This window comes from Homo sapiens, chromosome 4 (assembly GCF_000001405.40).
Source record: "Homo sapiens chromosome 4, GRCh38.p14 Primary Assembly".
Classification (NCBI taxonomy): Eukaryota; Metazoa; Chordata; class Mammalia; order Primates; family Hominidae; genus Homo; species Homo sapiens.
In genome coordinates, this window is record NC_000004.12 from 55164366 (window position 1) to 55690437 (window position 526072).

Genomic DNA, 526072 nt, shown 5'->3' on the forward strand with positions numbered 1-526072 from the left:
GTTGCACTCATCAGCTAGTCATTTACATTAGGTATTTCTCCTAATGCTTTCCCTCCCCCAGCCCCCAACCCCCTGATAGGCCCCAGTGTGTGATGTTCCCCACCCAGGGTCCATGTGTTCTCATTGTTCAACTCCCACCTATGAGTGACAACATGCGGTGTTTGGTTTTCTGTCCTTGTGATATTTTGCTGAGAATGATGGTTCACAGTTTCATCCATGTCCCTAGAAAGGACATGAACTCATCGTTTTTTATGGCTGCATAGTATTCTATGGTGTATATATGCCACATTTTCTTAATCCAGTCTGTCATTGATGGACATTTGGGTTGGTTCCAAGTCTTTGCTCTTGTGAATAGTGCTGCATTAAACATACGTGTGCATGTGTCTTTATAGAAGCATGATTTATAATCCTTTGGGTATATACCCAGTAATGGGATCGCTGGGTCTAATGGTATTTCTAGTTCCAGATCCTTGAGGAATCACCACACTGTCTTCCACAATGGTTGAACTAATTTACACTCCCACCAACAGTGTAAAGGCATTCCTGTTTCTCCACATCCTCTCCAGCACCTGTTGTTTCCTGACTTTTTAATGATTGCCATTCTAACTGGTGTGAGATGGTATCTCATTGTGGTTTTGATTTGCATTTCTCTGATGACCAGTGATGATGAGCATTTTCTCATGTGTCTGTTGGCTGCATAAATGTCTTCTTTTGAGAAGTGTCTGTTCATATCCGTTGCCCACTTTTTGATGGGGTTGTTTTTTTCTTGTAAATTTGTTTAAGTTCTTTGTAGAGCCTGGATATCAGCCCTTTGTCAGATGGGTAGATTGCAAAGATTTTCTCTTATTCTGTAGGTTGCCTGTTCACTCTGATGGTAGTTTCTTTTGCTGTGCAGAAGCTCTTCAGTTTAATTAGATCCCATTTGTCTATTTTGGCTTTTGTTGCCACTGCTTTTGGTGTTTAGTCATGAAGTTCTTGCCCATGCCTATGTCCTGAATGGTATTGCCTAGGTTTTCTTCTAGGGTTTTTATGGTGTTAGGTCTTACATTTAAGTCTTTAATCCATCTTGAGTTAATTTTTGTATATGGTGTAAGGAAGGGATCCACTTTCAGCTTTCTACATATGGCTAGCCAGTTTTCCCAGCACCATTTATTAAATAGGGAATCCTTTCCCCATTTCTTGTTTTTGTCAGGTTTGTCAAACACCAGATGGTTGTAGATGTGTGGTGTTATTTCTGAGGCCTCTGTTCTGTTCCATTGGTCTATGTATCTATTTTGTTACCAGTACCATGCTGTTTTCGTTACTGTAGTCTTGTGCTATAGTTTGAAGTCAGGTAATGTGATACCTCCAGCTTTGTTCTTTTGGCTTAGGATTGTCTTGGCTGCGCAGATTCTTTTTGGGTTCCATATGAACCTTAAAGTCGTTTTTTCCAATTCTGTGAAGAAAGTCAGTGGAAGCTTGATGGGGATGGCATTGAATCTATAAATTCCCTTGGGTAGTATGGCCATTTTCATTATATTGATTCTTCCTATCCATGAGCATGGAATGTTCTTCCATTGTTTGTGTCCTCTTTTATTTCATTGAGCAGTGGTTTATAGCTCTCCTTGAAGAGGTCCTTCACATCCCTTGTAAGTTGGATTCCTAGGTATTTTATTCTCTTTGTAGTAATTGTGAATGAGAGTTCACTCATGATTTGGCTCTCTGTTTGTCTATTATTGGTGTATCAGAATGCTTGTGATTTTTGCACATTGATTTTGTATCCTGAGACTTTGCTGAAGTTGATTCTCAGCTTAAGGAGATGTTGGGCTGAGACAATGGGATTTTCTAAATATACAATCATGTCATCTGCAAACAGAGACAATTTGACATCCTCTTTTCCTCATTGAATACCCTTTATTTCTTTCTCTTACCTGATTGCCCTAGCCAGAATTTCCAACACTATGTTGAATAGGAGGGGTGAGAAAGGGCATCCTTGTCTTGTGCCGGTTTTCTAAGGGAACACTTCCAGTTTTTGCCCATTCAGTGTGATATTGCTGTGGATTTCTCCTAAATAGCTCTTATTATTTTAGGATACGTTGCTGGATTTGGTTTGCCAGCACTTTATTGAGGATTTTTGCATCAATGTTCATCAGAGATATTGGCCTAAAATTCTCTTTTTTTGTTGTGTCTCTACCATGCTTTGGTATCAGGATGAGGCTAGCCTCATAAAATGAGTTAGGGAGGATTCCCTTTTTTTCTATTGATTGAGATAGTTTCAGAAGGAATGGTACCAGCTCCTCTTTGTACCTCTGGTAGAATTTGGCTGTGAATCTTTCTGGTCCTGGGCTTTTTTTTTTGGTTGGTATGCTATTAATTATTGCCTCAATTTCAGAACTTGTTTTTGGTCTATTCAGGGATTCCACTTTTTCCTAGTTTAGTCTTGGGAGGGTGCATGTGTCCAGGAATTTATCCATTTCTTCTAGATTTTCTAGTTTATTTGCATAGAAGTGTTTATAGTATTCTCTGATGGTAGTTTGTATTTCTGTGGGAGCGGTGGTGATATCCCCTTTATCATTTTTTTATTGCATCTATTTGATTCTTCTCTCATTTCTTCTTTATTAGTCTTGCTAGTGGTCTATTTTGTTGATCTTTTCAAAAAACCTGCTCCTGGATTCATTGATTTTTGTCTCTGACAAAAGGGGATTGTGTCTCTGACAAAAGGGGATTGTGTCTCTATCCCCTTCAGTTCTGCTCTGATCTTAGTTATTTCTTGCCTTCTGCTACCTTTGAATTTATTTGCTTTTGATTCTCTAATTATTTCAGTTGTGATGTTAGGGTGTCAATTTTAGATCTTTCCTGCTTTCTCTTGTGGGCATTTAGTGCTATAAATTTCCCTCTACACACTGCTTTAAGTGTTTCCCAGAGATTCTGATTCGTTGTGTCTTTGTTCTCATTGGTTTCAAAGAATATCTTTATTTCTGCCTTAATTTCTTTATGTACCCAGTAGTCATTCAGGAGCAGCTTGTTCAGTTTCCATGTAGTTGAGCGGTTTTGAGTGAGTTTACTAATCCTGAGTTCTAATTTGATTGCACCATAGTCTGAGAGACAGTTTATTGTGATTTTTGTTCTTTTCCATTTGCTGAGGAGTATTTTACTACCAATTATGTGGTCAGTTTTAGAATAAGTGCAATGTGGTGCTGAGAAGAATGTATATTCTGTTGATTTGGGGTGGAGAGTTCTGTAGATAGATGTCTATTAGGTCCACTTGGTTCAGAGCTGAGCTCAAGTCCTGGATATCCTTGTTAACCTTCTGCCTCATTGATCTGTCTAATATTGACAATGGGGTGTTAAAGTATCCCATTATTATTGTGTGGGAGTTTAAGTCTCTTTGTAGGTCTCTACGGACTTGCTTTATGAATCTGGGTGCTCCTGTATTGGGTGCATATATATTTAGGATAGTTAGCTCTTCCTGGTGAATTGATCCCTTTACCATTATGTAGTGGCCTTCTTTGTCTCTTTTGATCTTTGTTGGTTTAAAGTCTGTTTTATCAGAGACTAGGATTGCAACCCCTGTTTTTTTTTTTTTTTTTTTTTTTTACCATCCATTTGCTTGGTAGATATTCCTCCATCCCTTTATTTTGAGCCTATGTGCATCTTTGCATGTGAGATGGGTGTCCTGAATATAGCATACTGATGGGTCTTGACTCTTTATCCAATTTGCCAGTCTGTGTCTTTTAATTGGGGCATTTAGCCCATTTACATTTAAGGTTAATATAGTTATGTTTGAATTTGATCCTGTCATTATGATTTTAGCTGGTTATTTTGCCCATTAATTGAGGTATTTCTTCACAGCGTCAATGCTGTTTACCATTTGGCATATTTTTGCAGTGGCTGGTACCGGTTGCTCCCTTCCATGTTTAGTGCTTCCTTCAGCAGCTCTTGTAGGGCAGGCCTGGTGGTGACAAAATCTCTCAGCATTTGCTTTTCTGTAAAGGATTTTATTTGTCCTTCACTTATGAAGCTTAGTTTAGCTGGATATGTGATTCAGAGTTGAAAATTCTTTTCTTTAAGAATGTCGAATATTGGCCCCCACTCTTTTCTGGCTTGTAGGGTTTCTGCCGAGAGATCTGCTGTTAGTCTGATGGGCTTCCCTTTGTGGATAACCCGACCTTTCTCTCTGGCCACCCTTAAAATTTTTTCCTGCCTTTCAACCTTGGTGAATCTGACAATTATGTGTGTTGGGGTTGCTCTTCTCGAGGAGTATCTTTGTGGTGTTCTCTGTATTTCCTGAATTTGAATGTTGGCCTGCCTTGCTAGCTTAGGGATGTTCTCCTGGATAATATCCTGAAGAGTGTTTTCTAACTTGTTTCCATTCTCCCCATCACTTTCTAGTACACCAATTAGATGTAGATTTGGTCTTTTCACATAGTCCCATATTTCTTGGAGGCTTTATTTCTTTTTACTCTTTTTTTCTCTGATCTTGTCTTCTCACTTTATTTCATTAATTTGATCTTCAATCACTGATATTCTTTCTTCCACTTGATCGAATCGACTATTGAAGCTTGTGCATGCGTCACGAAGTTCTTGTGCCACGGTTTTCAGCTCCATCAGGTCATTAAGGTCTTCTCTACACTGTTTATTCCAGTTCGTCATTCATGTAACATTTTTTCAAGGTTTTTAGCTTCCTTGCAATGGGTTAGAATATGCTCCTTTAGCTAGGAGAAGTTTTTTATTACCAACGTTCTGAAGCTTACTTCTGTCAACTCGTCAAACTCATTCTCTGTCCAGTTTTGTTCTCTTGCTGGCGAGGAGCTGTGATCTTTTGGAGGAGAAGAGGTGTTCTGTTTTTTGGAATTTTCAGCTTTTCTGCTCTAGTTTCTCCCCATCTTTGCGATTTTATCTACCTTTGGTCTTTGAGGTTGGTGACCTACAGGTGGGGTTTTGGTGTGGATGCCCTTTTTGTTGATGTTGATGCTATTCCTTTCTGTTTGTTAGTTTTCCTTCTAACAGTCAGACCTCTGAGCTGCAGGTCTGCTGGAATTTGCTGGAGGTCCATTCCAGACCCTATTTGCCTGGTTATCACCAGTGGAGGCTGCAGAACAGCAAATATTGCTGCCTGAACCTTCCTCTGGAAGGTTCTTCCCAGAAGGGAACCCACCTGTTTGAGATGTCTGTCGGCCCCTACTGGTAGGTGTTTCCCAGTCAGACTACATGGGGGTCAGGGACCCGCTTAAGGAGGCAGTGTGTCTGTTCTCAGAGCTCGGACACCATGCTGAGAGATCCACTGCTCTCTTCAGAGCTGTCAGACAGGGACTTTTAAGTCTGCAGAAGCTGTCTGCTCCCTTTTGTTCTACTATGCCCTGCCCCAGAGGTGGAATCTATAGAGGCGGTAGGCCTTGCTGAGCTGTGGTGGGCTCCGCCCAGTTCGTGCTTCCCAGCCTCTTTGTTTACGCTGTGAGCTACTCAAGATTCAGCAATGTCATATGCCCCTCCCCGCATCAAGCTGCAGTGTCACAGGTTGATCTCAGACTGCAGCGCTAGCAGTGAGGAAGGCTCCGTGGTCATGGTACTGCCGAGCCAGGCATGGGAGGGTATCTTCTCGTTGCTAAGACTGCAGATAAAGTGCAGTATGTGGTCAGGGGTGTACCGTTTCTCCAGGTACAGTCTGTTATGGCTTCCCTTGACTAGGAAAGGGAAATCCCCCAACCCCTTGTGCTTCCCAGGTGAGGTGACGCCCCACCCTGCTTCAGCTCACCTTCCGTGGGCTGCACCCACTGTCCAACCAGTCCCAGTGAGTCGGTACCTCAGCTGGAAATGCAGAAATCACCCATCTTCTGTGTCGATCTCGCTGGGAGCTGCAGACCAGAGCTGTTCCTATTTGGCCACCTTGGAAGTGACCCCGAGTTTTGGCTTTTCTAGGTATAGATGGAATCATACATACATAGACTTTTGTGTTTGAGTTCCATTGCACATAGTTTTTTTTGTTTTGTTTTTTGTTTTTTGTTTTTAAGATACAGTCTCACTGTGTTGCTCAAGCTGGAGTACAATGGCACGATCTTGGCTCACTGCAACCTCTTCCTCCTGGGTTCAAATGATTCTCGTGCCTCAGCCTCCTGAGTAGCTGGGAATATAGGTGAGTGCCACCACACCCAGCCACTGCACACAGCTTTTGAGTCATCGATGTCATTATGTGTATTTATGCTTTGTTCCTTTTAATTGCTGAGTAGTACGACATCACATGAATATACCACAATTTGTTTTTCCATTCATGAGTTCATAAACATTCGAGTTGTTTTCATTTTTTTGCTCTGAATATTCACGTACATGGCTTTTGTGTGGGCATGTTTTCATTTCTTTGGGATAAACAGCTAGAAGTGGGATTGGTGGGTCATATGTTAAGTGTCTGTTTAATTTTATAGTAAACTGCTAATGTTTTCCAAAGTGGCTGTACCATTTCACATTTGCGTATATCTCATTATAACTATTTTTAAAAAGGAAAAACTGGCCAGGCGCACTGGCTCATGCCTGTAATCCCAGCACTTTGGGAGGCTGAGGCAGGTGGATCACAAGGTCAGGGGATCGAGATCATCCTGGCTAACACAGTGAAACCCTGTCTCTACTAAAAATACAAAAAAAAAAAAAAATTAGCCGGGCGTGGTGGCAGGTGCCTGTAGTCCCAGCTATGCAGGAGGCTGAGGCAGGAGAATGGCGTGAACCTGGGAGGTGGTGCGGTGAGCCGAGGTGCAGTGAGCCGAGGTGCAGTGACCTCAGTGCAGTGAGATGAGATCACACCACTGCACTCCAGCCTGGGCAACTGAGCGAGACTCTGTCTCAAAAAATAAATAAATAAATAAAAATAAAAAGGAAAAACTGGGGGCCAGGTGCAGTGGCTTATACCTGTAATCCTAGCACTTTGGAAGGCCAAGGAGGATGTATCGATTGAGCTCAGGAATTTAAGACCAGCATGGGAAACATGGTGAAACCCTGTCTCTATAAAAAATACAAAAGAATTAGCCGGACATGGTGGCACCCAGCCTGTGGTCCCAGCTATTCGGGAGGCTGAAGTGGGAGGATCACTTGAGCCCAGGAGGTGAAGGTTGCAGTGAGCAGAGATCACGCCACTATACTCCAGCATGGGTGATGGAGTGAGACCCTGTCTCAAGAAAAAAAAAAAACAGCAAATTTCATCCCATTTGAATAAAGTAGATGTAAATATAATTGCACAGCTAAGGAAAGAAATGGGGGTCGGGCACGGTGGCTCACGCCTATAATCCCAGCACTTTGGGAGGCCAAGGCGGGTGGATCACAAGGTCAGGAGTTCGAGACCAGCCTGACCAACATGGTGAAACCCCATCTCTACTAGAAATACAAAAATTAGACAGGCGTGAAGGTGCGCACCTGTAATCCCAGATACTCAGGAGGCTGAGGCAGGAGAATCGCTTGAACCCGGGAGGCGGAGGTTGCAGTGAGCCGAGATCATGCCATTGCCTTCCAGGCTGGGTGACAAAGCGAGACTCCATCTCAAAAAAAAAAAAAAAAAAAAAAAGAAATGAGAATAATACACACCTTTTTTTTTTTTAATAGCAGTTACCTCTGCAGCGTGGCATGAGAGGGACCAACAGAGGCACTCTTCTCATATTTGTCTAAGTGGCTAGAGTTATGAATCTTTTTCTTCTCATCTTTAAGTGATTTTCAAATAAATTAAAACATTAATTTTACTTGAATCTGACACTGTATTGGAAAGGGACTTCCTTCTTTCCTAGGGCCCCCTACAAAACAGATGTTGAGGCTCCAAGTCCCCTGAAGAGTCTGGAGAGACATTACTGGTGCTGCAGAAGGACTTTTCAACATTCCACAAAGCCTAGGAGAAATGATGGGTTTGCTGGTAATAAGGCTGCTTAGAAGAGCTAAGACAACTTGTGTTCCACTTGTAGCTAGAATTACATCAATTCAGTGTGGTAACCTTGAGTACCTCAGGCTGATAAGACATTCAGAAGAGTAGTTTTATTTTTCTACAAATTATGATTAATAATTTTTAAAGAAAGAAAACAACTCTTGGCTTAATAATTGTGCTTTGGCGTACAAAGCCTTTCAAAACACAAACACAGCATTCAGTGGATTAATAAAACGGGGACCAACAGGTCAACAAGTGGTCACTGTCTGGTGGTAGTGCTGCCATTTTTAAGCTTTCAAAAACCCCTAGGATGTTCCCTTTATCAAAGGAAATGAAGGCAACTCCTCTTGGCTGTTCCTGCCTGATACTACAAACTTTTTAAAGGCTTCAAGTCAGGTAGCAGTTTTTGCCAATTAATGACTTGATAATCTCCAGGTCTAATGTAACCTTGCCATGATCTCTCTTTTATTTTCACCAGATAGAGAGTAATAAATAATACATGTAACCTAACCTATTGGCTTTGTCCACTCTCATAAGTAATCCTGGCTCCTTCTCCCTGCTGCGGCCCCTGGTCTTGGCCCCTGCCTATTCAGCCCAGCATGTCTGAACATTTAGTCATCTCTTCAGAGCCACACTTCCAGGAAAAGGCTATTGTTCCTGCATTTCCTGATCGCTTACTTCCTGTCATTTTTTTCAAAAGAGAATCAAAACTGTTCTAAAATCACACAAAGGTTCTTCTCTACTTCACAGTTGTAGTTTATTATATTGTCATCATTTACTTGATTTGGGGGCCATTTAAATACACCATGACCTGCCTGACCTGATCAGCAGTGTCCCTGAGTCACAGGTAGTTTCTACATGAGCCCCAGTATGAACACTGCCTTGTTTTCAATCACACGTGCATGCAGCTTAAACTTGTTTTTCTCCAAGACCTCAAAGAAATTTCTAATAGTACCCACATTATTGACTTTACACCAATGACCCATCTGATGAAGAAAAAGATCAGGGACAGAGAGGGCGAGCATCTTCCTAAGCTGGGGAGGAAGTGGCAGGCAATGAAGACATGGAAATGTCTCCTCTCTGCTCCAGCCCTTCCTCAACTCACACAAAGAAAAGAACTGATCAAAATGAGTTTTGCTGCCCAGAAGAGACTGAGTCGCTAGAAGGGAGAAAATGACAGGGAGGGAGCTCAGGAAATAAAAAACCTGGGTTTTGACTGGCACACACATGTACAATACACATACAGGTGTGTATATACATGCACACACATACATACACATGCACATACATACATACATACACACCACACACACATACATATTTAAGAGCTTCCTTTGTGCCAGGCACTGTGCTAAGTATTTATATACAATATCCTGATTAATTTTGACACCTTCCCATGGGGTAGGTACCTTTATTCTCCACATATTACATGTCAATATTACATATGAATGAACTCATCCAAGTTCACACAGCTAGTACAACAGCTGAGCCACAGTTAACTCATGCTTTATCTAACAGCAAAGTTGTATAACTCACCCCTCTATTTGCTAGCTGTGTGATTTCTGATGAGTCACTTAACTGTTCTGAAGTTCAGTGTCCTCATCTATAAAACGGCAGTAACAAAGCCTACAAAATCTGCTTCCATATTGTGTTGAGAATTAAATGAATTTATGTGTATATTTACCACACACAAAGATATATTTCTCTTCTTTACCTCAGTTTTGGTTGGCTTTTGGTAAAATGCTTATTATGACTGGGTTATTGTAAAAATTAAAAGAGGAAACATGAAAACACTTTGGAAACCATAATTAATCATTGTTATTCTCAGATATGGTTTTTCTTTTTTGTGTGTGTGGTTATTTTGTGTGTGTGTGTGTGTGTGTGTGTGTGTGTGTGTGTGTGTGTGTGTGATGGAGTCTTACTCTGTTGCCCACACTGGGGTGCAGTGGCGCAATCTCAGCTCACTGCAACCTCCCCTCCTGGGTTCAAGTGATTCTCCTGCCTTAGCCTCCCAAGTAGCTGTGATTACAGGCACCTGCCACCCGCCCATCTAATTTTTGTATTTTTAGTAGAGACAGGGTTTCACCATGTTGGCCAGACTGGACTCAATCTCTCGACCTCAAGTGATCCACCCACCTCAGCCTCCCAAAGTGCTGGAATTACAGGCGTGAGCCACCACACCCAGCCTCAGATATGTGTTAAACAAAGATATATGACCAGGTAGTCTAGATTAACTATATATCATAATTTACCAGTTGTCAGATGGGCAAAGATAAAAATGTTTGAGAATATACTGTGTTAGAAAATGGAAGGGAAATGAGAACACTCATACATTGCTTATGGGTGTGTAAATTGTCACATCCTCTAAGGAGAGAAACTGGATTACATTTCTCAAGGTTAACCATGTAAATAATTTTTTTTTTAAATGGAATCTCGCTCTGTGGCCAGGCTGGAGTGCAGTGGTGCAATATCGGCTCACTGCAACCTCCAATTCCCTGGTCCAAGCGATTCTCCTACCTCAGCCTCCTGAGTAGCTGGGATTACAGGCACGAGCCACCACGGCCAGCTGATTTTTGCATTTTTAGTAGAGCCGGGGTTTCACCATGTTGGCCAGGATGGTCTCCAGCTCCTGACCTCATGATCCACCCACCTTGGCCTCCCAAAGTGCTGGGATTATAGGCATAAGCCCCCACACCCAGCCATAAATATTCTTTGACCCAGTTTTTCCAACTCCTTAAGTGTGAAAAAGACAAGTTTATTTATTATAGTATCGTGTAAAAATTTGGACGGAAAAGTTGGAAACAATCTGAAGGTCCAGCAACAAGAGCTGCTTCTATAAATGAAGTTTTTTACAACAAAATACCATAAATCACTACTTTTAAAAATCTCTTTATGTAGTGATGTAACACAATTGCCAAGACACATTGCTAAGTGGAAAAAAGGGTGCAGAACAGCGTTTCTATTATGCTATGGCACATGCCTGCGTTGCTCACGCACACACACACTCCCCTGTGTATGTGTATTCTTATTTATGTATAGACCAGGACTGTGTGATAGAAATATAATGCAAGCAACAAATGTAAGCCACATGTGTAATTTTAAATGCCCTAGTAGCACAAAGAAATTAAACAGATAAAATGCATTTAATGATATCCAAACTATTATCAACATGTCAACATGCAATCAATATAAGAATTATTTATGAGATGTTTTACATTCTTTCTTTCATAAGACTTTAATACGGTATGCGTTTTACACTTGTAGCACATCTCAATTCAGATTAGCCACATTTCAAGTGTTGTATGGCTACACACAAGTCAGCACACATGGCCACAGCTACCTTATTGGACGTTAAAGGCATAGTCGTCTCCACAAGAAAATGGTAACAGCAGTCACCTCTGGAGAGAAGAACCTCTCTGGATACCTGGGTAAGAGGAAGAACTGCTCTTCATTCTATGCCTTTTTGAGCTTTTCAAATTTCATGCCTTGTGCATTGCCTTTTCTGAATAAAATGAGTAAAACAGTTTTACAGCAATTCTTTACAGTAACTTCTTATTCACTCTGCCATACAAATAGGGACGGATGATTCATACAATGTGAGGACAATTATCAGCAACCAATGACTCTTTCTTACTCCCTGGAGTCTTGTCATTGCTTAGTAATTTAAGGAATCCGTCTCAGGGACAAGCAACAGTTTGCCACTGAGAGAATGGAGTCAGGTTGGGGACACATTCCCAAACTGGAAATTCATCAAATTAGAAACAGGGTTTTGTAACTAATTTATAGCTGAGAAAATGAAATACGAAAGGATCCTAGCTGGTGGGGATCCTCTCACACATCCCTACCATGAGCTCAGAGAAGCCTCCATGTCAGGACACAGCCGGAAACTGCAGGGGGCACGTGAAGGCAAAGACAGGAAGAAGAGGACAGGAAGGAGAGGTGAGGAAAGAGGAGGTTTCCATAAACAGGAAACCACCAGGTGGCCTTTTCACCTCTTAAATCTTGAGGGAGACAAGCGGAGAACCCCACTCCCAACCAAGAGAGAGGACCTACCGTTTCCCAATCAGCGGAATGTGGAAATGCTCAACAGGACTGAAGTGAGGTTAAACTCTCTTCCTCTAATTCTTCCCCGAGTGGCAAGGTGGGTTATCAGGAGGGAGAAAGAGCAGGGTGGATGGGTGGGTTGATGGGAAGGGACATGGGATGCATCCGTGGGATTTCACAGATGCTGGCAGGACATAGGATGGAGTGGGGCAGTAGTCAAGGCAAGAGCTGTGGCTGTGTAGAAATATCAGCGATCAGGACACTCATCAAGGCATTGTTCATGACCTGATCACACTGAAGACTGCCTCGATGCTTTCATTTGGAGGGTATTTGTGATGTAATTCAGGGTTAAAAGCAAATTTTAAAACAATAGGACACTGTAATTTCACTCGTAGAAATAAACACACACACACATATAACACCTACAGTCACATGACTGGACAGATATTTATTAAAACAAAAAGGGAAGTGATGGGACTAGAGATGTTTGCTGATTTTCCTTTTAGCTTACCTGTATTTTCCAGAGTTTTCACCAGTGAGCTCATATTCATTAGCAATAATGTGGAGGGGGTCACAGATTTCTCTCACAACCGTTGGACATACAGAAAAGAGGGAGTTTCCTTATTTGAACTGTAACTAACCCATTCTTCTTTACAATCCCCAGTTGTCAGAGGAGAAACATTAAGTTTTCATCCTGTCTACTTTAAAATATAGCTCAATCCAGTACACAAAATAGTCCATCTAGAATATGCACTGTCTGGTTTCACAGCCGCTAATGCCTCTTTAATTTTAAATGTGAACACTTAAAATTTAATTCCCCACACACTTATCCTATTTGACTTCCCTTTTATTTCTTAAAATAATTATCAAAAAAATGAGGTTTATTTTCACTGCTCTTTACTCAGAAATAGTTTAGCTCTCTTCCTAGATGTCCTTAGAAGTCGAATAATTAGAAGTTGATTTTTAACTTATATGTGTTCTATGATTTTTAAAATGTAAAAATAGATATACAAGGGAATTGTGACTCAGAGAATATACAAATAACTGTGTTAGCATGTAAGGATTAGGAGGGGTACTGTTTTTCTATTTTAAATTCTCTTTTAATGTTATTATATTATTTTTACAATTAAAAATGTTTAAAATAAAAAATAATAATAATTCCTATCACTGGGTACAGGTCTAGCGTTTCATAGCTACACACTACTCATGGCTACATATTATATATTCAGAATGTTTTTATCATCCCAGAATGCCCTATTGGATACAGCTGCTCCAAACAGTGCTGGATCTCAGATTTCTCCACCATCACCCTTGGCTGACTAGGTCTGGGTAAGGTCTGGATGTGTGGAGAATGAGTGTAGCTCCCCTTCCTCCCTTCCTTCTGGCTTTGGTGGGCAGGAACCCTGTGGTCTGGTGCTAGTCTTTAGTGAGGCCGGATGCCTCGACCTTGGAGCCCTTCCGTGGTCTTTGCTACCATACAAATATCCCTGTCTCAACTTCCTGGCTTCAGGGGTCTTACAGAGGCCCAGTCTGTATGTGTCCCATTGACATAGCTCCCTAGTCTCCTTAAGAAGGCCTGGGGCTTGCAGAAGGAAGTGAGCCAGGCTTGCTCACCTGACCACCTTCTGGGACCTACGCAATAGTCTGGGCCTGTGGGCTTCTCTGGACTCCCTGTCACCCCAGCCTCAGCATCTCCAGACACTGGGAACTCTATTCCCCCAGAAGCCTACCACAACCACGTCTGATTACATCTGCATACTACCACATTTTTCCCGAGTCTGATGCATTGAGGGACTCTAAAGAGACTACAATTTTCCCAGGCTGTGCCCAAGAAGTAGGGGCAAGGCCCCAGCCCTCAGACCCCCTGAGACTTCTCTGGCTGGTGGTGCGCATCTCCTCTTCCAGAAGTTTCAACGCAGTGGGGGACAGGCCCAGGTGCCCGCTTCTCACCTCTCTCCCTCTCCTTTTCTCTTAACTACTTTTCTTCTTCCCATAGCTCCTCAGAGATGAAACAGGATGGGATATTCATTGACTATTCAGTGTCATAACGGCAGAGCAACAAGACTGGTAACCAGGCTTTCTCATCCCTAGTTGAAAAAGCAAGGCCTTTTCCTTTGTGTATTTTAGAGGGAAATCAAGGAATTTTTAAAATTCCTCCTCAAAACAATGGCTGGCTTGTAAGGCCATTGTCTTCCCACAGAATGCGGTTTTATTTTCAGTGGAGGCGGGGATTATTACTTGCACCTTTGTCTTTGCATTCTATATGTAAGATTTCTAATCTCCACATCCTCCACTTGTGTTTTCCCACCCCACCCATGCAGGCAGAGGGAAGCCCTGGTCCCACGAAGGCACAAATCATTTCCTCAAAAAGATTAACCAGAAACAGCACATGAGCAAGTTTCAAATCGTCACACCCATTACAATAAGGAAGACACAATTTTCATTTTTACATTTTTTATGACAGCTGTTGGCTCAGGCTAATCAGAAACTATCTTTAGAGAGGAGGTATTTCCCAAGGTCACATGTTTTAATATAATTAGCGTGAGATCAAATGGATGTTAAGGAGTTGGCATCCAAAATCTCCACCACACTACTGGCCTTGTGACCAAAAAAATCCAAATTCCAAAACACTTTTGGTCCGAACACTTTCAGATAAGGGATACTCAGCCCTTAGTGACTCAGGAAATAACCCATGATAATAATATTACTATACTACTACTTACCAATAACAATGACAACATAAACAGAAGAAGTCTTAAATCAGAGGATAACAGTAATAGTAATAGCCTAGTTTTTGTTTCTAGGCCAAGGATTATGGTTTAAAATGGACATAAGCAGTACCATTAAGTGGTTTTATTTCATAGAATCTCTAAATGCAGTAGAATCACAGGGCTGACAGAAGCCTTAGAGACCACTTCCCCAACTCCCCATGCAACATTCATATGTCCTGACAGCAGTAACAAGCTCTTCTCCAAACTCTGCTTGAATATCTCCACAGAAGAGAAGCTCACCACTCCCACAGGTGATTTTTTTTCTTCTGAGTTCTGATGGTTCTAATTCTCTTCCTTACATTACGTATTACTTTCTCTCATTATAACTTTTTCCCATTTATTCATTTTTTAAAAAGTTGTTCATGACTAATCAAACACAGCAGTTTGTAAAGCATTACAAAGGTTTATAAAGTAAAAATTAAGGTTCCCCCACTACGTCCCACCAGATTCTATTCCCCAGAGGTGATCAGATTCTTTATACAATTAATTTTTTGTTTTTTTGTTTTTTGTTTTTTGTTTTTTTGGGACAGAGTCTCGCTCTTTCGCCCAGGCTGGAGTGCAGTGGCGTAATCTCGGCTCACTGCAACCTCCACCTCCTGGGTTCAAGTGAGCATGTCCGGCTAATTTTTGTATTTTTAGTAGAGATGGAGTTTCACCATGTTGGCCAGGCTGGTCTCGAGCTCCTGACCTCAAGTGATCCACCCACTTCGGCCTCTCAAAGTGCTGAGATTACAGACATGAGCCACCGCGCCCAGCCAGATACTTTATATACTTCTGACAACAGGGCTTGTTTCCTTTAGTATTGCATTGTAGACATAGTTCCATATCCTAGATTGATAGCTCTGAACGGACAGGCTACAATTCATCTAACACATTCCCCATAGGTAGGTCTCCAACTGGCCCCAGTTTGGCCTTTTAGTGTCACTTGGAAGAGTCTTAGTTTTTAAAACATTTAAAGTCAGCTATCATGTCGTCACTGAACTTTCTCCAGGCCAAACATCCTGCGTTCCTAACATCATTTCTCATATGATGTGGTTCTAGATTCCTCCATATATGCTGCACTTTTTCTGGGTCCCCAGACTCCAACAGCAGGTTCCAAGGCAGCAGCTTTGGCCATTGCAGAATGAGAGAGGCCGTGCCTCAGTTTCTGCCGGAAGACCTAAGGGACTGCTCATTTGCCAGGCAGCTGGGTTCCCTCATCATTTGCAGTTGGGTGACCAAATCATTTCTTTTCTAAACCTCAACACTTTTGAGAGTGGGAGGTATACAAGTTGAATGGGACATGGAGAACCCAGGACCTTCCAGGGTGAAATAGCCATTTTTCATGCAAAAGTTGAAGTCAGTTAAAACTTGAAGGAGTTTCTTTTTTACACCAACTGCTTTTAAACTAAGCTCTCAGGTTAGTTTAGCAACATACTCAATAGAGGCAAAAATGGCCTAATTTGAAGGTAGATTTGGTTTTTGAAAACAGTCAATCTTTATCACATAGAGGAAACATGAGAGACCAACTGCTCTAGCTTCCTTTATGGTGAAGAACAAGACCCAGAGAGGTAAAGGGTCATGGTTTAAGGTAATTCCATTGATTAGTGACATCTTTATTTAAGAGGGGAAAAAAGGTATTGAAGATATAGAACCAAAATTCAAACCAGCAGCTATGTGTATGATGTGCCTGTCACAATGCTAGGGTTTTTAAACATATTTTTATTAAATCAGTATTAATTGAGCACTTACTATATGCAAGCCACTGTGTAATATGCTTGGGAGGAAATCCCTGTCCTCAAACAGTTCACCAATGTCTTCACTCATGTAACCTATCAATAAACCAGCAGGGTCAATATTCACATTTCATTTTGGGATATATGTGAATGGATAGGAGGAAGGCACATGCATAAGAAGAAATGGAGACTCAGAAAAATGAACTTATTTGCCGAAAGTCACAAAACAAGTAAGTGGGAGAGCAGAATTCTGACTCCCTGCCTTACACTAGAAATCACACCACAGTCTGCTCCGTGCTAGCATCGAGTTTGGCCTTGGGAAACCTGGTGGAGCCTCAGGATTGCACCTTGATTGGTGCATGGGGTCTGTGAGTCACAGCAGAGGGGGTGGTGACCTCTATAAACTCTTGCTACCAATGACTACACCCCTCACAGAGGGATTGTCTACTAGTGAGAAAAACCATAGTCTGCTTTAGATTCCTGATGTTATTGTAAGTAGGGAAGACCATTACACACTGTACAAAGACATGTTTAACATAACAACAGCCAGCATTTGTAAAGGATCTTTGCAGATTTCTAAGTGTTTTCACATGCCTCATCGCGTTGAATCTTTACTACCCTAACAGATGTGCAGCCATCATTTTCCCCTACAGACCAGCCAGCGAGGCTGGAGGGTGAGGCAACCTGCCCAAAATTCCAGAAGTCGTGGACAAGAGCCAGTATACCAACCCAGGCCTTTTTCTCTATTGTAATTAATTAACTATCTCCAGCTATTTCATTAGCAACACAGTATGGAAGGTCCTTATAGAGGGACAGCATGGAATACCCTCATGTTATTGGTTGATTGTGGTTTATGGAAGTAATGCTATTCCTTCTTAAGATGCCTTCAGGATCGTTTCAACTGTAAGGGAATATTCAATCCTCCCATCCCAGGCTGAGTCGTCATCAGAGCGAACAAGCAGCCTGGCTCAAGTTTCCTTCCTTGGTGTTTTCTTATCTGTCTCCCACCAATGGCTTAGCCTGTATGGGTGAGTGGGGTCAGGAAGTGGCATACAGTCTCTGTTTTTATTCTCTGTTTGGAAATTTTCTAATTATAGGTCACACCAAGAGTTTCCATTCCTCCCCCAACAACCCTCCATGACACTTCACCTTGTTTATGTAACTTAATAAGCAAAGACCCAAGGCTTTTTTTTTTTTTTAAGACTTAAACCATGAAGCTTTTAATGAGGAATCAAACTCATTCCCTTATCTTTCTGGCTAGTAAATAGCTGCCTGTTATCTTCTTAGTGTGTAGCTGAACTTACCATCTCCTTTCTGGTCAGGGGTTTTATAGTCTGATTACGCCTTAGGCTTCCTGTGCAAGCCATCAGAAGAAGGACCATTCACACACACACACTACAAAAAAAGGAGATTTAAGGTAAAGTCCTTTAAAACCCCAGCCTTCATAGAATAAAGAGATGATATATCACAGAATCAAGAAACAGGAGTCACAGATTCAAGATAGATCTATCATGGCATCTGACACAATGAAGTTGCCTATTTAGGGTGTAAATGAGAGCGAGATTTTAGTCAATTGTCATGCTTTGGAGACTGAAAGCTAAGGGCCAACACTTAAATAATTTTATTCCAATTCTACCAAGATTTTTTCCCTAACTTAACTGACTAAAAAGATTATAAAATTTATGTCACCTTAGCCTAGGATCCTCTGGAAATACATTCAGTAATAGTAACTTTTAGACAAAATTTGACCAGTAGCCATAAACCAAATCCACAGAACAAAATGAAAAATATCCTACTTTTAAGAGGCAAAAAGACATTCTTAAGCCAAATGTTATTAAAGCAAAAAACAACTATGTAGGAAATATTCTGTGCTTTTCCCTACCAGCAGTGTTCAAGCAGAAATCACTTCTGCAGAACTACTGAACAATGAAGGCTGGAAAGGAAATATAAAAGAAGTGGTATTTTGGTAAAAAGATCCTGACCCTGAGGATTCGTACTAGTATTAAGTGTTATAAAATTAACCTTTCAACTGTCCTCTGGGGTCTGAAGAACGCAGCTAAATGAAGGAAAACTAATTCATGAAACAGGCTGCCAAGGAGGATCAAGGAAGGAGCTTGCTATTCAGGAAGCTCAAGAAACAGCACCCAAGCAGGGATGCAGGGCCCAGAAAGAAAAAATTTAACTGATTCCAGAAAAGTCATTGAGCTTTGCTAAAGAAGGAGTCGTGGCAGCCTCACTACCAAACATTTGTACCTACCTCCTCCTCCATGTGGTGAGGAGGATTTGAGGCCTGGCACGAAAGCAAGGCCATCACCATCACCATTATTGCTATTATCAGGGAATCCCCAAGCAATGTCCATTCAAGAGATGTTTGAAGCCTTACGCAGATATTTTCCAGCCTTTGAGTTTTTTGACCCCTTTTTTCTTTAACCTTTGTTCCATTTTGATACATGGAAAGATCCTACTCCACTGTCTCAGCTAGATTTCAGTAGGTTTTTCTGTGTGGGAATGTCTCTACATATCTCTGAGCAGTCTATCTTCTGTGTAGGTGCACCAGCAGGAAGAATTTGTTGATCTTTACTATTGTAAAATAAATATATATTTTTATTATTCAGTATAATACAGAATATTTTATGTATATAATATTATGTTGCTTTATATTTCATTGCTTAATATATTATTGTATTGAGTACATTATTTCCCAAGCATACACAACTTTCTCCTCTCCCCAAAATCCTTTACCACGCCCTTTATAAAAATCACTACTTTAGGACTTAGTCTAGGAGAATTATCTCATTTGTGATGTACATTGCAGGGTGATTTTCTAAAGGAAGCAGGACTTTGTGAGCTTGCTGCATTCCTGTGAAAAGAAGTAAAATAGGAACATAAGGCTAATGTAGAGAAAAGTTGGAGGAAGGGCTAATGAGATTAATTAGATAGACAGATAGATAGATTTATTTTAAACATAAATAAACATCACGCTCTTTAGTCCCTCAATACATAAAAGTGGTCACTTGAGCCACCAGAGCTACAATGAATGAATCCAATACACTTTAATGTAATCGCCATGTCTACCTCACAGTGCTTTTAGACAAATTAGCAAAGGGCACCCCTTCCTCAAGGCACTTTACTTTCATCTTCTGGAAATCATTGAAATATACTGATATTTTTTAAGAACAAGAAACTCCCATCTGCTTTAAAACTTGCATGTAAATTTGTACAAATCTATAATACTTATGATGCGAATCATACTCTGTAGAAAGTCCTCTGTTCAGTCCACAGCTTGCTCAGGGACACCCAGCTCCCCTGGCATCGCTTGTGTAATGCCCTTCACCACAACCATGAGGAGCTGTGTTTGTTTTACGCAAGGCTTCATCTAACTCAGTTCCTGGTACACAGTATGTTCTCCAGATAGCAATTGAATGATGGAATGAATGTGTGAAGAAAAAAATGAATGAATGAATGGCCCCTCTTTAACACAAAAATCTATTGCAAAAGTGAAAAATCAGTACAACTAATGTTTACTGAGCACCTACTATGCATCAGGCCCTGTGCTAAGCATATATGTGCATTCTCATTAAAATCCTGTGAGGTACAGATTTTTACTCTTCACAGAAGTTAAGTAACTTGCTACAGTCATTCAGCTGGTGACTCACAAACCACGGGACCAGATAATCACATTCCTAACCACTACACTGGCAAGTCGGCCTGTATCCTGTCGTGCTCCAAGGGGGAGCTACACCTTTTGGAAACACAGAGTTCCCTTGTGTGGCCAGGCCAAGGAAGAGAAGGCATCCGAGATCCCGTGGCCATGATGATTTCCTTTTCTGTCTGTAAAAACAAAGTTACTCTCTTCATGCAACTTAACCAGTAATGAGGTCAGATCACACAATATTCCTAGTCCTGGCCTGCATACCCAGCACTCACCTTTGAAATCAGTTAGCAGCGAGTCATTAAGCTACAGAATAAGAGCCCTCGCATCACCTGTGGGTGCAACACCTGGGCTAATAGCACCCTCTGAAATGTCCTGGCCACTAGATGGCACTGAAGCTCAAATGTCACAGAACTATACGAAACACGTCCCGCCATGTTTTAGGTAAGACAATAGCAACAATAACCAGAACAGCAACATTATTAAATACTTATGATAAGCTAGGTACTCTTCCAAGGTCTCTATTTGCATTATCACATTGAATCCTCACAACTCTATGGGGTGACTTCATTATTATCGCCATTTTGCAGACAAACAGATTTAGAAAGTCAAGTATCTTGGCCAAGGTCACACCGCTAGTAAGAGGCAGAGCAGAGATTTTAGCTCAGGCAACCTGACTCCAAAGCTCAACATTCCTAACACTCCACTGCCATTTCCTGCTACACTATCATTGTCCTTTCACTTAGCTGCTGAGCACATGTTCAGTATCCACCACAGATTATTTTTGAAACTCCTTTTGGAAAATCCTCTCTCATGAGGGAAAAAGAAAACCTGCATTCAGGCCACATAAGCACATCAGGCACAAGCCAAGATTCAGATGTACTGGAGCTATTTGCTCAAGGGCGCAACCTCAAAAGAATATCATCCTGGTGGTGAAGAAATGGGTCACAGCCTGTGGTGCAGCAAAGCAAAGTCAGCTGGATCCAGCTGCAAGGTCTCACATGTTAGAAAGAGCCCCTAGGAAGACGGCCAAGGGCAAGCCCTGGCTCCTCCTTACTCATCATGATATCTAGAGCATGACACTTAAGCATCTGGAGCCTCTGGTATTGTATCTGTTAAAAGGGGGGAAAATGCATGCCTTGTCTTCTCTACTGGGTAAAAGTAAAATGTATAAAGTGTTCACTGTGGTCATTTCAGAGTTAAGTATAATATCATTAAAAGCCTTCATTACCCCTTTTCACCTAGGCAACATCCTTTGCCTTCTTGCCCCATAATTCCTTTTATAACCCAAGTCTGTTTCCAGAGAACTGTTCTCAAAGCATAGATCTTACCAGATCTGCTCCCCCCAGCCCTGCCAATGACTCTATCTTCAATTCCAAACATAGCAGCTAAGGTCTTCCATCACCCACTTGCAACCTGCCTCTTCTTCCTCATCTCTCCCAACTTCGCCTTTCCTTCACCTTATGCACAACTGGACCAGATGCTTTGCTGTTCCCAAACATTCTTATTTCTCTGCCTCTGCATCTCTGCTCAGATATTCCTTCCACCTGTCCATGGTTTGTGCTGCCCAACGTCAGAGCTATTGGGCTTTTAATTAGAGCTTATGCTCTTCCTTTAAGGAATGACTCCCCTGGCATTGCATTGGCCAAGAGATGGGTATATGACCCAGGTAAGACCTCTCAGTCCCTCTTCCCTTGAAATTTGTACCTTAAGAGAAGTGACCCAACCCAAAAGCACTGGAGTTGACTCATCCTTATAGACCATACTCTGAAAAAAACATTGCCATCAATCCCTAGTACATCAATCTATAACATGTTTCCTTAAAGGTACAGCTTTTTACTTCAATTCAGGAGCTATCTCCACAATCCCCAACAGATTCCCCCTGGTGGTGGTGGTGTTTTTTTAATTTTTTTTTCTCTTCAATTAGCCAGAGTTCATATCTGCTTCTTGCAGCCACTAAATAATCCTTCAAGGTTCAGTTCAAATGGCAATTCTTCATAAAGCCTCATTTAGGCACATTTTATAGCAGTTATTTGTATACACTTCTGTTTTCCCTCTGCATTATTAGCTCCTTAAAGACAGGGATCAGGACTTGTTCATCTTCGTACCCCAACTGCCCCCAGTGGACCAGAAACGTGGTCATTTTTTGGTAAATATTTATTGACTTGAATGGCAAACCAGTTAAGAAGGAGAATTTAAAGTACTTTGTAGGATTCAGTGGTATTTTAATCCTGTGTTTTGTAGTGTTCATGCATGCTGTTATCTAATAAAATTTGTTTTTCTAGAGAAATCATCTATCCAAATTCTACAACCATTATCACATTTTCAAGACAGCCTGAGGCTTACAGTGAATTTGAGAGTTCTCCTCAGATCCAGAGTCTTCTAACTTTTGCCCTGCTTCCCCTCTCTGCTGAAATGTCAGGGCTCTGGCAGCTGCCATTATCAGATCCCAAACAAGCGTGTGAATAACAATGGGAAGTGTGACAATTCCCTAGGTTGTTTTTTTTTCTTTAAGCCTTCACAGGAAGAGCTTGACTATGGCGAATTCTATGTTTAGACTGTAGTCTTTTGTATTTAGTTTAGCAAACTGCATTTCAAGGCCCCTAGGATGCAAGTTATACTCATTATAATGCACGAATAATTTCCCCTTCAACATGATTTTCACATCAGAATGATAAAGGACAACCAAATGATGAGAATGAACTGTTGCAGTATGAAACTGACCCACAGCTTACGTAAAACTGTAAGTGAGCACAATTGAATGTTTATTGAAGCATATTTATAAATACTATCAAACCAAACATGATTCCTGTTATCTCTAATGAAAAAATTATACTTTTCCTTTTTCCTGACAAGGAATGAGGGGAAGGGATAGGGAGAAGGGAAGCTGACAGCAAGGTTTCTTACCCCACTGCTCCCTCTCCATCTAATTAAGAAGTCTGCTGATTGGGGCAGTCCCCACGGCAGCAGCCACCTAGCAGAAGTGCAGGGAAAGCCTTAGATCTGCTTACTTTCCACTATATTAGGCACCCCTGCTTTACATTCTATGAGTTGTCCACTCCCAATAATTACTTCTTTCTGAACACCCATCTTGACAAGAATGAAAAGCCATCACAAAAGGCTATTTTCCAAAAGAAAAAGTTCAAGTATCTTCTCTTTTCACATCCATACTTCCAAACATTGTCCTTTAACACAGCAAATGATAAGGTTAAACTTGGCCTATGCTCCAAGTATAAAAGCCAAGGACATTACCTACGCATAAAAATAAAATGAACTATCTGGGAAAATGAAGTAGACGTACTTTTCCCTATTCCTCCCACTAGCTACAACTAAAAACCCCAGACATTATGCATAAAGCAAATATAAAAAGACTGAAAGGTGGGGAGAAGAAGGCAGACTGGCTGGGGATCTTAGGACCCAAGGAAAGACATGGTGGTAAGTTGCCTTATGGATCCCAGACAAGAAGCTAAAGAGTTCAGCAATCCAGAAATGCAAATGAGTTCTGACTTTTAAATGCCTCAACAAAAGCCTGTTCTCACTAACCAAAAGACCAGGAAAGGGACAACCTAGCAAAACAGAAAACCTTTAGACAATAACCATTCTACTTCAACCAAACACCACAAACAAAACCTTACTCCCACACATACCAGCAAAGGCTGAGAGGGGAGCCTAGACTTCACCCTCAAGAGGCTATAACACAGTGGCTGCTATGGTTTGAATATTTGTGTCCCCTCCAAAATTCATATTGAAACAATCCCCATGGCAAAGTATTAAGAGATGGGACTTTTGAAAGGTAATTAAGCCCTAAGGGCTCTACTTTTTTTATCCCTTATAAAAGGGCCAGAGAGGTAGGTAGGCCCTTTTTGCTCTTCCATCTTTCTGCCATGTGAGGACACAGCATTTGTCCCTTCCATAGATGCAGCAATAAGATGCCATCTTGGAAGCACAGACGGACCTCTCTCTCGTGAGACATCAAACCTGCCAGCGCCTTGATCTTGGACTTTCAGCCTCCAGAACTGTGAAAAATAAATTTCTGTTCTCTACAAATTAGCCTGTTTGTGTTATTTTGTTATAGCTGCACAAGTGGACTAAGACATTGGCCCAATACCCACCAGGGTAGTATCACAGAAAGCCAATCAGGAAGCCAGGTTTCTATCCCTGCTGACTGACAGCAAGCCTCTGCCCCAACAGGGTCAGTGGAGGCCATGTGGGAGCTTGGATTTCCACCTCAGTCCAACAGTAATGAGAAAACCCTCTTCCTCTTTGCTATGTGGTATCAGAGAATGCCGAAAAAGGGGTCAAGACTTCAACCATCACCAAACAGCAATAAGCCAGTTGCACTGCATTGTCAGTGGAGACCATGTACAAAGGCAAAATTTCTACCCCTACTACTCAGCAGTAATGAGGAGTCTCCACCTCAGGTGTCAAAAGAGGCCAAGTGGGAAACTTAGATTTGTACCTCCACCTGGCAATAACAAAGCAGCTCCTCTCCTTCCCCTGCTGGACTTGTACCAGAAAAATCCAGGTAAAGCAGAAAACTTAAATAAGATCCAGAGTCTCATAACACAATATAAAAATATCTAAGTAACCCATGCCAACGCACATTATAATTAAACTTCTAAAAACTAAAGACAAAGAAAAAACATGAAAGCAGTCAGAGAAAAACCATACCCATAATGAAAAAAAAATTAGAGTGACAGTAAATTCCTCATCAGAAACTATAGAGGCCAAAAATAATTGGCACAATATTTTTCACGTGCTGAAAGAAAAGAACAGTCGACTCAGAATTGTGTACTCAGAAAAAATATCTTAGGGAATGAAAAAGAAATAAAGACATTCTCAGAGTCTCAAATGAAAGAAACCAAGAGAATTTGTCACCAGCAGGCCCATTCTAAAAGATTAGCTAAAGGAAGTTCTTCTAAATAGAAAGGAAACAATGAAAAAAGAAACTTTGGAGCATCAGACAGGAATAAAGAACATGATAAAGGAAAACATGGGTAAATACAGTGGGTCTTTCTTCCTCTCTTGAGTTCTCTAAATTATGCTTGTTAAATTAACTCAAGATGGATTAAAGACTTAAAAGTAAAACCCCAAACCATAAAAACCCTGGAGGACAACTTAGGCAATACCTAAGTTGTCATAGGCATGGGCAGAAATTTCATGGACATAGGCATGGGCAAAGATTTCATGATGAAGAAGCCAAAAGCAATTTCGACAAAAACAAAAATTGACAAATGGGATCTAATTACACTAAAGAGCTTCTGCAGAGCAAAAAACAAACAAACAAATTATCAAAAGCTAAACAGACAACCTACATAATGGGAGAAAATATCTGCAAACTATGCATCTAACAAATGTCTAATATTCCATATCTATAAGGAACTTAAACAAATTTACAAGCAGAAAACAAACAACCCTATTAAAGTGGGCAAGGGACATGAACAAACACTTTTCAAAAGAGGACATAAATGCAGCCAACAAGCATATGGAAAAAAACTCAACATCATTGATCATTAGAAAAATTCAAATCAAAACCATAATGAGATACCATCTCATACCAGTCAGAATGGCTTTTACTAAAAAGTCAAAAAATAACAGATGCTGGTGAGTTTACAGAGAAAAAGAGCACTTACACACTATTGGTGGGTGTATAAATTAGTTCAACCATTGTGAAAAACAGTGTGGCAATTCCTCAAAGACCTAAAAACAGCACTACCATTCTACTCAGCAATCCCACTACTGGTTATATACCCAACAGAATATAAGTCATTCTATCATAAAGACAAATCCATGTATATGTTCATTGCAGCACTGTTCACAATAACAAAGACATGGAATCAACTTTAATGCCCATCAATGGTAGACTGAATAAAGAAAATGTAGTATATATGCACCATGGAACACTATGCAGCCATAAAAAATAATGAGATCATGTCCTTTGCAGGAACATGGATGGAGCTGGAGGCCATTATTCTTAGCAAACTAACACAGAAACAGAAAACCAAATACCTCATGTTTTCACTTATAAGTGGGGGCTAAATAATGAGAACACATGGACACATAGAGGAGAATAACAGACACTGGGGCCTACCAGAGGGTGGAAAGTGGAAGGAAGGAGAAGATCAGGAAAAATAACTAATGAGTACTAGACTTAATACCTGGGTGATGAAATAATCTGTACAACAACCCCCCATGACACGAGTATACCTGTATAACAAATCTGCACATGTACCCCTGAACTTAAAATAAAAGTTAAAAAGCAATTTAAGGAATAAATCGGCTGGTTCTATTGTCAATAAAAAAATTTTTAATAAATTATGTTTGTTGAGGCAAAAAATTATAAAACTACCTGATATTGTTCGAAATGTATATAGAGAAAATATTTAAGACAATAATATTATAAATAGGGGAGGATAAAAGCAGATAAGATTTCTGTACTAGAATTGGTAAAATGATAATACCAGTAAACCTTGGTAAGTCTTGTATAAATAATGTAATACCTAGAGAAACCACTTAAAGAAAAAAGAATGAAAAGGAACAAACAAAGCCTCCAAGAAATATGGGACTACGTGAAAAGACCAAAGCTACGACTAATTGGTGTACCTGAAAGTGACAGGGAGAATGGAACCAAGTTGGAAAACACACTTCAGGATATTATCCAGGAGAACTTCCCCAACTGAGCAAGACATGCCAACATTCAAATTCAGGAAATACAGAGAACACCACTAAGATACTCCTCAAGAAGAGCAACCCCAAGACACATAATTGTCAGATTCTCCAAGGTTGAAACGAAGGAAACAATGTTAAGGGCAGCCAGAGAGAAAGGTCAGGTTACCTAAAAGGGAAGCCCATCAGACTAACAGTAGATATCTCTGCAGAAACCCTACAAGCCAGAAGAGAGTGGGGGCCAGTATTCCACATTCTTAAAGAAAATGATTTTCAACCCAGAATTTCATATCCACCCAAACCAAGCTTCACAAGCAAAGGAAAAATAAAATCCTTTCCAGACAAGCAAATGCTAAGGGATTTTTCACCACTAGGCCTGCCTTACAAGAGCTCCTGAAGGAAGCACTAAATATGGAAAGGAAAAACTGGTACCAGCCACTGCAAAAACACACCAAAATATAAAGACCAATGACACTATGAAGAAACTGCAACAACTAATGTGCAAAATAACCAGCTAGCGTCAAGACGTCAGGATCAAATTCACACATACCAATATTAACCTTAAATGTAAAAGGGATACATGCCCCAATTAAAAGACACAGACTGGCAAATTGGATAAAGAGTCAAGACCCATTGGTGTGTTGTATTCAGGAGACCCATCTCACGTGCAAAGACACACATAGGCTCAAAATAAAGGAATGGAAGAATATTTACCAAGCAAATGGAAAGCAAAAAAAAGCAGGGGTTGCAATCCACATCTGTGATAAAACAGACTTTAAACCAACAAAGATCAAAAAAGACAAAGAAGGGCATTACATAATGGTAAAGGGATCAATGCAATAAGAAGAGCTAACTATCCTAAATATATATGCAACCAATAAGGAGCACTCAGATTCATAAAACAAGTTCTTAGAGACCTACAAAGAGACTTAGACTCCCACACAATAATAGTGGGAGACCTTAACACCCCACTGACAATATTAGACAGATCAATGAGACAGAAAATTAACAAGGATATTCAGGATTTGAACTCAGCTCTGGACCAAGTGGACCTAATAAACATCTACAAAACTCTCCACCCCAAATCAACAGAATCACATTCTTCTCAGCACCAAATAGCACATATTCTAAAATCAGCCACATAATTAGAAGTAAAACACTCCTCAGCAAATGCAAAAGAATGGAAATAATAACAGTCTCTCAGACCACAGTGCAATCAAATTAGAACTCAGGATTAAGAAACTCATTCAAATGCACACAACTACATGGAAATTGAACAACCTGCTCCTGAATGACTACTGGGTAAATAACAAAATTAAGACAGAAATAAAGAAGTTCTTTGAAAGCAATGAAAACAAACAGACAACATACCAGAATCTCGGGGACACAGCTAAAGCGGGGCATGAGGGAAATTTATAGCACTAAATGCCCACAACAGACATCTGGAAAGATCTCAAATTGATACCCTAACCTCACAATTAAAAGAACTAGATAAGCAAGAGCAAATAAATTCAAAAGCTGGCAGAAAACAAGAAATAACTAAGATCAGAGCAGAACTAAAGGGGATAGAGACACAAAAAACCCTTCAAAAAAATCAATGAATCCAGGAGCTGGTTTTTTGAAAAGATTAACAAAATAGATAGACTGCTAGCCAGACTAATAAAGAAGACAAGAGAGAAGAATCAAATAGACATAATAAAAAATGATGAAGGGGATATTACCACCAATCCCACAGAAATACAAACTACCATCAGAGAATAGTATAAACATCTCTATGCAAATAAACTAAAAAATCTAGAAGAAATGGATAAATTCCTGGACACATGCACCCTCCCAAGACTAAACCAGGAATAAGTGGAATCCCTGAATAGACCAATAACAAGTTCTGAAATTGAGGCAGTAATTAATAGCGTACCAATCAAAAAAAGTCCAGGACCAGACGGATTCACAGCCGAATTCTTACAGAGGTACAAAGAGGAGCTGGTACCATTCCTTCTGAAACTATTCCAAACAATAGAAAAAGAGAGACTCCTCCCTAACTCATTTTATGAGGCCAGCATCATCCTGATACAAAAACCTGGCAGAGACACACACACAAAAAAAATTTCGGGCCAATATCCCTGATGAACATTAACGTGAAAATCCTCAATAAAATACTGGCAAGCAGCACATCAAAAAGCTTATCCACCACGATCAAGTTGGCTTCATCCCTGGGATGCAAGGTTGGTTCAACATACGCAAATCAATAAACGTAATCCACCACATAAACTGAACCAGTGACAAAAACCACATGATTATCTCAATAGATGCAGAAAAGGCCTTTGATAAATTCTAACACCCCTTCATGCTAAAAACTCTCAATAAACTAGGTATTGACGGAAGATATCTCAAAATACTAAGAGCTATCCATGACAAACCCATAGCCAATATCACACTGAATGGGCAAAAGCTGGAAGTATTCCCTTTGAAAACCAGCACAAGACAAGGATACCCTCTCTCACCACTCCTATTCAACATAGTACTGTAAGTTCTGGCCAGGGCAATCAGGCAAGGGAAAGAAACAAAGGGTATTCAAATGGAATAGAGGAAGTCAAATTGTCTCTGTTTGCAGATGACATGAATGCATATTTAGAAAGCCCCATCATCTCAGCCCCAAAACTCCTTAAGCTGGTAAGCAACTTCAGCAAAGTCTCAAGATTTTGCACAAAATCAATGTGCAAAAATCAAAAGCATTTCTATACACAAATAATAGACAAGCAGAGAGCCAAATCATGAGTGAACTCCCATTCACAATTGCTAAAAAGAGAATAGAATACCTAGGAATACAACTTACGAGGGACGTGAAGGACCTCTTCAAGGAGAACTACAAACCACTGCTCGAGGAAATAAGAGAGGACAAAAACAAATGAAAAAACATTCCGCGCTCCTGGATAGGAAGAATCAATATCATGAAAATGGACATACTGCCCAAAGTAATTTATAGATTCAATGCTATTCCCATCAAGCTACCATTGACTTCACAGAATTAGAAAAAAACTACTTTGAATTTCATATGGAACAAAAAGACCCTGTATAACCAAGACAATCCTAGGCAAAAAGAACAAAGATGGAGGCATCATGCTACCTGACTTCAAACTATACTGCAAGGCTACAGTAACCAAAACAGCATGGTACTGGTACCAAAACAGATATACAGACCAATGGAACAGAACATAGACCACAAAAAAACACCACACATCTACAACCATCTGATTTTTGACAAACCTGACAAAAACAAGCAATGGGGAAAGGATTCCCTATTCAATAAATGGTGCTGCGAAAACTAGCTATCCATATGTGGAAAACAGAAACTGGACCACTTCCTTACACCTTATACAAAAATTAACTCAAGATGGATTAAAGACTTAAATGTAAAACCCAAAACCATAAAAACTCTAGAAGAAAACCTAGGCAACACCATTCAGAACATAGGCATGGGCAAAGATTTCATGACTAAAACACCAAAAGCAATGGCAACAAAAGCCAAAATTGACAAATGGGATCTAATGAAACTAAAGAGCTTCTGCATAGTAAAAGAAACTATCATCAGAGTGAAAAGGCAACCTACAGAATGGGAGAAAATTTTTGCAATCTACCCATCTGACAAAGGTCAAATATCCAGAATCCACAAAGAACTTAAACGAATTTACAAGAAAAAGCAAACAACCCCATCAAAAAGTGGGCAAAGGATATGAACAAACACTTCTCAAAGAAGACATTTATGTGGCCAACAAACATGAAAAAAAGCTCATCATCACTGGTCATTAGAGAAATGCAAATCAAAACCACAATGAGATACCATCTCACGCCAGTTAGAATGGTGATTTTTTTATGTTATCATACTTTCAGTTTTACGGTACATGTGCACAACGTGCAGGTTTGTTACATAGGTATACATGTGCCATGTTGGTTTTCTGCACCCATCAACTTGTCATTTACATTAGGTATTTCTTCTAATGCTATCCCTCCCCCAGGCCCCCACCCCCCGACAGGCCCCAGTGTGTGATGTTCCCTGCCATGTGTCCACGTGTTTCTCGTTGTTCAACTCCCACCTGTGAGTGAGAACATGCAATGTTTGGTTTTCTGTCCTTGTGATATTTTGCTGAGAATGATGGTTTCCAGCTTCATCCATGTCCCTGCAAAGGACATGAACTCATCCTTTTTTATGGCTGCATAGTATTCCATGGTGTATATGTGCCACATTTTCTTAATCCAGTCTATCATTGATGGACATTTAGGTTGGTTCCAAGTCTTTGCTATTGTGAATAGCGCCACAATAAACATACGTGTGCATGTGTCTTTATAGTAGTATGATTTATAATCCTTTCGGTATATACCCAGTAATGAGATGGCTGGGTCAAATGGTATTACTGGTCCTAGATCCTTGAGGAATCACTGCACTGTCTTCCACAATGGTTCAATGTGGAAGAGAGTGTGGCAATTTCTCAAGGATCTAGAACTGGAAATACCATTTGACTCAGCAATCTCATTACTGGGTATATACCCAAAGGATTATGAATCATTCTACTATAAAGACGCATGCACACATATGTTTATTGTGGCACTATTCACAATAGCAAACACTTGGAACCAACCCAAATGCCCATCAATGATAGACAAGATAAAGAAAATGTGGCACAAAATGGGATAGTATGCAGCCATAAAAGGAATGAGTTCATGTCCTTTGCAGGGACATGGATGAATCTGGAAGCCATCATTCTCAGCAAACTAACACAGGAACAGAAAATCAAACACTGCATGTTCTCACCCATCAGTGTGAATTTAACAATAAGAACACATGGAGTCAGGGAGGGGAACACCATATACTGACGCCTGTCAGGGGGTGGGGGGAAGGGGAGGGAGAGCATTAGGACAAATACCTAATGCCTGCGGGGCTTAAAACCTAGATGATGGGTTGACAGGTGCAGCAAAGCACCATGGCACATGTATACCTATGTAACAAACCTGCACGTTCTGCACATGTATTCCAGAACTTAAAACAAACAAACAAAGCTATAGGAACAGACATAATCTAAAACATCATAGATAAATGAAAATGGAACTCAAAAACCTTTAAGTAACCCTTAAGAACATGAGAAAAAAATACAGAGGAACAAAAAATATTTTTAAAAACACAGAAACAAAAACTAAAATGGAAGACTGAGCCGTGTCAGATCAATAGTTACATTAAATGTAAATGATCTGAATACACCAATTAAAAGTGATAGCAGAATGGATTAATAAACATGTTTCAACTATATGTTGTTGACCAGAAATTCACTTCAAATATAATGATATAGGCAGGTTAAAAGTAGAAAGATGGAAAAAGTTATATTATGAATGGTGACTAAAGGAAATCAGGAGTGTCTATATTAATATCAGATAAAATAGATTTCAGAACATAAGCAGACAAGGACATTATATAATGATAAAAGGGTCAATTCACCAAGAAGATTTAGCAATTGTAAATGTGTTTGAACAAAGCAATAAAGCTGCAAAATATATGAAGCAAAACCTAATAGAAATGAAAACAGCAACTGACAAATTCACAATTACAGTTTGAGAATTCAACACTCTCTCTCAACAACTAATAGAACAACTGCACAGCAAATCATCAAGAATATAGAAGAAATCAACACCATCAGCCAACGAGATGTACTCAACATTTATAGAACACTCTAACAGTAGCAGGATGCATATTCTTTACAAATGTCCGCAAAACATCACTAAGATAGACCATATATTTGACCATTTTTTTAAAAATGCAACAAATTAAAAGAAATGCAATCATATAGTGTATGTTATCTTACCACAATAGAATCAAACTGGAAGCCAATAACATAAAGATAACAGGAAAACCTCCAAACACTTGGAAACTTAGCACCATACATCTAAATAATCCATGGGTCAAAGAGGTAGTCTCAGAGGAAATCAAAACTGAACTGAATGGAAATGAAAACACAGCATATCAAAATTTGTGAGACAAAAACTAAAGCAGTGCTAAGAGGGAAATATATAGCACTAAACGCACATATTAGAATAAAGAAAATGTCTCACATCAATATACTAAGCTTCTACCTTTAAAAAACTAGAAATAGTAGAGCAAAAATAAATCCAAAGCAAGAAGGAAAAATATAATAAAGATAAGATTAGAAATCAAGGAAATTGAATATAGAAAAATTATAAAGAAAATCAACAAAACAAAGAGCTGGTGCTTTGAAAAGATCAATAAAATTAACAAACTTCTAGCAAGACTGACAAACAAAAAAGATGGAGGACACAAATTGCCAATATAAGTATTAGAAATGATAAAGGAATACTATCACTACAGACCCTGCAGATGTTAAAGAAATAATAAAAGAATACTACTAAAAACGCTACACATATGTTTAATAACTTAAACAAAATGTATCAATTTCTTGTAAAACACAAACTATCACAATTCACACAATATGAAAGAGATAATTTGAATAGCCATATAATTATTTAAGAATATTGAGTTCACAAATCGTAGAAATCCCAACACTCCCACCTCTCCAGGCACAGATGGTTTCACTGGAGAATTCTACAAGACATTTAAAGAATTAAGAGCAATTCCACACAATCTCTTCCAGCAACATAAAAGAAGGGAATATTTTCTAATTCATTTTATAAAGCTCTGATACCTGACATCAAAATGAGAAAAAGACAGTACATTAAAAGAAAACCATAGGCCAGTAGCTTTCATGGATAAATGTAAAAATTCTCAACAAAATATTAGCAAATAGAATTCAGAAATATATTTAAAAATTTGTACATCATGACCAAGTGAGGTTTATTCCAATGATATAATCTGGTTCAATATTTGAAAATTCATCAGTGTAATCTACCATATTACAAGCTAAGGAAAAAAGGTTACATGATCATATCAATCAACAGAGAAAAAGCATTTGACAAAATTCAACACATTTGTGTTAAACACTTTCCGAAAAAAATAAGCATAGAGAGAGACTTTCTCAGCTTGGTAGCAAAACTTATGCACAAAACTTATGTGATGAAAACTACACAATACTGATGAAAGAAATCAAAGAAAATGTAAATAAAAGGATAGAAATAACATGCTCATGGATCAGAAGACTGAATATGGTAAAGATGCCAATTTTCCCAAATTGACATAATGGCTTAAAGAAATTCCTAGCAAAACCCCAACAAGATTGTTTTGTAGATACAAGACTATTTTAAAATTTATATCGAGAGACAAAAAGAATTAGAATAACCAGGCCGGGCGCAGTGGCTCACGCCTGTAATCCCAGCACTTTGGGAGGCCGAGGCAGGCGGATCACGAGGTCAGGAGATCGAGACCATCCTGGCTAACATGGTGAAACCCCGTCTCTGCTAAAAACTACAAAAAATTAGCCGGGCATGGTGGCAGGTGCCTGTAGTCCCAGCTACTCGGGAGACTGAGGCAGGAGAACGGCGTGAACCCGGGAGGCAGAGCTTGCAGTGAGCCGAGATCGTGCCACTGCACTCCAGCCTGGGGGACAGAGCGAGACTCTGTCTCAAAAAAAAAAAAAAAAAAAAAAAAAAGAGAGAGAGTTAGAATAACCAAAATAATTTTTCAAAAGAAGAATAAAGTAGAAGGCTCAGTCTACCCAATTTCAAGGCATTATATAGCTACAATAATAAAGATTGAGAGGTATTGGATAGGGATAGACACATAAATCAAGGGAACAGAACAGCAAACCCAGAAACAGACCCACAAATATGTCCAATTTGTTTTTGACAAAAGTGCAAAACAATTCAATGAAGGATAGGTAGCCTTTTCAAGAAATAATGTTTGATAAATTGGATATACAGAGACAAAAAAAAAAAGAAGAAAATCCTTCACTGAAGTCTAACAGGTTACATAAAAATTAACTCAAAATGGATCACAGACTTACACATAAAATATAACACTATAAAACTTAAAAAAAAAAAAGTTAGGGGGAATCTTTGGGATCTACAGTTACTCCAAGACGGGCTTGGGCCATGATACCTAAAGACTCAATCCAGAATGCCATGATCCTGAATGTTGAAATCTCTGAAGCTTAAAATTTATAAAGTCTGAAATCCCCAAAATCACAATTCTGAAAGATCAAAATTCTAAAAATATAATTCTGGAAAAAATAATTTTTAAAAATTCTTTAAAAGATATTTGTTTACACTTTTAAAGGGGGATTTGTTTGAGAAATATTTAAAAACACAACAGAACACTTCATAGGCCACTTTACACAAGAAAAAAGGCAATAATAACATGCATTTTTTGCAAACATATATGCTCAGAATACTAAAAAGACAGTTGCACATGTATAACAATTATGAGCAGATAGACCATATTCATAAAGGAATCACTTATATAACTGTGATCATGTGAAATACTGTGACAGACAAAAAAAACAGAAGAAAGGTCTCTCCCAGCTCTCAGAGAGAGATCAATTCACCTTCTGTATTTGTTATCTTCAGCCCCCTTGCTGATTGAATAGTGCTTGCCGAGATGGAGGGCAGATCTTCCTCACCTAGTCCACTGAGATTCACACTAATCTCTTCTGGAAACACACCCAAAATTTGCTTTACCAAGTGTATAGGTGACTCTTAGTCCAGTTAAGTTGGCAACTAAAATTAAGGCCATAAATTTACCCCTTGTCAGTTTGGCACTAACTGCATCTCCTTAAACCATAACTTCCAAATAAAGACAATAACAAAGTAATCGCTCTGCATAACATAATGCAACTAAAATGATACAACTATCCTGCAGACAATCTAAAATGCCCTAACTGCGATTTTCACGATTTAAAATTTTAGGGATTTTAGACGTTAGAGGTTTCAACTTTTGGAATTTTGATCTTTAAAGATATCAACATTCAGGATTATGGCATTCAAGACTGAGTTTTTTGGGATTACAATAGGCATCTCTCAAAGAGTTCTTAGACTTAACACAAAAAGCATGAGCCATGAAAGAAAAAAGTGATAAATCAGACTTTATAAAAATTAAAAACTTTTGCCCTATGAAAAGATCCTGTTAAGAGGATGAAAAGAGTAGCTATAGACCAGGAAAAAATGTTTGCAAACCACAAATTCATGAAAAATAAAAAAACTGGAATCTAGACTATATAAAGGACCCTCTAAACTCAACAGTAAACAAAAAAATTTTTAATCCACTATTCAAGAGACACTTCGCTGAAAAATATACATAGATGGCACTAAATACATGAAAAGATGTTTACCATAGAAAATTATGCTGAGTGGAAAAAGCCAATTCCAAAATGTTACATACTATATAGTTCCATTTATATAACATTCTTGAAATGACAAAATTTTAGAAATGTAGAACAGATTAGTGACTGCCAAGAGTTAACAAGGAAATGGAGGCAGGCGGGAATCAGTTGTAACTCTACAAAGGCAACATGAGGAATCCTTGTGGTGATGGAAATCTTCTATATCTCCACTATTATGTCAATATCCTGATAATAATATTGAGCTATGGTTTTGCAAGATATTACCATTGGGAGAAACTGGGTAAAGCATACACAGAATCATTAATATTATTGTTACTATTATTATTATTATTATCATTTTGAGACAGAGTCTCACTCTGTCACCCAAGCTGGAGTGCAGTCGCATGATCTTGGCTCAATGCAACCTCTGCCTCCCAGGTTCAAACAATTCTCCTGCCTCAGCCTCCCGAGTAGCTGGGACTATAGGCACCCGCCACCACACTGGGCTAATTTTTGTATTTTTAGTAGAGATGGGGTTTCACCATATTGGCCAGGCTGGTCTCGAACTCCTGACCTTGTGATCTGCCTGCCTGGGCCTCCCAAAGTGCTGGGATTACAGGCGTGAGCCACCACGCCTGGCCCAGAATCATTCTATATTATTTCTTACAACTGTATGTGAATCTACGAGATCACAATTTCAAGATCTTGAAATAAGAAGTTCAGTTAAAAATGTTTTTAAGTAAATAAATAAAATAAAGAGAATTGAAGAAAAACAAAAGAAGCTATCACAGATTAAATGTAGTTCCTGCTAACTATACTATATGGTTCCTACTCTATTTTCAAACTACTTAAACTTTTTTCTTCAGGATAACACTACAAAGCACAGTAAAAGGAAGATTTTTGAAGAGAGTTTCAGACTAATTGGTTAATTGTAACATGAAGAAGGTTGAAAGTTATAGTAGGATAGGATATAGACAAAGGTGAGAAAAAATATTCCACAAAGTCAGTGGAAGCGGGGACATCTCACTTAGCCGGTTACATTTGGCCAGTGAGCCTACAAGGCCTGTGAGTGATAGTTATCACAGACAAAAGAACAGAAAACAAATATTTTCAATTAGGAGATTAAAATGGAGATAGAACAGAGAAGCCAAATTTCAGATTGGCATTTTCAATTAAGAGATTAAAATGGAGATAGAACGAGAAACCAAATTTCAGATTGGCATTTGATTTTCAAAGTCTTTTCTATTCTTGGCCTTTACACTTTGTTGAGGATTATGATTTTGTGATTTGAACATCCCAGTTAATTCTCAAGATTATGGCAGACAAAAGTAACTGGCTCCAACTTCAGAAAGCTTGTTGCTTTCAAATAAATATTTAAAAATTTTTACAGTCAGCCTGGGAGAAAAAAATACTGTTGGTCTATGTGATGCTGTGATACTGTGTGTCAACTTGATTGGAATGAAGTATGCAAAGTACTGATCCTGGATGCGTCTGTGAGGGTGTTGCCAAAGGAGATCAACATTTGAGTCAGTGGGCTGGGAAAGGCGGACCCACCTTTAATCTGGGTGGGCACCATCTAGTCAGCTGCCAGTGCAGCTAGAATATAAAGCAGACAGAAAAATGTGAAAAGACTAGACTGGCCTACCTCCCAGCCTACATCTTTCTGTCGTGCTGGATGCTTCCTGCCTTTGAACATCGGACTCCAAGTTCTTCAGTTTTGGGACTGGGACTGGCTCTCCTTGCTCCTCAGCTTGCAGATGGCCTATTGTGGGACCTTGTGATCGTGTGCGTTAATACTTAATAAACTCCCCTTTATATATAGATCTATTCTATTAGTTCTGTCCCTCTAGAGAACCCTAACTAATACAGTCTGTTTTATAAAAACGTCACCAACTCTTTCCCAGTAATCCCATTTCAAATGTGATACATCTGAAAAAGTTTAGCTTAAACAGCTTATTAATCATTCATCACAAAGCAAGGTGACTAATTTATTCATTTGTGAGTTTTGGTAGTTTAACATGATTTCTCTTAGGCCATTGGTCCAGTATTCATTCACATCACAATTCATGTAGTGGGATTTTCTCTGGGAATCCAAACAAAAGCTGTTAACAACAGCATCTACAAATTGCTTCCAACAAACTTCATGAAAAATTATTAATAAAAGAAAAGCAAATATTTTCCTTAAAAGTAATAAAAATGTTCCCTGTCATAAATAGTACAATTAAGAACTCAACCATAGTAGGAAGACAAGATAAATGGAAAAAGAAAAAGAATATTCAGTGATGTTATTTTCAGTTTATAGAGATGAGACAGCCTAGCATACAACAGTTTAATTTCTAACCTTAATGTAATCTCTGAATAAAGCAAATAATTTTAATCAATCTTTGTTTGCTTTAAGCTTCATCAGAATTGTATTTCTATTTCATTTTATGATGTTCAACTACTTCAATTTTTCTATTTCAAATGAATTTAAAAATAAATACCTGAGTCTTAGTCTTAAAATAATTGTTCTATAAATGCAATCTATGATATTTTATGTGTTTTTAATACCTTACTTCATTTGTCATATATGTGAATCAGGTTAGATTTCTTACATGAATAAAGCATTTAATATCAATGAGGAGAAATTTCTCTTCATGTGGTAGTACCAGATAAACCTGAAAGATTCTGTTGGCCTGATTCATGGTCATTGATTATTATTAACAGATACTAGAGAACCCAGAGTTCCATGTCCCTTCACACATTTTAAAATAAATAGAGACTAATGAACAGGTGAAGAAAATGGAATCCACTTGGTCTTCTGCAGTGCATGGCTATTGTATGAAAAAAAAAGTCAGCCATGATTCAGGTAATTTTTTAAATGTTATTTTCTCAGTTAGTGTTATTTGGGACTGTATGTAACAAAAAATCTAGTGAAAAACTTATAAAAAAGTACAAATCTTCTTGTCTCCCACATAAAAAAAGTACAAAGGTAAGCAGTTTAAAGCTGGTGTGGAAGTATGACAGATATCAGAGATCCTGGTTTCTTACAACTTTCTGCTCCACTGTCCTTTGCACATGACTTTCATGGCTGTATTAATCAGAGATCTCCAGAGAAACTGAACCAATAAGATGTGTATCACACACAGTGGGCAAGGAGGGTGGGGGAGAGGACAGCCTGATTTATATTGAGAAATTGGATCACATGATTCCAAAAGATGGTAAGTCCAAAATCTGCGGGTAGGCCAGTGGGCTGGAGACCCAGGGAAGAGCTGACATTGCAGCTCAAGAGCAAAGGCAGACTGCTGGCAGAATTCTCTCTTCCTCAAGAGACATGAGTCTTTTTTTCTCACAAGACTTTCAACTGATTAGATGAGGCCAAATCACAACCAAAGCAGACTGTAGAGGGTAATCTGCTTTACTCAAATTCTACTGATTAAAATCTTAATCTCAGATTTTAAAAATACCTTCACAGTAACATCTATACTAGTGTTTAACCAAATATCTGGGTAATGTGACTTAGCCAAGTTGACGCATAGAATTGACTATCACAATGGCCTAATACACCAATATAGCTGCTGAAACTCAGCCATCATGCCTATTTCAAGAAGCAAGAAAAAGGTAGTGGGCAAAGATAAAGGGTGTACGACAGTGTCTATTTCTCTCCTGAGGAATTTTCCTGAAAATCCTAATTGACAACTTCTGCTTACATCTCAGTGGACACCTCTTATTGTCAAATAGCCTGAAAATTGTAATATTTAGTTAGATAAACTAACTGTCTGCCAAAGTAACTAATCCTGATAAACCAAGCCCCAAAGAAAATCTTTATATTTATCCTGCTTGGGGTCCATAGCACTTTTTGTATATGTGGCTTGATATATTTTCATCAGTTTCAGAATTCCTGGTCATTATTTAAATGTTGCATTGCCTTATTCTTTCTTTCCTCTCCTTATCTAATCACACACATTAGATCTTTTCATTATGTCCCTGTGTCTCTTATATTCTCTTTTATATTTTCCATAATTTCCTCTCAATGCTTCAGTTTGGATATTTTCTTTTGATCTATATTCCAGTTTCTTAATCTTATTTTTGGCTCTGTCTAATGTGCTCTTAAATCATCTATGGAGTTCTTCATTTCAATAATGTAATATTTGGTTGTAAAACTACTATTTAGCTTTCTTTCATAGTGTTCAGTTCTCTGCTCAAATTCTCCACCTTGCCATCTAATCTCTTGAACATATTGTTTTAAAGCCTGTGTCTGCTACCTCAAATATCAGAATATTTTGTTAGTCTGTATCTATTTGTTTTTTCTTGATTTTTGATCACTGGTTTTGTTTGCTGGCATGTCTGGTACATTTTTATTCCCATGCCATAAATTGAAGATAAAAAGCTATGGAAATAACTTGAGGCTCTGCATAGTGCTATAGTCTTTCTGAGATGATTGACTTTTGCTTCTGGCAAGTATTGAGTAAACAGATCACCTTAATCCAATCAAAGATGGAGCTGGCATGAAAAAAAGACTTTTTTTTTTGGTAAGGGCTGTCTACATGTGTTTCATCTTTGCTCCTAAAATGCAGTATTTTGCAGATCCCAAATGAAAGCCCAAGATGTTTTCCAGAGTCCCTCCTTCTTGGTAGACCCTAAATTCCAATATGATCCTTCAGCTATACAATATTAGTAAAAACTAAACTTAGATTTTAAGCCTCTCAGACAACCTTTTCTATTCAGCTTTTTTACATTTTATTCTCCATTTGTCAATCACCCAATGCCTCTAGAGAGAAAATGGCAACAAAAATTGGGTTCATTTTTGTGCTTCTCATTTCTCCAGGATTTCAGCCCCTCAACCACTCTCTGCTTTGATAACTCACAGATGCATTCAAAGACATGCTTTTTAAGTTTAGCCATCATTTCTTGTTGTTGTCAGTTGAAGAATTAACACAGGACTCAGCATAACCAGAAATATCTTGATTGATGATTTTTGAAGAATTGTCCTAGACTGAATTATAATCTCTCATAACCCTCACTTGTCAAATTGGCCTACTGATTGCCGGATCTTCACTTCATTGTGTGTTACTTGAATACCTGTCCCTGATGTTGTAAGGTGCTTAGGACATTCAGACTTTTTTTAAGTTAATACAGAACAAAAGATGCTACCTATACACTGTTGTTACAGCACATTAACCCACCTACATTCACTTGCAAGTAAATAATTTTATCTTGATTTTGAAATTTTATTTTGCTTTGTGTCTAAGAACTCCATTTTGCTCCAGAAACAGAAATACTTACATGTTAGCAATGTATGGAATATAAAACAGCTTGATACTTCCAAAATAACACTTTGATTGCTTTACTTATTTAAGAGTTCCTCTCTTGTGCAAGGCATATGTGCTTCGGGTTGTAAGAGATACAAAGATTATATAAATATAGACTTCCAGATCTGAAAGAATCTTAGAGACAATCAAACTAGATTCACTCATTTTACAGAAGAATTATTTGCTCCAAAACAAGAATTTTGGCTTCTTAACTCCTATTCAATGCTCTTTTCATGATGAAGTGTTGGTTCCAAGAAAAAGACTCTTGATGGGCAGTTCCAAGATGGCCAAATAGGAACAGCTACAGTCTACAGCTCCCAGCATGAGCGATGCAGAAGACAGGTGATTTCTGCATTTCCAACTGAGGTACCAGGTTCATCTCACTGGGGCTTGTTATACAGTGGGTGCAGCCCACAGAGTGTGAGTGGAAGCAGGGCGGGGCATCGCCTCACCCAGGAAGTACAAGGGATCGGGGAATTCCCTTTCCTAGCCAAGGGAAGCCATGAAAGACAGTACCTGGAAAATTTGGACAATGCCACCCTAATACTGCACTTTTACAATGGTCTTAGCAAATGGCACACCAGGAGATTATATCCTGTGCATGGCTCAGAGGGTCGTAAGCCCATGGAGCCTTGCTCACTGCTAGCACAGCAGTCTGAGATCGAACTGCAAGGTGGCAGCGAGGCTGGGGGAGGGGTGTCTGCCATTGCTGAGGCTTGAGTAGGTAAACAAAGCAGCCTGGAAGCTCGAACTGGGTAGAGCCCACCACACCTCAGGGAGGCCTTCCTGCCTCTGTAGACTCCACCTCTGAGGGCAGGGCATAGCTGAACAAAAGGCAGCAGAAACTTCTGCAGACTTAAATGTCCTTGTCTGACAGCTTTGAAGAGTGTAGTGGTTCTCTCAGCATGGAGTTTCAGATCTGAGAATGGACAGACTGCCTCTTCAAGTGGGTCCCTGACCCCCGAGTAGTCTAGCTGGGAGACATCTCCCAGTAGGGGCCTACTGACACCTCATACAACCGGGTGCCCCTCTGAGATGAAGCTTCCAGAGGAAGGATCAGGCAGCAACATTTGCTGTTCTGCAATATTTGCGGTTCTGCAGCCTCTGCTGGTGATACCCAGGCAAACAGGGTCCGGAGTGGACCTCCAGCAAACGCCAAAAGACATGCGGCTGAGGGTCCTGACTGTTAGAAGGAAAACTAACAAACAGAAAGGACATCCATACCTAAACCCCATCTGTAGGTCACCATCATCAAAGACTAAAGGTAGATAAAACCACAAAGATGGGGAGAAACCAGAGCAGAAAAGCTGAAAATTCTAAAAATCAGAGTGCCTCTTCTCCTCCAAAGGAACACAGCTCCTTGCCAGCAATGGAACAAAGCTGGATGGAGAATGACTTTGACAAGCTGACAAAAGTAGGCTTCAGATGATCAGTAATAACAATCTTCTCCAAGCTAAAGGAGAATGTTTGAACCCATCACAAAGGAGCTAAAAACCTTGAAAAAAGACTAGATGAATGGCTAACTAGAATAAACAGCATAGAGAAGAACTTAAATCACCTGATGGAGCTGAAAACCATGGCACAAGAACTACGTGATGCATGCACAAGCTTCAGTAGCCGATTCAATCAACTGGAAGAAAGGGTATCAGTGACTGAAGATCAAATGAATCAAATGAAACTAGAAAAGAAGTTTAGAGAAAAAAGAGTAAAAAGAAATGAACAAAGTCTCCAAGAAATGTGGGACTATGTGAAAAGACCACATCTATGTCTGATTGGTGTACCTGAAAGTGACAGGGAGAATGGAACCAAGTTAGAAAAGACTCTTCAGGATATTATCCAGGAGAACTTCCCCAACCTAGCAAGGCGGGCCAACATTCAAATTCAGGAAATACAGAGAATGCCACAAAGATACTCCTCAAAAAAGCAACTCCAAGACACATGATTGTCAGATTTGCCAGAAAGAAAAATCAGTTTACCCACAAAGGGAAGCCCATCAGACTAACAGTGGATCTCTTGGCAGAAACTCTACAAGTCAGAAGAAAGTGGGGCCAATATTCAACATTCTTAAAGGAAAGAACTTTCAATCCAGTATTTCATATTGAGCCAAACTAAGCTTTATAAGTGAAGGAGAAATAAAATCCTTTACAGACAAGCAAATGCTGAGAGATTTTGTCACCACCAGGCCTGCCTTACAAGAGCTCCTGAAGGAAGCACTAAACATGGAAAGGAACAACCGGTACCAGCTACTGCAAAAACATGCAAATTGTAAAGACCTTGATGCTAGGAAGAAACTGCATCAACTACTGAGCAAAATAACGAGCTAACATCATAAAGACAGGATTAAATTCATACACAACAAATTAATCTTAAATGTAAATGGACTAAATGCTCCAATTAAAAGACACAGACTGGGCCAGGCGCGGTGGCTCATGCCTGTAATCCCAGCACTCTGAGAGGCCGAGACAGGTGGATCACGAGGTCAGGAGATTGAGACCATCCTGGCTAACATGGTGAAACCCCATCTCTACTAAAAAATACAAAAAATTATCCGGGCATGGTGGTGGGTGCCTATAGTCCCAGCTACTTGGGAGGCTGAGGCAGGAGAATGGCGTGACCCCGGGAGGTGGAGCTTGCAGTGAGCCGAGATCATGCCTCTGCACTCCAGCCTGGGCAACAGAGCAAGACTCTGTCTCAAAAAAAAAAAAAAAAAAGACACAGACTGGCAAATTGGATAAAGAGTCAAGACCCATCAGTGTGCTGTGTTCAGGAGACCCATCTCATGTGCAGAGACACACATAGGCTCAAAATAAAGGGATGGAGGAAGATCTACCAAGCAAATGGAAAACAACAAAATGCAGGGGTTGCAATCCTAGTCTCTGATAAAACAGACTGTAAACCAACAAAGATCAGAAGAGACAAAAAAGGCCATTACATAATGGTAAAGGGATCAATTCAACAAGAAAAGCTAACTATTCTAAATACATATGCACCCAATACAGGAGCACCCAGATTCATAAAGCAAGTCCTTAGAGACCTAAAAACAGACGTATACTCCCACTCAATAATAATGGGAGACTTTAACACCCCACTGTCAATATTAAACAGATCAATAAGACAGAAGGTTAACAAGGATATCCAGGACACTATATCCAGGGCACTAAATGCCCACAAGAGAAAACAGGAAAGATCTAAAATTGACACCCTAACATCACAATTAAAGGAACTAGAGAAGCAAGGGCAAACACATTCAAAAGCTAGCAGAAGGCAAGAAATAACTAAGATCAGAGCAGAGCTGAAGGAGATAGAGACACAAAAAACCCTTCAAAAAATTAATGAATCCAGGAGCAGGTTTTTTGAAAAGAGCAACAAAATTGATAGACCGCTAGCAAAATTAATAAAGAAGAAAAGAGAGAAGTATCAAATAGACGCAATAAAAAATGATAAAGGGGATATCACCACTGATCCCACAGAAATACAAACTACCATCAGAGAATATTATAAACACCTCTATGCAAATAAACTAGAAAATCTAGAAGAAATGGATAAATTCCTTGACACATACACCCTCCCAAGACTAAACCAGGAAGAAGTTGAATCTCTGAATAGACCAATAACAGGCTCTGAAATGGAGGCAATAATTAAGAGTCTACCAACCATAAAAAGTCCAGGACTAGATGGAGTCACAGCCGAATTCTACCAGAGGTACAAGGAGGAGCTGGTACCATTCCTTCCGAAACTATTCCAATCAATAGAAAAAGAGAGACTCCTCCTTAACTCATTTTATGAGGCCAGGATCATCCTGATAGCAAAGCCTGGCAGAGACACAACAAAAAAAGAGAATTTTAGACCAATATCCCTGATGAACATCGATGTGAAAATCCTCAATAAAATAGGGCAAACCGAATCCAGCAGCACATCAAAAAGCTTATCCACCATGATCAGGTCGGCTTCATCCCTGGGATGCAAGGTTGGTTCAATATATGCAAATGAATAAATGTAATCCATCCTATAAACAGAAACAAAGACAAAAACCACATGATTATCTCAATAGATGTAGAAAAGGCCTCTGACAAAATTCAACAGCCCTTCCTGCTAAAAACTCTCAATAAACTAGGTATTGAAGGGAGATATCTCAAAATAATAAGAGCTATTTAAGACAAACCCACAGCCAATATCATATTGAATGGGCAAAATCTGGAAGCATTCTCTTTGAAAACTGGCACAAGACAAGGATGCCCTCTCTCACCACTCCTTTTCAACATAGTGTTGGAAGTTCTGGCTCGGGCAATCAGGCAAAAGAAAGAAATAAAGGGTATTCAATTAGGAAAAGAGGAAGTCAAATTGTCCCTGTTTGCAGATGACATGATTGTATATTTAGAACACACCATTGTCTCAGCCCAAAATCTCCTTAAGCTGATAAGCAACTTCAGCAAAGTCTCAGGATACAAAATCAATGTGCAAAAATCATAAGCATTCCTATAAACCAATAACAGACAAATAGCCAAATCATGAGTGAACTCCCATTCACAATTGCTTCAAAGAGAATAAAATACCTAGGAATCCAACTTACAAGGGATGTGAAGGACCTCTTCCAGGAGAACTACAAACCACTGCTCAACGAAACAAAAGAGGACACAAACTAATGGAAGAACATTCCATGTTCATGGATAGGAAGAATCAACATCATGAAAATGGCCATACTGCCCAAGGTAATTTATAGATTCAATGCCATCCCCATCAAGCTACAAATGACTTTCTTCACAGAATTGGAAAACCCTACTTTAAATTTCATATGGAACCAAAAAAGAGCCTGCAATTGCCAAGACAATCCTAAGCCAAAAGAACAAAGCTGGAGGCATCATGCTACCTGACTTCAAACTATACTACAAGGCTACAGTAACCAAAACAGCATGGTACTGGTACCAAAACAGAGATATAGATCAATGGAACAGAACAGAGCCCTCAGAAATAATACCACACATCTACAACCATCTGATCTTTGACAAACCTGATAAAAACAAGAAATGGGGAAAGGATTCCCTGTTTAATAAATGGTGCTGGGAAAACTGGCTAGCCATATGTAGAAAGCTGAAACTGGATCCCTTCCTTCTTATAGAAAAATTAATTCAAGATAGATTAAAGACTTAAATGTCAGACTTAAATCCAGAAAACCCTAGAAGAAAATCTAGGCAATACCATTCAGGACATAGGCATGGGCAAGAACTTCATGACTAAAACACCAAAAACTATGGCAACAAAAGCCAAAATAGACAAATGGGATCTAATTAAACTAAAGAGCTTCTGCACAGCAAAAGAAACTACGATCAGAGTGAACAGGCAACCTACAGAATGGGAGAAAAGTTTCACAATCTACCCATCTGACGAAGGGCTAATATCCAGAATCTACAAAGAACTTAAACAAATTTACAAGAAAAAATCAAACAACCCCATCAAAAAGTGGGCAAAGGATATGAACAGATACTTCTCAAAAGAAGACATTTATGCAGCCAACAGACATATGAAAAAATGCTCATCATCACTGGTCATCAGAGAAATGCAAATCAAAACCACAATGAGATACCATCTCACACCAGTTAGAATGGCGATCATTAAAAAGTCAGGAAACAACAGGTGCCAGAGAGGATTTGGAGAAATAGGAACACTTTTACACTGTTGGTGGGACTGTAAACCAGTTCAACCATTGTGGCAGACAGTATGGCAATTCCTCAAGGATCTAGAACTAGAAATACCATTTGACCCAGCCATCCCATTACTAGGTTTTGATTTGCATTTCTCTGATGACCAGTGATGATGAGCATTTTTTCATATGTCTGTTGGCTGCATAAATGTCTTCTTTTGAGAAGTATCTGTTCATATCCTTTGCCCACTTTTTGATGGGGTTGTTTGATTTTTTCTTGTAAATTTGTTTAAGTTCTTTGTAGATTCTGGATATTAGCCCTTCGTCAGATGGGTAGATTGTGAAACTTTTCTCCCATTCTGTAGGTTGCCTGTTCACTCTGATCGTAGTTTCTTTTGCTGTGCAGAAGCTCTTTAGTTTAATTAGATCCCATTTGTCTATTTTGGGTATATACCCACAGGATTATAAATCATGCTACTATAAAGATACATGCACATGTATGTTTATTGTGGCACTATTCACAATAGCAAAGACTTGGAACCAACCCAAATGTCCATGAATGATAGACTGGATTAAGAAAATGTGGCATATATACACCATGGAATACCATGCAGCCATAAAAAGGGATGAGTTCATGTCCTTTGTCGGGACATGGATGAAGCTGGAAACCATCATTCTGAGCAAACTATCACAAGGACAGAAAACCAAACACCACATGTTCTCACTCATAGGTGGGAATTGAACAATGAGAACACTTGGACACCGGGTGGGGAACATCACACACAGGGGCCTGTCATAGGGTGCGGGGAGAGAGGAGGGATAGCATTAGGAGATATACTTAATGTAAATGACGAGTTAATGGGTGCAGCACACCAACATGACACATGTATACAAATGTAACAAACCTGAACGTTGTGCACATGTACACTAGAACTTAAAGTATAATAAAAAAATAAAAATAAAAAAACTTTAAAAAACTACTTAAAAAAAAGGAGATCCTTATCTTTTCTCTCTGCTGTCTTCCACTACGGACCCAAAGTTTTGAACAACTTTATTAAATAAAATGTACTTGTGAAATGATAGTTTATGTGATCCTAACATAAGAAAAGTATATTTTTTCTACCAGCCTTTTAAAAATAATTAACATAACTCAAAAGAAGACACATTACTATTTTCAAGAAACTAGTAGTATTAGAAATTATCCCTCCTAACCAGAAGTTTACAATCTCTTTGTAGAAAAACATAAATGAATGATCATACTCTAAGGTAGTATATATTAGGTATATGATATATGATACACACAAACCACATGTAGTTTTTTGACATATTCATGTATATGATATATATTATTAAGTTTGTCCTGTATATCTGCCTCCCCTGATGAATTAGGAGCTCTTCATGAGCAAAAATTATAGCTTTTCATCATTAGTCTCAGCTTGGGGTTTTCAATATTAACAAACCATTAAATAAATGAGATTCTTTGAATCTACATAACTGGTCAAGATAATAAATGCATTAGGAATTCCCAGAGGATAGGCAGTTTGGGACTGAGATCACTGTGTAAACATGAAGATGCAGGTTGAAGTAGACTTTTATTAAAATTTGAGCTAAAGTGGATAAGGTTCAGATAGACTACAGTATGGGGTGGACACTGTATTAGTTTCCTGTGGTTGCTCTAACAATCTACCACACATTTATCAGCTTAAAAAAAACAGACATTTATTATCTTATAGCTCTGGAGGTCAGAAACTGAAATCAATCTCATGGTGCTAAAATCAATGTGTTGGTAGAACTGTGCTCTTTTTGGAGGCTCCCAGGGAGAATTCATTTCTTTGTCTTTTCCATCTTCTCAAGACTGCCTGAGTTTCTTGGTTTATGAGCCCTTCCTTCATCTTCAAAGTGCATCGCTCCAACCTCTGCTACTGCCATCACATCTCCTTTTCCTGCCTTTGAGCCACAGATTTCCCTCTTATAAGGACTCTTGTGATTATACTGGGCCTATCCATATAATCCAGAGTAATCTTCCCATCTCAAGATCCTTCACTTAATCACATGTGCAAAGTCCCTTTTCCCATGTTAGATAACATATACACATGTTCTGGGGATTGAGATGTGGGCAAATCGGGAGGGCCATTATTCTGCTTACCACAAATGTTTCAAGCAAAGGCCTCATGCAGTGATCCTTAAAGTATGGTCCCTGGACCAGCTGAATCTGCATCCCTTGGTCATTCCTTAGAAATCGAAATTCTCAGACCTCATCCCAGATCTACTGAATCAGAAGCTGTGGTGAGGCCCAGCAATCTGCAATGTAACAAGCCCTCCAGGTGATTCTGATACACACTAAAGTTTGAGAATCGCTGCCCCACAGTTTGGAAAAACGGCAGAGCAAGGTCAGAGGTCTGCAAGTCTATGGATTTCACAGGGACAGAGAGTTTCGAAGAGCATCAGAACACAGAACACAGAAAACACACAGAGTCAGAGCATAGAGAGTCTGGAATCTCAGGTTAAGTGCCACGTAAGAGTTAAATGTCTGGCTCCAAATGTGAATTTGGTAATCTTCTTACACATTTCACAAAATCAATGCTTAACTGAAAATCCTTACTGATTTTATGAGGCATAAAATTAATCTGTTCAAATTCACAAATTTAACAGATTGACCTAGAAAAATAATTTCTCTTGCTTTTAAAACTGTAAATCAAAAATTTATTATAAGAATTTCCAGATTAAAGACATGATCTTTTACATACTCAAAATATTCATTAATATTTTAATTTCTAAAAGTCTTCCTCAAAATAGCTACAGCAATAGCTGTAATTCATCAGCAATTTTACTATTTTCATTTTTTCCTCTAACAAGCAGCACAGCAAGGAATTCTTAACTAAGTGTTATCTCTAGAAGGCGAGGCATTATGAAGAAAAGAATTGCAGGTGACTTCCCATGAGTGTTGATTTAGAGCAGAGGACAATTTCCTTTCCAAGGCAGAAAAGTGGGGTCATTTAGAATTGTGCTCTCCTAGAGGCAAACAGGAAACAGGAAGCTCTCTGTCAGCCATTCTTACCCTGCCCCCAGGGCAGGAAAGGCATGAGGATGAGCCATATCAGTTACTTTGACCCAGCCTAGGAAATAAGATGGCTTATTCAGCCTGTAGACCTGGGCTGATGGGGAGGGCACAGACGGCATCCACAACCCACCGTAACTCTCCCTGACAACCAGATAACATCCAGTCAGCTTAACACTGAACACTGAGGAAATGAAAAGGAATGTATACCCAAAACACATTAATTAAGTTTTAAACAAAAGGGAGATAACAGTTTTGTCAGGAAGCAGTAAACAAGCAGAGGACAAGCTACCTTCCACCTCTAAGAGGCTTTTATTGGGCCCAAAACTCCTCTGGGTGAACATCACCCTAAGTTACCATAGCACTCAACTACAATAACTCAAAATGGGCATAAACAGTCAGATGAATTAGAGCAACCCCCAGCAAATTTAAGCAGATGATAAGAGCTAACCTATGCCCCTATACATACCATTGTACCTAGCCTCCTGAATTTGATAGAAGACTGCAATCACAGCTCAGAAATTCACGTTAGCATTTCTTCACAAAATTAACAATACTCCAGAATAAATCTGAGTTTGTTAAAGAAGATTCAAGTGCAGAATGTGCCAAAATATATAAATGTATAAATATCATCACAATGAAACATTTTGAAACTTCTCTTCAGGGCACTGAAAAGGATCTACATAGGATCTACATCAAACAGACATAGTATAAGGGCTTTATGCTATAAGACCATATTTGTAGAACAAAATGAACCAGAATTGAAGTCATGTATGAAGTGCTGTTAGTTAATGTAAATGCTAGTTCTGACTGCTGCCAGGTCAAGCCAACTGATCATGTGATTTAAGAAGGCTCCAAATGTGTTCTTCCTTCAACCTTCTCTATTAGCAACATCAGCAACCCAGTCACACAAAGAACACATAGAGCCATTGTCTTTATCCTCAGCGTTTCCCTCTACCCCACCCTCCACACAAACACATTTTCAATCACTTGAGACTCTTACTCATTCTACCTCTGAAAAGCCCTTACTTCTGTCTCTCTCCATTCCCACTGCCCTACTTTTGGCCCCAAACAACTCTTTAGACTACAAACACTGCCTCTTGACTCATGTCCAAATCCTCCAAATCTTGACCAGATGGCTCAAACCCCTTCAGCACACTAGGTCAGATGTCCCTCGTGTATGTATCTCATTCTCCCAGAAAAAATCTATGGTTACCTCACCAGAGTTACCATATCACTATTTTATTTTATCTTATTTTATTTTACTTATTTTTTTTTAGAGATGGGGTCTTGCTATATTGCCCAGTCTGTAGTACAGTGGCTATTCACAGGCTCAATCCCACTACTGATGAGCACAAGAGTTTTGACCTGCTCCATTTCTGACCTGGGCCGGTTCACCTCTCCTTAGGCAACTAGGTGATCCCCCACTCCCCAGAGGTCACCATATCAATGCCAAACTTAGTGTGGACACCCAATCAGCATAGTGCACTGCATCCCAGAACTCCTCGACTCAAGCCATCCTCCCACCTCAGCCTCCCAAGTAGCTGGGATTATAGACACCCACGGCACTGAGCTAGTTTATTTCATTTTTAATGTAATCATTGTATACAATTATTTTATGAAAATATGGCTTACATATTGCAAAAGGTACAAATTTTAAGTGTACAGCTTAATTTTCACATGTGCACACCTGTAACCACCACCCAAATCAAGATATCAAACACTCCCAGCATCTCACCAGACTTGTAATCAATACTCGGGCACCTAAAGGTAACCACTATTATAGCTTCCATCATGATAGATTAATTTGCCTGTTTTTAAGCTTTATATAGACGGAATTATACAGTATGTGCTCTTTTGTGTAGTATTCCATTTTATGAATATGCCACAATTTATTTCTCTATTCTCCTGTGAATAGACATTTGGGCTGTTCCCATTTGAAGATTATTATGAATAAAGCTGCTATGCACATTCTTGTAAATATCTTTTTTGTGAACATGTGCACTCAGTTCTGTTGGGGATATGTCCAGAAGAGGAACGGCTGGGTCGCAGGATAGATGTATGTTTTATGTTAGCATGTACTGCTAAACGTTTTTCCAAAGTGGTTTTTACCACTTTCTAAATATCCGAATTATTTTAATAGTTATGCTTTTCTTTTTTTTTGATATGATATCTCATTCTTTCGCCTAGGCTGGAGTACAGTGGCACCATCACAGCTCACTGCAGCTGCAAACTACTGGGCTCAAGCAATCCTCCTGCCTCAGCTTTCTGATTAGCTGGGACTACAGGCGCATGCAGCCATGCCTGGCTGTTTTTTTTGGGGGGAAACATGGAGTTCTCACTATGATTCCCAGGCTGGTCTTGAACTCCTGGTGTCAAGCAATTCTCCCACCTTGGCCTCCCAAAGTGCTGGAATTACAGGCATGAACCACCGCACGCAGTCAGTTATGCTATTTTATTGTGCATTTTTGTATGTGCCCATTCCACAACCACACTTGGGCTCCTGAAACACAGGTCCCTATGTTGTCTTACCCCACACACCCAGTATATAGATTATAATTACAATTAAATATTGATATTACATACAAGCAAAAGAGTAAATGCATTCATAGAGCATGGTGGGACAGGGGCTTAGGAATGTGGTGTTTACTCAAAGGAAAATCTATCACCTCTCTTCTGGACCAAGTCCAGGGATGACACATGCCTACCCCAGCCCTGCCTACACTTCAGTAGTCATCCAAAGTGTGGTGGAATATTCACATCAGCTGCCTACATTCCCCAGTCCCCACTGAGTTGCTCAAAAGCCCAATTAGGTCTATCTGCCCAGTGTTCCTGGGTTTTAAACTTGCTAATATGTATTTAGTCAATCATTAAACTGCTGGAAAATTTAATAAGCCAGAAAACCTTCAAAGCTCCACACTTTTTTTTCCCTGTAATTTTGTGCAGATTCATTTGAAATGCGCTAAGGAAACTGCACTCATTAACTATCCCATTCAGCCTTCTAAGGTGGAATCAATTAGTGACAGTCATCCACTCAACCCAGAGATACAAACTGTCTCCCAGAGAAACACCCCACCCCAAAGATGCGTGTCCCTTGATCTGTTTGCGCAGATGGTGGGGATTAGTTACACAAATACAGGGAGAGAAGAGGGGATTACGGAGGAAGTCCTCCAAAGTCCTCCAGCTCTCCCTGAAAGTGAATTTCTTGTCCTTCCTGTTTTTGCTTCTGAGTATTAAATTTTTCACTGCTCTTATATTTCTGCAAGTGCCACAGCATGAACTACTTTCTACTCCTTTTGCAGGGACTATTTTCTGCTTTTAATGTCGATTTTAATAAAACATAGGCTCCAGACAGTTTCAGCAAGTACATCCAACAGAAGCCCTCTGCAACCCTGAAACCATAACCCTCCCTGGGCTGGAAGTAAAATAAAACTCCCAGAGATAAAGTTTTATAAAAACTGTGTGAAAAGGAAAATATATATTGCTATTATTTTCTTTTACCCAAGAGGTAAAATTAAATTAAAATGTTCTTTTGGTTTTAAATAAGGGTTTCCTTTTAATTGAGAAAAGCTCCATCTGTCCAAATGACTTGCTATTGCTACCCTCCTCAACGAGAGAGGTCTTATGGGGAAAATTCTAATCTGGCAGCAGGCAGTCATTCTGTGAAATAGAGGCACCTCATCCTTCCGTTTTAAGAGATGCTTCTGAAATGAGTCCAACAAATAAGTGTTTCTGAACAACTTAAGGCTTTTCGCCAGCCTGTACCTCCGGTCTCCCTCCTCAAAATCAGGTAGTGAAATTACTGCTATTGGAATTCATTGAAACCTGGCAAATATTGCTACTCATCTGGGCCAGGGTCAAGTTACCATTGGCAGGGCAGGATGCACAGCGTAATAATCTGGCTGCTTCATTAGGAAAACCTCCGGCAGTTTAAATGTTTATTTGTCCTGTGACGTTTTCACAGGTTTTACAAATGTCCTCCTCAATCTCCCCTGCCAAGTCACTATGCCTCTCACCCCTCAGGATTGCCAGTAGAGATGGCATGTAATCTCCAACTGAAATACTCCTTTTTATGTAAATATCAAGAAATGGTGGCAAAGGAAATATAGATATTTGTAGAGATGATACAGTATCATTTAAAACAGTATATGCAATTCACAGCTGTCTAAATGTTTGCTACAGCTTATGGTTCAAGGAAACTTGCCCTCCTGAACTTCTCTTGTCTTAGACCTTGCATCCTCCACCTCTTCCTTTTGACCCTACCTGTATCTTTTCCTCTTCCTCCTTCCCCTCAACACACACTCAACCCTTTCCTGCCAATGGAATGCTAGTCCCAGGGTGCCACGACACCACATCTGACTGATGTTGCTGAACTGAACAACCTCAGGATATGTACCACCATGGCTCCATTTGCTCAAACTAACCCAACACTAAGCTTGTGAGTACGAGGCTGTACCAAGTGCATAGCACCTTTGCAGTTCTTTACATCTTCCTTCCAGGCCCATGGTATGCGGGGATAGCAGAGTTCACACTGTCATCAGCCATGGAACAATTACAATTCAACTGGGCACCATGTTTTTAAAAATAAATTTGACATAGGAAGGTTAAAGTAACAATAACAACATTAATAATAAGGCTAATAATGATAATTATAATAAATTATACACAATCCTACCCCGCTAATAGTAACTTTATTTTGCACATTTAATTTTACATAATTGTATACATAGCATACACATGTTAATTTTACATTCTGCCTTTTCCACTTAACACTATCTTAAACATTTTTCCACGTTTCCAGTCTGAATATGTCATTTTTATGATTGCCAAATGTTTTTACCTAAATTTGTCAACTGCATATCTTATCAATTCTCAGACTACACTACTAAGTTGCATAACTTAAGATATACAATTATTAAAACAGTATAAATGTGAAAACAGTTTCAGCCCCAGCAAAGGTGCACTGTTAAACCCTGTGAGCCCACACTTTTTAAAAAAGTGAAGAAATTAAGGCTTAAAGGCCTACAGTGTCAGCTGCATTAAGTGGATGGATTCAAACAGCCAGGCGACCTCTAGAATAGTACCTGGCCAGCGTGTATATTTAAGCCTGTATGCTCTATACAATCCACTACACAGGGGATGACATTGAAATTAAAGTGGTTGCAGATCTAGAACATGGTGGTAGAGTGCTTAGCATCCAAGCTACAATGGTAGGAGCAGGGTTGTGGTTGTATTGGACATAGATGAAGATGCATTGCAAATATTTAATAGGAATGTGGAAGAGTTTGACTTAGCAAATGTTGTCATGGTTTACTGTGATATGTGCTCATAATTTAGGAGAATGTCCAAGTCATTAGGTACAGTAATCATGAATCCTCACTTTGGGACCAAAAATAATAAAGTTATATTCAAAGATATAACTTCTCTGAAGACTGCTTCAGAAATGGCAAGGACAGTCATATATATTTTGCACAAATCCTCAACTACAAAACATGCTCAAAAGAAAGTTGCAGAATAGAAAATCGAGATAAATGTTATTACAGAGTTGAGATACGACCTGCCAGCATCATGCAATTGTCATAAAAAGAGATCAGTGGATGTTGAAGTGAACTAATTCGGTTTTCTTTTCCTCCAAAGGCAAAAGCAGCTTAAAACATAATTTAAATGAATTTTTAAAATTGTTTATTTTAAAAGCTGTGAAAACAATAAAAGTAAATATGTCAAAATATTAACAAGTGGTTGCTCTGGAAGATGGAACACTGAGTGATATTCTTTTTTCTGCTTTTGTACTTTTTAATTTTTCTATAATGAGCATGTATCTTTTTATTTTAAAACTTTATTTAATAATAAGAATAATAGCTCCATTTATCAACTATTTACTGTGTAGCAGAGAGTCTTCTAAGTCCATTATATAACTGCCAGCCATTTAGTCTGTATAACAGCCCTTAAAAGTAGATACTATTAGTGTCTCCATTTTACAGATGAGGAAACTGAGGCATGGAGCAATTAAGGTACTTGCACAAGGTTTTAGAATTAGTAAGTGGAATAGAAAAATTTTTAACTTAGGCACTCCAGCTCCAGAGTCTCTACACTCTTACCCTATTGGCTTAAAAAGATACAAGCTACATTTAAGCTATAACCATTTTTAAATAGTCCACTGCCTGGCTTCACAGTGCAATGGATGCCATTATGTTTTTGGTGATCTGAAACTGCTACATGGCCCAGTGTAGCACCATCACTATCATTCATCACCACCGTCACCATTATTCATCACCACCATCAATCCTAACACCACCATCATTTAAAAACTTCCATTAAGTTTTTAGTGTGGCCAGGCGTGGTGGCTCACTCCTGTAATCCCAGCACTCTTGGAGGCCGAGGCGGGCGGATCACCTGAGGTCAGGAGTTGGATATCAGCCTGGTGAAACCTCGTCTCTACTAAAAAAAATACAAAAATTAGCCGGGCATGGTGGCCCACACCTATAAATCCCAGCTACTCGGGAGGCTGAGGCAGGAGAATCACTTGAACCCAGGAGGCGGAGGTTGCAGTGAGCCGAGATCGTGTCACTGCACTCCAGCCTGGGCGACAGAGGGAGACTCCACCACAAAAAAAAAAAACAAAAACTTTTCATTGTGTACAGAACACTGTACCAGGCACTTGAAGAGATACAAAATATGTACAACACATCCTCTTTACTCTTGAGAATACCAGAGCTAGTCTGAGAACACCTTCAAAAGGAAAAGGCTGTAAGCATCCATGGGAATTGAGAATTTACATAAATACCTAGAAAGTATGGGCAAAAAAGAAAACTACTTCTAGCTGAACTACAAAGAAAATGGAAGGTAATGCATAATGGAGAGCTTTGATTTATGTAGGATAATAGCTTCAGATTCCCTTTCCACCCTAAATATGTAGACATAAAGTTTTACAGAGGAAAAAAAGTGAATATTGAAGTCAGCTGTATATTCTATGCTGTTTTCTTTATGATATTTTCAGCATGGGTCACATAATCCCCTAGTTCTTATGTCAAATTTAATATAACTATTGTCATATGTAATATATAATTGTGCTCAATGACTTTAGTGAAATAAGATTCTGATGTTTTATCTTTCAAAATATTCTGAACTATATTAGCAAAAGGAAGTTTCTAGTTCTAATCAGCAGATACTAATTGCAAATAAATGAAGCAGGTGGCAAGTCTAAAAATCAAGTAATGACTGCCAATTTATTCATATGAATGTCCTTTGCTCTAATAACCTTTTTTCATCTTTGAAATGTATCTAATTTACTTGGTATAATATACTAAAATACACATATATATTTGAATTTTATATACACATATATAAAAATCTACTACTTTGTTACTGAGAATATTTTGAAAGATTTCATATATGTAAATTTACCTTAAAATGTATACTAAAACCAAATTAATAAAATGAGGCTTCATAGATGTCCTTAGGAAAGTTTTAGCAGATCATAAAAATCATCTGTAGGCCGGACACGGAGACTCACACCTATAATCCCAGCATTTTGGGAGGCTGAGGCAGACGGATCACTTGAGGCCAGGAGTTCGAGACCAGCCTGACCAACATGGCAAGACCCCGTCTTTACTAAACATTAGCCGGGCATGGTTGTGCACGCCTGTAATCCCAACTACTTGGAGGCTGAGGCATGAGAATCTCTTGAACCCGGTAGGTAGAGGTTGCAGTGAGCCGAGATCAGGCCACTGCACTCCAGCCTGGGCAACAGAGCGAGACTCTGTCTTGAAAAAAAAAAAAGAGTCATCTGTAGAGAGTATATAAATTATATATAAGGTGTTTTTCTGAAACACATGGAGGCACTCAATTATGATTTGTGCTCCCAAGCACTTTAAATATCTTCACAACATCTTTTTTAGACTATTAAATTATTTGGTAGTCTTTTTTTCGTAGATAATCAAAAGTAAAATTCTGGGAATGTGAAACTCACAGTGTCCAAATCAGTGAAAATGACTTGAGATTAAAGTAAAATCCCAATTATATAAGGCTTTTCCATCATTTACAGCTATGACTTTGTAGATATTCTTGACCTTGATTCTAGTGAATCCTCCCTAAGGGGGGGCCCTTCTTTGGAGCTGATATATTTTCCTTTTATATTGAGTCAGTATTTGAGTCAAAAACTAGCATTGTAGTTTTTGCTGTGACTGTAATTATCACAAATCCATATAGCCAGCTTCTCATTTATTTGACTGATAAATCTTACCAAAATATTGTTTTTTTCTGTTTTATTATTATTTAAATATAGTGATGCCTTTAAGAGGTTTTCCTCATGTCAAAAACTGAAAACATTTTCACATATTCACTTATTTGTATAATAACCTAAGCTGCTTTTGTCTGAGGAGTACGATTTCTCCTGGAAAATAAAAACAAGAGCCTATGGGGTTTACAATGACCTCTCAGATACAGTCTATACTCCTTCATTTAGTATTCAAGTCTTTCCATAAGCTGATCTTCATTCTGCCTTCCTAATCTTACCTTCCACTCCTTCTCAAAACTATTCTCTTCAGTACTTAAGCTCAAGCCCATATTCCAGGGTCCTCATCTGTAAAATGGGTTAATAATCTTTATTTCTACTGTTGGTAAATTAAGCATGAACATGCCTAGCACAGAAGCTAGCACACAGTAGTTGTTCAAAAATGGGAGAAGGAATAAAAGTCATGAGAAGCTGGGCTTGAATCTGAGAAAACTGCTCATGGGAACATCATCAACCTCTCTGAACCTGTTTCCTCATCTGTAAAATTGTGTTGTGCTACCAGGCACAGTGTTCAACATAGAGTACCTAGCACAGATCCTGGCACAAAGAAGCTCGAAGTAGATACATGGTATGAATGAAAAAATGAATACTATTATTTTCCATGTAAAGAAAAACAAGTAGATGAGAGGTTCCCAGAGATCCACTGTAAATCCCACTGAGATCAGTTCACCTCTCCAAACCAGAGAACATGTGCTCTTGAAGGGCAGAAATGAAACAACTTCATTGGAATTGCCTTCCAACATTTATTCCAGAGCTTGGTTTTTTTGCTCAGAATAGCAGATCTGAAATCTGGCCACCTGTGAGTACTGGGTGTGAGCACAGTGGAAAAAATGGACAGGGAGGTACCGTGGCAAAAGCTAGCCTGGCCAATTATCCTGTAACAATAATCAAACACAGATTAATCCATTTATAAAGTTGACTAGGGCAATTTTTATCTCCAGCAGACACAGGGATGGACCTTTCTTCACTAGATCACCTCTCCAGGAAGAATGGGAGATGACAAGGCTAAATAAAATAAAAGATACCACCACGTTTCTGAAATTAATATGAAACATTGCATTCACCTGTCATTTAGAACTGGAAAACTAAGAATTTATATGATAAACACAACGGTGTTAAAATGGAAACGTCAGTTCCCTATTTGAATCAAAACAGACAGACATTTAGTATCAGGAAGCAGAGGAAAGGATAAACCAGAAGTCAGCTGTGGAAGGTAAAAAGGGAAGAGAAATCATCAACGGGGAAGAGAAAAAAGACCAAAGGAAACAGAGAAAAAGGCCGGGCGCAGTGGCTCACGCCAGTAATCCCAGCACTTTGGGAGGCCAAGGCGGGCGGATCACGAGGTTAGGAGATCGAGACCATCCTGGCTAAAAAGGTGAAACCCCGTCTCTGCTGAAAAAAAATACAAAAATTAGCTGGGCGTGGTGGCAGACGCCTGTAGTCCCAGCTACTCGGGAGGCTGAGGCAGGAGAATGGCATGAACCCGGGAGGCGGAACTTGTAGTGAGCCGAGATTGCACCACTGCACTCCAGCCTGGACAACAGAGCCAGACTCTCTCTTTAAAAGAAAAAAAAAAAAAAAAAAAAAAAAAGGAATAGTGCCATGGGACATCAAAAGAAATAATAAACTCATTTGAGAAAGTTGTGATGCTAATGAATCTGATCCACTAAGAGAGAAAATAAACCTAATTTATTGAGTCCCAGGGGCCCTGGGCTGGGCACATTCACATTTGTAGTTATTACCCCCATATTTCAGATGAGAAAAATAAACTTTACAGAGTGATCAGAACAAAAGTTCAGCCAAGTCTCTGACAGCAAAATAGAAAAATAATAATAATACAAATAAAATAACTCACTACCACTATTTCACTTCACATCCTCCCTCCATGATTTTTATTTCATCAGCAGTAGGACAATGAGAAGGTTTCTAATCAAATACAGATGTGGAAGTAAATACCTCTGCTCTCCCATTTATAGGAAAAAGCCAAGATAATTTCTTGCTCATCTTTTTACTCTAGAACAGTGGCTTGCACATAATAGATACACCACAAAAAAATAGTTGAATTTAATTGAATAAGATACACATTACTAAAGAATGTTCATATTCATATTCAATTTTATATGACAACAAAGACTTAAATCCTTGGATATGGCCACTGTGAACTTCCAAACCAGTCCTCTGAAAATATTCAACCTCCTCTCCTGCCTTTGGCTTCCTGCCTTGAGTTTTTGAAGCCATCAGGGTTAATAAAGCTAACATAATTCTTCTTATTTAAAAGAAAAAAAAAGGATTGAGGAAAACAACTCTCCTGGAGCATTTTCTTATCAAACCCCCTTATCATGTGTAGGGCGTGGTATACTTGGTTGTTTTCTTATGAGACTATGTCTGGTTCTTCAAACTTAACTGGAGCTTGTGAGGTCTTTTTTCTTCCACATAGGCCTCGCAAACTCTAGCTGTGCCATAAATGCCTCGTTGATACTAACAGTCTAACAGAGTTTAGAAATGCCCTTCTTATGTCTGCTTTTTAAAAATTAAATTGCTGCCCTCATTCTTTAAGTATTTCTGGAAATCATCTTTTTCTAAATTAAAGGAAAGGGGAGGCGGGTGAGAGTGGGGTGAGGGATGAAAAATTATTTAATGGGTATTATGTGCATTATTCAGGTGATGTTACACTAAAAGCCCAGACTGAACCACTAAGCAATATATCCATGTAACCAAACTGCACTTGTGCCCCTTAAATTTATACAAATAAAAAAAAGAAAGAATCAAGTTAATTAGGTTGTTAGAATCGGTTTTTTTTCTCTTCTATAACATGCATGTTTCTTATGCTTGCTCCTATCTATATAGACAGTGAATCTTCATGGCCACATGTTTTAAAGAGTAGAGAAGGGCTTACCCTGCAATTGGACTCTCCTTAAATTTAGCAGAAAAAAAAATTATAAGTGGCTCAGGATTTGATAAAATAGTCTTGAGTCTCCTTTTCCTTATCTCTTGTTTGGATAAGCTTCTTACTGGGTTTGTCTGCCCACAAATTCACCCATTCTTTACAGTGAAGCCAGAATGATGTTTGTAAAACATAATTCATTCAGGAGACTGCCCTCCTCAGAAAACTTCAATGGCTCTCCCTTGTGTAGAGAATTATGTTTCAATGCCCTTGGAATTAAATGCCTTCCAAAGTCCAACACCAGCCTACCTTTCCTATCTCAGCACCTTCAATCTATGTATATGCCCCATGTTCCAACCTCACCTGACCATAGCAGAAGATGCCATGCATTTTCCAGCCTCCGTATTATGTTCATTCTGTTTCTGAAATCTAGATGTCCCTTCTCCCCATTCTTCAACTATCAAAATACAACTCATCTTCTAAGACCCGAATTAAGTTTTACCTCATTATGAAACCATCTCAGAGGTTCTCCAGGTAGAATTAATTATTCCCTTTCTGGGTTCCCGTGTACTATATATTGCTAATAAATACCTATTTTCTATGTATTTCTATAATGCTTGATTGTTTCAATGTATGTTTTTGCTACTGGCCCAGAAGCTTCTTGTAAGTGAGGATCAGAAATGTACTATTTATATTTGTTTTCTTCACAGTATTGAGCCCAGGATCTTGCACTGAATGGGAGATCAATAAATAATGGATGAATGAATGAATGGCATAAAGTAGGCAATGAACCATCAGCAGCTTCTTAAATGGAGTGAAACACTTAGAAGTTTAAGAATTGGAAAACTTATCTCAGCCCCTTCAAAGCCAAGAGAGCAAATAGATGAGCTTAGGTGACAATAGACATTTTAAGGGAAAAGCTTCTCCTGGTAAAGATAATGGCTCATCCTTATGACCGGGCCCCTCAAATATTTTTTCCTCTTTTTTAAAGTTTAATTTTATTTTTAATTTATCAATAATAATTGTATCTATTTCTGGGGTAAAATGTGATGTTTTCATACATGAGTACATTAAGGAATGATCAAATCAGGCTAAATAACATAGCCATCAACCTCAAATATTTATCATTTCTTTGTGGTGAGAATATTTAAAATCCATTCTTTTAACTATTTTGAAATACACAATACAGTATTGTTAACTATACTCACCATGCTGTGTAATAGATCACTAAAACCTATGCCTCCTGTCTAACTGAAACTTGGTACCCTTTGACCAACATCTCTCATTTCCCTGTCCATGCCACCTGTCACCCCCACCCCCAGCCCCTGGTAACCACCATTCTAATCTCTACTTCTGTAAGTTCAACTTTCTTGGATTCCACATATAAGTGAGATCATGCAGTATTTGTTTCTCTGTGCCTGGCTTATTTCACTCAGCATAACGTCCATCCGTGTTGTTGCTAATGGCAGAATTTCCTACATTTTAAAGGCTGGATAGTATCCCACATTGTATATAAACCACATTTTTAAAATCTATTCATCTGTTGATGGGTACCTTGGTTATTTCCATATCTTAGCTACTGTGAACAATGCTGCAATGAACACAGGAGTACAGACATCTCTTCAAAATACTGATTTCAATTCCTTTGGAAATATATTCAGAAGTGGAATTGCTAGGTCATATGATAGTTCTATTTTTAGTTTCTTGAAGAAGCTCCACACTGTTTTACAAAATAACAATACTGCTTTACAATACCACCAACAGTGTATAAAGGTTCCCTTTCTCCACTTCCTTGCCAACATTTGTTAGCTTTCATCCTTTTTATAATAGCCAATCTAACATGTATGAGGTGATATCTCATTGTGGTTTTAATTTGCATTTTTCCAGTGACTGGAGATATTGAGCATTTTTTCATATATTTGATGCCCATTTGTGTGTTTGTATGCCTCCTTTTGAGAAATGTCTACTCAGGTCCTTTGCTCTTTTCTTTTTGTTTTTCTTTTTTTTCTTTTTTTTGATATGGGGTCTTGCTCTGTCACCCAGGCTGGAGTGCAGTGGTGTAATCATAGCTCACTGTAGCCTCAAACTCCTAGGCTAAAGCCATCCTTCTGCCACAGCCTCCCAAGTAGCTGGGACTACAGGCATGTGCCACGACTTCTGGCTAATTTTTGTGTTTTTTGGTAGTGACAGGGTCTCATTATGTTGACCAGCTGGTCTCGAACCCCTGGCCTCAAACAATCCTCCCACCTCAGCCTCCCAAAGTGCTGGGATTACAGACATGAACCACCTTGCCTGGCCTTTTGCCCATTTTTTTAATAGGGTTTTTTTTTCCTTGCTATTAATTAGTTTGAGTTCCTTATATATTTTGAATATTAACCCCTTATACAACATGCAATTTGTAAATATTTTCTTCAAATCTGTGGGTTGTCTCTTCACTATGTTAATTGCTTGCTTTGCTGTGCAGAGGCTTTTTAGTTTGATGCAATCCCATTTGTCTATTTTTTGCTTTGATTTTCTATGTTTTGGGGGTCATATCCAAGAAATCTCTGCCCATACCAATGTCATGGAGCTTTTCTCCTGCTTTCTTCTAGTACTTTTACAGTTTCAGGTCTTACATTTAAGTATTTGATCCATTTTGAGTTGATTCTTGTATAAGGGATGAAACAAGGGTCCATTTTTATTCTTTTGCACGTGAATATCCAATTTTCCCCATACCATTTATTGGAGAGACCGTCCTTTCCCCATTGTGCATTCTTAGCATCTTTGTCATAAATCAATTGACCATAGGTGTGAGGGTTGATTTCTGCGAACTCTATCCCATTCCATTTGTTGGTGTGTCTGCTTTTATACCAGTACCATGCTGTTTTGATTACTATGGCTTTCTAACATATTTTAAAATCCATTAGTGTGATGTCTCCAGGTTTGTTCTTTTTGCTCAAGGTTGCTTTGGATATTTGAGGTCTTTTATGGTTCCATACAAATTTTAAGGTAGTTTTTTCTATTTCTATAAATAATGACATTGGAATTTTGGGAGGGAAGGTATTTAATCTGCAGATTACTTTGGATAGTATGGATATTTTAACAATATTAATTTTTTAAGCCATGAAGATGGTGTCATTTATTTGTGTCATCTTCAATTTCTTTCATCAATGCTTTGTAGTTTTCACTATAAAGATTTGTCACCTCCTGTTTAAATTTACTCAAGTATTTTATTTTACTTTTATGCTATTGTAAATGGGACTGCTATCTTAATTTCTTTTTTTTTATTATACTTTAAGTTCTGGGGTACATGTGCACAACGTGCAGGTTTCTTACATATGTATACATGTGCCATGTTGGTGTGCTGCACCCATTAACTCATTATTTACATTAGGTATATGTCCTAATGCTATCCCTCCTGCCTCCCCCCACCCCACGACACGCCCCAGTGTCTGGTGTTCCCCACCCTGTGTCCAAGTGTTCTCATTGTTCAATTCCCACCTATGAGTGAGCACGTACAGTCTTTGGTTTTCTGTCCTTCTAATAGTTTGCTCAGAATGATGGTTTCCAGCTTCATCCATGTCCCTACAAAGGACATGATCTCATCCTTTTTTATGGCTGCATAGTATTCCATGGTGTATATGTGCCACATTTTCTTTTTTTTTTTTTTTGGCAATACAAATTCAACAACATAAATCATATTTTATTTTCTTCAAATAAGTAGTTTTCTCTGAAGTTTCATAATAATTCAGGTAATAGTTATTTTCTGTTTGGTTGGTTTTGTTTTGTTTTCCTCCCTCCAAGCCCAGAAAATCCACCAGTTGGAAGGGGAGGACTCTTTTCTTCCCATCCCACTCATGAGAACAGTGAAGGTAATGTCCGCAGGACATGTTCTTTACAGTCCCACCTCGTTGGACCCCACTCAGTAATTTGGAGTCTTGTGATCGTGATCTGGGAGAGAGGGCAACAGCTTTGCAGGTGAAGGCACAGGGAAGAGTTGTCTCCTTGGAGTCCAGGATGGGAGCCTGCTGCTTGCTGGGAATCTCAGCTGGTGAAAAGGATGCAGGGCAGGTAGTGGTTAAGCATGGTCATTTGAGCATCAAGGTGAAAAGCTGCTTCTAAATTATAGGGAACAGATCCACACAGCGATCTCTCCAATATGGGTGGAAAAGGATGTTCTTGGCCACATCGATCACACCTATCTCCAGAAATCCAGGCACCAGGAATTAAGCCAAACACCAGATGAGGGCTCCCCATGTGCTGTTGAGAACTGCAGCCTTCCTGCAGGAGCACCAGTAGACCGAAAAGGCCAGAAAACATCTTCCCGCAGTCCAAGCTACTTGACAGGCTGAGATAGGACAATAGCTTGAGCCCAGGAGTTGGAGGCTGCAGAGGGCCATGATTGCACCACTGCACTCTACCCTGGTGATAGAGCAGTACTCTCTTCTGTTGTGTCCACACAGAAGCCCAGGGAGTGATCTGAGGAAAGTTGGTCAGCTGATAGCTACTGGCTGGGCCCTGTAAAGGAAGTTTAATCCTCTGGACTCTACCCAGGAGTCACTCGATTGACCAGGAAGGCACTTCCCTCCCTGGCCGATCTGATAGGAACAGGGTGAGGTCTCCTGCTGCCTCTATCTCAGGCCATGAGGAATCCTTACTATGAATGATGACCAGGCTGAGCGCACGCTGGGCCCATCCTCAACACATCACCTTTGTTGTAACATTCCAAGAACTCTGAGAGGAAATTGTTCCTTAATGATTTCCATGTTAAGGAAGCCATTTTACTGGAGAGAATCTTGGGGCCCAATAAAGGAGTACAACTGACTCTGGGTGACCCAGCCTGAAAGTTCGACAGCCCAGTGCAAATGTCAGTAGGTCCCATCCCACAGTGTACTCATTCAGAACAGCTTCCTTGCCAACCCTAACCCGTTCCTCTAATCAGAAATACTTCAGCCACTGCCCAAGGTCCTGTGACTGCTCAGCCTGGTCCATCAAACTATAAGAAAGGAGCCTCAAGACCTGGGAGCCTAGCAACTTCTTCTTATCCCAAAGGTGAAGTTTCTCTACTGTCTTCCCAGTTCCTGTAATCATTCCTGAGGACGAGGTTGATCTGCCTCACATGAGTATGTAGGCACCACTAAATCACATCACATGTTGTCACCTGGCTTCCAGACACCTAGGTGTTCAAATGACAAGTCTCAGCACATGGAGCCTGAGACAGCATTGTGAAGTGGAGGTGCCGCTGGGGCAGGCCCACCACGCCAGAAGAAGAGCCTGGTGGCCCTAAGGGTCTGGTCCCCCTTGTAAGAAAGGCAAAGCTGAGGAATCACAGCCAGAGCTAACGATCTGTGGCTTCCACAGCTGAGCATCATCCAGCCCTATTCAGGACCCTGAAAACCGAGCATCCAGGGCACCAGACCCGCATGGGATCAGAGTTCTCTGGGCCCTGCTAGAGTCATCACTACACACGCTTCTCCCTCTAGTGAATCCTAAAAGTTCATTTTCTTAATCCAGTCTATCATTGATGGACACTTGGCTTGGTTCCAAGTCTTTGCTATTGTGAATAGTGCTGCAATAGACATACATATGCATGTGTCTTTATAGCAGCATGATTTATAATCCTTTGGGTATGTACCCAGTAATGGGATGGCTGGGTCAAATGGTATTTCTAGTTCTAGATCCTTGAGGAATCGCCACACTGTCTTCCACAATGGTTGAACTAGTTTACAGTCCCACCAACAGTGAAAAGTGTTCCTATTTCTCCACATCTTCTCCAGCACCTGTTGTTTCCTCACTTTTTAATGATCACCATTCTAACTGGTGTGAGATGGTATCTCATTGTGATTTTGATTTGCATTTCTCTGATGACCAGCGATGATGAGCATTTTTTCGTGTGTCTGTTGGCTGCATAAATGTCTTCTTTTGAGAAGTATCTGTTCATATCCTTTGCCCACTTTTTGATGGGGTTGTTTGATTTTTTCTTGTAAATTTGTTTAAGTTCTTTGTAGATTCTGGATATTAGCCCTTCGTCAGATGGGTAGATTGTGAAAGTTTTCTCCCATTCTGTAGGTTGCCTGTTCACTCTGATGGTAGTTTCTTTTGCTGTGCAGAAGCTCTTCAGTTTAATTAGATCCCATTTGTCTATTTTGGCTTTTGTTGCCGTTACTTGTGGTGTTTTAGACATGAAGTCCTTGCCCATGCCTATGTCCTGAATGGTATTGCCTAGGTTTTCTTCTAGGGTTTTTATGGTTTTAGGTCTAACATGTAAGTCTTTAATCCATCTTGAATTAATTTTTGTATAAGGTGTAAGGAAGGGATCCAGTTTCAGCTTTCTACATATGTCTAGCCAGTTTTCCCAGCACCATTTATTAAATAGGGAATCCTTTCCCCATTTCTTGTTTTTGTCAGGTTTGTCAAAGATCAGATGGTTGTAGATATGTGGTATTATTTCTGCATGTTCTGTTCTGTTCCATTGGTCTATATCTCTGTTTTGGTACCAGTACCATGCTGTTTTGGTTACTGTATCCTTGTAGTATAGTTTGAAGTCAGGTAGCGTGATGCTTGCAGCTTTGTTCTTTTGGCTTAGGATTGTCTTGGCAATGCGGGCTCTTTTTTGGTTCCATATGAACTTTAAAGTAGGTTTATCCAATTCTGTGAAGAAAGTCATTGGTAGCTTGATGGGGATGGCATTAAATCTATAAATTACCTTGGGTAGTATGGCCATTTTCACAATATTGATTCTTCCTACCCATGAGCGTGGAATGTTCTTCCTTTAGTTTGTATCCTCTTTTATTTCGTTGAGCAGTGGTTTGTAGTTCTCCTGGAAGAGGTCCTTCACATCCCTTGTAAGTTGGATTCCTAGGTATTTTATTCTCTTTGAAGCAATTGTGAATGGAGTTCACTCATGATTTGGCTCTCTATTTGTCTGTTATTGGTTTATAGGAATGCTTATGATTTTTGCACATTGATTTTGTATCCTGAGACTTTGCTGAAGTTGCTTATCAGCTTAAGGAGACTTTGGGCTGAGCCGATGGGGTTTTCTAAATATAAAGTCATGTCATCTGCAAACAGGGACAATTTGACTTCCTCTTTTCCTAATTGAATACCCTTTATTTCTTTCTCCTGCCTGAGTTCCCTGGCCAGAACTTCCAACACTATGTTGAATAGGTGTGGTGAGAGAGGGCATCCCTGTCTTGTGCCAGTTTTCAAAGGGAGTGCTTCCAGTTTTTGCCCATTCAATATGATATTGCCTGTGGGTGTGTCATAAATAGTTCTTATTATTTTGAGATACGTCCCATCAATACCTAATTTATTGACAGTGTTTAGCATGAAGGGCTGCTGAATTTTGTAGAAGGCCTTTTCTGTATCTATTGAGATAATCATGTGGTTTTTGTCTTTGGTTCTATTTATAGGATGGATTACATTTAGCGATTTCTGTATGTTGAACCAGCCTTGCATCCCAGGGATGAAGCCAACTTGATCGTGGTGGCTTTTGATGTGCTGCTGGATTTGGTTTGCTAGTATTTTATTAAGGATTTTCACATCGATGTTCATCAGGGATATTGGTCTAAAATTCTCTTTTTTTGTTGTGTCTCTGCCAGGCTTTGGTATCAGGATGATGCTGGCCTCATAAAATGAGTTAGGGAGGATTCCCTCTTTTTCTATTGATTGGAATAGTTTCAGAAGGAATGGTACCAGCTCCTCTTTATACCTCTGGTAGAATTCGGCTGTGACTCCATCTGGTCCTGGACTTTCTTTGGTTGGTAGGCTCTTAATTATTGCCTCCATTTCAGAGCCTGTTATTGGCCTATTCAGGGATTCAACTTCTTCCTGGTTTAGTCTTGGGAGGGGGTATGTGTCCAGGAATTTATCCATTTCTTCTAGATTTTCTAGTTTATTTGCATAGAGGTGTTTATAGTATTCTCTGATGGTAGTTTGTATCTCTGTGGGATCAGTGGTGATATCCCCTTTATCATTTTTTATTGCGTCTATTTGACTCTTCTTTCTTTTCTTCTTTATTAATCTTCTAGCAGTCTATCAATTTTGTTGATCTTTTCAAAAAACCTGCTCCTGGATTCATTGATTTTTTGAAGGGTTTTTTGTGTCTCTATTTCCTTCAGTTCTGCTCTGATCTTAGTTATTTCTTGCCTTCTGCTAGCTTTTGAATGTGTTTGCCCTTGCTTCTCTAGTTCCTTTAATTGTGATGTTAGGGTGTCAATTTTAGATCCTTCCTGCTTTCTCTTGTGGGCATTTAGTGCTATGAATTTCCCTCTACACACTGCTTTGAATGTGTCCCAGGGATTCTGATATGTTTTGTCTTTGTTCTCATTGGTTTCAAAGAGCATCTTTATTTATGCCTTCATTTTGTTATCTACCCAGTAGTCATTCAGGAGCAGCTTGCTCAGTTTCCATGTAGCTGAGCGGTTTTGAGTGAGTTTCTTAATCCTGAGTTCTAATTTGATTGCACTGTGGCCTGAGAGACAGTTTGTTATAATTTCTGTTCTTTTACATTTGCTGAGGAGTGCTTTACTTCCAACTATGTGGTCAATTTTGGAATAAGTGTGATGTGGTGCTGAGAAGAATGTATATTCTGTTGATTTGGGGTGGAGAGTTCTGTAGAAGTCTATTAGGTCTGCTTGTGCAGAGCTGAGTTCGATTCTTGGATATCCCTGTTAACTTTCTATCTAGTGGATCTGTCTAATGTTGAGAGTGGGGTGTTAAAGTCTCCCATTATTATTGAGTGGGAGTCTAAGTCTCTTTGTAGGTCTCTAAGGACTTGCTTTATGAATCTGGGTGCTCCTGTATTGGGTGCATATATATTTAGGATAGTTAGCTCTTCTTGTTGAATTGATCCCTTTACCATTATGTAATGGCCTTCTTTGTCTCTTCTGATCTTTGTTGGTTTAAAGTCTGTTTTATCTGAGACTAGGATTGCAACCCTTGCTTTTTTTTTTTCCATTTGTTTGGTAGATCTTCCTCCATCCCTTTATTTTGAGCCTATGTGTGTCTCTGCACATGAGATGGGTTTCCTGAATACAGCACACTGATGGGTCTTTACTCTTTATCCAATTTGCCAGTCTGTGTCTTTTAATTGGAGCATTTAGCCCATTCACATTTAAGGTTAATACTGTTATGTGTGAATTTGATCCTGTCATTATGATGTTAGCTGGTTATTTTGCTCATTAGTTGATGCAGTTTCTTCCTAGCCTCGATGGTCTTTACAATTTGGCATGTTTTTGCAGTGGCTGGTACTGGTTGTTCCTTTCCATGTTTAGTGCTACCTTCAGGAACTCTTGTAAGGCAGACCTGGTGGTGACAAAATCTCTCAGCATTTGCTTGTCTGTAAAGGATTTTAGTTCTCCTTCACTTATGAAGCTTGCTTTGGCTGGATATGAAATTCTGGGTTGAAAGTTCTTTTCTTTACGAATGTTGAGGGGGGCATATCCAAGATGGCCAAATAGGAACAGCTCCAGTCTACAGCTCCCAGCATGAGCAATGCAGAAGATGAATGATTTCTGCATTTCCAACTGAGGTACCACTTTCATCTCACTGGGGATTGTCAGACAGTGGGTGCAGGACAGTGGGTGCAGTGCACCAAGTGTGGGCAGAAGCAGAATGAGGCATCTTCTCACCCAGGAAGCACAAGGGGTTAGGGAATTACCTTTCCTAACCAAGGAAAGGGGTGACAGAGAGCATCTGGAAAATCAGGTCACTCCCACCCTAATACGGTGCTTTTCCAATGATCTTAGCAAATGTCACACCAGGAGGTTATGTCCTCCACCTGACTTGGAGGGTCCTACACCCATGGAGCCTCACTCATTGCTAGCACAGCAGTCTGAGATCAAAATGCAACGTGGCAGCAAGGCTGTGGGAGGGGCGCCTGCCATTGCTGAGGCTTAAGTAGGTAAAGAAAGAAGCTGGGAAGTTCAAACTGGATGGAACCCACCACAGCTCAAGGAGGCCTGCCTGCCCATATTGAATAGGCAATGCCTCACCCTGCTTCAGCTCATGGTCTGTGGGCTGCACCCACTGTCCTGTACCCACTGTCTGACAAGCCCCAGTGAGATGAACCCAGTACCTCAGTTGGAAATGCAGAAATCACCCATCTTCTGTGTTGCTCATGCTGGGAGCTGTAGCCTGGAGCTGTTCCTATTCAGCCATCTTGCAACCTCCCCAATTTCTTTTTTAGATAGTACGTCATTAGTACATAAAAATGCTACTGATTTTTATAAGTTGATTTTATATCCTGCAATTTTACTAAATTTATCTGTTCTAACAGTTTTTTTTTTGGTGAAGTTTATAGGGTCTTTCATTTATAAAATTAGGTCATCAGCAAAGAGAGATCATTTCACATTTTCCTTTCCTATTTGGATGCAGTTTATTTCTTTTTCTTACCTAATTCTCCTATCTAAGACTTTCACTCATATATTTAACAGAAGTAGTGACAGTGGGCATCAATATCTTGTTCCTTCCTGATATTAGAGGAAAACTCTTCAATTTTTCACCATTAAATATGATGGCAGCTGTGAGCTTGTTGTATATGGCTTTACTGTTTTAAGGAACATTCCTTCTATACCAAATTTGTTGAAAATTTTTATCATGAAAGGATGTTGAATTTTGTCAAATGCTTTTTCTGTGTCTATTGAGATGATCATACAGTTTTTGTCTTTCATTCTGTTAATAAGGTGAATCACATTTATTGATTTACATGTGTTGAACCATCCTTGCAACCCAAGGATAAATCCAACTTGATCATAGTGAATGATCCTTCTAAGGTACAATAGCATATGGCTTGCTAGTATTTTGTCGAAGATTTTTGGATCTATGTTCATCAGTAATATTGGCCTGTAGTTTTCTTTTCTGGTAGTGTCTTTTTCTGGCTTTTATATCAAGGTAATACTAGCCTCATAAAATCAGTTTGGATGTATCCCTTCCTCCTCAATTTTTTGAAACAGTTTGAGAACTATTGGTATTAGTTCTTCTTTAAATGCTTGGTAGAGTTTAGCCATGAAACCATCTAGTCCTGGCCTTTTTCTTGATGGGAGACATATGATTCCTAATTCAATCTCCTTGATTGTTATCCATCTGTTCAGATTTCTGATTTCTTTGTGATTCAATCTTGGTAGGTTATATGTTTCAAGGAATTCATCCATTCATTCTGGATTGTCAAATTTATTTGTGTTAATAGTAGTCTCTTACGATCCTTTGTATTTCTGTGGTATCAGTTGTAATGTCTCCTCTTTTATTTCTGATTTTGTTTATTTGAGTCTTTTCTCATTTTAAATTTAGCCTAGCTAAGAGTTTGTCTATTTTGTTTAGCTTTTCAAAATACCAGTCTTATCAAAAACCAATCTTTTTGAAAAACCAACTCAGTTTCATTGATCTTTTGTATTATTTTTCTAGTCTCTATTTCATTTGTTTCTGCTCACTTTGTTATTCCCTTTCTTCTGCTAACTTTGGGCTTAGTTTGTTCTTCTTTTATGAGTTCCTTAAGGTATAACGTTAGGGTGTTTATTCAAGATCTTTCTTTTTTCTTGATGGAAGTATTTAGTGCTGAGTTTTCCTCTCAGAACTGCTTTTGCCTGTATCCCATAGGTTTTGGTATATTGTTTCCATTTTTATTTAGCTCAGTATATTTTTTTAATTTCCCTTTTCATTTCTTCTTTGACCCAATAGTTGTTCAGAAGTATAATGTTTAATTTCCACATTTTTTTAATTTTTCTGATTCCTCCTATTATTGATTTCTAGTTTCATATTATTATGGTTAGAAGAAGTATTTAATATGATTTCAACATTCTTAAATTTGTTAAGACTTTTTTGTGGCCTAACATACGGTCTATCCTGGAGAATGTTCCAGATGCACTTGAGAAGAATGTGTATTCTATTGCTGTTGGATAAAATATTCCATATATGTCTGTTAAGTCCATTTAGTCTAAAATGTAGTTCAAGTCCAGTATTTCATCATTTCTGTCTTGATAATCTGTCTATAATTGAAAGTGGGGTATTAAATTCCCTATTATTGTGTTGAAGTCTGTCTACTTTCAGATCTCTTAATGTTTGCTTTATATATTTAGGTGCTTAGATATGAATTGGCTCCTTTATCAAAATATAATGACTTTCTTTGTCTCTTTTTGCTGTTTTTGACCAAAAGTGTATCCTGTCTGAAAGAAGTATAGCTATCACTGCTCTTTTTTGGTTTCCATTAGCATGGAATGTCTTTTTCCAACCCTTCACTTTCAAACTGTGAGTGTCCTCAAAAGTAAGATGAGTTTCTTGTAGGCGGCATTTAGTTGAGTCTTGTTTTTAGTTTTTTTTTTTTAATCCATTCAGGTGCTTTATGCCCTTTGATTAGATAATCGAATCATTTATGTTCAAAGTGTATTACATTATATTTAAAGTAATTGTTGACAGGTTAGGATTTGCTAGTGCCATCTTGTTAATTTTTTTTCCTGGTTATTTTGTAGATACTTTGTTCTGTTCTTCCTCTCTTGCATTCTTCCTTTGTGGTTTCATGGTTTTCCGTAATGGTATGCTTTGGATCTTATCTTTTTAGTGTTTGTGTGTCTATTATAGGTGTTTGCTCTGTGGTTACCCTGGGGTTTTCATAAAACATCTTATACTTAAAAGAGGCTATTTTAAGTTGATAACAACTTATTTTTGATTGCATAAACAAACTCTATACTTTTACTCCCTCTCATCTTATACTTTATGTTTTTGATATCACACTTTACATCTTTTTATAATTTGTAGTTTTAGTTGCTTTTAGTAGTTTTACCTTTTAACCTTTATGCTAAAGATGTAATTGATTTACTCACTGCCATTATAGTATTGCAGTGTTTTGGATTTAACAACATTCTTACTTTTACCAGTGAGTTTTATACTTCCATATGTTCATATGTTATTAATTAGTGTCCTTTTTCTTCAGCCTGAAGGACTCCCTTTGGTATTTCTTGTAAGGCAGCTCTAATGATGATAAACTCTTTCAGCTTTTGTCTCAGGTCTTTATCACTTCTTTTTTTGAAAGATGGGATTGCTGGGTATAGTATTCTTGGTTGACTATTTTCTTTTCTTTTCGAACTTTGAATATGTCATTCCATTCTTTTCTAGCCTGCAACATTACTGTTGAGAAATCTGCTGATATTCTTATGAAAGTTCTCTTTTATGTGACAGTTTGCTTTTCCCTTGTAGCTTTCAATATTCTTCCTGTCTTTAACTTTTGATATTTGTTATGATGTGTCTTGGTATGGGTCTTTTCGGATTCATCTTATTGTGTGTCCTTTGGGTTTTCTGGATTTGACTTTCTATTTCTTTATCTAAGCCTGTGAAGTTTTCTGTTATTATTTCTTTAAACATGTTTTCTGATCTTTGCTCTCTCTTCCCCTTCTGGAACACCAACAATGTGCCAGTTGTTCTGCTTTATGATGTCTTATAAGTATTTTAAGTTATCTTCACTTTTTGCATTCTTTGTTTCTTTTTGCTCCTCAGATTTGATGATCTCCAGTGACCTGTCTTCAAGTTCTCTGATCCTTTCTTCTGCTTGATCTAGTCTGCTGCTGAACTCTTCTATTGAATTTGCTTAGTTTAGTTACAGCATTATTCAGCTCTGTGATTCCTGTTTGGTACTCTTTTATACTTTTATCTCTTTGTTGAAGTTCTCAGTTTGTTCTCACATTGTTCTTTTGACCTCAGTATGCATGTTTATGACCACTATTTTGAATTCCCTGTCAGGTAAATCACATATCTCTAATTCACTCAGGTTGGTTTCTATAGATTTATATCTTGTCCTTTTATTTGGAATATATTTTCCTGCTTCTTCATTTTACTTGTCTCTGTGTTGGTTCTGTTCATTAAAGAAAACAATTGCCTCTTCCAGAATGGTCTTGTGAAGGAGAAGGATTTTACAAATTAAGTTAGAGATTTTAAGGTGCCTTTCAAATCTTTGCCCATACTACTGTCTCTGTTTTTGGTAGGCCCCTAGAGATTAGGATGTGCCATGTCCTGCAAGTACCCTATAATCATTAAAGTAGAAGCCAGATCCTCTAGATGTAATTGGGAAAGTTGAGGTTTGAATGCATGCTCCAGTTTCTTCTCAGTGTTGAAGCTGAGTATAGGTGTTTTTCTCCCACTTGCTCTGCAGTAAGTTTGAGAGTCTCTGTGGCAAATGCCTGTGCTTGCTTTCAGTCTGCACCCTCTGATACTGGAGAAATAGCTACTAGAAATCAGCCCATTATATGTCTTTGTTTTCTGTGGCCTAGAAAGTTTCAGGAATGCAAAGTCTCATTGATTCCCAGAGCTAGATAATAAAGGATACAATCCCTTGGGTAAGAGATATAGAAGTTGTGACATTTAGTGCATGGACAAACTCCTTCCAGGAAGAATGGGTAATCCTGGATTTATCACTGAATTGAGCCAGAGGAAAGGCTAAGGATGTGTTAAGTTTCTACTCAGACTGCCTGAACACTACCGTTTTTCTGCCCAATTAGCTCCCTAACACATGTTAGTTAGAGGCCAGATCATCAAGTAGCCACTAGAAGAATATGCAGCAAAGTCTTTCTGGAAAGAAAATAGGAGATGAACATTCCAGCCCCTTTTCTTCACTGTTCCCATGAAATGTAGCCCCAGAAATGTCTGTGAACCTGTTATAACTACCTCTTTCTTCTGTAATCTAAGAAGACTCACATATGCTTAGTCCTTTCTGCTCCAAGAGTTAGGAGGTTTGGGATGCAATCCCAAACTGGATGGGTGAACGCTGTAAAAGTTGGGATACTTAATGTATAGACAAACTCCTTCCAGGAGAAATTAGTAGACCTGGAGTTATTGCTGAAGTGAGTCACAGGAAAAAGCTCAAGAAGTGCTGAGCTGCTGCCCAGGCTGCCAGAGTGTTACTTCTTGACTGCCCCTTTTAAGTCCCAGTGCAAGTTAGTTAGAAACCGACTGTCTGTAGCCATTAAAAGAGTGTGCCATAAACTACTTCTGGGGAAACACAGAAAGCTTCATTTTTTAAGCACCTTCTTCACACCATTCCCAAAAGGTATAGCCCCTGAAAGTATTTGCATGCCCATTTAAAACCACCTCTTCGTTTAGTAATCTAGGAAGAGTTACACATGTCCATTCCCCTTTGCTGTCGAAGCTAGAAGATTTAAGATGCAGTCTTTTGGGTGGAAGCTGTAAAAGTTGGGGTGCTTAATATGTGAACAAACTCATTCCAGGAGGGCTTAATATACCTGGAGTTATCACTGAGATGAGTAACGGAGGAGGTTTGGCAAGTACTGATCTGCTTCTCAAGCTGCTAGATTATAACCAACAGTTGTCTACCCCTTTAACTCCCTGGTGCAAGTTAGTTAGAATCCCAGCCGTCAAGTAGCCACTGGAAGACTGTGTCATAAACCCTTCATGGGAGAAACAGTAAGCTGTATTTTCAAGCCCTTTCTCTACTCCAGGGGCCTAAAGCCCATGGAAGTGCTTGTGCACCTATATAAAACTGCTGCTTTTTTCCTGTGGTCTAGAGAGACTTGTGGATGCCTCATCCCCTCTGCTCCCAGAACTGGTGAATTAAGAGCCGAGCCATGGGGCACCTTAGAGCTAGAATGTTATACGTGAGGTCCAAACCCTTTTCTCCACAGGGAGAAGCTGGATATTGGGAATTCATTTTTCAATTTTTTAGCAAGGTACCTGGGACAGAGTCCATGCCCAAATGTGCCTCAGCTTTTCCTATTCATTCTATATGGATGTTTTCTCAATTGCCTGGTGGGTAGAAGTCTCTCACCTGGCCTCTGACTTTCTCTCAGTGGGAATTAATTCAGGAATAGATGCTCATTCTGAGAGGTGACAGCATGCTGGCAGCCCTCGCAGCCCTTGCTCATTCTTGGTGCCTCCTCAGCCTCAGCGCCCACTCTGGCTGCACTTGAGGAGCCCTTCAGCCCATGCTGCACTGTGGGAGCCCCTTCCTGGGATGGCAGAGACCAGAGCCAGCTCCCTCAGCTTGCAGGGAGGTGTGGAGGGAGAGGCACGGGCAGGAACCAGGGCTGTGCCCCGCACTTGCTGCCCAGCGCAAGTTCCGGGTGAGCGTGGGCTCCGCAGGCCCTGTGCTCAGAGGGCAGTGAGGGGCTTAGCCCCCGGGGCCAGCAGCTGCAGAGGGTGTGCCGGGTCCCTCAGCAGTGCTGGCCCACCGGCACTGTGCTCAATTTCTCATGGGGCCTTAGCAGCCACCCTCCCCCTCACTCCTGCCGCCCTCCTGCCCCTGCCATGGGCTCCTGCACCACTGGAGCCTCCCCAATGAGCACCGCCCCCTGCTCCACGGCACCCGGTCCCATCCACCACCCAAGGGCTGAGGAGTACCGGGGCAAGGCACAGGACTGGCAGGCAGCTCCACCTGCGGCCCAGTGTGGGATCCACTGGATGAAGCCAGCTGGGCTCCTGAGTCTAGTGGGGACTTGGAGAAACTTTATGTCTAGCTAAGGGATGGTAAACACCAATCAGCACCCTGTGTCTAGCTCAGGGTTTGTGGATGCACCAATCGGTACTCTGTATCTAACTAATCTGGTGGGGACTTGGAGAACCTTTATGTCTAGCTAAGGGATTGTGAATACACCAATCGGCACTCTGTATCTAGCTCAAGGTTTGTAAATGCACCAATCAGCACTCTGTGTCTAGCTCAGGGTTTGTAAATACACCAATCAGCACTCTGTATCTAGCTAATGTAGTGGGGAGTGGAGAACTTTTGTGTCTAGCTCAGGGATTGTAAACACACCAATCAGCACCCTGTCAAAACGGACCAATCAGCTCTCTGTAAAACAGACCAATCAGCTCTCTGTAAAATGGACCAATCAGCAGGATGTGGGTGGGGCCAGATAAGAGAATAAAAGCAGCAGGCTGCCCAAGCCTGCAGTGGCAACCCGCTGGGGTCTCCTTCCACACTGTGGAAGCTTTGTTCTTTTGCTCTTTGCAATAAATCTTGCTGCTGCTCACTCTTTGGGCCCACACTGCCTTCATGAGCTGTAACACTCACTGTGAAGGTCTGCAGCTTCACTCCTGAAGCCAGTGGACCATGAACCCACCAGAAGGAAGAAACTCTGAACACATCCAAACATCAGAAGGAACAAACTCCGGGCATGCCGTCTTTACTCACTGTGAGGGTCTGCGGCTTCATTCTTGAAGTCAGTGAGACCAAGAACCCACCAATTCCGGACACAATTCAATGGAGGAAGTCAAGAGCTTCCTCTTCTGACATGTGACTGGCATCACTTTGAGCCCCTTAAATATTTACAGAAGTGAGGCTGCTATTCCCTCTGGTGAGTCCTGGCAAGCTGAGGAGCTTGGAGCTCAGCTTCAATTAAGCCTTCCCTCCCTAGAGCCAAACACAGCTAAAGCCATGAAGGAAGAGAAGCTTGTTTTCAATGATACACCATACCTTCCTGGTAAGAACCCTGGTGAGCCAAAAAAGGAAGTTTAGGGAAAGGTTGGAGAAATAGAATGCCTTTATCTTCCTTATTGTATCAACATATTGTAATGCTTTTAATAGCATTAATTTTAGCAATTTTTAAATTGGCATGACACAAGAGAAGATTTCCAAGAGCACAATGCCAAGTATAATCGTGACCTTGTTACAATTGGGATGGCAAGGTATTCTAAACTGTATAGTGCCACAGATTAGAAGCTTAGCCTCTCTGTCCAGTTAACCTAAGCTGAATGTAAAAGGGAAAGTGTAATTCCTGTTCTACATTGTAGAATTTTGAGTATAAATAATTAAATTCACAATAAATAAACACCCATAAAACAGCACAGGACTCCCTGATTATGTAGGGAGTGGCCACTTCTGCTTCCTCAAAATAGGCCTGGAAAACCAATCCTCTGGGGCAGCAGAAAGGAAGACCCTTAACATAACTAATGATCAAAGTATCTGGCTGCCTGTGTGGGGAAGCTCTCCAGGCTGTGTTTACCAGTGCCCTGCCTTTCTTCCTCCTAAACACAGAAGAAAAACAAGGTGGAATCTTGAAGTGCATTTTAGAAAACCCCATGTAAATTTCAGGATTAAAATCAGGGACAATCAGGGCTATAGAAGCAATGGTTACAAAGTTAAGATGGATGCTGATATATAAGCACAGGAAATGTCAGAGACGAGATGCACAATGTGAGGAAAAGAAAAACAGGTATTTTAAATGTTAGTATTTTTTACTGAGTTTTCCCCAAACCTTTCAGAATTATAGTTACATATTTAGATGAGTGTTCCCCTTCTCATTAAGGAAGACAAGTCATTTATAAACATAACCATAGGAGACAACATGGGGAGAAGATAAGTTCTCTAAGATTTATATGCAATGCGTGTTTGATGCATCTAAGAGGGAGAGACTTTCCTGGCTGGGGGAGTGGGGACGACTTCATCGAGGGGAAGACATATGGACTGTGTCTTCAGGGGTTTTGACAAGCAGAGATGAGGATGAAGGGCATTCAAAGAGGAAGAGAGCAATATTAACAAAGGCGTAGAGGCAGTTCAGTTTGATTAATGGGTAAGATTCACGAATTATGAGAGTAATACAAAACTGGAATGAAAGAGTGAGCTGGGAACAAATTACGAAAGGCCTTGAATACAGTAACCAAGAAGCTCAGACTGTATTCAGTAAGCAATGTGGCATCATTGAAGGTTTACAGGTGGCAATGTGATCCACGCTCTGATTTTTTTGATTGGTTGATTATTTTCCAGGTGAAAGGCCAAGAAATAGATTAGCCCAGAGAGGAGAGTAAGGAAGAAAGACCATTTGGGAAACTTTTGCCATATCTGCTGAAAGGAGATAATGATTTAAACTAGTGAAATAGAGACTTCTAATGATGCTGCTACTGACATTGATGGTCCAGAATAAGCAAAAAAACCTTTAAAGGTGATTGAATGAAGCAGAACTGCCAGTATTAGCATCTCAAGCAGGTATGATAGTAAGACACAAAATGTTTTTGTAGTTCAGGGACCTAAAAGGCAAAGTATGCAATGCTTGGTTTTCTGAAAGACTGACAAAGCTATTAATGAAATAAACAAGTGCCTACTCACAATCAGAAAAAGTTACTCTGGAAGCCACAGGGCTGGGGCAGCATCTTCAAATATAAACAAATATAAACATCAAATGTACTTAGAAACAGATGATTAAATAAAGAACTGTTGTAGAGGCCAGGAGCAGCGGCTCATGCCTGTAATCCCAGCACTTTGGGAGTCCAAGGCAGACAGATCACTTGAGGTCAGGAGTTTGAGACCAGCCTGGACAACAGTGAAACCCTGTCTCTACCAAAAATACAAAAATTAGCCAGGCGTGATGGTGGGTGCCTGTAATCCCAGCTACTTGGGAGGCTGAAGCAAGAGAATTGCTTGGTCCCAGAGGCAGAGGTTGCCATGAGCCAGGATCACTCCACTACACTCCAGCTGGGGTGACAGAGGGAGACTCTGTCTAAAAAAAAAAAAAAAAACTTCTCTGGAATTCATAAAAGAAGAAATAACAATGACTCATATTACTTTTTTAAAATCTTCATTCTCACGAACAACAAAGAAAAGCAAATGAAAATGTAAAAGTTTTTACCTATTAATTTCACGAAGATTTTTTAAACTTTTAATATTCAAGTTGGTGAGAAAACAAAGCCATCTGGCAACATGTATCAAAATTCTTAAAACTGTTTATACTCTTTGGCCCAATAATCCCACTCCTAGAAAATTATTCTAAGGAAATAATCACTAATATTTGTAAACACTGATTTTGTTTATATCATTGAAAATTAGAGGTAACCCAAATAGTCTGTAATTGGGGATTTCTTGAAAAATTTTTGGTTCCTCCACTATGAAACAGTAGGTAGCCATTTAAAAGTATTAATTTTACAACTGATGTATAATGAAACAATTTTGAAATCACTGCAAACATAAAGTAGTGATTTCAAAATTGGTTTATTACTTATTAAGTGAAATATTAGTGATCAAAAGAATATATAAGATACAATCTCATTTTTAAAACATATATGTGATATGTGATTGAGAACTATACCATTCATTAAAGTTAACCATGCTTATCTCTGAAGGGTAAGGTAATAAGTGATAGTTATTTTTTTCTTGTTTATCTTTTTTTGTAAAGTTTATATAGCAAACATTTATTACCATATAAGAAAAATGGATATCCTTAAAACAGCTGGTCAATGGGCCTCATTAGTATAATTATTGTAATAAACATTTCTTGAGCACATACTGTGGGCCAGGCACTGATCTAGGTGCTGTGACAGCAGGCACTATTCCTCCTCTCATGAGACTTACCATTCAGAAGATTTACTTCTCTTGTTCAGTCACTTAAAATGGGAAATATACGTGCCTTTGTATCTGGACTCCTTTCATTGCAAATGACAACATCCAATTCAAAATAGCTTCTGCAAAAAAATAGAAAACAAAATATTTGGGAATTCATGAAACTGAAGTCCATGAGTAACTGACTTCACACATGGCTAGATCATTTGGAATCTTCAGAACTTGGCATCTCACAAAATTTCACCCTACTTGTCTTTGTGTTTGCTCCATTTTCAGGATCTCCTGATAATGTCAAGACGACTGTCAACAGCTCCAGACTTATATGCAATGTCCTCAACAGACAGCAAAAATACAGATACTTTCTTCCCAATTGTTTAAAAAAAAATGCTCAGATGGTTCTAATGGGGTCATGTGCCTGTCCCTGAACCATTGTCCATGACCTGAGAAATGTGATGCACTAATCAGTGAGTCTGAGTTCATATAGCCTACCTTAAATATGAACTGAGGTTGGAGGAGAGACTTTCCCCAAAGAAAATCATGAGGCAGGGACTGGATGCTGAGACTGCAAAATAAGAGATGTCCACTATGGTCTTATAGCAGAAGCATGGAGCAAGATGAGCAAGTTGGAGTCCGGGCTTCAAGTATAAAACTTAATTCAAAAAACCAAGTTGCATTTTCACAATATATTTAATATAAGTAGGTGACTTGAGTGTCACCAGGCAAATTTGCTTTTAGATTCACATCAACCTAATTGCAGAAAATATACTTACTTACATGTAAGAATTATGCTTATTTACATGTATGTTTTGACATATAAATTCTAGTCTCACACATATTACAGGCGAAAAGAGAATTATCCATGTTAGAAATCTGCTCCTTTGGCAGGTGATGTGAACGGGGCCCAAACAACACACATGGTAGACCCAGTGTCTTATACCACTTATCAGCAGGCCAGGGCTAGAGCCCTGACTCATCTCAACTCCCAGTGATGCTGCTGCACCTTAAAGACTCTCTACCCCATATAACTCCAGCCAACAATAAACTCTTCAGACTTTGAAGATTTCACTGTTTAAATGAAGCACACTTAAAACTTTAATAGATCAGCTCATAAACACCTCATTTTTGCTCTGGCGAACGATTAAACAGTGGCTATCTGCAGGAATAGCTAGCTAATTAGCAACATATGTCCCCCATTTATCCCCAAGGCTTATTTTAAGTAAGTTCTTCCTTATTAATTATTTTTCATAAGTATTTTAATATTTCAAAGCTCACACTTAAGACTAAGAAACCAAGCTTGCCAAATGTACTCATGGTAGAACATCTCTGTCATTCTGAACCTAGTTCCACCCTCTGCTAACCACATTACTCCATAACTGAGCCTTTTGATATTTTTTTCCCAACCCTGCACACACACATACACACACACACTCACTCACACTCTCACAGACTCAGATTTATCACAGGCCTACTCCTACTGATTACTTGGAGCAATGTGTTGAGAACTGTGAAGCTGGATTCAATGGGAAAGGAGCTATGATCAGTTAATGATGCCTGCCATGAGCACAGGAGGGGAACTTCGTATCATGTTCTCCTAGATTTCCAGTCCCATCCAGTATTTAATCATAATCTTAGACTTAAGAGACTCCAGGAGGTCCATCCAAGGGGACTCAGTGTCCAGTCTCTCCTCCCAGACAAGCAGGAGGCTGGGCCACTGGACACAGGTTACCCCAAGCCCAACTGGAATCTCCAGGGCCTGGGTAAGGAATAGGGAAAAGGCAGGGAAGGATTGGCCATGAGCTGCAGAACATATTATTAAAAGCCCAAGATGGAGCGAGGCAACCCAGGCAACCCAGTTATCAACCCAAAGGGAATAAGTAAAGAGGGAAAATCCAGATTCAAGGAAACAGGAAGGAACCAGGGAAACCAGACCAAAACAATAGGGTTCAAAGTAAAGAATGGGAGGCAGAACCTGGAGGAAGTCCCTGAGCCGTGAGCCGTAGAATCATAGACGCAGCTGCGTATAGGGTCTTTGACCAAGTGCACAGGTGGAAAGGAAGCTAATTTTTAAGGGCAGTGACTTTGACTGCCCTCAGCATCAAATCAGACTTACTGTTGGGCCAAATACTAGATCTTGACCTTATTTCCAAAATGCAGCCCCTCTGTGTAACCAAGTCCTGGAATACAGCATTAATCATGTTCCCAGCATCTGATTCCCTATCTCACCTTGCTTTTTGCCAACTCCTCACCCTTCACCACCCCAGGAGCAGGAATTCTACACCTGAAGCCCAGCTCTGCAGCTGGAACCTGCTAGCTTCTAACTATTAACTACACACCTTTGGTGTTCACAGCACACCTGGCTTCATTCATTTTTCCTACAAATTATTGACATACTGTGTTGAGTATTAGGAATACATTAGTAAGTGTTCTTGCCACTGTGGAGCTTTCAGGCTATTGGGATAATAGACATTAATCAAAGAACCATACAAATAAATGTGAAATTATAACTGTGAAAACATTATAAAAGGAAAGTGTATGATGCCTTTAACGGAGGCATCTACCTTAGTCAGAGAGGTCATGGAAGCCTCCCCTGAGGAAATAAGACTGAACTGAAGGAAGGTCAAGAATTCACTCATTCACTCAATTGTTCATTTATTCATTCATTCAACAGATACTAATTGAGCACCTGCTATGTTCCAGACACTGCTCTAGGTGCTAGGGATATGGCAATGGATGAAATAAGACCTCAGGCCTCGTGGAGCTTATAGTCTGAATACAGGGTGAGAAAAACAAATATATAAGTAATTAGTCAAAATAATCATGATCACAAGTCAGGTTCGGATTGTGCTGTAGTGAAAATAAAACGAGGTGATGTAGACAGATTCTGGGGAGGTCAGGGAAGACCTCTATGCAGGCAGAGTGACAAGAAGGCAGAGTTGGTCGCTGGTCTCCAGAAGATTTGGGGAAAGAAAATTTTAATGCACAGGAAGCAACAGATATAGAGGCCCTGAGGCAGGAATGAGCTTAGCATCTTTCAGGGATGCTAAAAAGGCCATTGGGAATGGAGCCCAGAGACAAAGCCATCATCAGCAAATAAATAATTGGCTTTAAACATGAAAGTGTCTTCAGAAAGCTAGCTTAAAAATGTGCAATTTTTCTTCCTGATTCAACTAGAACTGCGACGTAAATATGACGCATATTGCTACATGTTTGCGTGGGCACAAATCTTATTGGCAGTTCTGGTAAATAAACGTAGGACCAGTTGGGGTCTCCCTGACGCCTCTCACCACTGTGAACACAGTCTCTGATAACATTGTTTTGTCACTCTTCACTCCCACCAGCAATGAAGACAGATAAATGGCTTCCTGACAAATGGCCCCACTTTCCAAGGTCTGGGGCTCTGAAGGAAGGAGACGTGAGCCTTGAAGCACTTCTGGAGTGAACTCCTTGGAGGGTTTGTGGCCGTGAGCTCTCTGGGGCTGCTGCATAAGGAGCCACTGCATTATTTCTTCTGAAAAATTAGATTTTGCTTGCAACCCATTAAAATTTCCAAAGCTTCATGAAATGGATTCCAGACTATGTATCATTGTAATTTGCAACAGACAATGCCTGATCATAGAAACAATAGAGATTTAAAGTGAAATATGTTTTGCCTATGTCTAGCCACAATGCCCTAGAAAAGGTTGAAATATGTCCTTTCTGATGTATTCTCACCCAGGTAAAATTCCTTCCCAGAGATAACCACTGAATAGTGTCCCCCTAAAATTCACATCCATTTGGAATCTCACCATGTGACTTGATTTGGAAATAGAGTCTTTGCAGATGTAAGTAGTTAAGATGAGGTCATACTGGATTAGGGTGGGCCCTAAATCCAGGGACTGATATCTTTATGGGGAAAAGGAGAAGGAGATGCAGACACAGACGCACACACAGGGAGGAGCCATGTGGAGATGGAGGCGGCTACTGGAGTGCTGCAGCTGTGAGCCAAGAACTCCAAGGATTGATGGCAACCATCAGAAGCTAGGAAGAGTCTACAGCTGGACCACACTGAACGTGCCTGATCTCAAAAGAAGCTAGGAAGAGGCAAGAAAGGATTCTTGCCCAGGGCCTTCAGAGGGAGCACGGCCCAGCCAGTACCTTGATTTCAGACTTCCAGGCTCCAGAACACATTTCTGTTGTTTTAAGCCCCCCAGTTTGTGGTAATTTGTTACTGCAGCCCTGGGAAACTAATACAACAGCCATGAGTACCTATGACCTGGTACACAAGGAGAGAGGGAACCAGCCCAGGAAACTGCCAGATGATGAGAATCGATGGTACCTACTCTAGCAAAACAGAAATGAAGCAGTTGTTTGATGAATTTGACTACAGATAATTTGGGGAAAGGAACTTGAATTGCACAAAGATTAAAAGTTGGGGCTTTGCAGCAATCCCATTACTGGGTATATGCCCAAAGGAAAATAGATTATACCAAAAAGACACATACCCTCATATGTTCATCACCAAGCTGCCCATCAATGTTGGATTGGATAAAGAAAATGTAATACATCAACACTGTGGAATACTACATAGCCCAAAAAAAAACAATGAAATCATGTCCTTCACAGCAACATGAATGGAGCTGGAGGCCATAATTCTAAGCAAATTAATGCAGGAACAGAAAACCAAATACCCCCTGTTCTCATTTATAAGTAGGAGCTAAACACTGAACACATGTGGATATAAACATGGGAACAACAGACACTGCAGACTACCAGAAGTGGGAAGGAGCAGGAGACACAGCTTGAAAGACTACCTATTGGGTACTGTCCTCCTTACCTGGATGCTATATACCTATGCAACAAACCTGCACATGTACATCCTGTATCTAAAATGAAAGTTGAATTAAACAAAACAAGTACACATCCATGTGCTGGGAGGCTGACACACCCCAGCTCCATGAGGACAGAAGTTCCTGTCTCCAGACACTTCCAGACCTCACTCTATGTACCTCTTCATCTGGCTGTTCATCTGTATTCTTTCTCATAAACCAGTAAACACTAAAAAAAAAAAAAAAAATTGGGGTTTTGGAATCAGAAAATCTGGGCTGAGTCCCAAGCCTGTCATTTACCTTGTACAAGTTACTAGATCTCTCTAAGCCTCTGCTTTTCATGGATAAAAGGAGGACTTACCTCATAAGGCGGCTGTGAGAGGTAAGAGGGAAACCCCTAAAGAGCTTAGTGAGTGCCTGCCCCATAGTTAAGCCCCCAGTAAAGGGAAGCTGCTATTACCATTATTGCTATTACCATTATTATCACTCTTCCATCCTCAGAAAGGCTTCCTCTCCCCAGAAAAGGAATGACTGATTTTATTCAAATGTGCTTTTAGAATCTATTCATCATTGGCTTTTGTTCCACTACCACTTAGCAGGACCAGTCTGTAAGCTAAAAGCATTAAATGTTCAATTCTGAATAATAGATAATCTTGCTATGTTCATAGTGAGTCCAGATCCAAGAAAACATATTTTTGAACAATTTCTTGCCTATCCCAACATATAAATTCTTTTCCAAAAAATAAATTTTAAAGACCATAGTATTTTTTCAAAACAAAATGTATTGAGAGCCCACCCTCTGCCAGGTCCTTCCCAAATGTTATTTCATCTACGCCTTGCAACTCTGCAAATGAGACTACAGTAATCCTGTTTTACAGACGAGGAGGCTGAGGCTCAGAGCAGCTTCTGACTGAGGACTCTGGACTGACTCCAACTTAAAGCAGGAGATAAAAGCAGCACTGGGGAAAGGAATTAGGGAGGCAGGAATGTTGCTGCAAATGTTCGCTTCCCAAAAGGCAGAGTGAAATACTCACTCAGAGCCGTAACTGGGCATCAGGTGGCCTGTCTGAATTCTAGTCTGGGCTCCACTATCACCCAACTGGGCAAAGCACTGTCAGTCTCTGGGCCTCAGTTTTCCTAGCTGTGAAGCAAGGGATGTGGACTAAAGGATTCCTCACAACACTCTCATCTCCAAAATTGTATGAATATGTGGTATCCTTCCTTTTAGTTTTTTTAGGCAATTTAATGTGAAAAAAAAATTAAAGATGCTGAAGTTGATGTTTTCCAAATTCACAATATTTACAATACAGTATTGTAGTTTTCATAATATTTGCAACACAGTATTGTCATTTTAGTTTTCATCAAACTGATCCTACTCCTTTATTTCTGTAGTTAGCTCGTAGCAAAACAACATGGCAGCATTTTTCACTAAAACCGTGTATTTTTTTCTTCTTACACAGGAAAGTCTGAGTAATACCAAAAATAAAAAAAAATAATGCTTCACATTTAAACAGTATCTTTGATCTGAGGCCTTCCTGTATGGTATTTTTATAAGCTATGCATGTTATTATTTTTCGGTCACGTTAAAGCACTAGGATGTCTAGACCACTGATATTATGGGAGCTCTTCAAAGTAACACACGACATGTAATAATAAACTCAGCTTTTTGCTTCAGTGTACCTTACATCCAGGAAGTGCTGAACTTTTTAGTCTTAAGTAATGTTTCATCACCCTGTGCATTTTATAGATACGAAAACAGAATCGAAGCAGATTCTAAAGAAAAATCCATTTTGGCTTAATGTGATGTTTATTAGAAATAGTAGCTCATGCCTGTAATACCAACACTTTGGGAGGCTGAGGCAGGTGGATCATGAGGTCAGGAGTTCAAGACCACCCTGGCCAAGATGGTGAAACCCCATCTCTACTAAAAATACAAAAATTAGCTGGGCATGGTGGCAGGCGCCTGTAATCCCAGCTACTTGGGAGGCAGAGGCAGAGAACTGCTTGAACCCAGGAGGCGGAGGTTACGGTGAGCTGAGATCGCACCACTGCACTCCAGCCTGGGCAACAGGCGAGACTCTGTCTCAAAAAAGAAAAAAAGAAAGAAATAGTAGCAAGCATTTATTAGGTATTTATAGCTGAGTTTTATAGATGAGGAACTAAGGCACAGAGAAGGGGTAATCTGGTACAAGGAGTGGCTGATGATCACTCACAAAGCTGGGATCAACTCCAGAAGCCTGGCTCTAGAGTCCACAGTCATCACCACCACCTTGATGTGGGGAAACTGAGGCTGAGAATAGTGTAGTAACTTGAACATTTGCAAATAATCTGCATACACTCACTACCTTATGGTGAAATTCCATCAGCTTGCCCCCTTCAAGAAGAAATGATCACACTGTCGAAAGGCTCTACCGACTTGCATTGTTCTTCCCCCTTAGCAAGTACCATGCTGAAGACTTCACCAGACCGCATTCATCTCTGATGGTAACTGCTTCAGCTGTCACATACTTGATCCTCACATCTTATTAAAATATACAGCAAGAAAGAGCAAAGTTTATGCTAGTCTTTATTTCTGAGCAGATTGAGTTTCGCATCAAATATTTCATCTCCTTCCAATATATAAGACAACCTCTTCCAAAAATCCATTACTGTTTTCATTGTATATTCATGCATTGTAAGAAATATAAAAATAAAAAAAAAAACCCTGAAAAAGCCCTAAGTATTGGATCAAATTCATTCCGTGCTATTTTTTATTCCTTGAAATCACTCTAGGTCACCTTGGCGAAAATTGCTATCACCTGTGAAACATTTTAAATCCCTTGACTCAGAAGTGCAGTGGTCAAACTTGATTTTTACTGAGTTATTTTAGCAGACATTGCCTTATTTCTGTGATGTCGACTCTAGTTCAGGGGAAACAGAACTCATTTCTTTCCCAGAGGAAGATGGAATAAACTTTGAAGCTGCTGCAACTGCCACTAAGGAGTTGTGATAACGGCTGCTCTTTAATTAATAAGCTCTCGACCATTTAATTTTTAAAAAATTATTTGATCATGTATGTCTTTATTCTGTACCTGTTCCACAAAAGATTCAAACCTCATACTTTTTAAAAGATACGTTGCTTAAGAATTTTTGTCTTCCATGCGGCAGATTTATTCATGGCTACAGACAATGCCCTTCTCGTATTTCTGACTTTCCTCTGTTCTCATGTCAGGTAAGGTCTTAGATCTGGAGACAAGAATGTTCCTCCCAACAGAACCCCTCTCCAACCCACTCCCACCAATTTCCTAGGGACCTCTTTAAAGGAGCCCAGAAATTTAGAACTACCGGGCATAAGCACAAAAAACAAAAAGTGCATTATTTCGTGTGTGGAAATTGGTTTTATCTCCCATCCATTCGCTTCTGTTATTAAGGAACCCATGACCTCCATCTTCTCCCCATCTGCTAAAAAGGGCTGACCTCAGTTTGAGGCATTCAAAGTTATCAAGGGGAGCAAGTGAGGGGGATGGGCTGAGGGGGTGAGCATGCAAGCCTGGCAATGTCATAAGCATTCTTTCCAAAGGAAACCACGCTAAAAGGCTGATAAACCCCAATCTCTTTTCACAGCTGGCCTTCGGCGCCCCTTAATGTAACTCCCTCATTTGTTCATCAGCACTTTATGAGAAAATAAACAAAAACATGGCCTGTTTCCTCATTGTCAGCACATCAGACACTTCCTGCTCAGAGAGGCCACCATCCCACCCTAAGAGTCAGAAGCCCACTGCCTATTTTGCCTCAGCTTTTTAACAGCCATTTTCTAAGCTGCATTCCAAGGGCCTAATCAAATCCAAAGCCCCCTGTGGGTGGATGTCATAGACTCTAGTGCTCTGCAAGGCACAAGGCTCACTTCAGGCCGGCCGCTGTTGAAGAATAAGTGGGTGAGCTACACCGAAATCCTGAAAGTTGCTTCCCTTTTCTCCATTATCGGTTTACTTTAATAAATAAAATGAAATAAGCTGAGGAAAAGGAGAAACATTTAAAATTAACTTTTCACCAAATCACTAGTTCTATCTATAGGGTATGCAAATTCTGTAATTTTTGTAACATTCTCAAATCAATCCAATGATTCCAGGTTTTTCACTAAATCTTTAAAAAGAAGAAGAAAGAAATAGTGAGGGCAAATGTGAGAACTGAAGGGTTATGACCCCCATTTCTGGTTTTTGTTTTTAGAGAGAGGGTCTCACTCTGTCACCCTGGTTGGAGTACAGTGGTGCAATCATAGTTCACCATAACCTCAAACTCCTGGGCTCAAGCAATGCTTCCTCCTCAGCCTGCCAAGTAAGTGGAACTATAGGTGCATGCCACCACATGGCTAATTTTAAATTTTTTAAAAAATAAAAATGTAGAGAGAGTCTCCCTATGTTGCCCAGGTTGGTCTCAAACTCCTGCTCCCAATGCACTGGATCACAGGTGCAAGCCACCAGGCCTGGCCCATGACCATCATGTTTAAAATTCTCAATTGGCTCAATCATGCCCTGAGACAGGCTAGCATGGATATCTCCCTTCTTGAAAAGATTTGAAAGCTTAAAGAGAGAAGGCATGGATGCAGAGTCTGGCTGGGGGATGCAGTCAAGACTCTGGATGAATGTTGTAATGTTTCAGTGGCTCAGAGGTATGGTGGACACCCATGATGCCAACTTCTAGGAGTCTGGCTTTTAAAATACACAAGTGGTATGGAGCTGCAGTTAAGAGTACAGGCTCTGGTGCCTGACTTCTTGGGTTCACAGCATGACTCTGCTACATGCTATCTCTGAGAACTTCGACAAGTTACTTAAACTCTCTAAGCCTGAGTGTCTGCCTCACAGGACAATTATGATGACTGAGTGAGGTGGTATGTGCAAAGAGCAGAGGCCTGTGAGGTTGTGCTCAAAAAAAAGTTAACTGTTAAATATCAGATGACATGAATGAATTCCAATACTTTTTACACAATACAGATTATGGGCATGATCCTAAGGGTTGTTTTTAAAAAAATACATACATAAAAGAAAGAGAGAGAATACAGTCACACAGTGGAACTTTAACATAGTTGCTAAGGAGTAGAATTCCGTATAAGTTGCATCTGTCTTAGAACTTATGTAATGGAAGATTTATTATCACAAAACAAAGAGTCCTCATTTAGAAATAAAGGAAACTCCTGCCATGAGCCTGAGGCTCTAGCATACTTTGGAACCAAAATCCTAGGGAAATGGTGAACATTACCACTGACTGTGTGATTTGTGATCTTGGCCAAGTCATTTAACCTCCCAGTGTTCTCATGAGAACAAAAACAAAAACAAAAAAAAAAAAGGAATTCGACTGAAAGGCATCAAAAATCTCTTAGAAGTCCCATTTTACCCTAACATCCTATGATTTTACATAATGCTATGAACTGTTTGAAGTTGAGTCAAACCAGATAATGAGAGTAATAGCCCCCACATCTAGGATAGACAATTTAACACTGTGTCATTTAGACTTCAGCAAATAAACTATTGTTGAAAGTATTTTACTCTTGTCTCCCCAGCTACACACAAAAAAAAGCTCTTTGAAGACAGGGCCCATGTGTCATACTTATTCCCCATTGTCCTAAGCATAGCATTTAACACAGAGTAGCCACCAGTAATGTGTGAGGTAGAACCTAGTTCCATAAACCTTATATGTCCAACTATATCATGACTTTATAATTGTTCGAGGTACTTATTGATCAATCATAGCAAGCTAACCCAAAACAGACCAGCCAGGCATGTGACTCAATAAAGCATATTTCTAGCCTTTCATTTATTCACAAATATTTCTTCAATAACTACGATGTGCTGGTTGTCAGGGACGCTCTGTGCCACCATCACAACTGAAGGTCCTCATGCACACAAATGGGTACCAATGGAGCATAACTAGAAACTGACTTGGCTCATCAACCCTTTTTCTCCCAAACCATGCTTCCCCTCACCAATGAAGGGACTCTGCAGCTCATCCCTGGAGTTTTACTGGTATTTTATCTTATTAGCAGGTGTGACGTTACTACATTTAAAAAACAACAACAACGTGCATGCATGCATAGGGCTTCCTACAGATCTAAAACCTAGAGTGTTTATGAAATAATATTTCAGCCTTTCTTAAAACAGAAATATTACACTGTAGGCTGGTGACTGCTATTCCTAGAAGCCTTCTGAGCTTAACATTTCCTGCTGCTCTGTTTCTGGTCTTAAGTACATCAGCAAAATACTCTGTGGTCTGTAGATTATCTGTAAACCAACTGACAGGTATCCAATGCAGACCATGTGCAGACGTTTCTTTCCCCTCTATCACTGCCCTCAGATGATGCCGTGAAAAGTAAAAGTTCATCAGATGCTGACGGGGTTCGTGATAGAGCTGCACTGTGAATTCCTAAGGCTGAGGGCTGTTTGTGATTTATCACTGCTCCTGCTTATCTGCCATGGAGTGACTTTCCTCCACTTAAATAGCAGCCTGCTTCCCTCCTGTGGCTCCATCTCGGTTGCCAAGGTTCTCTAAATGCTAATCAGGAGATAGAGGACATTCTGTGATCTTGTGAAGTGCTCACCCAGCAATTCGGTAAAAACAGAGTGCAAACATCATGCCTGGGTACCTGTCTTTGTTGGTCAAGGTTCAGTTCAGAAATGACCACCACCGAGGCTGTGTCTGCCATTGCAAAGAGAAATTAAATATTCAAACACTTTTCTAGAAATCTCAGATGTATTTAAAATAATAATAATAAGGCTAATACACCATAAAAAAGGATGAGTTCATGTCCTTTGCAGGGACATGGATGAAGCTGGAAACCATCATTCTCAGCAAACTAACACAAAAACAGAAAACCAAACACCGCATGTTCTCATTCATAAGTGGGAGTTGAACAATGAGAACACATGGACACAGGGAGGGGAACGTCACACACCAGGGCCTGTCGGGGTGTGGGAGGCGAGGGATAGCATTAGGAGAAATACCTAATGTAGATGACGAGTTGATGGGTGCAGCAAACCACCATGGCACGTGCATACCTATGTAACAAACCTGCACGTTCTGCACGTGTATCCCAGAATTTAAAGTATAATTAAAAACAGAAAAAAATAAGGCTAATATGCTTACACCAATGGCTATTTGTAGCACACACAAAAAAAGAGGAGACAATTAAGATTATAAAGCTCACAGACCTAAGGCTAATATGCAGAGACAGAACCTGGTTCTAAGGAAAATATTTGAGATAGAAATATATAAAAGTTTCCAAGCAACGTGAATAATGGTATCTAGGTTCTTGTTTAGCAAATAAGACAATCGCCAATACTATGTTTGACAGTCTTTTTAGTAAGTTGCTGTAATTTAGTGTGTAGAAGAATCAGTTCGTTCTTCAGATGTCATTGTTTCATTCAGTAAGTATTTGTTGCGGGCCTTCTTAGCATCACTACAAATACAATGAGTGAATAAGATAAAGTCATACTCCCTCCCTACATGTTACTTTTTTCAAGTTGTCAGTGAAGAGATCCAGTATCCACCTCTTTTAAAGGCTCTGAATCATCAGTAGTATTTATAAGAAGTATAAAAGATAATCCACCAACAGATCTTTTCACTTGAAGGCTAGTAAAGAGTTCTATCTGATGACTTTTTAAAAGAATCACGTGCTAATTTTAAATGTATTCAGTGTGTCACAGAATCTCAGAGCTGGAAGCATCCTCAAGGGGTCACCACATGAAGTAAAATTTGGAAAACATCCATATATACATAAATCAACTGAGACAGAACAATGAATGTTCAGCATTAGTCAAGTAGGGACTCACGAGGGACTTGAAACTGTGCAGGAATCAAGATGAGATGGTTCCCTGAAGGAAACAACAAAGATAAGACATTGAGCCAGGATTACAGAATCAAAGTTAACCTCAAAACCTTCAGAGAAATCTATCCTCTTGGAAGTGGTGGTAATTTCAATTCAGCACAACTTCTTTTGAATTTTTATTCATTAATGTCAGGCCTGGTTTTAATATTAATTGCTCCGGGTCAAGTTCAGATGCAAAAAGCACAAGCGTGCAAGTAGATACAACCTGATGTGTTTATCTTTTCAGTGCACACTTTCTGCTGCAGGCGTGTGCCAGATGTAGCAGCAGCTGTAGGAAGTTGTTTATCTACCCTCTTAACCTTTGTAAAGTGTTAAGAGATGGCAAAAATCATGTTTTTAAATCATAGGCATCACCATCCAAACTAGTATCTTCTTAGTATTAGTCAAAACACATCAATAAAGGCATAAGAAGGTCAAGAAGATTTGATTGTGCCCCAATGATATCTGTTAAAACATACTTCTGCCATGATTTACATGCCCCAATAGCTCTCTGCTTATTTCCAAATGCACTTCACCCATTCAACATTCAGAAAATATTTCTTGAACTCCCACTGTGCACAGGCCACAGTTGAAAGGTACTGGTTAGGTAACGCTAATACCTGTAACATTTGTGTCTTGCCTAACGTTTTACAAATGTCAGTTGTTCTTTGTAAATTTATCCTTTAAAATTTTCAAAATATATTAATAGTCCCAGAATGAGAGATAGTTGAAAATCTTTAGGCATTCTTGTTAAGAAAACATTATTTTGGGGGCTCATAGCCAAATATCAAAATTTCAGCATCATGTGACATTTTTCTTGCAGAGAAGAGAGCTTCAGCCAAGCTTCAGAGCCATGCAGCTTCTGTACTGATGGGCTTCCCACTCACACCTGCAGGGATTATGCTAAATGCAAGTGGGATTGATCTATCAACCTAATCACTCATGAGAAATAATAACAATGTCATTAACTAAGTTTCCAAAACAACCCAGTTCCTGCTTGAAAGTCAATCCTTCAGAAGCATGCTAAGCCTTACTTTTGTTTTGACATTTGGATGAAGTCGCAAAGTTTCCTTTGGCCTTTCTCTGTCAACGTCAATGTCCTCTAGGGAAACCAGTGTGACGATATCAAAAGACAAAGAGAAACAAGTCAGGGTCTCCAAAGAGAAAGATGCAAACAATAATTATTTTTAAGAAATCCAGTTAGTTTCTCATTTTAGTTCAGAAATAATTAGAAAATATATTTCTTTTCCCAAAAGCCCCACTTGCAATCAAAATCAAAATGTATTCTCATACATCTTTGCTGTGTTTACTGATTTGCCAGACTTCTAACGTAATAAAATATTTGTAAACTTGGACATTCACAGTGAGCTATATTTAGACATATTTACTATGTGTATAAAATTCAATTATAGAGGAATAGATGGATTTTTTGGAACTCTAAAAGAACTGACAAAAAATTATTTCTCTTTGAGATGTATGTTTCTTCATTATGTATGTTTGTGCAAATGTGTGTTTGCACGTGTGTGTGTGTATTTGCTGGGAATACCAGTATTGACACATGTGGCCCTTGCCTTCAGGGAGCTCTTAATCTAGTAGTTGCATTGTTAGCTCATGACGTTAGAGTTTGACATGATTTTCTCTGGAAATCTTTGTTTGTATGATAAAAGTCCATTTGTGCATCGGGCAGGGAGATGGTATAAGATTTAAAATGTTCAGCTTCCACAGCTAGCTTTCCTATTTTCCAGTCAGTGTGTAACCTGAAGTTACCCTTTAAACTCTCTGGGCCTGGGTTTTTCACTATCACATCAGCTTGCCCTAGGGAACCGACCTGAGAAACCTTTCAAAATAACAGTGACCAAGCATTCAGTTTTGCAACAACAAAACCAAGGGATTTTCCAGCCATGAAAATTGCATATACACAGAAACTGAGGAATTGACTGCAGTAGGACTAAAAGAAACATAAAAATATTCTGAAAATATTTGCAGATTCTAAAGAACAAGACAATCATTCAAACATCCAATAAATATGTCCTAGATATCTACTTGGTGCTAGCAGTTATGACAGGAAGTTGCTTCCAAATGTCCTCCTCACTCACTTCAGGGCCATGGCGAATGATGAGGACCAAGGCTTGGTTTTGATCATAGAAAAATAGTCCAAATCTTTCCTAAGACATTCTTGTTAGAGTTCCTGTGAGAGTATGTTGATGGGGAAAGTGTTGAGTGTTGCTGAAGACAAAAATATGTATATTATTAGAATGATATATGGACTATTTATATGGTGTGATATACATAAATATAGCATAATTTTAGGGAAAAAAAAACCATATCCCAGACAAGGTGACATGTAAAATTAAGCATTACAGTAATGATTATTATTACAGTAATAATAAAGATTTTCTTTTAAACAAACAACTGTGTTTGTATATGTGAATTTTCTTTTTTCTCATTATTTTTTTCTTTTTTTAGAAACAGGTTCTGACTGTCACCCATGGCTGGAGTGCAGTGGCTCAATCACAGCTCACTGCAGCCTTGAACTCCTGCATTCAAGCAATCCTCTTGCCTCAGCCTCCCAAGCAGCTGGGACCACAGGTAAGTGCCACCACATCTGACTAATTTTTTTATGTGTTGCAGAGACGAAGTCTTGCTGTGTTGCCCAGACTGGTTTTGAACTCCTGGGCTCAAGCAATCTGCCCACGTAGGCCTCCCAAAGTGCTGGGATTACAGGCATAAGTTACCACACCTAGCCTGTATAAGTGAATTTTCTAATTACAAGTATTCACCTTGGGAAGGTACACACTTATTCCATTGATGCATTCTTTGTTCCGTTTTGCAAAGTCTCTTTTAATATCAGCCACAGTGCTAGTAACTAAGCAAAAAAAGTAAATCTCTTCACTTATTGTGACTTTTTAAAACAAGCCAAAAGGATAGTATTTGGTTATTGAATCACGTCACTGAAGTAACTTTGTTCCAAAGACTTTGCGGCTGTTTGTAAAAGTCAAGCACTTTCAAAGTTGAAAAGGTACCACCTTTGAGAATCTTTAAAAGCATGTGTCACTAAAAACCATTGCAAAGGAATTATTTCAAAAACTTTTCCAAATACTAGCATCACTGAATTTAGTGTAACATTTCCAAAGGTAAAATCTTCAAAAAGCTGTCTACACTCTTCTAGATGTGTAAGCACTAACTGTTTATGGTTCAACCTTAGAGCTAAGTTGTACCTATGAAGTTGTACTATTGGAAATTTCAACGTGAAGGAATTGTATAATGATAAACATAGAAGATCTCAATCACATTGTTCATGATAGGGAAAAAATGTCTACAGGAATCTGAGTAAATAGATGATAGTATTAATTTAAATATTGGATGGAATACTGTGCAGCTGTCCATAATGGTACAAGCAGGGACAGGAAATATATGGACAATTTTCAGGCAGTGAAACTCCTAAAATTCCTATGGAACATTATATATGCACATTCATTTTTCTAAGGAGAGAGACCGTAACTTTGATACGATGTGTCATAACCCAAAGAGAGTTAAGAAGCTGTGTACCAGAATAATATTTAATGCAATGGAAAAATGTTCAAGTTATATTTCTGAGTGAAAAAGGCAAAATATAAAAGAGCAGGGACAGTATGCTGTACTTAAAGTATTTTTATGCATGCTTAGTAAATAACACTGGAAAAATATACACCAAAATAGCAGGAATAATCTCTGAGTAGCAGGATTCCAAGTAATTTTTTTATTGTCTAATTTTGTTTTGCTGCTGGCTTTTTGATATTTTCTCATTTTTTATAGTGTTACGTGTTGCTTTTACAAAAAAAGAAAAAAATAAAAATTTAAGAAGCAAATGGAATACTGGAGAAGGATCTGTTAATGTGTTATCAGCACAGTTCAGGGTACACAAGTCCTGATTTTAGTCAACTGGTCCCTGTTTGTATGTATGTATGTATGTATGTATGTATGTATGTATTTGAGACAAGGTCTGGCTCTATTGCCCAGGCTGTAGTGGGATTGCGTGATCCTGGCTCACTGCAACCTGTGCCTCCCAGGCTCAAGCCATCCTCCCACCTCAGCCTTCTGAGTAGCTAGAACTACAGGCACACACCACCACACCTGGCTACTTTTTGTATTTTTTGTACAGATAGGGTTTCTTCATGTTGCACAGGCTGGTCTCAAACTTGGGAGCTCAAGTGCGCCACCCACCTCAGCCTCCCAAAGTGCTGGGATTACAGATGTGACTCACCGCAACTGGCCCCTGTTTGTTTTTAATGTGGTAGCTGTAACAGTAATAGTAATTATAATGGTAATGATAATAAACCACTTTACAACAGCCTATGTGAGTGTTTTCCTTATTAATTTATTGAGCGTGATATATGTCTCATTATAAATCAATTAACTGGAATTTTGATTTATATATTAGTTTAGTGTGAATTTAGTTGACATGAATCAATCTCCATTGGTCAGTTCATTCATGGATGGGAAGAAAATCAAGTTTCTAAACTTGAAAAAAATCCCATATAGTTGTATCTGGGGTTCTTTTATCATGATCCCTCAAGTTTGACAAAGATCTGTGATACCTACACAAAACAATCAAAGTTTCATTACCCAAAATGTTAGGTTTGTGAATAGATTATCTCCATTTTTAAAGTGTTTTTCTTTCTATAACCTTTTCTGAAAATGTTGGTATTGATTATCATCTATCTGCTAGCAAATGTTGGCAGCTGCAAAATGAATCATAAAATAGCAAATAAATATGAATCAACAATACTTAGTCCAATAGTTTGTTGTTTTCTTATAGATAATTTGAGCTGTGTTTTGGCTTGTGCATCACCCAACAGGTGCTGAGGCAGAATTGGAAATATGATAGATTGGGGAAAATGCTTATGAAGGACAAAGGAGAAAGGGAGCAGGAGCTAACACAGAGAGCCTTCAACCCGCGTTTCTGGTCTGACACCGGTGAAAGGAGACAGGGAAGGACAAAGACAGAAGCAAGAGCCTCAGACTGCAGTGAGCTGTGTAGAAGTCTTAGCCAGGCTAATGGGAAGCCTCAGAGTAAAGACGGCCCATTGAAAAGCTTCACATTGGACAGAAGTGGCCCAGCTGTAGCACTTTGTCATGCCCAGTCACTGACTGCGAGCAGTCTGGGGAAAAGGCCTGAGTGTGAATGCCAAGACAGAACTCCAAAGGTGCAACACCTGCTGGGTAACAGGCAACTTACTCCCTTCTATAATGCACGTCTTCTCTTGAAGGGAGATCTGAGCAGCATATCTGCATCATTGCCACAGGTTGATTTTTAAATTTCATACATGGAGATTTATTTTTTGCTACTAACATTGCTCTTGGTCATATGTTGGAATTAAATATACCATTCTTTCCCCATGTTCCAGAAAGAGCATAGTATTCCCAATTGCAATCTACAAAGAAGACCATGATTTCCAGGTATGTTACCACTTTAACAATTCTGAGATTCCTTTCTGATTTAGAGTCAGAAGATTTGGATTCAGATCGTAGCTTTGTCACTTTCCACCTACATCGTCTGGAGCAAGATACCTGACCTCACTAAATCTCAGTTTCTTTATCTGTAAAGCAGGAATATCCATGCCTTACCCCTAGAGGATTGTTTTGAAGATTACATCAAATAACATATGAGAAAATCCCTGGCACATAGAAAATACTTAATAAATATTTGTTTTTAAAATGGAAAATCACAATCCTAATAGGTACTGCCCATCTAGCTTGTCAACATTAGTTTACTCTACCTGGACAAGTTATGTAACCTCTTATAAGCCTCAGTTTTCTCATCTATAAAACAGAGTAATCTTATCCCCCATGGCACTGACTTACTAAAACAATTGGATGAAATTATGCAATCAGAGCATTCATCCCAGTACCCGACATAAAATAAGTCCTTGGCAAATGTTATCAATCAGGATCCCTTGCTTTATGAACACTAGTTCATTTTAATGTTGATATTCATGGAAACTACATTTATTGCACATTATATTACAATCTTAATCTCATAGGAACTGATAATATTTCAATTGTTATTGTGTCCAACTTGAAATCTCGTTTGTAGTAAGTGTGCATCCTCTACTTACCAAGGATGATCACATCCCAGTACAGTCCGATAACAACTAGACTTAGATTCACAAGCACTTTATATTATTGATCATCAGTTTCCACATTTATTCCTTTGAAAGAAATACATCCTTGGATTTTTCTGTACATATTTTGACATTTGTTACTGACAAACTATTTTTATCATCATTAAAAATAATAATAACAATGATATATTTTTTACCTGAAAGCCTCCATTTCTTTTAGGTATTTTTCTTCATTTTGGAGCTTCAGGTCGACATTTTAAATGTGAAATGGATTTATTTTTTCCTTCGGTTCATCCTCTAATTTTACTCCTGCCTGTTTATGTCTTAAAACTTGATAGAGTTAGGCCGGGCACAGTGGCTCATGCCTGTAATCCCAGCACTTTGGGAGGCCGAGACGGGCAGATCACCTGAGGTCGGGAGTTCAAGACCAGTCTGACCAACATGGAGAAACCCCATCCCTACTAAATATACAAAATTAGCCAGGCGTGGTGGCACATGCCTGTAATTCCAGCTACTCAGGAGACTGAGGCAAGAGAATCACTTGAACCCGGGAGGTGGAGGTTGTGGTTAGCCGAGATCGCCCATTGCACTCCAGCCTGGGCAACAAGAGTGAAACTCTGTCTCAAAAGAAAAAAAAAAAAAAAAAAAAACTTCATAGAGTTAAGAATTGGGGAATATTGGTGGGCTGTGGGGGAGAAATGGTTTAAGATAAAGAAAAACTGTTGAAATACACAGAAAATAGGGAGCCAGTATATTATATAATAACTTGAAAGTGGGATGGAAATAGAGCAGGAGATAGCAGTGGAAGCTTCCAAAGGCAAAACTACAGATTTTCACCTTGCCATTGAGTATAGAAGTATGAAAGGCAGTCATACAAAAGCCAAGCTTTTATTCCATACATTTCACAGATTAACAGTTCCAGACTTCACAAGGGTAGACCAAATTTGGCTAGTCTCTGGACTTGAGGTGGGAAACCTTCCTTTCAAACTTGAAAAAGCAAAGGAAAATCTCATTATGTTCAGTCTTTAAGCCCTGGGGTAAAATTGTCACTCAAACGATGCTTGTTTCTCTAAGAAAATCAATTTGATGAGAAGTGTACTAAGACCACGAGCTCATTTCTTCTAGAGCCAGTAAGTAGTCATGCTCAGAGTGAAATAATTTTTTACACTAATCAATAAGGCTCAATTACAGCAACATAAACATGTCTTTTATTAAATTAGTTATTAATCCAAGAATCTACTACTACGAATCTATACCTGCAAAAATTGTATTCGAATATCTAATTTTCTACCATCACAGATCACCAAGAATTCAAAAACATTGATCCCCCTTGACAAAGACGCAACTGAATCATATTAATACCAAGCAGAGGCCAGGCGTGGGTGGTTTATGCCTATAATCCCAACAATTTTGGAGGCTGAGGCAGGAAGATCGCTTGAGCCCAGGAGTTCAAGTCCAATCTGGGCAACACAGTGAGGTCTCATCTCTACAAAAAAAAATTTGTTTTAATTAGCTAGGCATGGTGGCATGTGCCTGTAGTCCTAGCTGATCAGGAGGCTGAGGTGAGAGTATTGCTTGAGCCTGGGAGTTTAAGGCTGCAGTGAACTATGATCCCCCCACTACACTCCAGCCTGGGCGACAAAAAGAAATCCCATCTCGAAAAAATAAATAAATAAATACCAAGCATAAATAATTTTTCACAACTAAGAGTCAGGACTCAGCTTTCATTTCAGGCCACAATCCCTGAAATTCAGTTTACCTGGCCCTTTCTCACAGATAGAAAGGCAACTCACAAGATAAGAAGAGTGGACTTGGTCTCCCCAAAGTAGAAAGGAAAGGAGATGTCAAAACCACAGAGGTCGATACAATTTTCAAAAATGCAGACAAACAAAACTCTTAGTAGAAGTCCACTTCATAGGCAGAAGAAGCCACAAATGGTTTGAGCAATTAGCAGATGTATATCATTCTTTCATTCCATTATGAAGCATTTGTGTGTGCCTACTATATGCCAAGCTCATCTGGGCTGAGCAGGTGTAATCATACTCCAGGTTCAGGCAACCCAAAAAAACCCACCCTACAAGCAACCAGTGTGGTGTGAATTTCAGGTTTGATTCATAATAACTCAGTCCCCTGTATGAAAATGGGATTCTTCTGCTGTAAAGTCACTCAGAAAATAAATCATCTTCCCCTAATGTCTCAGATACTAAAATTTACTTCGTTATTTCTCTGATGTGTCTAAAAACATAACAATTATACTCATTGACACAGAGAGTTAGAAAGATGGTTACCAAGGGCTGGGAAGGGTAGTGGGTACAAAAAAAAATGGAAAGAATGAATAAGACCTACTATTCAATAGCACAACAGGGTGATTATAGTCAATAATAATTCAATTTTACATTTTAAAATAACTAAAAGAGTTTAATTGGATTGTTTGTAACACAAAGGATAAGTGCATGAGGGCATAGATGCCCCACTCTTCATGATGTGACGATTACACATTGCATGCCTGTGTCAAAACATCTTGGTACTCCATAAATATATACAACTACCATGTACCCACAAAAAATTAAAATTAAAAATTAAAAAAGGGGATTTCCATGGTTTAAATTTCTTTCTAGTACAAATCAAAGACCTAAACCAGATATGTTTGTATTAAGTCCAAAAAGAAAAAAAGCAAAATAAAATGTAGGAAAATTTCTCCCTTTCCACCTCACCCACACATATTGGTTCCTAGTGTGCATAAAACTTCCAAACATACGTCCTTAACATCTCTTCTAAAACATGTCCCGGCTAAAAAGAAAGAGAGCAAATATTGAGAAAGGGGTTAGATGTGCAGTACACTGATCAGAGGGCTAAGGTTTTAATGCAATTTTGTTATTGAGGTTTGGAATCTAAAATATGAGCATGGGGGGAGGAGATAGGATTCAGGGTGGTCTTGGGATACCCTACGTCCTAGTTCACTCTGTCCAGCATTAACGTAATCACAGGAGTCGTAAAGCCATAGAAAAATGTTTGCTATTCTGAAAAGCTTCATTCATTCTGGCATTTCAGCAAACCCCAGTATATGTTTGGTTCCCTGTTATGAGAAACAGTATAATGCTCTGAGCCACAACAAGTCATTAAGAAACATTAAGAGGACAATTTAAGTGTCAGTTTTCATTTTCATCCCAGTGACCCTTGTTCTTGTCATCTTTATTAAGACATCAATTTCCCACTCCGTTCCCTCTACCCTTCAAGTAAGGAAAAGCAATTCCCTGGAGAAGACTAAAGGAAAAGAAAAACTGATAGGGCATTTGAAGAAGAGATAAAAATGGATGAATAGAAGGTTCATAGTCCCTTAGCCCAAAAAAAATAACCAGGTCTACTTAGAAAATCTGCCCTAAAGTGGAAACCTGTAGCAGAATAGAACAAGGCAGTTTTGTCCTGGAAGGTTAGGATTGGTGGAAAGGAGACTAAAACAAACATAAAGAAAAATATGAATAAATTATTGTGTTTTAGGAGAAACTTTGCTTGGTTCCATAAAACCACTACTTTCAATAATTATTATCATAGTTGACATTTAATCAGTGCTTAGTAAATGCCAGGCACCATACTAAGCCCACAGGTCATCATATTTAATTCTCACAAAAATCCTATGAGGAATGAACTATTATTATCCCCGTCTTAACAGATGAGGACACTGAGATACACTGAGGTGGAGGAATTTTCACAGGGTCAAGAAACTAGTAAGTTATAGACTCTAATTCCAAAGCCCTACTTGTCAACTCTAGCCTAGAAGTTTGGCTTCTTGTCCCAGAGTAATTTTTCCTGTTATCTGTTGTTGGTAACAAACCACCCCACAACTTTGTGGCTTAAAGCTGTCATTTGCTCTTCCCTCTCGTGGTTCTGTGGGTTGAGTGAGCTCAGTGAGGCAGTTCTTGGAGTCTCTCATGTGGCTAAAGTCAGATGATGGCTGGGCCGAACCTTTTCCAGGGTTTGACTGGGCTGGGTGTCCAAGATGGTGCACTCACACAGCTGCCAGACAAAGTGAATTAGGCTCCTCAGAGTATGGCATTGGGTTCTGAAAAGAAGTGTGCTGAGGACGAAGCACCCTGAGAGTGAGTATTCCATGAAACCCAAGCAGAAACTGCAAGGCTTCTTATCTAGCCTTGGGGGTGAACCCCCCATTTATATGGAGGCTACCCCTTCCCCAGAGAAAGTTCTGGAGGCATGGATCACTGGTGGGAACAAAGGAAAACACAGCTCCCTCTCTAAGGAAGCCCTCAGTATTAGAGACATACAGAGGTAGGTGAACAACATCTCTAGAATTCCCACCACATCAACTGTACAGAGACTCCCATACAGCAGCAGAAAGATCCAGGTAACATCAGACCCAACCCAAAGGACAACCAGGGATTCCTTCCCACAGCTGACTCAGACCAGAAATCTAAGGAGATCTTGCTCCTGCATCTTTTCTCCTGGCTCCAGCCCAGAAAGGTTCTAGTAGTTCCCAATCAGGGCAGCACAGCCCCCTTAAGAGGTGTTTGGGATAGTCGGGGAAAAGGGTGCTTGTCATAAAGACTGGAGGGGGCTGGGCATGGTGGCTCACATCTGTAATCCCAACACTTTGGGAGGCCAAGGCAGTCAAATCACCTAAGATCAGGAGTTCGAGACCAGCCTGGCCAACATGGCGAAACCGGGTCTCTACTCAAAATACAAAAATTAGCCAGGTGTGGTGGCGGGCACCTATAGTCCCAGCTGCTTGGGAGGCTGAGACAGAAGAATTGCTTGAACCTGGGAGGCAGAGGTTGCAGTGAGCCGAGATTGTGTCACTGCACGCCAGTCTAGGCAGCAGAACAAGACTCCATCTCAAAAAAAAAATAAAAAACAAGGCAGAGGTTGCAGTGAGCCGAGATTGTGTCATTGCACACCAGTCTAGGTGGCAGAACAAGACTCCATCTCAAAAAAAAAAACAAAAAAAAAACAAGACTGAGGGTACTTAGGAATTTGTGTTGGGGGAGGAGGGGGGCAATATTAAATATTCTGAAATGTGCAGATCAGTTCCACCCTAAGCTTTGACCCAACCAAAATGAAAACAGTACACCCACACTCCACCAAAAAAAACCACTGGTAGACCCAGGAGAGGGAGGAGGTGTATATCTCAGGGCAGACTATTTCTCCTCCATCCTCCCATCCCCACCCACACCCAACTCCTGCCTGTCACCACCCTCTTGATTCCAAGGCGCTAGATTGGAGGAAGAGTGAAAAGCCTCCCACCTTAGATCTCCCAGGCCTCAAGTCAAACCTGCAGGAAGATGGACGAGATTAGACTTAAATTGCATCTGAGATTGATGCTTTAAACCAAAATGGACTGAAATGTTTATAACTGAAAAAGAGCAGAAAGTTGGGGAATCTGCCAAAGGTGCTAAAAGGCGGGAAACGGGCATTCAACTGAACATCATAGAAATCAATAATTGGAAAAAATACCAACATTTCATGTTTATCCCCCACTTAGTTAAAACTCCTCAGTTCACTCTGCCATAAAGGGGAGCAGGGTCATGGTTTTCAAACATGCCAAGGAAGGAAGGTCACTGAGAATGTTTCTGTCTGCCTTACTGACCACTGTAGATAAGCAGCCACTGCTCGACCCGCTTGGAAACATTACATCCTGTTTCCACCAAGGGTCCTGGGTGGAGCTCCAGAGCCTGCCGTCTAGGGCTGTGGCAGTTGGATGGGAAGCTCATTGGAAGCCTAGCAGGGGTGCTGGACCCTAGGCACAGCTGCTGCATCCCTGCTAAAGAACAATGGGTAAGTCATCATCGTGAGATGGGTTTTCCTCTCTCCCTGCTGTGGACAGGTGCTTGATAGCAGAGCCCACTGCCAAGTGACCCCAATTTTCCCCCAGAGGGGAAAAATGCCCAGGTCAGAGCAAGCTAGACTGGGATAAGCAGGCCTAGAGAGCATGTGCCTCTGACACAAATCAGAATTTACACTGAGCTTCCATCCATCCAGCTCAGGGCTGCCTTGGCTCATGCAAAATGCATGATGAGTCTAACCCCATGTTTCCTTAGTATTTTTCCAGTCTCCCTTTCTTCCAATCCTTTTATCCACATTCAGAAAAACAAATCATTGGGAAGTGATTATTAACACCACATTAACCCACGTTAACCACATTAACACCACATCAAAAATATCCCACTTAATAAAAAATGCCAATTGATATAGATTTTGGAGGACAATTTGACAATATCTATTAAAATTTTAAATGTGCTTTTACTCTGACCCAGCAATTCTCCCAAACCCAGATATTTCCAGCAGCTTTATTCATAATTGCCAAAACGCAGAAGCAGCCAAGATGTCCTTCAGTAGATGAGTGAATACATAAACTTTGGTACATCTAGACAATGAGATAGTATTCAGTGTTAAAAAGAAATGAGCTATCAAGCCATAAAAAGTCATGGAGGAGCTTTAAATGCTTATTACAGTCCTAAGTGAAGGAAGCCCATATGATATCAACTACAAGACATTCTGGAAAAGACAAAACTATGGAGACAGTCATTGACAGAGCGTGGGGACAGAGAAGAGAGAAGTAGGCAGAGCACAGAGGATTTTTAGGGCAGTGAAAATACTCTGCATGATACTAAAAGGGCAGGTACATGTCATTACACATTTGTCTAAACCCATAGAATGCACAGCATCAAGGGTGAATCCTAATGTAAACTGTGAACTTTGGATGGTTATGATGTGCCAGTGTAGTTTAACCTATTGTAAAAAATGCACCACTCTGATGGGCATGTTGTTTATGAGAGAGGCTATGCATGTTCAAGGGCAAGGAACATATGGGACATCTCTGTACCTCCCACTTAATTGTGCTATGAGCCTAAAACTGCTCTAAAAGAGAGTCAAAAAAAAACTAACCAAAAAATACCAATTAGTTACAGATTTTTTGGAGGACAATTTGACAATATATATTAAAATTATTTGAAGTGCTTACCCTCTGACCCAGCAATTCTTCTAGGTATTTATCATGTAATTCACAGCGGTATTCCCAGTGCCTAGAGCCCTAGATCAGTGGTACATAGCAGGTGCTTAATAAAAATGTGTGATGAATATACAATTTTAAAAGATAAATTGGCAAGAAGACCAACACATTAAGTTATGATTTTATTTAGGTTTATTTAAAATGCACAATTTTTTTGAGACAGGGTCTCACTCTGTCACCAGGCTGCTACTGCAGGCTCGACATCCTAGGCTCAGTGATCCTCCCACTACAGTCCCCTACTGAGCTGGGACTACAGGTGCACACCACCATACCTGACTAATTTTTTGTACTTTTTGTAGAGACAAGATTTCACCATGTAGCCCAAGCTGGTCTTGAACTCCTGGACTCAAGCAATCCACCCACCTTAGCCTCCCAAAGTGCTGGAATCACAGACATGAGACACCACACCCAGCTGCACAGATTTTTTTTCTGCTATTTAAAAAGAACTTGTAAGTTTTTCCAGTTCACAGGTCATGCTTGGAGGTATAGAAGTTGGCACACTATCTGTACAAGGTAGCATGCTTCTTCTCCCCCTTCACATTCTTCAAATTCCCACTTTTGTTTTCTGCCCATTTTAATGTTTACAATATATGTCCTCCCGACTGTATGTAATACAGAAAGATAAATAATGTTTTTCTGTATGTTTGTATTTTACATCAGTGATTTGCATATAACTGCTTGCATTCAATTTCTTGCTGTTTTCACTATGTAAAGATCAATCTGTGTTAACTTGTGGGCACATTTATTAGGTTGGTGCAAAAGTAATTGCGGTTTTTGCCATTAAATTGTTTTTGCCTTAAAAGTAATGCCAAAAACTGCAATTACTTTTGCACCAATCTAATAGTTCATTGAATTGTGACTGCTATATGGAACTCCATACTAGATATCCACCATCATTTACTTATCTATCCTCTTGGTGATGAACAAGTTCCTTCCAACTCTCTGCCACCACAAATGATACACCAAAAAATGCTCTCCTATGTGATACGTTACAGTCCCATTCTAGAGTGTCTCTGGGGCCAATGGCTAGGAAAGAGATCGTGGGTCAGATGGAATGTGCATTATTTCCCATTTCACTAAGAAATGCAGGATTGCTCACCAGAATGGCTGCACCAGCTCACACTCGCACCAGCAGCGGATGAAGGTTTCACATTCCCCAGGAAATATTCTAAACAGGACAAAGCACAGCAGGTCTATTACCTCCTATGATCTCTCCATAATTCTATTCATGCAAACTAAGGAGGCCTTCCCTTCTTAGCAGCACCAGCTGCCTGATGGCTCACTGAACTTGTGGCCGGCTAAATCCCCTGGCTTTTTTCACATGAACGGTTGCTTATACCTGTGGAATTAATTGGCGCGGGGTGGGGGGCCGTTTAGACAGTTTAGAATGCAAAATGAAATCAAAAGCTGTGGTTCAACCTACGCTTCAAATGCTCTCACCCAATTTAATTAATTTAACTCATGATTTTTCTCCCTTATTGCTCCCATTCAGCTGCTATATGATTGATCAGACTTCAGAACTAGGTAGATCTGAGTTCAACTCCCACCTCTGCCTCTTACTAATTCTGTGACCTTGGAAAAATTATTTATTCACTCTAAATTTTTGTTGCTTTGATTTCCTTGGAAATAATAACATTGACTTCATAGTAACGTGAAGTAAGTGTAATGAAGATTACTTGAGATGCATGTTATAAAATACCCGACATATAGCAGCCCCTTAGCATGCTCGTTCCCTTCTCCTGACTGTTTTCCTTTCCTGCCTAGACCTCAAAAGGAAAAAAAACACCCAATTTATTCCAGATAAGTCTAGACCCCTGATTCCCACAATAAAATCTACCTGTCTCCTTTCATATTCTGAACTTTCTGCTCTCTGGCACAAAACATATCAACTGATCTAAGATAATGCAGTGAGAAATCACAGTGGATCAAGGTGTTCCTCTTCCAGGTGACATTTGGAACTTTACAGAAGTTTCCCAGACTCTCAATGCCTTAATGCTTGTGGGATCAAAGGTTTGACATTGGCACAATGTGGCTGTGATATGCATCAGTAGGAGTGGCAGAGATGTGGGCATCAGACTGAGGAGCCACCCTAGTCCAATGGGACCATAGTGGTGAAAAGCTTTGCGGGGTGTGGGGGGACCCAGAGGCTTTAGCACCTGACATTGCTGCACACAGCTCCAGCCACATGTTTGCAATCACGCACAAGGTCCCCCTGCACATTATCAGAAATCACTGAGGCGAAGATTGAGGTGTGCAGCAAATCATTTTTTATCCCCTTCTTCCCACTCCCATCAGCCCACCTGATTTTAGCTCTGCTATGGTGGGCAGTTCTGCTTCTGAGTGCAGTGCCAGATTCCCAAACTCAAGCTTCTACCAAAGACTCTCCAGCTTTTCTGCTCAGGGACTGTCTCCAAAACCAGGGAAAGCCACTGAGATGGCATATAGCCACACCCTGGAAAAGAAAGAGAATTAATACCCCCAGACGCTACCATCAACCAACAGAGTACAAGAGTCCATAGATAAGTGCCCCAGCTTTCTGTCATTGGAAGAATAATTCTGAGATGCCTTTTCCAACATTCTTCAAAATATCCCCAGTGGGACGGAGCCCCATTTTTTCACTGAAACAACCAGCTCAATAAAGCAACTTTATTGGATTTTCTCCCTTCCCTGTCTCATCCTCCCTACTTTCTCGCTGCTTCCTGGGATGGTCTCCCCAAAACTACCTGCACCCTTGTCTGTATCCTAGATTGTCTCTGGAGATACTGATGGCAGTGGAAGGGGGTTGTTCCTGTTAATATAACACTGCTTTATCTTCAGACAGATATGGCCTGAGAGATGTAGAAACTTCTTGAATGTTACTGGAGACACTTGGTTATTTTCTAACTCCCTTTCTACTGCCAATAGAATAAATTGTTCTTTCTTCTGTGATATTTAGTGTCTTATACGAGCTTTTATTACATCACTTCTAACATTGCAACATAATTATTTGTTAAACATGTCTCCCTCTAGATTTTGAAAATCTATGTCTGATTCAATTTTGTATCTTTTCTGCCAATACTTCAATAAGTATTGGTGAATTAATAAATTCCCAAAGGGAGTGAAGGAGTTTCCAGTTCAATCTGATAGGCTGAGAATATTTATTTCCTCTCCCTCCTGGGCTCTATTAAAATGATAGGGGGAGAAAAGCATTCAAATGATGTAAAACTCACAATAACTAAAGAACGCTTCTGGGATCATGAGTACTCAAGAGAGTTCAGCAAATTCGTGGAAGATGAAAAATACATGAAAGTCTGGTAATGGGTAAATGAGAAAAAAGCTTACAATGTACACTTCTCCAGGGATGGGATCCGTCTATCTAGAGGAATTCCAATGAGACTCTGAAATCAAAGACGGCAGGTGTCAGGGAGATGGAAGTGAGAAGTGTCAGTGAAAGTGGGCTATAACCAAAGATCTAGATACAGAACAAGTACATCCTGCTCTTCTCCTACCCCTTCGCAAAAAAACTGCCTATAGAGTAGGCATTTAATCCAGGAAAAACTCAGAAGGTTCTTGTTCAAGGAAATTGAACATAATGTCAGAAAAGTAAGGTGACTGAGACAAGTATTAGTGCTCCAGAAAAAAGTCTTCCCAAATCTAGCATCTACCCTCCTCTCCTGTGTTGGCTTAGCTCTCTAGCGACTCACACTAAAGCAAAGTCTGCCTGTCAAGAAGCCATACTAATATAAAAGGAGCTCCTAAACAACCCTTCTGTCCACATGCGTGAGAAAACCTGCAACATGAAAGTGAAATATTAAGACAGAGAGCTAGAGAGTGAGAAAGAGAAAAAAAGAAGAGAAAGAGGAGGGAGGAGCAGAAGGAGGAAGAGGAGGGGAAGAGGAAAAGACCCTTTTTAAAATGTTGACAGATTATAGAGTTGAGAAGATTGTCTTTAAACAAAAACAAGATGGTGGTTTAATGAAAAAAAAAAAGAAAAAATCATATAATCAGGGAAGCAGTAGAATCCAAAGCTAAAAATATAATTGTCATTATAAAAAGTTTAATGGAAGAGTTGGGAGGTGAAGTTGAAGAAAACTCTCAAAAGGTATACAAATATACATATGCATGTGGACACACACACACACTCATACGAAAATAGGAAATATGAAGACGATCAAGCCGATATATTCTAATACAAACTAATACAAGCTTCAGGGACAAAAACAGAGAATACGCATGGGAGATAATCATTAAATAACTAATTGAAGAGAACCACCTGTAAGTCAAGAAAGATGCGAGTCTTCAGAATGAAAGGACTAGCATGTTCTGAGTAGGATAAATTTAAAAAGACTGCCAACTAGATGTATGCACATAAAATCTTAAAACAATAAAGATAAAAAATATTTAAAGAGGAAAAAGCAGGTCATCTATAAAGGAATGAGAATCAAATCAGCATCAGATTTCTCATCAGCAGCACTGGATACTAGAAAACAATACAACAAAGCCTTCAAATTTCTTTTTTGTTGTTCTTACATAGAAACTTATTAAACTTATTCGGGGTTAATTTAGTTTAACAATCATTCGATTTGTCAACCTTAGGAGTTACATGATTAAAAATATTAGTAACAAAAAAATCCAATGCGATGATAAGGTAGCAAATGTAAATTATCTAAAAGTCAGTACATGTGGATTCTTTTAACCAGCTTTATTAAGGTATAATTGACAAATAAGAATTGTATATATTTAAGGTGTATAACATGATGTTTGATATTCATATACATTGTGAAATGACCACAATGAAGCTGACTAACATATCCATCACCACACAGTCACCATTTTGATTTTTTGTGGTGAGAACATTTTACTGTTTAAATGCTAAGATCTATTCTCTTAGCAAATTTCAAGTATACAATACAATATTATTAGCTATAATACCATGCTGTACATTAGATCTCCAGAATGTATTTATTCTGAATAACTGAAACGATGTGCCCTTTAAACAATGTCTCCCACTTTCTCCACCCTAAGCCCCTAGTAACCATCATTCTATGCTCTGCTTTTATGAGTTCAAATTTTTTAGACTCCGTATATGAGATCATGCAGTATTTGTCATTCTGTATGTGGCTTGTATCACTTAACAACGTTCTTCAGGTTTATTCGTGTTGTCACAAATGGCAAGATTGTCTTCTTTTTAAGACTGAATATTTTATATATACAAAAATTATATATAATATATAATTATATAAATATATGTTAAATATATTATATAAATATTGAATTATATATATAATTATATAAATATTGAATTATATATAATTATATAAATATTGAATTATATATAATTATATAAATATTGAATTATATATAATTATATAAATATTGAATTATATATAAGTATACATTTATATAATTATATAAATATATTATAATTATATATAATTAAATATACTATGTTATATTTTTATGGAAATGAAATAAGTTTCTTGATGAGATATCTGCATTATCATATTCATTGAAGCATTGGTCAATATCGCCAACATATGGAAACAACCCATCTCTTGATGAACGAAGAAAACATTATATATAGTAGATTATATGTATTTATATATTTACACAATATATAATAATTATATATTTATATAAGTATATATAATCATAATATATTTATATTATGTAATTAATAAGTATATTAATTAATATACTTATAATTCATTATATTAATTTATACTTATATAAATTAATTTCTATAAATATATTAAATATGTTAATTAATATATAATTATATATGTTATATCTAATATATAAATATATAATCTATATATAATTATGTAATCTATTCTATATATAATGTTTTCTTTATCCATTCATCCATCAACAGCCACTTACCTTGTTTCCATATCTTGGCTCTATTGAATAATGTTGCAACGAACATGAGAATGCAGATATCTCATTAAGAAACTGATTTCTTTTCCTTTGGATATATATCCAGAAGTGGGATTACTAGATCACATGGTAGTTTTATTTCTAAATTTTTAAGGAACTTCCGTATTGCTTTCCATAATAGTTGTAACGATTTACATTCCCACCAAGAGTATACAAGGGTTCTCCTCTTATCTACATCCTCGCCAATCTTTTGTCTTTTTTGTAATACTCATTCTAACAGGTGTGAAGTGATATCTCATTTAGTTTTGATGTCCATTTCTCTGATGATTAATGATGTTGAGCACCCATTCATATACCTGTTGGTTATTTGTGTGTCTTCTGAGAAACGTCTATTCAGGTCCTTTGCCCATTTTTCAATTGGGTCATTTGGATTTTGCTATTGAATTGCTTGAGTTTCTTATATACTTTGAATACTAACCCCTTATCAGATGAATATCCAAATCCATAGGTTGTCTCTTCACTCTATTGATACTTTTCTTCGCTATACAGAAGCTTTTTAGTTTGATGCAATTAAGTTGATGGCTGATGTGATATCTCGATTCTTGTCTTCTTAGTTTAAACATATTTAAACAAGAGACATACAGCAAAGGAGAAGCAGCACAGAGTAATTGTACTGCAAAGGAAAAATAATATTTTGAAAGTTAGGTGCAGAATAGGCAGTACACCCTGAGAGAGAGAGAATTTCAGGGTGGACTGCTTGTAAGAATGATATAGCAAAGACTGGCTCTAAGGAGACTCCCTTTATGGGGGTCTTACATGATTATTTATAAGGAGGTGGAAAGAGGGTTACTAGTAAGCACGTTCTGGGTGGTCCTCTGGGTGCACATGTGCAGTAGCTGTACATACTTGTTCATACATCACATGTCTTATTAGCATCTTAAATCTCCACCCAGGGGTGTGTTTTTTACTATTATAATGAGCAAAGGGTAAGTTTGAGAACAGGTAAAATCAAAATGCACCATGCTCTCTAGAGGGGAAAGTCCCTACTGAAGATAGCTTTGCCCTAATGAACTCAATTGCAATGTGAATGCTGATGCTGAGGTTTATTGTGTTGACTTATTGTGTTGACTGCAGGGTCACCAAGAACTTGGTCACTTCCTTGACTACCAATTCCGCCTCAATTCCACTTGTTTATTTTTACTTTTATTGCCTGTGCATTTGGGTTCATAGCAAAAAAAAAAAAAAATCATTGCCCAAAGCAATGTCATGGGGCCTTTTCTCTGTTTTCTTCTAATAGGTTTACCATTTCAGGTCTTATGTTCAAGTCTTTAAACCATTTTGAGTTGATTTTTGTATACCGTGTGAGATAAGGTTCTAAATTCATTCTTCTGCTGATCTCTTCAATAAATGGTGCATTTTGCAGCGCCATTTATTGAAGAGATCAGCAAAGCCATGCAGAGGGTGGAGGTGGCTGCCTGAGGCCTTGGGGGCCCAAACCCACCACAGTGTGTCCAGGAAGTGCCATATGGAGTCAAAAGAGATTATTCTCTAGCTTTAAAATGTAATGTCTGCCCTGCTAGGTTTCCGACTTGCCTGGAGTCTGTTACTCCTTTCTTTTGCCTATTTCTCCCTTTTAGAATGGGAATGTCTGTTTTATGCCTGCACCATTACTGTGTCTTAGAAGTAGATAAGCTGTTTTGATTTCACAGGCTCACAGGTGAGACTCTGGACTTGGGACTTCAGATTTGATGCTGCACTGAGTTAAGACTTTGGAGCTGTGAGGTTGGAATAAATGTATTCATTGAGGCACTGCCCTCATGAATGGATTAATCCATTTGTGGATTAATGGATTATCATGGGAGTGGGACTGGTGGGTTTATAAGAAGAAGAAGAGAGACCTGAGCTAGCCCACTCAGCTCCTCACCATGTGATACCCTGAGCCACCTCAACACTCAAGACTCCCCACTAGCAAGAAGATCCTCACTAGATGCAGCCCCTCAGCCTTGGACTTCTCAGCCTCCATAACTATAAGAAATAGATTACTTTTCTTTATAAATTACTCAGTTGCAGGTATTCTGATATAAGCAATAGAAAACAAACTAGGACAGATTATGTTATCTGCAAACAAAAACAATTTCACTTCTTCCTTTCCAATTTGGATGACTTTTCTTTATTTTCTTGCCTAATTGCTCTGACTAGGATTTTCAGCACTATGTTAAATAGAAGTGATGTGAGTGGGCACCCTTGTCTTGTTCCTGATCTTAGGGGAAAAGCTTTCAGCTTTTCACAGTTGAGTATGACGTTAGCTGCAGGTTTGTCTTATATGGCCTTTATTATGTTGAGGTAAATTCCTTCTATGCCTAATTTGTTAAGAGTTTTCATCATGAAAGTATGTTGAATCTTGTCGAATAGTTTTTCTAGAGAAATGATTTTGTGATTTTTTTTCATTATTCCATTGATGTGGTGTATTGCATTTATTGATTTGAGTATGTTGAATCGTCCTTGCATCCCAGGGATAAATGCCACTTGATCATGATGTATGATCCTCTTAATGTGCTGTTGAATTCAGCTTGCTAGTGTTTCGTTGAGGACTTCTGCATCTAAGTTCATCAGGGACATTGACCTGAAATTTTTTCTTGTGTTTCCTTGTCTGGTTTCGGTATCAGGATAATTCTGGCCTTGTAAAATCAGTTTGGAAGTGTTCTCTCCTTTTCAGTTTTTTGGAAAGGTTTGGGAAGGATTGGTATTAATTCCCTTTTTAAATGTTTGGTAGAATTTACCAGGGTAATCATCTAATCTTGGGCTTTTCTTTGTTGGGAGGTTTTTGACTACTGATTCAATCTCTTTACTCATTATTGGTCTGTTCAGATTTTCCATTTCTTCATAATTCAGTCTTAGTAGATCATATGTGTTGTGGGAAGTCAGGGACCCCAAACGGAGGGACCAGCTGAAGCTTTCATGCGAGTCCGTGTGAAGAGACCACCAAACAGGCTTTGTGTGAGCAGTAAAGCTTCTAATCACCTGGGTGCAGGCGGGCTGAGTCCTAAAAGAGAGTCAGTGAAGGGAGATAAGGGTGGGGCCGTTTTATAGGATTTGGGTAGGTAAAGGAAAATTACAGTCAAAGGGGGTTTGTTCTCTGGCGGGCAGGAGTGGGGGTCACAAGGTGCTCAGTGGGGATGCTTTTTGAGCCAGGATGAGCCAGGAAAAGGACTTTCACAAGGTAATGTCATCGGTTCAGGCAAGGACCGGCCATTTACACTTCTTTTGTGGTGGAATGTCATCAGTTAAGGTGGGGCAGGGCATATTCACTTCTTTTGTGATTCGTCAGTTACTTCAGGCCATCTGGGCATATATGTGCAAGTCACAGGGGATGCGATGGCTTGGCTTGGGCTCAGAGGCCTGACAGAAGCCATAACAGAAGAACGTGGACTGTGAAGATTTTATGGACATGTATTAGTTCCCCAAATTTATACTTTTGTAATTTCTTATGCCTGTCTTTACTGCAATCTCTAAACATAAATTGTAAAGATTTCATGGACACTTATCACTTCCCCAATCAATACCCTTGTGATTTCCTGTGCCTGTCAGCCGAGGAGGATGTATGTCACCTCAGGACTATGTGATAATTGCATTAACTGCACACAAATTGTACAGCATGTGTGTTTGTGCAATATGAAATCTGAGCACCTTGAAAAAAGAACAGGATAACAGCAATTGTTCGGGGAATAAGAAAGATAACCTTAAACTCTGACCGCCAGTGAGCCGGGCAGAACAGAGCCATATTTCTCTTCTTTCAAAAGCAAATGGGAGAAATATCGCTGAATTCTTCTTCTCAGCATGGAACAACCCTGAGAAAGAGAATGCGCACCTAGGGGTAGGTCTCTGAACTGGCCCCCCAGGGGCATACCTGTCTCTTATGGTCGAGATTGCAGAGATGAGATAGACTCCAGTCTCCCATAGCGCTCCCAGGCTTATTAGGAAGAGGAAATTCCCTCCTAATAAATTTTGGTCAGACCGGTTGATCTCAAATCCTTGTCTCCTGATAAGATGATATCAATGACAATGGTGCCCGAAACTTCATTAGCAATTTTAATTTTGCTTCAGTCCTGTGGTGTGATCTCGCCCTGCCTCCACTTGCCTTGTGATATTCTATTACCCTGTTAAGTACTTGATGTCTGTCACCCACACCTATTTGCCCACTCCCTCCCCTTTTGAAAATCCCAAATAAAAACTTGCTGGTTTTTGTGGCTTGTGGGGCATCACGGATCCTACCAACGTGTGATGTCTTCCCCGGACGCCCAGCTTTAAAATTTCTCTCTTTTGTACTCTGTCCCTTTATTTCTCAAGCCAGCCAATGCTTAGGGAAACTAGAAAAGAACCTACATGATTTTCAGGGCAGGTTCCCGGATACGTTGTTTCTAGGATTTTTATTTTACTTATTTCTTCTAGGTTATCCTATTAATTGGGATGTAATTGTTTATAGTAGTCTCTTATGCTCTTTTCTATTTCTGTGTTATCCATTATAATGTCTCCTGTTTCATTCATTGTTTTATTTATTTGAATCTTCTCTTGCTTTTATTTGGTTGGCCTAAATAAAGATTTGTCAATTTTGTTTATCTTTTCAAAAAACCAACTCTGTTTCATTGATGTTTTCTGTTGTTTTTCTAGTCTGTATTTCATTTTTTTCTTCTCTAATCATTATTATTTCCTTCTTTCTGCTAACCTTTTTTTTTTTTTTAAAAAAGACAGAGTCTTGCTCTGTCACCCAGGCTGGAGTGCAGTGCACGATCTCAGCTCACTGAAACCTCCACCTCCCAGGTTGAAGCGATTCTCCTGCCTCAGCCTCCTGAGTAGCTGGGATTACATGTGCCACCACACTAGGCTAATTTTTGTGTTTTTAGCAGAGATGGGGTTTCACCATGTTGGCCGGGCTGGTCTTGAACTCCTGGCCTCAAGTTATCTGCCTGCCTCCAGCCTCCCAAAGTGCTGGGATTACAGACATGAGCCACCACGCCCAGCCTTTTCTGCTAACTTTGGACTTAGTTTGTTCTTCTTTTTCTAGTTCCTCGAGGTGTAAAGTTAGGTGGTTTATTTAAGATTTCTTCATTTTTAATGTAGACTTTTGTCATGATAAGCTTCCCTCTTAGAACTGCTTTTGCTGTATCTCATGTTTTGGTATATTCCATTTTTAACTCAAGGTATTTTTTGATTTCCCTTTTGATTTCTTCTTTGATCCATTGGTTGTTCAGGAGTGTGTTATTTAATGGACACATATTCATGAATTTTCTAATTTTCCTTTTGTTATTGATGTCTAGTTTTATACCATTGTGATTAGAAAATATGCTTGATATAATTCCAGTCTTCTCAAATGTATTTATACTTGTTTTGTGGTCAAACGTATGATCTGTCCTGGAGAAAATTGTGTGTGTGCTTAACAAGAATGAGTATTTTTCTGCTGTTGGATGGAATGTTCAGTATATGTCTGTTAGGGCCATTTGGTCTACAGTATGATTTAAGTCCACTGTTTTCTCATTGATTTTCTGTCTAGATTATCTATTAATTGTTGAAATGGGGGTACTGAAGTTCCCTATTATTACTCTATTTCTCCCTTCAAATCTGTTAACATGTGCTTTATATGTTTATGTGCTCCAGTGTTGGGTGATATATTTTATAATTGCTACATCCTCTTAATGAATTTATCCCTTTGCCATTATATAATGACCTCCTTTGCATCTTGTGTCAGTTTTTGATTTAAAGTCTATTTTGTCTAATGTAAGTATGGTCATTCATGCTTTCTTTTGGTTATCATTTGCATGGAATGTCTTTTCCATCCCTTCATTTTAATCCTATCTGTATCCTTAAAGCTAAAATGTATCTCTTGTAGACAGCATTTTGTTCAATCTTGTTTTTTATCCATTCAGCCACTCCAGCTCTTTTATTAGAGAATAATTCATCTACATTTCAAATAATTATTGATAGGTAAGGACTTACTATTACCATTTTGGTCATTGTTTTATGACTTTTGTTGTTCCTTTTTTCCTCTCTTGCTGTCTTGCTTTATGGTTTGTTTATTTTTGTGGTAGTATCCTTTGATTCCTTTCTTGTTATCTTTTGTGTCTCTACTAGAGGTTTTTCCTTTATGGTTACCATAAGGCTTGCATAAGACACCATATAATTATAATGATCTACTCTAAGTTAATAACAATTTCAATTGCACAGAAAACTATACACTGTTACTTCTACATACACGCATTTTATGTTATTGATGTCACAATTTACATCTTCTATTGTGTACCCATTAACAAATTATTTTAGCTATAGTTATTTTTAATACTTTTGTCAATTTTTGTTCTAGAATTAAAAGTTATTTACACACCACCATTATAGTATTTTAGTATTCTGAAGTTTACTATATGCCTACCTTTACCAGTGAGTTTTATGCTTTAATATATTTTCATATTACTAATTAGCATTCTTTCATTTCAACTTAAAGAACTTCCTTTATCATTCCTCATAAGGCAGGTCTAGTAGTGATGAATTCCCTCAGCTTCTGTTTGTCTGGGAAAATAGCTCTCCTTTATTTCTGAAGGACAGCTATGCCAGGTATAGTGTTCTTGGTTGGCAATTTTTTTCTTTCAGCACTTTGAATATATCATCCCACTCTTACTTGGCCTGCAAGGTTTCTGCCAATAAATTTGCTTATAGCCTTATGGAGGGGGGTTTACTCATATGTTACAAGTTGTTTTTTCTCTTTCTGCTTTCAAGATTATCTTTTTGTCTTTAACTTTTGACAACTTTATTATAATATGTCTTGGTGTAATCTTCTTTGGGTTGATTCTACTGGGGACACTGGAGCTTCATGAACCTGGGTGTTCATATCGCTCCTAAAATTTGGAAAGTTTTAGCCTTCATTTCTTTAAATAAGCCTTCTGCCCTCTTTCCTGCTTCTTTTTTCTGGGACTTCCTAATTGTATATATTGGTTCACTTGATGGTGTCCCATAAATTTGCAGAATTTCTTCACTCTTTTTCATTTCTTTTTTCCCCCCTTCTGACTGGGTAATTTCAAATGACCTACCTTGAAGTTTACAAATTCTTTCTTCTGTTTGATCAAGTCTGCTGTTGAAGCTCTCTATTGCTCTTTTCATTTCACTCATTGTATTTTTCAGCTCCAGAATTTAATTTTTTTTTTTTACATTTCTCTTTGCTCATCTTCTAGCTTTGTTCGTGTATTGTTTTCCTGAATTTACTGAGTTTTCTGTTTTATTTTGTAGTTTGCTGAGCTTCCTTAAAACAAGTATTTTGAATTCTTCATCAGGTAATGTCTAGATATCCATTTATTTGGGGTTGGTTACTGAAAAATTACTGTGCTGTTTGGTGATGTCGTGCTTCCTTGATTTTTTGTTTTTGTGTTTCTTGAAGTCTTACATTGCTCTCTTTACATGTGAAGAAGCAGTGACATCCTTCAGTCTTTGCTGGCTGACTTCAGGATAGAAGGACCTGCACCAGTCAGCCCAGCTAGGAATTCTGGGGTCACTCAGACCTTTTTTATGGATGTACCTGCTTCACTTCTCTTGCCCCTATTTGGTTGGTGGGGTGGGGGGTGGGTCTTAGAATTGTATGTCTTCTTTTGGTCCCACAAAGGCAGGCCAGGTGCAGTGAGCCTCCCATTTATTTTCCCTGGGGCAGTTCCCTGAAGTGTTTAAGATCAAACACCTTTACACCTTCTGCCAATCCTGCAGAGTTGATCTGGCTGTCTGCATGTGTTTGTGCATAATTTGCAGAGACTCACATGCACCATCTGTAAGGGCATGCATGAGATGCCAGCTACAGGAGTGGGGGGCTTGGAGTGCTGGGGATGCATGTTGGCCAGTTAGGGGAGCTGCAGGTGATGTGTTCTATGAGGTTTGTGGGCAGTCCTCTTAGTGAAGTTCTTGAGGCAGTTAGTAGAAACCATGGCCCTTTGTTGAATTCCACTCCCCACTTGTTGTGAGCCCCCACCTTTTTCCTCTGCTCCTTGCTATCCCATGATTATTCAGCTATGCTGATATTCCCAGTGATCTGAGTGGAACAAGACGGAAGTGTGGCCCTGAGCATCATCCTGCATGGTTGGGGAAGCCAGTTCTCACTATGCTGTCACATTCCCCTGTTGGAGAAATTGCAGGCTGAAGGAGTTTCTCTTGGCACCAAGGTGTGCCACATTGGATAGATGATGTGGGTAAAGTGTTCAAAACTGTTTTTCTTAGCCTCTTCAATACATCTATTCTTGATTTTTTGTTTGTTTGTTCCAACAGGCACAGGGATTTCTCCATTGGACTCCTCTACTGGACTCTTGAGTACTCTCATCCACGGGTGATTGTCAGAATAAGTGTTTCTATGGGGAGCATGACGGCTGAAAACTCCTATTCCTATCTTACTTGTATTACCTCAAAGCCTTCCAATTTTAGAGAAAAAAATATTTTCAACCTAGAATTTTATACCTAGTCAAATAATCAATCAGAAAAGAAAAAATAAAAGCCTTATTTGATCATCCAAAAATATATCAAGGAAAAGAGTCACTTTTTCTTAAGAAGTTACAGGAAGACATCCTCCAGCCCAAAAAAGGAATAAAAAAGAAACGAAGGTTTAAATTTGTTTTTGAAATTGAATATAGAGATACAACTGTATCTAGAGGAGAATAAGGGTGGATGAGGTAAGAATATGAGTGAGCTAAATTATCAACAGAAAATGTCTAAATTGGATAAATTAAGAACTAATTCTGTAAATACATTTTCTAGATTTATGGATAGATATCCCAAAAGAACACAAGGAAACTGTTGAAATTGATTGCTTCTGGAGAATGAATGTGGAGTAGAGATCAGTGGAGCTAGGGACTATGACTTTTTATTACAAGCTCCTTGTTCTACTTTGTTTTTAAGCACATATATCAATTACTTTCATTTAATTATTTTTGTTTTAAATACTTTTAAAGATTTAACAATACCTCAAATTATGAACGTCATTTATCAATGTGCAGACACATGATTGAAGTACAAGTTAATAAGTCATTAATATAATTAGAATGTCTCAGTTTTTTTAACTCTAAAATGAAGATATTAATGCCTACATCATGGGAATGTTATGATAATGTATGAATAGAAATTAGCATAATGCCTGACACATCATCAGGTCTCCAAGAATGATAGTTATTGTTACTGGAAGACAGAAGATATGCTTGGTGATTCAGAGCCTAGCTCTGCCACTTACTACAAGCTGTGCAAGCTTGAATAAATCTTATTTTCCTCACCTGTAACTTGAGAATAATAGTAGCCTTGCCTTTAAATAAGTTAAAGCATATAAAATGCTTATCACATCTCCTGTACTTAGTAAATACTTAATAAATGGTAGATATTATTATTAAATAAATTGTAATTGTAATTGTTTTATTTTGATAGTTTTCCTGATTAGATATGTCTTAAGTGACAGGGCACATACAGATTCATTCAGATCCACCAGAAAGGAACTCCTGTCTAGATTTTCTTTACACCCTACTCTACTTTTTAGTGTGGCTAAAAGTGTGGCTCCTGAGCATCATCCTGTATGGTTGGGGAAACTTTTAATATTCTATTTATGAGTGTTTCTAATCCCAAATTTAACAATGAACCAAAGAGAAAACCAAGTAAATTCTTTCCTGAGTACCCCTGTGGGCCCCAGAGGTGAAGAGGAGGAGGAAGGAAGAAAAAAAAGAATCTATATTGCAACTTCTGTTATCAAGGATAGAAAAGCGGGATTGTAATAGGTAAAAAGTGCTTTTTTTTAAGTGCATTAGTGTTTAGTGGGAAATACTGCTCAAATACATGTTATACAAAGTTATTTCATAAATAATACCAGAGAATGTATTATTAATAGAGTCCAAGATAACTTGCAAAAAAATCAGTGGACATTTTTCCTTATCTTCAGAGCAGGGTTTTTCCTGAGTGATCCAAAACGAGAAACATTTATCCTCTGTGAGAGAAGCATGCATAGGATTATTAACCAAAGGCAAGAGAATAAGGGCACAGACATTGTATGCGTGTTCTGTGCCAGACACATATAGTTAACTCATTGAGTGCTCACAAAAAAAACCCTTGATGGGCGTATGTTTGACCAATGAGGTAAATAAGGCTCAGAGACATCAAGTAACTTGTCCAAATGTATGCGGCTGGTAAAGGGTAGGGCAGAGATTTGAACCCATGACTCCAAAGTCTGTGCTCTTTCCATCAGACCTCCCTGGATGTCAGCCAGTCCACCACTGCCTGCTAGAGTGCCCTGGTTGGGGAATCTGGAGACGAAGGTTTAATTCCTGGTTTGACCACTGAATAATTTAGGCCAATTTACCCTTTTAAGGGTTTTACTGACTCTACTCAAAATATAAGAAAGAATAAATTCATGTTTATAATGTACTATGTAAAGCCTAAATATACTTTTCTTTTTAAAATATTCTTATACACAAATAAAAATTATACTCTCAAAAAGGAGTTTAGGAGCCCAAATTAAGGTCAGATTTCAATGTCTCCATTTCTTAACTAACCAGACACCAAATAATGTCTTTCCAAACAGCATAGATAATATTTTCTTGGAGCCTGGAAAATAAATGTCAATACTTGTGGTAGTTTCTGAAAATTTAAAAGTGCTAGCCCCAGTAAATATATACTGGGGAAGAAGGCAATATAACCCAGGCCAATAAATATTCATCAAAAATGCTCACAGAGAAAATATGTGGGAATATGAATGTTTTGATTCAGAAGAAGAAAGTAACTTGATGCTAAGATCAAGCTGGGATAAGACTTTAGCTTAGGCCTTGCCTGGCTGCCTATGATGGCTGGTGCTGCTCACTATTACCTGAGAAGTCTGGGTCAGGCACAAAACTCATATACTTCTAGTGGGATGGAAATGCACTCCACAGATCTAAAACAGCCTTCTTTTTACTACCATAATAAATTGGAGGCCAGACATGGTGGCCCAGCCCTGTAATCCTAGCACTGTGGGATGCCAAGGCAGAAGGATTGCTTGAGGCCCAGAGTTCAAGACCCAGCCTAGGTAACATAGTAAGATAGATCTCTAAAAAAAAACTTTTAAAAAAGAATTAGCCAGCCACAGTGGTGTGCACCTGTGGTCCCAGCTGTTTGGGAGGCTGAGGTGGGAAGATCACTCGAGCCCAGGAGTTTACCGCTTCAGTGAGCCATGATTGCACCACTATACCCCAGCCTGGGCAACAAAGTGAGAACCTGTCTCTAAAAATAAGTAGATAAATAAAAATAGGTCTGGGCAAAGATTTCTTGAGTAATACCCCACAAACACAAGCAACCAAAGTAAATATGGACAAATGGGATCACACCAAGTTAAAAAGCTTCTGCATAACAAAGGAAACAACGAAGTAAAAAGACAACCCACAGAACTAGAGAAAATATTTGTGAACTACCCATCTGACAAGTGTAACCACAATATATGGAGTTCAAACAACTCTACAGGAAAAAAACAAATCATCTGATTTTAAAATGGGCAAAAGATTTGAATAGACATTTCTCAAAAGAAGGCATACAAATGGTAAACAGACACATGAAAAGGTACTCAACATCATTGATCATCAGAGAAATGCAAATCAAAACTACAATAAAATATTATCTCATCCCAGTTAAAATGGCTTTTATCCAAAAGACAGGCAATAACAAATGCTGGCAAGGATGTGGAGAAAAAGGAACCCTCATACACTGTTGGTGGGAATGTAAATTAGTACAATCACCATGAAGAACAGTTTGGAGGTCCCTCAAAAAAGCTAAAAATAGAGCTGCCATATTATCCAGCTATCCTACTCATAGGTATACACCCAAAAGAAAGGAAATCAGTGTATCAAAGAGATATCCACACTTCCATGATTATTGCAGTGAGCCAGGGTCTCACTCTGTCACCCAGGCTGGAGTGCAGTGGCATGATCTTGGCTCACTGAAACCTCCCCTTCCCGGGTTTAAGCCATTCTCCTGCCTCAGCCTCCCGAGTAGCTGGGATTACAGGCGCGCCACCACCATGCCTGGCAAATTTTTGTATTTTTGATAGAGACCAGGTTTTGCCATGTTGGCCAGGCTGGTCTCGAACTCCTGACCTAGGTGATCCACCTGCCTCAGCCTCCCAAAGTACTGGGATTACAGGCGTGAGCCACTGCACCCGGCCTAGATATATTGTTCTAAAGATGATCAGCATTGATAATCCAAGGCTAAAATTTTCCAAATTCATCAAGGAATGATTCACACTTCAATGCCTGCTTCCACAAAGGCTACTACAGTGGGAGCTCAGCACTTGCCACCTACGAGGCTCATTGAAGTCCCTATTTCTGAGCCCTAGTGTGATGATTAATTAATTTTATGGATCAACTTGGCCAAGCCACAGTATCTACATATTTGGTCAAACATTATTCTAGATGTTTCTCTGAAGCTATTTTTTAGATGAGGTTAACATTTAAATTAGTAGACTTTGAGTAAAGCAGACTGTTCTCCATAATGCAGTGGGCTTCATCCACTCAGCTGAAGACATTAGTAGAAAAGACTGCCCTCCCTGGGAGAAGGTGGATTTCGGACCAAAGTTCAATTCTTCCCTGCATCTCCAGCCTGCCAGCCCACCCCTGCAGATTTTAGACTTGCTGGCTTCCACAGTCACATAAGTCAATTCCTTAAAATAATGTCTCTCTGTCCCTGTGTTTCTCTCTTTCTCTTTCTCAAGATATAGATCTAGATTAGATATAGATATAGATTAGATATATAGATACACGCATTTACAACAGGATGAATATACATATACATACATATACATCCTGTTGATTCTGTTTCTCTGAAGGACCATGACTAATAGACCTAGTTAGAATTACAGAACTGACATTGACACCAAAGGACCTAAAAGAGCATCTGCAAAGCTGCATGCAGGCTGTCTTTCTAGGCCTGCGAAATTTAACCACAGGCATTTCACAGGTATCTGCAATACAACAGGTACCAAACCAAGAGACAAAAATTCAAATTCTGCCTGTGCCACTTGTTAGCTGTGTGGCTTCAGGAGGTTATCTTACCTGCCTGTGCCTTGGTGTCCTCATCTGTCAAAGAATAATGGTATCCGCCGCATAAGGTTATCATATGGATGAAATAAGTTACTACACGGAAGGTATTTAGAGGTATGCCTGCCACCAAGTAAGTCTTCATTAGAGGTTGTCATAATCCTCTCAAACACCATCTGCTTCTGCTTTCCCTTGTACTCCTGTAGGAATGTTCCAACCATATAGATATAATACCTAAAACCTCATTTTATCTTCATCTTCTTCCTTCCCCTCACCAACCCCCTTACACTCACAACCTATGGATTCATTGATTCTACATTCCCAATGTCTTCTTTATTTGTGCTTTATTTACCCAGTCTTCTATACTTCCCGACCACTTATTCTGGGCCTGACACTGGGTTTGGAAGTATTGTGGATACAAAAATAAGTAAATACTGGAAAGTGGAGGGGACTTTGCGGTCCTATTGCCCTGGCTTTGGTCATCTTCAATGCTATCCCTTGGATTATTGATGGAGCTTTTTAAGCAGTTTTCCAACTCTCCCCCTCAATCCATCCTTCATAGTGATGCTTCCCCAAACTCAGGTCAAATTGCTTCTCTTGGCCTCTAGAATAAAGTCCATGACTGTCCCCAAACAATCTTTATTTTCTTGTCTCCCAGTGTTATTCTCCACAGCGGGCCTCTGACCACTCCCCAGGAACACTGTGCTCCTCTGTGCCCCGTGACTGTGCTCCTGCAGCTGGTGCATTCCTCTGATCACCTGCCCGATGTCTTCCTTGACCTTCCCAGTCAGGAGTAACTGTTTTTCTCTCTCATAGTTCTTGTCCTTCCATTTGACATCCCAGCTGTCATTGTTTATGTAGCTGAACCCTGGCTTGAGCCCAGGCTGCCTTCACTCCAGGATCCAGGCAGGACCTGGCCAAGTCTGGAGGGCTCCCAGGGTGGGTCTGCCAAGGTTCTACTTACATGAGGGTCTGAGAAGCCTCTTGGGAAATGAACTCATCCTGAGGGAAGAGAGGGCCAAGTCACACTAACACGTTCCAAGGAAAGTCAGCCAGTGTCAGAAGAAGGGATAATTTCTAGTACGGCATGGTGTCTGCCACTCAGCTTGTCCTTGGCCACGTTCACAGGGATGCATGCCTGAGTCATGGAGTCATCCATTTGCATTTAACAAAATATTTATTGAGTGACTAATATGGACCAGGCTCTGCACTGGACATAGGCAGCAGCAGATGAAATAAGAGAGACCCAGTCCCTGACCTCAGGGAGCTTAACTTAAAGTCTAGTGGAAGTTCCAAAAAAAAAAAAAAAGAGGAGTTGCAATATAAAAAGTGAATGAGTTTTGTTTTTATTTGTCTACTTTTTTTTTTTTTACAATTTTAAGTTTTACAATTTATAATTTGAAGCATTCCTATAAAGCAGGGAAAACACAAAGTACCTCTGCTTTGTAATCAATGTGTGAGAGTATAACAGAGTTAGGGATAATGGATGCTTTTTCCTCTTGTGAAAGTGGAGGAAAGCTGTGGGAATAAATGGCTCAAATGAGCAGTGAGCTGGACCATACAGAGAAAGAGCCGGAGACGGCAGCATTTTCCAGGGTCAGAACATCCGGATGACCAGCAACCTACCACTGCACAGAGGCAGACACTATGGGGCTGGCAAAGCACTACTGGGAAGAGATGTGCCTAGAAGCCCCACAATTCTGTGTGTGTCACAATCCTGTTTCTGCCTCCAGAGAATCTTTAGAAAACCAACGTTTTTTTCATTTCTCATCACAAATTTGTCAGCTCTATGAGGACGGACACTGTGTCTCATTGTTTGGAGAATCAACCAGGAAAAAGCCAAAAGTAGGCATGAAACAAAGTTTTAGTAAATTAAAATGAATATAAAGAACTTTTCCTTTAAGTAAAATAGACAATGTATACAAGTGAATAGAGGAAGAAATGTAAAGATTGCTTATAATTGAGTGTGTTTTTTTTCTCCCTTATTATAAAGCAAATTTGGCATTCATTCTTCATTCCACTTTGGAGGCTTAAGTTACAATTAGAGTAGAGTTGGCAGGGCACAATAGCTCACTCCTGTAATCCCAGCACTTTGGGAGGCCAAAAAGGGAGGATCACTTGAGCCCAGGAGTTCAAGACCAGCCTGGGCAATATAGTGTGACCTTGTCTCTACAAAAACCTTAAAAAATTAGCCGAAAGTAGTGGCATACAAAAGTGGTCTCAGCTACTACGGAGGCTGAGGTGGGAAGATCGCTTGAGCCCGGGAGGCAGAGGTTGCAGTGAACCAAGATCGTGCCACTGCACTCTAGCCTGGTTAACACAGTGAGACCCTCTCTCAAAAATAGTAATAATAACAATAATAGAGCAGAGTTAATTTGTTGCAGGCCATTTTATATAAAAATAATACATTCTAGGCCAGGCGCAGTGGCTCACACCTGTAATCCCAGCATTTTGGGAGGCCGAGGCAGGAAGATCACCTGAGGTCAGGAGTTTGAGACCAGGCTAGCCAACATGGTGAAACCCTGTCTCTACTAAAAATACAAAAATTAGCCAGGCATGGTGGCAGGTGCCTGTAATCCCAGCTACTTGGAAGGCTGAGGCAGGAGAATTGCTTGAAGCCGGGAGGCGGAGGTTGCAATGAGCCAAGATCGTGCCATTGCACTACAGCCTGGGCGACAAGAGTAAAACTCTAGTCTCAAAAAAATAAAAATAATACATCCTCATGCTGAAAAAAATAACACCTGGTGAAGGATGGAGAGGGGAAAGTAAAAGTGAATATCACACAAACACATGGTGGAATGTTCCATGGCAGGATGGAAGTAAATTACATCATTTGGAAGTTTCAAAATAATCTTTCTTTTCCTACGTCACTATACTTCAAGCAGCATATAATAATTTCCCATAGCCTGGAAGAGAGATGGAAATAAGAACAGAGCAATAATGTGACATTCTCACGGTCATACAAGCCAGTAGGCTTCCATAATCCAGACTCATGTACGAGTCAGCCGGATTTCCAGACAAAACGATTTGATCACTGGTCCATCAACCAGAGCCTTGGCCCCTCTGAAGTTGCTCATCACAATCACCACCTTAGCACACTAGAATTTGTAAGTGAGAAGGAAGGTGGTAGCAATAGCCAGTCAACAGGGACTACAAGTTCATTTCACATTTGTTTTCTGAGAAAGCAACAAAAGAAAAATTTCAATTATGAAGATAGAGGATGTTGGTTTTTATTCATTGTCTGCTTGTACAATCACAGAGAAACAGGGCGCTGTGGGGAAAGGAAACAGAAGTGCTAAACCTGCTTCACTGCTTAGTAGCTGGATGACCTACAGCCAATCATTTTGCTTTCTGAGCTGCGGTTTTCAGCCAAAAAATAAATAATAATGATAATTCCTACCCCGCCTGGCTCACAAAACTGTTTCTGTTTTTGAAAATTCTAAACAGTGATAGACATGGATGGTATGAAGCCTACATGACTCTGCAGTATTTTACCAAAGGGTCTCAGACATTTTCTCACTGTAGTTCTCCCGACAGCCTCTCGAACATGCCACAACCTAAACTTAACCCCCACTGCTTCATACTGTCACATCATCCTTCCTCCAGCAGGATTCTCTTATGGCTGGGAAAACTGCTGAATACCCACAGATCACTCAGCACAAGGTCGAGGGCTGACTGTCAGCAAGAAGGAAAGGCAGACTGAAGAAATGAAGACCACATGAAAGGAAAGCACTTTGCTTTCATGGCTCTGCCTATAAAGTCCACATGAAGGTCAGTATGACAAAAAAAGCTCTGGCTGCTAGAGCAAGGATGGTGGAAGATGCAGAATATTTGCTAGTGTAACACACAGAGGAGAAGTGGTCCCAAGAAAAATCCAGGTGAGTGTAATGTCCTGGAGCTAGGCCACAAGCGTCCCTAGATGTGACCTCGAGCAAATCGGTCTTTCTATGCCTCAATTTCCTCATCTGCAAAGAGAAGTTTATGATAACGGCACCTACTCCATAGGCTGTTGTGAGGATTCCATGAATAAACATGGATAGAGTGCTCACTTTGGCAGCACATATACTAAAATTGGAATGATAAGAGAAGATGATTAGCATGGCCCCTGCTGAAGGATGACACACAAGTTCATGAAGCATTACATATTTTTTACCAAAAAAAAAATGTTTAAATGAAAATAAAAATATTAAATATGGATGGAGTACTTAGCACAGGGGTGGTGGTGATTTTGATCATATCTGCCAATGCTCCTGCATAAAGCTAAGAGATAGAATGGGACAGAGAAAAATATGCCCCAGGAAAAGGCAGCAGAACTCTGCTTTCTGCAGAAGGCACAATAAAGGAAGTCAGGCTTCTTCAAGGTCAGGCAACACAGAGGTCTTACAATAGCAAATTAAAAACACCAAGAGTCCAGCTTATTGAAATAGGATCATCCTTAGACTGTGAACTTTGTACAATTTCATTCAGATAGACTGAGAAGTCCTAGCAATTTCTATTAAAATTCTCATAAAGGAAAGAACCCATTCCAGTGCACACAAGGATGGGATTCAGAGGAGTGAGGCATTGACAAGAGGCTTTGAGACAATGCAATGCTAGGGCCAAAAAAGAAAATTTATCAGGGTAGATGGAGCCAGGGCAGAATGAATCCTTCTGGCCTCTCTCCACTGAAGGGCTTACTGATTTCACAGTGAGGAAAAACAAGTTAATAGTAGACCAATGTTCTTCACAGGCTTATATTACTACATTTGCCTAAGCTGACTGTCTAGTAAAGTACTCATAGCTCATTCTATACTGTGGGTTCATCAATGAATTCTTCTCTTTCTTTTTTTTTTTTTTGAGACAGAGTCTCACTCTGTCACCCAGGCTGGAGTTCAGTGGTGCAGTCTGGGCTCACTGCAACCTCTGCCCCCCAGGCTCAAGTGATTCTCGTGCCTCAGCCTCCAGAAGTAGCTGGGATTACAGGCATGTGCCACCACACCCAGCTAATTTTTGTATTTGTAGTAGAGACGAGATTTCACCATGTTAGCCAGGCTGGTCTCAAATTCCTGGCCTCAAGTGATGCTTTCGCCTCGGTCTCCCAAAGTGCTGAGATTACAGGCATGAGCCACCGCATCTGGCCTGAATTCTTTTCATTCATTAATTCATTCATCAGATATTTATGGATTGCTACAGAACACCATGTCCTGTGCTCAGGAATGAGAATCCAGTGCTCACAACTTACTGGGGGAGATAGAATGTAAGCAACTGTTACACTGCAGACTCAAGTTCGACAGAAGTGATAAGTTCCCAAGGATCCCAAGGATAGAGGACCACTGGATTGGCTAGAGGGATAGATTGTAAAGGGCCTTAAAGCCTTGTTAAGAAGTTTGGATTTTATTTTGAGGGCAATGGAAGGCCATAGAAAGATATACTGACTTAAATGCTCTACTGGTATTGTTATAAACGATCGCTCTGGGTGAACCCTGAAAATCTCATCCTGACACTGGCACCCAGAATGAACTGAATTAAAATCTCCCCTTGGAAAATCATTAACATCCAAAGATGATTCCTTTTGAGTACGGCTCTAAGTTACACTCTCCTCACCCAAAAGCTGTACAGAGGTAGCCAACAGCCTCTCTGCAGTTCAGGAAAGAAATAAAACAGTGACCCAGAAATCCTCAATCTTAAAAATATATATATTGGAATCATATTTAGGCAAGCAATGTTTTCATTCACTGTAAGATGTCTAAGATTATTCAAGATCAGAGGTGCCCAAGTCCAGTCAACTACTAAAATTTTAATGGCAAAAGGAAGGAATTTGAGTCATTTTGTGGTAAAAAATAAAAATACAGCATGCTGGATAGAGGCCAGCCCCTCATTGTAACAATCAGGGCACTGCTCTTCCTACATTTGAGGAATAGTGTCAAAATTCATGCCGGAATGTTTATTTTATTTTCTAAAACTGTTTTTAGAATGCTTTCTCTGTGTTAGCCATAAAGTCTCTACAAGGACACGGTTTAGCGGCAGCAACCCGGTTGGAAGAGATTTGTCATGAAGCTGCCTTTGGATAGCTAGTAGCCTGTATTCAGATTACATGTGTATTTGTAGTGGTGTGGAGATTATAGAGAGGAAACTAAAATACTCCTATAATGCTTGTGACATGCCACCTCTACCCCAACAAGAAATGTGATATATTTCACTCAGGGTAATAAACCTACGAGGGTGATAAAGATTACTGATGGGAGCCTTGAAGAAGTTACAGAAGATGGATCTTTGTCCCTCTAGAACCTTTAGGATTAAGGGTTCCCTTGTAACAGGGAGGGGGGAAATATGTCAGAGGTGTTTGAACCAGAGTGACTATAGAACTGGGTAAAATAAGGCTGAGCCCTACTGGGCTGCATTCCCAGAAAGTTTAGGCATTCTAAGTCACAGGATGAGACAGGAGGTCACTAAAACCTTGCTGATAAAACAGGTTGCAGTAAAGAAGTTGCCTAAAACCCACCAAAACCAAGATGGTGACAAAAATGGCCTCTGGTCGTCCTCACTGCTCATTATACACTAGACACTCTCAATAGTGCCATGACAGCTTACAAATGCCATGGCAATGTCACGAAGTTACCCTATATGGTCTAAAAAGTGGAGGAACCCTCAGTTCTTGGAATTGCCCTCCCCTTTCCAGGAAAACTCACGAACAATCCACACCTTGTTTAGTATATAATCAAGAAATAACTGGCTTCCAAGATGGCCAAATAGGAGCAGCTCCAGTGTGCAGCTCCCAGTAAGATCCACAGAAGACGGATGATTTCTGCATTTCCAACTGAGGTAACTGGTTCATCTCACTGGGATTAGTTGGACAGTGGGTGCAGCCCACAGAGGGTGAGCCGAAGCAGGGCGGGGCATCACCTCACCCAGGAAGTGCAAGGGTCAGGGGATTTCCCTTTCCTAGCCAAGGGAAGCCGTGACAGACTGTACCTGGAGAAACAGTACACTTCTGACCAAATACTGTGCTTTCCCTGCAGTCTTAGCAACCGGAAGACCAGGAGATACCTTCCCGTGCCTGGTTTGATGGGTCCCACACCCACGGAGCCTTGCTCACTGCTAGCACAGCAGTCTGAGATCAACCTACGACACTGCAGATTGGCAGGAGAAGGGGCGTCCACCATTGCTGAGGCTTGAGTAACTCACAGTGTAAACAAAGAGGCGGGAAGCGTGAACTGGGCGGGGCCCACCACAGCTCAGCAAGGCCTACCACCTCTATAGATTCCACCTCTGGGGGCAGGGCATAGTAGAATAAAAAGCTTCTGCAGACTTAAATGTCCGTGTCTGACGCATCTGAAGAGAGCAGTGGTTCTCTCGGCAGGGCATTCAAGCTCCAAGAACAGACAGACTGCCTCCTCAAGCAAGTCCCTGACCCCCATGTAGCCTGACTGGGAAACACCTCCCAGTAGGGGCCAACAGACTCCTCAAACAGGCGGGTGCCCCTCTGGGACAAAGCCTCCAGAGGAAGGATCAGGCAGCAATATTTGCTGTTCTGCAGCCTCCGCTGGTGATACCCAGGGAAACAGGGTCTGGAGTGGACCTCCAGCAAACTCCAACAGACCTGCAGCTCAGGGGGTTGACTGTTAGAAGGAAAACTAACAAACAGAAAGGAATAGCATCAACATCAACAGAAAGGACATCCACACCAAAACCCCATCTGTAGGTGAGCAACATCAAAGACCAAAGGTAGATAAAACCACAAAGATGGGGAGAAACCAGAGCAGAAAAGCTGAAAATTCCAAAAAACAGATCTCCTCCAAAGGATCACAGCTCCTCACCAGCAAGGGAACAGAACTGGATGGAGAATGAGTTTGACAAGTTGACAGAAGTAGGCTTCAGAAGCTCAGTAATAACAAACTTCTCCAAGCTAAAGGATCATGTTCTAACCCATCGCGAGGAAGCTAAAAACCTTGAAAAAAGGTTAGACGAATGGCTAACTGAATAAACAATGTACAGAAGACCTTAAATGACCTGATGGAGCTGAAAACCATGGCATGAGAACTACGTGATGCATGCACAAGCTTCAATAGCTGATTTGATCAAGTGGAAGAAAGGATATCAGTGATTGAAGATCAAATTAATGAAATAAAGCGAGAAGACAAGATTAGAGAAAAAAGAGTAAAAAGAAATGAACAAAGCCTCCAAGAAATATGGGACCATGTGAAAAGACCAAACATACGTTTGATTGGTGTACCTGAAAGTGACTGGGAGAATGGAACCAAGTTAGAAAACACTCTTCAGGGTATTATCCAGGAAAACTTCCCTAACCTAGCAAGGCAGGCCAACATTCAAATTCAGGAATGACAGAGAACACCACAGAGACACTCCTCGAGAAGACCAACCCCAACACACATAACTGTCAGATTCACTAAGGTTGAAAGGCAGGAAAAAATGTTAAGGGCAGCCAGAGAGGAAGGTCAGGTTAACCACAGAGGCAAGCCCATCGGACTAACAGCGGATCTCATGGCAGAAACCCTACAAGCCAGAAGAGAGTGGGGGCCAACATTGAACATTCTTGAAGAAAAGAATTTTCAACCCCAAATCTCATATCCAGCCAAATTAAACTTCATAAGTGAAGGACAAATAAAATCCTTTACAGACAAGCAAATGCTGAGAGATTTTGTCACCACCATGCCTGCCCTACAAGAGCTCCTGAAGGAAGCGCTAAACATGGAAAGGAACAACTGTACCAGCCACTGCAAAAACATGCCAAATTGTAAAGACCATCAACACTATGAAGAAACTGCATCGATAAATGGGCAAAATAACCAGCTAACATCAAAATGACAAGATCAAATTCAAACATAACAATATTATCCTTAAACATAAAAGGGCTAAATGCTCCAGTTAAAAGACACAGACTGGCAAATTGGATAAAGAGTCAAGACCCATTGGTGTGCTGTATTCAGGAGACCCATTTCATGTGCAAAGACGCACATAGGCTCAAAATAAAGGGATGAAGGAAGAGCTACCAAGCAAGTGGAAAGCAAAAAAAAAGCAAGGATTGCAATCCTAGTCTCTCATCAAACAGACTTTAAACCAACAAAGATAAGAAGAGACAAAGAAGGCCAGGCCACTACATAATGGTAAAGGGATCAATTCAACAAGAAGAGCTAACTATCCTAAATATATATGCACCCAATACAGGACCACCCAGATTCATAAAGCAAGGCCTTAGAAACCTACAAGAGACTTAGACTCCCACACAATAATAATGGCAGACTTTAATACCCCACTGTCAATATTAGACAGATCAACAAGACAGAAGGTTAACAAGGATATCCAGGACTTGAACTCAGCTCTGCACCAAGCAGACCTAATAGACATCTACAGAACTATCCACCTCAAATCAAAAGAATATACACTCTTCTCAGCACCACATCACACTTATTCTAGAACTGACCACATACTTGGTAGTAAAACACTCCTCAGCAAATGGAAAAGAACAGAAATAACAACAAACTCTCTCAGACCACAGTGCAATCAAATTAGAACTCAGGATTAATAAACTCACTCAAAACTGCACAACTACATGGAAACTGAACGACCACTCCTGAATGACTGACTACTGGGTAAATAATGAAATGAAGGCAGAAATAAAGATGTTCTTTGAAACCAATGAGAACAAAGACACAATGTACCAGAATCTCTGGGACACATTTAAAGCAGTGTATAGAGGGAAATTTATAGCACAAAATACCCACAAGAGAAAGCAGGAAAGGTCTAAAATTGACACCCTAACATCACAATTAAAAGAACTAAAGAAGCAAGAGCAAACACATTCAAAAGCTAGCAAAAAGCAAGAAATAAATAAGATCAGAGAAGAATTGAAGGAGATAGAGACACAAAAATCCCTTCAAAAAATCAGTGAATCCAGGAGCTGGTTTTTTGAAAAGATCAACAAAACTGATAGACCGCTAGCAAGACTAATAAAGAAGAAAGGAGAGAAGAATCAAATAGACGCAATAAAAAATGATAAAGGGGATATCACCACCAATACCACAGAAATACAAACTCCCATCAGAGAATACTATAAACACCTCTACACAAATAAACTAGAAAATCTAGAAGAAATGGATAAATTCTGGACACATACACCCTCCCAAGACTAAATCAGGAAGAAGCTGAATCTCTGAATAGATCAATAACAGGTTCTGAAATTGAGTCAATAATGAATAGCCTACCACCCAAAAAAAGTCCAGGACCAGATGGATTCACAACCAAATTCTACCAGAAGTACAAAGAGGAGCTGGTACCATTCCTTCTGAAACTATTTCAATTAATAGAAAAAGAGGGAATCCTCCCTAACTCATTTTATGAGGCCAACATCATCCTGATACCAAAGCCTGATAGAGACACAACAAAAAAAGAGAATTTTAGACCAATATCCCTGATGAACATCGATGCAAAAATCCTCAATAAAATACTGGCAAACTGAATCCAGCAGCACATCAAAAAGCTTATCCACCACAATCAGCTCGGCTTCATCCCTGGGAGGCAAAGCTGGTTCAATGTATGCAAATCAATAAACATAATCCATCACATAAACCGAACCAATGACAAAAACCGCATGATTATCTCAATAGATGCAGAAAAGGCCTTTGACAAAATTCAATAGCCCTTCATGCAAAGAACTGTCAATAAACTAGGTATTGATGGGACATATCTCAAAATAATGACAGCTATTTATGACAAACCCACAGCCAATATCATACCGAATGAACAAAAACTGGAAGCATTCCCTTTGAAAACTGGCACAAGACAAGGATGCCCTCTCTCACCACTTCTATTCAACATAGTGTTGGAAGTTCTGGCTAGGGCAATCAAGCAAGAGAAAGAAATAAAGGGTATTCAATTAGGAAAAGAGGAAGTCAAATTGTCCCTGTTTGCAGATACATGGTTGTATATTTAGAAAACCCCATCGGCTCAGCCCAAAATCTCCTTAAGCTGAGGATCAACTTCAGCAAAGTCTCAGGATACAAAATCAATGTGCAAAAATCACAAGCATTCCTATACACCAATAATAGAAAAACAGAGAGACAAATCATGAGTGAACTCCCATTAGCAATTACTACAAAGAGAATAAAATATCTAGGAATCCAACTTACAAGGGATGTGAAGGACCTCTTCAAGGAGAACTACAAACCACTGCTCAATGAAATAAAAGAGGACACAAACAAACGGAAGAACATTCCATCCTCATGGATAGGAAGAATCAATATCATGAAAATGGCCACACTGCCCAAGGTAATTTATAGATTCAATGCTATCCCCATGAAGCTACCAATGACTTTCTTCACAGAATTGGAAAAAACTACTTTAAAGTTCATATGGAACCAAAAAAGAGCCTGCAATTGCCAAGACAATCCTAAGCCTAAAGAACAAAGCTGGAGGCATCATGCTACCTAGCTTTAAGCTATACTACAAGGCTACAGTAACCAAAACAGCATGGTACTGGTACCAAAACAGGTATATAGATCAATGGAACAGAACAGAGCCCTCAGAAATAACACCACACATCTACAACCATCTGATCTTTGACAAACCTGACAAAAACAAGCAATGGGGAAAGGATTCCCTATTTAATAAAAGGTGCTGGGAAAACTGGCTAGCCATATGTAGAAAGCTGAAACTGGATCCCTTCCTTACACCATATACAAAAATTAACTCAAGATGGATTAAAGACTTAAATGTGAGACCTAACACCATGAAAACCCTAGAAGAAAACCTAGGCAATACCATTCAGGACATAGGCATGGGCAAAGACTTCATGACTAAAGCACCAAGAGCAATGGCAACAAAAGCCAAAATAGACAAATGGGATCTAATTAAACTAAAGAGCTTCTGCACAGCAAAAGAAACTACCATCAGAGTGAAGAGGCAGCCTACAGAATGGGAGAAAATTTTTGCAATCTACCCATCTGACAAAGAGGTAATATCCAGAATCTACAAAGAACTTAAATAAATTTACAAGAAAAAAAACAAACAACCCCATCAAAAAGTGGGCAAAGGATATGAACAGATACTTCTCAAAAGAAGACATTTATGCAGCCAACAGACATATGAAAAAATGCCCATCATCACTGGTCATCAGAGAAATGCAAATCAAAACCACAATGAGATACCATCTCACACCAGTTAGAATGGCAATCATTAAAAAGTCAGGAAACAACAGATGCTGGAGAGGATGTGGAGAAATACACTGTTGGTGGAAGTGTTAATTAGTTCAACCACTGTGGAAGACAGTGTGGTGATTCCTCAAGGATCTAGAACTAGAAATACCATTTGACCCAGTGATTCCATTACTGGGTATATACCCAAAGTATTATAAATCTTTCTACGATAAAGACACATGCACACGTATGTTTATTACAGCACTATTCAAAATAGCAAAGACTTGGAACCAACCCAAATGTCCATCAATGATAAACTGAATTAAGAAAACCTGGCACATATATACCATGGAATACTATGCAGCCATAAAAAAGGGTGAGTTCATATCCTTTGCAAGGACATGGATGAAGCTGGAAACCATCATTCTAAGCAAACTATCACAAGGACAGAAAACCAAACACCGCATGTTCTCACTCATAGGTGGGAGTTGAACAACAAGAACACATGGACACAGGGCAGGGATCATCACACACCAGCGCCTGTTGGGGCGTGAGGGGCTGGGGGAGGGATAGCATTCAAGGAAATACCTAATGTAATTGACAAGTTGATGTGTGCAGCAAACCAACATGGCACATGTATACCTATGTAAAAAACCTGCATGTTGTGTACATGTACCCTAGAACTTAAAGTATAATGAAAAAGAAAAGAGATTGTTCACACCTCATTCAACAATAATTTTTCTGACTAACAACCATTTTTCTCACTATGTCTCAGCAACAAGTCCTATGGCTTTCCTTTAGTAATTTTTGTTTGTTATATGTTTTTAATAAAATTTTATGTTTCCAAAAAAAAAAAAAGTAACTATAAGTATACACAATTGAGCAGCCCATGTCACTGCTCTACCTATGGAGTAGCCATTCTTTATTCCTTTGCTTTCTTAATAAACTTGCTTTCATTTAAAATATGTGCATATATATATATAACTGAAGGGGAAATTAAGGCCTAGGTACTGAAAGGAAATGTAACTGTACTTAAGTCATTTTGCCCATTGATACCTTCTTCTAATTCTCTGGGGGTAATTTCTGCAACTTGGAATGAAATGAAAGAATAAATGCCATGGCAATGTCAGGAAGTTAACCCATCATACCCGTTACCTATAGGTATGACATATTGTTTGAACCAAATATGAGGTATAATTTCAGGAGCACTGAGAGACCTCACTTCATCTGTCTCCACCCTCCAAGTCCTGCCAGGGTGCTAAAAATTGCCACATTTTTTCACTCTTTTGAGATAAGTCTTTAAACTACTATGAAATGCATATTTCATCTGGGAGGGGCAGCACTCTGAGTCATTAATAATAACAATTACTCGAATGACTTCATCGAGTTATCTGGCCTGTTTCTGGGCAGTCTCCAGGGTAGTAGTGAGGGTGCTTTTGATCCTGGAGAAAAAGCCAGAGGACGTCTGAAAGACAGACTCTGGGTGTGGACCCAGGAAGACAGTGAAAGGACCTTGCTACTTCCCCATTTTTCTAAGACTGGCCTGGTCTCATTGTTTGAGAGGTGTAGGATGAGATCATGAGAATTATTCTGGCTACAGCTAATTGCTTTATTGTAAACTTCAGGCTGTATGAAGAGGCTGGATTAAGTGTTGTGGTTACACACTCACCAACTATGTGAATTTGTATGTCTTACTTAAATTCTTGGATCCTCAGTTTCCCACCTGTTATGTAGGAATAAAAACACATGCTTCACTTAACTCAGAGAGCTCCTGTGAAAATTGGGTAAATTAATGAATGTGAAAGTATATTGCAAATAAAAGAGGGTTATGCAAAGGACCATGCTTGACCCAGCACTACTCCTTGGTATTTACTCAAAGGAGTTGAAAGCTTATTTCGACCCAAAAACCTGCACATGCACATATGTAGCAGCTTTATCCATAATTGCCAACATGTGGAAACAACTAAGATGTCCTTCAATAGAAGAATGCATAAACAAACTGTGATACATCCATATAGTGGAATATTTCTCAGCGATAAAAAGAAATGATCTCTCAAGCCATAAAAAGACACGAAGGAAACTTAAATGCATATTACTGAGTGAAAGAAGCCAATCTGAAAAGGCTACATACTGTATTATTCCAACTATATGTCATTCTGGTAAAGGCAAAAACTTGGGAGAGAGCAAAAAGACCATTGGTTGCCGAGGGCTTGAGGGGATGGAATAACTAGGTAGAGAACAAGGGATTTTTAGGGCAGTCAAACTTTTTTTTTTTTTTTTTTTGAGACGGAGTCTCACTCTGTCTCGCAGGCTGGAGTGCAATGGCATGATCTCAACTCACTGCCATCTCCGCCTCCTGGGTTCAAGCCACTCTCCTAACTCAGCCTCTTGAGTAGCTGGGATTACAGGCACATGCCACCACACCCAGCTAATTTTTGTATTTTTAGTAGAGATGGGGTTTTGCCATGTTGGCCAGGCTGGCCTCAAACTCCTGACCTCATGTGACCCACCCCCCTTGGCCTCCCAAAGTGCTGGGATTACAGGCATGGTCCACCATGCCCAGCCAGTTAAACTATTCTGTATGAAGTATAAGGGTGGATACATGCTGTTACCCATTTTTCAAAACCCATAGAATGTACAACATATACAGTGAAGCCTCGTGTGGACTTCAATTAGTAATAATATGTCAAAGAACCATGTTATTCCTGATTTAAACCCTCCAGTGGCACCCTCTTGCCCACCAAATAAAGTCCACACTCTGCCCAGTAGCATCCAAAGCTCTCATCACCTGGTCTCTTGCTCTATCCATCCTGGATTACTAGAAGCTCCCTAAGCAGACTGTCATGTTCATCTGTCGTTCTTGCCTGCCCAACATCTGCTTTTCCTTCTTCTGCAGATATCACCCATTTCCCTTCAGGAAACAGCAGCCAATGCACCTTCAGTTTCTGTGGTTTGCTTAGGGCTGCCTGGCCATACTCACTTTCAGGACTGGGCATAGGATTCAAGTCAGTTCAATCAGAGATAACTAGAAGCTTTAACCTGAACCATTAGAAGAAAATAAACTATCATTCTGCTGGGGCATCTCAGAGCCTACATTTAATATTGAGTGTTTGTGGCCATCCCCACTACCTCCTGGGAAGAACATGCCTAAATGAAGTCAACAGAGTAGAAAGTAGTGTTAAGAGAAGGCAAGAAATTTGGGCCAAACAACATCCATGGAATGCTTGAATCCAGCTGAATCTGTATTTCCCACCCTCTCTGATTTTTGAGTTATAGGATCCAATAAATTCACTCTTTATGCACAAGCCGAGTTAAATTGGTCTTCTATTATCTTCTAACTGTCACACACAGGGAGGATGCTTTTCTATGCTTCATTCTGTTTCTTCCCCTCACTATGCCCTAGCAGTGTGACGAGCACGTTCTCACTCTTCAAGATCCAGTTTTCGTACTAATACCACCTCTCTATGAAACCTTTCTACATCATTCTTCAATTTCATCCTACTTAGAAAAGGACCCACTTTCCCTGGAGCCCCCACAATACTCTGCACAGGCTTCCATCAGAGTATGAGCCATCCTAATTGTACTTCATTGTCTATGTGTCTGTCTCAGCCACCAGACTGTAAGCTCCTCGATAAGGGTGTAACTTAGCATCTCCTGCACTTTCCTAGTTTTTTGGGGCAGGGAAGACAGGGTCTCACTCTGTCACCCAGGCTGGAGTGCAAAGGCACAATCACGGCTCACTGTAGCCTTGACCTCCTAGGCTCAAGGGATCCTCCTGCCTCAGCCTCCTAAATAGTTGGGACTACAGGTGCATGCCACTGCCTCCAGCTAATTTTTCTCTTTTCTTGTAGAGAGAAAAGGGAGGACCTAGGTTGGTCTGGAGCTCCTGAGCTCAAGCAATGCTCCCTCAACAGCCTTCCAAAGTCCTGGAATTACAGATGTGAACCACTGTACCTGGCCCCAAATTCTTGTTGAATGAAAAAGACATCAAAACAGAAGGGCGTAGTGGGTAGAGGAATGATACCAACAAGTAGGCAAGAAAGCACAGGCGGAACTGGGGGCAAGTATCTAGTTTGGAACAGAACTGAGCCAAAGTAAGATGGAGGAAGGGTGATACCCAGGCAAATGCGATGCACACTCCAGACACTTGCACTGCTCTAGAAGCCGTCCTTTCTCTCTCTCACATCTCCTTCATCCACCACCTTGGATCTTTGCAGGTTCACTTTTTGTATTAAAACCCCCATGTGGCAGAGACAGCTAGTCATGCTTCAGTATCTGTTCTCTTCTCCTATGGAACTAGAACCCCTGATAAAGCTACATTTCCCAGTCTCCCATGCAGCTTGGTGTGGCCATAGGACCATTTTGTAACCAATGTAATTTGAGCTGAAGTGGAGCTAATGTAGTTTGAATATATGTCCCCACCAAGTCTCATGCAGAACTGTAATCCACAAGGTTGGAAGTGGAGCCTGGTGGGAGGTGTTTGGGTCAGGGGGGTGGATCCCTCATGGCTTAGTGCTGTCCTTGAGATAGTCAGTGAGTTCTCACAGATCTGGTTGTTTAAGCATGTGGCACCTTCCCCCACCACCCTCTCTCTCTCTTGCCCCCATCGTGTGAGATACCTGGTCCTTCTTCAACTTCCACCATGATTGTAAATTTCCTGAGGCCTCCCCCAAAGCGGATGCCAGCGCTAGGCTTCCTGTACAGACTGCAGAACCAAGAGCCAATTAAACCTCTTTTCTTATAAGTTACCCGGTCTCAGGTATTTCCTTATAGTAAGGCAAGAACAGCTTAATACAGATGCCTACAACTTCCTGAAGAGCAGACAATTGTCTTTTTTTTTTTTTTTTTTTTTTTTGAGATGGAGTCTTGTTCTGTCGCCCAGGCTGCAGTGCAGTGGCACCATCTTGGCTCACTGCCTCTGGGGTTGAAGCAATTCTCCTGCCTCAACCTCCTGAGTAGCTGGGATTACAGGTGCATGCTACCACGCCCAGATAATTTTTGTATTTTTAGTAGAGATGGGGTTTCGCCATGTTGGCCAGGCTGGTCTCGAACTCCTGACCTCAAGTGATCTGCCTGCCTCGGCCTCCCAAAGTGCTGGGATTACAGGCATGAGCCACCGCGCCCGGCCTATAACTGTCTTCTTTCTCATTTTCCCCTTCCCACCAGCCAGATGAGTGAGCCATCCTGGACTATGTCGATGAGGACAAAATGAAAGGAGCCTGGTCCCTGAGGCCACCAAACAAGTGCTGGACTATTACACTGGAACAGTTACAGGAGACAAAAAGTAAACTAACTTATTGAAGCCACTATTATTTGGGGCTGTCTGTTTCACCTGGCAAATGCTTATCCTTCTATAACCAAGGTGCCCCTCTTCTGGGTCTCTCTTATGTTTTATTTTGTTTTTTCCTCCTGTTGCTTTCAGTTGAAACTATCAGAATTGGGAGTTTCCAGTAGCCAAAAGGAGTAGTTACAAGTAAAATTCACAGTGGTTTTCCATCTTCTAGTCTTTCAACTATCTTCAAGCAATCACATATATCCACAAAAATCCCCCATTGCTCTGCATAAACAGATGGGGTCCTAAAGCATATTTGCCTAAAATATATTAATGAGATTATCTAATCTGAGTTCTAACAAACCAACAAATCCAAAGTTGTGTATGACATCATTCATTTATAGTACAGTCATGTGTCGTTTAACAACGGGAATATTTTCTGAGAAATTCATCATTAGGCAGTTTCATCATTGTGCAAACATCATAGAGGGTACTTACACAAACTTAGATGGTATAGCCTACTACACAGCTAGCCTGTTTGGTATAGCCTAATGCTCCTGGGCTACAAACCTGTACAGCATGTTACTGTACTGAATACTGTAGGCAACTGTAACACAATGGCAAATATTTATATATTTAAACATAGAAAAAATACAGTAGCCAGGCGCGATGGCTCATGCCTGTAATTCCAGCACTTTGGGAGGCCGAGGTGGGCAGATTGCCTAAATTCAGGAGTTTGAGACCAGCTTGGCCAGCATGGTGAAACCCCATCTCTACTAAAAATACAAAAATTAGCCAGCCATGTGGCAGGCACCTGTAATCCCAGCTACTCGGGAGGCTAAGGCAGGAGAATCACTTGAACCTGGGAAGCGGAGGCTGCAGTGAACCGAGATCATGCCACTGCACTCCAGCCTGGGCAACAAGAGCAAGACTTCATCTCAAAAAAAAAAAAAAAAGAAAAAGTATGGTAAAAGTACAGTATAAAAGTTTTCTTTTTAATACATAAATTTTCTATAAGAGTACACTTATATAGGGCACTTACCATGAATGGAGCTTGCAAGAGGGGAAGCTGCTTTGAGCAACTCAGTGAGTGGCAACTGGATGTGAAGGCCTAGGACACTACTGTAGATTACCATAGACTTTTTATAACACTCTGCACTTAGGCTACACTAAATATTAAAAAAAAATTCCATCTTCAATAATAATAAATTAACCTTAACTTATTGTAACTTTTTTACTTTATAAACTTAAATTTTTTAACTTTTTGACTATTTTGTAATAACACTTAGCTTGAAAGATAAACTCATTATACAATGGAACAAAAATATTTTCTTCTTTTATATTATTATTCTATAAGCTTGTTTCTATTTTTACATTTTATTTTTTACTTTTAAATTTTTTTGTTGAAAACAAAGACACAAACAAACACACACATTAGCCAGGCCTACACATGGTTGGGATCATCACTATCACTGTCTTCCATTTCCACATCTTATCCCACTGGAAGTCTTTGAGGTAAATAACACACAAGGAGCTGTAGTCATCTTCTATGATAACAATACCTTTTTCTGAGTACCTCCTGAAGGAGCTGCCTTAGGCTATTTTACAGTTAACTTTTTTCTTAGAAGGAATATACTCAAAAATAAAAATATCCCTGGTAGTCTAGTGTTTAGGACTTTTTAAAAGGCCAGGCACAGTGGCTCACACTTTTAATCCCAACACTTTGGGAGCCTGAGGCAGAAGGATCACTTGAACCCAAGAGTTCAAGACCAGCTGGGCAACATAGCAAGACCTCCATCCCTACCAAAAAAAAAAAAAATTAGCTGGGCATGGTAGCCCGCACCTGTGGTCCCATCTACTTGGGAGGCTGAGATAGGAGGATAGTTTGAGCCCAGGAAGTAGACGCTGCAGTGAGCTATGATTGTGCCACTGCACTCCAGCCTGGGTGACAGAGTGAGACCCTGTCTCAGAAAAAAAAGAAAAGAAAAATAAAATAACCATAAAAAGCATAGTAAATACATGAACCAGCAACATAGTCATTTATTATCATTATCAAGTATTATGTACTGTACATAATAGTATATGCTATGCTTCATATGGCTGGCAGCATAGTAGGTTTGTTTACACCAGCATCACCGCAAACATAGGAGTAATGCATTATGCTTTGACACTAAGAAGGCTATGAGGTCACTAGGTGATAGGAATTTTTCAGCTCCATTATAACCTTATTGGACCGCTGTCATATATGCAATCCCTCATTGACAAAAATGTGGTATGCAGCACATGACTGTAGTTAAAAATTGAAAACACTCAATATCTAACAACAGGAGAATGGTCCAGTAAATTTGAGTGTATCTGCTGTGTTTCATATAATGTAGCCATTGAAACTAATGCTAATAAAAAGTACAACATAACATGGGGAATTAGTACAGTGAAAAGAGAAAAAAGCAGGATACAAAATCATAAACACAGTATCTCAAGGATGCAAACACAATTGGAAAGAGAACAATAGTCATGACCAAACACTATCATGTATTAAGCACTTACTGAATGTCAGGCATGCACTGTACGTTCATTTTCTCATTTAATCCACAAGAACCCTATGAAGTAAATACAATGATTATTTCAATGCTATTAATGAGAAGACAGACTCACAGAGATTAAGCATCATTCCCAAAATTTCATGGAACACTAACTCAGCTGTATCTGACACTCACTAGGCTATGCTGCCAGCCAACTTTTTCATGAGGTTTTTGAATGATCTTTGCAGAAACCACGTTCTATTTTTCTTTAGTTTCTAATTTTTCTAAAAGTAGCATGATTATCTTTCTAATTAAAAACATAAACACAAAATAAGTCTTTTTTAAAAAAAGAAAGAACAAGTACCGCGCGCACACACACACACATACAAACACACGCACACAACATGTTTTGCTTTTTCCTAAGATGTTGTATCAGAGCAGCACCACAGAGCCTCAGAAAAGAGATGGTAGAAGTAAGCTGACAACTGAGTGGGATTAGAATTCTCACATTTCTTCATTCACCTTTCAACAAAGTCCCACTGGAAACACTATGGGTCAGTAGCACTTAACCTTTGGTGGGGTCATGATTCCCTTGAGAATTTGTGGAAAATCATGGACCCTCTTCCCAGGACGATGCAAGAAGCATGTCATGGATACACACACACACACACACACACACACACACACACACACACATTTTGCATACTATTTCAGAAGATTAAACAGATGCAATCACGCCTATCAATGTGTCCCAGGTAAAAGGCCCTGACATAAAATAATATAAGAAGTCAACTTTTGTCTGATTTACTGAAGCTTGACTAAAGCTCTGAAACTGCTGTCTACCTAATACATCATAGCTGGCAGGTTGTTCGCTATGATGCCTTACCATCAGCAGGGATGTGCTCTGAGGTATTTCTTGGTGGAAAGATGGATTGCAGGAGATTTATCCACATTCTTGACTGATTCCTGATGGCCAACAGTGTCTGGGGATGGTCAGAGGGAAACTAATAGGCCTACATGAATATGAACTTAAGAGGAAAGTCATGAAAACAACTCAAGTGTAACTCCTAGGAGTGTATCCCTTTACGGTTTACAAAGCATTTTCATACCCTTGATCTCAATTGACCCCTCACAACCCTATGAAGAGAGAGCATTGGCTCTATTTTACATGTAACCCAGGTCTGCACTCCCAGCTTCATCTACAAGAGCTGACTCTATTTTGGCCAACCCCCAAACTTGATGCAAATTCAACCCCTTCATTATTTTAATGAGAAATTAATTTGTTTAATTAAGCATATTGTAATTTTTCTAGATTTTATTTAATATTCACGGAAGCCCATGGAAGGGTCATCTCACATGGAACACAGCTTTACAAAATCTCAATTAAACCCTTCTCAAGTAAGTCTCTCCTCCTGCCCCACTCACCAGATACCCTCTTCCCACTGCAATCCTGCATTACATAGAGTTGCTTCCTTCTTCTGTATGAGCAGGAGCCTTATTAAAGCATCTTATCAACAAGGCTGATGTTGTGGACATTTGTGGGTTTGTTGTTTCAATTTGTTTTTGTTTCTTTATCTTGTCACCCGGCATCCACTTCCCTTTCTTGTAGTAACAACCCACACACCTCCCCCACTCCCAGTCCATGTGATTAGATGATGAAGAAGAGCTGATGTCACGATCATATGACTCAGGCCATGTCAATCACAACCTTAGATTCCCCCGGCTACTGGGATCAGTTTGGGAACAGATGGGTGACTCCTGAGATGTAAGGAAGCCCCATGAAACTCTCACTGAGGCATCTGGGAGAGAAGATTTGCTTCAACCAGATTTGAAGCTGAGAGTATATAAAATCTAGAGCCGTTGCCACCACTGTACAATAAATGGAGACTGAACTCAAAGCCACACACCAGAAGATAGTTGAAAAATAATGTGAAACAAAGTGCTGATGACATAATTTGGGTCTGATCCAGCATGTCTCAAGCCAGCTGCAGTGAGCTGAATGGTGGCCACAAAGATAGGTCTACATCCTAATCCCTGGAACTTACAAATGTTACCTTAAATAGAAAAAGTGAATATTATACGGCAAAAGATGGGATTGAGTTGATGGTCTTGTGGGGAGGAGCTTATCCTGGATTATCCAAGCCCTAAATGCAATCCCATGCTTCCTTATAAGCCAGAGATTACACACAGACAGACAGAAAGGCAATGTGAAGATGGAGACAGAGTTTGGGACACAGCCACAAACACTCCAATTTTGGTTCCAATGAACTCAAATGTTGAGCAGAAGCTAAACAGGCAAATTCCTTCAGAGCCTCCAGAGGGAGCACTACCCTGCCAGTACCTTGACTTCAGACATCTGGCCTCCAGAACTGTGACAGCACACATTGCTATTGTTTTAAGCCACCAAGGTTTTGGTAATTTGTTACAGCAGCCCTAGCAAGCTAGTGCACCTGCTGTGTCCCTGGACTTTTCATTTACTGAATTCCCCTTTTTTTGTAGGCCATTTTAAGTTGAGCTTTTTTTGGTTACTTGTTACAGAAAAACTTTTATTTTATTTTTAATTTATAAAAGAAAAGTTGAATAGCCTATAAAATATTAATCTCTGTGAAAGTAGTAAGACAAATGCATGAACATTACTTTAGAGCTTCTTTTCCATAGATGTTGACCTACTGGAACAAGAGCAAAACCTACATGAAATGAATGGTCGTAAGCTTCTCCCTAGGTTGGTGTCCAGTAATAATGCCTTTTAAGGCCATTGGAGACTTCTGTAAGACACATGCGTTTGTCACCACAAATGGCTCCACATCCACATTGTCTGTTTTTAGACGCCCCATTTGAATTAAGTCTGAATATGCCATGCATATAGCCCTAACAAATGTGTTTTTTTCCCCAAAGGTAGATATTAGAGAATGATATGGTTTGGCTGTGTCCCCAACCAAATCTCATCATAAATTGTAGCTCCCATAATTTTCACATGTTGTGGGAGGGACCCGGTGGGAGATAATTAAATCATGAGGGTGGTTTCCCCCAAACTGTTCTCATGGCAGTGAATAAGTCTCATGAGATCTGATGGTTTTATAAGGGGTTTCCGTTTTCACTTGGATCTCATTTTCTCTCTTGCCTGCCACCATGTAAGATGTGCCTTTTGCCTTCCACCATGATTGTGAGGCCTCCCTAGCCACATGGACTGTGAATTCATTAAACTCCTTTTCCTTTATAAATTATCCAGTCTCATTTGTGTATTTATCAGCAGCATGAAAACGAACTAATACAGAGAATGTGGAATTTGTTTTCATTGATTGTTAAAGTGCAACAAGTTCTCCATCCATGTTTTTGCTGACTGCTGACAACACTTTAAGACTCCTCATGTGTGAAGTAAGAGTTTCACTGAGATAGTGCCTACATTTTCTATTCTGTTAAAAGACATCTATTATTTCCAGGGTAGTATTGCTTTTCAGTATGACAGCAAAATACACCATCCCATCATGAGTTATTTTATTGCAGCCAACGTCAAGGTAGTGTAGGCTACTGTTCAGATGCAGGGCATCACAGCTCCTAAGGCAGGGGATTTCAGAAAGCACTTTCTATATAATAGCAGGAAACCATCTGTTCTGAAGCAACCCATTTCAATCACTGCTTAATATTCAGAGTCAATTATATAAACTGTGGATTAGAAAAGGAAACAAGTAGTAGCCAACAAATAATTTTCATAATAGAACAGAAATGATTCCAAACATTTAATTCAACATGTCTCTTAATCAACTGTGAAAAATTATGCAGCCTTGTGCATTTATCTTCACCATGATAAACAATATTCTTTTGCACTTATTGAAGAAAATCTTTCTCCAGGAATTTGGTGTGCAAAATGAACAGCCAATTGCCTCTCCCATTGGCTGCATTAGAGAGTGGGAAGCAAGAAGTTGTCTTTGTCTCCTCAGTTGGCACAACCTAGGAGCTTAGTAAATGCAGCCAAGACACTGGGCAGGCACAGGCTCGTGTTTAACTTGGAGCCACTGCTTCCCTACATTCAATCTGGTCCGTGTTGCTAGACTTTTTCCCAGGCATCAGGGCACATCTATGTTTTTCAACACCAGCTGAGGAAGGGTCGCATATTCTTTCCAGTTGGGATTCCTGGGCCTCATGCAAATAAGGGGTTATCCCCTGAGAGTGCTTTAAGACAATTGTAAAGTTCTCCTATCCCTCTAGGGAAGTTTAAGAGGCTTGTCTACTCCTAGGACATGTGGCACCTCTGGGTCTGAAGTCCAGTTCAGCCAAGATAGTTTCACAGATTATTGAGCTTTTCAAAGCTTGTGTGAGAATCGGAATGAGCAAAGCACAAACACACTCATAAACAACCTAATAGGGGAAATAAGAAAATTACCTTCCTGAATGTTTAAAAAATGGTTATAGCAGGCACTTGTAAAATCTAGATAAAAGGTAGATATGCTTGCACCTGAAACTGTGTTTTCCTCAAAACATCTATTTTCATCTTAACAATGGTTAAGATGAGACAATGGTTGCCTGTACATGGAAGATAGCTTTCTACTTCTTTAACTTTTCAAGTTTTAAATAATGTACACTTAGTACTTTCATAATCACAAAACTTTTCTGTTTTGTTAAAATTCCACAGTGTACTTTGGGAGGCCGAGGAGGGTGGATCATGAGGTCAAGAGATTGAGACCATCCTGGCCAACATGGTGAAACCCCGTCTCTACTAAAAATACAAAAATTAGCCGGGCATGGTGGCAGGTGGCTGTAGTTCCAGCTACTCGGGAGGCTGAGGCAGGAGAATGGTGTGAACCCAGGAGGTGGAGCTTGCAGTGAGCCGAGATCGCACCACTGCACTCCAGCCTGGGCAATAGAGTGAGACTCCATCTCAAAAAAAAAAAAAAAATTCCACAGTGTAGGTCCTCAATTTAAACACAATTGGCATATCTGGCATAACATACAGTATGTATAAATAGGAAAACAAGGGGAGAGCTGGCATGTGATCATTTTACAGCATTTCTAAACATATCCTAATATTCTAGAGCTGGATCATGGATAGGCAAGCTATCAGAAGTTGCAAAATAGGAGCTGAGCCCTGGGGGAGAGGTGTGCACATGTGGAGCTCCAGACCTCCGCACTGTTCCAGGCATCTTCTCCAGCCCACACCCAGGGGTGCTGGGATAGAACAGATCTGGGGATGGACTCCCCACTGCTTGATAAGGACATAAGAACTCCCTAATGAGGACATTTTTGCCTAAGAAGAAAAGCAGAATAAAGATGCAAATTAAACCAACAATGAAATTTGTTGTTGTTGTTCTTGTTGTTGTTTTGAGATGGAGTCTCACTCTGTAGCCCAGGCTGGAGTGCAGTGGCACGATCTTGGCTCACTGCCACCTCTGCCTCCCAGGTTCAAGCAGTTCTCCTGCCACAGCCTCCTGAGTAGCTGGAATTACAGGCGTGCACCATCATGCCCAGCTAATTTTTGTATTTTTGGTAGAGATAGGGTTTCACCATGTTGGCCAGGCTGGTCTCGCACTCCTGACTTCAAGTGATCGCTCTGCCTTGGCCTTCCAAAGTGCTGGGATTACAGGTGTGAGCCACTGCACCCGTCCATGAAATGTTATTTTTCTTCATTCCATTAGATTGGCAAAATGTGTAATGTCGAAAAATATCAGATGTTGGGGAGGACTTGAGGAAATGAGTTTTCTTGACAGTGTTGGCAGGAGCATATGTTGGTATAGCCACTTTGGAGGGCAATTCGGACTATACTATTAATCTATAAACTATACACACATGCCCCTCAACCATGTCAAGTGCAGGGTTGATTATTCTAAGAGTAATGCAAACCATATTTTTTAATCTGTACTGTCACAAAAGCACAAAAGTAAAGATCATGAAAATTATAATGTATACAACTGACAATTTGCTGAAATTAGAAAACCCCAACAGATCATGGTAACTCCCTTTTGAGAACAGAGGTTAAGTGGTGGATGGGAGCCAACCAACCAGTATTATAGCATCCACCTTAGAGAAACACCCACATATGTGTATAAGTTTTTCATTGGAGCACTGTTTACAATAGAATGAAAACCGCCTTTAAAAGTTCATCAGTAAGGCCAGGAGCGGTGGCTCATGCCTGTAATCCCAGCACTTTGGGAGGCCAAGGTGGGCGGATCACAAGGTCAAGAGATTGAAACATCTTGGCCAACATGGTGAAATGCTGTCTCTACTAAAAATACAAAAATTAGCTGGGCGTGGTGGCACATGCCTGTAATACCAGCTACTCGGGAGGCTGAGGCAGAAGAATCACTTAAACCTGGGAGGCGGAGGTTGCAGTGAGCCAAGATCACACCACTGCACTCCAGCCTGGTGACAGAGTGAGACTCCGTCTTAAAAAAAAAAAAAAAAAAAAAAAGGTTCATCAGTAGGGAAATGCTTAAATTACAATGGCTTCACACTATGTGTCAGTAAAAGAATGAAGCAGATGTTTGTGTCCAGATGTGGGAATATCTCCAAATTATGTTATTGAATAAATATTTTTCAACAAACTATAGAATGATAAGTACAATTGATACATATACAATTGATATATATATTTATCTAGATCTAGATAAATGTGTATAAACTAATTTTTAAAGTTCTAAAAACATACATACTAAAATGACAGCAACCTCTGGGGAAGGGACTGAGAAAAAGGAGGTCAAAAGGGATGTTAACTTTACCTGTAATGTTCAATTTTAAAATTTACAATGAAAATGTATTCATGTATTTTTATGCAATTTATATGAACAACATTTTTAAAAGAAAGAAGCTCTTACAGAGAAAGTCACAAACCCATGTGGGATATGCTCACCAAGAAACTCCATGTATTCACAGGTTCACTTCTTTGGTGCTCTCCTCAGGATACTTGAAAAGCCATATTTAGCAAAGAGTTTCAACTTTTGCTCACCTGTCTGTTCTTAACTTTTATTTTAGTTTCAAGGATATATGTACAAGTTTGTTATATAGGTAAATTATGTCTTGTGGGTGTTTGGCATATAGATTATTTCATCACCCAGGTCATGAGCATGGTACCCAACAGGTAGTTTTTCAACCCTCTCCTTCCTCCCACTCTTCACTCTCAGGTAAGCTCCAGTGGCTCTTGTTCTCTTCTCTGTCTCCATGTGTACTCAATGTTTAGCTTCCACTTATAAGTGAGAACATGTGGTATTTGGTTTTCTGTTCCTGTGTTAGTTTGCTTAGGATAATGGCCTCCAGCTCCATCCATGTTGCTGCCAAGGTCATGATCTTGCTCTTTTTATGGCTGCATAGTATTCCATGATGTATATGTGCCATAGTTTCTTTACCTAGCCTACCACTGATGGATATTAGATTGATTTCATGTCTTTGCTATCGTGAATAGTACTGCAATGAACATACATGTGCATGTGTCTTTACAGTTGAACGATTTCTATTCCTTTGGGTATGCACCCCATAATGGGATTGCTGGGTCGAATAGTAATTCTGTTTTAAGTTTTTTGAGAAATTGCCAAACTGCTTTCCACAGGCTCGCCTGTGTTTTAATCCTTTTAAACTTCTCCTGCTTCTTTGGTGAAGAAAGCTTCATATCACGAGAAAGAGAAGCAGGGGGAAAGAGGAAGAGAGGGAGCAGGAGGGAAGAGGGCAAGGAGGAAGAGGAAGGAGAAGGGGAAGGTAAGGCAGGGAAAACCATACCTCTATATTCCCCATGAGAAAAAAGGGTCCTTATCTTAGAATCCTGGCCCTATAACTTAATAGCTGTGTGAACTTGAGTGAGTATCTTCATTTTTGGATTCTCAGTTTTCTCTCCTGTAAAGCAGAGAGTTCATAAGAAAGCCTAGGTAAGTTGTCTAGCGTGTGGCTTGGGTGGGGACTGCACTGTGTACTTTTCACAATATAGATATGTAGAGAGTAAGAGCTGAGGCCCTGAGAGCAAGGTGCTGGCTGGCTCTTCTACATTGGAATATGACTAATTCCGTCTGATGGAGGCTGACCAAGTCCTCCCATCTGTTATTTAACAAAGAAAAGGAAACAAGATTTCATCAGTGAGCCAAACCTCAGATCTGCAGAAATCCATCGATGCAAGATGAATTAATTCTGTATGTTATTATTATCATTAGACTTTATATTTATAGCACTCAACCATTTACAAAGCACTTTCCTTTCCATTACCTAATATGATTCTCACCACAACTTAAGGTTATCAAGGCAGATGATGTTTGCATTTCCATAGGAGGAAATTAAGGCTGAAAAGTTAAGGGGTTTTCCAGGGTCACTTAGGAGTTGAGCAGAGATTCAAACTCAGTTTCGTTCAGTACAAAGCCTATACTCCTTCCACTGCACCTCTGTGCCTTACCCTAACCATTGGTCCCTCAATGATATGAGCAAATCTGTGCAGGTGGAGTGGGTGTGGGACAGGCAGGAGAGTAGGTGAGGAGAGTAAAGGGCAATTGTCTCTCCTTCTCCTTCTCCTCCTCCTCCTTCTCTTTCTCCTTCCATAATCATTTCTTGATTCCCCCTCCCACTACCAGTTTAACACAGGAAACAGTCTGCTTTATAGTTACTCTATAGAAAGGACCGCAAATACCAACTTCCTTTATGGGAAAATTCTCTCAACTCAACCTTTTATATAATCCAAAACCATTAGGCTTGAATCATCCTTCTCTGCTGCATTAAGATATCATTCATGTCAGGTCCTTGTCTGCCTTTTTCCCTGATAAAGTTGCCCCTCCATCTCCAGCTCTCTGCTCCTTTTACGAACATGAGAAACAGGGGCATTTTTATACTCTATATTGGTTTGGGGTCCTTCTGAGCCCTGAGGGAATATTCTGAGATCATGCTTTCCCTGTGAATCTATTGAAATCGATTTTCCTTCTTCCTACATGTGAGGTGAACTGTGATTTCTTGGCCTAGGTGGCTTTGTTCCTGGCCAAAAATAAAAGAGGAAATTTGATCAGGAAAAATCATTTGGGCTGGTTTTCAAGAACCTGGTGAAAAGTTTCAGAATTTGCATGTTCTCAGATGGAGTCACACACAGACTAAGAAGAAAAAGGAGGAGGGAGAGAATGAAGAGGAGGAGGAGAGATAAAAAGAAGAAAAGAAACCAAAAAAAAGAAACACTTTTATATCAGGAAATGTTGACATTTTTAAAACAACATATTTTTTCCTGCCTGTGAACCTTAAGCTATGCTTCCAAATCAAGACCTAGAAAAGTCAGCCCAGAATCATGTTTTCGTAGTATCTCCTGCATCAATAATATATTAAAGTAATGTAAATCCTCTGTCTGAAATATGGGAAGGAAAGACAAAAAATTTTCATCCAGGTGACTTGGATAAGATCGGGAACCAAATACCACAATGTCTTTACAAGCCCCTTTCCACGATATTACTAAGAAAAGTGGCTTTCACTGCCAAAGCAAAGAACTGAAGTAGTTTGCTGCATAATTTAGATTCACTTGGCCTAAATTCATCAAGGAATTGAGAATTTGGGGGCGTTGGAGGCAGTAGACTTTCTTTGCCTGGGGAATAGTCTCACTTTTCACCTTCATTTGTCACTAGATATAAAATTCCTCTAAAAGCTCAAGTAAGCAGGCATACAAGTAGCTTACTGATATTTCTGTATTATTATTGCTCTGTAAAATTAACATTTATTGAAGATTAACTATGTGCTACAGACTTCACATATATCATCTCATTTCATTCTCATGAAACATCCTCAGGAAAAAAAATATATCTCAACCATGATTTTCAGTTAAGGAAACTGGTATTCCAAGAGAGAATCAGTAAGCTGCCCAAGATGACAGAGCCAGTAGGTGGAAAAGAAAGGATGTGAATTCACCTCTATCTCATACACACACACACATACACACACTTACACACACACCATTTTGTTTGGATTCATCAAAAAGGGAGCACATGAAAAAACTGCTGGGAAATCTATGTGTGATAAAATATAGTGAGTTTGCTTTTACAATGATTACTGGGAGGAATTTATATTTGTAAAGTGAGTTGTCATGAAATCAGGTGATGAATTCGATCTATACATTCATGAAAGAGATTTCTTATTCATTCTGTTTTATACACTTAGAAAATGAGTTTAGTCAGGAGATCAAGACCATCCTGGCTAACAGAGTGAAACCCCATCTCTACCAAAAATACAAAAAATTAGCTGGGTGTGGTGGCATGCATCTGTAATCCTAGCTACTCAGGAGGTTGAGGCAGGAGAATCCCTTGAACCAGCGAGGCGGAGGTTGCAGTGTGACAAGATCGGGCCACTGCACTCCAGCCTGGGTAACAGAGCAAGACTCCGTCTCGAAACAAAATGAGTTTAGGTGACTTGGCTTAGGGAGTCATTAGTTAAATGAGAACTATGACAAAAGGTACCTGAGCTTTTGGCTCTCTGGCCTTGTTTAAAGCATGTTATGGGTTATCATTATAAAAGACAACCCTCGCCCCATCATGGATATGTAGACTTGGATATTGTAGATTGTGGTTTTGGTGACTGTTTTGTTGACTGATTGTTAAATTTAGCTTAAGATAGAGGAAGAGAGCTTCCTCAATGCAGTGTAGTAGTTAAGAGAACAAACCTTGGGATCAAACAGACTGAATATGAATTCACATTCTACCTCTTAATGGTTATGTGCCCAGGACAAGTTATTTAATACCTAGAGCACCCATTTTCTCATTCGAAATGTGGGAATGAGAAAAGTATCTACCTCACTGGTTTACTGTGGAGGTGAGTTAACTCATGTAACCCACTTGTTCACAAAACCTAACATATTTTAGTTATCATTAGAGGCACACTCAGGCAAAAGAAATATCAGGCTTTTGAAAAATGCACAGTGGGCATACCTTCTTAAAACTAAGTGTGAGTATTAAAATCATTTTTCCAGAAAAAAGTAATCTCTCAGGTATAGTATCCCTGGTGTATTGGCGAAATTACAGTTGATGTTGAGGTTACTTTTTATATTCATCATTTCCCTTTCAGAAAACTCAACGCACAAGCCACCAATACAAAGCACCAGTCATCCTGCGTTAGATAAAATTGAAGATGGAGAAATGTTTTCCTCCTTCTCATAAACAATCATGTCACAAATGTATTTAAATCTGACCTACACTAGTCAGCAATTTTACTGTTTCCACTGTGGCTCTATTAAATACCTGGTCACCATCCTATATCTAAAAATATTATATAATCAGAAATCAATCTCATACAGCTCCCTATCAAGAATGGATAACAATGACGTTAAGTATTCCTTCCATGATTTACTTTGGCATAATTAATAATAACTTTATTAGACATTAGTTATTAGACAAGCTTACAGAGAATATAATATACTTACCGTCAGTAGATTCTAGACTCAAAAATTATTAAATAAATGAAGGAAGAAAGGAATAAATGAGTAAATAAATAAATAATATAAGAATGGCAGAATTCTCCCCTATCCAAAAACATGTTTTCAGGGACAAAACAAAGAACATTAGCGCCACCTCGAGGCAGAAGTCTATTTGAAACGTAAGATAGACCTGAATCTTAGGAGAAGATTAGCACTAAAAGGAGTAGCAGAGATGGTCATTAGGGCCCTGTGTGGCTATAAATAGTAGCACATAGGTGGCGACTGAGCACTTGAAATTTGGATAGTCCAAATTGAGATGTACCGTGAGTGTAAAATACACACCAGATTTTGAAGATGGAAAAAAGAATGTAAAACATCTCATTCCTAATTTTTATCTTGATGACAGAAAAATTATTTTTGATTATATAATGTTAAGTACAATATTTATTATTATAATTATTATTAATTTTACCTAGTTATTTTTATCTTTTTAATGTGGCGGCTAGAAATTTAAAATTAAATCTGTAGCTCCGTTATCTTTCTATTGGACAATACTAATCTCACCCTTACTGCTCAGAATGTGGGCCAGGGACCAGCAGCATGGTTATTTATTACCTGGGAGCTTGTTAGAAATGCAGAATCCCTGGCCTTATCCCCAGCCTTCTGAATCAGTTTTGCATTTCAGCAAAATCCCCAGGTAACTAGTATGTATATTAAGTTTGAAACTTGCTGATGTAATCCAATCCCCTTGTTTTACAAATGCGCAAACTAAGACCCGTGTTGGCGGCATGGCTCATTCTTGGTTATCTACCTGGTGACCCTAAAACCCCGGTGATCTTGAAACTACTAAATATCCACTTTATAATACATCCTCCTAAGGACCCATCTATTGCTTAGAGTAAAAATAAAGTAAGACTACTGCTTCATTGGCAAACAAAACACATTATTGTAAATATACAAGAAAATGTGATGTACTTAGGGATCCTTGTAACAGAATTGTAGGGTATTCAGTGTTTGTGTAAGTCAGTGACTACACTTAGAAAACCTCTGCTGTCTAAGCTATTACTACAAATAACATACTTCGGCCATGAAAAAAGGCCAGAGTGCAGAATCAATAATGCACATTCCAATCACTGAGTCAGTAAAATCAATTTAAAGAAGACTGATTCCTTTATGCTAAGTAAGAAGGAATTATAGTTTTGTAACTGAGTTCCTTGTGGGAAAGTCTTATTCATTCTTCCAATGTCCAGCTCCCCACAATATATTTAGCACATACAAGATTTTGAATAACTATTTGTTGAATGAAAACATTCGTTTCTGTTTATTGGGTCTATACCTCAGGAAACATCCCCTTCTTTACATTGTCTAGTAACAATGTAAAGAAACTAAGGAAAACACTTAAGTAGGAACCACAGCTAAAATTAGTAGTGATTTTATGCCAAAATCTCTTTGTAACTAAGCACATTGTTAAGAGAAAATTCAAATAGATGTTAGCTTTGGTTGTGAAAATAAAATCCATTGCATAGAAAGGTGAGGTTCCAATTAAAATAATATTGGCAGGTAACTCCAAGGAGCAAAAGTGGTTAAAATATTTTCACTCATCTTTGTAAAGATTGTTATAAGACAGATTAATCAAGCCTAATCAATTCCCAGTGTGCTGTGCATATGAATCAAATGTTCCTCTCACAAGAGAGCATTTTTTTGAATACCAAATGGAAAATGTAGATTTAACTTAGGAAATGAAGTTTTGTGTTATAGAAATTGAATATACTAAGTAGAATAGGAAGAACCTTAATGAAATGATTTTTTTATGATGTAAGTCATATAGGAAGGAAAGTTTAACTCCCACTCTCTTCCTTTCAATTGTCCCATTTCCTCATGTTTTATCCATTACTCATGTCATGTTTTGTCATTAACCTAAATAAAATAATGGGACATCAATCCTACTTGTTATACATAATAATGAACAGATTACTGTCACATATAATTATTGAAATGGTAATAATGGTAATAATAATAATAAATAGCAAACCCAAATATTAATTTATATATCATTAATTTGGCAATACCTTACAGCATTTCCTCTATCACTGTCTTGAATGTATATTGAATAATTCATTCATTGAATAATATATATTGAGAACTTATATGCCAGGCACTGACACAGTCACTAGAAATACAGCAGGGAATAAAATAGTCTTTCCCTCCTGGAGTCTGTGCATAAATGATGAAATGCACAGCATATCAGTATGTAGTAAGTGACATGGAGAACACTAAGGGGGAAATGCCAAGGAGGCAGAGGAGCTGTTTTACTCGGATTGGTCTTCCTTAAGGGGAATTTTGAGTAGGGACTTGAAAGAAGCAAGGGAGGAGGCCATGCAGATATATGGGGGTGAGCTGCTAATAGAACAGAAGGACAGAGGCCCCAAGGCAAGAGCATACCTAGCAGGTTGAGGAAAAACGTAGAGGGAGGACTGGAGTGGACACAGCCAGAGAGGTAGCAGGGCCCAGATCAGCCAGGCCCTTGCAGCCACTGTAAGGACTTTGGATTTTCCTCTAAAGTAAGAGAGAAAGCCACTAACTAGAGGGTTTAGCAGAGACGTCCATGATCTATCAATAACATCTTTGGAGGGAATCACTTAACTGCTGTGTTGGAAATAAATCTTAGGGGCCTCAGCAGAAGAGGGAGGTGAGTTAGAAGATTGTTATAATAATCCAGGCAGGAGAAGATGATGACTTGGACCAGGATGGTAGTAGTGAAGATAATGAGATGGTATCAAATCCTAGATGTATTTTGAAGGTCAAACTAGCAGGATTTGAAGATGGTTTGGATGTGGTATATAAGAAGACAAGAGGAAATGTCAAGCTTTTTGAGCAATTTGAAGAATAGAGATACCAGTTCCCAGGAAAATAGACATGAGTAGATTTGGGTGAGGGGAGGAGGAGAATGATCAGAGATTGCTTTTGGAGATAAATTTAAAATGGCTTTTACTTATTCTTTTTTTTAATTGAATACATAAGATCAGGATTCAAGGGAGAAGTTGAGGATGGAGTCCTTGGTGTTATTTCAATCCTGAGACTGGATGAGATCACCAAAGGAGTGTAGATGGAACCAAGCAGGTTTTTCACAACTGAGTCTTGGAATATCCAACACCACAAGGAATTGGCTATTGTTTAACTGTTCAGATGCTTCGTGTTGCTGTTCCTCAATCAAAATGTCAGATCTTTGAGGCTACAGCCCATGCCCTTGTTGTATTCACTAGGCACTTTGCCCATGGTAGTTACTAAGTAAATATTTAGTGAATGAGTGAATAAATGGGTGTACCAGGCAATGCTTGAAGGGGTTACCAAGATGAAGGAAGAAAAAGTATGGGAAGCCAGGCATGGTGGCTCACGCCTGTAACCACAGCACTTTGGGAGGCAAAGACAGGAGGATCGCTTGCATTCAAGAGTTCAAGACTAGCCTGGGCAACATAAGGAGACCCTGTCTCTAGAAAAAATAAAAAATTAGCTGGGTATGATGGTGCGCACCTGTAGTCCTGTCTACTCAGGAGGCTGAGATGAGAGGATTGCTTGAGCCTGGGAGGTTGAGGTTGCAATGAGCCTCACTGCACTTCAGCCTAGGTGACAGAGTGAGACCCTGTCGAAAGAAAAGACAAAGAGAGAGAAAGAAAGAAAAAGAAAGAAGGAAGGAAGGAAGGAAGGAAGGAAGGAAGGAAGGAAGGAAGGAAAGAAGGAAGGAAGGGAGGGAGGGAGACAAAAAAGGAAAAAGTATGGGAGACTGGTCTTTGTTCAGTCCCCATCACTTACTTCCCCACCTGTTTAATGAATGAATTTGAGAAAGGAAATTGAAACCATAAGGCTCAGTAGATTCTGGGCTGTTGCTTTTACAGGAAAGGCTGGAGTTCTAAGTGAGATAGCCATTTCTGGGCCAGGAGAGGGACAGGGGAGTGATAAATTACCCTCTCTCAGACCTCAGTGTGTCGTTATGTGGTCTTTCGTGGCTGGCTTCTTTCACTTAGCATAAGGTTTTTGAGGGTCATCCATGTTGGAGCATGTATCCACCCTTCCTTCCTTCTTATGGTCAAGAAATATTCTATTGTATGGAATACCACATTTTGTTTACTTATTCATCAGCTGATAGGCATTTAGATTGTTTCCACCTTTAGCTATGATGAATAAAGCCGCTATAAACATTCAGGCACAAGTTCTTGTGTAGACATATGTTTTTAATTCTTTGGGGTGTGAAACTAGGAGTGGAATTGCTAGATCAAATGGTATCTCTGTGTTTAACTTTTTGGGGAACTTTCTGACTGATTTCCAAGGTGGACGCACCATTTTTCATTCCCACAATGTATGAAGTTTCAAGTTTCCCCAAATCCTGGCCAACACTTATTATAGTCGTGCTAGTAGATAGGTCTTTCACTGAGGTTCTGATTGTTGCATTTCCCTGGTGGATAGCAATGTTGAGGATCTTTTTAATTTAATTTAATTTATTTTGAGACAGAGCCTCACTCTGTCATCCACGCTGGAGTGCAGTGGCGCTATCTCAGCTCACTACAACCTCCACCTCCTGGGTTCAAGTGATTCTTATGCCTCAGCCTCCCAAGAAGCTGGGATTACAGGCATCCGCCCCCACACCAGGCTAATTTTTGTATTTTTAGTAGAGACGGGGTTTCACCATGTTGCCCAGGCTGGTCTCCAACTCCTAAGCTCAAGCCTACCTCGGCCTCCCAAAGTGCTAAGATTATAGGCATGAGCCCATAATCTTTTGATAATCTTTTGATGTGCTTCTTGGCCATTTCTATATTTTTCTTTATTCCTTCCCTCACCACACACAGACTGGTTTGGATCCTATTTCTATTACAATGGTCCTTACCTTTTTAACATAAACTTGAGGCTTTAAGTCAAACATAATATTAATAGTTTATTCTTCTCCCAAACACAGAGCTCTTAAAAGAATTTATCACTTTATCCCATCTTAATGATTATTTAGTATTTTATTCCAACTTTATTTTTCACATTCTAAAAGTTTTGTCATTTTTTACAGTATTTACTTAGTAACTTAACTAAATACTCATTTGCCAATTACATTGTTTACCATTGCTCACTACACCTCACTATTTTTTTTGGTTTCAACTTCCTTCTTCCTGAAGGACAAGCAACAGCATTTTTCCAGCAAGACCCTATAAGTGATGAATTGTGTTTGTTCTATCAATTTAAAAAAACTTTGTCATCATTCTTGAATGATAGTTTCTTTTGTATAGATTCTAACTGACACTTTGCTTTAGTATTTCAAAACATTATTCCATTTATTTCTGGTTCCTAATATTGCTGTTGTAAGTCTGATTACTGCTCCTCTAGGTAATTTGCCCTTTTTCTCTGGGTGCTTTTAAGATTTTTTGTGTGCTTTGTTTCTAATATTCGTTTTTACTTCTGCGTCTAGATACCTGTATTTATATATTCTGCTCATTTCATTGTGTGTCTTAAGTATGAAGTTGTTTTTTTTTTGAGACAGGGTCTCGCTCTGTCACTCAGGCTGCAGTGCAGTGGCACAATCAGAGCTAACTGCAGCTTCATCCTCCAAGGCTCAAGAGATCCTCCTGACTTAGTGTCCTAAGTAGCTGGGACCACAGGCACATGCCACCACATCCAGCTAATGTTTTTTATCTTTAGTAGAGATGAGGCCTCACTGTCTTACTCAGGCTGGTCTTCAACTCTTGAGCTCAAGCAATTCTCCCACCTTGGCCTCCCAGTGCTGGAATTACAGGCATGACCCACCATGTCCAGGCAAGATTCACATTTTTTTTGTGAATCTTGTTCTAGTTCTGTCACCCAGGCTGGAGTGCAGTGGCGCGATCTCAGCTCACTGCAACCTCTGCCTCCCAGGTTCAAGCAATTCTCCTGCCTCAGCCTCCCAAGTAGCTGGGATTACAGGTGCCCACCACTGCGCCCAGCTAATTTTTGTATTTTTAGTAGAGACGGGGTTTCACTGCGTTGGCCAGGCTGGTCTCGAACTCCTGACCTCATGATCTACCCACCTCAGCCTCCCAAAGTGCTGGGATTACAGGCGTGAGCCACCGCACCCGGCTGAGATTCACATTTTTTATCAATTTGGAAATTTTCAAACATTACCCTTTCAAACTTTACCTGTTCTTCATTTTCTTTTTTTCTTCTGGCATCATACTGTTTGGCTCTCTCCCTTTTCTCCTCCATGTTTCTTATCTTCTTTCATTTTCCATCTCTGTTAATCTCTGCTGCTTTCTGGGTATCTACCAGAAGATTTAGCTTCTAGAGCGCTAGTTCTCTAGGTATCCCTAATTAGCTATTCAATCACCACTCATGTTTTACTTTCTAATTTTGTTGTTTTTTTTCCTGATGTGTTCTTACTTTGTCGCCCAGGCTGGAGTGCACTGGCATGATCATAACTCACCGCAGGAACTCCCCCCAATAAAGCTAAAACTCACCTGAGTTGTAAAAAACTCCAGCTGACATAAAATAAACTACGAAAGTGGCTTTAACGTATCTGAACACACAATAGCTAAGACCCAAACTGGGATTAGATACCGCACTATGGGCTCAAGCAATCCTCCCTTCTCAGGCTCCCAAGTAGCTAGGATTATAAGCAAGCACCACTGCAATCAGCTAATTTTTAAACTTCTTGTAGAGATAAGGTCTCGCCATCTTGCCTAGGCTGGTCTCAAACTGCTGGCCTCAAGCGATCCTCCCATCTTGACCTCCCAACATGTGAGGATTATAAGCATAAGCCACAGCACCTTGCCCAGCTATTTCTTTTTTGGAAGTTCTATTTGAGGCCAGGCGCAGTAGCTCACGCCTGTAATCCCAGCACTTTGGGAGGCCCAGGACGGGAAGATCACCTGAGGTCAGGAGTTTGAGACCAGCCTGGCCAACATGGCGAAACCCTGTCTCTACTAAAAATACAAAATTAGCTGGGTGCGGTGGTGGGCACCCATAATTCCATCTACTCAGGAGGCTGAGGCAGGAGAATTGCTTGAACCTGGAAGGTGAAGGCTGTAGTCAAGAAGTGAAGGTGAGTCAAGACCGCGCCACAGCACTTCAGCCTGGGTGGCAGAGCGAGACTCTGTCTCAAAAACAACAAAAAAAGAAGTTATATTTGGATCTATAAAACCTGCTTGGTCTTTTCTTAATAGTGCATTCTTTGCTAGGGTTTTAAATTCTGCTAGTGTGCCTTTGATCATTTTGAACATATTTATTTTATACTCTTTCCCACTGTCATTCAGTTATCTCAGTTTCTTAGTGTTCTGTATTCTTGATTTTTATCACTCATAGCATATCACTTCCCCATGAGTTCTGTGCCTTTTTAGGAACTCATCTTTAATGTGAGTTTTTTTTTTCTCTCTCTGACCATCTTTTCCAAGTGGTTTGGTATTTGTTTGTGCTAGACAGAACTATCAAAAGCTTAGACTGATATTCATGTTACCTTCTCACCTGAGAAAGATGACTAATGACAGAACCGGTAACCAGGAAATTAGATCTGAGGTAAACAACTAGAGAGCAGACAGGTTGATATTTTTCCCCTTCCCAAAGTCCAAGCTTCTACAGACAAGCCATTTTTTAAATCTACCTCTGCCAGTGAATAGAGTTTTTTTTTTTTTGACTCATATTTATACATTTTTTAAATCAGAAGGCTCCAGATAAATCTTATAAACTACGCATTATTGGTTTAAGATATAGATGATAGCAGCAGGTTAACACTCCTGCCGTAAGAAAGAAATAGAAAAAAACATGCCAGACACGGTGGCTCATGCCTGTAATCCCAGCACTTTGGGAGGCCAAGGTGGGTGGATCACGAGGTCAGGAGTTCGAGACCAGCCTGGCCCTTATGGTGAAACCCCATCTCTACTAAAAATACAAAAATTAGCCAGGCATGGTAGCAGGTGCCTGTAGTCCCAGCTACTCAGGAGGCTGAGGCAGAAGAATCGCTTGAACCTGGGAGGCAGAGGTTGCTGTGAGCCAAGATTGCGCCACTACACTCCAGCCTGGGCAACAGGGTGAGACTCCATCTCAAAAAAAAAAGAAGAAGAGAAAAACATAAGCAAAAACAAAAACCATATTTTAAGACACTGAAAAAACTACAGAAACAAAATCTAGAGAAATTAAATTCCAGAGAGGGAGAAGTCCTTCCTAGGAAATTGGCAGTCACTTCTATTCTGTTGCTCTATGTGCAACAAGAGTAAGAGTAAAGGGTGGAGTCTCTCTGAGGGAAAACACTGACTTCAATCTCTATGGTCCTTTTATACATAATGTCTGACATATAATGAAAAAGTATGAAATGTGAAGCACAAAAAATTGTGACCTATAATCAAAGGAAAAACAGACACTAGAAGCAGATACACAGATAACTCAATTAAATAGACAGATATTAAAGATATTGATCTTTAATGCTTATGCACCTCATAACATAGCTTCAAAATACACAAAGCAAACTGACAGAAATAAAACGAAAGACAGACAAATCCATAATCATTGCATATATTAATATATCTCCCTTAGAAAATGGTAGACTAAGCAGACAAGAATATCAGTAAGGATAAAACCGTCCCTATGAACTTTATAAAATAAATCAGGAAATAAGGGAGAGGCGGGAACAAAAATAAACCGAGCTTGCAACACATTTAGCATTTAATCATTAGATCAGCTTCCTCTCTGACCCACTTCCTCATAGTTGTCTGCCTATTGTCTTAGACTCATGTAGGCCCTAGATTATAGTTCTCTTTAACTGCTCTATAAACAAAACTTATTAAACATTATGCAACATTAAGTTTTCCTTTTGAGATATGGTTTCAGGTCCTGAATACCGGTGAAACTACTGACATCAGCTGGTCTGAAGGACCCCACAAGGAGGTGACTCTCCAAAGAATGCAGTGTCTACATCCTGATGATTTCATCCCCCTTACCCCAACCAATCAATGACACCAATTTTGCAGTCCCTTCCCCTTCATTGTCCCCTTAAAATCTCCAGCCCAGAACTCCTTGGGGAGATAAATTTGAGGGTCTCCTCCTATCTCCTCACTTAGTACCCTGTGATCATTAAACTCTCTGCTGCAAACCCTGATGTCTCAGTGTATTTGTATGTTACTGTGCAGTAGGCATATAAACCTGTTGATCTTTTAACAGGATATAAAATATTTGAGTACTACTAACCAACTTGATTCCATTGAAATTTACAAAATACTATACTCAAATATTATAGAACACACTTTCTTTTCAAGTACATGTAAATATTTACAAAATACACCACATTCTGGAACATAAAGCAAGTCTCAATACATTTCAAAGCATTGAAATCATATAAAAATATTTATTGACCAGTGTAATTGAACTAGAAATCAGTAACAGAAAGATAACTAAAGAATTCAAAAATGGTGGAAATTGAGAGAGGAAGTCACAATGGAAATTGTAAATTTTATTTAACTAAACAATAATAAAAAATTTTCGGCTGGCACGGTGGCTCACGCCTATAATCCCAGCACTTTGGGAGGCCAAGGCAGGCGGATCATGAGGCCAGAAGATTGAGACTGTCCTGGCTAACATGGTGAAACCCCATATCTACTAAAAATACAAAAAAAAAATTAGCCAAGCGTGGTGGCGGACACCTGTAGTCTCAACTACCAGGGAAGCTGAGGCAGGAGAATGCCATGAACCCAGAAGGTGGAGCTTGCAGTGAGCCAAGATCATGCCACTGCACTCCAGCCTGGGCGACAGAGTGAGACTCCATCTCAAAATAATAATAATAATAATAATAATAATAATAATAAATTTTCTATCAAAATTTGTGAGATGCAGTTAAATCAATGCCTAGAGGAAAAACAATAGTTAAAATGCTCATTAGAAAAAAATATATTTTATTTCAATCATCTAAGCTTCCATCTCAAGAAGCTAGAGGCCTTGTAAAGTAGCTCACTCCTGTAATCCTAGCACTTTGGGAGGCCAAGGCAGGAGAACTGCTTGAGGCCAGGAGTTCAAGACCAGCCTGGGCAACGTAGGAAGACCCTGTCTCTCAAAAAAATTTTTTTTAATTAGCTAGGCCTGGTAGCACAAAAAACCTGTAGTCCCAGCCACTCAGGAGGCTGAGGTGGGAGAATTACTTGAGCCTGGGAGGTGGAGGTTACAGTGATCCATGATCACACCACTGCACTCCAACCTGTATGATAGAGTGAGCTCCTGTCTCAAAAAAAGAAGCCAGAAAAAAGTGGCAGATTACACTCAAGAAATTAGAAAGAAGGGAATACAAATCAGAGCAAAAAAAAAAAAAAAAATTCAACGAAATCAAAGACAAATATAAATAGGGGAAAAAAATCAACAAATCCAACAGTTTGTTCTCAGAAAAGATTAATAAAATTTTATAAAACTCTAGCAAGACTGGTAAGAAAGAAAATACAAATTATCAATGTCAGAAAAGAAAAATGGGACATAACTTGAGATCTCTACTGACATTTAAAAGGATACAAGATTATTCTGTATAACTAGATATTAACAACTTAGAAGAAATGGATAAAATGCTTGAAAAAAACACAACTTTCCTAAACTGATACAAAAACAAAAAGTGAATAGTCCTATATCTGTTTTTTAAAATTGAATCCATAATTTAAAACCTTCCTACAAAAACATCCTCAAGCTCAGGTGGCCTCACTGGTAAATTCTACTAGCATTTAATGAAAAATTAAGCTATTCATATATAAACTCTTTCAAAGACAAGAACAAGAAGGAACAATTCCCAGCTTGTTTTATGAACTCATATGACCCTGGTACCAAAACCTGACAAGGACATTACGAGAAAATAAGTCTTCAAACCAATATTCCTCATAAGCAAAGATACAAATAATCCTCATCAAAATATTAACAAGTCAAACCCAAAAATATATTTAAAAGTATATTAAATAATGACCAAGTGGGGTTTATCCCAAGAATGCAGGTTGGTATAATTTCTGTAAATCAATGAAATTAATCACATTAAGAGAATGAAAGGAACAATGTGGTTGTCGCAATAAACACATCAAAGTATATAATAAAATTCAGCATCTTTCATGATTAAAAAAAAATCAACAAACTCGAAATAAAAAAAAAAAACTTCTTCAACCTAATAAATGGTATCTGTGAAAAACCTGCAGCTAACATTATACTTAATGATGAAAGACTGAATGCTTTGCCCTTAAAATCAGGAACAATGCAAGAATATCTGCTCTCATCACTTCTATTCATCATTGTACTAGAAGTTTCACTCAGTACATAAGGCAATCAAAATAAATAAATGCCATTCAGATGGTAAAGGAAGACAGTTTTAGCCCTTATTCACAGATGACATGATTCTAAATATAGAAATCATAAGGTAGTCACAACCTCTTAGAACCAATAACTACATTTTGCAGGATCACAATCCACAAGGTCAATATTTTAAAAAGCAATTGTTTTTCTACATACAACCTACAAAGAGTTGGAAATGACATTATTAAATATCTTTGTCATAAACATCAAATACCTAGAAATAAATTTAAAATGTGTAAGGGTTCTACACTGAAATTTTAAAAATATTGCTAGGAAAAATAAAGAATAAAGAGACAGATCACGTTCATGTTTTGGAAGATTTAATATTGTCGAGATGATCATTGTTCCCATATTGATCAAATTATTCAATGTAACTGAAATGAAAATCCCAGCAAGAATTTTTTGGAAACTGACAAGCTGAATCTCAAGTATATATGGAAAACAAAGGGCCTAAAATAGCCCAAGATAATGTTGAAAAAAACCATGCTGAAGGATTTACATTATCATATTTCAAGACTTGATATCAAACCATACTAATTAAGAGAATGTGGCATTAGTGTTAGGATACATAGATATATGGAATAAAAATGATTCCATAAATAGACCAACACATATTGGTTACTTGATTTATGGTGAAGATCCATGCAATTCTGTAGGGAGAAAGATAGTCTTTTCAACAGAAGGTGCTGAAGCAATTGAGTATCAACAGAGAAAAAACATACATATTTTTGGCCCTCATCTAATACCACACACAAAATTTAATTGAGATAGTTCATAGATCGTAGATTTCAATGTAAAAGATAAAAGAACAAAACTTCTAGAAGGCCAGGCATGGTGGTTCAAGCCTATAATCCCGCCACTTTGGGAGGCCGAGGAGGGAAGATCATTTGAGCCCAAGAGTTCAACACCAGCCTGAGCAACATGGTGAGACTCCATCTCTACAAAAAATTTTTAAATTATCCGGGCGTGGTGGCTTAGATCTGTAGTCCCATCTACTCAGGAGGTAAGGCAGAAAGATTACTTAGCCCAGGAGTTCAAGGCTGCAGTGAGCTATGATAGTACCACTGCACTCCAGCCTTGGTGACAGAGCAAAACTCTGTCTAAAAAAGGGAAACAAACAAAAAACTTTTAGAAGAGAACGTAGAAGACTATCTTCATGATCCTAGGATAAGAAAAGATTTCTTAAATATGAATTAAAAGCACTAACCATAAAAAAAAGACTGTTAAATTGGACATCATCAAATTTAAAACTCCTAGATATCAAAAGATACCATTAGGAAAGCAAAAAGGCAACAAAGGATTTTTATCCAGAATATATTATTGGTCCTACAGACCAATAAGAGACAAAACAATTTCAAAATGGGCAAATTCAGACACTTTATAAGAAGATAGCCAAATAACCAATAAGTATATGGAAAGGTGCTAACTCTATTATTCATCAAGGAAATGCAAATGAAACTACAATGAGATACCTTTACAAACTCACTAGAATGAATACAATTTTTAAAGATTAATAATTTATCCAGTTGGCCAGGATATGGAGCAAATGAAACTACTGATAGACATAGAAAATGGTACAATGGCCTTGGAAAACTGCTTTGCAGTTTCTTCTAAAGCTAAACATATGCTTACTCTATAACCAGAAACTTTTCTTAAAAATGCATACCCAAAATAAATGAGTACTTATGTCCAAAATGATTATACAAGAATGTTCTTGGCAGGTTTACTCATAATAGATTTAAACTGGAAATGATACTAATACCCCAAAACAGGAGAAGGCATCAATTGCAGTATATTCTTCACTGCAATAAAAAGAATGAATTATTGTTACATATAACATGAGTGAATTTCCCAGATATTATGTCGCATGAAAGAAGCCAGGCATAAAGAATATATACTGAATGATTCCGTTTACATGAAGTTCAGGAAACAATTCTATGAGGATAGAAATCAGGATGGCAGTTACTGCTGGGGACACATATAACCTAAGAAAGATCACAGGTAACTTTTAGGTGTAATAAATGTTTTCTATCTTAATCTGAGTGTTGGTTACATGAGTGTATGGGTGGATGAAAAACTCAATTAGTGCACCTGACATACTTTATTATATCATGCCTCAATAAAAAACTACTTAGCATTGGCTGGGCGCGGTGGCTCAAGCCTGTAATCCCAGCACTTTGGGAGACCAAGGCGGGCAGATCACGAGGTCAGGAGATCGAGACCATCCTGGCTAACACGGTGAAACCCCGTCTCTACTAAAAATACAAAAAATTAGCCGAGCGTGGTGGCGGGCGTTTGTAATCCCAGCTACTTGGGAGGCTGAGGCAGGAGAATAGCGTGAACCTGGGAGGTGGAGCTTGCAATGAGCCGAGATGGCACCACTGCACTCCAGCCTGGACGACAGAGCGAGACTCCGTCTCAAAAAATAAAATAAATAAAATAAATAAATAAACTACTTAGCATTAACACTTGTATTTTAATCAAACATAGACCTAAATGTGAAAGGCAAAATAGTAAAACTTCTAGAAGAAAACACTGAGACTATCTTCATGATCTTGGGATAAGTGAAGATTTTTAAATATGACTCAAAAATACTAACCATAAAAAAAACAAGAGATTGCAATAAAGAATACCAGAGAGTCTATTAGTCTATCACCTTAACACATTTATCTACAATTTATCCTGTGAACTTTTGAGGGTCCCAGCCTTGTATAGAAAGAAAAGATCAGTTCCAATCCCCTCCATCACAAGGCCCCACGACCTTCTCTCAGTCTTCATGTGAATGCTAAAACCCCAAGTCCTTAAGTCAACAACTCCCACACACATTTCCCTAATTTTTTCTCCCTCCCCAATTCAGGTCATCAGCCTTACCTAATGTCTGATGCTAGGGGAAGAGAAATGTTCAACAAGCATTCCTCCTCATCTTTGCCTAAATCTTTTTTGTTTGTTTGTTTGTTTTTGTTTCCCAGGCTGAGAGCAGTGGCGTAATCTCAGCTCACTGTAACCTCCACCTCCCGGGTTCAAGCAATTCTCCTGCCTCAGCCTTGGATATAGTAGCTGGGATTACAGGCACACGCCACCAAGCCCGGCTAATTTTTTTATTTTTAGTAGAGATGGGGTTTCATCATGTTGGCCAAGCTGGTCTCGAACTCCTGACCTCAGGTGATCCACCCGCTTCCGCCCCCCAAAGTGCTGGGATTACAGGTGTGAGCCACCACGCCCACCTTTGCCTAAATGTAAACATTTGAGGTTAAGCCAAAAAGAAGTGACATCTTTATTCTCTAGCTCTTTTATGACACTTCTCCCCACCCCCCCGCCCACTGGGTTATCCTGTGCGTGATCTTCCAACTCAAACAGGAAAGATTAACAGCTGCAGGGAAAACGTCAGTTAACCACATTGTACCACATTTTATTCCATTACATTTGAGAAGCAAAATGGGTAATATTCAGTGTTTAAAGTGGGAAAAGAAGTCCAGGCTCTTGGTGCATACACTTCTTCATGTGATCTTTTTCATAGTTCTCCTGTCAGTGGGCTATTCTCTCCCAACAGAATAACTGCCCCCTGCCCGTGACGCCGGAAAACAAATAGGAATGAATTCTATGACCACTGTGATAACTGAAAAATGTGGGAAAATAGTGAAGCAGCGTCGTTGTCAGGGGTAAATACCTGAAGTTCGTTGTCTCACACCAAGGGAATCAAGGACACTGACATAAGAAGTGAGTTTAAGACCAGAGGTTTAACAGGCGAAGGAAGAAAAGAGAACAGCTCTCTCTCCCGCAGAGTAAGAGAGGCGCCCAAGGGTATCTTCCGGTTTTGTAGAGAAATGCACTGGGTTTTATAGGCGTGCTTAAGGAGGCGGTGTATGATTTACATAGGGCCCAAAGATTGGCTGGAGCAGGAGTTCTCTTTGCATAGCACGGGAAGAAGCTGGCCACCCCACCCTAATCTTTCGTTTTGCAGATGGGGTCTCTACATGGCTGGAGCCATGTTGTCTGTTCCTTATTGTACACGTGGTTAGCCAAGAAAAGGGAGGAGGCTCACGCCTGTAATCCCAGCACTTTGGGAGGCCAAGGCGGGCGAATCACAAGATCAGGAGTTCAAATCCAGCCTGGCCAATATGGTGAAACCCTGTCTCTACTAAAAATACAAAAATTAGCCAGGGGTGGTGACGGGTGCCTGTAATCCCAGCTACTCGGGAGGCCGAAGCAGGAGAACCGCTTGAACCTGGAAGGTGCTGGTTGTCGTGAGTCGAGATCACGACACTGCACTCCAGCCTGGCGACAGAGCGAGACTCTGTTTCAAAAAAAAATCATAGCTAACTGCAGCCTCAAACTCCTGGGCTCGAGCCATCCACTAGCCTCAGCCTCCCCAAAGTGGTGGGATTACAGGAATGAGCCACTGCGCCTGGCCTTCTATGGTATCTTTTGATGAAGAGAGGATTTTAATTTTAATGTTGCAGAATGTTTGGATATTTTCCTCTAGTTGCTTTTCATATATTGAATAAGAACACCTTCCTTACCATGAAGCCATGAAAATAGTCTCCTAGGCCAGGTGCAGTGGCTCACACCTGTAATCCCAGAACTTTGGGAGGCTGAGGCAGGTGGTTCATCTGATGTCAGGAGTTCGAGACCAGCCTGGCCAACATGGTGAAACCCCGTCTCTACCAAAGATACAAAAATTAGCTGGGCATGGGGCCGACGCCTGTAATCGCAGCTACTGGGGAGGCTGAGGCAGGAGAATCTCTTGAACCCGGGAAGCGGAGTTTGCAGTGAGCCGAGACCGAGCCACTGCACTCCAGCCTGGATGACAAGAGCAAAACTCTGTCTCAAAAAAAAAAAAAAAGCAGAAAATAGTCTCCTATATTACCTTCTAAAAGATTTCATTTTACCTGTTACATAGGTCTTTAGCCCACCTAGAATTATTTTGATAAATGGAGTAAGGAAGGGGTCTCATTTCTTTCTATCTCTATCTCTTTCATCTCTGTCTTCATCTCTGTCTCTCAGAGTTTGCTGATTTGTCCTAGCCTCATTTATTGTAAACTTCATCCTTTCCCCACTGACACATCATGCAACCTCAAACTTACATCCAGGGTTGACACATGTGGGTGTCTTTTTCTGGACTCTCCATTATGTTCCATTGTTTATTTGTCTGTTCCTGCTTCCTTTACCACACTGACATAATTACACATAGTAACACTCTGTATTAGCCTTGATGTCTCATAGAGTAAGACATCTAACATTTTTCTTCACCTTCAAGAGTGCCTTGGCCACCATGAGCCCTTCTTATTTTCATATAAAGTTTAAAATCAGCTTAAGTTCCTCAAAAGATTGGGGTTTGATTGGGATTATATTTATTACAAAAATCAGTTTAGGAAGAATTGTCATCTTAACTATATGGAGTCTTCTAATTTGTAGGATTAATATACCTCTTCTGTTAAACACATTTTCTTTAATATCAGTAACATTTTATTATTTTATTTGAAGAAGTCTTACGTAGAAAGCAAAAAGTTTCCTCTTCAAAGTTTTCCTTCTTGTTAAAGAATAAATCACAAGTGTTAGAAATAATAGTTTATTTTAAAGACTTTCTTCAAGCCTCCTTGCTTTGTGCTAATAACTTTGTTAAGCCCTATCCTATGTAACTGTTGGACGTCATCACAGACACATTCCAGCTCACAGCGTATGCCCCTTCCTTATTTGGAAATGTTATTGCTTCCTTAAACCTTTCGTAAGCAACTTCTTGTTGTTCTTCTCTGCACTTAACTATTTAGGAAAGTTGCAGGTTATTAGTAAACTGGGTATCAGTTTAAGATTGTGAGGTCCCACTCCAGTCAATGGATGCAGGACACAGCAGTAAGGATGACTCAAATGCGTTAAGGGATAAATATGTCTGCTTTTCCTTTGTTCAAGGATGCTCTCGCCATTGTTCCATCTGCAATTGAGCACCCTTTCTGCAGAAAGTAAAGATGGCCTTGCTGAGAGATCTTTTGTCACTGTGATGACTTTTCTTTGTGGCACCAATGATCTATTTCTAACAATTTTGGTATTTCTAACAATTTTGGTAGCAATTGTACGGGTATACATTCTCCTCCGGGGCATCTCTAGTCCTCTCTCATGAGGCGCCATGCCGCCTCTTGTGGTGGCCTTAGGGGTAAGGGGCTGAGACCCACCCGGTGTGATGAATAAATCTGGACTCTCAGCAACACGGAAAGAAACTGGCCACTAACCTGGGGTAAAGGATCCTCATCTACCATGGCGACGACTCTGTGCACAGACCAACGAAGGAGAAGCCACGGGAGTCGATAAAGTACTTCCTTGATGGTGAAATTCCGGAGGGCTGAATGTGTATGTGTGTGAATGATCACAGACAACCCTGTTTGCAGTGTTGTTTGTGTGGATGGTGACAAGTCCTGCTGCTGGACGGAGTTAGTGGGTCCTCTCCGCGGTCCCCTAGCTACCTCATATGGCTTAGGGCGGATCCTGCGTTGGGATTTATACCGGCATGCCAACACTAAGAGGGGCCTAATTCTCCCTCGGGGAAGCGGCCAGAGTGGGAAGTGTGCAAGGGACCTTCAGAGAAGGAAAGGGAGGAAACAGGTCAACCTCCCAGGGCAGGCAAGGCAAGACATACATCCCTGGTTTGAGGGGTTGAGCCTTCTGGGGCAGGCAAAGCACCCCCTGGTTTGAGGGGTTGCACCTTCCAGGACAGGCAAGGCAAGACATCCCTGGTTTGAGGGGTTGAGCTTTCCGCTAATTTCAGGAGACTGAACCTTACCAGTAAGCAACATGGGAAACGTTTCTAGTAAAATGAGGACAAGGAGTAAAGCTGACTCAGGGAGAGGTGAAGGTGATCAGATTCCTTCTGGTAGTCCTTTAGGGTGTATGTTAAAATATTAGAAGGATAAGGAAAGGACCAAAAACACGTAAAAGCAGCTGCTGTCCCAGCTTTACCCTCCTTAAGCAGCCATTCCACCTTGTTGTCAGTGTAAACAAGGGCGTAGCCTTAGAAATACCCTAATCAAAAATCCTTAACACAGTAACCCGCGGATGGCCCAAATGCATTCAGTCTGTAGCGGCAACTGCTTTGCTAACAGAAGAAAGTAGAAAAATAACTTTTAGAGGAAACCTCATTATGAGCACACCTCACCAGGTCAGAACTATCCTAAGTCAAAAAAAAAAAAAAAAAAAAAAAAAAAGCAAAAAGGGAGCTTATTGACTCAAGAACCTTAAAGTATGGGGCTAGTCTCTTAGAAAAAGATGATTTAACATTAACCACTGATAATTCCCTTAACCCAGCAGGTTTTCTAAGGCGGGGGAGAGCAGGGATCTAAATCTTAATTAATTACTGTACAAAGGTCCGACCAGACCTAGAAGGAACTCCCTTCAGGACAGGACAATAGATGTTTCCTCCCGGGTGATTGAGGGAAAAAGACAATGGGTATTCAGTAAGTAATAGGGAAACTCCTGTAGAAGTAGAGTTAGGAAAATTGCCTAATAGTTGGTGAGTTGTTTGCACTCAGCCAAGCCTTAAAATACTTACAGAATCAGGAAGGAGTCATCTATATCAATTCTAAGTTAAATTTGGACTAAATGAGGTCTTATTAATCACAAAGGATAATTGAAATCCCAAACTTACAAGGTTTTCAACAAAAGTAAAGTTTCCTAAAAGTTAAGTGTCACATGTATTATCCTAACTTCTAATCTTGTGGCCTTAGGCAGTCTAGTCCACAGACATGAAGAAAGTTTGCTTTAGAAAAGAATGGTTATCATCTTAGAGAGAGAGAAAAAAATTTGTTTTAAAGGTTTAAGCAAGTTTTGAAACATTAATTGTAAGGGGAATTCTGTGTGTAAACATTGGCTAAAGTTAAAGGGGTATCATCCAGTTTTTCTGTGAACTGGACATTAAAATAAAAGCACAACAGGTTTTTCTTAAAGCACTAACCTGCTCTTTAACAACAATTTAAAAGGTTAAAAAGAGTCTATAAAAATCTTACCTTATGGTCAGACATTAAAATTGGATAAATATGTCCATAAAGTTTTATTAAAATTAAGTTTAACATTAATAACACACTAATATAAAGGTAAAATTCAGCTTATCTGGTATAAAATCATGCAGGAAGCATTGTCAAATATAAAATGGTGTTTGGCTTTCTTTGGCCTAAAAACTAATAAAAATAGGTGCTAACGGAAATTTCTCAGCAAGAAGACACTAAGGACTGTAAAATCCACTGCTGATATCCCCACATTTAAAACAAAAAATCAATTTCTTGGAAATTATATACTTGGTTTCTCTTCCACCTTCTCTTCCCTTAAAACAAAAGGTCTTTTAGCACAGGCGCCGCCCTTGGAGTTTCCAGTACACCAGCACCACCCTGGGGATCACGTTCCCATCAAAGGGTAGAAAGAAGGGAAACTCAAGCCAGCCTGGGAAGGACCCTGCCTTGTGCTGCTACCCACCAAGACTGCTGTTCCTACAGCAGAACGGGGATGGACACAGCACACCCGAGTCAAGCAAGCGCCATTATCATAAGAATCATGGGCCACTGTTCCTGGATCAAGCCCTACCAAATAAAAGCTAAGAAAAGCTTAGTCTATCTCTCTTTTCCTTTCCTAACCCAGTGCCTATATCCATTACTATTCCTACCACTAGCAACTCTAACCCCACTTTAAAGCGTTTCTGTGGTCTAGGAGCAGAGGTCACTGGAAAGGATCCATAGGCTTCTTTAAGATGCGCTTTGTTCTCCCTCCTCCACCTCCTACAACTGCCCCTTTCCTAAACCTACGAAATCAAACTATGCCTCGCCTCATGCCAAATGACAAAAGCAAGGTCTCAGTAGTAGAACTAGGAGACCTAAGGTAAACCACAGCCATTGAAACAGGGTATAAAGATGTAAATGCCTGGTTAAAATGGATTAAATATTCCGTTCGCACTTCAAACAAAAGCGACTGTTAGGCTTTTGCGTACAGTAGGCCAAAGGCCCAGGTTGTTCCCTTTCCACTGGGATGGTCCTCAAATCAAGCGGACATAGAGTGCATGGTACCTCTTTTTCAAGATTCCACTGCCTGGAATAACAAATTGTACCAAGCTCTTTCTCTGCTATTTCCTGAAGCTCAACACCCTGTGGGTCAGCCCCCGAGTGCCATCCAGCCTCCATCTTCCAAAACCAATTTTACCTCTAGTCTCTAATGACAAGAGGAAAATTTTGGCATTCCTTGGAGACTTAACAGGATGCAGTGAAGTCAGGCACTTCCAAGAGCTGACCCATCAGTCTGCCCTTATTCATCCCCGAGCGGACGTATGGTGGTATTATGGAGGACCTTTACTGGACACTCTGCCAAATAATTAGAGTGGTACTTATGCTCTAGTTCAATTGGCTATCCCTTTTACCTTGGCATTTCATCAACAGAAAAAGAAAAAATCCATAGCCTGAATTCTTACCTCTTTAACAACTATAATAAGTATACTCCTTCTTCTTAGGTATTATGTTGTACCATACGTCCAGGAGTTAATCAAAACAACTAAGCCAAGACATGTTAAGCAAGTTTGAAGAGGAAAACTAAAAGAGGAGGGATTGTAGAAAGTAAAAATTTCCTCTTCAAAGTTTTCCTTCTTGTTAAAGAATAAGTCATAAGTGTTAGACATAATAGTTTTTTTTAAAGACTTTCTTCCAGCCTCCTTGCTTTTTGCTAATAACTCTCCGTTAAGCCCTATCCTATGTAACTGTTGGACATGCTCACAGGCAGGTTCCAGCTCATAGCCTATGCCCCTTCCTTATTTGGAAATGTTATTTCTTCCTTAAACCTTTCATAAGCAACTTATTTGTTCTCCCCTGCACTTACCTATTTAGGAAAGTTTCAGGTTATTAGCAAATCAGGTATCAGTTTAAGATTGTGAGGTTCTAGCCTGATCAACATGGAGGAACCCCATCTCTACTAAAAATACACAATTAGCTGGACGTGGTGGCACATGCCTGTCATCCCAGCTACTAGGGTGGCTGAGGCAGGAGAATTGCTTGAACCTGGGAGGTGGAGGTTGTGGTGAGCCGAGATCGTGCCACTGCACTCCAGCCTGGGCAAAAAGAGTGAAACTCCGTCCCAAAAAAAAAAAAAAAAAAAAAAAAAAAAAAAAAAAAAAAGATGGTGAGGTCCCAATACAGCCAATGGATGCAGGACACAGCAATAAGGACAACCCAAATGCGTAAGGGATAAATATGTCTCATTTTCCTTTGTTCAAGTTTGCTCTCGACATTGTTCCATCTGCGAATGAGCACCCTTTCTGCAGAAAGTAAAGATGGCCTTGCTGAGAGATCTTTTGTCTCTGTGCTGACTTTTCTTCATGGCACCGATTATCTATTTCTAACAGTTTTGGTATTTCTAACATCTTACATATCCTTATTAGATTTATTCCTAGACATATATTTTATGCCATTGTGAATTGTACCTTTGAAACATACAAATTTTTGTTCGTTGATGAGAAATAAAAATGTACAATTTCCTGTTTGTTGCTGGGAAATAGAAATAATATTTATGAACAGATTTTTATCTCCAGCAACCTCCCCAAACTGCCTACTAGTTCTGATACCTTATCTGTGGATGCCATTGGAGTTTCTATTATTGGAGTTTCATATAATCATCAAATAATGACAGCGTTATTTCTTACTTAGCAGTCCTTATATGTTTTATTTCTTTTTCTGATTTATTGAGATGGCTAGGGACTTAAAGCACTGACTCTAAGGATAATTGAATTTAGATTCATATTTTGAAGGTAGAGCCAACAGGATTTGCTGACAGATTGCATTTAGGCTATGAGAGAAAGACAGGAATCAAGGTTGAGTTTAGGGTTTTTGGCCTGAGCAACTGGAAAAATGGCTTTGCCGTTTACTGCAGGCAATACCAGTAGTTTGTTGAACATATAGTGCAGTTAATTAAATGAAGAAAGACAAAAATGCTCACTGATATTTATTAGCAATGATCTTTCTAACAGATGTTAGCCTGGTATTCCACTTTTGAACTAACTCACTCCAGTAAGGATTTACATTTACAAATACTCCCAGGAGGGTTTAACTTACGGCTTTCTGTTCAGCCACTGCCATCTACAGGGGGCTTCTCTGAATATAAACTGTGCATGCTGATTAAAATCTAAAAAATAGCCAGGCAGGGTGGCTCACGCCTGTAATCTCAGCACTTTGGGAGGCCGAGGCAAGCGGATCACCTGAGGTCGGGAGTTTGAGACCAGCCTGACCAACATGGAGAAACCCCGTCTCTACTAATAATACAAAATTAGCCTGGTGTGGTGTCACATGCCTGTAATCCCAGCTACTCGGGAGGCTGAGGCAGAATAGCTTGAACCCAGGAGGCAGAGGTCACGGTGAGCCAAGATCGTGCCATTGCACTCCAGCCCGGGCAACAAGAGTGAAACTCGGTCTCAAAAAAAAAAATCTAAAAAATATATGGGATGATTTTCCCCTCCAGCCTCCTCAACCCTTCCTGTTTCCACTACACACACACTCACACATACACACACACTTATCTTGTTTTCAATCTTGCCCCAGGTCAGACAACTGTAAGAGAAACTCCTACCCAGGAAACTGAGTCCCTGCAATGCACTTACAAGTAGCTTCTCTGAAAAGAAAAAGATCATGGACAGACCAGCTGCATTTACAGAGAGTTAACCTAAGAAAAATAAAGAAACAGTGAAGGGGTGCCAGGAGCATTGGCTCATGCTTGTAATCCCAGCACTTTGGGAGGCCGAGGCAGATGGATCACGAGGTCAGGAGATCAAGACCATCCTGGCTAACACAGTGAAACCCCATCTCCACTAAAAATACAAAAAAAAAAAAAAAAAAAAAGCCAGGCGTGGTTGGGGGGGCACCTGTAGTCCCAGCTATTCGGGAGGCTGAGGTAGGAGAATGGTGTGAACCTGGGAGGCAGAGCTTGCAGTGAGCAGAGATCAGGCCACTGCACTCCAGCCTGGGCGACAAAGCGAGACTCCATCTCAAAAAAAAAAAAAAGAAAAGAAAGAAACAGTGAAAGGGTGACTCCCGCAAAAGAGATCCAGGATCACTCAATAAGGCCTCATTGTCCTAGCTAGAATGCCAATTTAACCATCCTTAATCACCTGGCTGTCAAAGGACGGGTAAAGCCTTAGGTGTCTTTTGCACAAAGAAGAAAACTTTAAAAGCTTGCTCATTTAACAGTCCAAAGTCCCACTAACCTACCCACCCTGATGTTTATTCAACACACATATCGGGTATCTCATTGGGGTAAGGGTGATGAGTTGGCTACCTCTCCCCTCTTCCACTTCTCACCCACCACCCAATCTCAAAAATGTAAGCTCCAAATAAGCAGTGACAATTATCTTGTAAACCCCTCTGTCCTCAGTATCCAAAATGATGCCTGTCATACAGTAGGCATACAATACTTCAGAATTAACATTTTAAAGACTTTTAAATACTTAAAAGAGCTAGATTTTCACTTATAGTAAATAAAATCAGTGTTGTTTAAAATCAGTGAGTCAATAAATAGCATTGTCACTACCTGAGATAAATGTTACAGGAAACAGCTGATGGAATTTAAAAACTTTGCTTCTAAGGATTGGAACCCTATTGGTAAGCGACTGCTGTTTTTTAAACACAGTTTTTACCACTATGATTTTTATTATTATGTGCAATTACTTGTCTACATGTTTACATTATACACATATCCAACACATTTCCAGCATCCTAACATAATTATTCATTTTTGGGTGTGATCTGCCTTCTTTATCCATATATACACACATTCATATTAATATAGTTGTTTGCAATCATAGCTATGTATTTTTATGGTTGGTTTTGTTTTTCACTTCACATATTGTTTCCTAAACAGCTTTCCCTGTTTCTACACTCGTCATAATAATTCTCAATGACTGCATGATATTCTAACATGTCAGTGTATCATAATTTAGCTAAATAAACTAAAATGCAACATGTAAGGTTTCCATTTTTTGCTTTGGAGATAATGTTGATAAGAGTGGCAGACACGTGGTCTCGTCTGTTTTGCGTCTTTGCTTCTGATGAATCATATTCTGGAGCTCCATCTAAGAATCCCCATGCCCAGATTAGGGACTGCGAGCGACCACCCAGCGCCAGCGCGACCAGGACCAAGGACCTCCGCGGCTGAGCGGCGAGTCCGGGAGGGGCTCTGCGCGTCCCCGCCCCGCGCCGCGTCACCGACGTCCCGCTAGGCTGAGACCGGTGCGCCGCGCGCTAGTGGCCGCTCTTCCGCGGGCTAGCGGGCGGTGGGGGCGCCAGCAGCGCGGAAGGCGGGCACGCGGGCCATGGCTCCCTGGGCGGAGGCCGAGCACTCGGCGCTGAACCCGCTGCGCGCGGTGTGGCTCACGCTGACCGCCGCCTTCCTGCTGACCCTACTGCTGCAGCTCCTGCCGCCCGGCCTGCTCCCGGGCTGCGCGATCTTCCAGGACCTGATCCGCTATGGGAAAACCAAGTGTGGGGAGCCGTCGCGCCCCGCCGCCTGCCGAGCCTTTGATGTCCCCAAGAGGTAACCGCGCCCCGGTCCCGAGCCGCGGTGGTCAAGGCGCTGAGAGTTCGGGGCGCCCCGGCTCGCGGGCAGCCAGCAGGGGGCAGCAGAGGCGGGACCCGGCCTGGGAGGCCCTGGCGGGTTCCCGGGCGCAGCACGGCGCTCCCTCGGCCTGGCCCCGGCCATGCCCCGGCTGCTGCGTGGCTCCGGGGAGCAGTGCCCGGGTGTCCGCGGACGCCGAGGGAGAGCGGAGCCGCTTGCACTCAGCTGGAGGAATGTGAACTGGTAGCCGCACGGAGCCTTTCCCTGTGGGAAATGGCAACGCATCCGAATTTAGGCCTGGTCATGCGAATTTAGGCGGCAAATTGAAGTGCCCCTTGCCCCAAATTCTCCTTTTTCCCGTACCCTGCACTCCAGTGGCTCATACTCTAACTTGAGGTCACCGGGAATCATTTGTGGAAATGAAGTTAGGCCGGCTCTTCGGCCTCGGCTTCCCCCGTTTCTCTTCCCAACCCTTGCAGTGGGGACAAAGGACTGAGTCGCCCTAACCTGCACCTTGGCAGGTGCCCCTGGGGAAGGTGGCCCAAGGTGCAGGTCATAGGCAGGCCCGTCCCGAAGCTCCATTTGACTTTCGAAAAATTCTGTAACCCAGTTCAGCGAAGGATTAAATCGTCAGGTTTTAAATAGAGACCTGTTATAATTTTCTTCTTCTCCTTTTTCCACTTTAAATTCAGGACATAGCTGGAAAGAGTTGGCCAAATACTATTCGAGATGGTAGAAATAGAACAGTGCCCCTTAAGATGCATCTTAGGCCGGGCGCAGTGGCTCACGCCTGTAATCCCAGCACTTTAGGAGGCTGAGGCAGGCGGATCGCTTGAGTTCAGGAGTTCGAGACCAGGCTGGGAAATATAGTGAGACTCCGTCTCTCCTGAAAATACAAAAAATTGGCAGGGCTTGGTGGCGTGTGCCTGTAGTGCCAGCTACTTGGAATGAAGGCAGGAAGATCATCTGAGATCAGGCATTGGAGACTGCAGTGGGCTATAATCATGGCACTGCACTCTAGCCTGGGCAACAGAGAAATACCTTGTATTTAAAAAAAATTTTTTTTTAAAGGTTAAAAACATCTGGGTTGTCGCTTGAAACACTCATAGGCAGTGCCCCAGGTCCGCAGGCAACAAAGGGACAAGTATAATTTGGCTTCTAAAACTTGGATAATCTGCGAATTTTGACTGTCAGAGAAAGATGTGTCATGTGTTAACACAGAGAAGGGAGAACTAGGTCATTCTGAGGCACCCTAAAGGGAAGAAGTAGAAGTACATGAAACAAATTGATCAAACCTCCTGTTTCCTAGAGGCTCTTTTTAAGCAAAAATTACCTGTTATCCCATTTGTAATCAGGGTTGAATCCTTTTATACTTCACAGCAATTTATTTTCTGAGTTTTGAGAAAGGTACTAGTCTAGTGTACCTGGATTAAATGGCACATGTAAAATCATCCCCTGAACTTGCATACACCCCAGCTGTTGCAACTCAAGTCTGTTATTACATGACAGCCAAGAAAGAGACTTGGTACCTTTTCCTTATTCATTACTGTAACAGTTGGTTCTGTTTGGACTTCCTGTAATTTCTACTCTATTGTGAAATAATTTACACCTTTTTCTTCTTCCAGAATTCTACAGTAGAACCTCCCATAGTGTTCAAGTGCCCTTCCCCTCCTTCTCTAAATTTAAACAGACATTTCTTTTAGTACTGGAGAAGGTACAAAACATCCAGACCAATAATGAAAGGCATTTTTATTGTGACAAAAAAAAGATAACTTGCATCAAAACTGGCAGTGTCTCCAAAAAATTAATACATGTATTACTCTCTTTTTAAATTTTATACCCCTGTTTATATGAAATAGGCAGATAATTAGAGTTGGGTGGAGGTAAGAGTCTATGGCCTCTTTTTTATACGTCTCTGTATTTTCCAAAATGTCTTCATTCACAAGATGCTTATCACTTTTATCATTTAAAAAAATGTGCTAATGGCTAAGGAGCATGTGGGAGAGATTTTACTGGTTTATAAATAGTAACCACCATTGACTAAATGTTTACATATATGATTATGTGATGACTACTAAGGAGTACGTGCCTTTCCTCATTTAATCCTCACAGTGGACCTGTGAGGGAGATGTTATTGTCATTATTCCCATTTACACACATGCAGACTCAAGCTTAGAAGATAGCAGTTGTGCAGTGATGCTAGTACTAGCAAGGGTGGTACCTGAACCCTGCCTGTTGGAATTTAAATCCCAAGCTCTTATCCTCTGGTATACTTCGTGGGAAATATCTTGTACCATGTGAAGCTCAATCTGTGTGAAAGATTAAGTGAGAATGGATTTATCCCAGATGGTAGCATTTAGTAAATATCTTGGTTAATCCAAATTTAAAATCATTTGGTAACGTTAACCTTGATACTTATATGTGAATATTTTTCCTGTGCAAAATCTAGTAGTACTCTTTTGTTTTGTTTTTTTGAGATGGAGTCTCGCTCTGTCGCCCAGGCTGGAACGTAGTGGCTCAGTCTTAGCTCACTGCAACCTCTGCCTCCTGGGTTCAAGCAATTCTCCTCCCTCAGTCTCCTGAGTAGCTGGGACTAGAGGTGCACACCACCATGCCTGGCTAATTTTTGTATTTTTTAGTGGAGACGGGGTTTCAACATTTTGGCTAGGCTGGTCTTGAACTCGTGACCTCAAGTGATCCACCCACCTTGGCCTCCCAAAATGCTGGGATTACAGGCATGAGCCACTGCACCCGGCCCTCTAGCAGTACTCTTAAAAATGAAAATAAGTTCATAATTGCTACAGTTAGAAATAGGCAGTTGTAAATCCCATTTCTGCAAATAAGGCAGTATGTAGGTAATTTTGTTTGGGATTATTTTTTTCTTTCCTACGGAGGCAAGAGTAAAACCTGAAATTGGTTCTTGGAATGTTTGTTTCCATGACTCCTGTCTGGTAGATTTTTTTTTTTTTTAAATAAGGTGATGGTTGCTTTTTTTTGTTTTCCTTTTGGTTCCTAGAGTTTTGATTTCCCAGGAACTCTGAATAAACAGGTGACCTCGAACATGTATCATGATGCTCTGGGTTGCATAGTGAATGTAGAAGAACTTCTTAAATTTCAAAATGATTCCAAATGGTATCGAAGCTTTGGAATTGAATTGGGCTCTAGAGGCAAAAAGAGCTGCCCAGACTTTCCCCACTGAAGTCCAGGGAGCATTAACTGGAGGTTCAGAGGATCTGTGGATAGAATTCAGGGCAAACTTGGATTGAAAGAAAGTTATGTCTTTATTTTCACTAACCTCTAGCTGAAATTTAGCATTGCCTTAATTATGAATATAATCTACAAACTACGGTAGAATTAGCAGTATCTGTAACTCTGTGATAGTTTTTTTATATTACATTAAGAATATTGATGATACCTCAAAATATTACTGTTTTCCTTGTTATGAGAACACTGTAGTCTTTCATCACTAGATCTTGTTAGTAGACACATTAAGAAGTATACATATTACAGGCTGGGTGCAGTGGCTCACACCTGTAATCCCAGCACTTTGGGAGGCTGAGGCGGGTGGATCACCTGAGGTCCGGAGTTGGAGACCAGCCTGGCCGAAATGGTGAAACCCCATCTCTACTAAAAATACAAAAATTAGCTGGGCATGGTGGCGAGCACCGGTAATTCCAGCTACTTGGGAGGCTGAGGTAGGAGAATAGCTTGAACCTGGGAGGTGTAGGTTGAAGTGAGCCAAGATCGCGCCACTGCACTCCAGCCTGGGTGACAAGATTGAAACTCCTCTCAAAAAGAAAGAAATATACGTATTACTATATTGCAAATTTGTTTTTTAGTAGTTGCATTACTTGTATGTCACTATAATTGGTTTCCTTTGTAAGCCTGCTGCATTTTACTTTATGCTTGTATAATTTTTTTTTGTAAATTGACAGTTTATCATTGTATAAATTTATAGGTTACAAAGTGATGTCATAAATTGTGAATGCAATGTGGAATAATTAAATCAAGCTAGTTAACATATCCAATACTTCAAATACACTTCTGTGATGAGAACATCAATTTTGAAATGTATAACACTCTATTATTAAGTATATGCAACACACTGTATAACGTAAATCAAAAAAAGCATAAAACATATTCTTCCTGTCTGAGATTTCGTACCTTTTGACCATCATTAAATTTTTTTTTTTTTTTTTTTTTTGAGACAGTCTTACTCTGTCACCCAGGCTGGAATGCTGTGGTGCAGTCTCCGCTCACTGCAACTTCCACCTCCTGGGTTCAAGCGATTCTCCTGCCTCAGCACCCCCAGTAGCTGGGATTACAGGCATGTGACACCACACCCAGCTAATTTTTTTTGTTTTTTTAGTAGAGATGGGGTTTCGCCATGTTGTACAAGCTGGCCTGGAACTCCTGACCTCAGATGATCCGCCCACCTTGGCTTCCCAAAGTGTTGGGATTATAGGCGTGAGTCACCATGTGCCTGGCCTAAATTTTTTTTTTTTTTTCTTGAGACAGGGTTTCACTCTTGTTGCCCAGGCCAGAGTGCAATGGCGCAATATCGGCTCACTGCAACCTCCACCTCCCGGGTTCAAGCGATTCTCCTGCCTAAGCCCCCCAGCAGCAGGGAACACAGGTACGTGCCACCATGCCCGGCCAGTTTTTGCATTTTTAGTAGAAACGGAGTTTCACCATGTTGGCCAGGCTGGTCTTGAACTCCTGACCTCAGATGATCCACCCACCTCGGCCTCCCAAAGCGCCAGGACCACAGGCATGAGCCACCGTGTCTGGCCTGGCCTAACATTTTTATGAGACAAAATATCAATTTCAAAACAGCATCAAAAAGTGAGCAGGGCAAGCACAGTGGCTCACACCTGCAATCCCAGCACCGTGGGAGGCTGAGGCATATTTTTCTGTACTAAAAATACGTAAAATACAAAAAATACAAAAAAAAAAATTAGCTGGCCACTCGGGAGGCTGAGGCAGGACAATCGCCAGAACCTGTGAGGCAGAGGCTGCAGTGAGCCGAGACTGTGCCACTGCACTCCAGCCTGGGCAACAACAGCGAAACTTCATCTCAAAAAAAAAAAGGGGTGAGCATATTTAACCATCCTCAGCTCATAATAGAGCAAATAGGTCAACAGAATAATAATTCATGCTCTTGCATGTGTAATGAACTGGCAGCAAGAGAAAGCTGGTTGAAGAAAGGCAGAGGAACTGTGTCTTATGAGAATTAGAATCAAGGGGCTCCATAATCATCTGGCATTCATTCAATGTTGTATCTATGGTTAGAAATGTACATGACAGGAACTCCAGGAATCTTAGGGATTCTTCTTTTAAGGTCCTGGTCAACTGTGGCCACAATATAAAACTTATGCTGAATTACTCTCTGTACTAAGAGTCATCTGCTTAGGTTCCTTTGTGTGTACATGGTAATCCTTCAAATCTTGGATCCTTGGTGATCCTTAGAGCCACTCCATACTTCTGCTCCAATTTCTCAATTTCAGGCATTACACAATCAGTTATACAAGGAATACACTTGGTATACAGACAGTCCATCATTGACTGCACTAAGTCTGGTTTGGCTTTTATGGAAAAGTTGATAAAGGTTGGTATCAATGAGGATGTGGTAAGGTGGGCCCAGCTGTGTATTATATTGGAAAAATAAGCAGGTAGGGTGTTGGGGAATTTCTCTTTCCTTTAACACGCTGGGATCCTTCTTTTCTTTCTTTTTAGGTTTTAATTTATCCTTTTCTGTAAGCCTCTGATCCCTGAGACTAAGCATTCACTTCATGGTCGCATACTTCCTTGTTTTCTTTTGCTTCCCCATGGTCACACCACACTCCTGTGCTTGTATAATATTTTCAGAAGGGCTGTAGCCTTCACGAAACTGCCGAAGGGGTCCATGATGGAGAAATGGTGAGAACCCCTGCTCTAGACTGTAAACATTTCATGAGTTTATATTTGTCTTGTTTGCTACCATATCCCTAGCTTAACACCTGACTGGTAATAAGGACCTCGGTCAGTGTGTTTTGAATGAATGAGAAAAAGTGGTTTGAGGTTTAATTTGTTTGTTGATTAACTGGATGCCTACTCTGAGAGTAACTTTGGAAGAGATGCTTACCTTCTCTCATTCATTTATTTAACCAGTGTTTATAGATACCTACTGTGTGCCAGGAATCATTCTAGGCTCCTTAGAGCTTATCTTCTAGGAAGGCAGACAGTAACATGTCAATAAATATTGTAAAACCAGCCAGATAATTTCAGATGACTGTAAGTGCTTTAGAGGAAATCCAGCAGGGTTATTTGATCATGAGCAAGACTGAAGTGGGCGTGAGTGACAACATAGAAGGATGGATGGGGTGGGGGAAACAGTAGCTCGCCAGGGCCTTGCAGCCTATGCTAGAATTTGAATGTTATTTTGAGTGAGTGGAAGCTACTGAGGGCTTTGTGTGGGAGGGGGAGGCATTGCATTGTGTGATTTATGTTTTAAAGGATGATTGGCCATCATGTGGAAAAGACTGGATAAGAGGCTACTGTGGTGGTCCAGGCAAGAGATGGTGATGGTGTGCATTAGAGTATTAGCATAATAGTGAGAAGTGAAGCCAGCTGGACTTCCTGGGTGGAGTGGGGACTTAGGGAACTTTTCTGTCTAGCTAAAGGTTTGTAAATGCACCAATCAGCACTCTGTAAAAACACACAAATCAGCGCTCTGTGTCTAGCTAAAGGTTTGTAAACGTACCAATAGTACTCTGTAAAAATGCACCAATCAGCGCTCTGTGTCTAGCTAAAAGTTTGTAAATGCACCAATCAGCACTTGGTAAAAACGGACCAATCAGCACTCTGTAAAATGGACCAATCAGCACTCTGTAAAATGGACCAATCAGCAGGATGTGGGCGGGGCCAAATAAGGGAATAAAAGCTGGCCACCCGAGCCAGCAGCGCCAAGTCACTGGGGGTCCCCTTCTACCCTGTGGAGGCTGTATTCTTTTGCTCTTCACGGTAAGTCTTGCTGCTGCTCACTCTTTGGGTCTGCACTACCTTTATGAGCTGTAACACTCACTGCGAAGGTCTGCGGCTTCACTCCTGAAGTCAGCGAGACCACGAACCCACCTGGAGGAACAAACAACTCTGGAGGCGCCACCTTTAAGAGCTGTAACACTCACTGCCGAGGTCTGCGGCTTCACTCCTGAAGTCAAGCGCAACACAAACCCACTGGAAGGAAGAAACTCCAGACACATCTGAACATCTGAAGGAACAAACTCTGGACACACCATTTTTAAGAACCGTAACACTCACTGCGAGAGTCCACAGCTTCATTCTTGAAGTCAGCAAGACCAAGAACCCACCAGAAGGAACCAATTCTGGACACAATAGCACCTGCTGGTCTCATTGGTGGTGACATTAAAGCATTTAGCACAGGGCCAGGGATCTAGCCAGAACTCAGTAAACATTAATTCCCCTTCTTAACCCCATAACACCTGGGGCCTGGAGTCTGTTCCAGCAGTCAGCAAATAGTTTTTGTTTGTTTGTTTTGAGATGGAGTCTTGCTCTGTTGCCCAGGCTGGAGTGCAGTGGCGCAATGTGGGCTCACTGCAGCCTCCCATCTCCTGGGTTCAAGTGATTCTCGTGTCTCAGCCTCCCAAGGAGCTGGGACTACAGGGGTGTGCCACCATACCTGGCTAATTTTTGTATATTTAGTAGAGATGGGGTTTTACCATGTTGGCCAGGCTGGTCTTGAACTCCTGACCTCAGGTGATCTGCCCTCAGCCTTTCAGAGTGCCGGGATTACAGGCCTGACGCACCGCGCTCGGCCAGCAAATATGTATTAATATTAAAAATAGATTGTGTTTTAGGCCCCAAACCATAGAGTAGCTTCTAACTCACAGTAAAAGCCCAAGACCTCATGGTCTCATTCCCACTACCTTACTGACTTTGTCTCTAGTTTGCCCCATCTGGTTCTATTCCAGGTTTGAGGGCCTCTCTGCTAGTTCTCTCTCTTACCTGCACTGCCTGTTTCACTCTACCTGGAAAGGCCTTTCCCCAGATAGCCACATGGTTTATCCCCTCACTTGCTGTAATTCTACTCAAATATTACCTTCTCAGTGAGGCCCCTCCCTGTCTATTGTGTTTGATATTATAATTCTGCCATCCCAGCATTCCTCCTTCCTCTTTTCTGCATTAGTTTTCTCAGTAGCAGTTATCACCTGACATGCTATAAAATTTACTGTGTGTGTGTGCGCGCGTGCGTGCGCGCGTACGCATGTGTAAGCTCCATGAAGGCAGGAATTGTCTGTTGTGTTTGCTGTTGTATCCCCAGAGCCTGGAGCAGCTGTGATTTAAAGTAAGCACTCAAATGTTTGTTAAGCAAGGGAGTGCTCATTCAGCACCTTGTATTATCCTATAAGGATCACCTTACCCCTGCTTACAAGGGCTTGGACAACAGTGCTACAAGTAAGCAAAGTGCCAAAGGAGGAAAAAAGGAGAGTGTCCAAAACAGAACGCAGTGAAGATTTTAGATTGGCTTTTGGAGGCTCAAGCTGGGTCTTTAAAAACAAACAAGAGCTATGACTTGTTCTAAAGAATCGAAAATGTATAGGCCGGGTGCGGTGGCTCACGCCTGTAATCCCAGCACTTTGGGAGGCCGAGGCGGGTGGATCATGAGGTTAGGAGATCGAGACCATCCTGGCTAACACGGTGAAACCCCGTCTCTACTAAAAATACAAAAAATTAGCTGGGCGTGGTGGCGGGCGCCTATAGTTCCAGCTACTCGGGGGGCTGAGGCAGGAGAATGGCGTGAACCCAGGAGGAAGAGTTTGCAATGAACCAAGATCGTGCCACTGCACTCCAGCCTGGGCAACAGAGCGAGACTCCGTCTGAAAAAAAAAAAAAAGAATAGAAAATGTATAGAGGGAAATCAGGCAAGCAAAACAAAATGTGGGAATGAAAAGCAACACAATGTGCCTGTGAATGAAAGACACCATGACACAAGTAGAGCGCAGCACGGTGTAGCTTAGCAACTTACACAAAACCCACTTGAGTGATATGCTTGACTTTAGGCTTGATATAAATTGGTACGTGTAACATAAGGCTGGAAAAGCAAGTTCAGGCACGCCTAGGTTGCATGAAAGCACAATAGTATGATTTTAACTTCACAGTCAGCAGGGCTGTCACTTACTGTGTGACATTGAATAAGTAACTTAACCTCTCTGAGTCTTGGGTTTCTCATCTGCCACACAAAGATAACCACATAAGCTTCATAAGATTGTTATGAAGATGAACTAAATAATCTTAACTTTTGCCATGCTCTACCTGGCACCCCTTACCCGCACAACTAGACTGTTCTCTACCTCGTTACCAGAGGGATATTTTTTCACTTAAATAATAATGAAATATATGACCAATGCTTTCTTTTGCCTCCATTTTTTTTTTTTTTTTTTTTTTTTTTGATGCAAAGTCTTGCTCAGTCTTCGAGGCTGGAGTGCAGTGGTGCAATCTTGGCTCACTACAACCTCTGCCTCCTGGGTTTAAGCTATTCTCCTATCTCAGCCTCCCAAGTAGCTAGGATTACAGGCGTGTGCCAGCATGCCTGGCTAATTTTTGTATTTTTAGTAGAAACAGGGTTTCACCATGTTGGCCAGGCTGGTTTCGAACTCCCGACCTCAGGTAATCCGCCCACCTCAGCCTCCTAAAGTGCTGGGATTACAGGCCTGAGCCACTGCACCCGGCCTCTTTTGCTGCCTTTTAAAATGTTTTTATTGTGGTAAAATACACGTAACTTAAATTTTACCTTTTTAATGTTTTTTAAATAGTTAAGTAGCTTTAAATACATTCATCTTGTTATCCAACTATCACCACCACCTATCTCCAGAACTTGTCCATCAGCCAGAGAGATTTTTAGGGTTTTGTTTGTTTGTTTGTTTTGAGACAGAATCTCGCTTTGTCACCCAGGCTGGAGTGCTGTGGCGGCATGATCACCACTTACTGCAGCCTCAGCCTGAGCCTCCCGAGTAGCTGGAACTACAGGCATGCATCATCACACCCAGCTAATTTTTTTATTTCTTTTCTTTTCTTTTTTAGTAGAGATGGGGCCTCATTATGTTGCTCAGGCTAGAGGGATTTTTTATTTATTTATTTATTTATTTATTTGAGATGGAGTCTCGCTCTGTTGCCCAGGCTGGAGTGCAATGGCGCGATCTTGGCTCACTGCAACCTCCGCCTCCTGGGTAGCCTAGAGGGATTTTTAAAACATAAATTACTACCTCACGTCACTCATCTGCCCAAATGGCTCCCCATTATAAAAGCTAGTGGCCTTACAAGGCTTCATGTCCTCTCCCCACTCCTGCCTCACCTTCTACCCTCGCCCTTGGCCATGCCAATGTACAGATGTCTTTTAATGTTCCTTGAACACCCCTAGTATACACCCACCTCATTGCCTTTGCAGTTGTTATTTCTTCTGCCTAGAAAGTTCTTCCCCTAGAAATCCACAGGGATGACTCATTCTAGCCAAATGTTACTTCCAGAGAAGCCACCCTTGACCATCCATCCAGAACAGCCTCCCCTCTGCACCCTCTGTCCCCTGACCCAGCATTATGCTAGATGTCTGCAGGTTTAGTTGTTGACCGTCTGACTCCCCACTCTAAGGTAAACTCCCATTAAGGCGGAGACCTAGTCTGTTTACTCCCTGCTGAGTCCCCAGCTTCTAGAATATTGCCCAACACATTCGAAGTGCTCAGTAAATATTTGTGAAAAAATTAAGTACGTAAAGTGGCTGGTCCAGAAATTGTCCTTCAGAAGCTATCCCTCCTGCCTTTTCCTGGGAGCCTGCAGAACAGCATGTTCTTGACCTTCCACTGTGCTCCACGAGGCTCAGACCATAACCTGGGGTCAGTTGTGGGAAGTGTGTCTTAAGGAAGACCCTGTGGTATAACCAAAGATCAGTAGCCACAGGTGGCGATTGGCCTTGATGCATGAACTTCTGTGAAAAGTAGGCTCTTGAAGCCTGGAGAAGATCCCAATTGGGAATCACAGGATGGCTCTCTTCAAATAGTTTAAGAGATGTTGTGTGGAATTAAAATTCTTGTTCTGTGTGGCCAGAGATGGCAAATCCAGTGATAGAATTTTATTTATTTATTTATTTGTTAAGACACAGGGTCTTGCTCTATTGCCCAGGCTGGAGTTGCAGAGGCAGAATCATAGCTCACTATAACCTCAAACTCCTGGCCTCAAGGGATCCTCTCACCTTGGCCTCCCAAAGCCCTGGGATTACAGGCATGCATCACCATGCCTGGCCAGTGATAGAATTTGCTAACAGTAATTGGCAGAGTGGAGTGGGTTGCCATGGAATGATCAGGTTGGATCAGAGTTTATCAGACTGAGTTTGTAGGCATGATCTCAGGGGCTGTGCATTCTCTTACAAGCACATTCTGGATCATCTGGAGGAGCCCCTGCGATTATGTTTAATCCTCTTTTGGCTCTAGGTTGTCTTTTATTGTCACAGACTAATGAGAAAAAGAAAAGAAGGAGTGGGATTTAATATATGCACGATGCATTGAAGACCAGGGAAAGCCAGATGACCGCCAGGCACTCAATAGAGTCAGAAAGGTTTCAGACTGAATAGAAAAAAATAGAAAAGTATACATAAACAGACCTCAAAAGAACCTATGAGGGGCTGGACATGGTGGCTCACACCTGTAATCTCAGCACTTTGGGAAGCCAAGGTGGGAGGGATCTCTTGAGCCCAGGAGTTTGAGACCAGCCTGGGCAGCATAGGGAGATCACATCTCTATAAAAAGTTTAAGAATTAGCCAGGCATGGTGGACTACTACAAGCCTGTGGTCCCAGCTACTTGGAAAGCTGCGGTGCGAGGATCACTTGAGCCTGGGAGGTCAATGTTGCAGTGAGTGGTGATCACAACACTGCACTCCAGCCTGGACAACACAGCAAGACCCTGTCTCAAAAAAAAAAAAAAAAAAAAAAGAAGAAGAAGAACCTGCTAGGCCCTAGGCCCTTGTGCCATATTAGGTGATTTTTTTTGTTTCAGCAAATCAACATCATCTTTTGCATTAAATTAACATCGCTAATTTCAATTGCATTGGTTTTGTGGTCCTATTTGTATTTAGTTTGTAGATGTGTTGATTGCAAAATAGGCCCTGTAGTTGTCTGAGAATTATAACCATAAGGAGTTAATACCTAGTTTTATGATTGTAGTATTAGTCATGTTATAATAAAAGTAATTTAGGTCAACCCAATTTGGAAAAACACTGAGTCATGCCTGAAGATCTTTTACTTCCTCTAGCCCCAAGTGTCTGCGATTATGCAAATCATGTGTAACAGTTGTGTGGCTATTACTGCAATATTGTTTGGGATATAGAAATCAAAATCTTTCACAGATTTAGCTTGTTTTAGCACAGTCTAGGTTCTCTTTGCAAGGGCCTGCAGCCTCCGTTTTGGGAACTTGAGTCCAATTCTGTTACCCAGCAATCAGAGAGATTGCTAACTAAACTTTATTCTAAGTTTAACACAGTTGGTTGTGTTCTTGTTAACCTCAGAGAGGCCTCTTTTTCCTGAAAGTTAACTGGTCCCGTTATTTGAAAGGAAATTTTAAGAACCTGAACACCTATAGGATTCAGATTCTATTAAAAAGCAAAGGTATACTTTGGGAATGGAGGGGTGGGGAAAGACAGAGAAACTAAAAATAATCTTCCCGTATAAGAGCTTGAAGTGGATCTACCCTAATTATTGCCTCGCTTGTTTTCCTTTTGCAGATATTTTTCCCACTTTTATATCATCTCAGTGCTGTGGAATGGCTTCCTGCTTTGGTGCCTTACTCAATCTCTGTTCCTGGGAGCACCTTTTCCAAGCTGGCTTCATGGTTTGCTCAGAATTCTCGGGGCGGCACAGTTCCAGGGTAAGGACTCCCTGGGCTTATGACAACGCTGCATCCCGTTTCTGTTGTTCCTGTCTGCAAGGGAGCAGTTTTTGGCATTTTGTCTCCTCTCTCGGCACCTCCTCAGAAGGGCCTGGGAAGTGGAGGATGAGGGCAAAAAAGAGCTTTGCACGGTTCATTGCCGGATGGCCAAAAGGATGTCCCTAAGCCCTTCCCTGAGAAGGAGACAGAGCCAAGAGTTAGCGCTCCTGACTTCCCAGCAAGTGCTGTGTTGTGTGCAGAACTGGCTGCCCTCCCTCTGGTATTTTTAGTACTGTTGATAAATTTATGAAGAAGTCTTTACACAAAAGGGGGAAAGCTTTTAGGATCTGTCAGGTTTGTCTGGAAACATTTATCATTTATACTGTTCCAACCAAACTCATGACTTAGAACTCCAGAAATGTGATTTAAAAATTACTTTTTCTGTCGGGTGCGGTGGCTCACGCCTGTAATCCCAGCACTTTGGGAGGCCAAGGCGGGCAGATCACAAGGTCAGGAGATCGAGACCATCCTGGCTAACACGGTGAAACCCTGTCTCTACTAAAAATACAAAAAAAAGTTAGCTGGGCATGGTGGCGGGCACCTGTAGCCCCAGCTACTCGGGAGGCTGAGGCAGGAGAATGGCATGAACCCGAGAGGCGGAGCTTGCAGTGAGCTGAGATCGGGCCACTGCACTCCAGCCTGGGCAACAGAGCGAGACTGTGTTTCAAAAAAAAAAAAAATTACTTTTTAATTCATACCTGTAATCCCAGCACTTTGGGAGGCCAAGGCAGGCAGATCACTTGAGATCAGGAGTTCAAGACCAGCCTGGCCAATGTGGTGAAACCCCAACTCTACTAAAAATACAAAAATAGCTGGGTGTGGTGGCAGGCGCTTGTAATCCCAGCTACTCGGGAGGCTGAGGCAGGAGAATCGCTTGAACCTGGGAGGCGGAGGTTGCCATGAGCTAAGATTGAGCTACTGCACTCCACGCCTGGGCAACAGAGGGAGACTTTGTCTCAAAAAAATAAATAAATAAATGAATAAAATAAATAAAAATTACTTTTTGATAAACATGGAAAAAAAGTTATGCTGTGAGGCTTTGGTAGTATAATAAAATTGACTAAACAGTTGTTGAACAGACGATTACAAAATAGCCTTTAAGTTTGCCATCCTCAGCATCAGGATGAAGAATATGGAACGTTTTTTTTTTTTTTTCTGAGATGGAGTTTCGCTCTTATTGCCCGGGCTGGAGTGCAATGGTGCAATCTTGGCTCACTGCAACCTCTGCCTCCCAGGTTCAAGCGATTCTCCTGCCTCAGCCTCCCAAGTAGCTGGGATTACAGCCATGTGCCACCACGCCCAGCTAATTTTGTATTTTTGGTAGAGAGATGGTGTTTCTCCATGTTGGTCAGGCTGGTCTCGAATTCCTGACCTCAGGTGATCCACCCGCATTGGCCTCCCAAAGCGCTGGGATTACAGGTGTGAGCCACCGCGCCCGGCCAGAACAGTTTTTAAAATAAAGAATTGAAGGTGAAAACTATGAAATGTCCTCAATTAAGGTCAGGCAGAGTGTGAGGGGCAGAATTAGAAACAAATTGTTCTAGTCTCATCTCTGTCCTTTGTTCCAGTGGCCAAACCACCTAGAAACAATCCTTTTCTGTATAACCAGATAAACTGGTTGCAAAAGATGACAATCAGAAGAGCAAACCCCGGCCGGGTGTGGTGGTTCATGCCTCTCATCCCAGCACTTCAGGAGGCTGAGGTGAGCAGATCACTTGAGGTCAAGAATTCAAGACCACCTTGGCCAACATGGTGAAATCCCGTTTTTACTAAAAATACAAAACTTAGCTGGGTGTGCTGGCACATGCCTGTAACCCCAGCTACTCGGTAGGCTGAGGAGAGAGAATTGCTTGAACCCAAGAGGCAGAGGTTGCAGTGAGCCAAGATTGTAACGTTGCACTCTAGCCTAAGAGGACAGAGCAAGACTCCGTCTCAAAAAAAAAAAAAAAAAAAAGAGCAAACCCTGCCGGGAACAGTGGGCAGTGACTCATACCTATAACCCCAGCACTTTGGGAGGCTGAAGCAGGTGGATCACTTGAGGTCAGGAGTTCAAGACCAGCCTGGCCAACATGGTGAAACCCCCGTCTCTACTAAAAATACAAAAAATTAGCGGGACGTGGTGGCGCGTGCCTGTAATCCCACTTACTCAGGAGGCTGAGGCAGGAGAATGGCTTGAACCCAGGAAGCAAAGGTTGCAGTAAGCTGAGATCATGCCACTGCACTCCAGCCTGTGCCACAGAGTGAGACTCCATCTAAAAAAAAAGAGCAAACCCGTGGACATCCTCTTTGGAAGGGTAGGCTACATCAGCGGATCTCACTCCACTCGTTAAAACTTCATCTCTTCGTTTGTTTACTGTGAGACTGACTGGGGTGTTTTGGTATTTGGAGGGTTGGTTGTGAGGATATGAGGAATTCTATTTGTTTGCTTTAACTTGTTCCTAAGGAGTTAAAACTAAGTTTTAGTTCATTTAAAATACAAAAACAGTCAAAGCTAATCTGTGCTGATAGGGGTTGTTCCCCATGGGAAGTTTGGGGGAGGGGTCGTGCCTACACTAGGGGGTGCTGTTCGTGTTCTGTTTCTTCTTTTTTTTTTTTTTGAGATGGAGCCTTGCTCTGTTGCCCAGGCTGGAGTGCAGTGGCCTGATCTCAGCTCACCACAACCTACCCCTCCCGGGTTCAAGCGATTCTCCTGCCTCAGCCTCCTGAGTAGCTGGGACTACAGGCATGCGCCACCATGCCCGGCTAATTTTTGTATTTTTAGTAGAGACAGGGTTTCACTCTGTTGGCCAGGCTGGTCTTGAACTCCTGACCTTGTGATCCGCCTGCCTCAGCCTCTCAAAGTGCTGGGATTACAGGCATGAGCCACCGCATCCAGCCTGTTTCTTTTGTTTGTTTCATTTTTTTCTTTCTTTTTCTTTTTTTAAGAGAGAGGGTCTCACTCTGTTGTACAGGCTGGAGTGCCGTGGCATGATCATAGCTCACTGCAGCCTTTAACTCCTGGGCTCGAGCAGTCCTCCCTCCTCCACCTCTTGAGTAGTTGGGACTACAGGTGCACGCCACTATGCCCAGCTAATTTTTTTTTTAATGTTTTTAGAGATGGGGTACCTGCTGTGTTGCCCAGGCTGGTCTCAAACTCCTGGTCTCAAGCGATCCTCCAACCTCAGCTTCCTAAAGTGTTCTGTTTCTGGATCTGGGTGCTGTTACATGGGTGGGATTGGTTGGCTTAATTTGTAAAAGTTAATTAAGTTGCATCTTTATGGTGTGCATGCGTGTGTGTGTGTTTGTGTGTGAGACTTTTTTTTTTTTTTTTTTAATGGAGACAGAGTCTTGCTCTATCTCCCAGGCTGATTGCAGTGGCCCAATCTTGGCTCACTGCAACCTCCACCTCCCAGGTTCAAGCAGTTCTACTACCTCAGCCTGCCAAGTAGCTGGTTCTACAGGCGCACACCACCATGCCTGGCTAATTTTTTGTATTTTTAGTAGAGACAGGGTTTCACCATGTTGCCCAGGCTGGTCTCGAACTCCTGAGCTCAGGCAATCCACCCGCCTCCAACTCCCAAAGTGGTAGGATTACAGGCATGAGCCATCGCCCCCGGCCGTGACTCATTTCTTTTTTAAGTGACTGGGCGTGGTATCTCACACCTAAAATCCCAGCACTTTGGGAGGCTGAGGCTGGAGGATGGCTTGAGGCCCGGAGTTCGAGACCAGCCTGGGCAACAAAAAAAATTTTTTTTTAATTAGTCAGGTGTGGTGGCACATGACTATAGTTCTAGCCACTCAGGAAGCTGAGACAGAGGATCACTTGAGCTCAGGAGTTCAAAGCTGCAGTGAGGCCTGACTGTGCCACTGCACTCTAGCCTGGGTGACAGAGCAAGACCCTGTCTCAAAAATAAAGAAGTTGACACATAAAATTAACCAAAAAATAAAAAACAAAAAAGAAAAAAAGAGAAACTAAGTGTGTGTTTTTTTAAAGCCAGCTTTTCTTCAGATTTTTTGGTGGGCAGGTCGTGAAAGACAGGTGAGGAAGTAGATCTTGGGCTCAGCATGCCTCTAAAAGTATAATTTCTTTTTTTTAATGTGGAAAGAAATGCATAACTCTGTTTCTGTTCCTGTCCCCCTCTCTGCCTCTGTGATGCCTGAGATACTGGGGATCCCACAGCTGGGGCCACTCAGAGGCTACCAGGAACGCTTCCAGTTTGCATCTGGCTGTTAGTGCCAGGACCAGAAACCCACAGACCTCTTCACAGACCTCCTGACCGTGATGTCCCTGAAGCCTGGAAGGCTGTCACACAATGAAGCAGAATTGAGTGATGGGTGTTTGTGAACCCAGTGAACTGTGTAACACAGTGAACTGTGTAATTTGAGTGAAGTCAAATTCCTTGACTTCATTTGGCCCATTTCTTCCTTACTACCAAAAAGAAAGATGTTAGATGGGATTTAATACTTTGCTTAACAGTACAGAAAAACAAAACTTTGGATTAATCCCAGAAGAGAAATGCTGACCCTGTTGCCTTCTGAATTGTAGGAGGGGAGCTGGCACTGTCTGCATTCTTAGTGCTAGTATTTCTGTGGCTGCACAGCTTACGAAGACTCTTCGAGTGCCTCTACGTCAGTGTCTTCTCCAATGTCATGATTCACGTCGTGCAGTACTGTTTTGGACTTGTCTATTATGTCCTTGTTGGCCTAACTGTGCTGAGCCAAGTGCCAATGGATGGCAGGAATGGTGAGTGGATCCAGCCCTGCCAGGAGCTCCCCACCCCAGGGTGTATGATGCGCTCTCGGGGCTTGTGCTGTGCTAAGCATTATGAGACATGCAGAAGTAAGAGACAGGCCCAATGCATTTTGCATTTCAGGAGATGAGACTCAAGTCGATTTTAAAAGGCCGGGCGTGGTCGCTTACACCTGTAATCCCACCACTTTGGGAGGCTGAGGCAGGTGGATCACTTGAGGCCAGGAGTTCGAGACCAGCCTGGCCAACATGGTGAAACTCTGTCTCTACTAAAAATTAAAAAAAAAAATTAGCCAGGCGTGGTGGCACACGCCTGTAGTCCCAGCTACTGGGGAGGCTGAGGCAGGAGAATTGCTTGAAACCAGAAGGTGGAGGTTGCAGTGAGCCGAGATCGCGCTACTGCACTCCAGCCTGGGCAACAGAGCGAGACTCCATCTCAAAAAAAAAGAAAAGAAAATGAGGGAAGGGAGAGTGCTTGCATGGAGTTGGGATTTGCAGAGGGGGTGGGGAGCCATTTTGTTGCCGCTTAGTTCCTGTGATTGTTCCCATCACAATAGAGCTTTTCTTCAAGTGACGCTGCCTGAGAGGAGAGGACAAAGAGTACTGTGGTAGTGAAAATTGTGTTTTAGTCTCTAAGCTCTCACTAGCCAGGAAGAGGGGAGCCAAACCATGACCTTGTTTACGAGAAGGAAATGAAATGGATTTTTTGTTTTATGGGGGGAGGAGGGGACATTACCTAACACATATGACTACCATTTTTGTAAAAACAATGCATGATTATAAAGAATTCAAGTCGCTTGGGGTGATGGGAATGAGTTTATAGTGCTGAGGTTAACCTGACCTTGCAGCCTTAGTATCTGTCAGTCTAGACCCCGTAGGTCTGTAATGACCATTGTCTCTAAACCCAGGGCTCCATGTTTTCAGCTGCCCTGTCCATCCTTGTAAACTCAGGCTGAGGTCTAGCGATTTCCAACAATCTGTGAGTGAGCTTCCTCCTCAGGTTAGATTTTGGTATGAGTGCCCCGTGAAAGTCGTCTCTCTGTTGCTGTAGCTCAACCTAAGGCCTCTGACTAGAGGAGTGATTTTAAAGGATTTATTGACGATCTTTCTCAATTCATGAATTATTGATTGGCTCCAGCCACTTAGCTAGCATCTCTCTGATTCCTCTGAACTTATTCCTCCCAGGCATGTCTGTGGTGGCATTCTGCCAGCCAGTACCATGGAAGGGGCTGTCATTCCTGGTGGGCAGTGCTGGTTCTCCCCCTAAAGGAACTTTGCAGAGCGCTTGGTGACTGCTAGCTTTTAGCGTGTTCTTGTTTGTTGGCGTTACCTGCCTCTCCCGGAGTTTCCTCTACTGGCTGCGTCTCAACTTCTGCCTTCCCTCCTGCGTAGATAGTCAAGGAAGAGGAGCCCACAAAAATAGCTTTCTAAGCACTCCTTTCTGAAGCTGTTTTCTGTTTCACCTCCTTGTCCTTCAAGGGTCATCTGGGATCATTTAGGACAATATGGGGAAAGTTGGTTTCAGTAATTCATTGAGAGAAAACACATTGGGGCATTTGCCAACCAAAGGGCGTGATAGAAATAACATGGGCTCCAGAGTCTTGATGGGCCTGCATCTGGCTCATTGAGCTTCTCTGAGCCTCACAGCCTTCATTAGTAATTATTGACACATACTGATTTCACAGGGTTCTTCTTAAAGTGAAAAGAAGACTATCTGTAAACTAGGATGTAAGCTCTATAAGGACTGGGATCTTGCCTGACTTATTCCCTGCTTTATCCTTTGTGCCTTCAGCAGGGCCAGGCTTAGGAGGCACTCCTTAAGTAACTAATGAATAAACAAATAATTAAATACTGAGTAGAACTGAGGAAATGTGAGCCTTCCACCTGCCTCCCTTTTCCTGCATTATAATTCTGGCGTTACCCTTAACAAATCCTTTTTCCTGTAGGTAAACTCTCTGCATTTAGCATAAGGGACTTAGTGATTTGAACTTCCAGACACTGTAACTTTTCATCCTGTTGACTTGCTCTTGAAGCCTGTCAGATTTAAAACTGTATTTTTAATATTTTGCTTATTTCATTTTTGTAGAGACAGGTTCTCGCTATGTTGGCAGGCTGGTCTCAAACCCCTGGCCTCAAGTGATCCTCCTGCCTTGGCCCCCGCAAAGTGCTGGGATTACAGGTGTGAGCCACTGTACCCAGCCTGTTTTGAACTTATAAAAATATAACCTAGTAGTTAAATGGCTAAACTTGTAAACACTAAAAGACTATAGTAGATTGATTATATAAAACAAGCTTTTAAAATAAACTGACACAGGTAGACCGGTGGATTTTCATCAGTCCTTTACTATCATTAACGGATTCCTGCTTCGAGGTGGCCATGTGGAATTGCATGATCCTTGGTTCTCTTACTTGAATCAGCTTTTTAGGGTTCCCCCTTGGCTCCAGAGCCTCAGGCTCTTGCCCATTATCAGTGGATACATTTGTTTCTTCAGTCAAGCCTCCGACTAGGCTAACTGCTTCCTGCTGCGCAGAGGGAAGTCCCTGTTTGCTTTTCTGAAGCCAGTGGTTTGCTCCGCAGGTCCTCAGAAGGTCTGTGTTTTTCCCTTCTTCCTAGCAGCCGGAGAAGAAAGTGGAAGATGATGCTTTGAGTGTTTCCACTCCTGAAACTCAGTCTCTCGACTGTTCTTTCTCATCCAGACCTGGATGGCATTGAGTTGTTCATCTTGCAGTTTACTGTCCCTCTCTTTTGAGAAAGCCCCCTGGTAGCCTTTCCACTGGTGATTTCTTTCATTGACCAGAGCTAGTCAAGTCAGCATTCTGCTTTCAGGCTCTCCCTAGCAGGATGGTAGCTCAGAGAGAGATTTCCTTAGAAAGTGTTTTTCTTCACTGTAAAACATAAGAAAGAAGACTTAAAACTGGACTTAGCAAGGGAAACACAAAGGAATCTTACCATTCGAAAGTAGATCACAGTAGGGGAGCTGAACTTTGTGCTTGAACTGTTTAGAGAAGAAGCAAGAGAATGTGTCTGTGTGGAATTCTCTTGCCAGGGGAACTGAAGCTGCCCATAGCTGAGGAACGTATCTCCTTTGTCCAGAGAGACAGGGCTTTTCCCTCTGTATTGGGAAATTACATCAGGAAATTACATCGGGATATTGAGGAACAGGTTCCCCTCTTTGTACTTGGGAAATTATATTAGGATATTGAGGAACGGAATAAGTGGATAATTGTGTTTCTGCTGACTAAATGATTTGTTTAATTCCCTGAGCCTGTGAAATTGTTTAGTGTTGGCTAACAATTCTCATTCCTATAGCCTACATAACAGGGAAAAATCTATTGATGCAAGCACGGTGGTTCCATATTCTTGGGATGATGATGTTCATCTGGTCATCTGCCCATCAGTATAAGTGCCATGTTATTCTCGGCAATCTCAGGAAAAATAAAGCAGGTGAGACCTCTTTTAGAGCCTCTGCATATGGATTTTAACCCTCAGAAGTTAGTTCTCCATGGTCCTGCATGCTTTTCCTTCCTGCCCTAGTTAGTTGACTGTATCAAATATTGATTTTTGGCAAGACACTTCTCTGGGCCTTGATCTTCCCATCTGTGAAAATGAGAGCCTTACATTGAAAGACCTCTCTAGACCCAAGTAGCCCTGACATTCTGTGATTCTACGTTTTGTGTCTGATCAGCATGTGAGAGCTAGTGTTACCATGGAGTTAGTACCAGCCACAGCATAAAAACTTGACCTTTAAGTTAGCTTGTGTTGACTTATCACAGGTATAGTTTCCATTAGGTTTTTTGAAATATTAAAAATTGAATAGGCCAGGCGCAGTGGCTCACGCCTGTAATTCCAGCACTTTGGGAAGCCAAGGTAGGAGGATCACTTGAGGTCAGGAGTTCAAGACCAGCCTGACCAACATGGCAAAACCCCGTCTCTTCTAAAAATACAAAACTTAGCTGGGTGCGGTGGTGCAGGTGCCTGTAGTCCCAGCTACTTGGGAGGCTGAGGCACTAGAATCACTTGAACCTGGGAGGCGGAGGTTGCAGTGAGCTGAGATCACGCCACTGCGCTCCAGCTTGGGTGACAGAGCTAGACTGTCTCAAAAAAAAAAATTGAATAGTTTTATTTATTTATTTATTTATTTATTTATTTATTTATTTAATTTTTGAGATGGAGTCTTGCTCTGTTACCCAAGCTGTAGTGCAGTGGCACAATCTCGGCTCACTGCAACCTCCGCCTCCAGGGTTCAAGTGATTCTCCCGCCTCAGCCTCTCAAGTAGCTGGGACTACAGGTGCGCACCACTATGCCCAGCTAATTTTTGTATTTTTTAGTACAGACAAGGTTTTGCCATGTTAGCCAGGGTGGTCTCGAAATCCTGACCTCAGGTGATCCACCCACCTCGGCCTCCCAAAGTGCTGGGATTACAGGCGTGCACCACTACACCCGGCCTATTATTTATTTATTTTATTTATTTATTTTTGAGACAGAGTCTCACTCTGTCACCCAGGCTGGAGTGCAGTGGCACCATCTCAGCTCACTGCAACCTCCGCTTCCTGGATCCAAGCAATTCTCATGCCTCAGCCTCCCAAGTAGTTGGGATTACAGGCGTGTGCCACCACATCTGGCTAATTTTTATATTTTTAGTAGAGCTGGGGTTTCACCATGTTGGCCAGGCTGGTTTTGAACTCCTGACCTCAGGTGATCCGCCCACCTCAGTCTCCCAAAGTGCTAGGATTACAAGCATAAGCTACCGCGCCCAGCCAAAAAACTGAATAGTTTTAATATTTATCAAGTACTTATTTTGTCCCAGGCCCTGTTCTGAGTGCTTTACATATAGCTTCACAATGCCGACATGAGATGACTACAGTCCGGTCTTCATTTTACAGATGAGGAAACTAAGGCACAAAGAGGTTAAGCAACTTATCTAAAGTTACACAGCTAGTAAGTGGGAGAGCCAGGATTTAAACTTGTGCAGTCTGACTCTGGAGTAGTCTGAGCTCTTAATTACTAGCTTGGAGGATTGCTGGAGTAACTGGCTTTTCTCTTGTGCTATGGACAGTTGACAATTTAACCTAAGCATATAACTTTTCAATATGTAATTGACAGTAGAAGTGTGACAGGATGGTGGTTTACACACATGTATGATACTCTTTTCTAAATAAGAGTTTCTGGGCTGGGCAGGTTGGCTCACACTGGTAATCCCAGCACTTTAGGAGGCTGAGGTGGGAGGATCACTTGAGCCCAGCAGTTTGAGACCAACCTGGGCAACATAGGCAGACCCTGTCTCTACAAAAAATTCAAAAAATGAGCCAGGCATGGTGATGCATACCTGTGGTACTAGCCACTGGGCAGTTTGAGATGGGAGGATTGCCTGGGCCTGGAAGGTTGAGACTACAGTGAGCCATGACTGCACGACTGCACTCCAGCCTGGACAACAGAGCAAGACTTTGCCTCAAAAAAAAAAAAAAAAATTCTGTAAATGATTTGCGAGTGAAGTGGTGAAACTTTCTTTTCAAACCTTTAAATGCTTATGAGATCTTCTTTTACCCTTTCAGGAGTGGTCATTCACTGTAACCACAGGATCCCATTTGGAGACTGGTTTGAATATGTTTCTTCCCCTAACTACTTAGCAGAGCTGATGATCTACGTTTCCATGGCCGTCACCTTTGGGTTCCACAACTTAACTTGGTGGCTAGTGGTGACAAATGTCTTCTTTAATCAGGCCCTGTCTGCCTTTCTCAGCCACCAATTCTACAAAAGCAAATTTGTCTCTTACCCGAAGCATAGGAAAGCTTTCCTACCATTTTTGTTTTAAGTTAACCTCAGTCATGAAGAATGCAAACCAGGTGATGGTTTCAATGCCTAAGGACAGTGAAGTCTGGAGCCCAAAGTACAGTTTCAGCAAAGCTGTTTGAAACTCTCCATTCCATTTCTATACCCCACAAGTTTTCACTGAATGAGCATGGCAGTGCCACTCAAGAAAATGAATCTCCAAAGTATCTTCAAAGAATAAATACTAATGGCAGATCTGCGATTTCTGGGTCCACTTTCTGAGATGCTTTCTAAAACCAACCAACTGATAAAAAGTAGATGAGACTTCTCCAAGCTGCTTCACAAGCAAACTAACCGAAAAACCGAAAATATACAAACAGCTTCACACACACACACACACACACACACACACACACACACACACAAAGGAAGATCATCAATGGCTGCGGTAGCCTAGTAGGAATGGACTATATAATAATATAGCAGGTGCTCAATAACTGTTTGTTGCATTTCAGTAAAAGCAGAATAACCTTTCAAAATAATAACAGGCTGGGTGCAATGGCTCACACCTGTTAATCCCAGCACTTCGGGAGGCCAAGGTGGGCAGTTCGCTTGGGCCCAAGAGTTCGAGACCAGCCTGGGCAACATGGTGAAACCCTATCTCCGTGAAAAAATATGAAAATTAGCCAAGAGTGGTGGCACATGCCTGTAGTCCCAGATACTTGGGAGTGGGCTGAGATGGGAGAATCGCTTGAGCCCAGGAGGTCAAGGGTACAGTGAGCCGAGGTCATGCCACTGCACTCCAGCCTGGCCTGGGCAACAGAGCAAGACCCTGTCTCAAAATAATAATAATATATAATTTTACACCAAAAGTTTCAGGAAAAAACGAGTTTGTTGGAGTTAGTTTATACTTTCACATATCACCACAAAGATCTCCAGTTAAATAACTATCAATATCCATTTCCATTCATCTCCCCCTCAAATCATAGCCTAACAGAACACTTTGAAAGCTCTTTTATTTAATATTTTTTTACATCCTTTGAAGGGAGTGCTTCAAAAATGAAAGCATCAGAAGATAAAATATTTTTATATTTATGCATAGCAAGCCTTCGTGAACGGAAGTGACACACTCTGGATTGAATAATACTGTAGCCTCATTCATATGTAGTTATTCAAATTGGATTAATGTCTGTGTGAGTTTATTTGAACTAGCAGAAAGTATCTGAAGATATTCAGGAATAAAGTTTATACTTAAAATAGCTTATGTTAAAGAAAATACCTGTGATTAATTCAGAGGGAAATAAATGCATGGTATAAAAGAAAACCAAAAACTTAAAAAATAATACTATAGCCTGAGCAACACATTAAAACTGCACACTTGTGCAGCGTAAGATTCTCTGGCTTATTGGCTGAGGTGTTAAGTTTATTCCTTTTATGAAGATGTCCTATTACAGTCAGCTAAGCACTAAAGCTTTGCATTTATATGTACTTTGCTATGGGGGAAAGAACCTTATGATTAATAAGACACATATCAAATGCATAGTCAATCATTCCCACCCCCATCCCTGGAGCTGTAACCCAAAACTGTTAAACTAAGATTCCTTTGTTTTTTTTGTTTTTTTGAGATGGAGTCTCACTCTGTCGCCCAGACTGGAGTGCAGTGGTGGGATCCTGGCTCACTGCAACCTCCGCCTTCTGGGTTCCAGCGATTCTCCTCTGCCTCAGCCTCCCAAGTAGCTGGGATTACAGGCACATGCCACCATGCCCAGGTAATTGTTGTATTTTTAGTAGAGATAGAGTTTCACCATGTTGGCCAGGCTGGTCTCAAACTCCTGACCTCAGGTGATCCACCTGCTTCGGCCTCCCAAAGTGCTGGGATTACAGGTGTAAGTCACTGCTCCCGGATGCATGTCAAGCACATTGGAAAGTTCTTACAACAATTCTGATGGAGGATTTTCTCTCCCATCAACCAAACACCACTTAAGATTAACCTGTGGCTCAGTCTACTTAAATAAATGCCATATTTATTTTACTTATCATTTAGAATTTGCCATTCTCAGGAACAAAACTTTTTGTACATTGGAAATGGAAAACATTGCAGTTTGGTCTTAATTTCCACATGAATATCAAGTGTAATTTTTAATAAATTATTTGGAGAAAAATGTATTTTATTTTAGCATGCAATTTTATGCCCAGGTTAGACTAGAGATTTGGCTGATGTTCTGGAATCTCATTGTACTCTTAAGTAAAATAACGAGCATCCCATGACGCACCCTGTCAGGGGTTGTGAGAAAGCTGCAGTGTCCAGTTTCCCACCCCTGTTTCCTGCTGTCTCTCTCCCACTCATCCCTGTTTCTTACTCATCCCTTTTCCTTCTTTGCCCAAACATCATATTTCTAGGCAAAGATAAGAGAGGAGATAGTGATGTCCTGAAAGGGGTTCAGAACAACGTAGCATGGCCTTTGGTGAAAGCGTCACCGATGGGAAATAATTGAGAATTGTGCAGTGCTTGCAGCGTCAGAATCAGCACTGTTTTTTGTGTTGGTGAAAATATTCCATGTGCGTAAAGGGAGAGCATCAGGGACTTTGCAAATTCTTCACAAGGACCCAGAAATAGCTTAAAGATTCATGGTTTTCCTGTTGGCTTAAATAGCCTTAATCTTTCATTTTCTACTACCATTAAGTCGGGGAAATGACATTGAACTACCTCATTAGCAGCCTTCCCTTGATTAACTACTGACTAAAAGTGTGCTGAAAATGGCCTTTGTTTTTGTGAAGCTCATCCTATACACTAACATTTGCTTAACCATGGATTATTTTGTCTCTACAAAGCTGTGCCCTGTATTCGATTTTTACTTCAATGAGTGGTTATTGCTAGAATTCCTACAAAAAAAAAAAAAACCGTTGCAGATATTTTTGTATGTAGCTTAATAGATATTTAGTTTAAGGAGACTGCAACATTTGCATAAGGTGCCTAAAAACTCAAGAACCATTGATAAGTGAGATCACTCAAAATGAGCTGATATATTAAAGAAGACCTTAAAACAGTAAATGAGCAAGTCGAATTTCTTTACCCCTGTAACCTGTCTAAGCAACTTCTGCCCACTCTTTCACATTACTTATTGGGGGGAAAAAAAACAACATTCAACTGGTTTTTCATAAATACATTAGTCTAATCTAAGATTTTCCTGATAAATAGATAAGAAACAGTGGAGAGGCCAGTGATCCATAAATAATGCATATGATACCTCATCTTTTTCTCAAATAGCAGTGATCTCCTAGAAAGCCAAGTATTGGTTTTGGGAGAAGAAAAACCTAATTATCCAAATGAAACTATACGTCAAGAGCTACTTTATGCATATAATTGAGAAAGTATAATATCGGGTCTCTTCCTTCAAAAAGACTGAATGCTTGAAGCAATTTGAGGATACCAGTCCACAAGGGGTTTTACAACAAAAGGGCACATCTTGCTCAAGTTCAGCCCTCTGGCTTAAACCCCATGGTGCATATGCAGTCTTTATCAGAGCTCCCTGGCCTACACAGCACCTTTCTGGGAAGTAGAAAAGGCATGACCCAAGGAACAGCCCCATGGTGGCAGGGCATGAGCCTTTGTGGGCCAAAAAAGTCAGCTGGTGATGGGGCCACAGTCAGTGAGCAGAGCTCGGGATGGATCTCAGCCCAGTGTCCCAGTGTACAAACTGCACAACCTTCCACAGAGACCCTGCTCATCATGCTGCCTGCCTGTCTGCAGATTTTGTTCACTCTTGGGAAAAAAAAAACAAAAACAAACAAACAAAAAAAAAACCTTGATTGCATGGAATCATCACATTGAGAGAGACCAGGAGGAAGAAGTAAGCACTCCATGGAAAACACCTGTCCTACACACAGAAAGGGGAGTGTGGTGGTTAGCAGGTAAGTGATCCTCGAACAATAGAATGTCTGTTCAGATGCTAGAATGCTGACCCCAAACAGAAATAGTGTTTTCTTCCTTTCTGACTACTAACACCTGCCTTTCCAGCTCATTGTTTTAGTACTGCAACTCCAACAATCTCTCAACTCTACTGGGATCTCTAGTCTTTTGATCTCATCACATTTTCACTGGCATTCATTTCTCATGAGTCTTCTCTTACCTCCTTACCTGGATTAAATTCCTAGTAAATCATTATAATCAGTCCTTTATATATATCCCCAACTCTCTTGCCTCCTTACATTGCTTTTGCCTACTCACTTAGCAAAGCCAAAATCCTGGTTAAATTCAATCCTCCCTCCTTTGTGTGTGCACCTATGCAGTTGAACTGTGCCTGGAGAAATTCAGTCCATTAACAGCTCACTTTAAATTCATGACCACTAACCTCAAATGGCTTTTTTTTTTTTTTTTTGGAGACAGTCTCCCTCTGTCACCCAGGCTGGAGTGCAGTGGTGGGATCTCAGCTCACTGCAGCCTCTGCCTCCAAGGTTCAAGCAGTTCTCCTGCCTCAGCCTCCCAAGTAGTTAGGATTACAGGTGAGCGTCACAATGCCTGGCTAATTTTTGTATTTTTAGTAGAGACGGGTTCCACCATGTTGGCCAGACTGGTCTCAAACTCCTGACCTTAGGTGATCCGCCCGCCTCGGCCTCCCATAGTGCTGGGATTACAGGCATGAGCCACTTTGCCTGGCCTCAAGTGGCATTTAATGCTGCAGTCATAATAAAATTCTCTAGTCCATTTGCCACTCTCCTATTTTACATCTTTTCTTTTCTCAGAAAAGTGAAGCTATTGGAAAGAACTTGGACCGGTTGGCACCACCACTTCCACCCACCTAAGCATCTGTGTGTGCATTACCTTCCCTTGTGTTATTATTGTTGAAGTTGAAGGATCCTTTTTTTTTTTTAGTAGAATCAAGGTCTTGCTGTGTTGCCCAGGCTGGTCTTGCACTCCTGGCCTCAAGCGATCTTCCCATCTCAGTCTCCCAAAGTGCTGGGATTACATGCACTGCACCTGGCCTCTTTAAAAAAAAAAGAAAAAGTTTCTCATATAAATTCTCATATAAATATAAAATGAACATGTGCCAAAGATTTTACTTAACTCACTAATAAAGGAACCACTAAGATGTTGGAACCAGTTCAAAAAATAATCCTAAAAACAGATACATATACAGATATGAGGCATGTCAAAATGAATTTGCTTAATAGATGCACAACTGGCCTCTATAATGGGGGAGGGGAATCAACTGTGCCTCCACTGGGCAAAATTCACTTGTATGTCTATGGAAAAGAATTATTTGCATTTCTTTCAGTTGTCTGCCATTTACAGAGTTGTAAAATACCTCAAGACAATTAAAGACACAGATAATAACTTGAAGAGACTACTATATAAGACACGAGTAATATTTCTTGTTCATTTCAGCCGTTTACATTTTTTTTCCTGAAACTGTAAACAAATTTTGAATTTCTACCCAAAACTCAGCCCTCTTGAGCACTAGATTGGATTCCCTTTCACCTACCTAAGGACATTGGCCATTCTTCCCTCTATTATATCAATTTTTTGCCCTTTTCTCAACATTCCTGCTTTCTCATCAGAAGACAAATCTCTTTTTGAGGCAGGGTCCCCTTCTGTCACCCAGGCTAGAGTGCAGTGGCATGATCACGACTCACTGCAGCCTTGACCTCTCTGGGTTCAGGTGATCCTCCTGCTTCACCTTCCTGAGTGGCTGGAATTACAGGTGCGCACCATCATGTCCGGCTAATTTTTGTATTTTTTGTAGAGACGGGGTTTCACCATGTTGCTCAGGCTGGTCTTGAATTCCTGGGCTCAAGCAATTGGGCCGCCTTGGCCTCCCAAAGTGCTGGGATTACAGGTATGAGCCACTGCGCCTGGCCCAAATATGTTTTTTTTTTTTTTTTTGAGATGGAGTTTTGTTCTTGTTGCCCAAGCTGGAGTGCAATGGCACGATCTTGACTCACTGCAACCTCTGCCTCCTGGGTTCAAGCGATTCTTCTGCCTCAGCCTCCCAAGTAGCTGGGATTACAGGCATGTGCCACCATGCCCAGCTAATTTTGTATTTTTAGTAGAGACGGGGTTTCTCCATGTTGGTCAGGCTGGTCTCGAACTCCCGACCTCAGGTGATCTGTCCGCCTCGGCCTCCCAAAGTGCTGGGATTACAGTTGTGAGCCACCACACCAGGCCCAAATATCTTTATATTTATTTTACTTATTTATTTTTTTGAGAGAGAGTCTCATTATGTCACCCAGGCTGGAGTGCAGTGGTGTGATCTCGGCTTACTGCAACCTCCACTCCCAGGTTCAAGCGATTCTCTTGCCTCAGCCTCCCCACTAACTGAGATTACAGGCATGTGCCACCATGCCCAGCTAATTTTCGTATTTTTAGTAGAGACGGGGTTTCACCATGTTTGCACCATGTTGGTCTCAAACTCCTGACCTCAAGTAATCCACCTGCCTTGGCCTCCCAAAGTGCTGGGATTACAGGCATGAGCCACTGCGCCTGACCCCAAATATCTTTTTAAAACGTAACTCCATTTCCCTCACCAGATACCACCTGATTTCGCTGATTCTTTGGCAGCAAAGCTCCTAGAAAGATTAGTCTATTCTTACTAACATCAGTCCTTTCCCTCCCACCGCTAAATACCCTATAGTCACTTTTTTTATTTTTATTTTATTTTTTTTAGCTCTCAGAACTTTACTAAACTGCTCTTGAAAAGGTCTCCAACGACCATGCTGCTAAACCCGACAGTTGTTTCTCAGTGTTCATCCCAGCATGGTAGCAGTTGGTTACCTCATTTGAGATGCATTCTTTAATTGGTTCTGAGACACTACACTGTGGATTTTCCTCCTACCTCCCTGGCTGTTCCTTCCCAGGTTCCTCTGCTGATCTCTTCTGTTTCCTGATGTCTGAATGTTGAATTGCCCCAGTTCTCAGTCCTGGGTCCCTTTCTTTATCAATACTTGGTGATCTCATCCAGTCTCATAACTTTAAATACTATTTATATGCTGACAACTTCTAAATTTATATATTCAGCCCAGACATCACCCTGACCTCTAGACTCATATATCTAGTTGCCTACTTAACAGCTCTACTTGACTTGAAAAGCACTAGCTGTTCTCAAGTTTGACATGATTAAAGGTAAATTTCTGATTTTCCTCTTCCCCACACCTGATCCACCTACATTCTTCCTGTTTTTTCACTTACTCAAACCAAAAGCCATGGAGTCTTCCTTGACTCTTCTTTTTCTTTCACAATCCAGAAATCAGTGGGTCTACAGTTAGAGCATGTCCAGAATCTACCTCTGTTATCATCTTTCTACAAACTGCCATCGTGATTTTCATTCATTTTTTGCCTAGATTATTGCAACTGACTAAGTGAGCTCCCTGCTTTCCCCCTTATACCTTACAGACAATTCTCAACACAAGCTAGAGTGATCTTTCACAAACATAAATGAGATCATGCCACTACTGTCCCAAACCCTGCAACACAGCTGCCAATTTCTCTTGGAGTAAGGCTGAAGTTCTTCTACTAACCCACTAGGCCCAGTATGTTGTGGCTCCCAGTCACACACATTACCTCGTCTGCTATTCTCCTCAGTGGACTGTAGATGATCATGTATATGATGCTCCTTATACACATCAGTCATGCCCTGCTTCAGTGTCTCTGCACTGGCTTTTCCTCTGCCTGGAATGCACTTCTCCAAGATATCTGCATGGCCTTCTCACTCAGCTTCTTCAAGTCTTTGTTCAAACATCACTGTATTAGTTATTTACTGCTGTGTAACAAAGTACTCCAAGTCTTAGGAGCTAAAAACAAACATCTATTATCTCATTGTTTCTGGGGTCAGAATTCCAGATACAACTTAGCTGGGTGCCTCTGCCTCAAGGATTCTCTGCAGTCAAGATGTCCCCAGGGCTGTTGTCTCATCTTTAAGCTCTACTGAGGGAGGACCCACCTTCAAGCGCACTCACATGGTTGTTAGCAGGATTCAGTTCCCCATGGGCTCTTGAACTAAAGGCCCTAGTTCCAGGCCAGGCACAGTGGCTCACACCTGTAATTTCAGCACTTTCGGAGACCAAGGCAGGTGGATTGCCTGAGCTCAGGAGTTCAAGACCAGCCTGGGCAACATGGCAAAACCCCATCTCTACAAAAAATACAAAAATTAGTCGGGTGTGGTTGCTTGCACCTGTAGTCCCAACTACTTGGGAGGCTGAGGTGGGAGGATCTCTTGAGCCCAGGAGGTAGAGGTTGCAGTGAGCCAAGATTGTGCCACTGCACTCCCGCCTGCGTAACAGAGGGAGACCCTGTCTCAAAAAAAAAAAAAAAAAAAAAAGAAAGAAAGAAAAAGAAGAAAAAAAAAAGGCCCCTCATTGGCTGGGGCCTCCTTCAGTTCCTTGCCTCTATGGAAGGACTTCTCCATAAAGCATCTCACAACGTGGTACCCAGCTTCCATCAGAGCAAGCAAGCAAGGGCATCCACAAAGGAAGACAATCTCATTATAACTTAATCTTGGAAATTTTGTCTTGTCACTTTTGCCATATTCTCTTTGTTAGAAAGGAGTTACTAGGTCCAGCCTTATACTCAAAGAAAGAGGATACTCAAGGAAGTCCAGGAAATTCAGACTATTGGGGACCATCAAAGAGGCTGCATACCACAGCTGCCCTCTCAATAAGGTGATCCCCTTATTTAAAATTGCAACCCAACCCCCTTGTACCTCTCCTTCTCTCTTCCTCGTTCTCTCTCTATCATACACACATTTCCATTTTCCTTTCCCTTTGCTCTGGTGAGCAATAATAAATACTTATTGTTTTGAGTCACCTGGTTTTGAGGTGGTTTGTTCTGTAGAAATAAACCTCTACAATGTACTTTTTCACTTATGTGACTGACTGCCACTGCTACTGCTTGAGACCGTCATTACAAGACTGAAGGAAGGGACGGACGCAGAAATGTAAACTTAAGACAAAAGAAACTATTTTAAAGGAAGGGGAATCAGGAAAGAAGAAGAGAACTCCCCGCTTCTAGTGAGCAAAGGCAGCCCCCGAGTTTCCACAGCCTTTCTTATTTATTGGGTAGAAAGAGCAGGGAGGAGGAGGTAACGATTGGTCAGCTGCTTAATCGATCACAGGTTCATATTACTACTAACAGGCTTCAGAAGTACCTAATCACAAGAAACACTGCGCTTGGGGCGTGACTGCCCTCAGCATTCCTTCTGGTGGCAGACGCAGTTTGTCAGTTTGCCAACATTCTGCGTTTATGAGAACAGTTTGCTGTTTACTCATATAGCCTCCAGTGGTATACTGAGTTGATCACTACCCTCAATCTTTCGGCCTCCAACACACTTAGGTACATTATTTTTTGCCTGTGTTTCCTCAATGTAATGTGAGCTACATGAGGGCAAAAATTTTTGGGTTTGTTTTTATTGCTTTGTTTGCAGATATATCCCCAGCACTAGTAAAGTGCCTGATATATAGTAGACACTCAACATTTATTAAATGTATGACTCTGTTACTGTTATCTGCATAAGTAAATAGGTCTCCTGGCTTACTTTACTCTGTTGCAGAATTGCAATAATATCTTTCTTTCAAAGATTGAATGCAGTTTATATTGACGTGTGAAATGCATCTAATTGTGCATTTATATTACCAAGAATCTGGTAACAATTCTCATAAGGAAGAAGTAAAATGAAAGGCAAAATAAACGTTTAGGAATCCATAAACTGTTACAATCTTATCCACATCTTTTTGTCAGGTTTTTCGATTTTTGTTTTGTTTTTTCTTTGAGACAGGGTCTCACTCTGTCACCCAGGCTGGAGTGCAATGGCATGATTACGGCTCACACCAGCCTCGACCTCCTGGGCTCAAGCTATCCTCCCACTTCAGCCTCCCGAGTAGCTAGGACTATAGGCACAAGCCACCACACCCAGCCTTTTTCAGGTTTTATTAGAGAAATGCAGCATTTGTGGGAATTGGAATAAATATATTTACTCTTCAAAATATTAAGATTAAGACCTGTTGGTGAAGAGGACAGTGATTAGTCTTTAACTTAGAGACTTAGATCTTTAATATTTGTTCTTCCTATAAACTTAAAAAAAAAATCAGCACTTGGAGATTTCTTGCTTCCTCACATCTAGACCTATAATCCTGTGATCTGCTATTAACTAATAGCATGACTAGTGATCATGAATTTTTTTTTTTTTCCCAAGACAGAGTTTCACTCTGTTGCCCAGACTGGAGTGCAGTGGTGCGTTCTTGGCTCAGTGCAACCTCCGTCTCCCGGGTTCAAGAGATTCTTCTGCCTCAGCCTCCCAAGTAACTGAGATTAACAGGCACTTGCCACCGTGCCCGGCTAATTTTTATATTAGTAGAGACAGGGTTTCACCGTGTTGGCCAGGCTGGCCTCAAACTCCTGACCTCAGGTGATCCGCTTGCCTCGGCCTCCCAAAGTGCTGGCATTACTGGCGTGAGCCACCACGCCCAGCCAATCATGAATGTTTGACATGTAGATTGTGTAAAATCTTTGAGGTTAAAAAAAATTCATGCTACAGGAACCATGTAATCCAGTAAATGGGAAATAACTCATTCCTCTATAATGTTATCCCTCCTTTCTGTCCTTATGCAGTGAACGTAAATAATGTTCAGTGCAAAATGTAGCCCATAGTAATAGATGAAAAAGGATGGACTTTAGCTTATTAGGTTAATAAGTTACTTCTTACTACTTTAAGTACTTTAGCTTATTAGGTTAATAAGTTTCATCACCCTTTCCCACCTAATTGTCATGGCCAAATTGAACTTCCAGTCCTTTCTTCTTCTCCATCTGAAATTGTCCATAGAGTTTCCTTCTATGATTTTGCTTTTAAGACATGGAAACAAAAGGGAAAAAATGAAATCCATCACGTGATTCTCTGTATGTGCAAGCAAAACCAGAAGGATTCTCCTTTACCAAACTCAGGAAGTTTATACAGGGCACATTTGTGGAAAGAACACGGAAAACACAATGCTTACTAATGATATTTCTCCTCCTGGATCAGACAAGAAGATCAGATTTTTTATACCAGTTTTGATCAGTTTAATGCCTTATAAAAGGCAAAAAATATAATATATTATATATAATGCCTTATATAATGCCTTATATATAAAAGGACCTTATATAAAAGGACCTGTTTCCAACTCTTTACACGTTACCCTTCTGAAACAGAAGAATAGCAATTTATGTGTTCAACCTAACGTACTTAACATCTGCTATATGGAAGGCACAGAGGTAGGTCCCATGGGGAATACAGGGCTGCATAAGACAAGATTCTTGCTCTCAAAGAGCATTCATTTCAGTATGAAGATGATGTAGATTTATCAACAACCTATTGCTTTAAGTTAAGATCATGGAGGAAATCTGTCAGTGCCCATCATTTCCTCACCACCTTATCCTCTCTTCTACACAAAGCCCAAATCCTGACACCTAATAGACTATCTATAGGACCATATGCTGTGCAGTTGCACTCTCAGAAGGGGCACATGCTTGGTTTAATCCTCTGCTGTTGCTGTCTTGGAATTCTTAGTGATTTTATCTTCGAATTTGTGTTTGGTAAGTGAAGCCAGTGAGACAATGAAGCATGCACATGAGCAGTGGAAACACCCCAGCGGGGAACGCATGCATGTGTGCATGATTCAGGGCAGTCCAGAGTGCAGCTGAGCCAGTACCTGGGCCCAGTTGCAGTGGTGATGGTGGCGGGCAGCAGGAGTAACAGTCAGGACAGCAATGGCTGCGGCTCCAAAGACAGGAAAGGGCTCTGCATATGGACATTGCCAGGACCACCAGTGGGAGACCAGCTCGCCTGTCCCTTGCCAGAGCTTAGCCCCGCATCATCTGCACAAATAGTAACTCTCCATCCTGAGTACTGGGACAGGAACTCATTCTGCTAACTTCTCAGTAAATTAGTACAACATGTATACAATAAAAGTGTATACATGAATATTGTCATAGCATAGCAGGGGGTTATTAGAATTCTTAAAGGATCTAAAATGTCTAGTTTTGAAAACTACTACAACATGGCAAAGCAAATAACCTCAGGCTTAGAAACAGAAATTAAGTTTAAAGATTGTCACATTCTACAGAAAAGAATGCTATTTTCCTAGGAAGTACAAACCAATTGTTTGGCAGAAAGATAATTAAACATGTTTTTTTTCTTATAATTGAAGAGTCAGTGACAGAATACATAAACAGGCCTTATGAATTATATACAAATTATGAAGCCACTTTCAGTTTCTTGTAAGACCTCCACAAGTTTCAGGAAATATTTCCTTATGTCTGCAGAAACATTAAAATATCATTGTGTAAATTTATACTTAAAATTAAATTCAGACTTTTACAGAAAACTGAGTTGTCTAAGGAGTTAAGTCCCTTTAGAAAAATTATTCCACAAGAACCAACAACTCTAGAAGTATTAAAATTTATATTTCAAAATAATTTATCAGAAATTTACCTTAGTGTTGTCACAGTTTATGAAACACTCTTAACAGCTGCATCAGCAGAAAGATCCTTTACGAAATGAAAAATTATCAAAATTTATTTGTGACTTTATATTTCCCAAGACTGGCTGGTGTTGCTTTCAGTCTTATCTATTGGTAAAGAAATTGTATGACATAAATTTCATATCTATTGAAAATGAAAGTGAAATGAAAAGAATAAATTTTGATGAATTTGCAGAAAAGTGAGCCAGAAAAATATAATAGGACATCACATTAATGAATGATTATTGTTTACTGTATTATATAAAATTATGACATCACAATTATTAGTTTAGCAATGTTTAAGTTCATGTAGTTACTCCAGTATCACTATTATCCCATTACATTAGTATCTTTAACTGTACTTTTTTCCTGTTTTTTACAGAGGAGGTCCCATATTTTCGTTTGGCACCAGGCTCAGCGAATTACATAGCCAGCAATGACCACAAGTAAGAGTGTTACAGATTTTTGTTATAAGCCATCATAGTAGACAATGCTTGCCTATGAATGCTTAAGGAGAGTAGAAAAAGAGCAAGAAATGCAAGAAAATGCATGTTCTTAATGTGTGCCATATAAAATCTATCAGGTAATAGGCATTTAATCTATGTTAAGAGTAAAGAAATATAGCCAGGCGCAGTGGCTCACACCTGTAATCCCAGCACTTTGGGAGGCCAAGGCAGGAGGATCACGAGGTCAGGAGTTCAAGACCAGCCTGACCAATATGATGAAACCCTGTCTCTACTAAAAATACAAAAATTACCTGGTCGTGGTGGCACACGCCTGTAGTCCCAGCTACTTGGGAAGCTGAGGCAGGAGAATCACTTGAACCTGGGAGGCAGAGGTTGCAGTGAGCCAGGATTGCACCACTGCACTCTACCCTGGGCGACAGAGAGAGACTCCGTCTCAAAAAAAAAAAAAGAAAGAAAGAAAAAAAGAGTAAATAATACTGTGGGCTATAGTGCAGAATTTGTCATAAGGAAAAATCTGTTTGCATTTAATCCAGGACTGATGTCACAAAGCAATTGGGGACAATGCCTTCAATTGATGCCATTCTCATTAAAATTAGGAGTTTTGGCTGGACACAGTGGCTCATGGCTGTAATCCCAGCATGTGGGGAGGCCAAGGCAGGAGGATTGCTTGAATCCAGGAGTTCAAGACCAGCCTTGGCAATGTAGTGAGACCCTCATCTCTACAAAAAACAGAAAAAAATTAGCTGGGTATGGTGGCACGTACCTATAGTCCCAGCTACTTGGGAGGCTGAGGTAGGAGGATAGCTTGAGCCCGGGAGGTCGAGGCTGATGTGAGCTGTAATCATGCTGCTGCACTCCAGCCTGGGCAACAAGAGGGGACTCTGTTTCAAAAATAATAATAACAATTTAAAAATTATGTGTTTTGCTGTCCAGAGCATAAGTTTGACAGGGATAAACATCCATTCAAATGGGAGTCAAATTCAGGTATCTTATAAATAGCAAGCCTGTTAGATTGTCCTTCTATGAGCATTCTTTGTTTTCAAATATGGAGAACTATTTTTCTAAAGATCAGAGAAATGGCCACCACAATATGGGCCCACCTCATCTATTTTTGGTTTCTTCAAAAATGATGACTCCAATGAACTTTGCAGTAAAAACAAAATGACAATAAAGATGACTTACTTGTGAAAAATAAACAGCAGGGAAAAGCACTGAAGCCAGATAAACCAAATCTGCTTCCCATAAAGTGAAAAAAGATCCACTGAATTATAATTGTTTTTATTTTCATATGATGATTGTTGCATAAAACTAATTTGTTGCTGAATTAAGAAACATAAGACACATATTTACCCTAAATAATTTTAGTTCATCTCCTGGCTTTTAGTGAAATTATCGATTTCTAGGTGATATAATTTGTGTGCCGGCTGGGCAAAGTGGCTCACACCCGTAATCCTAACACTTTGGGAGGTGAAGGCAGGAAGATCACTTGAACCCAGGAGTTCAACACCAGCCTGGGCAATAGGGTGAGACTGTGTCTCTACAAGGAATTTAAAAATTAGCGGGGCATGGTGGTGCACGTGTGTAGTCTCAGCTACTCGGGAGGCTGAGGCAGGAGGATCACTTGACCCTGGGAGTGAGCTGTGATCACGCCACTGCCCTCCAGCCTGCATGAAAGTGTGTCAATGCTTTTTTTTCCTCCTTCTTTTTATTTTTATTTTTTCTTCACTCTGTCACCTAGGCTGGAGGGCAGTGGTGCAATTATACCTCGCTGCAGCCTCTATCTCCTGGGCTTAGGTGATCTTCCTGCCTCAGCCTCCCGAGTAGCAGAGACTACAGGCACATGCCACCATACTCAGCTATTTTTTTTTTAATATTTTGTGGAGATGGAATTTCACCATGTTGCCCAGGCTGATCTCAAATTCCTGAGCTCAAGCAATCTGCCCACCTCAGCCTCCCAAAGTGCCGGGATTGCAGGCATGAGCCACTGTGCCTGGCCCAATGCTTTTAATGGGCCCATTTTAGCCACATTTCTAGTACTTATATTATTCAAATAGACTCAGAAAAGCTGTAAGCCTGTACAGAATTACAGTGTAAGACATCATAAACAATGTTTTAAAAATTAGAAAAACCAATTGCAATACATGTAAGAAAGAAAAAATAAATATTCACAATATATAAACCGCTCTTACAAATCAGTGAAAACACAACTTTACAGCATGACAACTTTGAAAGAGGAACACCAGATAAGAACTGTCTGGGGCGAGCATAGAAGAGTCTCATTCCTCTGTCTGAGTGGTACTGGGTGAGTGGAATGGTTGGTGATTATAGGCTGACAAAGCCCTAGGCTTTTTCTTAGCCCCAGCTCCCTGCCTTCTCCCCTCACTGCCCCCTCCTGTGGGGGCACTACCTAGCAACTGAGGTTTGGGTTTTACAGTGAAAATAATTTTATGAGTCAGAAAGGAGTGAGAAAAGTGTGTTATCAGATAGCATTCCACAGTGGTAAAAGCAAAACAAACAAAAAACAGGACTATTTCTCTACATACTGTCTGGGACTTTGGGACCTTCACTGCAGACCTCTTGTGGCAGTGTATGTGTGATTCCAGTCGTATGGTGGGTATGTGGTTAGGGTATTATTACATCGTAGGTCTATAAAGGGCCAAGCCCCTTGCTCCGACATGCAAAGAAAGGATTGCAAACTGGCAGGCTGCAGGTCATACCGTGCTCATAGACAGCTACTGTTTTGTATGCACAGTTTTTAAAATTGTGAATTAGTGTAATGGTTAATTATATGTGTCAACTTGGTTAGGCTACGGGGCTCAGTTTTTTGTTACAACACTAATAACAATGTGGCTGTGAAGATATTTTGCAGATATAGTTAATATCTACAACCAGTTGACTTTAAGTAAAGGAGTCTACTTTCAATAATGTGGGTAGGCCTCATCTAATTAGTTAAAAGCCTTAAGAGCAAAATCGGAGATTTCCTGGAGAAGGACTTCTGCCCCAGGATTGTAACATAAAAATCTGGCTTGAGTTTCCAGCCTGCTGGTGTTTTCTAAGATTTCAGACTTGTTGTATGCCTCCTACTGGTTCTGTTTCTCTGGAGAACCCTGACTGATATAGTTACTATGACACAGACTATTAATTGCTGACCCCAAGAGCCTTTCTCCCTTTATTCCCTATAGTAAGTGCCTCTGAAATAGAGACTACATTTCCCAGCTTCCCTTGCAATTAGCTGTCACCATGCAGCTAAGTTCTAGCCAATAAGATGTAAGCAGATGTGGTTTGTGGCAGCTCCCTTGAAACATACCTGATGCATACCCTGTGTCTCCTTGTTTTTCCAGCCAGTCCTCCATCCTTCTGCTGGGAACTTGGATGCTAGAGCTCTTGCAGTCACACTGGGCCATGAAGATAAAGGTCACCCCCTAGGAATGATAGAGCAGAAAGCTGGAAGGAACCTGGGTCCCTGATCTCTGTGGAGCCACTGAACTGCCTCTAATGAAGGAAAACATTTCTCTCATTTATGCTGCATGTTCTTTTCGATTTTATGTTATATTTAGTGGAGTATAATCCTAATTTGATACAATTGCCAACTTTTAAAAATCAGGAAATTTCACACAAATATTCAGCTCTCTGGCTTTTCTCTTGAAAATTTGGTACATCTGACAAAACATGAAGTCATGCTTCCCATTGCAGCAACTGACCTGGGCAGGATAATGGATGCCTGCTTCAGACAGGGATGGAGACCTCACCAATTTTTTTTCCTTCATTTTAATTGGGAAGTGGGGCAAGATGGAAAAATTGTGGATGCCAACTTTGTAACTTTGTCTTTCTCCCTGCATCATTTTTAGCAAGAACATTTCGACACTGGTGTAGTCCACAAGGGAAGATACTGAGAGAGGAGAAAGGAAGAAACCTTTCAGGCATCAGTTAGGGTGGGTCCTTGGTTAAATTCTTTCAAACAAAAGAACAGCCTGAAAAATCAAGCTGCAGGCACAGATAAGGGGATCTGCACAGGTGGCCTTGACTAAGACATTCCCACAGCCACACAGATATGAAAGCCTACCCAGATGACTTGCCCAGATACTTCTGCAGTGGAAAATTCCATCCCCTGACACATGCGCAGTAAGGGGAAAAAAGCAATATGGAATAAAACTTAAGCTAAGGGCCCACATGCACACTAGAAGGATGAGGTGGAGCTACCAGAAATTCATGCCTTATGCAAATGAGATGCCCAGCCCTCACCGGTTCTTATAAAAGCCTTTGCAGTCACCTGTAAAAGCAGCAACCCTCCTCCAGGTCCCCTCTCCACTGTGGAGAGCTTTCTTCTTTTGCTTATTAAACTTTCGCTGCAACTTCATCCTTTGCATCCACGCTCCTTAATTTTCTTGGTCATGAGACGAAGAACTCCAGGTGATACCTCACCTGCTACATTATGGAGAGACTGCTACATTATGGTGCACTGGTGAAAATATAACATTTCTGATGGTGGTGGAAGCAGAGGCCATCCTTTGCTGTTTCATGCCCAATTCTGTAGGCCTGCCTCAGAGAGAAGGGGAGCACAGGTCTCAGCATCCACAGACTTTTCATGGCGGTGAAGCTCTACTATCAACACTTGGAAAGAGGGAATCAGAGGGTCTTCTACTCCATGGCTGCAACTTTTTCTCATTTTAAAGATCCTCCTCTAGTCTAATGGATTTATATTTCTCTGGCTGACGTAATTTTGACCCTACTTCTTGGTAATACCCGAGCCTTAATTTGATGAAAGAGTATCACTCCCACCTAATTTCCAACCACCTCTCTGCCCTGAGTAGCTTCATCAAAATTCACACCTTGCTTGACAATGGAGAGAAGATTTCGCCTAACCTGGGGGAGGATGGAGGGGATGGAGGGTATAGCCTCAGTTGCTGTCAGACCTAAACCAGACTTGGCAATAATTGGGGGAGGTGGAGTGCCCTGGGTTGAAGGAGTCTTGGTGAGTTAAACACCCATTATTGTCTTTGGCTGTAAATGAACTCAAGGTCACTAGGAAGTGAGTGGAAAGTCAGATGAACTCTGTCTCTCAGAGGCAGGCCAAGGGCAAAGAAGGCACAGAAGCCACTTCAAAACTTTCAGGCCTTTTGGGAGGAAAGGGTGGGTATGGAATGAGGCTGACTTTCAAAGATGAAGCTGTGACAGATCAGAAATCTGTATTTTTGAGCCAGACTATGTCTGTGTCTAGGTTTGCCTTTGTCTTTTTGTTGTCAGAATTTCATTAAACTAATTATTCATTCATGTATGAGTGTCTTCTACAGCCAGGAACTCTTTAGACAAGATTCTGGCCCTGATGACACTTACGTTTTAGTTGCCAATACAGATAATAAATATAAGAAGTAAACAAAGGCCGGGCATGCTGGCTCACACCTGTAATCCCAGCACTTTAGGAGGCTGAGGAGGTCAGATCATTTGAGGTCAGGAGTTCAAGACCAGCCTGGCCAGTATGGTGAAATCCTGTCTTTACTAAAAATACAAAAAAAAAAAAAAAAAAAAAAGAGCTGGCATGATGGCACATGCCTGTAATCCCAGCTACTCGGGAGGCTGAGGCATGAGAATTGCTTGAACCCAGCAGGCAGAGGTTGCAGTAAGCTGAGATTGCACCATTGCACTCCAGCCTGGGTGACAGAATGCGACCCTGTCTCAAAAAACAAAAAACAGGCTGGGCACAGTGGCTCATGCCTGTAATCCCAGCACTTTGGGAGGCCGAGGTGGGCGGATCACTTGAGGCCAGGAGTTCAAGACCAGCCTGGCCAACATGGTGAAACCCCGTCTCTACTAAAAATACAAAAGTTAGCTGGGCACAGTGGTGCGTGCCTGTAATCCCAGCTACTCGGGAGGCTGAGGGAGGAGAACTGCTCAACTGGGACTTGGGAGGCAGAGGTTGCAGTGAGTGGAGATCACGACACTGCACTCCAGCCTGGGCTACAGAGTGAGACTCTGTCTTGAAAAACAAAACAAAACAAAAAAAGAAGTAAACAATTAGATAATCAGCCTGGGCTACAGAGTGAGACTGTCTTGAAAAACAAAACAAAACAAAAAAAGAAGTAAACAATTAGATAATCAAGATGGCCAGGTGTGGTGGCTCACACCTTTATCCCAGCACTTCAGGAGGCCAAGATGGGCAGATCACTTGAGGTCAAGAGTTTGAGACTGGCCTGGCCAACATGGCGAAACCCTGTCTCTATTAAAAATACAAAAATTAGCCAGGCGTGGTGGCATATGCCTGTAGTCCCAGCTACTCAGGAGGCTGAGGCAGGAGAATCGCTTGAACCCAGGAGGAAGAGGTTGCAGTGAGCCGAGATCGTACCACTGCACTCCAGCCTGGGCAACAGAGCAAGACTCTGTCTCAAAAAAAAAAAAAAAAAAGATAATTTCAGATAGTGATAAGTGCTATGAAAAAACTTTCAAAAATCCCCAAACTTAAAAAGAACCAACAATGAGACAGAGTGACAAGGGTGAATGGAAGAGTCTATTTTAGATGGGTGGTCTGGGAAGGCTGCTCTTGAGGAAGTGAACTTTAACCTAAATGACCAGAATAAGACCTAAAAAAAAAAAAAAAAAAAAAAAAGAGTGTTCTCAGAAGAGAAAACCAGAAGTATGAAGAGTCTGAGGTGGAAATAAGCTCTTGGTTGGGCATGGCACATGAGGTGGAGAAAGCCAAGAGACAAGGTCACACAGGGAGGCAGGGGTAGCTCACATTAAACTTTCTTTTCTTTTTTTTTTTTTTGTTTTGAGACAGAGTTTCACTCTTGACACCCAGGCTGGAATGCAATGGCGTAATCTTGGCTCACTGCAACCTCTGCCTCCTGGGTTCAAGCGATTCTCCTGCATCAGCCTCCCGAGTAACTGGGATTACAGGCGCCTGCCACCACACCCAGCTAATTTTTGTATTTTTAGTAGAGATGGGTTTTTGCCATGTTGGCCAGGCTGGTCTCGAACTCCTGAGCTCAGGTTATCCACCTGCCTCAGCCTCCCAAAGTGCTGGGATTACAGGTGTGAGCCAACGCACCCAGCCGAGCTCACATTAAACTTTCATTCAGAGATTGTTTTATCTTTATTCTCTGCCCATTTAGAAGTCATTACTTTTAAGCAGTGGAATGAAATTATTTTAATTTTGAAAGCTCATTCTGGCTGCTGGTTAGATTCTAGATTGGCAGAGGCAGGGAGACCAATTAGGAGCCCATTTAATTGTCCAGGTGAGAAATGACACCTGGTTTGTACAAGGTGGTAACAGTGGAGATAGAGGTGAACAGATTCAGATAGATTTTAAAATTAGAGACAAAATTTGCTGGTGGATTGGATGTGGGGTATGGGGAATCTAATGGAGTAATCTAATATGGTGGATGTTGGTTCCATTTACTAAGATGGAAAGCCTGAAGGAGGAACAGGTTTTTGGAGGGACATCAAAAGACCTGTTTTGCCCTTGCTCTGTTGGAAATGCCTGTGAAACATCCAGAAGGTGATGCAAGGAAAGAGTTGGATAAATGAACCTGGAGCATGTATTTAGCATTCTTTTTGGAATTTTCAGCCTGCTTGTGGAAACCTAGGAAAGCCCAAGAATGTAGGGAAACAGCTGCCCTCCCTTTCCCCTGCACCAGCAGAGTTCGCATACAAGGGTCCAGATCCCCATCATTTAAAGGGGTTTAGCAAGCTGATGGGTAGCAGTGTGCTTCGTTTCATGAGCTTTAAAGAGTTGAGAAGGTCAAGCAAGTTGCATATTGCTATTCGTCATTCACTTACATTTGCTGAGTGCTTTAATTTTTTTTTTTTTTTTTGAGACAGAGTCTTGCTCTGTTGCCCAGGCTGGAGTGCAGTGGTGTGATCTCAGTTCACTGCAACCTCCACCTCCCGGGTTCAAGCCATCTCCTGCCTCAGCCTCCCAAGTAGCAGGGACCACAGGCACACGGCACCACACCCAGCTAATTTTTGTATGTTCAGTAGAGATAGGGTTTCACCACATTGGTCAGGCTGGTCTCAAACTGCTGACCTCAGGTGATCCAGCTGCCTCGGCCTCCCAAAGTGCTGGGATTACAGGTGTGAGCCACCGTGCCCAGCCTGAGTGCTTTAAATTTGAATGATCTTCAGTTGACTCTTAGCGTGAAGTTTCTGGTTTTTGCTTCTCCTCTTTCCTCATATCTCCCTGCCCTGGCTTCTTTAACCAACCTTTGCTCTGTGGACTATTTAAGGAAAAAACTTTAATCGGCCCTTTGCTGATTATGGGGAAGGAGGGTTCTCCAGCAGAGCTCAGGAAATAGCTCACTTCTCCCTATTTCTGAAACATTGAGGATGAAAACAGAGAGTGACACAGACAGGAGGCCGGGTTGGAAGGAATAGTTTTAGGTCTGGTGGCCAGGTGGACTGGGCTAATACTGAACTCCAGAATCAAGAGCTGTTGAGTTGCAGGCTGCACTGGGCTAGGGGCAAGCCCTGGAGAGAACAGCAGATAATGTTTTTCCCTTAGGGGTCTGTCTCCCCAGAGGAAGAAGGCAATGAAGCTGAGCCCAATATGCTCAGTTACCCTGCTCAGATGGACTCTACATTATCAGAGGGGAATGACGAAGGCACTGAAAGAGGCCAGGAAATAGTCCTTTTCTTTTTCTTTTTTTTTTTTTTTTGAGACAGAGCATCTCTCTGTCGCCCAGGCAGGAGTGTAGTAGCGCGGTCTTGGCTCACTGCAACTTCCAATTCCCGGATTCAAGCGATTCTTCTGCCTCAGCCTCCCAAGTGGCTGGGACTACAGGCACACACTACTACGCCTGGCTAACTTTTGTATTTTTAGTAGAGACGAGGTTTCACTACATTGGCTAGGCTGGTCTCAAACTCCTGACCTCATGATCCGCCCGCCTCGGCCTCCCAAAGTGCTGGGATTACAGGCATGAGCCACCGCACCCAGCAGGAAATAGTCCTTTTCAATAGAACCCTAGAGTGGAGAAACAGCATTCTCTAACAGTTAATGAAAATGTTCACCATTAATTAATTGGCTGGTCTTATATATTTAAATTTTCATAAAGTAGATTTTCAGTAAGTGGAGCATAGGTGAATTCAACAAACAGGTATGAGGCATAATTCTGCTACTTACTAGCTGTGTAATTTGAGGAAAGTTCCTTGACCTAAGTCTCAGATTTCTCATTTGCAAAAAGGAGGATAGAAATAATTCATGTAACACACTTAGTGCTCTGACTGGATCAGAATAGCATTCAATAAAGTTTTACTACTACTTTAATGATAACTATTCCCATTACCTTCTTATATAATCTACTAGGTGCTAGAAATATAAAGATAAAAGGCATAACCTTACCATCTAGAAGCTTAAGGCTTAGTAAGGGTGTTGGAATAAAAGACATTAAAATACAGTGCAGGCCCGGCTCAGTGGCTCACACCTGCAATCCCAGCACTTTGGGAGGCCGAGGTGGATGGATTACTTGAGGTCAGGAGTTCGAGACCTGCCTTGCTAACATGGTGAAACCCTGTCTCTACTAAAAATACAAAAATTAGCCAGGCATGGTGGCGGGCGCCTATAGTCCCAGCTACTTTGGAGGCTGCGGCAGGAGAATCGCTTGAACCTGGGAGGTAGAGGTTGCAGTGAGCTGAGATCGCACCACTGCACTCCAGCCTGGGTGACAGAGCGAGACTCCATCTCTACATAAATAAATAAAAAATAAAATATAGGTCAGGCACAGTGGCTCATGCCTATAATCCCAGCACTTTTGGGAGGCCAAGGCGGACGGATCACGAGGTCAGGAGATCAAGACCATCCTGGCTAACATGGTAAACCCGTCTCTACTAAAAATACAAAAAATTAGTGGGGCGTGTAGCACATGCCTGTAATCCCAGCTACTCAGGAGGCTGAGGCAGGAGAATTGCTTGAACCCGGGAGGCGGAGGCTGCAGTGAGCCGAGATCTTGCCACTGCATTCCAGCCTGGGCAACAGAGCGAGACTCCACCTCAAAAATAAATAAATAAATTAATTAAATAAAATACAATGTAATGCACATGTAGTAGGGTTTCTTTCCATAGGATGCCTGACAGTGGTTACATTTTAGTAAGACTATATCGGTGTAGGCTATGATTAAAAAATATATCATCTTGGAATTGTTGCGCCACCCACATCCTTATTGGGTAGGGGGTTAAATAAGTAGCTTCAGTTGTCCTTCAAGAAAGGTATCAGGAAAGCTCCTATAGTTTTTTAATTGCTTTTTTTAAGGGAGTTAGTCACCAATGAGGACTAGAAGGATGATGGCTCTAAACCCTCAAGGTGGTGAAAACTGGAGCCAGCCTCGATTTAGCACGCCTGAGCACGGATCCCAGGAGGTAGATGTGTGTGGAAACAGAAATACCAGATCCCATGAGAATCAGACACCTAGAGCCTAGCCTGGCAGCACCTGAAGGCCCTTGGATCAGGGTGACACTGGGGCAGGCTAGAAAGGTCTCACTCTGGCCCAGATTCTGATGCTTTGCTGACACCACTGTGCCAGTTCGCCAATGCTCTATCTCCATTTATGTTACATCTTCTGCCAAATAGCTTTGCTGCCTTGCCCCTGAACCACTGCATGCTCAGCAGCTGGTGCTTCAGCATCCTGCAGCTGTAGCCCAGAAGTCCTCACTGCCTCATATGTTGAGATGACTGAATTTGGCCAGGAGTCCTTCCTGTGAGAAAGCCCTGGAGTGTGGGCAGCCCATCCTAGAAAATAAACAAAGCAGCTTTCAGCAATGAGGGACACACAGCCAGTTTTGCTACATTCACCCTTCTGGCTCTGTCTTCAGCCTAAGCTGCTCCTTTCAGGTCCCTCCCTTGGGACCTCAAGCCTCCCTTTCAGGCCCCTTTTAAGCACAGCAAATCCTGTATGCATTAAGGGGAGGTAGTTGAAGTTTGGGCTTCTGGGTTTTATGTTATTACTGGCTTCTGAAAGCTCAAACATTTGCACTCCAGGGATGATAGTTGCATCTGTTAAATTTAGTGTAAAGCTGCCTCCTTACATATTTTAAGTTAGGCCTAAAGGTTTCCCCATACATGGTGAACTGTAGCCTAATTGGGTATGTAAACAGACTGTAACCTATTCTTGTACCAATCACAGAGTTCTGGCCAATCACAAGTGGCCAACTGTTCAAACCGTGTTCAAATAGGGCAAACCTGAGCTACAACCAATCCAGCTGTTTCTGTCCCTCAATTATGTTTTCTGTAAGTCACTTTATTTTTTCCGACCACTCGGCAAGACTGGAGCCTCTCTGAACTTACTTTGATTTGGGGTCTTTTTGATTTGCAGATCATTCTTTGGGTTCTTTGCTTGATTAAACGCTGTTAAGTTTAATTTGTCTAAGGTTTTTCTTTTAACACACCCCAAACTGTAAGTGGAGGCATCCTACTTACACAGTAATAGAAGAATGCATAAAGCAATAACATGAAGGAACAAGTGACAAATTCTGTAACGCCATGTGTTGGGGAAAAGTTCTGAGAGTGGAAGCTTGAATAGGTTTTGGAAGTATGAGTAGGAGTTTACAAGGAGAGAATGGAAGAAGGGGAATTACGGACAGAATAACATGGACGGAGGCCGGCCGCGGTGGCTCACACCTGTAATCCCAGCACTTTGAGAGGACGAGGCCGGCAGATCACCTGAGGTCTGGAGTTCGAGACCAGCCTGACCAACATGGAGAAACCCCATCTCTACTAAAATTACAAAGTTAGCCGCGTATGGTGGAGCATGCCTGTAATCCCAGCTACTCGGGAAGCTGAGGCAGGAGAATCTCTTGTACCCGGGAGGAGGAGGTTGCAGTGGGCCGAGATCTCACCATTGCACTCCATCCTGAGCAACAAGCGCGAAACTCCGTCTCAAAAACAAAAACAAAGAAAACAACAAAACAAAAAAACAGACGGAAATTTTATTATCCTGTGACAAACACTGTATCTTTGGTGAACTCAAAGTAGGTTTGCCCACTTTCCCACAGATTGTTTTGGTGGATTAATTTTTTGTTTCAGTTAGTGATAAACTTCCTTAGCTCTTTACTGAGTACAGGTTTACTGTATGTAAATATGTATAATATTAGATTAGTGCCTGGCACATGGTTAGCACTATCGATTTTTATTAGGGACTAGGTCTCAAACTTATGGTAATTAAGTAGCTCACTTTTTCTTTTGGGAAGACGTAAAAATATTCTCAAGCCTAACTCAAGACCATCCTTTCCTGTCTTCTAGTCTTGCCCACTCAAAGCTCCATCCTGCAAAAGTCTTAAACAGTCCATTTCAAAAGCCCAGCATTTTTAAAGGGTCTAAGGAATAGCACAAAACAAGATGCACCCAAAACGTCAAGGCCATACTGGACAAGGGCAACGTTAGCCATTTTTGGTCTGGGGTAATTATAGGCAGTATCTTAAAACAAGGCTTGAAAAATGTCATGTTATTTCCAAATCCCATTTCAGAACTTTAAAAAAAAAATAGCATTTTGAGCTCCTAAGAACGTTTTTGGCGGTAGGTGGCCACATGGAGGGTGGCACAGAGGCTCGGCGGGGGAGAGCGGAACAGAGCTGGGCGTGGCAGTGCCTGCGAGTCAGCGCCACGTAACCAGAGGCGCTCGCACTAATTTGACCTCTAAGAGAGACTAAGCGCAGGGAACAGCGGGTGCGGACATTACGGCGGAAGGCTCTGGAGGAAGCAGAAGTGAAGGACCTCGCAGTCCTGGGACGGTGGGGCACAGAGAGAGAAAGGGAGCCCCGGGCGCGGCGCGGTGAGGATGCGAGCAGAGGAAGGACACGCGGCGCCGGGTACCTGCCGGGAGCGCCGGATCCAATGGGAGGAGGGCCCGCGCCGCACCTCAACCTGGCAGAGGACGTCACGACGCCAAGGCGGTCGCCGGGCCAATGGGAGGCCGTCGCGGGCAGGGACGGGGCCGGGAGGAGTCGGGGCTGGGCCGCGCCGAGGCAGCTGGCTGACTCCAGTTTAGCCGCCGCCGGAGAGGACGGGCGCCGAGCCGGGGCTGCGGACTTCGGCCTGCCCCTCACCTCACTCCCGCTGCTTGCACCTCCCGGATGGTGCTGACTGCTCCCTAAGCGGCGGCGGCGGCGAGTCGTGAGGACGCGCCGCGGAGGCTGTTCGGGGTCGAGGCTTCCCGTCGCCGGCACTTCCTCTTGCGGCGCCCGTGCGCGGCCGGCCCGGCAGGCGGGATGGCGGCCGCGGCTCCAGGGAACGGCCGCGCATCGGCGCCCCGGCTGCTTCTGCTCTTTCTGGTTCCGCTGCTGTGGGCCCCGGCTGCGGTCCGGGCCGGCCCAGATGAAGACCTTAGCCACCGGAACAAAGAACCGCCGGCGCCGGCCCAGCAGCTGCAGCCGCAGCCTGTGGCTGTGCAGGGCCCCGAGCCGGCCCGGGTCGAGGTGAGCGGGCCGGGATGGGGCGAGCGAGGCTGCAGGGCCGGCTGCGCCGAGTACCAGGCTCCAGGCCTTTGAAAGCGCCGCACTCCGCCGGCCTCGGCTGGGGGAGGGGAGCCCGGCCCCTGCTCCCGGGGTGGAGGGCGGTCGGCTGCGCTGTTTTCCGGTGAGGCCTGGTCTTGCCCGCTCCTTTAGGGAAAGGGAGAGGGAGAGTCCAAGAGGAGCCCGCTATAAACGTTGATCTCCGGAGGGCCAAGATGCTGCTCCGGGATGGGCGTTTTATTGATCAGATGTGTCTTAGAGTAGCTAGAAAGACTCATCCCTACCAAAAAGTTTTTAACAGAAGGCTGCTAGGAGGCTTTTTGTATTCCCTGAGGATCATCACATCGGCCATTTCATTGTTGAAATAGCTTATGCCAAACTGCTTACCCAAATTCAACTTGGCACTGCCTGTGCTTTTTGCCAAATATGGATTATGAACCATGACTCTCACTTTTTAAAAATGTGCTTTGGCTAGCAGGAAGTAGCCTTTAGGAACGCAGAGGAATTAGTCTCCGGCAGTACAGCGTGCTGCAGCGATGTGGGATGCCAAAACTACATTTATAAGTAAAACAGAATCCTGTATTTTGTCCTTCCCTGAATAGATACTAGAAATCAACTTTTTAATCTGTTAATAGAATTAGTCCTTAGTCACTTGGCAGCGTTTTAACATTTCTCCCTTCTCCCAGTCGTGGGCTTTGTCGTCATTTCCAGTATCTGCTCCCTGAATCCCGGCCAGTGTGGCACTCAAACCCCCACTCCCACCCAGGCCACATCCAGCCCATCTCCACGTAACTAATCTTCCCGAACATTGAATTCTGCCATCTTGTCAGAAGTCGTCGGTGAGTTGCCTCCACTAATTTCAGTCCAGCCTTTTTAGGAGAGTGATGTTCAGGTTTCTTCTGATCTGGCTCCAGCTCACCTCCAGGCTTTTTAGCCACCGCTTTCTTGCTCATATGCTAAAGGGATATGCTCATCTGCAAAAAAGAATGTGCTTCAAGAGCCCTTTGGGACAGGCTTTGTGCTCTCTTGCCAGTTCCTCCCTAACACAAGACCTTTTCAAAGAAAAAAAAAAAAAGACCTGGAGTTTGAAGCCACGGATCAACTCTTCCCACCTTGGAGAACCAGCAGATACCTACTCTCTGTGAAGACTTCCCTAAAATTTCTTGGTTAAGGGTGATTTATCTGACCCTTTCCTTTCCTTTCCTTTCCTCTCCTTTCTCCTTTTTCCTTTCCTCTCCTTTCTCCTTTTTCCTTTCCATTCCTTTCATTTCTCCTTTCCTTTCCTTTTTCCTTTCCTTTCTCCCTTCCTTTCCTTTTTCCTTTTTCTTTGTTGAGACAGGGTCTCGCTCTGTCGCCCAGGCTGGAGTGCAGTGGCCCCGTCTTGGCTCACTGCAACCTCTAATTGATCCTCCCACCTCAGCCTCCTGAGTGGCTGGGACTGCATGCGTGTGCTGACACGCCCGGCTAATTTTTGTTTATTTTTTTTTTTTTTGAGAGAGGAGGTCTCACTATGTTGCCGAGTCTAGTCTCAAACTCCTGGGCTCAAGCGCTTCTCCGGCCTTGGCCTCCCAAGTGCTGGTGAGCTCTCACACCGGTGCATTGTTTTCGTGTTTCATGTTTTCGTTACATGTTACTTTCTTAGGCTTTTCCAATTTTCTGTTGTTTTTCTGTGTAAGACCGTAGGATAGAACTTTCTGAGAGACTGATCTTGGTTTCACTAAGCAAGAACATTTGTAAGAATCAGTGCTGTCCCAGATGTAGTAATCGCTATTGAGAAATAATGAAGTTCCCCTTACTGGAAGTACTCAGGAAGAAGTTGAATAACTAACTGCCTATGAGGAGATTCTGATATGGGAGGGAATCTGGGAGATAAAGTTACTGGGAAGTGAAGATTCTGGGAGCCGATTTAATCCTCACAACAGCACGTTAAACAGGTAGAGGAGGTTTGTAAGGAATAGTGGTTTAATATCACAGAGCTAGAAGCTAGTTTCAGCAGAACCAGAATTAGAATCTGGACTTCTGTGCCTTACTAAGTTTTATTAGCATTCATTGTGTCTTACTCTTTTGACTTATTTAATTCACTAATGGATTTTAATGGTTTATTGGATTGTATGCTGGTGCAGTTCTTTGATCTTGAGCCTAGCTTTCTCTTTCTCCTTTTTTGGGAACTTTATTGTGTATGTTGTGGCATGTTTACACACACATCTTGCTGCCTTGGGTTCTTGCAAGTTGTGTGCGTGTTTTATCTGCCCCTACTAGCTTTTAGGTGTCTTGAGAGCATGACTCTGGCTTACTCATCTGTCTATTCCAGAAGACCTTGTCTGTTCTTGGCATTTATTAACTAATTTTCTAAGACTGGGTTGAAGTAGTTGCATGTCAAGTTTATATCAGCTGTTAAATACCTTTCTGGAAAAACTGGCTGTAAAATAAACTCAACCAGGAAAAAAAAAAAAAAACAACAACCCGATTTTTAATAGTGTCTATCCAACCTTTTTTTTTTAAGTTGCAAGGGATCCACCAGATGGAATTAAGAGAACTAAGCTTTTATCATCTGCTGGATATAATGTGATTTTGTAACCATTATTGGATTGGTGTTGGTTTAGACAGTTTATTTTCAGCTGACTATATAGTTAATTCCGGGACTCTTATAAAGTTTTTTTTAAAAAGAGAAAAAGAGAAGATCAAAAGCACTGGAACTCAACGAGTAAATAACCCATGGTAACAGAGAGATATAATGCAGTGATGTCAGAGGTGTACAAGAAGTGTGAATCATTTAACATGTGAAGCCAGGGTCTTTAGTCCACTTGGGGAGAGCAAAGAGGTGAGTGGGCTTCTCCATCTTTTTCCTTCTGCCTGCCCTGCTACCCCCAGCCATATGCTTAGGAGTGGGGTTCCCATTTACACTGCCCTGCTTGTCGCTCCTGGCTCAGCTGACCCTGCTTGACATGTCCACTTCAGTAATTGAACTGAAACGCTGATTGATGAACTTAATTCTTAGTGTTCATCTTTTAGCCCTGTCATTTACCCCAGTATCACATTTATTTTAAAACAATAACTATTTTGGATTAAGTTAATTGTGTGAGTGAGAGATTATGAATATGTAACTTTGCAGGTATTTTGTTGAAGTTTTAGTCATATTGGAATTTTTAAGATAGAAATGATGGTAGGTGTAGAGCTACTAATATCCTTTTTAAGAAGCTAGGAAAAATCTAGCCATGCAGAATGCCACAGTGGTAGAAACAGTGTCCAGTAAACATATTAAATGGTCTTAAGGATTCTTGTCTTTTAAAGTTTTATTTAATTTTTTTTATAGAGACAAGGTCTTCTTATAGCTCATAACTCATTGCAGCCTCCAGCTCCTGGACTCAGGCCATCCTCCTGCCTCAGCCTTCTGAGTAGCTGGGAAGGGATCCTTGTCTTTAAAACTAGGGGTATGGAGGGAAGGGTGGGTATAATATAATATGATTTTTCCGTTTAATATTTTCATATATTCTTGGTGATTCATTTTAGTTAGGCATTTATTTATTATTGTTTATTCTAATTTTGTATTATAATAGAATATAATTGTCTTCTTTTCTTCCTTTTTTTTTTTTTTAGAGACAGGGTCTCACTATGTTGCTCAGCCTGCCCTCAAACTCCTGGGCTCAAGGGATCTTCCCCTCTTGGCCTGCCAAAGTGGTGGGATTACAGGCATGAGCCATCATGCCTGGCCTTGTCTTGTTTTTATTTTATATATATAATATATATAAAAAATAATATATAAATATATAATTTATATTTATATTATATATTAATATATTAATGTAATTAATATTATATTATATTAATATATAATATATAATATAATATTATATATTATATATAATATTATATATAATATTAATACTGTATTATATATAATATAATATTAATTATATTATATTAATATAATTAATTATATTAATATAATAATAATAAATAATATTAATATAATTAATATATTTATATTAAAATATAAAAATATAATATATATAATATATATATATTTTTTTGTCTCACTCTGTCGCCCAGGCTGGAGTGCAGTGGCGTGATCTTGGCTCACTGCAAGGTCTGCCTTCCAGGCTCACGCCATTCTCCTGCCTCAGCCTCCAGCATAGCTGGGACTACAGGCGCCCGCCACCATGCCCGCCTAATTTTTTGTATTTTTAGTAGAGACGAGGTTTTACCGTGTTAGCCAGGAGGTCTCCATCTCCTGACCTGGTGATCCGCCTGCCTCGGCCTCCCAAAGTGCTGGGATTACAGGAGTGAGCCACCACGCCTGGCCTTAATTATATTTTTATGTAACTTTTTGATACTACTCAAGTATTTTTTCCTCTACGGTACTCACTATGCTGAAAGATTTTTCTTTCACATGTTTTCTAAACTATGTAATATAAGTGTCATTGGCTATTTTTGTCCACCTGATGGAGGTAAGAAATGATCAAAGTACAGTTTAACAGCAGTATTAGCAAGAGTTGAGCCTTGCTGAATATGTAAGTTTCAACGGATTTGCTTTGCAACTACATGCAGTAGATGTTTTAAGAGGGTAGGTAGGATATTTAAATTTAACCTTTTTGTGCCACTGTGTGAGAGTGGGCTTCTGAAAATGGAGGGGGGAAGCATCTCTCCTTGGTTAGTAGGCATTCAAGTGGAAGATATGTTATAAAAACCTAGTTGTATCTTATAGGATGCTAAAAGCAAGGTGACTGAACTTCTAACAGGGCATTCTACATTGAGTATGTGCTTTTCTCTATAATTAGGCTAAAAAAAGGTTGGTAAGTAATATGAACTTAAAATCAAGATTAACCCCCAATTTACAAACCCATGATAAAAAGTGTTGTTGATTACTTGGATCCTATCTTTTCTGCAGTTTATGTTTCTAGTGACTTACTCAATAGTTTTTTCTTACTCTTTCCCTGGACAGAATATGTAATATAAGAAACATAAGTCCTTTGAGTTGAGGGAGATCAGATAGATTTAATAAAAGTCATTTAGACTTTATTGCATATTCTGGAAGTCCAAAGAAGAATGACTCTGGTTGCATAGCACTTCTAATAAAGCCACAAAATCATTACCTGACTCAGTGCCTGTTCTTGTTATCATATTTTTACTTTATGTTTTGGTATTTCATTTATTTATTACGTTTCAGCTGTGAGAGTACCTTCTACAAAACATTTTAAACTTTTTTCTATTTTCATTAAGTTGCAGTCCCACTCCACCCAGTCCAGCCTCCTAATTCTAGCCTTTATACAGCTAAGATTGAGGCAATCAGTTATAAGGACGCCTGCTCATAATTACCTTCTCAGAAGGTAATTATATTAATACTGAATTTATTTAGTGGTATGCTGTCATCAAAAAAATTCATTAAAAATAAAATCAATGAAGGCCGGGCGCAGTGGCTCACGCTTGTAATCCCTCCACTTTGGGAGGCCGAGGTGGGTGGATCACCTGAGGTCAAGAGTTCTAGACCAGCCTGGCCAACATGATGAAACCCCATCTCTACTGAAAATACAAAAAATTAGCTGGGCGTGGTGGCACACACCTGTAATCCCAGCTACTCAGGAGGCTGAGGCAGGAGAATCGCTTGAGCCCGGGAGGTGGAGGTTGCAGTGAACCAAGATCGTGCCACTGCCCTCCAGCCTGGGCAACAAGAGCAAAACTCTGTCTCCAAAAAAAAAAAAGAAACTAAACACATTTAATAAATTTCAAGTGCATAAATACATTACAAAACAACATTCATAAAAATAAACATTCATTAAAACAAAAAATAATTTTATTACAAAATATTACATATAAATTCTAATATAAATTAACAAGTAACAATAAAGTATTTAAAAATAGTGAAACCATTCACAAAAATACGTAATGAAAATTAAAATACTTTAATGTTATCTTTCGAAATCAGGTTTATCTGTGGTGTCATTGTTTAAGTGCGTGCGTGTGTGTGTGTGTGTATATATATATATATATATATATATATATATTTTTTTTTTTTTTTTTTTTTTTTTTTTTTTTTTGAGACAGAGTCTCACTGTCACCCAGGCTGGAGTGCAGTGGTGAGATCTTGGTTCACTTCAACCTCTGTCTCCGGGGTTCATGCAATTCTCATGCCTCAGCCTCCAGAGTGGCTGAGACTACAGGTGCATGCCACCACGCCCAGCTGATTTTTGTATTTTTAGTAGAGATGGGGTTTTGCCACGTTGGCCAGGCTGGTCTCAAGCTCCCAACCTCGAGTGATCCACCTACCACGCCTCCCAAGTTGCTAGGATTACAGGCATGAGCCACCATGCCCGGCCTAAGTGCATATATATTTTTGGGCACATTTTTACAACTTTTAAAAAAAGCTTTTTTTTTTTTTTGAGACGGAGTCTTGCTCTGTCGCCCAGGCTGGAGTGCAGTGGCGTGATCTCGGCTCACTGCAAGCTCTGCCTCCCGGGTTCACGCCATTCTCCTGCGTCAGCCTCCCAAGTAGCTGGGACTACAGGTGCCCGCCACACGCCCAGCTAATTTTTTGTATTTTTAGTAGAGATGGGGTTTCACCATGTTAGCCAGGATGGTCTCAATCTCCTGACCTCGTGATCCGCCCGCCTGGGCCTCCCAAAGTGCTGGGATTACAGGCATGAGCCACCACACCCGGCCCCTAAAAAAAGCTTTTTTGACTTAGTAGTGCCCAGGAGACAGTTCTAAGCAAATTGTAAGCATTTTCTTCTGACTCCTTTGTCTTCAGATAATCTCACCTCTTGTTTGATAACTTATTGAGCAACTTTGTTTCTGTTTTTTTGCAGGGACATCAGTTTTTTTCTTGGTAGCAAGCTGTAGATTTTGTTTCAAGGAAAGCATCTTCATCTTCTCTAGTTTCATCATGTATAGATGGAGATTCCGATGCAGGTATCTGTATCAATTTCAATACAGTCACATTTGTGTTTATTTGAACTCTAGAACTAGAAAAGGAATTACTTTTTTCTTTGATTTTCTTTTTCTTCCTTCTCTTGAGGATCATGAAAGTATAAAAGAATACTTTCTAAATGAGGGTGCCTTTTTCTTTTTCTTTTTTTTTTTTTTACAATTTTTACATTTGGAATTAAAATTTTAACTAGAAAAGAGTTTTTATTAAGCAAGTTTTTTTAAAAAAATCTTAAGTTGTTAATCCTGCTCTCAAGATGTAAGTAAGGTGTGTTTCAGACATTATTAAAATACTGAAATAGTGGTATTTGTACCAAAACACTAGTATCTCATTACTTACCATGATATATAACACTGTATAACTGAATAGTGGAATACCAAAATTGAAATTGCACACTGCATCTAATCCTGTATGCATCCAAGTATATTCTTCTGTGCCTGTACTGTCTGCCTTTTTCATGTTTTGGACAAAACTGTCATCCTTTGTGTACCTCCTCTCTGTGTCCACGTTCCTATTCTCCTCCCTCAGTGCCTTTATTCTCTCCCTTCCCATTGCTTCCTTTGTATCTGCTTACACATGTTCATATGTTTCTCTTATTTTGGAAAAGAAAGAAAAAGGTCATTCATTTAATCTTAACTTGACTATTAGTTTCGTTTTCTTTCCTTCCTTCCTTCCTTCCTTCTTTCTTTCCTTTTTTTTTTTTTTTTTGACAGTGTCTTGCTCTGTTGCCCAGCCTGGAGTGCAGTGGGCACAATCTTGGCACACTGCAACCTCAGCCTTCCGAGTGGCTAGGACTACAGGTGTGCGCCACCACGCCTGGCTATTTTTTTTTTTTGTACTTTTAGTAGAGATGGGGTTTCATCATGTTTGCCAGGCAGCTCTTGAATTCCTGACCTCAGATCTGTCCACCTCGGCCTCCCAAAGTGCTGGGATGACAGGCGTGAGCCACCATGCCCAGCCATATTAGTTTCTTCAGTTTTATAAACCAAACTTCTAACTAGGGGATTTGCTGCTTTTTCACTTTACTTTAGTATGTTGTTATCTGGCTTCAGTCCTTGCCTTTTCCTTGAAATTCTTTTTTTAATTTTAAAGATAGGGTCTTGCTCTGTCGCCCTGGCTGGAGTTCAGTGGCACAATCATAGCTTACTGCAGCCTGGAACTAGTGGGCTCAAGTGATCCTCCCACCTCAGCCTCCCAAGTAGCTGGGACTACAGGTGCATGCCACCACACCTGGCTAATTTTATTTATTTTATTTTTTTTTTTTGTGGAGATGAGGTCTCACTATGTTGCCCAGGCTGGCCTCGAACTCTTGGCCTCAAGCAGTCCTCCTGCATCGGCCTCCCAAAGTGCTGGGATTATAGGCATGAGCCACCACAAATTCCATTTTTTGAAAGAATCTTGTAAGTTAGCAAATTGCTAAATCCAGGGATCTTTTTCAGTTCTCATTTGACACTGTTAATTCTCTACTGTTTAAGAATCCATCTCAGGTGTATGAACTTGGCAGAATAATGAAGCCCGTTTGACCTCAGTTTTCCTGTATTAAAACTTAAAACAGCTCCTAAGTTTTTTTGAGTATCAAATGCAACAATGTGTCTGAAAATATCTCGCATCTAGTTAGTAGCGCACCCCAACCTGACGGTCTGTGATGCTTTAGTTGCTGCCTGGCTCGAAATATCTAAGATAGTTTTTTTTCCTATTTTTTTTCCTCCCTCCACCTTCTTTGAATAAAGACATTCTCTAAGGCGCATTCTTTGAACTTTATCTCTTTGCCTTATCTGTTGGAAATCTCATCTACTTGCAGAGCTTTAGCTGATAAATTTGGGCTGCCAGCAACCAGATAGAGTACGTCCTCACTTAATGTTATTAATAGATTCTTGGAAATGGTCACTTTAAGTGAAATGACATCAATGATGTCATTTTAATTCAGTGTTGTTTCATTATAACATTGATGAGAAAAGAAAGTTGGTTTTCTTTTACATCATTTCACTTAAAGTTGCAGTTTCCAAGAGCCTATTGAGGACACGAAGGCTGTCAACCTTGAGGCTACATACCTTGAGGCTGTCCTAGGCTAAACTCTGGTGATCCATTTCTGATAACCTCTTTCAAACCTTCATTTGAAATGCTTTTTATCACCCCAAGTGGAATGTATATGAAACCAAACCCCTTGTTTTTATTCCCCTTTCCGACATACCTTTTAAGAGTACTAAATACATAATAGCGTTTTAAGAGTACTAATATTTCTGCCAACCAGAAAACCTCACCACCATCTTTGATTCCCCCCATCCCGCCTACCTTTTTTTAAAGGTCTAGTGATTTTTCTTTCCATTGTGTGCAGAATTTTTTCCTTCTCTTATTTGTCTTAACACGGGTTTCATGCAGCTGACCTCCTGATTGATCCAGTGGCTGATACTCCCCACTCTGCCCTGATAATTGGTCACAGTGCCTTGATGGTGTTTATGTGTTACACAAAAATATGTAATGACTTCCCTCTTGCCTCTGAGCTTGTCCACAAACATAAAGAATTTCAGGCCCAGTTTATCTTTCTCATCTTGCCCCAACCATTCTTCTGATGGTTTACTTCTTGTTCTCAGAACATGCCTATATTCTTTCACATTGTCAGTACAGAAAAGAGGTATATGCAGAAAAGGAGTGATGTATTTTCAAGTTAGCCACTCCATGAGTGACTAGTACTGAATCCCACTGAAATCCCACTGAAACTTCCCAGGAGGCTTATGAAATGAATCTTAGAACCAGCTTCCATATTGGTAGCCCTACAGCTATTAACTTCCCATACTTCCAGGTAGTGAATGAGTAAATACAGAGCAGTGCTTTTTGGTTGGACCTGCCTGAAGTCAGTCACAGCTTACAAGAAATTGATCCTCCATAGCTGGCATAAGATGTTGGGTCAGGAAGTTTTTGAAATGGTACATAGCATGTGTCTATAATGGTGTGAAAGTTAAAAATTCCAGAAGATACAGAAGAATGTAGAATGAGAAGTTACGTCTCTTTTCCTTTTTTGTATTCTAGAAAAAGTTTGCCAACCCCTGTTCTAGTCATTCTGGTTCCTTTCCTGGAAACATTCATCATTAACCTGTTTCTTGAGACGTGGTGTGTATTTATGATACTTACACCATCCACATGTACACATACTTAGTATATACTTTTTCTCAACTTCAAAATATCTTAATGATTTTCTATATTAGTGTATAGAACATTCTTATTATTCTTTTAGCTCTATAATATTCCGTTATGTGGATCTACCATTTATTTAACTAGTTTTCTATCAATGGACATTTAGTTGTTTTTTTCTTTCTCTTTGTTTTGAGACAGGGTCTCACTCTGTTGCCCAGGCTGGAGTGCAGTGATGTCATCTCTGCTCACTGCAACTTGTACCTCCTGGGCTCAAGCGATCCTCTCACCTCACAGCCTCCCAAATAGCTGGAAACTACAGGTGTGTGCCACCACACCCAGCTACTTTTGTATTTTTTGTAGAGACAGGGTCTCACTTTGTTGCCCAGGCTGGTCTTGAACTCCTGGGCTCAAGGGCTCCACCCATCTCCCAAAGTGCTGGGATTACAGGCATGAGCCACTGAGCCCAGCCGACATTTAGTTATTTTGTCTCTTTATTACAAATGATAGCATTACATTTATACATATTTGTAATCCGAAAAGGTCAATTCCTTGAGTGTTTCTGTCTTGAACTTTTTTCTGTAATAGGCCTCCCATACTCATTGCCCACAGTTTGCATTCAGTTTTATTGTAGTGGGTCAGGATCATTAAGAGCTGGAGTTGCTGGGATAGGCCTTTCTCAAGAGGTTCTACTTGAGTTGGACCTTGAGGAATCTGGATGAAGAGGGGGATAACGAAAAGGAGGTGGGAAGGGAAAAAGGACTGTGTGGCTGAAGGCTTGTGGTTAGCAAAAGCCTGTCATGCTTTCGAGCTGCACTGCCCAGCACTGTAACCATGAGCCATGAGTATGTGTGGCTGTGAGCACTTGATATGTGGCTAATCCAGAGTTGAGGTGTGCGGTGAGTAAATACCTACCAGGGTCTGAAGATTTAATATGAAAAAAAGAATGTTAAAATATCTCAGTAGTTTTAAAAATATTGCTTATAATTTAAATAGTAGCATTTTGGATATATTGGGTTAAGTAAAATGTTATTAAAATTTTTACCTGGTTTTACTTTTAAATATATGGCTACCAGAAAATGTAAAATTGTATTATGTGGCCTACCTTTGTGGCTGCATGATTTTTTGTTAGACTCTGCTCTGGCTCATCCTTCAGGATGGAGAAGCAGGTTCATTTGGGGAACCTGGTATGTGCTTCAGTGAGAACTGTTGGATAGTTACCAGAATCAAGTATTTGGTATGAAAAGACCATTACGTTTCTTAAAACAGTGAAGTAACATGAAATTAGTTTCAGGAAGATTCAACTGTTCATATTTTGTGGCACTACAAAAACTAATTGAGCACTTACTGTGTACTGAGCACTGTCCTAAAGGGCTTTATTCATTTAATCCTCACAGCAACCCTTTGAGACATAGGTAGCCCTTATGTTACAGATGAACTTGAGTCACAGGGGGGTGTACCTATTGGCCCAAGGTCACGCCGTAACTGATAATGCCTTGGCTATGAACTGGCAGTCTGATTCCAGAGCCTATACACTTAACCACTACACTGTGTCCCTGTGAAGGTGAATTAGACAAAGAAGATGATCCTTGCACATAGCAGTGAAGGAATGGTAATGGATCACTTTTTAATCCTGTTAATATTTTAATTAAAAAAGATCTTCTATCTTCACGGTACCCCGATACTTTTCGTTTTAAGTTCTTGTCACCATGATTGGTTGTATGATTTTGGCCACCCAGGACCAGCTTAGTATGTAACAAGCTTTATGTTTATTTTTCTTGTGTTTTGTGTGTAGGAAGGTTTTAAGAATATGTAGCATCGCTTAATGATGGGGATGTGTTCTGAGAAACTCATTATCAGGCAATTTCATTGTGCAGACGTCCTAGAGTGTACTCAACACAAACCTAGATGTATAACCTGCTATACACCTAGGCTAAATGGTATAGCCTATGGCTTTTAGGCTACAAATCTGTACAGCGTGTTACTATATTAAATACTGTAGGCAGTTGTAACATTTTATATATATAAAAAAACATAGAAAAGGTAAAGTAAAAAATTTGGTACTGTAATCTTATGGGACTACTGCTGCATATTCGGCCCATCATTGATCAAATTGTCATCATGTGGTGCATGTCTGTACTCTTAAAGCAAATTTTATTTTATCCCTACATTTTACAGAGGAACAGAGATTAAATAATGTGGCTGAAGTTTCATGGCTGGGAATTATAAAACCATGAGACTGTGTAGCTTTGATCACTATTGTGTTTGATTTAAAAAGTAAACATTTTGTGTTTGAGCTTAGAGCTAAGTGATCATAAATGGTGTATATTTATTCCTAAAATTTTTCTGGGATTTCAGATCCTGAAATTTTATACAAACCTTTAAAAAGCATTTTCAGGAGGAAAATGTGTCAGAGCCAAGTTGAAATTTGAAATGCCCTTTTTTTTTTTTTTAATATAAGGATTCTTAATATTGGAAGAGAAAGGAAGTTGTTGTTTTGAGAAGGGGGCTTGCTCCATCACCCAGGCTGGAGTGCAATGGTGCCATTACAGCTCACTGCAGGAAGCTCGTTTTTAAAGGACCGTCAACGTAGGTGGAACCAAAATAATGGAGAGAAAGCAAGAAGCCCTTAAAATGATACTTGCTTAATTAATTAAACTCAATTCATTGAGAGCCAGCTGTCAAGGCAACAAATACTTTCCATTTTGTTAAATTTCTCCAGTATTTAGCTCAGAGGTCTAGTCTTAATGGTAATGCCTAAATTTTTCTGATCTTTACTGTGGAATTTTATAATCTTTATGTTATGTGTTAAGGAATGACATGCACACTAAGAATTTATGATTTTATTCTTACCTGTGACTAGGGCCTTTGTAATAAATCTGTTTTTACGCTGTCCAAAATTACTATGTTCTTGGGTTTCTTTTTCTTTATCTCTTGGGTTTCTAGAGATTCATAAGCTTAAAAAATTAAAAATAAGTTATTAGGATTGGAAGAGACCTTTGGAAGTGGTTTATCTAGCCCAGGGCGTCTCAGTCTGGGAACTGTTGACATTTTGGATATATAATTCTTGGTTGTGGAAGGGCTGTCCTGTGCATTGTAGGATGTTTAGCAGCGTTTCTGGCCTCTACCCACTAGATGCCAGTAGTTCCCCTTTGATTGTAACTAAAAATGTCCGCAAGCATTGTCAGATGTCCCCTGGGAGACAAAATCGCCCTGGTTGAGAACCGCTTGTCTAGCCCATTTCCTGGGAGTGGTGGTTCCCTTCTCTGGAACTCAGACGTTGAGAAGAGAAGGGTATTTACCACCTCCTCTAGCAGTCTGTTCCAACTTTGGGTGCGTCTTTGGAGACAGAAATCTCTCCTCTCTGTTAAGCTAAAACCTGCCATCTCTAACTTTTTAGTTCTGCCTCTTAGGACCGTATGGATTGGATAGATTCACTTAAAAACTTTCCCAATTATTGGAACATGATACCCCGTCCTTCCTGGTCCCTCACGGGATTGTTTTAGAGCCAAGTCAGCAAACTTCTTGTAGTTGCCATGTATTTGCAGGCTACCAATCTCTGATGCATAATCTTCCTTTCCTTCCCTCCCTCCTCCTTGCCTCCCACCAGCCTTCCCTCCTTTTCTCTTTCTTCTTATTTCTTGTAACTTCTTAAAAATGTAAAAAACCTTTTTTTGCTCTTATAGGCTGGGTTTTGGTTCAGTAACTTGCCATCCCTGGTTTTAGAGTCTGACATCTGCTAATCTTCAGAGGGCAGTGCAGTGCTTTAGAACTGTATATAGAACTTTGGGGAAGGTCTGAGCAGCATAGAATAACGTTGGACTTGTCATTAACTCCTTCATGCGAAGAGCTTACTGCTTTTTTGAAGCTTTGTCACATTTACAGCGTAATGACAGCCAAGACACTGGTTTGTCTTTTTCATTAGGCCACTTTACCTTCTTTTTTTTTGAGACAGAGTTTCACTCATTGCCCATTGTGCAATGGGCGCAGTCTCAGCTCACTGCAACCTCCGCCTCCCAGGTTGAAGCAATTCTCCCGTCTCAGCCTCCCAAGTAACTGGGATTATAGGCTTCCGCCACCATGCCACTTTACCTTCTAAGATATTTTTAGACTTCAGCGTAGGACGATCTGTGTTAACAGCTGTATTAAACTTGTCTTAGCTGGAACCAACTCTCTATACCCTGCTGAGGTTTGTGGGTCTTACTCTGTCCTTCAGAGTGTTAATGAAATTTTTCTTAGCTTCCCGTCGTTCAAATGTTTTTTAAACATACCTGGGTCTTTCATGCAAGTTACTAATACAAATTTGAATGAGATGTAGCTAAGAACTAAATCTGAAATCACAAATGCCTAACAAATAAGGTAATTTTGGCCAAGCGTGGTGGCTCACGCCTGTAATCTCAGCACTTTGGGAGGCTGAGGTGGGTGGATCACTTGAGGTCAGGAGTTTGAGACCAGCCTGGCCAACATGATGAGAAACCCTGTCTTGACTAAAAATACAAAAATTAGCTGGGCTTGGTGGTGCATACCTATAATCCCAGCTACTTGTGAGGCTGAGGCAGGAGAATCGCTTGAACCTGGGAGGTGGAGGTTGCAGTGAGCCAAGATCACACCACTGCACTCCAGCCTGAGTGACAGAGTGAGATTTTGTCTCAAAAAAAAAAAAAAAAAGGGAATTTTAATGCATGGATATAGCAGGTCTGTACTCTGTTCTTAAAATTGTTTTGGAGAATTATATGTAAATCTGCATTATACATGTTTAGTATCCTCAATCTAAAATCCACAGTGCTCCAAAATCTGAAACTTGAGCACTGACATACATGAAATGCTCAATGGAACATTTTGGATTTCTGGATTAGGGGTACTCAGCTATGATATAAATATTCCAAAATCTAAAAAAATCCAAAATTCCAACTACTTCTGGTCCCATACATTTCAGGTAAGGGATACTCAAATTGTAGCAACCATCGTCAGAGGTTACCGTCGTTACTGATGGCTTTCAGAGTGATTAGACAGTAAATAAGTGTAATGACCATGACAAGAAAATTTTCAAAAAAACTAAATCTTATTTACGTGCAAAATAAAATAATTTTGAATAATGATTTTAAGAAGTAACTGATTTTTTTTTTCCAGAAAATATTTACACCAGCAGCTCCAGTTCATACCAATAAAGAAGATCCTGCTACCCAAACTAATTTGGGATTTATCCATGCATTTGTCGCTGCCATATCAGTTATTATTGTATCTGAATTGGGTGATAAGACATTTTTTATAGCAGCCATCATGGCAATGCGCTATAACCGCCTGACCGTGCTGGCTGGTGCAATGCTTGCCTTGGGACTAATGACATGCTTGTCAGGTGAGTGTGCTTTTCCCTCTCATGAGTTCGCTGAATTAAAGGGAAAGCGTGTTGTGTGACATGGAGTCACTGAGTCATTAACCTAGTCTTATGGGAATTTGGCTTACACCTTATTTGTGGTCTTCCAACCTTTTCCTTGTGTATCCTTTCCTTGTGTATCCTCTAAAATAATTTTGTACCCCCTCTCGCATAGTTGTCTGAAATTTTTCATCTTCAATTTAAGGAATTGCAAAGATCTAATTTCTGTTATATTGTGTAAAGTAAGACAGTTAGGGCTGGGCACAGTCACTCACGCCTGTAATCCCAGCACTTTGGGAGGCCGAAGTGGACAGATCACGAGGTCAGGAGTTCCGAGATCAGCCTGACCAATGTGGTGAAACCGCATCTCTACTGAAAATACAAAAATTAGCTGGGCATGGTAATGTGCACCTGTAATCCCAGCAACTCAGGAGGCTGAGGCAGGAGAATCGCTTGAACCCAGGAGGCAGAGGTTGCAGTGAGCTGAGATCGCGCCACTACACTCCAGCCTGGGTGATAGAGTGAGACTCCATCTCAAAAAAAAAAAAAAAAAAAAAAAAGGGAGACTGTTAGGGTGTTTTTAAAATCTACCCAGTGACTCTAAATACCATTAGTAATTTGATACCCACTATCACCATCATTCCTTTAAAACAAATGTGAATATACTTTTTTAACAGTTGGAAATTTACATTTTTTTCTTCCTATAATTTATATTTTCATTTACTTCCCTTAATTTTACTCTAATGATTATAAATTTTTGCTTCAAAATTTATTACAAAGCTGGTCCAAGTGCAATGGTGTATACAACTAATCGATGACAAACCAGTTACAGATTTCTTTCTTCCTTGTCCACCCCCACTGCTTCACTTTATGAGCCTAAAGAAATATATATATGGATCACCCCATCATATCTACCTGCAATAAAAATATGCATTTAATATCATTGAATTTTCAAAGATATTGTAAATTTCTCCTAGTAAATCTCTTAAGTGTTAACTCTATGAATTGAGTTGTTATAGTTATTAGTACTCAAAGAAAATATATTATAAATTTAAATAATCATTTTAAAAAATTGGAAATACATCTCTTAATGAGATGATAGGGCTATTTTTTATTTATTTATTTATTTATTTTTTTTTAGAGACTGAGTCTTGCTCTATCACTCAGGCTGGAGTGCAGTGGCATGATCATAGCTCACTGAGACCTGGAACTCCTGGGCTCAAGTGATCCTTCCACCTCAGCCTCCTGAGTAGCTGGGACCATAGGCTCATGCCACCATGCCCAGCTAAATTTTTTGTTTTTTGTAGAGACAGGGTCTGGTTGTGTTGCCCAGGCTGATCTTGAACTCCTGGGCTCAAGCTATCTTTCCACCTTAGCCTCCCAGTGTACTGATATTATAGGTATGTGTGCCTGCCCATCCTTTTACCTTGTATTTATTTTTTAAATTTTTATTTATTTATCTTTTTATTTATTTTGAGACAGACTCTTGCTCTGTCACCCAGGCCGGAGTGCAGTGGCATGATCCCGACTCACTTAAACCTCCATCTCCCAGGCTCAGGCGATTTTCCTGCCTCAGCCTCCCAAGTAGCTGAGACTACAGGCACATGCCATCACGCCTGGATACTTATTGTATGTTTTGGTAGAGATAGAGTTTTACCATGTTGGCCAGGCTGGTCTCAAACTCCTGACCTCAAATGATCGCCCGCCTTGGCCTCCCAAAGTGCTGCGATTACAGGCGTGAGCTACCACGCCTGGCCCCTGGCCCATCATTTTACAATTTTTAAACATTTTATAGAAATAATTTTAAGTTTACAAAGCAGCAAAAATAAAATAGTATGAAGAACACTTATATAACTTTTGCCTAGATTCACCTGTTGTTAACATTTTATCCCATTTGTTTTAGCATTTGTACTCTTATCTAAATAAAATTGTAAATGTGTATATATACACGTTGTTTACATACCTGTCTATAGTGTGTACATATACATACATTATTTATAAGCTATATAATGCACACATATAATCACAACATTTAATATATATTATGTATTGATACAGTACTTGAATCTGTCATCCATATTTTAATTTTGGATGACCTAATGTCCTTTCTTGTTTTTTGAAAGGACATAGGCTGGGCGCGGTGGCTCACGCCTGTGATCCCAGCACTTTGGGAGGCTGAGGCAGGCGGATCACGAGGTCAGGAGATCGAGGCCATCCTGGCTAACACGGTGAAACCCCGTCTCTACTAAAAAAATCCAAAAAACTAGCCAGGCTTGGTGGCGGGCATCTGTAGTCCTAGCTACTTGGGAGACTGAGGCAGGAGAATGGCGTCAACCCGGGAGGCAGAGCTTGTAGTGAGCCGAGATTGTGCCACTGCACTCCAGCCTGGGCGACAGAGTGAGACTCCGTCTCAAAAAAAAAAAAAAGGACATGAAATTTTTAAATATTTCACTTGTGTTATCAGTTTTATGTAATTTAAGTGGGTTTAACAGTCTTTATATTATTTTGCCTCAACTGTTAAATCATATGTGTTTATTTCTACATCTTCTCTTTTATAGCTTTATTTAGTTTTATAGATTTAACCACTTTTTTTTTATACTTTATGTTCTGGGATACATGTGCAGAACGTGCAGGTTTGTTACACAGGTATACATGTGCCATGGTGATTTGTTGCACTCATCAACCCGTCATCTAGGTTTTAAGCCCTGCATGCACTAGGTATTGGTCCTAATGCTCTCCCTCCCCTTGCCCCTGACCCCTCAATAATGTCCTTTATATCAGTGTTTTTCCCTTCGGTCTAGGTCAGATATTGCATTTAGTTATTTATTATCTTTTTAGTCTTTTAATCTGAAATATATCCATAGCCTTTTTTTAAAATGTTTTCTGACATCAACCTTTTTGGGAGAATTACAGTGTATCCCTCCTCCCTCCACCCCAGGAATGGGCTGTTCCCCATTTTTTGTTTGTCTGATGTTTCCTGATGGTTAGATTGAGGTAGGCATTCCTGACTAGAAAACTGCATAGGTGATACTTTGTCTCTCCAAGAATGTCTCATCTGGAAGCACATGGTGTCCATTTATTCCTCATTGGTGACATTAATTTTGGTGACCCAGTCAATATTTCTTTTCTGTGTTGTCTTCCCTTGCAACTACTATCTAATCTGTAGGGATATACTTAAAGACAGTACAAATACCCTCTTCCTCATCAAAATTTCTCCAAAGATTTTGCATCAATTGATGATTCTTGCATAATTAGATCTTTCATTGATGCTTGCAAAATGATGCTTTTAATTCTAATACTTCTTGCATATTCACCAGTGAGCCTTGGTATTCTACTGCCAGCAAGAGCTCTCCTTCCTTTCCCATTTGTTTGTCTTTTTACTAGCAGTACAAACTTATGGATTCCTTTTTTCAATGGTTTATAATTAATTATTTAACTATTTTGCTGCTTAAATTATCCGATGTTAGGCCAGTGAGAGCCTCTCCAAACTGTGTCCTGTGTCTTTGTGGCATGCTCCCATTTGATTTTGCTCCTCACTTTCTAGTACAACAAGATATTACAGGTTCATCATGCACCTGCTCTGCCCAGTCCTGGAACTGGCCATTTCTCGGCGGAGCTTTGAGGAGCTTTTTAGGGGAGAATGGTATTAGAACCCAAGATCTAGGTGCAAGGTTACTGAGCTCCTTGTTACTGAGATGTCTTTGCCTCTTGTCTTTTTCAGTGGACAGAGCTAGAAAATATATGCTTGTATCCTGTGTGTACACATACATATATACAAATATACATCCATACATATATACACACACAATAATTTAAATACAGATGTGCACACAAACATAGGTTTGCTGCATTTCTAACCATGATTTTAAGATCTTTTCAGTTTTGTAATGTAGGGAATTATTTACATACAGGTTATACATTTACAGGCAGATTTGTAAGTGTTGCACCCGTTTTATAAAAAGAGCTGGTGAATTAAAGAGTAATTGTATTTTTCTTTCTTTCTTTTTTTTTTTCTGAGATGGGATCTCACTCTGTTGCCCAAGCTGGGATGCAGTGGCATGATCGCAGCTCACTGCAGCTTTGACCTCCTGGGCTCAAGTGATCCTCCTATCTCAGCCCCTCAAGTAGGCTGGGACCAAGGCGTGTGTCACCCCGTCAGGCTAATTTTTGTATTTTTTTTGTAGAGACAGGATTTCGCCATGTTGACCAGTGGTCTCAAGCTCCTGGGCTCAAGTAATCCGCCCGACTCGGTCTCCCAAAGTGCTGGGATTACAGGCATGAGCCACCGTGCCTGGCCAGAGTAATTGTATTTATTATATGTATGGTCGTGTCCTCTGTTCCTTACATAGTTGTTTTTGTTTGTTTATGAGACAGGGTGTCACTATGTTTCCCAGGCTGGTTTTGAACTTCTAGGCTCAAGCAATCCTTCCACCGTGGCCTCCCAGAGTGCTGGGATTATGCCACTTTGCCCAGCCAAATTTTTAAGTTTTAATTACTGAATGAGTATTACTGATATACTTGTGTTTCACCATTAGGATTTGAGTTCTTGATATAGTTCCAAGCATCATTTTTTATATAACTTACACAGATGTCTTTCCTTATCAGTGGGAAAGAGTGGAACTGAATGTTTGAGCCTGTTGTAACATTATTTTAATATAATAAGAAATTTTTAGATTTTTTTCATAAAACGTACTTATTTTAAATAGTTACAAGGGAGCAGAGTTTAAATCTTGCTATGTGAGACTTTTGTCATGATTCTTCACTAGAAGTTTGTGATTTAAAGATTTGTGATGAAGAAATTCCACTATGCAAGTGGCATGGCTTCCCAGTTATAAAATCTCAGCTCTTGAGAGGGCCTCAGAGCTAACTTCTACCCCAGGTACTGTGCCTTGCACAACATAAGGCAAGCCAGCCTCTGACTGAACATGCCTGGAAAGGAGTTCAATATCTTACTTAACATCTCTCAGGAAGATGTGCCATCTTCAACTGGACCATTGGCTTCTGAGTAAGCTGTGTTAGGCCTGGGCTAGACCTAATGGTTTATTATTGGTGGAGAGAAAGATCTGGAAATACTTGAGGTTATTACATACTAGATTAGCTTCTAATGTGAACCATTTTTCTTTTAACAGTGATAAATTATTATTTCCGAAGTTAACTGTTCCCTTGGTCGTGATACACACTCGATTAACAAACATACTGTTGTATTTTTTCCAGTTTTGTTTGGCTATGCCACCACAGTCATCCCCAGGGTCTATACATACTATGTTTCAACTGTATTATTTGCCATTTTTGGCATTAGAATGCTTCGGGAAGGCTTAAAGATGAGCCCTGATGAGGGTCAAGAGGAACTGGAAGAAGTTCAAGCTGAATTAAAGAAGAAAGATGAAGAAGTAAGCCATGGCACTGTTGATCTGGACCAAAAAGGCACTCAACTAGGAATAAACACTCTACAGAGGTTTCTCAGTGGCCCCATCTGTGTGATATGCGGGGCTACACAAAAATAGCTTCTTTTGCTTTGTTCTGTTCTTATACCTGTCTGTGATCTGACTTGGGGTTGGTGTGAATGTAGTAGAGAAAGGAAGCTGACAGATGAATACTGAACACAGGTAATCAGTTTCCTTAATTAGGTTGATTATAAGCTCCTGAAAAGCAGGAACTGTATTTTATAATTTTACCTGTTTCTCCCGTGGTGTCTAGGATAGTAAGTGAGCAGAGCAGTAAATACTGTTTGGTTTGTTCAGCTGAGGAGAAACGGAAGAATTGAGACTATAGCATTTGTTGCTGTGTGAGACCAGTGGTTCAGAGGGGAGGTTTGGGGGTCACATAAATGTAGTTTTTTTGGAGCATATTTCATAGAATTTAAACACTTAGAAAAGTCAAGTGATTTGTGTGCTATTTTGATTTGCTTCCTGTGCTTACTTTCATTTGTTTATTATTTATTTTAGTTTCAACGAACCAAACTTTTAAATGGACCGGGAGATGTTGAAACGGGTACAAGCATAACAGTACCTCAGAAAAAGTGGTTGCATTTTATTTCACCCATTTTTGTTCAAGCTCTTACATTAACATTCTTAGCAGAATGGGGTGATCGCTCTCAACTAACTACAATTGTATTGGCAGCTAGAGAGGTGAGTGATATTTGAGAGGAGACTGTTTAAAATGAAACGTAATTATTATTACTTTGTTCCAGAAAACACTGGACACACTGAAGTGGGCCACAGCATTCCTTCATATGCAAGACTGTTTTACATCTGATAATTCAGCTGCTCTCTAAAATTGGCCTTCTCCCAGTTCCTGCTACCTGCAGGTGAAATTCTTGTAACCAAGCTCAGTTGGGCTCTTTTTACTCATCCTTTTCCCTTTGGTTTTGCCAAAATGATGCCGTGGTACTTGTCATCTTAGCTTGGTTTTCTTATCATAGAACTTTCTTTTTTATAGTTGTTGAGAATATAAATCAGTATAATATTATTGAAGGCCATTTTGGTGTTTAATACCTAAAGCCTTAAAAATGTGTAGCTAGCCGGGCTTGGTGGTATGCACCTGTAGTCCCAGCTACTCAGGAGGGTTGAGGTGGGAGGATTGCTTGAGCCTGGGAGGTTGAGGCTCCAGTGAGCTGTGTTCGCGCCACTGCACTCCAGCCTTGGTGACAGGGAGACCCAGTCTGAAAAAAAAAAAAAAGTGTATAGCTTTTCGTTCATGTGTTACACTAAAGAAATTGACTGTTGCACAGACTACTTATAATTATTGTAACTTAGTAAAAATTTAGAAACAGCCTAATAATCCAGCAGAAAATTGGTTCAGCTGTTTACAAATCTCTGTGTAGCTCTTAGAATATTCACTCTTCAACATCATTTCAGTGACATGGAAAAATTTTAAAAGGAGGTTTACTTTTAAAATATAAAAAGAAGGCCGGGTGCCGTCCCTCACGCCTGTAATCCCAGCACTTTAGGAGGCCAAGGTGGGCGGATCACCTGAGGTCAGGAGTTTGAGACCAGCCTGACCAGCATGGAGAAACCCCTACTACTAAAAATACAAAAATTAGCCGGGCAAGGTGGCTCATGCCTGTAATCTTAGCTACTCAGGAGACTGAGGCAGGAGAATTGATTGAACCGGGGAGGCAGAGGTTGCAGTGAGCCTAGATTGCACCACTGCACTCCAGCCTGGGCAGCAGAGTGAGATGCTATCTCAAAAAATTAAATAAATAATATATAAAAAGAACAAAAAAGACTTAAGGAAATAAAAACATTATTTTTATTTCAGTGCTTATCTATCGTTGCGTACTGCTATTATGGGTAATTTATTTATTTACTTTTTGGTAGGGGTGGGGTCTCACCATGTTGTCCAGCCAGTTTTGAACCCCTGGCCTGAAACTTCCTGCCTCAGCCTCGCAAATAATCCTTCTGGGATTATAGGCGAGAGTCACTGCTCTGGCCTAGGTGACTTGTTTGTTTCTGTGTAGGAACTTTTTGTTCAAAAAGTCTTAGCCCAAGAATCCTAAGTTCTGGAGTGGGAAGCTAGAGACCTCAGCTCATCTTGTAGCTTTTACTCTTCAGATGAAGAACCTGACCCCCAGAGAGATCGGGTGACTTGTGTGAGGGAGTAAGCTGGCTGGCTGTGGCCTTCTTCACAGTTGTTCAATGCCACTTATTTAAAACATGCCCATTGGTTTTTTATTTTTTAATTTTTCTTTTGATGGGAATAGCAAGGTTTTATATGAGGCGCCTGTCATTGTTCACACAGATTTATTAAGATTTCATGTGGAGACGGTTGTGGAATGGAATACTGCTGCCACTTTTCAACCTCTTTTTCATCTTAACTGATACTATTTCTTATCTGTGTTTATATCAGATTCTCTTTTTATAAGAGTAAAATTGTTTCTAATTCCTTGGAACTATCATAAAAGAACAAGTTCTTTAATTATAGGCTGTGGTTTAAAATACAAGACAGTTGAAGGCCAGGACTAAGATAGATGGGAAAGGCTATTTTGTCAGGGAAGCCTCAAAAATGCTGTATTTTGGGGAAAAAAAATGGAACTCTGATTTTCATTTGATTCTCATAAAACAAACTTTCTTTAAAAATATCACTTTAATTAGCTGGGCGTGGTAGCGGGTGCCTGTAATCCTAGCTGCTAGAGAGGCTGAGGCAGGAGAATCACTTGAAACCGGGAGGCAGAGGTTGCAGTGAGCCGAGATGGTGCCACTGCTCTCCAGCCTAGGTGACAGAGTGAGACACTATCTTAAGAAAAAAAAATATATATATATATACATATATATTTATTTATTTATTTATTTTATTTATTTATTTAATGGCTGTACCCTATATTCTTCTTGATTTCTAGCCTTTTATTGGCTCTCAGATTGCCAGAGTTGGGACTCAATAGTAAGTAACCATTTTGTTGAGGTGGTAGTGATTCTACCAGGGTGAGTTATCATGACAGCAGAATCACTGCGTTTTTCTCTCTACTCTGTGGCATAGACTCTATGCCATAGAGTGACGTGTGAAAGGCTTGAGGCTCCCTACCTACGAGACACCCTGGTCCATTCTAGCAGTATGGCACGTGCTGACTGGGTTTTGAGTCTCTTGCTGTAAAATCACATTACTGCACTTCCCTGCATTTTCTCATCCAAAAATGGGGATTACCTGCTTTGTGGATCGGTTTGCAGATGAAATAACACACGCAGGGTATCTAGCATGGTCCCCCACATGGCACATTCAGTGTTAGCCACACTTCCATACTAACTGCCCTGCGGGGATATTTAATGAGCTCTTAAATGGCAGAAATGTTGTGTCTTTTCCTGTTCCCTTAGTATTCCTATTTTTGTTGGTAATTTTTCTTATGAACCATGCAGTTGTCTAGTTCAGGCCATTTTAGTATGCAGTTTTATCTTTGCTTCCAACATGATTTAATGTTCCCAAATTGGATTTCACATAATCCTAGTGTCCTTTGAGACTTGAATTGGTTCTAGGCCAAAAAAGGGTGAGGGGGAAGGAAGAAATTCAGAGTCAAATTTGGCAAATAATATATCCCTGTCGTTTTGTTTTTTCTTTTTAAGACTTGGGCCAGGTGTGGTGGCTCACGCGTTTAATCCCAGCACTTTGGGAGGCTGAGGCAGGCAAATCACCTGAGGTCAGGAGCTCGAGACCAGCCTGGCCAACATGGTGAAAAATACAAAAATTATCCAGGCATGGTGGCCCACGCCTGTAGTCCCAGCTACTCGGGAGGCTGAGACAGGAGAATCTCTTGAACCCGGGTGAGCCGAGATCGCGCCACTGCACTCCACTCTGGTCGACAGAGCTAGATTCCATCTCAAAAAAAAAAAAAAAAAAAAAAGACGACTCAGTATACAAATAAAGACTGGAAAGTCCTATATTAAAGGAACTAGTTAAATACTAGTTTATTTTACTTAATCTAGTGAATTTTTAAATATTTTCTTTCTTTCTTTTTTTTTTTTTTTTTTTTTGAGACAGGGTCTGGCTCTGTCAACCAGGCTGGAGTGCAGTGGCACAATCTCAGCTCACCTCAACCTCCACCTCCTGGGCTCAAGCCATCCTCCCACCTCAGCCTTCTGAGTCTGGGACTACAGGTTCCCACCACCATGCCTGGCTAATTTTGTATTTTTTGTAGAGACAGGGTTTTGCCATGTTGCAGAGGCTGGTCTCGAACTCCTGAGTTCATGCAATCTGACCACCTTGGCCTCCCAAAGTGCTGAGATTACGCCCGGCCTAAATATTACTTTCAAATAGAACCATCTTCATGGGTAGCAGTTTATAATACACAAGTAGAATTTGGGAAATGTAGTCCCAGTCTTCCATTCTTCACAGTGGATGCTTCAGCCAGTTTCCTGTCTCTGCACACACACTGCCCGACAGCGGGCTTTCCCTTCTCCTTCAGAGCAGTAGCAGTTCCCTTTCTTCATTCCCACCCATCACAGTGGCAGCCCCCTCTGCCCTCCTGTATTCTGAATCCCACCCTTATAATATGCTTAGATTTTGCCTTTCTCCCAGCCGTTTTGTGAGCATTGTTCGTGTGTACCAATTTTTTCTCATCCTTTAAAAAGAAAAAAAAAAAGCCCCTTTTCTCAATTGTACATCGCAAATCCAACTCTTGCCCTCCTGCAGTGTCAGAGGACTTGGCTGTGATGGGAATAAGCCTTGGCTCTGTTCTCCTTGCATACTTAGCCCATGGGAACCCAGTTTCTGGCCTCACCAGGAATGTTGTTGTGCTTTGAGCTCCCTGTGGCCTTGCATGATGCCTCCGTTGGTCCTTACAGGAGGTGATTGGCTGGCCACCTCACTTGCTTTCTCCTGTGGACCCTTCTTTCTCTGTCCTTCCTTGAATGCTGCCTTTGTCCCTCATGATTATGCTATCAACATTCTTCTCTTTCTGCTTTCTCTGTAACAGGTTTATTGACTCTTTTTTTTGAGAGTCTTGCTCTGTCACCCAGGCTGGAGTACAGTGGCACAATCTTGGCTTGCTGCAACCTCTGCTTCCTGGGTCCAAGCGATTCTTCTGCCTCAGCCTCCCGAGTAGCTAGGATTAGAGACATGTGCCACCAAGTCTGGCTAGTTTTTGTATTTTTAGTAAAGATGGGGTTTCACCATGTTGTCCAGGTTGGTCTCAAACTCCCAACCTCAGGTGATCTGCCTGCCTCGGCCTCCCAAAGTGGTGAGATTACATGTGTGAACCATCCACCCACCCTGATTCAACTGACTCTTAACTTTAAAAATCACATTGGTCTTACCATACATAGTTCATCAATTGTGGGAGAGAAACTTGGGTGTCATGCTTTATTTATTTATTTTTTTTTTGAGATGGAGTCTCACTCTGTCACCCAGGGTGGAGTGCAGTGGCACGATCTCAGCTCACTGCAACCTCAGCCTCCTGGATTCAAGCCAATTCTCCTGCCTCAGCCTGCCCAGTAGTTGGGACTACAGGTGCCTGCCACCACACCCGGCTAATTTTTTGTATTTTTAGTAGAGACAGCATTTCACCATGTTTCAGTCTCCTGACCTCGTGATCCACCCTCCTCGGCCTCCCAAAGTGCTGGCATTACAGGCGTGAGCCACTGCACCCAGCCTATTTTTCTTTTTTTAATAAGAGATGGAGTCTTGCTTTGTCACCCAGGATGGAATTTGTAGCATAGTAGTGTGATCATAACTCACTGTAGCTTCAAACTCAGGCTCAAGTGATCCTCTCACCTCAGCCTCCTGAATAGCTGGAACTACATGCATGAACCACTGCACCATTATTTTATTTTTAAGAGACGGGATCTCGCTGTACTGCTCAGGCTAGCCTTGAACTCCTGGCCTCAAGTGATCCTTCTGCCTTAGCCTCCTGAGTGGCTGGCTCCACTCTGCTTGGCTCTGATATTTTTCCATAAAGCCTATCATTCATTTATCATGGAGGTATGTTAATTTTGCCTTCTTAATTTCTCTCAAATTCACCTGCTCTTTGCCTACAGTCATCTGCCCCGATCTGGGGCAACGCAGTTTCTTCCCAGGGCTGTTGCCATAGCATCGCAGTGGATCACCCTTCCTTCAGTCTTGTTCCCCTCTGGTTCTTTCTCTCCACTAGACTTTAAAAAATTTTTGAGATAGGGTCTTGCTCTGTTGCCCAGGATGGAGAACAATCATAGCTCACTGCAGCCACGACCTCCTGGGCTCAAATGATCCTCCCACCTCAGCCTCCCGAGTAGCTGGGACCACTTGTGCTTGCTAGGATGCCTGGCTAATTTTTAATTTTTTTGTAGAGACAAGGTCTCACTGTGTTGCCTAGGCTAGTCTCAAACTGCCAGGCTCAAGCAATCCTCTTGCTTCAGCCTCCCAAAGTGTTGGGATTACAGGCATGAGCCACTGCACCTGGCCTAGCGGATTTCTGAAGCATTAATCTGTTCTGTTACTTTCCAGCTAAAAACCAACAAGTGTCTGAGGACACAGTTTAAACTCCAAGATGATAGGGTCCTCCCTCACCTGGACTCCCACCTACCCTCATGACCTCCTTTTGTGAAATGCTGAAGGGCTCTGCAGCTGGTTGTCTGGTACTGCTGGCCTTTGCTTTCTATTTAGCATGTTCCTTCTCCCACAAAACAAAATCACATTCTCACTATGCCCTGTTCATTCTTCAGGACTATCTTCTGGGAAACTTTTACTACATACCCCTCTCCCCCTAATCTGAGTGTCTGCTTTGCTCAGGTAACATGTGTTCACTGGATAAATCCTTGATTCCTGGCACTGAGGCAGGGTTTCTGTTCCCAGGAAGCAGAGGCATACTATTCTGTGAAGGATTGACTGAGTTTCTCCTAATACCAAGCAGTATCTGAGGGAACAGATGTCTAGCTTAAAATCCTCCCTAGCACTTGTCATAGCAGTGCTACGTATTGCCTGTGAAGGAAGTTTAATAACTGCTGAAAGGTTCGATTAGCTTTATTTCATCAGGATTTGTTTGACTTTACAAATTGATTTGGGTTATTTCAACTTTTAGGTCTAGTCTTAAGTATAACTGGTACATATTCCTTCAAGCAGCCATTACACCTCTCATAAATTTATTATACACCTGCATTTTTATAACTATTATGCTTTTTAATTGTTGGCCACCATTTTTAGTGCTTCTGAATTGTTATGGTTCTCAAGCAGCAGTTGTCACCTTGGTTTTGAATTAATGCTGTGACGCTTGCTTCCAGGACCCCTATGGTGTAGCCGTGGGTGGAACTGTGGGGCACTGCCTGTGCACGGGATTGGCAGTAATTGGAGGAAGAATGATAGCACAGAAAATCTCTGTCAGAACTGGTAAGTCTTGAAAATTACAAATCAGATAACATTTTAGAATCACTGAGAGATTAAAGGGTGTTAGCTTTGATTATTTAAATTTCTGCTGCTGAAGTATACTTGGTTTTTCTAATTACCTACCATCTCTTATAGAGGTATTAATCCTGGTATTGCAAATACGGACTTTTTTCACCTGTGTAGAAGTTAGCAAAATACAAAGTCATTTTTATCGAATTCATAGTAGCTTCTTGTTAACATATTATCTTAGTAAAACAATTGTCATTTGGAAGTATGAGAAGTTTTTGGCTCTAAAAATGTGTCTTACAAGACTGGAATCATGTGGAGACCATATGTACTGATTCTGCTGAATATGTCCTGTGAAGCCACAGTTAGGTCTAGAGATGGAAGAATCGTCTCTTTGCTAGTCAGAAGACCTGAACATTTTCTTTTATAACTGGATTTTAAGATGAGTTATAGTTCTACTGTTGCTTGCCAGCACTGTCTGGATTTAATACAATCCTGTCATTTCTCAAAACAGTGCTGGAGAAAACCTGATTCTTAGTGTTCACAGTCAAGCATGTTAAGTATTGTTCCTTGTTATGTAAAAGGGGTTGAAGTGATTCTAATTTGTTTTCAAGGTTAGTTTAATAGATTGGAAGAATAATTGGCCGCCTCATCGGCTCCCTTTTCATTTTGTACAGTATCAAGGTATAGGAATTTTACTGTATTTGACTTTTTTTCTCTCTCTTCCAGTGACAATCATAGGAGGCATCGTTTTTTTGGCGTTTGCATTTTCTGCACTATTTATAAGCCCTGATTCTGGTTTTTAACAAGCTGTTTGTTCATCTATATTTAGTTTAAAATAGGTAGTATTATCTTTCTGTACATAGTGTACATTACAACTAAAAGTGATGGAAAAATACTGTATTTTGTAGCACTGATTTTGTGAGTTTGACCCATTATTATGTCTGAGATATAATCATTGATTCTATTTGTAACAAGGAGTTTTAAAAGAAACCTGACTTCTAAGTGTGGGTTTTTCTTCTCTCCAACATAATTATGTTAATATGGTCCTCATTTTTCTTTTGGTGCAGAACCGTTGTGCAGTGGGGTCTACCATGCAATTTTCTTTCAGCACTGACCCCTTTTTAAGGAATACAAATTTTCTCCTTCATCACTTAGGTGTTTTAAGATGTTTACCTTAAAGTTTTTCTTGGGGAAAGAATGAATTAATTTCTATTTCTTAAAACATTTCCCTGAGCCAGTAAACAGTAGTTTAATCATTGGTCTTTTCAAAACTAGGTGTTTAAAAAAAGAGACATATATGATATTGCTGTTATATCAATAACATGGCACAACAAGAACTGTCTGCCAGGTCATTCTTCCTCTTTTTTTTTTAATTGGGTAGGACACCCAATATAAAAACAGTCAATATTTGACAATGTGGAATTACCAAATTAAAAGAGAATACTATGAATGTATTCATATTTTTTCTATATTGAATAAACAATGTAACATAGATAACAATATAAATAAAAGTGGTATGACCAGTGCTTGTTTTTCCTTGTGTGTCATATAAAATTATCAGTATTGATAGGCCAATTTCTAAAGCTGATGTAAAAACACTAACATATTAAATATTTGAGATATGCCTAAAGTAGCTAAACAGGAGCCAGGCATTGTTCGAAAGCATTGTCACCCTTACAGTTCTGTGAGGTAGTAGGTACTAATATAAGGTTAAAAAAGAAAAAAACTAACTCACCCAAGGTTACATGGTAGAGTCACACCAGGCGGTTTAATTCCAGAGCCTAATGTCATTCATTATGCTAAGACTACCTCATTTTTTCATGGCAACTTCAGTCGTCACCCTCGTTTGAGTATATTTTGATTTGACTACTACTTCACCCAAGTAGCATAACAGCTGCTTTCTCTCAGCCTTTTATATTCTAGAATCATATGCAGTAACATTCCCATTAATAGCCTCACTAAATTGAAGGACAATTCTACAGAAACATCCATGTTATTTGTGTGAGGTATAATAGGAGACCCAGAGCAATTCAGGTTTATGAGCTACTACAAAGGTCCACAATGTAGTCTGCAATTTGAAGAGATTGTGAAAGAACCCAGTTAATCATCCAGCACTGTAGGATGCAGCAATTGTCCTACATGGTAACTCTGTGAGGAAGATGATAGCTACTACTGTGGAGATCTTAAGAGGAGTTTTCAGCTTAAATGCCAAGTTAGAAGTAGCACATGTTGGTAAAAAAGGTCATATTTGTAGTTTTCTGCTATAGGAAGTATCAAAGGGTAGAAAACAATGTCTGTGGATTAAGATAAACTCTGTGGTTAGACAGTCTATATTGCCTTAGATTGTTTGTTTGTTATAAAGAAAGAGTGAGGAATTCTCACTAGTATTTTTTTTTTTTTTTTTGAGAGAGTCTCACTCTGTCGCCCAGGCTGGAGTGCAGTGGTGTGATCTTGGCTCACTGCAACCTCCACCGCCCGGGTTCAAGCAGTTCTCCTGCCTCAGCCTCCCGAGTAGCTGGGATTACAGGCGTGCACTACCACGCCTGGCTAATTTTTTGTATTTTTAGTAGAGATGATGGAGTTTCGCCATGCTGGCCAGGCTGGTCTCGAACTCCTGACCTTATGATCCGCCCACCTCAGCCTCCCAAAGCGCTGGGATTACAGGCGTGAGCCACCATGCTTGGCCTACTAATACGTTTTGTTTGTTTGGAGACAATCTATCTCACTCTGTCACCTGGGCTGGAATGCAGTGGCGCAATCTCGGCTCACTGCAACCTCTGCCTCCTGAGTTCAAGCAGTTCTCCTGCCTCAGCCTCCCAAGTTGCAGGGATTATAGGTGCCCGCCACCACGCCTGGCTAATTTTTTTGTATTTTCAGTAGAGACAGGGTTTTACCATGTTGGCCAGGCTGGTCTTGAACTCATGACCTTAGGTGATCCACCCACCTCAGCCTCCCAAAGTGCTAGGATTACAGGCGTGAGCCACCGCACCCAACCGTTTTTTCTAATAACAACAGAAAAGACAATTCCTCGTAGGGAGTAGCTGGCACCATCATCGTGTAACCTCAGTTCAGGTAGCTTGGTCCCATTACTAGCTTCATATGCGAATAAGAACAGCATCGCATTCTGAGGCACCACAATCTTGTAGCAGGACATAATTCCTCTGAGAATTTTTGGTAAGTCAGACCTAAGCTATAAGGTAAAAATCGCTACTGCAATAGGCTCCATTGTTGAATAAAAGAAAGGGAAATGTCATTGATAGTGATCTTAAAATATTTAATAGTCTTTCTTTAAAATCCAAAATGTGATTCTTACAAGTTATGTGCCACATGAAGCAGGTGTTATTTTTTGAGAAATGCAGGTGATAACTGAAAAACATAGCACTGAGGTATTTTTTATTTTTAAAATTGAAGGAAACAAAGTCTGGATCTAATTATTTTTACATTTACAAAAACTGCTACTGCTTGGCTCTTTTGCTATAAGTTTAGGTTCTGAATACATGACAAGAGTATGGGAAAGAGCAGAATAATAGTACACGCAGTTTTAAAAGCTATGCACATCATAACCTGGAATAATGATTACACAGCAAGAGGCCTGAGTGGAGGTAGGCTAACAACACATTTTGACTTTCTCCTCAAAGGATAGCTTTGAAAAACAAGTGTAACCAATTGTTACACCAAATTAAAATGGCAATATTAAATCGGTAACAAAACGATCCACATTTTATACAATATTGTATTTCCAAACATACATAGGTCATGAAAATCAGAGAACCTAATATAGCACCGTTGAAACCATTCATTATCCTTCATGTGTGTATGCAATTCAGAATTTCGGCAGAAGACAACAAATGGAAAATGCCTTTCGTTTCTATAAATCATTTTGGATTTCAATTAAATCTTTGCCTTAGTAAAGGGTATTCTTATCTCAAGATCAATTAGCCGTTTTTAGCTCCACCGTTTTGGAAGTAAAAATGATGAGCTACATCTACTTTTTAATTTAAAACCAAGAACCAAGCAGTAAGGACAGCAATGTCAAGAATATCACATTGAGAACCACACAGAACATTATAAAGAATTTGGTGCATGTTTTAACAACTACCAACTGATGTTAACAATGAAAAATTTACAAAGGTAAAACTTTTTTTTTTTTTTTGCACTGACTGGTTTCAATACAGCACTGAATTTAACTCATCTTTGGGCTTCAATCTTTACATAGAGTGAATATGAAAATGCCATACTGAGGCCTTCCCCAACTTAAACCATAGTAAAGATTTCAAAATCATTCCAGTATGGTCTGAATGGTAACTGTTCTGGCTGACACATCTTTTTTTTTTTTTTTTTTTTTAAAAAGACATTTCCTGGCCAATTTTTTTGCTTGAAGATGATTGTCTGGTTATACAAGACATCAATCTGAAGGTAACAACTTATTTTAACTTAACTACTGGCATAACCATTGCCAGCAGTGAACTTGCACTAGTCCAAGCCAACTCAAAAACACACATTATAAACATTTGAATGTCATTTTTAAAAGCGATGTCACAGTTTGTTTCCTAAGAAATTTAAAAGCTTTTATTTGAAAACGTATCTTCAGTTTAACCCTCAGAGTTAAGAAATATTTTTTAGATCATTAAATTCAATTGTGGTTGACGTGCTTTAACTACCGTTCTCTAAGTTGTGTGCTATACCTAGCCTGTGGGACTCCATAGCTTCTCTGAGTCCTAAAGTGGAGGATTCTGTTCCAATGCTTGTGAGCAAGAAGGATCCTCAAATGTCTAGGTTTCCAATATTCCAACACTGCTTTACTGGGCAGTGCTGTGTATGGAAGTTTTGTTTTGTTTTCAAAGGACCAAGTAACTTGACACCATATTAAAGACAGCAAACATTTTTTGTAGAAGTTTACAGCCTGTATACATTATTCCGCCAAATTTAAGAACTTTAAATGGATTTTAATATGGATATGATAATGACAGCCATTAAAAGATGCTATTTCTTTTACTAACATTTCCCCAAATGGGCAAAATAGAGGCATCATGTGCCATTGGTTCTGTCATACTGGCCTTTGACTGTGTTGGGGAAGTAATCACACAAAAAGTGCCCATAAAACAAAGAAGGCAGCAAGTGAAACTAGAAAAAGGTTGGAACTGTATGAATCAGATTTGAAAGGAGTTATTTCTAAAATTCTTTCTTAGATGACTTGAGGAGGGAAGTGCAGGGGCATCTGGAGTTGGCCCCTCCACTGCCGTCCTGAAGTAAAGTAGATTCAGACTGTCCGTAAAGATTATCATGAGAGTTGGTGACTGCACCCCAAATCAGAGCCAGTTCCCTAAGAAGAATATGGTGCAAAACAAAACAAACCACACATTAAATACATGACACCGAAATCACTTTGATGAGAAAACAGAACACACAGGTATTTTAAAATATAAATAAATACATTTAGCCATTTTTATTCAAGAACCCCAGAGAACTGCTTTAAAAGCAATTGCTTCTTTGAACCCCTTTCTAAATTCTTTCATAAATACTTACTAGTTTGATTGTCACTTAATGCAGCACCTCAGTGTTTGCTGGTGGTGGTGATGGAATTTCACTTAGTTGTCTCTCCATAAACTATATCCTATTCCACTAAATAATGTTTCCCTGAGGAAACCCAGGCAGCTTACAAAATACTGTTATAAACACTCACAACAAAACCTGCAGAGTATTTTATTTAAGAAAAACAAGGAATGTAGTGTTATGACATAGGGGGAAAAAACTATGCAAAACAGTCACATGGAAAGAAAGTATTTTAATTTTTAAAATCCAAGTTTGCTTAATTTCTTGTGAACTGTTCAACACTGTTTTAAATATCCTGAATAACTGTGCCAACAAAATTCATCCCCAGTGTTTCCACAGGAGACATTAAAATTAAAGACCAAATTATACTATTTTTTTCCTTTAACCAAAGTATTCTTTTTCTCAGTCCTTTTTGTGCAAAAATATTACAAGAGCAATTCAAATGGAAATGCTGAAATGACATGCCAACATTTCAGGGCACATTTAAAACACTCAGAATAATTCTTGAAATTATTATATTCTAAAATGTTACTAGCAATCACTTTTAGATTAGTTCTGTACATCTACTCACACGGATGCAATTTTCCTAGACCTCTGAAAAATAAACAGGCTCATTGGTCTCTTTTGGTGTCCACACAATAGGCAAGATAGGTTTACAATAGTGTTTAAATCAAACTAGGCATCTACAATCTCTTGACTCCACCACATTCAAAACAAAAATCAAAGTTCATTTGGCTATCTTGAAATCACTCCCATAAACCAACTACGGTTCACTGGACCTAAACATTTCTCAGAAATGTGTCATTTTATATAATTTCACCTAAGTAAGTGATGATTTGGGGATCCTTTAGAAATGGTTAACGCCTAAGAATAAACTTTATCAAAATGAGTAATTGCAATAAAGTGCTTGTTACATTTCAAAATGATGCTTTTAGACTGTGGTATGTTGTTTTAAAAGTGTGTGCTATTCCTTCCGTAAAGGATCCCCAGGCATGAGAGTTGGGTCTTCTCACCTGTCTCATAAAGCAGCAGCACTATCTTTTGGTAGGCTGACAATAGGCACATTACCCATGCGGATGAGGCTATACTAGTGCTATGGCAAAAGGGGAAGTAAATTAGAAAAGTGGGAGGCATGTAGAGGGTTCCTATTATAGTTATATACAAATATATTAAATATACTATAAAAATAGTCGATTCTATTCCTTTGCAATTACTTCAGAAGCTCCTTTTAGAAGAAAGCTCACCCAATCCAAACTTAAAAGGTTCTCTTTCTCCAAACACTTAAAATGGCAAGTGCCTTTGTGCTGTTTCTTCTCTACCATTCAAAAATTCCAATCAGCTTGTCCTGGCTAGAAAGACTCACTCAGCAACATTAATATCCAGTGTTTACCCCCTTCCAACAGGGACTCCTGTGGGACTAAGGGCCACAGGTAATTGGAAAGGTTATAGACTTGAATGCGTTTTACACAAATATTCATCAACAAACTTTCAATTACCAAAGAAACAGAAAGAAAAAAGCAGAAATACTAAAGTAAAATGCTATTTGCATTCCACTTTTAAAAAGTTTGCCTCAATGTAGTGGAAACATCTGAAAACATGTTGAGTAATATCCAGTTTAAAAGAATTTTCACTTGTCTGCGTAGAGTACTATTTTAAGGATCCCTTTCTAAGGCTTCCTGAACAAGGGTTCTTCTCCCTTCAACAGTGCTCTTGATGGAGCTGGACTGCTTCAGTGCTCCTAGCGTCAAGCAGACTGCTTTAAGGCAATGACCAACAACTACAGCACTTCTGAAGACCAAACATTTTCACTATTTTGCACTGAATGTTCTATAACAAACTATTCCAAATCACTGGCATCTTGTTATTACTATTCCATTCCTAAGCCAGATATAAATGACAAAGGAGAGCACAGCACTGTCAAGTTACCCCCGGAATTTGGGATGCTCGAAGGCTAGACCGTAGTATTTACTCACATGCTACCTGCATCTCCCATACTTTTCTCCAATATTTTCCATTCAAAAAATGAAGTACTTTTTAAGTGTCTCGGTTCTGGTTTGACACCACTCTAAGGAGCAACTTTATTAACCCTTCTAGTTCTCACTTGCATTTGTTAAACAATACTGACTCTCCCAAAACTATGATAACTGCAAGTCCAAAGCACGGTAACTGCAGAGTAGCTAGCATTTTTCCTGAAACTCAGTAGTTTCTTACCTAAAAAGTACCACCCAGAATAAGTGTTTTTAAGAAAGTGAGAATAAAGCAGAGGGAAGACTTTTTTTTTTTTTTTTTTAAAGCTGGAAGGTGTTTCTATTTGGTATCTTTAAATGCTATAGATTTGGGATTTTAACTAACAGCTTTGGCTATAGAAATGAAGAACAGACACTGCTGAATCTTCATTTGAATGCTCAAGTTTCATGGGGCAGGGTGGGGGGCGGGATAGCTTTGCAACCCAAATTTAAGAGAATCAGGAGGAAAACAAAGCAGCAAAGAGGCAGCTGGTGCTTACTACCTCTTCCACTACTACGCTTCAGACTGACAGAAAAGCAGCTAGCTGCTCCTTTAAATTAGCAATGGTTAATTCTAAGCAGGAAAAGATGAGCTGCGAAGAACAGTAAGAATCATAAAGGAAAATTTTAATTTTTTCCCCCGACTATTTGTGGAGATGGGAAATAATTGAAGGGGCTGGAGTAGGACAATGTGAGTAAACAGTTTAGACGTTTACCTGGGGCTTGTCTTATGCTTTGTTGCTGTCAACCTAAGTAGTACTCACAGTTCACCATCTTTTAAGTGTGGTATGTAGAGGACAGGCCTCAATATAATAGTTCTTCATATCTTTTGTTAGCTAAATCCGTATCACTAGGTATTGCCAATAAATAAATGAGGCACAACTCAGATATATATGGAATGGCATAAGGTCAAGAAAGGCAATTTGAAAGGGGAGAAGAACAATGCTATTGCCATATTCCACAACATCCCCCTTGTCTGTGTACATATGCTCAGGTACATACATATTCTGACAACTATTCTTGATATTCATGGGAATGTGGGAAATCTCTACTGGATGGTCATTTAGCTAGAAGAGCTCCTTGATATGTTAATTACTGATTGATATCTAGTCACACTTCTTTTGTAGAAGGGTAAGTACCAATTTTCTTTGGTTGTTTTCTTTTTCAACATTAATGTTCAAAGTAATTGTAGCCAGGTAGAATTTTCTGCAGAAAGACAAAGTATATGCCTTAAGGATAACAGCAAAGCAGAGGACAGAGAAGTCTTAAGAACTGGCTTAGCATTCCCCTGACCTCTTTACCTAGCAATTCTGCATTAGGTTAATCTTCATTATTCAGAACCTTTTCTGTTTTAACAACCTCAACTCTGTTACACATTTTCTTTTGAGGTCAATTTTGATTTATTACACTTGTCCTCTCCTCCCTTTCCTCAGTAATAACATTTTTTATATTCTAATAATGTATTTTCTACTAATCCTCTTTTGTTCTATCACTGTAAATTTCATTAGTACCATAAAATCTGTAAAATGTTTTTTAAATGTATGTAACTTGTATTGGAATTTATTACTTTTAGAATATGATATTGCCAAAGGAAATCTTAGTTCACGTTTAGAAGGCATGTGAGTTACAATATTCTAATGTTGTAGTGAAGGCATAGCCAAATCCCTACCCCTTCTTTTTTCTTTGTAGGAATATCAAGATCATATTGAGCAAATATTTCTGGTAAATTCTTAAATGACTAAAGAAAAATGCTGATTTAGGAAACAATTTTAGGATCACATTAATAACTATGATAGTGTTAGGTTATCATCTTTTATTTCTAAATTATTTGTACCTCCAGTCCAAGAGACTGATAGCAGTCTTCAGAGGAACTTATTAGGAGACTAATAATGACACTGACACCCACATGCTGTTAAAAAGGTACTAAGGTTTCAAAACTGCTACGGAAACCGGACAATGACTTCAAGATGGTGAGTTATCACCTGAATTAAAATCAAGGCACTATGGGGTTTTTTCCCCTCAAATAACCCTGAATCATTTCTGACTAAAAGAAGCATTGAAATTGTGAAGGATAATAAAAAAGATTTCAACAAATCCCAAAAGTTAAAATTCCCATGATTGAGAATGTTAAAAAGTGCCTAAGATGTTTTGTGTGCAAATTTTACCTCTATAACTGAAACATTCTTGAAATTACTTTCAGGCTTGTTGAAAACCATTTACGCAAATATTTCCAACTATGAACTATAACAAAATATGCAATCAAAACTCCCAGCCACCTAAAATAAAGCAGTGCAAATCCTATTTTCAAACATAATTGAAAAATAATGAAATGAGGGATATTTCTGAATAACTTGAAAATCCTGTTGTATCAATAATTTAACCTGAAAAAAAAAATCCATTCCCAGCAGCACATCATACCTCACTGAACAAACTGTGACATCACAGCCAAAGTATGAACAAAAAAACTTGTGCCCCGGAAAAGTGAACAGAACACTACTGTGTTGTAAACAAAAGGAAAAACAGGATGGATCAGTTTGCACATGGTGTCAGAATTTCAGGAAAGGTGCTCACACCTGTAAGGAAGAGATAACGCTTTCATGCAGCATACAAAATGTTTTGCTTTCTCTCCTTTTATCTAGACATATACATATTTTTACATCATCTGTACATAGAGAATTTGAACCCACACAACATTCTGAAAGTAATTACTGTTCCATCATTATCTGAAAAGGGAGAGGGGTTGGGGGAGGGGGTCGCTACCAAGTCTACTGGACTGTCTTCATGGCATCACTGTAAGCAAACCCCTGACATGGCAGTGGTATGTCCTCTGTAACACTTGATAAGAGGCACAGAACCACTAAAAGTTACTAACATCATTAGTGCCTTTCTGATTCCCTGGAGGTCATTTCATAGCTGAGCTTCTTAATATTTGGCAATATATTCTTTTTCCATCAAAAAATATCCAGGCACCTAAAACACTGTCAGAACTGGCTATGCCCCTATGATCACCTCCTGCTGGCTGGTATTTAATGTACATCTGTAGCACTAGGCAGCATTTTCTCTGCCAACTAATTCCAGGAACTAGAACACTCAATACTGCATCTCATGAAACTGCTGGAACTTTCCCTCCTTTCCTCAGGTCATCTGAGTAACTCTTAATGGGCCATCCCCTTCCTCCCTTGATGTCAAGAGAGGAAGCACGTGTGCTACTGTGGTTGAACCTTGGAAGGGTCGGGCAAGCTGTCAGTCCTGTGCCGGCTGAGTTGCTGCTGTTGCTGAGACTGATGTTGCTGGTGATGTGACTGAGGGAAGGTGCTCTGTTGTAGAGGAAATGCAGCAGAGAGAATGAGTTGAGTTGAGGGATTCCCATGGAGCAACCTAGAAGTCTAAAAAACAAATGGATTATGCAGCATTGCTTTACTCCCTTTATGGCACCCACATAATAGTTACTCACACTCTCCCCTGTCCATAGGGACAAAATCCTTAAAATTCTACATAATGCATATCACTTTCACTCTCTGGTTTAAAAATTCTAATTTGGAAAATGCTTATGAGGCCTTCCCTCTTTCTGAAAGTATGAGAGAGTTTCATTTTTTAAAGGAATCTGAGCTACAGATTTTATGGTATAGAAAGCAATCTATATCTTGAGCCAAATCACACACGTTCTTTCACTTTATGTCCTAAAGACCCATATTTTAAATTACAAAATTTGAGCATAGTTATGACTATATGAAAAACAAATACTCTGAGGCCAGACAGACAATGCCTTCTGCACACAGGTTCGCTCAGCTGGTTAGAGCGGCACAGTTAAGTGGCCAGGAGCGTGGTGGGCCCTGAGGTAGACTGAATGGTTCAAACTTGGGCTGCCCTACTTACCACATGTGTGACTTGGTCAAGCTGTTTACTTCTCTGGGCCTCAGTTTCTTTCTTTAGAAAATAGGAATAACAGTGCCTACCACATTGGGTTCTTAATAAAGATTAAATATTAATATTATTTAAAAGCATCATAAATATGAAGGCAAAGTTGCAGCCTTAGGTCCGATAAGCAGCAGTGTGGTATAAAGACAGACAAACAAAACAAAATGAAAAAAGGCACAGGATTTGCAGACAGAAGCCCTGCATTTGAGTTTTGCTCTGCCATTTACATAAGTAAGCTGTGTGACTCTGGGCAAGACTCAAATAGATGAGCCTCTGTTCCTTTCACCAAATTTGTACTTCTGACATGCTGTTCATTAATGTAAAACTCTCAGATACAAAAAAATGTTAACAGAAAGAAAGTGAATTTTTACAATGAAAGTCCTTTCCCCATTACTGACAGTACAACTTGATGCAGGGTTCTTAATTTCAAAATGGAGCTGTGGTGGGCAATTTTTGCAAATGTATATGAAAGAAACATGCACAAACACACACACAAAAGAGCAAATCCCTGACAAACCTTAAAGACTACTACACTTTGTCAAGGATCTTCAGAGTTTTCTTTCTCTCTTTGTTATTAGGAAAAGCTGTGTAAGGCAAAGACTTGATACTTATGAGCCTTATAAGATTACAACAGGAGCATGTTTTAAAACTAGGTATTACATAATTTAGAAAAGCCAAATTGTGTATTTATTACCTACATACAAGTGTATTTATGAGGGGTATTGCCTATCTTATTTCTTTGTGGGTCCTATGTCTTTGGGATGCCTTTTTTTTTTTTTTTTTTTTGAGAATGTTTATTCTTTTAAGGGCCTTTGTTCCTTGACATACTTAGAAGACTGAGATGTTAAGGCAGGTCCTCTCCTTTTTTTAGCTTATGCTTAATTCTCATTGGATACATTTTCCCTACATAATAATTTAGAACTTGTTTTAAATTGTTGTTATTTCTTTATTTGTAATAGTAGCTACCCCAGTTATGTCTGCAGCATAGGCTTAAGGTCTAAAAGACTGTATGACTCTCAGATATTTAGGCAACTAGCCTGTTTTAGTTTTCTACATCACAAAGACAAGGATTATATTTGGACCAGGACACAAAGGGTGACAAATTAAGACTATATTTATGCCTGAATATAGAGTACAATAATCACATCACATGTTATATAACCCAGAAATTGATGATAAGTGCCCAGCCTAGATGAAGTGGTCTCTAGTACACATACAGACTAGCCTACATTCAAAATTGCTCCAGCTAGGCCAGAAGGGGAAAAGGTAGATTTCTAGTGAGGATCCTGAGGTCCAGATAAGGGTTTTGTACATTTCTCTGCTGAGGATCTTGCCTAGTGACTTTCTTCTGTATCCTATAGATAAGGAGAGCCTGTCTGATTCACTAAATGATATCTGTGTCTATATTTTGGCTAATCCAAGTGTCTATTACATTTGTCAATATAGCGGTCACAAATAACAGCTAGCCATGTGCCTTGTCTTATATTCAGTGATTTACAAGCACTATTAATCCATGAGGTATCAATTATTATGACCTCCACTTTACACGTGACGTTTACCAAGAGTAAGCAACCTGCCAAAGGTCACGCAGTACGTGGTGCAGCAGTGACTCAACCCCAAGGCAGCTAGACTTTACAGCCCAAGTTCTTAGCTATACATATACTTAGCTCATAGATATACTACACCTCCATGGTATTTCTCCTCTGATATTAATTTACAACTGAAAAATTATAATAAGATTGAATTCAACAAAATAATTTAAGGTAACACCTATACTAGTAAAAAGAAATCCCTGCTCTGTACAGAGCAGAGTTTATGGTTGGCTAGAAAAAGGAGGAAAGAGGTGCTTGCTTAAGTTCCAGAAACTCTAGCCAGAGACTAAGAAAACAGGTGGGCAGGAAGTAGGCCACTCACTCTGTCCAGCAGTTCTGATAACTGGGTATGCCCAATGGCACGTCTAAAGTCTTCCAACGACTGAGCAAGGGAAGAAAAAAAATCGCCAACCAGAACAAGCTTTCTATCTTTGTAGAGATTTAAACTGTACAATAAGCTTTTGTGAATTTTTCACATCACTCACAAATCTGTTCACTTAATGCTTAATTTCATTACATGAAAGTAAATGAGTTTGAAGCAGCTTCCCCATGGGGAGAATTACCTGTAAAAATTGTTGCGGTGGCTGGGTCAGCTGAGCCTGAGATGGTTGCTGAACTGAAGTGAGCTGCTGCTCCTGGGAGCTCTGCTGCTGCTGCTGCTGCGTTACTGACAATGTCTGTGACTGTTGCTGTTGTGTAGCAAAAGTAGGATATGCAGTCACCACCTGGCCCATAAGCATAGTACTAGGTACCATGACTGCCCCACAAGCTACAGGAGCAGTCACTAATTTGGTCACAAGTTGTTGACCTTGAGAAAATCTGTTAGAAGAAAGAAGGAAAAAAATTGGAGTCCAAAGTACAAGGTATACATCATAAAACGCAGTGGAGTAAATACTTACCTAAGATAATACCCAATGACATTGCCAGTTTGTTTTTCAAGGTCTGTATATTCCTACTTTGTTTCATTTTAAAAGATTCCCTTTGGTGTAACAGTAAAACAAAAAATTCATACAGCAAGATCAATGTGTAACAAAAATACAAAACGTCTTTGGATATCCACATTCAAAAGAATAAAGTTAGATCCTTACCTCACATCACAGACAAAGATTAACTTGAAATGGACCAAAGACCAAAACATAAGAGCTAATGCTATAAAACTCTTAGAAGAAAACATAGGGGAAAAGCTTCATGACATTGGATTTAGCAATAGTTAGCAGCTGGAATTAGCAATAATTTCTTGGATATGATACCAAAAGTACAGGCAACAAAAGAACAGATAAACAGATAAACTGGACTGTATCAAATTAAAAATCTTGTGAATCAAAGGGCACTATCAACAGAGTAAAAAGGTAACTGTCCCATCCCACAGATGGGAGAAAATATCTGCATATCATCCTTCTGATAAGGGATTAGTAACCAGAATGTCTAAGAGCTCCTTCAACTCAACAACAATCAACCCAATTAAAAAAATGGGCAAAGGTCAAACTTGAACAAACACTTCTCCAAAGAAGATACACAAATGGCTAATAAGCACATGAAAAGGTGCTCCACATCACTAATCATTAGGGAAATACAAATCAAAACCACAACAAGAGGCTACTTTATACCCATCAGGATGGCTATTATAAAAAACAAACAACAATAGAAAATGACCAGTGTTGGCAAGCAAGTAGAGAAACCTTGTGCAGTGCTGGTGGGAATGTAAAAATGGTGCAGCCACTATGGAAAACAGTATGCAGTTCCTCAAAAAATTCACTATAGGATTACTATATGAAGGAATTCCACTTCTGCTTATATAACCCCCCAAAATGAAAGCAGGGACTCAAAGAGATATTTGTACACCCATAATCATAAGCAGCATTATTCACAGGAGCCAAAAAGTGGAAGTAACCCAAGACTCCATTGACAGACGGAATGAATAAGCAAAACATAGTAGAGTAGAATATTACTTAGCCTTAAAAAGGAAAGAAATTCTGACAATTGCTGTAACATGGATGAACCCTGAGAACATTATCCTAAGTAAAATAAGCCATTCACAAAAGGACAAATACTGTATGATTCCATTTATATGAGGTACTTAGACTAGTCCAATTTACAGGGACAGAAAGTAGAATGGTGGTTGGGGAGAGAAGAATGGGGACTTGTATAATGGGTATGGAGTTTCTGTTTGGGAAGATGAAAAAAGTTCTGGAAATGGTTAGGGGAGATGGTAACAATCGTACTCAGTGACAATGAACTGTATATTTTAAAACGGTTAACATGGTAACTTTTATGTCATTTGTATTTTTCCACAATAAAAATTTTTTTTAATCTATAAAAAAAAACCTTTTTCTTTTTATAAAATTACTAGGTACTAGGGGTGTCAGATATATGTGGCACATGATTCATCTGCTACACTGGCACACAGTTCATGAATAAACAAAGCTATTATAATGTATTTTTTAAACTCTAGGTTTATAGAAGAAATTTACACAAAATTGTAGCTTACAAATTTAATTCAAAACCAAATGACATTCTAACAGTGAATAAAAACTCCTCTCAATTTATAAATTCATCAACGCAGCATAGCGTCCTCTGTGCTAGAATTCATTAATTTTTCCCTCTTTCCCTGCTTCCTTTTGCTTTTTGAAATGAAAGAACAATAACCCCAAAAAAATGATGCTTCTTTGTGGAACAATATTATTTCCATTTGCCTTTTCTGTGAGATGAAGTTTATAACATTGGTCATTACAGTGAGATATGACACTAACATAGATGTGGCATGACATAACTGTATTTACAAACTGTTTATGTAACAATATTACACTTAGTACAGATCTTGACAATAAAATACTCTATTTTATACACTACACAACCAAATACTTTAATGCAAAACAAAAAAGAATTAAAATTGTCCATATTAAGAAAGTCCAAAGAAATAAGTAATATTTACAAAGTACACTTAGTCACAGAAGTACTAAGTGCTGATTTCTCCATAATCTTAAATTAATACCTGAATTAGCCCATGGCTCACTGGTAAATGTGATAAGAATATTTTCTTTAATCTGCTTTCGTGTAACTCACACTTCTGCAGCTTTGTATACTCTGGGCTCCCTCTGCCCAGAATGCCTCCCTAGACTCCATGCCACACCCACATCCAAAGCCAAGCTCAAGTCTTGAAGAGTCAGGGCAAGTATCTCTGCCTTGGTGAAGCTTTCCTGACCACACCTTTATTCACCTGCTTGCCTCAACCCATGAAACTGCTTACAAAAACAAAACAAAACAAAACACAACACAACAAAAAACTGCTCACTTCCTCCTTTCTAAAGACCTCTGAAGTATTCATCACCCCAAACAATACCGATTTATCTTTCTATTGCTTTTACTAGTTTGGTCTTTCCCTTGGGGAAGGAACGATGCCATACTCATCTAGGTAGGCCTTCAAATGTTTGCTAAGATGTGGTTTCTGTCCCCCTCAAAAGATAGATGTTCAGGGAAACTCAACTTAAAACCACAATTAAATATCACCTTACCCAGCCAGACTGGCCATTACTAAAAAGTCAAAAAACAATAATGTTGGCACAGATGTGGTGAAAACACTTACACACTGCTGGTGGGAACGTGAGATTTCTCAAAGAACTAAAAGTAGATCTACCATTTGATCCAGCAATCCCACTACTGGGTATCTACCCAAAGGAAAAGAAGTCACTGTATCAAAAAGACACCTGCATACATATGGCTATCGCAGTACAGTTCACAATTCCAAAGATATGGAATCAACCTAAGTGCCCATCAACCAATGAGTGGAGAAAGAAAATGTGGTATGTATACACCATGGCCTACTACTCAGCCATAAAAAAAGAAAAAATAATGCATTTTGCAGCAACTTGGATGGAGCTGGAGGCCATTATTCTAAGTGAAGTAACTCAGGAATGGAAAACCAAACACCATATATTCTCACTTGTAAGTGGGAGCTAAGCTATGGGTACAGCAAAGGCATACAGAGTGATATAATAGACTTTGGAGGAGGATGGTGGGGGTGAGGGATAAAAAACTACATATTGGATAGAATGTGCACTACTCAGGTGATCAGTGCACTAAAATAAGTTATAGATGGTTGTTTTTCCAGAGCAGTCCACAAAACCTTCCTGTAATATATGCTTAAGCACTCAAGCACTGAAATGAAGACACCAAGGTCTGTGTTCAGAGTTCCCTTCCTCATCACCTTAACTAGCTATAGATCCCTTGGCTAATTACTGAAAACTCACTTTTTTCTTATCTGGGAAATAAAAGGAGGCCCTCACATACATTTTCTTTTAATAAATGACTATTTGAGATAATATATTTTGAGCATTTAACAAACTTAAAAAAGGTAAGCTACCCTAACCACTGTTACTACATGGAAATTCTCTAGCATCTATATTGAAAAGACAAAAGCTTCACAGTGACACAGAGCCTGTCATAAACCTTTTCTAACAGTGTGCTGCAGAATTTGTATTCTATAATATTTTGTAGCATATTTTTGGACAAGAAAAAAAATTTGTTGTTACCCTTTAATTATGAAGTCTTTAAACAATGAATACATTCAGTGTTTTTATTTCAAATTTAAGAACATTGGCTGCAGTGAGCATCTCATTAAAATCACATTAAAAAATTTGATTAAGAAATCAAATTATTGTTTTCTAATCAATCGGTTTACAATTTTAAAAATAACAAATGAAATATGACAACTACCTTATCTGCCTGTCCTGAGTGAATGTAGTTACTGCAGCACTCTGGGTGCTGTTTTGTGGCATACTAGATGGAATCTGGACCATGCTTCCGGCTGCAGGCTGAGAAATCACCATAGTGTTATACAGTGGGGCTGTAAGAGTGCTCTGTGTCTGACTGGGTAGAGATGTTTGCTGACTGTGCCCACTCAGTACATTTTGTTGACTCTGTTAAAAATAAAGAGATTTTATAGACAGATTAACTGAAAATAATTATTTGGGAAGTATGCTAGAATTCATCATTCTAACAATATGACAATATGACAGAGAAAGAAGTGGCAGGATATATTACTCTGGGGGAAATATAACCACAAAGGAATGACTCGTGGTAACTGAGAATGAATTAGTCTTGAATATCTTGCTGGAAGGCAAGCTATGACTTTAGAAAGGAGTGTGATTGTAATAGAGATGATATAAAATATACTCAAAGAATTTCTGTTAAATGCCCAAAGTGAATGACTAATTAGTGGGCATTTTTCTATTTTTCATTTAAATCCTTGGGATTTACAGTCACAGATCTACAGTAATTACCAACATTTTCTGGAATATTCAATAAACCATTATGCCCCCTCCCCCAACAGTCTATTCTGCACATATGGGAACAGGCTTCCTGGTCAGCCTCTTGAGCAAGTCATACCTTTTAAACACAGAAATAGTCTAAGTTACAAGAACTTGGTATAACTACTAGACTACATCTTTAAACAGATTGTGACATATTTTAAAGCTCAGCCAGGCGCAGTGGCTCACACCTGTAATCCCAGCACTTTGGGAGGCTGAGGTGGGCGATCACCTGAGGTCAGGAGTTTGAGATCAGCCAGGCCAACATGGTGAAACCCCATCTCTACTAAAAATATGAAAATCAGCCTGGCATGGTGGTGGGTGCCTATAATCCCAGCTACTCGGGAGGTTGGGGCAGGAGAATCGCTTCAACCCAGGAGGCGGAGGTTGCAGTAATCTAAGGTCACGCCATTGCACTCCAGCCTGGGCAACAGGAGCAAAACTCCGTCTCAAAAAAAAAAAAAGAAAAAAAAAAGCTGAAAATATTTGATACTAACATGATTTGCACAAAATATTTTAATAATCACTCTCAATACTATACTTTCTAAATACTATTAAATTTTGAAATGATATTTTATCATTAGAGCTTTATTTCTGCTTCAGCAATAGTGTGCCTTCCAACCACTGATCACTCCATAGCCCGCTGTGCTCAGTAACATTACCTGAGTTGATGTACTCTGTAAAGTCTGTTGTTGTATCATGTGCTGAGTTGTGCCAATGTGTCCAGTATTCATTCCACTTTGAATCTGGTTAGTAGGAACAACTTGGCCTTGCATATTTATAGGTGCAAGTTGCTGGATATTAGATGAATTTCCAGAAGAAAGTTGAACGGAACCAAAATTCAACCCAGGATTTGATTGTTGCAAAAACATCTTTAAAAATAAAGATTATGTTAAAATGAGCTTTGTAGATTGAAAAGAAGAATGAGCATTAAAAAGAAGGCAAAATCAAGCTACAAAGTATGTTTAAAAAGCAAGTAACAAGGCTAAGTCACTTTGAAGAATTAGCAATAAATAAGTAGTGAATAAAATATGAAACTTTATATTCAATCTTTCAGTTATCTTGTTTCCAATTGTTAGAAAAAGTGTAACTAGTGTTAGTCTGTGGATTGACAGCTCTGTATCACTTATCATTTATAATTTATAACATCACACAGAAGTAGTTTTCACTCCAAGTTTCCCTTTACCAAAGTCATAGTCTCCTAGAGTGGTCCTGCTGGTTGGTCATATAAGACTAATTTGAATCATACATACTGGTATCTTAATAAAAATATTACTGATGATTGATTTATAAATTCTGTACCCAAGATGTACCTAAAACTTTATGTAAAATATAATTTTTATATTATGGATTCAAACTTACTAAAATTTGGACTGGTAAAAAAAGATGACTGGAGAAACAAGGATGTTGACAGAAATACCCTCAGAAACAAATTATCTTTAGAGACTGTAAGTATAATCATACTGAGTAGGTAACCAGTGAATATTTATTGAACTGAATTGATAAAACGTATCTCTTGCATCTCACTTTTAATTAAGAAAAGTTAATTTTCCTAGAAATCCAAAATGTGAATGGGATGCTTTGTTTGTATTCAAATATAACAATTACCTGCAGCCCCTGACCATGGACCATCTGAAGTTGTTCTTGAATTTTTCTTAGTTCTTCTTGTTGCCGATGAATATTTGCTTCTATCATGCGTGTCCGTTGTTCCAATTGGTCTTTCAGATGTTGCATGGCTCCTAATTGAGCTGAAAACTGAAACTGAAGTACCATGTACGGAAAAAGTGTAATATATTTTAGAATTACTTACTCCTTATAATTGCACAACATGAAAAGTAAGCAGTATAACATGAGTGAAGGATGATAACATCCTTCACTAGTTATGTCCCTTAGTTTCTAATCCACCCATCTTTGCTCTGCTTTGTAATATTGGACCTGGACCTTCAAAATATTTCTCCTTTGCCAGCAGGCACAAAGTTATCCACATCAGTAGGTGGTGCTGGAGGGACACTGCCAAGAAAGTGCTCAACTCCTGGTTCTGGTGCTTCTTGCTCTTATGTCAGGGTGCCAACGGGAAGCTTTTAATATTTTCTCAACCACGTTTAACATATGATATGGTCTGGTTATTGTTAATTTCTGAAATCAAAGTTGTGTGCCCTGAAATGTAATTTAGTATCCCAAATACAAACTATTGAAGATAGAGTTAAAAAGCTTTGGATGGGAAGGACATTTCTCACTTTTACATACACCTGCCCCGGCAGGTGGCTTTCCAGCAAGTCTCAATGACATCCTAGTGGGCAGCTTCCCTGCAAGCTTTACCAGTACCCCAGCTGATGGCTTCCAGCTCTCTACCTCTAATCTGTGGCATGTCAGTGAACTTCTCTATTATCCAGTTGCTATAGCCACATTTGCCCCAAGAAGATCTGCATCTTAGCCTGGCATGGGGGAAGAGGAGGTTAGGAGCTTGTGGGGAGTCTTCTAAGTATGTTCCTTCCTTGGGTACTCTCCATCTACCTTACAGCTAGTGGTTGCTCTCTGCATCTGCTATTTCTATATTCTTTTTTTTTTTTTTTTTTTTTTTTTTGAGACAGGATCTCACTCTGTCACCCAGGCTGGAAAGCAGTGGTGCGATCATGGCTCTCTACAGCCTTAACTTTCTGGGTTCAAGAGCTCCTCCCATCTCAGCCTCCCCAGTGGCTGGGACTACAGGCATGCACCACCACACCTGGCTAACATAAAAATGTATTTTCTTGTAAAAATAGGGTCTTGCTATGTTGCCCATGCTGGTCTTGAACTCATTGGCTCAAGAAGTCCTCCTACTTCGGCCTTCCAAAGTGCTAAGAATACAGGCATGAGCCACCACACCCAGCTTTATTCCTATATTCTTTAGGTTCTCTTTACTTCTTTTAGGAGTTAATCCGTGTTACCAGTTAATAATTTTTTATATTATTCCTGTTCAAATTTCTGGTATGCTTCTGGCTTCTGACTGGATACTTGACTGATTACACATACACCCTGGATTTACAAGACCTGAGCTCATATTGTGGCTACCACTTACTGGAAAAAAATTTAACTTCTTTTTTTTTTTTTTTTTTTTGAGACAGAGTCACCCAAGCTGGAATGCAGTGGTGTGATCACAGCTTATTGCAGCCTCAACCACCCAGGCTCAAGCAATCCTCCCACTTCAGCCTCTCAAGTGGCTGGGACTACAGGCATATGCCACCATGCCCGGCTAATGTTTTTTTTAAGAGATGGGGTCTCACTATGTTGCCTAGTCTGTTGTAGAACTCCTGAGCTCAGGCAATCCTCCCACAAGCCACCATGCCCAGCCTTATTTAACTTCTTAGCTTCATTTTTACCCCTTAACAAAGGAAAAAGTAGTCTGCACCTGGAGTTAATTTGTATCAATTTCTGTCATCCCTAGAATGCCCTCTATGTGTACATGAGTAGAATTACCCAAAGTTGCAAAAATCTGACAGATAACCAATAATATTTTCACTTTTATCTTCAATGGAAACTATCCTCAGATAAGTATAGAACATGGGCTTTTAAAGACTAGGCAAGTATGAATGAATAAACGCATACATGAATGAAAATAAAATTATATTTTCAATCTTATTTCTCTGTTTTACTTGAGTCATGAGCAGCTCCTATTTTCTTCTGCTTATAATTTACCCACATTTGGTGATTCATCTCTTAAGTCTATACAGGCTCTTTAATTATTCCCATGAATTTTCAGTATATGATACAGTATAAGAGCAGAAAGAGTTTCACTTTATTGGAAGGAAATCTGTCTTAAAGTAGCCTCTTACAGTGAACTGTATGTAAAAGTGAGAAATGTCCTCCCCATCCAAAGCTTTTTAACTCTATCTTCAATAGTTTGTATTTGGGATACTAAATTACATTTCAGGGCACACAACTTTGATTTCAGAAATTAACAATAACCAGACCATATCATATGTTAAACGTGGTTGAGAAAATATTAAAAATTTAGTACCTCAACTCCCTCAAGTTTTTTTTTTTGTTTTTTTTTAAATATTAGTCAAAATGTTATAATTATGGCCGGGCATGGTGGCTCACAGCTGTAATCCCAGGACTTTGGGAGGCCGAGGTGGGCAGAATGCTTGAGTCCAGGAGTTTGAGACCAGCCTGGGCAACATGGCAAAACCCTGTCTCTACTAAAAATATAAAAACTAGCCGGGTGTGGTGGCATGTGCCTGTAGTCCCAGCTACTCGGGAGACTGAGGCGGGATCGCCTGAGCTCAGGAAGCAGAGGTTGCAGTAAGCCGAGATTGCGCCACTGCACTCCAGCCTGGGTGACAGGGTGAGGCGTCGTCTCAAAAAAAAATTAAAAAGTTACATTTATGTCATACAAATGTTATTTTATTATAACTAAAGTTATTTGTACCTTTGGACAAGCATTATATTGATAGCAATATAGCACTTAAAGGATTTCTATCAAGTACAAAAGAAAATAGTAACAAACACAGAAGGTAGGATAACAGGAAGTAAAACCACAGACCTAAGAGGCAAAGCATTTGGCTTTATTGGTGAACAAAATGTGAGACATGAATGCTTACTAACATTTTTGACATAGTAGGTATCCTTTATTTCATGAAAATATCCCCATAACATGTTAAGAAATGCTTTAGAATCCTGAGATTAAAAAACTAATAATATAGAAAGTATGTATCTCCTATCATATATGTATGACTTAAATTAAATAACCATATAAGATGGAGCTATTTTTAAAAATATTGTTTTCACCTATTATTAATGATCATTCCTTGAAATCAAGACCTGCTAAGTTAAGGTATATTTAATGCCAAACAAAACAGAAAAGTTGAAGAAAAATACTACTTCTCCATAGTATTTTTAATGTGTTTGAGGCACTGAATGAGTACAGAGTCATAAATTACAAGTTGGGAAGTTAGGCTCTAAAGTAACAGCATCACTCTTGGAATTACTCCCCCTTTTTTTTGGCTACTTTCCACATTCAGGCCTCCTTCTGGACTTAGGCCAAGAAACAATTCTCCTAGAAAGTTTTCCTTCACTTCCTCAGGTTGCATTAAGGATTCACACAATCTGCTTACATATCAACTTACATACTTTCAGCACAGGCAATATAGCATGGTATTGTAGGCATCTGTCATTCCCTCTAGATGTAATGGTTTTTTAGTTCATATATTTGTACTGTCGGCATCTGCAATGCCTGTTACACACAAAGAACTCAATAAATATCAAAAGAATGAGTATACAAATAAAGTTACTCAATTCTTCCAATATTCATAGGAGGAACAAAATGAACAGCTACATTTCATCCTTAATATCTTTATGTCTACAGTGTTCCTCAATGAGGGAGTGTTATGGCATATTAGGCAGGACAATTCTTTGTTGTGCAAGACTCTTATGCATCCTGAAAGATATTTAGTATTCCTGGACCATGCTCACTAAGGGCCAGTGATACCCCACAATCATTACAACAATCAAAAATGTCCCCAGATATCCTAAATGACCCCAGTTAAGATTCACTGCATCTGTAACTATAATTATATATGTGCGCGCGCGCACGCGCGCGTGTGTGTGTGTGTGTGTGTGTGTGTGTGTGTGTGTGTGTGTGCTCCTACCTCAGCCTCCCAAGTAGCTGTGGCTACAGGTGCTTGCCAGCAAGCCTGGATTTTTAAAAAAATTACATTAGCTTAAAAGCAATTTATCATATTCAAATACGCAACTGAAACAAAAACCAAAAAGTACCTGGGACATGCCTTGTGGAATTGGTAAATTTGTAGCTTGAGACATCACTGGCTGTGTTAATGATGAACCAACAGACTGGGAATTTATGGACTAGAGCAAAATAAAAAATAACACTGAAGTGATTCTCATTCCCATACATGAGTACTTCCAGCAGAAATATCAATATGATATTCGTATTAATAAACTTACCATTTGCCTCATACTTTTGTTAGCTGAATACAGCTATGTCTTCTCATCTATATTGGAAAGGCCTGTTCCCTATTTATCTTTTATTTTCCAAGGAACTTCCTACAGTACCTTGAACAAGCTCTCAATAAAAGTTGGCCAGACTTAAGACAATTGGTATTTGAACTTAGACATAAAACAGCTATCAATTTTGAGCTTTCCACAATTAAAAAAAAAAAAACTAACATTTTACTTGAAAAATAATTAGAAGGACCAATACATATGACAACCACTTCATACAAGAAAAGGAAGTCTTAAGTAAGTGTCACATATCAGTAACTATTTTGATCTTTACAAAGAGGGGTGACAAATAGATGAATTTCTGAAGATTTAGATCATTTTTCCCCTCTTAATAAATCTTTATTCAGAAGAATATCCACTAAAGAGCTTACCTGACTACTAAATGATGACCTTCTTTGCACCATCTTCTCATGAGCTGGTAAATGCTGCCTGGGTGGAGTGCTCGTATCCGTCGGGATCTTGGTTGGTGTTGCTGAAGTCAACAAAATCAGAAGAGCATTAGTACTTTATAAAATATAGTTTTTAAAGATTAATCTCAAAATGTATTTCAGTTAATAAAAATGGCTTTTGAATTATTTTTCCAAACCATTCAATGAAAGTGAAGTCCATGACAGATGATTCAATGTAGTTACTTCTATCTTTTTATGAGCACAAAGAAAATAGTTGAAATAGGAAAATTTTAAATACAAAAAGTCACTAATTTAATGACAATTATACAAGTCTTCAAAAAGAGAAGACAATAAAAAACTTTCAAAAAGCAAACCTAAGAACACTTACTGGCCCTACAGTAAAAAAACACAATAAATAGTTGCCTTTCTTTTTGAGGGATGATTAAAAACATCACCATCACCATTACCACCTACACATTTTAATAGGCTACTTGAAGAACTTAATTCTTTGCTGAAAGTGGGCAATGTCCCTTTAACTCACTGGAAAGGTTACTACATTTCAGAAATGTAAAAACTTATAATTTTAAAGAAGCGTTTGATGAGAAATGCTGATATAAGTAACTAAAAGTTTAGTTAGTTACTTTAAAGGAAGTCTGCTTTGAAGCAAGGGTACTCACAGGAAGGGTCTGAGACGGCCGTGTGAGATGATTTTCTTGAACTCCGAGAAGAGGCAGAAGGGGTTGGGCTGTGATCAAACCTTTCCAATGCTTCCTTGAGACTGACTGTGTTTATACGATTATCTGACCCAGAATCTTGGCTCTATGGAGACAGAGTAAAATAAATGTTTTCTTGTGGTTCAGTTCAGAGATCTCAAATTCACAATACTGTTAACAACAACAAAAAAATCAGTTTTTGTCTATAACAAGGCAAAAGTACCTGTATGTACATACACATGTAAAGAAATGAAAATTTATGTGTTATAGCCAGAAAGTTTTGGCTTCATTTTCTATTTAAAGAAAGAGAAGAAGAATGAAGTTGGAATCTCTTACACCATATACAAAAATTAACTCAAGACCAGGTGTGGTGGCTTACACCTGTAATCCCAGCACTTTGGGAAGCTGAAGCAGGCAGATCACCTGAGGTCAGGAGTTTGAGACCAGCCTGGCCAACAGGGTGAAACCCCGTCTCTACCAAAAATACAAAATTTAGCCAGGCATGATGGCAGATGCCTTGTGATCCCAGCTACTCCGGCGGCTGAGGCAGGAGAATTCCCTGAACTGAGGAGGCGGAGGATGTAGTGAGCCGAGATCCTGCCACTGCATTCCAGCCTGGGCAAAAGAGCGAGACTCCATCTCAAAAAAAAAAAAACATTAACTCAAAATGAATCACAGACCTAAATTTTAACAGCTAAAACTACATAACTCTTACAAGAAAACATAGGGGAGAAAGCCAGGTGAATGCCTGCGGTGCCAACTACCCAGGAAGCTGAGAAGAGAATTGCTTAAGCCCAGGAGCTAGAGTTTCATAGTTTCATACAGCGACACTAATCTTTCCCTTCACCAATGTTTCTTTCTCCATCAGCTCATTCTCATCAGTATACAAACATGCTGTTATTTCTCTCAACTTAAAAAAAAAAAAGGCAAAAAATTCCTTTAAGCCCACTTTCCCTTCCTACCACTGCCCCATTTCTCTTCTCTTTGTAGCAAAACCCCTCCCTATTCACTGTCCCTAATTCCCCCATCCTGGAAAACTGTCTTTTAAACCAACTCTAATCATGCTTTCACCCACACTGCTACTCCACAAAATCTGTTCTTATTGATCACCAATGAATTAAATGTTAAAGTTAATGCTCAGTTCTCAACACTCATCTAAAATTTAACTTATTTCAGCTGAATCTGATACAGCTGATCATTCACTCCTCACTGATACTCTTGTCTTCTAAGTAACTTCCTGGTTTTATTCCTAACTTACTAGCTATTACCCCCCTGTTGTTGATTCTTCCTTGTCTCCATCACCTCTTAATATTGGAGTGCTCCAAGACACACCCATCCCTTTGGTGATCCCATCAAAATTCATGATTTTGAAACCATCCACACATTGAAGTTTCTCAAAAATATCTCAGAAGGACCTCGTCCCTAAACCCCAGGGGGATCATGATGCTGGCAGTAAATATGGTGGGAAAGTAGACATAGCTGGTGTGTATTTTGGAAACAGGGCTAATTTAGGATTTACTAGGATTGAATCTTTGCATAAGGGAAAAAGAAGGATAATTAATCTCTGTATTACTTCAGTTTTCATAATGGTCCCCTAATCAAGGAACCCTAGATTTTAAGAACTTTTCTCAGAAAATAATGTCTTCTACCAAAACATACTATGTCCTCTTCTTCTAAACATACAAAACCTCTTTGGAAAAGTTCTTTCACGTGGGATCCATGAAAGCAGGGAAGTTGTTTGCATTATTCAGTGCTGTATTCTTAGCATCTAGATCCATGCCGGGTAGAAGGTACTTTATAACATTTGTTGAATGACTGAATGACATCTACCATATTGTCCCCTGGAATGCTGCCTATTTAACTCAAGTTTTATATAGATTTTTGACTCTTTTCATTCTACTTATTTTCTGCAGGTCCAAAAATACTGTGGTAGGCAATTTCTGACATGGCTCACAATTCCTGCCTCCTGATATTCATGCCCTTGCATAATCCTCCCATCTTGAGTGTGGGCTGGATCTACTGATTTCCTTATATAATGCATAGAATAGACAAAAGTGGTGAGGTATCAATCCTGTGATTAGGTTACAAAAGACTGTGACTTCCATCTTGCAGGTAGTTTCTCTCCCTGGCTCATCTTGCATGCTTGCTCTGATGGAAAAGGTCACCTGGAAAGGAACTGAGGATAGCCTTCAGCCAGCAAGAAACCAAGGCCCTCAGTCCAACTGCCCATGAGGAACTGAAGTGTGCCAGCAACCACTAAGTGAGGTGGAAACAGATGCCACCTCAGTTGAACTTTGAGATGACTGTGGCTCCCACCAACACCTTGATTACAGCCTCATGAAAGAATCTGAAGTAGAGGGTCCAGCTAAACTGTGCCTGGACTCTTGACTCACCAAACTAGGAGATAACAAGTGTGTTGTTTTATATCACTAAATTTTGGAGTAAGTTGTTACACAGCTATAGATAACTAATATACTATACTTCTGACCTGATATAACAAAAAAGAAACCAGAGTTCCAATTCTGACTATAATTTCCCAGCCAGTGTCTTTAGGGAAGATTTTTTTTTCCCCTCTTGAAACCCCAATTTCAGTATTTTCAAAGTGGGGATATTACCTACCCGATAAAAATATCTGATGTGTAAATTATATTTCATAATTCATATAAATAACCTAGCCAGAGACTAGTACATCACTGGGAATAAATGGTAGTTTTGAGATCAGACACATCTCTCATCCAATTTTCTTTTTAGAGGCAGGTGAGACTCTAAAATATTAAATTAAAAATAAGTAGTAAAGTATAATCACATCCCCGTTATAAGTGAGGAAATAAAGTATTTTTGAAAAATAGTTTTCCTATTAATTATTGAGTTTCATCTTTTATTGGGGAGAAATTAAAAATAATTTTTTTTAATTATAAGAAACATACTTTGTCAGCAGCTGTCTCAGGAAGAGACTCTTCAATGCCAAGTTCTCGTCGTCTTTCAGCCCTAACTTCTGCATAACTACAAATGGAAAAAATAATCAAATTTTAGTGTCTGGTCATTCGTTTAAAATACTGCACAGCTGTAACTATTCAGTGTTGTTACGTGTCTCATCTGTTCATCTAGACTATTTGCTATGTGCTACACAAACCTAAAATATACCTATAATGTCTTAATTTAACTTGCATTTTTCTAGGTATCTTAAAGTTTCATACACTGCTGTAAACGATCCATAACCACACAATACTTAAATTAAGAAAAATAAATAAAGGAAGTGTATGCTTATCTACCTACAGTTTTCCTTTTACATGACTGACATTACTACATAAATGACAGTAACAACTTCTGCTGTAAAGCACAAAATTTATATCAAGACTTATATATCTATATCATTCCTATATTTATATATAATGCCTATAAGTAAATTTAATAATATATTGAAAGGATCTATCAGCAATTGAGAAAAGAGCACTTTGTAGCTCTTTAACAACTTACGCATAAAAGTTACAATGCCAAAATCATCATAGGATGTTACAGTAATTCAGAAATTCTCTAAAAGAATTATTACCTTACTACAGTGTGAGTACAAACAATAAACTCTGGCCTTGAATTCCACTGATGGTAAGTGATATAATAATGAGTCTGAAGCCAAATCCACTGTTGCCCCTTAGTCAGGAACCTATAATAACATGATTTGCCTTTCCCATATTGCATTACTAAAAGGAAAATAGAGAAATATTTTTTCTTTAATTCATATTATATAAAGATTGTTTTTTAACCAAAAGCTATCATTTACATTTAAGTTTACACATACTATTATTTTTCTGGCCTTTTGATAACATATATGTCAATATGAAAATGTTATTCTTTAGAGCTAGTTTAAGGTCCCAAGCAATTATCAGATCTACAGTGCCCAATTCACAGCTAGTCACTGCTGATCTTACAATCTTTCCATACACAATTAATACTTAAGAATTCACACTGCTGACTTCCTCCTGCCTAGATATACAGAGGGTAATAACAATAAATAATCACCCCTGAGTTTTTTCTCCTAACTACTCTGGCAGGCACAGAATCTTTGAAGCATTTAATTTTAAACCTTAACTAACCAAAATCAAAGTAACTGAGTCTGAAGTAACTGAGTGCAGTAACTGCCAAAACATGTGCTGTGGATTTTAAGTTCTGAAGCGTTTTAACAGATATTAAACAAAAAAATGGGTTTTGGGCCAGGTGTGGTGGCTCACGCCTGTAATCTCAGTACTTTAGGAAGCAGAGGTGGGAGGATCACTTGAGGTCAGGAGTTTGAGACCACCCTGGCTCACATAGTGAAACCCCATCTCTACTGAAAATACAAAAATTAGCCAGGCATGGTGGTACGTGCCTGTAATCCCAGCTACTCACGAGGCTGAGGCAAGAGAATCACTTGAACCCGGGAGGTGGAGGCTGCAGTGAGCTGAGACACGCCACTGCACTCCAGCCTGGGTGACAAAGCAGGACTCCATCCCAAAAAAAAAAAAAAAAAAAAAAAAAGGGTTTGTAGTTAAATTAATTTGGGAAACTTTTTGTTAAATAGGTGTCTTCAGTTTTCTCAAAACCTAGAGTATGCTAATGCATGTGCAGATTCTCTGAGGGATTATGAAGTGTTTCCCCATCTTCCTTGACTATAAAGTCTTTTTTTATGGACCAACATTCGGTGGAACAAACCTTAGAAAATGCTAGTCAAGAATCTCTCAATCTGTCCCCCCACCCCCCAACCCCGCCGCCACCGCCTCTCACTCTCTAAGGAGGAAATCAAGGTCTACAAACAAACTTGCTGTCCAAAGTTACCCAGCTAGTTAATAGAGGTATCAGCTCTTTAGACAACATCATGGTGCTTAATGCCCACATCTTTTGTGCTGAAATGACTTTACTCTGAAAATTTTCCATAGAGTTAATGCTATTATACAACCTGCTTCATTTTCATACAGTGAGGTTTATAACAGCAGCATAAAACGTCATGAAAAGGTCTAAAATATCTAGTTAAGCTTTAGTGAACACTCAAGATGGTAAGCATCTGGGAGGAGGATCAGAGAAGCAAATAAAACATATCATTAAGGCAAACCTCATCATTAAAACAAACTTCTAAAATAAATACATGTGATAAAAAGAGTAGGCCTAGGCTCCAATCCTGTCTCTGCCACCAATGAGCTATGAAATTATGGGTGAATTACTTAGCCTTACTGTGTTCTCAGCTTACTCATGAAGATAATAATAGCATCTACCTTTTAGAACTGTGATGGAGAATAATGAAGATAATAGATGTAAAGTGTTTAGAACAGTGCCTGGCACAAAGGATGATAATGCTCCTGCTCTAACAACAATAATAAGCAGATAACACCAAGCACTTACTATGAGCTTTCTAAGACAGATTTTCCAGACATGTACCTAGCTCCTGAAAAGATTCACATGCCTCAAAATCAAAATTTAGGAAACAATACTCCAAAAGTTTGAAGTATTACAATTTTCAAAGGAATCTACTTCTCTTACTCCAGATATAGAGCTCACGTGCTTCAGAACAAGGTGTATTAGATGCAATATTATAAAATTCTACTTATTATAAAAATAGGAACAAGTTTAAACTTGATCTATGATTCCTACTACATTGGTTATATACATAAAGCAAAATCTTTTAGCATATTTCAAAAATATGAAAATGATTATAAATCTGTGTCTTACTACCTATCATTTCAGGACAGGACTTCTGCTTATAAAACAGTTATTATCACCAGAAATGTTAAAATCTACTTACAGTGCTCATGACATTTTGCCAAATTTTCTAGGTCATCCACATGATAGTAATCATAGCCTGATGTTCCCAGAACTTCAAATGGCAAATACCCTATTATGGGTGGTGCCCTAAATTACACAGAAAACAATCATTATTATAAGTTTTTCCATAATAAGAAATATTTCAACTAGAAATAAACTTTGGGGGGGGGGCTTTATTTTTCAAAAAATGGGAACAGGTTTCAAAGTCCTAATTTAAAAAAAAGTTTGCCCTTGATCCATTAATTTCAAGAATTATATAACATGACTATTACCTTTTCATGGAATTTAAAAATGGAATTACCTGTGATCTAGAAACAGAAACTTCCATTCTAAACTATGTCTAGATGTAAACTCTTCATTGGGTTCTTCAACAGTGCACATTTCCTACAAATAAATAATTAAAATTTATAAATACTTTGTGTCCTTAAGAATATTAAATATTGCTACATATAAAAATAAGTCATGGCCAGGTGCAGTGGCTCACACCTGTAATCCCAGCACTTTGGGAGGCTGAGGTGGGCAAATCACTTAGGTCAGGAGTTTGAGACCAGCCTGGCCAACATGGTGAAACCCGATTTCTACTAAAAATACAAAAAATAGCAGGGCACGGTGGCGGGCACCTGTAATCCCAGCTATTCGGCAGGCTGAGGCAGCAGGATCACTTGAACCCAGGAGGTGGAGGTTAAATAAATACATAAATAAATAGTCATTACTAGATAAACTTTTCCTAAACAAGTTAGTTGTTTCTATGTATGTATATATTTACCTATTTCTTTGTTTGACACAGGGTCTCACTCTGTCACTCAGCCTGAAGTACAGTGGTGTGATCTCAGTTCACTGCAGCCTCAACATCCTAGGCTCAAGCGATCCTCCTGCCTCAGCTTCCCAAGTAGCTGGGACTATAGGGATGCACCACCACGCCCGGCTAATTTTTGTATTTTTATTTGTAGAGGTGGGGGGTCTATGTTGTCTAGGCTGGTCTTCAACTCCTGGGCTCAAGCAACCTGCCCACCACAGCCTCCCAAAGTGCTGGGATTCTAGGCATAAGCCAAAATGCAGGCCCTTCTAAACAAGTTAATATATTTTAATTTTCCAGTACTAAAGAATGTGGTAATAAATAACCTTTAGATGCAAGCTTTTGGGTGGGTACTTCTCACTCTACACATTTTCCATTCACACATGCCTATAAACGCTTATTCAAAATTCAGACCTCTCTCCTGAATTACAGTTCCATATTTCCAAATATCTGAATGTCCTCATACATCTCAAATTCAATATGTCCTAAAATAAACTAACTGCTTTACTCCTCACACCCAATCACACAATTTTCCGTATTATTCTATACATGTGTAGTGGCCAGTGTCTAGAAATCTGATAGTTAAAAAAACATACTCTTTCATTTTTACCTTTCATCATCTAAGTGGCCATTACTAAATCTTTTCCATTTCATCTAAGTATTTTAAAAATCAATTCTATCTCATCCATCTTGAGTGCATTGGTTTAGACCCCTGCCATCACTGATTTGCTACAGTGTTCACCAGTCTCCCTGTCCTTCAACTCATCTTCTCTTCTAGGGCCACAATTACCTTACCAATACTCAAATATTATATGACTTCCCTGCTAAAAAACCTTCAGTGGTTCCTTGTGCTAAACTCTCTTCAGCATGGAGAAATAAACAAGAAAGAAACAAATTTTATTTCTGGTTTCTGATTACTTTTCTAGCCTTACCTCCCACTATCTCTTCCCCCTCCACACACTAACCCTAGACTCTAGTCATACTAAACAATGTATTCCATCCTGCCTCTGTGTCCCTGAATGACCTGCAGCACTCTGTAATAGTTGAGAGCTTGGGCTTTGAGAAAAAAACAATTATTAATTAATAGAATCAAGTCCCAGTTTCATCACTAATAGCTGAGACTTTGGGCAAGTCACTTAACTTCCCTAAGCCTGTTTCCTTATAATGTAAAATGAGGGATCGTAATGGCATCTAACTTATAGGGTTGTCATAAGAATTAATGAGATAATGCATATAAAATACACAGCATGTAGTAAGCACTCAAATGTTAACAACTATTATTTCATAAGATCAAAACAAACCAAGCAAGACTGGCTTAAGATCTTCTATTAATTCAGTACTTTGTCCTATACTATGATGTCCCCCCAAATTTATTTGAGACAGAGTCAGACTCTGTCTCAAAATAAAATGCAAACACAGTTCACTGCAGCCTCGACCTCCTGGGCTCAAATGATCCTCCTGCCTCAGCCTCCTGAGTAACTGAGACCACAGGTGTGTAACACCATGCCTGGCTAATTTTTTGTATTTTTTGTAGAGATGGGGTCTTGTCACGTTGCCCAGGCTGGTCTCAAACTACTGGGCTCAGGCAATCCTCTCGCCTTGCTCTCCCAAAGTGCTGGGATTACAGGCATGAGTCACCTCGCCTGGCCCCGCCGAAATTTTAAATCTTAGCCTGGCTGCCTCTTTCCAGTCAGTTTCTAGTGGTTAACTCTTTCACTTTCCCACTTCCCTACTTGTCATCTGTTTGTTGGGTCCAGGAAATAAAAATAAAATACCTAATTTTACATTTGAAAAGGTAAGTTATATGTGGCAAAGAGCCACTTGTACATTTCAAATAAAAATTTAAAAGTTACCTTCTAAAAATAAAGATTCCAAAAACCTAGATTTTTGGACTTTCCCTTTTAATAGAGATAATGAACAACACACAAAAGGATCCTAAAATCTTCCACAAAAGTAGGGCAATATTGATATATAATAATCACTGGTTAACTGCAAAGGATATATACTAAAAAATTAGTTATACAATTTAATGAGTGTCTTGATAACTCATCGTTTCAAAAATATTATCATGCATATTTAATGACTCATAGCCATTCCACCTCAATGTCTGCAGGAAGTTTCAGGCAGCTCTCAGCATATGAACTGAAATCCCCTTTGGGAAATAAAATTAAAAACATACCTTGATGAACTGAGGTGTAGCTAACCTGACAGTAGCTACAAAACAAACTCTATCTTCATAAGATGGCCTATGTGTGCGTTGTATAGTTCCTTCAAAACCATTGTGTGCTGAAGAGGATACTAAAACAATAGGGAAATATGTATCATCAGTTATGCCAGCAAAACCTAATTGTCACTGATATTCAAACATCTATGTCTTTAAGAGCACAGAAAAATAACAAGTTAAAACACATTGTGAGAGAAGCATTTTAACTCACCACTGTTTAAAGATTTGAAATTTCCTATAAATTTTACATATTCATAGGTAGATGGCTCCTTTGGGTCTATTGTTCCTCGCAGCATGTGACAACAGAATTCTAACTGATTTTTTGCTGAAATAAAAGAGATTTTAAAAATCACATATTTCTGATATAAAACAATGATTGATATACCACATAAAGTAAGATCATAAAAGTTGTGTAAGTTTACAACCATTATTTTCCCCAACAGAAGTCGTCAATGACATTTAGTTCATAAAAGTAGAGCACCTTCAGGAGAGGATCTCACTTTGTCTTTAATAGAAAAAATAGATTTTCTGGTGCAAACAACTTAATGTTTCCCTATTTTTAGCTACTCATCCTTTTCATTCTTTACTCACTTTCAAAGGAAAGTTTTGCTTCACATTCTAAAGCTAATCCTTCCATCTCTACCATTTATAGTCTTTCCTATTTTCTCTAGGACCCGGGCCACATCACTGTTCCTTATTCCTTTAGCATCTACACCTTTGGGTCCTTACTTTCTTCTTTTTTTTGAGACAGGGTCTTGATTTGTCACCCAGGCTGGAGTGCAGTGGCATGATCACTGCTCACTGTGGCATTGAACTCCTGGGCTCAAGTGAGCCCCCTGCCTCAGCCTCCCAAGTACGCAAGACTACAGGTGTGAGCCACCATGCCTGGCTAATTTTTAATTTTTTATAGAAATGGGGTCTCACTATGTTGCCCAGGCTGGTTGCAAGCTTCTAGGCTCAAGCAATCCTCCTGCCTCAAAGTGGAGGGATTATAGGCGAGAGCCACTGCACCTGGCCAAGGGTCCTTACTATCTACTTTTAAATTTGCTCACGTCTTCCATCTGAAATAAAGGAGTTTCACTAATTATTTGGTATTATAGATCTCCTTCCTTTTCATTATGGGCTCCATCTTCCATATATTCATTTCCCTTAACTTCACACACTGTGACTTACACCTCTACAGCAATTATTCTTCTCAAGATTACTAACATTTGTATCGTTAACTTCAATGATTTTTCATTTCCACTTCTTAAAAGTCATCCTTTGTCATTCCCACAGCATAAACTTACCTTCCCACCTTACTGACTATTCCTATCTCTTCTGCTAATCCATTTTCATACTAGGGGTTTTCACAAAGGTTCTTCTGATCCTAAATCTCTCTCTCCAACTCTAGCATTTTACGTGAGACAAAGTTACCTATCATTTGCTTTCAGGACATTCGAACTTGATTGTCCCATTAGTAACTTAAATTCAAAATACTTGAAAGTGAATTTATCTTTCTTTCAAGCTCCCTTCGTCTATGTATGCTTATTTCCCAAGTTAGAAACCGTTAACAATTTGGTCTCTTCTCTTCCCATCACAAGTCCCAAACCTAATCTGTCATGAAGACCTGCTACTTATTTCACCAAGGAAGCCTGCCAATTTAGTGCAGTTGCAAATTACCTTGCATCTAGGTAACCGAAATATGTATTCATTATGCCTCCACATTCTGCCACTCTGATTCAGTCTTGTCTATTACTCTTAGACTTGTAATTACTTTCATGGTATTATTTCCGCACTCAAGGACTAGTAACACCTTTCTTTGCTCACTACTTCAAGCTTATATTCTTCGGTTATTATCATCATAGATGGCTTTATCATCTAACCTAATCAGTAAAAATCTATCTATCTTCAACCTTCCCCACTGATGATTCTTAGTCACTTGGTCACCTGAGCCTACCACATCAAGTCCTATTGAGTTTACACACTTAACAGTCATATACTTTCCTCTCCTTTTTTTTTTTTTGAGACAAAGTCTCATTCTGTCACCCAGCCTGGACTACAGTGACATGATCTCAGCTCACTGCAACCTCTGCCTCCTGGGCTCAAGTGATCCTCCAGCTCAGCCTCGAGTAGCAGGAACTACAGACATGTGCCACCACACCCCAGCCAACTTTTCTATTTCTCTTTATTGTATAGACGGTGTTTCACCATGTTGCCCATGCTGGTCTTGAACTCCTGGGCTCAAGCGATCTGCCTGCCTTGGCCTCCCAAAGTGCTGAGATTATAGGCGTGAACAACTGTGCTCAGCCCATCCTTACTTTTATTGCTAGGATTATATGGTTTTCCTTTTTGTCTCCCAGTCTGGTCCTTTTCAAAATTTTCTACCTGAGTGATTTTTTTTAATCTCCCAAACCAGATGACGAAAGTGGCAGCAACTTTTATAAGCAAGGTACTGCTGCTCTTTCTAGGCCAGAGATGCTGGTGAAAGATGCTTTCATTGCAATGAAGACCTGGACCTCCATGAGGCAAAACAGCTGTTACAGGAAAAGTAGTCATAGCTACTGTACCAGGCAGGATGGCCAGCTTGATCATCAGAATGGTCTGATCCATAAGATCTCTGGTTGTGTTTAACTGAACCCTAGGAATGAAACTGAGGAGTAACTCCATAAAGCTATCACTTGATTTGTATAGTAGGAAATCTGCAGGTCAGGTGAGCACAGCCTGAGTTGAGCCACTATGATGAGAAATCCAGGGCTCTTATTCAGCTCTCAGACTCAGGGTCTCTTTATGAAGCAGAAGCCAGGTAAGCCTGGGGTAGGCAACCCACTGCTGCAAGTCTTCTTCCTAGCCTTCTCCAAATGAACTTTCCACTATTTACCTGATTTTGTTTTTCCTTTTTTTGCAGATAACAAAACTACCCAAATCTCCTTCACTGGCTCTCTACTCTGTAAAAAATAAAACTCAAATTCCTTAGCCCCTTTATAATTCTGTCCTTATTCTTTCTCTAGACACAAATTTTACCACCTGTACAACCTCAACTTCATTATGGCCAAAATGACCTACCAAATTTTCTAAGCAATTTTCTCTGTGTTTTAACTTGTGTTTATTCTTTTGGCATGAAACTTTCTTTTTTCTGGGGCAAGAACTCTTTTGTATATCACTTGTTTAACTAGGAGATCAGCAAGCCATTTAATTAAGACTTTTCTTAAGTATTCTTGCCATTTTCATTTCTGTTCTTGGAAGCAGAAGCCTAAGCTCTTTCTGCCAAAGGCTTTTATTTAGTTCTCCAGTCGATTTTATTCTTAGTAGGGTCTTCAAAGCAAACGCCTTCTCCTTTGTCTTCCTATTGCTATCTCCAAAGGGTTCCACCTTTCTTTCTTTTTTTTGAGACAGAGTCTCGCTCTATCGCCCAGGCTGGAATGCAGTGGTGTGATCTTGACTCATTGCAAACTCAGCCTCCGGGGTTCAAGCAATTATCCTACCTTAGTCTCCCAAGTAGCTGGGACTACAGGCATGCACCACCATGCTCAGCTAATTTTTGGTAGAGATGGGGTTTCGCCATGTTGGCCAGGCTGGTCTCAAACTCGTAGCCTCAAGTGGTCTGCCCACCTCAGCCTCCCAAAGTGCTGGGATTACAGGCATGAGCTACCGGGCCTGGCTGGCTTCCACCTTTCTAATTTTTCTCTCCTTGTTCTACGTATTTACCTCAAGCAATCCATTCCATCCATGGCTTCAAATACTAATTGTAGGTATCTATTATATACAGCCTAAATCTTTCTAAGTACCAGACTAGAGTGGCCTAATGGTCAATGTCATATGAACTTGGTTTTAAAACAAGGCTTGAAATGAATTCTCCAACTCTAGTTTTTCTCAACTCTCGCTGAAAGGCCATCCACTCTTACCAAAGTTATAGATACACACAGATTTGTGTGAGTGTGTGTGTGTGTGTATCTCAATTTTTAGACAGTATGCTATAGAATTTGAGGATTCAAATACAAAGAATCTTTAAGATAATGTCAGTATTAGCAGATGAGACACATTTAAAAATAATGAAAAAGGTGATTAAACAAGGTATCTAATAGCTAATGGTGAAATGTACTGCTGTAACAATTCTGGATTTTATACAGGGTAATATATGAAGAAAATGAGGTACTCCGGTCAAATAAATTTGTCAATGGACCTAGTAGAAATGTCTGATTCTACCATAATATGTTGTGTATCTTGATGGTGATAACTATTTTCACTATTGTTGATATTTTTATGATACAGCACAAGTACCTAGCAAATTAGATACATCTAACAAATGACTGTTTAATTGTTTAATAAAGTAGATAATTTATCTTTATATTTAATAATTTTAAAAGAAACATAGAAATTTTTTCCAGTTTGAGTGTCCAATTGGTTAACAATGGTGAAAATTAGAATGTTTAATTTTCCCTTATTAAATACAGTAAAGTTTTATTTATAAATTAATAACTATATATTGCCAGGTCTCACTTTTGCATAAAATACAGCTTTATGGCATAATGGGAGTCCAGGATTTATTATAACAAATAAGATGGGATTTCAATATACACTGAAATAGATTACAGATTTTTAATATGGTCACAATTTCATTTTATATATATTTTAATATTGAAAAAGGACCTAATAGGGCATATGGAGTAATGCTGTATTTAAAGAAGTCTGTATTTTTCATAAACTTGCAAAAGGATAGTGCTACTGAATACAACATTTGACTTTTTTGCTTAACAGCTACTACTTACATTTTAAATATTCTGGGGTTAATGAATCACTTTCCAGCAGATGAGTAGAGAGTATTTTATAAACCTCTGAATGTTCCCCTTCTGGGATAAAATTAAATATACTTTGATCCACAAGATCAGACTGAAAAGAAAATTGTTAAAAGTAAAATAACTTCAATGATTCAAGAGACAATTGCTTTAAAAGTACATAATCGCTATTAAACACAGCAGTTAACTTTCAATTATCTGTGAAAACCAACAAATGTCAAGTTATAGACCAAATCTCAAAAAATAAGATTGAGATCATACTAACGTCATCCAATCCATGACCAATATGACCTTGAAAGCCTGATAAATTATTTGCAAAGCTGTGTTTCACCAAAATGTTCTGAACATTTCAAAATACAACGGGACCAAGAGAGTTAATAAGAAAAATCTCTGGCGACAAGTCATAGCCTTACCATATACTCAAACCTATGGTAAACAATGGTGGTATATCCTACTATAAAGGACTATGCACAAGCTAAATAAAGAGGAGATTTTGTTTTGGTGTGATTTCAATTGTCCAATGTGTCCTTTATTTCATCTTTTCCTGGCATTTATCCTGCATCCCATTGTACAAAAGCCTTGTGTTTAGTTATCCCCCCTCAAAAGGACAACTAATATGTTAAGCATTAGAATTCTTGTTAATACACAGCTTTAATCGTGATTAATCAATAGCAATTTGACAAACATCAGGTTGGCTACAATGTGCCACGGCTGTGGAATCAAAGATGAATAAGATAGTTTCTATACTTAAGTACCACTGATAACAAAACTTCCATGACTTTACATTTGCCACTACGCATTCTACCTGGTTTCCTGCGTTTCAAACTGCTCTGTGGAATCCTAGGGATGCTGAGACAGTATCTCAAGGCCTGTAAAGGTAGGACTAGAGGGTGGGGAAGTAAAAAGGAGCTGAGAAGCAGGGCCCAGGGTCCTGCCCCTGCATTAAACTAAAGCAGTTATACTTTTTGTTTTTATTTTATGCATCTGTGAAGATTTTGTTTGAAGAGCTCCACTGCTTAAAAACAAAAAACATACAACAACAAACAGAGGCAGTAAGAATGGTGAGAGGGGAGAAAGGGGTGTTGTATTAGGTTGGTGCCATACTTTTAATAACAAAAACCGCAATCACTTTTGCACCAACCTAATACTATTCTTCATATAGGCCACACATTCCCATCATTTCTTCTGTCTTTTCTCCAGCCCTCCAAGCCCACTCCATGAAGTGAGATGACCTTCCCCCCTCTCTACATATCTGTATCTTTCCCCTTTCAAAGACCAGTTCAAATTACTTCTTTCAAGAAAGCATTCCCTTAACACCATAATCCACATTAAAAATAAAATTCTTTTATTATTTATTACTTGTATTATTCATTTCCCATTTAGCAGAATTCAGCCAACCATGGATCAAAACTATTCAGGAAAAACAAAAAACAGATGGTTGTGTCTGTACTGAATACGTGCATTTTTCTAATCGTTCCCTAAACACTATAGTATAACACATATTTACATTGTATTAGTTATTATAAATAATCTAGAAATGATTTAATGTATGTAAATGGGAAGATGTGTGTAAGTTACATGTAAATACAACACCATTTTATCTATGCGGCTTGATGATCCATGGATTTTGGTATCTGCAGCGGGTCCTGGAACCAACCAATTCCCCCATGGATACCAAAGGATGACTATATTTTAATGTCTATGTCCTGTTGCCCTATAGCTGAATAAAAGGGGCCTATCTCTTACACCTTTATCTTTCTCACTTCCAATCAGGGCACATTAACACCGTGCCTTGTGTTTAACAGTTATTAGTAAAATAAATGATTTTAGACTAAGGAGGTATTTGATAATGGCTTAAGGGATAACCACACCAAAAATATATCTGTATTTCAGTAAAGGATTTTTCTGGAAGTCTGAAAAGCCTCTACAACTAAAGGAGTGAACTAAAAATTCAGGGATGGCTGGGTGCAGTGGTCATGCCTGTAATCCCAGCACTTTGGGAGGCTGAGGCAGGTGGACTGTCTGAGGTCATCAGTTCAAGACCAGCCTGGCTAACATGGAGAAACCTTGTCTCTACGAAAAACACAAAAATTAGCTGGGCATGGTGGTGTGCACCTATAATCACAGCTACTCAGGAGGCTGAGGCAGGAGAATCGCTTGAATCCAGGAGGCAGAGGCTGCAGTGAGCTGATATCCTACCACTACACTCAAGCCTGGGTGACAGAATAAGACTCTGTCTCAAAAAATAATAACAATAAATAGGCCTGAATAACACAAATGCTAGAAAGTTGCCTTCTACTGACAAAATAAAGAATCAAAATATAGTATATGATATTGATGCAAAAAATAATCTGATATGGTTTGGCTGTGTCCCCACCCAAATCTCATCTTGTTGTTCCCATAATCCCCATGTGTCATGGGAGGGGCTGAGTGGGAGGTGATTGAATCATGGGGGAAGTTACCTCCATGCTGATGTTCTCGTGATAGTGAGTGAGTTTTCCCAAGTTCTGATGGTTTTGTAAGGGGCTTTTCCCCTTTTGGCTCAGCACTTCTGCTTCCTGCTGCCATGTGAAGAGGGACGTGTTTGCTTCCCCTTCCGCCATGACTGTAAGTTTCCTGAGGCCTCCCCAGCCATGCCAAACTGTGAGTCAATTAAACCTCTTTCCTTTATAAACTACCCAGTCTTGGGGAGTCCTTTATAGCAGTGTGACAACAGACTAATACATCATCTTAATAGAAAAACATGCCACCAACTTGAAATATTAATAGGAACTAAAATTTTCATTTTTGAGAATGATTATAGTTTTCTACTATTATTTGTTACTAACAATTTCTTCTACTACTATTTGGTAAATTATGATGTGACCTATCTTATCCTTGTTTTTTCATCTATAACTTCATAGGATGTTTCATATTCATAGAGAAAAGAAAATGAATGCCTGTATCAAGAGTAGTATGATCACAAGCAATGCCTGCCCCAACAATTCTGCCTCTCCTGCCACTTTAATAGGTGTCAAACTTTCCATTAACCACTACACTTAAAATCTCTAAATGAGGCTGACCATACTTTATGTGACCATACATACACTCAGTTCTCAAACACAATCAAACGTAAGAAAAGAAAATGGTAACTACTTGGATCTTTTTATCTCCCTTACTCGTTTCATGAAAAGGAAATATAAGTTCTGCTGATTTACTTATATGACATAAATCAGTAGCCTTTGTTTTTTCTACATTAGGTCAACGTTACCATTTAGTGATTGGATGACACAAACAATTTTTTAAAATCTAGAAGATGTTAATAACAGAGGAAACTGGGTATAGTGCACATGGGAATTCTCTGTACTACCTTGTCCATTTTTCTGTACATCTAAAAATGGTTCTAAAATTAAAAATATTTTTTAAAATGTCCAGAAGAAAATGGGAAGGTGACAGGGTTTTTATTGAGGGAAGTGTTAATCAAACACTTCAATTCCAATGAGATCTATCACATGTTGTCTATTTCAAAGGGCAATTAAACTCACTAAAGATTAGAAAGGGATTTTTTTAAAACAGTCAAATCAAGTAGCACACTCATTTTCATACATTCAACAAATAATCACTGAGTGACGCTCCAAGGAACTAGCTAGCTCCTCTGGATGCAGAGATAAAGTTCCTGCCTTTAAGAAGCTACAACTACCATAACTATCCAAATAAACAGAAAATTATAATTCTCTGTATCATGACAGTAGTACATACAAGGTAACAGTAGAACAGAGATGAAGGGCATCGAATTTTGAATGGAATTCAAGCAAGTGCCAAGAAGCAGGCTTTGAGAAAGTGTGAACACATTGCAAATGATGCTCTATGACTAGATTATATAGTTTCTGTAAACATGACAAAACCTAATACAGTTATATATGGTTTAAAAGCATACAATTATACTTATTTTAAATTACTTAGACATTATCTTAATCCTATAATGGGATTCTTTCCCTGGGTTTTCTTGCTATGAAAACAAATTTTTTTAAGTTGTCCAGAAAACTCAGTTAATCAGTCTGTCCTTTTTTCTGCCTATGCTAGTTTACTTATGCATTGCTAATATCTCATGTTTTACTCTCAAACATGTTTTTAAATGTTGGGCTTATCCTACTATTTGAGCTTACTAGAAAATAAAGCCCCAGAAGAGCAGTAAAGTCAAAGTTATTTTCTGTATGAACCAAAGAAATTAGCAAATTATGTACTGCATGGCTTTCAACTTTAAAAAATGCCCCCTTGAGAGCCTGGACTTTTAAGTGCTAAAATCCATTGATTCTCTTTATAAGGTATGAAGTATCAGAGTAATCAGAGGGAGAGAAATACCACTTTTCAGTATCTCTTGAAAGAGACACTTACAAGCAGAATTACTTTACCCTGTTATAGAGATAAGCTATTTTTTTAATTTTTTTGTAGAGACAGGATGCTTCACTGTGCTGCCCAGGCTGGTCTTGAATTCCTGGCCTCAAGCAATCCTCCCACCACAGCCTCTGAAAGCATTAGCATTAAAGGTGTGAGCCACTGCACCCAGAGAGAGGCATTATAAGAGTAGTTTATAAGTAACTTTAGAATATTTATACCATGAGCTCCATCTTCAATAACATCATTACATATTAAAAACTGAAAACTCCCCCCAAAAGCCTATCAGCTGTGGCACAGCACCTAGCATGGTGTCTGGCACAGAGCAGATATTAATAAATACACATTAGAAAAAAAGTAAGCACATAAACCAGGTATTCACCATCCTAATGAAACAAAATATACTTTTCTAATTCTCTATCCTTCTGGTCATATAGATAATGAATTAAAATATGGCCAATATGACATTATCAGTTCAAAGTCACATAGCATAAAAAGTTCTGTATCTACTATTTTTAGAGTGTTTTTTATAAGTAATTCTATTGAGAAAAATATTTACAAGTTGCCCTAATTGCAACAAGTATCTCAGCAGAAATTTAGTTATTCTCAAGACATTCTCAGTGATTTAACATTTTCAACAGGCTGATTAAAATGGAAACGCTAAAAAGTTAGCATTAGAATAAAGAAGACAGGAAGAAGAGGGGTCAGATAAAGTGGTAAGACCTTGCACTGCATAACAATGTTTTGGTCAACATTGGACTGCATATATGACCACCGGTGGCCCTAAGATTACAGTGGAGCTGAAACATTCCTACTGTCTAGTGATGTCATATCTGTTGTAATGTCATAGATCAATGCATTAGTCATCCTTTGCACTTGTGCTTGTGGTGATGCTTGTGTAAACAAACCTACTGTGCCACCAATCATATAAAAGTTTAGCACATAAAATTATATACAGTACACATGTACATGATAATAAACAATCATCTTACTAGTTTATGTATTTACTATACTTTTAATGATTTAGAGTATTCTCTATTTACATTTTTTTTTTTTTGAGATGGAGTTTCGCTCTTGTTGCCCAGGCTGGAGTGCAATGGCTCGATCTCGGCTCACCGCAACCTCTGCCTCCCAGGTTCAGGCGATTCTACAGGCATGTGCCACCACGCCCGGCTAATTTTGTATTTTTAGTAGACACAGGGTCTCTCCATGTTGGTCAGGCTGGTCTCAAACTCTCAACCTCAGGTGATCTGCATGCCTCGGCCTCCCAAAAGTGCAGGGATTACAGGCATTAGCCACCACACCCAGACTTATATATATATTTTTAAGTTAACTCTAAAACAGCCTCAGGCTGGTCCTTTAGGAGGTATTTCAAAAGGGCACTGTTATTACAGGAGATGACTCCATGCCTATTGTTTCTCCTGAAGACCCTCCAATGGGACAAGATGTGGAGGTGGAGGACAGTGATGTTGATGATCCTGACCCCGCGTAGGCCTAGGCTAATGTGTGTATGTTTGTGTCTTAGTTTTACAAATGTTTAAAAAGTTAAAAAAAGTTTTTTAAATAGAAAAAAGCTTTTGAAATAAAGACATAAAGAAAGGAAATATTTTTGTACAGCTATATGATATATTTGTGTTTCTGAGGCAGGGTCTTGCTCTGTCACCCAGGCTGGAGTGCAGTGGCACCATCACGGCCCACTGTAGCCTTGGCCTCCTAGGCTCAATGCAATCCTCCTACTAGAGCCTCCGGATTAACTGGGACCACAGGTGCATACCACGACACTTGGCTAATTTTTATGTTTTTTTAAAGACAGGGTTTCACCATGTTGCCCAGGCTGGTCTCAAATGCCTGAGCTCAAGCAATCTGCCAGCCTTGGCTTCCCAAAGTATTAAGCTAAGTGTTACTACAAGAGTAAAAAAGTTAAAAAAAAATTTTAAGTTTACACAGTAAAAAAGTTATAATAAGCTAAGGCTAATTATTATTGAAGAAAACATTTTTATATAAAGTAGCCTAAGTGTACAGTGTTTATAAAGTCTATAAAGGTGTACAGTACTGTCTTAGTCCTTCACATTCACTTATCACTCACTCACTGACTCACCCAAAGCAACTTCCAGTCCTGCAAGTTTCATTCATGGTGAGTGCCCTATACAGGTATACCATTTTTTACCTTTGAGACTGTACTTTTTATTGTACCTTTTCTATGTTTAGGTATTTTTAAACATATAAATACTGTGTTACAACTGCCTATAGTAGTATTCAGTACAGCGGCATGCTGTACAGATTGTAGTCTAAGAGCAACAGGCTATATATACCATATAGCCTAAGTGCGTAGTAGGTTACACATCGAGGTTTTTATAAGTATACTCTATGATGTTCACACAGTGACAAAAGTGCCTCAGAACATATTCCCATTATTTAGTGATGCATAACTATAGTTGAATATTAAGTTACTACAGATTAGTTATGACTGAGCTGAGAAAACACATGCTGAAACAAAGACATACTTAGAGCTCTGATTCCTACCCCTTTAACGACTGTTGTACACTGCTCTCAAAGTCCACTTCCCAGTGCTTTAGAATATTTAAAATAGGCATTTTAATACGAAGTAGATTGTAGGATCTTTATACTTACTGGTAAATGTTCAAGTAATGAAGTTACACTCTCAGACACATATATTATGCTTCCATCTGTCATGATTGCTAAAAAAAAACCATCAAGAGCCTGAAATTAAACATAATGATATGTTAAATGAAAAGAAAAAAGTATTTTGCAGGACAGAAATAAAAATTTGAGATAAATGACAAAGGATTTAATATGGAAATATCCAAAGTTCTGTCAAAATATAATACTAGCTTTCCCCCTTTACAATACCTTGGTATGTATCTTTGTTCATTTTTAAATGCTTCTGGAGAAAAAAAGTCTCTCTCTGGCCATCTATTGGACAACTGGTCTCTAAAAGATAGAGACAATGTTCTACCTTCATCACTAGGTATATTACATGATCCAATCATGTATATACAGTATTATGGCTTATTTGAAGATGCTAATGTCTCCAAAGCATACAAGACATCAACAATGTTTTGTAGGCACACAAAGGAATACTTTGTTATTATCATGGATATGTTAACACAGAGGTGTACATCTGAAGTTTAAGGAGATATATGAAGAATAAAATAAAAGGGAGTAGCAGGAAATTAAGGTGAAAAATTAGGCTGAGTTCATATCATAAAAGGCTTTGAATATAAGGTTAAGACATAAGAATTTTATTCCGTATACAATGGTAAGCCAACAGAAGATTTTAGGGCAGGGGGCTGTGCTTCAATAAGAGTAGTGTGGAAGCAGGGTGTAAAATGGATTTAGAGGGAAAAGAAAATTCAGTTAGGAAAATCATAGTGGCTTTTGGACTAATTAAGGAAGTTAATGGGAATCTGAATGAAATCAGTAGTATTAGGAATAAAGAAAAGTACTTCGAGCAAGCATTGAGAAATGTGAAGTTCGATTTCAGAAGAGAAGTCAGAGCAGGGAGTACAAGACTTAATAAAAATGCAATTTTGTATTTTATACACTACAATGTATTTTCATTTGAGAATCCTAGGCACAGAAGTGACAGCTGAAGAAATGAGATCTACAAAAGACAAATCCTGGAAGAATTATCTACATATAAGGGATGAGGAAGAGAAAAAGGCCAGAGAAAATGACAGAGAAGCCTGCGTGCAGTGGCTTACGCCTGTGATGGTAGCAATTTGGGAAGCCAAGGCGGGAAGATCACTTGAACCCAGGAGTTTGAGACCAGCCTGAGCAACATGGCGAAACCTTGTCTCTGAAAAAAAATTAAAAAATTAGCCAGGTGTGGTGGCACATGCCTATGGTCCCAGCTGCTTGGGAGGCTGAGGCGAGATCACTTGAGCCCAGGAAGTTGAGGCTGCAATGAGCCACGACCATGTCACTGCACTCCAGCCTGAGCAACAGAGTGAGACCCTGTCTCAAAATAGTAATAAAAATTGAAATTACAAAAAAGAAAATGATAGAGAAGACAGAATACACTGTCGTCAAGGAATCAATGGAAGAAAGAATGACAAAGTGAAGAGGAGAGGAATGGTTTGGTATAAAATGAGATAAAGAATAAGAAAATGAGAAATGAATTTTGGTGATTTTCAAAAAGTTATGTTAACAGGAAGGCAAGTCGGACTACAATGAGTTTAAAAATGAGTACAAAATCAGAAGGCTATTACAAGTCACTCATTCATGAACTTTAGAAGGGAAGAAAAAGGCAAACAGTTCTAAGGGGGTGAAGTATCAAGAGAAGGCATTTGAAAAAAGAGCAAGTATATTTGTAGTCTAAGGGAAAGGAAGATCCAGTGGAGAAGAAGTAGAAGATACACAGCACAAAAGATACTATAAAAGGGATTCTTCTATTAAAATGGTCAATACACTAAATTCTAATTTCTTGTTTACTTAAATGGCTCTCGAAAAGGATAGTGACCTCTGATAGGAACCATGTATATCTTATTAATCCTTGTATCTGCAGCACTAGTGTAGCGCAAGTAAAAATACTTGCAGTATATAATTTATAGAGCTGGGAGTTAGAGTAACCTTTCCTAACTCTATGTAATTGACGAATATATAGAAAATGGTCCCCTCCCCCTTGTCCCCCCCCTTCTTTTGGGAAAGAGATCTGGATATCACAAAGAACTTATTTTAAGTAGATGCCTATCTTCTAGAATGGCTCAAACAAACCCAGTCTTTGCTAATATAGAAGTAGAAATCTTGTCATTCGAGCAAACTCATGAATTATTTTTTTAAATCCTTTAGTACAATAATGCCAGTATTATTATTTCATAATAGGGTCAAAAGTAGACAACTGTTCGCCAGGCTTACACCTGTAATCCCAGCACTTTGGGAGGCCAAGGTTGGTGGATCACCTGAGGCTGAGTTTGAGACCAGCCTGACCAACATGGTGAAAGCTCGTCTCTACTAAAAATAAAAAAAATTAGCTCGGCGTGGTGACACATGCCTGTAATCCCAGTTACTTGGGAGGCTAAAGCGGAAGAATCACTTGAATCTGGGAGGCAGAGGTTGCAGTGGGCAGATTGTGCCACTGCACTCCAGCCTGGGCGACTAAGCAAGACTCCGTCTCCCAAAAAAAAAAAAAGAAGACAAGTGTTCCTCAATTTCCCCATCTGAAAGCAAGAAACAGATACTATTGTCTACTTCATAATACCAGCTATTATGACACACAGATACTAGTGTTTACTTCATAAGAGTATTGTAAGGATTCAGTGAGTTAATATATAAAAATTATTCACTTATTTTTCTGATTTAAAGTACAGGTTTAAATGTTTATAATATATTTATACTCTAACAAATTTTCGTATGGTAACATTTCTGCTGAATACATAAAGAATTAATCACACAATTAATTGTCCCATCTAAAATACAAACAGAAAAATAACTCAATTTGCAAAATACTCTACCTTGCTTCAGACTTGAGACGTGGCTATAATCTATTTATACAGGCATACCTTGTTTTATTGTGCTTCGCTTTATTGAACTTCAGTTACTGGGTTTTGTTTTGCTTTTTGTTTTTTCACAAAGTGAAGGTTTGTAGCAACCCTGGGTCAAGCAAGTCTATCAGCATCATTTTTTTTAATAGTATGTGTTCACTTTGTGTCTCTTGTGTCACATTTTGGTAATTCTTGCAATATTTCAAACTTTTTCCATTATTATTATATCTGTAATGGTGATTCGCCCACATAAGGTGGCGAATTTAAATGTTGTGTGTGCTCTGACTGCTCCACCAACTCACTGGCCATTCCCCCATCCCTCTCCCTCTCCTTGGAGCTCCCCATTCCCTGAGACATACAACAATACTGAAATTAGGCCAATTAATAACTCTACAATGGCCTTTAAGTATTCAAGTGAAAGGAAGAGTCCCTCATCTCTGACTTTAAATCAAAAGCTAGATGTGATTAAGCTTAGTGAGGAAGGCATGTCGAAAACTGAGACAGGCCAAAAGCTAGACCTCTTGCAACCAAACAAGTAGCAAAGTTGTGAATGAAAAAGAAAAGTTTTAGTGAACACATGTATGATAAGAAAGTGAAAACAGCCTTATTCCTGATATGGAGAAAGTTTGAGTGGTCTGTACAGAAGATCAAACCAGCCACAACATCCCCTTAAGCCAAAGCCTAATCCAGAGGCCTTAATGCTCTTCAATTCTGTGAAGGCAGAGAGAGTTAAGGAAACTACAGAAGAAAAGTTAGAAGAGAACAGAGGTAGGTTCATGAGGTATAAGGAAAGAGGCCATCTCCATAACATAAAAGTGCAAGGTGAAGCAGCAAGTGCTGATGTAGAAGCTAGAGCAAGTGATCCGGGAGACCTGGGTAAGATCATTGATGAAGGTCGCTACACTAGATACCAGAGTTTCAGTGCAGATGAAACAGCCTTCTATTGGGAGAAGATGCCATCTAGAACTTTCGTAGTTAGAAAGGAGAAGCCAAAGCTGGCTTCAAAGCTTCAAAAGACAAGCTAACTCTCTTGTCAGGGGCAAATGCAGCTGGTGACTTTTAAGTTGAAGCCAATGTTCATTTGCCATTCTGAAAGTCCCAAAGCCCTTAAGAAGTATGCCCTATAAATAGAGCAACAAACCCTGGATGACAGGACATCTGATGACAGCACATCTGTTGACAACATGGCTTACTGAATATTTAAAGCCCACTGTTGAGACCTACTGGTCAGAAAAATAGATTTCTTTCAAAATACTATTGCTCGCTGACAATGTACTTGGTAGCCCAAGAGTGCTGATGGAGATGTACAAGGAGATTAATGTTGTTTTCATGCCTGCTAACACAATACCCATTCTGCAGCCCATGGGTCAAGGAATAATTTTGACTTTCAAGTCTTATTTAAGAAATACACTTCATAAGGCTACAGTTCCCATAGATAGTGATTCATGTGATGGATCTGGGCAAAGTCAACTGAAAACCTTCTGGAAAGAATTCACCCGTCTAGATGGCATGAGAAGATTTCTGATTCATGGGAGAAGGTCAAAATATCAACATTACCAAGAGTTAAGAAGAAGTTGATTACTTGTGGATAACTTTGAGGGGTTCAAGATGTCAGTGAAGGAAGTAACTGCAGATGTGGTAGAAACGGCAAGAGAATTAGAATTAAAAGTGGAGTCTGAAGATGTGACTGATTGCTGCAATCTGCTAATAAACCCGAACTGATGAGGAGTTGCTCCACTGATGAGTAAACAAAGTGATTTCTTGAGATCGACTCTACTCCTGAAGAAGATGTGAATACTGTTGACATGACAGCAAAGGATACAGAATATTACATAAATTTAGTTGATAGAGCAGCAGCAGGGTTTGAGAGTACTGACTGTAATTTTGAAAGAAGTTCTACTCTGGGTAAAATGCTATCAAACAGCACTGCATGTTACAGAGAAATCTTGAAAGGAAGAGTGAATCAGTGTGGCAAACTTCATTGCTGACTCATTTTAAGAAATTGCCGTAGCCACCCCAACCTTCAGCAACCACCACCCTAATCAGTTAGTAGCCACTGACACTGAGGCAATACCTTCCACCAGCAAAAAGATTAAGACTTGCTGAAGGCTCAGATGATTGTTAGCATTTTTTAGCAATAAAGTATTTTTAAATTTAGGTATGATCAGTATTTTTTATATAATGTTATTACACACCTAATAGACTACAGGGAAACAAAACAATTCATGTGACTCATTTTACTGAAATATTAGCTTTATTGCAGTGGTCTGGAACTCAACTCGCAATATCGCCAAGGTACACCTGGATATTAAGTCACCCTGTGATTTCTTTTTTGAGGAAAATAAAACTTTCAAAAATTAAATCTGGACATACCTCTAACATTAATTGTGTAAACTCTTCATTACTAAGGAATGTAGGTTTCCAGTCCTGTCGAATTTCACTAGCATCTGACTGTGCAGTGATTTCTGTAAACAGATTGACATATTAGTGGCATACTCCAACCACCGGAGGAGTACAAAAGCCCTACAAGTTATCTTGTCTCTTCCCATTCTAATTAAAGATGACAACCGTAGGCATTAACATTTATTGGGTAGATATCAAGAGGTCCAGGTTTTGGTATGATGAAATATTTGAGATAACATGGCAAGTTATCTCCTTGGATTTGGTCTCTTGGTAATACCAGTCTCTTCGGTTTTTCTCTTGGTACTCTGATAGTTATGTTGCTGATGGGCCTGAGATTGCTTCCTATTTGACACAATGACCAAAGAAGATTTTTGCTCCAAGAATTTTGAAGCAATTCTTTTTTTCCTTTTCCTTCCCTTGCCATTCAAATAGCAATGTCTAGAGCAGCACTAGGGAAATTAGCTGAAAAAGGCCAAAGAGGTCACTAGGTTTGCTTTCAACAAAGAATGCCTTAGGCCTGCCTACTGCTGGGCAAAAAGCTTCTTCCCAACATTAAGTGCTCTATCTTAATTAATCAAAGAGACTAAATTAATATTTTATGCAAAAACTTTACTACAGTAATATTCCCACAGTGATTTTTCTTAGTGTCCTCCTTGTACAACAGTAGAGAGATGGTGAAAAATTTGGAGATCCCTGCTGTGGGACATATGTTTGTCACAATTATTACCATTTTATTTCACTACATACTTCTAATAGATTTAGTTATGAAAAAGCTATTCATAAATGATGAAACCTAGTAACAAATGTTTTTCTATTTTTTAATGTAGACATATTAAAACAAGCAGGCAGAATAAAAATCTATGTCATAGACTATATTCTACAAAATATACTCTAATTTGTAGTAAGAAGTATAAACTAAATTCTGATTTTATCATCAGATAGAGAAATACAGCATACTGTCCCTCATCAAAAGTTAGCATATTAGAAATGCCTGTAGTGGAATATGAAGAGTAACTAAGAAGTAGAGCTACTAAATGTGCGGAATACAGTTGTGTTTTTCAAATTCACATCAATTATATACATTTGGGAAAAGGATTTAAATCCACAAACAAATCCAATCAAGTTTCATTAAACATAGGCCTATTTTAGGATGATACATATATAAAATCCTTTTACCTTAACAGAAATACTATTTTTGTGAGAATTATGTATCTGATTTTGAAAAAAAAAATTACCTAATGCCACAATTCATCCTCTATTGACGGGGAAATATATGCATTTCATTTCATTCAACAACCATTTATTGAACTCCTAGTATCTTTGGACTGGTTTCAATGAGTGTGCCATTTAACAATAGGCACTGAGGTTAGTGAGATACTATCTGTAGAGGTAAAATGTAATAATAGTGGTGGCAATAAATATTGACACATTTACGAAAGAATCAACAGAATTTGGCAACTGTGATATGGTGCTAAGGAAGCTGAAAAAAAATCCTAAAATTTTTTCAGGTTTAAGTCTTAGGTGACTAAAAGGATGGTGGTATAAAAATGAAAAAAGGCAAGTTAAGAGAAAGAGGTAACTTGACAAAATGAAAATAAATTCAATTTTAGATGCACTGAGTTTGAGGACATGCAAAAGAAAGATCTAGAAGTTATCTGGAAATACATGGCTAAAATGTTTGCATCTAAAAATAGAAATCTGGTAGGTTAATAGAGACACAATAGCTGAAGCTATGGAATGAGATAAGCAAGAGAAAGAGTGTACAGAAAGCAAGAGAACAAGGATAAGACTTAGGAATGTCACATTTAGAGGGTAGAAAGAGAGGAAAGAAGTTAGTTTCAGTTAGAAAAGGGGAGGAGAAAGTACAATATAAGGGAAGCCAAGGGAGGAGGGATAAAAATTTCCAGTGCTGTACAGATGCAGAAGAAGATGCGGTATAAGAAAAAGCTATTGCTTTATTGAGGGATAGGAAGGTAATGTCATTAGTGAAATTAACAAAAACACTTTCAACGAGTGGTGGAGCATAAACCAGTCCTGTAAGGCATTACCAACTGAGCTAGGCAGAAGTAAAACAGAGGCACTAATTACTAACTGTCCTGAGTTTTACAGTTTCATTTGCATTTGAAAAAGGAAATTTCCTTTTACAGGTTTTTTTTAAATCTATTATTATCTGTTACCAAAATACTTAATATTCTTTAAATTTTCTTTCCATGACTCATTTGTCAAGATGATTTTCTTCTATTAACAAATACTTTATTTTATAGTGTTGATTTACTAGATATACATTGAAACCTTTTAAAATGACACATAAGAACTTTATACTATCCAGCTTTTTCCTTTCTTTCAAATACACCCATAATTTTCCAACACAAACATGCTTCAGTGACAATGAAGTCTCCCTGCCTCTCTGCTTTTGCACATATTCCCTTTGTGTGACATGCTGTCTTCCTTAATCTAAAAGACTCAGTTGAAAAATCAACTATTTTAAAAGTCTCCCTGACATACTCTTTCCTGTGTTTTTGCTGCAAACAGTTTACAAGCACTACTCACATTTGTAATTATGTGCTTACATGTTTGTCTGCCCTGGCTTGACTTAACTTCAAATCCAGGACTGTTACCCTGCATCATGAGGATTTAGCATGTAGTAGGCACGGAATAAATGTTTGTTGAATGAAAGAATGAACATATTAGGAAACCTTTTAAAATGCAATTGATTTCTCTCTCTTAAAAAAGCCAAGGAAGCATCCAATCTTAAGCATCTCTGCCAAGATTCTAACTAATGCTTTGAGAGTCTGTTCCATTTTACAGAGTTAAAAATTTACCTTTATGTTTTCGTAAAAAATCAATGCTTTTCTGCAGAACAGTAGATTTGTCCATCTTTCTAGCATTACCAGGAAGCATGGATCCCAGTTCTTTAATGAGAACATTAAATTGATCTCTACGTTTCTTTTCAGATTTGTTTCTAGATACTCTGATGAAATGAAAAATATGCATTTTTTAAACAATCCATTTAATTACACAAGTAGTTTAATACAATGTTAATTTAGACATGACACAGCATGTACTTCTATCAACATAGATGGTAACAAATATCTTCCAGGTTACCAATATACAGTTAATTTGGGCAATAATTTTTCAGCTCAGTTTATTACTAAAGAAAATTTTACAAATCATACATTTGACAAACATGTTTTTATGAAAATGCCAATAAGAAAAACTGCATTCAAATCACAAGTTTTATTCAATCTAATACTTCCAGTGATTGTTAACTTACATGGTTATTATAAATATATGTACTAAATGAATAAAGACGCTATTCTATGTGAAGCAGTAACCAGTAAACAAACAGCTATTGAGAAAAACTTGATTATTTATAAAACAATCATTTTATGATACCTGTAATTATCTGCTTTGAAGTCAGATTTTCTAATTCAGTTTCTGTTTAAGCAAAGCATAATACTTTTCCAAAAGGTCAGAAGATATTTAATTTATAAACTACATACCAATATTCTAAGTTCTTCCACCTTGCTAATATATCTAAACTCCTAAAGCACATAGCTTTTGGAAATCATTTATTCACTATTTATTTACCATTATATTTATCTATTATTCATTCATTTACTATTTTATATCTCTAATCAAACTACCTTTTCGCTTTGTCCTTGTCATCTTCTTCCACCAACCCATCAAAAATACTACTGTCATCTCTAAAAGAAAGCGGATAGAGAAAGTAAGAGCAGACTCACTAAGCAACAGCAATACTAAAGTGACATGTAAATCAACTCAGTTATGCCCTATGATTTTTGTAAAGTTAATGAGTTATAACATTCAAACTACTAACCTATTTCCTAGTAAACATTCAAAAATCAAAATTCAGTAATAATTATATTTTTAAGCTTATTACATAAATTGTAAAAGTATTTATACTTAGCTATATTATGAACACATCATGCTAAACAAGAATTTAACCAGTTTAAATATCTTGTTTCAAACTTTTAGTAACGGTAAAAACGTATAGAAAGTCAGTGTTTGCCATTATATAAAATTATTTTTAACTATAACAGCATAATTTAAATTTTTTCTTAGATATTTACTTTCTAAAACCACAATTACTCGTAAACATCACAATGTAATGCATTAACTTATATTAATACATTTCATTCATTTACTAATTCATTTGACAAATATGTATTAGCACTCATGTGCTCTGTTCTGGACATGTTTAGTAAGCAATGAATAAGACATTTAGCTGCTTTCCTACAGTTTTTCCTTCTTTTTCCTTTTTTTCTGGAGACAGGGTCTTACTCTGCTGCCCAGACTGGAGTGCAGTTGCACAAACATGGCTCACTGCAGCCTCAACCTCCTGGGTTCAAGAAGTCCTCTTGCCTCAGCCTGCTGAGTAGCTGGGACCACAGGTACATGCCACCATGACTGGCTAGTTTTTTTATATTTTTGTAGAGATGGGGTCTTGCTATGTTGACCAGGCTGGTCTTGAACTCCTGGGCTCAAATGACCTTCCTATCTCAGCCTCCTAAAGTGTTGGGATTACAGGTGTGAGCTGCCGTACCCAGCCTCATTTTCTAGTAGATAGAAACAAGTATAAAAATGGGAGATGAGGCTAGGCGCAGTGGCTCACGCCTGTAATCCCAGCATTTTGGGAGGCCGAGGCGGGCGGATCACGAGGTCCAGGAGATCGAGACCATCCTGGCTAACACAGTGAAACCCAGTCTCTACTAAAGATACAAAAACTTAGCCGGGCGTGGTGATGGGCAACTGTAGTCCCAGCTACTCAGGAGGCTGAGGCAGGAGAATGGCGTGAACCCAGGAGGTGGAGCTTGCAGTGAGCCGAGATCGTACCACTGCACTCCAGCCTGGCCAACAGAGTGAGACTCTGTCTCAAAAAAAAAAAAGAGATGAGTTTTAATTTTTTTTAAAGGGGTGATGTTTTAGTAACTGCAGTCTGAGCGGTTAGTGGGGGACACGTGAGCTAGGATCTAAGTGACAAGAAGGGGCTGGCTATGGGAAGATGTAAGGAAAGACCATTCCTAAAAAATAAAATCAAGAGCATTGGTGGCTAACTCAACCCTAGGAGCAATATTAAAGTTTCTGCTGATTTATGAAGTTTTACATAAATTCCCTATTCACTCCTTTAGCCACACCTTTCTATGGCCTATAAAGGCCTATATGCTATAAAATGGAGTCACTATTGAGATCACCTGTAACACTCATATCATGGTGGAGGTGCATGTATGAACTTGGGGATTCCATGTAGGCCCTGAAATTTATAAAAAATTGTTATATGTATATGAATTTTCCGAGAACAGAGTTCATAACTTCCATGACATTCAGAGATAAGGAACCCATATTAATAATCACTGCTTTATGTCTGAAAATACAAATGTCATCCCTAGGTGTCATACTATCTAGAATGGGAAAAGCATAATGCCAAATTCATATTTTATCCATCAAAGGCAGTGAAGAAATATCTTTTCCAAGAAAAAGACTATCATTAATTCCGCCTGTAACTATGGCACAGTTCAAAGCTATTGACATGGTGCAGGCAGGCTTCTTTAAGGAAGTTTCTTGCTCCTCACATCTTAAGTTCTGGTGGAGTATACATCTTTACTATCTAGCTCATAAAAAGGGAGAAGAGCTGTCCCCAGATGTCAAAAGTCACTTCTGTGTACAAGTCTAGCTGCAAAACTCTTAAAGAATCCCAATGGATGGAGCACACCGAACAGTGCAATAAACGCATTAACAACTTTAATGTCAGACAAACCAACACAAGTAAAAATTCCAGATCATATCTTACTAGCTATGTGACTTTAAACAAGTTATTTAACCTCTCTGACCTACAGTTTTCTCATTTGTAAAATCTTGCAGAATTATTGAGGTTAAATAACATGTAAAAAAGTATTCTGTACATTTGCTGTCAGAGTAGATGCTTTAAAAATGTTGTTGGATTATATCAAATTTAAGATATTATTGACTGTTAAGATCACCACTATTTTATGTGCCCTTAAGAAAGAAAAAAAGAGTGCTACCAATTAAATTATGATAAGAGATGCTAAAATGTAAAAAACAAAGACAACTTAAAGTCTTTTCTTTTCTACTTTTACTTTAGGTTCAGGGGTACCTGTGTAGGTTTTTCATGCGGGTAGACTACGTGTCGCTGAGGTTTGGTGTACCAATGATCTCACCACCCAAGTAGTGAGCACAGTACCCAATAGTTTTTTAACCCTCACTGCCCCCTTCCACCCTCCTCCAAAAATTTCAAGTATTAAAATCAAAGGAATATGGAGATTTACCCTTTTCCCAAGAGTATGATGTAAAGATTACAATTTTAACTAATGAAATCCTAATTATAGTTACTTCTTATCAGTCACAAATGCTAAGATGCTTGAAGGGATGAAGTTAGATAAGAAGAAAAAGGACTCCAGAAGGTTCCAAGGAAACATTTGCAACTGTCAGAATTTCCTTCAGAGCAGCTATGACCAAATCACTAAAAATTACAAGTCAGGACTCATTTAAAACACACAAGCCATATGCTGCTGACTTTGCCTCTGGAAAATACTGATATACCTTACTTATTTTTTTATACTATATTTGTTTAATACAGAAACTGAATGCAATAGTAATTATGTTTAGGCATAAAATTCCTTCTATCAATTTCATATAGACCATTATTCTAATAGTGCATTTTAAAATAATTATATATAACTTAAAATAAGTCTTCAAAAACATACCTGTCAACAATCGAGCTCATTTTACTACAGCTTACGGTAAACAACATAACATACTACGTTTTCGTCTTGTAGTAGACATTTGTACTTCTCCTTAGGTGAAAAGAAAAATAAATGGTCATTAGTTTTCTAAAAATGTTACTTCCACAAACTTATCTTGAGAAATACTATATGTTATCACAGAGACTTCAAAACGTTTTGTTTGTACTGAAGATCAGAACATTATTTTCAAGCAAATACCTATGGCTGAGGTACATTTGAGGCTTCTTTTCCCCTCCTAAAAAACACCTACAAGAAAAAAAGTAATTCAGGCTCATATTAACTTTCTCTTTACTATCAATCAAAATAAAATGGACATTCTCAATATTCAGTATATATTTGACTATATAACTACAAATAGTCTGTAATAACACCATCTATTCAGCAATAAATATTTGTTGAAAGCCTATTTTCTGCTAAACAGTACAGCAGGCTTTGGGCACATAACAGTGAAAGACACAGTCCCTGTAGGAAAAATTTGCAATTGAGCAGGAAGATAGATATCTAAATAATTATAATAAGAGGTATAATGAAGGTATATACTGTGTAATGCTATCACTGGGCAAGGAACAATTATGTCTACCCGTGGGAATTAGAGAGGGGAAACGAGGAAATATTCTTGATGACAGTAAGTCTGTCAGGGAGTCAAAATTCTTTTTTAATGCAAATATGGTGCAGGGATGGGCAGCATCACCATCCTCTGAGAGCTTGTTTTCAAAGGCAAAATCTTAATGAACCAGAATCTACATTTTCACAAGGGCTCCACGTGATAATGTATGACCACTTAAGTTTGAGAAGCAACAGGCTGGAGGACAGAAACAGATAATAGGTGAAAGAATTTTAAGCGACAGGAATGGCAATTTGTAAAGGCACAGGCCTTAGTGAGACAAAAGAATATCGTATTTGAGAAACTAAGAGGTTTAGCATTTTCCTTATGAAAAACCTGGGATGTTACAATTTAAAGTTATAATTACTAGACCATAAAGTTTGAGAATACAAGTGGTAAACTGGCAAAGGCAAGTCAAGTACAGGAGAGTCTTACTATAAAGAGTCTCATACCCAAATTGAAGGAAGTAAAACTTACTGCTTTAAAGCTGGATCACAAGCCTAAAATTTGTCTCTCTATATTCTATAGGTTGAGTATCCCTAATCTGAAAACCTGAAATCCAAAATACTCCAAAATCTGAAAGCTTTTGAGCATCAACATAATGTTCAACATTCAAAGGAAATGCTCAACGGAGCATTTCTAAACCAGAGAAGATTAAAGATATTACAAGAACGTGAGATTCTAAACATTCAGTCACTGTTTTCAAATGCACCTTCATGAAAGGAAAGGAGAATAACCCTGGCAACATTGCTGCATTGCCTGTATGGTTATGGCTGCAGAAGTAGAACTGTGAGGGGCTCAGAATATTTTTTTTTCTTTTTGTTTTTGAGATGGGGTCTTACTCTGTTGCCCAGGGTGGAGTGCTGTGGCATGATCATAGCTCACTGCTGCCTTGAAATCCTGGCCTCAAGCAATCCTGCCACTTCAGCCTCCTGAGTAGCTGGGATTACAGGTGCTCGCTACCATACCCAGGGCTAAGAGTTCTTAAAAGAAAATGAGTGACAGAGTCAAAGATAGAAATAATAAAATAAAAAGGACTAACACCAGGATGAAAAGTTGTGATTTTAAGTGTCTGAGGTAGTATCAGCAGATGGAACACAGAACTACAGAATTTTAGAGGTAGAAGAGAATTTAAAGACCACCTAAGTACATTTCTCTGGTCCAACAGACATATTTATCTTCATGGTAAGAAGTGAGGCTGATTCTATCACTAGAAGAGGAAGAACAGTATAAAAGTAATAGGGCAAATTTCAGTGAATTCAAAAAGAATTGTTAAGAGTAAAAAGTTCAAAAGGCCAGATCTGAGCCTTATAAGGCACCCAGTAAGTATGGCTTAATTATCAAAAGGTAGAAAATAAGACAAACTACCAAAAAAAGGGCAGGGGGTGGTGGCGGGGACTAGGCAACGCCAAGAATTAAGGGTTATACTACAGGAAAAGCCTTGCTGACTACTAGAAGGGTGAATCCAATATAGTTTAGAAGATGCAGGCTGATGCTTTATTAGGCTGTTTTACTATTGTTGTTAACAATATTCTTCCAAAAATTATTTGTCGTCCAGCTAATAGAACAACGTAAGATCTCTCTCTCTCTCTCTTTTTTTGAGACAGGGTCTCCCTCTGTGGCCCAGGCTGGAGTGCAGTGGCACGATCTCATCTCATTGCAACCTCCGCCTCCCAGGTTCAGGTGATTCTCCTGCCTCAGCCTCCTGAGTAGCTGGGATTACAGGCCCAGACCACCACAAGCCAGCTAATTTATCTATTTTTAGTAGAGATGGGGTTTCACCATATTGGTCAGGCTGGTCTCGAACTCCTCAACTCTGGTGATCCGCCTGCCTCAGCCTCCCAAAGTGCTGGGATTACAGGTGTGAGCCACCATGACCGGTCAGATATAACTCTTAACAGTCTAGCACAAGATCTTCATCTTTCCAGCCAATTGACATACACATTTTACTTAAGGGAAAGGAGTAAGTAAAATAGGCTGGACATGCACCCTAGAGCAAATGTTAGAAGATTTCCCTAAACTTTTAAAAATGGTGTCAAATTAACTTTAACAAGACAAACTGGTAAGGTGGAACAGCCAAAATACTTTGTTTGCAGACTACTGCAAGTCCCACGCTTTCAATTCAGAAAGAGACTAGCTAGAGTCACACTTGTCCATGCTGTGGAGTCTAAGGATACAGATGCCATGCCACTTCCCTACACAAGCTGAAGTGGAATGTCAAACATATAATCTAATATAGAATACATTTCATTATTTTTTAAGTTCGACATTAGACCACAAAGATATGCAATGTCTTCAAAAGGATCAGTTGCAGTTACTGGAATCCAAAATTCACCAGTTTTATTTAAAAAAACTAAAATAGTATAATTGGATTGTTTATAACACAAAGGATAAATGCTTGAGGGGATGACATCCCATTTTACATGGCATAATTATTACATATTGCATGCCTTTATCAAAACATCTCATGTACCCCATAAATAAATATATATACTAGGTACCCACACAAATTAAAATTAAAATTAAAAATTCCAAAAAACAAAGTTCCCCAACTATAAAGGATCAAGTTACAGCTAGGAATCAAATGCTCCTTTACTTAAGCAACTTGAGATCAGAGTCATCTGGTGATATGACTTCCCAGCTCAACATGTATCACATTACTATTTTATTCATACACATGCACATTTCCCCAATTTCTCAATATCATAATTTTGGTTAGGTGGTTATATTTGGAGTTAACATCATTATGACTCCGTAAATGCCAATTCACAGCTAAGCCATATAGTATACTATAATTACTTTTCCTTTTGAGCAGTTTTTCCTAGAGTTACCATTTTGTTGTTTACCTAGTTTTGTTTATACTTACTACCAACTTAACTACAAATTCTTCCCTGTCTGTATCTACTATTTCTTCAAACACATTACACATTCTACCAATTTCACCTTCTCACAGTAGTATCTCTAGAAATCTTCCAACCTGTTTCTATTGGGACTGGAAACTATCTACTAACCTGAGGACAAGCTGTCTTCTTGTGATCATTATTCATCATCATCCTGGTGATTCCCTGGGTCTCTAGTTAGGTCATATTCCCTGTTACTTGTATCCTATGCCTTCATCTTTTTTAGTTTACTTCTTTATTTTTGTTGAGTAATTCCTCCAATAACTGCCTAAGAAAGGGGACATGACAGGTAAATTTTTTAAGGCTTCGTAAGTCTAAAACTGTCATTAGTCTATCCTTAATCAACAGTTTAGTTGGATACTGAATACCTGGTTGAAAATCACTTTTCCTTCTGAATGCTGAAGACTCCACTATCTTCTAGCTTCCAGTGTGGTGTCAAGAAGTGCAAAGCCATTCTGATTACTGATCCTTTAGATGTGACCTGTTATTTATTTCACTCTGGAAACTCCCTTGTTTTCTAAAATTGAACAGTGATGTGCCCTGTTTTGGCTTTTTATATCTGTACTGGTCACTCAACAGGCTTTTCCTAACTGGTAACTCATGTCCTCTAATTCTGGAGAGTTTTCTCGAGTTGTTCTCTATTCTTTGTTTTTCCCCTCTGTTTCCTCTCTCTCCTTCTGGAGCACTTATTTGAACATTGGAGATCCTGGACAGTTGTAATTTTCTTATTTTTTCTCTACCATTTTCCATTTCTTTGGCTCTTTGCTCTACTTTCAATAGATTTTATTTTTCAACCTTTCCAATGAATTTTTCATTTCTAATTTCATTTCTTACTGTTTCTCGTTCATACTTCATGGATATAGCATCCCTCTTACCTTTATGTAAGGTTTGTGTTTAATTTTCGCCCACCTAACTGCTCTCCATTTCCCCTAACTTGGTGTTTTACCTTTTGGTTTGGCCTTTGTCTTGCACATAAGAGGTTTTTCCTCAGCTGTCTACTGATCTCTGAACATGAGCTCACATTTAAGGGTAAGCGCTAAAAAAACTGAAGCTCTGTGTGATACAGCTTGCTGACTGTTAACTTTACTGTAGGGCTATCAGGTTGAAATATTTCTTTGGGGAATTCTCAATGTCAGAATCTTTAGATCTTTTAAGATGATTATAATTCAGAGAAAATAATTATGTATCTTCTCAACTCTTGCCTGAAGAGTATAAAAACCTGGTACCCTGGGTTCTTAACCCTTCTATTTTTAACATGTCACCCCCATTCTCAGCCATGTTTGTGGCTCCTTTATTTTATCCTTACTAGGGAATAAATCTCCAGACTTCTGCTAAGATAGGAAAAAGGTGGCTGCCTTGGTTCCAAAGTTAAGAAAAGGATCCATGGAATATAATTACCCCTTAAACAGATTTGCAACAAATCATCCTGTTTTAGTTCCACCATCACTCCTATTTCCAGAAATAGTTTTCAATTCATGAAAATTATAGAGGTTCTACAGTGCCAAGAAGTTTGTTTCAGCTTTCCCACAGCAGGCTTAGGATCCTGGGATTTGCAAGAAAGTTACTATGCTCCCTTTTGCAGTCCCAAATTTTGTTGCTACTGTTTCTTCTCCATTCTCTCTGTCCTGTTATGTCTTTCGTAAAAATCTTCTTACTTTAGCTTCAGTGAGGTTTCAAGAGAAAATAAAATTTAATTGTATTGTTTGCCATCTCTAGCAGTTTCCCATATTCTTTCATCACTCTTAATTAGGCTTTCATCCCCACCACTCCACTCAAATTGCTCACTCTTATTAGTTATCCCAAATCTCCATATTGCCAAGTCTAATGGCTGTTTTATTCTCTATTTGACCGTTAAGCAATATGTGATGTAGACGACCACTTCTGCATTTATTAAATACCTTCTTTTCTTGATTCCAGTGACAGAATATTCTCCTGCTTTTGTACTCATCTTGCTGGCTGCTCCTTCTCCTCTAATTAATACTGGCATGTGCCAGGGCTGAATCCTTCTAAATCTGTATACACTTCCTAGATAAATCACACTTCTACATGCCAATGACTCCCAAATCCACACCCCTAGAATAGATTGTCAAATGCAGTCAGATATCCAACTGCTTTTTAGACATTTCTACAGATTTTAAAGGTGTCCAAAATGTCATATACTTAAAACAGAACACTTAACTTTCTTCTGTAAATTTGCTTCTCTCCCAGTTTTTTCCCCCAACCTGATCTCCATATATTCTCCCCATCATTTACTGTATTCCAGTCACATTATGCTCTTTATGTTCCTCAAACATTTCATTGTCTTTCTTGTTCTCACTATCTATAAAGCTCTTCTCTCAGATCTTCACACAGCTGGCTCCTTTTGCCATTCCGATCTCAATTAAAATTCCCCTTTTTCAATTAGGCTATCTCTGACTGCCTAATGAAAGCAGTCACCAGTCTCTACCACATTATCCTTTTTTTTGTACACGTAAGACAAGGTCTCACTCTGTCTCCCAGGCTGGAATGCAGTGACACAATCACAGCTCACTGTAGCGTCAACCTCCTAGGCTCAAGTCCTCCTGCCTCAGCCTCCCAAGTAGCTGGGATCACAGGCATACGTCATCATGCCCAGCTAATTTCTAAATTTTTGGTGGAGATGGGGTCTCACTATGTTGCCCAGGCTGGTATCAAACTTCTAGGCTTACACAATCCTCCCACCTCAGCCTCCCAAACTGCTAGGATTACAGGCACAAGCCTTACAGTGCCCAGCCTTACACTATCCATTTATCCATTTTAATTCTCTGCACAGTACAAACCACAAATTTCTCACTTGTGTATTATTTGTGTTTCTCACTTGTGTATTATTCTTCTTCTAGAAGGCGGTTCTCATGACAGCAGGGACAGCTTCTGTCTTGTTCATCACTGAATCCCCAGTATCTAAAGTAATTATCGGAACATAGCTGGTACTACGTTTGGTGGTAAATTAACACACAAAAATTTTTTTAAATTAAACTTTCCTTAAATTAGTGTGTCAAAATAGTTGATGAATTCTTTTATTTTTCTGGAAAAATATCATTTTACGATGCATTCTAAGATGCACCTTTCTTTACCTTTTGTACTCCTTGGATCTTTTAAACTGATTCTTCAGGAAACTATAGGTTCAAGGTACTCTTCTATATGACCAACCATAAGTCTCAGAATTCTGTTTAAACAAGAAAAAATGTTAGATTTATTCAACTTACATAGAAGTTTATCATTAAAAGGGTTTTAAAATAATTTTTAAAAATAAAATTTAGAACTGTCACAAAAATGTATATAACCAATTTTAAATTCTATAAATTGTTTCTAAAAGAAAACAAAATAACTTAAAACATGAATAAACTAAAACAATCACTTAATTCTGGTACAGAAGTTAAAAGATAAAAGTATTAAAAAACTGTAACTATAAAAATGTTAATGAGTATACAACATAAAAGGATAACATTGTGACATCAATAACAAGGGAAGAGTAAGAAAGTTACATTTTTATATGCAATTGAAGTTAGATTGTTATACGCTTAAGACAGACTGTTTTAACTATAAGGTGTTTTTATATATAAGCCCCATGGTAATCACATGTGAGGACTGACACAAGAAAATGAGAGGGGAGTCAAAGCACAACTACAAAAAATAAAGAAAGAAAGAAAGAAACACAGAGAAAAACAGGAGGAAAGGAAAAGAGGGACAACAGCACTACAAGAAAGACAGCAAGCCCTTCTCTATCAGTAATCACTTTAAACGTAAATGGATTAAACTCCTCAATCAAAATACATGGAGTGGCTGAATGGATTTAAAAAAAAAAAGAAAGATCCAACTGCATGTTGTCTCCAAGATTCACCTCAGATTTAAGAACAGAAGCTGAAAGTGAAAGAATGGAAAAATATATCCCATGCAAATGGCAGCCTAAAGAGTATAAGTGACCATACTTAGATAAAATAGATGTAAAGTCAAATACAAGAGACAAAGAAGGACATTATATAGTAATAAGAGTCAATTCATTAGGAAAATATAGCAATTATAAATATATATATATATACACCCAACATCAGAGGACCCAAATATATTAAGCAAACATCAATAGAACTGAAGGGAGAAACAGCAGATACAATAGTAGCAGGAGATGTCAATACCCCACTTTCAATAATGGACAGATAATCCAAGAGAAATCAAGAAGGAAAGCATAGATTTAAACAGTGTATCAGTACAGTCATCCTTTGTTATCTGACATGGACTGGTTCCAGGACCCCCCACCAAATATTAATACCAAAATCTGCAGATGCTTAAGTCCCTTATATAAAATGATGTAGTATTTGCCTATAACCTATGTGCCTCCTCCCCTATACTTTAAATCATCTCTAGATTACTTATAATGCATAATACAATGTAAATGTGATGTAAATAGGTGTTATACTATATTGGTTTCTTAAATTTGTATTATTTGTAAATGGTTTTATTCTCTGAATATTTTTATCCACAGTTGGTTGAATCCACAGACGTGGAACCTTCAGATGCAGAAGGCCAACTGTATAGACCAAATGGACCTAACAGACATACACAAAACATTCCACCCAACAACAGCAGAATACACATTATTCTCAAGTACACAGAGAACGTTCTCTAGGACAGATCACCTAATAGGGCACAGAACAAGTTTTAACAAATTTAAGGTTGAATTATACTAAATATCTTCTCTGATCACAGTGAAATGTCAGAAGGAAAACTAGAAAATTCATAAGCAGATGAAATTTAAACACACTGTTGAATAACCAAAGAGTCAAGGAAGACATCAAAAGAGAAATTAGAAAACATCTTGAGACAAACGAAAACACAACATACCAAAATGTATGGGATGCAGCAAAAGTGTTCTGACAGGGAATCTTATTTCAGTCAATGACTGCATTAAAAATGAAGAAAGATTCCTGCAGGTGTGCTAAAAAAAAAAAAAAAAAAAAAAAAGGAAAGATCTCAAACAATGCAACTTTATACCTCAAAGAACTAGAAAAAGAAGAACAAAGCCCATAGAGAGCAGAAGGAAGGAAATATGATTAGAGTAGAAATAAAACAGTGAATAGGAAAAAAAAAAAATCAACAAAACTAAGAGTTGTTTCTTTGAAAAGACTAACAAAATTGACAAATCTTTAGCTACACTAGGAATAAGAGAAGACTCAAAATCAGAAATAAAAGGAGAAATTACAACTGATGTCACAGAAATAAAAAAGTATTTTTTTGAGACAACTCAATAAATATACACCAACAAATTAGATAACCTAGAAAAAATGGATAAATTCCTAGAAATATGCCATCTACCACGAAGGCTGAATCATGAATAGAAAAATGTGAACAGAGTTCACAGCAGATTTATTCATAATGGTCTAAAACTATAAACAATCCAGATGTTCATTGACAGTACAATGGATAAACAAAATGTGGTATTCATATAATGGAATGCTATACAACAAAGAGAAGACTGCATGCAACAGCACAGATGACTTTACAAGAGAGTACATAGTTTTTTTAAGAATAGACAAATTAATCAGTAAGTCAGAATGATAAAATAAAAAAAGAAAATCTGAGCAGACACATATAACTTGTAATTATATTGAATCAAAAACTTCCCAATGAAGAAAAGCCAGGACCATATACATGACTTCACTGAAGAATTCTACCAAACACTGAAAGAATTAATACCAATCCCCCTCAAATGCTTCCAACAAACTGAAAAGGGAACATTTTCAAACTCTTTATGAAGCCAGCATTATGCTGATATCAAAGCCAAAGACACCATAAGAAAAAAACTATAGACCAATATTCCTTATGCATATTGATGAAAAATTCTCAACAAAATACTACCAATCCAAACGCAACAGTAAATTAAAAGGATTATACCACATGACCAGGTGGTATTTATCCCTGGGATTTGAGCAAGGTTCAACATATATTAATAAAACCAATCCATGTGCTACACCACATCAACAAAACCAAGGATAAAAATCGTATGAGGGATCTCAATTGATGCAGAAAAAGCATTTAACAAAATCCAACACCTATTCATGATAAAAAAAAAAAACGCCATTCAACAAACTAGGAATAGAAGGAATTTATAAACCAAGAAAAGGAGGAATTTCTCTTTCTTAAAAAATAAATTGGTTTGAAAATTATGCCCTTTGACTCAGTAATTTCACTTTGAGAAATAATAAAATAATCAAAGATGCATCTAAACTTTTATATTCATTGAGATATTATTAAAAATAATAAAGCTAGGCCAGTCACAGTGGCTCATGCCTGTAATCCTAGCACTTTGGGAGGCTAAGGTGGGTAGATCACTTGAGGTCATGAGTTCAAAAACAGCCTGGCTAATATGGTGAAACCCCATCTCTACTACAAATATAAAAATTAGCTGGGCATGGTGGCACACGCCTGTAATCCCAGTTACTCGGGAGGGTGAGGCAGGAGAATCGCTTGAACCCAGGAAGCGGAGGTTGCAGTGAGCCGAGATAGCGCCACTGCACTCTGACCTGGGTGACAGAGCGAGATTCTGTCTCTAAAAAAAATAAAATAAAATAAAAACAGTAAAGCTAGAACAAATTTAAATGTCTAACTGCATTAACAGTGGCATGAAAATATATCAGACATAAACCTGAATATAGCAAAAGTATCAACTGTGATTGCTCCTAGGTAGTTTATGGATGGTGTTTTTTGTTCTTTCTTTAGTACTTTCTAAAATTTCTCCCATGAACATGCATTACTTTTATAATCAGAAAGCTTAAGTGCTGCATTTTTTTTCTTTTTCTTTTAATTGTCCAATACTAGAGGCCTAGCTATACATGAGGAGGCAAATAAGATAAAACACAACCTGTTATCTATTCCAGAGAACAAAAACTTAACAGAGACTATTTTTCTAGCCATTTAAAGAAAACAAAGTTTCATCTAGTTAATAATTTTAAAATTATTAATTAAAAATGGCTAACTCAGGAATTTGAATTTTAAAAATTAAAACTACAGTTTTTCCCTAACCTAATAACCTACTGACCCACTGACCTACTTTGGAATTTAGGTTTGTTAATTCTGATACCACAGGTATTTCGGGAACTGACGGATCTATTAACATTAATTAAAAGTAGTGCTGAAATTTAATTGACCGGTATAATACAAAACCTAAGGAACAAACCTTAACTACTTTTATTACCACTTATGAAAAATTCTAACTTGCTTCTGCAGATTACTGATTTTGTATTATAACTGAAACAGTAATTATTTCTAAGAGAAAAACTATTTTAACTTGCAAAGAAAGGCCCAAATATTTAATACTTTTTAGATTCGTTGTTTAATGTACGAGGAAAAAATGAAATTAAACAGTGGTTCTCAATTTATTCAATATTGAATGTATTAGCCACCTCTACAACCGATATAAGATATTGGCAAAATAAAACACATATTTGGTTTTACAGCTATCTCTACAATCAATTTAAATTTGAAAACTGACCTGTAAGAATAAGAACCACATCCCAAACCAGTTTTATGAACCAGACCTCTTAAAACCAGAGAGGATTCTGGCTCAAGACAAACATCAACTGACACTATAACTCTAGCCTGCTGAATGTCAAGATGTAAGATATTCACTAAACCTCATTAAATAAACAAAAACTAAAAAATTAATACAGTTCTCTTAGTGGGACAATACTATTCCAACGATTCAACTAATATATATTTTTCAAGTAATGTCTGAGCTTTGTATTCATATAACAGACTGATCTTGCCCACAGAGTATAGGAGCACCTTATCCCCTTTTCAGAGATAAGACTAAGGCCTACATCTGTCCTCAGCCCCAAGTAAGCCCCACATAAAACCTGAAGGTGGAGGGAGAGCACAAGCCTCAGAATGAATTTCACATGTAATCAGGTACCATAAACCTGAAGCTATACGACTCTACACCTGGCCTTCATCCTGACACCAGCAGGAAGAAAGAGGGAGCCCTGTGGTAGGCAGAATAACAGCCTCCGAAGAATGTCCATTCCCTCTTCCCTGGACCTTATGAAGATGTTATGTCACATGGCAAAAAAGGACACTGCAGATGTGATTAAGGATAAGGATCTTGAGATGTGGAGATTATCCTGCATTATCCAAGTGGGTCCAAAATAATCACGTGAGTTCTTAAGAGGAAAGGACCTTTCCTAGCTGTGGTTTGATATATCAGAAAGAACGGTCAAAAAGATGGCAAGTTAAAGGCATAAGAATGATACAATGGACCATGGGGACTCGGGGAGAAGGGAAGGATAGGAGGGGGGATGAGGGATAAAAGACCATACATTGGGAACAGTGCTCAGGTGATGGGTGCACCAAAATCTCAGAAATCACCACTAAAGAACTTATCCATGTAACCAAACACCCCCTGTTCCCCAAAAACCTACTGAAATGATAATTCTTTTAAAAAGATGCAAAGTTGCTGGCTTTGAAAGTGAAAGAAGGTGGCCACAAGCCAAGGAATTCAGGTAGCCTCTACAAGCTGGAAAAAACAAGGAAACAGATTTTCTCCTGAAGCCTCCAGAGAGAAATGCAGCCCGCTGACACCTTGGGTTCAGGTCAGTGAGATTTGTGTTGGCCTTCTGAGCTGCAGAACTGTAAAACAATAAATTTGTATTGTCTTAAGCCATTAAGTTTGTGGTTATTTGTATGGTAGCAACAGAAAACTATACAGAATCCGGTTTCTCTCGATAAACCTGGCTCTCACCAACACTTCCCTTTCAGTATTTACAGCAACCTGCATAGGAGATCATCAAAGAGAATCCCATTATGCCCTCCATTCTTTTTACATCAGTCAACAAGAAATGCCCAAGACTCCCAAGTCATCCCCCATCCCTATATACTTTCATCCCTATATACTCTGTATGTCCCTACACTGACCCCTTTTCTCTTCCTCCCCCAATTCCCGAAATCCTTTCGCAGTGTCTTCTGGAACTCATGGTACACATCGTCGTTAAAATATCCTATTTCCTCAGTATTGTTGTTGCACACTCTTCACCTTACTTGCTCCCAGCTGTAACCTCTCTCCCCTCTGGGAGTTCTGCTCTAACTCCAGCCCTTTCAAACAATGGCTTCTCTCTCATGTGAGATAAAATATATTTACTCTCCCATATCTCAGATGACCAAGCCCTGTTGGTGGGGTGAACTTCCTTGTAACTCACTGTCATTTCTGAATTATTCTCTCCCTCCCTAAAACCTTAGCTTTGACTCTCATGCCACCAGACTACATCAGCTATTATCCCCTCCTTATTGTAGTCATTCACAAACCCCAGGATAAGCCCCTTCACTCCACGAAGGGTGTGACCCTCTCCAATACCTCTTTTGAATTTCAATGTACACAAAATGATCCCCCAAAACTGGCCAGTGAGTTCCTTGATCTCTTCTGCAACAATTTTGTGTTCCACCCCACCTCCCACTCATTCTGCTAGTGTTACCCCAGAATTCACCATTACTAATATCCAAAAGACCCTCCGTATCCTCAATTTTAAGCATCTAAGCCCTCTCTCACAAACTGGGATAGCATGTGATCCACCTGATGCAAAAAGACAAAAAACACAAACTTTTTTTAAAAAAACAAAAAAACTGCTGGGCGCAGTGGCTCACACCTGTAATCCCAGCACTTTGGGAGGTCAAGGTGGGTGGATCACCTGAGGTCAGGAGTTCAAGACCAGCCTGGCCAACATGGTGAAACCCCGTCTCTACTAAAAATACAAAAATTAGCCGGGCGTGGTGGCAGGCGCCTGTAATCCCAACTACTTGGGAGGCTAAGGCAGGAGAATCGCTTGAACCCGGGAGGTGGAGGTTGCATTGAGCCAAGATTGCTCCACAGCACTCCATCCTAGGTGACAGAGCGAGAGGTCGTCTCAAAAAAAAAAGAAACAATCAAAAAACAAAAACAAAAAAACTGACAATATAGCTCTAACTTATTTATGTTGGGTCTTTAAAAAGAAAAAAAAAACTGTGCCAGCTCATAATCTTTGTTGGAGCCTCAGTTTCTCTTCCTAGTAAAGGCACAAGGGAGTAAAGCAAGTTTATTTGACATGGTCGGGAAGACTAAACATAGTGACAGTCAATGATTGGTTATGTTGTTAATTACCTTCTATGAGAAATGCTTCATTCTTTTTCATGTTTCTCTAAACTCTAGCCTTCCTTTTGACCACTGAGTCCTTTATACACTTATCATATTGATAAGCTATTCTGTGGCAAAATGTAATGATTGCTTACCACTTTAATATAGTTCAAGTTGTGCTGACTATAAAAACTTTTTAAAATTCCAATTTACAGTATTTACTAACACAAACACATATAATGCAAATAATGAAAAACTTGTTCAGGGCTCTAAGGCTTCTGAAGATTATTTATCACATTCCAAGACACCAATTTTCCTTTCTAGCTTTAGTCTTATTTCTCCTTCCTCATTTCCCATTCTACTTTACTGTACACAGACTCCTTATTCTCCAGCTACACTAAGGAATCACGTCACCATTCCTAGATAGTAGAAAATAAAGACCTCTACGTAAAACAAAGGTTTGTCCACCAGTACCCAATATATTATCAACATAAATATCTTAATACAATAAACTGGAATTGACCTTCACAGAAAATCATATTGTCATTCACATCAAGATTCAACTAATCATGATATAAACTTTATGTTATTAGTGAAAAACTGAAGAGGTACTATGTGCTTCCTATGGCCTCTATAAAAATTATCACAAAGTTAATGGATTAAAACAACACAAATTTACTATCTTACAGTTCTGTTGGTGAGAGCCCAATATAGGTCTCACTGGGCTAAAATCAAGGTGGGCTAAAACCGAGGTGTTGGCAGGGCTGAATTCCCTCCTGTAAGCTCTAGCAGAGAATGTTTCCTTGCCTTTTCAAGCTTTAGAGGCCACCCGTATTCTTTAGCTCATAGCTCCCTCTACTCCATCTTCAAGCCAGCAGGAGGCCAAGTCCTTCTCGGGCTGCCATTTCTTCTGCCTCTTTCTTCCCTTATTACATTAAGCCCACATAGATAATCTAAGATAACCTCCATATTTTATGGTTAACTGATTAGCAACCTTAATTATTCCTTGCCATGTACCCTAACATAGTGGCAGGTTCCAGGAATCAGGATATGAACCTCTCTGAAGGGTCAGTATTCTGCCTACCACGTACCATGGACCAAAAAGTCTCTGTTTGGCAAAGACAAAATCAAATATTTTTTGAGGGGAAAGGTGAAACATCAAAGGATAATTTGATCTATTAATAGATAAAAGACTACAGTACTATGCCAGTAGTTCTTAACTTCTGAACTATCTTAACCTTTCATATTTCTTAAAGGGAATTGGAAAATAATGTGTATGACAATTCAGGCTGCATGCGTTCAACTGTAACTAAAGTCTAACTTTATTGCTATATGGTAGCAACAGGCTCTAGGGATATTCTTCTGAACGGAAAAATCTGTCAATGTCCAAATGAATACTAGCACATATTTCCCCTTTTGGAAAACTAATTGTTACACCATAAACACATATGATGTAATTTATATGCACTAAACAGATTGTCCAAAAAAGATGAATTAAACCCCAGACTTTGTAGAAGCCTATTTTTTAAAAGGGCAAATGTATATAGATTTCTGAGATGGATCTCCAGAAAAAAAAAAAAGAGATACAGAATTTTAGCAACCTAAAAGAAGTACAGAATTTCATTAGTACTATAAATCCTCTAGGGACCTCTTAGGAAATCGGATTATTAAGTAGTACTTTGACAATGCTAGGTTTAGAGCTAATTCATGAGTTGTTTAATAACATACAACTAATATGTATAAATATAATGACAATGTTTGACATATTATGTACTACATCTATGAGGTCACCAGAGCCACTTAAAACACCACCAAAAAATGCATCAATTTTCAAGGCCACAAGTATTCCCCTTTGTGCAATAATCATTTCACTGAAAAGACAGTTGTTTTGACTTATTAAAACTCGGGTAAACTGCCAGCTGCTTTTGTGTAGCCAAGTAGGCCCGGCAAATTCAAAATCATCTGAAAAGTATTTCAAAGAAGTTTAGATGCATCCTGAACCACAGATAATTCAGAAAAAAACTACCATAAAGCATGTCTTCTTCACTAAAATAATCATTATATCTAAGTTTATATTTAGGAAAAAATGTAATCCCTTTGAACTAGAAGATTTTGCAATATATAATTTATACATATGTTACCCATTTCTGCTTTTCTGTCCCTATTTACTTTCAAAGCTTTCAAATTTAAAAAATTGATCTATCTAGTTCCTTATTATTATTATTATTATTATTTTAACCCACTGACTGTTTGATCCTTACCCTAAAATGACAAGGTGTGGAAAATGGCAGGCCAAGACCATATCTCAATCTGTGGAGTGGCAGGGGAGATGGGGCTCAAACTGCATAGGTCTTTGCATCACGTAAGTAGGAGTAAATATAGGATAAATGAGGACGTGTAGGTAGTACAAGAATCCACCAGCCAGAAGGCCTGTGACCAGGTTTCACAGAATCCAACATGGACATAACAAGTATATTATAGAACAGACATATACTCTTGATACAGAAGACACGAGATCTGATGGGATTTCTACTGATTCATCTTTAAGCTCACTGACTCTTCTGTCATCTCCATTGTTACTGAGCCCATGCAGTACATCTGTATTTCATATATTGTATTTTTCAGCTCTGAAATTTCCATTTGATTATTTCATATAGTTTTTATTTTTCAGAGAACTATTTTTACACTCCTTTCAGAAGTGTTCACTTTTACCTCATGAACATGAGTACTTTAAGGCTTTTTTCTGATAATTCCATCATCTGGATCATCTCAGAGTTGTCAACTGGCTTATGTTCTTTTTCCTTTAAAAATGGTCAGATTTTACTGTTTCTTTGTATGTCAAGTAATTTTGGATCATATCCTGGACATTCTAGATATTAAGTTATGAGATTCTAGGTTCCATTAACATCCTCTAAAGCAGCAGTCCTCAACCTTTTTGGCACCAGCGACTGGTTTCATGCAATACAATTTTTCCATGGACAGCGGGGATGGTTTCTGGACAAAACTGTTCCACTTCAGATCATCACACTTGTTAGGGATGGTTTCTGGACAAAACTGTTCCACTTCAGATCATCACACTTGTTAAGTTAGATTCTCATAAGGAGCATACAACCTAGATCCCTTGCACTCGCAGTTCACTGCAGGGTTCACGCTCCTATGAGAATCTAATGCTGCTACTGATATGACAGGAGGCGGAGCTCAGGCGCTAATGCTCACTAGCCAGTCACCTACCTCCTGCTGTGCGGCCTGGTTCCTAACAGGCCACAGTACCAATCGTTGTTTCAGTTTTCAAAGCGTTCACAATGCTGCTTAAATCTATCCTCCGCATGCATCTCTCAGGGGCAACTCTGGGATTTGAGCAGTGGTTTACACCATAGTTCAGCTCTCTAGGTCTTTGCCATGTTTCTTTCGCTCTGTTCCATGTACGTGTAGCTCATGGATGCAGTAGGTAGGACCTTTGTGTGTTCATACATGCAATTAGGGAATCTCCCCCCAAACTAGGTGTCTTCTCTTTGAGACTTCCAAAGCATGCTCCAGCTTCCAGAGTTCTCTTTCCCAATTCCTCTGGCCAGAGAGACGGCTTTCTTCTTGGGATTTTAAGTACATATACCACTATGGCAATGTAATTTTACAAATGGAGATGGTCTCAGGGCACAGCTGGGAGAGAAAAAAAGGGGGGAATTTTCTTTGTCCTATGACTAGAAATAAAGGGTTTCTCTTGGAGTTTTTGCTAACTGCTGCACTCAACATGTACTTCTACAACCCAGCCTACCATTTGGTTAAAGCTGGATAACAAAAAGAAAAAAAAAATGGTAAGCTAAGCACTACACAAGCTATTCAGGTTTTGACTTCCCTTCTCAGTTTGCCTATTACTGTTTACTTTCGAAAGTCTTCAGATAATTGTTTTTGTTTCTATCTAGAGGGTTTTTGTTGTTGTTTTTGTTTTGTTTGGGGGGAGTGGTGTGTTTTGAGATAGGGCCTCACTCTCTCACCAAGGCTGCAGTGCAGTGGTGTGAACACAGCTCACTGCAGCCTCGACCTCCTGGGCTCAAGCAATTCCCTGCCTCAGCCTCCCAATGTAGCTGGGATTACAGGTACACACCATCATGCCCTATTGATTTTTAACTTTTTAATTTTTTGCAGAGACAAGATCTCATTATGTTGCCCAGGCTGGTCTCTAACTCCTGGGCTCAAGCAATCCTCCTGCCGTGACCTCCCAAATTGCTGGGATTAAAGGCATGAGCCATAGCATCGGCCTAACCGGGGTTTTAAGTTCTAATCAGAGAGGCTTACTCCACTTTTGCCTATCCATTATGTTTTATCCATTTCCCAATTAAATTTCACCTAATGGCTTTAGTAGTCACGACTAATTGTTATCTAGAATCATTATTTCATTAGGAGTATGCACTGTGGTGAGTTTGTAAGCCGATCGTTCTCCAGTGTTTCTGTTTGTTTGTCTGTTTTTGCGCTTGTTTTTGAGACAGGGTCTTATTCTGTCACCCAGGCTGGAGTGCAGTGGCACAATCTCAGCTCACTGCAGCCTCGATCTCCTGGGTTCAAGTGATCCTCCTGCCTCAGCCTCCTCAGCAGCCGAGACTACAGGCATGCACCACCATGCCTAGGGCTAATTTTTGTGTTTTTAGAAGAGACGAGGTCTTGCTATGTTGCCCAGGCTGATCTCAAACTACTGAGCTCAAGCAATCCTCCCACCTCAGCCTGCCAAAGTGTTTGGATTACAGGCATGGGCCACCACATCTGACCTCCAATGTTACTTAATAGCTACAATTCTTCTAAAGATATGCTTTCCCTCTTAACTATTTGGTAGTCCTGGAATATAATCTCTACAGAAAAAGATTAATAAATGGTTGACTTTTTCCTTTCACTTACCAATTATTTTCAGAATAATAAATTGGTGTATATGAGGGTTTTTTAAAACAATTATTATGAATTCTTGAATTACTACATTTTTGTGTATTTCAGTGTACTATAATCATTACACTTTTTAGTATTTATTTATATTAAAATTTCTGTCTTTTTTTTTAAGAGACAGGATCTCACTCTGTCACTCAGGCTAGAGTGTGGTGGCCTAATCACAGCTCACTGCAACCTCAAACTCCTAGGCTCAAGTGGCCCTCCCGCCTCAGCCTCCCAAGGAGCTGGGACTACATGCATGAGCCACCATGCCTGGCTTATACATATTTTTTTAAATTTGTCAAGTGCAGTAGTGAGAAGAGGGTGAAAGAGTAGAACAAGGAGTTCAATCTGTAACGGACTGTGAACAATCAAATGAAATAACCCATTACCTTTAGACTAGTCATAGTACACTTTTTTAAACCTATTTTTATGGGAAATTACAAATATACACAAAGTTAGAATAATAATATAATTAATCCTATATATCCTTCACCCAGTTTCCATAATTATCAACTCATGGCTAATCAATCTTGTTTCATCTGTTCTGCTCCTTCCCTTCCTCTCCACTCTTTCGGATTATTTGAAGCAAATCCCAAGTACTGTATCATTCCATCTGTAAACAGTCCAGTATATTTGTATAAACTACAAGGGCTTTTATAAAACATAACTACAATATCATTATCATATCTTACGAAGTCAACAAAAGACATATAAGACCTGTTTTTACACGTAAAATAACAAAACGCCCTGAGAGAAATTATAAAAGTCTAAATGTAAGAAGGCATACAACCTTGCAATTGATTGGAAGTCTCAACACTGAAAAACATCCAATATCTCCAAATTGATTTATAAATTCTACACTAAGCTAGACAAAATCCAATCAGGTTTGTGGCGGGTAGTGCGGAGGACTGCTTATAAGCTGAGTGCAGAATTTTTATTGAAATTCAAAGGATCACGAAAGCCAAGGTAATTCTGAAGAACAAATTAGAGGATTTAAACTATCAGATATCATGACTTATTATAAAGCTACAGTAATTAAAAGAGTATGGCAATGGCATGACAGACCAACAGAATAGAGTCCAAAAATAAATCCATGAATAAACAGTCCCTTGCATTACAACAAAAGTACTACTGCATTACGGTAGGGAAAGGATGATCTTCTCAATAAATACTACTGGAACAACTGGACTTCCACACGGAAAATAAAATGAACTATGAGGCTTACATATATCACACATAAACCTAAATGCAATAGTTGTAACAGTCAAGTTTATAGAAGAAAACATAGATAACATCTTCTTGGCTTTAGGGTAGGCAAAGATTTCTTAAATGAAACATAAAAAGCGTTAACCATAAAAAAATTTGATAAAATGGACTTCATTAAAATTAAGAAATTATCTTAATCAAAATACACTACTAGAGTGAAGAAGCAAGCCAAAGACTAGGAAAGATATCTTCAATACAACTGAACAACTGAAATTATCTATTTCTGGGGTAATCAAGACAACCAACTCAACAGAAAAATCAGCAAAAGACATAACAGTCATATCCCCAAAGAGGATATTCAAATGGTCAACAGGCATTTGAAAATATTCTAAGCCTTTTAAATCATCAGGGAATTACGAATTAAAACTACAATAGACCTTTACTACATATGCTCCATAAGAGCTAAAATTAAAAACACTAATAATTTCAAGTGTTGGTGAGGATGTAGAACAATGAGAACTCTTTGTACACTGCTAATGGGAATGTAAATTAATTTAACTACTTTGGAAAACTAGGATAATCTCCTAAAGCTAAACAGCCAGATACCTTAAGACCCAGCAATTTCACTCTTAGGTGTCTACTCAACAGAAATGTGTACACATGTGGACCAAAAGACACGCTCAAGAATGTTCACAGAAGTATTCTTCATAACAGCCAATACTAGAAACACCCCAAATGTTCATCACAGTAGAATAAATACTGACATATCCATACAATGAAGTATTTCACAGCAACAACAGAAAAGATGAACCACTGCTACATGCATCAACATGGATGAGTCATAAACAAGATTTTAAAAGGCTAGGCACAGAATTCAAAAATAGACAATACTGAATGAGTCACATAATAGTTATCTTTGGGAGTGTGTAATAACTGTTAAGGGGCATGAAGGAGGCTCCTGGGTTGACGAAAATGTCCTATATCTTATTCTTGATATTAGTTAAATGGGTGTTGACTTCATAAAAATTCATCAAAATGACACTCAGGATTTATGCACTTTATAATATGTGTGTTATAATTTGATGAAAGAGTAAACAAAAAAAAGTTAGTGATATCATGTCAGTCCCTTGATTTTTTAAATTTAATTTTTTTTGGTTATTTGACTATGAAATTAAAAAGTCTAGTAAAGCTAAGTTCTACATCAGCCTGCCTCTTTGTGGGTACTAAAAGTCATGTTCACGTTCTTTCTTAACACAATTACTGAGGAATTGTCTTGGTATGTGGATCCTTCCCATAACATGAGGTCAACAGAAAGTCTAGCTTGAAGCTAGAGTTATCCAATATTCACAAACTAGAAAATTGTAACACTGCAGGTACTTCTTCTTAGTGTAATTATAAACAATCAATTTTTCTTTATTACATTCCAGATCACTAGTTTCCACAGTTTCTATTTGGCAAAAAGAGGTAAAAAAAAAAAAAAAAAAAAAAAAAGCCGGGCACAGTGGCTCACGCCTGTAATCCCAGCACTTTGGGAGGCCAAGGCGGGCGGATCACGAGGTCAGGAGATCGAGACCATCCTGGCTAACACAGTGAAACCCTGTCTCTACTAAAAATACAAAAAAAATTAGCTGGGTGTGGTGGCAGGCGCCTATAGTCCCAACTATTCGGGACCCTGAGGCAGGAGAATCACGTGAACCCGAGAGGTGGAGCTTGCAGTGAGCCAAGATCGCACCACTGCACTCCAGCCTGGGCGACACAGCGAGACTCCATCAAAAAAAAAAAAAAAAAAAAAAAACACAACTTGAGGCTTCACATCTAAGCTTAGTTTTAGCTGGAATTGAAAACACTCAGCAAATCAAGGCAATGTATCACAATAAGGTTGTCATAAGAATGAAATAAATATTAAATGTAAAGTGCTTAGAATATAATGCCTCAAAGTAAATGCTCAAAATTGTATTAATACCGTTCTAAGAAACACATGTAACAGACCCTTATTCTTGAATTTCCTTCAAAATATAATAAATATATGGTAGTAAAACCAGACCCACTTTTAAACAAAGTATTTTTATGGAGCTGAGAACAAAATCAATTTTTAATGAATCTGAACTGAACATATTAAAGTACAGGATCAATAAAAACTTAGTAAATTGTACTCAAGAATTTTTTAAGTTCTAAATTATACTTATTGGTATTTAACTATGACCCTACGATTAAAATAACTGAGATAATCAGGAAAAATACTGCTAATATAAAGAGCTCATCTTTGCATTGTATTTTTTACATTTGCAAAGTTGTATTTCATTTCATTACCATATTACTATAAAATAATTAAACCTATTTTATAAAACTTAAGTCATAAACTTATTAAATCCAGCAAAGAATCGCAGAACAGGCCAGGCGCAGTGGCTCACACTGTAATCCCAGCACTTTGGGAAGCCAAGGAAGGCGGATCATGAGGTCAGGAGTTCGAGACCAGCCTGGCCAACATAGTGAAACCCTGTCTTTACTAAAAATACAAAAATTAGCCGGGTATGGTGGCACACACCTGTAGTCCCAGCTACTCAGAAGGCTGAGGCAGAGGTTGCAGTAAGCTGAGACAATGCCAGCCTAGGTGCCAGAGCAAGACTCTGTCCCCCTCACCCCCCCACCAAAAAAAAAAAATCACAGAACAAGAAATACTTATACTTGTGATCACATAATGATACGCCACCAAACAAAAAAATTCTTTTCAATAACAGTACCATCATGTAAACAAAGTATATGTAAAAGCAGTTTGAAAAAAAAAGGGGACTATATTTTTTAAGCAGTCCTATTGCAATACTCTAAGTGTATTTTTAATGGAAATAAATGTTAATTTGAAAGTAACAGTAGCCAGGCAAGGTGGCTCACACCTGTAATCCCAGCGCTTTGGGAGGCGGAGGCAGGCAGATCGTTAGAGCTCAGGAGTTCAAGACCAGCCTGGGCAACATGGCAAAACCCCTTATCTACTAAAAATACAAAAATTAGCTGGGTGTTGTGGCACGTGCCTATGGTCTCAGCTACTTGGGAAGCTGAGGCAGGAGGATCAACTAAGCCCTGGAAGTCCAGGCTGCAATGAGCTGTGACTGCACCACTGCACTCCAGGCTGGGTGACAGAACAAGACCTTGTCTCAAAATAAAAAATAAAAAATAAAATTAACTGGATGTAATTTCCAGTTTTATACATAGCTGCTAAACATGTTTCTTAAACTTTATACTTGGAAATCATTCAAACATGCAGAAAAGTTAAGAATAGTTCAAAGAGCTTCTACATATCCTTTATCCTGATTTGACCAACTGTCAACAACAATCCTGTTGACCAACTGTCAACATTTTGCATTATTGTCCATATCATACATAAACATATTTTTTGAACCATTTGAAAGTAAAATGCACATATCATACCTTTTTACCTCTAAATACTTCAACTATACCTCCTAACAACAAGGATATTCTCTTAAATATCTACAGTATAGTTACCAACTTCAGGAAACTTAACAGTTATACAGTATCTTAATGTAATGCCTATTTTCTCTCTTTTTTTGTTTTAGTTGAGCAAAAACTGCCCTCCAAGACTTTTTCCCTCTTCCAATACTGAATCCAATCCAGGGTCATGTACTGCATTTAGCTGTCATGTCTACCCAGACTTCTTTAAGCTGAAACACTTTTCTTTCAGTAAATATCTTTTGTTTTGTTTTTTTGAGACAGGGCCTAACTATGTTGCCCAGGCTGGTCTTGAACTCCTAGGTTCAAATGATCTTCCTGCCTCAGCCTCCTGGGTAGCTGGGACTAGGGGTGCATACCAACACACCCGGCTTCTGCTAAATACCTTTTAAACAATCTTATCTTTACATGGTATCCTGCAAGATAAGATTTTAAAAGTGGAATTCTTAAAAAAAACCATATAGGGAAGTTCCATTAAAAAAAGAGGTTCAGTGTAAGAGCTGCGAAAAGTTCAGAAGACTTAAATAAAAAAAATACATAAATCTTCCTATTCAAGAGTGGCTTTTTAGCATATGGTATTTATTTTATTTTATATTTTATTTTTTTTAATTTTTTTTGAGATGGAGTCTCGCTCTGTCCAGGCTGGTGTAATCTCGGCTCACTGCAACCTCTGCCTTCCGGGTTCCAGCAATTCTCTGTCTCAGCCTCCCAAGTAGCTGGGATTACAGGCTCCCGCCACCACACCTGGCTAATTTTTTGTATTTTTAGTAGAGATGGGGTTTTACCACGCTGGCCAGGCTGGTCTCAAACTCCTGACCACAGGTGATCCACCCACCTCGGCCTTCCAAAGTGCTGGGATTACAGGCGTGAGCCACCACGCCCGGTCTATAGTATATACATTTTAAAGCTTTATAATGAGGAGGTTTCCAGGTTTCTTTGAGATCAGCAATTCTTAGATTAGAGGTTTATATTCTCTCTATTAAATAGCAATATACAATCAATTTATACAAATAAATTTGGCCAATGATTTGATTGGTATCTGCAGAAAATGGACCTAGGCTGGGCACGGTGGCTCATGCTTGTAATCACAGCACTTTGGGAGGCTGAGGCAGAAGGACCACTTAAGTCCAGGAGTTCTAGAGCAGCCTAAGCAGCATAGTGAAACCTCATCTCTACAAAAAATAAACAAAGTTAGCTGGGCATGGTGGTATGCACCTATAGTCTCAGCTACTCAGGAGGCTAAGGTGCGACGATCGCTTGAGCCTGGGAGATGCAGTGAGCTGAGATCATGCCACTGCACTCTGGCGTGGGTGACAGAGCAAGACCGTGTCTCAAAAAGAAAAAAAGGTAGGGGGGAGCCAGGCATGGTGGCTCACACCTGTAATCCCAACACTTTGGAAGGCTGAGGTTGGGGGAACACCTGAGGTCAGGAGTTCAAGACCAGCCTGTCCAACATGGCAAAACCCCATCTCTACTAAAAATACAAAAATTTGCCAGGCATGGTGGCGCATGCTTGTAGTCCCAGCTACTCAGAAGGTTGAGGCACGAGAATCACTTGAACCCAGGAGGTGGAGGTTGAAGCCAAGAGAGCACCACTGCACTCCAGCCTGGGTGACAGAGCAAGATTCTGTCTCTAAAATAAATAAATAAAATAACTTTTTAAAAAAGGATCTACAGAAAATTACTATTTTCATCAAAATTCTCTCCTCCAGTTAACAAAAACACCCAGTCTCAATAAGCAAACCTTTAAAGAATGGGGAATGATTTTGATCATGCATAGACATAACAGTTATTGGAACTGGCACATACCTTGTTCTTTCACTGGACACTTACTGTGTGCCAAATATGTGCCAGGCCTATGCTAACTGTGGAGTTGAGAAATCCAGTGGTGAGCTAAAAAGGCACAGAACCCACTCTTAGGAAACTGGTAATTTAGCAAACCACCAAGACTCCTGTTTTCAGACAGTAAAGGTATTAGTTTTCCCTAATTTGGAAATGAAGCAATTAGATTCAGAGTGGTAAATGTGCCCCGAGTCACATAACTAAGTGTTCTCAAGGGACAAAGAAGGTAAACACAAAAATTATGGTCTTCTATCTCCTAATATAGTACTTAACCTGCCTGTGTCTGACTACAAAAGAGTTACTTAACCATATCCTTTAGGCCTATCCATTGACTCCAAAGGGACAGTGTACTTTCATCTCCAATGAACTACTTTTGTTTCATTGAGTCAGTCATCAACTAATCTTTTAAGTACTTAAGATGTTAGGTATGTAAGGTATTATAGTAACATTAAAACTTGGTTAAAAACAGAGCAGCATACTAATTTTCTTTCTACATATTCCCACATATTCATTTTAGAATAAAAATAATAGAAGAATCCATTTCCCCTGATTTACTATTTTAAAATGACACAGGTCAATATAATTAGAATATGTGTAATACTTTCCACTAAAGAAAAAAGTATAATTAAGTCACTGAGAATTGGCATGGACTCCTATCTCTCTCTAATTTCCCCCCAATTCATCTCTTAAACCATAGCACTCAAATCTATAAATACTCCTTCAGCCATGTAGAGCAAGGATCAGCTAAACTTATTCTGTAAAGGGCCACACGGGTAAATTTTTTTTTTTTTTTTGAGACGGAGTCTTGCTCTGTTGCCCAAGCTGGAGTGCAGTGGCATGATCTCGGCTCACTGCAAGCGCCGACTCCCGGGTTCACGCCATTCTTCTGCCTCAGCCTCCTGAGTAGCTGGGACTACAGGCGCCTGCCACCACGCCTGGCTAATTGTTTGTATTTTTAGTAGAGACGGAGTTTCACCGTGTTAGCCAGGATGGTCTCGATATCCTGACCTCATAATCTGCCTGCCTCGGCCTCCCAAAGTGCTGGGGTCTCTGCTGTAACTACAGACATATGTCGTGGGGATACATTTTGAGAAATGCACAGGCAATCTGTCATTGTGTCAACATCACAGACTATTTCTATACCTAGATGGTATAGCCTACTATACACCTAGACGATCTGGAATAGCCTATTGCTCCTAGGCTACAAACCTGCACAGCATGCAATGGTACTGAATACTCAAGGCAACTGTAACACAATATAAGTATTTGAGTATCTAAACATATCTTAACATAGAAAAGGTAATGGGTTGTGCCATGATGACATGATGGCCATGATGTTACCAGGCAATAGCAATTTTTCAGCTCCATTATAATCTCATGGGACCACTGTCGTATATTTGGTCCATCACTGACCATGTAATGCATGACTGTACTTAACTGCTGCTATAGCCTAAAAGCAGTCATACACAAAACCTAAAAAATAAGAATGGCTAATGTTCTAATAAAGCTTTACTCATAAACACTAAAAATTAAATTTCATATAACTTTCACGTGTCACAAGTTAGTCTTCGAGATTTTTTTTCAACCATTTACAAATGCAAACACCACTCTTAGCTCATGAGTCATACCAAAGCAGGCACCAGGCTGAATAAATTTGGTGGTGTGCAGACCCCAGTGAAGGCCTGCTTGTAAAGAGGAGCTGCAGTCTGGCTCTTCTTTTACCTCAGTCAGCTGACACTTTATCTCTATAGCTAAGGCCTGGCAGGAAATAATTCTTACTCGACTTTCAGTCATTTGCAAATCATCTTCCTTAAACTCAGGAAAAGGTAAGTTATGACTCTTACTTTTGAGCACTAGTTTTGAGAAATTTCAGGAATTGCTAAAATACTTTACATCTGGATTTCAATTATTTTTCCCAATAAATAACCTTCTTACTCCTCATAAGAATGAAAATTCTAAAGATAAATAAAAGCTGCCAAGGAAAGTAGCAGATCATTACCCAAGTATTTTTATAATTCCTTGTCCTATGCTTCCACCGGTACACTGCAAATTCCACCCAACCATGATTAAGGGAAAAGAAACAAAGATAGCATACCTTTGAGCTCAAAATGATGATTGAAGGTATCTAGTGAGACTTGCCAAGTTCTAAAGATTCATTTAAGAGGACTGTAGAATTATCCAAAGGCATCTTACAATGTGATAGAATCAGCTTCTGAGCTCCAGCAGCTTTGCAGGAACAAGTAAAAATTCTGCAAAGAAACAGTACTTACTGAAATAATGCTAACCAATTTAAGTAACATTATTATCACTAGTATTTTTGTTTCATCGACGTATAGAACATTTATTGCGAGCCTCCTCTACGTGCCAAGAATTGGGAATGTGTCAATAAATAGATCAGATCTCATCAACCCCTCTGGGAACTCAACCGTAAATGGGACAAAAAGTTTGAAAAATCACGATGGTGTGAAGGGAAAGCATAACAGAGATACAAACCAGTTTGCTGGAAATTGGTTAGAAAAGTTCTCCTGGGACGGGTGCGGTGGCTCATGCCTGTGATCCCAGCACTTTGGGAGGCCGAGGCAGGCAGATCACTTGAAGCCAGGAGTTCAAGATCAGCCTGGCCAACATGGTGAAACCTCGTCCCTACTAAAAATACAAAAATTAGCCAGGCATGGTGGCATGCACCTATAATCCCAGCTACTAGGGAGGCTGAGGCAGGAGAATAGCTTTAACTCGGGAGATGGAGGTTCCAGTGAGCCGAGATTGCGCCACTGCACTCCAGCCTGGGCGACAGAACAAGACTCTGTCTTTTTAAAAAAAAAAAAAAAAAAAAAAAAGGTTTCCCTAAAGGAAGAGAATTTAATGCAAGAATGTGTATGATCTAGCCAAATAAAGCAAGAGGGAAGAGGTGAGAAAGAAAATTTTTTGTCCAAAGGGAACAGTGTGTTCAAATGGCTAGGTGTAGGTGAAAATATGACATTTGTGTGGAAGTAAAAGAAGTCCAATGTAGATGTTCAGAATGAAACAGGAAATGAGAAAGGGCATTTCCTGAGACAAGATGGGCAAAGAAAGAAAGCAAAAGGTGAAGCAATTTGCCCTGAATCACACAGGGCTAAAGGCAGAGCCCATTTTAAACCCTTACCACTTGACTGCAATATACTAGCCATTCTGAAATTCTAAGCAGGAAACTAAAAGTTCCTAGAGAGGAATTTCAGGGGACCTTTGCAAGAGCCCAAGGAATGACTGCCCTGGGCCAATAGCTGACCTTGCCATGGATGGATAAAAGAATCAACTGATCATCAAGCGTCCATTGTGCAGAATGAGAAAAAAGTCTCATCACAATTCTCAACTAATAATTAACAATTACTAAGCACTTTACTATGTGTAAAGCCCTGTTTTAAGCACTTGACATATATTTATTCAATCCTCACAACATCACTATCAAGCAAGTGCTTTCATTATCCTATCTATCTAATTTTAATGACACAGTCCAATCATGGCTATTAATTTTCTTGTACTGACAACAAGAAATGTCAACAATACTTCTTGACACAATATTGAAAGCACTTTAGTGACTCTTCTTTCAGAAAAGTACTGCTCAAATATCAACAAAAAAAGACTTTAGAACATTAATTTGGTTCCTTTAGCTTTTCTAATTTAATACCACTGTTTCAGGTCCACATAAAAAACTGAGGGTAAAGTACAGAGATTTCCCATTGACTCCATTAATGCACAGCCTTCCCCATATTCAACATTCCCCACCAGAGTGGTACATTTACTACAACTGACAAACCTACACTGACACATCCTTATCACCCAAAATTTTAGGCTTCACTCTTAGTGCTGTACATTTTATGAATTTGGACAAACATAATGGCATGCATCCACTATCATATCACACCGAATAGTTTCATCGGCCTAAAAGCCCTCTGTGCTCTGCATATGCATCCCTCCCCTCACTAACCCCTACACCACATTCATTTTTTTATTACCTCCATAATTTTGCCTTTTCCAGAATGTCATGAAGTTGGAATCATACAATATGTAGTAGCCATTTCAGACTGGCTCCTTTCACTTAGTAAATACACATTTAAGATTTCTCCATGTCTTTTCACGGCTTGATAATTTCTTTTTGGCACTGAATGATATATTCCATTGTCTGAATATACCACAGTTTATCCGCTCACATAATGAAAGACATTTTGGTTGCTTCCAAGTTTTGGCAATTATTGAAAAGGATGCTATAAACTTCCATATAAAGATTTTTGTATGGATAGAAACTGTCAATTCTTTGGTTGCTAGATCATATGGTAAGACTATGTTTAGTTTCGTAAGAACCTGCCAAACTGCCTTTCAATGAGGCTGTACCATTTTGCATTCTAACCAGCAATGAATGAGAGTTCCTGTTGTTCCACATCCTCACCAGCACTGGATGTAGTTAGTATTTTGGATTTTCACCATTCAAATATGTATGTAGTAGTATCTCATTTTAATTTGCATTTCCATGATGACAGATGATATAGTGCATCTTTTCACATGCTTCTTGAGGTTTGTATATCTTCTTTGGTAAGGTTATCTGTCAGTGTACCTGGCCCATTTTTTAACTGGTTTGTTGGTTCTCTTACTGTTAAGTTTTAAGAGTCCATTGTGTACTTTGGATAAAAGTCCTTTATCAAATATGTCTTTTGCAAATATCTTCAAGTCTGTGGTTTGTCTTTTTATTCTTTTGATAAGTACCTCTCACAGAGCAGACATTTTTAATTAAATTTAATTTTTTCTAACACGGAATACGTCTTTGATGTTGAGGATAAAAACTCGCTGCCAAACCCAGTCATCTAGATATTCTCTTACGTTATCTTCTAGGAGTTTTATACTTTTACAATTTACATTTAGGTCTCTGATCCATTTTGAGTTAATTTTTATGAAGGGTATAAGGTCTGTCGAGATTCATTTTTTTGCACATAGACAGTTGCTCCGGTACCATTTGTTGAAAACTATCTTTTCTCCATTGTATTGTCTTTGTTCCTCTGTGAACCATTAGTTGACTATGCAATCATGAATTGCATTAACAATGTTTCAGGACAGACCGTATATATGACAGTGGTCCCATAAAATTATAATATGGAGCTGAAAAATTCCTATTGTCTAGTGACTTTATAGCTGTTGTAGCCATTCATAACATTGTAATGCAATTGCTTTTTAAATACATTTAGTGTAGTCTAAGTGTACAGTGTATATAAAGTCTACAGTAGTGTACCCTAATGTCCTAAGCCTTCACATTCAATCATCACTCACTCACTGACTCACCCTACGCAACTTCCAGCCCAACAAGCTCCATGGTAAGTACTCTATATAAAGTATACCATCATCTTTTAAACTGTATGTTTACATTCCTTTTCTACATTCAGATACACAAACTCTTACTGTTATATTAAAATTACCTATAGTATTCACTACAGTTAACATGCTGTACAGTCTAGTAACAGTAGGCTACACCATACAGCCTAGGTGCAGAGCAGGCTATACATCTAAGTTTGTGTAAATATACTCTATGTTATTTGAACAATGACAAAATCATCCAACAATGCATTTCTCATCTCAGAATGTATCCCTGTCATTAAGTGACACATGACTGTACTGATGTGGATCTATTCCTGGTCTCTCTATTCTGTTCCACTGATCTATTAAAATATTTGTCTATGCTTTCACCAATACCACACTGCTTGATGACTGTAGTTGTAAAGTAAGTCTTGAAGTCAGGCAATGTTGGATCTCCAATTTTGTTCTTTTCTTTCAATTTTAAGTTGCCTATTCTGGGTCTTTTGCCTCTCCATATAAACTTATTGGAATCAGTTTGTTAATATCTACAACAAACTGCAATTTTGACTAGAATTATATTCAGTCTACAAATAAAATTGTGAAGAACTGACACCTTGTTAATATAGTCTTCCTATCCATGAACATGTTATTTAGTTATTGTTTATCAGAGTTTTGAAGTTTTCTTTGTACATATTTTATATATATTTTATTAGATTTATACCTAAGTATTTATTTTGGGAGATATTAATGTAATGGTATTGTGTTTTTAATTTTAGAATTCCACTTGTTCACTGCTGGTATATAGGAATATAATCTACTTTTGCATATTAACCTTGTATCCTGCTACCTTGTGCTTATTGGTTCCAGTTTGTCAATTCTTTTGGATCTTCTACATAGACAATCATATCATCTTGCAAACAAAATGAGTTTTATTTCTTCTTTCCCAATCAGTATACATTTCTTTTCATTTTTTTATCTTACTGCATTAGCTAGAACTTCCAGTATGATGTGAAAAGGAGTGGTAAAACGGGACATCCTTATCCTGTTCCTGATCTTACTGGGAATCTTAAGTTCTAGATTCTCACCATTACATAAAACGTTAGCTATAGTTTTATTCTCACATTCATAAAATACTTTTAATCTTCCATTCATATCCCAATACCAACACCTAATTCAGTGACGCTCTTTACTGCATTTAGGCTGTTATGTCCCCTTACCTCTTTTGAAAAAATTATTATTTACCACTCTGAAGCACAATTCACATACTATAACACTCACCCATTTAAAACCTACAATTCAGTATTTTTTAGTGTATTTACAGAGTTGTGCAACTATCACTACAATCTAATTTTAGAACATTTTTATCCCCCCCCCACTTTGCTGAGCTGTAGATTTTTTTAATAGATGTTCTTTCTCAAGTTGAAGAAGTTTCTCTCTATTCCAAGTTTTACAGTTACAGAGTTTTTTTTTAAATCATGAATGGGTGTTGGGTTCTGTCAAATGTTTTTTAAACATCTATTGATATGATCATATGATTTGGTTTTCTTTAGCCAGTTAATGTAATGGATTAATTTCTTACATGCCTTGGATAAATCCCACTTGATCACAGCATATAGTTCATTTTATAAATGTTGAATTTGATTTGCTAATATTTTGTTGGGGATTTTTGCATTTATGTTCATAAGAGATATTGGTCTACAGTTTTCTTTTCTTGCAATATCTTTGTCTGGTTTTAGGATTAGAGTAATACTGGCCTCACAGAATAAGTTAGAAAGTATTCCCTCTGCTTCTGTCTTGCAAAAGAGAATGTTAACATTGGTGTAATTTCTTCCTTAAATGTTTGGTAGAATTAGAACTCACCAATGAACCCATCTGGACCTGGTGATTTCTATCTTAAAAGATTATAAATAATTGTTGACTCAATTTAATAGATATAGGCCTATTCAGATTGTCTACTTCTTGTATGACTTTTGGCAGATTGCGTCCTTCAAGGAATTGGTCCATTTCATCTAGGTTATCAAATTCGTGGGCACAGAGTTGTTCATAATATTCCTTTATATTTTTAATATAAATGGAAATCTGTTATGATTTCTACTTTCATGTCTTCTATTAGTAATATTAGCGTATCCTTTTTCCTTAGTTAGCCTAGCTGGAAGCACATCAATTTTATTAATCTCTTCAAAGAACCAGCTTTTGGTTTTGTTGATTTTCTCTATGATTTCTTATTTTCCATTTCACTGGCTGTTTTGTTTGTTTTGAGATGGAGTCTTGCTCTGTCACCCAGGCTGGAGTGCAGTGGCACAATCTCGGCTCACTGCAGCCTCCGCCTCCCGGGTTCAAGCGATTCTCCTGCCTCAGCCTCCCAATTAGCTGGGACTACAGGCGCCTGACACCATGCCTGGTTAATTTTTTGAATTTTTTGTATTTTTAGTAGAGACGGGGTTTCACCGTGTTAGCCAGGATGGTCTCAATCTCCTGACCTCGTGATCCACCCACCTCTGCCTCCCAAAGTGCTGGGATTACAGGCGCGAGCCACCACGCCCAGCCTCTGCTCTAATTTTTATTGTTTCCTTTCTTCTGCTTACTTTGTATTTAATTTGCTCTACTTTTTGTAGTTTCCTAAGGCAGAAACTTTGGTTTTAGATCTTTACTCTTTTCTATGTATTCCACGCTATAAATTTCCCTCTAGGCATTCCATTTGTTGCATCCCGCATATTTTGTTAAGTTGTTTTCATTTTCATTTAGTTCAAAACATTTTTAGATTTCTCTTGATACATCAGTGTAGTGTGGCAAAAAAAGATGAAAATAAAAATTTTTTTAATAGATTTCTTGAGAATCTTTGACCCATGTGTTGTTTAATCTTCAAGTATTTGGGGATTTTCCAGCTGTTACTGATTTCTACTTTAATTATATTGTGGTCTGAGAACAGATACTGTCTGATTTCTATTCTTTTAAATTTGTTAAGGTGTTTTATGGCCCAAAATGTTGTCTCTTGTGGTGAGTGTTCCATGTAGGCTTGAGAAGAATGTGTATTGTGCTGTTGTTGGATGAAGTAGTCTATAGATGTCAATTATATCAAGTTGTTTGACAGCACTGTTGAATTCATCTATGTTTTTACTGGTTTTCTGCCCGCTACATCTGTCCATTTCTGATAATGGGGTATTAAAGTCTCCATTATAAGAGCAGATTAATCTGTTTCTCCTTGCAGTTCTGTTTTTGCCTCACATACTTACATGCTCCACTGTTAGCTGCACAGATGTTTAGGACTACTATATCTTCTTGGAGAACTGACCCATTTATCATTATTTATGCAATGCCCCTCTTTATTCCGGATAACTTCCTTGCTCTGAGAGCTGCTCTGTCTGAAATTAATATAGCTATTCATGCTTTCTTTCGGTTAGTGTTAGCATATTGTATTTTTCTCCATCCATTTTCTTTTAATCTATGTATCTATATTTAAAGTGGGTTTTTTTGGTAGACAACATAAAGTTAAGCCTTGATTTTTCATCCACTCTGGCACTGTCTTTTAATTGGTGTGCTGAGATCACTAACATTTAAAGTGATCATTGATACAGTTAGATTACTAGCTACCATATTTGTGATTGCTTTCTGTTCTTTATTCCTATTTTAGTCTTCCAGTCTTTTTCTGCCTGTTGTAGTTTTACATGATTCTATTTTCCTCTCCTTTCTTGGTATACTTTTTTGCTTTTTTGTTTTACTTTTTTTAGTAGTTGCCCTGGAGTTCACAATACACATTTACAACTAATCTAAGTCTACTTTCAAATAACACTAAACCACTTTATGGGTAGTACAAGTACCACGTAATAATCCTAATACCTCCCTCCTATCCTTTGTATCATTCCTGTCATTCATTTCACTTTTACATAAGCGCATACATACATACGTGTATATATAAGCATACATAATTGAATACACTGTTGATAACATTATTTTGGACAAACCATCAGTTAAAAAGATAATGATTTTTCCTTAAGCCTGTTAATGTGGTGGATCACACTGATTTTTGAATATTTAACCTGCCATGTATCCCTAGAATAAACTCCATGTGATTACTATAGTGTAAGATTCTTTTGGCCGGGCACGGTGGCTCACACCTGTAATCCCAGCACTTTGGGAGGCCGAGGTGGGCGGATCATGAGGTCAGGAGATCGAGACCATCCTGGCTAATACAGTGAAACCCTGTCTCTACTAAAAATACAAAAAATTAGCCGGGTGTGGTGGCACGGGCCTGTAGTCCCAGCTACTCAGGAGGCTGAGGCAGGAGAATCACTTGAACCCGGGAGGCAGAGGTTGCAGTGAGCCGAGATCACGCCACTGCACTCCAGCCCGGGCAACAGAGCCAGACTCTGTCTCAAAACACAGAAGATTATTTTTATATTTTGCTGAATTCTATTTGCTAATATTTTGTTAAGGATTTTTGTGTCTCTATAAAGAATATTGGTTTTTAATTTGTTGTTTCTGTTCTGCCTTTGTCTGGTTGCAGTATCAGGATAATACTTGAAATGTTCCCTTCTCTTCTGTTTTTTAGAAGAGACTATGTAGATTAGACTCTGCAGTGAAACCAACTGGGCCTAGAGATATCTTTTTGGGGAGTTTCAGAATTACAAAATCAATTTGCTTAATGGTTATGGGATAGTAGTAGTAGAATGTTGGCTTTTTCATTACTCTCATACATTGCTGGTGGGAGTATAAATTGATATAAACTTTATAGAGAACATTATGTCAATACCCTTAACAAAATTACAAATGTTTTTACCCTTTGGTACAGAAATATAGGGGTTATAACCAGCATTTTAAAAATGAAACATGGTGGGGGGTGGGGAGTCGGATCGCAGGACACCTAGTTATGGTAAAGGGTATTTCCTGAAACTGTTGTTTCAGATATGTGTGTATGAGTGTACTAGGTCATAACATAAAATATATTTCTTACTATGAGTTGTGGTCATAGAAGTTTGGGAGCTATTGTTTCAGCTTTAAAAGGATAACCTGAGGCAAAAATTATAAGCTGACACTTAGGGAAGGGAGGGTATAATGTCAGGATATGAAGAGAAAGTTAAATAAGGCAGATAAGGAGACAAAGCAAACGTGAAATATGACATTACCAAGCTATGCAGAGCCATGAGAAAACTGGCCTATTTGGGGTAAATGCAGAGGAGAGAGGACGGGGAGAATTTATCTGACCAGTGCTAAAGAGACATAAGAGATCTGGCAAAGATTTTCCCACAGGGTATTAATCCCTAAACAAAAATGCCAAATATTTATTGTTTTCCTCATGACACTATCTTTGCTTAAAAGGTTGACTGTAGACATTCATTGTGCTCAGACTTCAAAGAACTATATCAGTGCTATGGTCTAAATGTTTGTGCCCCTCCAAAATTCTTATGTTGAAACTTAATCCCCAATGTGACAGTATTAAGACATGGGGCCTTTGGATGGTGATTAGGTCATGAGGGCTCCACCCTCATCAATGAGATCAGTGCCCTTATAAAAGGCCTGAGGGAGCTTGTTCCCCTCCCTTTCCATCATGTGAGGACACAGCAACAAGGCACCAGAATGGGCCTTCACCAGATACTGCATCTACTAGCACCTTGATTTTGGACTTCCCAGTCTCTAGAACTGAAAACAATAAATTTCTGTTGCTTATAAATTACTCAGACTAAGATACTTTGTTACAGCAGCCAAATGGACTAAGACAACCGACAAGCTATAAGAGGCAGTTCCAATGCCCCTGGATGACACTGAATCCCAGATCATCAATGAGTACCCTCATGTCAATACATTTTCCTCAAGCTAACCTTATATTCTGCCCCCCACCCAATCCAACACCTTTCAAAACATTCTCATACCTGTTTCCTTGGTTTCTCCAGATGCTTATTATTCAAGTCCTGCAATTTTATTTTATTTTACTTTTACTTGATAGGGTTTCGCTCTGTTGCCCAGGCTGGAGTGCAATGGAGCAATCATAATTGACTACCGCCTCAAACTCCTGGGCTCAAGTGATCCTCCCGCCTCAGCCTCTGGAGCAGCTAGAACTACAGGCACAAACCACTATACCCAGCCAATTTTTAAAAAAAGTTTTTTGTAAAGACAAGGTCTCACTATGTTGCCCAGGCTGGTCTCAAACTCCTAGCCTCAAGTGGTCCTCCTGCCTTGGCTTCCCACAGCACTGGGATTGTAGGTGCAAGCCACTGAGCCTGCAGTCCTGCAATTCTTTTTGTATATAGGATAGTTCTTTCCAGAGCAGGGCTTGTAATTCTCTTCTTGGGATGTGCTAAGACCCTGACTATAGTTATTAACCAGAGGATAATGAGTCATAGTAGAGGCAGATCTTAAGAATAAATGTCATTGGACCAGGCGTGGTAGCTCATGCCTGTAATCCCAGCACTTTGGGAGGCCAAGGTGGGCAGATCACCTGAGTTGAGGCATTCGAGACCAGCCTGACCAACATGGTGAAAATACAAAAATACAAAAATTAGCCGGGCGTGGTGGTGCACTTCTGTAATCCCAGCTACTCAGGAAGCTGAGGCAGGAGAACCAATTGAACCCGGAAAGCGGAGACCGCAGTGAGCCGAGATTGGCCACTGCACTTCAGCCTGGGTAACAGAGCAAAAATCTGCCTCAAAAAAATAAAAAATAAAAATAAAAATAAATAAACATCATTGAACATTTATGGGGTCACTGCACAGTCTTCAAGCAATGATGACAGGAGGGGTGGCAGGGGGTCTTTCCTCTGCCAAAGGGAAATGGGATGCTTCTCCTTGCCAGGAAGCTTCAGCATGAATTGTAGGATTAAAAATTCTGAAGTACAGGGATCCACTCTTTCCCTATTAGGGCCCTGACTTAGACACACAACACCTGCAAAGGTTGCATATTTAGTCTTCTCTGCAGTTGTATCACCTTAATAATCCGATTCAAGGCCAACATTTTAGCATAGTCTCCCTGAAGTCAACAGGATAAGATTCTGTTATCCTATAAAACTGTCATAGAAGCCCTCTGGGTTCCACAGTATGCCTTAAATTGGCAATTAGTTGTGCTAAATCTAACCACTTTTTTAAGGCCACCAACAAAAACAACCTCATACCACAATCCTTAAAATTATCACTGCCCCCACACCGATCAAGTGAAGTATCTGTTTTCTCCCAAAACCTTGACTTCTATGAGCCTCACTCCCATTAATTACAGATGAAAGCTTTAGAATTACAATGCCAACTGTATCCAAGGGTCATCAACACCTCATTTACTAACAGCAATAGTTTCCCCTAATATGCAGATGAACTGGTGAAAATTCAACTCCAAAAATGGCATTATGAGGATCTGCTTTTGTAGTATGAACTACTCCTAGAAAACAACACCTGAGGCAAAACAGACTGTTGACACAGGTATCCCACAGCTTCAAATTTATATTAATTTTACAATATACATTTAAAATAAATAAATCCACAGTAGACATACAGGGTTTTTCTCCCTCCCAAATCTTTTTAATACTAAGGTTCAGTTCTAAGGAAACAAAGTGAGGTAATGTTAAACTCATACAAGCTACAAATTTTAGAGGTATTTTAAATACTCTTTCTCCCTTACTCCTTCACAATTTTCCCAATTCTGTGACTGGAATTAATCTTCATAAATTCCTCCTCCCATCCCCTGCCTCCAGCACCAGCCCTCTTGAATCCATCCCTTGCTTTATATCAGAAGACTCTAACATTCATATTTGATCATGTCACTCAAATTCCTTGAGATATAAAAATTGCTCCCTATAACAACTCCTTTGTGAACTCCAGATTTAGTCCCCAAGGTTCAGCCTTATCTCTTTCAAGTCTCTCATGATTTAACCTTTTCCATTTACTTGCTATTCCCTACATACATCAAATTTTGTCACACCTCCAAGTCTATGCTCACGGTTTTTTCAGTCTACAATATTTTTACAGATATTCTTACAAAAGTGCAATTTTAACGTTGGTAAAATGGTTTCTTTCTCAAATGTACTAGAAAAAAATTCAATTTTAAATGGAACTACAGTAATTTGTGTCCCTTAATTAATCTGTCACATAAATTCAAATTTCTATTTTTTTTGTGTTTTTTTGAGATGGAGTTTCACTCTTGTTGCCAGGCTGGAGTGCAATGGCATGATCTCAGCTCACTGCAACCCACACCTCCTGGGTTCAAGCGATTCTCCTGCCTCAGCCTCCCAAGTAGCTGGGATTACAGGCATGCGCCATCACGCCTGGCTAATTTTTTGTATTTAGCAGAGACGGGGTTTCACCGTGTTAGTCACACCGGTCTTGAACTCCTGACCTAAGGTGATCCACCTGCCTTGGCCTCCCAAAGTGCTGGGACTGCAGGCGTGCGTCAACACACCTGGCTCAAATTACTATGTTTTATAGAGCTCACCTTATAGATTTTAGATGTGTGCTGCTACTCTCAAAATTCTGATTCTTGCTATGGTTATACCATACCACGGTGGTAACACCCCATGAATTATTGGCCTTCACAAATATGCAAAGGAAAGAAATGGGCCTCAGACTCAGACATACTTGAGCAAATTATTCACTTTGCTTGAATTTCAGTTTCCTCACCTCTGAATTCTCTCTAAATACATCTATGGATGCTATGCAATTTTTACTAATATCTTATATTGATTTGTGTCCATATGGTATGCATATATGAGTGTGTATGTAACTAGACAAACTGATCTTAGTATTTATGTGGAAGAGCAAAAGGCTAAGAATAGCTACAATAATTTGAAGAAGAAAATGGAGAGAGCAGTCCTACAAATAATCAAGCCTTATAATATGGGTCTTTCAAAACAGAGATAGAGAGATCACAAATAGAGTCATATGTATATTAAAAAGGCAGCATTATAAACAAAGAGGGAAAGAATGGACTATCCATTAATGGTAGAGACAACAGGTACCCAAATAGGGCAAAAAGTTATACCGGATTTCTTTCTTACCACACGTAAACATAAATTCCAAGTGCTTCAGACCCAAATATGAAGGCAAAACATATCAATTTTTAGAAGAAAACACACAATACCTTCATATCTATAGAGGAGAAAATAACTTTCTTAAACTATCATAAACCTTAAAGGAAAACAAGCCAAGCACAAACTTTAAAGAAAAAAAATAATATATTTGGCTTCATTCTAATTCAAATCTGAAGTCTAATTTAATTTAAATTTTTAATTTTTCTAATTACCAAAATATCCCATAAACAAATGAAAAGACAAACCACGGACTGAGAAAATATACCACAGAAGATTAGTATCCAAAGTTCGTAACAAGATACTACATATCAGTAAGAAAAAAAGATAAACAAAAGATGCCAACCAGTAATAAACTGTTTTTTTTTAAAAAAAAAAGAAGCATAAAGAACGAATAAACATAAGAAAACATGCTAAACTTTATGAACAGAATAAGTAGTTGGAAAAATAGGTAACTTAAACAGGTATCCTACCCCTTAAGGAACAGTAAGATTAACAGCCATATATTCTTAACCTAGATTCATCAACTGTTAACAATTTGCCACATCTATACTCTTTCCACCATATATATGTATGTATTTGTAAATGCACACTTTCCCTCTCTCATATATATGTATGCATCTCCATATACAACATACAAACATGCACATGTACACACACAAATACACACACTCATTTACTTCTGAACCATATAAAATGACTAACTCTAAGCTTGAAAGCAAGGAAGCTATCAAAACCTAATATGGTCATATAAAAAAGATTTAGAAGCAAATCTGAAGGGGCTCCTACTGGCCAGAGACAGGCCAGGTTGAATAAAAAGAAATTGTGAGGCACAGTAACATATAATGTGTATTGTTTAGCATAAGACAAACGAACAGGCTGGGCGCAGTGGCTCATGCCTGTAATCCCAGCACTTTGGGAGATGGAGGCGGGCGGATCGCGAGGTCAGGAGATCGAGACCATCCTGGCTAACACGGTGAAACCCCGTCTCTACTAAAAATTAAAAAAAAAAAATTAGCTAGGCATGGTGGTGGGCACCTGTAGTCCCAGCTACTTGGGAGGCTGAGGCAGGAGAATGGCATGAATCTGGGAGGCGGAGCTTGCAGTGAGCGAGATGGCACCACTGTACTCCAGCCTGGGAGACAGACCCAGACTCTGTCAAAAACAAACAAACAAACAAAACCAGACAAACGGACAAATGTAGAACTCTCACTTGTGACCAAAGAGTAGCTAGAGTATCAAGTCAACCCTCAGGGTACAGAACAGTCATCACTATTTACACCTTCTTGGTCCAATGGACCCTTTATATTTTCAAGTCATCTTATGAATTATTTATACGAGAATAAAGGGATAATAAAAAAAATTGACACTGAAAAATTAAACATATCACAACCAAATTTTTATTCCATTTTTTGAGGCTTTGAAAGTGTATCTACATGACATGGGTAATGTCCTCTGAATGCAACTGGCTGATCATCCATGCACGAATCTGGAACATAATCATCCTGTACTGCTTCCAGGTTTCATATACATCTCTAATACCTCTCCAGATACATCTCCACATACATTTCAAATATATTTCTAATACTTCTCCAGATTTCTAATACATACCTCTAATTTCATATCAGCTTATCAATATTTCTACTCTTCTTGCAATTTCATCATAAAAAAAATTGAAGAAGTTTTTGAAACCTTTGATGGCTTATAATTTTATTGAAGAGTGGATACCATCTTTTTTTGCTCCAAAACTGTAAAACATTCTTGTTTTTAAGCATCAATTAAAATGAGCAATCCAACAACTTTTTTCTTTTTAAATAATCTATTTCCTTCCAGTCACCTTTGTTACATGTCTTTAGCATTACAAATTGTTATCCAGTAAATTTTGGCATGCAGACACCATAAAAGACGTAAGAACACATCATTTTAGCAAAACAGGATGGTGTAAGGCTCATCAGAAAATATTCATACCCGGCCGGGCATAGCAGCTGATGTTTGTAATCCCAGTACTTTGGGAGGCTGAGGCGGGCGGATCACTTGAGGCCAGGAGTTTGAAGACCAGCCTGGCCAACACAGCAAAACCCGTCTCTACTAAAAATACACACACACACAAAAAAAATTAGCTGAGCATGGTGGCACCAGCCTGTAATCCCAGCTACTCAGGAGGCTGAGGCAGAATTGCTTGAGCCTGGGAGGCTGAGATTGCAGTGAGCGGAGATCACACCACTGCACTCCAGCCTGGGCAACAGAGTGAGACTCTGTCTCAAAAAAACAAAAACAAAAACAAAAAAAAAGAAAAAAGAAAATATTAATACCTATTAAATGACTGACTAGACAAGAATAACTATATTTATATTTTTACACTCAGAAATATAATTCTTCATGCATTGATTTCTGAGTTTGAGAAAATTCACCTATTATATGAATAAGTGCAGCCTGAGATTTTGCTTAATTCATTTGACCTAGTTTTACTTTTTTATTTTAAATTATACCTACTACTTACATTTGTGGTTCACATAAAATTTCTATTGGACAATGATGGTCCAGTGATTCACATGAAATTTCTATTGAATAAAGCCTGAGGTGCATTTATTTTTCTTTTTGCATTTATGTGCTGGTTTGTCAAAGAGATGTGAAACATCTTTCTGTAATTTTTCCTCTTTGCCATAATGAGCAGAAATGAAAATTTCTAAATTCTCAACTGTTTCTAATGAAAGCTGAAAGCGGCCTACAATGATGATATCTCCAGACTTATAACTTCCAGAAAGATGATGTAATACTTTGGGAAATGCAAAAATCTTAAAAAAAAAAATACAATAGTGACAATTTATTTCCATATTCTATCACTCTCCTAGGTGATTCCATCATTTTTCCATTTTCATATTATCTTTTAGGAGGGACAGAAATAATTGATGAGTAATTTGTTATGAATGAAATGAAACAAATCTTAGTAATGAAACAAGTCTTAGAATGATGAAATCACAATCCTTAAAGCTACAGGAATATAACCAATGAAAGATAGAATGAGTTTTATTCAGTTTTTAAAAAGAAAATTTTGGCTGTGCACAGTGGTTCATGTCTGTAATCACAGCCCTTTGAAAGGACAACATGGGAGGATCACTTGAGGTTGGGAGTTCGAGACCAGCTTAGGCCACATACCCTGTTCTTTAGAAAAAATTTTTAAAAAGAAAAGCAGCCAGACATGGTGGCACACGCCTACAGTTCTAGCTACTCAGAAGTCTGAGGCAAGAAGATCACGTGAGCCCAGGAATTGGTAATTATGATAAGCTATGATCACACCACTGCACTCCAGCCTGGGTAACAGAGCAAGACCTTGTCTCTAAAAAAATAAAATAAAATAAATGAATAATAAACATTTTTTTTTTGAGACAGAGTTTCACTCTTGTTGCCCAGGCTGGAGTGCAATGGCACAATCTTGGCTCACTGCAACCTCCGCCTCTCGAGTAGCTGATTACAGGTGTCCACCACCATGCCCAGCTAATTTTTTGTATTTTTAGTAGACACGGGGTTTCACCATGTTGGCCAGGCTGGTCTCGAACTCTTGGCCTAAAGTGATCCACCCGCCTCGGCCTCCCAAAGTGCTGGAATTACAAGCATGAGCCACCACACCTGGCCAAATAAAAAAATTTTTTAAAGTATATGTTACCTTTCTACTTTCAAAGGCCTTTAAGAAAAAATGAGTCAAGAAATTATTAGTCCTTCCATAGTTAGAACTGCTCAAAAAAAAAAAAAAAAATTCCAGTGTGTACTGATGGTATGCCAAGGGTTAATACGAAAATGTTTAACTATAGGTTGAGTATCCCTAATACAAAAATCCAGAATCTGAAATGCTCCAAAATATGAAACTTTTTGAGCAATGACATGACACTCAAAGGAGCATTTCAGATTTCAGATTTTCGGGATACTCAACTGAAAAGTATACTATAAATATTCCACAATCTGAAAAAATACGAAATCCGAAACGCTTCTAATCCCAAGCATTTCAGATAAGAGATATTCAACCTGTAACAGGAAATTTACAAAGCATTTTCCTTGACTGGCCTGTCAAACTGTATTTCAAGGTAGGCAAAGGGACCAAAGTACTGAAAGCTACTCCTTTAAAGAAAAATTTCAACTAAGAAGAACAAAAGAAATGACATAAATAGGCAAAAATCATCAATCCTAAAAACCCCATCAGGAGAAAAAGTAATGGTAAATTTCACAATGGATCATATTGTCACCAACTGAATTCACTGATCAATCTTAACATCTTTAACACTGGGACAACCACATATCATGATATAACATGTAGTAATAGTACTACTTACAGAATATTCTTGTTAAGAGTCAAACTAGAATCTATGAACCTTTAGATCATACATTCTCAACAGTAGCAATGTCACATTCAAGAAGGCAAAGAAATCTTAAACAGTAAATTAAGACAGTTTCTCATCCTCCAAATCATACTACTGTGTCTGCCCCCAGGTCTGGGGAAAAGGTGCAGTGTAGACAGTAAGGAAAAAAAAAGCTCTAGGCCGGGCACGGTGGCTCACGCCTGTAATCCCAGCACTTTGGGAGGTCGAGGTGGTCAGTTCACGAGGTCAGGAGATCCAGACCATCCTGGCTAACACGGTGAAACCCTGTCTCTACTAAAAATACAAAAATTAGCCGGGCAAAGTGGCAGGCACCTGTAGTCCCAGCTACTCGGGAGGCTGAGGCAAGAGAATGGCATGAACCCGGGAGGCGGAGCTTGCAGTGAGCCGAGATCACACCACTGCACTCCAGCCCGGGTGACAGAGTGAGACTCCGTCTCAAAAAAAAAAAAAAAAGCTCTAAAAACTCCGTAATGAGGCAACAATTAAAAAAAAAAAGGTTAGAAACACTGCTTCACATCCAATTTCCAGTTACATGAATACAAGAAAGTAATAAGTAAAATGACATCAAAAGGAATAAGAAAATGCAGAATGTGAAACGTTATAAAGAAAAATTGACCCAGTTACTTCAACATGGAGGGTAAAAAGACTTTACTGCGGTAATCATATTTAGAAATATACTTTAAAATATTAACAGATAAATAATATGTGGAATATACTTCAAAATAGTATTAGAAGAGGGTAAGGAGATTAAGATATAGATGAAACGAGAGTTGTTGAGTAAATAAATCACTAAAAGTAGGTGATGGGTACATAGGAGTTCATTTTACTATTCTATATACTGTTGTATATGTTTAAAACATCCTGTAAAAACAAAAGCATGTTTGGGGCACATTTTGCTTTCTTAGGATATTAGAGAGAACAAAACTATACAACACATAGCTTGCCCATATATTTTCTATCAAAGGTGATCTACAAACTGATGTCATTCCTCTCCCAAATAATACCTTTTTTAAAAAAAGATTCAATCATTATATAGGCATGACTGAAAATGAGAAAATAAAATAAAAATTTTAAAAGACTAAAAAAACATAACTGGGAGGTATGTACCTGATTCAAATCCTGATACAAATAAAGCAACAAAAAGGCATTTTTGAAAAAGCTGAATATGAACTAGGTGTTTTATGATATTAAGGAAGTATCGTTAATTTTGTTAGGTGTGGTAATGATACCGAGATTATGAAAGAAAATATCAGCTGGGTGTGGTGGCTCATACCTGTAATCCCAGCACTTTGGGAGGCCTAAGTGAGAGGATCAGTTGAGGCCAGGAAATGGAGAACAGCCTTGGCAACATAGCGAGATCTCATCTCTACCATAAAATTTAAAAAATTAGCTGGGCATAGTGGCACATGCCTATTATCTCAGTACTTTTGGAAGACCACTTTAGCCTAGGAGTTCAAGGCTGCAGTGAGCTATAATTGGGCTACTGCACTTCAGCCTGAGCAACACAGCAAGACCCTGTCTCTCAAAAAAAAAAAAAAATCCTATGTTTTAAAATAAATATATTGAGGCCAAGGGCAGTGGCTAACGCCTGTAATCCCAGCACTTTGGGAGGCTGAGGTGGGTGGTCAGGAGTTCAAGACCAGCCTGACCAATAGAGTGAAACTCCATCTCTACTAAAAATACAAAATTAGCCAGGCCTGGTGGTGCATGCCTGTAATCCCAGCTACTTGGGAGGCTGAGGCAGGAGAATCACTTGAACCCAGGAGGCAGAGGTTGCAGTGAGCCGAGATCATGCCATTGCTCTCCAGCCTGGGAAACAAGAGCAGAACTCCACCTCAAAAAAAAAAAAATTAATTAATTAAATATATTGAAGTATTTAAGGGTGAAGTGACTATTTCCTTCATCCCCCCCTCACTGCCTTATTTTAAAGAAACCTGGGGAGTGAATGAGATGATGATGGTGATAAACACTCATGTTTGCCGCCCCTCCATGCAGAAAGTCTGTGCAGATGAGCACATAAAAACAAACAAAAAAGAATAAATCTATAAGACAATGAAAAGAACAGAGAGAAAGTGTTTACAATAGATTTCTGGAGAACAGAAAGCAGACCCAAGTGTGTTAAGTTTAAACAGAACTAAGCGAAGCACAGCCCAAAATCTACACATGAAAGGACTACAGTGGAGGTCTAAGTCAATCTTTCAGAGATTCTACGCTCCCCTCAATGACTAAGCAAGGGCCAGTGTCACCTGTAGGTACAAAAAGTGAAATACTCTTTTTTTCCTAAAGACAGTTAACAAACTGAACAGAAAGAAACTGGGTCTTCTGGTGTCAATGTCAGTATCTGTAGAGCCCATTTCTATATGGCAATTGGAAAGCTCCGAAGCCTAAAAACAGGTTCCCTGATCTTTTGCCCTAAACCTAACTTGCCAGCAAACAAGAGATGCTCCAACTATGTACAAAGAGTTGCCAGTCTTCTCATTCCAAGATGGCAATTAGAAAACAAGTCCATGACTACAATCCAGGAAACCAACAGCAGTACCTAATATAATCAAGATGGTCCTTTAGCAAGAACCATGAACTAACAATAAGGATCCCCAGATATACAAGAAGAAACACCACCTAGAAAAAGACCAAGATAAAGATATTATCTATTTTTTTAGTTTTTAAAAGAGACAGTCTTACTTTGTTGCCCAGGCAGGAGTGCAGTGACACAATCATAGCTCACTACAGCCTCGAACTCCTGAGCTCAAGTGATCTTCCTGCCTCAGCCTCCCAAGTAGCTAGGACTATAGACATGCATGACCATGCTCAACTAATATTTTAATTTTCTTGTAGAGATGGGGTCTCATTATGTTGCCTAGGCTAGTCTCAAACTCCTAGCTTCAAGCAATCCTCCCACCTTAGCCTCCCAAAGTACTGTTATTAAAGGCATGAGCCACTATGTCCCACCCAGACCAAGACAAATAAATAGATCAAACTGACTTCAAAAAAATCATAGTTTATTCAGGACATAGAAGAAATCTCAAAATAGAACAAAGTATTCTCAAAGGACTACTGAAGATACCGCATTCAATTAAACAAAAATAGGTATATTTAACAAATAATAATACAAGAGTCCACTATGCCAAGAACTGTTACAAATGCTTAATAAATATGAACTCCTTTACTCACAAGGTAGGTATTATTATCCTCATTTTGTAGACTAGAAACTGAGGACAAAGAGATTAATCATTTGCCCATTGTCATGGTTTTGAAGTTGTGGAGCTGTGATCTAAACCCACACAGTCAGGAAGTCTGGTTCCATTGTCAATGCTTTTAGCTACTATCCTGTGTTGTCTCTTGAAATGATACCAGCAGAAAATAAGCAAAAGCTACTCATTAACAATTTATAAACATTCGCAGGTCAGAAACATACAATTGAAAACATCTGTCAAAATACAGAATAAAAAAGACAGAAAACTTGAGAAAAGAGATAAAGAAATGAGGATCAATCAAGAAAGCCAATATTCTGCTAGTAAGTATCCCAAAATGGGCAAACATAGACTAAGAAATATTACCAAGGAAATAATAAAAGAACATTTTCCATAACTGAAGGGAGACACTTGCATTTCAACTGAAAGGACCTACTGAGTCCAGCAAAGAATAACAAAAACAATTCATATCTAAACACATAATTATAAAATTCCATAACTACGAAGGACAAAGATAAGATACTAAAGCTTATCTTTGTGAGCGAGGGAAAGGATCATTTAGAAAATAACAAGACAGAATAGCATCAGACATCTTACCGTCTTGATGCTCAACAGAATTGAGCAAAAACCTCTAAGTTGTAAGAGAGAATTAATTTGAATTTAAATTTCTACACCCAGCCAAACTATCAAGCAATTATGACCCAGGCCAAAGCTATTTTCAAACATGCAAGAATTCACAATATTTACATTGTAAGTACTCTGTATACTGGAGTTAATTTAAAATACATTCAAAGCAGGATGCAGTGGCTCATGCATATAATCCCAGCACTTTGGGAGGCCGAGGAGGGTGGATCACTTGAGATAAGGTGTTTAAGACCAACCTGGCTAACATGGTGAAACCCTGTCTCTATTAAAAATACAAAAATTAGCAAGGCATGGTGGCAAACGCCTGTAATCCCATCTACTGCGGAGGTTGAAGCAGAAGAATCAGCTGAACCCAGGAGGTGGAGGTTGCAGTGAGCCGAGATTGTGCCCCTGCACTCCAGCCTGGGAAAAAGAGCAAGACTCCATCGCAAAAAAAAAAAAAAAAAGAGTAAATACATTCCAGCTAAAAAAGGAAGAATGCTATAAAAGAGGAAGATGTCGCATCTAAGAAACAGTAAATCTAACCAGAAATGCAGACACGGAATAGCTCAGAATGACATATACACAGCAGCTTCCAACCTGTCAAGACTGAAGCAGGAAGTAGGAGGGCTCTAAGAGTGATATCTCCAGGAAAAGGCATTCCACCTAACAGTTAATAGATATTATGATCCAAGCAGGAAAAACATCTGAGAATATGATAAAGGTATATATTTCTCTAAAGAAAAAAAGACAATTACAAACTGTGGGAGGAAAAGATGAACAAAAAGTCATCTAGAATATAAAGCAATCTAGCGGCATGATTTCGAAAAAATGATGAAGTACAAGAAGAAATAAGTAAATATTTTATTTCTTGAGTTCCACTAGCATTATGACTTTAGACCCATAGAAAAAAAAAATAGCCCCAGCACTATAATTAAGTAAAGTGTAAGTGAGCTAAATCCTCATCTTTCTTAGCAGTGAGTCAATAGATATAATTTGAAGTTAGTAAATCAAGAAATAAAAGCAGATCTCAACAACAACAACAAAAGCCTAGGAGGCTTTACTGGAGAATTCTATCAATCATTTAAAAGAATTAACCAGGCCAGGCGTGGTGGCTCATATCTGTAATCCCAGCATTTTGGGAGGCCGAGAAGGGTGGATCACAAGGTCAAGAGATCGAGACCATCCTGGCCAACATGGTGAAACCCCGTCTCTACGAAAACTACATCAATTAGCTGGGCGTGGTGGTATGCGCCTATAGTCCCAGCTACTCTGGAAGCTGAGGCAGGAGAATCGCTTGAACCCAGGAGGCAGAGGTTGTAGTGAGTCGAGATCACGCCACTGTATTCCAGCCTGGCGACAGAGCAAGACTTCGTCTCAAAAAAAAAAAAAAAAAAAAAAAAAAAAGGAATTAACCCAATCCTCCTCAAACTCTTCCAAAGAACTAAAATGGGAGAGAACATTTCCAAACTCATTCTAAAAAGCCGCCATTACCCTGATATAAAAACCAGACAAAGATACCACAAGAAAAGAAAACCACGGTAATAACCATAATGAATAGTGATTTTTTAAATGTTAAAAAAAACAAAAACAAAAACAAAAAAAACCCCAGCAAACCAAATTCAACAGCACATTAAAAGGATTATATACCATGACCAAGTGGGATTTATACCAGAAATTCAAGGATGGTTCACAATACAAAAATCAATTAGGGTAATATACCACATTAATAAAATGAAGCACAAAAACCACATGATTCCAATTGACGAACAAATGCATTTGACAAAATTCAACACCCTTCCATGATAAAAACACTCAATAAATGAAGAATAGAAGGAAACTACCTCGACATAATAAACACCATATATGAATATCCCACAGCTAACATCCTATTCAATGGTAAAAGACTGAACACTTCTCCTAGGATTAGGAGCAAGTCGAGGATGCCCACTCTCATCACTTCTATTCAACACAGTACCAGAAGTCCTAGATAGAGCAATTAGGCAAGAAGAATAAATAGAAGGCACTCAAATAAGAAAGAAAATTATCTCTGTATACAGATGACATGATTTATATGCAGAAAGCCCTAAAGAAGAATCCACAAAAAAACTGTTAGTACTAATACATGATTTCAGCAAAGTTTCAGGATCCGAAATCAACACACAAAAATCAGTTGCATTTCTATACACCAAAAATGACCAACTGGAAAGGAAAATTTAAAAAAAAAAATCCCAATTTACTATAGTATCAAAAGAGGAAAGGCAAACCATGGTGGCTCAAACCTGTAATCCTAGCACTTTGGGAGGCCAAGGTGGGAGAACTGCTTGAAGCCAGGAATTTGAGACCTTATCTCTCTATAAAAATACCAAAAAATTAGCCGAGCGTGGAAGCATATACTTTTAGTCCCAGCTTCTTGGGAGGCTGAGGTAGGAGGATCATTTGAGCCCAGGAGTTCAAGGTCACAGTGAGCCATGATTGTGCCACTGCACTCCAGCCTAGGTGACAGAGACCCTATCTCTTTAAACAAAGAAAAGGGGTCGGGTCGGGGGGGTAGTGTGGATAAAAATACTAGGAATAAACTTAACCAAGGAGATAAAAGACTTGTACTCTGAAAACTACAAAACATCGCTAAAAGAAATCAAAGAGAGAATACAAATAAATGGAAAAACATTCCGTGTTTTTAAACTGAAAGAGTTAATACTGTTAAAATGTCCATACTACCTAAAGCAATCTATAGATTCAATGTAATCCCTGTCAAATTCTCAATGACATTTTTTTTGCAGAAATAGAAACAAAACCATCCTAAAATTCATACAGAATCTCAAGGGACCCCCAAGTAGCCAAACCAGTCTTGAAAAACCACCAAAAATTTGGAGGCCTCATACTTTCTTATTTCAAAACACACTACAAAGCAACAGTAATCAAGACAGTGTGGTACTGACATAAATACAGAGCTACAGACCAATGGAACAGAACAGAAATAAACGCTCGCACATGCCACCAAATGACTTGCGACAAGGGTGCCAAGACTACCCAATGGAGAAAAAACAGTCTCTACAACAAACAGTGTTGGGAAAACTGAATATCCACATGCCAAAGAATGAAGCCAAAATATGATATTACTAATTTATTTTATGATGACCTAAAAGTTTTGATTTCCGAATATTTTTTCAACACTTTTTAATTAAGTATTTTAGATACATATTAGAATATTTTTCTGCCTAGAAAGTAATTCAAACCATATCACTGACTAAAGATTTTTGGGATTGTTTGTAAATCCGTGAAAAAGTGCTTAAGGCCAGGCATGGTGGCTCGTGCCTGTAATCTCAGCACTTTGGGAGGCCAAGGCAGGTGGATCACCTGAGGTCAAGAGTTTGAGACCAGCTTGGCCAACATGGTGAAATCCCATCTCTACTAATAGCACAAAAATTAGCCAGGCATGGTGGCACACGCCTGTAATCCCAGCTACTCGGGAGGCTGAGGCAGGAGAACAGCTTGAACCTGGGAGGCAGAGGTTGCAGTAATCCAAGATCATGCCACTACACTCCAGCCTGGGCAACAGAGTGAGACTCCATCTCAAAAAAATAAAACAAAAACAAAGTGCTTGTTTAAGATGCAGGAGAGTGGACACTTGTTTACTAAATTCAAGACACACTACAAAACTTTTGCTTTTCAGTAAACTCTCGATGTTTTCCTTTTTGCCTGTGTCTTAAAACATTAATGTATAAAGAACCCAATAGTAATAAAATGTTTTGTACATTTGTTTGCCATTTAATCTAGCTTGTACTACCCTATGATTAACAGCACTGAAGTAATTAATAATTACAGTTGTAATATGCAGCGAGTCAAGTGGAGCATCAGTGCAACAATACCAAACTTGAAACGAGTGCTTATTCTACTCTCAACTATCACCAAGCCAATCCTCCTCAAACTCTTCCAAAGAACTAAATGTGAGAGAACATTTCCAAACTCATTCTAAAAGGCCAGCATTACCCTGATATCAAAATCAGACAAAGATACCACAAAAAAAGAAAGCTACAGCAATAAACCTAATGAATACTGATTTTTTTACCCTTAAAAAAATACTAGCAAACCAAATTCAACAGCACACAGTCTATGTGCTGTTGTACTGCAGAATCTAATACTCCTGGGTATTTTTGTTATAGCAGCCAAAACTAAGATATCCATTCTATCCTCACATGCTAATAGACTCTAATCCCCTACACCTTGATTTGGTTTTCTCTACAATACAAATATCCATCTAGCATATATTTAACTCACTAGTTTCTCATCTGGTTTCCTCAGTTAGAACATAAGCTCCCTGAAGGCAGGGCTTTGTTCCCCAGCAGACAGAATAGTAGCTGGCACAGAACAGAATGCTCAATAAATACTTGCTGAATGAACAAGATGAAGACCACCATTAAAGGTATACTAAAAGACTTCAAAGCACTACTGAGAAAAATGAAAGGCCTAAATGAATGGAGAGGTATACTGTGTTCAAGGATCAAAGGACTCAATGTTGCTATCAGTTTTCTTTAAATTAATCTATAGAGTAAATACAACCCTAAACAAAATCTCAGCAGCCTTTTCTGTATAAAGTGAGAATTTTTTTTTTTTTTTTTTTGAGACAGTCTTGCTCTGTCATCCAAGCTGAGTCCAGCAGCACAGTCAATGGCTCACTGCAACCTCAACCTCCTGGGCTCAAGCAATCCTCCCATCTCAGCCTCCTGAGTAGGTGGGATCACAAGTGCATGCCACCATGTCTGGCTAATTTTTTTCTATTTTTTTGGAGAGCCAAAGGCCTCGCTATATTGCCACTACACTCCAACCTGGTCAATACAGAAAGACCTCTTTATCAGTATAAAAAAAAATTTTTTTGCTTCTTGATTATGGTGATTACAAGAATGTTTAGGTTTGTCAAAACTCAAGCTGCATACTTAAATTGGGCAGATTTTAACATATATACATTATACCCCAATAAAAATCAATTTTAAAAAATATACATCAAAAACTGAAACCCAACAACAAAATACCTAAAGAACACTACATAAAACAGCTCATAAATATTGAGTATTCTGCATACCTTTAAAAAATGACAGGCGCCAGCTAGAGTGGCTCATGCCTGTAATCCTAATAATTTGGAAGGTCAAAGCAGGAGGATCACTTGAGCCCAGGAGTTCAAGACAAGCCTGGGCAACAAAGTCACATCCTATCTCTGCAAAAATAAATGACAATAATAATAATAATAGGAAATTGTCTGCACTTAGGTAAAATGAACTAGTTTGAAGCAGGCCAATATTCTTGCTAAGAACAACTTAAAAAGCTAAATAAATTATAAAAATCATATTTTTAAAGTTAGTGAGGAGCTGTGGAAGCATGGGAAAGAAGGTCTAAAATTCCAGTGATGGGAGAATCTTTTTTTTTTTTTTTTTTTGAGATGGAGTCTTGTTGCTCTGTCACCCAGGCTGGAGTGCAGTGGCACAATCTTGGCTCACTGCAACCTCCACCTCAGAGATGGGGAGAATATTTTAAAGGTATTTAGATGACCAGTATCTGTCTTTTCCCTGGGAGTATTTCCTAATTATTGCTTGGGTTAGAGGCTGAAAATTGAGGCCTGACCTGTGTAAAATATTGTTGCTGAGGAACACAGAAGCCAGGACAGCTTTTGGTGTTCACACAGGGCTGGAATAACAACACTAGGAGACTAATTCTCCTAAAAAGTTTCACGCAAGGACCTCAAGCTTAAAGGTGGTATCTCCCCTCAGCATACTTGCTGAATTTTAAAACCGTGCAGGGTAAAAGGCTACAAAGTCAACTAAAAAACTTTGAAAAGCAAAGTGAAATTTCCTACCTTTGGCATTGCTAAAGGGACAAGACCAATAGGCTTTGAAATGAATGCCTTAGAAGACAACATCTGAAAAAACAAGGAAAAATAAGGATAGCAAACTATTAAAATAGCAACCCAGCCTCCACATAATTTAAGATGATGGGCTCCTGATATGGGTTGGATGCTTGTCCCCTCCAAATCTCATGATGAAATGTAAATGTAATTCCCAATGTTGGAAGTTGGGCCCAGTAGGAGGCAACTGGATCATGGGGGCAGATCCCTCATGAATGGTTTAGTACCATCTCCTCGGTAATAAGTGAGTTCACACAAGATCTGGTTGTTGAAAAGTCTGGGACCTGCCCCACCTTGCTCTCTTGCTCCCACTCTTGCCTTGTCATGCACCTGCTCTCCCTTCACTTTCAGCCATGACTAGAAACTTACTAAGCCTCACTATAAGCAGATGCCGGCACCATGCTTCCTATACACTTTGGAGAACCGTAAGCCAATTAAGCTTCTTTTCTTTATAAATTACCCAGTCTCACGTATTCTTTTATAGTAATGCAAACAGACTAATACAGCTCCCTAGCCTATCTGCATAGAAAATGAACTTCCCCTTCCCCCACCCCTCTCCCAACCCGGCAAAATGTACCATTACCTGGTAATGCTTACTTAAGTTTTTTACTACACAATGCCTGGCATTCAATAAAAAATTATGAGACATAAACAAAACAATCAACAGACTTGACCTAACTGACATTTGTAAAACACTCCACCTAACAACAAAACACACATTCTTTTCAACTGCACATGAAGAACACTTACAATGATAGAATATATTCTAGGCCATAAAATAAATCCGAATAAATTTAAAATTATCTCATTACAATGGAATTAAATTAAAAATAACAATGATCTCTGGAAAATCCTCAAATATTTGAAAACTATATAACACACTTATAAATAAACTATAGACCCAGTAAGACATCAGGAAAGAAATTATAAAGTACTCTGAATGGAATGAAAATGGAAACATATCAAAAACTGGAAACGGCCAGGAGTGGAGGCTCACATCTGTATCCCAGCACTCCAGGAGGCCAAGGAAAGAGGATTGCTTGAACTGAGTTCAAGACCAACATGGGCAACACAGTGACATCCTTGTCTTCAGAAAAAATTGTAATAAACTCTGGCCAGGTGTGGTGGCTTACACCTGTAATCCTAGCACTTTGGGAGGCTGAGGCAAGTGGATTGCCTGAGCTCAGGAGTTGACGACCAGCCTGGGCAACATAGTGAAACCCTATCTCTACAAAAAATACAAAAATTAGCCAGGCATGATGGCACGCGCCTGTAATCCCAGCACTTAATAGACTCTGGTGCGAGGATCTCTTGAGCCTGAGACGTCGACACTGTGGTGACCCCGTGATTGGGCCACTGCACTAAAGCCTAGGCAACGGAGTGAGACCCAGTCTCAAAAAAATAAAAATAAAAATAAAAAATTAGCCAGGCATGGTGGCACATGCCTGCAGTCCCAGCTACTCAGGAGGCTGAGGTGGGAGGATCACTTGAGCCTGAGAGGTCAAGGCTGCAATGGGCCATGATCACGATACTGTACTGCCTGAGCAGTAGTGAGACCTTGTCTCAAAAAACAAATAAATAAATTATAAACAATTAAAGGGAAGTTTATAGCATGCTTACATTAGAAAAGAAAAAAGGTCACAAATCAATGACCTCAGCTTCTATCTTAAGAAACCAGAAAAAGAAAACAAATTAAACCCAAAAGTAAGCTGAGGAAAGGAAATAAAGACCAGGGCGGAAATAAGAAAACCACAGGCAGTCAATTAAACTAAAAGTTAACTTTTTAAGAACCTCAATAAAATTAATAAACTTCTAGCCAGACTAATCAGGGAAAAGGGGAGCAGAGACAAATTACTAGTATTCGGAATGATACTAAATCTCTACAGGTTATACAGATATTAGACTCATTACACTTTCTACAGATATTAAAAGAACAATAATAGAGTATTATAAGCAACTTTTTGCAATAAATGCAACAAGTTAAATGAAATGGGTAAGTTCCTTCGAAAACTTATCAGGCATGTGAAGAGACGGAACAATACAACCATATGACCAATAACCAACAGAAAAACAAACAAGATAAACAGACCAATAGATGATGCCGATATTGGAAAAGACAAGCATTTAAATAACTATAATTAGTATGTTCAAGAGAACTGGAGTCTATTACAAGTCTATAAAACAACATCAAAGGAATACTCTAGAACTCAAAACCACAATGTAAAATTAAGAACACAAAAGATTATTTTGACAAAAAGAGAAGATAGTTTTGGCATACTGGAAGGCAGGTCGATAGAAAATATCCAAACAGAGAAAAAAATTTTTTTCAACATGTGGAACATGATAATTAAGTTTAATATATGTGTAATTAGGATCCAAAAAGAAAAAAGGGGCAGAATATATGAAAAGGTGGTAACAGAACTTTCCAAAACTAAAAGGCATCCAGCTAGATTCAAAAAACTCTATAAACATAAAGCAACAAAGAAAACCACATCTGAACACATCAAAGTGCTTTAAAAGTAACACAGAGAGTCTTAAAATTAGCCAAGGAAAAATAAAAGACACATTATCCTCAGCAAGAATATAGCTAATACATTGCCTTCAATAAGACTGGTAGCTGACTTCAACAAAAAGAAAGGAAGACAGAAAGCAACCAAACATTCTTAATGTGTTGAAAGAAAATAACTACCAACTTAGAACTTAATAGCCAGTGAAAACACACTTCAGGCCAGCCACAGTGGCTCATGCCTGTAATCCTAGCACTTTGGGAGGCCAAGGTGGGCAGATCACTTGAGGCCATGAGTTTGGAGACCTGCGTGGCCAACATGGCAAAATCCTATCTCTACTAAAAATACAAAAAATTTAGCTGGGTATGGTAGCACATGCCTGTAATCCCAGCTACTCAGGAGGCTGTGGCATGAGAATCATTTGAACCCAGGAGGCAGAAGCTGCAGTGAGCTCAGATCACGCCACTGCACTCCAGCCTAAGCAACAGAACGAGACTGTCTCAAAAAAACAACAACAACAACAACAAAAAAAACACCAAAAACCACTTCAAAAAAGGTGAAACTGCCGTGCATGGTGGCTCACACCTATACCCAGCACTTTGGGAGGCCAAGGTGGGGGGATCTCTTAAGCCCAGGAGTTCAAGAACAGCCGGGGCAACATGACAAGACCCCGCCTATACAAAAAATTTAAAAATTAGCTGGGCATGGTGGCATGTGCCTGTGGTTCCAGCTACTGAGGAGGCTGAGGTGAAGGATTGCCTGAGCCCAAAAGGTTGAGGCTACAGTGAGCCATGTTCACACCACTACACTCCAGCCTGGGTGCCAGAGTGAGACCTTGTCTCAAAAAAAAAAAAAAAAAAAAAAAAAAAAGGTGAAATTGAGATATTTTCAGAGAAACAAAAATAGAAAAAATCACTGATACTAGGTAGGCCAGTATCAAAATGCATGATATAGGGAAGTGACAGTATTATTATCCTAAAAATTGAAAACAACTTCAATGTCCAACAGAAGATTGATAAGTAAATTATTACACAGAGATGAGAATGTTACATACCTACTAAAAATAATCACATAGCAGAAAAATACTGACATGAAAATATGTTGATGATTCACTGTTAACTGAACAGCTTGCACTGCAGTGGACTACATTAGGAGCCCATAACATCATATAAGTATACATATACTTATGTAATGGCTCAACAAAATGCAGGAAGCAGATAGATAATCAAGAAGATTAACAACAGCACTTTCGGTGGTATGATCTCCAATGATATTAATTTTTTTTTTTTTTTTTTGAGACTGAGTCTTGATCTGTCGCACAGGCTGGAGTGCAATGGCGTGATCTCTGCTCACTGCAACCTCTGCCTCCTGGGTTCAAGCAATTCTCCTGCCTTAGCCTCCCAAGTAGCTGGGATTACAGGCACCCGCCACCATGCCCGGCTAATTTTTGTACTTTTAGTAGAGACAGGGTTTCACCATGTTGGCCAGGCTGGTCTCAAACTCCTGACCTCAAGTGATCCACCCACCTCAGCCTCCGAAAGTGCTGGGATTACAGGTGTGAGCCACTGTGCCCTGCCTAAAATGTAATCTATGCTTTCTTACTGTTTCCCACATTAGGGATGTGCTATTTTTTAATTGGGGGCAAGAGAGGAGGGGAGAGGAGGGGAGGGGAGGGGAGGGGGGAATGGAGAAAGGCAACTCTTTACATTAAACCATATTTTAATACAAATGATAAGTTCTTAGCTAGGCATATGGTCTAACCTTTATTGGTATATCCCCCATGTGTGCTTTTTAATTTTTTTTTGATACCAAAACCTGCCAACATGAATCAACCTGTACTTTCATTTTCCACTATTTGGACCTTGAGAGCTTGCTCGAAGGTTCTAGCAGGGGAGCGCAGCTGCTCGTATACCCTTGACCCAAGACCAGTCCTCCTCTATTTGGGATGGTTGTCCTCTTCAACCAAGCACGCAGCTTCAGCTTCAGGAGGGACGCACGTGGAGTGGAGAGGGAGGAAGGGGACACCTGCCGAGCCAGCCAGATGAGCTGAATCAACCCTGGGGATCAATGGGGTAACATGTCACAGCCAGATAGCCCTCACATTCAATTTTCCACTATTTGGGATGAGAATTAAAAATGTTAAGTACCTGAATGTGACCTCTTTGAAAAAGAAACTTAATCGTCGTCATTATTAATGTAAAAAATGAAAATGTTTCTGAAAAATGAAAAGCAAATTATATCCGAAACAGCATACTTTAAAAGACAAAGTAATTCATAAAATTTCATTTTTCACAAGTGATTTCTGTAGACTTCTAAGACTTAAAATTAACAGAATTACATCTCTGTGAAATATCCAACTAAAGTAATAACTCAGAGTTGAGGCTATAAGAGTAAGTTTAAATAATTCAACATTTGCATAATCAAAAAAATGGAAAAAAACAGGAATCTCGGTATCCACCTGTTTCACAGAAGTTACACCTAATAGGGCTTTTAATAAATGGTTGTAAAGCAACCTGTAAATATAAATGCCATTATGTAATTATAGTCAATTAGTAACAATTATATTGCTCTGACACTTGAGTGTTCTATAAATAATTCATACAACTCCATCTAGAATTTTTGATCCAGAAAAGGAGAAAATGCAACAGCCATTGGTGTAATGCCTACAAGGAACTTAAAAAATATTTTACTTTATGCATCTGTAAAAAACTATAAGGAAACAGATAAACATCAAAAGGTTTAGCTACAGTGCAGAACTTTGACTTTTCCCCCACAATATTGTTTTATTAAAATAGTCACAGTAAATAAATGCTTTATTTGACACAGCACTAGAAGTAAAAATGTGTGGAAGAGGTGACATAATATATATGCTTCAAGATTGAGATAAGAGGAAACAATTTTCTTTTAATATTAACACTGGCTGACATATTTGATGGTAGACAACAGTTAACTGATAGGATTTAATTTCCTAATTTTTCTAGCAATCCTGAAATGATTAAAGAGGCTGTATTATAATTATCAAATAAAACATCAAATGGTTCTTTCCAGCGGGAAAGCTTAAAAAAAACTACTGAAATAGCTATCAGTCTCACAGATGCCTGCTAAAAGAACATAACAACTCCTTACGTTATCAAGAGCTAAGATCTAAGTTTCCTTTCTTAACTAATTAAAAGGTTAAGATACGTATTCTCCCTCAAAATCCCATGCCTCTCCCCCCACCAAAAAAAAAAAAAACAGCCAGAAATAGGCTCATCCTTACAAATGTTGTATGTAATTTTCTTATAAAATCTATCATTTTCCACCTTGTGTTATAATGTCTATGCTTTTCAGTTGGGCATGGTGGCTCATGCCTGTAATCCCAGCACTTTGGGAGGCCGAGGTGGGCGGATCACCTGAGGTCAGCAGTTTGAGACCAGCCCGGCCAACATGGAGAAACACCGTTGTCTACTAAAAATACAAAAATTAGCCGGGTGTGGTGGCAGATACCTGTAATCCCAGCTACTCTTGGAGGGCTAAGGCAGGAGAATCGCTTGAACCAAGGAGGCGGAGGTTGCAGTGAGCTGAGATCACGCCACTGCACTCCAGCCCGGGTGACAGAGAGAGACTCTGTCTCAAATAATAATAATAATAATAATAATAATAATAATAATATTATTATTATTATTATTATTAATGTCTATGCTGTTTTAACCATACTAGATTTCAAAACCACTGAAGGCAGGGTCAATTATACTGCATCTTTCTAGGTATCTCCCATAGTAAATAGTCTTGATCAATACTCTGAACTTTTTGCAAACTCCATCAGCTAAAAAGAATTAAGGTTTGGTAATTCTTTGTAACCTGGTTTAAAACAAACCCTCTGGAACTATTAGAGAACCAGAGGGATGGATGGAGGAGAGGGTAGTGCATATTAGTTGTTTGTTGTCAGTTAAGCAAAAGCCAAACCAAAGAGCCTCTTCTCTCCTTTTCCCTTCAAAAGCTAAATTTTATCCAAGTCAGTATCAGTGTCCCTTAGTTAAGGACAGTCTGCTTAGGTTCACTTCAGAGGAGCTCAAGAGGCTGGTGTAATCTACGAGGCTTTCGTAGGAGTCTGCAAGCAAGTACAGAAGGAAAAAAAATCAAAGTTTAACCCATACACTATCGATCAAGTCAAAAGCCAAAGAAAACCCTAAAACTTGGACTCTAAAGAGTCCTATAAAATTCATGGAATCCAAGCACCTTTTGGGTTTGTTTTGTTTAAAACAGGGTGTCACTCTGTCACCAAGGCTGAACTCCTGGGTTCAAGTGATCCCTCCACCTCAGCCTCCCAATTAGCTGAAACTACGGTGTGCACCACCCCATCTGGCTAATTTTTTTTAAAAAAATTTTGTAGCAAAGAGGTCTCACTATGTTGCCCAGGCTGGTCCTGAAATCCTGGGCTCAAGCCATTCTCCCACCTCGGCCGCTCGAAGTTTACAGTGAATTAAATCTATACCAGATAAAACTCACATCAGTATGACCTCCCTTCAAACTCTGCAAATGCCTCCATAACAATTGGCCCCTCACTAGTGAAAAGATGAGTATGACCTATGGTCTATATCAGATGTTAAGCTTTCTGACAGGCTCCAAGTCATGTCCCTGTCCTGTAGGTAATAACAGAGCCCATACTGGAGGCAAAATGGCAAAGCAGATGATCATTCAAGATGATTCCGTTTTCAAGGCTGAAAAGAACATATTTGCAAATGCACAGAAAAAGATCTACAAGATCATACAGTGGTGTTAACAGTGTTACCCTTCAGTCAAGGGTATACGAGTAGCTGTGCTCCCTAGATTCCTCTGGGGAGGAATGTGAGCTAGAAGTGGATGTAAAGGGGTTGTCACTTATTATATATACACTGTATTAACTTTTTATGAGCATCAATTTACTTCTGTAATTTTAAAAATAAGAGTCCCAGCTACTCGGGAGGCTGAGGCAGGAGAATCTCTTGAACCTGGGAGCCGGAGGTTGCAGTGAGCCAAGATCGTGCCACTGCACTCCGGCCTGGTGACAGAGCAAGACTCCGTCTCCAAAAAAAAAAAAAATTGAAATGTAATTCCATTTTTAAAAAAGATTGAACGGACCCACATGGAATTCAAATGAAAAATAAGTGACACTTTGCAGAAGTCTATTAGAAAAACCTACATATCAAACAGAAATAATATAAGTATCCTATCCTACAAAATAAAAAGGAATACTGGTAATATTACAAAAATGCCCACAGCAACTGCAATCCATTACTCACTATTCACTACTTTCATTACACAATATTAGTCACCAGGGGGAGTTTGAGGGTCCCCTCCCAAAATTATATCTCATCTAACAGCTGCCTGTGCAGTCTTAACCTCATTAAACAGGTTTTCAACAATCCAGTCCTAAAAAAATGTTCATTTTGTACACTTTCATGAGAAACAACCAGACACACACACACACACACACACACACACACACACCCCAATTTACCTTTCACTGGGGTTCATGTTTGATTTCCTCAAAAGAAAGAAAAGTTTCCCAACCTGAAAAGCAAACTAACCTAGACAATCAAGTTTACTAGCACTTTAAGGGAATGTTCACATCCTCCTCATAATTGTTTGTCATGAAACTTTGGGGTTAAGTAAAATTTTACCCATCTATGACTCCTGAAAAAAAGAGGAGGGGGAAACACAAACTACACTCTGAAAGCAGCATAATCCAGCCATAATGCCAAATGTAAACAGTCATATATTTTAGCAAGGCAAGATATAACTAAACATCTTTAAAAGATAAATGCCTGTGACCTCTGCAATCTTAAAAATTAAAGTGTAAATAGTCATAAAAGGTATCCCAAACTTCCTTTTTAGTTGATTTTCCTAAAAAATATGAAAAGCAATCATATTGAAAATGACTCAAATCACCATAAATTAGGCAACAAAAATCACACAAATTATTTGGGGGAGGAGGATTTTTGTTTAATCCAGTTTATGAGTCCATAATACACACAAAAATTTGAAAACATGAAGACATACACATAATACATCTCATTTCCCACCATTCCCTCAGACTATTTCTCCCTCTCCTCTATTGTTAGTTTTCTAAATCCTCCCATAATTTCTTTATATAAAGAGCAAACATAAACTTGTATTATTACACCTCGCCCTTAAGATGTAACACACTATTCACAAAGTACCGCTACACCTTGCTTTTTTCACTTCATAGCAAATTTTTGCAATCTTTGCATGTTAGTACGTAGAAAGCTTCCTTATTCTTTTTTCATAACTGATTACGCCTAGCTTTAGAACATTTTCAGTCTGCTTTCTTCAGGCTAACTTTTTTTTTTTTTACTTTTTTTATTATTATACTTTAAGTTCTAGGGTACATGTGCACAACGTGCAGGTTTGTCACATATGTATAAATGTGCCACGCTGGTGTGCTGCACCCATTAACTCGTCGTTTACATTAGGTATTTCTCCTAATGCTACAGGCTAACCTTTCAAGACATTCTGTTCAGCCAACCACTTATCACAGGAATTAATTTCCTTCCCCCAAGCTTTGAAAACCAATCAGATTTGAGGTGTCCCAAGGGATAAGTTTCAGAGAAAGCAATTCATTATCTAAATTACATCCTTTTAAGAATGTTTATTTTCAAACAGGTAGAGGGGAATATTGCACAATTTTCTCTAATCGCTTAAAGCTACAAATCAGAACGCAATCTTCAAAGTGAAATTACCTTTGATTTGGGGGGATCAGCGTTATAGTCAAATCAACGACTGTAAAAGTTTACTTCTTGTGCTTTTCTTCCACTGTAAAAATTTTTTTATTTTTTAAAGAAGGCTAAAAAGCCTTAAAGTCTAATAGCACGGCATTCTAATAGCAGGAAACCACAATCTGATTTGATCTTTCATCTGCCAGGTCAGAGACTAGGCTTTTATCTTGCAGAATTAGGCTCACCTACCATCAACAAGAGGACCTCTACAAAGCTACAAACACTTTCAAAGAATATAAACTCTGCGGCGCTGCGTGTAGGAAATTACACTCCAGGGGCCAGAGCGCCAGAGCCAACTCCAGAAAACCCAGCTTCACTGGCGGAAAGAAATCTACAAACGCCAGCGGCGGTGACGGGGAACGGGAAGCGCGGGTGGACGGAAGAAGAGAAACCGAGCGCCTCGCCGCCAACCCTCGAACCCGCGCGCGGTCGCTGGAGTCAGACGCTAATAGCCGCGCGCTGCCTAGGAACGGAACCCCGGAACCACCACCACTAACGGAACCAGCCCGCGGCCGGCAACGGCGGCCGTTCGGACTGCGGACTGCGGCACGCGGGCCGGGCGCCGGGAGGGCGGGGGTTCCCCGGAGGAGCTGGCCGCCCCGGCGCCCCATTGGGCGCTGCTCCAAACGTGCCCGAGTGGTGACAGGAATAAAGTGGGTCACAAGGCCTAGCGGGTCCCCAGCGAAAGCTCTCTCGGCACCCGGTCCCCGTCTTTCCCCGCCTCCCAGCTGCTGGAATCGGCCGCAGCTCCGGGCGCCCTCAAGCCGCCCGGCCCCGCCGTGCACCCCACTCCCGCCCCTGCCCCGCAGGTAACCCCAGCTGCCCCAGAGGGCCTCTCAGGCAGGGCGGGCCTCGGCCCGAAGTCCCGGGAAAAGACACACTAGAACGACACGCCAAACTTGGGCTTCAGCTCCCGCCTTCCCCACCCTTGGCCGCCGCCCCCCGGCCCCACACACGCCGCCCCCCGCTCCCTCCCCTTCCCCGCGCCCTCACCGTGTGGCTTGCGGCGGCTCCGGCTTCTTCCCTCCCCCACCCAGGTCTCCCGCTGCGGTGACTCGGAACCACTACCCCGCCTGTGTCCAGGAGGCGCCGCGGCTCCCACCTCCAGCAGCACCTGGGGCTGTGAGTGGCGCCCCCCACCCACCCCCCCAAAAATTCGCCGCTCCTGTGGCCAGCTCCTCCTCCCCCTCCCTTCCCTTCCCCTCCTCCACCAGCCCAGGAGCGCGCATGCGCCGCCAAGGAAGCCAACCGGCACTCGGCAGGCCCTGGGCCCACCGGGCGGGCGCCTCTCACCGGGAGCGCTCGCGGCGGCGGCGGCCAGATTTCCTTCGCGCTCTCGCTCTCCGGGGTTTCCTTTTTTAAACCGGCAGCCGCAAGCCGAGTCCGTGATTGCGCCCCCTCCCGGCGCATGCGTCGTCAGCGACCCCGCGGGCTCAGACGGCCGGCGGAGGCTCTGCGCTCGCCCCTCCCCTCACTCTCCCTTTCCCCAGCGCGGCTCGGTGCGCATGCGACTTGCCCCGTTAGGCAGCACGGAGCCGCGCCAGGGGATCCCGGACGCCCGAAGAGACTCCCGCGCCCCTTGGGCCGAAATCTGGCTCTGCAGGCGCACCGTTCCCTGCCCCGGCCGGGAACGGCGCCGGTTACTAGAAAGCCGGGGAGGCGGGGCCTGGTCGGGTGGAGGGCGCGGCCGGCCGGCAGAGCGCTAGCCTTAGGTCCTGGAGGCTCTTTGGCTTTCCCCCCGTATGCCGGGGGCTAGGAGGAGGAAGAAGAGCTTCCTGCCGGATGAGGGATCCAGAGGCCAGAAAAGGAACCCGCTCTCCCTTCCAAAGCAAAACACTGCCGACGCCAGCTTAGATTTTTCGGGTGTTGGCAGGAGACTTTTTCCCCCAGTGGCATCATTCGTGTTTCCTCTCCTGGTGCTGGGAGAGAAGAGTTGCAAAGGCGCCTGGACCGCCAGTAACATCTTCTCCCATCTCCTGAGGGAGCGCGGCTTGGGTTGCTTCTTCTTGGTGGGTGGGCCTGGGGAGACAGGGCATGCGCCCTCGGCCAGAGGAGGGAAGCGAAAGGAGGTCGGGATTTATTTGCTCATTTGGAGATTTTTCCCTTGCCCTTTTATTAAAAATCAAGTGACAGTGTAATGGAAGATGGAGAATGAAGCATCAGAAATAAACCAGGACCCTAATTTGCATGGATTTCCTCGTTGGAACAACGTGTGACTACTACTTATCTTCGGGAAATTACTTATCTTGATGCGTTAAGGCACATTTGGTCCACATGAGAAAGCACATTTCAGTGCTTCTACTGGAAAAGAGATCTTTACAGTCTTAATTCCTAGTAATTCCTATGTTTTAATGAATATCTTTTGGATTTGAAATAAAAGCCATCTTTTTCTTTCAAAAAATGCACTTTTCTGGCCGTAAAATCCTCCCTTTAAAGTAACAGTCACCTCAGTAAACATTTTCAATTCTTGCTGTATGCTCTGGGCAAAAGAACATCAAACTGAAGCACTTATTCAGATCCTTGATCCTGCACCTAAGGATTTTTCTTTCAGGAGTGGGAAAACATGATTTGTTAATTTACCCCATCATATAGCAGAAGATATTTTGGTCGACATTTTTGCCTGTTCAGCATTCATTCCCTATTCTGATAATTTCTTTTGAAGAACTATCATTTATCCACTCTCAGTCCATATGGTCTGAGCAGGACACAAGGGGAAGGCATATTTGAGTTTAATCCTCGGTTGCAAACTACGGTTCCTAAGAAGGGTGTTACGTCTTTACCAATGGGTTTAAATCTGGGAGAATGGAGACCTGGAGCCATCTTTCCACACGTGAATTCTGAGAAAGAAGGCAACACGGAAAAAAAGCAGATTTGAAGACAGGTTTGGCCTAAAGACATGTTTGAGGCCTGGAAACAAATGTAGATTAGATTCCTCTGGAAATTTCGTTAAACCAGTCAGTAAATTCTTGCATCTGTTTTATTGCTTAAACCAGTGAGAGGTTTTCTTTCACATGTAATCAAGAGTCCCGACTGACAAGAGGTAGGTAGCAAGACGGAGGCAAAGTTATTAATACTGATAAGGTAGGTTGCAGCCAGACAAGAGAGGGCTTGAATGCTTTCCCTAGGATGGATTTTTGAATTTTATTCTAGAGACACTGATCCCTCCTTATATTCCCCATCATCTAGAACATATTATCTTCAAAATACCTTTGCCCTTTTTAATGATTTCATTGTCCTCTCAGTCACCAAGATCAAACCATGTCCATCTTTGACTCCTCCCTCTTTCACTGTATTTAATTATTTACCAAGACCTGTTGATAATCCCCCGTTTTTCTGCTCAGTCCTCTCTCACTGCTTGAACATTTCCCATGGTTCAGTTCACAGCTTCTCCTTTCTCCCACATTCTCTCCAAGAAAAGAAAAAATGTACTGGATATGTCTTTTTTTTGAGACAGATTTTTTGAGACAGAGTCTTGCTCTGTTGCCCAGCTGGAGTACAGTGGCATGATCTCAGCTCACTGAAACCTCTGCCTCCCGGGTTCAAGCAATTCTTGTGCCTCAGCCTTCCAAGTAGCTGTGATTACAGACTCCCACCACCACACCAGCTAATTTTTGTATTTTTAGTAGAGATGGGGTTCCACCATGTTGGCCAGGCTGGTCTTGAACTCCTGGCCTCAAGTGATCCACCCACCTCAGCCACCCAAAGTGCTGGGATTAACAGGCGCGAGCCACTGTACCCAGCCTGTATTGGATATTTCCAATAGCTTTTCCAACTTCCAGATCCCACATTTCCATAAAACAAAAATCCTGCCTCATAATTTCATAGCTCCTAAATTTATATTCCATAGCCTTAAACATAATTTCAGATATTCTGTTCACCCTTTCTTGTGAACCTTGCTATCATTTAAACTGAGTATTTCCAACTCCTCTGTCAACTGATTTCCCCCAGTTGGTAGGCAACGTATCATAGTGGTTAAGAGTACAAAATTAGGATCTTAACTGCCTGGATTTAAATCATAGCTTCACCACTAATATTCTGCATGACTTTAAGCAAGTTATTTCTCTGTTCTTTAATTTCGTCATCTTTAAAATGGGATAATTACAATCCTATCTCATAGCTTAACCGAGACAGTGTGTGTGTCTGTGTGTGTGTAATTTTATCTGGTACATAAGAAATCCCATAGAAATGTTGGCTATTCTTGTCAATGATGTTCCTTTTTGGGTAATTTTCATGTCTCTTTTGCTCTAATTCTTGCCCTAACTCCTATGTCCCATCAGTCACAAAGTCATATCTGTTCTTTCATAGTAACTCATCCATTCATTGACATTCCTAGTTTTACTACCATACTTTAAGGTGAATTGGAGAACAGGAAGCTTTAAGATATGCTTAATAGAGAATATAAGGTTAAGTATTTTTTTAAAGCTTGCATAGTTTATTCAGTTACTCATATTCTTTCTAATCCCTTTAAAATGGAACTACAAAACCCTGCCTCATAGTTGAGGTAGTATTATAGACTTTGTGGTCAAAACTCTTGGCTTAAATTCTGACTCATGCTGAGAGATAGTGAGCAAATCAAGTAATTCCTCTGAGCTTCAGGTACTTATCTGTAAAGTTACAAGACTAGGCATTTCAGAGAACTGTGATGATCAAAGGTAAATTAAACTGCTACATAAAGGCTAGGTGGTGACGATGGTGGTTGTAAATCTTTACAATTTCTTGTTGGAACCCTAAGAATAGTTGAAATGACTCACAGATTTTTAACTCCAGCCTTCACTTCTCCCTTGGGCTCTATACACACGTCTGTTTATCTACCTGATGTCTCTTCTTCTGTATCACAAATATCTTGGATGCTTCTTTCAATCTATTCTCCACAGAGCAGTCAAATTATTTTGAAAATATAAGTGAAGTCACATTATTTTCTTCTAAAACCCCTTTTGTCATTTCCCATTACATACAAATTCCTAATTATGGTCACAATAACCTGTTTGATCTGGCCCCTCCCTACCTCTCCAACCTCATGTCTTACCATTTTTTTCCTTTTCCTGTGACACTCCAACCCAGAAACTGCCTTTCATTTCTTTGCTAATTTATCTCTGCTCTCAGGCTTTCATGCATGCTGTGCCCTTGCCTGGACCCCTCCTACCTTTTCTCATGGCTGGCTCCTTCTCAACCATCACATCTCAAAGATCTAACTACCCTATTTAAGTAGGTCTCCCTCCAACACCCCACCTGCCCCCCCACCACCAATAATATCCAAAGTTATTCTCTTCTGTTGTGTCCAGTTTCCCCCATAATACTTAAGTTTAAATTATGTATATATTAGTTATATGTATATATGATATTTGTTTTCTTATTAACTATTTTCCCTACCACCACAAGATAAACTCCAGAAGGGCGAGAACCATGTGTTTTCTTTGCCACTATACGTGTAGCATCCATTTCAATACCTCAGGTGAGCTGGGTAGAGTGACACGTACATGTAGTTCCAGCTGAGCCGGGAGGATTGCTTGAGCCCAGGAGTTAAGGAACAGCCTGGGCAATGTAGCAAGACCCCATCACTAAAATAAATTAATTAAAATTTAAAAATAAAAACCAGGTTGGGTGTGGTACCTCAAGTCTGTAATCCCAGCACTTTGGGAGGCCAAGGCAGGCAGATCACTTGAGGTCAGGAGTTTGAGACCAGCCTGGCCAACATGGTGAAACCCTGTCTCTACTAAAAAATACAAAAAAATTCGCCAGGTGTGGTGGTGCATGTCTATAGTCTGAGGCTTAGGCAGGAAAATCACTTGAACCTGGGAGGCAGTATCTGCAGTGAGCCCAGTTCGTGCTGCTGCACTCCAGCCTGGGTGACAGAGCAAGAGTCAGTCGAGGCAGGATAATCACTTGAACCTGGGAGGCAGAGGCTGCAGTAAGCCCAGATCGTGCTGCTGCACTCCACCCTGGGTGACAGAGCAAGTCTGTCTCAAACAAACAAAACCACCAATGCCTGAGGTGAATGAATGATTTAATGAGTGAATGAAATGCCAGAAAGATGATTTTTAGAATCATCTTTGTCCCAAATTATGACTGTAGGCAGATTATTGTCAAGGGGTAGCCTTAGTAATGTGCATGAAAGTGTGTCCGGAATTTATTCCTTCCGGTGGGTTCCTGGTCTCACTGACTTCAAGAATGAAACCATGGACCCTTGCAGTGAGTGTTACAGCTCTTAAAGATGGTGTGTCTGGAGTTTGTTCCTTCAGATGTTCAGATGTGTCCAGAATTTCTTCCTTCCAGTGGGTTTGTGGTCTTGCTGACTTCAGGAGTGAAGCCGCAGACTTTTACAGTGAGTGTTACAGCTCTTAAAGGTGGTGTGTCCGCAGTTTGTTCCTCCTGGTGGGTTCATGGTCTCGCTCACTTCAGGAATGAAGCTGCAGACCCCCACAGTGAGTGTTACAGCTCATAAAGGTAGTGTGGACCCAAACAGTGAGCAGCAGCAAGAGTTATTGTTAAGAGTGAAAGAACAAACCTTCCGCAGTGTAGAAGGGGGGGCCGAGCAGGTTGCTGCTGCTGGATTGGGTGCCAGCTTTTATTCCCTTATTTGGCCCCGCCCACATCCTGCTGATTGGTCCATTTTACAGAGCACTGATTGGTCCATTTTACAGAATGCTGATTGGTCCATTTTACAGAGTGCTGATGGTGCGTTTACAATCCTTTAGACACAGAGTGCTTTAGACATAGAGTGCTGATTGGTGTGTTTACAATCCTTCTTAGCTAGACACAGAATGCTGATTGGTGCGTTTTTACAGAGTGCTGACTGGTGCATTTACAATCCTTTAGCTAGACACAGAGCGCTGATTAGTGCATTTACAATCCTTTAGCTAGACACAAAAATTCTCCAAGTCCCCACCCAACCCAGAAGCCCAGCTGGCTTCACCTCTCAAAAGTACAAAAGAGAAGCAAACTAAAATCAGTCAGTGAAATATGATGTGACTAATACCGTTCTAGTGATTGAATACTTGAGAACCAGCAAGAATATGTAACACTAATAGATACAGCTAATACTTGTAAAAAAGATGCTGACTGAAATCTAAAATAGGGTACAAGTGCATGAAGTACCTCAACTTCTAAACAGCTGCCAACATTTGGGGTCAGATACCCACTCCTTCACCCAAGGATAAAAGTTGGACAAAAAGGGATCTACCATAGCCAAAACCTCCAACTCTCTACCCTCAGACCACATAAGTTCAACACTTGGCAAGAGGAAAAACACCTGACAGAATCACTGAAGCCAGGTTCCTGGGGTGTACTATGGTTTTTCCTTTCCTTTTTATGCCTCACCCTATCCCAAGTGAACAAGACTCCAACAGAATCAGCTAGGTGACTATGAGGGAGGGAGAGTGGCATCTCATTCACTATCAAACTTGCTGATATTGCCTTGTACCTACATGAAACAGGAAAAGAGTTGGAGAAATAGCTGGCCAGGGAGTGGGCTGAAATAAAGCAATCTGCAACATCTACCATGTGGTATAGCAAGGATACCGAGGATGTGTAAGTTTCTCATGGGTCAATCGATGCTGCGTAGAAAATGCTGTCCAGGTTTGAACTATCTTGATCCTGAAGGGGGAAAGAAATTCTAGCAGCAAGAGGCTGGATTTACTTCTGGGAGAGGAAACTAAGAGAGTTAGCAGAGATAGAGCTAAGACTGCTCCATCGCCTGTGTTGATCGAGGGACTGTGCAGTTGGGAAGCTGTTTCAGAGTTTCTAGGAGAACTCAATGTGCCCCATTAAAGAGTGAACATTTGGATGCAGTATTCATTGTACAGTTAAGGAAAATTTATCCCTTTCATCCCTATTCTCTCTCCCAGTCCCCAACACTAGAGGGATAGGCCCTGAAAGTGTTACTGATAGAGGGTCTTGACTGCAAGGTGTCCAAGTTCTTTGCGTTTTGAACTAAGAATTGGACAAAACGCCCCGCAAAGAAAGAATAAAGCAACTAAAGAACGAAAGCAGGGATTTATTGAAAATGAAAGTACACTTCACAGTGTGGGAGCCGGCGTGAGTAGTGGCTCAGAATCTTCTCCGGTCCAAATACCCGCTAGAGGCTTCCCATTGGCCACTTCATTTCATGAAGTGGTGGCTTGCAATTGGTCTGAGTGGTTGCCAAAAGCAAGCAATCAGAGGCTAAGGTGAAGTTACAAAGTTGCAAACGAACTCTCAGCCAGCAAGCAGTGTGATTGGTTGCAGACAGCCAATTTCCCATCTGCCACGCACAGAAGGTGGGGGTTTGCAAAGTAGCCTCTGGTCCTTTTGTTACTTAGGCATGGCAAGTTAGGGTTTTCCTTTAAATCTGGCTCTAAGAAGTTGGAGTGAAACAGCCTTAGGTTCCCTGCCTCCAGACCTTATTCTCCTGCCTCAAAAGGAGAGGGAAAAACTGGTTAAAAACCCCACCTTTCATCTTCAGAGTTGCTTAAGTCACGAGTTCAGCCAGAGAATGTTTGCTTGGAACTGACACTGGAGTGTTCAACTAGACAGACTTAATAACCCACACTGTGGGATGGGTAAAAGAAGTTGCTCAGGTTGTCTTTAAAGGATTTGCTGTGTAGTGCTTCTCGAATTTTAATGTGCGTGTCACCTGGAGATCTCATTAAAATGAAAATTATGATTCAGTTAGTCTGGGATGGGGCCAGAGATTCTGCATTTCTAACAAGCTCCTTAGGAATGCTGCTGATTCTAGGACCACATTTACCACATTTTGACAAAAAAGGCACTATAGAGAAGGGAGATTCAATAGAGCACACTTGGCAAAAATAGACAAAAATATTAGGATAAAATATCAATTTTTATAGATCAAAAAATGACTGAATATTGGCAATTAAAAAAACTAACTTTGTACCCCATTGAATATTCATTCAGTAAAATGGGGAACAATATTACATATTAAATAATTTCTGCATATCCTGACAAATATTTTTACCCTAGTCAAATGAGAATGTATACATGAAGCACTGTATGGAAGTAGTAGTGACCTGTGTTGGTAGGCATCAATCAGTCCTTGCTAAAAGAATGTGTGTGTGCACTTTGCTAAAGAGCGGGGCTGAAATCACAAGCAGTCAGTTCTAACATGATATAATTTTATTATTTTTACAAATGTCAAAGTCTCCAGAACTGTTTGTGGGTAAAAACTTACTGCCACCTGGTGGATCTGAGTTAAGACAAAGGGAAATAGATATCTTTTTTAAGCTCTCCTAAATACTATTATTATTTCCTTTGTTCTTTTAACTTTAAAAAGAAAACAAATATGTATTTACTTTTTAAAAGACTACATTTGGGGGAATTTCTGCATTTGGTTTCAATTGGAGGGGAAAATAATGTATATGAATGTTATTTTGATAAATATGGTTATATGCATTAGATGTTATATGCATTATAGGCATTAGAGTTACATTGTAACTTTAGAAGATGGCTCTTCCTTTCATTTCCACGGCTGTTTTTATCCTGAATAGTAACTTATCCATCCATTTCTGGAAGGTTCAGGAATTGGATAAATAAAACTAGATAATTACCTGAAGTGTGTGTAATGCTGTAATAAAGACCACTGTGTGTGACCTCTCTGAACTTTCCTCCATCTAGTCCCAAGATGTATCTCAGAAGAATTTTCCTAATCCTTCCCAGAATTAGATCAATTGATTTCACCTGGTGAAATAAATTCTCATTACCTTACTCAAATGTGTATTTAACTTTCCTTCCACTTCATGATTCTCTGTAGCCTCTAAGATCCCTAAACCCCCACCAATAGCAAGAAAGAGCCTTTTCTTGACTCAATGTTCAACTGCCTCAATTCTCACCAATTTATTTTTGTAATCTAGGCATTTAAACCTAGTCTAGATTCTCTTACAAATATCAGTGAACATCCATAATGAGAATTATGGATCATGAATACAAACAAAGTAGAAAAAAATCTGTTACTGAACTATTATATGCTGGATTTACCAACCTTTCCTCTAAAAGTGATGTTCATTATTATGCCAAGACGAAACATCCTATAGGCCTTCTGCAGTGTACTAATGTATATTTTCTCATGATGAATTCTTCTGTGATTACTGTTAAAATATAAGTCATCCTACAATATATTTTTCTCACCTCTGCTCAGGATTTAGAAACTTACATGGTGTAGTGTTCTAATGATTCTATACTTTAACTATTAATGAGAATACTTAGTAATTTTCTAACTTAATAGTAACTACTCAGAACGATAATAATGAATAGAGATGTTTTTTATGTACTTTTCAGAATCTATTAATTGCATTATGCTATTAAGTGGTTAATGTTTTAATAGGTAAGGGATTCCAAAGAAAAAGCATTATGGCCATAAATTTAAAACTTTTTACTTAAGTCTCTAGATTTTAAAATGTGTTGACTTAAATAAAATTTCATGGTTTTCTTACATTGCTTTAATTTGTAGTTCTCTTTGGAAGTGAGTAAGCAAGAAAGGTCTTGTAACATTTGTGTTTTTGTCCAACATGTGTTAGAAAAAGGATAAACCACAGAAAAATACCAAAGGCTTAACACAAATTCTGTTTTTTTGTTTTGTTTTGTTTTGTTTTGAGATGGAGTTACGCTCTTGTTGCCCAGGCTAGAGTGCAATGACGTGATATCGGCTCACCACAACCTCTGCCTCCTGGGTTCAAGCGATTCTTCTGCCTCAGTCTCCCAAATAGCTGGGATTATAGGCACGTGCCAAGACACCCAGCTAATTTTTGTATTTTTAGTAGAGACGGGGGTTTCTCCATGTTGGTCAGGCTGGTCTTGAACTCCCGACCTCAGGTGATCTGCCCGCTTTGGCCTCCCAAAGTGCTGGGATTACAGGCGTGAGTCACGACGCCTGGCCGCCAAATACTATTTTTTTCAGAGGCAATGAATATTCTGAAATGCCTGGAAATTTTTAAAATGACATATATGCCATAATTCTAATATAAAAATGAAAATAAAATAAATCTATTTATGACTTTTCTGATCCCTAATATAAAAGCAGTCATAAGTAAAACATTCAGTACACATATACTAAAAGCTATTTATTGAATATTTCTCTCTATTTGGTATCATTATCACTGTTGGAGCTATCACTGTCATCATGAATAGAAGTGTTTCTAATTGAAGATACCATCATATCTACCATGTCTTTTCTGGGGTTTTCTTCCAAATCAGTCTGTATTGCTCCAACTTCTGCTAGCTTCCATTCAAGTTCTGTAATAAATAACCCATCATTCAGTTAAAAATCTTGAAAAAATGAATAATTTTTCATCTATATGAAACAAGAGTTGACTCTTAGTAATATTACCATGGAAATGATGATATATTTATTTATAGGTTTTTTTTTCTTTTTTGAGACAGAGTCTCCCTCTGTCACCCAGGCTAGAGTGCAGTGGCACAATCTTGGCTCACTGCAACCTCCACCTCCCAGGTTCAAGTGATTCTCATGCCTCAGCCTCCTGAGTAGCTGCAATTACAGGTGCACGCCACCACACCCAGCTAAGTTTTGTTATTTTTTTAAGTAGAGTCAGGGTTTCACCATGTTGGCCAGGCTGGTCTCGAACTCCTGACCTCAAGTGATCCCCCTACCTTGGCCTCCCAAAGTGCTGGGATTACAGGCGTGAGCCACCACGCCCAGCCTGATGATATCTTTAGAACCGGGTGACAGTAAAAGTGCTACAATATCAAAATACACATTGGATACAGCAAAGTTATACTGAAAGGGAGAAATTATGGTTAAACTGGGTCTTAGTCTGTTTTGTGATAACAGAATACCTGTGACTTGAGTAATTTATAAAGAACAGAGATTTATTTCTTATACTTCCGGAGGCTGGGAAGTACATGGTTGAGGGGCCTGCATCAGGTGAGGGCCTTCTTGCTGAAGTTATCCCATGGCAGAATTCAAGTGAGTTAGAGAAGGTGAGTGAGAGAGAGCAAGACAGGGCTGAACTCACTTTTAAAACAAACCCATTCTCATGACAACAACTCCATTTCTGCAATAATGACATTAATCCATTCATGAGGGCAGAGACCTCATGACCTAATCACCTCTTAAGGTCCCACTTCTCAACACTGTTTTACTGGGGATTACTAATTTTGGGGGACACATTCAAATCATACCATTCCACCCCAGCCCCCAAAATTCATGTCCTCTCACATGCAAAAGACATACATTCTATCCCAGTAGCCCCCAAAGTCTCAACTTGTTCCAACATCAACTCAAAGGTCCAGAGTCTCATCTAAATCAGATATAGGTAAGACTCAAGACACAATTTATACTGAGGCACATTTCCCTCCAGCTGTGAGCCTATAAAATTAAACAAGTTGGCCGAGCGTGGTGGCTCACACCTGTAATCGCAGCACTTCGAAAGGCTGAGGAGGGCGGATCACCTGAGGTAAGGAGTTCAAGACCAGCCTGGCCAACATTGTGAAACTCCATCTCTACTAAAAATACAAAAAAAAAAAAAAAAAAAATTAGCTGGGCGTGGTGGCAGGCACCTGTAATCCCAGCTACTCAGGAGGCTGAGGCAGGAGAATCGCTTGAACCCAGGAGGCAGAGGTTGTAGTGGGCCGAGATCGAGATCGCGCCATTGCACTCCAGTTGGGCAACAGTGCAAGACTCCGTCTCAAAAAAAAAAAAAAAAGAATGAAGTGAAATTTTAATAAATGGTGTTGAAACAATTGCATTTTCTTACAGAAAAAAAGTAGACACATTCCTGATATGGTTTGGCTATGTCCTCACCCTAATCTCACCTTGAACAATAGTTCTTATAATCCCCACGTGTTGTGGGTGGGAGGTAATTGAATTATGGGGGTTGTTACCTCCATGCTGTTCTCTTGATACTGAGTGAGTTCTCATAAGATCTGATGGTTTTATAAGGGGCTTTTTCCCCACTTCACTTAGCTCTCATTCTTCTCCTTCCTGCTGCCATGTGAAGAAGAACACGTTTGCTTCCCATTCTGCCATGATTGTAAGTTTGCTGAAGCCTCCCCAGCCATGCTGAACTGTGAGTCAATTAAACCTCTTTCCTTTATAAATTACCCAGTCTCAGGTATGTCTTTATTAGCAGCGTGAAAATAGACTAATACAATACCTTACATCAAATGATACACAAAAGCCCAATGTTATTCAAGACCTAAGCTCAAAAATGAAACTTTAAAACTCTTAGAAGAAAGTATAGGAGAATATATTTTTCACCTTGGGAATACAGAAAGCTTTTCAAAAGAAAGCACGAAACATGCAAAGTAAAGAAAAAGATTAATAATTTTCACTATGCCAAATCATAACTTTTATCTGACAATTGAAATGATAAGCCATAACTGGTGAGAATATATTAGTAATACTATAAAAATAGTATCCAGAACTTTACATACACATTCATGCACACATACCCACTCTTATAAATCAATGAAACAACATATGCACACACACGCACTCTTATAAATCAATGAAAAAACACAAATGACAAAATGGACAAAGTATATAAACAGGAGAGGAAATCAGAATGACCAATGCATATGAAAAAATCCATAACCTCACTTGTAATCAGGGAAATCCACATTTAAACAATGAAATGATACCAACTTCATATCCATCAGATTGACCAAAAAACCAATAGTCTAAAATTAACAAGAACTGGTGAAGATGTGGGTATATCTTCAAACACCGATGGAAGGATAAATTGATACTTTCATTTACAGAGCAATCTATCAACTATCAAGTGAAGTTGAAAATGTGTATACCTTATGATCCCACAATTCTCCATATATCCTTGAGAAAATTTTTACAGGTGGGCACAACAATGGTCACAGCAGAATTGTTCATAATGGGAAAATTGGAAACTCACATTTCACACAGTAGGGGAATGATAAATTGAGGAATAGCTGATTATAGAATGCTAGACAGGAGATAAAGTTATTGAATCAGACATATATGAAATAAGAGATTCTGAATACTATGGTTGAGATTTTTAAAAAAGCAAGTTGCAGAATGATACTACAATATAATGCCCTTTATTAAATACTTTCAATTTTGCAATTAATTATTCCTTCTATTTCTATAGATATACTTAAGTTAAAGCATAACAAGAAGACCAGATAGTTCTTTTTAAAATTAAAAATAGAATTACCATATCATCTAGCAATTCCATTTCTGTGTATATTCCCAGAAGAATTAAAAACGGAGATGAGCATATTATTTGTACACACATGTTCATAACAGCATTATTCACAGTACCCAAAAGGTGAAAACAACCTAGGTGTCCATTAACAGATGAAGGGATACACAAGATATACTTAAAAAGGAAAAAAATTCTGATAACATGCTACCACATGGATGAAACTTGAGGACATTATGCTAAGTGGAATAAGTCAGTCACAAAGGACAAATACTATATGATTCCACTTATATGAGGTATCTAGAGCTGTCAAATTCATAGAGACAGAATCTAAAAAGGTGATTGCCTGGGCTGAAGCAAATGGAGACTGAGGAGTTTTTAACGAGTACAGAGTTTGTTATGTAAGATGAAAAAACTTCTGGCGATGGATGATGGTGATGGAATGTGAATGTGCTTAATTCCACTGAACTGTATGCTTAAAAATAGTTAAGATGGTAAATGTTATGTTATGCATATTCTACTACAATGTTTAAAATATACCAATAAATTTCATTGATATCTGTCTCAAAAAAAAAGGGGGGGGGGACGAGATACACACTAAATTCGTGATAGTTTTTGCCCCTAAGGAAGCAGGGAGGGGAACAGGACTAAGTATGGAAATACAGGTAACTTCAACTTTATCTGCAATGTGTTTTTAAAAGATAAGCAAACAGGCCAGGCTTGGTGGCTCATGCTTGTAATCCCAGCACTTTGGGAGTCAAATGCGGGAGGATCACTTAAGCCTAGGAGTTTGAGACCAGCCTGGGCAATAAAGTGAGACCCCATCTCTACTATAAAATTTTTCTTAAAAAATAGTTAGGTGTGATGGCAGGCACCTGTAGTCCCAGCTACTCAGGAGGCTAAAGTGGGAGGATTACTTGAGCCTGAGAAGTCAAGGTTGCAAGTGAGCCATAATTGTGCCACTGCACTCCAGCCTGGGTGACAGAGTGAGATGCTATCTCAAAAAAATAGCTGAAGCAAGCATAAACAAATGTTCACATTTGTTACTTTTGGTAATTACTATGGTCTTGAATGTTTATGTCTCCCCAAAATTCATATGTTGAAATCCTAATGCCCAAGGTGATGGTATTAAGAGGTGGGGACTTTGGGAGTGGTTAGACCATGAGGGCAGAGAACTCATCAATGAAAGAGTGAACAGAGAGGCCAAAAGGAGCTTGTTTGCCCCTTCCACCACGTAAGGTCAATGAAGAGGTCACCATCTATGAAGAACAGGCCCTCAGAAAACACCAAATCTGCTGGCGCCTTGATCTGGGACTTCCCAGCCTCCAGAACTGTGAGACATTAATATAAAGTTTCTTGTTTATAAGCCACCCAGTTTACAGTATTTTTATTATAGCATCCCAAACAGAGAAGACAATAATGATTTCATGAATGCTTACTATATTATTATTCTATGTATTCTTTTATGTACTCTTATGTTGTTAATTTTTTTAATTAAAAAGAAAAGGTCCAAGCTACAAAAAACAAGGTGGTGAAACAAGGAAAGGCCTTAGAAGATTAAAAGAAAAATGGGAAAATTCTGAAACAAAGTATCAGAGGTCTCGGTAAGGGCAAAAACAGCTTTGGGGGACTGACAGAGTCAAAGAATACCTATTGAAAACAACCAGCCAGGGGCAGAGGCTCACGTCCGTAATCCCATCACTTTTGGAGGCTGAGGCGGGCGGATCTCCTGAGATCAGGAGTTCAAGACCAGCCTGGCCAACAGGGCGAACCCCCATCTCTACTAAAAATTACAAAAATTAGCCAGGTGTGGTGGTGGCCACCTGTAATCCCAGCTACTCGGGAGGCTGAGGCAGGGAGAATTGCTTGAACCAGGGAGGCAGAGGTTGCAGTGAGCCAAGGTCATGCCACTGCACTCTAGCCTGAGTGACAGAGCAAGGTTCTGTCTCAAAAACAAACAAACAAACAAACAAAAAACAAAAACCGAAAACAGCCACTCATGATGACTTTAACACAATGGTGAGAGAAAATGATTTTTAGTTTTGTAAAATCGAGTTAAAGCAGTGCCAAAAAATGAATATATCAAAGAGATGACCTTAGGAAGTAAAAACAATTAAAGAAGATAAAAATAGAAAGTCTTGTGTTGTGTGCTAAGAAAAATAAAGTAATAGGAGGCATGGTCCATGCACCTTTTAGGAAGATAAAATTCAAAGGGAATTGATTCATCAACAAAATTAGATATCATGCTAATAAGTGAAAAGAAAGATGCATTGAGAATATACACTACAGAAATTCAGTAGAGAAGAAAAAGATTACGAATTGGTCCAATATTACATAATGCAGTAAATAAAAATTGAACAGACTCATGAAGGAATAAACTTTGGATTTGGATAATAGAGAAAGGTAGAATACATTAGGTACAAGCAGAGAATGTGTAAAAAAAGTGTGATGGCACAAATGAGTAATGTCTATTTGTGGGTTGTGGCTGAAGACCAGCCTAACAGGAACAGAAACTAGCAAGCACTGAGAAATATAGTTGGAGAGGTGGGTGGAGATTCTAAAGGAGAAGATTCTAAATTTTTAATTTACTTGAGACAGGGAACTATTAAGGATTTTAAGCAAGGGGGTGTTATTAGAGTATTACTATAGGAAAATTAATCTGGAGGCATATAAAAAGAGACTAGAAGCAAGGAAAAAACCTTGGTACTAAGGAAGTAAGCTTTCAGGATGCTTGTTAGTTTGCAGATGTTTTCACCTATCATTTTTATAAACAAAATTTGTAACATTACCTTCCAGCTTGAGATTTATCCCTCCACATTCTATAATTCCAATGAATTTGGCTTCTATCTGACCATTTTTATACACAAAAATTGTTGGTAAACAATTGTCATGGTAGTGTTGAATACAGCTATTCACGATGGCTTTAACAAATTTAGTTTCTGGAAACTTTCTTGCTAGAAGACTAAGATGCTGGTTAACCAACAAACACATTGGGATGCTAAAAAGAGAAACAGTACACACAATCTTTAATAAATGGGCTACTCATCTCAGTCTAATGAAATAAGTAAAATATCGCCATGGCAAAAATATATCTTAGATTAATATAAAAGCACATTATTATCATCCTCTATTGTTACCTTTAGCAATGAAGAACTGTATGTAGAGTCCTCTGGTTTTTATTGCAAGCACCATTATAACCCGGGAATGAAGCTAGCTACCATGGCAAGCTGATGCTTAACTTAGGGAAACTACATTCAACTGAGCATCAGTTTGGTTCAAGCAGGTACCCAGTTTGTAGAAAAAAAAAAAAAAAACAGGACACTTCTAGGAAATCCTTTGCAGTTCTGAGTTGAAACAAAAGGATCCCAACCCTTGCTGCCATCATGAGCTTCTTTCCATGTAATGAGTTTACCATATCCAGAACTGTCTTTCCTGACTCCAACAAACTTCTTCCAGTCTTTGGAATCCCACTCCATGCCACATCCTGGTGGCCCATTATCCAGAACTATTCCTTACCAGAAATTTAATATTGATTGGAAGTGTGACCACAACCTCAGCTCTTCCTGCTTTATCACTTAATTCTCATCACACTCCTTGATCGATTAGTCCCTTTTCTCCCAGTTTATCCAACTTTCAAGTGAATCCCTTCACCTCTACTTTATTCCACATTCCTTCCACCTCCCTTGGGATCTTTGTTGGTTATTCTGCTTCCCTCTTTTCCTGTTTTCTCATCTTTCCTTCTCCAAAGACTCTTTCTCCATTTTACATAAACATATTCAATTTGAGCCGGGTGCAGTGGCTCAAGCCTATAATCCCGGCACTTTGGGAGGCCAAGATAGACAGATCATTTGAGGTCAGGAGTTCGAGACCAGCCTGGCCAACATGGTGAAACCCTGTCTCTACTAAAAAATGCAAGGTTTTAGGGGCCAAGGGAAAACTTTGCCCTCCAAAGGAAGGTTCACTGAAAGATCAACTAACAAAAGGCAAATTAATTGGAGAAAAGGCACACAAGTTTATTAACATGTACATGAGAGAGGAAACACAAAGTGATTACCCAAACCCTCCAATGGGGGACAGAAGCTTATATGCCATCTTGAGGCTACAGAAAGAATGGAGGCTCTGGCATGGCCAAAAACATGTTATTGGGGTAAATCAGGTTACAGTGACAAGACAGGCTATGGGAGGCAGAGAAGAGGAGGCCTGGATAGCAAAAGTGGTGTTGTTATGTAGATGAAACCTTACAGGTAGCAGCCCTCAAAGAGAATAGATGGTAAATGTTTCTTTTAGACCTTTCAAGGCATCAGATTCTCAGTTAACTTTGGTCCTAAATCAGACAAGGGAAGGCCCTCAGAGAAGGCCTGACTGCATGAATGCAGATTTTCTCTACAGTTGCAAATCCCCTCCACAAAAGACAGCTTTACGGGGTTACTTCAGTTTTGCTGGCTCTCTGAACACCCATCTCAAAATATGTCAAGAAAGTATATCTTAGGGTAAAATGTTTTGATTTCCTTCAAGGTGAAATGAGTCCACTAATATCTAATTCAGAGAAATTTTATAATTTTCATTAGAAATTTTGTCAGAATGAAAGCTCAGTCAGTGGTACAACAGATATTTGTGGGGTGGGTCAGTAGTGTGAATGGCAGAAGTCAGGTAGGTATTGGTGGTGGCAGTGAAAAGTATAGAATTAAGAGAATATTGCATAACAGATTGTGATGCAGGGAGAAAGGGTTGCCCGAAGACAGTTCTGACAGCAAGTAGTAGGGGAACAAATTTGGTGTTGGGGCTCAGGGCCAGAATTTTAACCCCAGAAGAGCTGTAAAATATGAGGCAGACCTCTAACATCACAAAACAAGTTAAGAGACTATTTATGGTATTCAAGCTTCAAAATATACACTTGGGTATAAGAATAATATAAAAGCCCCAAATTAGAATTGGGGTACAGGCATAGATTAAATAGAATTGGGGTACAGGGTAAGATTAAATAAAACCAGAAACAAGACTGACTTAAAGCTAAATCATTGGGCTTACTGGCCCAGGTTGAGTTAGATCCCTCTAAGGCACCTTAAGGAGGCTAAGCCTTCATTCCGATAAAAAGTGGGTCTAATCCTATCAATTTGATGGCAAAGAGCCATTGAAATTATAGAATTTAGGAGCCTAATCAAAAAACAAACACCACCCTTTTATAAAATTGATAGAAAGTAGCTAAAAATGAAACCACCTTTGTAAAAATTTTAACAGTGAGAGAATTATGACAGTGAAAGAGATTTGATCTAACCAACTCCCATCTTCCCTTTAACCTCCAAACTGCCCCGAATCATTCCTGGACTTGGGCCAAGCTAACTCTGGGAGAATTTCAGTTTACAGTTTAAATGATAATAGCTTTTCCCCAAAACTAAAACCACCTTTGTAAAGCTAAGGGAAGACTAGGTTAGGAGGATGAGAGGAGCCTGAACTCTGCTATGATACACACTTAAACAATTACCAGCCATTATTCTGGAAGTCACAAGATTTGCAACTTCCTCAATTACTCCTGCAGGTAACAACACTATTGTAGAACCTAAGATTGGTCTTTTTTATATATCTTTTAAGGTTTTTGCATTTCTGATGACTGATGCCTCTACCTGGACCCACCAAGCAGTACTGTGGCCCCATACAGAAGCAGACTTAGCACACATGAGGACTGTATTAGTCCGTTCTCATGCTGCTAATAAAGACATACCCAAGGCTGGGTAATTATAAAGGAAAGAGGTTTAACTGACTCACAGTTCAGTATGGCTGGGGAGGCCTCAAGAAACTTACAATCATGGCAGAAGGGGAAGCAAACACATTCTTCTTCACATGTGGCAGCAATGAGAAGTGCTGAGCAAAAGGGGAAAAGCCCCTTATAAAACCGTCAGATCTCATGAGAACTCACTCATTATCACAAGAACAGCATGAGGGTAACTGCCCCCATGATTAAATTACCTCCCGCCATGTCCCTCCCACGACAAATGGGGGTTATGGGAAATACAGTTCAAGATGAGATTTAGTGAGGACACAGCCAAACCATATCAAGGATCATTTTCTACATCCCTATGATTGCATTCCCAACCAATCAGCAGTACCCATTCTGTGGTCCTTGAAAAACCTCAGCCTCCAAATTTTGGGGGAGGCTGATTTGAGTAATAATAAAACTCTAGTTTCCTGTTCAACTGGCTCTGCATGAATTAAACTCTTTATTGCAATTCCCCTGTCTTGATAAATTGACTCTATATGGGCAGCAGGCAAAATGAACCCATTGTGTGGTTACAAAAACATAAATTAACAGCTGTCCTTCAACTTTACAATATTAAAAAGCTGTAAGTAAATCCATTTTTCTGTTTTTTTTTTTTTTTTTTTTTTTTTGAGATGGAGTCCTGCTCTGTTGCCCAGGCTAGAGTACAGTGATGTGATCTCAGCTCACTGCAGAGCTGCCTCCCAGGTTCAAGCGATTCTCCTGCCTCAGCCTCCCAAGTAACTGGGATTATAGGGACACATCACCATGCCCGGCTAATTTTTTTGTACTTTTAGTAGAGACAGGGTTTTGCCATGTTGGCCAGGCTGGTCTCAAACTCCCGACCTCAGGTGATCCGCCCGCCTCGGCCTCTCAAAATGCTGGGATTACAGGCATGAGCCACCGAGCCTGGCCAGTAAATCCACTGTTAAAAACTAAAGTTTTCTAAAGAATATTTGTAACACAATTATTTTCTGTTATATTTTATAAATTTAGATTACTACAGATTAATTTTCAAAATATATGTTTTATACCAACACAGGAATGTATTTTCCTTTTTCTCTTTTTTTTTTTTTTTTGATTTGGAGTCTTGCTCTGTCACCCAGGCTGGAGTGCAATGATCTTGGCTCACTGGAACCTCCGCCTCCCGGGTTCAAGCCATTCCCCTGCTTTAGCCTCCCACATTGCTGGGACTACAGGCATGCGCCACCAAGCCTGGCTAATTTTTTTTTTGTATTTTTAGTAGAGATGGGGTTTCACCATGCTGGCCAGGCTGGTCTTGAACTCCTGACCTCAAGTGATCCGCCTGCCTCGGCCTCCCAAAGTGCTGGGATTACAGGCAATGAGCCACCGCACCCAGCCCCAGGAATGTATTTTCTTAATGTCCAGAAAACTAATATGTAACTACTTTAGAGTGGCCCAGAAAAACCTTCTGAGAAGGTTTACTTAAAGTATTATGAAACCACATCCTTCTTTTTGAGTCTATCAAAGCATACAACAATTTGAAGCAGACTAAATCACATTCAACCTCTTTATGAATTTTTAAAAAATTATTTCTAAAAACTAGTAATTTATCTGGAAGTAACCATTAAGCTAGATAATTTTACTTAGAAGCCATATCTACTCTGCTAACCACACAGGATCAGAAAAAACATTCAGTAAACCACTTCAGTATATAATATTTACCACAAACAGATCCTTGTTTTATAAATGTCCGTGTTTCTCATCCTTATTTGTGAGATCTACAAGCAGCATTTACAAACTGGTTAACCAAATAAATAGTATAGGTAATATGGAAGTGTGATTTCAGGAAATAACTTTTCTCTGAAGAATGCAAGTCCTTTTAAATGTTTACCCCCACGGAGTCATTAAAATGAGACAGCAGGCCAGGCACAGTGGTTCACGCCTGTAATCTCAATACTCTGGGAGGCTGAGGCAGGAGGATCACTTGAAGCCAGGAGTTTGAGACCGGTCTGGGCGACATAACAATACCCCATTTCTACAAAAAAATTTTAAAACCTGGCCAGATGTGGTGGTGCAGACCTGTAGTCCAAGCTACTTGGAGGACTGAGGCAGGAGGATCATTGCTTGAGCCCAAGCATTCAAAGCTGCATTGAGCTACAATTGTCACTGTACTCCAGCTTGGGAAACACAGTGAGACCCTGTATCAAAAATAAAAAGAGAGAATCACAACCTACTCCCTCCTTGACCTATGTATTCATCTCTTGAAACTGCTTGCTATTGCTTGCAAGTAGCTATGAATCAACCCAATAATACTTCAGACACTGTAACTTTTATAGCTTAACAATATATTGCCAGTCACTAATCAATGTTATTTCCTTAAGCCAAAGAGAATTCCTGACAAACAACTTTGTATCAGTCCACTCCCTGTCCTCCTTTTATGTCTTCACAAACCTGCTCATAACAAAGGCTAAAGGGAGATCATATCCAAAGGTACTTGGGTTTAGTCTTCTGGGCAGCTATCCTCACTTTGGCTCAAGTAAACTCTTTAAATTATATTTTGTGCCCCAGCCTCTTCCTTTTAGGTCAACACATTCTTTTAAGGACTTTAAAGCTACTTAAAAATTAATCTACCAAGAGTTTTAGTTATAATAAAATAACTTTTATGGGGCATTTTCTTTTATGGGGCATGTTGTCCTGTCAAAATTTGACTCAGGAACTGCGAAGTATAGCCATACAGGCTATACAGGGTTATATACAGGGCTATAATTTGCATAAATTGCTCTGTATATAATTTCCCTGAGGACCTAAAGATAAAAACATTTATTATTCAGAGATTGAGATAAGGACAGTGAAGGTTGCTGTCATGGCCTCTGTTCCTAGAATGGTTTATAGCCCTGAGGCAGAGGGGTAGGGACCTAAAGCTAGAAGGACTGAACGAGAGAAACATTCAAAAGTCTACTTTCCCCATTTACTAGGCAAGACTGGTGAGGCCTAGGGACAGTGGGTTATACTTAGTACAACCAGGTATTTTTAAATTAACTGTCTTGGAGGAATGGGGGAGTGCAGGGGTGCAGGGAAATTGTTCTATTAGAAGAGACTTCAGAGAGCTGATATATCTAAATGTGCTGCATAATTCTTGATTGACTCCTTGTCCAAAACATATGTATTCATAAAAGATATTTTTAAGTCAGTCGGGAAAATCTGAGTAAGGACGACGTATTAGATGGTATTAGGAATTACTGTTAATTTTGTTAGGTGAGAAAATGGTATTGTGGTTATGTAGAAGAACGTTCTTGAAGGGATTCATAGTATACCACACCAAAATAAGCCACTCTGGCATAAGGATTATTTTGAGCTAAAGACAACTGAAAAGAAACAGACACAAGAAAAATATTCTCCACCCAGTAACATCCTCACTCCTGTCTCTACCAGGAAGGGCAGGACACTCTTAATCACTGGATAAAGCTCTAGATTCTTATCATTCCAGTGAGGCACCAGAGGAATCTATATAACAAACCTTGCTAAAACAACCTTTAATTTTGATTAAATTAAACACTCTAAATATCGACCATATAGATTCAACAAGTTGAATACATAGTTTCACCCATGTATTTACCATCCCACAGTTTGTCACTCCTAGAAGCTCAAAGACCCTTTCTGTTGTCTTATCAATTCTCTACAAATTTGCTGTTCTTTTGTTAAGAATCTATATAAGCCCAAGTTCTAACCACCCCTTTGAGTTACTTATCACTGAGCTCTCCTATGTGTATGTGTAATGCACTTGTAAATAGACTTCTGTTTGTTTTTCTCTTGTTAACCTGTCTTTTGTCAGTCCAACTTGCAGGGCCCCAGCCAATAAACCTAAAATGGGTAGAGGAAATATAATTTTTTTTTCTTTCCAACACCTTTATGTTTTGAAGGTGCATGCTGAAGTACACAGGAATAAATCATCATGCTATGTTCAGTTTACTTTCAGTTCACTTTCTACAAATGCAAATATACACACACACAGAAACAGTTATATAAATATGGCAGAAGGTTACTTGTTGAATCTGTATGGTCGATATTTAGAGTGTTCATTTTCTCATTCCTTCCACTTCTCTGTTTTTGAGATATTCTATAATAAAAAGTTTTTAACAAAACTACCAAAGAGTGCTTATTTTTCTAAAAAGTGTGACAAGTTCCTGAAATTAGAAATGAAAAGATCTTAAAATACCTAATTTAATCCCTGAAGCCAATGACTATCAAAACCTCTATGGATGTATATGTGTGCAATATATAGTTGCTTTTTCTTGAGTACTGTTATATACTTTGTAAAACCTTAAAACCAAAAATATGTCTTTTAAAATAGTAGTATATTAACATTTTGAAATATTATGGTAATTACCTTGATCTGTATAGATGAATTATAACCCACACATCTTCTTCTGCATTTGTGACTTCATTCACATACTGATTTCCAGAAATTTCTCTTAATTCTCCAAATTTTTGTTTTTTCTTAAGAGCTTTCCATTCCTGTAACCGCTTCTTTCTAATTAAAACATGAAATTAAATTACATAAGAATACTGTCATATTCTTAAGGTCATTCTCATATGTAATAACAATTTAGGGCAATGAATATAATGCCTATCCATATCAAACACTTTAAATGATGGGATAACCATGAATGATCTTATAAAACCAATTTCTCTTTTTATATGCAAATTTGTGTTATCATGGTTATTGGAAAGTGTAAGAAGTTTGCTATTGACTTTTAAATTTGTTTGTATTTAAGACTAGGTTTAAATCATAGCTATAGAGAGTTTATCTAGATGTTGTGCCAACAAATTCTCATGTACAAGTTGAATACTTCATTAAGGAGAATAATGATATCCAACATTAACCAAGTGCTTGCTATGTTACCAGGCACTATTTTAAATACATAACATTAATGAACTTAATCCTTGTAAAAATGTTACAAAGCCAGTACTATTATTATCCCCATTTAAATGTTAGTAACAGTCATGCTAAGATGATCTTCACTTCGAAGACTTTGTGGATATTTGTAATTACTTGTTATAAATATAGATTTATTATAGACAGAGAGGTAGTAGAGGAGAGTGATTATGAGCTTGGATTCTAAGCTCAGACTACACTGGGTTTAAATGCCAGTTCCAGTACTTGTTAATAGCATAAACTTGGGCAAGTTGTTTAATCTCTCTACACTTCAGTTTCCCTAACTGTACATGGGAATAATACTAATAGCTACTCACAAGGGATTACTGGGAAAAAAATGAAATAATACATGTAAATTTCTTAGCAGGGTGCCTGACACACTGTGAGCATTCAATAAATGTTGCTACCTATTTATCTATCCATAGAGAACCTTGAAACTGTTTAAAAAACCAACTCTCTCAACATTTACATAATTTGACAATTTCGCTGTTGAACGCCTGGATTCATGAAGCAAATCTAAATGGTTTCTGACTGTCTGCAAGTTTATTAACATTTAATGATTCTATACCTCTAAGTTTGCTGGAAGTATTTACTCCTTTTCTTTCTCTGTGTATTAACCATATTTTCTTATTTTATGTATTCTTGATGCTCTGGCATCTGACACATTGCTGATTCTGTAGAGTCTGCCCCTCCCAGGGCTAGTGAACTCCATGAAATAGCAAACACTGTTCAAACGCAAATCAATCTAGGGCCCATACCCTCAATCACTTCATTTATCAGACTGAGCCATGATCCCCTGCCCTAATCATTCCAGGGCCAGGTACCAAACAACTAGAGATAGCCTCTACAGCCCAGAGCCCACCAAAATTATTGAAACTAGCCAATCCTAACTCTGCTTACCCTGCCTTGCCATGTGTTTCCCACAGAAACCATAATGGAAGCCTTATGCCCATGCTTTCCCCTTGCTCCTTCTGACTTCTGATCAATTCAGGTGCTTCACTGCATGGCCCCTGTGTGGCATGATGTGGCATGCACCCCTCCCTTGGAAACTGTGAGTAACCAACTATCCTTTCAATAGCAACCATATCCTGACACACTTGAATAAAAACAAAACCCTGGGTATATTTTAAAACATTTTTAGCTGGGCGCAGTGGCTCACTCCTGTAATCCCAGCACTTTGGGAGGCCGAGGCGGGCAGATCACGAGGGCAGGAGATCGAGACCATCCTGGCTAGCATGGTGAAACCCCGTCTCTACTAAAAATACAAAAAATTAGCCGGGCATGGTGGCGGGCGCCTGTGGTCCCAGCTACTCGGGAGGCTGAGGCAGGAGAATCACTTGAACCCGGGAGGCGGAGGTTGCAGTGAGCTGAGATTGTGCCACTGCACTCCAGCCTGGGCGACAGAGTGAGACTCCATCTCAAAAAAAAAAAAAATTTTTGACCTTATTTCCCATGCTAGAAACATTTCAAGTAAAATCTCTTACTTTACATAACCAGTAATCCAAGCAAAATCAAACCCAGAGGAGAATGCCAAGGATAGTAACCCAAGGCTGGGGACCTCTCATAGTTTTCAAATTGAAGTCCTTCAATTTTTCCTCCACTGGCCCAGATATTTGGAACCTAGAGTTACTCCACAGTTCTTATGGGAGCCCTACTTTGTTTGCACCGAGTATCTAACTTCCCGCAATTTGATCTTACTGGCTTAATATCATTCAGAAATTTCAAAATATTCTTGTTCCAATGATGACACCATGCTCTAATGGTGCAACTATCAACAACTTCCCTTCCTCCTCTCCTCTTCCACTTCTTCCTCCTTCTCATTTCTCTGTTATTTCAGTGGAATTGGGCAGGGGAGAACAGTAAATACATGGGCTGGTTTTGCCATTAGAAGTTCAAACAGTGTTCAATGGCCTGCGTTTTTCACCTAACAAGCCTATCAGTTGGGATTCAGTTGCATAAACAGAAGGCCCACTAGCTATTTTAAGCAGAAAAGAACTTAATATGGGGGGAATTAAATGCTTTATCAACCCAATAAAAAGAAGGAGCAGGCTCTAGACTGGGATACCAGGAATGACTCCCAGAACAACATGCAAAACTGGTATGCCAAGGCTTTCTCTACCACAATCCAGAAACTAGGGAATCTGGAACTACCACACTATTGTTGGCTTTACTATCAAACTATTCTGAGAATCAGAAAGCCAGTGTAACAACTTTTGTCTCTAGAAACCTATCTCCTTAGTAACAATCTGAGGATGAGAAACTGTTGCCAAAATAATGGCTCCATTGGATACTATGCTCCACACCTGGATGAGGGGATCAATCATATCCCAAACCTCAGCATCATGCAATATACCAGTGTAACAAGCCTGCATGTGCATCCCCTGAATCTACAATAAAAGTTGAAATTATAAAACAAAAAAAGAATAATGGCTCCAAAACCATGATGCAAATTCTAGATTAGTACCAACTAAATGGATGCTTTGTGTGTTTCTTCTTCTTCTTTTTTTTCTTTGGGATGGAGTCTGTCTCTGTCGCCCAGGCCGGAGTGCAGTGGGTGATCTCGGCTCACTGTAAGCTCCGCCTCCCGGGTTCACGCCATTCTCCTGCCTCAGCCTCCCGGGTAGCTGGGACTACAGGCGCCCGCCATCACAACAGGCTAATTTTTCTATTTTTAGTAGAGACAGGGTTTCACCGTGTTAGCCAGGATGGTCTCGATCTCCTGACCTTGTGATCTGCCCACCTCGGCCTCCCAAAGTGCTGGGATTACAGGCATGAGCCACCGCGCCCGGCTGTGTGTTTCTACTTCTTTCCCCACTTAATTCTGAATTCAAATCCCCGGTGAAATGTCTAAATCATATTCTTTACCTTTATTGCAATAAAGTCTGAGAAATATCCTTTTAGTTTTTTAGCTTCCATGGTACTGGAATACACCAAGAGAAAGGGGAATATATGTCAAAAAGGCCAATTTAGTATTATATGCCACAAACAATATACTGCAGATTTGTTTATTGCTGTGTATAAATTTTTTTCATCTTTTTAGCTAGAAGAGCTTCTGAGCTGACTCCCTTGTTATTTTACAGCTAATTATCTACACAATAACATTTGTCTCTCCTTTTTTGAATATTACATCTTTTTTTAAAAGAAATCTTGTCCGAAGGTACTGGCTAGGACCTATTGTATGGTGTTTAATAACAGAGATGAGGCCTGGCGTCATGGCTTAAGCCTGTAATCCCAGCACTTTGGGAGGCCAAGGCGGGCAGATCACTTGAGGTCAGGAGTTCGAGACCAGCCTGGCCAACGTGGTGAAATGCTGTCTCTACCAAAAAATACAAAAATTAGCCGGGCGTGGTAGCATGTGCCTGTAGTCCCAGCTACTCCAGAGACTGAGGTAGGATAATCACTTGAGCCCAGGAGACAGAGGCTGCAGTGACCTGAGACTGGGCCACTGCACTCCAGCTGGGGCAACAGAGCAAGACTCTGTCCTCCTCTCCCCCACAAAAAAAAACAGACATGATAGTGAACAATTCTTCTTTTTCTCATAATAGTAACTTTTAATGTTTGTTAAAATTTTTATCAAGTAAAAAAAAAGTTCCATTACTTTAGCTTATCACTAGTTTTTGTTTGTTTTTTGTTTGTTTTTTTTTTTGAGACAGAGTCTCGCTCTGTCACCAGGCTGGAGTGCAGTGGCATGGTCTCGGCTCACTGCAACCTCTGCCTCCCAGGTTCAAGCGATTCTCCTGCCTCAGCCTCCCATTTATCACTAGTTTTTAAAAAATATTTTCTTGCTGTTTTGTTTTTACTTTAAATGAGGAATTTGCTTTAAATCAGCACTAGCAAGATAAGTACAGAATTTCTTAAGAACAAGTAATATTTTTAAACATTCAGGTACAGAAATGAAAATAATGCCATAATTTGGTGGCAACTAAATTTGTGATTTTGATGTGGAATACACAAATAAAAGAATTTCTATTTATGGTATCGCTCTTTAATCTCTGTGGTAGAGACAGGTAGGGTGATCATCATTGTAGCTTTCTCTTCTGGGGAAGCTACATTTACCTGAAAGACTACATTTGCCAGCTTGCCCTGCAGTTGGATTAGGGTCATGAGACTAGATTACAACCCATGCCACATGAGTGAAAGTGATATATACATTTCAATGACTCACCCCTAAAATGTCCCACGTGACCTTTCACACTTTCTGATTCACACAACTGGAAGTAAAGGTTTCTGAGATTATGTAGCCCCTAATGAAACAGCCCAGGTTCATAGTCATTGCCTGGAGGAGAGCTACTCAGGAGAACTATAGGATAAGCATCAAAGAATTGTGCAACCATCACCACTACCTAATTCAAAAACATTTTCATCACTCCACAATAAACCCATATCTATTTGTAGTTACTCCCTATCCCCTATCCTAGGCCCTGGTAACCAATAATTGTGTTCTGTCTCTATGACTTTTTGTACTGGTTTCTTTCCCCTAGCATGTTTTCATCCATGTTGTAGAACATATTGGTACTTCATTTCATTTGAATTATGGCTGAATAGTATTCCACTGTATAGACTGATGACATTTAGATTGTTTCCATTTTGAGGTTATTGTGAATAATGTTGCTATGGCCATTCCTATACATGTTTTGAATTTTCTTGGGTATATACCTAGAAGTGGAATTGCTGGGTCATATGCTAACTTTATATTTAACCTTTTGAGGATCCACCAGACTGTTTTTCAAAGTGGCTGTACCATTTACATTCCCAGTGGCAATTCAAAGGGTTCCAATCCTCACCAATTTATTTATTATAACCACCTTAGTGTGTTTGAAGTAGTCTCCCAATGTGGGGTCTTCCCTAACTCCAATAGTTAGTGTCAGAATTGAAATGAATTGTAGAACACCCAGTTGGTGTCCAGAAAGTTGGAGAATTGGTTGTGGGGGACCCTGCCCCAACATTTCATGTCAGAAGTGGTATGAGTAAAACATACCAGAGGAACTAAAAAGTACAGTAACTAAAATTAAAAAAATACATTGGAGAGTTCCAAAAGCAGATTTGAGGAAGCAGAAGAATCAGCAACCTTGAAAATAGGACAACTGCAATGATCAAATCTGAGAAAAAAAAAAGAATGAAAAAAAAATAAACAGGGCCTAAAGGGTCTGTGGGATGATATAAAGCAGACCAACACACATGTTGTGTGAATCTCAACAGAAAAGAGAGAGAAAAGAAGCATAAAGGATATTTTAAGAAATAATGGCTGAAAACTTCCCAAATTTGATGAAATACATTAATCTATAAACTCAAGTGTCCAACAAACTCCAAGTATGATAAAAGTATGATAAACTCAAAGACACCCACATGGGGATACATCATAAACTACTGAAAGGCAAGAAGAGACAATGAGAATCTTGAAAGCAGAGAGAAGCAAGTCATCACATACAAGGGATCTTCAATAAGACTATCAGCCAGTTTCTCAGCAGAAATTTTGGAAGCCAAAAAGGCAGTGAGTTGATATTTTTTAAATGCTGAGAGAAAACAACTGTCAAAAGCAAGAATTCGATATTTGGCAAAACTATGCTTCAAGAATGAGGGTAAATTAATGCATTCCTAGATTTAAAAAATAAAAATAAAAACAAAAAAACACCAAGGGACCTAGACCTGCCTAAAAAATATGTGAAAGGAGTCCTTCAGGCTGAAATGAAAGAGCACCAGATAGTATCCAAAGCCACATGAAGAAACGAGGAACATGGTGAAGTTAACTACATAGGGAAATATAATAGCCAGTATTACCATTTGGCTTTTACATAGGAAAATGTAAAAGCCATTATTGGAATTGGTTTCTTTTTTTTTTCTTTTTGAGACAGTCTTGCTTTGTTGCCTAGGCTGGAGTGCCGTGGCGCGATCTTAGCTTACTGCAACCTCTGCCTCCCAGGTTCAAGCAATTCTCACACCTAGCCTCCTGAGTAGCTGGGATTACAGGGGTGTGCCACCATGCCCAGCTAAATTTTTTGTATTTTTATTAGAGACGGGGTTTCACCATGTTGGCCAGGCTGGTCTCAAACTCCTGAACTCAGGCGATTTGCCCACCTCTGCCTCCCAAAGCACTGGGATTACAGGCGTAAGCCATCATGCCTGGCCTAGAGTTGGTTTCTAACTTCTCTTTTTTTCCTGTATGATATAAAAGGTAAATACATAAAGCAATAATAATAATCTATGTTAATGGATGCACAATATATAACAATGTAGTCTGTGACACTAACAAATAAGGAGAAGGATGGAGATGTGTTTACATGCTATTGACTCTAAGTTGGTATTATTCAAAGTAGGCCACTGTAAGACGTTAATTTTTATCCTTAAGATAATCACTATGAAAAAACTAAAAGATACACAGAAAATGAAAGAAGAAGGAAATAAAAATGGTACACTAGAAAAATCAGCTAACTGTGAAAAGAAAGCAGTAATGGAAGACTTAAAAAACAAAAATTATGTAAGAAATACAGAAAACACCTAAGTAGCAGAAGCAACTCCTTTCTTAACAGTACTTACTTTAAATGTAAGTGAATTTTAAATTAATATGATTAATCTCCAACTAAAGGCAAAGACTGGCAAAACAAATTTTAAAAAAAGCATGTTCCAGATTTCTCAGTCCTTTTTTTTTTTTGAGACGGAGTCTTGCTCTGTCGCCCAGGCTGGAGTGCAGTGGCACAATCTCGGCTCACTGCAACCTCTGCCTCCCAGATTCAAGCAATTCTCCTGCCTCAGCCTCCCGAGTAGGTGGGATTACAGGTACAGGCCACTACACCCAACTAATTTTTGTATTTTAGTAGAAACAGGGTTTCACCATGTTGGCCAGGCTGGTTCGAACTCCTGACTCAGGTGATCCGCCTGCCTTGGTCTCCCAAAGTGCTGGGATTACAGGCATGGGCCACTGTGCCTGGCCTTCTCAGGCCTCTTTTATAAGAGCATTAATCCCGTTCATAAAGGGGTAGCCCTCATGACCTAATTACCTCCCTAAGGCTCCACCTCTTAATGCCATCACATTGGGAGGGGATTAGGTTTCAACATATGAATTTGGGGGGGACACAAACATTCAGACCACAGCACCATCATTTAGTGGTTTTTATGGAGGTTTCATTAGATAGGCATGATTGACTAAATCGTTGGCCACTGGTGATTAACTCAATCTCTAGCCCCTCTCCCCTCTCCAGAGAGCAGGGAATAGTGTTAAAAGTTCTAACCTTCTAATCACATGGTTGGTTCCTCTGGCAACCAGCCCTCATCCTAAAGCTACTAGGATCCCCTCCACCAAGGATCATCTCATAAGCATACCAAAGGTACTTTTATCACCTAGCAAATTCCAAGTATGTTTGTGTCAGGAACTGGGGACAAAGATCAGATATATATTTCTCATTATCACAGTTCCAGAATATCTTTTATTCCTGTTTATAACTTCTATTTCTTTATTGATATTCTCTTTTTGATCATACATTATATTCCTATCTTTTTAGCTCTTTAAGCATCCGTAAGATAGTTGTCTTAAAGTCTTTGTCTAGTAAGTCTGACTTCTGGGCTTCCTCAAGTACATTTTCTGTCAGTATATTTTGTTCCTTTGAATGGACTATACTTTCTTGTTTGTGTATGCCTTGTGATTTTTGTTGAAAACTAGATATTTGAATCCTATAATGTGGTAACTTTGGAAATAAGTTCTCCTCCTTTGCTGGGGTTTTGTTTTTGTTTTTGTTTTAATTGTTGTAGGCTGTCTTTGTGCTGGCGATCATTCTGAGGTAGAAGCTTTAAGGTCTTCTCAGGTATTTTTTGAGCCTGCATCTTCCCCGGAGTAAATGCACTGGCTTTCTATATTTTCCCAAAAGCACAGTTTGTTTTGAATCTTTAAAAAAGGTTATAGCTCTTTTAAATTCTCTGATAGCTGCCTGAGCCAGTGGGAGTTCACACAATGGCAGTGAGCCTCTGTCCCTGTACATCCATGTTCAGAAGGAGCAATCTGTAATAAGAACACAGAACCCCAATATTTGGAGGAAAAGGTCCTTATTGTCCACCCTGGCTCCAGCAAGCTGTGTCAGAAATACAGGTTGTCAGCTGCCTGTCATGGAGCTAGGGGTTGAGCATGAACAGCTGCTACTGAACTGAGGGCTGAAATCAACTGATACTGCCATTTACCAGCCAAGTTTTCACTTGGAAACTACAAGCATTCAATATTCTCCAGAGTACTAAAACAGTCACTTCAGACAGTTCCTGCTAGTACAATCTTTGATTAGGTAGAGATGTATTTTTGGAGTTCCCTATTCTGCTATTTTCCCTGATGTGTCATCAGTGGGTTTTTTTTTTTAATGAGTTCTTCAATTAGGGTTTATTTGAAGTTTTCTTATAATTAAAGTTATGCATTACTGAAAATGATACCACAGAGGTGATATGTCCTTCTCAGTACAACATACCAGGGGTTACTTGATCACCTCCCAGCATATTTTACTGGTGATATTAACCTTGATCATCTGCCTAAGATAGTATCTGCCTATAAACTTACTATTTCCTCCTTTATAATTACTAAATATTTGGGGAAGAATTCTTTGAAATTATGCAATATCCTGTTTGTGTTTAAACTTTCAACCAATCATTTTAGCATCCATCACTGGATCTTACCCATAGGAAATTACCACTGTTCTGATGGTGATTTTTCTATTTCTCTAATTTCATTTACACTTATTAATTAAAACTCTTCTGTAAGGGAGAGAGATTACTTCTTCCAAATTTGTTCATGTATTAAGTTATTTATTTATATCACTATGGACTTTTATAAATTTATTTCATTATTTGCTTTACAATCCTATCATATAATTATTGATTTTGTTGTTCAAGTTGTTCTAACTTTGGCCCTTGGGAGATCTGTCCATTTGACTCCTGGGACTTTTTTTTTTTTTAAGTACTTCCTTACCTACTGGCAACATAAGATGCTTCATATTCATATTATACTTTCCTAACACACACCGTGGGATCAAGCAGTTCGCTAAGGAGCACTAATTCCTGTTATTAGAGAATAGTATTTATTTGTTTTTTGTTTGTTTGTTTGTTTGTTTGAGATGGAGTTTCACTCTTGTTGCCCAGGCTGGAGTGCAATGGCACGATCTTGGCTCACTGCAACCTCCACCTCCCAGGTTCAGCGATTCTCCTGCCTCAGCTTCTCAAGTAGCTGGGATTACAGGCATGTGCTACAACGCCTGGCTAATTTAAAGACACGGGTTTCATCATGTTTGCCAGGCTGGTTTCAAACTCCTGACCTCAGGTGATCCACCCGCCTTGGCCTTCCAAAGTGCTGGAATTACAGGTGTGGGTCACCGCACCCTGCCTCAGAAAGATCTGAGTGCTATATGTGCTCATTGCTCCTGGAGTATGGCTGTTGTAACTCCATTCACTGGTGGCTTTTGGTTTTTATTTTTGTTTTGTAGAGACAGGGTCTTACTATGTTGACCAGGCTGGTCTGTAACTCCTAGCCTCAAGCAATCCTCCCACCATAGCCTCCCAAAGTCTGAGATTACAGGCATGAGCCACTGTGCCCAGCCCCAATTCACTGGTTTTTTGTTTGTTTTTTTTTTCGAGGTGGAGTTTCGCTCTTGTTGCCCAGGCTGGAGTGCAATGGCGCAATCTTGGCTCACCACAACCTCTGCCCCACCGGGTTCAAGCGATTCTCCTGCCTCAGCCTCCAGAGTAGCTGGGATTACAGGCAAGCACCACCATGCCTGGCTAACTTTGTATTTTTAGTAGAGACGGGGTTTCTGCATGTTGGTCAGGCTGGTCTCAAACTCCCGACCTCAGGTGATCCGTCTGCCTCAGCCTCCCAAAGTGCTAGGATTACAAGCATGAGCCACTGTGCCTGGTCCACTGTTTTTTTATTGTTAAAATGATCTTGCATTCCTGCAATCAATACTACTTGATCAAGATTTATTATTTCCTTAAATTGCTGGACTTAATTTGCCAATATTTCCTTAAAGATTTTGTGTTTACAGTCATGAGGGATATTTGTAGTACTCTGTTTTAGTGATGTCTTTGTCTGGTTTTAGTATCAGGATAAATACTGGTCTTGTAAAAAGTACTTTAGAAATTAGAACAGGTTCATACATTTCCCAACTTATTTTAGTTGTGAAGTAAGTTGGGAAATTTATGAACCTGTTCCAGTTTCTAAAATAATTTAAGAATAGTAATTAATTATTCATGAAATGATAGTCACCTTTGACAGACATCATGCTAGAAGGAAAATCATGGCCATCTTTTTATTGGCCTCTTATTGCTATTTTCCACTTTAATCGTATGTAGCTTGATGAAGTTATATTGTACATGATTGGATAATTTTCTATTAAATCAAAGGCAAAATATTAAGAAAAAATGATGTAATGATGTAATAAAATTCCACCTTATATAAAGGGAGTTTCAAAATGTTACTTAAAAATTAGTTTTGTTCTTTGTAAAATCTATGTGACAAGACAAATCTCTTTAGTTTTATTCTTATTATACTTCATTCAAAAATTTATAATTAACCCAAATGAATCACTGTACCTATATGTTTCAACAGCCTGCATATCTTCTTCATCAAATTCATCTTCAGCTTCCTTTAGCTGTGCAAGAGTCATCTTTTCAAATGGTTTCACTAAAACAACATAAATTATAGATTATCAAATTGTTTAAAAATTTTTTTACTATACAGTCAATGTCTAGAAAAAAACCGTCTTATACAAAGGAGATCAACAGTATCTTTAAACAGCCGGGTGCGATGGAATCCCAGTACTTTGATAGGTCGAGGTGGGTGGATCACTTTAGGTCAGGAGTTCAAGACCAACCTGGCCAACATGGTGAAACCCTATCTCTACTAAAAATACAAAAATTAGTCAGGTGTGGTGGCAGGCACCTGTAATCCTAGCTACTCGGGAGGCTGAGGCAGGAGAATCACTTGAACCCGAATGGCTGAGTTTGCAGTGAGCTGAGATCGCACCACTGCATTCCACCCTGGCCAACAAAGTTAGACTTGGTCTCAAAAAAACAAACAAAAAAGAGTATCTTTAAACAAACATAAAGCAGCCAGCCACCAAAAAAAGCTATAAATATTATAGAAAGTATAATATTAAAGTATTACTCCCTCAAAGTTCATAGAACTGACAGGCTACATTTAAAACTAGGTATGAAAATCAATTAGATTTCATAAATTTAGATTTCCCTCAAGTACCTAGAAATCTTGATAAATAATACATACTATAAAGAATGATCAAAATAGATGGTAATAAGGCAGAGGGACATGGTGGGAGAAGAAAGCTCACTTGGTTACACACCAGGATATTTCAGCTCTGTTATTAGCATGTGATTTTCAACATGTGAAATTAGTCATTTTAGGTGTCATATCCAAATACTGAAAGTAGTTGAGGGGGGTTATATTAAATGTTTATTTGTTTTGTTTTTTGAGATGGAGTCTTGCTCTGTTGCCCAGAGCAGTGCAGGAGTGCAGTGGCACGATCTCAGCTCACTGCAAGCTCCATCTCCTAGGTTCATGCCATTCTACTGCCTCAGCCTCCTGAGTAGCTGGGACTACAGGCACCCACCACCACACCTGGCTAATTTTGTTTTTGTATTTTTAGTAGAGATGGGGTTTCACCGTGTTAGCCAGGATGGTCTCGATCTCCTGACCTCGTGATCCGCTGGCCTCAGCCTCCCAAAGTGCTGGGATTACAGGTGTGAGCCACCATGCCCAGCCTATACTAAATGATTTCTAATGTCCTCTCTCCCACTATGTTCATGAAATACCTTAGTACTAACTTAACTGTATTATTCCCATCATCCAGCCCACCAAATCTACGACCATACCCATTGCTTCTTTCTGTAAACGTAAAACCATTTCTTCAATTTCATCTTTTGACTCTTCTTTAGGAGGAAGAATGCCGAAATCTCTTAAAATGTCATTCCATTCTGTATCTTCATTGGGATCCTACACAAAAAGAAAAGAAAAGAAAATTAACATGGTTGTACACTTTAATATGTATTTGGAAAATTCATTAAGATGTAGCACTTCCAAGTATTCAATTGTTCATGAACTCTACAGTTAATTGGTTTTGAAGAATAAAGCAAAGTGACCTACTTTTTCCTGCTTCCCAGCACTAATGGGATTATATGCTCCACTCAAAATTTTAATAAAATATCAATTTAGAATACATATAGAGAATATTAAGGAAGTATCTCCTAAGTCATGGAAAATTTGCTGAAGACTGTATTGGGCAAAACCAATTCACATCATACACAAATACAGTTTGGTTTCTTTTTCTACAGAAGCATTCAAGACCATCAGATGAACTTCCTTTTTTCTTTTTTTTATTATACTTTAAGTTCTAGGGTACATGTGCACAATGTGCAGGTTTGTTACATATGCATACATGTGCCATGTTTGTGTGCTGCACCCATTAACTCGTCATTTACATTAGGTATATCTCCTAATGCTATCCCTCCCCCCTCCCCCAAGCCCATGACAGGCCCCGGTGTGTGATGTTCCCCTTCCCGTGTCCAAGTGTTCTCATTGTTCAATTCCCACCTATGAGTGAGAACATGTGGTGTTTGGTTTTTTGTCCCTGTGACAGTTTGCTGAGAATGATGGTTTCCAGCTTCATCCATGTCCCTACAGAGGACATGAACTCATCCTTTTTTATGGCTGCATAGTATTCCCTTTTATTTTATTTTATTTTTTTTGAGACAGAGAGATTCTTGCTCTATCACCCAAGCTGGAATGCAGTGGCACAATCTTGGCTCACTGCAACCTCCACCTCCTGGGTTCAAGTAATTCTCATGCCTCAGCCTCCTGAGTAGCTGAGACTACAGGCTTGCTCCACCAGGCCCAGCTAATGTTTGTATTTTTACAGGGTTTCCCCATGTTGCTCCAGCTGGTCTTGAACTCCTGGCCTCAAGTGATCCTCCCTCCTCAGCCTTCCAAACTGCTGGGATTATCTTTGCTAATTTTAAAATTGGGTTGTTTTCTTACTACTGTTATTTGAGTTCTGTATATATTTTAAGTAGTAATGCCATGTCAAGTGTATTGCTTGTAAATAGTTTTTCCCAATATATAGATTGTCTCTTCACTTTGTTAACTGTTTCCTTTGCTGTGCAGAAGCTTTTTAGTTCGATGTAATCTTGTCTATTTTTGCTTTTGTTGACTGAGCTTGGGGGATTAAATCCAAAAATTCACTGCTTGGACCAATAGTGTGTAGTTTTTCCCCTGTGTTTTCTTCTTGTATAATATTTTCACAATTTCAGGTCTTATATTTAAGTCTTTAATCCATTTTTAGTTGATTTTTATAGATGGAGTGGGATAAGGGTCCAATTTAATTCTTCTATATGTGGATATCCTGTTTCCCAACACCCATTATTGAAGAGACTGTCCTTTTCCCCATTGTGTGTTCTTGTCCCCTTTGTCAAAAATCAATTGACTGTAAATGCATGAGTTCATTTTTGAGTTCTCCATTGGTCAATGTCTATTTTATGCCAGTACCACGCTGTTTGGATTACAATGGCTTTACAATATAGTTTGAAGTCAGGTAATGTGATGCCTCTGGTTTTCTTCTTTTTGCTCAAGATTGTCTTAGCTATTCAGAGTTTTTTGTAGTGCCATATGGATTTTAGAATTGCTTTTTCTACTTCTGTATAAAAGGGCATATTGGAATCTTGATAAGGACTATATGGAATCTACAGATTGCTTTGGGTAATATGAACACTTTAACAATAATTTTTCCAATCCATGAACATGGAATATCTTCCTATTTATTTGTGTCTTCTTCAATTTCTTTCATCAACGTTTTATCATTTTCAGTCTATGAATTTTTCATGTCCTTGGTTAAATTTATTCCTAAGTATTTACTTTTTTGTAAATATTATAAATGGGATTATTTTCTTGATTTCTTTCTCTGATAGTTCATTGTTAGTATACAGAAATGTTACTAGTTTTTTTTTGTTGTTGTTGTTTTGTTTTGTTTTGTTTTTTGAGATGAAGTCTCGTTCTGTCGCCCAGGCTGGAGTGCAGTGGTGCAAACTCAGCTCACTGCAACCTCTGCCTCCTGGGTTCAAGTGATTCTCCTGCCTCAGCCTCCCGAGTAGCTGGGACTACAGGTGCCTACCACCTCGCCCGGCTAATTTTTGTATTTTTAGTAGAGATGAGGTTTCACCATGTTGGCCAGGCTGGTCTCGAACTCCTGGCTGCAAGTGATTCACCCATCTCGGCCTCTCAAAGTGCTAGGATTACAGGTATGAGCCACCATGCCTGGCCAGAAATGCTACTAGTTTTCATATTGTTTTGGAATCCTGCAACTTTACTGTATCCATTTATTAGTTCTAACAGTTTTTTTGGTGGGGACTTTAGGGTTTTACATATACAAGATTACATCATCAGCAAACAGCAACAATTTCACTATTTCCTTACCTGTTTGGATGCCTTTTATTTATTTCTCTTGCTTACTTGCTCTGGCAAAGACCTCTGGTACTATATTGAATAGAAGTAGTGAGAATGGGCATCCTTGTCTACGAAAAAAACCTTTCAACTTTACCATTGAATATCATCTGTAGGCTTGTTGTATATGCCTTTATTGTGCTGAGGTACATTCCCTCTATACCTAATTTGTTGCAAGTTTTTATCATGAAAGGATATTAAATTTGGTTGAATGTTTTTTCTGCATCTAACAAGATGATCATATGATTTTTGTCCATAATTCTGTTAATGTGGTGTGTCATATTTGTAGATTTGCGTATGCTGAAACATCCTTGCATCCACAAGATAAATCCCACTTAATTGTGGTACATTATTCTTTTAATGTGCTGTTGACTTCAGTTTGCTAGTATTTTGTTGGGGATTTTTACATCTGTGTTCCTCAGAGATAATGGCTTGTAATTTTCTTTTCTTGTAATGTCCAGGTCTGGCTTTGATGTCAAGGTAATGCTGATCTCATTAAAAAGATTTAGGGCTGGGTGCAGTGGCTCATGCCTATAATCCCAGGACTTTAGCAGGCCGAGGTGGGTAGATCACCTGAAGTCAGGAGTTCGAGACCAGCCTGGCCAACATGGTGAAACCCTGTCTCTACTAAAAATACAAAAATTAGCTGGGCACAGTGGCAGGCACCTGTAATCCCAGCTACTCGGGAGACTGAGGCAGGAGAATCACTTGAACCCGGGAGGCGGAGGTTGCAGTGAGCCGAGATTGCGCCATTGCACTCCAGCCTGGGAGACAAAGTGAGATACTGTCACACACACACACACACAGACACACACACACACACACAAAGATTTAGAAGTATTCCTTCCTTTTCTATTTTTGGAAGAGTTTAAGAAGGATTGTTATTAGTTCTCCTTGAAATGTTTGGTCAAATTTACTGGTGAAGGCATCAGGTCCCGGACTTTTCGTTGATGGGAGCCTTTTAATTTTTTATTCAATCTCCTTATTTGTTATTGGTCTGTTTAGATTTTGTATTTCTTCTTGATCCACTGTTGGTAGGCTATATGTGTCTATGGATTTATCCATTTCTTCTAGGTTATCCAATCCATTGGCATGTAACTGTTCATATTAATGTCTTACAATGCTTTGTATTTCTGTGGTATCAGCTGTAAGGCCTCCTCTTTTGTTTCTGATTTTATCTGAGTCTTCTTTATTCTTAGTATAGCTAAGGTTTTGTTGATTTTATATTTTCAAAAAACCAAAGATTTTCTTGATTTTTTCTATTGTTTTTCTAGTCTTTATTTCATTTATTTCTGCTCTTTGTTATTTATTTCCTTCTGATAACTATAAGCTTAGTTTGTTCTTTTTTGTTTTAGGCATTTATTGCTATGCATTTCCCTCTTAAATCTGCTTCTGCTGCCTTCCATAGGTTTTGTTGTAGTTCCATTTTTGTTTTTCTCAATATATTTTAAACTTTCTCTTCTAATTTCTTCTTTGACCCATTGGTTGTTCAGTAGCATGTTGTTTAGTTTCCACATGTTTGTTAATTTTCTAAGATTTCCTCTGTTATTCATTTCTGTAATAGAAAAACTGTACTCATTAAATAATAGCCCCTCATTCTCTCCTCTTCCAAACTCCAGGAAACCATTGTTCCATGTTCTACTTTCTACCATGTATTTGACTATTCTGTGTACTTCATGCAGGTGGAACCATACAATAGTTGTCCTTTTGTGACTGGCTTATTTCGCTTAGCATGTTTTCAAGGTTCGACTATGTTGTAGCATGTAGCAGAATTCCATTCTTTTTTAAGGTTGAATAATATTCCATTGTACCTATATACCACATTTTGTTTATTCATCCATCAATGGACATTTGGGTAGTTTTCACTTTTCATTATTAGGAATAAAGCTGTTATAAAAATGGGTATACAAATATCTGTTTAAGTCCTTACTTTCAATTCTTTTGGGTACATACCTGGAAGGAGAATTACTGAATCATATGATATCTGTTTAATTTGGAAGGAAATTACCAGTTTTCCACAGCAGTTGTGCAATTTTACATTCCCACCAGCAATGCAAAAGGATTCTAATTTGTCTATATCCTTATCAACAGTTTTGTTATTGCCCATCTTTTCTATCATAAACATTCTAGTGGGTGTGAAGTAGACTGTGGTTTTGAGCTGCATCCCCTTCATTATTAGTGATGTTAAGCATCTTTTCATGTGTTTATTGGCTATTTGGAGATCTTCTTTTAAGAAACGTCTATTCAAGTTTGTCTTAGTCCAGTTTGTACTCTATAACAAAATATCTTAGACTGGGTAAATTATAAAGAACAGAAATTTATTTTTCACTGTTCTGGAGGCTGGGAAATCTAAGATTATGGCACTGTCAAGTTCATTGTCCAGTGAGGGTCTGATCTCTTCTTTCAAGATGGTACCTTGAACACTGTGTCTTCCAGAGGAGAGGAACACTGTGTCCTCACGTGGCAAAAGACAGAATAGTAAAAAAAAAAAAAAAAAAAAAAAAAAAAAAGGGACATACTCTCTGTAGCAAGCCCTTTTATAAGGGTATCTAATCCCATTTATAAGGAAGGAGACTTCATGGCCTAATCACCTCTTAAAGGCCCCACCTCCTAATACTATCACATTGGAAACAACTGAATTTTGGAGCAGACACACTCAAACTATAGCAAAATCTTTTGCCCATTTTTATATTGGGTTGTTTGTCTTTTTGTTGTTGAGTTTTAGGAAGTCTTTATATCTTCTGGATATTATCCTCTTATCAAATATATGATCAGCCAATATTTTCTATTCTGTGGGTTGTCTTTTTTCTTTTTCTGTTTTTTTTAAATTTTTTTTTTTTGAGATGAAGTCTCAGTCTATTGCTCAGGATGGAGTGCAGTGGAGCAATCTCGGCTCACTGAGAATTCTTCCTAGGTTTAAACGATTCTCCTGCTTCAGCCTCCTGAGTAGCTAAGATTACAGATGCCCACCACCACACCCAGCTAATTTTTGTATTTTTAGTAGAGATTGGGTTTCACCATGTTGGCCAGGTTGGTCTCAAACTCCTGACCTCAAATGATCCACCTGCCTCAGCCTCCCAAAGTGCTGGGATTACAGGTTTCAGCCACTGTGTCTCAACACTTGTCTTTTCATTCTCTTGATAATATCCTCTGACGCAAAAAAATGTTTTAAATTTGGTAAAGTACAATTTATTTTTTTCTTTTGTTACCTGTGCTTTTGGTGTCATAACCAAGAAATTATTGTCAAACTCAATGTCATGAATCTATCTTATGTTTCCTTTTAAGAGATTTCTACCTTTAGCTATAGGACTTTGATGCAGTTTGAGTTAATTTTTGTATACAGTTGTGAAAGAAAAATAAATCTCAGGACCCCCAAATCACTAAGCCAAGGGAAAAGTCAAGTTGGGAACTATGTCAGGCAAACCTGCCTCCCATTTTACTCCTAAATAAAATAGCTACAAAGACACAAGCTACACACCTCCCTCACAATTTGCCCAAAAGGAAATTCCTTGTGGACAAAGGACAGACAGAACTGAAAGTCATCCCTCTCAGACTCACCTGAGACAAATGCATATCTGATTGCTTCCTCTGCTCTACTGTTTATGTAAAAGTGCAGACTCACTGAGCCAGACTAAATTGTGTATTCAGTGGAAGGCTAATCAAGGACTCAAAAGGATCAAGGACTCTCTTATCTACTTCTGACCTTAAAGCCCCCTCTTGAAGTTGTCCTGCCTTACTAGACCAAATCAATGTACATCTTACACATATTGAATGATGTCTCCCGAAATGCAAGCTGTACCCCAACCACACTGGACGCATGTCATCAGGACCTCTTAAGGCTGTGTCATGGGTACATCCTTAACCTTGGCAAAATAAACTTTCTAAGTCAACTGAAACCTGTTTCAGATATTTCAGATTCACAAAGTCTAAGATAAGGTTCCAACTTCATTCTTTTGCATGTGGATACCCAGTTTACCCAGCACCCTTTATTGAAAAAAAATTAACTGTTGCCCATTTAATGGTCTTGGCACTCTTGTTAAAAATTTTTTGAAAATATGTGTGGGTTTATTTCAAGGCTTTCTATTCTACTCTATTTGTCTGTTTTATAGTTTTCAGTATTTATAAGTACTTTTTTTTTTTTTAGAGAGTCTCGCTCTGTTGCCCAGGCTGGAGTACAGTGGCGTGATCTGGGCTCACTGCAAGCTCTGCCTCCTGGGTTCATGCCATTCTCTTGCCTCAGCCTCCCAAGTAGCTGGGACCACAGGCGCCTGCCACCAAACCTGGCTAATTTTTTGTATTTTTTTAGTAGAGACGGGGTTTCACCGTGTTAGCCAGGATGGTCTCGATCTCCTGACCTCGTGATCCGCCCACCTCGGCCTCCCAAAGTGCTGGTATTACAGGCATGAGCCACCGCGCCCAGCCAGTACGGATGTTTTATAACCTATTTCTGATCATTCTGTTATCTAAAAATCTCTGTAAATCTGTTTCTGTTGGTTCATGGTCTCATGGTGGCTTATTTCCTTGTGTGCTTGGTTACCTTTGACTGATTTCTGCTTTCTGTCCTCGAAAACTTATTGATGGGAATTCCTTAAAGCCTAAACTAAAGACATCTTCCTCTACAGAGGATTTATATTTTTTTTCTTCCAGGTATTTGAGAGCACTACAATATATAACGAATTCACAGTTTAAGGTTGCTGGACCACCCAACAATACGACTCAGGTTACAAATCCATATGAGAGCTGTCTTAGGCCGAAATGTTTTTCGACAGGGTTTACTCCTTTTCATTTTCTCTTCTGTTCCAATAAGCACCAAGATATCCTTCCCTGAATTCTCCTAGACATGTGTTTACCTCCGGTTCACCCTCCTATTCATCTCCCATCCTTTGATGGACCAAACCCTTTGGTTCCACCTCAAATAATTTTCTATCATTCTGACTTCTTAGCTGGGACAGACTCCTGTAATAAAAGACAGATTAACAAGAGAAAAAGAGTTTATGAGTATGTATACCTCATGGATACATTGGAGATACCAGGGAAAATGAGTGTATGTCAAAGAGGTTGCTTAAAATTCAGGCTTAAATACCATGTTTCGCTGAAACAAAAGAAGAAGGGTATGTGGGAGGCAAGTTATGGGGAGGTGACCAGGAAAAGCAGGGTACATTAAGAGTAAGCTTTGGCAGCCAGGCGCAGTGACTCATGCCTGTAATCCCAGCGCTTTGAGAGGCCAAAGCAGGCAGATCTTTTGAGGTCAGGACTCCAAGACCAGCCTGGCCAACATGGTGAAACCCTGTCTCTACTAAAAATACAAAAATTAGCCAGGCGTGGTGGTGCACTCCTGTAATCCCAGCTACTCAGGAGGCTGAGGCAGGAGAATTGCTTGAACCCGGGAGGTGGAGGTTGCAGTAAGCTGAGATCGCACCACTGTACTCCAGCCTGGATGACAGAGCTAGGCTCTGTCTCAAAAAAAAAAAAAAAAAAAAAAAAAGAGTAAGGTTTGTTGTGCGGATTTCAGGTGGTACCTTTTCCACCTTGAGCCCAACAGTTTGAGATCAACCTGGGTTTGGCGAGGCCCCATCTCTACAAAAAAAAAAATTAACTGTGTATGGTGGCATGCACCTGTAGTCCCAGCTACTAGGGATGCTGAGGTGGGAGAACACTTGAGCCTGGGAGGTTGATCATGTCACTGCACTCCAGGCTGGGTGACAGAGCAAGATCCTGTCTCCAAAAAAAAAAAAAAAAAGACATGAACTATGAATTTTTTCCCCCCCGAGATGGAATCTTGCTCTGTCACCCAGGCTGGAGTGCAGTGGTGCACTCTCAGCTCACTGCATCCTCCGCCTCCTGGGTTCAAGCGATTCTCCTGTCTCAGCCTCCCAAGTAGCTGGGACTACAGGTATGTGCCACAATGTCCAGCTAATTTTTTTTTTTTTGTATTTTTAGTAGAAATGGGGTTTTGCCATGTAGGCCAGGCTGGTCTTGAACTCCTGACCTCAAGGGATCTGCCTGCCTCAGCCTCCCAAAGTGCTGGGGTTACAGGCATGAGCCACTGCCCTCGGCCATGAAATTTTATCTAACAGAAACAGGCACCACAATCTATTTGCTCAAACTATGAAGGCATTTACCATGCCATTAATAGTTATATCTGTCTTCTTCTTGTTCCCTCATTAGTAAGCTCTTAGAACAGGTCCGTATCTAAAACATAAGCACTGAATAACTGGCTGTTGAATTAATCAGTAAACCAACAAAGATTAATGTGATGTTGCCTTCACTGTCAATTACATTTCAATCCTGAAGAGCAGATGCAAATCAGGACAAATCTGCAATGTTTTTACACACATATAAAATGTGCTTGCTACGAATCCATTATTAGCATGAAAGGACTGGCCATAAAAAATTATATGTAACTGATGTTCAAAATATCCTAATAAATTATACAGTACATACAAACACCCAAAATTAAATATGTAAAATGAGAAAAATCCCAGTGGTTTTAATCTGCAGGAGCAGGTGGGGAAAAGGTGTTTCTGTAAGTTAGAAAGACAATTTTACTGTACCAAAAAAAAAAAAGGACGGCACAGGCTTCTGATTAATAAGGAACCATTAGACAGAGGAGGAGCCTTCTAAGAAACATTTTGGAAGTCTGAGTTTTTGTTTGTTTGTTTGTTTGTTCTGAGGCGCAGTCTCACTCTGCCGCCAGGCTGGAGTGCAGTGGTGCAATCTCGGCTCACTGAAACCTCTGCCTCTGGTTCAAGCGATTCTCCTGCTTCAGCCTCCCAGGTAGCTGGGGCTACAGGCGCACGCCACCACGCCCAGGTAATTTTTGTATTTTTAGTAGAGATGGGGTTTCACCATGTTGGCCAAGATGGTCTCAATCTCTTGACCTGTGATCCGCCCGCCTCCGCCTCCCAAAAGTCTAACAGAGTTTTTGAGGTGAGGTGCAAGAAACTCTAGGGACATATGGTATTAAGACATATGTGACTAGTAGGTTTTCTGTTCTTATTTTTTAAGGTAGTGGAGGAGGACAACCAAATTGAATTACACTTGGGCTAACGTTGCCGCTCTATTAAGTCAAAAATAGTATTCAGCAGTAAGATTTCTATGATTTTGGTGTGAAACACAATACGTAACAACTCTTTTAACGTTTTCTCCAGCGACAGACACAAGTCTTAAAGGCTGAAAAAATGGCGTTCTCCTAGAGGATTTTTCTCAAAACTAGACAGAGAAGCACGCAAAATTTAGCACTTTCCAAGAACAAATGTTAGAGCCTACCTCCTGTGTCCGCCCTCCCCATTTGTGTCCCTTGGCTTCGGGCCCAGCTGGAGACCCACTGGGTGTTCCAGGGTGGCTCGGCAGGTCCCGACCCTCACCTGCATGATGCGCTGCTCTGCCCCTCAAGAGCCCGCGTCGTCCTGCAGCTGGCGAGGCGCCACGGATGGAGACCCGCAGCCTTCTCCAGGCTGGAAGAGCGCCCGCTTCAGGCCCGGCGGTTTCGAGTGACCGCCAGAAGAGGGAGAGGCGAACAAGGACTTGTTACGCATGGGCGGGCGTGGCAGCTTGGTTGCCAGGCAATGCAGAGGCCCAACACAGGGGATGGTTGTGGGTACTGACGCGCCAGGTCCTGGAGCATCTATCCCAAGCACTGCCTTTCCTGTTCCCTTTGTGGTGCTGGTGCTGACATTCTTGTCAACTTTTCCCTCCATCACCACCATTGAATCAACCGATTGTTTCAGAGACTCTGGCACCCTTCAAACCCTGAGTCCTGTCTTCATGGAGAAATAACAAACTCCTGGGGTGGAGAACCCTTCAGAGGAGGCGTTCTTAACCTGGAATCCATAGACTATATATTTTTTTGTTTAGAGACAGAGTCTTGCTCTGTCTCACCGGCTGGAGTGAAGTGGTGCAAACACTGCTCACAGCAGCCTCCACCTCCACGGCTCAAGCAGTCCTCCTGTCTAAGCATCCCATGTAGCTGGGATCACAGATGCATGTGCCATCATACCCAGATAACTTCTTAAATTTTTTTGTACAGACAGGGGTCTCACATGTTGCCTAGGCTGGTTTTGAACTCCTGAGCTCAAGTGATCCTCCCACCTCAGCCTCCCAAAGTGCTGGGATTACAGGCATGAGCCACTACACTTAGCCCATACAATGTATTTGGATAGATTTTAGGGAATATCTTGCCCCCCAGCCCCCAAGTGTACTACACGTAATTTTGTTGTATGTGTACATTTTTTTCTGAAATTAAGAGCCAGAGCTTTCATTAGATGCTTAAATGGGACTGTAGGCTCCCCAACTCCATCTTAAAAAATCCACTGCCTTAAGTGACAGAAGCTCTGGCTTTAGGCCAGGCACGGTGGCACAAGCCTGCAGTCCCAGCTCTTTGGGAGGCTGAGGCAGGTGGATCACTTGAGGTCAGGAGTTCAAGACCAGCCTGGCCAACATGGTGAAACCTCATCTCTACTAAAAATACAAAAACTAACAGGATGTGGCAGGTGCCTGTAATCCCAGCTACTCAGGAGGCTGAGGCAGGAGAATCACTTGAACCCAGGAGGCAGAGTTTGCAGTGAGTCAAGATCACGCCACTGCACTCCAGCCTGGGCGACAGAGTGAGATCTGTCTAAATAAAAAAAAAAAAAAAAAAAAAAAAAAAAAAAAAAAAGCTCTGGTTTTAGGTAGGATGCCTAGACAGGTAGGGGTTCCTCTGTGTTTAAATTAAGGAAAGGATGTTTACTGGGAGATGCCAGGAACTTGAGGAAAACACTTGGTGTTTTATACAAGTTGTTTTACACAGTTCCAGAGATATACTCACAGGACTTGGAAAGAAAAAAAATGTTTTTAATGACATAACTTTAAACTTGGGTTCAACATGGGGCCAGTCCATCTCTAGTGCCTAGCTGATACTTAATACAAATCTTATACTCCTAGTAGCCCATATATTCTGTTGTGTTTGTGTATGAGACATGAATCTGTTAAATATAAATAATTAAGAACATATCACAATTTTTGTAATCATGTCTTGGTATTTTTCTCATCTTCTTCTTCTTCCTCTTTCTTCTTCTTATTCATCCCAGGAGCCCTAAAAATGTTACCTATGTCTCTCTGGATTTCTGAGAGGCCCTGGGAACTGCTGATTAAATTAATATTCTTTTCTTATTTTGACAATCCAAAGTCCAGGCTAGTGGAAGTACTGTGCACAGAACTAGCTAATGCTGCCCCATGCATTTGTGGTTTTAGGGCAGCATGCTCTCCTTGCTCTCAAGTCCCCATCTTATCAAGGCAATTTATTTTTCTAAAAATAATGTATTTTTTTCTCTTCTGCTTCTTCTTATTAACCTGAGTTCTTCACTCAGGTTAACAAGAAGTGAAATTCAGGAACTTTGTTAGTAAAAGGTGTAACTTAAGCTATAATAATTGGTCAACATTAGAAAGACAAAGATTTGTTAGATACTCTGCTCTGAAGAATGTCTGTATAGACCCAATTCTACCTACTCAAAAGAGCCACTCCTTTCCAATCGGCCAGCAACCTTCCTGATGGAGGAGGTGGGAATCTAAGACAGAGGTCAGAAGGAAAAAAGATCAAGGGGAACCTCAGAGGAGATAAATTCAATCTCCATCTGAAGTTAACTCTGTGCCCACTAAACATTTATTTGATGTTAAAAGTTCCCAATGTGTGTTCATGATCCTCTATTAATAAGATTATTTTCTTTCTGCTAATAGACAAGACTGGTTGCCTTTCAGATATTGCGAGGTGAAGTAACTTATTTTAGGATAAATTGAATACTATGAGTTGGTAGAAGAAGTTAGTCCTCTGATATATTTGTAGCAATCAGAAATCCATTATACAGTTTATAAATCAGAACTTGCTTATTGGACTATTGGATGGGTTATGGCCCAATCCTCCAACTAGTATAGTTTCAGTTGGTGCTCACATTCTAAGATTGGTAGCTACTGGGCATTCTGGTATTTATGAGAGCTGGTGGTTTTGTCACTGACAAAAATCCAAACATGATAAACTAAAACAGCTCATTAAAACTCAACTCTCAACTCTCTCTGAGTGCCTTTAATGAAAACATCAAAAAAGCATATGGGCAGGGCATGGTGACTCATGCTTGTAATCCCAGCACTTTGGGAGGCCAAGGCAGGTGGATAACCTGCGGTCAGGAGTTCGAGACCAGCCTGGCCAACATGGTGAAACCCCATCTCTACTAAAAATACAAAAAAAATACAAAAAAAAAAGTTAGCTGAGCATGGTGGCGCATGCCTGTAATCCCAGCTAGTCGGGAGGCTGAGGCAGGAGAATCGCTTGAACCCGGGAGGCAGAGGTTGCAGTGAGCCAAGATCACACCACTGCACTCCAGCCTGGGTGACAGAGCCAAACTGTCTCAAAAAAAAAAATGCATGTGTGCTGTACTGTCAAACCTGGCAGGGATCTAAGGAACATCATTATTTACAGGTTTATTACACAGTATTTCTCATTAAAACACTAAGCAAAAATATTTTTAGATTTTTTAATTTTCAACAAATTGAACATTTACAACATTGTTACAACTGAGAACATTGACAACACAGGGATTTTCAACAGAGTACATTTAGCAAGGATTTTTTTCAGAAGAAAACAAAATGTCAGTACATTTTGTATTCCATAGCATTGCTCTGTGGAAAATTAGCTGGCATCCTGTAAAAAAAGAAAAATTGAATTAAAGTGTAAATGACCACGTGAATGTGTGTATATAATGTTTGTATATAGACATTTCTATAAATATTTTGTCATAGAATAACAGTAGCATCTGACATATTTCCCAGCTGTATATATATATATATATATATACACACACACACACACACACATGCACACAGACAGAAGAAATATATATATGTGTGTGTGTGTATATATATATATATATATATTTTTTTTTTTTTTTGAGACAGAGTCTTGCTCTGTTGCCCAGGTTGGAGTGCAGTGGCGCGATCTTGGCTCACTGCAACCTCCACCTCCCGGGATCAAGCAATTCTCCTGCCTCAGCCTCCTGAGTAGCTGGTATTACAGAAGTGCACCACCATGCCCAGCTAATTTTTGTATTTTTAGTAGAGACAGAGTTTCACCATGTTGGTCAGGCTGGTCTCAAATTCCTGACCTCTAGTGATCTGCCCCTTTGGCCTCCCAAAGTGCTGGGATTACAGGGGTGAGTCACCGTACCCGACCTGTCTGTATATTTTTAACTATATATCATTTAATCTGTCTCTAATGGAACACTTATTCTGTATGTCTGTGTCTTCCAACAGTTTACAGTATTTAACTATTTAAAAGTGATTTCCTAAAGCTCATTAATACCAATAAGATTTATGAATAAGCTATTTCAAAGGCTTACATTTACTCCTTGTATATCTATTTCCTCCTATATTTGCAACTAAATCATTCTATTTTATGTTTAACCACTTTCTAAATAAATATAGGTCATCAGGATAGAGAAAGGCCTTAGAAAATCAGATGAGAAAAACAAAGAAAAAATGATTATTATATTGTTTTTCTATTGGCAAAATAAAATGAAATCACGAGTACATTAGTTTATGGACACCCTAATCTTGAAAATAATCTGAATAAAGCAATTATTCTCAATTTTGGAGGTTTTTTTTTTTTTTTACTAAATTCACCAAATCATGGATTAAGTTCTGTTTCACATTGTGAACACTCTAATACTTATTTCAATGTTACAATCACAGGTATTTTTTCCCATTTAATATTAAGCTATTTAATAAAATTTTTAAATGCCAATGTACATTTATAATATTATAAAAGATAAAATAGTTTCTTTTCCATTAGCTCTCTGTTCTTTGTTCCTTGAAAAAATACAAAATTAAGGATATGTTTTCTCATATTCCTTATGTGAACATAATTTATCAGGCCTCTTCTGAAGCAGGAGTTAATACCAAACACAGTCTGCAAATTCAAGTTCCTAATTATGTCCCATGAGCACATTAAATTTTTCCTTCGCTTTTCCACTATTTGAATCTTTTATTTCTTTCTTTTCTAATTGAATTGGCTAACACATTAAGAACTACATTAAATAAGAAATTAGAGAGTATCTTTATCTTGTTCCTGACATTAACGGAAAAGCTCCAAAGTGTTTCACTAACAAGTCAGCTACTGTACTAACTTGGTTTGAGACCATTGTATAAATCATGTCAAGAAAGGTTTAATCTCTTCCTAATAGATCAGAAATTGATGTGAAATTTTACCAAAAGCATCTGTTGAGATTATCATAATTTTTCTTCTAATAGTGAAAACTTTTAACACACTTCTTAACGTTGAACAACCATCCTTGAGTTGCTGGAACAAATCTTAGTGGGGTCATAAAATTATTTAAGTATACTGATGAATACTGTTTAATAATATTCCTTTTAAATTTTTACATTAATATTTATAAATACAATTTACTTACAGTTTCATTTTTTTATACTTTTTAAAAGTTTTTGTATTAATATTATGCTGGCTTCATAAAAATATTGGGTAATTTTTCTTCTTTCTCTGAGCTGAAAAAATTCAAAATTATTGGCTTAGTACTTTTTGAGGGTATATTGTGGGTATAGTTTCTTTTTTTTCTTCTTCTTCTTCTTTTTGAGACAGAGTATAGTTTTGAGTGGGCATAGTTTCCTTTTTTTTTGCTCTTGTTGCCCAGGCTGGAGTACAATGGTGCAGTCTTGGCTCACTGCAACCTCTCCCTCCTGGGTTCAGGTGATTCTCCTGCCTCAGCCTCCCGAGTAGCTGGGATTACAGGCATGCACCACCACACCAGGCTAATTTTGTATTTTTAGGAGAGACAGGATTTCTCCATGTTGGTCAGGCTGGTCAGGCTCCCGACCTCAGGTGATCCGCCCACCTTGGCCTCCCAAGGTGCTGGGATTACAGGCGTGAGCCACCGTGCCCAGCCGCGGGTATAGTTTCTAGATAACATATTCCAATTTTTTCCCCATACCTATTAGTCTGTTTAGTGTTTTTCTTTCTTCTGAGGTCAATTTTGGTAGCACCTACTTTATTAGACAATCCTCCATTTTATCCAGGTTTCCAAACTGATGTGTAGAGAGATGTGCAAAGTACTCTTTCATGATTTTTATTTCTTCTCTGTTTTAATTTCTCTTTTCATTTGTACTTTTCTATATTTATGATTTTATCCTTTTTCTTGATTACACTAGTATAATTTATTTTATTTTTTGTAAAGAATTACTGACAGATTTTTGCTTTGTTTACCGTCCTTCTACTTTACTATTTTTAACATCAATTTCTTCTTTCATTTTTATAACTTTCTTCCTTCTGCCTTCTTGAAATTTACTTTGTTGTTGTTGTTTTGGTTGTGGTTTTTTTTTTTTTTTTTTTTTGTGAGATAAGTTCTTGTTCTATTGCCTTGGCTGGAATGCAGAGGAAAGATCATAGCTCACAGCCTCAAACTCCTGGGCTCAAGCGATCCTCCCATCTCAGCCTCTGAAGTAGCTAGGACTACAGGCATGCACCACCACATCTGGCTAATTTTTTTCTTAAGTATTTGTAGAGATGGGGTATCAAAATCCTGTGCTCAGGTGATCCTCGTGCCCTAGCCTCCCAAAGTGATGGGATTACAGGCATGAGCCACTATGCCCAGTCTAAAATGAATGATATATTTGAAAAAATATGTTCAGCATAAAATCTGGATTTAGGATTACAAAACTTAATAGAATACACTTTTATTTCTGTGGTATAAATTTATGAATCTGCATTTGGGTTTGATTTCAACTTTTATTGTCTAATAAAATATTAGGATTAACATATTTATTAAACATGTGGGAACAGTCAACAGCTACTAAATTTCTACTCTATGTCCAGCACTGAGGTAGAAATTCTGGTAGCACAAAAGAAGAGGTAACATTCTCTCATGTCTTTCCACATTTTAAAATATTCTCTAGAAACTGGTAAATCACTAGCTTTTATAAAGAATCTTTGAGTATCAGTTATTTAGATGACAGAAGTACTTTCAGTCCGTAAATCTTGGCCCGTTATGATAGACACTGATTACTGCAATAAGAATTCATTCCCTGACATATCCTACTTGCACAATAAATGATGATAAGATCAATGTCTACAAAATCACTTATGATCATTACTATTGTGACATAGTCTGAGGAATAAATGACATAGGCAAAGCAAATGAGGCCCTAAAATACTGGTATTTTCTCATTACAATAAAGCCCTTACAGCTCCTATCATTGTAGTATTTATATGGAACATTCATGTACATATGCAATCAAATAATAGAAATACATTTAACATAGTTTAATTTGTGACTATTTGAAAACAACAGCAAATGTCAAACTGTGTTGAACTGTGAAATGCATACTATTTTATTTATTTATTTGTTTATTTATTTCTCACATACCATTTTAAATGAACCCTGCTGACCTTCTTCCATTCCGTGGCTGAAAAATAATAGATTAGAAATAAATCAGTGTAACTAAAGATGCAAGCTAACAGTCATAGAAACAGATTGATGATTTAGAGGAGTGTTTAACGTGCATCACAATCATCTAGAGGGCTTTTTACAACATAGACTGCTGGACCCCATAGCCAGAATTTCTGATTTAGTAAGTCTGAGAATCCTGAGAAATTTGTATTTCTAACAAGTTCTGAGGTGCTGCTAATGCTGCAAAGACCACCATGAACTAGATGCTATTTGACTTTGCTTATTTCCTTGATGGTACCAACATTTTAAAACAAATGTTCTCAATTTTAATTTGATATGAACCAAAATGAACTTACTGAAGTCAGGGCTGTTTAGCTGCTTACTTCTTCCTGCTATCAGTCCAATTCCTTCATTCAATCCATTCTCTAATTTGCTGTTAGAATTATTTTCCAAAAGGCAAATCTTACCACATTTGCCCCCTCCTTAGCCTTTAGTGTAAAGCTGAAATTTCTTAGCTAAATATTTCATCAACCGATTCCCATTGATGCTTCAGGATTCAGCCCTTGAAGTCTTCTCTGTACCTCTTCCATTCCCCAGCTGGAATTAAATGCTTTTCTTTTGGAAATCACAGCCTTTGGACTACAAGTGCATTTCACACAGTACTTTATATTTGTTTACTTATCTGTTTTGAGCCTATCTAAATTCCTAGAGCATAGGAATGGAATCCTATCTGTCTTTATAGTCCCAGCCCTTGGTACATTGCTCAGCACCCAGTAGAAGTTCAATAAATAGTTGTTGAATGAATTAATTAAAACTTTCTGGTAATGTATTAAGGATGCAAATATTTTGCAAAGTGTAGCTGCCTAGAAAAAAACCTCACATTTTATAGACAATGTGGACAAACAAAATCAGAACTGTAATCCTGAAATTCTGTCTACTTATACCTTTTATTATGGCAGATTCTTTTAATTTTAAGAATTTGTGAAAGTATTCGTAACTCTTCCAATCTACTGAGTCAAAAATTTTGTAAATAATTCCATAGAACATAAGGAATAGTGTATCTTTAAGACAGTTACTTTCTATACATAAAATGTCATGGAATTAAAGTGTCAAATAGGTGAATGCTATTTGAGGTGTTTAAACATGAGCAATAGGTCAAAGAAGAGATCAGAGATCAGAGATACTGTGGTATTGAAGCAATAAGGTGGTGACAGAAGTGAATGTCAGACTGTAACACCTGATGCCAAACATCTATAAACTTTAAAACTTAATTGAAATGTAAAAGTTAAATACACAGGGAACATATTTTTAAATTTTGGTGTAGATTGATTTTTTAAAAATACAGTATGTACCTACCCTGAATAAAAAATATCCTCGACTTTGACTTGCAAAGGGACTTTGGAATTCTTCCTAGAAGAGAAAATGAGGGCATTACAAATCACATAACACTAAAAATAAGTGCAAATTCTCCTTGAAAGTATATTGAGGGTCAAAATTACTTTCAACTGTCATAACTAAACATAGAGGGAATCAGGGACTTGAATAGAGAATTTTTGTATCATACCTGAAAATTTTCAACAACTAGCAGTATCATCAGAATCTTATATTTAAAAATAATTTCCTTGTCAGTGTGACAGATTTGCCTTTCAGGAATTTTGTCAGTTTTAGGTGAATTCATCAATAAGTAGAAAGAGAAATGACAGACATTTCATAATTGACTATATTTAAAATCTCCTTTCAGCATTTTGTTAGAATGAAATAATTTATTTAAAATACATATTGCATGTGTTAACCCATGAACAGGGGAAAATATAAAACAGAATTGTGTCAAAGCTAAAAAATATTATCCAATATTTCTACAGAAATGTAGTTTGAAATTGAAGGACAAATTTGGTAAATTACATTTATTCAATGAAGCTTTAGGATAGATGTTCCTAATATAATTATATGTGCAGAATGTTAATTTTTAAATATCCAAATATTAACAGGAATGACCCAATTATTCATAATAAGTATATCTTTTTCTTAAACATTTCATTTTAAGCTTCATGAAAAAAATACATTAACATTTTATGGTTTCCATAAAATTGGCTTATAGCTTCAACTTCCTATTTTCATTAACAATTACCTATATCATAAAAGCATTATCAGCATGGCTATCACCATGAAATCTTTCAGCCAAGACCTTTTTCAACTATTTTATAATATGAATACAATCATATTAAATTCTAAGAAATGGCTCTGATGTATGTTTAAATTCTGAAATACTTAGTTTGCAACAAATGTATCTTAAATCCTCAATATTTCTACTTAATTTTCATCTTTACTATAACTCCCCAAATTACTTAATATTGAAAAAAATCTGTATTTAAAAATGTACACACTGTATACATGTATCAAAATATCACATGTACCCCCAAAATATGTATAACTATAATAAACCAATGAAAAATAAAAAATAAAAGTTTAAGTTTTCAAAATTTAAAAAAATGTACACATATAAACCATATGTTTATATACCTATATAAGCAACGTTCTCAGCTGGGCACAGTGGCTCATGCCTGTAATCTGAGCACTTTGGGAGGCTGATGTCAGAGAATCACTTGAGCCCAGGAGTTTGAGACCAGCCTGGGCAACATAGAGAGACCTAGTCTCTACAAATAATAAAAAAATTTAGCCAGGTGTGATGGCATACACCTGTGGACCCAGCTCCTCAGGCTCCTCAGGAGGCTGAGGTGGGAGGATTGCCTGAGCCCAGGAGGTCAAGTCTGCAGTAAGCCATGATCACGTCACTGCACTCCAGCCTAGGTGACAGAGAAAGACCCTGTCTCAAAAAAATAATAATAATACAAATAAAAAAATTCAAATGCATATTATATTAAAGAGAAAAAACTAAAAGGCCAGACAAAATGTAAATTTAAATGTGCCAAATACAAACTTCCAAATGCTAAACCCAAACATACAGATCTTTTTAGAGTTTTATCATTAGCATAGAGCATCATATAAAATAATTTGGGAGGTAGAGATAAAAGATGTGGGAATGATATTGAAAGATGTCTAGCAAACAAAATTTAAGAAAAGTGTTTTAAAATCTAAAACCTCATTTCTTCAAGAATTCAAAATATTTCACTATCAAAGATATATTTTAAAATGAGATGACTTAGGCCCAGCAAAGCGAACACTCTCCTGCAATTGCATTTCTATTCATCTTTTACATTATTTTCTTTCATAGCTTTCTAGGAAATTGACTGGCTGCAAAATACCCTTAAGATCTATCATTTGTCTGAAAATATAGATGGTATCACTGAAGATGGAAAATTCAGTCAATGTACTAAACTGGCCACAATACTGAGTGATTAGCTTTGGTTTTGTAAATCACGGCACTGAAATAATGTAGTCACACTAATGATTGTTGGTGTCTTTTAAGAAACTGTATCTTTAAGTTGAAATTGTTTACTAATTCATAACTCGAGCAAACACTTTTAAGAAGTAAAAGTTAAATCAAAAAAGCATGTATTACTTCTAGAGAGTTTGATGACAACTGCTTTTTTCTTCATTCTGCAAATTCTAAAATTTTAAGGGGCTACTGCCTAAGATCTTACATTTCTCTTTACAGTTGGCATCAGATATTGTCTTCTTTGATGGAAACTTCATTTAAGAATGTGAAGATTCTAGGGAGGAAATACTGGCCATAAAAATAAATTTTGAGGAATATATTCACCTAAACTCTATGTGTTTTTAAAAGTATCTGAAAACTTTGGGTAGCACTTTAAGAAGAATAAATTAAATATGGTGTTGAAATTAAGGAAAACTTTGATGATCTGAACTCAACTTCTTTTTTTTCTTTTTTGAGATGGAGTCTTGCTCTGTCACCCAGGCTGGAGTGCAGTGGCACGATCTCGGCTTACTGAAACCTCTGCCTCCCTGGTTCAAACGATTCTCCTGCCTCAGCCTGCCAAATAGCTGGGATTACAGGTGCCGCCACCATGCCAGCTGATTTTTTTTTGTTTTTGTTTTTGTATTTTTAGTAGAGACGGGATTTCATCATGATGGACAGGCTGGTCTCAAACTCCTGACCTCAGGTGATCCGCCCACCTCGGGCTCCCAAAGTGCTGGGATTTCAGGCGTGAGCCACTGCGCCCAGCCTGAATTCAACTTTTAATAATAAAATACGTAATTTAAAAATAACATAATAAAAGTATCCAAATTAAACTATAAAGGGTACAGCATAGTGAAAAAAAAATTGCCTAGATCAGAATTCAGAAAACTATTTTGTACTTTCTCTTACTAATACGATCTGGGGAAACTCCTTCAACTATTCTGACTTGCTTTCCCTTTTGTAAATGGGAAATAATACTTGTATAAGTACTAACGGAGTTCCTCAAAGGATAAAATGAGATAATATAAGACTGAAAATTATAATGTATTACAGCAAGGGAAGGCATTACTTAAAAATAATCCTAGAGGCCGGGCGCAGTGGCTCACGCCTGTAATACCAGCACTTTGGGAAGCCGAGGCAGGCGGATCACGAGGTCAGGAGATCGAGACCATCCTGGCTTACACGGTGAAACTCCGTCTCTACTAAAAATACAACAAATTAGCCGGGCGTAGCGGCGGGCGCCTGTGATCCCAGCTCCTCGGGAGGCTGAGGCAGGCGAATGGTGTGAACCCGGGGGGCGGAGCTTGCAGTGAGCCGAGATCACGCCACTGCACTCCAGTCTGGGCGACAGAGCAAGAGTCCGTCTCAAAAAAAAAAAAAAAATATATATATATATATATATGTATATATGTGTATATATATACGTATATATGTATATATGTGTATATATATACGTATATATGTATATATGTGTATATATATAATCCTAGAAATTATCAGTGTTACAAGGGTTAGGATTTTTTTTCTTTTTTTTTTTTCGAGACAGAGTCTCGCGCTGTCACTCAGGCTGGAGTGCAGTGGCGAGATTTCAGCTCACTGCAACCTCTGCCTCCCCGGTTCAAGCGATTCTTCTGCCTCAGCCTCCCGAGTAGCTGGGATCACAGGCGCCCACCGCCACGCCCAGCTAATTTTTGTATTTTTAGTAGAGACGGTGTTTCACCATGTTGGCCAGGCTGGTCTCAAACTCCTGACCTCAAATGATCCACCCACCTCAGCCTCCCAAAGTGCTGGGATTACAGGCATGAGCGACAAGAGTTAGGATTCTTTTTAAATGACTGTAAAATCTCCACAGTGTAACACAGTAAGAATGTGTTAATGGGGTTACATTCATCTTACACATAGATGCTGGATTTAGGTCACATTTTTTGTTGAAAAAAACAAAGTATATATATTTAGTTTCCGATATTTACTTCACGACCCAAACTCTTACTTTTTTTTTTTTTTTTGAGACGGAGTCTTGCTCTGTCACCCAAGCTGGAGTGCAGTGCAACCTCTGCCTCCTGGGTTCAAGCGATTCTTGTGCCTCAGTCTCCGAGTACCTGGGATTACAGGCATGCGCCAATATGCCTGGCTAATTTTTTTTTTTTTTTTTTTTTTTTTGTATTTTTAGTAGGGACGGGGTTTCGCCATGTTGCCAAGGCTGGTCTTGAACTCCTGACCTCAAGGGATCCACCCACCTGGGCCTTCCAAAGTTGAAGGGATTACAGGTGTGAGCCACCAGGCCTGGCCCACTCTTAACAACATTTAAATACTTGAGCAGAAAGCTTGCCATCCTAGCTATTTGCCAAGCTGGATACAGAGGGGCAGTACATTGTCCTTTATTTGTTCTCTTATTCCTACCTAAGGACTGGACAAAAGCAGTGTCCTTTCTTAAACCAAGAATAGATTTTCTCACCAAAAGTCATGGCTTTTGGAAAACAGTATAATTCCAGCTTTCCTCAATGTCCACAGCTTCAGCTAGAAGGGACACAATATTGCAGGGGGCCATGGAAGGGCGGCTTGAACAATTCTCTTCTAGTCTACAAACAGATGCTCTTACATTGGCTAACTGGGTATTAGTGTGGGCTTATCCTGAAGAGCAGCATTTGATGAACTACCACAGCTGGGAATTAACAGAAAGGGCTGCCCCACACGGAATGGCAAAGCCAGCATGCAGTTTGTATTACATACGTCCACTCTGAATCTCTTCATTCTTCTCTCATGCAGGTGAGGAACGAGCTGCAGCAACGGATGCACAACTGACGACTGAGAGGACATGAACACACACGTGAATAAGTGCATGGCTTCTCAGCAGTGGCCATCAAGACGGTTTCCTATTTGTTTTTGTTTTTACCCACTAAACTTGTCCCAGACAAAACAGAAAATTAAAGATGTCACCTAAAACAGGTCTTTGGGAGCAATTCGAAGAACTGTGGAGAATAAACCAAGAGGTGGGATAAAATTTGGTAGCTCTACGCTGGGATTTTTATCCTCATATTGAGAAGAAGCACTTTCCTGACGGCTGCAGCTCTCTTGTGAACTGTCAGCAAGTAAAACCCCTCACTGCCTCTTTGAGAGGCAAAAGGCAGTCTGTCTGTTACTAGACTTACTCAAAATAATTCGGACCAGGCGAAACCCACACTGCCAGTAGCAATTTTCCACTATAAACATGTTAATCTGGAAGATTATACTATACACACATCTAATAACCTCCTTTATAAATTATATACTTAAAACGGAAACGTTGGGAGCAAGACAACAATGTGTGAAAATGACAATGTGTTCTCGATAGTGAAAACTGTGACTAAGATACATTTTCCCAAAATGTAAAGGTGTCAAGCCAAAGAAATTGAAAGCACACTTGAGATATGTAGCTACCTATCTGATATGGCTGCATTTTTTAAAAAGGTATGGGTCACATTGAGACTTCTCATTAATCTTAAATTCATTTATCACATGGATTATGTTGAGCCCTGTATAACAGTTATCTGTGAACTAATTCAACTTGTACTTGGTTTAAAGCCAGTATAATCTTTCGCCTCCTCATATGTAATATTCCATGTGATAAATATTTCAAACTGAGTTTAAGATTATAGTTACCTTTCCATAGGTATATATCTGTTTAAAATACACTATGCTCCTCATTCCCTAAATTGGTTCATGGAAGTGAATCACAAGTGTGGAAATAGTATTATAGTCAAATAATTTCTAAGTATCCTAGATTGAAACACCAAGTAGGTTGGTTAACATTTTTAAAACCCATGCATACAAAAAGAAAAACTACCGCTAATACTACATGATTTTAAAGTGAACTGAATTCAAATTATTGGTTTTTGGCTAACCTTAGAGAATACATTCTCACATTAAATGCCTAATTACTAATAAGAAGATCTTACGAATAGAAGAGGATATTTCTAATTATATTTAATTACATTTTTGACAATCATTCTTTAAATAAAAAATGCCCTTGGATCAAATGATTTTTAAATTTGCAACAATTGCCATCTGAAACAATATGTTTTACTTATTTATTTGCTTTTTTTATTTTCTTGGTCTTTAGAATGTGTTTCACAAAAGCAGGGATTTTTCTTTCTTTTCTTTTTTTTTTTTTTGAGACAGAGTATCGCTCTGTCGTCCAGGCTGGAGTGCAGTGGCGTGATCTCAGCTCACTGCAACCTCCACCTCCTGGGTACAAGCAATTCTCTTGCCTCAACCTCCCGAGTAGCTGAGACCACAGGCGTGCCCCACCACACCTGGCTAATTTTTGTATTTTTAGTAGAGACAGGGTTTCACCATGTTGGCCAGGCTGGTCTCGAACTCTGGACTTCAAGTGATCCTCCCGCCTCGGCCTCCCAAACTGCTGGGATTACAGGCATGAGCCACCATACCTGGCCAGGGATTTCTTTTTTAAATTTTGTTTTATTTATTGCTATATTTCTAGTACCTAGGATTGTGCCTGGCACATAGCATATAGCTAATACTTTGTAAATAACTGTTAAATGAATGAATGAACGAATCAATTTAATGTACAGGTAGTAATTGACATATAAAATAAATCAAATGTATAATAAATATTGAATTTCATTCCTTTACTCACATATAAACTTTTAAAGTAAAAAATTTGAATTCTGATCTAGCTCTATTATGCTGCAAAAACAGTTTCATTCTTTTAAACAAATATTAGTGATTACTAAGAAGTAGTTCTACAACTTACCACAACATTTGACTTGCCCAACTTCTGTGTCTTCGAATAATGAAATAAGAACTGTTTAAAAAAAGCAGTAAGTTTTACTATAAAAATTAATGGTTCCCTTATTATTTTATAAGGTATAGATGTATGAAAATCATCTTACCCTTTTAGTATTATCTTTTTCATCTTGTTCCTATTGAAAAGAGATATTGTATATATCATTATATATTGTAAAATTTTACTATCTTATATACAGTAATTTTATAATGTTATAACACATAATTATTTAAAACACATGACTCATGTTACATATAAAATACAAGACTGAAATTAGTTAAGCATCCGTTGCTCTAAAAATAAATGGGAAATTAATTGAATATTGTTTACAAATAAAGATGTGCATAAAGATCTCTTTACTGCAACTTTATTCATAAGTGTAAAAAATTGGAAACATCCTAAATATTCAACAGTGGTAGAATGGGAAATTATTATATCATGACATGATGGAATATTCAGAGGAGAAGACTGAAAGAATCACATGCAAATATTTTTACTGTTTATCACTAAATATGAAGGTTATGAGTTGGTTTTGATGTCTTCCATAAAAAAATTTTTAGCCGGGCGCGGTGGCTTGCGCCTGTAATCCCAGCACTTTGGGAGCCCGAGGTGGGCGGATCACAAGGTCAGGAGACTGAGACGATCCTGGCTAACACGGTGAAACCCTGTCTCTACTAAAAAAAATACAAAAAATTAGCCAGGCCTGGTGGGGCGAGCGCCTGTAGTCCCAGCTATTCAGGAGGCTGAGGCAGAAGAATGGCGTGAACCTGGGAGGCGGAGCTTGCAGTGAGCCGAGATGGCGCCACTGTACTCCAGCCTGGGCGACAGAGCGAGACTCCATCTCAAAAAAAAAAAAAAAAAAAATTTAAATCTTATAATTCCTTTTTTGTTGTTGTTCTTTCTCACTTGCTTTTAATACAAATGGAAGACCATGAATAAACACCGTTGTCATTTCTTTTATCTTAATTAGGAAAAAATCAATTACGCTTTTTGGACAATGTCACCATTAGAAACAATGGATAAATATACAATTTCAGGCAGAGATTATTTAGTTTCATAAAACATTTATGCTTTCAAATTATGAATGTTTTTTTCTTTGAATTATTATATATGAAAGGTATGGAAGTCAGAGTGTACCAATCACCACAGATTAAGTTAGAATTGCCAATGAAAAATATAATTCCAAACCTGAAGCTCTCATCTTTAATAAAGTAGCTTTAAAATAAGTTCATCCATAAGATAGAGATTATAAAATTAGGTATGGTGCTTATGCTACTTTTCAAGTTCCCATCTACTCTCACTCCAGGACAAAAAGTTCTCCCAGAAGAATCAGGTAATTTTAATAAGAAACCAAGACAATGACAATACAGTTTGCTTTTTTTTTTTGCATTCTTAATGCCCTACTCTCCCACAAAGTACAATGTCCTGACCTTTGAACCATAAGATGTGCTTAGCAGCTTAGAAAGATGCATCTGTTCTCCAAAGTAGCATGAGTCAGGGCAAAAAAAAGAGAGCCAACATGACCCCATATTTATTCCTCCGGACTGGAACTCATTTTATATTTGATGGGGTGATATGATTTCCCAATTAGATTACTGTAAGCTCCATTAATATGATGCTCAATTCTCAGACATCAGAGAACCTGAAGTATTTCTTATCCAAAAACAATTTTTCCTCTTCTAACCTGTCTTGGCATGCTTCCTAAATTGGGCATATTTTCTTCCAGGAGAAATTCCAAGAAATTTTTGGATAATTTTTGTCTACAAACAAAACACTATTTCAAGCTTACCTGAGGCTTTGGTAGCATTCCCATAATCATAAAGCAAAGCTCCTCCAGTGCGTTGGATGCCTAACAGAAATGAGAAGATATGTAAGTTATGCTTCTGCTTTAACGACATTTACATAGAAGAGGTAACTACAAAATGTTAGGGGCATGAGGAAATGCTAACTACCTGGAAAAGAATCCTTCTGTAGATTATTAAAACTGTTGGAATCCTTTGATTTCTCTCACAACAAAAACTTGGCTGTAAAAGTAAAGCCTTCCTTCTAACCAGAAAAAAAAAAAAGGTAAGTACGGTACATATGCACTCATGAAGGCTTCCGCTGTGATCTAGATACATAGTTCTCAGCACTTGCTAAAATATTATGAAATTCTATGACTGAGAGTAACAAGGGACAGTGCCAGAAGAGGAATTATTCTTCCCAGCTTGTAGCAAAATCTGTATCTACATGCCAAAGCTGTGAGCCTCGCTGAATATTACTCATTATTGGCTAATTTGAAAATCCTGCAATTGCTCAAAAACAATGGGAAGTGGAGGAGAAGAACCCATGCGTGGTGCACCTAATCTGAGTACCACCCTTCCAGATTGCTGACTGCACAGCCCAGGATCAGGTTTTTCAAAGCATTCGAGCACAGAAGTAGGGCAGGGCTCTGTGGTTAGCAGCCAGCTGGGTGTGGTAAGGAGTAGAAGAAATGGACAAGCAGGGGCGAAACCTGCTTTGCACAGAATTTAGCACAGTAGCACCATAAACAATTGATTACTTAATGTATGCATTTTGGAAGTAATGAAGAACTAGAACAGTAGGGAGGGCAATGTAATTAGTGGTTAAAAGCATGAGCTATGGAGTTGGGAAGCCTGTAACTCTATCGCAGTGCAAATTCCATTTCTGCTCTTTATTAGCTGTGTAACCTTAGGCTGGTTACCTAACCTCTCTTAATTTCCGTTTCTTCAGCTCTAAGTCGGGGATGACATTGCTGCAGAGAGTTCTTAGAAGAATTAAATGTAGGTAAAGTTCTCAGGTTGATTTACAGCTGAAGGGATTCTTAATTTAGAAGTTAAATGAAAAAGAGGTCGGGTGCAGGGGCTCACGCCTGTAATGCCAGCACTTTGGGAGGCTGAGGCAGATGGATCACCTGAGGTCAGGAATTCGAGACCAGCCTGGCCAACACGGTGAAACCCAGTCTCTACTAAAATACAAAAAATTAGCCGGGCATGTTAGCACACGCCTGTAATTCCAGCTACTCGGGAGGCTGAGGCAGGAGAATCACTTGAACCTGGGAGGCAGAGGTTGCAGTGAGCCGAGATCTCGACACTGCACTCCAGCCTGGGTGATGGAGTGAGACTCTGTCTCAGAAAAAAAAAAAAAAGAAAGACATATGAAAAGAATTGTTCAAGGCCTCCAGTAGTCTCACCTCCTCTCCCTTTGAACAACAGTACATGCTTGACATGGTTGGTTGTGGTTAGAGACACAGGTGGAGTTGACAGTTTTTCTGTGCACCCTTCCTAGCATCAGAGGCCTGCTTTGTTCTCTTCATTCCATTTGTTTGCTTGTCATGCAAATTCTTGGGATATTTATTAATAATGCCTCATATGTACATAGTGTTTCAATAAATTATAAAACATTTTCATATACAGTCATGCACCACATAAGGGCATGTCAGTCAATGAGTCAATGATAGAATGCGTATACAATGATGGTCACATAAGATTATTATGAAGCTGAAAAACTCCTATCATCTAGTCACATCTTAATGATCCTGACCTGTGTAGGCCTAGGCTAATATGCATGCTTGTGTCTTCATTTTTAACAACAAAGTTTAAAAAGTCAAAAAAATTCTTTTTAATTTCAAAAGCTTATAGAATGAGGATATAAAGAAAGAAAATATTTCGTACACCTGTTCAGCATGTTTGTGTTATAAGCCAAGTGTCATTACAAAAGAGAAAAAAGTTCTAAAATATTAAAAAGTTGGCCAGGAACGGTGGCTCATGCCTGTAATTCCAGCACTTTGGGAGGCCAAGGTGGAAGAACTGCTTGAGCCCAGGAGTTTGAGACCAGCCTGGACAACATAGCAAGATCCTGTCTCTACAAAAAACACAAAAAATTAGCCAGGTGTGGTGGTGCATGCCTGTAGTCCCAGCTACTCAGGAGGCTGAAATGGGAGGATCATCTGAGCCCAGGAGTTCGAGGCTGCAGTGAGCCATGATTATGCCACTGCACTCCAGCCTGGATGACAGAATGAAACCCTGTCTTGAAAAAGAAAAAATTAAAAAGTTTATAAAAGTAAAAAAGTTACAGTAAGCTAAGGTTAATTTATTATTGAAGAGAGAAAAATTTTTAAATAAATTTAACGCAGCCTAAGTTTACAGTGTTTATGAAATCTGCAGTAGTGTATTGTAATGTCCTAGGCCTTCACATTCACTCATTACTGACTCACTGACTCACCCAAAGCAACTTCCAGTCTTTCAAGCTCCATTCATGGTGAGTGCCCTATACAAGTGTATCATTTTTTATCTTTTACATTATGTATTTACTGTACCTTTTCTACATTTAGATATGTTTAATTACATAGTGTGTTACAACTGCCCACAATATTCAGTACAGTAATGTGCTGTACAGGTTTGTAGCCATATAGCCTAGGTGTGTAGTAGGCTGTACATCTAGATTTGTGTAAGTACGCTCTATGATGTTTATACAATGACAAATCATCCAAGGACATATTTCTCAGAATGTATATCCCCATTTTTAAGTGATGCATGACTATACGTAATTTGTATTCTGTCCTACACAGGACATGAATTGTTATTCTCATATACAGAGGAAGTAAGGTTCTAAGAGACTGTCACTTGCCCAATACCACACATGGCTAGGAGTTGGAGGAGTGTGGCCTGGGACCTTGGCCTTCTGATTTGTAGATATTATTGTGTTGCATTGGTATTGCCTGCTAAGCCTGGAGTTGGGAGTTGGCTGCGAGAAAAACTAGAGTGTGAACACTGATACATCCTTTCTCACTGGTTATATTTAAGGGCTGAATACACAGGTCACCCCACAAAAATCTGAAATAAAATCCCTATAACTTCCCTTAACAGCTTGGTCAAGACAGTGAGACCCCCATCTTTACACAAAATTGTTTTCTTTTAATTAGCTGGGCATGGTGGCATGCTCCTGTAGTCCCAGCTATTCAGGAGGCTGAGGTGGGAGGATTGCTTGAGCCCAGGAGTTCGTAGCTGTGGCGAGCTATAATTGTACCACTGCATTCCAGCCTGGGCGACAGAGTGAGACCCTATCTCTAAAAACAAAAACAAAATGCTCCACTTATGCTCATTTCAAAATAGAAAATACAAAACAATAAGAAGAAAATACCCAGTGATGTCATGTGTCAAAAATGTATTTCACCTCAAAGAAGAATAAACACGTATGGCTGATTTCAAAATAGAAAATACAAAACAATAGAAAGAAAATACCTAGTGATGTCATGTTTCAAAAATGTATTTCAACTCAAAGAAGAATAAATTCACACATGAGTTGTTTCTTCTTAGAAAACAGTTTCTAAGCTGGATGAGCTTCAGTAAGATTGAACTTTGACTGAAAAAGTTTCAAAGCAAGTGCATTTTCCCCAACTCCCCTTTACAAGAAGCCAATTCTCAACTATTCTTCAAGGATTTAAATACATGAAAGTTTTAATATCTTATTTTTAAATGTATAGACCTTAAAGATAACATTTTCTACTTGGTAAAAATGTTTCAAAGCAATGGTCATGTAATCACATAAATAATAAGATAATAGTATATGTGAAAATTAACAATGTTTTAAAATTGTATCAAATTTGGTGGTACATATACACCACCGAATACTACACAGCCATAAAAAAGAATGAGATCATATCCTTTGCAGCAACATGGATGGAGCTGGAGGGTATTACCCTAAGCGAAATAACATAGGAACAGAAAACCAAATACCACACGTTCTCACTTATAAGTAGGAGCTAAACACGGATGCACGTGGGCAAAGAGAAGGAAACAGTAGATACCGAGGCCTACTTGAGAGTAGAGGGTGGAAAGAGGGTTAGGATAAAAAAAATACCTATTTAGTACTATGCTTATTACCTGGGTGATGAAATAATCTATACACCAAACCTCCACAACACACTTTAACTACATAACAAATCTGCACATTTACCCCTGAACCTAAAATTAAAAAAAAAATTATTTAGGTTCTGTAGGCTCTATCAAGGGATTTTGATACTATTCTAATTGTAATAAGAAACCATAGGAAGATTTGGAGCAAAGCAGTGATATGATGACTTAGTATTTTAAATGACTAAGTGATGCTAAAACCTTAAATCTGAGTACAACAATAGTTATACTTATCACTAGTTTTCAGTTGTGTACCGAATTGCCCACTCATGAATTGAGTTTATTATCAATGTTTTGAGAAAATAATGACAATTTTTAGAAATTATAGTAATTAGTTATAATAATATCCCCATTGAATCACGCCCCCCTGTATCCATTGCCTTTATGCAGTCAGTCCCCTAACGCAGACACTGAGTGTGGCCCCCCACATTGACTCTTTGTCTTGCTTTGGCCAGTGAGGCATGAGTAAATATGTCACAAGCAGAGGTTTGAAACCCAATTAGGTGATGGAGCTTGCTCTCCCACAGCTGGTGGAACCCAGCAACCATGTGAAAAAGCTCAGACTACCCTGCTGGACTGTAAGTAACACTTCACCCGGTTGCCTCCACCACCCCTGCTGATAGCCAGCCAGCGACCACCAAGCATATGAAGAAACCCAGCCACAGAAGTAAGCCCATAAAATGATATATTCCCAAAACATTAGGAATACAAAAAACAATTCCTAATTTATTAATATTACTTATTCTTGTGAAGGTACCCAAATACAGTTACTATACATAAGCACCATTCCAAAGAGATGCATCTGTATTAGTTTAGCAGCTATTTCTAGGGAAGGGACTTGTGAATCTATCTCTTTTATATAATTTCTTTCATTTCTTTCCTTTGAGTTTTTTGTAATTCATAATTTCACAAGTTTCAAAACTAAAAAATTATAAGATGATATCCAGTTAAAAAGTCCTCCTGTTTCTGTCCTATCCACCTAGGACTCCCCTTCCACATAACCATTATCATTTATTTTGTATGTATTCTTCCAGAATTTATATTTTTTATTTGAGAGCCAAATCAGTAAAACCATATTTATATGGTTTTTAAACTAATGAATGGGCCAAAAAAAAGGGATGATATAATGATATTTGTTACAAGAGAACAATTTCTGCATAGCATGTTTGCTACTGGGTCTTATTAACTAAGTAATTAAAGAGATATTTATTGAGTCTCTTCTCAAGCATGATTCCAGGTGCTGGCTATAAATGTATCCTATATAAGAACATCACCAATATACTACAGTGAAACCAAAATTAGGTTTTAATGCATAGCTTTAATTTCACATGTAATAAAACAATAATTTTTTAAAGTATTAAATTTATTACAATTTCAATTGCAAATGTAAAACTTTCAAATAGTAAATTTACTAAGCTCCTCTTGAAAGAGGCACAGTACTGAAATCCAGTCAAACATTAGTTTATCTTGATGAAGTTTAAATGAGTGCTTTAAAATTCATCCTCTTAGTACTAAAGAACTAGAAGTGATTTTGAGGATGTTCCTGAATTTTAAATACAATACAAATGCATATATGCTGATTAATATAATCTCATGTTATTAATATATATCTGCCAATGCTCCTTGAATAATTTGAAATATTGTTCAAAAACATCATCTATTGTGATTCTGGTCTTGCTTTACTATCTAATACCTCAAATTTCCAGCAGGTACCTACGGAATGGGTTGAGGCAGGAGAAATACAACACTATACAAGGCTGTTTCTTCACACTGGCCAGGAAAACACAACTGGAGACTGTGTGACCAACAGCCTGGGCACCTCGGCCAAACTATGTAGGGAGTATGCCGCAGGCGCATAGCTGATGACTCTGAAAGCAGCAGCATCCAGTAAAGACAATGTAAGAACACACTTATTCCCCACTTCTTAAGTGTCCATGCAGAGGAGCTAGATTAGCACTCCTGGCCTCTTTCCAAAACCTCCTCTTAATTCTTTTCTATTGAAGAGGAGTGAGCTGTCTGGTAGGTGAACTGAGAGGAAGAAACTGGGCATGTTCAGTTCAGCTCTTTCCTCTATAGAGTCAGTGTTCTTGCTCTGGTCAGCTGTTCTTGCTTGGTCTCTGCCCTGTGGCTGAGAATCTGACTGGTGGAAAGCTCAGAGTCACTGTCTGGGACTTGCAGGCAAGTTTAATTCTGGAGGCAATTATAGCAAACACGCTTGATATCAGATCTGAAGCCACAGTAACAAATGGACTTTTCAGTTATAATGATGATGCTTTGACCTCCAAAAGTCTGACTCATAAATTCATCTCTCAATGGTTTCAAACTCAATTGGGAGATAGGATATTTGTCCCCAAATACAGCAATAGATACAGTATTTTAAATTTTTATTATTATTTAAACTTTTATTTTAGGTTCAGGAGTACATGTGCAAGATTGTCATGTAGGTAAACTTGTGTCACAGGGGTCTGTTATACAGATTATTTCATCACCCAGGTACTAAATCTAGTACCCAATAGTTACTGATCCTCTCCCTCCTCCCACCTCCACCCTCTAGCAGGCCCTGTGTCTGTTGTTCCCCTCTTTGTGTCCATGTGTTCTCGTCACTTAACTCCCACTTATAAGTGAGAACATGCAATATTTGGTTTTCTGTTCCTGTGTTAGTTTGCTTAAATTTTTATTATTTGGTGGAGACGGGGTCTTGCTATGTTGCCCAGGCTAGTCTTGAACTCCCAGCCTCAAGTGATCCTCCCACCTGGGCCTCTCAAAGCACTGGGATTACAGGCATGAGCCACTGCACCCTGACAGATACAGTATTTCTAACTTAACACATAATTTGATTTTGAAATTAACATTTTAATTTGACGTTACAAAATACGTGTATATTGTCTGCAAATCTATTTTATTTAGAGATGAAAGCCCTAGCACATTACAACACAAGCCCACAGTATTGATTATTATCTACAGCAAATGTAATAATATCTCACACGTTGACATGTTTTCACGAACACATAAAGGTTCCAAAGGCAGCAATGGAGAGTTTAAGCACTACACAAACACCTACATTATTACAAAATATCTTCAATTGGAATTACCTGAGGCTGAGAATCAATGGACAGAAAAGACGAACAAGTATCATCTATCTGTAGAAAACAAAAATGTCAGTTACATCCTGGGAATGGACAGAAAATAACAGAAAGTAGATTTTACAAAGTCACATTACCTATGGAACATTAACCACAGTTCCATGATAGTTTAGGACTCTGGATTTGGAAGACAGGAGCCTCAAAAACTTTATAAGAGAGTCTTGGAAATGAGACTTCCCTCAAGATGTCCCCCTGACCGCAGGGTATACGTCTCTAGTGACTGCTGACAGGGACCATCCTAGGGCATGAAGATGCCTCACATTAATATATTGAGGAAAAGACTTTTCACGTATTATTTAGCCTGAGAAATGTGAGAGCTGGCTAAAGAATGACCTTGAAATTAAGGCAGACCTTTGGTTATCATATGGTTCTTTATGACACATGAACCTAATGTCACCTAAATTAACATAATAACAGCATGATAAACAGCATACCAGAAAAATTGTTCATACAACATAGGCAATCCACTAGATCTCTCCCATGAAACCAGTATTGGAAGAGAGTTCTATTTTATAATGAGGGTTTATTGAGCTACAGTTGGCAACTAACTATTTTCAGTCCTTATCCTAAAAAGAAAACTTGAGACTTTAAACGGTAGAATGAGAGACTTATATTAATCATAAAAAACCTATGCTGAGAAGTTAAGCACTAAGCTGGATGTCTGGCGTTGTTTATGACATTTATTTCTTTGATGGCCTTTTAAAATGGAACTGGAAAAAAATGGTACTGATTCTTGTCTCTCTGGAATGATAGAGGTTGAGTCCTATTCATGGTATTCCATCTCAGAGGCCAGTTTCAGTACCAGAATTCTTTTTCTCATACCAGGGGGCGGATTATTATACTCTACTGTCATAAATTCTCAAGCTCCTCATTGCTTCCAAGTTGAACATGTCCTAAAATATATTATTTCCTAACTTAGAGAATAACAAAGGTATAAGATATTACAGAAAAAGCATAAGCTTATGTCTCCTTCCTTTTTATCCTCACAGAACTTTTATCCTCCTTTTATCCTCATCTTCCCTTTATGTCCCAAATATTTGGGGAATTGTTTGTTCCACTCATCCTTTGCACCCACCCACCTGGTCCCTCTTCCTTGCCATACAAACCTGAAATCATGGACACACACACACACACACAAACACACACACACTGAGGGTAGGGGCCGTGTTATCGCTAAATTGCCCAGAATAAGTGTTCAACAAAAATCCTTTAATTAAGTTGTATTAAACTTGTGGGGGGGAAAAAAGTGAATTGAGAGGGGAAAGTCAAAAAGATAACCATTTTAAAGCTCTGACTTTTGAGCAATGCTTACTACATCACCTCCAAATGTCACCTTCTGTGGTTCAGTAGGGTAGGAGAAAGTAGTTCCTACTCTTTTATGGTGTGCAGGTATCTGAAGACATTACCCACTCCAGGGGAACACTGTCCACCCACAGACCAGGCTGCCCATCTATGTGAGGTGGTCCATGTTCAAGAACAGAGAACCCTTGAATCTCAGGACATCAACGTCATTTGAATAAAAACATCAGACTTTTAAAAACCCAGTTAGTCAAATTAGGAGATAACTGCAAAGTTTTTCAGTCTTTGTTCTCATTTCTTTGAAGGACACAGGAACTCTGCTTGCCCACTTTCCATTTGAGTAAGCATTTGTTCACTGTACTCAGCATATGGCTCTAATGGTTTTGAATGCCACTGACTGCTTTTGAGAACTCTGTACAGACCATTGGTAAATCTCATTGAAAATGTTTAGGTCTCTACATATGGTTAGAAAGAATGTGTTTCTAGTGCCTGGGTAGCTCTGTAATTATTATTATTTATTTATTTTAATTTTACTTTAAGTTCTGGGAAACATGTGCAGAACGTGCAGGTTTGTTACATAGGTATACACATGCCATGGTGGTTTGTTGCACCCATCAACTCGTCATCTAGGTTTTAAGCCCCGCATGCATTAGGTATTTGTCTTAATGCTCTCCCTCCCCTTGCCCCCCAACACCCCCGACAGGCTCCGGTGTGTGATGTTCCCCTCCCTGTGTCCACTTGTTCTCATTGTTCAACTCCCACTTACGAGTGAGAAATTGTGTTTGGTTTTCTGTTCCTGTGTTGGTTTGCTGTAGCTCTGTAATTTTTAAATCTTCAAGCAGAAAAATTAACTATATGTTCCTAGCATCTTAACTTCCTTTCTTTCTTTTCTTTCTTTCTTGTCTTTCTTTCTTCTCCTTCTTTTCTCTCTCCTCTTTCTTCTTTCTTTTCTTCTCTCTTTCTTTCTCATCTTTCTTCTCTCTCTTCCTTTCTTCTCTCTTTCTTCTCTCTCTTCTTTCTTTTTCTTTCTTCTCTCTTTCTTCTTTCTTTCTTTTTCTTCTCTTTCTTTCTTCTCTCTCTTTCTTCTCTTTCTTTCCCTTTCTTTCTTCTCTTCCTTTTCTTCTCTTTCTTCTCTCTTTCTTCTTTCTTTTCTCTCTCTTTCTTTCTTCTCTCTCTCTTTCTTTCTTTCTCTCTTTCTTTTTTTTTTTTTGTCTGGCTGTCACCCAGATTGCAGTGCAGTGGTACAATAAGGGCTCACTGCAGCCTTGACTTCTTGGGCTCAAGTGATCCTCCAACCTCAACCTCCTGAGTAGCTGGGACCACAGGCAAGCACCACCATGCCTGGCTTATTTTTTATTATTTATAGAGATGAGGTCTCACTATGTTACCCAGGCTGGTCTTGAACTTCTGAGCTCAAGTGATCCTCCTGCTGCCTCGGCCTGTCAAAGAACTGATATTAGGGTTCAGGGAGGAGCCAAGATGGCCGAATAGGAACAGCTCCGGTCTACAGCTCCCAGCGTGAGCGACGCAGAAGACGGGTGATTTCTGCATTTCCATCTGAGGTACCGGGTTCATCTCACTAGGGAGTGCCAGACAGTGGGCGCAGGCCAGTGGGTGCGCGCACCTTGCGCGAGCCGAAGCAGGGCGAGGCATTGCCTCACCTGGGAAGCGCAAGGGGTCAGGGAGTTCCCTTTCCGAGTCAAAGAAAGGGGTGACGGACGCACCTGGAAAATCGGGTCACTCCCACCCGAATATTGCGCTTTTCAGACCGGCTTAAGAAACGGCGCACCACGAGACTATATCCCACACCTGGCTCAGAGGGTCCTACGCCCACGGAATCTCGCTGATTGCCAGCACAGCAGTCTGAGATCAAACTGCAAGGCGGCAGCGAGGCTGGGGGAGGGGCGCCCGCCATTGCCCAGGCTTGCTTAGGTAAACAAAGCAGCCGGGAAGCTCGAACTGGGTGGAGCCCACCACAGCTCAAGGAGGCCTGCCTGCCTCTGTAGGCTCCACCTCTGGGGGCAGGGCACAGACAAACAAAAAGACAGCAGTAACCTCTGCAGACTTAAGTGTCCCTGTCTGACAGCTTTGAATAGAGCAGTGGTTCTCCCAGCACGCAGCTGGAGATCTGAGAACTGGCAGACTGCCTCCTCAAGTGGGTCCCTGACCCCTGACCCCCGAGCAGCCTAACTGGGAGGCACCCCCCAGCAGGGGCACACTGACACCTCACAAGGCAGGGTATTCCAACAGACCTGCAGCTGAGGGCCCTGTCTGTTAGAAGGAAAACTAACAACCAGAAAGGACATCCACACCGAAAACCCATCTGTATATCACCATCATCAAAGACCAAAAGTAGATAAAACCACAAAGATGGGGAAAAAACAGAACAGAAAAACTGGAAACTCTAAAACGCAGAGCGCCTCTCCTCCTCCAAAGGAACGCAGTTCCTCACCAGCAACGGAACAAAGCTGGATGGAGAATGATTTTGACGAGCTGAGAGAAGAAGGCTTCAGACGATCAAATTACTCTGAGCTACGGGAGGACATTCAAACCAAAGGCAAAGAAGTTGAAAACTTTGAAAAAAATTTAGAAGAATGTATAACTAGAATAACCAATACAGAGAAGTGCTTAAAGGAGCTGATGGAGCTGAAAACCAAGGCTCGAGAACTACGTGAAGAATGCAGAAGCCTCAGGAGCCGATGCGATCAACTGGAAGAAAGGGTATCAGCAATGGAAGATGAAATGAATGAAATGAAGCGAGAAGGGAAGTTTAGAGAAAAAAGAATAAAAAGAAATGAGCAAAGCCTCCAAGAAATATGGGACTATGTGAAAAGACCAAATCTACGTCTGATTGGTGTACCTGAAAGTGATGTGGAGAATGGAACCAAGTTGGAAAACACTCTGCAGGATATTATCCAGGAGAACTTCCCCAATCTAGCAAGGCAGGCCAACGTTCAGATTCAGGAAATACAGAGAACGCCACAAAGATACTCCTCGAGAAGAGCAACACCAAGACACATAATTGTCAGATTCACCAAAGTTGAAATGAAGGAAAAAATGTTAAGGGCAGCCAGAGAGAAAGGTCGGGTTACCCTCAAAGGGAAGCCCATCAGACTAACAGCGTATCTCTCGGCAGAAACCCTACAAGCCAGAAGAGAGTGGGGGCCAATATTCAACATTCTTAAAGAAAAGAATTTTCAACCCAGAATTTCATATCCAGCCAAACTAAGCTTCATAAGTGAAGGAGAAATAAAATACTTTATAGACAAGCAAATGCTGAGAGATTTTGTCACCACCAGGCCTGCCCTAAAAGAGCTCCTGAAGGAAGCGCTAAACATGGAAAGGAACAACCAGTACCAGCCGCTGCAAAATCATGCCAAAATGTAAAGACCATCGAGACTAGGAAGAAACTGCATCAACTAATGAGCAAAATCACCAGCTAACATCATAATGACAGGATCAAATTCACACATAACAATATTAACTTTAAATATAAATGGACTAAATTCTCCAATTAAAAGACACAGACTGGCAAGTTGGATAAAGAGTCAAGACCCATCAGTGTGCTGTATTCAGGAAACCCATCTCACGTGCAGAGACACACATAGGCTCAAAATAAAAGGATGGAGGAAGATCTACCAAGCAAATGGAAAACAAAAAAAGGCAGGGGTTGCAATCCTAGTCTCTGATAAAACAGACTTTAAACCAACAAAGATCAAAAGAGACAAAGAAGGCCATTACATAATGGTAAAGGGATCAATTCAACAAGAGGAGCTAACTATCCTAAATATTTATGCACCCAATACAGGAGCACCCAGATTCATAAAGCAAGTCCTGAATGACCTACAAAGAGACTTAGACTCCCACACATTAATAATGGGAGACTTTAACACCCCACTGTCAACATTAGACAGATCAACGAGACAGAAAGTCAACAAGGATACCCAGGAATTGAACTCAGCTCTGCACCAAGCGGACCTAATAGACATCTACAGAACTCTCCACCCCAAATCAACAGAATATACATTTTTTTCAGCACCACACCACACCTATTCCAAAATTGACCACATACTTGGAAGTAAAGCTCTCCTCAGCAAATGTAAAAGAACAGAAATTATAACAAACTATCTCTCAGACCACAGTGCAATCAAACTAGAACTCAGGATTAAGAATCTCACTCAAAGCCGCTCAACTACATGGAAACTGAACAACCTGCTCCTGAATGACTACTGGGTACATAACGAAATGAAGGCAGAAATAAAGATGTTCTTTGAAACCAACGAGAACAAAGACACAACATACCAGAATCTCTGGGACACATTCAAAGCAGTGTGTAGAGGGAAATTTATAGCACTAAATGCCTACAAGAGAAAGCAGGAAAGATCCAAAATTCACACCCTAACATCACAATTAAAAGAACTAGAAAAGCAAGAGCAAACACATTCAAAAGCTAGCAGAAGGCAAGAAATAACTAAAATCAGAGCAGAACTGAAGGAAATAGAGACACAAAAAACCCTTCAAAAAATCAATGAATCCAGGAGCTGGTTTTTTGAAAGGATCAACAAAATTGATAGACCGCTAGCAAGACTAATAAAGAAAAAAAGAGAGAAGAATCAAATAGACACAATAAAAAATGATAAAGGGGATATCACCACCGATCCCACAGAAATACAAACTACCATCAGAGAATACTACAAACACCTCTATGCAAATAAACTAGAAAATCTAGAAGAAATGGATACATTCCTCGACACATACACTCTCCCAAGACTAAACCAGGAAGAAGTTGAATCTCTGAATAGACCAATAACAGGATCTGAAATTGTGGCAATAATCAATAGTTTACCAACCAAAAAGAGTCCAGGACCAGATGGATTCACAGCCAAATTCTACCAGAGGTACAAGGAGGAACTGGTACCATTCCTTCTGAAACTATTCCAATCAATAGAAAAAGAGGGAATCCTCCCTAACTCATTTTATGAGGCCAGCATCATTCTGATACCAAAGCCGGGCAGAGACACAACCAAAAAAGAGAATTTTAGACCAATATCCTTGATGAACATTGATGCAAAAATCCTCAATAAAATACTGGCAAACCGAATCCAGCAGCACATCAAAAAGCTTATCCACAATGATCAAGTGGGCTTCATCCCTGGGATGCAAGGCTGGTTCAATATACGCAAATCAATAAATGTAATCCAGCATATAAACAGAGCCAAAGACAAAAACCACATGATTATCTCAATAGATGCAGAAAAGGCCTTTGACAAAATTCAACAACCCTTCATGCTAAAAACTCTCAATAAATTAGGTATTGATGGGACGTATCTCAAAATAATAAGAGCTATCTATGACAAACCCACAGCCAATATCATACTGAATGGGCAAAAACTGGAAGCATTCCCTTTGAAAACTGGCACAAGACAGGGATGCCCTCTCTCACCGCTCCTATTCAACATAGTGTTGGAAGTTCTGGCCAGGGCAATCAGGCAGGAGAAGGAAATAAAGGGTATTCAATTAGGAAAAGAGGAAGTCAAATTGTCCCTGTTTGCAGACGACATGATTGTTTATCTAGAAAACCCCATCGTCTCAGCCCAAAATCTCCTTAAGCTGATAAGCAACTTCAGCAAAGTCTCAGGATACAAAATCAATGTACAAAAATCACAAGCATTCTTATACACCAACAACAGACAAACAGAGAGCCAAATCATGAGTGAACTCCCATTCACAATTGCTTCAAAGAGAATAAAATACCTAGGAATCCAACTTACAAGGGATGTGAAGGACCTCTTCAAGGAGAACTACAAACCACTGCTCAAGGAAATAAAAGAGGATACAAACAAATGGAAGAACATTCCATGCTCATGGGTAGGAAGAATCAATATCGTGAAAATGGCCATACTGCCCAAGGTAATTTACAGATTCAATGCCATCCCCATCAAGCTACCAATGACTTTCTTCACAGAATTGGAAAAAACTACTTTAAAGTTCATATGGAACCAAAAAAGAGCCCGCATCGCCAAGTCAATCCTAAGCCAAAAGAACAAAGCTGGAGGCATCACACTACCTGACTTCAAACTATACTACAAGGCTACAGTAACCAAAACAGCATGGTACTGGTACCAAAACAGAGATATAGATCAATGGAACAGAACAGAGCCCTCAGAAATAACGCCGCATATCTACAACTATCTGATCTTTGACAAACCTGAGAAAAACAAGCAATGGGGAAAGGATTCCCTATTTAATAAACGGTGCTGGGAAAACTGGCTAGCCATATGTAGAAAGCTGAAACTGGATCCCTTCCTTACACCTTATACAAAAATCAATTCAAGATGGATTAAAGAGTTAAATGTTAGACCTAAAACCATAAAAACCCTAGAAGAAAACCTAGGCATTACCATTCAGGACATAGGCATGGGCAAGAACTTCATGACTAAACACCAAAAGCAATGGCAACAAAAGCCAAAATTGACAAATGGGATCTAATTAAACTAAAGAGCTTCTGCACAGCAAAAGAAACTACCATCAGAGTGAACAGGCAACCTACAACATGGGAGAAAATTTCGCAACCTACTCATCTGACAAAGGGCTAATATCCAGAATCTACAATGAACTCAAACAAATTTACAAGAAAAAAACAAACAACCCCATCAAAAAGTGGGTGAAGGACATGAACAGACACTTCTCAAAAGAAGACATTTATGCAGCCAAAAAACACATGAAAAAATGCTCATCATCACTGGCCATCAGAGAAATGCAAATCAAAACCACTATGAGATATCATCTCACACCAGTTAGAATGGCAATCATTAAAAAGTCAGGAAACAACAGGTGCTGGAGAGGATGTGGAGAAATAGGAACACTTTTACACTGTTGGTGGGACTGTAAACTAGTTCAACCATTGTGGAAGTCAGTGTGGCGATTCCTCAGGGATCTAGAACTAGAAATACCATTTGACCCAGCCATCCCATTACTGGGTATATACCCAAATGACTATAAATCATGCTGCTATAAAGACACATGCACACGTATGTTTATTGCGGCATTATTCACAATAGCAAAGACTTGGAACCAACCCAAATGTCCAACAATGATAGACTGGATTAAGAAAATGTGGCACATATACACCATGGAATACTATGCAGCCATAAAAAATGATGAGTTCATGTCCTTTGTAGGGACATGGATGAAATTGGAAACCATCATTCTCAGTAAACTATCGCAAGAACAAAAAACCAAACACTGCATATTCTCACTCATAGGTGGGTATTGAACAATGAGATCACATGGACACAGGAAGGGGAATATCACACTCTGGGGACTGTGGTGGGGTGGGGGGAGGGGGGAGGGATAGCATTGGGAGATATACCTAATGCTAGATGACGCGTTAGTGGGTGCAGCGCACCAGCATGGCACATGTATACATATGTAACTAACCTGCACAAAGTGCACATGTACCCTAAAACTTAAAGTATAATTAAAAAAAAAAAAAAAAAAAAAAGAACTGATATTAGGCCTGAGTCACCTTGCCCAGCTGCATCTTAACTTCTTTAAATATATTTTTTTCTGTAAAAGAATGTATACTTTTTTTTTGCAAGTCTGAGTTTTTTCCAGCATTATCATCTAAAGTATTTTTCCAATTATTTTCCATGGAAATATAGAGTATTTCAAGCTAAAATAAATGTGTCTGTACTATACATTAATATCTGTTATCTAAGTCACTCTTCATCTTATTTATATTTCTAGCATGTACCTAGATATTCTATCAAGGCAGAGGCCCTTGTAATACACTTGATGAATTTCTATACTATTGAACACTGTTTTATACTTGGCACTTAGCATCTATCTTATCTTTTCCCTTATGTATTTTGTTGCGGGTGACCTAGGTACAAAGGGTACTCTTCTCAGTTCATAGCTCACTATCATCATTAGCCTTGCTTTACTTATTTATTCTTTTTATATTTCCATTTCCTACCCCCATTCCACCCTCCTATAGGCAACTCTTCCAGTGTATTTGAGGCATATCCTCCATTTGTATATGTTTTTGTAAAACCCATATTGTTGTTTTGTGTGCATGTATATTTCCTCACTTTTTTCCCACTTAACACTGTCCATTGAGACCTATCCATGTTGCTGGGTGTCTATCTAGTGTGTTGCTTCAAGTGCTGTAGTAGATTCTATGATGTGTGCCCACCACATGTTGCCTATCCACTCCCCAGTGACAGACAGCTGGGTTTCCTCCATTTCCTTCCACTACAAGCAAAGCTATAATCAACCTCCTTGAATCTGTCCTCCACTTATGGATCTGTGGGAGAATATCTTTGGGCTATCTACCCAGGAGAGGGAATGCTGGATCGTGGGGATATCTAGGTTGTTTTCCAGATGGCTCTACCAGTTGGCAGTCTGCCCAGCAATGCATGAGAATTTGTAGACCCCACATCCTTGTTAACATTTGCGATTAACTAGATTTCAATTGTTTTGCTAGTCTAATAGGTAGAAAGTGACACTTTGCTCTTGTCCCAATTTTCATTTCATTGTTACTAATGAACATCTTTATATGTTTTAGATGTTTGTTAACCTTTTGAACTTCCTCTTCTGTAAACTGTTCTTATCCTTTGACTATTTTTATTTTGAAGTCTTATCTTTATCCAATTGATTTGGTGTAGTTTCTTGTATATTCCAGAAAAGCAACCCCTTACCAGTTTTAGACATTGTCAATATCTTCTTTCAAAGGCTGGGCAGGGTGGCTCACACCTGTAATTCTAGCACTTTGGGAAGCCAAGGTGGGCGGATCACTTGAGGTCAAGAGTTTGAGACCAGCCTGGCCAACATGGCAAGACCCTGTCTCCACTTAAAATACAAAAAAATTAGCCGGCCGTGGTGGCACGTGCCTGTAGTCCCAGCTACTCAGGAGGCTGAGACACGAGAATCACTTGAACCCGAGGAGGGGGAGGTTGCAGTGAGCTGAGGTCATGCCACTGTACTCCAGCCTGGGCAACAGAGCGAGACCCTGTCTCAAAAACAAAAACAAAACAAACAAACAAAAAACCAACAAAGGCCCTTACCTTTTTCCATGTAGTCCTTTGCTGAAAGAAGTTTTATTTTTAATGTAATTTAATTCATGAATGTTTTTGGCCTTACGATTTATATTTGAAGTTTCTTACGATTTATATTTGAAGTTTCATCAAGAAGTTTTTCCCTGCTCCTAACAAAGATATTGCCCTATATGATTTTCTACTAACTCTATAATTTACCTTTTATATTTCTTTCTTTAGGGGTGAGGTGGCAAAGGCATTCATCCACCAACTCCCTTTGGTCCTCAACTGGGGTCTGCTGTCAGCGGTGCAGTCATTTATTCTCAGGCACTTCTGGCTGGCGCAAGCACAGGCAGCACAGGAAGAGCCATGGATGCTTGCAGTCAGAAACTATAAATTTCCAGTACCCTGGGATGGCAAATGCCAAAGGGATATGACAGGTACTGGTGGTGACTGCTATTCTCTCCAAGCTCTAGTCTCTGTTCCATTGGTTCATTCTGTCTGTTCTTGTGAAATTACCATGCCTTTTTTTTTTTATTACTGCAGTTTTTATACTATGTCTCAGTATCTGATAAGGCAAGTTCCCACGAGTAGCTGTTCATATTTAAAATGTTTTCAGCTAATTGTAGACCTTTATTTTTCCAAATCAATTTTAGGTTAAATTTTAAAGTTTTTTTTTTTAAAGTAAATGAAATTGTTTGGGATTGCATTGATTTTATGGGATTTATATTAATTAATGAGGAAAATTGATATTTTTATTATATTAAATTAATTGTTTCATCCAAGAGAGAATGTCGCTCCAAATATATATATCATCATCTATTTTCTTCATTAGAAATTAGTTTTCTACTCCATAAATTTAGAGTGTATTTTTGGTTAATTTCTAAATACTTACAGATTTTGTCACCATTGTGTGTACTACAATATTTTAAACTGTACTTTTACGTTACTTTTGCCTAGTGAAAAGAAATGTATATTGGTATTATATCCAAAATCCAAAAATCTCCTGAACTCTCAAACGAGTTCTAATAGTTCAAGAGCAAGAAGTTTGTTAATGCAATTCATTGCAGTTATAGACTAGAAGAGAAAAAGCATATTGCTTATCTCGATAGTGACACAAATAAAGTATTTAAGTTCACATTTTATTTAGGATTAACAAAACTCTTAGCAAGACAGGAAAATAAGAGAACTTTCTTAACTGGGTAAAGGTTATGTATCAAACTTCTAGAGCAAGTTTATACTTTATGGAAAAGCTTTAGATACATTTACTGTGTAAGATAGTAAGCAGGCCTTGGCCAGTGATACAAGGAAAGAAGAAATTGTTCCTTCAGTGCTTATCATATTACCACTGGACCTTTTTTGGCACAGCATATTTATCTAGGAGTTTATCCATTTCATCTAATTTCAAAATTATTACCAGATAGCCATCCATACTTTCTTTTTAACAGCTTTACTGAGATATAATCCACAAGCCATACAATTCACCCATTTAAAGTGTACAACTCAATGGTTTTTAGTGTATTTACAGAGTTGAGCAACCATCCATCACGCAGTCAATTATCCATAAAATTATTTTAAAACTTTTTTTATATCTCTATTTTTCTTGGGTTCTACCCTTTTTTGGTCTATATCTTGTTTTTTTGACTTCCCCCTGCCTTTTGAAATCAGTACTACCAGCGCTTAACTTACTGAAAGAACAAATATATGGTTTTGTTAAAACTGTTGCTCCGCTCTCCTTTTAAAATTTATTTCTGCCATTATTATTATTATTATTATTATTATTTATTTTTTGAGATGGAGTCTCACTCTGTCACCCAGGCTGGAGTGCAGTGGTGCCATCTCGGCTCACTGCAACCTCCGCTTCCCAGGCTCAAGTGATTCTCTTGCCTCAGCCTCCTGAGTAGCTGGGATTACAGGCACCATGCCCGGATAATTTTTGTGTTATTAGTAGACAAAGTTTTACTATGTTGGCCGGGCTGGTCTCGAGCTCCTGATCTTGTGATCCACCCACCTCAGCCTCACAAAGTGCTGGGATTACAGGTGTGAGCCACCACACCCGGCCTTATTTTTATTATTTACTTCATTCCTGTTTTTTTTTAATTTTCCCTGTTCTTTTTCACCTCATTTTTAGCAGAATGCTTAGCTTATTAATGTTTTTAAATTTTCTTCTCCCCAATAAATATATATGAAGCTAAAATTTCTCTCTAGCTACTGTTTTAGCTATAGCTTATACATTTTGAGTTATAATGTTTTTATTTTTTTCCCTGAAGGTCTATCAGTTGTTAAACAAATTTTGTAATTTTCTTTTTAGCCCAGGGTTATTTACCAAAATACTATATATATCCAAACAGAAGAGATATTTGTTATACTTTGTTATTAATTTCTAATTTTATTGCATTATAACTGGAAAACATTTGGAAGGCATATTTTTTCTAACTTATGGACTCTTCCTTTCTGTCTAACACATTCTGTTTTTCAGATGCTCCAATTATACACAACGAGAATGTGTATACTATTTAGTGCAGGTTTTAAACAATAGTTCTGTCTTTTTTTTTTCCTGAAATGGGGTTTCACTATGTTGTCCAGACTGGTCTTAAATTCCTGGGCTGAAGTGGTCGGGTGCGGTGGCTCCTGCCTGTAATCCCAGCACTTTGGGAGGCTGAGGTGGGTGGATCATGAGGTCAAGAGATGGAGACCATCCTGGCCAACATGGTGAAACCCCGTCTCTACTAAAAATACAAAAATTAGCTGGGCATGATGGTGTGCGCCTGTACTCCCAGCTACTTGGGAGGCTGAGGTGGGAGAATCGCTTGAACCCGGGAGGCGGAGGTTGCAGTGAGCGGAGATAGAGCCACTGCACTCCAGCATGGTGACAGCAAGACCATGTCTCAAAAAAAAAAAAAAAAAAAAAAAAATTCCTGGGCGGAAGTAATCCTCCCATTTCAGCCTCCCAAGTAGTGAAAAATATTTCCAGTAGCTCTAATTTATTAATTGTATGATTATGTCGTTGTTATAGCTACTTATGAGCTATCTGCTTTAACTGTCAGTTTTTGAGACAGGTGTATTAAACTCTCCAACTATAACTGTTGATTTACCTATTTTTTTCCCTGAAGGTCTATCAGTTGTTAAATAAATTTTAAGGTTACATTATTAGTTTATATTAATGATGTCTATATTTTCTTGTTCTGGTTTTCTTTTATTAACATATAAGATCCTTATTTGTCTGTTATGATGGTTCATTTGAATTCTATTTGATGAGATATATTCCCTTTCAGTTTATATTTGCTTGCTATATCATTTTCCATCCTTTTATACTTAGTCTTTTTTTTGTTTTCTGTTTTAAGTGTGATACTGATAGACAATATATTTCTGGATCTATTAAAAAAATCCAATCTTAGAATCTCTGTCTTTTAAGTACATACACATTTACTGTAACTACTCTGTTCTTGTATTACTCTATTATATCCTATTATTAGGACTTATTTCTGCTCTCTTATTTACAAAATTTTTGTTTCTTCTCTCCTTCTCTTTTATTTAATAAAAATAGTAATTCTGGGTTTTATTATTAGAGTGTTGGTAAAATCATAGTTCTCCCAAAGCTCAATTATACATTTTAACATGATAATTTCAAAGAAGGGTAAAGTTTCTACAAATTTGTGTGATGATAGTTCCTTACCTCATTCCACAACTGTAGCTGTTGTTCAGGCTGTAATCCTTGAGGTAATATTGGAGCACCTAAAAATAAAGTTGTAGCCACAGATTAATTTTATAGCATTTCTTCTAAAATTAAATATCCATATATAATTCTTTCTCGCACACTTTCTTCATTTTTCACTGTACATCATCACCCACCTATTTCAATATTTCAGCATTTGACTTAGTACAAGGAGACATAATTACTAAATAAACCTTAATAACATTACGAAGATATTACTCTCAAGAACGAATTACTTATGTCTACAGACAAATAGAAACACATCTCATGCTCATGAATTGGAAGAATGAATATTATGAAAATGACCATACTGCCCAAAGCAATCTACAGATTCAATGCAATTCCCATCAAAACACCAACATCATTTTTTACAGAACTAGAAAAAACAATCCTAAAATTCACATAAAACCAAAAAGAGCCCACACAGCCAAAGCAATACTAAGCAAAAAGAATACTTCTGGAGGCATCACATTACTGGACTTCAAATTATACTATAAGCCTATAGTTACCAAAACAGTATGGTACTGGTATAAAAATAGGCATTTAGACTAACGGAAAAGAATAGAGAACAAAGAAAGAAAGCCAAATACTTAAAACCAACTATTCTTCAACAAGTATACAAAAACATAAATTGGAGAAAGGACACCCTATTCAATAAATGGTGCTAGGAAAACTGACAAGCCACATACAGAAGAATGAAAGTGGATCCTTATCTCTCACCTTAAAAATCAACTCAAGACCTATCAAAGACTTAAATATAAGACTTGAGACCATAACAATTCTAGAAGGTCCATTGGAAAAACTCTTTTGGACATTGGATTAGGCAAAGAATTCATGACTAAAACCCCAAAAGCAAATGCAACAAAAACAAAAATAAATAAATGGGACCTAATTAAACTAAAAGGCTTTTGCACAGCAAAAGAAATAATTAGCAGAGTAAACAGACAACCCACAGAGTAGGAGAAAATATTTGCAAACTATGCATCCAACAAAGGACTAGTATCCAGAATCTATGAGGAACTCAAATCAGTGAGAAAAAACAATCCCATCAAAAAGTTGGCAAAGGACATGAATAGACATTTCTCAAAAGAAGATACACAAACAGCCAACAAACATATGAAAAAAATGCTCAGCATCACTAATCATCAGGGAAATGCAAATTAAAACCACAAGATAACACCTTACTCCTGCAAGAACAGCCATAATTAAAAAGTCAAAAAACAATAGATGTTGGCATGGATGTGTAAAAAGGGAAAACTTTTACACTACTGGTGGGAATGTAAACTAGTACAACCACTATGGAAAACAGTATGGAAATTCCTTAAAGAACCAAAAGTAGATCTACAGTTTGATCCAGCAATCCCATTACTGGGTATCCATCCAAAGGAAAAGAAGTCATTATATGAAAAAGACACATGCACACACATGTTTATAGCAGCACAATTTGCAACTGCAAAGATATGGAAACAACCTAAGTGCCTATTGACCAACAAGTGGATAAAGAAAATGTGGTCAATATATACACCATGGACTATCTCTCAGCCATAAAAAGAAACAAAGTAATGTCTTTTGCAGCAACTTGGATGGAGCCAGAGGCCATTATTTGAAGTGAAGGAATGGGAAACTAAATGCCATATGTTACCACTTATAAGTGGGAGCTAAGCTATGAGGACACAAAACATAGAGTAATGTAATGGACTTTGGGGACTCGGAGGTGGAGGCTAGGAGGGGGTTGGGGGATAAAAGACTACATATTGGGTACAGTGTACACCACTCGGATGATGGGTGCCCTAAAAACTCAGAAAATCAGTCTGGTTGATTGCATATCCTGATAGATTTTTTTTTCCTAATTCTACCATGTTTTAGGCAACTCTTGCCTTGAATTCATACAAGTTTTTACTATTATTTCATTTAAGTTCTAATAACAACAATAATAATGACAGTAATCAACTACATTTTCTGTGGTACTAAGCATTAGAAATAACTTATAAAGGTCATGCAGTCCATAAAAGAGTTGGTTTATTTCAGAACCTGACAGAATCCCCTTTCATGGGACAACTATTCAAAGTGGGTAAACAATCTTACACACTTCTCAATTATATATTTCTCACCCTACCACAAACATATATCCCAAAGTCACAGTTATCTGGTAGATCCTACCCTGAGCTCATTGTTTTCAGGAAGGGATAAAGCTGTGCTTCTCAAATTTCCATATAAAACACCTGGTGACCTCACTAAATGAGATTCTGTTTGACACAGCATTCCTGTTTAAATAATGCTAATTTTTATTCTTATACTTTTGACCATCCCCGACCCCCAGTAAAAGTGGAAGTTTCCACCTCAACTTCACTGTGTTCAGACACACCGCCTCATCAGAACCATGGAGAGTTTGCTTCTTTCCATTTCCCAAGCTTGCATGGGCCACTTAGAAAGGCCACTATGCCTAACTTAGCCCCAGGCACTTCCATAAAATAGAAAAAGGGTATTTTGTGGCTCTTCTAAAAAACACGTAAACACAGTTTCACTGTGGAAAAAAAAAAAAAAGGAGAGGAAACAAAATTAAAAAAAAATTCTATAATTTATAGAAAACGACTAATATCCTGGCTGGGTGCAGTGGCTCACACCTGTAATCCCAGCACTTTGAGAGGCCAAGGCGGGCATATCACCAGGTCAGGAGATTGAGACGATCCTGGCTAACATGGTGAAACCTCGTCTCTACTAAAAATACAAAAAAATTAGCCGGGCATGGTGGCGGGCACCTGTAGTCCCAGCTATTCGGGAGGCTGAGGCAGGAGAATGGCATGAACCCGGGAGGCGGAGCTTGCAGTGAGCCCAGATGGCACCACTGCACTCCGGCCTGGGCAACAGATCGAGATTCTGTCTCCAACAAAAAAGAAAAAAAAAAAAAAGAAAGCGACTAATATCCTATGACTGAACCCAAACATAAGGAGGAGTTATTCTTTTTTTTTGTCTATGTGTTAATTAGAGTCAATGTGATTTTCATTCTGGATATGGACTTCATACTGTCAAAGAGCAATACTGTAATTAGGTCACTTTCCATGTTTTCAGAGACAGTGCCTGTATCATAAAAACTGTACTGTTTTTGATAAGTTTCACTGAGAAACTTCAAGATATTTATACTTCATTACTATCTACTAAAGTGAAATCTTCATTCTTACACAGTATACGCTGGAAATAATAACTTGTATATCCGTAAGTACATTATGTATAAGAAAGACAGACCTGATTATTCTAAAAGTAGCACCAATTTTCTTTTCTCATTGTGAGTATGTACTTCACTGTCGGATTGGGAAGTGAGAAATCGTTACTGCCAAGTGAACATTAAGAATTATTCTATGAGCAAGAGGCCTGGGCAGGAAAAGACACTCCTTAACTTAGTCTTGACCATTTGATAACTTATTGTCACAGGCAAAATCAAGTAACAGTTTGTTGCAGATATTCAAAATGTGTTCCTCTTATAGGAAGTTTCCTTCTTTATTTTACTAGTGTTCTCTGAATAGTAAATTGTTTCCACCCACTGAATCTGTGGCTGACCCTTTATCTTCGCATGGCCATTGTATGCTCTAATTGTTTTTTGTTTGTTTGTTTTTTGCCAAGGATGCTGCATTTAGTGACACTTTTATTTTCCTCTGGCGTTGCGACATTTGTTATGTTGTTTTTCGAGGCATCCAGTTGCATCTTGCATGATGATTGATCATGGTAGATAATCTCTGGGTTTTGTTTATGTATGTCACGCCCCCCTCGGTGCCATCTTTAGGGATTCAGGACTGGGGCAGATCACATGGCTATTCACCCTCTGCCCTTCCTACCACATTTTTAAAGAGATAAAATTAGTTTTTTTAGTATTCAGAGCAGGTCTGAAGGGGAATGAAGACACAAAAGGGCAATCTAGGGGCCTCTGGGTAGTAAAAGAAGTATCTCATTCTTTTACTTGAAAAATATTGGGGATGTTTATGAGACGATTGGTATGTCAGCAGATATGCTCTTTTGGAAATATAAACCAAGACTCATCTCTTTTAGGAACCAGCTGCTGCCTTCTACAGTTACTGTTCAATCAACAGCAGTCTGAAATTCTCCAACCCACCCCAAGGCAGTTATCTCTGATGCAAATTTCACTGCATGCAAAATTCACTGCAAGCATATAGCATGCAAATGCATAGAAAGCCATTTTCTTTACATAGCAAAGTCAGTTTTCAAACTATGCTTATCAGCATCCTTAAGAAGGCAGATAAAGATTACCATCCTAAGTTACCAATAATATATTTAAAATCCTAAAAGATGAACATTTACCTTGGGGGAAAGTCATGTTGTATCACTACTGGCTATGTGGAGAAGGTTTAGGTCTGCTAGCTTCTGACTGCCTGGATTTCAAAGCCAAGTTATCTTGCTTTTCAAGTAGGGGAGTCTCTCTTTCTGTCTCTCTCTCTCTCACACACACACCCCCCTCCAATGCCTCAGGAAAGGACAAAATCAAAACAATGAGAGGAGAATAATAAAAATACATAGATTAGGAAAAGAATAATGGTCTCTATTTCCCCATCTCTAATTGAGGGCTGGACTACAGGCTCTGCAGTTGTGATTTTAAGTACCCAACGTTCTGAACAATGACACAACAGTCTGCCACTTTTACCTCACGACAGGAGAGCAGAGGGAAGCTAAGAGAACCTTCTGCCAAGCTAGAAAATGTATAGCCAGGCAGTGGTTGGCAATGGAGGGAACCCTGACTTGGGGATGAATGACGGTCCCCATAAGGCACCTGCAAACGTAAGCTGTAACCCTTAGAGAACCCAGAAAATGATATCTCCCCTGGAACGTTTGCGTTCTGCTCGGCTATGTCTCCAAAGCTTCAGATCTCCTTCCCTGACCTTGCGTTTCCTATTTCTTCCCTCTAAGCCAAGCTCAGCATGTCCCTATTGTTATCAAATCACATCTGCCATCACTTGCTGTAGCTGTCGCACTGCCTGAAAGCCTGGCTTGCACACTTGCCTCTCCGACTTTATGTGATGAGAAGTTCTCTATTCCTTTTCCTGATCTAGTGCCTGAAAACCGATAAGGCACAAAGCCCACTCCTTCCCTTCTAAGCGGTTAGCGTGGGGCCCGTTGTACCGCTCAGGTTTATCTCAGCATAACACTAGCTCACTCACCAAAGAGGCTGAGCACTCGCCAAGTTTACCTTGCCTCAGCGGATGAAGTATCAAACTCACTCTTGTTTTGCTTCAACCATCAATCTCTCCAATAATTGCAATCAAAGGGAAAACATTTTAATGTTCACTATTTTAGTACCCGTTTCCACGGGCCGGGGGGTCTGGAAATCCCGAGGATGAGGGAACCCTACCAGTCTCCATCTATCGCAGCCGGCCCGGCGCAGGGTCTCCGCTGGGCATCAACGAGCAGGGCCTGGGTATTTCGGCCCTGGCCGGGCCCCTTGCTCCTACGTCGCTAGTTGCCCTGGGGAGGCGACCTGTGCCTGGGAGGCGGGAAACCCCGCGGCACCAGAGAAGCCAAGTGAAGTCCCAGAAGCCAAGTAAAGGTGAGAGAAAGAGGGTGGAGGAGAGCGGTGAGTGGAGCCAGAGAGAGGCGCGCATGGCGTGGAAGCGGCCGGGTGCGGGGCCGTCTTACCTCGGCAGGCGCCCGCGCACCAGGCGAGCAGCAGCAGCAGCAGCAGGAGCGGGGACGCCGCGGCCACCTGTCCGGCGGGCGACCTGGGGCGGCAGCTCTCTGTTCGCAGCATCTCGGCGGCTGCGGGAGGCTCGGTGCTAGGGACGCTGCGCTGCGCCACGCGTAGCTGGTGCTCCACCTGGTGCCCTGGCTGTGCCTCGGGGCCCGGACACAGGACTGAGCGCCCGGCGAGCCGCCAACTTTTAAATCTCGCGCACAAGTGGGCTGGGCTGCGCGGTCCCCGCCGCGCGTCACCTCGCCGCCTGCCGCCCCCGGCCTACCTCGCCTCACCCCGCCCCGCTGCCTGCCCGCGCCCCACCCTGCAGCAGGACCCGAGCCCCCTAGCCTGAGTTTCTGACCCGAGTACCACGCATTTTCGCTCTGGGATAAAGAGAATGGAATTTAAATAATGCACCATTCCCACCTTTGGAAGGACTGGACTGGGAACAGGGTGTGGATGGCAAACCAGGCCGTCTGAGTTTTTAAACTTGGTAGTGGCGACGCTCTCTGGTGTCCTGGGTCTACGTGGGACACCCTTTCTCCTTCACCTCTTCCAGAGCTCCGGCAGTCACTAGTACGCACCTCTGTGGAAGCACCTCTGTTTTGTTCCCCGGTTTATCCCCAGTTCCAAGCGCAATGCCTGGTGCATATCAGGGCAGTGTTGGTTCAACTGTGATGTTGATGCTATCGACCCTCCCCCAAATTCCTGCAAAATCACAGACCCCTTAGGGAAATGCAGTTGCCTGTTAATAAAGGACAAAGAAGAAAGGACTGCTGGGGCTTGACCACACACACACATTTCTAACTGGTCTGGAGCGCTGGTTATCCTACGGATTTCCAAGCCTAAGGAAACTCCTTTTTCTATGCATTTCTGCTGCTATTGCATCCTGATTTCTACCGTGACCTGACTCCCTCTTTCCATCTCTATACTTTCCTTTATTTCCTTGATTGGAAACGTTCAGGAAGCAGCCTCTTCCAGGACACCAGCTAATACATCCTAATTTCCTTCTATAGAAAGAGGGAAAACTGGTCTTTATTATTATTATTATTATTATTTCAAGTTACGGGGTTACATGCGCAGGATGTGCAGGTTTGTTCCATAGCTAAACGTGTTCCATGGTGGTTTGCTACACCTATCAACCCGTCAGCTAGGAATTAAGCCCAGCATGCATTAGCTATTTTTCCTGATGCTCCTCCTGCCCCCGCACCGCCCCTCCCCGCCCCCTCTCCCCCGCGCCATAGGCCCCAGTGTGTGAAAACCGGCGAAAACCGGTCTTATTTGACCTCCCTTTGAAAGGTGAGGAACGCTGAGGAAAGGGCAGGAAGTACATTAACATTTTTGAAGGGGCATTTTTGCGTCAGGCATTTTCTCATGCTATTTTATTTAATATTCATGGCATCTCTGGGATGTAAAAGTACTGAAATTCTCATTATGATGCCAGGAGAGATTAAACAATCTGCTCAAGGCTGTCAGCATGTAAGGAAGCCACTGGCTATTCTACTCCACCAAGATACTTCTCCCTCAATCAAGAGTTTTAATGTATCAGGCACATACAGTTCAACCTACTGTAAACAAGACCCGAGCTTTGGGGATACAAGATTTAGTGACAGTTACAATTTGGTAAAGGACCCTAAACCCTTACTCAAATAGCTGAATTACAAGGCAGATTGGGATAGTGCTCTGTCAGAAATACGAAGAGAGGCAGGAGAAAACCTGATAGATTAGGTAAAAAAAAAATAATGGCCACCTTCTTTAAGTTCTTTATACACAGGAAGCATGTAAGAAAGGCTGGATTTTAGCGTCTGGTCCAAGTTCAAGGATGGGTGAGAAAATACTGGATTCAAGGTTCTTGTACTTTGATTTATTACCAAAGTAGTAAAAAAAAAAAAAAAAAAAAAAAAAGAAAGCACAAAGGATGTAAATGACCTACAGATGCAAGCAAGTGAACATGGCTCTGCTTCCCCGTGACCTTCTTCCTGGTGTCTCCCAGAGGTGCTCTGAAAGATCACCAGTCCCAGCAGCCAGTGTGAGAGTGAAATGTCAGCCAGAGCAGAGAAGCCTCAAACAGTGGGCTCAATGTTTTTTATATCCCCAGCAGCTCAGCAAAATAAGCAACTTGTGTATTAAAGGTTTTTTTTTTTCTTTTCCTGCATGAACCAGGCTGCTTGGAATGTTCTTGTACATGCCCCCTAGTGTACATGTGCAAGAGTTTTCTGAGGAATATTCCCAGGAGTGGAGTTATTAGGTCACAGGGGATGATCTAGCTAAACTCTGTTTTACATTGTTTTCCAAAGTGTTATACCAATTTACATTCCCACCAACCATGAATGAAGTTTCCATGGCTATTCATTCATGCAAAAACCTTTGTCCGTCTGGTGAGTGTGACTTCTTTTCTTTTTTTTTTTCCGAGATGGAGTCTCACTCTGTCACCCAGGCTGGAGTGCAGTGGCACGATCTTGGCTCACTGCAACCTCTGCCTCCCAGTTCAAGGGATCCTCCTGTCTCAGCCTCCTAAGTAGTTGGGACTACAGGTGTGCACCACCACACCTGGCTAATTTTTGTATTTTTAGTAAAGATGAAGTTTCACCATGTTGGCCAGGCTGGTCTTCGAACGCTTGACCTCAGGTAATCCCCCTGCCTCAGCCTCCCAAAGTGTTGGGACTATAGACATAAGCTGCCGAGCCCAGCGAGTGTGACTTCTTATTGTGGACTTAATTTGCAATTCCAGTTTACTAAAGAGGTTGAGTAATTTTCCACGAATTATTGGCCATTATTGCTTCCTCTTCTGTGAAATATCTCAGTGGAAATTTATTTCGCCCATTTTCCCCCATTGGGTTGTTAGCTTTTTTCTTATTCATTATAACAATGCTTTATGTATTTGGGAACATTTGTTTGATTAAATATGTGGCAAATATTTTCTCCCTATTTCTTCCATTATTTTTAATATGAGTTGTTATTTTTGAAGAAATGTTCAGGAAAAGACTTGCAGGCTTGAAGGTCATGCCATTATGTGACTTGAATGATACGAGAAAATAGATAGGGGAGTAGGGAAAGTGGGGGCAGATAGGCACTGGATTCCTCTGGGAACAGATGACTAAATGGAAGCTGATTCCACAGGTACCCCTTTGTCCAAGCATTGCAAAGAAGTGAAATCCCAGATCACTGAAGTGGTCCCTTGATAATTTAGTTACAGACATTCCAATCTGTACTTCTAAATTCACATTCATTTAAGTTGAGCTTGTATATCCATATATAACAGCTTTGAGAGCATTTCCATTTATTCTGTATCAGATTGAAAGTTTGATTCTTAATGCCATGCTGATTCCTCTCACCTATTATCTCTTGCATTCTTCACCACAAATTGGAAACTGGACTTTGCTTTCTGCTGACAATCTATAACAATGAAGGTTCAATTGGTCAAGGGCCTGCAGATTAGCAAGACCTACTAGCTTGTGATAGAGATGTCTAGAAAAGTTGTCATGGAAAGGATTAAGAAGGGGAGGAGAGTGGGATATCAGGAGAATGAGAGAGTCAGCAATAGATGGAAACCAGTCAGGCAACTAAGTGGTATTTCATGCCTGTAATCCCAAAGCTTTGGGAGGCTAAGGTAGGAGGATCACTTGTGGCCAGGAGTCCAAGACCAGCCTGGGTAACATAATGAAACCTCATCTCTACAAAACATAAGAAGAAAATTTAGTTGGATGCAGTGGCGTGCACCTGTAGTCCTAGCTACTCAGGAGGCTGAGGCAGGTGGATTGCTTGAGCCCAGGAATTTGAGGTTGCAGTGAGCTATGATTGTGCCACTACACTCCAGCCTGGGCAACAGAGTGAAACTGTGTCTCTATGAGTGGATGAATGAATGAATGAATACATATATACATACATACATATATACACACATACATATATACACATATACAGTCAGTTGGCCATAGGGAAGTCTAGTAATAAGCAAAGAGATCCAGCTTCAGGAACTAAGAGTAGAGGCAAGATCTGGCAAATTTAAGGGTTCTAGGCAAGGTGAAGTCATGAAGTCCTTCAAATATTAATCGAACTGGGCTCCATTCTGGGAGCTTGGGATATAGCAGTGATGTCTCTGCCTTGGAGCTGGCAGATTTTCAAGGGAGTCAGATAATAAGAAAGTAAATTTTAAAATTAGCAATTTCAGCTAGTAGCAAATGCTATAAAAGAAATTAAACCAGGGTAATGAAATAATAGAAGGTGGCTGGCAGTTGGGGGAAAGATACTTGAGCTAGGATCAACTAGGCATGCCTCTCTGAGGAGGGGTTATGGGAGGCCTGAATGATGAGAAGGAATGAGTTATGGGAAGAACTGTGAAAAAGGAACCCCAGACAGAGGGACCATCAAGTGCAAAGGTCCCAAGGCAGAAACAAGTCTCAAAGCTTTAAGGAGCAGAAGGAAGCCACTGTAGCTGGCACGGAGTGACTGAATGGAGTGTGGGGAGCTGAGGTCAGTGAAGTAGGCAGGGTAGGGTCTTGATCATTGATGAGTCTTAGAGGCCATAATAATGAGTTCAGATTTTTCTCTAAGTAAAATGGGAAGCCTTTGGAGGATTTAAAGAAGAGGAGTGAGATGATCTGAATTATATTTGAAAAAGATCACTCCAGCTTCAGTGAAGAGCAGGCTCTGGGGGACCTGAATAGAAGCAGGAAGACCAGGTAAGAGGATACTGCAGAAGCTCATGCCATGGCCAAAAGGAACGAAGTACTGATATATGCTACAACCTACGTGAAACTTGAAAACACTTATCCCAAGAGAAAGAAGCCAGACACAAAAGGCCACATATTGTATGATTCCATTTATGTGTAATGTCTAGAATAAGCAACTCCATGGAGACAGAAAATAGATTAGTGGTTTTCAGGGACTGGTGAGAGTGACTGCTTCTAAGTATAATGTTTTCCTTTTGGGGTGATGAAAATGTTCTGGAATTAGACAGTAGTAACAGTCGTACAGCCTTGTGAATAGACTAGAAACCATTGAATTGTACACTGTAAAAGGATGAATTTTATAATGTGAATAATATTTCAACTTTGAAGAAAGAATGAAATCTAGGTCACATATTATAATAACATGTTGGATTGGATGGTGGCAGTCTTTGCATCGTAGCACAAGCAAAATTTGTCTATTTTTGGCATGAAATATCCAAATTTTATCACATAGTCCTAGATGTTCTTAGTAACTTAAAATGCTCCTCTCCCACTTCACGAAGGCATTCACCAAAGACATGTCTGCATCAATGACTCTGCTGTAATTCCTAGCTTTAATTTTTTCAGGGCAGAAAATACTTTATAAAAGCCAAGTAGAGAGCATTGGTCTTTACACTCACTTTGATATGACTCTTAACTAAGAACAGCATCATTATCTAAAAAGTGGACAGTGGATACTATCAGTGAAATAATAATAACCTGCTACGAATAAATGCTTTACAGGATGTGTATTCACCCATTTAATGAGCATTCAAGTGTCAGCCATATATAGACTCTCAAAATTCTGAAAGTTCTGTGTTCTGTTTTATCATCTCTAAGACCACCTGCACCCTTTCATACATGCTATAGACTGAATGTATTCCCCCAAAATTCGTAAGTTGAAATCTTAATCCCTATGTGATGATATTTGGAGGTAGGGCCTTTGGGAGATGATTAGATAGTGAGTGTGGAGCCCTCATGAATGGGATTAGTGCTCTTAGAAAAAAGGCCCCAGAGAGCTCCCTTACCCATTCTACCAGATGAGGAAACAGCAGAAAGACAGCCATCTGTGAACCAGGAAGTGGGCCCTCACCAGACACTGAATCTGCCAGTGCATTCATCCTGGACTTCCCAGCCTCCAAACTGTGAGAAATAAATTTTCGTTCTTTATAAGCCACTTAGTTTATGGTTTTTTTGTTTTTTGTTTTTTGTGTTTAACAAGGTCTCGCTTTGTTACTCAGGCTAGGGTGCAGTGGCATAATCACAGCTCACTGCAATCTCAGTCTCCCAGGCTCAAGTGATCCTCCCACCTAAGCCTCCCAAGTAGCTGGGACTACAGGTGTGTACCACCACACCCAGATAGTTTTATTTTGTGTAGAGATAGGATCTCCCTATGTTGCCCAGCCTGGTCTCCAACTCCTGGGCTCAAGTGATCTTCTCACCTCAGCCTCCCAAAGTGCTAGGATTACTGACGTGAGCTACCATGCCTGGCCTATGGTATTTTTAAATAACAGCCCAAATTGACTAAGACAATATATCTTCCCAATGTCCTACTATTCACTGCTTATGCTGATGCAGGCTGAGCCATTTAGAAATACTACCCTAATTGGCCGGGCACGGTGGCTCACGCCTGTAATCCCAGCACTTTGGGAGGCTGAGGCAGGCGGATCACGAGGTCAGGAGATGGAGACCATCCTGGCTAACATGGTGAAACCCCGTCTCTACTAAAAATACAAAAAATTAGCCGAGCGGGGTGGCGGGCGCCTGTAGTCCCAGCTACTGGGGAGGCTGAGGCAGGGAATGGCGTGAACCTGGGAGGCGGAGCTTGCAGTGAGCCGAGATCGCGCCACTGTACTCCAGCCTGGGCGACAGAGCGAGACTCCTCTTCAAAAAAAAAAAAAAAGAAATACTACCCTAATTTCAAATTTGAAATGCAGAGGAAAGTTTTTGCTTAAGGATGTCTAATACTAAGAAGTCAAAGTTCCACTGAAGTTATGGAAGTTGAAAGCGAAGTACTCCAAAGACCCAATTTAGCCTGTGATCTCTAAATAGAGTTCAGGATAGAAGCCAATTGTGGAGCGACAGAGCTCAGACTCTAGAACAGACAGTCATTTGTGACAATTACAGGAAACTGACCAAGTGATTGGGGGCCTGTTTGCTTCCGAAGGTGGATAACTATCATTTAATGACAGGATACCTTTCAATCCTCTCCACAAAAGCCTTTGGCATCTGGATAGAATTCCTTTTTTATAACTGAGTTCTCTTTCAACACTAATATGTCATAAGCTCTATGGTAACCTCAATAATCCTAATTCATAACATTTCATAATATATAGTAACCCCAATAATTAGGATTACTATAACTGATAATTAGGATTACTATAACTGATAATTAGGATTATTGGTGTTTCTATAACTATGGGGTTCCCATTGGGGTTGCTTCAAACTATGTAGATATCAACCTCTCTGCTTGCAGGAAAATCTCTTGATTTGGAAGGAATTTGTCTTTTGTTTTTGTTTTTTTAATTTTTGTGGACACATAGTAGGTATACATATTTATAGGATATATGAGACATTTTAATACAGGCATGCAATAAGTAATAACCATATCAGGGTAAAGGCGGTATCCTTCACCTTAAGCATTTATCCTTTGTGTTACAAACAATCATATAGTCTTTTTGTTATTTTTAAATGTACAATTAAATTATTATTGACTTTAGTCACCCTGTTATGCTAGCAAATACTAGATCTAATTCATTCTTTCTATTTTTTGTACCCTTTAACCATCCCCACTTCCTCCCCTCCCCTACTAGCCTTCCCAGCCTCTGGTAACCATCATTCTAGTCTCCACCTCTTTCAGTTCAATTATTTTAATTTTTAACTCGCACGAATAAGTGAGAATACAGGAAGTTTGTGTTTCTGTGCCTGGCTTATTTCACTTAAGATAATGACTTCCAGTTCCATTCCATGTTGTTGCAAATGACACTATCTCATTCTTTTTATGGTTGAATAGTACTCCATTGTGTATATGTACCACATTTTTTAATCCATTCATCTGTTGATGGACACAGGTTGCTTCCAAATCTTGGCTATTGTAAATAGTGCTGTAATAAACATGGAGTGCAGATATCTCTTCAGCATACTGATTTTCTTTCTTTTGAATATATACCTAGCAGTGGGATTGCTGGATCATATTGTACCTCTATTTTTTGCTTTTTGAGGAACCTTCAGACTGTTCTCCATAGTGGTTGTACTAATTTGCATTCCCACCAACAGTGTTACAAAGGTTCTTCTTTCTCTACATCCTTGCCAGCATTTGTTATTGTCCGTCTTTTGGATATAAGCCATTTTAACTGAGGTGAGATGATATCTCGTTGTAGTTTTGATTTGCATTTCTCTGATGATCAATGATGTTGAGCACCTTTTCATATACCTGTTTGCTATTTATAGGTCTCCTTTTGAGAAATGTCTACTCAAATCCTTTGCCCATTTTTAAATTGGATTATTAGATTTTTTTCCCTATAGAGTTGTTTGAGCTTCATATATATTCTGGTTATTAATTTCTTGTCAAATAGATAGCTTGCAGATATTTTCTCTCATTCTGTGGATTGTCTCTTCACTTTGTTGATCGTGTCATTTGCTGTGCAGAAGCTTTTTAACTTGATGAAGTTTTTTAGCCCTTTGTGCATTTTTGCTTTGGTTGCCTGTGTTTGTGGAGTATTACTCAAGAAATCTTTGCCTACTCCAATGTCCTGGAGAGTTTCCCTAATGTTTTCTTTTAGTAGTTTCATAGCTTGAGGTCTTAGATTTAAGTCTTTAATCCATTTTGACTTGATTTTTGTATGTGGTGACAGAAGTCTAGTTTTATTCTTCTGCATACGGATTGTCAGTTTTCCAAGCACCATTTGTTGAAGAGACTGTCCTTTCTCCAATGTATGTTCTTGGCAACTTTGTCAAAAATGAGTTGACTTTAGATATATGGATTTGTTTCTGGCTTTTCTACTCTGTTCCATTGGTCTGTATGTCTGTTTTTGTGCTAGTACCATGCTGTTTTGGTTATTATAGGTCTGTAGTATGATTTGAAGTCAGGTAATGTAATTCCTCCAGTTTTGTTATTTTGCTCGGGATAGCATTGACTATTCTGGTTCATTTGTGGTTCCATATAAATTTTAGGATTTTTTTTCTACTTCTATGAAGAATATCACTGGTATTTTAATAGGGATTGAATTGACTCTGTAGATTGCTTTGGGTAGTATGAACATTTTAACAATATTGATTTAGAAGGACTTTTGAATGAACTGAACTGTACTGAGAAATCATCCCAGGAGAAATGCTCTTCTAAAAGACAATGAAAAGTACAATGAATACAAGAAATGGAAGACTATAGACCAAATAAATTGATGTTTCTTAAGACTTCCTGTTGTAGGATAATTAACTTTGCCCTGATAATGACACAACAGTTCATGTAATTGTAAGAAATACAACATCCTTTACAGGAAAGGAAAACTTTTCTTATTTCTCTAATCACTTGCTAAAATTAATTTTAAACCATTTACAAAAATAATAAGGAACATTATGAAAAGTCCTTCCTTTTGAGGTTCTTTTTAGATTCACCCAGTGAATGTAGTGTGGACTGATGGGCTAATGGCAAATAAAAGATTTGTATGAAAGTTCAAGAGTCATTCTTTTGCAAAAGAGGTTTCATCTCTTCAGCCTCTTGGGGTCATGAAGCATTGCAGGTGGGGATAGTTTTGATGAATTCTCTAAGTGCTGGCCATGGAAGGTTAAGATGCCATCTGAAAGTAGCATGGGTATATCTCAGAGAGAACCTTGAGAAATAAATTTCTTTTGAGAAAAGTAATAAGAGAATTTTTTAAAAAGCAAAGTCAATGGCTTTTTACGTTTACATTGATGCCCACAAGGCTAGATTTTCACATGATAGATGTTCTGAGAGTAAAGCCATTAAAGAAAAGCAGCAATGTCACTGCAAATTTGGAACATGACATTAAAAAAAATTCAGTCCATTGAAGGCAGAATCTTTTCTTGTTCCTTAAATTGCAATGAAAATATTAATACCCCCTAAGGAAAAATTTATTAGATTTTCTTGACTTATTTATAAATCACATCTGGACAAAGCTGGCAAAAAAACAGATATTTCTAGACCTATGAAGTGTTGTAAAAATGGAACCTAAAATTAAATGATAGCTATAAAAATACAAGGACAAATGATAAAGTAATTTTTATTATTTCTACACAGTATAGCCACTTTTCTATTGCTAGACTAATTTTCAATCTATTTAAAAATAAATCAAAACATTATTATATTTTCTAAAGGCATCTGGTATCTATGAAAAAATATATACAGTTTTTATATAGACATGTTCAGATCAAAATTTTTATTGCATTTGGGCAAAAGTGATTGAAAAAAGTGAAGAGAAAAATAGTTGGTATAATTTGATGTTTTTTAAAAAGTTTAAATAATTGAAAGATACCTGGAATGAATTTCTGAGTATAAAAATAAGTGACATGTTAGTTAATGTTATAAAAGGGGTAATCACTACTCATTTTATCTCCAGTATCACAAATAATTTAAGCTCTGATTTTTTAAGTAAAAAATATCTGTATTTTTTAATACAGATATGAAATGCTGAAAATTGTATAAATATGCATGTTATGTTGCTCTAAATTAAATAGTAATTGATATTATTTTAAGAAATTTAAGAAATTTCTGAGAATAAAATTAGCCAGTGTTGAGCAGCTTATTCTCTTTGTTCATCTGTAATCAAATTCCTTTTTTCTAAAAAATTAATCACATGTCCTTTTTCTATGTTTTCATCCATTAGTGTGAATTCAGATGTAAGCTGCTTTCAATCTTCCCAAGTTTCAACCATAATTTTAAAGTTTTTAAACAGTTTAAAGGGAAAAAGCAAAAATAGACAATATATTTACTTCTTAGAGAAAACTGAAAAAAAATGTAAGGCAATCATTGTATTAACTGAGTAGGTTTGCAAGCGGGTCATCTCTGGTCTTCTCTATTATGACATCTATTGGTTTGGTGCAAAGTAATGGCAAAACCTCAATTACTTTTGCACCAACCTAATATATGTTTAATGTCTATTGGTTCAATTGCCAACAATTGATTGGTGGCAATTGTTGATCAAATAAAACCAACTTGAACTTTTTTGCTTTCATCCTTCTCTCCTCCTATACTTTTATTCCCTTTTTAACATGGTGGCTCACCCTTGTAATGCCAACATTTTGGGAGGCCGAGGTGGGAGGATTGCTTGAGCCCAGGAGTTCCAGACCAGCCTGGGCAACATAGGGAGACCCTGTCTCTACAAAAATAGAAAAATTAAAGTTAAAATTTAAAAATATCAAAGAATTGCTTCTAACTCCTATTCTATCCCACCACATCATTATTACTCTATCTTAGAGATCTTCAGGTATACGGAGTTAATTCTATACTGGGAAAGGCATTTGAGGTAGATAGTATGTTATCTTATTGATGACATCTTCCTTCCTTGATCACCTGATAGTTAACAAAAACTTCCTTCCTCTCAGCACTTCCTTTCTCCTTTGCATAGCTTTTTCCCCCTGAGCACTTACAGCCTCCTGATAATACCATACTATATGTCTATATCTAGATAATTCTTCATTTGCTTATTGTCTATCTGTCTCCTTTTAGTAGAGTGAGAACTCCAAGTAAGGTTTTAAATCCCTTTTATCCTTTTAAAAACACTCATTTTATATTTGCTTTTATATTCTTCTAATATCTCAAGTTCTTGGTGGTGTCAAGATAACTTGGCACATAGTGGGCACTACAGAATTTATGTAAATGAATCAGGGAAATAAATAATCTGATTTATGAAGCTTCTATTTATACTATTATTCAAACTTTAAGCACATATGCATAAATGGTGATATACCCTTAAACTATACTGGAATAATGAACAATCTTTCACTGTATAAACCGTTGCTTAGAATCTTCCTGAGTTCTATTTCCTATTTTGTTGTAGTCAATTTGGGAGACGAGAACCTGGAATTGATAAAGAGTCAATTAGCATATGGTGGAAAATAAAAATATAGAGGTATTATTAGGAACTGGGATTATCTAACCAGGAGAGCAAGGATTCTTGGAGATAGTGTGACCTCATGATTGAGAGATTGAGCAGTGGAGCTGGACAATCTGACTTTGAGTCATGGCAACACCACCTGCTCAGTGGAAGACACTGGGATGATAATTAGCTTCTGAAAGCTTTAGTTTTTGTTATTTTTAAAATGTGAGTGTATGATTTTTTGTTTTTTGGCCTACACAGCACCCCTGTTTTGGAAAACTGTGCCTTCCCTCTTTCTATAATAATCTTACACAATTCAGGGATCAATCTCTGGATTTGTGCAGGGGCTATGGTGAAGGCGTTCTCATTCTCTGTTAATCTGACGTGTAAGGACAATATAGCTTACATAGAGAGAGGCTGTTTTACAATGACACCAGCCAGCAATGAGAGATGAAGAGAGAGAGAAAGAGAGATTGACACTGATAAACATACTGACAGTCAGCTGTGCCTGAAACCAGGTCCATCCTTTGGAGTTTGGAGTTAGGTAAATCAAAAATTTCCGTTTTTCTTTTAAGTTGGGTTTGGGAAATTTGCAACAGTGACCGAAACAAAATACATACCCAATAAATTTTAGTGTGTTGGTGATGATAAATGGAGGAGGAACAGAAGTCATCACATAGCAGAGAGGGCTTTAAAAACTTCTAAAGTTTTATTCGATTTTGTGTGTATTTCATAATGAGAGTGGCAATGTCTAAAATAGGAAGAACAGACATGAGAAAGAGCAGAATTCATTTTCTTCCACCAAACTTTCAAAGACCTAGACCCACCAATTCTTCAGGGAGAAAGGAGGCTACTATACTAATTACTACATAGCCTCTTACTATTCGGGCCTTTCCATAAACACACAACCCAAGCTCTCACCAATTTTTAAACACTTTTAACTTTGATGTAATTATAGGTTCACAGGAAATTATCAAAAAATGTACAATGAGGTCCTATGGATCCTTCGCTTAGTTTTCCCCAAGGATAACATCCTGAATAACACGATATTAAAACCAGGAAATTGACATTGGTACAACCCATAGAACTTATTTAGATGTCACCACATTTACATGTACTCATTTGTGTGAGTGTGTAGTTCTATGCAATTTTATCAAATACGCAGACTCTTGTAACCACCACCGCGGTCAAGATACAGAACAGTTCCATCCGCAAGCCTCCCTTACATTATCTTTTTTTTTTTTTTCAGATGGTATCTCGCTCTGTTGCCCAGGCTGGAGTGCAGTGGTGTGATCTTGGCTCATGGCAACCTCCGCCCCCAGCCCCCCTGCTGCCTGGGTTCAAGCGATTCTCCTGCCTCAGCCTCCGGAGTTGCTGGGATTACAGGTGTCCACCACCACACTCAGCTAGTTTTTGTTATTTTTAGTAGAGACTGGGTTTTACTATGTTGGTCAGGCTGATCTCAAACTCCTGACCTCAAGTGATCCTCCTGCCTCAGCATCCCAAAGTGCTGGGGTTACAGGCCTGAGCTTCCCACTGTGCCCAGCCACATTATCCTTTTATAACCATACCCACCCACCATGTTCTTATCCCCAGCCCCCGGCAACCACTAATCTGTTCTTCATCCCTATAATTTTGTTATTTTTTATTTTATGAATGTTATATTATTTTGTTTTATGAATGTTATATGTTTTATTTTATGAATGTTATTTTATTTTATGAATGTTATATAGGATCATATACTATGTTATCTTTGGATTTTTTTTTCACTCAGCATAATTTCCTTGAGATCATCCAAGTTGTGTATGTCAACAGCTTGTTCCTTTTTATTGTATTCCATTTCACTCTTCCTCGCCTGAAGGACGTTTGGTTGTTTCTGGTTTTTTACTATTAAGAAAAAGATGCTATGAATGTTCTTTTACAGGTTTTTGTGTTGACATAAATTTTCTCTTATCTGGAATAAATGCCCTAGAGTGCAATTGCTGGGTTGTATAGTAAGCACTTGTTTAGAGAATGAGAAACTAATTTCTAGAGTGGCTGTACCATTTTACATTCCCACCAGCAGTGAGTGATTCCGTTTCTTCATATCTTTGTAAGCGTTTGGTGTTATTGCTATTTTTTATTTTAGCCATTCTGATAGGTGTGTAGGAATATCTTGTTGTAGTTTTAATCTGCATTTCCCCCCAAAAACTAGTGATGTTGGGCATCTTTTCAGGTGCTCATTTGCCATCTGTGTGTCCTCTTCATTGGGACACAGGACATTTCCTTCAGACAGGAAATGTCTGTTCCTGTCTTTTGCCCACTTTCTAATTGGATTGTTTAGTTTTTTTACTGTTGAGTTTTGAGTGTTCTTTCTATAGTCTAATACAAGGCTTTGTGTTGAATATGTGATTCACCAGTATTTTCTTCCTGTCTGTAGTTCATTTTTTCATACTCTTTACAAGGTCTTTTAGATAGGGTCTCACTCTGTCCCCAGGCTGGAGTGCAGTGACATGCTCACTGCTCACTGCAGGCTCAATTTCCTGGGCCCAAGGGCTCCTCCCACCTCAACCTCCCTAGGAGCTGGGACTACAGGTGCACACCACCACACCCAGCTAATTTTTGTACTGCTTGTAGAGACAGAGTTTTGCTATGTTGCCCAGGCTGGTCTCAAACCCTGGGGCTCAAACAATCTGCCCACCTCAGCCTCCCAAAATACTGGGATTATAGGCGTGAGCCACTATGCCCATAAAACAAGTCTTACTAGTGAGAAACATGTTATCATTTAGAGTTTCTCTGACTAATGTGGGTGATTCTAATACGAATTCTTACGAGATACTGATTGTATCAGTTGTATCGTCTTTCTTAGTCAGAATCTACCAGGGGCAAAATAGAAGGATTCATAAATCACTCAACTTTTTTTCTTCCTCTGAGTGCCTTGATATCCCAGGTGCATCAGAAACTACTTAAAACCATTTCTATGGTTTGAATGTGTTCCTTAAAAAGCACGTTTTGGAAACTTAATTCCCAATTGCAACAATGTTGGAAAGTGGATGGAGTCTAATGGGAGATGTTCAGGTCAAGAGGACTCCACTCTCATGAATGGATTAATGCCAACTTTAAAAGGGCTTGAGGCTGCAAATTCAATCTCTTGTTTTCTTGCGAGTGCTCTTTTGCCCTTCTGCCTTCCACCATGGGCTGATGCAGCAAGAAGACCCTCACCAGATGCCCATTCCACAATCTTGGACTTCCCAGCCTCCAGAAGCAGGTGCCAAATAAACTTCTGTGTATTATAAATTACCCAGCCTGTGGTATTCTGTTATAGCAGCACAAAACAGTCTAAGAGAGCTATTAGAGCTACTGTAATCAAATTCTTTTAAATCATTAGTATTATTTTCAATATCTTAAGGAAATTAAATAATTTGCCCCAGATCATAGATAAATAAATTAAAAAAACAGCATCTTGGAAAATAAAATTCTAATGTATTTTTTATTGTCTTAGAAATAAGTTTTTATATTTATTAGTGATATCACACCTATCAAGTATTAGCATTCTCATCTATAATCATTGCCATTTTTCAAAAAGCACAATAAGGATACCATCTAGACCCAGTCACACAAGATAACTGACCATTCTCATTCTTATTATGTCAAAGGACAGTCTAGAGAAAACAGTTCATTTTAAACATCATCCCTAAGAACTATTAACATTCTCTTGGGACAGAGAAGAGAAGACTTCCATTGCTTGTCAGTAGATTTGACAGCAGACTTTCATTCTTTTCTTTCTTTCTTTTTTGGATACAGAGTCTTGCTTTGTCACCCAGGCTGGAGTGCCGTGGCACGATCTCAGCTCACAGAAACCTCTGCCTACTGAGTGCAAGCAATTCTTGTGCCTCAGCCTCCCAAATAGTTGGGATTATAGGCGTGGGCCACCACACTCAGCTAATGTTTGTATTTTTAGTAGAGACGGAATTTCACCACTTTGGCCAGTCTGGTCTCAAACTCCACTTTCTCCACTTTTTTTTTTTTTTTTTTTTTTTTTTGATGGGGTCTTACTCTGTTACCCAGGCTGGAGTGCAATGGCACAATGACAGCTCACTGCAGCCTTGACCTCTTGGGTTCAAGTGATCTCCCCGCCTCAGCCTCCCATGTAGCTGGGACCATAGGCCCATGCAACCATGCCTGGCTAACTTTTTCATTTTTTGTAGAGATGAGGTCTCATTTTGTTGTCCAGGCTGGAACAGCAGATTTTCATTTCCAAGCACATATAGTACTCATTTAAAACTTATACAGATATCAAGTGGATAATATCTCCCTTCTTCCCAAGATTTGATTGATGATTTAATTCTGTGATCTTCTACTTCATGAGGGTGTGATTTCATGAGAGTCATTTTAATTCTCTAGGTCTGAGATGGAATTGAAGTGTTACTTTTTTGATTGTTAATTGTGAAATCTCAAAATTCATTTAACCCACTTTTGAATCTTATACACCAAAAAATGTCACACTCTAGGCATTCCAAGTTATTTAACTTTATCATGCCCTCTAGATTCATGATCAGCACTTAACTTAAACTCAGTTGGATTGTAAACGTAAATGGCTCTAGACAGTCCCTGAATCCTGTTATCTCCCCAAGTGAAGGACTCTTAATCATCATAAAAAGTATCCTGTCAATGTATTTGATTAAAAATAACATCAGTGGAATGTTTATTTCCAAATGCCTTTTTTTGTACAGGAGGAGTGCAAGTAACTTAAAAGTGAAATTTTAAAGCTTGTAAAAGTTTGGCTTATGAATGAACTCTCTGCACATTTAAGTATTTAAAGTTCTCATGCTTTGGCAGCCATTATCTAAAATGTATAACTATTTCTTTTCAACTTCTTAGAGAAATTACAAGTTCAAATAAAGTTACTAGATGTAAATGACTACTGTTTTCAAAACTCTCTGTGCACAGTTTTTTTTTTTTTCAAGTAGAGACCTTTAAAACCACTTTGATATTATCAAAAGTCCAAGCTTAGCCACATATTTTATTTTCACATTTGGACTCTTCTCATGAATGTGTCTTGCCCAAGACAAAATATAGCTGCATATATAGAAACTAAGTTTGTATCTCTGCTTAAATAACCAAGATGTGTTGCATTTGAAACAGCAAAAACAAACCAACATTTTCATTCCAATTGCTCTTTGAACAATCATTATTATTTATTTTTTTTTAAATGGAGTCTCGCTCTGTCACCCAGGCTGGAGTACAGTGGCACAATCTTGTCTCACTGGAACCTCTGCCTCCCAGGTTCAAGCGATTCTCCTGCCTCAGACTCCCAAGTAGCTGGGATTACAGGCATGCACCACCATGCCTGGCTAATTTTTTAATTTTAGGTAGAGACAGGGTTTCATTATGTTAGCCAGTCTGATCTTGAACTCCTAAATTCAGGTGATCTGCCTGTGTCAGCCTCCCAAAGTGCTGGGATTACAGGTATGAGCCACCGCACCTGGCCTGAGCAATCATTTTCTATAAACTCCGCCATCTAGACTGCCCACTACTTATGAGTGGCAACACATTAGCTAGTTGATAAACAACTGGGCTCAGTGACAATTTACTAAATTTTGTGAGAAATTATATTATCTGTTGATATTCACAAGTTTGTGGTTTCATACGATCTCAAGATATAACCCATGGGAATGTCAAGGGTCTACAGAGTTACCATACACATTTTATAGATGAGAAAAATAAAGTTCAGAGAAGGTGACTTTCTCAAGGAAACACACTTAATAAATGGCAAAGTCTGGGAGCCAGCTCTAGTGAGAAAGCATATTCCATTTCCTCCGCGAATGGGACGTTTTAAGCACCAACACTCAGCAAACACTCTGTGCACAGGTGATATTTTTATTTTATAATCAAAGCTTGAGCTATATAGTGACAAAGGTGATAGAGTCCACAAACCCATATTTGCAATTCTGAAGTTTAAAAAGCCCCAAAGTAGGTTTTGTAATTCGTTTCACACCTGACCTGACTTGAATTCATTTGCTGGCAAAACTTGGCCTGAAATGTAATGATTTTTCATGGCTCTTATTTATTTAATTTAGTGTGAATAATCATATATTTTGTTGCATAATTATTAATATGTTTGTTACAGAGCTCTTCCTCAGACTAAATGGGGTTGTTATGTCACACGTGGTAAATGTACAGTATTACTTATAACTTTTTTTTAAATTCTGAATTTCAAAACACCTGGCCTAAGGGTTTTAGATAAGAAACTATAGACCTGAAGAACAAAAATATTAATAGCAATAACAATGAGAGTAAAACTTGCATTCTACAGTTTGATCTCATCTTTATGTATTTTTGCAAAATACTTTCAAGTATATCTTATTGCATTGTCACCAAATGTGAATACTTCCTAATGTCTTTGGATAGATTAGCGCTGTTATCAAGTCCCTTGGCCAAATATAGGCCTGACATCAAACGGATGCAGGACTTTTCTTCTCACTTTGCAAGCCGATGACCCCTGGACAGCAATGCTCCATGCAGGGCCTTCCTCAGCCACACTGGTGTGCCTCAGCTTGCCTGTGTTATAGCTTGTACCCACATTTGTTCCTGAGCTCTTGTACCGCGCACAAAAAGAATGAGAATATGCAAGACATTGGAGGGTGAAGAGGGTGGAGAATAATTGTATTGAGCAATGTAAATGGCTTTCAGTGGAAAGGGGACAGGGCGGGGATGGATCCCTTGTGTGGCTGGGTCTGGGGCCTTTTATGGACTCAGAATGGGGAGTGCATGCTGATTGGTTTGTGAGTATGCAAAAAAAGTTAAAGGGATGACACCACTCAAAGGTGGGCATGACAGTGTAGAAAACCAATTAGGAAAGGGTAGGTATATGTAAAATAGGTGAAGGATGGGAACTAATCAGAGGAAGGTGCACCAAATGGGAGGACAAGTTCTCAATCCAGTCTGAGGATTTAACTTGTAGCTTGGCTTTCAGGCTTTAAACTGTCTTCAGCTTGGAGATGGGGTTTTGCTGGGGATCTGCCCCCTATCTGCCTAGGCATTTGTCTGCCTCTATCAAAACTAAGTTTTGACATCTTAAGTAGGATATTAATTTTAAAAATTAATAATATTGTATGTCTGTGTGTATGTCTGGTGTCTGTGTATGGTTTTCCTTCTCCTGGGCTTTTCTTATAATTAAATTTCTCTAATGATTTTATTTTTATATTGGATGGCATAAGATTTTTATTTAGTTGTCTAAATGTAACTAGCACACTGTAATAAGTTAAGGGCCTTAGTGGCTGGGCCTGTTGCCTCACACCTGTAATTCCAGCACTCTGGGAGGCTAATGTGGACAGATCACCTGAGGTCAGGAGTTTGAGACCAGCCTGGACAACATGGTGAAACCCCATCTCTACTAAAAATACAGAAACTAGCTGGGCGTGGTGGTGTGTGCCTGTACTCCCACTACTCGGGAGGCTCAGGCAGGAGAATCACTTGAACTCAGGGGGCAGAGATTGCAGTGAGCCAAGATCACACCACTGTACTCCAGCCTGGGCAACACAGTGCAACTCCATCTCAAAAACAAAACAAAACAAAACAAAAGTTAAGGGCCTTAGTGAGCTGTGTTATGAAATAGGATTCCAGCATTTATACAAAGAAAACAAAAGGGTTAATTCTTATATAAGCATAAAAAGTATTTCTTTGCCTAAAATATTATGGATAATAATATTTAATCAAGATGTTTCCTTTACTTTCCAGAAAATTTTAAATTCAAATCAAGATTACAGATATAATATTAGTTGTTTACTGGATCAGTAGTTTTCAAAATTTTTTTCCTGCTGCAAAACACATAATGGATACAACATATTCTATCCAGTAACGGTGGAGAGAATTATTCACAAAATAGTTATTATTTATACAGCCAGCAATCATTCCCATGCCTAGGGTCCAACAGAACCAGTGTGGATCAGCTTGAATTTTAATAAAAATCCAACACATTTCATAAAGCTCCTGTCATAGGTTCTGGAAGCTCATTTCCTATAGTAGCAACTTCCCTTTACTCTAGCATGCTCTTTGCTGGCCTTGGTTGCAGGCCAAGGGTGAAAGGAATCTAGAATGGATGAAAGAGGAGATAGATTATAAATACCAACTATAGCTTTGGGACCACTGCAGCAGTGTGGAGTATAACCCGTTCTATTAACTTTCCTGAATTGAGTCTTTTGTAGATTGTTGCCAGCCACCATCTTGAAGGCTTTGGATTGGACTTCATGTAGGACACAGTGGATCTTGTGGTACGGGTGAACTGCAGTGGACATCTCTTATGCTCCACTTCACATCCTCTCAGCCCATCTTTTACTAGTGGCATTACAATGGCCTATACAACCTAAATGTTCAAAGTTTAAGGGAGTCATTATCCTTCTGAAAAAAATCCTTGATACAATGGTAGTGGGGATGGATGGATAAATGCTCCTACCTCCTCTTCAGGAAGACAGCTGTGAGAGATACTTTATGGCTCTTTAGAATATCCCAGCAGCATCAAGCCTTGGGCATTCACAATGACGATCAACTTGATAACATGGCCTTTTCTCCCTTCTTTCTCTTCTGTTTTCTAGATTGTCTCTTAAGTAAGCTGTCTTAAGGGGCCATCCGGGATTAGTCTTGCCTGTTACATGCTTCATTGGAAGTTCTTAAGGCTACAGTTGGGCTTGAAGATTTGCAAGAAAGACTCACAGAACTCAAAAGAGCTGGTATGTTCATGATTACTGCTTATTACAGAGAAATGAGTACATACTAAAACCGGCAAATGGGAAAGGTATATGAGACAATGTCCAGGAGATACCAGGCACAAGCTTCTGGGTGGAGTTGTATGGGAATGCATTTAATCCTCCAAGCAATGGTATGTGACAACATGTGTGAATTATTGCCAGTCAGGAAAGCTCACATAAGTCTTGGTATCCAGGGTTATTATTGCAAATTGGTCAGGTAGGCATGGCTGACTTTAATTGCTCAGCCTACAGCCCCACCCCTCTACTTATGTCAAATTGATACAGCATGGTCCAGGACCCTCTGGCATATGAAAACACGCTTCATCAGGCAGGATATTCCAAGGGCTCAGACGTTATCTACCAGGACTGGCCAGTCAAGGACCAGTCCTATGAAGAAAGACCTTCTTTGGAATGTACAGGATTTGAGCAACCCAGACCTGCTGAGTTAATCCTTTACTGCACACATGTATTGGTCTTATCACTCTAACTACAACATAAGGTTCTCAAAGAAATGGATATTTATACAGTTTTTCACCCAAGTAAATACTTAGTAAAGTCCCTCTGCCAGAGTTAGAGCAAATCAATATTCCTGAATTCCACCCCCCAACTTTTTTTTTTTTTTTTTTAAGCAAAGTCTCATTTTGTCACCAGGCTCTCATTTTTAACCCAGGAGTGCAGTGGCACCATCTTGGCTCACTGCAACCTCTGCCTCCTGGGTTCAAGCCATTCTCGTTCTTGAGCCTTCCAAGTAGCTGGGATTACAGGTGCCTGCCACTGCACCCAGCTAATTTTTGTATTTTTAGTAGAGACAGGGTTTCACCATGTTGGCCAGGCAGGTCTCCAACTCCTGACCTCAAGTGATCTGCCCACCTTGGCCTCCCAAAGTGCTGGGATTACAGGCGTGAGCCACAGTGCCCAGCCAGTATTCCTGAATTCCCAAACTGATTTTCTCCCAAGAACACATTTCAGTGTGCATTTTGAAAAGTACTCTGGGGTATTTGTACACCAAGTCCCATTAGTCCTCAGTTAAGGGTTCTCAGGGATATTAATTTCCCCATTTCTTCTTTCTGGACTGCCATTTTGCATCTGGGCAAAGCACATGGTCCCAAAATGCCCTCAGGCAAAGAGGTGCAGGTACCCGCAGCTGGAAGTGGGCTAGAATATGCTGAAGGGGCAGGGAGAGGAATCCAGGTGAGGCAATGCAGCAGCTGCTACAGTGCTCCAAAGTTCCCTAGGGTTGAGGAGGAGGAAAATGAGTTAGAATTGTGGATGCCTTCAACTTATTGTCACTTGATAGAAGAGTCTCATCTCCTAGAACACAACACAAATTCCATCTTTGGAGGTCAAAAAGCTGAAAGTCATATAAGACTGATACGGTGGGTAAAATCTAATGTAAATTGGTATTGGCATTATATTTGCATTATAGATAAGGTTATAACTTCAAGGAATAGGTGAATATCCACTATAAGTCAATAATGATTTTTTAAAGGTTTAGTCAAAACAAAATGAGTACACACTGCAAATGGGGAGCATGGCATTTCATCATGAATATTAACTAAATAAACATAAAGACATTTAAAGACCAAGTTAATAAAGGTGTGAGCAGATAGGATCTGGAATAGCACATCCCAAATGGAAAAACCGTATTAAGAACCTGAATAGTCATCTGATGTGACTGTGCTTATTGTCTGAAGATCTCTTCTGGGGTTTTGTAAGGGAGTTTTATGGAGAACAAACTAACAAGGGGCAAAATATAAATGGCTGGAGTCTATGATAAAAGCTTATAGGGAATAGTGCTATATTATTTCTTTAATTTTCTCCAGCACTGTTTTTACAGCTATCTCAGTGAGCAAAATGCAAGTTTTATAAATAACTTCTTGCATGGAGCTCTCTGATTTATCCCATTCATAGCAAGCTACATCTGTGCAGGCAGCATAGCTTAGCTGTGGAGGCAGGGGGCAAAGAACTGACTTGACTGAAAAACATGAACACGTTGGCAAAAGGTAGCCAAATTCTAAAAAAAGCGGGGGTGGAGGAGTAGATTTTAAGAGTTCTGGCTCAAAAATAGAAATATAGAATTGATCTGAGTATATTAGTATTGCTTAATAAAGAATATTGCAACGCGAGCGGGTGGCCTACATGAAAATACAGAAAAGGGGATCAGAACAACCAAAGTCAGTAGTGTCCTTCCAGCTGATGTTGACTCTGACCCTAAGGAAAACAAATACACTTAGTAAGGGCTATACTCTGCTCTGAGTTAGAAATGACTCACTTAGCTTCTGAAGATACTCTGCCATTTCTGTCAACCTCCCTTTGCTCTGAATGCATGCTCATAGAGCAAACTACTGATTTGTTTTCACACAGGCTTTAAGATATCTTGAAACCAGGAAGAGCTTGCTGAAGGGCGGACATGACTATGTCTGTCATTGTAAAAGAACGGCCCTGATGATAAATTGATAATTTGGTAGGTATTGTTACCTTAAGTCAGATGACTGTTTTGGTAGGCTGAAAAAGTCAAGTTCCTGGATCACAAAGTGAAGAACCAGATTTGAAAGTGTTAAAGCCAATCCATGAGGTCCGGCCTGGAAAACTAGCCATGCAAGCCCCACTCAGTTGACCTATACACCTTCAAACTGGACAATAGTACCCACATTAGTAGTATACGTGTAAGAACATATGTAAAAGAAAACCTCCTCAAATCACACAGATAAAAGGGCCTAGTACACTATGAAGAGCCCAGACTCTCCAAGGATCATTACGGGGACACTCTGTGCCTCTACTTCTGCCCCTTTAAGATTCCAAAATCTATGCATACAGATAAACGTTGTCCTCCAAATTCCTTCTGAGAATCTATATGTTCTCTCAAAAAAAAAAAAGGTTACTCACCTTGAGTAACATAGCAAGACCCCATCTCTACAAAAAAATATAAAAATGAGCCAGACATGGTGGCACACACCTGTAGTCCCAGCTACTCAGGAGGCTAAGGCAGGAGAATCATTTGAGCCTAGGAGCTCAAGGCTGCAGTGAGCTATGACAGAACCACTGCACTTCAGCCCAGGCAGCAGAGCAAGACCCTGAATTAAAAAAAACAAGCAAACAAAGAGGTTTCTGTTCAAATGCTTTTAGGAACTTTACTTTGGAAATTTCCCTTAGAGCCATTTATGCAAAAATATCTGTTATTTAAGCCACCCAGTCTATGATAGATTTGCTGTAGCAGCTTGAACTGACTGAGACACTCTCAACCACATTCTCATCCCCTGGAGAAGAGGAACCTGGTCCATTCTCCTCTAGAGTCCCCTGACACTCTGACTTGTGCAAAGTAGGTGCTCAGTGGAGGTTTGTTAGACTAATGAGTGTGATTACTCATACCTCTACATAGGAAACTTTTTGCAAATAGACTCAAAAATATTTCTTTGACTTTTACCACTTAAACTAGAAAACAGTAACTACTTGGCAGCAGAACAGGGATCTAGACCTGATACTCCTGTAGGAGGAGTTCATGATCTTGTCCATTGGATCATTCAGATAGTCCTTTCAGAAAGAGATAAAATGCCTAAAAGGTAAAGGGTCGTGTCATGACAAGGGTCTTTTTACTTGCCGCAATAGTTTTGGTTGCAGAGCAGTTCCAATACTCTGGGTGTTGCCCATGTCAGGGCCTGGTAAGAGTTTCCCAAAGAGCATTTCCTGTCTTTTTGCATAGCAAATGCCAGCCACAGTCTTACCGCACAGGTGAGTGAATGGATTGATGCTCTATCACATAAGAAATGCCATGCTAAATAGGCATGATACAGGTAATGGTTTTGTCCTTTTCATCTATATAATATATTATAATATGTTATTTTCTATTATGAGGTCTTCATAAGCAAGACAATATGTTCTTCAATTTCCTGTTCTTGTCTCATTGTTTTCTCTGACCATTCTTATTCAAAATTCTCCTGTATGCTTGTTTTTTGTCAAAGTGACTGCAGTGTAAGTTGAGAGCAATGTAAAACAGAAACTTCGAAATTGGCAGCCATGACACAAGAGGCTGTTTTAAATTAGTTGGGAGGAATAGGATTAGGGAAAGATGTTTTTTGTGTGCTATTAGCAGTTTAATTCATTAAGATTTTAGTAAGGTACTTTTGAATGGCTACTTCTGGTTGCCTGCTTTATTAAAATTGACTGAACTCCATCATGTCTCAATATTTGTTCTTGACATTTCTGTGCATCATTTATGTTCTGGAAATAAGGTAGTCCGTGTCTTGAGAGAACTTGTATTAGTCTGCTTACACGCTGCTAATAAAGACATATCTGAGACTGGGTAATTTATAAAGGAAAGTGGTTTAATTGACTCACAGTTCCACATGCCTGGAGAGGCCTCACAATCATAGTGGAAGGTGAAGGAGAAGCAAAGCCACGTTCTTACATGGCGGCAGGCAAGAGAATATGTGTAGGGGAATTCCTCTTTATAAAACCTTCAGATCTTGTGAGACTTATTCACTTTCATGAGAACAGCATGGGAAAGAGCCGCCCCCATGATTCAATTACCTCCCACCAGGTCCCTCCTGTGACACACAGGAATTATGGGAGCTACAATTCAAGATGAGATTTGGGTGTGGACACAGCCAAACCACATCAGAGCTGGATGTCTTAGGCTGGAATATAGAGAAGCAAACAAAAATAACCACAATAATATGTTATATGTTATAATAAATTGTAATGTTTTGTGTTATATAAAATTACAAAGGTATAGGGTGGTTGATTATTTCTGGCTTAGAATAGGCAGCTTAGGAAAGCAAAGTGAAAAGAGGAATTCCAGGCAGAGGCAAATGTAGGAGAGAAGGATTGAGGCTGGAATGTGTGCAGGATATTCAGGTAAACAATAGTGAGTGATGGGGTTGGTGAAGAGAACAGATGGAGGCATAACTGGAGAGCTGGGCTCAGGTGAGGTTGTAAAAGGGCTTTGTTTACTGTGCTAAGATGTTCATGTACTATCTGGAGTGGGTGGTGAGATGCCATCAAGAGTTTCAAGTGGGTTTCAATGAGTGCACAGAAATGAGGCTGGAATGTGCACAGGATGTTCAGGTAAACAATAGTGAGTGATGGGAAGGTGGGGAAGAACAGATGAAGGCGTATCTGGAGAGGTGGGCCCAGGCTAGGTTGTAAAGGGGCTTCGTTTATTGTGCCAAGATATACGGGTAGTATCTGGAGGGGGTGGTGAGAAGCCATCAAGAGTTTCAAGTGGGTAGGTGTCATGGTAAGATGTGTGTTTTAGAAAGATCACTCATGCAATGTGGGAGGTTAATGGAAAAAGAGTGAGCCAGGAGACGGGGCTGTTAAACAACTTCAGGACTGATTCAAGCAGTGGGGGTGGAAGAGGAGATGGATGCAAGAGACTGTTCAATAGATCCCAGTGGCCTCGCTCTTCAGAGAGATTATGACAACATAATGGGAGATAGACAGAAGAGTAGCATGCCAGAGTGTGTGCACAATTGTCCACCCATGTCCTCAAACTCAGTTTGCTACTTATTTCTTAAGCACAGCACCCTAAGATACTGCACGTTGTGAATTTTATTCTATTTGTTTATGATTTATGATTACTCATTATTTTTAGACTAAATCAGAATTTGTGATGAAAAAGGTAGTTGGGTACAATTTGACTTGGCCCCATATATTAAAAAAGAAAGGAAGACTTACTAAGAAAATTTAAAGTTTTTTCTTTTTTAAAACTCTTTTTTGAGATAGGGTCTTGCTCTGTTGCCCCAACTGGAGTGCAGCTGTGCTATCATAGCTCACTGCAGCCTCAAACCCCTGGGTTCAAGCAGTCCTCCCACCTCAGCCTCTTGAGTGGCTGGACTTCAGGTGTGCACCACTATGGCCAGCTAATTATTTCATTTTTATTTTTTGGCAGAGACAGGGTCTCACTGTGTTGCCCAGGCTGTTCTCTAACTCTTGGCTTTAAGTGGTCCTTCTGCCTTGGCCTCCCAAAGTGCTGGGATTACAGGTGTGAGTCACCATGCTCAGCTAAAGATTTCTTCTAAAAATAGCAGTTTTGAGCCTTTAAAAAGCACAAAAGGCCAGAGAAATGTAACATGTCCCGGGTCCCCTGTCCATGCAGGAGCCATACCACTGTCCTCCCCTGGTCCTGCTCTTCACCCAGGCTTCTCTTCTGTGGTTGCCAAAGAAGCCAGTGGGACTAATCTTAGACATATTAGAAAAACTGTGGGTTTGGGAGTGAGAAAAAAGGGGAAATATTCTCCCTAAGAATATACGGAGAGGTGGAAGGAACTACAGCTTTAAAATCCCCTGCCAATTTTAATTTTGTTCTTAGGGACATTCCAGCACAATGGAAAGAAAGAGGGATTTGCTACTAAGAAAGTACAAGACAAGAGTGCTAACATTTTTTAGGGTTTTGTTGTTGTTAGAATGAGGAAAATAAAGCTAGGTAACTTACCCAACATCACAGAACTAGTAAACAATAGTAGAACTCAGACTTGAACCAAACACATGGCTTCCTAAACAATGGAAGATTTTGGGCCAGGCATGGGGGGGTTCACACCTGTAATCCCAACACTTTGGGAGGCCGAGGTGGGTGGATCGCTTGAACTCAGTAGTTCAAGATTAGTCCAGGCAACATAATGAGACCCCCGTCTCTACCAAAAATACAAAAAATTAGCCAGGCATAATGACGTGCGCCTGTAGTCCCAGCTACTTAGGAGGTTGAGGTGAGAGGATCACTTGAGCCCCAGAGGCGAAGGTTGCAGTGAGCTGAAATTGTGCCACAGCACTCCAGCCTGGGCAACAAAGCAAGACCCCATCTCAAAAAAAAAAAAAAGGAATGGAAGATTTTTAAGAAAGAGAAAGGTACTGATGTGGTATTTATGAGAACAAAGAAGATAACATTTAATATTTGGGGATCCAAAATGTAAAACAAACCTAGAAAGATGAAGAAGACCATATGGATTAAATCTTTCATGAATGACTAAAATTAAGCACACGCCCTCCCAATCCCTGGTTTTCTGTACTCTGTACTCTTATAAATTTATTTTTAAAACTTTTATGGTTACAGATGTACAGGATTATCACTTGCTATTTTTGTCTTTTTAGTGGTTATTTAACTTAAAAGCACAAACTATAAATTATGTTTAATGCAACGATATATTCAATAGCTGGTTCTAGACAAATAACTCCAGATTAGAGATCTGACCAATAATACAGTCACATAGAAATAGGAAAAATATGACCTGCCTGTTGATCTTAATTTCAGTTGGAATTACTAGGGATTTAATAAAAGATGAATAACTCATCCCCATCATCATTGTCATCCTCATCACCACTAATATTGATCAAGCATATTAAATGTCCTAGGAACGGTATATTATCATTTAATCATCATTATCACTCTATGAGAAGGTGTATTGCAATCCCTTGTCACGGATGCAATAACCATGGCTTAAGGACTGTAGCAGACGCTTTTGGAGCACCATGCTACACGCTCTGCTACACCTGGTATCAGTCCATTTTGGTTATACAGTTCCACGCATGTTGCCCAGGTCCCACATCAATTCATTAGCATTTTACTAATGGGGGCTTCCCTATAATTGTTTATATGGTATTGAGATAATGCATGCTATGGCAACATTCTGGCACACTTTATTCTTTGCATAGGATGAGTTGCAGGGCCAAAGTCACTGCCATGGAGTTAGCTAATTGGTTAAGGACATCAGCATTGCTCTGCTTTGCTGCCTTGGGAAGCTTTGAAGTCTCAGGAAGCTTCTCAACCACTTGACAATTTGGAAGTGTCGGGGAGCTAATGACCAGAGGGGACTCTCAACCAGTGAAGGCAAGAATCACGGCTGAGACAGCTTCTGAGATGCAATCTATGTATAGTTCCTTAGAAGGTCCCCACACAATTGAGTCTCAGTTGCCCCCAGTGGTAACTAGATAATTTGTATGCTCTCTATTGGCTTCTCTTCCTTCCAAGTCTCACTTTTCTCATTTCTGCTTCCCAGGATCACCTTTGAAGTAAACCATCTTTACCCAAGTTCTCAGGAGAACCCAAAACAAGGCAGGTATATTAAGTATCTTGCCCAAAGACACTCAGTAATATGCAGAGCCAGGATTCAAACCCAGAAAGTCTGTTTTCAACACCTGTGGTCTTAGGCACTGTCCTGAGGAACTTGGGCTCTAATGCAAACAATAGGCACCTTGTTATATAAACTCCAGAGAGTCACATGAAGAGTAATTTACATAGAGCACTGAGTCTAGTGATAAATAAGTGTGATCTTCATGCCTACATCAGGGTCATTAGTAAGAATCAATTCAAGGTGGAAAGTAATATACAATTGGAGTAGTTATCAGGTTTAGAGGCAAATTTTGGACAGTCTTTGCAGGCCTGTGTTCTGGTTCTGACTCTACTACTAAAAACATTTTGTGATTTGGGACATGTTATTGAACTCCTCTCCTCATCCGTAAGGTGAAGACAATTCTCACCCAGCCTGCTGCCTAGGACTACTGAGAAGCCCAAGGGAGATACTGTACCTGAGATTTCTTTGACTCTCATAAAGCACTTGGCTATTATAAATTATTATTATTAAAACTTCGACTCATAACCCTTATCAATTTGTATGATTATTTCTGCACATGTTATGCAACAGGCACCATGGACAAACTTTTTAAGGGATATGCTAAATAGAGTAACATATGACCTTGCTGTGACATTAGTTACAAGAGAGTGGAATTGAATATAGAACAGATCTGATTTTGAGCCTAAGAAATAGCATTTTACTAATGGGGGCTTCCATATAATTGTTAATATGGCACTGACATAATGCATGCTGTGACCACATTCCAGCATACTGCATTCTTTCCCTAGGTTGGATTCCAGGACCAAAATCACTTCCTTGGAATTAGCTAATTGGTTAAGGAAATAAGTTAACTCTTCCAGACCATTATCCTTAGTACCAATTAGTGCTAATGGATCCTAATAAAGAACGGGCTATAATAAAGAAGGGCTAAAACCAACCTAAGGACATTTAATGAGATAAATGTAAAATCATAGACCCAGAGACAAGGAATTTTAGAAAAGGAACACTGGTCATCATCCCATTGTTTGGGAGAGCCCAATAAATATTACTCTGTGCTGAACCAATTGAGAAATAAGATAATGAAGTAAGACAGTTGGGATCAAAACTATTACATTATCACTGATAAAGCTGATAATGAAGAAACTGGTTTAAGCATGCAGGGAAGTGGCCCTCCCAATAGGGAATCCTACTGGACTACTGCAGACCTCCTAACCTGAAAAAAATGCTTGCAAAACTTAGAGCATGGGGAGAGTAGGCCAGAGTACGTGCTTTTGGTGGCTTGTTTATTCCTGAAGAAAGAGGAGATTGTGTAGCTAGTTGGTGACAGTGCCAGGGCTGAAACCCAGTGCTGTTCTATTTATTTATGTTTTTTTAAAAGGGGCAAAATCAGAATGGCAGAAACCTCCTGTTTATTAGCATTGTGTCTGAAAAAAGCTGGAGGTGGGGATTGTTTCATTAACTATCAACTTAATATGAAACAGTCTGTGATGGGTGCGGCTCTGGTATAGGGTCCAGATCACAGAGAATAGCATTTCTTGTGTTCCTAAAACTGAGGTGAGGATTGTACTCAACTCCAGGAGCCACATTTTATTAGGAGGATTGAAAATAAAAAGTACAGAAGGATACCATGAGGATAGTAAGAAGCTGAAACAGAGCTGGAGTTTTAAAAGCCCTCACAGAAAAGAGAAAGGACACTTGTTTCTGCAGAGCTCCGGAAGAAAGAAGGCAGAAACCAACACTAGCAGCAGAAAGCTGAACGAAGGCAGTTATAAGTCAATAGAAGGAAGAACTTTCTAATACACACACACACACAGACACATACCCCTAAGCAGTGAGTAGGATGCAAATTTGATCGTGTTTCCTCCATTTGATCCTGTTTCCCCTTGTCTAAAACTACTGAATGGTTCCTTAGTACTCTTAGGATAAAGATCAAGTTCCTTAGCAGAGTTTACAAGGCTCTTTGGGGAGTGGCCCCTCCTTGGTGTCCAGCCCCAGCCTGCACCTGGTCCCCTTTTCCACTGATGGCAACCATACTGACCTCCCTTCTGTCCCTGGTGCACAGCAGCCTCCTTCCCACCTGTTGAAAGTGCCAGTCCTTCTGCCTGGGTAGTCTTCCTTCAATTCTATATCAAGCCAGCTTGTATTCATTCTTCAGCTCTCAGTTTACCCATCCTCCGGGAGACCTTCCTGACCAACAAGAGGAGGTCATTTTGCCTTTGTGTGCTGCCCTTCTTAAGCATTTGTCAGAGTTGTGCCTTTACTTTTGTTTTGTTTTGTTTCTTTTTAATGTGGTAAAATATACATAACATAAAATTTACCATTTTAGCCACTTTTAAGTGTATAGCTTAATGGCATTAAAGACATTCACATTGTTGTACAACCATACCGTTATTCATCTCCAGAACCTATTCATCATCCCATACTGACACTCTACACCCATTAAACAATAACTCCCCATTCCCTCCTGCCCCCCAGCCCCTGGCAATCGCTATTTCACTTTCTGTCTCTATGAATTTGACTATTCTGGGTGCTACTTTTTTTGTTTGACTCTTTAATTAATGTTTGTTTCTCCTACTAATCAATGAATTCCATGAGAACAGGGAATGTGTTTTTGCTCACAATATCCCAGAGCCTAGCACAGTGTCTGGCGTATGGATCTCCTGAAGGAAGGAGTGGAGGGGAGGAGACAAGGAAAGAGGAAGGAAAGGGTTTCCTGGAACTGGCAAGTCTTAAGCAGAAAATATTAAGGACCATCTTAGGGGAACATAGTTGAAAATATTTCTGCAATGGATAGCAAGATTGAACAAGATGAAGTTATTCAGCAAATATTTACTAAGCACATACTGTGTTGTAGGTACGAGGTACAGGGGATACTGTACTGAACCAATCTGTGCACTGATGTAGATGGTACATTTCAATTCTAAGAATTGGTGATTAGATGGAACAAATCCATTTAATACCATGTGACAGAAAAAATAAGAATGTACAGCATTCTGGACCAGGTTTTCATCCCAAATTGCAGTCATATCTAATTTCATTAACTACATATTCTTGACCTTGAATATTGGAATTACTTTTTATGGTGAGCCATAGCTATGATTTACAGAGGATGGGAGAAGGAGAATCAAGTTAATGTCTTGTGGAAAACAACCGTGAGAACTAAAATAAAGAACCATTCCAGTGATTCAGACCAACACTTTTTAGTAACCACTAAGTACGCAATTAAATAAAGCCCAACTGAGCTTGTTTCCACTGAGTGCTTCCGAAGAGTTTGAATATGTAAGAACAGAGATGAGAAAAATTCTAATTCCCTTTTCCTGGGACGTTGTCCTCAGTAAAAGGCTCCATTTGGAAGCAATTGCTAAAAAAAATTTTTAATTTTCGTGTTCTAAAACTGTGTACTTGTGATGAAAGAATGAAATCAGACTTGCAGCTCTTTCTGTCGGGAGAGGCAGAGGCAGAATAGATCATGAAGGAACAGAAGGATTGTGAAGGATAAGGCCAGAGCTGATTCTGAGCTTAAAGAGCACAAAATGAACCCCCTGCTGATATGTAATTTCTCTGTGCAATTTGTTATTTTATTATTTTCTTTTCTTTTTGAGACAGAATCTCACTCTGTTCCCCAGACTGGAGTGCAATGGTGCGATCTTAGCTCACTGCAACCTCTGGCCTCCCGGATTCAAGCGATTCTCCTGCCTCAGCCTCTCGAGTAGCTGGGATTACAGGCGTCCACCATCACACCCAGCTAATTTTTGTATTTTTAGTAGAGACGGGGTTTCTATGTTGGCCAGGCTGGCCTCAAACTTCTGACCTCATGATCCGCCCGCCTCAGCCTCCCTAAGTGCTAGGATTACAAGTGTGAGCCACCACCCCCAGCCTATTTTATTATTTTCTTGCTGGCCTATTCAGAGTCGCTGGTGAGACTCATCCATTGTTATTAAATACCTTCCCACCATCACTGACCTTGGAGCATGCTGCCTAGCGATAGCCATGTGAGAAGCAGCTGGAAGGCGAATTAGTGCCACAGTGCATGGCCTCTGCCCCTGGGACATTCAGTTTGGTATCCACATTTGCAGTCACTGCTGTCTTCGTCCACATTGCCTTAACCACCTACACCCTTGTCCTCTTCTTGTGCATCAGCAAGAGTTTTGTGCATGGGAAGAGTATTGTTGTATCTTAAGATAAGGAATATCAGATCAGACTAGTCTACAAGATGCAGAAAAAGTAAGGACATGGAAAGAGACTGAAGATACATTGGAAGAGAAGATAATGGAGTGAGATTTTGGAGGAGGTGGGAGGGGTGAAACAAATGCCCATTCATCTGAAAAGTCATTTTAAGACTGAGTTCCAGAGGGCTGCTAAAAATGCTTAGGGTTCTCTAACTTGGCAACTGTTCAAATGTGCAACTCCTCTATTATTGCTCCTTCTGTATTTGTTTCTTCTCACCAAAGTACTTTAGTAAAATAATAATTCAAGAGAAATTTATCATTCAGCTCTCAAAATAGCGCCATTCAGAATACAAATTTAACTACACTGGCTTCAGTGCTTTGAAAATGTTTAGGATCTCATTAATTTTGACCTAATTTGATTAGTATATTTAAGAATCATATTATATAAATGTAGTTTTATAAATTCCTATGTAATAGAATAAGCATGACCTAAATAAACAATTTATTAACAATTCAGATATATCCAAATGGTTAAATATCTAAACACAGTTTCCATCAAGGTAACCATCTGGATATACCTGAATACTAAAAAAAAAAAAAAAAAGAGAGAGAAAAATAAATGTAGAAAAGTGGTTTTTTGTTTTTTTTTTTTGAGACGGAGTCTTGCTCTGTCACCCAGGCTGGAGTGCAGTGGCGTGATCTCGGCTCACTGCAAGCTCCACCTCCCAGGTTCATGCCATTCTCCTGCCTCAGCCTCCTGAGTAGCTGGGACTACAGGAGCCTGCCACCATGCCTGGCTAATTTTTATTTTTATTTATTTATTTATTTATTTATTTATTTATTTATTTATTTTTTGTATTTTTAGTAGAGACAGGGTTTCACCGTGTTAGCCAGGATGGTCTCGATCTCCTGACCTCGTGATCCGCCCGCCTTGGCCTCCCAAAGTGCTGGTATTACAGGCGTAAGCCACTGTGCCCAGCCCAAATATCATTTTCTTTCATCTGTGTCTATGCATTACAATTTTAACTATTACTACTAATGCTTACTTCCTAGAATTGACTCATCAGGAGTTTGTTCTACCACCATTTCTAAATACAATTCGTAACTTTTACCTTTAACTGATTGCAGCAAAGCTGCAGTTTTGTACCATAGGTGACTAGGTAGCCCTCCAGGGATCAAATATTCTTCATTTTCTCTCTCTCTCTCTCCCCCCAACCCCCTATTCTTTCTGTTCCCAAACCACATGTTTCCTAAGCCAAGGTTATTTTAGCAAATCCCACCTCTCTGACACCAACTGAAAAGGGAAAAACGTTTTTTTGTTTTTTTGTTTTTTTTTCCCCTTATACTCTCACTTAACACTCACAACACTTCACTTCTGACCACCAATTGTGTAGGGATCTTTTTCACACCAAGCAATTCCCTAGTTCTCTGCAGACACTGACTGGGCATTCTACAGTTTAACCCAATTTTAACACTATCTACCTGGAAATGGCTTTCAGAGTACACAGGTTAAGGGCTCAGTCCCATAAGTGAAGATGGGACCCCACTTCAGATATCAATCACAGCTTGTCACCTGCATTTCTGGCTGACCAGCTATAAATCAGAGGTTTGCATGACCTCCTGCTGGGTTCAGTCATTTGCTAAAGCAGCTTATAGAACTCAGGAAAACAGTTTAGGAGTCAAATTTTGAACTAGAAGCATTATATAAAACTAGATTACCAGATTATTACAAAGGATATATTGAAAGATAGAAATGAACAGCCAGATGAAGAGATACATAGGGAGAGGTCCAGAAGAGTCCCAAGCACAGGACCTCCTGTCCCTATGGAGCTTCCAGGTGTGCCACCCTCATAGCACATGGTTGCGTTCTTACTCACCACCCAGAAGCTCTCTGAACTTCATTCCTTTGGGTTTTTATGGAAGCTTCATTGCAACAACATGATTGATTAAATCGTTGGCCATTGGTGATCAACTCAACCTTGAGCTCCCCTCCCCTCCCTGAAGGTGAGCAATGGGGCTGGAAATTCCAACTCTCTAATCACATGATTGGTTATCTTGGCAACCAGACCCCATCCTGTGGTTATCTGGAGGCTTTCTAAAAATTACCTCATTAACATAAATTCATGTATGGATAAAAGGGGCTTGTTATGAATAACACAAGATGCTTCTTTCACTTTTATCATTCTGGAACTGTTTCAGGAACCAAGGGCAAAAAAGTCAAATATTATAACAATAAGATACTACCATAGCTCTAATAGCTTAGGAAATTTCAAGGGTTTTAGGGGCTGTGAACCAGGAACTGTGGATGAAAACCAAAACATATACTTCCTATTATATCACAATATCACACAACTGTATGCAATAAATATTATCTTCACATTTCAGATGGGGAAACAAATGTAAAGAGAGGAAGGGACTTCCCCAAAGAGAAATATAAATTAAATTGAAATGAAATCAAATTAAATCATATCGTGAATGTAGAATAGAGATGAAGCATGAATGACAATTGATATTTTAATTAAATTCAGAATTTAGGTCTTTGAGAATGAAAGATTAAAGGTTCCTGGCTGAATTAAATAGTTTAGTACTATAAACTATACACTTTCCTCTTAGTACTACTTTCACTGTATCCCATAAGTTTTGGTATGTTGTGTTTCCATTATTATTTGTTTCAAGAAACTTCAATTTCCTTGTTAATTTCTTCATTGAATCACTGGTAATTCAGGAGCATGTTGTTTAATTTCCATGTGTTTGTATAGTTTTTTGAATGTTTTAAGGCTTGTTTTGTCGTTTTCTTTCAGACTGAAGAACTCTCTTTAGCACTTTTTTGTAGAAAAGACCTGGTGTTGATGAAGTTCTTCAGCTTTTGTCTGGTAAAATATTTATTTCTCCTTCATGTTTTAAGAAGATTTTCACTGGATATACTATTCTAGCATAAAATATTTTTTCCTTCAGCACTTTAAATATGTCATGCCACTTCCTCCTGGCCTGTAAGGTTTCCACCAAAAAGTCTGCTGCCAAACATATTGGAGCTCCATTGTATGTTATTTGTTTCCTTTCTCTTGCTGCTTTTAGAATCCTTTCTTTATCCTTGACCTTTGGGAATTTGATTATTGAATGTCTAGAGGTGGTTTTCTTTGGGTTAAATCTATCTGGTGTTTTATAACTCTCTTGTACTTGAATGTTGATATCTTTTCCAGGTTTGGAAAGTTCTCTGTTATTATCCCTTTGAATAAACTTTATATCCCGATGTCTCTCTCCACATCCTCTTTAAGGCCAATAGCTCCTAAATTTGCCCTTTTGAGGCTATTTTTTCTATATCTTGTAGGCCTGCTTTATTGCTTTTTATTCTTTTGTCTCCTTTGTGTATTTTCAAGTGGTCTCTCTTTAAGCTCACAAGTTCTTTCTTCTGCTTGCAATTCTACTGTTAAGAGGTTCTGATGCATTCTTCAGTAGGTCAATTGCATTTTTCAACTCTAGAATTTCTGCTTGATTCTTTTTAATTGTTCCAATTTCTTTGTTAAATTTATCTAATATGATTCTGAATTCCCTATGTTATCTTAAATTTCTTTGAGTTTCCTCAAAATAATGATTTTGAATTCTCTGTTGAAAGGTCACATATCTCTGTCTCTGCAGGATTGGTCACTGGTGCCTTATTTAGTTCCTTTGGTGAAGTCATGTTTTCCTGGATGGTCTTGATGCTTATGGATGTTTGTCAGTATCTGGGAATTGAAGAGTTAGGTATTTATAGTAGTCTTCACAGCGTAGGGTTGTTTGTACCCATCCTTCTTGGGAAGGCTTTCCAGGTATTCTAAAGGACTTGGGAGTTGTGATCTAAGTTTTGGCCATTGTAGCTGTATCTGTATTAGAAGATACCCCAAGCCTGGTAATGGTGTGGCTCTTGCAGACTCATAGAGTACTTGGATAATAGAGGTGGACTTGGATAATACCCAGAAGAATTCTCTGGATTATCAGGGAGAGACTCTTGCTCTCTTCCCTTACTTTTTCCCAAACAAATGGAGTCTCTCTCTGCGTGCTGAGCTTCCTGGAACTGGGGAAGAAGTGACATAAGCACAGTTGTGGCCACCACCACTGGGACTGTGCTGGGTCAGACCTGAAGCGAACACAGCACTGGGTTTTGCCCAAGTCCCACAGTAACCACTGTCTGGCTATTGCCTATATTTTCTCAAGGTCCTAGGGCTCTACAATCAGCAGGTAGCAAAGTCAGCCAGGCTTGTGTCCTTCCCTTCAGAGAGGCAAGTTCCCTCCCTGCCTCAGGGCCTGGGCAGATCTAGAGATGCCATTGGTGAGCCAGGACCTAGAGTCAGAACTTTAGGAATCTACCTGGAGCTCTATTCTACTGTGGCTGAATTGGTACCCAAGCCAGAAGTCAGAGTTCTTCCCACTCTTCTCTCAATTTTCCACTAGCAGTAAAGTCTTTCCCTGTGGCCACCACCACCGCAGGCCCATGGCCAGTACTGCAGGACTACTGCCGATGTTCACGCATGGCTCAAGGGCTCTTCAGGCAGCTTATGGTGAATGCTTCCACACCTGGGACTCTCCCTTCAGGGAAATTGGCCTCCCTGTGGCCCAGGACAGGTCCATAAATGTCCAAGAGCCAAGGCTTGGAATCAGGGACCCCAAAAGCCCACTTGCTGCTTTATACCATTGTGGTTGAGCTGGCATCCAAGCTGCAAGACAAAGTCCTCTTTACTCTTCCTTCTTCTTTTTTCAAGCAGAAGGACTCCCTCCTCATACCCACCATAGCTGGAAATGTGCTGAGTCACACCTGAAACCAGTATATCTTTGAGCTTCACCCAAGGCCCATGGCAAACACTGCCTGGGTACTACTACTAACTATTCGGGGTCCAAGGGCTCTTTAGTCAGCAGGTGATGAATACTACCATGACTGGGTTCCTCCCTTCAAGGCAACTGGTTTCCTTCTGGCCCAGAATGTGTCTAGAATTGTTGTCTGGGATCTAGGGCCCAGAATGGGGGACTCAGGACTCTGCCTGGTGCCCTATCCTACTGTGGCTGAGCTGGTATCCAAGTTGCAAGACACAGTTTTCTTTACTCTTCCCTCTCCCCTCCTCGAGTGAAAGGAAGGCATCTCTCCCAGAGCTGTGAGCTGTGCTGCCTATGGTGGGGGAGGGGTGGTACAAGCCCTCCCTTGGCCATCCAAGCTGATGCCTCATTGAGTCACATGCCCCTCAAGTCCACTGGCTCAGAGCTCATCACAGCACCAGGACTTGCCCAGGAACTGCAGTCCTTGTGGCCTAGACTGCCTTTAAAGTTTATTTAGGACACCAAAGCCCTTTAGCCCATAGTGGTAAGGCTTGCTGGAACTCAGGTTCCAACCACTGGGATGGGTGACTCCCCTCTGACTAGGGCTGGTCTAAATGCTCCCTCCATGGGCACTGGCTGAGTTCTGCCCAGTGCTGCTTTCTGCTGTAATAAGGCAGCACTGAGTTCCAATGAAAAGTCCCACAATCACTGTACTCTCCTTCCCCTAAGCACATATCTCCTCCTTCAGTGATATGAAGTTCAACCAGGTACTGTGATTGCTCACCTGATTTTTTGTTCATATAAAAGTGATTTTTTGTATGAATAGTTGTTCAGTTTGGTGTTCCTGCAGGGAGGATGATCAGTGAAGGCTTCCATTTGGCCACCTTGCTCCTATCTCTGGAATGGCCAAATGGAAGCCTTCACTGATCATCCTCCCTTGAGCAAGAGAAAATTCTCCAGCAGATTGCCGTTACACTTCATTTGTACTATCAACCCTCATAGGTCTCCAGCCTATCACCCACACTGCAGATTTTGGATTCTCCAGCCTCTGTAATTGCATGAGCCAATGCCAATCAATCAAGCAATCAATCAATATAAAAATAAATAAATTGAAGTGTTGATCTCCACTCTGGCTGTTTAGACCTAGTCCTAGTTCAGTATCTTAAAAGCAGTCACCCATATATACTCATTTTAAACAATGCATTGATTCAAATATGGCTAAAACTTGCAGCAAACACCACTCTGATGAGAACAAAGAAAAGGCCATCTGTGAGCTGCTGCTACAGGCTCCAGGAGATAGCCAAAAAATTGAGTGCTCAAAGTTTGAAAGTATGAAAAGCGGATTGTCTGCCCCCGAACACACATCCTCACTGGGGAACCTGAAAGTCCAGATCACAGGAGAAGGATTTGACCTTACCTGGAGGTGAGACGAATTTAGAGAGCTAAGTGAAATACAGGGATAGAAGAAGAAGCAGGAAGAGCCCTGTGGGAACTCTCAGTCCCCAGGGAAGCTGTCTCTGACTTTGTCTTGCAGGGGTGCTTGGGGAGAGCTGCCAGTGGAACTGGGCAAAGACCACAGGGAAAAGGAAACTTCCAGCTGAACTTTGTAATAATTTCAATGGAACACAAAGTTTCCTGGATAGGATCTGGGGGAGGGGGTGAACTAGGAGTGCAGACACCTTCACAGAAGCCACAGCAGGCAGGGAGGTGTGAAATCTGAAAGCCCTGCTTGCTTTCTCAGCAGGGAGGCTTGAAGTCTGGGGCAAGTTCTCAGCCATGCTCACCAGCTGCCTGGAAATAAACTCAGTGCTGTTAGGCAGCACCGTGGGAGAGAGACTGGCCTTTAGGAACTGGGTGAGGCCTGTCGTTGGTTGCTTTTCCCAATTTCCCTGGCAACTTTTATGAAGTAGCAGAAGCAGCCATAATCCCCCTGGGAACATAACTCCATCAGCCTGAGAACCACAACCCCATCCCCCATAGCAGCTGCAGCAAGCCCGGTACAAGGAGAGTCTGAGCTCAGACATGCCTAATGCTGCCCCCACCTGATGGTCCTTCCTCTACCCACCCTGGCAGCCGAAGACAAAGGACATAATCTCTTAGGAGCTCTATGGTCCTGCCCACCACCTAATAAACCCAAATACTTACCCAGGCAACCTTAGGGCAAGCTTGTCTCCTCCCTATACTACTGCAGCTGGTGCTCTCTTGAAAGCACCACCTCCTGACCAGAGGCCAACTAACACAAAACCAGCACACTAAGCAAAACTACAATCAAGGAACCCTCAGAGAGTCCACTTCACTCCCCTGTTACCTCCACCAGAGCAGGTACTGGTATCCATGGCTGAGATACCTAAAGATGGATCACATCACAGGACTCTTTGCAGACACCCCCCAGTACCATTCCAGAGCCCAGAAGCTCTGCTGGGTGGCTAGACCAAGAAGAGAAATAACAATCACTGCAGTTCATCTCTCAGGAATCCCCATCCCTAGGGAAGCGGGGAGAGCATCGCATCAAAAGAGCATGCTGTGGGACAAAAGAATCTGATCAGCAGCCCTTGAGCCCCAGATCTTCCCTCTGACATAGTCTACCCAAAGGAACCAGAAAAACAATTCAGGTAATATGGCAAAACAAGGTTCTTTATCACCCCCAAATGATCAAACTAGCTCACCAGCAATGGATCCAAACCAAGACAAAATCTCTGAATTGTCAGAAAAAAAATTCAGAAGGTTGATTATTAAGCTAATCAAAGAGGCACCAGAGAAAGGTGAAGTCCAACTTAAAAAAAAAAGATAGAGGATGTGAATGGAAAAATCTCCAGAGAAATAGATATCATAAATAAAAAAACAATCACAACTTCTGAAAATGAAGGACACAGAGAAATGCAAAATGCACTGGAAAGTCTCAGCAATAGAATTGAACAATAGAAGAAAGAACTTCAAAGCTCGAATACAAGGCTTTTGAGTTAACCTAATCCAACAAAGACAAAGAAAAAAGAGTTTTAAAAAAATGAACAAAGCTTCCAAGAAGTTTGGGATTATGTTAAATGACCACACCTAAGACTAATTGGAGTTCCCAAGGAAGAAGAGAAATTTAAAAGTTTGGAAAGCTTATTTGAGAGAATAATCAAGGAAAACTTCCCTGGCCTTGCTAGAGGTCTAGATATCCAAATACAAGAAACTTAAAGAACACCTGGGAAATTCATTGTAAAAAGTTCATCGGCCAGGCACAGTGGCTCAACCGTGTAATCCCAGTACTTTGGGAGGCCAAGGTGAGTGGATCACTTGAGATCAGGAGTTTGAGACCAGCCTGGCCAACATGGTGAAAACCCATCTCTACTAGAAATATAAAAAATAGCTGGGTGTGGTGGCTACTCGGGAGGTTGAGGCAGGAGAATCACTTGAACCTGGGGGGTGGAGGTTGCAGTGAGCCGAGATCGCACCATTGCTCTCCAGCCTGGGCAACAGAGCACGACGCCATCTCAGAAAAAAAAAAAAAAAGATCATTGCCTAGGCACATAGTCATCAGGTTATCTAAGGTCAAGATGAAGGAAAGAATCTTAAGAGCTGTAAGGCAAAAGCATCAGGTAACCTATAAAGGAAATTAGATTAACAGCAGATTTCTCAGCAGAAACCCTACAAGCCTGAAGAGACTGGGGTCCTATCTTTAGCCTCCTTAAATAAAACAATTATCAGCCAAGAATTTTGTATCTAAACTAAAACTAAACTTCATAAATGAAGGAAAGATAAACTTTTTTTCAGACAAAAAAATGCTGAGAGAATTTGCCACTACCAAGCCAGCACTACAATAACTGCTAAAAGGAGCTCTAAATCTTGACACAAATCCTCAAAAGACACACAATAGAACCTCCTTAAAGCATAAATCTCACAGGATCTATAAACCAATAACACAATGATAAAAAGGTATTCGGGCAACAACTAACACAATAAATAGAATATTACCTCACATCTCAATACTAACATTGAATGTAAATGGCCTAAATGTGCCACTTAAAAGATACAGAATGGCAGAATGGATAAGAATTCACCAACCAAGTGTCTGCTACCTTCAAGAGACTCAACTGACACATAAGGACTCACACAAAGTTAAGATAAAGGGGTGAAAAAGATATTCCATGCAAATGTACACCAAAAGTGAGCAGTAGTAGCTATTCTTATATCAGACAAAACAAACGATAAAGCAACAGCAGTTTAAAAAGACAAAGAGGGACATTATATAATGATAAAAGGACTTGTCCAACAGGAAAATACCACACTCCTAAATATGCATGCACCTAACACTGGAGCTCCCAAATTTATAAAACAAATAATTACTACTAGACCTAAGAAATGAGATAGCAACACAATAATAGTGGGGGACTTCAGTACTCTTCTGACAGCACTAGACAGGACATCAAGACAGTCAACAGAAAAACAATGGGCTTAAACTATACCCTAGGAAAATGTACTTAACAGATATTTACAGAACTGTCTAGCCAACAACTGCAGAATATACATTCTATTCATCATACATGGAGCATTCTCCAAGACAGACCATATGACAGGCCACAAAACAAGTCTTAATAAATTTAAGAAAATCAAAATTATATCAAGTACTCTCTCAGACCACAGTGGAATATAAAATTGGAAATTAACTCTGAAAGGAACCCTGAAAACCATGCAAACACATGGAAATTAAACAACCTGTTCCTGAATGATCGTCGAGTCAAAAGGAAATCAAGATGGAAATTTAAATTTAAAATTCTTTGAACTGAACAATAGTAATGGCACAATATCAAAACCCCTGGGATACAGCAAAGGTGGTGCTAAGAGGGAAGTTCATAGTATTAAATGACTACATCAAAAGGCCTGAAAGAGCACAAATCTAAGGTCACACCTCAAGGAGCTAGAGAAACAAGAACAAAGCAAACTCAAACCCAGCAGAAGAAAAGAAATAATGAAGATCAGAGCAGAACTAAATGAAATTGAAACAAATGAACAAAAATATAAAAGACAAATGAAGCAAAGAGCTGGTTTTATGACCATATGATCATCTCAATAGATGCAGAAAAAGCATTTGACAAAATCCAGCATCGCTTTATGATTAAAACCTTCAGCAAAATTGGCATAGAAGGAACATATGTTAAGGTAATAAAAGCCATTTATGACAAACCCACATCCAATATTACACTGAGCAAGAAAAAAAATGAAAGCATTCCCCTGAGAATTGGAAGAAGACAAGGATGTCCACTTTCACCACTTCTATCTAACATAATACTGGAAATTCTAGCCAGAGCAATCAGACAAGAGAAAGAAATAAAGGGCATCTAAATTGGTAAAAAGGAAGTCAAACTGTCGCTGTTTGTTGATGATCTGACTGTATACCTAGAAAACCCTAAAGACTCATCCAAAAAGCTCCTAGAACTGAGAAATGAATTCAGCAAAGTTTCAGAATACAAATTAATATACACAAATCAGTAGCTCTCCTATACACCAACAGCGACCAAGTTGAGAATCAAATCAAGAACTCAATCACTTTTACAACAGCTGCAAAAAAATAAAATAAAACACTTAGGAATATACCTAACCAATGAGGTGAAAGGCCTCTACAAGGAAAACTACAAAACATTACTGAAAGAAATTATAGACACCACAAACAAATGGAAATACATCCCATGCACATGGATGGGTAGACTCAATATTGGGAAAATGACCATACTGCCAAAAGCAATCTAAAATTCAATTTGTAGACTGAATTGTAATCACCACAACTGCATGGTACTGGTGTAAAAATAGGCACATAGACAAATGGAACAGAATAGAGAACCCAGAAATAAAGCCAAATACTTATCACCAACTGATCTTCGACAAAGCAAACAAAAACAAATTTATGTTTGGGGAAAGAACACCCTATTCAACAAATGGTGCTGGGGTAACTGGCAAGCCACGTGTAGAAGAATGAAACTGGATCCTCATCACTCAAGATGAATCAAAGACTTAAATCTAAGACCAGAAACCATAAACATTCTAGAAGATAACATCAGAAAAACCCTTTTAGACGTCGGCTCAGGCAAAGACTTTATGACCAAGAACCCAAAAGCAAATGCAACAAAAACGAAGCGCTAGTTTGTTGAAAAGATAAATAAAACTGATAGACTATTAGTGAGACTAACTAAGAAAAGAAGAGAGAAGATCCAAATAAACTCAATTAGAAATGAAAACGGAGATATTACAACCGATACCACAGAAATACAAAAGATCATTCAAAGCTACTATGAACACCTTTATACGCATAAACTAGAAAACCTAGAGGAGATTGATACATTCCTGGAAATATACAACCCTCCTAGATTAAGCCAGGAAGAAACAGAAACTCTGAAGAGACCAATAACAAGCAGCGAGATTGAAATAGTAATAATAAAAAAATGCCAACAACAAAAAAGTTCTGGACCAGATGGAGGATAACTGAATTCTATCAGACATTCAAAGAAGAATGGGACTTAATTAAACTAAAAGGTTCTGTACAGCAAAGAAATAATCAGCAGAGTAAACAGACAACCCACAGAGTGGGAGAAAATATCCAGAATCTACAAGGAACTCAAACAAATCAACAAGAATAAAACAAATAATCTCATCAAAAAGTGGGCTAAGGATATGAATAGACAATCTCAAAAAAAGAAATTCAAATGGCCAAAAAACATGAAAAAACAATCAACATCACTAATGATCAAGGAAATGCAAATCAAAACCACAGTGCAATACTACCTTACTGCTACAAGAATGGCCATGATAAAAAATTTAAAAATAATAGATGTTGGCATGGATGTGGTGAAAAGGGAACACTTTTACACTGCTGGTGGGAATGTAAACTAGTATAACTGCTATGAAAAACAGTGTAGAGATTCCTTAAAGAACTAAAAATAGAAATACCATTTGATCCAGCAACCTCATTATTGGGTATCTACCCAGAGGAAAAGAAGTCATTATATGAAAAAGATATTGCACATGCATGTTTATAGCAGCATAATTTGCAATTGCAAAAGTATGGAACCAGCCCAAATGCCCATTAATTAACAAGTGGATAAAGAAATTGTGATATATATATATATGTATACCATGGATTAATGGCCTTCACAGCAACCTGGATGGGTTTGGAGACCATTATTCTAAGTGAAATAACTCAGGAATGGAAAACCAAACATTGTATGTTCTCACTCATAAGTGGGACCTAAGCTATGAGGACACAAAGGCATAAGAACGATACAATGAACCTGGGGGAAAGGGTGGGAGGAAGGTGAGGGATAAAAGACTACACACTGGGTACAGTGTACAGTGCTGGGGTGATGGGCGCACCAAACTTCAGAAATCACCACTAAATAACTTATTTTTGTAACTAAACACCACCTGTTCCCCAAAAACCTATTGAAATAAATAAAATGAAGTATGAAAAAATAATTAATAATAAACAAACACATACATGCATCCCAGTGGTTCTGTATCTCTGGGGAACCCTGACCAATACAAAGGGCATGATGTATGCAACCTACTCTCAAATGTTTCTAAGAAAATTTTACATTAAAAATATGTGGCAAAATGTTAAAAATGGTGAATCTGGTTAAAGGTCTATGAAGTTGTTTATACTATTACTGTAACTCTTCTATATGTTTTAAGTTATTTCAGAATAAAAAGTTGGACATTTAAAGTGGTAGGCCATTTATGTTTCAGCTAACAAAATTCTAGTCAGGGGAAGACCCTGACTGGCATTTTTCATAATAGGCCAGGATTTTTCTTGTTTTGGGTTCTGCTGAAATGAGAACCTAAATCAAGCTTTAGGTTTAGGCAAGTTATTGGGGGTAGGGGGGGTGCATCTCAGGAAGCAGAAATGAGAGAATGGAAGAGTCAAACAGGGAAGAAGCATTATCAGTTGAGCTCTCACTGTAGGTACCTGTGACTCAGTCCTGCTGGAGACCTGTGGTAGCCAGGCTCCAGGATGGCCCCAATGAGCCCGGCCTCCGTACAGTCATACCTTTGTGTAGTGCCTGTTCACTCTGTACCAGGGTTGGTGTGTCTGACCAATGTCACATAGCAGAAGTGATGGTAGGTCACTTACAAGATTAGGTCATAAAAAAGACCATGGCTTTCATTTTGGGCACTGGCCCTCCCTCTGGGGGAAGCGATGTGGTGAGGAGTCTTATGAAGAGGTCTGTGTGGCCAGGTGAAGCCTCCTGTCAACAGTCACTCTGTCAACAGAAGTGGATCCTCCAGACCTAGTCAGGCCTCCAATGACTGTAGCCTTCGTGGACTCATTGATTGTAGCCAGTGAGAGCCATTGAGAGTCTCTGAGCCAAAGCCACCCAGCTAAGCTGCTCTCAGATTCCTGATGCATAGGAATTGTGAAATAAAAAACATTTGTTATTTTAAACCACTGTTTGAAGTAATTTGTTACACAGAAACAGCTAACACAGGACCCTCTGAGGAATCGTGTTGAATATATCTCAGAACTGTTCCTCCAAAGATGGGGAGGCTGAGGCATTTATCCATAAAATCCCATTCCCACCTTTGCTGAGAGTTAGGAACCCTTGGTGTGAACACTGGAGGTGAGATGCCATCAACGTGCTGGAGCTGTTCAACATTGTTGAAATTGAAACTGACCCAATTTTCCCACAGAGCTGATGTTTATGGTTTCTTTGAACAGACATAGAAATTGATCCTCTCAATCTTAAAACTTGAGGAAGTTAACATTTGTCTTACCTGAGTTCCTTTCTCAGGAAACCAACCGTCAGGCCTCCCAAATAGTATCAAGGAGCTGAAACTCACTAGATTACTTCATTTGGACAGTGAGAGATCAGACCCCCTCATCTGTCATGACTGCCTAACTGACCATCTGCTTCCTGTTGACCAACTCCTCTTGTTTACCCTCCCTAATTCCTGTTTTCCCACACATGGTTACATTTCTTCCCTGCTATATAAACCCCTTATCTTAGTAGGTCAGGGAGATGGATTTGAGACTGATCTCCCATCTCTTCAGCCACAGTACCTGATTAAAGCCTTTTTTTCTTTTTAATTATACTTTAAGTTCTGGGATACATGTGCAGAATGTGCAGGTTTGTTACATAGGTATACATGTGCCATGGTGGTTTGCTGCACCCATCAACCCATCATCTACATTAGGTATTTCTCCTAATGCTATCCTTCCCCTAGCCCCCTACCCCCCGACAGGCCCTGGTGTGTGATATTCCCTTCCCTGTGTCCCTGTGTTCTCATTGTTCAACTCCCACTTATGAGTGAGAACATGGGGTGTTTGGTTTTCTGTTCCTGTGTTCGTTTGCTAAGAATGATGGTTTCCAGTTTCATCCATGTCCCTGCAAAGGACATGAACTTATCCTTTTTTATGGCTGCATAGTATTCCATGGTGTATATGTGCCACATTTTCTTAATCCTGTCTATCATTGATGGACATTGGGTTGGTTCCAAGTCTTTGCTATTGTGAATGGTGCTGCAATAAACATACGTGTGCTTGTGTCTTTACAGTGGAATAATTTATAATCCTTTGGGTATATACCCAGTAATGGGATTGCTGGGTCAAATGGTATTTCTGGTTCTAGATCCTTAAGGAATTGCCAAACTGTCTTCCACAATGATTGAACTAATTTACACTCCCACTAACAGTGTAAAAGTGTTCCTATTTCTCCACATCCTCTCCAGCATCTGTTGTTTCTTGACTTAATGATTGCCATTCTAACTGGTGTGAGATGGTATCTCATTGTGGTTTTGATTTGCATTTCTCTAATGACCAGTGATGATGAGATTTTTTTCATATGTTTTTTTGGCTGCATAAATGCCTTCTTTTGAGAGGTGTCTGTTCATATCCTTTGCCCACTTTTTGATGGGGTTTTTTTTCTTGTAAATTTGTTTAAGTTCCTTGTAGATTCTGGATATTAGCCCTTTGTTAGATGGATAGATTGCAAAAATTTTCTACCATTTTGTAGGTTGCCTATCATTCTGATGATAGTTTCTTTTGCTGTGCAGAAGCTCTTTAGTTTAATTAGATCCCATTTGTCAATTTTGGCTTTTGTTGCCATTGCTTTTGTTATTTTAGTCATGAAGTCTTTGCCCATGCCTATGTCCTGAATGCTATTGCCTAGGTTTTCTTCTAGGGTTTTTATGGTTTTAGGTCTTACGTTTAAGTCCGTAATCCATCTTGAGCTAATTTTTGTATAAGGTGTAAGAAAGGGGTCAAGTTTCAGTTTTCTGCATATGAAAGCCTTCTTCTTTAGCAATATTCATCTCAGTGATTGTCTGTCTGTGTTGAGCAGACTGAACCCCTGGTGTTCAGTAAGCAAATCAAAGGTGGGCTATGATTTCAGGAACGTATGAGGAAAGGGGGCACAATAAAGCATCTAAATAGTATCATCTTTAACGTTGCCAAAACAAGATACAGGGTTTAAACAATGTGAAGCTCTCTTGAGGATCTTTTCCCTCTTTATTTACTGTTAGTTTCTTAGTCTTCAAAGTTTATCTCATAGAAATAGTAATCCAAGCAGAACTGGAACTGTTTTAAAAACTCCAAAATGCATCATTCACAGATTGCCATTGTTAAAATTGTCTGCCATTTTATATGCTATAAAAATACACACACGTTTTTATTGAAATCATAATCATAGTTTATAGCCTGCTTTTGTCACTAACAAATATATGGAAAACAATGTCCAATGTCAAGTGATACCATTTTAATAAGTAAATCCTGAACACATCATCCAATGAAAAACAACAATCTAACTTATCAGGCTTCATTGTGTTTTCCAGTGTGAGGAAGTTACCAGATGGAGCTTTGAGCAAATGAAGGGTATGATGTCATTTATTTAAGTGACACAAAATAAATCCTGTGCCATGACCTCTATAGAGGCACTTCTAAGAGCGTATTGAAATCACTTTCCAATTATATTTTTCAATCTAAGTTTTCTTGTTAAAAATAAAAATGAGGCCAGGCATGGTGGCTCACGCCTGTAATCCTAGCACTTTGGGAGGCTGAAGCGGGTGGACTGCCTGAGTTCAGGAGTTCAAGACCAGCCTGGGCAACATGGTGAAATCCCATCTCAACTAAAATACAAAAAATTAGCTGGCATGGCAGCATGTACCTGTAATCCTAGCTACTTGGGAGGCTGAGGCAAGAGAATTGCTAGACCCTGGGAGGCGGAGGTTGCAGTGAGTGGAGATCACGCCACTGCACTCCAGCCTCGGTGACTGAGCAAGACTCTGTCTCTAAAAAAAATAAATTAAATTAAATAAATAAATATATATGAGTTGAGCCAGTGGTTCTACTTCCCTTTGTCAGGTGGGGTGCCAAGAACTTGGCCTGGTACTCATTCCACACTTGCTGCTTGACCAGGTGCTTACTGATGGCCTCCCCTATGGGGTAGGCACACACCAGCTCTAAAGCCCTTCTCCTGAATCCAGTGCTGGCTTCTGCTAGAAACAACTTCTTGGGAATGAAAATGCATTTCGTTCCTTCACTAATCTAGAAGAGAGAATAAACATTTTGATATTTATTTTGAGAGATTTTTAGTTGCTTAATGCATAAAGGTAATGTAGGTCAAACATGGATTTGAGAGTTCATATGTCTCATTAGGCCCACCCCAGTGCCTAATGAATCAACATGGATGTGATGTATATAAGAGGAGTGGCAGACTAGTCTACCCAATCTGGGAACCAGGATGGCAACTGTGAAGTCATTTGGGTCCATTATGTCCTAACATCCCTCCTAACAAATAAAACATTCTGCATAAAGACTATAAAAGGATTAGTCTAGAAAATATGAGCCCTAATGGGGACAAATGATACACAGTTAAACTATAAGATAGTATAAGATAGGTAGTTATTTAACAATTGGCAGGTAACCTGGAATATGGTTCTGATGTTAACTGTTAATTCTCTGTCAGTAGGCCATAGTGTTCTCGTCTCTGTTCTAGTCCTCGTCTAGATCTTTCTCTTCTTCTGTTGGGCCAGGTTTTATTCCTCTGACCTCTATTGTACATTTCTATGTTGTAGATGGATCTGTATGAGCCAGGGACACATTTATGAAAGAGAAACTGATCACTCTGTCGTATTAGACTTCATTCTCTCTTCAACTCAAAATATCTGTCTCCCCCAAGGTTCAGCAAGGTATTTTTTTGGTTTTTCAATTTGTGTTCTTTTTAAATTGCTATTTTCCAATGCCAGTGTATCAGATGTTAGGATCCTGGTTCTTTAAAATACCTTCTATACCAGTGCGAGAGTAAATTAGAATCCTGTAAGATTTTAAAAGAGGAAGAGAACATATTCTTGGTTGGATATTCCCTGGGATGCAGTCTCTTATTATTTAAATGGCTTTTCTTGTAGAGCTGTTTCTCTGTTCTAGTAACAATGCTTCCATTGTAACTGCCTGCTCTGGAGAACAGAGATTGGCCCCATAGTGGACTCTGTAGGCTAACTCTGCACAGGTTCTATAGGTACAGGGAAGGCTCTGGCTATGTAAGTTTCAAAACTTCTTTGAATACTCAACTTTATATTGCTTGAAAACTTTGTGAATCTCAAAAAGTGAGGAAAATTAGGAAAATCTGAAAAGTTTCAGTTAACATGGGATAAATCCTGAATATACATGACGTGGAAAATGGCAGATGAAAACTGGTATTTATTCTTGAAAAAAAAAAAACCTACCAATAGACCAAAAAAATTCCAAGGTAGGCCGGGTGTGGTGGTTAACACCTGTAATCCCAGCACTTTCAGAGGCTGAGGTGGGTGGATCACTTGAGGTCAGGAGTTTGAGACCGGCCTAGCCAACGTGGTGAGACCCCATTTCTACTAAAAATACAAAAATTAGTTGGGCATGGTGGTGTGTGCCTGTAGTCCTAGCTACTCAGGAGGCTGAGCCAGGAGAATCGCTTGAACCCAGGAGGCAGAGTGTGCAGTGAGCCGAGATCACGCCACTGCACTCCAGCCTGGGTGACAGAGCAAGACCCTGTCACAAACAAACAAACAAATCCAAGGCAATTTAAATATTTTAAATTCCATTTTAAAAATGTTTCAATATTTCTGAACCCAAAGTTTTTTGATTTCCATAAATCTCTTTGGATTTCTACGTTGTAGGATGCTGCTAGGAACGTTGTGTCCTGTCTGTGAGCTCCTATGTGCTGAGCAAATGAACATAGCATGTGACTTTTGGAAGAATGATTCAGAGACCACTTTGGAAAAAAGATGTGCTTTTACCAGACACAAATGAAGATCACATGATTTGTCCAGTGTTTCCTCCAAGCCCTCAAATTGTAAGAGAACCCAAGTCACTAAACGTCAAAGGTAACTTTTTATTAATTAAGCAAGAGACCAGAAAAATAAAATCAGCAGCAGATTTTTAATTAATTCTACTGTAACAATGAACCTACACATGGTCTTTTAGGAGTCAAATAAAATAGGAATGTAAACTATGTATTCTAAAATCCATGTAAAGTTCAGAATCAGATATTCAGAAGGAATGAGCCACACTACCAATTAAAATATCTGTTAAAAATTCAAGGCAGATAATCTATTTTTGTTTTGAGTCTTAAAAAATTTATCATAATGGCAAAAATGAATGATTGTTACTTTTGGGGACAGCCAGACTTGAGCTAGGACTTGCAGGACAGAAAAAGTCTTGCTCAGGAGGGCAGATGATCTAAATTAATTTCCATTTTCTTTTTTTTTTTTTTTTTTGAGATGGAATGCTGCTGTGTTGCCCAGACTGGAGTGCAGTTGTGTGATCTCGGCTCACTGCAAACTTCACCTTCTGAGTTCAAGTGATTCTCCTGCCACAGCCTCCCAAGTAACTGGGACTACAGGTGCCCGCCATCACACCTGGCTAACTTGTATTTTTAGTAGAGATGGTGTTTCGCCATGTTGGTCAGGCTGGTCTCGAACTCCTGATCTCAGGTGATCCACTCGCCTCACAGCCCCTCAAAGTGCTGGGATTACAGGCATGAGTCATCGCACCTGGCCTAATTTCCATTTTCTTAGTAACCAATATGCATGAGTCTTATTTTCTACCTCACACATGAGTCTCATTTCTTAACTCATGAGACAAATCTTTATACATTTTTCTTAAGTTATAGAGCCCAGAACTGGACAGTTTATTGGTAAACATCTGTTCAGCATTGAGCTTTCATTTCCATACAGGAAGGCGAACACCTAAATTAAGCAGAAACTTACAAACCAGTTTGAGGAGCCAGCACCCAGAAGCTAGGTGCCCCCATTATCTTTGAATCAAATGTTTGTGGAGGGAAAAATAGAATGTTTCAAAGTACTCACGTATGTGATTACATAACAAACAGTTTGGCTACTGTAAATAAAATATTTTGGTCTTTTTCAACAACTTAAAACTTATTTTAAGAATATTTTTTTCTGAGCAAATGTAGGTTCCACCAAAAATAAAATTTTATAATAATCATCCCCTTTTAACATAAAATATCCCAGTTTTCTAATAATTTTTTTTCTGAGACAGGATCTCACTCTGTTGCCCAGGCTGGATTGCAGTGGCGTGACCTCAGTTCACTGCAGCCTCGACCTCCCTGGCTCAAGGGATCTCCCTACCTCAGCCTCCTTAGTAGCTGGTACTACAGGTGTCCACCACCACATCCGTTTAATTTTTATATTTTTTGTAGAGATGAGTTTTCACCATGTTGCCCAGGCTGGTCTCAAACTCCTGGCCTCATGTGATCCACCTGCCTCAGCCTCCCAAAGTGCTGGGATTACAGGCGTGAGCCACTGCAACCAGCTGGTAATTTATAGATATATATCTGAGTTTGTTGTTTTATACTACCTGTGCCTATGATGGACCTTGTTCTTACTTAAGTTTTTGCATATAGTCCAGCTTTTTTCCATTTTCTTGCCTTTTGTCTCTATGAGAAAATGCTGATATTATTATAAGAGTAGAAATTTTGGAATCAGAGCCTAGTACTGAAACTTGCTATGTAAGGGACATTAGACCCAATCCTTTATTTTAGGAAGCCCAGTTGGTTTTTTATTTTTTATTTTAATTTGTAAAGTGAGGATAAAATAACTTATAGGTTCATTGTAGGATCAAATGAGTGAACATATATAAAACTCGTAGCGTAGTTTCCCCATATTAGCTACTCAATAAGTGAGAGGCTCTCCTTTTGTATGAGGTAGCCTAGACATCCTCGATCTAAAAATTAATAGTTGTCTAGGCTGTGAGAGCATACGCAAATATCTGTTTTAAAATAATTATTTTTAAGGCTGGGCATGGTGTTTCACACCTGTAATCCCAGCACTTTGGGAGGCTGAGGCAGGTGAATCACTTGAGGTAAGGAGTTTGAGACCAGCCTGGCCAACATGGCAAACCCTGTCTCTACTAAAAATACAAAAATTAGCCAGGCGTGGTGGCAGGTGCCTGTAGTGTTCAGCCTGTAGAGGCTGAGGCAGGAGAACTGCATGAGTGCTTGAGTCTGGGAAGCAGAGGTTGCAGTGAGCCGAGATCACGCCACTGCACTCCAGCCTGGGTGACAGAGCAAGACTCCCTCTCAAAAACAAACAAACAAACAAACAAATAAATAAATAAATAAAATAATTTTTTTTAATTACATATATGCAAACTAAGAATTAAATATAACATAGATTAGACTTCTAATAGGAGGCTCTGAGAAGACTGTAACGTAATTTCAAGTCTCATTTCTCCAGAGCTCTTCAAGAATGGAGTCAGTCTAAAGGCCAGATAATATGAAACTAAATGAGCTTTGTTTCTGATTCTCTGCCTGAGCCCCATCCATAGCCTGGTAACACATGCAAAGCCCATAATGAATCTTCTTACTTCCTTGGTGACCACTTGGTCTAGGAAAAGTTCCAGGAAAAGGCATTCCTTCAGCTGAGGTTTATAGTGAATAGTAACCCATAAAAGTGACTGAAAAGTAGTCTATAAATATATATGCCTGATAAAAGTGATTAGCAATCAGGAAATACTTATTTATAATGTGTGAGACTATGGGAAAGACGAATGAGATGTGTTCTTTGCCTTCAAGAAACCTCAGTCTGCTTTGGAAGATAAGATTTGCTTTTTGCATTGATCTAATTGCTTTCTGAAAAATGCAAGGACTTTTTAAAAAATGAGCTAAATTTATGTGAGGAAGAAATTATTGTTTTCCATTCTCAATATGTACCAGGCACTGAACACATATTATCTCACTTAATGCTCTTGCCAATTCTGTGAAGTGGATATAATTATTCTCATTTTTTAGATGAGAAAACTGAGGGTCATACAGGTTAGGTGACTTGGGTAAGGTCCATAGGAGTGGCATTTCCAAGAAGGCAATGCAGACCAATGTCTCTGGATCCAATGTCCACACTATTTTCACTACCTCTTATGGTAGCAGGGAGAATGGAAGGGAAGAAATAATTGTGAAATACACTTTGAAGAAATAAATTATAAATTTTAAAATTTATAGAATTTAAAAAGTTTTTTTAAATTATAAAATTTATAATTTTTATAATTTCTTGAATAGGGATGTTTTAATATCAATACTTTATTAACAAAATTATATGAAGCCTTGGCTGAATTTTAATGAAAGCTTTCATAAATGAGACAAGGTGGGAGCATCAGGAAATGAAATAATTAAGTGTGTTGAGGGAATCAGATTAGTTTTATCCTCCTATTTTAAAAGACTTAGCTTAATAATTTTAATAAGTATACTATTGTGCTTTTATGCAATGTATTTTTACTGTTGGCGTTTTAAATTTAGAAGGCAGCATTGTGAAAAGGAAAAAGCGTTAGGTTAGAAGATCTGGGTTTGAGTTT

The 526072-nt window shown here is 39.5% G+C and overlaps 5 protein-coding genes, 4 long non-coding RNA genes and 6 pseudogenes across 41 annotated transcripts, besides 26 other annotated features; 7 read left to right on the forward strand and 8 right to left on the reverse strand.

Moving 5' to 3' along the window:
• Positions 5366–6195: an enhancer, noted in NCBI's record as "NANOG-H3K27ac hESC enhancer chr4:56035898-56036727 (GRCh37/hg19 assembly coordinates)". NCBI's record gives its function as "activates a minimal SCP1, AML or CMV promoter by ChIP-STARR-seq in naive H9 embryonic stem cells {active_cell/tissue: H9 hESC(naive)}" and the evidence as "EXISTENCE:reporter gene assay evidence [ECO:0000049][PMID:30033119]".
• Positions 11130–12329: an enhancer, noted in NCBI's record as "MED14-independent group 3 enhancer chr4:56041662-56042861 (GRCh37/hg19 assembly coordinates)". NCBI's record gives its function as "activates an origin of replication core promoter dependent on BRD2, BRD4, P300/CBP and CDK7 cofactors, and independent of MED14, by STARR-seq in HCT116 cells {active_cell/tissue: HCT116}" and the evidence as "EXISTENCE:reporter gene assay evidence [ECO:0000049][PMID:35650434]".
• Positions 51259–51554, reverse strand: RN7SL822P (RNA, 7SL, cytoplasmic 822, pseudogene; annotated as a pseudogene).
• Positions 54979–55608, forward strand: METTL5P3 (METTL5 pseudogene 3; annotated as a pseudogene).
• Positions 76782–77282: an enhancer, noted in NCBI's record as "H3K4me1 hESC enhancer chr4:56107314-56107814 (GRCh37/hg19 assembly coordinates)". NCBI's record gives its function as "activates a minimal SCP1, AML or CMV promoter by ChIP-STARR-seq in primed H9 embryonic stem cells {active_cell/tissue: H9 hESC(primed)}" and the evidence as "EXISTENCE:reporter gene assay evidence [ECO:0000049][PMID:30033119]".
• Positions 77283–77783: an enhancer, noted in NCBI's record as "H3K4me1 hESC enhancer chr4:56107815-56108315 (GRCh37/hg19 assembly coordinates)". NCBI's record gives its function as "activates a minimal SCP1, AML or CMV promoter by ChIP-STARR-seq in primed H9 embryonic stem cells {active_cell/tissue: H9 hESC(primed)}" and the evidence as "EXISTENCE:reporter gene assay evidence [ECO:0000049][PMID:30033119]".
• Positions 115525–116472: an enhancer, noted in NCBI's record as "OCT4-NANOG-H3K27ac-H3K4me1 hESC enhancer chr4:56146057-56147004 (GRCh37/hg19 assembly coordinates)". NCBI's record gives its function as "activates a minimal SCP1, AML or CMV promoter by ChIP-STARR-seq in naive and primed H9 embryonic stem cells {active_cell/tissue: H9 hESC(naive and primed)}" and the evidence as "EXISTENCE:reporter gene assay evidence [ECO:0000049][PMID:30033119]".
• Positions 116473–117420: an enhancer, noted in NCBI's record as "OCT4-NANOG-H3K27ac-H3K4me1 hESC enhancer chr4:56147005-56147952 (GRCh37/hg19 assembly coordinates)". NCBI's record gives its function as "activates a minimal SCP1, AML or CMV promoter by ChIP-STARR-seq in naive H9 embryonic stem cells {active_cell/tissue: H9 hESC(naive)}" and the evidence as "EXISTENCE:reporter gene assay evidence [ECO:0000049][PMID:30033119]".
• On the forward strand, positions 130125–130233 carry RNU6-746P (RNA, U6 small nuclear 746, pseudogene; annotated as a pseudogene).
• Positions 148564–149559, reverse strand: LRRC34P2 (leucine rich repeat containing 34 pseudogene 2; annotated as a pseudogene).
• Positions 181598–182358: an enhancer, noted in NCBI's record as "H3K27ac hESC enhancer chr4:56212130-56212890 (GRCh37/hg19 assembly coordinates)". NCBI's record gives its function as "activates a minimal SCP1, AML or CMV promoter by ChIP-STARR-seq in naive H9 embryonic stem cells {active_cell/tissue: H9 hESC(naive)}" and the evidence as "EXISTENCE:reporter gene assay evidence [ECO:0000049][PMID:30033119]".
• Positions 181598–182459: a biological region, named in NCBI's record as "H3K27ac hESC enhancer GRCh37_chr4:56212130-56212890".
• Positions 181810–181979: a silencer, noted in NCBI's record as "silent region_15436". NCBI's record gives its function as "represses an Ori minimal core promoter by ATAC-STARR-seq in GM12878 lymphoblastoid cells {active_cell/tissue: GM12878}" and the evidence as "EXISTENCE:reporter gene assay evidence [ECO:0000049][PMID:35858748]".
• Positions 181877–208735, forward strand: SRD5A3 (steroid 5 alpha-reductase 3). Of its 4 annotated transcripts, none has more exons than NM_024592.5 (5): positions 181877–182192; positions 194981–195123; positions 199709–199906; positions 203223–203357; positions 205467–208735. In NM_024592.5, the coding sequence occupies exons 1-5, from the start codon at positions 181972–181974 to the stop codon at positions 205724–205726; spliced, it is 957 nt and encodes a 318-aa protein (NP_078868.1). In that variant the 5' UTR covers positions 181877–181971; the 3' UTR covers positions 205727–208735. The 4 variants fall into 4 exon arrangements, with proteins under 4 accessions (NP_078868.1, NP_001397661.1, XP_005265824.1 ...); XM_017008601.2 differs by lacking the exon at positions 181877–182192 and adding an exon at positions 186713–186849; NM_001410732.1 differs by lacking the exon at positions 203223–203357.
• Positions 182190–182459: a silencer, noted in NCBI's record as "silent region_15437". NCBI's record gives its function as "represses an Ori minimal core promoter by ATAC-STARR-seq in GM12878 lymphoblastoid cells {active_cell/tissue: GM12878}" and the evidence as "EXISTENCE:reporter gene assay evidence [ECO:0000049][PMID:35858748]".
• Positions 187081–188073, reverse strand: FCF1P8 (FCF1 pseudogene 8; annotated as a pseudogene).
• Positions 200211–200899: an enhancer, noted in NCBI's record as "NANOG-H3K27ac-H3K4me1 hESC enhancer chr4:56230743-56231431 (GRCh37/hg19 assembly coordinates)". NCBI's record gives its function as "activates a minimal SCP1, AML or CMV promoter by ChIP-STARR-seq in naive H9 embryonic stem cells {active_cell/tissue: H9 hESC(naive)}" and the evidence as "EXISTENCE:reporter gene assay evidence [ECO:0000049][PMID:30033119]".
• Positions 200900–201587: an enhancer, noted in NCBI's record as "H3K27ac-H3K4me1 hESC enhancer chr4:56231432-56232119 (GRCh37/hg19 assembly coordinates)". NCBI's record gives its function as "activates a minimal SCP1, AML or CMV promoter by ChIP-STARR-seq in primed H9 embryonic stem cells {active_cell/tissue: H9 hESC(primed)}" and the evidence as "EXISTENCE:reporter gene assay evidence [ECO:0000049][PMID:30033119]".
• Positions 202236–221215, reverse strand: SRD5A3-AS1 (SRD5A3 antisense RNA 1). Its single transcript, NR_037969.1, has 4 exons — positions 221180–221215; positions 213242–213405; positions 210506–210668; positions 202236–202798 (listed from the first exon to the last, which is right to left on the reverse strand). It is a non-coding gene; the product is annotated as an SRD5A3 antisense RNA 1 (long non-coding RNA).
• LINC02928 (long intergenic non-protein coding RNA 2928) lies at positions 213429–223907 on the forward strand. The gene is made up of 3 exons (XR_941060.4): positions 213429–214338; positions 218552–218615; positions 221978–223907. It is a non-coding gene; the product is annotated as a long intergenic non-protein coding RNA 2928 (long non-coding RNA).
• Positions 231398–231597: a silencer, noted in NCBI's record as "silent region_15438". NCBI's record gives its function as "represses an Ori minimal core promoter by ATAC-STARR-seq in GM12878 lymphoblastoid cells {active_cell/tissue: GM12878}" and the evidence as "EXISTENCE:reporter gene assay evidence [ECO:0000049][PMID:35858748]".
• Positions 231592–289032, forward strand: TMEM165 (transmembrane protein 165). Of its 5 annotated transcripts, XM_017008412.2 has the most exons (8): positions 231592–232031; positions 232754–232906; positions 238871–238973; positions 247249–247474; positions 252707–252882; positions 253438–253620; positions 260173–260278; positions 261011–261810. In XM_017008412.2, exons 3-8 carry the CDS (start codon positions 238956–238958, stop codon positions 261085–261087), a joined length of 786 nt encoding a protein of 261 aa, XP_016863901.1. In that variant the 5' UTR covers positions 231592–232031; positions 232754–232906; positions 238871–238955; the 3' UTR covers positions 261088–261810. The 5 variants fall into 5 exon arrangements, 4 of the variants coding, with proteins under 4 accessions (XP_016863901.1, XP_011532696.1, NP_060945.2 ...); NR_073070.2 differs by lacking the exon at positions 232754–232906; XM_011534394.4 differs by lacking the exons at positions 232754–232906; positions 238871–238973; positions 261011–261810 and adding an exon at positions 287874–289032.
• Positions 231798–232267: a silencer, noted in NCBI's record as "silent region_15439". NCBI's record gives its function as "represses an Ori minimal core promoter by ATAC-STARR-seq in GM12878 lymphoblastoid cells {active_cell/tissue: GM12878}" and the evidence as "EXISTENCE:reporter gene assay evidence [ECO:0000049][PMID:35858748]".
• Positions 233768–233817: an enhancer, noted in NCBI's record as "active region_21574". NCBI's record gives its function as "activates an Ori minimal core promoter by ATAC-STARR-seq in GM12878 lymphoblastoid cells {active_cell/tissue: GM12878}" and the evidence as "EXISTENCE:reporter gene assay evidence [ECO:0000049][PMID:35858748]".
• CLOCK (clock circadian regulator) lies at positions 263538–382544 on the reverse strand. Of its 17 annotated transcripts, none has more exons than XM_017008854.2 (24): positions 382417–382544; positions 345547–345700; positions 325009–325100; positions 322028–322184; positions 318374–318463; positions 315275–315334; positions 314450–314598; positions 311598–311689; positions 306352–306441; positions 299320–299440; positions 294783–294896; positions 294527–294645; positions 291853–291935; positions 291532–291638; positions 289312–289459; positions 288689–288764; positions 285726–285867; positions 285031–285131; positions 284414–284503; positions 280268–280420; positions 279322–279531; positions 278067–278269; positions 273917–274172; positions 263538–271229 (listed from the first exon to the last, which is right to left on the reverse strand). In XM_017008854.2, the coding sequence occupies exons 5-24, from the start codon at positions 318418–318420 to the stop codon at positions 271050–271052; spliced, it is 2541 nt and encodes an 846-aa protein (XP_016864343.1). In that variant the 5' UTR covers positions 318421–318463; positions 322028–322184; positions 325009–325100; positions 345547–345700; positions 382417–382544; the 3' UTR covers positions 263538–271049. The 17 variants fall into 17 exon arrangements, with proteins under 17 accessions (XP_016864343.1, XP_047272389.1, XP_047272387.1 ...); XM_047416433.1 differs by having other exon boundaries at positions 322028–324835; XM_047416431.1 differs by lacking the exon at positions 382417–382544 and adding an exon at positions 382117–382251.
• Positions 283417–283711: a silencer, noted in NCBI's record as "tiled region #15506; HepG2 Repressive non-DNase unmatched - State 16:ElonW". NCBI's record gives its function as "represses a minimal TATA promoter and a strong SV40 promoter by Sharpr-MPRA in HepG2 cells {active_cell/tissue: HepG2}" and the evidence as "EXISTENCE:reporter gene assay evidence [ECO:0000049][PMID:27701403]".
• Positions 335097–335391: an enhancer, noted in NCBI's record as "tiled region #12160; K562 Activating DNase matched - State 5:Enh". NCBI's record gives its function as "activates a minimal TATA promoter and a strong SV40 promoter by Sharpr-MPRA in K562 cells {active_cell/tissue: K562}" and the evidence as "EXISTENCE:reporter gene assay evidence [ECO:0000049][PMID:27701403]".
• Positions 376137–376470, reverse strand: RN7SKP30 (RN7SK pseudogene 30; annotated as a pseudogene).
• Positions 381500–383524, forward strand: LOC124900704 (uncharacterized). The gene is made up of 2 exons (XR_007058122.1): positions 381500–382245; positions 383251–383524. It is a non-coding gene; the product is annotated as an uncharacterized LOC124900704 (long non-coding RNA).
• Positions 381540–382169: a silencer, noted in NCBI's record as "silent region_15440". NCBI's record gives its function as "represses an Ori minimal core promoter by ATAC-STARR-seq in GM12878 lymphoblastoid cells {active_cell/tissue: GM12878}" and the evidence as "EXISTENCE:reporter gene assay evidence [ECO:0000049][PMID:35858748]".
• Positions 382290–382389: a silencer, noted in NCBI's record as "silent region_15441". NCBI's record gives its function as "represses an Ori minimal core promoter by ATAC-STARR-seq in GM12878 lymphoblastoid cells {active_cell/tissue: GM12878}" and the evidence as "EXISTENCE:reporter gene assay evidence [ECO:0000049][PMID:35858748]".
• Positions 382450–382819: a silencer, noted in NCBI's record as "silent region_15442". NCBI's record gives its function as "represses an Ori minimal core promoter by ATAC-STARR-seq in GM12878 lymphoblastoid cells {active_cell/tissue: GM12878}" and the evidence as "EXISTENCE:reporter gene assay evidence [ECO:0000049][PMID:35858748]".
• An 8629-nt stretch (positions 383525–392153) lies between the features above and the next one.
• PDCL2 (phosducin like 2) lies at positions 392154–427880 on the reverse strand. Of its 4 annotated transcripts, none has more exons than NM_152401.3 (6): positions 427739–427880; positions 417752–417872; positions 416456–416546; positions 405353–405496; positions 398039–398247; positions 392154–392346 (listed from the first exon to the last, which is right to left on the reverse strand). In NM_152401.3, exons 1-6 carry the CDS (start codon positions 427742–427744, stop codon positions 392192–392194), a joined length of 726 nt encoding a protein of 241 aa, NP_689614.2. In that variant the 5' UTR covers positions 427745–427880; the 3' UTR covers positions 392154–392191. The 4 variants fall into 4 exon arrangements, with proteins under 4 accessions (NP_689614.2, XP_011532676.1, XP_005265785.1 ...); XM_011534374.3 differs by lacking the exon at positions 427739–427880 and adding an exon at positions 425222–425305; XM_005265728.4 differs by lacking the exon at positions 398039–398247.
• A 2985-nt stretch (positions 427881–430865) lies between these two features.
• Positions 430866–472428, reverse strand: NMU (neuromedin U). 7 transcript variants are annotated; one of them, NM_006681.4, is made up of 10 exons: positions 471716–471933; positions 466037–466095; positions 451973–452020; positions 444755–444814; positions 443072–443101; positions 442933–442983; positions 440910–440984; positions 436157–436210; positions 434777–434816; positions 430866–431046 (listed from the first exon to the last, which is right to left on the reverse strand). In NM_006681.4, the coding sequence occupies exons 1-9, from the start codon at positions 471825–471827 to the stop codon at positions 434781–434783; spliced, it is 525 nt and encodes a 174-aa protein (NP_006672.1). In that variant the 5' UTR covers positions 471828–471933; the 3' UTR covers positions 430866–431046; positions 434777–434780. The 7 variants fall into 7 exon arrangements, 6 of the variants coding, with proteins under 6 accessions (NP_006672.1, XP_011532670.1, NP_001278974.1 ...); XM_011534368.4 differs by lacking the exon at positions 471716–471933 and adding an exon at positions 471432–471520; NR_120489.2 differs by lacking the exons at positions 442933–442983; positions 471716–471933 and adding an exon at positions 472179–472428.
• Positions 453578–453627: a silencer, noted in NCBI's record as "silent region_15443". NCBI's record gives its function as "represses an Ori minimal core promoter by ATAC-STARR-seq in GM12878 lymphoblastoid cells {active_cell/tissue: GM12878}" and the evidence as "EXISTENCE:reporter gene assay evidence [ECO:0000049][PMID:35858748]".
• Positions 470503–471254: an enhancer, noted in NCBI's record as "NANOG-H3K4me1 hESC enhancer chr4:56501035-56501786 (GRCh37/hg19 assembly coordinates)". NCBI's record gives its function as "activates a minimal SCP1, AML or CMV promoter by ChIP-STARR-seq in primed H9 embryonic stem cells {active_cell/tissue: H9 hESC(primed)}" and the evidence as "EXISTENCE:reporter gene assay evidence [ECO:0000049][PMID:30033119]".
• Positions 471255–472006: an enhancer, noted in NCBI's record as "NANOG-H3K4me1 hESC enhancer chr4:56501787-56502538 (GRCh37/hg19 assembly coordinates)". NCBI's record gives its function as "activates a minimal SCP1, AML or CMV promoter by ChIP-STARR-seq in naive H9 embryonic stem cells {active_cell/tissue: H9 hESC(naive)}" and the evidence as "EXISTENCE:reporter gene assay evidence [ECO:0000049][PMID:30033119]".
• Positions 471255–472080: a biological region, named in NCBI's record as "NANOG-H3K4me1 hESC enhancer GRCh37_chr4:56501787-56502538".
• Positions 471811–472080: a silencer, noted in NCBI's record as "silent region_15444". NCBI's record gives its function as "represses an Ori minimal core promoter by ATAC-STARR-seq in GM12878 lymphoblastoid cells {active_cell/tissue: GM12878}" and the evidence as "EXISTENCE:reporter gene assay evidence [ECO:0000049][PMID:35858748]".
• Positions 472429–492106: 19678 nt separating the features above from the next.
• Positions 492107–500290, forward strand: LOC105377660 (uncharacterized). The gene is made up of 3 exons (XR_941061.1): positions 492107–492224; positions 494607–494706; positions 500234–500290. It is a non-coding gene; the product is annotated as an uncharacterized LOC105377660 (long non-coding RNA).
• Positions 502174–502371: a transcriptional cis regulatory region, noted in NCBI's record as "candidate enhancer chr4.1623 targeted for multiplex CRISPR interference". NCBI's record gives its function as "positively regulates NMU gene expression in K562 cells {active_cell/tissue: K562}" and the evidence as "EXISTENCE:mutant phenotype evidence [ECO:0000015][PMID:30612741]".

What these genes read in the sequence shown, in the direction of transcription:
- SRD5A3 (NM_024592.5), top strand. Translation starts at nt 181,972, where the DNA reads ATGGCTCCCTGGGCGGAGGCCGAGCACTCGGCGCTGAACCCGCTGCGC. An exon ending in GCCTTTGATGTCCCCAAGAG is followed by an intron (nt 182,193 to 194,980) that starts GTAACCGCGCCC and finishes TTCCTTTTGCAG; the next exon opens with ATATTTTTCCCACTTTTATA. An exon ending in GCCAATGGATGGCAGGAATG is followed by an intron (nt 199,907 to 203,222) that starts GTGAGTGGATCC and finishes TCATTCCTATAG; the next exon opens with CCTACATAACAGGGAAAAAT.
- TMEM165 (NM_018475.5), top strand. Translation starts at nt 231,825, where the DNA reads ATGGCGGCCGCGGCTCCAGGGAACGGCCGCGCATCGGCGCCCCGGCTG. An exon ending in CCGAGCCGGCCCGGGTCGAG is followed by an intron (nt 232,032 to 247,248) that starts GTGAGCGGGCCG and finishes TTTTTTTTCCAG; the next exon opens with AAAATATTTACACCAGCAGC. An exon ending in ACTAATGACATGCTTGTCAG is followed by an intron (nt 247,475 to 252,706) that starts GTGAGTGTGCTT and finishes TATTTTTTCCAG; the next exon opens with TTTTGTTTGGCTATGCCACC.
- CLOCK (XM_011534410.3), bottom strand. Translation starts at nt 318,420, where the DNA reads ATGTTGTTTACCGTAAGCTGTAGTAAAATGAGCTCGATTGTTGACAG. An exon ending in TTCCACAAGGCATGTCCCAG is followed by an intron (nt 280,421 to 284,413) that starts GTACTTTTTGGT and finishes ATGGTACTTCAG; the next exon opens with TTTCAGTTTTCAGCTCAATT. An exon ending in CACCGCAACAATTTTTACAG is followed by an intron (nt 271,230 to 273,916) that starts GTAATTCTCCCC and finishes TTTGTTTTTTAG; the next exon opens with ACTTCTAGGTTGCTCCATGG.
- PDCL2 (NM_152401.3), bottom strand. An exon ending in TTTACAGAAAGAAGCAATGG is followed by an intron (nt 416,547 to 417,751) that starts GTATGGTCGTAG and finishes ATGTTGTTTTAG; the next exon opens with TGAAACCATTTGAAAAGATG. An exon ending in CAGGCTGTTGAAACATATAG is followed by an intron (nt 405,497 to 416,455) that starts GTACAGTGATTC and finishes TGTTTTAATTAG; the next exon opens with AAAGAAGCGGTTACAGGAAT.
- NMU (NM_006681.4), bottom strand. Translation starts at nt 471,827, where the DNA reads ATGCTGCGAACAGAGAGCTGCCGCCCCAGGTCGCCCGCCGGACAGGTG. An exon ending in GAATGCTACCAAAGCCTCAG is followed by an intron (nt 443,102 to 444,754) that starts GTAAGCTTGAAA and finishes TCTTTTCAATAG; the next exon opens with GAACAAGATGAAAAAGATAA. An exon ending in GAGGATATTTTTTATTCAGG is followed by an intron (nt 434,817 to 436,156) that starts GTAGGTACATAC and finishes ATTATTTTTCAG; the next exon opens with CCACGGAATGGAAGAAGGTC.